The sequence below is a fragment of the Pseudopodoces humilis genome, chromosome 15, assembly GCF_049639895.1.
Source record: "Pseudopodoces humilis isolate 2021_Gansu_Grassland_sample_001 chromosome 15, ASM4963989v1, whole genome shotgun sequence".
Classification (NCBI taxonomy): Eukaryota; Metazoa; Chordata; class Aves; order Passeriformes; family Paridae; genus Pseudopodoces; species Pseudopodoces humilis.
The window spans coordinates 11,615,143-12,191,858 of NC_142214.1; the positions used below are offsets into that span (position 1 = coordinate 11,615,143).

A 576,716-nucleotide genomic window follows, 5' to 3' on the forward strand; every position below is an offset into this window, starting at 1 on the left:
CAGACAGGCTAGGGAAGTGTGGCTGCTGCAGTGCTCCTTTTTTCTAAATTAGAGAAATCTATTTTTAATAGTTGTATTTTCGTTTCTTTAGATTTCAGAGCTCTGTTTTCAGTTGTGAGCTTGGACTACTTAATAGTTCATTCGTGTTCTGTCACACTTCCATCTCAGTGCTGAAGCACCGGGCAGCAGCAGCAATCAGCTGCGAGGTCCAGGTGCTCGGCCTGGACTGTCGCAGCAACATCGCTTTTTCCCTCCTCGGAGAGGCAGTAATTCAATGAACTGACTGCAAGGGCACGGGGCGAGGAGCGGTGAGAAGCTTATGCGTGTGAATACAGGGCAAGCATTATTGGTGATGCTTTAGAAAAGTTTTACTGTAAATTGTTAAAGTTATTGCTCCTGTTTGCTCTGTTTGGTTTGTCATCTATGCTGTGGGAAAGGCAGAGCAGCTGCGTTTAGAAACGAGCGCTTCCTCCGTAGAGAGAAGCAGAGGGTGGGATAAGCGACATCTCCTTCCCGTCCTTCCCGGGACAGGGCAAGCAAGGCACTCGCAGTTCCTGCCACCCGAGCAGCCCCCGCTGCCGCAGTCTTTCCCCTTCTGCTGGAGCCTTCCCCTTCCTGCCCCGCCTTCCTCATCCTCACGGGCCAATGGGCGGTGCCCGGGGCTGCCACCGCCCCGCCCGCCCCCGCTTCGCGCCCAGCTCGTCGCCGACGTGATGACGCATGATCCCGGCGTCCTGGCGCACGCCGCGCATGCACCGTCCGTTCCCAAATGGCGGCGGCCGGAGGTAGCGAGGCGGCGGCAGCGGCGGGCGGGAGGCGCGGCCCGCTCGGCATCCCTGAGGCGGCGTTCGTGGTGAGCAGGCCTACCGAGTGGGGCCAGCGAGCGGGGCTGGGTAACCCCGAGGTGGTAGTCCTGGAGAGTAGGTCCGGGGAGTGGGGCTGGGCATTCCTGAGGCGGCGTTCATGGGGAGTGGGGGCTGTGCTCTGCCAGCAGGGCCCGGCCCCCTTAAGGCGGCACCTCGGTGGCGCTCAGGGGGCGTAGATGGTGGAGGCCCTTCGCAGCCTCAGTCCTGGGCATTTTCTCGGGTGAGTTACCCTCTTGCGATTCCGACCTGGATCTTTACCTTACAAGAAGCTCAGCTCCCCGCGTTAAGCAGTATCGTGTTATTGCACTGCCAGACTCAGGGCAGTGAGCAGCGTGTTGTGAGAGCCTTCCTGGCACACACTGCATGGGGCACAGCCTTGGCTTCTGCTTCTCCACGGATAACGTGCCGTGCTCCAAGCACCTTTCCATTCATCTTCCTCTCAATCAAGTTCTACAGTGCTAAGAAGATTCACCCTTCAGAAGCACCCTTGTGTTCTTGAAAACCAGCAAATGTGTGTCTTCTGGAAAACAGGCCGAACTTGTTTATCCAGCTTCAAAAACTGAAGTACTGATCTTTTGATTATTCTGTTGAGCGGTTGAAAAGCAGGAATCAGTGACTTATGCAGTGACATAATCTTACAGTCATCTGTTGTTCACTTTCAGCTGTGAGCTCACTCTTGGTACATGGTCTTGATTGCTGTTTTATTAACTATGATAAATAACTATTGATCAGAGTGGCTGTGGCTGTACCTGGTTGCCTTGGTGATCTTAGGAAATGTTGGAAGCCTGTCCCATCTGATACAACTACTTTTATAGAAATAAATTGGTTTGACTTGCATTGTGGTTTTTCTAGATGTAGTGCTTGTATTGCTGATGTGTCTTACTTGGGTATAGGGCCTGACTAGACAGGTAGAGTGCATTTGCTTTCAGTGATCCAGTTTCTCCTTTTCCTTTGAGTTTTTTAACAATAATTAGGATCTGGCAAGTCCTTACTGGGGTGGAAAATCATTGCTACTTCCAGCTAACTTCCTTCAATGCCTCATGGGAGACCAGCATAGATGAAAGGGAAGGCTCACAGCTGCCCTGTGAGACCTCACTGATCCTGACAGGAGAACTTGTGGTCTGTGCTGACTCTGCATTACAGGTGGCCACCCTGGCAGGAAGCAGGCTATAAACAGCCTCAGCAAACACTTTAAGACCATCTGTCACATCCCTCATTCCATGCTGGTGGCTGCCTTTTTAGCTGTTGTATTTGGTTCCATGTAGTTTCCTTTCAGTACCTCTGTCTGAAGTATCTTGCATGCTGTACCACATGGCTCTGAGAGTTCTGGGGCTGTGCCTTAGTCCCATGCTTCTCTTCAGTTCTTCATAACCTTATGGATCTTCATAACCTCTGAATCGAAACATCTTGGAAGCTTCCTAATTCTCAGTTTTGAGAGGTGCTCAGATCAAATTACAGGTGTGTCTGCAGAAGAGATTCTTGCTGGTGACCATAGACTACTTGGATGTAGATTTTAAGATAGACTTTCTTTTATTCAAAATAAGCCTGCACTGAAAAATTGTAATGGTATTCTGCTCTGCAGAGTAAAAATACTACTGTCTTGAGGGTAGGTTTTTCTAGAGCTTTTTTATTTCAGAAAATAGGTTTCTATTTCAAAAACATTTTAAGACTTGCTGACCTCTTGCTTGGCATTTCCCCCCCCCCCCACATGCTGCATGGGCATCCTTACTGTGAATCTTGTCTTCAGAGATGTTTTCTGTAAGTGTCTTGGTTCATTAGAGGCTCTTCACACAATTTATGGCTCATGTCTTCTCTGAGGAAGTTGTTCTGTGAACTCTTGCCCCTCTCCAGGTTTCAGGTGATGTTAAGCACTCAGAGCAAGTAATGTTAAGACACGGGGTTTTACTGGACTACAAACTCTCTAAACAGAACTTTCTGCTGTGGTGGTTTTGAGCTGTTGTTCAGATGTTTCCAAATAAAATGCCTTCTTCAGCAGGTGTGAGGATGCAGGTCTACAGATACATATCTCTTGTCATGTTCTCTGCACATGCCCCCAGGTGATTAAGCTCTCAGCAGAGTGAGTGCCTGCAGCTTTTTATTTGGGTCATCACTCAGAAAAGAACCACAGGGACACATGGGAATGCGCTATCCTGCTGCATTTCATGGCTTCTACAGAACATTATTGTGGCTTGGCTTGAAGTTTGAAAAATGGTGCTTTGCCAGTGAATTTTATTCCTAAAAAGATAGAGATGAGTTGTGGTGTGTCCTTGCAGAACCTGTAAGGGTTCTAAGAATTTGCAGTGGAGGTGCTGTGGAATACACCAAAAAGTGGGCATCTTAATGGCTTTGACAGCCAGCTGTGCCTCAGAACTGGTTCTGGTCAAGCTTAAAGAAGTGACTGTGCTTCAGCCTTGCAGATGGGAAGGTGGGACAGGAGCCTGACCAGCAGACTTGGAAGCCCCAGCTGGGAAACCTTGGGAGTAAGTCTTAGCTCACCTTGAACTGGGACATTATGTAGTGGAAGGAGATCACCAGTATACAGGGGGCCTGGATTTACTTCTGGATTCACTTCTCAGCATCTTTGTTTCAGGAGAATGTGGATTATGTCCTGTCCATGTGCACAGACAGATGGGAGCTGAGGCAGAGCTGGGTGCCAGGCAGGGTGTGGGGGGAGCTGCTGCCCACCTGCTTTTGCTTTCTGCCTCAGGTGGTTTAAGCGAGCAGAGCTTCCACAAGAGGGAGTTTCATTTTGCAGTATCCTCAGGCCTCACTTCTACAACACTTTCCCAAACCTAATCCTTGTTTTCTTTACTGAAGGCTTCTCTAGGAGCTTCATCCAGAGGCAGGAATGCTTCCCAGACTGTGAGGTAGCTCAAGGCATTTTTCAGGCAGTCTGAGGTGTGGTCTCTTGAGTTTGGATCTATTACCTGGACAGTGCTGCCTGCTGCAGGTTGTGGAGCTCATGTTCTGCTACAGTTTCCCTTAATGATAAGGAAGGCAGGGACTTGCTTACCAGATTCAATAACTTCCTAGTAAGTTTCTTTAGCCTAGAGAGTTAAGGCATCATAATGAGGGGGAGCAGATCCATGTCTGATATCACTTTAGTAACATATTGCAGTCTTTTTCTGGTGAGAAACTTCTGGAATTGAGACACCAAGTTCAAAAGGAGGAGCTGAAGAAGCCTGTGGTAGGGCTTCCATCAGGTTTACTGAGCTGTGTAGACAAGGGCAGAATTACCTCAGTGGGGGAGTGGGGTCATCTGAAATGGTGGAGAGGCCAGAAATGTGTGGTTTGTCCCTGGCCTGATGTACCTTTCAGAAGCTGGGGACATTGTCCCCCAGCAGATGAACTGCTTCCTGAGATTCTGAAGGAGGCACATGCCAAGGGTGATACCCTTGCTGGCTTAGGCCTTTCTTCTCTGGCAGTTTTTCCTGCCAGTCCTGTGGCTCTCAGTTGATGGTAGGACTGGCTGGAGTTGTTCTCTTCCATAGTGCCTGTCTGAGCAGATACCCTTTTTTTTCCCCCCTTTCCATCTTTCTCTGACACAACGTGCTTGATCAGGCTGACTAATTTCCTTCATCAGTTTTTTTCCAAAATAGTTCATAATCTGCTTAGCCACAGAGAAAGCATCCCTGCTTTAGAGGTAGGAAACCCAGGTTTAGCGATGCTCCGTGGATAACCCACCCCTGTAAGGTGTCACTTGATGTCAGCCAGGACTGGAAGCACCACTAACCATGTACCCATAAATATGGTTATGAAATAATCCTTGCACTTATCCCTTAGTTCCCTACTAAAAAAGCAGGGAGGGAGAAATGAAGAGATGTCTAAGAAAAGAAACAAAATGTTCTTGGGTTCAGAAAAAAAAAAAATTCTTTACATTTCAAAACCACTCTAGATGTAGCTGCAGTAAGATGATAGCATGTCTTATGTCTAGGATTTCCATAAAACTCTTCTAACACTAAGGGTTTTTTTTCTCCCCGTAAAGGAAGATGTAGATTCTTTTATGAAACAACCTGGAAATGAGACAGCAGATGTAGTTCTTAAGAAGCTGGATGAGCAGTATCAGAAGTATAAATTTCTGGAACTTAATCTTGCTCAAAAGAAAAGGAGGTAAGTTGTAATTTTTGCAGAATTGGGAAATGTTTAGCACAGTTCTGGTTTTTCTTTTGATAATAAGTCTAATGGCCAGGAAGGCCATGGGGATCCCAGTGCCTCTGCCAGGGCTGTTGAGGAGAGCGAGGCCCTCAGCTCTGGAGAGCTTTTGCTTGAACAGTGCAGGGTATTGTGGCTCTCATTGTCAGAATAGTCCAGAACCTCAGAAGAAACACACTTGTTTTGTTTTACCTGCAGTAGTTTTGACTTATATTTCTGCTGAGGTTTCCCTGTCCTCTGGGAGATTACAAATATGCAAAATGTACCATTTTAGTAAATGGGGGTCTGTTACTGTGTGTTGCTCTGATGTGAAAGCTGAGTGGATTGGTGTGCTTCCAAAGCCAGCAAGCCTTGGTGTTGTGAGGGGCAGGTGAAGCTGGAGCTGAGCTGCCTTTACATGCCATGTCTTTAAAACCTGCGTATGTAAGCTGGAAAAAGCTGTTAACAAGTTTTAAAATGGAGGGTGGACTGTATAATAAAACTGATCGCATTTTTTGGAAACTTTGTGTCTCTGTAAAATAATAAATATGACTGTTGTTAATTCACAGGCTAAAAAGTCAGATTCCTGAAATTAAACAGACATTAGAAATTTTAAAACACATGCAGAAGAAAAAGGTAAATTATTTTGAATATCTAATGAGTATGAGAAAAGCTAACTACCTTTCCACCCTAACAGAACACATTGCAAGAAATATTTTGGAGAGCACACTTAATATGCCTTTATAAATAACAGAATTGTTTTTAAAGGTATGTAGTACTTTTTGAAAGCTAGTTTAAAAAAAAGCTAATGTTTGTAATGCAAACCTCATTTTTAATAGTGTATAGATTGCAGCTAAGCTTTGACTTCATCTCCATTCTTTGTAGATATTTCTGTATTGTTTTTAAATATATCATTTAAAAGTGCGTTATTCTTGGAGATCCAATTTTAAAGTTGAATTAAAGTTGCAAAGAATTCCATGCAAGTTAATGCTGTATCAATGGCAGAAAGCAGAAAAGTGTGCTCTTTATTCTAAGTTTTATGTCTTTAACATGTTTCCAATGAAAATAGCAATTGTAAGTTTTATCATTTGTCTTAAGGATTCCACACATCCAATGGAAACCAGATTTTTATTGGCAGATAATCTCTACTGCAAAGCTTCAGTTCCTGCTACAGATAAAGTTTGTTTGTGGTTGGGGGTAAGTAAAATGGAACTCTCTCTGAAACTGTTTCAATAACTTACAAAAGGCTTGTGAAAGAGAGTTTTGGTTGCTGTCTCCCCTGGTTGTAGCAGGCATGATTCTGTTGATGGGTACATGGTGGTGCTGCGCCCTGGCGGCAGACCACATCTCACCAGGCTACTTCAGTGTGTTAGCGATTTCTTGTTCCTTTTTTTTTTTTTTTTTTGGTTCCTGAACAGTAAGACTTCAGAAAATTGTCTTTTTGCTGGATTGTTCTTTCCAAAAACCTTGTTTGTGTTTCTCTTACCATTTCTGTCACTTTTTGGTTCAGATTAACATCCATCCTTGCCTGGCATAAGAATGTGCCTAGCAAAACAACTTAGTTTGGCAAGTAGTTTCCCATCTTCTCTATGTTATTTGTATTCAGCATCTTGCTTTCCCTTTTCATGCACCTTGTTAGGGAAAGGTGGGATATCTGTTGCTCACAGGTATCTGCCAGCATTTAGAGTGGACTTTGCATTAAAGCCTGGTGGGATCAGCATTCACAGCCCAGATTCCCAAGTATTTAAGCAATATCAGGTTGGAATATTTTGTTTTTAGAGGCTTCATTTTATGTGGAGATTAACCTGCTGATGCTTACTTTGAAACTTTAGGAACATGGCTGTTCCTAAATCCCAGTGTTGGGTACCAAACAAAACATCTTGGTTAGGACAGAAACACTGTTGACACATGAACCATCCAAACTTATTGGACAGTTGCTGCCAACCTTTCCCACTTCAATCATAAAAATTCTGATACCTGTTGCTATTAGGAGACTGTCTTCGGAATTCATAAACACTGACTTTAATGGAGCATCCCAGGTTTGTTTTCTGACAGAACATCAGAGAAGGTTCATCTTATTGACGGTTCACACTGAAAAGCTATAATGAAATGCCATGCACAGTTAGTTTTATTTAGGTTAGTTCTTGGCCTTCTGCCTTTCTTCTGCTTGTTGCCTACAGTCTGTTTTGGGCTGTGAATGTCACTGTTACTGGAGACTCTGCCCTCCTCTTGCTTTAAAGAACAGCTTATCCAACTCTGGCAGCTCAGTGTAGCCTTCCATGGGATTCTGTCAGTCACAGGCTATGGCTCTATTCAGGGCATAGTTCTTGAATAGGACAAAGCTTCATTGATGCATTTTCACCTGATACTGCTTTTTTATCTTGTCCTGTGGTAGCTTGTTACTGAAACAACCATGTGTGGATTAAAAACCACCACCACAGCATCAGAGAGGACTTTTACACCTGTTGTATCTTTAATACCTGTAGTAGCTCTTGTTACTGACAGTGCCAGCTGTTTGTTAGTGTTTCACACAGAGCCTGAGGTTTATCTTGAATCCAACAAAAACTGTTTCTAGAATTGTGTGGCTCCTGAAAGGTGCTGGTAAGAAATGTGAGGTCTCTCACTTTCCAAATACAGTGAGGATGAGATACTAATACCTGAATCTGATCCACTGGGGAAGAAATCCCTCCTTGCTTAGCTGTAGGAAGAGAACTTCTTGAAGTCACTAGGGAGATTTATTACTCAGTTACTGAAGGGGTGGAGGCCTCAAGTGGATTCAGACATTGTCTGTCCTGCATCTTGTCTTTGCCTGTCAGGACAGTCTGTTGCTAACATGATTAGTTACAAACAACAGCCTAAAATATGCTTGGTGTGGCTTAGTCCTTACAATGCAAGAGTAAGAGCTTTTATCAATCTTCCTTTTCTAGGCCAATGTGATGCTTGAATATGATATTGATGAAGCTCAGGCTCTGTTAGAGAAGAATTTGTCAACAGCCACAAAAAATCTCGATCTTCTAGAGGAAGACCTGGATTTTCTCAGAGATCAGTTCACCACTACAGAAGTCAGTATCCTTTTCATTAATGTGAGGGAGGAGATGTATGGGAAAGCCAACATCTAGGTAACAATCAACTTTCTGATGTGTTTATATCTTAGACTAGCTGCCCTCAAAATTCTGTAGCACCTGTGAACTTTACTGTCCTAGCAATGAAATGGACTACTGTATTTGCAGGGCTGAGTTGGAAGTTGGTGTATGAGAGGTAACAAAACTTGTATTTGTGTCCTCATGAAATCTACAGCAGTGGTTGCAACCCAGACTGACTCCGGTGTGAGTTGAAGTGTGGATTGACACCCAAGTGACCACCTTAAAGCCGTGACCCTTTCTCTAGAGTATATGAATATTTTTCTTTGTTGCCCATCACACCCTTTGCAGCTGCCTCCAAGCAGCAGAAGAAGCAGAAGAAGCCCTGATGCAGCAAGCCTGGGAGTGGGTTGGGGTGTGCTCCATGTTTTTTAAATGTCTTTGTACTGTCATGAACCATCTCCTGTGTGGGGGGGGGTTCTTTTTTACACTTTCTAGTTAAAATCTATTTTAATGAGTGTAGCAGTTAACTGAAGCATTAGATTTATGATTTTTAATGAACAACTGCTTGTTCTTTCAAGTTGACACTTGAGCTTAGTGCTGCAGGAGTTTGGGATGCCTGAAAGAGGCAAATACAACTGATGTGGGCAGCTTGACTGAAATCAGCAGAGTTAGGCAAAATAAAAATTGTTTCTCTGCAATACCTTTTTGGTATTTTTAAGTAACCTATTTGGTTTTTTAATTATATAAATACTGAAGTTACCTACAGTTAGTGTTCCTGAGAGCTGAAGCTTTGCACCAAGTCAGCCCTTTCATGAAATGGTTCCTATACTGACTGTTCTAAGGGGCCAACTCTGTAACCTGCTTTCTCTCCTTTTTTAAAAATCCTTTTTTTTTTTCTCTTTTCTGATAGCATGAGCCATTTCCTTAATTCCACACCTTCAGATATGGCTAGAGTTTATAACTGGGACGTAAAGAGAAGAAACAAGCAAGACCCTTCCAAAAACAAAGCATAGGTTTTCCAATTTTAAATGTGGTTTCAATTTCCAAGTATTTTTTATTTAAGCACCCTCAAACTTCATTCAGGACTGAGTTACTTTCAGCATTTCAGTAACTGGTAAAATATATAAAAACTAATGGTGAGCACCATTTTATTTATCTGTAAACTCAAAATTTGGTTTCATGCATGCTTCATGAAATGAATTATTTGAAAAGGCACCACACAGTCCAGCAAAGGATGTAGTATTTTGATCAGTCCATCATAAATAAATTTCTGCCTGAAAGCCTGTCTGAAAAGCTGAAGGAGATGTATGAAATGGAGCCATGTTCACAGGCTAAGGCAATGCAGGGTTTTTCTTCATCTTTATACTGAAGCTGGTGAAGTTAACTTTGACTTGGGCTGGGAAGATGTCCAGCTGTAGTGTTCCAGGAAATAACAAAATTAGAGTGGAATCTTGGGGTTTGTTTTAGTCAGTTAATGGCAGCACCAGTGTAGGCATTCTTGGATGTCTGCTTTGGATAAACTTGTAGTAACTCTGGGTTACCTAACTCTCTGTTACTGAGCTCTCAACACTTTACATGCAGCAGTTTGTGATTTGTCCTCAGAGAGCACAGTGGGCAAGGAGTGAGCAGCACAGGGGATATCAAGCCTGCAGGTCTCACCCCTTCTTTTTTATACGTGTGCACATGTTGGTTGTTTCGGCAAATGTGTTGAACAAGGACCCAAGAGCCCACAGCTTGCGAGAGCCTCCCATTGCCACCCTCTTGGCCCAGATGTCCAATTCAAATGTCTGAACACAGCCTCCCAGGTGGTAAAATCTGTGTTAGATCAGGATGGTTGACTGGAACATGACCTCTGGTGGTACAGTTGGAGTGGTTTTTTGGTCCTTACAAAGCCTTGCGAGATTGTTGCCTCTTACCTTTGCAGTTTCTTTCTAAAATGAAATGCTCAGTGGTGATGTCAGTGGCTAATAATCACACTCTGTGACTGAGAGTACAGGTTTCACTGCAAAATAAATGCAAATGTTAACTGTTCAATCTTCATGTAAGAAACAATATACCTGTAAATTTTTTGTACTTTTATTTCATGATATTAAAATAGTAAAACTAAACAGTTGTGGCAAACAGCTGTTTTTGTGCATCTTTCTTTGTGTGAAAGTCATGAATGTGATGTGTGACCTTCTGTAATGTTTCCCTCCCTTAACTAGGCTTGTTAGGGGTGAAAAATTCAATTCCATGGAAGCAGCAGACATGAAAAGTGTGGCTGATGGATCCTGGCATAAATGAAAGGGGGAGTGAGTCAGCGTATCTGAATTGGTGACTGAAAGCAAGTGAGTTACCAGCACTGTGCCTGTCAGAAAGTGAGCTGCAGGGAAGGGCAGAGAGAAGGTAAACCCTTAGCACTGATCGCCAGTAACTGCCTGGGCTCATCCCTTCCCCACAGCAATACTGTTTGTTTCAGTGTCTGTGGCTGCAGCAGAGGAACATGGAGCTCTACCATATTCTCAAACAGGTATCTGCTACAGCAGCAGAATGTGGCACTGGTCAGGCAGTAGGCTGCTGCTTTCCATTTTCTTTTTCTAGCATCAGCAATGATGGAAAGACAGCTGCAAACAGAGCCTGATTTCTCTTACAGTTTTTTCTTCGATTTGGATTAATGCAATCCTAACAGGCTGTGCTCCCACCCCCCCACCCCAGGCTGGTCCTAAGGCGGCAATTGCCTGCCTTTGTTGTGCAAAATGAAACGACCAGTTAAGCATTTTTGCACCGCAGAAGCAGACCCAAACAAAATCGACACTATGCCACTGCCAGGAACCTGCTGCTGCATGTTAGAGGGGACAGGGTGACAGCCTTGGAGTTGAAATGGCTCCTGTGTTCAAAGGTGTCTGGTTCCTGGGGGATGGGAGATGGCTGTGGCCGTCATAACTCAGGATTTGCTGTTTATGTGTTTGATCTGAGGTAAATAAAAACCCCCAAAAGTGAGCTCAATGACTAATCCTTGCCAAGGTCTGCTCTGCCCTTTGCTGTTGTAGCTGCCATACCACCAGACCTGCAGAGGCCTCCTGGAGGGGCCAAGGCTGCAGTGGCTGCAACTGCTGGAAGCAGGGGGTGGTTTTGTCTCAGAGCAGTTTGTCTGTTTTTTCTCAGCAAGGCAGAGGACAGGTGCAAAGTGAGGCAGGCCCTACAGGGAAGAGTGTCCAGTGGCTGTGAGGCAGTGCCTGGGAATGGTGGATCCAGCCCTGGCTGGAATACAGAGCAGAGATAGAGAGCAGGGAAACACACTAAGAGAGAATGGGTAGGAGGAAAGGGGGAAAAAAAACCCACCAAAGTTTCTTTACAAGTTTTGAATTTCACATTATCACATAGTAACCATTTTGCTAAATACAAGCATATTTTCAGTCACATACAGGCAGCTAAATACAGCATTATTTTCACATTTCATTACAGTGCATAACAAAGCAAGGACAGTGTAAAGTATGCTTTTATTCTGGAGGTTCTGAGCAAGTTCAGTCTAACATGCAGATTGTTTTTAACATGTGGTAGAGACCACAGAAAGTTAGCTTTTGCTTTTTTTTTCTCTTTTTGTCCTAGAGTATAAGAGCTCCTGACCTTTAGCCTATGAAAGGTATCACCTGATTTCTCAAAGTCCCTCTAAGTCAAAGCATTAAAACCAGTTGTTAGAAAAGAATTCTTAGCATATCCAATAAGTATTTAATGTTAGAAAAATCATTCCAAATTTTGTACAGATGAATCTACATTTCCTGTATTTTAATAAGCTGTCTAGAAAATGCAAGGAATTAGAAAAAGATGTAGATAATGATTTCTCTATCATTTAATATAACAATTTATTAACTCTAAGTAGTTAAGACTGTGTACATTTTCTTCTGTAATGCTCCTCTTTAGAATTACAACACTTCTGTATTTAAATTGAAGATTCACTCTGAAGGCCTGAATGCACTTACTAGCTTAGGCTTTCTAGAATTTCTCCCTGGGAGCAGTAAAGGGGAATGTCCAAAACGCATTAAATAAAATATTGTCTGTCTCATGAAGTGATCTTTCCTCTCTGGCCAGGCTTTCACACGGGAATTACAGAATGTGACTATTGCTAAGATGTCTGATCCAACTCCTCATGGCCCCTCATGTCACACTCTGGCTCTGCCCTTGGGACTGCTGCTATCCTCAGACAGACACCCCCAGACACACCTAGTGTCCAGCTGGCCCCTGAAAAGCTGAAGTAGCTTGCTTGGTGGACTTTCCATTCAGGGAACAGAAACTGACCCTTTGGTACTGTCTGTCCCTGCCTTTGTGAAATGCAACTGACTGAGCTGGTCGGAGCAAATCCCACACTCTGCCCTGACATCTGCCCAGTTCCTGGGGTGTTCCCTGCATCCACCTTTGCTCAGCCAAAAACAGATTTTGTAAAGGGCACTCTTTTTTTTTTTTTTTTAAAAATGTATTTATTTATTTATTTACTTTCAGGGCACTCAACTCAACCCCAAGTGCCTGGCATTCACTGGCCTTTAGCATGAGGTGTTGGATACATTCAAGCCTATTTAAGCTCACCAAGAAGCACCAGGTCACTGCCACCCCCCTTGGTGGCATTTGCTCCCTATGCCCTCCCAGCAGGTACAGCGCTGCTGCTCCCCTGCTGACACCAAGAAGTGAAATTGTTCCTAGAACACCAAGAAACAAAAATGTTCAGGGTTTGGGTTGTTACGTTAGGTTTGCTGGAGGTTTGGGGTTTTTTTACAGTTTCAATATGGAAACCACAGGTTTTCTCTTAAAACAGACCTACCCATGTGCTGCTGCAAACTGCAAACAGGTTCAGAAGGAGAAACAGTCTGAACTCAATAGCATCAAGATCTGTATTTCTGTAGATGGGACAGATTAAAAAGCTGGAACAATTTTCTTTTTCTCTACTCACAGGCCTAAAATAAACACTAGATGCTTCCTGTGGCTTTTACCTAAACCCTCCCTTCTTCCCACTGCAGTTTGGTGTATAAAGCTTTCAAACACAAGTTAAAAAGTCACTATCATTTTGTTTGTTCACTTTCAATAGGCTGAACTTCCCTAATTTGCTACAGGAGCACAGTCACCCCACTGCACTTCAAAAGCTTGGGTTAAAATTTGGCAGAAGCAAAACTTTTAAGTGGTGAATGGCATTCCCAGAAAACATCCACCTACATACAGTTTTTGTGACATGGCTGTCACCCCATGATGGCAAATCTGAGATGGATCCTCTTTTGTCAAACTAAAACATGGAGGAAAACAAATTTTACTCTTGAGTGTGTCTTGAAGCTTTCCACCCGCTCAGACACTCCTGCTGTGTGTTCGTTCTACCTTCCCAGTGCCAGTTCTCTTCCACAGAGGCCAAGACAGAAAATGACACTTTAACAGCAGAAAGTACCGATGGAAGCTGTTGCTTTCTATGCTATTTAACTTCTTTAAGAGCAAATCTCAACTTTTAGGATGCCTGATGCACCTGAGTTAACCTTTTCAAGTTTTTATTTTGTTTGGTTTCTTTTTTCTCTTCCTCCTTTCCATTCTTCCTTGTGACCTGGCTGGTAAGGTCAGCACAGTGCTGTTACTGAAACAGAAATGGTGTGTCCCACTTGGCTGCAACACCCCAGTGTTAAGACATAACACCTGAGGACATGGTTTTCTCTTTATGCTCTTCATCACTTAATTCTACTGAAAAGCCCTGGACTTAGGGTACTTCCAAGATACTCACCCAGGCAGTAAATGAGTAAAAATTGCATTGAATAATCCCTATTACAGCAAGAGCTGCCACTCAGAGTCTTGGTTCAGCACAGCAAGAAAAACACTGTTAAGGGATGAATAATTTAAATTTTAATTACCAGTTAAATAACTACTGTTTTCCTCTTTAAATCCCACAAAATATTCTTTGCTATCGAACTACATTCAAGAACATATGAAAGAAAACTTGGAAGTGTGCATACCATGTCGGTAAACTTCTCTTGTGAAACTGACCTTATGAGGAAATGGTATCTATGCTGCCTTTAGACTTTCCTGGAAAGAAATAGCTGACACAAACCAAGATGTCCTCCTGTTTTCTCTGTCTGCCTGTTTTTCATACAACTGAGTATCCATTTTGTGTCTCCAAAAGCCAGCAGGGAACGATGGGTTTACTTAAAAGAGAACATGTACAGTAGCCTGGCATGTACCAGCCCATTCAGCTCTGTATACTCTTTTCTGTGTTGTGCAGCCCCTCATTTCTGCTTCTCATCTCCTTACAACATCCACATGCACCCTCACTCACTATCCTTCGGATTTGTAGCCCCCAGTTCTGAAAGGTTATTTGGAAAAGAATATTTCTTTCCAGGGTCTGTCCTGGTGTCCAAAACAATGTGGAAGGCTGTTCACAAGGGGAGTGTTGCTCTCCCTTCTGTCACACTGAGTTCACTTAGTAAAGTATGTTTGGTTAGTAGAGTTCATCATCACTCGCCTCTCTAGAGAAGCTCAGCACAAGCACCGTCTATCTGATTTCACCACTTCTTCTGAAGAGTGCACTACGTTTGGGACAAACCCACTCTTTACCCCTTCCCATCCCTCCTGGATTGAAATGTCCCCCCTTTTCACCAGCTCATATATATCACGAGTCAGATCAGTGAAGGCCTTCTCCACATTAATGGCATCCCGAGCCGAGGTCTCAATGTACTTCATACCATAGGCAGCAGCCAGTTTCTCCGCCTCGTGCCTGGTCACTTGCCGCTGTGTGTCAAGGTCACACTTGTGACCTACCAGAACAAAGACGATCTGGTATGGCTGGACGTGCACCTTTGTCTCCTCCAGCCACTCATGGACATTCTGGAAAGACCTGCGGTTTGTAATGTCAAAGAGGAGTAGTCCTCCAACCGAGTTCCTGTAGTAGGCTCTGGTGATGGACCTGCAAGCCAAGAAGCCACAACAGTATTAAATAACAGCTGTGTGAATATATATCCTTTAAGAAAGCAGTATTACCACGACACTGTCTACCTTGCAGAATATAGGGCAAGAGAAGGCCATTCAGGCAATGTCTTAGGACTTCTAGCTTGTGCTCTGTAGAGCTTGTAATTTAAAAGGAAACTTTATTTTGGCTGAAAGATTTCACACTTAAGTAACCGCCCCACTGATTTATTATGGCTCTCTTCAAAATTCCCACCACCACTTTTTTCTCTCATGGATTTCTGTATGCTCCTGGTTGTTGAGTCCCACCCCCCCACCATGTCAGTTCTCTGGACACCTGATCTAACCCACTGGTTTAGAAGCACTGTGGCAAATCAAAGGATTCAATTTAAACCAAACACCTGCTCTCTGAAAGCCACATAAAAACAGAAGGTCAGAGATCTGGAAGGCTGATCACAGGGTTGTAGCTCCCCTCCATATACCCAGGGCCCTGGGACAGGGACATCCACCCATCCCTACAGCTTCTTCCACTGCAGGATTGGATTACAGTGACATTACAGTGACAGGACACTGTCAGTGGCACTGACAGGAGCAGCACAACTGACCTCCCAAGAAACAGCAAAATTACACTAGTTTCCAAGAAGAATTGGCACTGGTCATGTTCCTGCCAAATAGTGACAACATTAGATAGTCCCCAAAAAGACCCCAGAACTGCAGGCTGTGTACATCTCCCAAAGCTCTTCCAAGCTAGGCCAGCCCAAGGCAGCCAAAAGCAACACAGGAAATAAGCAAACACAGGGACAATGCAGCAAAGCTGAGACCATGAGGATAAGCAGAACTACAGTTCAGTAACTACTACACAAGGGAAAACCAAGAAGCTGATGAACTGGTGTTCCTGCAAGTCATGGATTTGCTCTAAGTCCAGAAGCAATGGTCGATTTCAGTCCCTGGAAGAACTCACACTCAGGCCTGAACTTTCCTTGCTGGAGTAATATAAGCACTGCTGCATTTTTAGCTTAGGATGAGTCTTTTTTTTGCCTATGCAAGTCTGTTGTTAGGTGCCATTTGGTCCTGTAGTGTGTGTATTTGTCAAAATTGCCCCAAGAAAGGATGAACTAGAGTTTTCAAGAATTGTTTTATCAACAAACATACAGTGATGGGTGAAAATTCACAGAAAAAAACTGATGAAAGCCAGAAGCAGGGGAAAAAACATAGTTGGCTGTGTTTGGATAATTTCTCCTCTCCAACTGTTTGGCTTAGGGACAATAGTCACTGCACTGTTGGCACAGAGGGAATTAGATCTGCCTTTTGCTATCTGGCCAGCTGCAAATAGATATTGGCACTTTGAATTCACCCCCACATTGACACACCACATTTCTGTTTCTCCTTTGTGTTCCATGCCATCAGCCCTGGCTCCCCCCTGCCAGCAACAAAAATGCCTCAGGTACTTCTAAAAGACATGATGGGATCTAAGCTGAATGCTGCTTCAAGGTAAAATTAAGTGAAGGTCTCAGTGCCTCTTCTTAAAGCCTTTTCCACAACTGTTTCCTCACGGATCTGCAGGAGACAAAGCATATTGCCTTTATGCTGCACATCCCTCCCCAGTTCCCTTCTGAGATTTCTACCTTCCCTCCTCTTGCCACAATCACACACTGATGCAGAGCAGTACACAGACTTGCACCTACTTTTATGTTACTTATGTTAAACCAAGTTTTAACATACAGGCAACATCTCTGTCTGGGAACTCTGTCCCCTGCTCTGTACCCATGGTGGGGACTCCTGCACCCAGGGTCCATCCCTGTTTGTGTATTTCCCTCTCAGCCAAGGGAGAGCTGCTGGCTGGAAGGAAACAGCTTTTCTGTAGGTGGTGGTTCCAGGGAGCAAGGGCTGCACAGGCTTTTGCTAGCATTACACAACATCATGTTTCAGACAAGGAAATAGCATTACTTGAGCAATGAGAGATGGGCAAGACCTGCTGGATCTGGGAAGAATTGGACCCTGTTCTACAGCTCCAAAGCTGCCTCAACACTGCCCCAGGCAGCATGTTTTCGGGCCTGGTCTGGCAAAATAGAGTGGCACATGCTTAACTGTAATTTAAACCTTGACTGCACAGAAATTGCTACTAATTTACGGAGAGTGAAAGAGCTCACAACAGGGGTTCAGGAAGAGCAAATTTGTAACACAGCTGCTGCTCTGAGAATGCCAAGGTGTTTTCAAAATAACTACACTGGTTTTGTCCTCATGGGGAAGCTGTTAAACTATGTAAAGCAGACTGGAAATGCTCAAATCTGAAAAAGGGGAGCTCATTCTTACAGATTTCCCTCTTAAGAAATTCTCTGTGTTTGAAAAATGACAAAAAAAGTTTCAGGTTTCTGGAGAGCACCTGCTCCATTGTGCTTCTTGCCTATGACAAGTCCAAGGGGCTTTGGCTTATTCCAGTAACAGCTAATTCTTGTCTCTGGCCAAGAAACCTACTTTGTAGGAGGAGCCCAAGAGTTTTCTTCATCGGGCACAATTTGTCACAGGGCTAAGAGTGATTTGAAAGGGATAAACACAAATCAGATTTTACTTTTTTTTTTTCTTGCCCCCCCCCCCTCTATTTCAGAGTGCACAATAAAGGCCCCTGGGTTTGCTCCAGCTTTTTACATTGGGAATTCAAGTCTGCGCTTTGGGAAGGGCATTTCAAAGTTGCAAAATGGGATTTTTTTTAATGTCACTGACCATTCCTGCCCCTTGCACTGTTCCTGCCTTCGCAGGCTGCTGCCCACTGCAGCAGTGCAGCTGCCCTTGCACTGAAGGTCACCTGCTCATCATGCTGACAACCTGAGTGCCGGGCCAGGTCAGCCCCCAGCACCAAGGGCAAGCAGCCTCCAGGGCCCCAGACTTCCTAATGTGTAAAAGAAACTGAAGCCATCTGACAGCCTCTTGCTCTTCACAGCAATGGCAGGAACAGGGGATGGCACTCAGGTGTGTTTTCTGTAGACCTCAGCCAGAGATCCAAAGCTGAAAGCTGATGCAACTGCAAGCTAAAGCACCTCCTCACACAGCAGAATAAAGCACCAGCTCCTTGCCTGCAAGGCTTCAAGGTAGCACAGGAAAAAGCTGACAGTGGATAAGGACTAACTACTATACGTCCTGGGCCAGAAGCCAGTGTCACAGATGCGAGGGAAGGTGGTGAGGGGTGGGGGTAGGGGAGTTTTCATCTACTGAATGAAACCAAAACATTCCTCAGGCAAGTCATTACAGCATAGAAGTAGAAGCTCTGTGATGCTGCAGAGATGTGGAACACAGGAAGCAATCCCAGAGGGAGCAGGATGGAAGAGTGGATAACAGTTAGAAACGTGAAAAATACAAGCAAACAGGAGGCCAGGAGCTGCGGGTACACTCACATGCCTTCAAAATACATGCTGTCTGAGCAGCAGGTCTGAGCCCCTCTTTGGCTGGGACGAAGCCTGCTCCAACCAGGGCTGCTGTTTTTCCCATACAGTCCTGTGGGAAACTTGGCAGGGTCCCACATGCTGCTTTTATTTTATTTCGTCGAGACTTGGTTAACTGTTACTTAAGCTCCCAAATTGTCTCTGCCACGCAGCGCTCGGCGCGGCACTCTCCAGAAAGCACCTGTCACCCCTGTACAACCACAGATAAGGGTTTGTCCCGACCTTCCTCTGTCCTTACACCAAAACACATATTCCACTGTATTTCGCGAGCCTCAGCTTAAGTGTTCGGCTGTGAAACATCCTAGTCACTGCCTCCGCACCGGGGGGAAGCAAGAGGATGCACGGCCACCTCCAGGCTGGTAAAACGCGGACCCAGCGCCCCGTACCCCTCCCCAGCGGCAGCGGGGCCGCTCCTCGACATCCACACCTGCACATCCTGCACAACTGCATGCGGCCATTAGAGGTGGACACGGATCTCAGGCATGGGGATGCGGGTGGCACAAAAGGTGCCAATTTGATTCTTCTTTGTCTGATTTCCACAAGCCTCACTAGGCTGCGGGCCCCCCGCCCAAGCCGGGCCAGGCCCGCAGCCCCCGGCCCCGCCCCGCGGGTCTCACCGGAACCGCTCCTGCCCGGCCGTGTCCCAGATCTGCAGCTTGATCCTCTTGCCAGGCTCGATCTCCACCAGCCTGGAGAAGAAATCCACGCCCACGGTGGGGTCGGAGATCTGGGCGAACCGACCCTCGGTGAAGCGGCGGATAAGGCAGGACTTGCCCACGGTGGAGTCGCCGATGACGATCAGGCGGAACTGGTACAGCCAGATCGCCTCCATCCTGCTGTCGCCGGCCCCTCAGCGCCCGCCCGCCGCCGCGCCGCCCATGCCCGGCCCGCGGGCCCGGGGGCGGCCGCGGCCGCGCCGCTCAGGCAGGGCCCATGGCGGGCGGCGCTGGCCCTGCGCGCCTGCCGCTGCCCCGTCACCACCGGCGCATCCTGCCGAACTCCCGCCGCCTCAGCGCTGCGCCGAACGCAGAGCCGGGAGGGCGGCGGCGCTGCCGGCGCGGCCGCGGCGCCGCCGAACCAGCGCTGGAAACCGGTCGCGAGTCGCTCCCCCCCTGCCACAGAGCCCGCGCTCGCCCAGCCCCTCCCCGCCGGAGCCGAAGCCGAAACCGGGGTGCGGGGTGCGGAATGCAGGCGCGGCCGGCGCGGGTGCCGGTGATGCAATGGCGGCCGCGAGGTACCGCACTGCCGGGAGGAGCCGCCAGCCCCGGAACGCGGCGGTGCGGGAGCCGGGCGGGGCGGGACCGTGCGGGGCGGGACCGTGCGGGGCGACGGGAGCGGCCGGGGGGCCCAGGCCGAGGGGACCGGAGGCCGGAGGGATCGCCGGGACCGAAGGGGTCCCCAGCGGCCGAGGGGAGCTCTGCTGAGCCCATGGCTGTGTAGAGCTCACCTTCCTCAGCGCTTCACCAAGAGAAAAGGGGGGTCAAGCAGGGTGCGCAACATCATTCTGTGTTTTAAACCCGACACTCATTTTGGAGAGATTCAGGCTCCTCACTGCTGCACTGGGGGCTTCGTTCCCATTGAAATCTATCGGAGGAGCCAAGTGCTCCTGGCACTTCTGGAGAACTTCTGCACTGCCCCAGGGGCACCTGCACCGCACCAGCCTGTCTGGAAAGAGAAGGCGTCTTACGAAACCAAGCAAATACACATGCTTACACACATATATGTGTTTGTGTATATATACATATATACATACATATATATATGCATGTATATATAAAATGTATGTGTGTACGATATGTGTACGGTCTCAAAAATTAGTAATTACAGACATTAAATACCCAGCAACTTGAACACCACAAGTCTTAAATCCATTTTCCCTCACTTTGCTCAATTGGGTTCTGGCTCCACAAGGGTGTTCAGGAGCCCGAGTGGCCGTGAACCTCCAACAGTGCAAGCACGTACCCCTTGAACTGCCAGTCCTAGTTTTGCCCAGCCTATCCCAAAAAGGGAGTGTCACTGCCAGAGCAGCACACAGCCACTCTCCCCTGGCTCCGTGGGATATGGCAAATTTTGAGCACCTACTTTTAAAACTCTTGCCCGGGCAGAATTTTGATCTCTGGAAGGGAAAATGTATATTATTAAAACAGCAAGTAAAATGTCTGTATTCAGTCAGACACTGAAAGGAGGAATATTGACACTTTCAAAAACATTTATGAGTATGTTGGTGGGGTTTTTTTAAAAATAAAGATGGTTTCATTAAAAGCTCCTCCTTCATGACCACTATTGAAATAAATGTATTGAGAGTGGCTGTTATATTCATATATTCATAGGTCCTCAGAAAAAGGATATTTATACAGGCATGTGGTTTATGATGCAGGACTATGTAAGTTGGACTAGGACATTAGTCTTGAGGACATTTCAAGTCTTGAGAAATAAATGGCAAGGAACTTTTCCACTATTCTTTGAAATAAATTGATTAAAAAAAACAACCCCAAAAGATCCTACTTTGACGTACCTCAGGACAAGAAAGAAGATTGATGAAGCAATCTAGACAGCAACAGCAACAGTGCAACAGAAAAATATTAAACCTATAAATTCAAGTTAGTGGTACATTAACCAGTGACTCATTGCCAGCGAGGCTTTTTGGGGATCTGGTGCACTTTACTGAATGATTTCTGAGTACTCCAGGCCCATTAGTTGAAGCCCACAAACAATTGTGGTTTCTCTTCACTGTTTTTCTCTCCTCCCCATATGCTAGCACATACAGTTGCCCCATTCCCTTTCTACTACAGGTCTTACCTGCTCAAGCAGGCACAGGGCACTCAGTAACATTAGTTACTGTGAGTCACCCACCAGCAGCATCTCCAGGAGCAGCTCAAGGCCCACTGACAGTGGACATTTCCTGGCATGACCGAGGAGCAGCCAGGGCACCTTGACTTCAGGGCTGTGCAGAGCTGAGGAGACCAGCAAGGTGCCCAGCAGATCCTCTTGTAGCTAGAGGAATTCCTGAAGCATCAGGCACCTGTCTTCCCCAGCAAATCAACTTGAAGGACCCCGTGATGCAGATATTATGTTCATCTTCTCTGAACGCATGCATAAAGATGAACACCCGCTGCATGACTAGGCAGCCACAGTATTAATTAGCAACTAGTGAGAAGGTAGGAGCAAATGACATCCTGGGAGAGCCTTCGTTCTGGTACCATTTTAGAAAAAGGGAAATCTGGTGTCTGAGAGACAGTAGCCCAGATTTGATGCAAAATGAGGTTTGTTGGCTGAGGACAGGATGGCAGGTGCTGGTGAGACACCATGAGAGTATGTGCACTGATAGCAGCACTGGGAGCAGCCCCCGTGAGCTGATGGCAGCTCCCGTGAGCTGATGGCAGCTCCAGACTGGGGACAACTCTTCAGCACTCCTTCCCATGGCCCTGGGGGCGATTCCAGAGAAGCCTGTTTCCCCCTCAGAGCTGGTAGTCCTGGGGAGAGCAGCCTGAGCACAGGTGAGGGCAGGACTGATCCCAGAGCTCTCTCACCTACTGGCAGCACCTGTGGGAGTCCACAAGCAGGGTCCATTCCAGCAGGCAGCACCATGCTGGGAAGCCAAAGGGAGCTCTCGTGTAGGCAGTGCTGGCCTACACCCTGTGCTGTGTACAGTCAAACATGGGTGACAGCCCTGCCCAAGGGCTTTGTGCACATCTTGCACTAGGTGACAAACATCCACACATCAGCCACTTGAGCAATTAGTAAATTTCTTTTAAGGCATAAAAGCTGAGGAAATGAGGCAAAGGCTGGAGAATGACTCCATTGCTACCCTGTGCTCTCTGTAGCTTCTATCCCAGAGGGATTATATTCTCTCCCTTTTAGTGAGAGATGATGAAGCCCTAGCAGATACTTGGGCTTTTTGCAAGCCCTGTTCCTCAGGCTGGTGGGTGGTGATTGCGGTGCATGCTCCAAGTGGCAGGAACTCCCCCTTAGGCCTGGCTCCCCCCCCCAGCAGTCCTTATGTCAGGGGAGGGATGGTCTGGAGGCAGGCAACTCCTCTTCGGCAGGAATGCTGCTGTGAGAAATAAAACAGAGAAGGTACTGAGCCATGGTCAGGGATGTCTCAGAGCAGACACTCTCCTGGAGCTCAGCACTGCAATTCACAAAAGTACTTCACAGAATCATGGAATAGTTTGTGTTGGAAGGGACATTAAAGCTCATCCAGTTCCAAGCCCCTGCCATGTGCAGAGCCACTTTCCACTAGACCAGGTTGCTCAAAGGCCCATCCAACCTGGCCTTGGTTGGATTCCCTCTAAATAGATAATATTCCCTCTAAACAGTTCGGTGTTCCATTGTAGCTTAGCTTTTCTCTCAAACCAGTGCCCTTTACAACCCACAGCTGGAGGCTGAAGCCATCTCCAAGCCCAAAGCTGCACTACAAGGAGCAGAGTGCATCTGCACTGCACAAACCATGCAGTTTTAATGCCCTTTCAGTTTCCAAGGATACAAAAAACAATCAATCAGCCACAATCCCTTGCTGTGGATCTGGCTGCACAGGAGGTCTGTGTAGCAGCCTGTGTCTGTGCCCCAGCCTGGGCCAGTGCAGTGATCACAACACACTGGTGAACTGGAGCACCCACATCCACATGCTGTCATCCCTGGTCCTTGCAGGTATTATATTTTAGCCACATGCACAATGGAGATGCTCACTGTTGCAGAGATAAACTGCACCCAGGCAGAGCCCTGAGTCCCTCCACAACCAAACAGGCCAGACACCAGTCACTGAAAACAGTCATGGGCCACACACCAGGATGATGGGAGTTCTGAGAACAGGGCTGAGAACCACACAGAGCAAACAATTTATTAACTAGTTCTATAAAACATCACTGTTAAATGAGACCTATCCAGATGTGACATGGAGACAGATTACACTGTTGACAGGGATGTGATTGCACCCATGATCTATGGCTGACTCTTTTGCTGTAAAACCCAGGACAGAGGGAAGGCATTAGGGTGAGTTAGTGTTTATTATTTATATGGTGCCCACAGTTAGTCAGGGTGATGCAGAGAAGCATAAAGTAAGGGCACCACACAGTGCTGTGGAACTGACAGCCCAGTTGACAGCAGGCAGTGGGAGCATAATTTAGGACTTTGTGATGCAGTGACATCCTTACAGCCTCCAGCAGCAGTAGCAGGAGGAGAGAGCAGGCAGGGCTGAGTGCGAGGAGGCACATGGTGTAGCTTCTATCCCACCTTGGCTTTTGGCTGGGCTAAAGTGACTTTTGGAGAGGTGGAGTTCTCTGGCAGATTGGCAGCCTCTGTCCCCAGGAAATTTGTCTATTCTCTCTCACCAAATACTCTCTTGTCAGCAAAATGCCTCTAGTGCACAAGGGGATGAGCACTGTCCACCAAGGCAGTTCCAGGCATGCTGGCTGGGGCTCCAGGCGTGGCATCCTGCAGAGCCACCACTGGTTCCCCAATGTCACACTGGAATCAAAATAAGAGCAGTAAAGCAGACACAGGCTTGATAAAGAGCCCTGCCTGAGTGATGTTGGCTGTTCCATTAATGGGCCCCCATCATTATAGGAACCCATTACCTAAATGGCTCTCTTACACTAGGTGCCCAGGCTCCTTCTGTACCCAGCTGAAAAAGGTAGTAACATCTTGAGAGCTATTTATCCCACTCAGCTTGATGGGAAGAACTGTCCTCCACTACCACTTCTCCTTCCCTTAGCTGCAGAGAAACAAAGGGCCCTGCGCAGAGTAGCTGCCCAACTTCAGACAGCTTCAATTGCCCCATCCCCTGAGCAGGAGGCTCTGCCTCCTCACAGAGCTTAACAATGGCACAGAGATAGGGCTGCAAAGCCAGCCAGGATCCATGACAGTGTGAAAATGTGAGAGAGACTAATGCAGAGAAACTTCAGAAATAACCAGAGAACCCTCCTGAGTCAGAAGCAGTGCTCCAGGGCAGTGTTAGCATTTGCTTTGCAGCCAGAATGGACAGGGAAGATTAAACTCTCATACAGTGTGACCCACTTTGGTGGATGTGTACAGAGGATGAGGTTGTCCCCACATCCCTGCAAGTAGCAGAGCCACCCTCTGGTGCCACTCAGCACTCATGACACAGCCTCTAGCCCCAACAGCAGGCACACACAAACAAGTCAGCTGGGCTTTTTGAAGAGACATAAAACATTTGCAAAGCATTTCTCTGTGACAATAAATTAAACAGCAGCTCCTTACCATGCAGAGGGCTCACTCCAGATGCAGCTCCTGGTGTCTTATTTCAGATTACCATCACATTAAAATGGTCATGCACAGGCTGATCAAAAAGGGGGCCTCCCATCAAGAGATCATTATATCTGTCTGAGTCTGCCTGAATCCTAGCACAGATCCTCCACGGGGAATATTATGTCCTTGTAGCTGTTCTTCCCAGGAAGGGAACAGGATCTGCTAAGAGCAAATAGAAGCCATTACAATCAGGATAAATTAATAATGGTGAGTGCGAAAGAGAGAGGAGGGAAGGGAAAGAGGTTATTGTGATTTTTCTTGCTATAAAGTGGGTGTCTGAGCTACTTATATTGCCAGAAAACAGCTCCCTAGCTTCCCCTCTGAGTCCAGAGTTCAGACTGCTTGCTTACAAGAGCTACTTTGGATTGTTAACAACTACTATAATGGTATTATGGGTTGTTAGATGCATGAAATCTGACTTCTGTTCCTGCTGGTAGCGTCTCAAGTTTATCAGCTGCACAGGCTAGTCTGTAGAGAAAAGGCAAAACACACTTGCAGTCACTCTGCCCATCACCTTTCCATCACAAGCTGCCATGCCTGTTGAGGATTAGTTGTGGGGGTCTTTAAGGTGCTGCAGGGGGTAGGACTTGTGGCTCTGTGGTGTTATATAGTTTCAATTTTGTAATATACAGGATGCCAAGTAATTCACTAAACAGCAGAAATGCCTTCATGTACAGGATTCCTTCCTTTCTAAAGCAGGGCTCGTTTAGCTAGTTTGGGTCCACAACAGAGGCTGAACAGCCCAGAGACAAGTTCAACCATAATATGATTTTACAAGATTTTAAAAAGCAAATATCTGCCTACTGACACAAGCACATATTTCATGTCACTTGCAGGGCACCAACTGTACATCAGCCCCTTTCCAGCTGGAATACTTACTGGAGCCCTTGACTATGAATCTGAGACCAGCAAACCTGGCAAGCTCAGCCCCTGCTCCTGTTTGTGTTTTTCCACTTCTTCTAGGATGCTGCTGCCTGCTAACAGCTACACCCTTCATTCAGACTTTAGTACCTGAGACAAGCATTTAAGATGAGTGAATGGGAAATTAATGCAAACCAAAAAGGAGCTACATTTGGGGCTGCCAGACTCCTGCAGGGCTCCTGAAGGAGACCTATCTAGCTCTCCATCATTCCCATCTTTCTCTCAGATCTCACATAAACCATTTACAGTAATTTCTCCATGGGTCTTCTGGAGACTGATGTTCAGTTTTTGCATCTTCAACCAAGCAACCAAGCAACCAACCTGTTCAGAAGTGTGGGTGAAAATGGCAAACACCCGAAAAGTGTGGGAATGGTCACTCTGGAGTTGCCCACTGTTGCTCAAACCTCATTGCTCCAAATCAGCCATCTCCTGCTCAGGACAGGCCAGGAGCTGTCTCTCCAAAACACTCTGAGTCTCCTGTGTCCTGACAAACTTCACCCTGGAAGAGCTGCTCCTCCTGGCAGTACCAGGAACCTCCCAAAAATGCATCCTCTGGGAAGCAGCAGCGGCTCCTGGCTGACCTCATGGGAAGGGATTTCTGTTTCAACGGCTCTCCAGTGGTCAGTGGATCTTGTGCAGCAGTGATGCTGTTGGGAGCTCCAGGAACATGTACCTTACACATCTGTGCCCTGTGCCCATTTGCATGGGCCTTCACAATGAGCTTCCCAATTTCTGCTGACATCATCTGTGACAGCACTCAGAAGCATCCCCTCTAACACCTGAGGGGTGCAAAGTAAGCAGGTGGAAAAGAAAAAGGACTGAGTCATGAAAAATCTTTAAGTACAAACCAGAAAACTAAAACAAATAATCAAACCTGGTGCTGAATACACTCATGCTTAGTTATCAGGATCAGAAATGCATTTATTCAGCTTTTGATACACCAGTCTATTTGATACATTTTTGACTTAACAAGCCTGCAAAAATGCAGCATTTTTAATTTCAACACATCACGTTATTATGAGGGTTTATTTAGCCAGCATATTTTTTTTCTCCAAATCTCTACAGTACTTCAATTTTTTCCCTGTCTTGGTGAAGGATAAAGCTAGGCAATTATTTAGTAATGGATAATTAATTCAGCCACTTCTTTCCATCTCTGCTGAAACACTCATTCAAGATTCAATAATCCTTTCTTTCTATTCTTTAGTTAGCTTCTAAACTATTTTCAACAGTTTCTAATACCTTTAATATGAATAACTTTGAATGGCCATAGGCCACACATTAGATTTGCCTGATGAAGCAGAAATGCTTTCTAGAATTTTGCTTTTTCTCCTTTTTTTTTAACACTGAAAGATTTCCAAGAAAAAGTTATATAAATCAGACATAACCTGGAAGAAAGTACATTGACTCATAAATGCAGAAGCCTCATGGAAAGCAGCTGCCAGCTCTAGTGTAGGTGATGAGGTTTGTGTTTGATATTAAAAGGATGATGCCTGAGGGTTCCAGGCTGTCAGCCAGCTTTCCCTGGGCCCAGTAAGTCCCTGGGATGACTCCTGTGTCCAGCAAGAGCCCAGGGGTCACAGTCAGCTCCCACTGCAGCGCTGGCACCGGTACCTTTGTGTGCAGGGAATCGAGACACACAAACCACATTCACTGGCAGCACAAAGTCTCACCTTTTCATGTAGCTTTGCTTGACCCATTCTACAAAGAACTAGTAAATACAGTCAGAAAACTTTAAATTTGTTTTTTCTTTTTTTTTTTCACCAGTTACAACCCCACTCCTGTTGCCATCAGCACACACTCACAGGCCAGAGTCTGTTAGGTTCAGCATTCACAGATAACAAATGTCAGCATCATAAACTACATGCAAACAGGCCATTAACCTTATACCCGCAAAATACTCTGCTTCTGCACAGGACACTGGCAAGAAATGTATCTTAAAGCATTTTATGATAAAGTGCTTTCTGCGCAGTAAGTGAAACACAGAGCATAGCAAATTTTACTGCTGTGGGTGCGGAGGAGCCCGCCAAGTCCGCGATCCTGGCTCTCCCCTGGAGACAAGATACTTCTCTGTAAGAGAGAGAAAATGTCTCACTCCTAGGGATCTTTGAGTTAGTTATGTTAAACTGTTGTGCCCCATTGGTGTTCCCCCCTGCTGTCCCACCCCGATACAGGTATCTCGGGCTCCCCCAGCCCCTCTCCTCCCCTATATATATCCCGGGTTTTCCCCTGTTCGGGAGATTAGCTGTTGCTGGCACCCTTCGCCAAAGCTCTGCCTGAATAAAGGTTTGTGCTCGGCGGAACGCTAGACCAGCTTTCTCGTCCCTTCTTCCCCTGTTGCCTGCCCGCCGCTGCTGAGCCGAGCTGGAATCACTCGCCTGCCCGAAGTCGCACACACGCTCTTCAGCCCAGCCCTTCTCAGGGCAGCTTCTCTAGAGAAGTCGCGATGCTCCGGCCCCTCTGTCGCAGCGGCATACTGCCTCAGAATCAGCTGTGTGACAAAAATGTGTGGGGTTTGGCAGAGTAATCTTTTACTTTGATAAACTATTAAATGCCAAAGAAAGCTTCTTAAGTTAATCAGGGCTTAATTTAAATAAACAAGCCAGCAAAAGATTAATAAAAAATCCTCAATGGAATCTGAATACAAAAACAGTCTCACAATGTCTAATGCCAAGTTCATAAAAGTGACTCTGCTGGGATGACTGGCCCACTGACCCCCTTTTTCTCCCCTTACTGGCACCACCAATGAAATAGATGTTAATTTTTTTGAAACACCAACACAACCATTTCCAGTTCCATTGATGCAAACAGCACTTTTGGCAACATTGCCATGCACTAATGGTGCATGAGGAGGAGGAGGTGGGTTAATTCTGTTTTCATGATCGAGAGAAATCAGCTGAACCCACCAGGAAGAGACCTGGACCTGAGACAGAGCCCCTAGCATTACCAAACACTTTCCCAGCCACAGCAGAAAGTCTGCCTGCAGGAATATCCTTATCCCTGTGGACAGGGCAGCACCCAGGAGGAAAGCAGCAGTTCCATGGGTAACTTCACTGCAACAAGGCACCACCCACCTCTGCGACCAGGGCTCCTTGCAGTAGGTAAGTTATACATTTGTATAAATATTCACATGTTCAGCACCTAATGTAAAGATAATATTTTTTTAAACTCTCAAGTTAGGCCCATTAGTGTTATTTTATCCCACAAAGGTAATAAATGACCAAATCTTGGTAAATAAAACATGTCAGGCTGGACCCCCTACAAAGTATTTTCGGGCTGACATTACAGATGTATCAGCTCCTTCATTAGACAGTCATTGTTTAATTCCGTTGCTCTATGGACTCTCTCCTAGTGCTTTTATTACTGTGTTCAGTGCATTTCCAAGTACTTTTTCCAACTGCAAAACCACTTTAATTCTTTATTTTTTCTCATGAAAGCTGCTGATTATCTCCCAAATGTTTCCATTTAAAGAAAAAGTCTTGTTACTTGTTAAAGGAAAGTGTACATTTTTCCATTAATTTATTTACAACTATCTTTGCTATGCTGAAAATTCACAGTAGGCTTGAGTTAAATAAAATCAATCCACTGAAGAAGAATATCAAAATAATCAGAGAGCCAAAATATAAAGTCAGATAGTTATAAAAATTATTTCTTAATGACATTTCCCTTGCCCTTTCGCAAAAATGTTTCATTTTGACACAACAAAATTTAACACCTCTTTTGCTTGCTTTTTTGTTATTTAGAATGTGATGAAAATAGGCAGAAGATAACCAACTGATGACTAAAGAAAAATGTTATAAATGCAAAGGCAGATTTGGGTTAAATAAAAACAATTTATTATAAAACAATTTCTATAAAAAAATAAACAATGAGGGAAAACCACAATAAAACAAACAGCGCAGCGCTGGGTGGACAGGGGTCTATACCCAAAGGTATAGGTGTTCCCAAATCCACGAAGGAGGGTAAACTGTCCGGGGTTTTTATAGGGATTTTTAGCCTTGAGGCCAAATTCCAGGCAGGCACCATTCATCAACAGTCCTTGATTGTGGTATGATTTGATTCCCGGGCATTGGAGAATAGAGTCGATTGGACGTCCGGACCGAGTCTCCTCATATGTAAAGAAATTCTGAGTGGCTCTTGTGGTTCAGGCCATCCGGATGGGATGGCTGGATCCGGGTTGGAGCGATGAATATTTCGGTTGGATTTTTCCTTTTGTTTACTTGATGGCTTCCCCAACGGTAGCCCGCAAGGCGAGGTGTTCGGGTCCGGTGATGAATATCTCGTCGGTGCTTCTCCGGTTTTGGCTTGATGTTTCGTGTCCTGCCTATTCTTCCCCGTTGATGGTCACCGAGCCTGTCCTTGTCAGTTTGAGGAGTTTTTTTTTTTTTTTCTGTCAGCTTGATGGGCCGCGTCCTGTCTATTCTTTTGTTGATGGGCGCCGGCTAGGATCGTTATCCTTTGAGTGGGAATTCGTGGCTAGATCTGGGAAGGGCTTGTGTGTCATACTGTACTTTATATTTTATAGTATTGTTATATACATTTATTTAGATTTTTACGAATTTTTACAAGTTCATTTCTCACAGTCCCCGCCTAATAATTCATTACATTAAAAATTCGTGTTATTTCATCCAATTCTGCAGGGGAGGACTATAATTTTTTTACTCACATTCATCTTCTTCCCAGTCTGTTAACGAATTCTCACTATATGCTTGTGCCAGGTTATATTTATTTTCAAACTTCTTTAAGGCTTTAATCACATTTTCGTTTTTTTTTTTCCTCCTCTAATTTCATTAGTTTAGAGAGAGGAGTAGGTCTCCCTTGCGCTTTCTCAGGATCAATTGGAAGTGTGGCAATCTGCATTCCTTGCACAACAGAGTGAATTAGTCTGATGAAGCAAGGAATTAAGCAGGGAAGGAAAATGATTCCGGCAACTGAACAAGTGATGAAAAATACTAGCTTCTTCCACCAAGCCCCTTGCCCGAATATCTGGTCCCACCAGGAGGCTTGTAGGATTGAATTCCATTTTTGGACTGGCACATGAGCTACTTTTTAATTTCAGCAGCCAATCCTTTTATTGTTTCTCCGTAATCGTCTATTTCTATACAACACTCGGATTCGTTGTATCTGCCACACACTCCTCCCTTCTCGGCTAGCAAATAATCGAGAGCTAGTCTGTTTTGGTACACAAAAGCTCTCATTTGTGAATGTTGTTTGGCTAGGAGTTCTAGGGCTTCTGAAGTGTGGTTGGAAACTATCTCTACCACCGCTTGTAATCTGATAAGTCTGTTGAGGAGATAAATGGGGGTTCTGTAACCCCAGCTGCCATCATTTGCCTAAGTAGCGGCCCGTAATATTGAATGATCCCTTTTGGCAGGTCATTCTTCCTCGTTCCACTTCTGGTTGCCTCCCGCTATTGGTAGTTTCCGTTTTAATTCCTTCCTTTGTCTGTTTAATGTCTCAAAGAGAGGGGCTCAATGATTTACTCTCTGTTTTAGGTAGAGTAAAGAAAAAGGACCGAATTATTCCAAGTGTGCAGGATCCTTTCTATTTTCTGGGTAGCTCGCTGTATGCCTTTTCCACATATCTAATATATACTATTAGGAGCTTTTTAACTCTTGTTCAACTTTGCTGGATCATCTTAATATTCCTTCAATCTTATTAGCTCATGGAAGGGATTGGCCCCAGAGTTTTTGTACCAGTAAAGTTCAATTATTTCCATCCATTCACAGTTATTCCCCCGGGAGCGACTCCAATAGCCCGCGGGTGGTTCAGGTTGCCAGGTTTTTGTTTTGCTTTCCGAATTCACCGTGAGTGTGCTTACACACGGGGTATAGCTTACTAAATCAGTGAATTCTTTTCCTTCTGGTTTTTGTTTTGTTTTTGATATTTTAGAGCTTTCTCATTTTTAGAAGTTACTCTGGGGTTAGTCCCTCTCCCTTCCAAGGCCATCTTTCAGCTGATTTTAAACTGCCACAGATCTAACAGTTAGATAGACTTAATTCTGTGGCTATTTCTTGCATTAGATCTATGAAAAGATTCTGGTTGGGGTTTGGCAACCCCCAATTGCTGTATTGTTTCTCTAATTGCTCATAATGTTCACTAAGAGAGTTAAGCCTCTCCTGTTCTAGTTTCTTTTTCTGAGCTTCTGCTTCTTGCCTCTTTAACTCTAGGGTTAATTGTTTTATTTTGTTTTCAGGGTCTACCCCTTCTTCATCCCTGGAGAAGCAGAATACTTGGTTGAATTGCAAACATACCCGGTCATCACTACTTTTTAACAAATCAAGGATTATCGGTTCATTATTAAAAAAAGCCTTTTTTTCATGTTTTAAATTTTTACTTTCCCAATATACTTTCCCTCCTATGGTACACATTTTTAAATTCGTTTTATTGTAACATAAAGGGTTAACCGCATAATATGCCAAAAAGGTGGATTGTCTTTTCCCCCCCTATCTAGACCGTTTTGTTACATTGACTGCAGATTGGAATTGGGGGAATCATTTCCACTTCTCTCTTATACCTGAAATGGGAATTTTCAGTCTTTCTTTTCATAGGAGTTTAAGACTGCCCCGTTCTTAAGCCTTGCCCCTGAGTGGTAACACTGGGACCTTCCCCTTTAATTCACAAAGATTATACTGAGTGCTGTTAGACAAACAACGTTCCGGAGGACAGTAGTTAATTATTCGTCTGGTATCTGTGGCAGTCTGACACTGCTCACACTTCCCCAGGAGACGCTCCCCCGGAGGTACCTCGGGAATCATTCTCTCGGCTAAGCACACGGCTAGACTCAGGAACATCAGGATTCCCCACCGGTGTATCCCTCTGCCTTGCCCTTCGCCCGTATAAAAATATACGGCGGGGATTACCATCTTCTCGGCAGCAGGGATATTCTTCAGGGGCCCTTGTAGTTCTTATGGTGTATCTCCTTTTAAAGGTAGTCCACCGAGACGACTTAATCGTGTCTGTCCTGCACGGTACTTTTACTGTTTTTCGGCACTCAATTTCCAAAGCCTCTGCCTTGGAGTCTAGTTTCCCTCTTATCCCCTTTTTGAAAAAGTAGGAACCACTCAGGAGAGTCGAGTTTCGACAATCTCGCCCTGGTGGCAAGTATTAAGAAACGGCTAGTCAGCTCCTGTTCTTTAGTCAGACAATTGGTACACAGTCTCTTAGGTTTGTACTCTCCCCAACAGTGGGTTACTCAAATTTGTTTACAACAAGCACATTTAAAATGTATAATGGAAAAAACAATCACAGTTTGCGTTGATGTAACTTATCTGGTCTGCAGCTCTACGATTTTAGAAACAATCATGTACTAATTTTTCTGAATAGAAACTGAGCAGGATTTTTTGTGCAGTGGTTTTCAATTCTAAAACCGGGTGAGCTGATTAAGATGGCTTCATATTTTAGAAGCCTGGGATCAGTCAGCCACTTCTCTGCTTTTTGCTGCAATATGTTTTTCACATCGTGGGGAGTGGAAACTACCAAGGGAGGAAAAAGTTATTTTCCTTGCTTCTCTTATTAACAGAGCCACTGTTACAATTGCTTGTAAACACGTAGGCTAACCCCGACTGATTGGATCTAAGATCTTTGAAGCCTATAGGCTTTCTTTTGTCTGCCCATTCTTGAGTCAGGACTCCCTGTGTTGTTTGTTTACTCACATTCACAAACAACTGGAATTCTTTATTCGTATCTGGTAGAGTTAGTACCGGGGCAGTCATAAGAACAGTTTTTAATTTCTGGAAATTAGACTCATTCTGTTCAGTTCACTTCAGCCTGTCAGTGTTTAATCTTTCATACAAAAACTTCACTTTTTCACTGAAAACCCTCAATCCACTGCCTGCAATATCCCAAGAGCCTTAGAATTTGTCTAATTTGCCTTTTTGTTTTTGGTGCAGGCAATGCAAGGATGTCTGCTACCCTCTCCGGGTCTAATTTTTCCTTGAGATATCCAATGTCTGAGGTATTTTATTTTTTATTTCAGGCTCTGGTGAATTGCAGCTTGGGATTTTGATACTTTCAAACTTTTCTTTCTTAGAAAGTTTGACAAGGCAATCGTGCTTTTCTTCACACTCTCTTCAGTCGGTCCAGCTATTAGCAAGTCATCTACATACTGTGGAAGCTTTGTCCTGTCTTCAAGAGCAAAATTGGGTTAACATTTGTTCTAAAGCTTGTCCGAAAAGGTTCGGAGACTCCACAAACCCCTGGGGGAGGACCGTCCACCTTAGCTGTTGCTTACGGTTTGTATCTGGGTCCTCCCACTGAAATGCAAAATAATTCTCTACTCCTTTCATCCAGAGGGCAAGTCTAAAAGCATCTTTCAAATTAATCACACTATACCACATATCTTCTGGTGTGAGTCTATTTAGTAAAGTATAGGGGGTTGGCTACCACCGGGAATTTAGTCCGGGTCTTAGCGTTTACCGCTCGTAGGTCCTGGATGATTAATCGGACGCTACTATCCGTCTTTTTACAGCCAGGGATGGGGGTGTTGTGTTGAGACATGCAAGGCTCTAAAGTACCCTCGTTTAGGAGGTCATCAATTATTTGTTTTCAACTCCCTTCTCTCTTTGAATGCTATACTTCAGGGTTTATTTTCTTTTCATTTTTAGGAGTCAACTTTAAATATTTTCACCACTAATTTAGAATTTTTAATCAAGATATTAATTCTTAAAGCAACAATCATGTCCCTTCTCAGTAAATTGTAATCTGCTTCTTCTACTAATAGCAAATTCCTTAAGCAAATTTTATTTTCAGATTCTATTTCTACATCTTTTATTACAGGCACTTCAAAGGGGTCTCCCTTTGCACTGATTACAAAAACTTTTTCTCTGCTAGCCACACATCCGTATGGCAATTTCTGCAGGGTACTTTTCTCTGCCCCAGTATCTACAAGAAAACTTACTTCTTGTCGTTAGGGGCCCACTTTTAATTTTATCAAGGGCTTCTTGGATGTTCTGGTCTCTAAATTAAAGAGCCCCTGACACTCTTAATCTTCTTGAAAAATTTTCTCATCTTTTATTCTTTTGTTTACAATTCCGCCTGAACGTGTCTTACTTTTTTACAGTAGTAGCATTCCGGGCTCTCTCTCCGTGGGCCGGGGCTGCCCCAGTGAGAACCTCGACTTTTTCCGGGTAGTGTTTTAAACTTACCCTGCATCTGTTCTTGTTTCTGGACTTCTTTTACCGCTGTTACTAAAATTCTAGCTTGCGATTTCTGCTTCTCATATCTTCTCTTCTCATGTACACTTTTTGAGCTTCCCTTAGGAGCTCTTGAAGACTTTTATCTTGCCACCCCTCAATCTTTTCTAATTTCCTCCTAATATCTTCCTAAGATTTAGCAACAAATTGTGTTTTTAACAGAACCTCCCCCACAGGAGAGTTCGGGTCAGTCTCAGAGTAAAATCTGTAAAACTTCGCCGTAATCTCTCGATCTATTCAGTGGGTGGTTCCTTTTTTCCTTGACACTCTTTGAAAACTTTGCTAATGTTCTGGCCCTTAGGGACCGCTTCTCTTATACCTTGTACAATCATGCTTCTTAAATCCATTATGTTCCGTCTGCCTTCCTCTGTCTGTGCATTCCAGCTCGGGCTTGCGCTAGGCCATTTCTGGTTACCTGGCATCCCCTGTGGATTGCGTCTGTCCCAGTCTCTGATCCCGGCTTGTTTAATCATTTCTCTTTCCTCCGGATTAAACAGTGATCTCAGGATTGCCATAAGATCGTCAAAGGTATAAATGTTACTCCTTAAAAATTCATCTAACTTCTCAGCCACTCCGAGAGGGTCATCTAACAACCGCCCCATCTCTTTTTTAAATGCTCTTACATCTCCAGAGTTAAGGGGGACATTCACAAAACCGATCACCCCCCGGGGCGTCGGTACTTCTTTAAGAGGGAGCAACCGGTGCCCCTCTTCACTCTCTCCCCATTCATTATCTATCATTCTCGCTCTTAAACGGGTTCTACTTGCGGGAGGGGAATTGGTGATTGTGTGTTGCCTCCCTGTTATTAATGGTGGGAATTTTGCCGCCACCCGGTTGAAGGGAGGAGTCCCCTCCGTTGTATGGGAGGGTCCCGGTTGTGGCGGGTGGACCGGGAGGGATGGTTAGGGTGTTCCCCAGCCTTGCGCAGGAAAAAACCCCCAGCAGGATGGTGTGGTTACGGTGTTTGCAGGCGGGGGAAGGAGATGGGCTGCCGGCATTCGCTGCTGGCCCCGAGTCTCCCGTCTGAGACACACGTATCTCAGTGGGTTTGGTCTCGGGGGCCAAGGGTGCTGTGGGCATTTCTTGATCTACAGAGGAAGGTCCGCTGGTCCTCGATCGGGGGTGGTAAGTGATCGTGGGGTTCCCAGGACTCATTTTACGACCCACGTTTTTCTTTTTGCTGTATTGGAAATAGCCCTACTCTGGCTTTTACCCAGAGCTTGGCGTATTCCCTCTCCTCAGGATCTGAGGGGACTTTGTTCTCCACATAGGAGAACAACTTGTTACACGTCCATTTTTCAAATGTGCCTAACACTGGCCAAGTGAGGTGACTTCTCAACTCCTGTCCTCCCAAACCTCTATACAATAATGTATTAATTTCTCCTTTGATTTCCCCTTCCTCTGGGGACAATCTTCCCAGTGTTTTAGCATCCACCCCAAGGGACTTTCCAGTGGGATGTCTATGGTGATTCCTCCCCCTGATCGGAGGAATCTTCTCCTGTGCTTCTTCCTTGAAGCTTACTCTTTTTCTGCCCTATACTTCGCAAATATATTCTTACCTTTCTTCGACTTCTCCGTGAGTCGATATCAGTTTCTGCGTTGTGTACTTAGGAATCAAAATTTGCCGATACTCACCTTTCAGCGAGCTGAGCTGAGGTCTCTTGTAATCGGAACTTTTGATTCTTCCCTGGACCTCTCCCTGGGTCCGTTACTAAGAGGGTTTACCAGCCTCGAGCTCGACAAGACGTCCCTTTCCCCTCTTAGTACCTCGCGATCAGTTCCCGAGACACCCTTTGGTCTCAGGTTTTACCAGTGTGTGTCGAGGGAAAAAAAAAAAACTTTCACTCTGTATCGCTTCCTTCGCGGCCGGCCAATTCCCTCGCGGGGGAATGGAAACGCGACCTTGAAGTCCGCACTCGCCTCGTGGTCAGATCACGTCTCACACACTCGCCCGATCGCCCGCTCAACCAGCAGTACTTACAGCTATTTTCCTGCGTGGGTGTCCCTTGTGCGCACTAGACGTTTTACGAGCAAAGTAAAGCCGCGGCTCCCGAAGGCTCCGTGCCTTCGAGCTCTCCGATCCGGATTTATCCTTTTTATTGTGGTTTTTACCTCCGCCGTAATTTGGTTCGGATATCGGAACGAACTACGGGGGGTTCTCAACTCACCAGGCCGCCAAAATCAGCGGGGGTACCCGTCCTGGGCAGCGAGATTCCCCGCAGTTTCTCGATCCGAGTCACGGCACCAATCTGTTATAAATGCAAAGGCAGATTTGGGTTAAATAAAAACAATTTATTATAAAACAATTTCTATAAAAAAAATAAAACAATGAGGGAAAACCACAATAAAACAAACAGCGCAGCGCTGGGTGGACAGGGGTCTATACCCAAAGGTATAGGTGTTCCCAAATCCACGAAGGAGGGTTAAACTGTCCGGGGTTTTAATAGGGATTTTTAGCCTTGAGGCCAAATCCCAGGCAGGCACCATTCATCAACAGTCCTTGATTGTCGTATGAATTGATTTCCTGGCATTGGAGAATAGAGTCGAATGTACGTCCGGACCGAGTCTCCTCATATGTAAAGAAATTTCTGAGTGGCTCTTGTGGTTCAGGCCATCCGGATGGGATGGCTGGATCCGGGGTTGGAGCCGATGAATATTTCGGTTGGATTTTTCCTTTTGTTTACTTGATGGCTTCCCCCAACGGTAGCCCGCAAGGCGAGGTGTTCGGGTCCGGTGATGAATATCTCGTCGGTGCCTCTCCGTTTTGGCTTGATGTTTCGTGTCCTGCCTATTCTTCCCCGTTGATGGTCACCGAGCCTGTCCTTGTCAGTTTGAGGAGTTTTTTTTTTTTTTCTGTCAGCTTGATGGGCCGCGTCCTGTCTATTCTTTTGTTGATGGGCGCCGGCTAGGATCGTTATCCTTTGAGTGGGAATTCGTGGCTAGATCTGGGAAGGGCTTGTGTGTCATACTGTACTTTATATTTTATAGTATTGTTATATACATTTATTTAGATTTTTACGAATTTTTACAAGTTCATTTCTCACAAAAACATGCTATTTAATCACAATATGTACATCCAAAATAGAAATTACAAAGCTGCAATTCAAAATGTATTCACAACACCACTCCACTATGGTTAATGTGTCAGATGCAAAGTTTTTTTGCAAACTATTGGCAAAAGGGAAATTCCAGCTGCAGACACTCACTACCAAGCATCAGGTGAAAGGAAGACTAGAGGGCCATCAGGGGAAGCAGAGGCAGGAGATCCTCAAGAAACTAGCTCCGCACTCCCTTCACATTCACTCACTTCCTACTTACCTCTCCCACCAGCTCCTAGTATCTCCTGCATTCTAGTGTGGTTTTGACCTTTCATCCCTGACCCCTGATGCCAGGCTAACATGAGACTGTCTCCTATCTCATTAGTTCATGTTGAAATGTTTTGCAAACAAGGCATTGCAAAAGTGTGATTAGTCCCATTAGCAGTGTAACCATATTCTACATTTGGGCAAACATTTTAGTTTATATTGCATTCAAACTCTCCTTTCACAAACAAGCTTGCCCGAGGTCACTGAGGAAGCCTGTGGGAAAGTCAGGAAAACAGCCCCTGCTTGCAAAGTTCCACTATCTCTAAGAGCATCCCTGCAGTCTTTCAGATTAAAGCAGAAAGAAATTAATATATCAAATGCCTCATTGTCATCTGTTGCATCACGTGTTGCAACAGTATCATGTCCAGGGAGGTGTAGCCACCGATGGGTCTCCATTTAGTTAAACTCGGGAATCAATTTATTAGGGCATCACCAACATAGGAATTAACCCAGCATAATCCAGAGATGGAGAACCCTGAACAGAGGCAAGGTAGTGGGTTTTATGGGGTCAAGCCAGGGTGGGGTTTAGGGTCTGGGTCTAACAGGGACACAGCAAGGGAGAAGCCCCAGGGACACAAACCAATAGGGGTACAATAAGAGGGGTTAATGCAGCAGAATACAACAAATCACGACACGAGAAGGGCAGAACACCTTGGGCTGGCACCCCACGAGGGATTTTGTGGTGGAACAACTTTTCCTGGGCTTATTGGGCACATCCCCCAAGGCAGAGGGGTAGAATCCAGTCTTCTTGGGACTTAAAGCCACGCCTCTCACTTTAACATTGCCTAAAATAAAATCCCCGCCTCTTTGGGCGGGGGCACTCCACAGTCATCCTCCTCAGATTTCTTTATTTTCTGCTGCAATTAGTCCTCTCTTCCTTTAGATGCACCTTGGAACTCAATTTTCCTCACATTAAAGAGGATGACAAATGCAAAGCTCCCATTCTGAAACTATGCTGGTGACTTGGAGCAATTGTACACCAACTACAAAGTGTACCCCTTGCAAGGAGTATGAATAATACCATGCTACTGCTTCAGTATAACTACATCTCTGTACAGAAGAAAAATGGCACATGAAACATGAAAAAAAAGTATTCATATCTCCTTTTCCTTCTGCCAATGTTCCCAGAGCTTAATGGAATTCAAATATACTGAATACATAAATGATTAAACAAAAAGGCAAATTAAGTTTTTTCTTGGTCAAAATCATGTTTGAAAAATCAGCATCAGTTTGGCATCTTCCATGTTCTCCGTGAGTGGATTAGTACTTAACATCTCCAAGGTGATGCCCATTCATTGCCTCATTACCCTGACACAGCCCTGTGGATGGTCTCTTTCTCCCAACTGCAGGAAGTTTCTTAATTCTAATGAACACACTGGGCATTTCTATGGCACCAACAATGGGTTATTTCAGTTTTTTCCTCCCTGCCAGTGAGCGCAATGGCAGCAATCCTTCGATCCATTCATTGGCAGCCAACATCATCTCCTGCCAAAAGGCCACCTCCTCCTGTGTGGAGTCCATCCAGTCCACAGAGATGCCATAGCTCAAACCTGAAAAGAATGAGAAAACTTAGGGAGCTACACAAAGAGTTCCCACTCCATGCAAAAATACTCAATGGGATGTAACTGCTGCAGGCAATGTCTTAACATAAAAACTGCTGACTCCCCCTCAGCACCCTGCACCCTGAGCACCTCCTGTTATCCTGAAAAATGCCCATTCTACACCAGAGTTCAGAATGAAGTCACTGCAAAACCCATGAAATGCAAGAACCCTAAACATAACCTGCCAAGGAAAGCAATATTGGGCTCAAGCCCTTCCTGCATCTTTTTGAATGGTAAAGAAGGTCTTAAAGGTCTGGTTTTCCCCTTAAAAGATTTTCTTGTGGACAACATGGAGTATTCGTCAAAATTCTCTTGTTTAATTTCTATAGGAATCAAATATACCATAGCAGAGATTCAATTCAACCAAATTTTTTAGGTGCCAATTACTTGTCAATGAGAGAGAAGTCTAAAGTTAGATAACAGCTAATCTTGGGTTTGGTATGTCCCTTTGGAGAGTTCACAACCCACCTGGTGACATTAGAGGTGGGAAACAGAGAACATACAGGCAAATCCAATTGCTACAGTACACCCGCAAGGCAGACATTCCAGCTACCAGGAGCTTTGTCACCCAAGGAACACTTATCCTTGATTGCAACATTGTGAAACCTCTCAGAGAGCACTTCAAGGCTGGACAGTCACCAGGTGGTGCTGTCCCTTGTGAAATTCCAGTCCATCCCTGAGCACTCTTGCTTGGGAGGAGCACCAGTATAATGTTGGTTTGTCATGCAGCCCACTTTTCTATAACAGCAGGAAAACTCTCTGAGGCACCCAAGGAAATTCTTGAGTTTTGCCAGACCTCAGATCTGATGTTGGCAGAAAATGTGGGAACAGAGGGTTGTTACCATGGTACCAGGGCCCTCTCCATCCAAGACATAGTGCAGGTACCAGTTACTGAGACACCCCATCCTGGTTTCTTTCCAACAGGAAAATACTCTGTAACTTCCCACTTTACCTTGTGGCTCAGCACTATGGTAACAGTATTGAATTATAAAGGAAAATATTCACCCGTCCCAAGGCCTAGCCTGATTCCTCCAAGGAAATGGTTGGTAAGCTTTTCATGATCCCACACAGTGAGTTCAACACAGGCATCCTTCAGATCCTCTGTATGAAAGCCATCATACACAATGGTGTGATTGAAAACAGGGTTTGTGTCTCTCTTTATGACTCGGGTCTTTTGGTAGCTCTTCTTACTGGTGTCTGGAAGCACATAGCTTTGAGAGGAGAAAACACACAGCATGAAGCATTGAACATTGACCAAGAGCTTTATCACAGCAAGGATTTTCCTAGTTTGGCCACAGGTGAATAACAAGGGCAATTCACCTACAATTCACCCAGTGCAACACAAAGACTTTCCAGTATGGAGGCACAACTTGGTGAGCCTGAGAACAAAGCAGGAATCACAGACCTTTATGGGGGCACACAGCAGGAGCAGCACCGTGCTTATGCACTCACCACTTCACAAAGGAGTCAACTCCTGACGGACGCAACTGCAGCAGGTCCTTGACGTCTTTGACCCAAATGTGAACTTCACCAGAGGGAGGATTCTTGGGCCCTGCCATTTATGAGAAGAGAAAAGCTGTCATGCCAGTCAGGAGCCATAGCTCCCAGAATGACAGGTCTTTCCAGGGACCCATGGAACCCACATGGTTCCTGTGTGCTCATTGCCCCTCCCTGGGGATCTCAGCACTGCAGCCAGCTCCATCACTCCTGCAGCTGCAGAGGCTCCTGACACCACCTGCCAGTGCTGCATCATACAGGAAAAGAGAAGGAACTGCTAAGCCAAAATAACCTTGTGCCTGCCCCACAATAACATGGGTTCTGTGGTGCTCCTACCACATCACAGCACCCTACAATGCCCACATGCTCATAATAGCTGATGAGTTGGAGGTTGTTGAACCCTTCCTGTCTCCCCAACACTTTCCCATAAAATCCAGACATGGAAATCAGATGTAGGTTGCAGGCAGTGCTGTCAAACACTGCCTTTGAGCTGATCTCTAAGAGCTTGCTCTAATGAGATTCCTCTTTAAGCAGCTCCTAAGCGGATGAGGCATTGCAAGCTGTGTTTGCACTTGGGCAGTAGCCCTTAATGCATGAACCACACTTACCTAGGCTTCCAGGGGGGACATACTTAATGGATAAACTCATCACTCCTCGATGATCCACACCATTAACAACAGAAAGGCTCTGAAACAGAAAGATTTATGACTGACTAAATGGAGGATTTTGGAAACACAGCAAGGCAAACAGCTTTTGACTTCAGTGGAGGAGCAGAAATGGACAAACTCTGATTTTCCATGGCTGGAGCAGCCCATTCTTAGAGCAGATCGTTTCTCTGTGGGTTTGTTCTCAAACTCAGTCTCTCAAAGGCAAAAGCCTGAGGATTCAGAATACAAGGCTGCCCTTGGTTCTGAAAGACAAATGTCTTCTATTTGCTTAAAAGGTAGCTCGTATCAGACCTGTGAATCCAGAAGCATGCAGAAAGCTGTTCAGGCTTTACAAACAGTTGCACCCAAATATTTACTTCTCAAGGCACTTCACCTAGTACTCTGCTGTTTTTAAGAGATGGTCTTCATGTGAGTGGAGAGAATGACACAGTTGCTGTGATTAGTGTCAGGTTGCATTTATGAAAGTGTCCTTACAGATCAGTCACCAAAACAGACATGAGAAGGCAATTGTTCTGAACACTGAACTGTACTAAGGTGTCCAGGGGTTGGTCCCTGGTACAGTTGAGGTTGTCCTGCTCCACCATACCCAAAGACCTCAGATGAGTCAGGAAGGACTTCTTCCACCCTTAAGTCTTCAGGGCAGGGCTAGAAAGCAAGACTGCAGCTGAGCCACACTTACCCGGGGCTTCAGCAGGTACCAGTTGAGCTTCCTGTTGCTCCAGTCCCAGCTGGCCAAGTCTATTTCAATCTCTCCCAAAAAACTGTTACGTCCCAATGGATCATTGTGCCAAACAGAGAGATTTAATTTTTGTATCAGCAATACCATTTTCTCTATTTTGTACTAGAGGAAGAAAGAGAAGTCAGATTGTTCAAATTTTTCTTCTGTTTCTTTCACAAACAGAGATAAACTACTCAAAAGCTTGTATAAGCTCTGAGACACTCAAGCCCACCTCACACATGCACTATTCATGGACTGGTTTCTGTCTGAACATCTCTTTTCTGTGTCCTGTAGCAATACTCCTACCCTGGCAAAGCTTTTCTGCTGAGCACAGGGAAACCTGGAATTCCATTTATCACAGGGGAAAACCAATATTCTTTCAAGAATTATTAACACAGGCCTGTTAATAGCAACTTATTGTTATAAAATCCTCTATGCTTTGATAAGTATGATCACATAATGTAGACCCTTCTTACCAGTCCTGTGCCTTGTGGTTGCATGCCAGGGAAGGGGACGACACACAGCCCTTGCTCTGACTGCAAGCCCCTATTGAATCCAAAGACCTGTGTGATTTTTGCAGCGAAATCTTGGGTGCCACACGGATCAGTGCAAAGGAACCTTTAACATCCCAGGCCTCTCAAACCCCAGGGAAGAATAGTGCAGTGCTGGCAGGAGGCAAGCAAAGAATCTGGCCAAGTAGGCAGGATCTTTCCAGACCTGCCTGATAGAGGTGCCTACTACAACAGAGGTTTTCACAGTGTGTATTTGTTCTTACCCGTAAGACCTCATTGTAAATGGGGTTCACTGTCCTCTTCTTCACTGATGTTTTCCTCTTACCCATCCTAGCTTTGTCTGGGAGCAGGTAGGTTTTAACATACCTAGAAAACAAATCGGATATTGCCCCACATTGCCAAGATCTCTAGTAAGCTGGCAGGAAGGAAGGAAGAAACCATTAAATTTAAAGAAAATAAAAATCCTCCAGAACACAGAATTCAGCAATGTAGAAGTCACAAGGCATTAAAACATCACTCACGGGTCGGATCTGCCTTTTTTCTCATCCACTACAGCCAAGTCCTTGCACTGGGACACATGGACCTGGAACTCCCGGTTCTTCTCGTCATAGTCTAGAGCAAATTCCACGGTTCCTTGGGCATCCACACTCCCAAAATCGCCGCTGTAGACACTGAGTACACTGCCACTCACCTGCCAGGGGGAAGAGCAAGGCCAGCACCACTGAAACAGGCACAGTCTGACTTGATTCTGGACAAAGATGATAGTCTTTCTGACTTGATTTGTGACAAAGACAATAGTCTGAGAGATGCATTCCCAGAGAAAAAATCTGGTGCTTCTGTCCTTGTGCAGTGTGGTGTTCTTGGCACAGAGATGGTTCACAGCTGTGGCTGTTCTCAAGCAAGCCAGGGCTGGGGAATCCAAATAAGGGTCTCAAAAGGATGTGATATCCTAGACCAGAACTTAGAAGCACTGAATGCTCAAGAAATACAGAAATTTTTTTACTCCTAAATCCCAAAACCTTGGGAAATATACTCAGATATTCCTGGGGGGACCACACATCTCTTCCCTATGCTTACAGAACAAATAATTTATATCCTGACCCAATCTCATCATTAACAAAGAAAGATATTGAGAGAACTTGAACCATATTATAAGAACTTGTTACTTCAGGTAAATATAGTCACACAATTGTGAATCTATTCATAAAACAGACTAGAAATGTAGGAAGAACTATTCCTATCTTGTTGCTTACTCACAAGGAGCAGCATAAAATAAATACAACCCTGAAGAGCCACTGCCCCACCAGAGACAGCCTGTGCAAAGGCACTGGAACATGAGGTTTCTCCAGATAAAAATCTGGAGCTAGGCACCCAAGAGTTATTTGCTTTCCCAGAACAAACTGCATTTTTCCCAGACAACTTGGGCTTCTTTTTTCAAGTCTTTGTCTTTCACAGGTAAAAAGTCATGAAGCCCAAGCAAAGCTTAGCTACAGAAAGGTGAAGGAATTTTCTCTTGCACCAATCATTCAGGATTCTGGACAGGATATCATAAATGCTAATACTGTTTACAAAGCAAATCATTAACTCTCTTGGCACTTTTCTGTGGTACTGTCATGAACATCTACCAAAAAGCCTTCCTAGTAATTAACCCAATTCTTCTCTGTCATTCTCTACTTATTTTGGTTCTGAATTTTATTATAACCTCCAAAAAGCTGCTAAACATCTCCTGTCAGTCCTTGGAGCTGCATTTACCACCCCATCAGGATACTCACCCTAGCAGAGAATCCTGAATGAGATTTTCAAGAACACCTGCATGACCTGGACTAATTTGCAGGTCCCAGATGATTAGATTAGATTAGATTAGATTAGATTAGATTAGATTAGATTAGATTAGATTAGACTAGATTAGAGTAGATTAGAAGAACTCATGCGCCCCAAAGATTTTAACATATTTATCATTCATGACCTCTCCCTACCAGCTTTGCTTCACATATATTCTGTAAATCTCAAATATACTCCTTGGAGAAATCCATAACAGTAACACAGCAAATTCAAGCACTTTTAAGCAGCTCCCCCCCAAATACTCTCTCAGGAATCTTTAAAACACTCAACACATTCAGCTTTTTTCAGCTTTCCTCAGAAGCTGAAGCTCTAAAGCCTGCTTTTGCTGTCCAATTCCAAGTTCCCTCTTACCTGCTGACAAAGGATGAGCTTGCAGAGGGCACCCAATCTGCAGTCCTGAACCACAAACATGTCCCTTAATAGCTGTGTGCCTCATTTTCTCACCTAGAAACCCCATCCCCCACCTTCTGCACTGCCAGGATTCAGAGCATCTACACCTGGGAGTGGGGGCTGTCGCTTAAGGGGAATTTGACCAACAATGACTCAATGGGTCTCTATTTTGAGGTGGTATCTGGATTCACTCCTTTAACCTGAGCAAGTAATTAATCACCCCTGTTCCTTTAGTAATGTACCCTGCAGAAACCAACAGGATATTCTGAAGGTCACATCATCAACACCAGCCTAAATACAGCATCACTGCATCTGACTGAGGAGCCCTGTCCAGGAGCCACCAGTGTGCAGTACCTACCGAGGAGACAGAAGCCATGTCGGATGAGTGGCTGCCAATGCTGGGTGTCTTTTTGTGCCTGTTAAACTGGAAGCTGAGTTCTGAAGCCGTGTCTGATTCAGTCTGCTCAGAAAATAAGAAGCATCTTTAAGCTCTGCCGAATGAGCAGTTTGCAACACTAGAGACAAAAAGGAATTGCTCAGCAGTGTCCCATTAAGCAGAGATCAGGTTAGAAGAGCAGAGGAGAGTGCAAGGAGCCTCCCCAGGGCATCCCCTCCAACTAGCACTGAACGTCATCATTAACTGCCTCCAAACATAGCTGCATGCCCTGCCTGGGCTCTGGGAAAGGGCACAGAACAGCGTGGTTTGACACACAGGGCAACATTCTCCAGGATGGAATAGCTGCTCTGGGTTACTGGGGGCTTTCTTCTTAAGGCATTTCTCACTTATACATGACATAACCAAGGCATTCTCTAAAGCAAGTACTTTTGGTCTCCAGGAGAAACCTTCTCATGACACCAACTGCCATTCAGGGAATGCTCAGGCCATTTCTGGCATCAACCCACCTCAGACAACAGGAGAGGAGAGGATGTGCTCAGTTCTTTGACTCTTTCAGGTTCAAGAAATTGATGTGGTATCAAATAAGGTTTATTGTATGCTGTAGGTACAAAAAAAAAGGGCATCAAGATAGCTTGTCAGAATCAGGAAATTGTAAGCCACACTTTTGTTAAAGGGCACAAGAAAGGACGAAAAGCTTGAGGAAGGAACTGGAGTACTACCTACTTGCCCTGTCTGTGTCACCTGTCATTGAAGCTGATCCTCTCCAAGACAAAAACTGCTAATTAACATCCTAGAACTATTTTCAGTACGCTTTCATTCACTGTGTGAGAGTGCGGAACTCCCTCTAGTGGCTCATCTAATTCCCTTATCAGCACAAGGACGTGGATGTTGTCTGCTTTGTGTAGACTGAACTTACACTAAAACCACAGAAATCTGCCTCCTTGACAAAAAACCCAATCATGTTCACATTTTTATCTCATAGCACACTGCCCTGTAGAAAAGAGCACTAAAATATTTATATCCACAATTTCACCATTGTATACACCTCTCAAATACTCTGCTAGACACAGAGGTGGATAATAGCTAGATTATCTAAAAGAAAAAAGTTAGAAAGTTTCCTATCAATAGAAAGATGGTTACTGGACTGCTTAAATGTCTAACTAAAACTTATGTTTTGTATCTTTATCTTCTCCCAATAACTCTTTTGAAGATGACTTTCTCCATCTCAGAAGAATTTGTTTTGAAAAGATATATGTAAATGAACATGCATGTTCATATGCACACTTGTTTAGCTTTTTAGGCATGATGATGCATTCTTTGGTGCTTAAAATGCCCAAGAGACTCTTGATTTGCCATTCATTTGATATTTACTATTTTTATTTCCAACCTTGAATAAATAATTGTATCTAGCCCTCTCCACAGACTATTTGCTAAACCGGAAACATGAAACTAACTCTTGTTACAGGAGGGTTTCCAAGGGTGAGGTTTGGGGTTCTAGACAAGGGGAAGCTGAAATCTTGGTTGTCTTGGTGGAGACCACATCCCTGAAGAGCCATGTGGGGCCTGAAGCTTTGAGCCAACACACCCTGTGACATGTTGGGCCCCAAAATATGGGGCAGTGCCTGGCATGAGGTGCCAGCTGGGGTGGGCACAGCCACAGGGCTATGCAGTGTGACCTGCCAGCAAGCTGCCTCCCTCCCATAACCAGTGTTGGATTTAAATTGGCTCAAAGCCTCCAAGTGGCTTTACCATTTTCTTGGGCATCACCTTCCCATGCTTCTCATTTCAGACCTGGCAGCCTTGGCCTCACCACTTTCCTTTTAGGCAAGCTCTTGGCTGTCTTTTTGGGCTTGCCAGGTTTCACCCTCTGGGGATTATCACTGGCTTTCTTGGGCACAGAGATTGCTGCTGCTTTCCCCCAGGCATTTTCCATGGCTTCAGCTTTCTTGTGCTTCTTCAGGTAGGCTGCTGCTTCCTTTGTTGCCTTCTCCTCCGCTTCTCTGCGTTTCTCAGGGACAGACTATCACCATAAAATATGTCCCAGCTGGCAGCTGGGGTCATCAGTCCAGCCTTGGGCTCTGCTCTGGGTGAGGGGAGAGGCCTCATGAGCAAGAGTCTGTGGCACGACTCACACACTGACATCAGGTCTGGCACCTCGGATCAATCCACAGGCTGCCAGCCGATCCCACAGCCCTTGTGCAGGAACAGGAGAGATGAGCACAAGCTTCTTGCCAACCCTTTGAAGCCCTTGTGGTTTTGCTGAAGTAACAAACCATCAATCTAGCTGTAATTTCCTGGCTCTGAATTTAATTTTAGGCAGTATAAACTCTCTAATTTGATGATGAAACAATGTCATTTTCCTAGCCTGGTATATGCACAGAAGCATGGTGATGAAAAACTAGCATAATATATTAACTTCAGCAAATGCAAACCAAAAAGAAAAAAGACGTTACTCACTCTCTGTGGTTGTGTAAATGTTCACCATGCTCTTTGCAAGATTAATGCTATTTGCTCGGGCCAGTGCCTGAGCAGCAGGAGAATGATCCCAGTCTTTCTCTGGAATACACAAAAAGCCAGCATGGTAAATAAATATACAAATAGGCAGTGGACCAACAAGCTTGTGTGTGTATGTGCCTCCCTTGGTCAGTATCTAGAACACATTACAGTTACATTGCACAGGGCTGCTTCCCAATCATTCGGGTGCTCTGATGTCTCCCCTGAGAAAACCTCTTCACACTGTGTCAGGAAATGTAAATACCGGATTAACCCAGTCCCCAAGACAGACCAACTCTTGTGAAGGGCTTCCAGTGAAACAGAACCATCTGCTAATATCATCCTGAAATGAATGAATTAATAAAGGAAAAACCCCTGAGAAATACTAGTATAATCTACTGTATAAATGGTTGGACTTAATGATCTTTCACAACCCAAAATATTCCATAAAGAAAATATTTGCAATGACCTGAAGTGCAACTCTGGATTTTCATAGGAATGTTATACGAGGTAGGAAATAAACCAAGAAATTACACAATTAAAAAATAAAAAACAGATGAGTCTGTGGAAAATCCTCACAAACAGGTCTTACCTAGGTACATGAGGACAGAACATTTAGAAAAAGAAGGTAAGATGCTCTCTCTTCATAGGTCCTTGCTTGGAAGAGAGCAGAGCTGTGGGTAATCAGAGCCCAAATGTAAAGTGAGTTGCAAATAACAATAACATTTTCTCATAATAATAGTCACTACAAGAGCCCATCAAGCCCAGAGGAAGAGGCTGCTAAAATGGTGATGTGATTGGCACCATCCTGGTTGAAAACATGGCATCAGAACGCAGAAACATCAGACTCCTTGTCTGCTTTGCTTAAAGTTTAATATCGAAGGTCCCTTGTGCATTCCAAAAAGACACAAAACGTCATTTAGGCACTGACAGCCAGTGGCTCTATCAAGGTACTCTAAGATCCAGTGTATTTATTGAGCACTTTGCTTCACATTTCTACTATTTCTTTTAGACTTATCTTTACTACCACAAAGAATTCCTCCAGTCCCACATTTGAAGAAAATACAATCTTGCCAGTGAGTGAAATAAAGTGAGCTCCTGTGACGTGTTGTAGGTAGTGCAGGACTGTCCCAAGGTAAGGTGCTTGCAGGTAAGGCACAGGGGCTGGGAGTGGGGAGAAAAGCAAGGGAACATGGCACTGTCCCCTTCTATACTCGGACTAGGCTACACAAGATTTGTTTCTAGAGCTGTTTGTGGAACATATTCTACACAAGCTAACTCCATACAAATTGCAATATAGAAGAAATGGACAGATTAAGAAAATGTGCAAAATGCAGAAGGGTTAGGGAAGAAAACAGGCTTAGGGATGGCTCTCTATTTGGATTTCACAGGATACAGTCACAGCCCTCAGTACCTGAGTAAACAGCTGAGTCTGTTCCCTGAACAGCTTCTCTCTCTCCAGATGGTTCACCCAAATCAGATCTTTCCTCTTTCTCATCATCACTTCCACCATCTGTGAGCACAGGCTCAATCAGTATCTGCACCTTGCTCGCCAGAGACTTGACTGTGGGCTTGTGCACTTCTGCCACAACCAGCTCCTCTGCAGCCGTCCCTGGCACCAGTGTGCTCCCAGACACATCCTTGGTAGGTGACTCGAGTTGGGTGGAAAGTGCTCGCACAGGCAGTCTGGATTTCCTGGAGCAGTGCTGCACCCTCTTCTCTTCCTCTGGCATCAGCAGGTTCCCATTGCTTTCACTCAGAAAGCCATTTCTTTTAACCAGGCCGCCTTTGCTCTTGGCATAAGTGGATCTGGGAGTGATGGAAACTGAGCCCTTCCTTGCAGAAGTGGCATAGCTTGGCCCCTCCTCACTAGAAGACAACGTGATTGTCCTTTTGTAGGGGGTCCTTGTTTTGATGAAGGCGCCATATTTTTCATCAGCATCCTGGCCTTTCCCAGACTGCACAGAGAGGAAGTGGCACAGCTTGAACTCCCAACTGTCTGCCTCTGCCCAGACTGGCTCTGCTGCCATGCTCCCCACTGCCACTGAGTCTGCTCCCTTCTCCCAAAAGTTCTTCAAGTTCTTGAAGTGTTCACGGTCAAGGCCGATATCCTCCTCTCTGTTACTCATCAATGAGATCGTGTAGTTCATGCCTCGCTTACCAGCCCAGCTGCTTTCCCCTTCTGTGGGCAGAGGTCTGGGGAAGGTTCTGCTTGGTTTCTTTGTAACTGGTATTTTGCTGGGAGCATAAGTTTCTTTGGGTGGAGTTTTTTGCCCCTCTGTAGTGACAGTGGCCCCATCAACAGCTTCTCCTCCAGCTGCAGTACTGGGCTGAGGCACAGCATCCTCTGAAAGCTTGGCGAATAATGGAGATACTCCATGACCTACAACAACAACAAATGCTCAGAGCCTGTCCAATCACATACAATCCCCCCAGATTGGACTGCAATTTCTCAATGAGCAAATGGGGAAATTTTCAGAAATCATCAATATATTCCTAGTTATTTTCCATATTCAGACTCTAGAAAGCTCCCTTCCATCTGAAGAAAGTCCTGAAAACCCCAGTCCTTCTCCCTGCAACAGGGCACAGAAAAAAAACACTGAGCACAACTGTTGCTGCAAGTTGTGGATTTGTTTGCAGGTTCCCTTTCAATTTGACATCTTCCCTATTAGCTATTTGCTATGTTCCAAAACTACACTATACAGCCAGAAAGACAGGGTAAGTCCTCTTTTGTATTAAAGAGCTGAGAGCCAAGCACTCAGTTTAATATGTACTGAGAGCCCAGAGAAGTTTCAGTCATCAGATTGCTTTCTGCCTTGGTCCCTGCTGTCCTGGCTGTAATTCACAAAGTGTTGGCAGCCCATTCTTATATGCCAAGGTACTCTTTGTTATTTATTTATTTATACGCACACTGAAAAGCATCTTGTCTCTTGGTGTTTGATGTTGAGTAAAAAAAACACCAATAGCTCACTGAACAAAAAACTTACCTTTTCTAGACAAATGAAAGCTGTTTGTTGCAGCCACAAATGGACTTGTTCCAGTGTCACTCTCTGAGGAAAAAACATCATGGATGCTGGATCTCTGAACAGAAAAGAAAATAAATCTATCAGTGTATAAATACTGTAAGGACTGGAAAAAATGTATTTTATTTGAGCAGAGACACCAGGGCAGGCGGCCTGTGGAGCCTCTGTCAGTAGGTGACTGTGTGAAGCTCCAAGGAGTAACACAACAAAGTGCAGAGGCTGTGCTTGTACTACCTTGTATGATGCAGACAACTGGACAGGAAGTCCTGGCAAAATTTTCTGCTCTGTGGTGTCAAGAGTAGGTGTGCTGGATCTGTGGGAGAGGAGAAATGCCTGAACAAGGAGGTCTGTGGTAATGATGTGCCTGTTTGGGTACTCAGGCAGTCTTCAACATCACCTCAGCTCTGCTCAGATGCAGAACTTGCTCAGTAAAAACAATGTGTGTTAACTACTAGGTTTATTCAGACTTTCCCCTTCTGGGAAGTGTCAGAAGAGCCCAAGGGCCAGGCAGAAAGGAGAGACATTCCTATGCTATGGCCCAGGAAGAAACAGGACACACCTTGCTTAAAACTGAATGAGGAAAACAAAGCTAGATCTTCAGGATTTAACCAACCCCAACGAAAAAACCATTGGGTGTTGTGCCAGCAAAGCAGGAGCACCTAGGGCCTGTTGCCTCTGGATCCTTCATTAAACAACACCCACTAATCAGCTGCAAGAGGCTTCCAACTGTTGTGAAGGCCCATATTTTATATTTAACTGGAGCAACTGCCACCTGTGGAAAATGGTTCCTCATTCTGCTGACAAAAAAAAGGCAAATGAGATGGGAAAAAAATATATGAATATGTGAATATTTTAACTGCTTTTTCATAGTCCATGGATATTGAGCAAGGTCACTGACTTGCTCATTGGAGTGCTTAGAATAGACGTTTCTGCTCAGTCAGCACAACGTGAAATCCTACCAAGCCTTGATGGAGTGCTGAGCGCTGGACAGAGGTTGGCACCAACAGGAAATGAGCAGTTTCCTCAAACAGTTCATTTTGTTAGTGTTGCTCCATAGTAAAAATTAAACAAATAAAACCATAATTACCTTGAAAAACTAGCCAGCATATCCTGACATTAGAGACAGCTTCCATTTTACTCATCCCTTATCAAATCAAGCAGGAAAATACCTTTGTGGGATAAGCACATTAGCGCTTGATTATTAGGGGTGGATTGATATTCTGACAATTCCTGGAGGAAGGACTTAAAAAATATCCTATCAAACTTATTATTTATACAGTCTCAGAAACTCAGAGACCAGGGTTCAATTGGTAGCATTCAATTTTCATTATAAGTAAGAGCAGCAGCCTGAGCATTGCCACACACACAAGTGTTACCTTCCCTCTCCTGCATCAAGAACATCCTCAGGAAACACAGGACTTGGGGCAGCTTTGCTTTCCAGACCCATCTGGATGTGCTTGCTGGCCTCATCTGTAATACAACAGAGACAACTGAGAAATGACATTTCATTAAACTTGTAATGTTTGGTGCGTTTTGTTTGGGGTAAGAAAATGCTTTGCCCAATGAAAAAGAGTCCCACCAGCACAACCCCTAGGGGTTTAAGAGCAGAGGGGTTCTGCCTGCTCTCCCCAAGGATAGGGAGCCCCCAGGGCATTAAAGGCACTTCCAGACCCCACAGGTCCAAGGTACCCAATGCCTAACTCGTGCCAGGAGCTGTCGCATCACCAGAAACCTCCACAGGACACTGCCATTGAATGTCAATAAAGTTAATCAATTCCAGGATTTAAATTCAGCCATTTCCTGTTTTGACTCAAGTCATCTGATCTTGGCAAACAAATAAGGAGGCCAATTCAGTTAATGAGACAATGTTATTTTTACTGGCACAAGGCCCAGCTGTGTCCTCTAAGTTCCCAAAGACCCCCAATTAAAAACAAAAAACAGTAACTTTTACAGCAGACAGCAGGGTATAATGCTGCATTAGATATTTTGTTAGCAACTGGGTTTTCTTGCTACTGTAAAATCAAAAGGATTAAACTCTCAAGCAGTGAATAAAACCTAAGCTTAGTCTGGTCAACAAGATCTGCACGTATTTATTCATGCAGCTAGGTCTATTTAAAAGAGAAAATCTACCTGTTACAAGAACTGCCACACCATTTAAGGATATATTTAGTTAAACAATACAAGAGAAAAAGAAGTTCAGAGGATTCAGAAGTAATATAAAATAGTAAAACCTTGCTTGTTATCTGGTTGGAAAACCACATGAGGCCAAAGAGCAGGCCAGTCCTATGGTGAGAAGACTCAAGACTCAACACTGCCTGTATGGTGCCATCCAGCATTAGCACAGTCAGCCTGCAAGTCACAGAAATATCCCAAGATTCATTCCCCCTTGCCTGTGCATTCCTATGGAGAAAAATGCTGCATTCCCAGTCTTCCTGCCCACCCAGCACCTGGCCCTGAGGTGCAGGGACACAGCAGCCACTGCTCAGAGCTGTCTGCATTATGGCAGCATGTCTGGCACACATGGGAGGTGGCAGCTGGGAGGCCCCATGGTTTCCACAGCAGAGGGAAGTCAGGGAGTTGCTCCTGCTGAAAAACAAGAGTCTGGCTGTGTAGGAACAAGCAGTTTTAGAGCACATTTTTCTGAGAGAGAGACTGTTTTGCCCATGCCAACACTGATGTGCACAAAGCATCACTGAACATTGTTTTAGGAGAGAGAACCCAAGGCATGGTTGGTGGCATGTGCAGGCTATGGCACGTGTGGGCACAGGAAGACACACTGAGATTTATTTATACAGTGAGCCATATCCTCCTCTTCTGCCTCAGACCTGGGAGAGGGAGGCGCCAGCAGGTAGCTGTGCTGGAAGTAAAGGAACCAAACAGCTCCCAAGCTTACCCTTTGCCTGTCATGGTTGAAAAGACCTTGACAACCAAAGACTGCATTCATTTCTCATCCCACTTGCAAAGGCACTGTCGTACTTGCTCTTCATTGACACTTCACCCTAGAAGAGCTCTTCATTGCTGGCTGGCAGAGGCAAAAGCAAGTCTTCACATCAAAATCCCTGTCCTGAAAAATGGCTCAGCCAGTGACACAGCTGCACCTGGCTCCTATCACCACAAATAGTTTAGTGCATTATAATCAAGACAAGCAAGATATGACTTTGCTAACTTTAGGATGAGACAATATAAGAAGCAAATTCCAACAGAAATTAGGAGTGGCCTGACCAATTTAACTTGCCCATACATGTATTTTTATACATGTGTATAAAATTGACAGGCACTCCTGCTCTAACACTTTTACTCATTTCCTACCACTGTAAAACAAAGATTCTTAGTGGGATATTCATAACTAACTGTGCATCAGGTATCACTTGCCACAGCAAGTGGATAAAATGGTCTCTCCTCGTAGGTGATTTTTAGCCCTTGCATTTAAGAACAAGAAGAAGTTATCAAATTCATCTGTGCTGTTCTGCAGGCTGTAGTTTAAATACAGGGTATCTATCTGTTTTATAGATTTGTATTACTGTCAATGACTAGTGTTTTCTACTACAATCCATACCAACCATGAAAATCCTTAGGGATCCCCACAACCCTCCTTTCTGAAGGCTAAAACCCTCCTTCAGAAAAGATCACTGGGAATTTTCCTTTGCAAGTACAAATTTCCACCCCTCCTCAGCCCACTTACCTTGCAAAAGGAGTGCCAACAATTATCTCAGCGGGGCTTTCCCATGCAGGAATTTTCTCATTTCACTCCCTAACGCAGACTTAAGTCTAAAGACTTAAATAAGGTGTTATGAACACAGGTTTGACTAAATGAACATGCACCCCTTCATCACCTTGAAAGCAAGCAGAGGTGGGTGACTGATCTTTCCAGAGGAAGGAAAAAAGGCAAGCAAAGGAACTTAACTCATTTAAGGTGAATATATTAGCTGCAGAATCTTGATGCACAACCAGTGATGTAAAATGGCAGTGGAAAAAATAAGAGGAAGGAATAAAGTCACATGTTATATCTGTGTTTTATAAAAATAAGTCTGAGAACACATATAGAGGGAAAAGGGGAAAAAAAGTTGGAAAAGGAATAAAGGCTGAATCTAGACATAACTATTATAGCAATTTAATAACATTTGCTTCCTCCTTCTTAAAACAGCATCAGTCAAGTAATGCATATGCAATAAGTATCTTGCTGCATTAGTAATGAGATTATTTTATATGATGACCTGAGACATCATCTGATAGGTGCACATCAGCCCTAAAAGTTAAATCTAAAACCAACAGTACTTCAAGCAGTATTGCTTTTCTGAAGTGGGCAGAGAGCTAAGAGTACAAGGCAAAGGTCAGACAATCCTATTCATTGCAGGCTGGTAGCTGGGCTGCAGGTGACAGAGCATTTGCCTGACCTAGGCCCTGGCAGAGAGGCTGCTGAAGCTCTGCGCCTTCATGTCAAGAGAGTGCAAGCACAAATGCACATCCTTAAGAAGAAGAACATGCTCTGCAGAAAAGCCAGGCACCTTTGCCAAGATGGAAAATGTTTTATATGTTTTAGCATTCTGGAGATATTATAAAATAATAAATTTAATGACATCATGAATCCATAATACCAAGGATAAAAGCAACTTCATATGAAATATGATGGGCTAGTTCTGCATTAGAGGCTCCAATCAATCTATGCTAAGTTATGAGAGCTGTCAGGGGTAGGTAAAGAGCAAAAAAAATGAGGCTCTCAGTCAGCATTTAGCTTTCAGAATGTGTCTAAGTAACGTGGAGCAAGGAAGGGTACCCTAAATCCAGGCAATTCCTGCTACAGACACATCCTGGCTAAGGAGGCTCACCAAACAAAGGAGTGATCTATACTGCCGCTCCTCCCGGCAGGAATGGGAAGCTGGGCCCAGGAATGATGGCTGAATTGAACTGCTGGAGATAACATTTGAGTGCAATTTTACTGCAAAAGAAAAGACCCAAACCATGGGGCCCTTATGTTAGAGATAGTGGCAGGCTTTGCTCAGAGCTGCCTGTCAGGGCCAAGGCTTCCCCAGGGCAGCAGCAGCTGGTAACTTCCCCAGCCATGGCTGAGGATCTGTGACTGCCCACCCTGACAAATCATCCAGGAGGTTGTGTGACACTGGGCTGCAGGGGTGGCTGGCCTGTCCTCATGTTGAGGACTGGATGTGAATCATCCTCAGTTCTGCTTTGCACAGATGTTCAGCACAAAGTTCCAGCTTCAGGCTAGTTACATTTGGACTCTAAGTACAGTCCTGCTTGTTTAACACAGATGAGAATCCCCTTTTCACAACACAGGGACTGGTTCTCAACAGATTCCCAGTACAGAGAAACTCCATCCTGAACCAAGTTTTTTTCTGGTCCATCAATTTGTTTTCTTAAGATGTACACTAACATACTTACTTTCTAGTTTGCCCTTTTTCCTTCTAATTGATGCCCAAAGTAGATCAGGCCCCTCCAAGTCTTCCTGAAACCGTTTTGCCTTCACTTCTGAAAACCATTCACCTGTCACAAACTTCTTCTTCTTTTCATCCTTGATGGAGCCTTGTATCCGCCTGAAAGTCAGTGCAAGCATTACACACCAAAAAGATCTTCAAATTTTCAACTTCCCTTGAGCTACCTTTGTAATATGTCCATTAGCTCACCTGTCTGACACTACAAGGATCCAGAGATTATTCTCTGCAAGCACAAGAGCCAAACCAGCATTAAAACAGCAGCTGATTTATTTTTTATCTGAAATGGGAACAGCACCTCTTAAACACAGGCTTTCATCTCTTCCATATTTCACAAATCCAAATCATTCACCTGACAAGGTTTGTCCACCTGCTTGTCTGCCCTAAGGGTTAAGGAAGGGGTGGGGCTGTTTATCTGTCATGCACTTCTCCATTTTACTTGCCTATTAATCTTTTTATGAGCAGAAAAACCTTTTGGATCAAATTTGCTGCAAACCACGGAAATACATAATGGTATTTAGGGAAGCAACCAGTCCCTTCAGCATTCTCCCTGCACACTGCTCCTTTCCCTACTCCCCCTGCCATGCCTATTTTGGCATTCACATGGTTAGCTCTCCCTCCTAAGCACGGCTTCTCCTACTGTACCTTGCTTGGGCACACCCAGGTCTGGTTTTTGGCACCTAAACCAGTCAGGGCTCTGTTGCCAGCCCATACTCTAACCCTCCTCACCATGGCTTGCTGAATTAGCTGCCTTTCAGCTGGCACAACTCACCTCAGTTCAGGGTCCCTGTGAAACCTGAGAGGCCAGAGGAAGCTGCCACTTCAGCCCAGTTGTCAGCAGGAAAAGGGGAAAACCCCTCAGATAACCCTGGAACCTTGAGGGGTCACATTTGGCTGCCTAAAGGCCAGGAGGGAGAAGGGAAAACTGGATTCAAGCCCCTGCAGGCCATGCTGGGGATCCAACAGAAGTTCCCATCTAGACCAGGGCTGCACTGCCTCCATGAGGGTCTCGAGGTGCTGGGCCAGAGGAAATAGATATTTTAATCACCCTGACAGCAGATCAAGGAAATGCCATTGACTTCATTTTGCCCAGCAGGCAGGTTGTGTTGAAACCAAACATGTCTTACTGACCATGTCTTACAGCCAAACTGACAGCAAGGAGCTCTGGGCAGGATCTAATTCACCTCACTCCCAAATCAAAGCCTCCTGTGCAATAGCTGTCAAAGAGAAGTCAAACAAAACCAAAATAATCCCAACACTCTTTTTACCAAATCTCCACTTCAGAGGAGAAATTTACTCCATTTCAGAAACAAACAAACAAAACTCAAAATAAATAAAAAACAAACCTTTTTGAAATTGTTTCAATTCAGAGAGGTAAGAGCATGCAGACACATACACCCCAAGTCCAGGCTTCTGGCTTTCCCAGCTCCCACCTCCAAGCAGTGGCCAGGGCACACAGGTTCCCAGGAGCCTGCAGCAAAGCTTCCTGCTCCCCCTTCAAGCCTTGAGCATCCTTTCTATACAGGGCTCACTCTTTTTATTTGGCTCAGCAGCAAATTGAAGACTCACATCCTTAGTTGGAGTAAACTGGCACAGTGCCATCCACACTCACTGAGTTACTAATTTCTTGCCATGGAGAATATGGTGCCAGCTCCCTGAGCCTGGAGCATACCGTCATGTATGCCCAGTTGGTCTAATGGTTGGCATTTAAAAAGCAACAACAGCAACAAGCAATCCTGATCAACCAGACCTGAGCTCCAGGATGGCCAGTGGCAGAGGAGCTGAGCAAGAATCCCTGAGTCTGGAACAGCTACCCGCAAACCTCTGGCAGATCATGTAGCCTCTAATCGCCTCCCTGTTTATGATAGATGGTGCACATACACCCACCTCAAAAAGCAATGGGGCAATATAAAACAGGGAAGGGGATGTAAAATCTCATTTTGTAAAATCTCATTTTAAAACAGACTATGGCCTTTCTGTGCTACTGAGTGAGTAAAACAAGATAGCAGCTACTTCTGCTCAGACCTCTGCCACCAAGAAACCAGCGCCTTCCTCCACAGAACAGGAAAGGGATGATTGCCCTTGGCATCTCTGAGGGCTGATGATTAACTCAAAAGGAGAGTCCACTCCCGCAAGGAGAGGACACCAGCAACAGAAGGATGGCTGAGAAAGACAAGGTACAATGAAAAGATCTATAAAGATCTGAGCAAAAGGGACAGTACTGCTGCAACTTGCACCTCACCTTGTTCACACACACACACGCTCTCCTCTCTCAAAGAAGTGAAAAAATCTTCCCCAAGGGAAGCTCACATCCTGCTATCACAAGCTCTCTCACCTGATGCGATCTCCATCCTTCTTCTTCAGCTCTGCATCTCTCTGCAGAACCTTCATCAGCTTTTCATACTCCTCTTCGGTCAGGAAGCTCAAGTCCAACATCTTCCCTACAATCTTCTTCAGTTCTTCAGATGGCTTAAGCAAAGACAGAGCAGGCACTAATCCAGCTGAGGCTGCCTGAGTGCCATGGGCAGCCCCTCACAGCCACCCTGGTGCTGAGCAAGCTGCTGCTGGAGAGAAAGGATTCACCACAGCATGGCTTGGGTGAAACTTGCCCTAGCACCTGGACTTGCACTTCCAGGCTCTTGGCTGGCACATCTCTCTGCACTGTCCACCTTCCCCTGCCAGGAAAATTCTCTCAGCAAAATTAGGCTCCTTTGCTTTCCTTCTTCAGTTGCAGCAATCCAGATGCCAACGTCAATCACATCCACAGAGGGAAGCACTGGAAGGAATGAACTCTTGCTGCCCACCGGAGCTGCCTCAACAGGCACAAAAGCTCATCTCACCAATGGCAACCCCAGCACCTCTGGCATGCACTCTCCTCAACAGGGGAGTCTGCTTTGTGGAGTTCAAGCATTCCTGAAAAGAAATAGCACTGAGATGCCTTTTTATGATAAGCATGACATATGGTAACCAAATGTGTACATTGGGGGTTTTTATTTGTTCTCCAGCACAAGTTCCAAAACAAGTTGCCCTACTTTCCTCCCTGTCCTAGAGCTCCTCATGTGCTATTAATCTAACAAGACAATGTTTTATTTTAGCCCTTTCCTACTAACAGGTAAACAGTTGATTCAGCATGCTACAAGCAAAATACGCATATTATTATAATAATAACAATAATAATAATAGATTATTTATATTATTTAATATAAAATATTAAATATGCATATAAATTACCAAAATGCTTGCTTGCTTTTTACCTACATTCTTCTTATTCTCACTTCTTTGTGCCTTAAATGAGACTAAAGGATAAGCAGCCAATTGGAAAATGATGGAACAGCAACCTGCAAGCATTTCTGCTGCATGTTATGCTATGAAATACCAGAGGCTGCTCATTTTCTAATACTTGTGCCCTTTTCTTTATGCTGCACTGATATTTGCTATTCAAACACTACTGGTGCAGATCATTTTGTGTTTCAATAGACCGCAAAAATGGCCAGAGGCTGCAGGGCATGGAGGAAAGGGTAATCAAGCCTTGCCACTTCCTTTTCCTCTCTCCTGGCCAACTTGAGGGCAGTAAGGCACACCTTTGAGGGAGGAAAAGTTCTGCTCCTGTCCGTGTAGGTAGTTTCTACCTCATTCAATTTTTCTACCGTTGCCAAACCTTTCAAGTGACTGTGGGTTTTATAATACTTTGCTATTTCTTCCAAAGCCACAGCCTTGGGAGTCAGAACATTAAAAATTAATAAATCCCAGCTTTCATGGCAAACGTGAACTGAAGGTCATCAGGCCCATTCCCTAATCTCAAAGTTTGTATCACCCTTAGTCTCTAATCTGTGCCTTTGAGAATACCATCCTCAGCCCTTTCAGGCCACCTATTTCAGTGCTTTGCTGTCAGCAAGAAGCACCCCTGATCTCCCTGATAGGTGTCAGCCCATCCTAGCTAACACAAGAATTACCCCTTTGCAGCCATCCTCACTGGGCTTGACACTTAGCCTCCATGTTAATCAACCACAGCTCCTTCAGATTCCTCAAAATGGACATTTTCATCACTTTCATCACTTCTTTGACTGTCTACAATGGTGCATCTCTTTCATCAAGTGATACATCCAGAGCTGAGAAGCAGTGCTTCAGCTCAGCTTCACTCATTTGACATCATTTCACAGAATCACAAGGTTGGAAGAGATCTTCAAGATCATCGAGTCCAACCGATGCCGTAACACCTCAACTAAACCATGGCATCAAGTGTCATATCCAGCCATTTTTTAAACACATCCAGGGATCGTGACTCTACCACCTCCCCAGGCAGACCATTCCAGTATTTTATCACTCTTTCCGTGAAGAACTTTTTCCTAATGTCCAACCTAAATTCACCTTGGCGCAGCTTAAGGCTGTGTCCTCTCGTTCTGTCAGTTACTGTCTGGTGAAAGAGACCAATCCCCACCTGACTGCAACCTCCTTTCAGGAAGTTGTAGAGAGTGATAAGGTCTTTCACAGACTTACCTTATTTTACAGATGATACATTAACAAATGTTTGTTTTTCTTAATGGTATAACATGTCAAAAGAAAGAACATCTGACCATAATGTTTATAAATAAATATCACAGAACACTGCATGAAAAAGCTAATAAAAGGAATGGTATTGTCATAAAAACTAGTATTTTTTTTCTATAAAATTGTTGGAAGAAAGGAAACAACACTTCCTATTTATTTAAGGCAAGAATGGCTGTGCTTGTCACACTACAATGATAGCCTTTATCATCTGAGAAACTACCAATACCACTCTAAATAGTTTAAACAGAAACAATAATAAAAAGCCCCAGTGAATCTCTACTACTTAAACTTACATTTCATCAAACTTGGCATGGCTCTTTCATGCTTAGTTCCATCTACTCTTCTGTGGAGTTCAACCTGGCTGGAGGCACAAGCCAGCTAACTATTGCCTTGGAAGAGTCCCCTATCTATCTGAAGCCATGGGAATCTTTCATCCGAGTTAAAGTCTCTCCCAAGATATCCCTCTGTTATTATGTTAATTAAGTTACGTGTCAGTCACAGACTGAATAGTGTTGCTCCCTATATGGTTAAGCTACTATAATGTTCGTTCCCTAAGGTTATATATTGTTGTGCCTCCCTTTGTTTTTGTCTTTGGCTGGTCATCCCCCAAAGGAGTTCTCTCCCTGGTTACTGCTGGGCTTTGGGCATTGTCCCAATTTTCTTTCATTCTTTATTAAAGCATTATTTTCCTGGTGCCAACCATAATTCCTGCTCCTATTCATTTTTCTTGCCACCCTCTGCCCTGAAATCAGAGGACCCCAAAGTTTGTTGCAGCCACCCTCACTGCGACACTCTTTAGCTCTCACGCCAGACAAATGTCTTCTACAAAGACATTCACAGAATTTTCTGGGACAGATTTTATTTTTGTAAAGGTATCTAGGGACATATCACAATATTTGCTTCTCAAGAACTTTTATTTATTTCTAACAAACCCCATGACGTGGGCTGAAACTACTTCAGAAAATATTTTCAGTGAAGATTCATACTTATTCATCAGTATGGCAGACAATTAAAAATACAGGCTATTTCTTTGTAAAGAGTATTTTTCTTCCTTTCCCATGAAAATGTTTTATCTTACTGAAATACCTACATTAGAAAGAAAACGTTAATAGAAACCGAACAGCCAACTCCTTCTTTTGTTTTATGTAGTTAAAAAGAAAAGCATCTGATGCATCTGCTGTGGGAAAGTGAGCTGGTCCAGAAGACTACTTTACTGCAGGTGGAGGTTTTGCTGGAAGTGTCAGGAGCTGCAAAGCTGTTGACCTAGACCTGCAGGAATAAACAAGCCTGGGAAATTATCTCCATCTGCAGCATGGATTATATGCCCACTGAGCCTGGGCAGCCTCTGATGGGCACCCCATGTGTGTCTTGGGCAGTGCAAAGCCTCGAAAGGAGCCATGAATCTCTCAGGTGCAGAACATTAAGAGAGAGTGTGTTAATTCTTTACCTGGGTCTACAAGGGCAATAGATTGAGGACAAGAATGTCATTACAGGTACAGTAATTACAGGCGCAGTGCTCAGTGCCCAACCATTGCCCGCTCCCCCGATTGCTTAATCCCTGAGGCGGGCTCACACTCCTGCAGCAGCACCACACAGCTTGGATTTGCTCTGTTAGATTGCACATAATCCTCTCCCCTATCAAAGCCTTGTTAATAGACAGTTTGGACACCACAGGGGTGATGTAGTACAAACTCCTAAATCAGCAGATCCATAGGAAAGCCAGGACCACAATAGAAACAATCTCTGCATGTCCTGCCCAGCACTGGCCTTGCCATCTCTGCAAACAGCTGGGAAGGGAAACACAAAAGCATGTGGCTTTGTAGGGCAATGATGGAAGTCATTGCACAGTGCTGGGGCAGATTTTACCCCAGATTGAGACTTCTTCAGTGTAAGCACATTATTTAGCTCACTGATGTAAACTGTTTCTGGACAAACTGTGACAAGCACAAAGAAAGTTGCATTCTCCTTCCTTCTCACTAGTGGGAGAGCCCTCCTAGGCCAGGATTACTCTCTGGTGACAGAAGCAAAATGGAGAGTCATAAAAAAGTGAATTGTTTGTGTTTGGATAGGCAACTTCTGCTCAAGGCCTGTGGACAACCATGCAGAACAAATCTGGGCTGCCCTCAGTTTCTGTACCACCATGACACCCCAAAAAAGGGAGTCCAGGCATTTCACAGCAAAGCAGATGGGTAAAATGTATTGTCAAGGCTACAGGAATGACCATAAATCTGAACAGAGAAGCACGCTGGATATCCAAAGGACCTTCACTCCTCTAACTGCTTTTTTGGGGAAGAGAATATCACAAAGATCAACTCACATGCCCAGCCATGACGACAAATGCTGGGTGTGGAATGGGTGTGGAGACAAGCAGCAGCAGGACCCATCATGTGGCATAACTACCCGCATCTCCTGCTGTGATAGCTTTTGATTTCTTGTGGCCACCTCCTCAAGAAGAAGCCAATGCTTCAGTCTCCAGAAAAGATCTGTGGTGTATGACACTGCTGTGCAGCTTGTCAAACACAGAGCCCAGACATGTGTTATGAATATGGTGCAGTGATTGGTTCATGCAGATGAGGAGGAGTTATTAAGTATGGTGGGAAGAAGTTTTGTTAAGGTTTATAGTTCTTTTGACATGTACTCTTGTTCCAGTTTGGTTTTGAACCCTTTTCTGTTCTCTCTTCAATCTTCCCCTTCCCCTTTCGTAGTTACTGCCTGGCAGCTCTGGCTGACAGGGCTGTCCTAACATGCTGGGGGACGTACACTTGCCCCTCCCAGGAGGAAGTAGCGAGTAGGGGATACTTGTTGCTGGGAGGCTCGGCAGGGTAACACCTCACCACCGATCAACATGTGAGAGGGGCTCCATCAACGAAGGGCACGGAGGACTGACTGACAGACCTTGGGAGGAGCCAAATGTACCTACAAGGATGATGCCACGGATGACGCCTAGGACGAGCCAAGTATACATATATGGGCAAAGCCAAGGACTGTGGGAAGTGCCAGGAGGACATATAAGAACTGCTTATGAATACTAACGTAACTGATCCACCTTGAGGGTATAAAAGGCGGAGACGCCATTTTGTGAGTTGAGCCCCTGGTGAACAGAAAGTGTCACTGTGTTCCTGGTGCTGTCCCCCTTATTGCTTTGTAACTTTAATGGGTTCTAATTAAATTTTATTTACTCATTCCCGCCTGGAGTCTGAGTTGTTTATAACACATGGGTGAAGAAGTGAGGCCTGGCTTAGAATGTGTGCATTTCATCTCCCAACACATTGTCAGTGTCCAGTATAAAAATACAGGGAAAGCTATACACAGCTAGACTGAAGGTCCCTGTAATGCACCAGCTGATCTTCAACAAGGGTTGAAGTATATGGCCAGAACCATCCTGTGCTCCAGCTTCCTTCAAGGTACTGGGCAGGGATGCCTTGAAACAAGAGCATTGTCCCTGCATTTCACAGTTTTTCCAATTCCCTTCTGAACTCACATTAATTTTAAGCATTTGCAATGTCCTCAAGGCCCTACAGTCCCACAGCCTCACTGGGTTTTAAACACAGAAGTTGATTTGTTTTGACCTGCCACTTGCTTGTTTCATTTTATATCCTCAATTATTAGAAAACCCAGTAAGGATCATTACAAGCACATGCTCCATCTTGCACATTTTGCAAACCTGTCTCCCAGCCATAGCTTCTCTTCACAGGCAAACTAAGTTTGTTGTTTGCTCATTCCAGGTGTTACTCAGGGAGCTTTGCTCATTCCTCACACCTTTCTCAGCCCCAGATCTAGTTTACTACAAAACTGTTTAGCAGTGTCCAGGTGCAAAAAAGCTGTTTCCAACAGCTGCAGCCCTGAGGATATTCACATGTGGAACTGTTTTTGCAGTGCCAGGAAAGCTGCTGTAGGCTATGCCCAGCTGCAGCTCTTCAGCCAGGAGGGAGACAGGCAACGCCAGCTTTCACATAGGGCACAGTGAACAGCTCTGCCAAGCTTTCAGAGAGAGGAGAGCTCTGATCACCTCCAGAAAAGCTCAGAAGGTAACTAATAAAAGCAGTGGAGAAGTCTACTGTTCTGGAAGCTGTTTGGGTTTTTTAAAGTAACTCTCTTTCAAATAGTTTGATTAGGTAAAAATGAAAAGCTTGCTTGGCCTTGCAGGTGTGAAACATCCCCTTTTGGAAAGGCAGATGCTGAAGGGGCTGACACCTTCTTTGTGCTGCATTTTTATTGTATTTCCAGGAGCTGAGGAACTGAGCTACAGCTCAAAACAGAACTATTTTAATGCTCTGCATAACTAACTCAAGTGTGAACTACTCAGATACCCAGTTCAGCTCAAGTCTGTTGCTGACATCTGCTACAGATACAAATCATTTGTAGGCCATCTGCAGGGTACTCCAATCTTGGTTCTGATTTCTCAGCATGCACCTTTCCTTCAAAATGTTGCACATCTTCCTCAGCATTGGGATGTGCACAGATTAAAAATATACACCATGGGCCAAGCAGATTTCATTGACTAGACACTGAGTGGCATGTAAAGGGAGAGGAGAAATTTAGGAACTGCAACCTGACAAATTGGTATTCAAGACCCCATTCCATCACCTAGGTGAGCATAGGACTATCTAGACCCACCTCACCATTTAGACCTCAAGCTGGACATAGGTCCATGTAATAAAGCTATTAAAACCTCTTAACACATAACAAAACCTGGACTATTCACAGCCCAATGAAAATAGCAGCTAGATGAAAAGGCTGTTGTCCATACCTCTTTATCACACATCATGTCACAATGTAAGGAAATAACCTCCTTTTGCTTTACAATGTGTGGACACTTCCCAGTACCCTCATTAAGTCAAGACAGCCCTTGTAGGGCAATGCTACCAAGAGTAGCATTGTATTAAGAATGATGGAAGATGGATGTGGTCCTGGCACCCACAGTCATACTGCAGTTCCCGTTAGGTGCTGTAGCTAAGAGCACCAGAAAGATTTAGTGCCAAAACTGCCATATCCATAGAGTCCGTGATCAGCCGTGTGCCTCACTCTGTCTCATACTGGAAAGCCCAGTCCCACTCTTCCTCCCATCTGATTTCTTCTGCAATCAGTGAAATACGCAGAGGCATTGCCATCATTATTTTAAAGGCAAAACACTGACAGCCATTATAATGCTTATTGTCATAATACTATAATTTTTAATGGATGTCCTTTGCCGGCAGAGAAAAAATAAAAAGCAAACTGTAGGATGGTCTTTCTCTTTATGACGGACGGGCTGAAAACCAGCATAAAAACTCCTGTGTGTGGGGCCGGGCCTTCTCTCACTGCCTGGAGTCCAGTGCTGCAGCTGCAGAGGGAGCAGTGTGATCCCAGTTTGTGCCTTGTATTTGTGCCCAATGCTGGCTGCAGCTGCCACTGGCCACAGTCACCAAGACAAATGGCAGTCCCAGCCTGGGTGGCTACAAGTGATGGGGCAGCTGTAGCTGGAAGGGACCAGGTGTGAATCCCACTTAGACCTGTGGCAGCTCAACTGATCCAAGTGCTCCCTTTTACATACAGACAAGTCCTCAAGGTGCAAATATATAGATGCACAAGCTTACAAACACTGCTCTTAAAGAATGAAATTCTTTAAGAGAATTTAAAGGGAAGTAGAACAGTGCTCCTAAGGCAGCCAAGGGTTGTCCCACTGAGAAGGCATGTGGCTGAAGAGCAGACAACCCTACCCCAGTCTATTCTGCCTGTGGCCACACTCACGCCACTAACCCCAGAGCTCTTTCTCTCTGCTCACATCTCCCCTCTCACTGTAATGAAATGAATATATAAAATACCTGCCATTTGTTTAGTTGTCGTGAAGCTCCACATCATCATGAGAGCTCTTCCAAGGTACATTATTTTCTCATAATTTGCAATAAACTACTTGCAGCTCTGAACTGACTCTACTCATCTGCTAAGAACAGCTGTGAACTAGAAGAACAGAGAATATATTTAATTGATTTCTAAAAAGCTATTCCACTAAAAATGCTGTCACTGTACTGACTGTAATGGTATTTTGTTTGACTCGTTACAGAGAAATCAGAGAAAGAGACCTACAGTTCCTACCCAAAAACCTTCTAAGCAGCTAAGTCATATAGAAATGGCCTTCAGATGAGAGACAGCTGATAAGATAAAGAATAACTTCAAACAAAGCAGGCAATTGTAGTCTCCCAGAGCAGTCCACATCTAAACACATCTGTTACCATCACACAAGAAATGTCAAGGCCAAATTCTAGCAATGCCAGGTGCTAATGCCAGAATTGCTCAAGCTCAACTACTCACAGATTTTATACATGTTTTTCTCTATTCACTGAGGGCTATACATGTCAGAGTGCCATTCCCACATCAGACAGAATGATAAGCAGCTGGTGTTGTTGATAACCCCCACTGAGGGCAGCTTTAACAGGCCCTGAGGGGCAGGTGGCAGAGATCAGCTCTGACATAGAAATGTCTCTTCTCTCCAGTATGCATCCCAGAACAAAAAACTACTGCTCAGTTCATTCTAAGCACAGCCCTTGGTAATTTCTCTCAGATCAAGTAATTGTTTCACATCACACTTTCCAATAATGTCCAGCATGATGGAGAATCTCTGGTGTTTTATTAAAATCTCTTCCCTTCCCTTCCCCTTAATCAGCTTTAGTGAAGGATGTTCATGGATCAAGAATGGCCCCGAGATGGCACAGAGGAATCGCAGGAATTTACCAGAACAAGCACGTCTTTAGCCCAGCCCCTCAAGAGCAGCCAGTAGAAGATATTTTGGAACAACAATGCAATGCTATGCCAAAAAAATGAGCAAACTCCCCTATTCAGTTCATGTGGGGAATGCATAACTGAGGAAATGGGTGAATTCTGCCTGTCTGCATTCAAGCCTCAGAAATGCCTTGACTTCCAAAGAATGTCTCAGACATTACAGAAGGTTCAGTTAAGGATGCATAAGGCATGCATCTGTATTTCTAACCAATGCAATGTAACCACCACATGAACTCTACTCATCTCTTTCTGACAAGGAACTGCATGGATGGAATTTGCATTACATACAATTTACTTCCTTCTAGCCCTTTTTTTTTTAGATGAACCATCCTACAGTCACCACCTAGGATAAACAAAAGACTGTACTTCTCAGTCTTAATCTTTATTTCTTAGAACCAACTGCCAAAATAAAAACACCCATCAGAGGAGAAGTCTGACTCCTTAAGGTCAACAAGTCCTTTTATTGGTAATAAACTGATATGCAATGCTATAGTCTAAATATTTGAGAGTTCTGTTTATTTCATAGGTGGGAACTATTTGTAGAGCTTGCAGGATGTAGTTCATTGTAATTCTGCAGATTGCCAGAACACAAATAAACAAGCACAGCCACCTGGGACATGAAGAAATCCCCTAATATGCTAGTGAACAGGGATGGCTGGATCTCCAGAGAGGATGCCAATACTTCAGAGACTTTGCTTTGTCACCCTGCCAGACCCACTTTACCTCCATTCATCCCCAGCACAGGCATTCCACTAGCTTTGGTGGAGGCAAAAGGGAAGCACTCCCACACCTCCACTAAATGCACTTGGCTTTGGGGTTGGGACAGAGGCTTGTGCTGAAGTTTGCTCTAAATCTGCACTTATGTCCTCAAGGAGTTCTAAAAGAATTTGTATTCTCTATATATTAGTTTGTAGCAACCTTTCACCCCTACAGCTTAGCTGTGAGCCAGTTTAGGGCTTCTCATGGACATCGTGCTGCACTTCTGCTACACTGACATCAGAGAAACATCCTGGTGCCCAGGCTTCCCTCTCAGCCAAGGGAGAACAGACATGTTGTATCACCTTTAAAAACTCAGCTGTCTTACTAGCAGCAGGCTAGATGTCACATGTTATGATGGGTACTCCTAAAAGCATCTTCTCAGCTGTTACACTTGAAAAGGCAACAATAATTAAATATACGGTATCCAAAACCAAGCAGTTGACAGCTTAAAGCTAGAACACTTTCAAGTATTTAGATTAATCACATCCCTGTCCCCCTTGTCACTCACTCATCATCAGAACCCAGATATTTTCAATATGATAAATGGGAGGAAGATTAGTTTTGGCTGAGTTCAAACAAAGAAACTGCAGAAATGGAAGATGAAGAAAAAAGCAACCACCCATGAGAATTTCTGTCTTTTCTTTTTGACCCAGAAAAGTATTTGTTGACCTCAACTGTGCTTTCTTCCAAACATAATTTCTCCATGTTTGCCTGCAGTGGTGACCTGTCTTAAATTGCTTTGCTGACCCTGCTTGTTATGCCCCAATAATTGTGAGCTTGCAACACCTACCCTGTTCAGGTGTTGATCCTCCAGATCAGACCCCATTTTATTTAAGATTTTTTTTATTTAAAAAAACACAGTGGTAAAACCACCTCATTTTGTAACATGGTGCAGAAGTTAAAAATATGCATAGGCCTTTGTACTCCTATGCCTGCTGAGCTCAATGGCATGAGGTGTGGTGACAAATCCCAAGGGAAACCAATGCTGTTTGTTTCGGAAACTTTGCATTCTGAGGGATCCTTCTTTCTGCTCACTGATCATTTTTAAGCCTCAGCCATGCCTGGATGATTCTGAAATACCTTCATTCCAGTTCTGAGTTAACTGTAAAACAGCAGAGTGCACCTCATCATTTGAGATATCTGGCAGGTATCATTCCCTCCAACATCTGGGAAAAGGAGCTTTAGAAACACTTCTAGGAACTAATCGCTTGATTTGTAGTTTCTAGTTATTTATGCCAAAACAAAGAGGGTCTACATCCAGAGGCTGGGGTCACCCCCACATGATGGAAGGGAAGAAAAATGATGCCCAAGTACTTCTATGTCTGATCCGGGATCCATGCCTTTTCCTCTTCTAATTCCCAAGCATGTGCTGAGGCCTAGACTGGTCTGTGCTGGGCCTAGTTCTAGTAAAGAAATGCACTACACTGAAATTTCAACTAAAGCTGTTTTACTTTGTCACCCTGACATACAGGGAAAGGAAACTCCAGGGGGAGTAAACCCATTGCTGAATCTGCCACATCAACTGCTTTCACAGACCTTATTCCATGAGAAAAAAAAAATTCATACATGGGAATATTTTTTTAAAAACTGGCCACTTTCCTTCCAGAAATAATGCAATTTTCCAATTCAAACATAGACTCAGTCATTAATCCACCTACTGCAGCCATGGAGCAGGATGACCCGAGTGGGACAGGAGGCCCGGGCAACACTCATTACTTACAAGAAGGAAGAAGGCACCTGCTTCCACTGTCTGTCCCCTGCAATGCTTAGAGGTAGGTGAAAGATTGAAGTCTGTCCAGTGAAAGGTGATATCCAACACCTACAGCCATGAGGAGGCTAATACTACCAGAGATGGGTGGTCCCAATTCACAAGGAGATTAAAAGTAAATCAGATACTACACTAATCTCAACACAAAACCACAGCTCTCATACTAGGTTCTCTCTACTGGAGAAAGTTGCAGTAGGTTAATTAGCTACAAGCACAGCTATAAACAGATGTGCTTAAACTAGCACAAATCTGCATGTGGACATGGCCTGTCATTTAGTTTAGCTAACATAGAAGTTTATACAAATTTGAGTGAGAAGTCCAAACACAGATTGCACTGACTTAATTAAATCAATAAAATCAGTATCAGATGATCATCTGGTACTACTTCCTTGCACAGTCAAGGTGTTTCTTCCATCTGTGCAGCTCCATGAATACCCTGCAAATCTTGAAGGAGGTAGAGAAAACAGATTTTTTGATAACCACCTCTAGAGAGTTAAAAACCTACCCTGTGCCTCATGCTACTGCCCGGAACACCATCCTAAGCCTTAAAAAGCAGATCCTTTAGAAGCATGGTTCCCCTTAAAGAATTGAGTCAAACAATAAGACTCATTTCAAAAAATAACCTTATAAAACACCTGAGCTAAAGAACACAGCATTGAGTAAATGTACCATATCCCCTACCATGCACCAGCAACTGGGAAAGTGGAAAGGTACAATGGACTGTTAAAAACCACCTTAAAAACATTGGGTGGGGGATCTTTCAAAAATTAGGAGCAGCATCTAACAAAAGCCACCTGGTTAATTAACACTTGAGATTCCACCAACCGAGCAGGCCCTGCCCAACCTGAACCCTCTCATCTGAACTGTTGAACAATGTTGTTTTATTTCTAGGTGCTTTAGATGAAAAAGATTAGGAGCTTTTATATGAGCAGTGACGATTCTAATTCTGCCCAGGCACAACTGTATGATGATGTTGTTGAGTAAAATCCTGCAGAGGGCTGTCCCTGCCTGCCCAGGGACACTCCATGCTGGTGACTCTGCTTTGTGATGCCAGTCCTGTGAGTTGCAGGTCTGCAAGAAGGGAACAGCTTGGGCTGAAGCTCCTGAAGTGATGGAGGCTCAGCCAAGCAGCCACCCAGAGTAGTTCCCAACAGCATCCTCCATGGGTAAGTTTCTAATTCCATCTGTTTTGACCTTCCAAGATGAACTGCACCATTAGGTTTAACTTGCAAAAAAAGAGTAACTTGGTTTTGAATCAAGTGTCACTAACAAACCCTTATTTTTATCAGGCTCTGTCACCTGTTTACACCCCAGGACAGCTTTGTACTTCTTTCAACTTTGTTGCAAACATTTATAATTGCAATGTTTTTCTCCCCTCCTCACCATTCCCCTGCTACATCTCTGAATGCAGATAACAATATTGATTTAAATGCAATCAAAGTGAACCTGATGTACAATGAACACTTTGTCCCATGTTGTGCCATACTGTGGCAAGGGCTGCCCCTTTCCCAGGGATGGAGGCCATGATTTATGAGTTCAGGAGGAAAAAACAAGTTTGTTCTTCAATTACAGAATTGTGCAGGAGAGCAGAAACTTGGGTCACCCCATGGAGTTTCTCAGATATTCTCCCAAAGGTGGAACAGGGAGGGAGGTAAAGGACTTCTCTGAACCAACTAACTCCTGTCTGCTGACACCCACACAGAAGTTTCACAGGGACAGGTCAGTAGATCTCCACTGTCTAACCATGCTGTGTGGTTTGCCCCGGGGGCAGAGATGCAGGGGCCTAGAATGGTCTATAACATCACTGGACAGAATAAGCTCCACTGCAAACTATTTTATGTGAAAATTACTCACTCACAAAGCAATCTAAGACATAAAAACCAAATAGGTCATAGGCCATAGGTTACCATGGGTTATACAACAGCACTGATCGCATTGGAGAGGTGGCTGCAAAGCGAACAGAAACTAATAAATGTTGTTTTTATTGCCATGCCAAACATTTACAACAATGAAGCATGAATACTGAAGTAAATAAAACCAAGATGGAGAGGGGAGACTAGAAAAATATAGACAAAACAGCAGAAGTCACAGGAAGGTGACATATCATGTTTCACATTTTTACGAATAATTTAGAATACAAAGTGGGGAAGCAATAACAAAAAGTACACTATAAATCATCCAAAGTACTCCTTATTTTCTAGGACTTTCCTTTTTTAAAAGTTTTTTTTGTTTTTTTTTTGTCAGATTTTTCTCTACAGAGAAAGTTGTGGAAGTCCCATCCCTGAAAGTGTCCAAGGTGGAAGTGTCCAAGGCCAGGTTGGATGGGGCTTTGAGCAGCCTGGTCTAGAGTAAGGCATCCCTGCCCACGGCAGGGGGGGTTGGAATGAGATGATCTTCCAACCCAAACTATTCTATGATCTCTCCCCTGAAACCAACAGCTGTCTCACAAGCTTAATTTTAATAAACGGGACAAAACCACTCTAATTGCAAAAGGCTTTGATAACGCAGTTTATCAATGCAAGGTAAGATACACTTTGATTTGAACAGTCCAAAGTCCGGCCAGACCCACGTGAACGATGCCCCACATCAAGGCAGAGCCCCCGCAACCTCGTCTGCGGAACCAGCCCCGAGCAGGGCTGTGAAAGGCACAGCCACTTCTGTGCCGTCGGCCCCTGCACTGTCGCTGTGCTAGGCGCTGTCCTGACCCCGAGTGGTGCCGCGGAGCACACTGTAACCCGCGTCCCCAGCCGGCACTGTCGCCCCCGCCACGGGCGCCGAGGCTGCTCCCGCGTCTTGCCTGGGAGCAGCTCCGTGCAGCCGCCTGACTCCACACTCCCACCGCTGCCGGGCCACGCGTGCCCAGCGCACGGTGCCCCCGAGGCCAGACCCTGCCTGAGGGGAAATCCCGGACCGCTCCGGATACCCGCGGGCACCCGCGGCGCGGCTAGCCCGGGGCGGGGGCAGGAGGGGCGCGGCACCTCCGCCCGCTCCAATCGTCGCCTGGCCGACGAGCGAGGTCCGGCAGGCACCGGTGTGTCCCGTACGGGGGCTGAACCCGGCACACGGACACGGAGCACTCGTACCGAGCCCAGCTCCCGTCCCCTCCACACACCGGTGCTGTGCCCAGCACGGCAAACCCCGCAGCCCTTACCTGGCCTGAGCGGCGTGGGGTGGGAGCGGGTTGTCGCGGGGCGGGGCTATCATCTCGGGGCGGGGCTATCCATCCCGGGGCGGGGCTATCCACCCCGGGGCGGGGCTATCATCCCGGGGCGGGGCTATCCATCCCGGGGCGGGGCGATCATCCCGGGGCGGGACTATCCATCCCGGGGCGGGGCTCTCCATCCCGGGGCGGGGCCGTGCCCATCCCGCGCAGCAGCCACGCAGAAAACCAGGGTGGGAGCAGGGGCGCGGTCAGGCAGGACCCTGGGGTGTCAGGCGGGGCAGGTCACCGGGACCTGCGAGGGGCACGGTGAAGTTGGAGGCAGCCTGGGTTGGGGATTCTTTCGGTCTTGCCGAATACTGTTATTGCATATTAAGACAAAGAAATAAGTGCCACCCACGTCTCAGCCAGGGCAGGACCCACATTGGAAAGGCAAGATGTTAGGAGAGGTGTAAGGTGTTAGAAGAGCAGCCACCTCAGCCCCAGCGCTCTGTGTGAGGCACCCCCCGGGCTCGGAGCAGCCCCGCAGCCGGAGCAGGCAGAGCTGCCTCCTTCTGAAATAAAACCTGTCCTTTTCCCCTCGGTCTGTGCCGGGGGACAGGAGGGAGTGAAGAGGGATGCTGGGGAACGAGCGTTATTCCAGTGTTCAACTCAGGCAGGTAACCAAGAGTGAACCTGCTCAGCCCCTGTTCTAACCCAAACCAGCAACAATTTAAGCTCCAAGCTAGGATTTGAAGATATATTTCCAGCAATTCCAGTTTTTGGGATTTCTACTCCATGCTGTTTACCTCGGTAACTCAATCTAGACTTGTGACGCTGCCCTCCTCAGTGCCTCCGCAGCCCCGTAGCACCAGGGCACTGCTCCCAGGAAGACACAGTAATGGATACATTAGATAAATCTTAGATGGGGAGGAAAAATCAGGAGGCTCCAGGAGACCTAGGGAATGTGCCTGCCTCCCTAATTCCCCAGGGGTAGTTTACAACGTGCCAGTGCCACATTAGGAGAAAAGCAGTGCATCCCTGAAAGAATGCAGCGCCCAGGCATTGAGAGCAACACGCAGCTGTTGGCTGTCCCTACTGTCCCGACCAGCCGCAAACACGGCAGCTCCCCCAGTTTTCATCTTCTACAACAGAGAAGGCTGAAGCAAAACCAGTCACACTTTGACATCACTAAGAGTTTGAATTTCTGGCTGCAGTCAAGGCTTCTGCATCAAGTGGAGGCAGGAACAAGAGCTTAGTGTAGGGTTTTTTTCTGGACACTCCTGTTCAATCCTAGACAAAAACGTGACTTCAGAGTGAGTAAATACAGTCATATGGGGACTTTACAGCAGCGTGTAAAATCAGTGAAGAAATGTGTTTTATTATCACAGCCTGTGCCTTCCATGCTTTTCTCACATTTCAGTCTTAATATTTTCAGGAGAACAACTGGCAGAAATCAAGTAAAACACTAAAACAGTAGGCAGAGGTGGGGAAAAAATTTGATTTACTTGATGATTTCTATTTAGGCTTTCATGGTTCTTACCCTAAAATGAACTGCTGATTCAAATCTAAGATTTGGGCTATTAAGCTTAAAGCATCAGGAGGTGATCTGAGTCTGAGAGATGCTGATTGCTGCCTGCCCATTCATTATGACTTTTGTCTTTCAGAGCAACTGCTCTGTGTACTGAAGCCCTGCTTCCTGGAAAGTGGCTGGACGTCACCTGTGATTGGCAGTAGAGAGTAAATCTTTTGGTTTGGTGTTTTGGAGGTTTTGTTTTGGTTTTTTGTTTGTTTGTTTGTTTGTTTTTCTTTTTACTTCCATGTGCATCCTCTTTGCTTTATCCCTAATTTGCTTTATTAAACTGCCTATATATTGACCCATGGGTTTTTTCCATCTTCTTTTCCTCTATTCCATCTTGTCCTGGTGAGGAAGGTGGTGATAGAGCAGCTTGGTGAGCACCTGGCATCCAGCAAAGGTAAACCAGTGACCAAAAGGTTTGTTCTTTCATATTCCCAATACAGTGAAAAGTCCTTCAAAACCCACACAACTTTTCAGAGTACAATGTGGGACTCCCCTTTAGATGAGGTGCATCTCTAGCTCAGATGAACAATCCTTTTGATATCTCACCTATGTTGGGACCTCTGCAAGTACAGCCATAGCACTACCCATTATACTATCTTTCTATGCTGTCATTTTTCTTAACTCAAATCCCATTAAGCCTAGAATATTTTCAGTATTTTTAGCTGTGACTTTCAAAAGGCTGCCAAAAGATAGCTGAAATATAAATATCAGTGTGATTAATGCTCTCTTAGAGGAACTAAATGTGGAAGCATGACAAAATCACCAACTATCTCCTTGGGGGTTTTCATTCAAATTTTTGCAACCCCAGAATTTCTTTCCCAGCTACATGACTGCAGTGCTAAAGTTAGTAAAAGCATCAGTGAAAGAACATAGTGCTTTGGAGCATTTACTTCCCCATTTACTTCCCACTGTCTTATCACAAAAATATTCTACTGAAAACAAACTGCCTCCCAGTTTTGTTTACTGGGTGTTAAAATTTTGGTTTACAGCTTGCCAGAATAAATAAACAGATAAAATCCCCACTCCACTAGGACAAATGTTCCACCAGCAAACCATAAACATAACTGCAGACTCCAAAGGAGAAAAAAAATGTGTGATATTTTGATAAATGTGTGTATGAGCAGGGTCCTACTTCTACCTGCAGGAACTAGGCATCTAGGACTGGATAGGAGCAGAATAGCAACATATCTCTTTAGACACATCCTTTGCAGTCCTGCTGTATGTCTTACTTGGTTAGAGATGGTAAGCCATGTAATAGCCAAAATCCAGCAAGTAAAATTCAGTGCAGGTCAAGTGACACTGCATGGAGGTCATCCAGTTTAAACCAGCTAAGAACCTGGCTTTATTTTATTTGGCACTGTGGACCTCAGTTTTTACTGATGAAAAAATACTGTTTTAACCAAAAACTGAGGCTCTGTGTCCTTTCTGCTGTAAGGTATAAATCTGTATTGGTTGGCAGCAAAAACTATATTTTTGCTACCATCTTACTTAGCAGTTCAAGATGACTTTTTTCTTTTCATGTAATAAGAGTTTTAAAAGAGAAATTGGCTCATGTCTCAGGGAACTTTCAGAGATACTTACAAATCATGTAGCCCAAATCATGGGAAAGATGTTACTAATTGCTTACAGCAGCAAAGCTAACAGTTTTTGTAGGATCACATCCATCCCAGTGACGGAGTGGGATGTCAAAGTGCACACAGCCATCCATGGCTCAAGCAACACAAGGGGTTTGAATCTGCACCAGGTACAGGATGAGGTCCAGACTCCTCTCTACTGACGAGATGGTTACTAAAGGTGAGGTTTCCCCTGTGGAAGAGAGAGAAACACAGGCTACTCCTGTAGAAAAGCAAATGGAAGGGTTTCTACATGCATGAGATAAACCAGCATGGATTTTTTTGTACTGCTCTGGTGCAATACATTTATTTCTGGCCAGTCTGAAACCAGCACAGAAAAGGAAATACCATGCAGTTACTCATACCACCACTGTCACTCCAGGTTTGCTGTGCTGAACTGAGGCTTTAGACTAGATACATGCAAAAAGCATCCTGAGAAATCTGTTATTTGACTTCCAACCAATGTAGTAATCCAGCTTACAGCAGAAGACAACACACAGCAGAAAGCATCTTATCAAAGAGAGACAATTAGCAAACTTTACCATTTTCAGACCAAAACGTGCTATTGATGATTAAGTGATACTGCCTGATGTCCCTTCCACACACTGTTCCATCCCTGCCCTCTGAATGCCCTGCGGGCTCCCTTCTTGTCAGCAGGAAGCCCTGAGAAATACATGTTTGCTGTTAACTGGCTTTAAAATTGAACTATGTTGTAACAGGAAATAATACAGTCTCTCCTGTTGGGAGCACATCCTGGCATTCCTTTGAAGCAAGCAAAGAGTAAGTCTTCCCTTATATAGAGGTTTCCTTGAGATATTAGTGAGTTTGCTGCCCCTCTTGCAGTCCAAATCACATTTAAGAAATGGATGTCTCTTTGGCTCTGACAGGATGTCCTAAGTAAAGACTACACTGCTGCACAGTACCATGCAAGGAAAGGTAACACAGCTAGTGTAACAAAGCTAGTTCACAAGATACAAAAACAGGAGTAGATTTTTCTCTGCATAATGAGAACTTTGTAACTAGATTACTGAGCAAACTCCAGTGAATAAAAGTGAAGGATAAAATTACCTACAGTGGCACAACCTTCCCCACAGCTGCTGTTTTACCACCAGCACAGCCTGTTGCATTTCATTATGAGAAGGCTTGTACAAGCAAGGTACCAGCATCCTGGAGAGCCAGGCCGTTCCAACCAACCCTTCAACCTCTGGGGTAAGCAGAGGCTGGATTTGTTTAAGGATCTGTCATGCAAAATAGCAAATCTAACCAGAAATGCTGTTTAGCAATATGAAACCATGCTGTGCTCCAATACAAGAGTCAGCACACAAGTATTTCAGCTCCATAAGACTACTTGTCACAATCAGCACTGCACATGGTCAGCTCTGGAATTTCTTTTCTGAGCTAAAAGTCCACATTTTCCAAGTTATTTTTAAGTACTATAAGTAAACACCTGAAAACACTACTCAAATGGGTTTCAAAACTGCTTATATAGGCATAATTTCAATGAAGAAAATGCATTTGTTATCTAGTGCCTTAACAAGCAGTCAAAGCAGAAAGGACATTTCTTAAGAATAATTCTTTAAAAAGGAAAAGGGAACCTTAGTTTGAAGATGATTTCTCATTGTGAAATATCAGAATGTTTTTCCCTGACCCCATAGAACAGGTACCCCTTCCTTTCCTGCCTGGTTCCATCAATCCAAGCAAGGTTGAAACACTCACTGGAGTACATTGCCATCTCAAAAGGGTGCAAGGAGGTTTAAAGCCACTGATGTACATAAAGCTTTTGTATTGCAAAAACAGGCTATCAAAACAGGATGTTTACTTAACATGCATGGAATAAACCAGGACTCTGCCAGACTTTTTATATTATTAAAACATGAAAAAAAGGCACCTAACTGCATTATGCTGATACTTATTTAGAGGAAGTATTGCTTTTGCTATATTTGATTTGAGGGACTACTGAACAAGATGAGTGCAGCTTACAGGAATAAGATCACAAAAATAGCATTTTCTAAGGAAACAGGAAAGATTTGTTGATGTTCTTTGCAAGTATAAATTAAGCTGCTACATAAGGGGTAATACATAAAAGGTATTTTAAAACTGTCACATGGATTTGTGCTCAGTCACAACTAAAAAAGTCCTTTTTAATTGTCAAGAGCCAGCCCTTTTATTCAACTCCCATACAATTTGATTATCTATTTGTTCAGTTCATGTTCTAAAACATTTGCAAGATATGCAAGCACCCTATGAATGGCATTTGAACTGCAAGAGAGAATGTATTGTTCAAATAAATTTATTTCTAGAACTTAGCAACTGTCAACTATATTATTATTACTATTACTATTACTATTACTATTACTATTACTATTACTATTACAATGTTGAAGTAGAAATATCAGGAAAAGGCATTGCCCTGTTTGGCTTAAAAGTCCAAACTGCAAGAAGCTGTTAATAGTTTTTAATCCTTTATAATGATTACATATTCAAGGTCACTGTGTGCTTCAGTAGGGTTGTACTTTTTTAAAAATAAAAGTTATGTAAGTCATTGATTTTCTTTCTGATTTTTGTTCTTTTAGTTTATACTTTGAACTATTTTAAGATTTTTTTTCCCCCTTGCAATCCACAGGATAGAAACAGCCTTTCCTTAATGAAAGAGCAAATGAAACTGACCTTTCCTGTCGTTATTCACCATTACCGTGCCCAGAGGTAGAAATGTAGGGGAAACCATTAACTATTGCACGGGTCATGATAAATTTGACAGTCCTGGTGCACCTTAGGTCAGTGTCTCCGATCTGTGACATATTGTAATGATTAAACACAAAGGCTAAACAGCAACTTTCTACAGCACATATGCTCAGTGGTGCCATCCTCCTCACCAAGTCTCAGCCCTGCTCCCACAGCAGCATGCACGTGGATGGCTTCAGTGCTGCAGGAATCTCACTGACACAACAGGACTCAAATCCAAGCTGCAAGCAATCTGTTGTAAGGTCAGGGGCTTCCTGTCCCAGGAAGACACTCCAATTACATGTAATTACTGTTAGCAAGGTACAACCACTCTAATCTATCTGCTACGGGTCAGTTGTCATCTGGGGTGTGACCTGCCTCCCAAAATAACAGTCAGCCCAAACCAGCTTTAATAGACATTGACCGTGATGGATGCCAAACAGAACAGTCCCAGCTGGATACATGACACAGAATGAAAAGCTGATGCTAATTAAATACCAATCACATCGGTGGTGCTGATGGATAAGTCCCTGAACTGGGTTTTAAGCCGTTCTTTCTTTCTGGGGGCTGTCTGCTTATAGAATTGGAAGCTTTTCAGCATTTCACAGGCTCCAAGAACGTTATCACTTATTGAACATTATAGAAAAGGCCACCCAGTAGGAGTTTTACATCATCTCTGGCACAGAATCAGTACTCAGTGCTTGGGAAAGAAAAGAGCAAAGAAAGAGCCCAACTGCATTTCTGATAGTTTTACAAAGCCATTTCATTCTTTGGGAAAGCCTGTACAAGCCTGTGGCTTTTTGCTTTTTCCTTATGAGAGTGGGAATTACAGGGTAGTTTATACCAAGACTGATGCAGCAAGTGGAATGTTCTGCAGATGCAGGGGCATGAGGAGCCGGGCCGGACGAGGGGAGGCTGCTGCAGCACGGGGTGTTCCCCTGGCACGGGGCTTCATGAGAGGCACCGCCCGGGCTCTGCAGCACCTCCTGTCTGGCATGGGCACATCCAGCCATAACACGGGAGCAAGGACACAGCCACGCGCGGCAGCCGTACAGGACACAACCGGGCTGCAGGCACACGCGGAGCTGGGCTGCGGGACACGGTTGTGTGCAGTGTGCCACCACCGCCGGCCGTGGGCCAGGGCTTCACCACCCGAGACGGGTTTGCACAGCTGCAAAACCCTGGTGCCGCGGGGGAAGGCGTGACAGGGATGTAAATGTGCCAGGCTGGACTGCCCCACGGCTTTTGTTAGCTCGTTTGAATCAAACTGCTCTCTACAAATGGATTAGATTGCTGATTTTCAGAGGTTACACCCTACGCACTATTAAGATTAATATGTTTTAAAGATTACTTCATCTGAAGTCATCTGAGCTATTGCTTTCCCAGCTGCTCCCACGATGTACAAGGCCACCATGACAGTTTCATTTTGCATTACTTCCCTACACTTTGCAAATTCAGTGCCCACTTGATCACTGAAGGATAACAAGTGCTTCCAAAGAATTTGAACAGCAGCGTGTAACAAAGTGGGGCTACAGGATCTGAGTCCCAATCAGTTGATGAATAACTTTGGTTGCCTGTCACAAGCAAGTCAGAGGCAGGACAAAACAAGTGCTTAGGTTTATCTCAGCTGGTGTCCTACAATTTTGCATTCAGGATTGCTGATCCTCTGCTCCACAACTTCATCACATCATCATGTTGCCATACTCAGTATAATGAAAATAATTAAGACAAGCCTAATGAGATTATTAGCAAAGCAGGAAAGGAAGCATCTTATAATTTTTCCTGAGAATTAAAACCAAGTAAACAAGTAACCTTTTCCTGGGAAGATCCTGGGAATAAAAAGGAAAAGTCTCATGAAGCCAGGCACAAAGCAAGCAGCTGCTCTTGGTTCACCTTAACATACTGCAGTATTTCCAAAGCATTGCCCAGCTTCTGGGAACCCCGAGTTTCCCAAGGAAACTGCCCCATCATATACCACCTCAAGAAGCCAGTGCCAGAGCAGTCTGGGAAGCTGGCTGCCAGCAGGCAGAGCCAGGCTCCAGCTGCAGCCGTGGCATTTCTGCTGGGAGAACGACAGCTGGGGCAAAACCAGCTATACAACCATTAATTAATAATTAATGACACATACAAATATTATTCTCTCCAAGAAAAATAGTCACACAGTCCCACTAAATTCAGGCTCCTTCAGAGGACAGCTGAGTTGCAGAGCCTGGATTCAGAAACAGATTCTCAGCTCCATCCGGGGACCAGTTATGTGAATTAAAATAAAAGGACAGAGCAATGCCCAGAGCATTGGTTTTAACCCAGAGGCTGCTTTAGTCTCTCTCCTAAACTGGAGCATGCCAAAAGCAAAGAGATTTTTAGCAATACACGGAGTAGGGAGCAGCTGAGGTCAGCACTGAGTATAAGAATTTCCTTGAAACAGTGAGAATTAAAAACAGGCTATTTTTTAAAATAAAAAATGAGATCACCTTGTAGTCATTTGACACCATGAACTGTTGTGTTTGAAAGCATGAAACACACCCTTTTAACATCAAGGCACCTGAACCCTCCATTTCAGAGACAGCAGGAGCAGGAAGAAAGCCTAGAGTTAAACCCAACTGCATGAATTTTATGCCAGGTTTTAATATGGCAGAGTAATGCTAAAATTACATTATCGTATCTGTTAAGGCAAGCAGCCACCATAAAATTATGCAGTTATGTGCACTTTTAAGCTGAAAGTATTTTTCATTTTAGACAAGGACAACAAATGCTGCCAAACTGAAATAACAAAACCACTTAATAGTTTCAAAAATTGTACATCTATGAAACTGCAAACAATGACTAGAAAAAAGACCTTTCCCTCTGATAAGGTTGATAGACAATTTAATCCCCAGATCCTCAGAATGAATTTTCCTTATTTTCCTTTTTTGTTGTGTTTGTTTGGTTGTTGTTTTGCTTTTGGTTTTGTTTTTTTGTTTTTGTTTGATTAGCTTCAATTGTGAAACTACATGAAAGAGAGAAAGGTCAAAAGAAAAAAAGACATAAGCAGAGCTAATCATATGAAGGGAAAAGGTTATGCAGCCAATGCAAATCCAAGGGAACAGCAATGATGCAAAGGCAGAACCATTTTACTGTGATTTGCCATACAGGAGAGAGCTTGCTTTGGCTTTGACACTTGAGCTTTGACACAGAGCAGAAATGGATTCTCTGATGTTGGCACTTTATGTTAGAAAGGTGTTCTTTATCCTGCATCCATCAGGGCACTCGTGGTGCTCAGCTCACCTGCACACAAGGTGTTTAAATTTACCATGTGTATTAACACTACAACTGCTGCAGAACCATCCCCTGCTTCTGCAACAAAACTCCGTCCAGCACTTCCATCATCCCGGTCCAGCACAATCCAAGGCAGTCTAATCCCCAGGTATGTGGATGCTACACCAGCATCCCCAGGAGGTCTGGGGCAGCACTGTGAGCAGCTGTTTCTCTGCTTTTCATTTTTTCTCAGATCAGAAGGTTGGAAATATCAGAGGAGTGTTCCTGCAAACCCAAAAAGCCTGAGCCAGATCCACAGATTTGTCCAGATGCTTACATTCACATCAATTTCACATGGAACTTGGTGACCAAATACACACTGCTGTGGGTAGAGGAGTCACAGTTCTATTGAAAGGTGTTGAACACAAACAAATCCTTTCGACTGCAGCAGGCATCAGTTTCCTAAAGTGATACAAGATAAGAAAATTTTCTACATGGTCTGTGTCTGTCAAAGAGGCTGGGTCTCCTCCCCACCCTGCCCACATGTGTGGAGGCCAACGCAGTGCACAGGCAGGCAGATGCACCCCAGGACCATCCTCCATGGCAGGACGAGAGCAGTTGCTTCATCTTATTTCAGTGCTTGTGTTTCTTTTTCCCCCCGCCAGAAAGAGGAAGGCTTGTTGGATGAGGATTTTGCTCTAGGAAACTCTGGCTTTTGAATATCTAAAAGGAAAACAGACCTTCTTTCTGGAGTGAGAAAAGGGACAATATTAAAAAAAAAGACCATTCTAGACCCTTTTCAAGGAAATAGAATTATGCTTTTTGATAATAAACTGTGCTCATTCTGGGGATTGAATACAGGGGATTAGGTGTATTTCTGAACAAATTACTTTGAAGTGGCAAGCCTTGGTGCTCTCCTCAGAAGAGTTTATATTTTTGTTACCTTACTCTCTACAAGATTAAAAGTAACAGTAATTTCAGTAATTAACTTTTAGGCTGCAAACACTCCACAAAAGCTTATAAATATTTTTTAAACCACAGACAAGGCTGTGCAATAAGCAAGCAAACTGTACTGTACATTTGAAAATCAACCTAATGACGGATTTAGAGGCTTAAGCAACTCTTTCATTGAACTTGTTGGAATTTTTAATTACACACTTCTCTTCATCCTCAGCCATCAGCTGTGATACTGAACTAGAGAGCTTTATAAATCATTGGGTTAGACTGGATTTAGTATCGTCACACAATTACAGATTTAGCTTATTTCAGGAAGACAGAGCAGTTGGAACACTGCTGAGCTTTGTCAAGAAAAACATGGAATTCTATACAAAGTTTTAAAATTAGGTTTCAGGCCAACAGAAACAATTCCTAAATATCCTGGCAGTGCTTTGTCTGGATGATGCTGCCGCCTTGCTTGGGGTTTGCCTCTGGCCTTCATTTTTTAATGACTGACACTTCTATTTAGAGAGTGAATAATGGGAGCTGCTTGAAAGGGAACATATCTGAATACATTTCAGTGCATACAGACTTGAGTCACAAGATCTGTTAACACACAGCTCCTGGTAGTGGCCCCTTCCCTTTTATCTCAAGATAGGAGTCTTTTTTCCACCCATGGCAAAGTGACTGCTGTGCTGCTGCACTCTGGGCTGTTCACGCCTCTTAGCTGAGCAGTACAAGTAAGAGCTTCTTTGTTGTCCCACTGTAACTTAAAACATCAAACCAAAGCAGATTTTGTTTTCTATGTTCAGTTCTCCTGAACAGGCAGTGCTGCTCTCCAGGAGCAATGAGTTAGAAGCAAAGTCAGCAGCTGACAGGTACCATCTATTATCTTCACAGGAGAGTAACTCTGGAAGGCCTGCAAGATTAGTGCTGGGGAACCTCTGGTTTGAGTGACATGTGCCCCAGGTGGGTAATAGTCAAATATAAACACTCCTGCTGTTCAGAATTCTCTGTAAAACAGAATGATGGTTGTAACTTTTTGCTATGAGCTATACCCATTCTGTAACTGGTAATTGTCACCCTTCATCCCAAACTTAAAGGGGCACATGTTGATACAGAATTTGTATTCTTGGCCCCGGTTCTCTGGTCAAACTGAGCATTTCACCCTCCAGGAATGTAGTTTTGTCATTTTCTAAATTGGCAAAAAGTGAATGTGACAAAGCAAAAATACATACTAGCTGAGGGAGCTTTAAATGCCAGAGAAAGGACTTGCGTGTTGATAAATGAGAGGGAATTAGAGGACACTGATACTGTGGTAAAGATGCAGGATCATGCAGGTGCTGACTTACTCAGCAGGTTTTCTGCATCTTCTTGAAAATTGCTATCTCATGCAAAGGATCGGGGCTCTGTGACCTATCAGTATCCTGGGTATTATGGAGCTGCCACAGGCAACCACTGAAATGGAAAAAAACACTGAAATGTAGGTTGTCTAATGTTCAGATCATTTGCACTCATTCATATTAAACGACTAAAAATCAGCAACAGCTCCCATTTTAGGCTTTGGGGAAAGCCAGTGAGAACTTCTTTTGAGTGCTTAGGACCCTTCCACGCTTCCTCAGTGAAGGTTAATCTAAATGCTTTTCAGCTTTTGAAAGAAATCTGAATTTTAATTTCAGTCTTTCAATGTATATATCCCTTTTTGGACTCTGGGTCCCCTGTGATTCTTGGACAAGACATTTAACAGTTCCAAGACTTGCCCTTCCCATAGTTTAAAGACAGGCACTACCCACTCTGTGGGAATGTTGTGTGAAGTGCTAACTTCAGTTCAGTCAGAACTAAGAAGAAGACATCTCCAAAACTTCTGGAGATGGCTCATATAAAATATCACCAAACCCTGCCATCTGCCCAGAGATTGTTCAGGCACCTGTCATGCACAGAAATATCTGACAGAATAAAACAGTCCATAAACCTGATGCCAATAGCAACTGATGCGACCAGCATCAGACTTCTTTGCTGAAGAATCTGCCACCACATCACATGAAAGATGAGGGAGAGCCTGGTCCTACCTTTTCCCTCCAACCTCACATGGCCAGATGCTGAACCCCACCTTCCAAAAGGGCTTCCCATGCTGCAGCATGGCTCCTGCCATGAAAGAGATGGCTGCCCTTGCCTGCCACCGGAAAGATGGGATGATCAGGCATAAATTAATCCTATGTTTTCAACAAGCATAGAAAAAGTCCCTGATCATGTTACCTGTGTGTGTTAGTTAGTTAGTTAGTTAGTTAGTTAGTTAGTTAGTTAGTTAGTTAGTTAGTTAGTTACTTAGTTAGTTACTTAGTTAGTTAGTTAGTTAGTTAGTTCAGGTACAGGCACACATGTATAAGGCAATGACGCCCTCTGCTCTGTCTTCAGGCACTCACTCCCAATGGCTGTGTACCATAGCCAGCTACTCCCATTGCAGCTCAGGACTCTGAATCAAACAGATTCAGAGCTCAGGACTCTGAATCAAACCTCAGTCAAACAACACCGAGCACAAAAAGCAAATCTGGCTCCTGCAGGAAGCTGAGCAAACTGTATAAGATACATGTTTTGAATTGAAAATGTACTCATAATGTATTATCTACACATGCCCATTTTTAAAAGGAAATTACAGAATTAACAGGAAATAAAGATTATTCATATTAGGCCTGACCCCAACACTAGTAATCGGATTGACTGCTAAATAGCTCCACAAATACTTTTCTTGTACTCAGTGGAAATACTTTGGTAGGCAAATACTGCAGGGCCCTGGCAAAAGTGGGGGAATTTGGACTTCTCTGATTCAAAGGTTTATTATTAACAAAACTCTTGGTTGCTCAAACCCCACAAAATAGTTTCAAGTGAACAGTCACACCACTAGTCGGACAAAGGCACACATATGATAAAGGAGAATGAAACAGCTCACTGACGTGTTGATACACAACTGATAAGGAAAACAAAAAACCCAACTTCAAAAAATAAAACAGTTGAGTTTCAGTCAAAGCCAGAAGCAGCATCTGGTCTCTTTCCCAGCATCAAGAAGGTGTGTGCAACAATGTTGAAGATATTTCCAATTCTGGCCATCCTTGCAGGTAAGAATAACAAACTGATTGAAATAGTGATGGAACAAAGGAACCTGTTGAGGTAAAAAAGCAGGTGAACCTGACTAGAAAACTAGGAGAACATTCTAGATTAATTATTTCACGATGGAATAAAAATCATGGCTATACTGCCAGACCATTCTATGGAAATCCACAAACTTACCCCTACCTGGTAAGAGCTTTTTGCTCAAGAATAGAATTTTGGCTTTGACAGATTAATGCTTTGCTCTGATGTCAGTTAGAGGCAAAGAGCTCTTGTAGGGAGTGTTAAGGTCTTTCAAGTGTTTCAAGGTCAGATTTTACCATATTTGGCTTTTGTCTCCCCCGATAATAGTACTGGAAAATGATGCCTCAGTCCCTCAACCACCAAAAACTTGGGGGGGTGCTTAACTTAAAGCATGCAAATAATTTTTGGATTTCCCTGAAATTAAATTAGGACATAATACTTTGTGGAATCCAGGAATTTTATGGTATAGTGAAAACTATATATTATTATTTCAAGGGCATTTCATTGTGCAAAGTTTTACTTTTAATATATACAGAAGCAGTCATTTTAATGCTCTATGGACATGAACAGCCCTTGTATCCACTACAGAAAATGAAAGTTAGTTTCCACATCTTCTTTTCCAGATTATCTGGAATAGGAATTATCTGGTTTGGGTGCCATAGAAATATTTTAAGTAGCTGCTCCTGGAGTTTCAGTGTTCTAACTCTCACATACATATAAGCCAAACAGATTTTTACCTTAGATATGAAAAGTAACTCAGAATTGGTACCATATATACTTTCCAAAGCAATGTCCTCTAATTTGAAAGGATTTGAGTCTAGCAATGTGCCCATATTGGTGGTCACTACTGACAGGGGATTTCTGTTGTGGCTCAGTGTTGATGGGAGGAAGCCTGTTGGAGGACTGGGCTTCCTCCACAGCTCAGAAAAGATCAGCAAACCTGGATTTATTTCATGAGTGCTGAAAACTGCAAAAGACTTCAGTGAAAGTGGGAGATTCCTAATTAACTGCAATGACTTTCTCTGTGGGAAGGAAATAGTCACACTATAATGTTGATGAGTAAAGACATGGATCAGCCATTTTTAACAAGTAATAGTCCTGTTCACACTAGCTGTTTTCATTCAGTTATTTCTTATTTGTGTACTTTTTAATATTTAAACCAAAAGACCTGTATGTATGAAATGGGATTAGGGGTTAGAAGACATAAGTGCAAAGTGAAACTGCCATTAACATTCGTGGTGAGGGAACAGGCTCTGTGGGGCCAGTTCACTCTGCTGTCAGTCAAAAGATCCATGTTGCAATTAGTACTGGCTTTAAATAGCCTTATTACTTGAGTGAAGATTATTTCAATTAAATGTATTTCTTCAAAATAAAGTTTTATGGAAACTAGAAGGCTTTGTGGAGTAATTTCTGCTAAAATTAATTTATTCAAGAAAAGTTTATAAACAGTCAGACTCTCCTGACTCTAAAACCAGAGAATGATAAAGTAAATATCTGAAGCAGATGACTGGAAAATGGATGTTTTCAGTGTAATAATATTGTGTTGAAAGACAGTGCCTTTAATCCTGCAAAGAGCAGAAGATAAATACACGTAAACTGTGGCAAGAAACAATCATCCTCTGGCCAACACTAATTCTTAAAGCTGAGAACAGTGAACTGAGATACCTAAAATAATATGGCACAGCTTTGATATTCAATCTCAGTAAGGATTAAACTGCTGTGAACCCACAAGACAAGTAGGACTGGCAGCCAGTCCTGGGATCCCCTCTTTCCCCAAGGCAGGTTTGACACATTTAGGTCAGTCTTCAGCCATTCCCATGACACTATATTATATGTCTTCACATATAATATAAATCTTGTTGTACTTTAAATCCAGTAATTTTCATCCTAGCCACCATCAACACAGAAAGATTTTATTCCTTTCTTCCTTGCAGTGAGCTTTTACTGTTGAAGCCATCAAACAAGGAGAACAGTTCAGATAGGTTTGCATACTGTACGAAGTCATGAATTTGCAATATTTACATAGCTAAAAATTATAAAATAGATAATTTCTTTTTATAAACAATGTTTTCTCACACAAGGCTGTTATTTTCAGCAAAACACTCTTTAGTTTTACTGCAGATTCTGCTTAAATTCTCAAAAGCAGCACCCCAACATAAGACACACAGACCCAGAATTGAGAAAAATATTTTACATCTTTGTTTCAATCATTATTATATACAATAAACCCACATGAAAATTATTATAACATGAAATTATCACCTTGCCTGTTTTGCATAGAAAGCTCCAAAATGTTTTATGTTTTCCATCCCATTCAAAAGAAGTACATTCTCAGTTTCAATCTTTAGCTTTCAGACTGGACTCGGTGACCTACCAAAACCCTGAAATTCAGACTTATTTTTCTGACAGCTCTTTCTTTACTGTCATGTGTCATCATGGCTAGTAATTCACAGAGGAAAGAAACAGATAAATATTGTAAGGTGGTGCTTGATTCCTTTCATTACTATGATTGTCTAGTCAAGACTGATCAGAAAACTATGGGGAAGGGCTCACAAGTTGAGTTTTCTCCCTTTCTGCTTTAGCACAGCAACTCAAAGCAGTACAACCCACACAGTAAAAGCCCTTCCAAAAAGTTTAGTTTGATTTTTCCAATGTAATAGCATTGGGGGAAAAAAAACAGCTTCTGGAAGTAAACTCCTAGAAACCTAAACAAAAGTAAAGTAATTAGCAAAAGAAGAGCAGAGAAAAGCTGCTGGGCTCCAGCCTGAGGGATCCAACAGTTCCACCAAGTCCCAGTCAGAATATAAGGGTGTATGAAGTGAGAATACTGCTCCACAGTGAAGGAGATAGATATCTAAAGAAATAACTGCAAAAAAACCAAAAAAGGCAAGAAAGGTGTAAGAGAGGCGTAGACACAGCTGTCAATGAGAGTGCAAGCACAGGAGAGCATTGAGTGCAGAAGTTTAACCACAGACTCTTAGTGAGAAGATGAATATTGGCCAATGAGAACAAGTATGGGTTTAGGAACTCTGCTTTTTAAGAATATTATTTGTTGTAAGGGCATGAGTATTCTGGGGGATTTGTTTGCTTGCTAGCTTTTACCCAGTCCCAGCTTGTTATCTATGAAATTTCCACACAAAGCCAAGGGAAACTGTACTGAAAAGGAGAATAGCCAGATACATCCCACAAATTTCTTCAGTAACACAGCAAGTAAGGCATTCCTTCATGGCTCCCAGGGCCAGCCCCAGCTGATCTCTCCTCACCACACTTACTGCCCACAGGCCACACCAGCGGGGTCGTGGTGACCATCCCTGAGAAGACAGTGAACATCATGACAGGTGGAAATGCAACCCTCCTCTGCACATACACCAGTTCTGGACCGATGGGAAATTTCTTTATTCAGTGGAGTTTTTACAGTGCCAAAGAGAGCCAGCTGCATACCGTAAGACTACTTATTATTACTATGAAATTTGAGATACCCTTAAGTTATCATACAGTTGTACCTTCCATCTGGTTTATCAATTTCAGCAGAATTAGCCTGTAATTTGCAGAATATGCAGGTTGTAACGTATTTGGCATTGAACAGCAATAGTCAACATCTAAGAAATGGCAATTTAACCTAAGACAGGATTTAATTTAACCTCAAGACAGGACTGCTCACTCACAGGCAGCCACAGATAAAGCCTGCATCAGTGCTAAGTAAAAATTCTGGGCCCATCCCAAGTTCTGACTAGCTGAATACCAGACTGATGTAGGCACACCGTGCCTGATTGTAGTTGAATAGTAGTTACTCATTGTTTGCTTTCCTCAAGTTAAAACTATTTTATTAAATGAAGAATTATTCCTGAAAGGGTGGTAGTTACAGGTTTCCTAAGTTGTATATTGTACAATATATTATAATTTTGATCCAGTAGGTTACATTTTAAATTATAATCACTTGTTCAATTGGGAAGTACAGCACTGACATAGGATCAAGCTCACCTTCTCCAGGTTTGGTTAGAGTCTTTCTGTTCTACTCGCATCAAATTTTCCATATTGCAACACACTAAATGCCATACATTTTTCTGGTCACAATCAAAAGAAATAAGCAGATTGTAGTATATAGAGATAAGTATTTTAGAGGGAGAATCACACAGTTTCAAGAGATCCAGGAGGGGAAAACCATTTGTAAACTGTGGCAAATGATGAGAAAAATACCCCCTGAAAATTACAATCATAAAATACTGTGGGTGGTTCAGAATACGCTCAACAAGAACTAACTGATGTCAGGGAAACCTTACAGATCAATCCCTCCAGTGCTCCCTCCCAGCTTCTGCAGCTCTCACTGCAAGCAGTGGGAAAGTTGTGCCCATAAGGTCCATGAGAAACATTACTGGGAAAAATTGCAGCTGGATTCCCCCATCTGAAACTAATTTCACAGCAAATTCACTTTCACACATTTGTAAAGGCTGCATTTGTGATGAATGATTTTCATTACATAAAGCCAGTTCAATCTGGAAAGGGCATGGGTTAGTGCTAATCCCATCCTCCTTGAACACCAAGGCACAATCTCTTCTCACTGCAGCTCCAGTTCTCCTGGGCTGCCATGCTCAGTGAGGCTCAGTGATCCCTTTGCTCCCTGGAACCTGCTGGTGTCCCTGGAGGGTGCAGGACTGGGGTACTGCTTTTTTTAAGATGCTCCCAGCAACCCATTCAGTCCTGTATTACTTGACCCTGTATCCTTTTACCACCACCTGGCAATTTCTTACCATTTTGAACCTATTCACAATAAAATTAATGGTGTTAATGCAAACACTGTGAAGAAAGCGATTGCTTGCAGAAAATATGGTTTACAAAATCACACAACACAGCTGAACATAAAGTTGGATTTTCACCCTCCATCTGAATGAGGCTGGCATTTCCATTTCAGGCTGACAACTCTTCTGAGTTTCAGAAAGGACTGGGAACCTGAAAGCCCACATGTCTTTCTCCCACAAATTTAAACAAAAAGATAATCTCTCTACAAACCTGGCTTTGCCCTGGTGGCTTGGCACATAGCTGAATTAAGTTTCATATGTTGCTCCAAGTAGGAGACATATGCATGAAAATGGAGGAGGCTGCCAGCTTTGACTTTCTTTGTTTAGATAAAACAACACTAACATGCAATTCAAAAATATATTTATTATGCTGGTAAGAGGACAAACACAACTATATTGGAAAGACTGGCACCATATCTTACTGAACACCAGAACAATAGCTTGAATTTTAACTGGAATAAATTTATTTAATTTTATGAGATATTTAGATTCTTCTAACAGATCCGTAATAAAATACCAAACACTTCCTTATAAATAGCATATATTTGCCCTGAAAAATGTGTTGAAAATTCTGGTTCTACTCAAAATTTGTCGTTTTTTTTCAGCAACTAATTGGATAACATTTTCAAATTCCATTTTTGAATATTGAAAAATTCTGACAAATATTTTAAAGACAGGAGACTTAAAATTTTTGTAAAAAAGTTACAGAAAATACATCTCCTACCTTCTAAATTTTAAAATATTTCTGACATCTTACTATGATGATCATGTTATTCACATGGGCACTATCCTCAAAGTAATAAGATTAAGCAGAGGAGATATTCTCTGTGATAAATATGTGTGGAAAAAAATATTGATTTTAATAAATACTGTTTATTTAAACAATTGAGAACATGGCCCTTTCTCTCTAGTGGCAACAAATAACAGAGCAAGCTGTAAACATCATATACGTTTATAAATATTATATATAATTAAGGCAAATTTATACCATTAAGAAGCTTTTGGCTTTAAGCATTAATGAATAGGAGGGTTAAATTACTAGATTTTAATACATAACATATAAAAAGCAGAGGCCATAGGTACCTCTTTATTTTACACTGCCACTTACAGTACAGATTTTTCAGTGTTTTGAGATCCATAAGTTCAGGTACAGATCTGGCGGAGTGTTATCAGTAAGGCCAGGAACCTTACTAGTGCCAGTGTTAATTTAATGTCTGTAAGTACTCAGCACCAGATTTTACCTTGCATCAAGGGGAGGCTGTACTTTTCATTACTTTGCAGCCCTGCTACTGATGCAGATCTGCCTCCCAGCACAGCCTTTGTGAGGTTGGTTTTGTCTTTTGTTGCTTGTTCTGGTGTTTTCATGCCCTGTTCTGCTTTGCCCACCCTCTCTAGGGCTGCCACAGGTGCTCAACAGCTCTGACCTTGGCAGTTACACCATGGGCAAGGAGGAGATACCATAGCCAGGCTGCTCACAGGCAGCACAATAAAAAGGGAGGAAGCAAACAGAGCCAGCTCTGTTCACAGCACTGTTTTGAAGACACCATAGCTTTACATAGTAGGTGAATATAAACTTTGTATAAAATCATGGAAAATTAGATGCCATACATATTTTCAACTTTTTATTTTTGCCATTTAGCCCTTAGCAACATGTCCTTTAATGCTGAATTTAAGTTTTAAATAATAACTCCCAGCCAAGAATCTTGAGAACTTTCCAACACTGAGTGATGTCTATTTTACATCTAGACAAACTGAGGTTAACACTCTCAACTCAGCTCAGCCAGGGTACATCACAGCCTGGCCTGGTTCAAAAGGTAAAGTCTCAGCTCCTGCTAATACCTACATCTGTGCTTCATTTTATGCTCTGAGTCACTCAGGTGGCCCCAGTGTAAAGCACCTAAGTAAATGTTTGAAAGCTGAAGCCTCTGTTGACTCTTCATGGGCGAGGCTGCAGCCTTGCAAAGATAAATACAACTCCCAACTACTAAATACAACTAACCTAACCTGGGCCACACCTTGAGCCTCCAGTCCAGGCCACCCACAGCTAAAGTCAGTGAAATGATCAGGGACACTGCCTGGCTAAGCAAGATGTGCCCAGGGCAGAATTCTTGATTGAAATTTTAAATTCACCATATGAGTAAAGGTCATGGATACCTGTTACTTTTAGGCAAAACAGTATTATTGATAAACTTCTTATGAAAATCTTCTAAAAAAAACCCCGAACTTGTGGAACATTGGTCAGCAATAAGGGACAAGGAGGGAAAGGCCAAAGTAGGAAAGAATCAAGAAGAGTGACCTGAGCACAGATGCGTCAGCTCCTTCCACCCTGACAACCCAAATTCAGATTATCAGTAGTCCCAATACCAGCACAACTCTGCTGCCCAGCACAAAGCAAGACACAGTCATGGGCACTGGGCTACACCAGGTGAGAGCCAGAGGCCAGCCAGCCCTGTAATTCAGGGGGCTCTAGTAAAGCTTCTGAAAGAACAATTTCCCCTCCATGTACCCTGAACAGTTCAGGGGACAACTTCACACACTTTCAGCCTCAAGACACCTGAGATCCTGTGTTGCAGAGGCTGTAAGTGCTGCAGTGGACACCAGCTTGGGAGCAGAGCAGTCCATTCCAGCCCATGAGAAAGATGAGCCTGTGTGAAGTACCTCCTGAGGCAGTACAGGAAAACTTCCTGGAAAGGGCCTCTCTCATCTGTAAGCATTTTTTTTTTTTTTTTTTGCCTAGGGGTGATTTTTTACAACCAAATTTTATCTAGCACTTAGATGACTGAGCAGGAACTGTAAGTAACAGCTTCATGGAAAGCAGAGGCAACATCTCCAATGAGAGGAATGGAGGTACTGTTGCCATCTGACTCTGGATGTCAGCGGGTCTGTGGTAGACTGGCTGTGGTTATGACAAAGGGAAGTGCAGACAAGTAGAAAATAATCAGGTTATAACTGGGATGTTTGGAGCAAACATTAGATTTCAATCTTAGTTTGACTAATTTTAGGTAGAATTAAGGAATAAGTTTCTGTTACATCTTGTGGTTGACAAGGCCTGAGATACTTTCTGCATAAAAATTGAACATGAGGAACCCCACCCTTGTGATCAGCGTGGATGGTAGGTGGGGAACTGTGTGGAGAAGTGGCTCTTTGATCTTGGGGGAACATTTAAAGTCTCATTTAACTCTCAGATCAGCACATTTTTACTCAAATACAGCATTCCCCATGTCACGGTATTCTGAGTATGGATGAAAAGTCAGTCAGTCTTTGTCAAAAGATGGTGTATGTGACAGATGCACGGGGAAGATGTAGCTGGAGATACAAGGTAAGAAAACAATCCCCATAATCTTAAGGGGGGAAACAGAGCTAAATAGCTTCTACTAGATTTGTGCTGCTGTGAAACCTGTATTCATATTCTGTATTGAAATCTCAAAACTGGCACATGACTGAAATAAGTTTAATTGGATGCATCATTCAGAAGTTTTAACTCACCCTATTTTTTACTGCTTTTTTCTCTGTCAAAATTATTTTGGATGTAACTGTTGTGTTGGGGTTTTTTCCCCCCACCTATTCTAGGTGGCTGAACTGGCACCTTCAGGAATATTCTACCTAAAGGTTATTTGAAGGGCGTGTGTACCCACAAGGAACCTCTGGGCTGAATGTGAGCAAGAATGGATAGCCCAAACTTGGGGCTACATATTTACATAGGGAAAAAACCAAACATCCTGGGTCTCCTTTCTAGAATATAAAAACATTTTGAGATGTGATGAATACTGAGGACACTGAGATGAACCAGCTTCCTCACAGCTGTCAGCTCAGTGTTCCAGCCATAATCCATTCCAAACTCTGACTGCTGCAGGATTCCTATCTCACCATGAAGTACAGGGTACAGCCCAATGTAAACTGAGGTCTAATAATAACTGCTGAAGAGCAATTACACCAAATGGACTAAGAAAACACATTTTTTCTTGATGCACTGTAGGAATTATTCACTAATAGTTCAGCCACAGGAATGATACTGTGAGAACATGAAAGAACTGCTCTTTCAGTATATTTGCATCAGTTAAAGCTGCTGAATGAGTAATCCTCTAAAGGCTTCTGACTCCCTCCCTTTCTTCTACCAATGCACTATTGTGACAAGACACTTCCTGTCATTGTTAATATCCTCCATTCCCAGCAAGGGAAAAAACCCAGTAAGGGATATCCCTATAATATCCCTACTACCTTCTGGCAGATCAGAGTTTTGACAAAAATGTGTGAAAAGAAGCTGTGGATGAAATATGGGATTTGGGCCCAGACTCAGTCATGTGACACATGTCAAAGAAACCAATACGTGTGAACATTTGCTTTCTTAGCTAGCTGAGTTCATAATCTGAGCTTTGGGCCTTCATTAACACTGAGTGTGCAGCATTTGTTCTATAATTAGATGGTAAGATGTTTAAGGAAGCGATGAATATTTTTTCCCCTGGTTGTCATTTTATAAATTCTGTCTGTCCTCAGAATTCAAAAAGAGATCATGATCTCAAACCAGTAAAGTTGTTAATATCCTCAATTTTCTAGTAGCTTGAAAAAATGTCAAACAGAAAATGTCAAACCAGCCCAATGACAAGGCCCTCTGGATGCTGGAGCTTTCCAGCTCTCCAGGCAAAGACTGTGAGTCACATGCTGACTCCATCAGAAAAACATCATTCAGCAGGATGCTAGAGCTTTATATGTGCTGGTGGGGGAAACTGAAACTTCCCCCAAGTGAGGAAGTCAGGATTCTGTGGCGATAAAGCAGGACACTTTGTAATGCACTTCAAGTACATCTTGTCTTATAACTTTGATATCCATAAGTACTAGGCATGTACAGTATTGTGATGCAGTGACTCCAGAAGACGGGGATGAAGGGGTATTGACCTGAATGGCAGACATTTTCTGGAAACCTTTTTAATCTAGTGTGACAAATATATTTTAAGTGCACCATCCTGAGTGCAAAAAAAAACAACCCAAAACTAACCAACCAAACAAACAAAAATCAAAAAGAAATCTGCTGTACTTTCCTTCAAACAATAAGCTTTTCATGTCGTCAAGCAAATCATGAGCAGCTCTAGTGAAGCTGATGATTTATGAGAGCAGAAACAATATTGAGGGTGCATTAATGGTTGTTGTACCTCTTTACCAGCTATCTTGTTCAGGCAAGTCCATCCAAAGCCATCTGAAGGACATATATTTACACGAATTCCAGTATATATTTGTCCTGTCAAAAGAAGAGGAGAAGCAGAGGGAGGCATGTTTCTTCTAATTTCCTGCCTCTTCACACACCCCCTTCACACCCTAAGGAAGATCTTTCTACAGAAGTTGTGCAACAAAAACCTGTAGGTGGGTTCCTCACACTCTGCCAAACATCTGGCAGCCTTTGAAAGTTCTCAACTCAGCATCAGCTCTGCTGACTGCTTTCTCTGCAAGCAAATATTTTCCACACCATCACTCTAGAAGAAACTACCTGTGGACATGAAGGGTAACCGCAGCACTGCCTCAGCAGGCCTGGAAGGATGGCTGGCTGGAGACAGCAGCTCTAGGCACTGCCTGGCTCACAGGTTGAAAAACCAATTAAACCGCAACCCTTTCTAAGGTCAGGGAGATGTCTTCTAGGCAACTTTTCTGTTCAGTAGAAACTAGTGTCTCAGATTATTAAGTTATTAGGGACAACAGTTTTAGGAGTGATAATCTCCTCTCCTCTCTGTCAGTTGTTTGATTAGTCACTCAGGCAGCTGCTTCCATGAATTGTGAAAAGGCACCATTATATAACTTGCTGAACAAACTAGCTGATATGGAGGAGCAACCACCATTAATGCACCCTCAATATTGTTTCTGCTCTGGTAAATCATCAACTTTACTAGAACTGCTCATGATTTGCTTGAGGACATGAAAAACTTAATGTTTGAAGGAAAGTACAGCAGATTTCTTTTGTATTTTTTTGCATTTAGGATGGTGCACTTAAAATATATTGGTCATATATTGGCTAGTATGTTTTTGTAATTCCAGGTAGACATCTTTTTTGATGAGTGATTTGCTTAAACCAAGCATTAAACTAAGATTAAAAAGGTTTCCAGGAAAAGTCTACCATTGACTAAACATGCAGTTTTCCCATACACACATTTTAGGTAATATGGAAAGAAAAGTCAATGACATGTGTGTCTGTAGGAGGAAACATTAGCTGGCAGTTGCCCAAAACCAAGGAGTGTTCCATATCTTCAACAGAAAACAAGGTTTACTTTTGAATTGAAACAGAAACACTTTTGCAAAGATTTTCATTTCAGTTTTCTGAAAGCCACAAACTAGCCTCTCAAGGACAGCATAAAACCACTTTGAACTAGGGTTTAAAATACCCATTTTGAGTATATTTTTAAAAATTGACTATGAATTCACAGCCAATTAACTGAAACATATTCCTCTTAAATGAAATTCCTGTGTACACAATCCAATCATACCTCAGGGACAAGATATACACTCAGCAATTAATCAGAACATTATTCAGCCTTTTTGGTGTTTACCACCTTCCTTCAGGCAATGAACTCCAGCGCCAAGGAGCTAAGCATCCAACAGCAGAGAACAGAGAACAGGCAGGAGCCTGCAGAGGAACCAAACATATTGCCTGAGAATGTTTCACTGCCTTTATGTTCACAGCTGACAAAAACTGACCCAGTAAGACTCTGTTTGAATCTATGAAGAGAAGAAATAGTCTCTGCTGTGTTGACACCTGCCTCAGATTTAACAGCATATACAAAATATTTTCTCTGCATTCATTGACTCAGAAAGAGAGAACACAACGGATTAGTTTTTCAGTGCACTGTGTGAGGATTTAAGCATGTAATTCACCCTGACTCCAGGTCCAATATACCAAGGAGCACTTACTCCTCTACAGTTTTACTGGCATGCCCTGACTGCATTTATGACTTGCAGTGCCAGTCTCATTCCCAGGAAGATATGCTGTATCTAAATGAGCATTCAGTGGACCCCTTCTACTACTCTTTGCTCTCACATAATCCCAGATCACTCTGAGGTAGATTGAGTAGAATTTAGTCCCTTTTTCCAACAATCAAGCCTTTAATGGGGTATGATGGGCCTGCCACTCCTCTCATGCTGCAGCAAGACTCACATTACTTAATTTAAATCATTGTAGAGCTGAATTTCACATTAGTGTAAAGAGCTGATGGAACCCCTTTTACTGCCCTACTCCAACAGTGCAGTTGATGGAGAGGAGATGAAAATCCAGCCCATCACTGTTGAGAGCTATTCAGGGACATCAGCCTCAGAAGAGGCTGAAGTCACAAGTTACAGCTCTTGTAAGTTCAGACTCTTGCAAGAAACAGTGATAAATAGTACTCTGCTATTGCTCACACTCAGGTAAATGTAAATGAGACTAATGTGGCTAGTGTGTTTTTGTAATTCCAGGCAGACAACTTTTTTGATGAGTGATTTGCTTAAACCAAACACCCTATTTTGAACACTTTCCTTTCCCAGAGAGTACAGTGTGTCCATCCAGACTCTGGCTTGGCAATAGAGTTCCATACCTAGACATGTTATGCAAAGCATAAAATCAGTTTTAAAACTGATGGTATTCCAGGCATTGGGATGGAAACATGGAAACTGGGAGGAGTATCCAGCTTCAGCAGACTTTCTAACTAGGTCTGTCATTGAGCTAACCCTGTAACTCTTATGCTTCCCCACTGTACCACCAGTGTTCCACACCTTGGGAATGCTTTGGTGTTCAGAGCTCTGCATCAATTGTACCTGGTGTTTGTAATGCTGGGGCAGGGAAAGATAAAGTCTGGCTGAGCAATATGCAAAATTGCTCCTGAGATGGGGACAAGCTGCAGTCCTGGAGCTGCTGGTGCTGTGCAAGCTGGATTCTGACCTTCATTTCAAAGCCATATCTTTGCATAAACCAGCTGTGCTCTGACAGTTTTGGAGAGTACCTTGCCTTAAGCTAATAAAGGCTTTTAGATAACATTTCTTAAAGACTTCAGTCAACACCATATCAGGGAGGATAAACAGAATTAAAATTCTAAATTCAAAATGCAATCAGTTGATCTGCAAAGTAAAGCAAACTATACTTCTGCAGTATCCCTAAAAGGCAGGGAACTTTGAGCGAAAGGATATTTTTCTACTAGTCAAGTGAGAATGGCCTGTGAAGAGGAGTCTGTGAAACCTTTTCCTACAAGCATTTTCTCACTATTTCCATTAAAAAACATGCTGTTACTTCAACTTCAGAAAATACATTTACACTGATGATTCTGGAATATTACCAGTAGGAGCAATATCTATTGCCAGTAGGATTTATATCTATTTGGGTCACAGCCTGTAATTCTATATGGACACCTCTCACCAGTTTAGAGAAATGACTGAGTGTTCTGGAACTGTTCACTTTGCCTAGTGTGTGCATGTAGACTCTGGGGGAACATACTGCCTATCCCAAATACTGTCACTTTCATACAACACTATCATTAACACCTCAGAAAAATGAATCTTAGTTCTTCACATCTTTGTTCTTTCAGATCTTGGTTTCAGAGCAGAGTTAGATTGGACAGAGGTAGGTACTCCTTGATATTATATTTCCCCAGAGTAGAGGAGATACTGCAGTTCCTAAAAAAACACAGGGCCCAAGGCTCAGACTGCCATCCAAGGCTCCACAGTGAACAATTCTACCTTTCCTTTCCATCAGCAGACAGCAAGTTTGGGCTTATGAGGCCATTTCTACTCCACAATGTTGCTAAGATCAATTGACACTACTGAAGTCAGTGAAATCAGTCAATGTTAAATCAGCAATTTTCATTTGTGAGGAAATGTTGCATTCCTTAGAAACATTTATCCTTACTATGTATATAATTCGGCAAAACATTTTTTTACTATTTAGTAAAAGGGGAACTTCTTGATCCCAAATAGAAAACCCCCAAGCACTGAGGCCAGCTGGTATTCTTTACTTCCTCCCTGGTATAAATTCAAAAAACCAAGATAGTCCATGACGATGTCTCCAGTGCTGATGACACAAACAAAAACAGCATTACTGCTCTAATTGCATATGTGATGATTCTGCTCTGTTCTTGTATTGCATCCTTATGGCTTTCAAATTTATTGCCAACAGATCAGGTACCTTGTTTGCTTAGACCTTTGTCTTGTGAATTCATTTCAGTCCTCTGTTTGCCAGATTCTGTATTTGGAAAGCTCTGCAGCTACTCACTTTTTCCAACGAAAGGTCCATCCTTGTCATAATCTTCTACTGAGCCACTTATTAATGCTATCACAAATTATCAGTGCTGCAATTAATATGATTATTCACTGTGCATGACTTAGCTTTTTTTCACAGAATTGTCATGTGATGGTCAATAGTCTCACCTCTGTTTTTGCAATTGCATCAGTCTGCTTGGAGTATCCAACGAAGATTTAACTACTGACAATTACACAATTAAAAATACCATTCTGAAAAGGTTGTCTTTTAAGAAACTTTAGAAGTATATATTCAAATGCACCATGCTTTCATTTCTGCATTCTTGAGGGAGGAGGCAAGAAAGGGAGTGAGATTGCTTGGCTTTAATCAGAAATCAAATATATTCTGAGTACCAAACAAAGCAGAAGGATCTTTTGTTATTAAACTAACAATTGTTTCTTTGTCACAGATCTATTATTATTCAGGAGGCCAGTCTTACTCCTATGGAGCATTTAAGGACAGGATAACAGCTTCAACAAGTCCAGGGAATGCATCAATAACAATCTCCAACATGCAGCCCTCAGACACTGGCTCCTACACCTGTGAAGTTTTCAGCCCTCAGGGTGATGCTGGACAGAGTCAAAAATCAGTGATTGTCAGTGTGCTGGGTAAGTGCCTTCTGTCTCTATTGCTGTATTGTCTTTTTCTTTCTGTATTATGAAACACTGAATTCACAGCTCAAAATAAGTAGGGCCAGAGGGAATAACAGGCTGTGGTAAACAAGGCCCATGATGCAGAGGGAAGCTCCCTTAGTCACCGCTGCAGAGTGCTTCCAAGGGCCCTGGAGGCAGGCAGAGCCTGGGTGCCCTCTAGCTTACAGCTGCAGCTGACCTGTTGCACTCCACAGCTGCCTTTGCCTGAACTGCAGTCAAATTTCAGTTTTCTCTACCCAGCTTCACTCCATCTTTCATACCAGAAAACAAAGTGATACTAGTTTTGGTTAAAATAAAACACCATTTTAGCTGGGAGTGACAACTTTTCACTGAAACCATTACATACAACCTCAGCACAGTCCAAAACTTTGCTAATTTTACCTAATGGTGATCATTATGACTTGCATAAATCTAGGGAGAGGCAGCACCACAGACTAAGAGTTCTGGCTCACATCGATTCCCAAAACCCCTAGAAACTTAGTATGTGTTAGATAAAAGTAGTACGAAGTTTGTTCTGCATGAAAGAAAGCAATAGTTCAACCATGAACAGGCAGAACAGAAAGGATGAAAAGCAGTGGAATTAAATATTTTATTTCCTAATAAGATAGAAGATTGTACTAACCCTGACTAATAACTCCTTTTATCTTGAGAATTCATAGCTGATCAGAGTGACAAATCACAGACATACGGAAATGTGATTCCAACATCACTTGCCTATCTTCCAGGGATAAGAAAAGGATATATGTAAACTCATTTCCTGAAAAAAACAAAGTACTATTGATAATTCTCATCTAAAATTCCCAAAATAATTAGTAAATCTTGGAGCAGTTGAGTAAAAGAATGCAAGAAAAGTTGATGGTTTGAGCTGTGTTCATTGCTGGGAGTTTCCCTTGACAGCACTCTAAAGAACCACAAAAGCATATCCAGAGGTAGGAAATGAAAAACAATGGGTGAAAGTAAAGACAGAATTTCCCTTTTGTGCCAAGTGAGGACATTATGTAAAAACAGATACATTTTTTAACAGAACTACAGCTGATTTATTTCCTTCACAACTGTTAATATACTGAAAGCATCGGGCCTTGATCCTCTCCCTCTCTGCAGAAGCGGAAATGCTCCTGTCATGTCTCTAAAGAGACTGATGTTGCTATATGGCAGAATGGTGTATGGTGACTAGTGAGTGGCCCATTACAATGAAAATAATTGATAGTCATAGTCTCAACACCTCCTTAATAATAGTTAATATGCAAATGGAAGATAATAAAACTGTACCCTAGGCCATGTACATATATTTAATATTACTAAATTTTTTAATGGGAGAGGCTTTGGTCAGTTGATAAATGAGACTGTTCTTGGAAGGAAACCTGTAGATGGGCTTCAGGTCTTTGCTTAGAGCAGTATGGTACTAGAACTTGAGGTTAATGTTTGCAGCCCCGGGTATGCACTCCCGATTTGTCCTTTCTTATTTTACAGTAAAACCATCAAAACCTTTCTGCAAAGTAGAAGGAAGACCTGAAAAAGGCCATCTAATCTACCTCCTATGCAACTGTGAAGAGGGATTGCCTCGCCCCAACTACCGCTGGTACAAAGTCAATGAGAACACCCTCAAGCCTGTGACAGAACAACTTAGTATGTAACTACAGGACTAACACACCATGTTCAGGATCTGAAATTCCAGCATTTCAAATGGCTAATTAAAATTTATCCTCCTTTTCCAATAGTCAGTGTCACAGAATCATATTTTTACTTATTCAAATCAACTGACAGCTGTCAAAAACATAGGATGCTTTTTCTACTTAATAAAAAGAAATTGAAGTCCTGTCCATGTATTTAAATTGTTAAGATGAGAGAAATATTTATGCCTCTACATCTCTTCCCTTGAAATTTTGAGTGAATTTAAATTGAATCAATTTGTCATTCAAGTACTAGCACGTCCTTCCCTCTCAAAAATCTTCTGGGCCTGTTAAACTTTCATTCGTGAAGTTACACAGACAACCACAATATTAATGTGGGTAAAACGTCAGCCAGACTGGTTGGCAGAGTAGGGGCTTCTAATACACCCCCACAGAATCCACTGAAGCAATTTTCAAGGAAGGCATATGTTTTATATTTAAAGAATATAAAAAAACCACACAAATCAGTAGTTGGTGGACCCTTTTTCTAATATCTGAATAGCTCTGTTACCCACTACAGAGAAATGTTTTGCCTCTACAGAATACAAACAGTAACATGTACCTGCACTCCACTTGTCGCAGATCCAAACTCTGGCATCCTTTACATCGGCAACCTCACCACTTTTGAAACTGGCTACTATCGGTGCATAGCAAGCAACCTCCTGGGGAACAGCACCTGTGAGCTTGACTTAACGGCAAAATGTAAGTGCAATGCATGAAAGTAATCACATCTTTGATGGAGGACATACATAGCATACAGGAAAATTCTTTAACAACTTTGAAGCTTAGATTTTCTTAATTTTTATTTTTTAAATAAGAACAGAACAGGATTTGGAGAGCTCTGGATTTTTCATCCTGGCCTGCCCAGACTTTACAATGACCTAGAAAATGGATTTAATATCCCCACTCATATTTCCTGCAAGGAGCAGAAAATATGGAGCTGGACCTGGTTCTGACTGCAGAGCCTTTACTGAGAACAGACAGACAAGGAGTTTGAGCTGTTTCTTCCAGACAACAGTCCCACAGAGGTCTCCCCACCCCAGAAATAACAACCATCAGTAAAACGTGGTAGTATAAGGACTGGTGCACTGTAGGTGTGACCACTAGCTGAAAGACAGAAATAAAGGCAACCTGAATTTCAGTATGTGTTTGCGATGATTGAAAAGCAAAGGCTTTTAGCTATTATTCAGTATTACAGCCCAATGATTCCTTTAGCCAGGCATAAACAGAGAGTTTGTTGGGATAGAGAGCTACCCAATGACAAAGGAGGCAGCAAAGACCACCCAAGCACAGAGCTCTCACTTTCCTGGAGCATCTCTTACCACCCTCCTGGAAAGAATTCTTTGAGTTTAATCCCCTCTTTCTGCTAAAGGTTCCTGCACTAAATTTCCATGGGATTTTGCTATACTACTGTGTTTTAAAAAAGTTAAGTAATATTTTTTTTCTTTTTCTTTGCAGATTCAGATGGTGGTGTTGTTGCTGGAGCACTGATTGGAGCAATTCTGGCAGCTGCTATAATTTGCATTATCATCTGGGTCTTAACCAAGAAGGCAAAAAATAAGAAATCACTAAATAATGAGATGCAGTAAGAATTTCTGTTTGCTTCATTTTAAGACAATTATTTTGTAAAGCACTACTGACAATCCAGAACTAAAGGATATGCATAATGCAAGTTTTGAGAAAACTTCCAGAGTAAACATCTACTTTTAGGGGACTTTTTACCTGTTGCTCTCTTCCCTATTTTAACAGACAGCTACCACTTAGCAGTATCTAAAACAGTGAAGTAAGTATTTTTAAACAACACAAACTGAGGTGGCAAGTTATAAAAACAGCTCTTTAGATTTAAAGTTAATGGGATCTGTTAAAAGCAGTTGGAGGAGGTAAAAAAAGAAAAGAAAGAGCAGCTAAGGGTTATCTCAGGAAATTTACTGGGATTTAAACAAGAGGGTTAGTGCTATCTGAAATTACAGGACATACACTTGGGATACTTCCAGGCATCTCAAATTGCAGGAAACACAAGGTTTAGACAACAGAATGCAGCCCAGAATGTCCATTTTGATTCTTTCCTGGAGATGTTTTCTTCTCTGTGCTTTGGTTGCTCATTTTTCCCTTAAATTGCCAAATCTTCAGAATAGGGATAATCTCACGCACTATAAAGACTGTATTCAGCCCATCGATGTTAAATGCTAAATAGCTACATGCAGTTGAGGCCAGAAAAAACTGACTTCCCTGTAGCACAGGTTTAAGACTTCCTAATATGGAATTCTGTTAATCCAGAGCAGTGATCAGCCACTCATACACCTGATTTCTGCTTTTAACTGATGTAGCATTAACAGCTAATTAGTAATTAAATAACTACTTAATAATTATTATAGTAATTATAATAATAAATATATTAATTATATTAATAATAACTAATGCAGTACTATAAAAACTAATTAATATAGCAATTAAGTAATTAACTAAGTTTTGTACTTGGTTCCTAATAAATCTTACTGCATTGAATTAATCCACTAGCATCTGATATTTTTTACCATGTGAAAGTGCTTCAATTTTGGGAGTTGGTTTATTACCGTTTTGATAAGATAAATGGAATTTATACCTGTTACTAAAAATACTTTTCTAGATTTCCATATTTTCTAAAATACTAAATATATATTACTTTTCTGGATTTCAGTCTTTTCCTAATTCTTTTCTGACTGAATTCTGTTTTTCATGCACTTCACTGGGACACCAGATCTGCGTAGAAGTTCCCAGAAAGCTCACACCAGGCAGTGAGTTTTGTTATCACTCCACAGACACTGCCAGTGCTGTTTCCTTTTCCACTTTCCTGGCATAACATTTAAACACACTAAAATCAATTCTATTCTAATGGGATCACTTAAACCAGCAATGCAAATGTCTTTCTAGCTAACATGCTGTCACTCCTTCTATCTCAGTATCAGTGGTGTTGTTTTCACACAATCTTGGAACAGTCATAGTAACATTTGGGTTACTGTTCAGATAGCAAATACAAAGATTCAGTATTTTGAAAGACTCTAGTGTACCTAGGATTTCAACATGTGAGATCACAATCCCAATCCTGTCTTTCTGCAGAGAAATGGTTCAGAAACAATCCAATGCAGACTATGTTCAGGTATCCAATGAAGAAAACATTCCTGCAACCACAGTTCCATCAAGCAATGCAACAAATGAATACCCAAGTGTTGATGAAACAGCAGCTCCTGCAACTCCTGAAAACTATGAAAAGCAAGAAGCAGGAAAAGAAGAAACAGACTAGAGTTTATAATAGAATTTTCTTTATCACCTTTGGATCACTTTATACAAAAATTGCTGTAATTGAATTAACATAGAAGCATGACTAAAACTTATATTCAAGGCATTTGTTTTGTGAGCCACTGGGGTGGATCAAAGAGTCTGTTACACAGGCACTTTTTGAATAGCAGAAGATTTGGCCTTTAAAGCGAACCAAATTTATTTTATCATCTCATTATACTGTACAAAAATTTAAGTATAAAAAGAGTATCATCTACATTTATCCAACTTATTTTGCAAAACCAATTAGGAAATGGGCTGAAGCATTTGTCAAAGTGTGAGCTTTCCAGTCTACCTACTACCTACTTTCCAGTCTACATCACTATCAGTAACACTGTGTGTCCACACAGTTCAGAACCACAGCAGCCTTCTCCAGAAACAGTGTTAGCCAACCTGCTTCATGTGCACCAGAACAATAATCATGGCCAGTACATTGCAGTGTTTCAAGGAAGTCATTTTGCACCTCAGAAGTAAAAAGAAGTTACATTAACGTCATCAGGATGCTGAAACAGATGTTAAGACCTGCGTCAAGAAAATCTTGTGCATCTGAATTCCACTTGAGGTAAAAAAAACCAAAACCAAACAAACAAAAATCCTGGAAAATGTTATCCCTTTGCTGCCTGACATTGAAAACATTCTGTTAACAGTGACTTTCTTGGTCTAAAGTTCCCAAGAGCTCCAGCATTCCAGAGTTGTTTCAGCAATTCTGGTTTTCTGTTTAACTGAACTGGTATTTGGGAACCCAGTTCAGGCACAAATGAATGTTCTACATAATAGAAGCTGGAGACCTAAATTCTTTGCAAGACTTGTTCCAATAAGCATGCACAGCATCACATTCCTCATGACACACAAATATAGCTGCTTTCAAAACTTAGGAGTGATACTGCCTTCTATACAGCACATGAGTTTTGTCTGCTGCCTGAGATGATTTAAATCTCTTTCCACGCTAGTCCTACCCATTAAGTAACAAACTCAGGCTACTTTTCTTCTAGTCCCTTATCCCAGTGTAACAATCTATCTTTTAGATTAGAAAGCATCAAGAAAGAAGGTAAGTGGTGCAAACATTACTCAATTGCTGGTGCACCAGCAGCCAGCAATTGAGTAATGAGCACCCTCTTACAAGAAAAGGAATTGAACCATACACACCTGGGTCACTAGACAACCCTTCTCTCTGGGCTTTATTTCTAAGGTTACACAAACTCAGTTTTTCAAAAAGGCAAAGATAGTACATTCATAAAAGCTCAAGGACCATGGGGCTTAGGCAAATACAGACCCACAGCCCTGCTGACACAGGCAGACACTAGTTTCAGTCTCAGGCACTGCAGGAAAACATATCTGGCTCAGGGATCTGGAGGATTTGGTACTTAAGTCTTTTGTAGGATCTAATATTCATAAATCCTTTGGTGACTGTTCCTGGACTAAAACATTAGTTATATGCAACATTTATCTTTAAGATTTCTGGGCTAAAATTTTCAGGTTCAATTCCTACAGCTCTCAGCATGTTTATCAAGATTGTGAATTAAAAAAAAAAAAAAAAAAAAAAAAAAAGGGAAGAAAAAAGATAAATTAGAGATTTATTTTGGATCTTCAAGCATAACTGTATTTATTGCTCTTTCCGCAGTTTTCTGACTTTCAAATATTTTTCTTTGATAGGTGTGTCCTATCAAAATATTTAGCTTCATTCCAGAGTAAAAGAACATTAATGGTGTTCTTCTAATACTATCTTAGCTGAAAACTGTGCCAGACTGTGAGGGTCACACCCTTGCTAATACCAACACTGTCATGCTGTAGCAGTGAATCCTCTCTCCCCAAAATATCCAGGGTAAATCTCGAACTGGGATCTTTACAGAAGTATCCTTAATCAGGCAGGTCTTACTGACTTGTGACAACTGTGCCAGGCCAAGTTCCTAACTCACATCCTGCCATCCAAGTTAAGCAGCTTACTGAGAAAACCTGATACTGACAGCCAATTTATGTAAACTTGCAGGATGATGACATTAAACACACTCAGAAGCAAGGGAACAGTAAGTACTACCTGATGTTCTTTGGGTCCTATTTCTTACTGAAAGTGTTTCCTGATGATGTAATTCAAATCAATTATTGGTCCAAAGGCTTGGCTGACAGCAGCAATAATTTAAAATAATTTCTGACATTCCTAAGCATTCTTTTACTCTTGCCCTTCATAGGAAAACCTGAATATCTTCATGTCACCATTACAGCTGTATTAGTTCTTCTAAAGCCACTTCCTGCATGTACACATTGTCACACTGCTCTTACTGCTACACCTTTCCACATCTCTGCAACAGCACTGTTGTGATTGAAGAGTGGACTGTACTATGTGGTTATATTTCTTCTAATCTTTCCTTCATCTCACACACATTTATCTGCTTGTTTTCCTTACAACTTGCTACAGTAAGATAGGAGTTTATGCTGGTGAAGTTGTCAGATACTTCTATAGATAGCACAGTCTTCCTAGAACACCACAGGTTTTGTATTTGTTCAAAAAGTAGAAATTGCTCAAGTTATGTTAAAAAGAAAGGAACTATCGACCATATTCTTGACTAATGGTTCCTCTCATACTTCTAACTGCCAGTGAATAATGGTAGTAAAAATGCAAAATAAGAAGTAAAACAGGCTGCTGGGAGTAAGGAGGTAAGGAAAATAACATGTATTTGGAGTTTCTTAGCATAGTGCGGTGTTTTCTGTAAGCCTTCTGGCAGATGTTTTTTCTCATTACGAAGTCTATCTAAAGTTTATTAAAAAGGATTGGACACTGTTCCTAGCTTCCCACTGATACTCTTGGCAAAGCACAAGTCAAATTAGTTACTGATCCACAGTGTGTAGCTCTAAAACCCTGCAGAGCTATGCAGGATGCAGAAACATTTTTCAGAATTTGCTTTAGATGTTCCAACAGTCTTTGTGCATGGCCCACTTATCTTCCCATAGGGAACAGGGATTATTAATATGGACACCCAATATTATGCCAACATTCAAGCTACCATCTCCTAAGGAAGTAGATTTACAAAGCTACAGAGCAGCAGTTTTTTGCTATACAGAGATGAAGAATGAACACAGAACTCTTACCTTCAGCTTCTCTCCAATCAAATTTTCAGCAGTGCCTGTGCAATAATAAAAAACATTTACTCAGGTTCCTCCTTCAGTCAAGGTCTGCATGGCCCAAATTTATTGTAGAGACAAGTTATCTCTCCTGTTCCTAATGAGTCCCCTCAGTGAAATTTAACCTGCATTTTGTGTACTAAGATACATTTAAGGTCCTTGGTGAAGGTATTTGTTTGGTTGTAAGTTTCTATCTTGCTTATTAAAATAAATTGCATTACCTTAATCCCTACAAGCCAAACTGTAGAAACTGTCAGCTTTCATTTCACCCTTTCCTTGAGGCTGAAGGTCAAATATGTTGCATTTCCATACTGTGTAGCAGATGGCAGGGTTTCATCTCATTGTTCATGTCCCAGATATACAAGCTATTTAGAAAGTACTGGTTTTCTTACATTTAAGTTTAATAAAGTTCTATAATACCAAAGACTGTTGTTTAGGAAAGTTCTTTATTTCACAGAATTTCATCCTTTGTTCATACTTAGATTTGGGGAAATCTATCCACTGCTGTCAAAAATGATCTTATCAACATCAAGACAGGAGGTCACTTTTCAGACTCTGCCTTGTAATAACTTAGTATCAGGATTTGCTATGAGTAAATAAAGACTAAACCAGACTTTTGTTATAAAATAAGATGGTAAACTGCAAGTGTCAGTGCTGCATATGAGAGTCAAAGAGAACAGAAAAAGGAACATTCAAAAGGAGCAAGAAGAAAAAATATTGGAGTACATCCCAGAGGAGTATCTAGAGCCATTCATTATAAAACAGTGTATTTGCAGAGGTAACCCTGAAACTGTGCCTGCATTCTGCAAGCAGTCCCAGTACAACTTCATTAAATACATGTATTTAAAGACTCAGAGATAACAACCAGTAACAACAGAAAAGCTTTAAACACACAGATCTCAATGTACCAAGAGTAGTAAAAATGGATACAATTATCTAAGTAACTAAGCAAACTGCATTCTACAAAGAGAAATACAGTGTAGCTTAGAATCATCGGAAAAAAGACAATACCCACAAAACACAAATCACAAAGGCTAAGAAGGAAAAAAAGAGTCTAGAAGAAAATAATAATTTGCTTTAAATGGTTAAAACATTTTTGGTTCTGTTTTTTGAAAGAAATAATTCTAAACTGGCACCTGAAGTAGAAGGAATACCACATTTATACACATCACACAGTAAACAGAAAGAAAACTGCAAGATATTAAAAAATACTTTAAAATCAGTAAACTATTTAATTAACAGGAAGTACAAAGAGGTTTTCTGGCACTGCATTAGAAGGACAGCTTCAATAAAAACATTTCATTACCATGCTGATACCATAAATGACATCCTAGTTGAACTATCAAAATATGAAGTTTGCAGTCTGAAATAGAAGTGCAATAGGAGAGAGACTCAAGTGGGAAGCCCCCTCTAGCCTTCCACCATTCTTTTAAGGATGGCTCCCAGGCCACCCTTTGCCACTTTCAGTGGGGTCAGCTCTTCTTTATTCTCAATGTGAATACTTGCACCATGAGACACCAGCAGCTTTGCCTCCTCCACTCTCTCTTCATCGCAGGCTAAATGACTGCAGTGAGAACAAGAAACCCACAGCCACTGTTAAACTGTCCAAGCTTTTAATGAGCAATAATTACATTATGTCAAAATCACAGTGTGAATACTGGGGGGAGATACATCTGAGAACAACAAATCCACAAGCAGCCAACTACCTAGACAGATTCCAAAGCTTGCTGTCCAGTTCCTCTGCTATCATTATGCAACTCAAGAACACTCTTCCTGCTGATCTCCTTGCAATGTTAAGACAGTTCTTTGGGTTAGGATTTAGCTCTGCAGTCAGCAAAGCTAAAGAGGACATAATCCTTGGTGAGAATGGAAAATGGCAATCTCTGTTAAATTGAAGGTGAGAAGTAAATTATCCAATACTAAAAAAGAATGAGTTACTGCAAATGCTTTTTTCCATTTGGCACAGCATCTTAGGAAGAATGGTGTGCATTCCAGGATCATACTGGAGTTTATGTACAGCTAAAACATACTGCTTGATCTTATTCCCAGCAAAATCTGGATTCCACTGTGGTTTTGACACCAACTTCAAAGTAGCTGTGACCCGTACAGATTCAAATTGATCTCTAATGAGAGGTGAAAAAAAGTTTCTGAAATGAGTTCTTGCTTGGCATGGCAGAGTAGACCAAGCCTACAAGACCAGTTTCGTCTGACTGATGTCACTAGCTCACTTTCTACCCTGTAGCAGCAACCAACATATTCCAGATTAATACAAGAAGTGCTCTACACTCTTTAAGTAGATGCAGTAACACAAATTAAAATTTCGTATTTTGTAACACATTTTTAAATTTTGAAACACAAATTTAAAATTTTAAAATTAATTACTGTATGCATGTCCAGACCACTAGTATGACTAAGTATGACGTTCTGAAATACTTTTTAATTGCACAGGGATGTGAAACAAGAGAGTATTTCGAGGAAACGAAAAATTAAAAAAAAAAAAAAATACATTGAAGTGATGGAACTTCATTTCACAGAGATTATGCTATATTAAGCAAAATAAAAATTAAAAATTACTTACAGAGGAGTATTCCCTTCTGAGTCCCGTATATCCACAGTTGCATTGTGCTGCACAAGGATCTGTACCATTTTTAGGTTTCCTTTGGCTGCTGCTCTGTGTAATGGGGTGGATTCAAAATGATCTGTTGCATCCGGATCTGCTCCATTCTCCAAAAGCATGATTGCAATCTGAGTATGTTGAAAGAGAAAGGAGTGGGGGAGGAGGATGTGGACTTAATACACCTAAATCCTTCTTCCAAGAATACCACCAGCTCCAGTAGCTTAGGTAAACATACCTCCTGCTTATTTTTGGAGGCTGCATAATGCAGGGGTGTGCAGCCATTCTGATTGACAGCATTTACATGAGCACCCTTAGCAATAAGGGCTTTCACAATTTCATCACGGCCTGCTGAAGCAGCAATGTGCAAAGGAGTCCAACCAGCCTACAGAGGCAAGAAGAAGATCCACATTATTCAAACCATGAGTTTCAGGCACAAAAACATGATAATGCATAACCCAGAAAAACCTGAACTACTCACACTGCACATATTCTTACCAGTGTAAAGCTAAACATTATTGGTTTTTGCTAGATGCAAGGCTCATGTCTTCTTACATGCCTGCATTGAGTACCTGCAAAAAGCTGCCAGTTAAATGAGAAAAATCACTTCTGCCATGCAGTTATGCATGGTATCTTTACAGAACACTTTATCCCTGCAGAATTCACACTTGTGCCTTTTTAAGAAGAAACAGCAGTAGTAGAAAAGGGTGTTAAAAAGTTTCTGTATTTTTTTCTATATCCTACTTTCTAAAGTCATGAGGCATTTCCTTCTTTATGGATGACATTTAGATGCTTTGTAATGGATGCAAATATTTCAACACTTCCTCTAGAACAGGAGCAGGCTATCTCCTTTCCAACTGTGAAATCACTGAACCTGCATCTGCCTTATTAATGCCTTCCCCAAAAGAAGAGAAATCTTCAGGGTGCCTCATGATTCAGCACAACATATTTGAGAGATCACACTGAGATAAAGCTAATGTGAAAACCACAAGAACCACCCAAACACCTCTAGTTTTCCAACTTCCTTCATAAGAACAGCTCTCCTAAAGTTCCAGGACAATAAACAGGTCTCAAATCTCGTCCTCACGCCTATTTCCATAAGAAGTATGAAATCCTTCACCCTGCCTTTCTAGCGCACACACAAAGCCTGAACTTGCCCAAGTAACAGATACGGCGCTGGGCGCACCAGCCGGCAGGAGGAGGGGAAGAGGGAGGAAGGGAGCCCCGCAAGGGGCTCCGGGAGCTGCTCCCAGCCGCTGTCAGGGCCCCTCTGCGGATGAAACCATGACAGCAACGGGCCCGGAAGCATCTGCGCACCAGGACCGCCCCGCACAGTGGCCCACGGCTCCCTCAACCGCGCCGGGGCAGGGCCGCGGCACTCACATCATCCTTATCGTTCACAGGCACGCCGAGCCCGAGAAGGAGGTCTGAGACGTCCGTGTGTCCCGCCGAGCAGGCCCAGTGCAGCGCGGTGCGGTGATCCTGCGAGAGGAGAGGCCTGCGAGTGAGCGGGGCAAGGACGGGGAGCGGCTACGGGGAGCGGCTACGGGGAGCGGCTACGGGGAGCGGCTACGGGGAGCGGCTACGGGGAGCGGCTACGGGGAGCGGCTACGGGGAGCGGCTACGGGGAGCGGCTACGGGGAGCGGCTAGCAGAACCCGCCCCCAGGCCGCCCGGGGCCGCAGCCGGCTGACCTGGTCGGCCCGCGTGGCCTGGGCCCTGTCGCGGAGCAGCAGCGTCCGCAGCTCCTCGAGGCGCCCCGCAAACGCCAGGTTACACACGACCAGATCCGACACCGCACCCTCCATGTTGCCCCCGTGCCACCCCGCCCGCGGGGCGGGCCAAGCCCGCGAGCCACCAATCAGAAGGGCGCAGGGGCCCAGTCCACCCAATTGCGCCTGTTCGCTTGCTCCGCTCTCCCCTCGGGCCGCGGGGGCTGCTGGGTTTTGTAGTCCCACGGGGGCACGGTCGGTGAGCTCCCGGCGGGCGGCAGGACTGCAGCTCCCAAGGCGCCCCGCGGCGCTGCCGTGTTGTGCCTGCGTGTCGGGGCAAAGGGGAGGAGGATGGTGACATCGGGAGGATGGAGGCCGGTGAGGGGCTCGGGGCGCGGGCACGGTTGGCGGAGCGGCGCTGAGAGGCCAGGCAGGGGTTCCGGGGATCCAGTAGGGCCGCCGGCGGCGGGAGACGCCCGTGGGCTGAGAGGCGGGTGGGGGCGGCACGGTGCGATCCGCCGTGAGGGGTCGTCTTGCGCTTGGGGTCCCGCGGCCTCTCCTGGGGCCGTGGCTGGGGGGGCTTGGGTGGAGGCAGGGGCGCGAGGGGGTTCGGCTGCCGCGCGGGGCGGCCGGAGCCGGGGGGCCGGAACTGGGTCTGCCAGCCCCGCTCCGGGAGGCGCCGCTGCTCGGTAGGGAGCGCTCTAGGGGAGCGCCGGGAAGGATGCCCTGGGAAGGGAAAAGAAACCCTGGCGGTACCTTCTCAAGTGGTCCGAAGTGTGATACGGCAGCAGGGGCGAGAGAGGTGTCTGCGAAGGGGGCGCAGGTGCCTGCGGTTGGATTTCGGGGGTCGAGACTATCTCAAGTCTTTGGACTCAAAAATAGATAATTTGCTCTCGAAGTCCAGTGAGTGACGATTTTTCTGACGGAGAATGCAGAGCACGGTGCGATTTTTGCTGAGCTGAGCTGACAGCAAAGCTCAAAGTCGTGGTGTTTAATTACTTCCTGTGGGGACTAGGAATATTGGGACTCGGCAGCGTTGGCCCCAGTGCTCCGGCCAGAGGGTGGTGCAGCTCCCTTTTAATGGATGGAATGTATATTTCTTTAAATGGAGTCTTACTTTATATATATACCGGATATATGTGCACTTATTTGAAAAGTAGAATAAATCGTTTGCTTTCATTTTTAAAGTCTGATTTTTTAGCAGTATATTCCTTAAGATTATTATCTAAAATAAATGATTTTACATTAATTCTTACACTTGAAGTGTTGTTTCACTCTTTCAGAAAGCACCATTTTAATGATCTAGAAAATGGTTGGACTGTCTTCTTTTGGTAGTATTAATTATCATTTGTTATTTTTCACTAAATAGATGTGATATTGAATAATAACATCAGTACATCTTTTTTTTTCTGAAGTGTTAAAAATCTCCACTTTTTAAAATCTCCAGATTAAAAATCTCCAATTTTCCAGTTGGGAAAGTAAAGCCCAGTCTTGCTAACACTTTTCACATGCTTCCCATTAAGCATGAGGCCGTAATCACTCTGTTTTGTATTTTTTCTGCTTTTCAGATCAAGCTGTGGTGCCTAATTTTTTTTTCCTTTCCTTATTATCTTGAATCAAATCTCATCCTCGCTGAAGTCATCTTGAACTTCTGTCACTGGCTTCAGTGAGATATAATCAAGGCATTACTCCTGGTGTTCTCTCAGCACTCACTGAGGATCTAAATAAAAACCAAGGCATTGGCTATTTCAGTGTCAGAAGAGCTTTTAAGGGAGAAAATTAAAAGCAGCTGGCAGCACTGCTCAGAAGCCCCAAAGGCTGCAAAGATTTGCTACAACTGGTTTAGTTTGAGAGCTCCAAGTTTTGTATAAGAGAACAAGGGGATAAAATGGAGTTTGAATTTTGTGTATTCCTGTTCAGTTTTATCTAGGTATGAAAACCAGATCACTATTTTGTCAGATTGCTTAGAAGAATTTCCAGAAACTGATGAGCCAGTGTGGATTTTAGGAAGGCAACACCACCTAAACACAGGTATCTTTAGAATTAAAATAACTGTAACATCTGTAGAATATTCATAGGTTTACATGCAGCAACAGCTCCTAATTTCCTTATGCTCCCTAAATGTCTCATGAGGGACATTTATTCTTCATCCGTGAGACACCAGGTGTAAGCAGTGGCATTCCTCTTGTACAGAAATCAGAACCAAAGTCAATGTGCTTCCAACTGTAATTCATGCAATATGATCACACTTGTAGCAAAGGCTGTCAGATGTGAACCTGGTCACTTCACAACATCAGGGCCTCAGAAATAAATATATAAATAACTTTTGGAAAATATTTAGCATTACTAATGTCATTTTCCTGTGAGAGATGCTGTCTGCAGCCTGTTACTTGCAACTAAAATGATATTTCAAATAACAATAATAAGTTAGTCATGACCTAAAAGTCAGAATAATGTGTTTATATAAAAATAAGATTTCAGAAATGAGTTTTTCTCCCAGGAGAGAATACAGCAGCATCCTCCTGTGTTACATATCAAAGGCAGTGGCCACCAATGCAGGCACGGTGTTCAGGACAGCCAAGGGTGTTGCATGCAGCCTTGATCAGCTGGAGAATCCTTTGGAAAAGCCAACCAGTCTGAGCCACAGCTTAGGGAAAATGCAGCAAGATTCTTAAGCATTCTTCAGAGCCTTTGGAGAATTCTGAAAGTGCATGTGTTTAAACAAACAAGAAAAACTACAGAGGTTTAATCCAGTTAAACATTATTAACCTTTCCTTATAATTACTTTCTTTTGGGTTTGGAGGTAATGTATAATTCCATGTTGATCTGCATGTAGAACTTCTTAACCTGCTTTACCAGTTCTTTCCTGAAGACGTAGTTCTCCAGAGTTGTTTTATTCAGGCTGGATATCGTCATTCCAAACACCTTATAAAATTTCATTGGGTAATAATTATTTCATCCTTCATAAGTTAACTAATGAGCAGTCTGCAAGAGCTCTCTGTGTTTGAACTGCTAAAAATGTTTTAAGAGTCTTGTATATAAAAGCTAAAATGAGCCTTCCATGGACTCTATATATTGACTGTACAGGGATAATTTGAATTTTTCAGTTTTAAGTCTGTTTTAATAATTAATTTCCTCTTAAAATTGTTCCAGACAAATCTAAGTTATTGTTGGATATAAGTGGCCGTCTCTGGTTTACGTATAGAAGAAAGTTTTCACCTATTGGTGAGTATTCAGCATTCCAGCTGCCTGGTTATGGGTTAGCAGAATTAGTGATGATGTTTGGGACTAAGAAATTATTTTTCCAGTTCTAGAAAGTTTTGATCATAATTTAACTGTGTATGCAAACTAAAGATTAAAGCTATTAAAATCAGTGTTTGCTTGTTCCTGTATATAATCAGGTCTTCATATATTTATGGGGCAAGCAGTCAAGTGACACCAGCACTGTGGAGAGAAAGGAGCTGGCTCAGTGCCTTTAAACTGTACAACAGTTATTAGAGGTTTGAGAAGTTCTTTCAGAAGTTGGGCTCCCTGTAGAGCCTGTGCTGACTGTAAGCAACTTCGTTCGCAGGAGGCACTGGTCCGTCATCTGATGCAGGCTGGGGATGCATGTTGAGGTGTGGGCAGATGATGCTGGCCCAGGCGCTGATCTGCAGACATTTAGGAAGAGGTGAGTACTGTTGCTGAGGCAACTTCTGTTCTATTTGGAGGCTGTTTAATTTTTGTTGTTGTTGTTATAAATACAAAGGCAGATTTGGGTTAAATAAAAACAATTTATTATAAAACAATTTCTATAAAAAAATAAACAATGAGGAAAAACCACAATAAAACAAACAGCGCAGCGCTGGGTGGACAGGGGTCTATACCCAAAGGTATAGGTGTTCCCAAATCCACGAAGGAGGGTAAACTGTCCGGGGTTTTTATAGGGATTTTTAGCCTTGAGGCCAAATTCCAGGCAGGCACCATTCATCAACAGTCCTTGATTGTCGTATGAATTGATTTCCTGGCGTTGGAGAATAGAGTCGAATGGACGTCCGGACCGAGTCTCCTCATATGTAAAGAAATTCTGAGTGGCTCTTGTGGTTCAGGCCATCCGGATGGGATGGCTGGATCCGGGTTGGAGCCGATGGATATTTCGGCTGGATTTTTCCTTTTGTTTACTTGATGGCTTCCCCCAACGGTAGCCCGCAAGGCGAGGTGTTCAGGTCCGGTGATGAATATCTCGTCGGAGCCTCTCCGTTTTAGCTTGATGTTTCGTGTCCTGTCTATTCTTCCCTGTTGATGGTCACCGAGCCTGTCCTTGTCAGTTTGAGGAGTTTTTTTTTCTGTCAGCTTGATGGGCCGCGTCCTGTCTATTCTTTTTGTTGATGGGCGCCGGCTAAGATCGTTATCCTTTGAGTGGGAATTCGTAGCTAGATCTGGGAAGGGCTTGTGTGTCATACTGTACTTTATATTTTATATCATTATTGTTATATACATTTATTTAGATTTCTACGAATTTTTACAAGTTCATTTCTCACATTGTTTTCTATAAAAGCATAAAACTTAAATTTATTAATGAAACTTTCTGTGATGCTCTGATAAAGTTACTAGTCAACTGTTCTTGTCTGATGGGGCAAAATCATGTCAGCCTTAAGCAGTGAAACAAAAACAGAGGCAGAACAAATAGGGAATCCCACTGTTGTTATTTTATAAATCTTTTTGAAGAATACCCAAGTTGAAGCCAAGGGAAAACTTGACACCATGGGTCTGAGTTCTTCCCCTCTTTGTGTTACATAGCCACCAAAATGCAAGCCCAAGGTGATGGTGTGAGGAGTGATAGACACCACACAAAGTACTTCACAGACCACTCACCCATCATCAGCCTGAATCCAAACCACACAGCAGACCCCAGTAGTGCCTGCTCTTAATCCTGTACTAACAGGATTATATCCCAGGGTCTGTGTGTTACTCTTCTGTCAATTACCTTGCTGTGGTTGTGTCTGTGATCCTTATGGTCTTTTGTAACGGTTTCCATGGCAGCATGATTTGTGGATTTATCACTTGAATAGCTGAATCCACAGAGCAGTAGTGCAAAGATTTAACTGAAAAAGTAGGCAAGCAAATGTATTACCTGAGAAAAACTAGACCTTGAGCTTGCAGTGTGGATCTAAATAGCATCAGCCCTGTATATGTGCTTCTCTGTTAGTAAATGTGATGTAACTACCTTATGTTAGAAGCAGAAGCTCACATGGCAAAGCCATGATTTGGATTTTGCTGTGGGAGGGGGCCAGCATTGTGTTTGGACTTTGCTTTATGAGTCTTATTATCCTACAAATGCTTGCAAATCTAAAAAAGTCCGAACAGAACAGATAGTTTTAAATGGTCTTGGAAGCTTACACAGAGCAATAGCTATCAATTTGCAGCAATGATCACTCAGGATATACTTGAAGTTGGCATTGTTCTTTTAGTTTCTCAATTTTCACACGATAGCATGTGATGATAAAGCTTGATAATAAATGACAAGGTGTGACTTCTAGGATCTCTAAATAACATGTAAATATTAGAGATGGATTGTCTCTTAAGATCTCATTGTATGGCTTTCTGCCATCTAGAAATTTGATCAGTACAATGAAAACATTATTTTTTAATTTGTATAACTTTTTTCCTGAAAGATTGGCAATGGGAAAAACACAAAAAACAACCAGAAGAATATAATAGAATTTTACAGTGCTTTCTGGATAGAAAGGATTGCTGCTATTCCATCCACCAGATGGGTAAGAACACACATCAACTTCCTTTTTTCTACTCAAATTCCTATGGTGTTGAAACTTTCTCATTTGAAATAAGTTAATTCCAAATTTTTAGAAGGTGATTATGAGGACAATGTATATATTTATATATAAATGAAAATGTATGCAAGTGGGTGCAAAGTATAATAATTCAGAAATATTATTCACTAAGACTTAATAAATCTGTACTCTAGAATCTGGCTCTTGAGAAAGTGTACAAGTTTTGGGTAGCAGAGTTGATAGTATTAAAATAGACAGTAAACTGCTGTAATTTGCTAAATAAAGTAATTATGTGCTCTAGAATGTTTGTCAAGATATTAGTAGGCCATGCTATTTGACATAGACTGTGACCAGCCTCTCTGTGGTCTTTTCCTGTGTGTGTTTTCCCTTATAAAAACAGCACAGATGGGTGTTGGAGAGGGGAAGTCCATTGGAGAATGGTTTGGACCAAATACAGTTGCTCAAGTACTGAAGTAAGTCATGGCAGTGGCTCCCTCAATACTGTGCTCCCAGGGCTGCTGGGCTCAGAGATTGCGCAGTGCTGCCTGAGGCTGCTGGAGAAAACCTGGAAGCTCCTCCTAGTGTGGAAGCCACACTAGAGCTGACTTTGCTGAGGGATAGGCAAATGTGCCAAATTTCAGGTGGAGGCTGGACTGCAGGTCCTGGGTGCCATTTTCTGCAGCCCTGGGACAGACACATTCTGGAGAGAGAGAGGAGTTAAAGGATGTCCTGGCCTCCAGCTCCTTTCCCTTACAAATTCTTCGCGAGTCATATACCAGTTTTTCAGGCTCATTTTAGACAACCAACACTGCCTGTGCAGCCTAAGAGCTCCCTTCCCCAGAGTTCTGGATGTCACACAAAGTGAACATTATGCCACCATCCTAACTTTTGTGTGCCAAAATCTTGAGCTGCTCTGGCTTTTAACAGCCTGAAATAGTTCCACTGAGTTTAGTGGAACTTCTTAAGCACAAAGTAATATCAAAAGCTGGCATAGGAATTTTTTTATTCTCTACATGATATCAGGCACCATAGGCAGAATCACACAGCGGAATCTGTTAATTGCAATAAAAAGTAATAAACCATTATGTGGTTGAACTGTTACTATTCCTGCATTTGTCAAAAGGACAAAATAGTTTGCACATGGTATAGTGCGTGTTTTTCCTGGAACCACTCATTATTTTTTTCTAAATAGTGTTAAACACTAAAAGTTATCTTTTTACTACATGGAGACTTAAAAAAAAAAAAAAACCAACAGATTTTTTTCCAAATAAATGACTTTTTCATTCAATAACCATTTAACTGTTGTGTGTTAAAAGCTACCCTCATCGTCCTAGTAAGCTTTTATTAATTATTGCCTTTATGTCTTTTAGGAAGCTTGCTTTATTTGATGAATGGAATTCATTAGCAGTTTATGTATCTATGGACAATACAGTGGTCATTGAAGACATCAGTAAGTGAAACAGGAATTTTTGCAGGACTGTTGTCTCAGCAGATATTAAAGAGTAGCTAATGCTCGTGGCAGATTTGATTGTTTAGACAAGCTACTTCTGGGAGTGTTAGGGTAGTGGTAGATTTGATGTCATTAAAGGTCTTTTCTGGCCTAAATGATTTGATGATTCTGTGATTATTTCCTTGGTGACAGTTTTTGATTTGACTTCACTCTCCTGAATGTATCCAAGTGTGAGCAAAATCTTGGGACCATCCCTGTTCCCAGGGTAAGAAAAGGAATAAAGGAAATGGATACTCAGGTTTGGGGTTTCCAAAAGTAAAGCTTGCACAGAGCAGTGAGGCATTTTTAGTGACCAACTTAACATGTGGATGAGAAGGTGGAGTTTGGTCTGTGCTACCTTAACTCGCACTCCAGCAATGGAATGAAGTTGCAGTATGTAAAAGTACAGAGAATTGCTTGTAATAGAGTTTGCCAGAAATTTACTTTTGTCAGGCAAAAGGGAAATGAGGGGCAGATCCTTCAGAAACATGTGGCCTATTTTCAGTTGTAAGAAGGGTGAGTTTACAAATGGTATTTAGCCACAGACTGGTTCTACTTCAGTCCCTACTTCTGCTTATTTTATGTCCACATTACTGGAAGTGAAGAGTTCCCTGAAGAATTTCTAATGCCTCCTCTCTGCTATATTGTCTCCCAGGCAAAGCTTGACACCATTAAGAGAGTAGTAAATTTAACTTCAGTCTTAAACATTCGTCCCGTCATTTTTCTCATGTCTCACTAATGTGCCATCACATACTCTGGCTGCCAGAATTACTTCTACTAAGTAGTCAGGATTTCCATGCCCTGCTACTTTTGTCTTAGCACAGGAGCTCTATAAAGCTGTCTGGAAAAGTAATTTAATTCATAATTGAGAGGAAGATCTGCTCTGTATTCCTCTATGCATTCACTGATCTCTCTTTTCATTCCTCCAGAGAAGATGTGCCGGTCCCCTGCCCAGAGCAGCAGCGTTGCCCACAGCAGTGCACATATGCACAGAAGTGCTCTTGGCCAAAACAGGAACATAGCAGGATTGTGCCCAGGCTGGAAGCCCCTCTTGCTCATTATCCCTCTCCGGCTAGGGATTAATCACATCAATCCAGTGTATATTGATGCATTTAAAGTAAGGGATTCTTCAGAGACTTGTTTGTGTATGTGAAAAAATTCAGGTATCTGTTATATCAATAAACAAATCAATTTAATTTTTCTCTCTTTGGACTCCTAGGAATGCTTTAAGATGCCACAGTCTTTGGGAGCATTAGGAGGGAAACCCAATAATGCCTATTATTTTATAGGATTTTTAGGTAAGGAAGAAAGAAACTTACTCCAAATATCCATATGATTGAAAAACAAAGGATTTTCTTTGGAAGGGGCAGTAGTAAGTATTTTAAGCATGAGAATGGAGAAGAATAAACTTACCTCACACACTTCTGGAACAGTATGAGACTATCCTTATAGGAACAGAAAAGGAGCAGCAAAGCTTGACATAAAAATATGGAATGATATAAGCAAGAGCAAGACACTAGGAAAAGTTTATAGCATTCAACAAGTGCCAAATGTCACTGTTGCTTAAATACTGAAATTTTCTAATCATTAATACTTTGTAGTGAAGAGTATCTTGTTTTATTCTTTTGCTTCCTGGCTTTCTTAAATTATTTCATAATTTTAATTTTTTTTTCTCAAAGCAGCATGTCTTTCACCTTTTTCTATGTCTTCCTTTACTAATTAATGCAATAGTTAATCCTAGATTCATCCTTTCATATTTCACCCTTGTCTGATCTGTAACTTCTTGGATATTTTGTTCTTTTGCAGAACATGAGCTGTTTTAGTCAGACTTACTCAGTTTCTGGGTGAATGCCTAATAGGATTACAGATTGCATTTGTGGTCATCCTGTACCTTTGATCTGAGGAATATTAGGGATTACTACAGTTGAGATATTTAAAAACTCTACTGGACTTCATGTAGATAATGGAAAGTATGTGACAAAGGTAGAGAAAACATCCAAAAATCTACCCTAAAAGATAACAGTGGAAAATTATACTAAATGCCCTGTGGGATACTGTTGTGCTGGGCTTTCCAGTTCTCTTAAAGACTCCCTAGCTAGAGTTGAGATACAGACTATGCTGATAATCCAATCTATGTTTTACAAGTCTGGATGGAATAAGTGTTTATTACTGCTTTATACTTGTTATCACTATATAGATTTTACACCCCCAGGCAATGAGCTGATCTACTTGGATCCTCACACCACTCAGAGTTTTGTAGATTCAGAAGAAAATGGGACAGTTGATGATGAGAGCTTCCACTGCCAGCAAGCCCCACACAGAATGAAGATCATGAATTTGGACCCTTCAGTAGCTTTAGTAGGTGTTAGAAAATAATAAATGGGTGTACTTAATTCAAAGCAATACTTCTGTGTATTTTTAAGGGCAGCAACATGTTTCCTTGATTACAGTGATGATCACAGGGCACTTTTCTGCAATCTGAAATTCAACACATAGTTGTTTACGTATTAACTGCATAGGATCCATTAATTTTATTTCTAGCAGGGTATCAACTGTTTGTATCCTGAGGAGCCAATTAAGTTTCTTTCCTGAGCAACATCAACATTTTCCAAGTAGTTTGTAAGTCAAAGCAAGGAAATTAATCAGGTTTCCTTATTTTATTCCATCACTATCATCTGTGCTTTGGTTGCTCTCGAGAAGATACTTACCTGAGCTTGTTTTATTTAATCTACAAATCTTCAAGTGGAATTGTAGGAGTCATCCCATATAGGTCACAAGAATACTGTAGTAGTTGAAGAAATTCAGTCTGATCTCATGCCAGTGTCTTTGGTTGGGTTATGGGATATTGTCACTTGAGATATAACCCATACATAGATACCATCTTTGCATCTTTAAGCATCTTTGCTTATTGACATATTGTATTTAATATTACTATGTGTATTCTTTCCTTAGGGCTTCTTTTGCAAAGAAGAATGTGATTTTGATAACTGGTGTAGTCTTGTACAAAAGGTAATACTACTATCTTTCTTTTGCTTTGTATGAAATCATGGATACTGTTCTTTTTTCGGTTAATGGAAATTCTCTGCCTGCAAATTAAATGATCCCCAGTGAAGGTGGCACTAATCATCAGGGAGAGCTGACACTGCTGATCAAGCCTGTTCAGCATTTTGCAACCCTGAGCCCTGGGACTAGGAGAACAAGTACATACATCACCTTTCTGAGTTTGTCTTCTGTTAGCAGTATTGTGTTAGTGGCTCATACCTAAGTTGTTTACTGAGAAACACAGCAAGCAGTTGGAATATAAAGCAACAGGAATGTGAATATGAAGTACCACCAACCAAAAGCATTTATTTAGAAAAAGGCTACAGAAAGCAGTTTGCAAATAACTGAAGTAGAAGATATGATGTAGCTCATCTGATAGCGGTGAAATTTTGCTTCAATAATAACTTGTTCTTCTATCTTCCAAAATCTGTTGGATTTTTTTGAGTAGATAGATCTGTCTTTTGTTCCCATTGATTAATAGAAAACTTGAACACAGAGAGGTTCAAGCAAGTAATTTACTTTTAAAAGGCAGAAGTATGCTCTTGGTATCTGTTTACTCCATGTAAACAAAATTATAGATGGATGGATATCAAAGCTCATTATAATGCACTGATAACTTCTAGGAGAGTTTAAGTGATCCATCTTCCAGGTGTGTTTTCAAGTAGGACAATACTAGAGATGTGTGAAGCAGTGATTCATGTGGCAGGTGAATGGCACCTGAAATAATGGGAATTTACAGCCTTTGTTCTTTGATAGATATACAGTATTAAAAATGTTTTTAATTAAGCAGGCAGTTTTTTGATTTGTATTCTGTCCTCAGGAGATTCTAAACCAACAGAGCCTACAGATGTTTGAGCTGGTCCAGAAGCACCCACCACACTGGCCTCCTTTCATACCTCCTACCAAGCCAGAAGTGACAACCACAGGAGCAGGTGTGGTACCACTGAAAGTGTTGCTGGGCAGCAGAGTGGGCTCCTCAGCCAACAGGAGAACCATCACAGGTGGAATAACAGGGCTTTTCTGAGGATCAAGCAATCATTGCATGATTAAGAAGCTTACTCTTACAGAGTATCAGTTATCCAAACAAGCCATGTCAAATTTACAAGTGCTAGCACAGTATATTTTTAAATCTTAAAAAATCTTTCAAAGGCAGCATTTCAGAAGGGAGGTAGGTGGGAGGGGGGTGTTGAGGGGTTTTTTTAGTAAACAAAATCAGGCATGTCTTTACATTCTAAATGGTTTGATTTATTTTTCAGAACTGATTGAATCTACTGACAAGCTATTTGAATTGGAAGAAGAATTTGAAATCCTGAGTGTATGAAGGAAACTGTGGTGACCCTTCTGAGTATTGAACATATTGCTAATATTACTTCATTGGCTTAAATTACACAGCCGTTAGCCCAAAAGTGCCTGAAATCATGGATAACAGAGCACAAACACCTGGTATCATCCAAAACTCCAACAGGGACAGTACCTTCTGTCAAAGAGCTTCCCCAGATGGAAAGGCAGTGAAAGATTTTATTATAAGACCCTGAAAGGGAACCTCTTTTTAATGTGTGTCTTTCTTGAAGACAAATGGACCTCTGAGATTAAGGCACAAGTAAGTCTGTCATCGGGCTGTATATTTGGGGAAAGGGGTAACACAGAAATGGGTATTTCTTGCTCTCATATAATGCAGTAGTTTAGTTCTTAAAGCAAAACAGTCTTCAGTTAAGGAGAATGTTTACTTCTGTTCCTATTGGTGGGCTGCATCATAGAAAAAATACATTGTCTTATTTAAAAGATCAACTTGATCAGGAGAAAATTGTTTCCTTGTTAAATATTTTAACATGTATTTGAGCAACCACACTTTATGACAAAAATGTTTCTGTGAAAGGAACTATGACTAACGTATCCGTTTGCAATAGCCTTCCTTTCCTGTTTCTGGGAGACCTCAAGAGGAGCCGGATCCTCAAATAGTTGATACAGATCACAACCACTGTTGTAGTTATGATATATTTCACCTTGACCTTAAAGTTCAATCGTTTTAACTTAGGCTGACTTTTATTTTGGAGCTAAGGTGAGTCAATTGTACCTTATTTATTTTAAAAAAGATTTACATAAGTATCTCTGTCACTGCACTTTATCTGTGCATCTAATAAATTTCTTAAGCTTTTCATAGGTTGTATGCTGCTATATTTTGTTACTTTGTTTGTGTGAACAAAATATAATCCAGGTTATTTTAAAACTTAATATATAGGCATATGCAAATTACTTAATTTTGGATTTTGACTTGTTGCCTTTTGAAACCTGTTTTGGTAAAAGTGCCTTAATTCTCCAGGTTTATCCAGAAGAGCCAGTGCAGTTTTGTTTCTTAGGAAGAGTATCTCTGTAGCAGCTATAAGAAAATCAGCTCAGAATAAAGGCAAAAATCTTCTAATTCCTTCTACAGTTCCTTTTTCCTATCAGACAGTCCCTATTCTGATCATTTTGTCATGAGAGTGTAATGGACATGAAACTCACATCTTCAGTAATAAATGACCACATAGAGAAATCCTGAATGCTGTCTCCTCTCACTTGCACTTCTGGATCAGGGCAGTGTGATTTTCACGAAAATAGTCATGACCAGGGCACACTTCATCTTATTTGCCTTCAACGTTTATTAGCCATGGTTTGGAAACTATACACGTAGGAAAAATACCATTTTCTCCCCCTCTCCATAGATTAGCTGCACAGGTTTATGTTTTTTTAAACAAAGTATTTCTTCTTCATTAATACATGAAGATACCATGCTTATGACATCAGTTGCAGCCCTCTCCTCCCCACAGAAAAAAAATTAAAATGAGCCCTTGCTCTGAAATACTCAGTCTTGGGCAGTACCTGCTAAAAAAAATAATTAAAAGACCCTCAGTGGAGTACCATGTGCTTATTCCCCAAGCCACCCTTAGCCTCTTCAGAGAAGCCTAAGCCTTGCAGAGCTCTTGTAGGATTCTGGGTAGGGGTGAACAGATGGATGGAAATGGGGCTGACGGCAGAACAGCTGGTGATTGGAATTCTTGCTCCGTGCACCTGACAAGAAGTGGCTGGTGGAACTGGATGGAAGCTTGGACAGGGGCATCAGTGGAGCCACTTACTTCAAGAGAAGCAACTCTCTAAAGACAGTGGTGCTTAAAATGCATAAAGCTCTGATTCTGGGGAATAAATTAATTGGGTTTGCATGTGTCATGTTCAAAAATAAAGCCAAGTCCCTGCAGATAAAAGACCTGACCAACATGTCCCTGTAGCACCACAGGAACCCAGTGGCTGAAAATTTCATTGTACTTCGTCAGTTATCTGCATGATTTTTCAGAAGTCTCGAGCTTTGCTCTGTGCACACAAGTGTTTTAAAGTGGCATGTGCATAACCCAGGATGTAAATGCAACATGCTCTGTCTGTACCAGGACAGCTAGGAAGTAGACTGGATATTCTGCAGGAAAGGACTGCTGCTCAGGAGTGTGAAAATGCCTTAAAGATATTTGCAAAATAATCCAAAGCAGTTGCTGATCTTTCACAATTAGGAATAAGCGAGATGAAAGGCTACATTGTTCCTCACAACTTCCCTGTTCATCTCTAGTGTGGTTCAATTCCAGAACTTGGAGAGCTCTGATCACCATGTGTGAAGATAATAATGTGTTATGCAAGTAATACTTTCATATTTATTGATTATTATCTGCTTAAAATAATATCTCAGTTGTGCATTCATAATAATTTTCCAAATAATTTTATCATAAAGATTTTTAAGCCAAGGCAACAGTGTATTTGCAAGGCACTCATTTGAAATGTCCTGGAATGTCAATAGGCAAGAATTTCACACACTTGACTCCAGAGAGGTTAATGGTAACTTTAGGCCTACTGAATGAATTCATTAAAGGTATAAGCATACCTTTGTCCTGGGTTTCCCTTAAAATATACCAGGAAAATCCAGTTAGTGGCACTTCTTTTTAATTACACCCTGAAGGAAAATTAACAGTGCATACAGTAGAGATACAATTTTTTTAAACTAACAGCAATAAAGCCCAGAGGAAGCAGTATACAACACATGGTGACTGTAGGAGTAAAAAATGTACATCCCATAACTGCTTACTCCTGTATCTGCATAAGCTTGCATGCCATCTAGTAAAGGCTCTACTTTTCACACACACACAGCTTGAATAATTACAAAATAAGTGTGCCAAAGCTGCCTCAGAAAGGAAATTTAAGTTCATAGTAATAAAAATGTTGGCTAATAAAGTATGGCTGCATATCACCTGCGTATCATTAGCTGCAAAAAGATAAGCACAGACCTTGAAGCCAAGAGACCTGGCATATATTTCAATAGAAAGCAATGAAAAATGGTAGAGGTGTTCTGGATTTATCTTCACATGAAAAATTGCTTTTTCCCTTGGTGTAGCTCTTTAAGGTCAGCTGTGGATATCAGTCTGGATTAAAACTGATTACCTGTCACTGGAGAAAATGTTCCATCTGTGTAATAAGCAAAGCAAAACATTCATTTTTCAATTTTTCTAAGAAAATCCATTATCAACCATTAGTGCATAGTGTTTCCAGTCACCCAGCATATACTGATAAATTTTAACTAGTTCTGTGTTTCACAGGAGAATGAGTCTCCACTCCCTCACACTAGACCAAATACTGTTTGCAAAGACACTACTTAAGCACAGCTTTGGCAAAGTTTCTGGGTGAGGACTGGATGTGCCTCAGACAGAGGAGTGGTACAAGGTATGAGCTGTTATCCAGTCTGAGTAAGAACTCACTGAGACTTTCTGAGGTAGCCATAAGGGAGGGGAAAAAAACATTGAAGTAAAAACATAGCACCAGGTTTCATTAAAAAAATGGCTTCAGAACACTGGTCTTTCCCTCTTCTGTGCACAATCTCCTAGACTTGAAAGTTGATTTTTGTAGAGCTCTGACTGATTCACCCATCAAGCACACACAAAACAGGTTTGTGAATTTACCCTTATCCAGTCATTCATGTCTAATCTGGGGTAACAAAGACTGTTCCCATAACTGCATTTCTGTTACTACAAGTTCTTCATGCACACCTGGCAGCGGCTGACGCGAGTCCGAAGCTGCCCCGCTTTCAGAGTCTCTGAGGGAGGAGCACTGACAAACTGCTGCTCCTGCTCCACTGTTGTCAGCCAGAAGCTGTATTTGTTGGCGAAGTAATGGCATGTTCCCCGAGCACCATTGCACTCAATAAATGGAGTAGCTCGGAAATCCTCCAGGCAGGAACCGGGTGAGACAAGGGACTGGCCTCCACCTTCTGCCCCTGCCGCAGTGTGCTGAAATAAAGATAGCAAGTTGAGTGAGTTCAAAGGAAGAGGAGATAAAACAGAGGTTCTGGTCTCCTGGTTTCATTGCTAAAAGGAGTGAAAAAGGCAATCAAAATTAAACCCTGGCTATGTATATCTGTCTCTTGAGTCAGAGCTAGAAGGCAAAAAGCAAAGGAACATACTTAGGCTGAATATGCAGGCAGGCCTAGAATAATGGAAAACCAGCTTTCCACTTGAAAGTTGGGAAAATTTGGAAACAATAATGCTGACATCATGTTTTTCTAACAATCTTACACTAATTAGCTTCTAGGAGAGGGCAATAGAAACCTTTTTTCACTGAGAAAGAGGATTAAGTCAATACTGTAGCTTAATTACTGTTCCCACATTTAAAGGATTGAAGAACAACTGTGGCAATATTGTAATAAATGGAATTGATTTGTGCTAACTAAATTGTAACTATTTGGAAAGTTATTATTAGAAGCAATCAAGAGAATCGGTGTTACAAGGCAGATGTACCCCTTTACAGATTTTACATGTTAAAATTAAGGTACAGGATGTAGTTTTGAGATAAGCGATGTCCCAAGATGAAATAGACCTTGAGATGGACAAAGTTGGAACGATTTTAGGCATAGGGTCTAAAAATCATTAAATGTAAGACTAATTAGTAGACTTACATAACACAATGCTTAGTACGCACACACAAACCTGTAAGGTTATCCAGAGGACAAGGATGAGTATAAGCCTTCGTCCAAAGACATCCAAAAGAAGACTGAAGACCCCCTAACAACAAGTGAGGCTTGCGCCATGAAGAATAGTGACGTAAAGTCAAAAAAACTTGAAATAGGAGGAAACTTATGGGAAACATTAATGAATATGTATAAGCATACAGTATGTAAGTTTAGCTTGAAGTGCTTTGTTTTGTATGTGAGGCAGGGTGGGAAGCTCTCTCTACCCTGGTCCATTTTGTACGTGAGGTAGGGTGTGAAGCCCTCTCCGTACCCTGGTCAGTTTTGCTTATGCTTTAATCATACTGAATTACTGGTAAATTACGTATATAAATTGTATTTTTTTATTAAATTGTATTCTTTTACTAAACTGTATTATTTTATATGCTATACAATTTACTATATATATATATAATAATTTACTATATATATATAATATACAATTTTAAATGCTATACAATTTACTAAATTGTATTCATTTTTAATTAAACTGCTGTTAACTCAAAAAACCTAGTTGTCAAAATTCTAATTTCATTTATAACAATATGGAACTTAGGCAGCAGTGTTACCAGCAAAACTGATCAGGGCAGGTGCTAAACAGAGCACACACAGAGCTATAGCAACTCAGCTGATGAAGAAATGGACTGAGGCAAGAAGAGACAGGGTTCCAGGTTCCTGTAAGTAACTCACAGAACACAGTCTCAGTAACCTTATTAGAGAGGAGAAATCAAGATGTTTAAAGCTGCCTCTGCACTAGCAGTAGTGTCCTTACCATAAGGAAGGAATATCCTATCCACAGGCTGCGCCAGCCCTGGGGACACTGTGGGATGGTGATGTCCTGGCTGTGCACAGCCACAGCCTGCGAAGGTGCTTCACACACAGAGCACCGGCTGATGTACTGTGGGATCTGAACGCTGTATACAGGCATCATGGGGATGGGAGCAGTGGTGGAGAGCCAGTAGGACTTGTCGTTTCGGCTGGCATAATAGCACACTTCATTTATGTTGCAGTAAATAAAAGGCATGGTGCTGAAGCGAGGCAAACATGAGCCAGCAAAACCTGGAAAAATTGGAGAAGTGGTCATACCAAGTATCTGCCAAATACTCCAAGTCATACATACCAACATTTAGTGGTGAGGATGGCATGAGTGACACTGCTCCCAGTGCAGATCTGGCCAAGCCAACTGTCGCCACCTCCACTACAGCCCGCACCTAGTGGCTTTTTAAATGTAATTTTGGCCTGTGTTGTTCATTCTTGAAAGAATTCTGTCAACTCACCAAGATCCTGGTTATGTGACTTCTCCTGTCCCTCCACATACAGTAAGCTGTAGCCATCCCAGAGCTTATTCATTCCCATGGGACACGGGGGGATCTGAGCTGATTGACTGTGCTTCACTAGAGTGTATCCAATGCCCACACTCCTACCAGGCATTCCTGGCAAACCATGGGAACCTGGCTTCCCAGCAGCACCTAGGAGACAGAAGAATTGCTATTGCTAGTGCTCAGTGTGGACATCAGCTGGCTCTATACCCCACTTGGCATTACTTATGTCAGTCTTGTACAATGAAGAGTCCAAGGTAAATGGTTGCTACATGAATTAACTTAACAGCTCCAAAACTGTTAGGCAGCACGACCCACCCATTCTCTTCCTCTTTTAGTTTTCTCTCTTTGCCCAACAACTCCGGTGCCAGTGTGTTAGGTATATCTCACAGTATAGTAGTTCTGAGGATCTCAAAGCACCAACCAAAACCTAATTCGTTCATTTTTGCTATAGCACTCTTCTTGATGATATTTCTCTTCTTTCTCACTGTGCCTTTCCTCTACTCCAGAGGGACACTACTGTGTCCAAGCCTCATAGCTGTGGTTACTGTGAATGCTACATCACTCTTCTAGATCTTCAGGATGATTCCCACAACCACAAAACATGAAAACCAAAAAGTATTTAGAATTGCACCTACAAAAACACCAGCAGTGACATCAACAAGGACATGTGACAGAACTTTCCTCACTGAACATTAAATTTCTTTCATTGCAGGTCCAAAACACAACACCACAGCCATCCTCTGATTTTCCTCAGGTAACTGGGTAATGGGGAGGGTCTCTGCAGAAGCTGTAAGCAAACACAATTTTACCATTTGCTTCTTTTTGATCTGTACTCCCCAAATCATAAAATTACCTTCAAATCCCTGTGGTCCTGGGGCACCCGAAAGTCCTGGATCCCCAGCTATGCCAGGAATCCCAGGTAAGCCATCACGTCCTTTCAAGCCAGATCTTCCTGGCAAACCTTTTGGGCCTGAAATAAAATACAATTATTAGTATCATAATTTCTTCATACTATTGGCTTGACTCCTGCAATCACATTCCAGAAGGGAAATAAGATGTCAGCAGCCATGCCAAGGGCTCACTCTTCAGCAGCTGTGGTTATAAAACAGCCACCTCCTAAAGAGGCTCCACCTGATCTGTTTGTCTATAAAAGGATTAGAGGTGCAGCTGAATATCAGAAGTGGTTACAAATGACGCATTATATTTGTATTCATTTGATGGAATTCTTTCCTTAATTAAAAAACCCTGTAAACATTCCTAATACACTTGATAAAATAGTGTTTCTCTTCCAGAAGAACAGCATTTTGGTGATCTGAGTGTACTTTTTACCTGGTTTTCCAGCCAGGCCATGGAATCCAGGATCTCCATCAAAGCCAGGAACACCATCAATTCCTGGCAGACCAGGTAATCCTGCAGGGGCTGTGAGTTCTTCTGGCTGTGGGGTTATTCCTGGAGCCCCTGGTCTGCCAGGGAGACCTGCACATGGGGCGAAGGATGTGTAAGTACCCCACAAAAACCACACAGATTTGATGCTAATCCTGACACAAAGGAGAAAAATGTGACGTTAAGACCAACTTTGTGTATCAGCACTGAGTATCTTGTAAAAAGTATGTCAAGCTCCTTCTAACTGATTTCAATCTCTGTGGGAATTCCAAGCACAGAAAGTTCTCAAAATCTTGTGTGTGCAGACTCAAATATAAACATTAACAAGGGGTTAGGCCTGAAGAATTGAAAAAGCTTTCAGATTCAAAACCATAAGTAAGAATGTGGGCTTGTAGTTTAGACAGAAAAGACATTAAGCTAGGTTTTATGGTTTTAAAGTTAAGATACAGGAGTAGTTATAAAGGTAATAAGTTTAAGGTATAACAAGTAGTCTTGTGTGTCATTATATGACTGGTTAAGAATGTCCGCACTGCAGCAAAGAATTATAAAACAAAATAATTAATTATTGGTGTGAAAGTAGAACATTCTTTTGTGGTAGAAGTTTATTGGCTATTTAACCTTGTGACCTGTGGTCTTGTGACCACTGACCACGACCATCTAGTGAACATGGTGAAGATGCTCTCACGACTTCATGAGACTGTAGAAAAAGATTAATAAATCATGCTTTAGAATGTCCTTAAGTGGTCCTGTCTCTCTCACAAAATCCTGATAAGTCTCTAAGAAATCAAGAGTCTCCCAAATAAGCCCATTAAGAGAGCTCTGAAGTCATCCCCAGCCCAAACCAGGTGCAATAAATAACAACTTTTTAAATCCTCCAGCACCCACCTCGATGGCCCATTTCACCTTTCAGCCCAGCATAACCAGGATCCCCCGGAGGCCCATCTTTACCTGGCATCCCCATTAGGCCAGGCTCACCTCTTGCACCTGCAAAGACACACAGCTAAGACTGGGTCTCAGCACTAATTCTGATCCACAGCTGCAGCTCTCAACAGCACTGGGGCTCCAACACAGAGGGGACCACAACCCTCAAGGCAGACTGTGCCAAATTTCACATCCACAATGGCTGCAGAGCCTCAAGACAAGAAGTTCCACTGCTTCCTAACTGTACTTTATTGAAAGTACTCTTCCCCTTCCTTGAGTAACTCTTGGAGAGTACACATCTTTACTATTTGAAATTCATCTCTATGCACAGCACATAGAGGGATGGGATCTGCCAGCCTACAAAGACAGCAGACAGTTGTTCATGTGGCAGTGGTTCTCCATCCTGCCCTGGCTTTTGAGCTGTGTGGTATCTCTCAAACCTTGCTCTTGGAGTCCCTGTGTGCAGCTGCCCTTTGGCCTCCTTTGGTACAGACTAAAGAGAGATCAACATGCTCCCTGTCTTAGCCCAGAACAACATCTCCGAACTCCTACAATCCTCTTGTGGAGACCTAAATCCACCACACTCATGCCTCTGAGCATACAGGACAGGTAGGATGAAATAGCAACTCCAGTCCTTGCCTAAAGAGCACAACTGGGTTAACTGTGGTCAACAAGCACAGCAACATTGCAGGTGGATACCATCTACTCAGAGAAATAACAAAGACAAGATGAAAAAAATAATTAGAGATACATTGAAAAACAGCTGGAGCTGGCCCCACTTTACTGCTTTTGGAGTCAGAAGGTAAAATCTGCAGGAGCCAAAAGGAAAGCTTGAGACATCAAATTCAGCTATTACACCTGAGTGAGGAGGCCACACTAACCACCCAACAGCCATTCCTACTGTCAAGATGACATCTGTCAAAACACTACCAGATCCTTTCAAGGCGAGATTACCTTTGAATCCAGATGCTCCAGGGAGTCCAATTGGACCAGTGGGTCCCAAATCACCCTTAATGCCTCGCAAGCCAAGAACACCAGGGAAACCTGGAGTGCCTGTGTCACCTTGATCAGAAGCTGGGCCAGGGGGTCCCCGTGGTCCTGGAGGGCCTGGAAAACCTAGATACGATAGAGTTAATTGGCAAAATCTATTCCTGGGGCAAAGCAACTGCTGGGGCTATCCCCAGCATTTCTTTCTGTCTGGGGAAAGACTGGAGTCTCAGCCTGTCCAACAAGGCTGTGAGGTACTGAATGGGTACCAGTGCCATCATGACAAAGTTTCCAAACTGCACACACCTGAACTCCCATGAGTGCCTGGAACACCAGCATCTCCAGGTCTCCCATGTATATCAGACAGAAGAGAAATTCCAGGTGTTCCTGGCAGGCCGGGCAGTCCCATAGGACCAGGGGGACCTAGAATAAGAAACACAAAGTGAGGGACAACCAAAGGTCTTCACGGATTTTCACAGACACTGACAGAAGTAGTGGCTGGGGAGCATTTATATTGAAAAGAACTAAGACATCTCACTACAGGAGGGGAAACAATACATATTGTGCTGTTCAGGAGAGAGAAAGATACTTTCAGAAATGTGCAACTGTTTCTCAAAATATGGAGCAACATCACAGATTTCACATTTACCTGTCAAGTTTCTAACCACCTTTGAGGCTTCAGGAATTGTCTTTGGTAGTTCTGCTGACTATGCAACCCACTAACCTCAGCTGCAATACATCCTGCTATCAGAACATCAGTATCTACCCATGTCTCCTGATGAGCCTTTTGGTCCAGGGAATCCTGCAGCTCCTCTTCCCAAGCCTGGAGAGCCTTCTTCACCCTTTGTACCTGGGAGACCTGCAGGTCCTTTCAATCCAGTTTCACTCAGACCTAATTAAACATGGTTAACAAAGATAAGAGAGCCTATTCAAATTGCCTAATAGCAGTCTTATTATTAAACAAAATGAGTGGTGATTTAAAAACTAGCCATTTACTACTGTCTCTGCTGTTTTCTGTAAAGCACCTGGAATTGGTGATTTGGTGCCTCACATACTACTCTGGTTGTGCAGAGTGAATTTAAACAGTATGTGAGATGCTGAGAAAAGCATATGACTGTTCTGGTCCCCCCACAAGCACTTGCAAAAGAATAGAAACATAGCAGTCCTGTGACAGGATCTGCTGCCAGCCTATATGCGGTGTCTCTCACGAGGACACACCAGACTCAAGCCGTTGGTGTTTAAATAACCTTTTGGGGTTCGTGCTGCAACACAGGGAGGGAGTTGAGTTTGCACAGACTGCTGCAGAATGCACACAGGCACAAGTGGGGCAGGACAGAGGCTCCCAGGAAAAGCTGCAGGGAGATGTTCAGCATGCCACTCTGGGAAGAGTATACACTAAAAGCAGCTCTCAGGAAAATTGTGGAGGATTTATATGCTGCAAATCATTGCCTTCTGATAATGTTTTAATCAAAGAAAACATATTGTTTGAGTTGTAAATGTGAAGTCTGTCCATTTTCATGCATAAAACAGCTGCCACAAATTATAGGTGCTATTTTACAACATAACTATAACTAAACAAGTCTTTTTGGTAAGATCTTTCTTTACTTCTTTACTTAAGTAAAACCTTGTTTTCAACACAGAACTTCATTCCATTTCATATGATTCAAAATATGAAAAAGTTCAGCAAAAGCTCCCTAAAAGCAGAATCTGGAAACAAATCAAAGAAATTAGCTTCTGATTTTATTGATGCCTTTCTTGAGCTCCATATAATGGAGGGCTCTGGAATCAGTACAGAAACATTTCATTGCTAAGTCCGATGCAAAGCATTTGGTGCTGTCCTGATCGAATCAAATATCCATTAGAAAGAGTTTTATGATTTCATTCCATTAATTTTCCAGAAATGACACAGTCCTTCAGGAATTCAAGGAGAACCATCACCAGAAAAGCCTCTTCAACTCCATAGGCTACATCCTGTTCTTACTGGCATTGAAGAAGAATTAGTTCATGCACATTCAGTATCTTGAGGTTTTCCTTCAGGTCATAATTAAAACCAGAACTGGGTGAAATAGGGGAATTTTATGGGAAACTGTTCTCATGGTGGAGCAGTTACATATTTCCCTAGCTGTGATGCTTCTACTACACGTTTCCTTTACCTGGTGTTCCAGGGGACCCTTTTGTGCCTGGCAAGCCATTCAGACCATTTAAACCTGGAAATCCATGAAAGCCTGAGGAGACATTGGGAACATATAAGTGAGCAAATAGGCAAACAATCTAGTTAGGTGGAAATGCATAAACTGATTCATAGAGAATACAACACATGAGAAACCTGACAGTAGCACAGTATGTAAAGCTGTAAAGTCTTCCTTCACACAAGTGCCCTTCATGGAAACTCTTCCCACTGCTCTCTCCAGTGTTACCTTTCATGAACACCGATTAGTAATTCAAACCAAGTGAGAGCCTCTCCCTTTCCAACCATTCCTCTGCTTATTCCTAGCAGCTGGTGCCTGCACAACGTTGCCAAGAGGAAGCTCTTTCCCACACACAGCTGGCCCATCATACACTGCCTGCCAGAGACTTGGCCAAAACACTGCTTTTCTGACCCAGCTTCTCCTTCCACGTGCAGATTGCACATATACCTTTAGGTCCTGCTGTTCCAAGAGCTCCAGGGAATCCAACAGATCCTGGCTGTCCTGGGGGTCCTGGTGGGCCAGGGGCCCCTCTCAGCCCAGCATTTCCAGGGATTCCTAAAAGCAAGCAGAAAAATATTCCTGTATTACACATCATATCCAGGCTGAAATGGCTCACAGCTCCATCTTGCAGCTTCTGTTCCTGCACTTAACTCATAAGATGGGTGAATAAACAACTATTTAAGTAAAGCAAAATCAGATTTAAGTCTCTCCTCATGACACCATTAGCATCACATTTATCAAGCTATTTATTTGATGGGGTTTTTTAAAACATAGCAGTGACATTCTTCATCATCCACTAACACATGAACTCTTCACACACCAAATAATTGAATTGTTTTTAAAAAAAACATTTCAATGTTTCATTTCAAATGAAACATTTCAAAAGAACATTTCAACAACTTTCACTGTTCCCCAACCTTTGATCTTGATAACTATTTGGGAATCTACCTGCTAATTACCCCATAACCCAAAGACACTTGTAGCCATTCTTCTGGGTAGATTTGGCTCTAGAGAGGGAACAGAAAAAAATGTTGCAATGAAAGAGCTGTGAAGAAGCTGCTACTGCTTGTGTCTAACTGAGATTTTCCCTATTTCTTAATGGGATTCCTTTGGGTTTCAGTGTTGCAGGATTCACCATATTTGGCCAGTAGGACAAGGTGATTCCTTACACTACTCTCAAAGAAAATTCCCATTTTCTTGCCAAACTTCTTGTTTAAGCCTCAGCTGAGACAGGCCAAATAGGGCTGAGGATGCATCAAGGTGAAGTAGTCACAACATGAGCTGCAGAACTTAGGTGCTCAGTCCAGTACCTGCTGGTCCTTCTTGGCCAAGATCTCCTGGGCTGCCTTTGTGTCCATTCACCCCAGTGTTTCCTGGGTAGCCTGGTTCACCCTTGAGTCCTTCTCTCCCTTTCTCTCCTAAATGGATATAAACATACAAGTCAAACCGGAGGAAGGCATTGAAGAGGGTGAGAAACATGGTATGCTGAGGTTGTAGCACTTGTGTTTGCCCAGCCATTGCCTGGGCCCTGGGCTGGACTCCCAGGGTGCCAAATGCCAGTGCAAGTTCACAGATGCCTCCTCAAGAAGTGAAGTTGTTGGAGTCTGAGACACAGAGTGTGTGCCCTTGTTTCTGATGCTTAGCTCTGAGATCTAGAAGAACATTGAATTTCATATAATATGAAATTTATGAGCATGTTTTCGTGGAGATACATGAGAACAACTGTTAAAGCTAGATAAAAAAGCTAAAAGTGTGAGTGTGCAGATTAGAGAGTTTCTTAAGTCACTGGGTGAAAAGGTTAGAGTTTAAAACAGTTTAGAAAGCAGAAGACAGGATGGAGGATTTAGAAGGTTGTTTCTTTTCCTTATTCTTTCTTCTTCATGCTCTTCTTCTAGAGGTTTTTGGGTAATAGTGATTAGACAGAAAATGCCACAATGCAGTATACAGGTGATGGGTCATTGGGTCATTAAGAAAAATAATATATGTGTCTATTGTTAATTGGATAAGAATGAGTATAAAGATAAAAGAACTGCATAGTTCAGGGCCATTTTGTGCTTTCAAAGCCAAAGTGAGCCACAAGGCCATTTTGTACCATCAGAAAGAAATAAGCCAGATTGCAGTGAATTAAACTTGTGCTGAAAGTCTGGAGAGACCTGCTAAGTTTTGTGATAACATCCTAATAAACACGACAAACAAGATCCTAACAGGCTTTAGAGTTTTTGTCCTGACCTGGAGGACTGTAATAAGTGGGACTCCCTGTGAGGGAGTATCCCCAAGGAGCTCAGCTCAGAGAAGCTGAAAAATCCAGGAGTAAAAAAAAGTGCAGAAAAAGCACAACAGCAGGATCAGAAAAGAAAGAAGAAACAAAAAGAAATTAAAAAAAGTTACAGAAGTGAACCCAACATTAGAACTAGGGTGCTCCCAGATGTCTTCATTATTATCCAATTTGTGCCCCACCTGGATTGCAGACTCCTCAAATCTCACTTTCAGGATTATAAAAATACCCAAATTGGGCAATGCTAGCCTGTTTAGTCTCTAGAATTTTGTATTCTTGAAGTGAGCAATCAAGGCCTGTTGCAGTGTGTTTCTTGTTAATGGTATGTTCTGTTGTTACCTAAGTTGATGGTTTGGTCCAAATGAGACCCTTCCACCCCATGATGTCAATCTAGCCTGAGTCTCCTGTCAATCTGTCTTAGGCCCACCGCATGCTTGGAATTCCACTTTGGAAATCCCCTAAACTTCGACGCTTGATTAGTCCATGTGACCCAACTTTCCCCCTCTACCTCCCTCATTGGACAATGATTTTGTGAACCCTGCCTTTTACCCTCCCCAGGACATCTCTGATTAGCTGATGCTTTGTACCCTCCCTTTGAACCGCCTCCCTATTTCAGCTGTTGCATGCTCACAGTTTCTGTCTTTTGCCCCCAAGATTCCCCAGAGCAATAAATCCTCTGTTATCCCATGCAAAAGATCTCCCCCTCGTCCTTGTCTCCTCAGAGCACAGACTGACAGCCAAAAAGCCGTAGAGCAAGAGCTCTAGTCACACAACTAGGTCATCCTGTTCCAGGGGTGTGACCCACTCCTGTCGCAGGTTGAAGTGACAGAGGCAGATAAGCTCCGGTGAGATGCGATAAAGGTTTTTACCTGGAAACCCTGAGTCTCCTCTCTCTCCTTTTGGTCCAGCAATGCCAGGAACACCAACAGACTCTCCCTGTTCGCCTGGAAAAGAAAGGAAAAGCTATTCTGTCATTGATGGTGAACATCAGTTTCCAGGGCTTGTATAAGAAAATAAACCTTCCTGTATTTCAAATTCATGGTGCAAACAAAGACAAAATGTTCAAAGACATGGTGCAAATGATGCACCTGAGTCTGAAAATGCTTATAACCACCAGTGTATGCAGATCCACTCATGCAAATGCACAAGATAGACATTTACAGGTAATTACACAATATCCTGCACTTTTGACATGAGAAGATGAGAGAAAAGAGTCCTTCTTGCACTCTCCAACAGGCTTTACATAGTGCTGTGGCCAACCTTTCAGAGGACCATAAAGTATTTAGGCTTGGTATGGGTCTTGTCTGAATAAAGACTCTTACAAGGGGATATGTACTAGGAGCCAGTCACTGGAGAGCAATGACACTTCCAGAATACTACTTATTCCCTTGTGTCATTAATATTAGGACTATGTATAATGAACACCATGTATACTGTGAAAGATTTTTTTACCCTTCGGACCAGGAAGGCCAATAGGTCCTGGGAATCCAAGTGTTCCTGTCGTGCCATCTGAACCCTGAAAGAAACCAACCCAACCAAAATTAATCTTTGCTTTTTATTCTTACTGTTCCGAGCTTGGGTCAAGCGGAGCAACAGAACAAAAAGGTGTAGGAAGAAATACTATGTAAAATGTCATTTAATGATATGAACCAAACAAAAACAATCTGGAAGTTTTGTAAGGAAAAATCCTGCCAGCTTCTGCTGCTGTGCTACAGAAGTACCAATTAGGTACAGGATTTTCCAAAAGATTTTCACCCAGAGAAGATGACACTTAAGGAGGTATTTACCCTCTCTCCTGGCATTCCTGGAAATCCCATGATACCCTGTGCACCCTTCTGTCCTGGCAGGCCAGGTTGTCCACGTGGACCAGGGAAACCTGGGTCACCATGAAGACGTCTCTCTTTGCTTGGTGACCCAACTGGACCTGGGAGACCAGGCTGTCCAGGCTTCCCTGGGATTCCTTTATCACCTGGGTAATACAGAAGAGTGAAATTTCATTCAATAATACAGACATCCAGCTCATTTGGGTCAGTTGATCTGTTACCCTAAATTCCCTAAAGAGGAAGAAGGGATGGCATTATATCTACAAAACAGAGCTTCAAAGGAAAACTGTTTTCTCAAAATTCAGAACTGCCACATGCAAGTCTTGCTAGAATGGGAATGGCACAACAGAAAATAGTAACACTGTAGGCATTGCCAAAAGGACAGACCATGCTCCACTGATAACAAGCCCAGACACTGAACAACTGATACTGGCAGCTAACTGCAAAATACCTCTAGGTCCTGGGAATCCTCCAAGCCCAGCTAATCCAGGATCTCCTTTGTCTCCTTTGATTTGCAGTGCCTGTTCTGAAGTCCCAAGAACAGGAAGACCTGGTGGACCTATATCACCTCTGTCGCCTGAAGAAATAAAAAGTCAGGAAATCTTGCAAAATAATCTAGCAGAGAAAAACAGAATTTTGATGTCTCCTGATGCAAATTCATTAGTAATCTTTGGTAAACAGGCCAAAGTATTGAAAAATAGAAGACTGCAATATTTAGAAGAATTATACCAGTCACAGACATGTCAGAACTGCCTCCTAAGCCCCTCTGCTGCACAGCCAGCAAAAGCTGTTTCTCACCTTTTTGACCTTGAAGTCCCACAGCTCCTAGACTTCCTTTTCCTCCAGCTGTGCCAGGAGTTCCTTTAAACCCATTCACTCCAGGGACACCAGGCAGTCCTGGCATGCCAGGGAAACCAAGCAGGCCAGAAGACCCTTTCTCACCTGCATAGAAATGTTGAGAAATCAGGGAAAAAAGGGAATATCAGTCTCTCCTGGTACACTGCACACCCACCCTGGGGCAGGTAGAGGCTGCCTAGGTCTGGCCATTTACCCAAATCCAGGTACTTAAACAAGCACATGGCACAGGCACAGCACTGTCACTTCTGTCACAGGTTTCCACTCACAATACTTTGAACCAGCACTTCTCAGTTTATCTTTGAGAGCCTGGTCCTGCTTCCAGTGGAGATCAAACACAATCAGTTTCCAAGAGAACAACATTCTGTTCCACAGCTCTATTGCTTTCTGTTATCCTCCAAGTAACCAACTACTGTATTGGTGCTTAAGGATCACACACCTTGTAAATTTTTATTTCCCATTTGATTTGTGCTTGATTCTCTCCCTTCTCTCTATGAATTTCCTTCACTGTTAATTTCTTCAATTTTCTTGTATTTCTATTTTGATTTACACTATCCTTTGTCCACAAGAACCTAAGACCTTTAAGACAGATTTTCTTATGAACATTATTTGATAATTAAATCCATAATTTGTAACTCAGCAGCGAAACAAATGCATCCCAACACTAGCTGGGGATTCATTCCCTCCCAGCAAGTTGGACCTAAAATCAGTACCAGCAAGGTTATTTTCCTGGGGGCACAGCAATCTCAAGACTGAAACACCTACCTTTTGGCCCAGAGAAACCTGGACGTCCATCTTGACCAAAAGGCCCAGGTGGCCCTAAGAATCCTCTTTCCCCAGGAGATCCTGGAGCACCATCAAGACCTGGGAAGCCTTTCATACCAGCAGGGCCTTGTGGTCCTATATCCCCAGCCACGCCTTTGACTCCAGGAGCCCCTGAATCAATACAAGAAAGAACTCAATAGAGCTCAAAACTCAAAACTAGAACAATTGCGGCAGCTTCCCAAGCTCTTTAAACACAGCATTGTTTTTAATGACCAATAGACCTTATGGCACATGCAGACTACTAGAAGACATAAAGCTTAGAACTGCAAAAGCATTAGTCATCTAATAATAAAATACCTAAAAGGAGGGTTACTGCCTACATGACTACACAACTGGCAAGAGGGAAACCCCTTATGATGTATACATTTTTGACCACCAGACACTGACTTGTAATACAGTCTTACCCTCATCATCAAGGCAGCCAAGACAGAATGGGGGGCATCATGAATGCCAGCTTCTGCTCCCTACCCCATTGTCTGGGTGAACCAGAGATGAATCAGCTGGATAGGCTTACTTCTCAAGAGCCAATTGCTCACTACAGGAACAAGCTGATTATGCTGTCACAAGACCAATACCTTATGCGCTATTTTGCCTCTAAATGTTTCTAGCTGAAGCTTTGTAGTGTTTTACAATTTTAAACAAAGGCTCAAACCATTGAAAACAGAATGCTCAGATCCAAAAGAATGAAGAGAAGGAAAACTCAGGTGGCTTCTGAAAAATTACATTTGCAGCAGTAGCAGTCAATATTAGAGCTCTGTTACACTCAAGGCTTTGTTACAACCCAGCATTATTTAAAGCTGACATAAGAGCTGCATTATTTAAGATGGCAAAGAAAACACACTTAAAATATCTGCTTATTAATGATTTTCTTATAGGCTTGAGACTTTGTTAATGTCTGAGCATTCTCATTACAATGTTTCTTTGCCTTCTGCTTTGATTAGCAATGATAAGGTGTATCACTTATGGTCAATGCAATTCTTGTAGCATTAAAAGCTGGGTTGTTAGTCCATGAGCTTTTATGCTACACTGCATTTTCTCACCTTGACAGCCTATGTGAAGAACCCATAACCAAACAGTGTGACATCAGAAATGGAGAGTTGATGATAAATGGAATAGAAACACGATGAAGGAAAAAACAGACAAAATATGTAAACAGAAAGAACAAGGCTACAAAAGAAATTAATGATTCAGGGAGACAACAGCTGCAAAAAAAACCAACTTAGTTATTTGGAGCTTATCCTTACATCCTGATGGGAAGTTTCTAAAAACAGTTAAAGAAAAGTCAAATATGACATACAGACCATAAATGTAAAACAATAGAGAGGCAGAAGAAATGCTACTATTAAAATTTTATATACTCAAGGGGTGGGTTTTTTTTTCCTCTGAAGTGAAAGAAAAAAAAGTTCTCTTCTGTTCCAGCAAAGAGAAAGACAGAGAAGACAAGTGCTTATCCTGAGAAAGCAAACAATTTTTCAATCTTAATCAGATTTCAAGCAACCTCACACAACAGAAATTAATTGTCATGAAAATGGGAAATGAAGATTACTCAACAATATAGCCAACATGTAAGAGCAAAGATGTTAAAAACATCATAATATTTAAGATGCTTTCTTCTATCTTTCTGCTGTACTTTCTACAGTATTGAGGTAGTATTTCCCAGCAGGAATTTCACAGCAGTCAGACTCAACAGGCTCAAATTCTGCACTGCTACCCCTAACCAGAAGTAGGAGCTCGCTCTGAGCAAATGCCAAACTTCTCCCATGCTTCAACATCACAGAGCTCAGTTCAGCTACTTGTCTTCATTTGAAAACATTACATACCTGGTGCTCCTGCAAGGCCAGCTGACCCCAAGGGTCCTGGTTTTCCCTCAATGCCGAAAGGACTTCCAGGACCAGGAGGTCCCTGCAATCCAGGGACACCTGAATATCCTGGATGACCCTGTTCACCTTTAACACCCAGAAGGCCTGGTCTTCCGTCCAGCCCTGGAAACAGAGAGATGGGAGGTTACAGAACAAATAAAACAAAATTCACACTTTTAATTAAAAGGCGAGTTTTAATAAAAGCCTTTGAGTTGCATTAGATTCTAACAGAAAACCAGCAAATCACCATCTATGAGCAGGTCAGAGGAGTTGCATAATCTTAAAGTGACTGGAAAGAGAAAGTGTCTTTGAAAGAAAAACAATTTGATAATCCCAGATACAAGCAGCATCAGTGCTTACCTTTTGGTCCTGGAAATCCAATATCACCTGTAAGCCCTTTATCACCTGGGAGTCCAGGTCGGCCATGCTTTCCCAGGGTTCCACTCTCAGCTCCTAATATATCTCCAGGCGATCCTTTTATTCCTGCTAAGCCTGAAGCACCCATTTTCCCAGGCAAACCATCTGTTCCATCCAGTCCTGGAAGTCCTTGTGAGCCTTGCTCTCCTCGAGGTCCAGGGAAGCCTTAAAGAGAAGACCCGTAAAAGTCACTCAACAGAAGTACAGAATACTGCTTCCAATAGCATCTCAAATGAAATACACATTTTAAAAATTTCCATGGAAAAAAAAGTTGCTGGAAAAATTGCAAAACATTTCAGTACTGAATTAGAAACAATAATTGATGATAGAAAGTGATGAAACTATTGAAAGGTTTATGGTTTTTGGGGTTTTTTTTCAAGAAAATGATTCTGTAGAAGTGTGTAGGAGCTGCAGCTATATAAAGCATTCCAAGCTTGGTTTCACTAGATGGGAGGTTAAACAAAAGGACAAAACCCCTAACTCTTATCACCTTTGCTTCTTGCTCTTTCTTTACACAACCATCAGAAATTCCCATGGCTAGAATGAGTCCAAACACTGTGTACAGTGTGCCATTACCAGAGTACCATAGGTCTTAAAATAAGCATTACACTAAATTTGTGGTTAACCTAAACTGGAACAAATCACATGACAAAGGTCTCTGGAGAAACAAACTGTTGACTGTCCTCTTTTCTCCCAGTAGTGATACAGTGTTATAAGTAGGTGATAAACAACTTGAATATTTAATTTGTTTTCTCCCAAGCTGCAATCACTTGCATTTCCAAGGACCACAATGGAACACTCAATGGAGCATTATGAATGTATGAGGTAGAAGTGGCCAAGAAGGTCAGATAGCTTTTTTGATAAAGTATAGTAAACATTGATCAGACAATAAAAAGAACTCCAGCTACTTCCCTCTTACCAGGTTCCCCTTGCAAGCCTATTATTCCTGGAGACCCTTGCTGTCCCTTAGACCCATGTAACCCAGGTTGGCCTGGAATGCCAGAAAAGCCTTTGCTGCCTTTGGGACCTAAAAGTAAAAATATATTAATTAATAATGTCAGCGAATTAATAGCAAAAGACAAAACAGAGCACAAGAAAACAGGGTCAAATATTTTCTGCAAAGCTGGTCCTGGATACACAATTTAAGCTAAATAAAATCTCAAAGCTATGGCTGTTCATGAGCTACATAAACACAGAAGCAGAGTGTTTGTGTTCAAGGCTACATGAAGGCTAAAAAATGATGCAGTCAATATGATCCTCAGTGAGATTTAGGCCTAGTCACTTTGGGGAAAAAAAGGTTGGCATTGTTCTGCCAGTTAACCCTCTGGAATAACTATCACTTGGAGGAGAATTAACTAGGAGGTATTATCTTCTTTGATGAATAAGTGCTGTGTGGCAGTCAGCCAGTGCATTACATCATCTTGTCTCCTTACCTGGTGGTCCTGGAAAGCCGGGAGTCCCTGGGGGCCCATATGCTCCAGGAACTATGCAGGGCAAGGTGATACCTACAACAAAGAAACACTGAGGTTGCACACAGCCCCTTTCAGAGACAGAAGAGGAATACTGAGTACCCAGATGTTTTTCATGGGATACATCATAAGTGGCTTCAAGCGAACGTATGCACATCAAAGCACTGCTGACACCTCAAATATGTGATGTTAAATAAAAGGCATTCAGAGCCTGGTAATTTTCTGACCTCATCCTTACTACTGACTTGTTGCATGACCACTAAAAGTCTCTCTTGTGGACTTCTTGTAGCATGAGACTCAGGATTCCACCCAGCAATTTGTCCTCCCTGTGGCAGGGTCTCTGTGACTAAAACAGCTTTAGGTCCAGGCTCAGAGCTTTCGAAGTCAGTGGCAGATGACAAGTATGATAACTGTTAATACTTGAGCAAGTTTCTAAACTGTGTAAAACTAGTATGCTGTAGTGTGAAATTCTAAAATAAATGTGCACTTGCAAGGTGAAATATATCTGTAGAGAGAGAATACTGACAGGTGTTTAAAACAAACTTCCCCCCAGGAGGTTAGGGAAGAGATGTGCATGCATGGAAGTTGGAATAGCAAGGGTTTCTTTTTCTTTCAGCTTTATTCTCAAACTGTTTCTTCTACAGTTTCCCAGATAAAGAAATAATCACATGGCTTAAAAGTTTATTAACAGCAAACAAGACTCAGCAATTGCAGAGCTCTTTGACTGACTCCCACTTCTTAAAAAAATTCTCTGTTTCCACTAGTAATCCCTCTTCAGTGGAATGAAATTTACATGTCATTATCAGAGTTGCCAGCACATTGCATTTGTCTGAACACTCTCCAACACAAAAGAAACATTTTATTTCTGGTTTTCTACAATCCTATGTGAGCCTGATGCTCAGTGCATTGTAAAATAAGGCATTGACGTCCTTCTCTGAGACATACAGTAGAATAAAGAATAGCATTTTCAAAAACCAGGCATTTAGGGTACACCTGGCATAGAAGGGGAAACTTTAAATAGAGCTCCATTCACATCACATGATCCTAAGAACTGTCTTATGTGAGTTTTCCAAAAATGCTTCTGTACATGAGTATATTCTGTATTTTACATTATTAGTCAGCAGTAGAATGCTTGAACAATGGATATTTCATGTGAGAATAACTGAAATGTAAATAAGACTGTATCCTTGTAATTATGTAAATAGGGTATACTGTAAAAATTATATAAACAAAAATTTACCTTCCCCAGCTACTTAAGACTTTACCTTCTTACATTTTACACAGTATTATCTGAGTATCAAGGAAATTAAACAATTAGTAAACCATCATGTCAGGCATTAAAGTGAAATACGGGCAATTCCAACATTTTTCAGTAATCACATAACGCCAGGTAGAAACAGAGTTAGACTTCCAAAACCAGACAGTTTCACCCTGCTTTATGGCACAAATTCAAAAATTGCTTAGGGGTGCCTTTGACCTGGTTACTTCAGTAAGTCTTTCTTAGGTTACATTGTCAGATGTAACCAAAAGTATGTTTTCTATACCATCTGCTAAAAACAGGTGGGACAGTGTTCTTCATCTCTCCTGTGACTCATCCCTGATAACTCCGGGGAATATCTTCTGTTAATGGGTCATCAAGCCTCACTGCATGACTCATAAATTTACATCATCCCATTGTGAGATGCTCTGCCCAGGGCGGGGAACCAAGCATTCCTAACTGGATATAAACTGAGGTTTGAAACACCACAGTAGCCTTATCTACTGGATTCCTACAGAAGAGCTACATAACTACCACTGGACCTTCAGAGGAAGACCAGACCCTTCTACAGGATCACTGCTTCATAAGAACCACATCTGCCACCCCAAGAGGACTGCAGACATCATTTAATTGGACTGCAACCACCACCCTGACCAACAGGGTGTCAGGCTGCACCCTGACTCTGTCAGTTTAAACCAGTGTTACTGTGTTATTGCCTTTATCTTAATTTTCTTATTAAATTGTAGTTCTGACTTGAGATCTCCCACTGGTTTGCTTTCAAAGTAGTACAAAGTCACAGACTTTAGATGACAAGGCCTTTTCATGAAAAGACCTTTCAATCTGGACAGTATAAAGACTGATTATTTCTTCTACCCACACACATTTCTTTAATATTAGATGAAACTTACAACATCAAAGGATCTTTTAGTGTATGCAAATTATTTCCTAGTATGGGAGTGTGAGAAATGAACTTGTAAAAATTCGTAGAAATCTAAATAAATGTATATAACAATAATGATATAAAATATAAAGTACAGTATGGCCCACAAGCCCTTCCCAGATCTAGTCGCGAATTCCCACTCAAAGGATAATGATCCTAGCCGGCGCCCATCAACAGAAAAGAATAGACAGGACATGAATCATCAAGCTAACAAGGAGAGGCTCCGACGAGATACTCATCACCGGACCTGAACACCCCGCCTTGCAGGCTACCGTTGGGGGAAGCCATCAGGTAGACAAAAGGAAAAAGTCCAGCCGAGATATCCATCAGCTCCAACCCGGATCCAACCATCCCATCCAGATGGCCTGAACCACAATGAAATCAAGAAACACCCAGAACTTCTTTACATATAAGGAGACTCTGTCCGGACGTCCATTTGACTCTATTCTCCAACGCCAGGAAATCAATTCATACAACAATCAAGGACCGTTGGTGAATGGTGCCTGCCTAGAATTTGGCCTCAAAGCTAAAAATCCCTATAAAAACCCCGGACAGTCTACCCTCCTTCGTGGATTTGGGAACACCTATACCTTTGGGTATAGACCCCTGTCCACCCAGCGCTGCGCTGTTTATTTTATTGTGGTTTTTCCTCATTGTTTATTTTTTTTATAAAAATTGTTTTATAATAAATTGTTCTTTTATTTAACCCAAATTTGCCTTTGCATTTATAACAGATTGGTGCCGTGACTCGGATCGGAGAAACTGCGGGGAATCTCACTGCCCAGGACGGGTACCCCCGCTGATTTTGGCGGCCTGGTGAGTTGAGAACCCCCGTAGTTCATTCCGATATCCGAACCAAATTTAGGCGGAGGTAAAAACCACAATAAAAAGGAAAAGGATCCGGATCGGAGAGCTCGGGAAGGCACGGAGCCTTCGGGAAGCCGCGGCTTGCTTTGCTCGTAAAACGTCTGTTGTGCACAAAGACATCCACGCAGGAAAATAGCTGTAAGTACTGCTGGTTGAGTGGGCGATCGGGCGAGTGTGTGAGACGTGATCTGATCACGAAGCGAGTGCGGACTTCAAGGTCGCGTTTCCATCCTCCCGCGAGGGAATTGGCCGGCCGCGAAGGAAGCGATACAGAGTGAAAGTTTTTTTTTCTCTCGACACACACTCGTAAAACCTGAGGCCAAAGGGTGTCTCGGGAACTGATCGCAAGGTACTAAGAGGGGAAGGGACGTCTTGTCGAGCTCGAGAATTGGTAAACCCTCTTAGTAAACGGACCCAGGGAGAGGTCCAGGAAAGAATCAAAAGTACCGATTACAAGAGACCTCAGCTCAGCTTGCTGAAAGGTGAGTATCGGCAAATTTTGATTCCTAAGTACACAACGCAGAAACAGATATCGACTCCCGGAGAAGTCGAAGAAAGGTAAGAATATATTTGCGAAGTATGGGGCAGAAAAAGAGTAAGCTTCAAGGAAGAAGCACAGGAAAAGATTCCTCCGATCAGGGGGAGGAATCACCAGACATCCCACTGGAGAGTCCCTTGGGGTGGATGCTAAAACACTGGGAAGATTGTCCCCAGAGAAAGGGGAAATCAAAGGAGAAATTAATACATTATTGTATGGAGGTTTGGGGAGGACAGGAGTTGAGAAGTCACCTCACTTGGCCAGTGTTAGGCACATTTGAAAAATGGACGTGTAACAAGTTGTTCTCCTATGTGGAGAACAAGGTCCCCTCAGATCCTGAGGAGAGGGAATATGCTAAGCTCTGGGTAAATGTCAGAGTAGGGCTATTTCCAATAAAACAAAAAGAAAAACGGAGCTGAGTCCTGGGAACCCCTCGATCACTTACCACCCCCGTATCGAGGACCAGCGGGACCTTCCTCTGCAGATCAAGTGGTGCCCTCAGCACTCTTGGGCCCCCGAGACCAACCCACTGAGATACGTGTGTCTCAAGCGGGAGAGTTGGGGCCAGCAGCGATGCCGGCAGCCCTTCCCCTTTCCCCGCCTGTAAACACCGTAACCACAGCAACCTCCTCGGAGGTTTTTCCTGCACAAGGCTGGGGATCACCCTATCCGTCCCTGCCGGTCCAGCCGCCACAACCGGGACCCTCCCATACAACGGAGGGGATTCCTCCCTTCAGCCGGGTGGCGGCAGAATTCCCACAATTGATAACGGGGAGGCAACACACAATCACCAATTCCCCTCCCGCACGTAGAACCCGTTTAAGAGCGAGAATGATAGATAATGAATGGGGAGAGAGCGAAGAGGGGCACCGGTTGTTCCCTCTTAGGGAAGTACCGACGGCCCCGGGAGTGATCGGTTTTGTGAATGTACCCCTTAACTCTGGAAATGTAAGGGCTTTTAAAAAGAGATGGGGCGGTTGTTAGATGACCCTTTTGGGGTGGCTGAGAGGTTAGATGAATTTTTAGGGAGTAGTATTTATACCTTTGACGATCTTATGGCAATCCTGAGATCATTGTTTAATCAAGAAGAAAGAGAGATGATTAAACAAGCCGGTATCAGAGACTGGGACGGACGCAATCCACAGGGGACGCCAGGTAACCAGAAATAGCCTAGTGTAAACCCGAGCTGGAATGCACAGACGGAGGAAGGCAGACGGAACATGATGGATTTAAGGAGCATAATTGTACAAAGTATAAGAGAAGCGGTCCCTAGGGGCCAGAATGTTAGCAAAATTTTTAGAGAATGTCAAAGAAAAGAGGAACCACCCACTGAATAGATCGAGAGATTACGGCGAAGTTTACAGATTTACTCTGAGACTGACCCGAACTCTCCTGTGGGGGAGGTTCTGTTAAAAAAACACAATTCGTTGCTAAATCTTGGGAGGACATTAGGAGAAAATTAGAAAAGATCGAGGAGTGGTAAGATAAAAGCCTCCAGGAGCTCCTAAGGGAAGCTCAAAAAGTATACATGAGGAGAGAAGATGAGAAGCAGAAATTGCAGGCTAAGGTTTTAGTAACTGCGGTAAAAGAGATCCAGAAACAAGAACAGATGCAGGGTAAGTTTAAAACACTACCCGGAAAAAGTCGAGGTTCTCACTGGGCAGCCCCGGCCCCACGGAGAGAACCCCCGGAATGCTACTACTGTAAAAAGGTAGGACACGTTCAGCGGAATTGTAAACAAAGAATAAAAGATGAGAAAATTTTTCAAGAGGATTAGGAGTGTCAGGGGCTCTTTAATTTGGGGACCAGAACATCCAAGGAGCCCTTGATAAAATTAAAAGTGGGCCCCCAACGACAGGAAGTAAGTTTTCTTGTAGATACTGGGGCAGAGAGAAGTACCCTGCAGAAATTGCCATACGGATGTGTGGCTAGCAGAGAAAAAGTTTTTGTAATCGGTGCAAAGGGAGACCCCTTTGAAGTGCCTGTAATAAAAAATGTGGAAATAGAATCTGAAAATAAAATTTGCTTAGAGAATTTACTATTAGTAGAAGAAGCAGATTACAATTTGTTGGGGAGGGACATGATTGTCGCTTTAAGAATTAATATCATGATTAAAAATTCTGAATTGGTAGTGAAAATATTTAAGTTGACTCCTAAAAATGAGGAGAAAATAAACCCTGAAGTATAGCATTCAAAAGGAGAAGAGAGTTGAAACAAATAATTGATGACCTCCTAAAAGGGGGTACTTTAGAACCTTGCATGTCTCAACATAACACCCCCATCCTGGCTGTAAGGAAGACAGATGGCAGCTTCCGATTAGTCCAGGACCTACGAGCGGTAAACGCTAGGACCCGGACTAGATTCCCGGTGGTGGCCAATCCCTATACTTTACTAAATAGACTCACACCAGAAGATGTGTGGTATAGTGTGATTAATTTGAAAGATGCTTTTTAGACTTGCCCTCTAGATGAAAGGAGTAGAGATTATTTTGCATTTCAGTGGGAGGACCCAGATACAAACCGTAAGCAACAGCTAAGGTGGACGGTCCTCCCCCAGGAGTTTGTGGAGTCTCCGAACCTTTTCAGACAAGCTTTAGAACAAATGTTAACCCAATTTGCTCTTGAGGACAGGACAAAGCTTTCGCAGTATGTAGATGACTTGCTAATAGCTGGACCGACTGAAGAGAGTGTGAAGAAAAGCACGATTGCCTTGTTAAACTTTCTAAGAAAGAAAAGTTTAAAAGTATCAAAATCCAAGCTGCAATTCACAGAGCCTGAAATAAAAAATAAAATACCTCAGACATTGTATATCTCAAGGAAAAAATTAGACCCGGAGAAGGTAGCAGGCATCCTTGCATTGCCTGCACCAAAAACAAAAAGGCAAATTAGACAAATTCTAGGGCTCTTGGGATATTGCAGGCAGTGGATTGAGGGTTTCAGTGAAAAAGTGAAGTTTTTGTATGAAAGATTAAACACTGACAGGCTGAAGTAGACTGAACAGGATGAGTCTAATTTCCAGAAATTAAAAACTGTTCTTATGACTGCCCCGGTACTAACTCTACCAGATACGAATAAAGAATTCCAGTTGTTTGTGAATGTGAGTAAACAAACAACACAGGGAGTCCTGACTCAGGAATGGGCAGACAAAAGGAAGCCTATAGGCTTCAAAGATCTTAGATCCAATCAGTCGGGGTTGGCCTACGTGTTTACCAGCAATTGTAACAGTGGCTCTGTTAGTGGGAGAAGCAAGGAAAATAACTTTTCCTCCCCTGGTAGTTTACACTCCCCACGATGTGAAAAACATATTGCAGCAAAAAGCAGAGAAGTGGCTGACTGATTCCAGGCTTCTAAAATATGAAGCCATCTTAATCAGCTCACCCGGTTTAGAATTGAAAACCACTGCACAAAAATCCTGCTCAGTTTCTATTCAGAAAAATTAGTACATGATTGTTCTAAAATCGTAGAGCTGCAGACCAGATAAGTTACATCAACGCAAACTGTGATTGTTTTCCATTTATACATTTTAAATGTGCTTATTGTAAACAAATTTGAGTAACCCACTGTTGGGGAGAGTACAAACCTAAAGGATTGTGTACCAATTGTCTGACTAAAGAACAGGAGCTGACTAGCCGTTTCTTAATACTTGTCACCCGGGCGGGGTTTTTAGAACTTAACTCTCCTGAGTGGTACCTGCTTTTTCAAAAGGGGATTAGAGGTAAACTAGACTCCAAGGCAAAAACTTTAAAAATTGAGTGCCAAAAGACAGTCAAGGTACCGAGCAGGACAGACACAATTAAGTCGTCTCGGTGGGCTGCTTTCAAGAGAAGGTACGCCATAAAGACTACAAGGGCCCCTGAAGAATATCCTTGCTGCCGAGAAGATAGTAATCCCCGCCGTATATTTCTATACGGGCGAAGGGCAAGGCAGAGGGATACACCGGTGGGGAATCCTGACTGTCCTGAGTCTAGCCGTGTGCTTGGCCGAGGGAATGATTCCCGAAGTACCTCCGGGGGAGCGTCTCCTGGGGAAGTGTGAGCAGTGTCAGACTGCCACAGATACCAGACGAATAGTTAACTACTGTCCTCCGGAACGTTGTTTGTCTAACAGCACTCAGTATAATCTTTGTGAATTAAAGGGGAAGGTCTAGTGTTACCACTCAGGAGCAAGGTTTAAGGACGAGCAGTCTAAAACTCCTATAAGAAAAAAAACTACTAAAGCTACCCACTTCAAGTATAAGAGAGAAGTGGGAATGCTCCCTCCAATTCCAATCTGCAGCCAATGTAACAAAACTGTCTAGATAAGAAGAAAAAGACAATCCACCTTTTTAGCATATTATAAGGTTAACCATTTATGTTACAATAAAGCAAACTTAAAAATGTGTACCATGGGGGGAAAGTGTATTGAGAAAGTAAAAATTTAAAACATGAAGAAAAAGCCTCTTTTAATAATGAACCGATAATTCTTGATTTGTTAAAAAGTGGTGATGACCGAGTATGTTTGCAATTCAGCCAAGTGTTCTGCTTCTACAGGGATGAGGAAGGGGTGGACCCTGAAAACAAAATAAAACAACTAACCCTAGAATTAAAGAGGCGAGAAGTGGAAACTCGGAAAAAGAGGCTAGAACAAGAGAGGCTTAACTCTCTTAGTGAGCATTATGAGCAATTAGAGAAACAATACAGCAATTGGGGGTTGCCAACCCCAACCAGAACCTTTTCATAGATCTAATGCAAGAAATAGCCACAGAATTAGGTCTATCCAACTGTTGGATCTGTGGCGGTTTAAAATCAGCTGAAAGGTGGCCTTGGAAGGGAGAGGGACTAACCCCAGAGCAACTTCTAAAATGGGAAGGCTCTAAAATATCAAAAACAAAACAAAGACCAGAGGGATGGGTTATAGACCAAAGAATAATCAGTACTGTCTGCATTAGCAGAGAGGGAAAAGAATTCACTGATTTAGTAGGCTATACCCCGTGTGTAAGCACACTCACGGTGAATTCGGAAAGCAAAACAAAAACCTGGCAACCTGAACCACCCGCGGGCTATTGGAGTCGCTCCCGGGGGAATAACTGTGAATGGATGGAAATAATTGGACTTTGCTAGTACAAAAACTCTGGGGCCAATCCCTTCCATGAGCTAATAGGATTGAAGGAATATTGAGATGATCCGGCAAAGTTGAACAAGGGTTGGGAAGCTCCTGATGGTATATATTGGATATGTGGAAAAAAGCATACAGCGAGCTACCCAGAAAATGGAAAGGATCCTGCACACTTAGAATAATTCGGCCCTTTTTCTTTACTCTACCTAAAACAGAGAGTAAATCATTGGGAGCCCCTCTCTTTGAGACATTAAACAGACAAAGGAGGGAATTAAAACGGGAACTACCAATAGCGGGAGGCAACCAGAAGTGGAACGAGGAAGAATGACCTGCCGAAAGGATCATTCAATATTACGGGCCCGCTACTTGGGCAAATGATGGCAGCTGGGGTTACAGAACCCCCATTTATCTCCTCAACAGACTTATCAGGTTACAAGCGGTGGTAGAGATAGTTTCCAACCACACTTCAGAAGCCCTAGAACTCCTAGCCAAACAACATTCACAAATGAGAGCTTTTGTGCACCAAAACAGACTAGCTCTCGATTATTTGCTAGCCGAGGAGGGAGGAGTGTGTGGCAGATACAACGAATCCGAGTGTTGTATGGAAATAGACGATTACGGAGAAACAATAAAAGGATTGGCTGCTGAAATAAAAAAAAGTAGCACATGTGCCAGTCCAAAAATGGAATTCAATCCTACAAGCCTCCTGGTGGGACCAGATATTTGGGCAAGGGGCTTGGTGGAAGAAGCTAGTATTTTTCATCACTTGTTCAGTTGCCGGAATCATTTTCCTTCCCTGCTTAATTCCTTGCTTCATCAGACTAATTCACTCTGTTGTGCAAGGAATGCAGATTGCCACACTTCCAATCGATCCTGAGAAAGCACAAGGAAGACCTACTTCTCTCTCTAAACTAATGAAATTAGAGGAGGAAAAGGAAAACAAAAACGCGATGAAGGCCTTAAAGAATTTTGAAAATAGACATAACCTGGCACAAACATATAGTGAGAATTCGTTAACGGACTGGGAAGAAAATGAATGTGAGTAAAAAAATTATAGTCCTTCCCCTGCAGAATTGGATAAAATAACACGAATTTTTAATGTAATGGATTATTAGGCGGGGGACTGTGAGAAATGAACTTGTAAAAATTCGTAGAAATCTAAATAAATGTATATAACAATAATGATATAAAATATAAAGTACAGTATGGCCCACAAGCCCTTCCCAGATCTAGTCGCGAATTCCCACTCAAAGGATAACGATCCTAGCCGGCGCCCATCAACGAAAAAGAATAGACAGGACAAGGATCATCAAGCTGACAGGGACAGGCTCGGTGCCCATCAACAGAAAAGAATAGACAGGACATGAATCATCAAGCTAACAAGGAGAGGCTCCGACGAGATACTCATCACCGGACCTGAACACCCCGCCTTGCAGGCTACCGTTGGGGGAAGCCATCAGGTAGACAAAAGGAAAAAGTCCAGCCGAGATATCCATCAGCTCCAACCCGGATCCAACCATCCCATCCAGATGGCCTGAACCACAATGAAATCAAGAAACACCCAGAACTTCTTTACATATAAGGAGACTCTGTCCGGACGTCCATTTGACTCTATTCTCCAACGCCAGGAAATCAATTCATACAACAATCAAGGACCGTTGGTGAATGGTGCCTGCCTAGAATTTGGCCTCAAAGCTAAAAATCCCTATAAAAACCCCGGACAGTCTACCCTCCTTCGTGGATTTGGGAACACCTATACCTTTGGGTATAGACCCCTGTCCACCCAGCGCTGCGCTGTTTGTTTTATTGTGGTTTTTCCTCATTGTTTATTTTTTTTATAAAAATTGTTTTATAATAAATTGTTCTTTTATTTAACCCAAATTTGCCTTTGCATTTATAACAGGAGGAAAGATGCACTCACAAATTTTTTTACACATCTCTATAGTGCAAGCTGAACTGGCTAATGACTTACTCTTTTTCCCAAGTATTCTGACTATAAATACTCTCCTACACAAAGGACTGTTCATTGTTCCCAAAGCTTTGATGAAGCATTCATAATAAGCTGGCTTCTGATTTGTTCCACAATATAAATGGAGTTCACATCACGGAGAGAGCATTTTACTTTTACATATCTCAGGATGCAATTTTAATTTAATGGATTCTGTAAGATAAAGTTTCCTGGACAAATATGCAAGCCCTCACAACTAGGAATTAGTAAAGCTTTTAGCATTTAGCATGTGACTTGAATTGGAAAAAAGTTTATGCAGACTGCCCCGGGGGACATTAATGCTAGCATCTCCTTGCCCCATAACAACAAGGCAACATGACACTGGTGTGAGGTAATATTGCCATCCGGCACATCTGGCAACCTCCCAGTGCTACCCTGGCCTTGCTTTCATCTCCCTCTGGGTCTGAGATTCCTCTGCCAACTCTTCTCACTGTGGCAGTCTTACCACCAAGGGTTTTGAATTCAGAGCATCACTTTATCAGTCCAGAAATCTATGCCACTATATTATGCCTGCAAATACATTACTGGTTCTGCATGATTGACACAAGATAGAATTACAAACCTAGAAGCCCAAGTATACACAGCAGGCAAAATACGCTGAAAATCAGCAGTGACAAAGAAAAAATACTGTTTACCTTAAGCTATATTTAAATGCCTGACATGGAATCAGGACATTGGGATCAGCTTTCTGCAGTAATTTTGTAATGAAGACATTTTCCATAAATGTTTAGACATGAATTTCCATGTAACTCAATTTGAGAATGAACATAAAGCATTGTATATAAAGTATTATCAAACCCCTATTTACTTACCTTATCACTTTGGTCATTATGGTGTGCTTTAGGTGCACATGACACACCAACTGCACCGAATTATAGTAGCTCAGGAAGCAAACACAGCCCAGAGCTGGTTGTACAAGTCTTAACTGAACGTTCTACCTATCTTGACAACCTCTTATTCATCAACACCTGTTCATTCATACAATGTACTACCATTTCTTCTAAAAAAATCTGGAGCTCTCATTTCAATAATAGTTCTGAAAACTGAATCAGACACTTCAGATATCAGTGAATTACTATTTTTATTTGGACAATGAATTAGGTGTTTTCAAAAACCTCATTTTATCACTCTTCGTAACTACCTTTGGTGTAAAATGTCTCTCCAACAATAGTCAGGGAGTAGATCCATGTAATACTCTTAGTATTTCAGAACTTCTTGAATATTGCTTATTATCTCCTGAACACGACAACTTGAGAAAGCTGTGACTGCTATATGAGGCCTGGTGAGCCCACAATCAAGTTTCAAGTAATTTGAAGAGCAGTCTTTAGCCTAATGCAATCTTCTGGCCACAGGCACAGCAGTAAATTGAATATCATTTGACTTGCAGCTTTACCTTTTTTAAACTAAGAGCAGACCCAGCAATACCTACCTGGAGGGCCTGGAAGACCTGCTTGTCCTGGAAACCCATCCATTCCAGTGTCACCTGGTGGTCCACGAACTCCTCTAGGACCTGGGTATCCAACACCAGGAGAACCAGTTTCTCCTTGATGGCCCTTGGAGCCAGGTAATCCTGGCAAACCTTTTTCACCTGGGAAACCTAGTCCACCATCACCCTGTGCATAGCAAAGACAATTACAGCTGAAAATCAAAGGGATGCAGAAAGAATATCCACCACTATAATTTTAAAAAGTGTGTAAGAGTTTGGTTGGTTCTGTGCAAGGTTCAGGTGAGCCTGAATAGAAATAGAAACCACTACAAATTATCCATCTTTATTTTAAAATGCAGCAAAACTTGGTGACTATTACAAAGAATATTTTATGTTGCATTTGCCAAAATGCAACTGTTACAGATTCTGAAAGATATTTACTTTGCTTTAAATTAATAAGATTCTGGTGTGATTTTTTTTATTTCAAGATTTCATTCATAATTATGCCTATAATGTCTTTTGTCTTTTAAGATTCAACACGGAACAGTATTAGGGTCTACTGAAGTTTATTTTTTGATAGAGGTGTTAGGAATGCCAATTATTAATCCTGACCAAGACGAATTTGTGCTCAGGAACTGTGAGCTTTTTATGTATTTGAAGATTTACCACAGGGCTAATCACAACTAATTTGCCAGGCCTGGCTCTTTTCTCTACTCCTTATTCTAGTTCTGAAGCACTGCTGCAAATCTGAACTTACTGGAGGGCCCGGTGGGCCTGACAAGCCTGGAAGTCCATCCCTGCCTGGAGTTCCTGGGATGCCTGAAGGTCCTCTGGGTGCTGTTGCTCCACGGTCCCCACGAGTACCTTTGACTGTTGCATAGGATGGATCCCCTTTTTCTCCCTTAAGGCCTGGAAGTCCTTGTTGACCAGCTGAAGCCTACAGACCAATAGATAAAGAAAAGGAACATGCAGAGAAAAGTCTTTGTTTCTTAAAAATGTCATATGAGGACAGGACACAATAAGCAAATCAGAAAGAATCTCCAGAGGGTTTCCTATTCTATACATTAACTTGGGGGAGATGGGGGGAAGAGGTTTGTTTGTTTTCAGCTGTTTCTACTGTCACTACAGCTCCATGGTGGCAAGCCAAACCTTGGTAATAGTGACAGCAATCTTGAATGCCAACATCCCACGGCATCTGGGAACATTATATCACTCATAATATAATGAGACCCAATAATGAATCTTCTTCCCTATTGCTTGGTGTGCTTTGCTTACTGACACCAATGAAGATAGTCTGAAGACAAAAGACTAGTATTTTTATGGACTGTGATTTTCAAAAGTAAATATTTGCAATAAGTAATGCTCAGCACTTTGGAAAATCCTATTTGTTATCGACTCTGTTTGATAAAAAACAGAGTTCAACTCTCATTAATATATGTAGCATACAGTAGTTAGGAAGCAGACTCCATTTGTGGTACAGTTTTTATAGCAATGATGTGGAAAGTTCTCTCTGTCTGATTTCTTGGATCTTCTCTCCATGCATATGTACAACTGCATCCCCAGCCAGCCCTCACTTAGGAAGAGCCTTGGCTCTAATCCATGTATGTCTACTTCCAAGAAGTCCTGGGATGAATAGCTTACTGCTTTTCTCTTGACCGAATAATGTGCAGTTCTCAGAATTTAAGAACCATTTGATCTCCCATTTTTATAGATGATAGATGATATCTCTTTCAGCCTCTTTACACAGATCAGCTTCTAGGCTGCTTTTTAAAAAAATCCAAACAAATAGAAGCATTTATGAAAAAAGTGTTCTGCTTTCATTACATTCCAGACCAGCAATTGCACATCGCCACTCCTGTAAGTCACAACAACCAACAGAAACTCTTCCTGCCTTACCAGAGGGCCTTGCAGTCCTGGTGCTCCCACAGAGCCTGGGTCTCCACCATCACCTTTGGCACCAGGTACACCAGGGCTTCCTGATGGACCTGGTGGACCTGAGATGCCTTTTAGACCGGCTCTTGTAACTCCTCCATCACAAGCACAATCACCTGCCTCTCCTGGAAAATAGTCAACGCTCCAAACTGAGTTTCATTTGGATAAAGATCCTTTTCACTTGCAAAAGCTCCAAAAGCAGTATTTGATTAAATTAAGATAAAGCCATCCTCATATGATTTGATTTTATGCCTCCTCTGCTCAGGTGATGTATGTGCCAAGCAAGTGGAGCTCAGGTTTTCTCAGGTTAATGTCCATGCAGTGCCCATCACCAAATAACCATGTGCAGCATGAACCTCAGCACTTCTAGACCTCTTCCCAAAGGTTTAAACTTTCCTAAGCAGAGGGTTTAGGGGAATTTTAGGGAGGTCTTGTGCATTTTTTAAGAGATAGTTATCAGAGAAAACAAATCCATACTTCCCCCACAGTAGGTTACAACGACCTCTGAATTGTTACTGGCCACGGACCCAAACAATCACCGAGCACAGTGATTTGTGTCGTCATGGCTTTTGCTGCTGGTTCTGTCATACACTAAGACCCAAATTCTCACAATTTTTAGCACAGAGGAGAATAAAATTAAGTTTTTCTGTCATTTACAGCCTCTATTGTAAAAAGCAGTGAACAAGATTTTAAGTCCCATGGCTTTAAAGTATAACTTAGCTAATTTTCTGGGTATGATATGTTTATCAGCTTAATTGCCTGAGCAGAGTAAGAAGAAGAGAAGAAATAGGATTTTTCTGACAGTGCTGAGCACAACACTCTCTAAATTGCAAAGGCTGTTGTCTCCTTCAACCTCTCCTGTGATTTGTCATAAAGACACAACTCATCCCTTAGGATATTAATCACATGTAAATCTCTTTCAGCCTGATGACTGCTGAAAAACTCTCTCAAAACAAGAGTCAATTACCTTTGTAGCCCTTTGGACCCAAAGCTCCTGGCAGACCTCTTTGCCCAGGCTCCCCTGGGGACCCAATATTTCCAGTCAGGATTATCACTGGGAAAAATGAAGGGCCTATATGCAGAAAAAAGGCAAGGAAAAGCCATGAGAAGGCTGATCTCTAGCTCATTACTGACTTACCAAATCAGTGATGCAACTGGCACCAGACAAAACTACAACTGTGGTTGTAACACCAGGAGATGGATCTTGGTTGGTACCACTCACAGGCTGCAGTTCTCTGTCACATTTGCTTCTAGCTCCTCACACAGAAAAGCAGAAGTTTTCACAGTGTGGATGCAACAGAGTTTCATTCCTTTACTCTGCCCCTACACTTTTTCACAGATTTACCAGCTGACCAAAGAACTCATCAAACTGTGGGCAGGTAGTGTAAAGAAGGGCAAATTACTTTCATTCAGTGGTTTTAGCTCAGGAAAATTCTAAAGGGCAAAAGGATTAAGGGGTCTTTCCTTGTCCCTCACTTCAGGACTGCAGGATTGTTGTCTACATCTCTTCATATGCTGAACAGAATGAAACATAAGCTGATGGAAACAGCTGCAGAAAGCAATCAAACATAATCTAAAACTACACTGTCTGAAAACCCTTCCCCTCCATGACAACAGTAAGATGGAGTGCTGACTGGCACTGCCTGATGCTCCATGGAAACAAACTGCAGCTATCAGCTAAACATAGCTACAGGAGCTTTACAGACTCTACAGAAAAGTGAGCCAGATTTAACTAGCAAACAGTTATAAGAGTTATAAGAGAACACTTATTTCTTCTCCACAGAAAACCATTTTATCAGATCATGCTCACTGGCTCCATCATTGGAATGTCCCCTGTTTTGAAGGGTTGGTTCTCAAAAAAACACAGCTTATGGAAGAATGGTAAAACATAGTTTTGTAAACTCAACCCTGCTCCAGTAATACTCAATTTCTGAGGAAAACAAAACAATGCACAATTAATTTAATCAGGACATCCATGCAAATGAACAGGTAAAACCAAAATTCCAACTCCTTAGGTCTGGAAACTATCTCTTCAGGCATCCTGTGTGACTCCTGACACTCAAACTACCTGCTCCAAGACAGGTATTTACCCCAGATGTTCATAAGGTCACTTTACCTAGGTGAACAGGAGACTAGCCTAGACCTTCAAAGTTCTGTGTCATAAATTGTGTCAACACAACTTTGTGCCTCAGTCTCTCAGGCTACCACACTTAACAATAATTAGGTCTATTGTCTTACTTTATAGGAGTGTACCTACTGATACATATGTTTGTGAGCTACAATCACAATGAGGTGTCAGTCAAACATTTACAATTTACAGATGAATAATCCTTGCTAGCAAAAAACGAAATATATTAATGATTATCTATCCTATTTCACTCTGAAAACAATACAAAAGTAGATGTAAAAATTCTACATACGTGGTGAACCAGGCAATCCTGGTGCTCCAGGCAGACCTGGTAAACCACCTCTGCCTGGAGGGCCTGGTATTCCAATTGTTGCTCTTCCAGGTTCTCCCACTTCACCCTTCACTCCTGGAATACCTGGAGACCCTCCAGGGCCTATTCCATCTAGACAACAATGACACAATGAGCAGCTCTCCAGCAACAAACACACTGAAGTATTTTTAATGTTAAGATAATTACCATTGTACCCTGAACTGCAATCATGTTAGGACAGAACAACTCATATTTTTACCAAGGAAAAAGTACTAATTGGAGGGACCAACAGGCTCCCATTTACACACTCCTTTGGTCATTCAAAAAAATTTACAGCACTGCATTTAAGTCCCATTGATGAATCAGACAATTAACTATGTAAGACTGAAGGGGGTTTATTTTTTGATTTTCTTGGTAGTTCCTAGTCTCTGAATTATTGCAGGCCAGAATTTCCCAGATGACATTCAAGTGAAACAAAAATTTTGAGTGAGATCTTGAATGGGACAAATAGGTTGCATCCCCAGTGGGTTTATCAAGCCAATCTGTTAGCTATTTATTGCAAATATAAAAAGTAATTAAAATTTTTCAAAAACATTAATTATAATTTAAAAGGAAGGAAAAGTTCTTCCTATCAGCACATTCAAAATGGAAATCAAACCACAGCCGCCTGTGTACACTACCACACCAAATATTCACATGTGTAGACTTACCTGGGCTGTAATAATTGGGTCACTAATTTTGCTCCCATCCGAGTCAACACAATTGGCTTCCCTATGTGTCATCCCTCCCTTCTATTTCTCATATAGCAGCCTGCAAATCAGCCAGCTGAAGGAGCAGGCAGAGGCTTGCACCAATACCTTCACCATCTCCAGGCCACTACCCAGAAACTTCTCCACAAAACCTACAGCCAACAGCCTGCGAAGAGTGCTGGGAGCAGCTGCTTTACCTCTCTCCAGGCCTGGAAACCCTGGAGCCCCTGGAAGGCCTGGTAAACCAACGATCCCTTCATCTCCAGGAGGACCAGGTGTTCCCATGTTTCCAGGGTCACCGGGGGCACCTATTAGAGAAAGAGGAAAACAAGGAAGAAAATCTCATCAGAATTTCTGCTAAAATAGTGTTCAGTCAATTACATTTAGAGCACCCTTTACCATGCAGCACCAGAAAGCCATTTTTCCTTGGTACACTAAAGACAGATAGAAGTGTGTTTACAGGGCAGACACAGCATTTGTCCACGCTCACACACAGTCCATCTCCCAGGCAAGAAATTTCATTCTGCCTTGAAACACATCATTCTGCAATGTGGGGATGAATGGCTTTCTTTAAATTCTGAAGATATAAACAAAGAACTAAATATACATGTAGCCAAACAATAAAGAAATAAAGAAAAAATGACAAGGGATGGATTAGACCCAATATACAATGTGGGAAAGTGGTAAAAAACAGTAAGAAAGAAAGTTGGATGAGAAAAAGTACTTTACATGAGTTCCAAAACAGAATGGAAATGTGTACCTGAAATGACTACACCTTCCCTGTCAATAATGAGAGGAGGACCTGGGGGACCAATGTCACCTAATTCACCCTGTAAAGAAAACAGATTAGTACCACATTCAGATGGGTGATGGAGAGGAAGCTGCTTGTCAGGAAGCAGACTATTATGGTACCAATATCTGCAGCCATTCAACGATTAACCATCATTCTTTGTCTTGCTGAAGAATTCACTTTGTTCTGCTATTCATAATCATCTGCTGTCCTGACTTATATCATTCCTGTCTGATGAAACTGATGGCTGCTTCAGATAAGATGGCTGCTACTATCCAGCTATCCTCTGAAGGTCTTCAATCACCTCAACAGGAAGCACAGACATGTATACAAAATGTGTATTGGAGACCAGTTGTCAGCACACTGACCAATATCAGATAGATAATATCTGTTCACTTATTGGTAAAAGCTGCTATGAGCTATCTCATTTTTAAAAGCTTTCATCACTGCAGCTATCTGTTGCCTTGGAATACTGAATTTCAATAATAGAAGCTAATAGAAAAACGGATTCCTTCATAAAATCGTCCAGGCAGAACAAGAAAGTTGTGACAAACTGCAGTGTCATTTCTGACACTTTCAAAGAGTATCAGATCCTCTTTGAAACTGCAAGCATAAAATTTGACTGTCATCAAAATGGCCATCATATTTATCATATAATCACCATGCAGTGAGCCAAAGCAGTGCACGCTTTGTTGCTTCTTCCAGTAATGCCTCTCTGTACAGAAACATCTAATACTACTTCTTCCATGTACTGTGCACAAGTCCCTTCAGTACTTGCATTTTACAAGTCTGCAATCTTGGTGGCAGATCAGTGTTTTCACAGCAAACTACTAGCCAATCATCTTCCACTCAGTTTCCAGCTGTCTGACTACCCAAATTGTAAGATACACAGAAAATGTCTGCTATGCATCATCTATATCTAGTAAAACTGAAGACTGAGAACTGAACACATTCTCAGGCTTGTCCAAACTTGTAGATCTGTGATCCAAGACTTCAGATAGCCTTGGCAACTCAACTATATTAACATCAACTTACTTCCACCTAATCTTGCCCTAACGGTCCAATAAATATGGCATCGGTGTAAGGACAAAGGAGACCAGAAAGGCTACACCTACAATTCTAAGTCATGAAGTTCAATGATTAACATTGAAAAATTAAGAAAATACCCAAGCATTCATGGCTCAGCAACCACTCATTTTTATGCTTAACAATAAAGTGAATGAGGAACAAGGAACAGAAACATACTGAAAATGACAGTGATATAGGGGCAAACAGGTGGTTTGATTTGAGCAATGACAGTTATTTATTCATGCAAATACCTTAAAAAAACCAATGCTTTAGTGAGAAGTTACCTTCATGCCTTCAGCTCCATCCAGTCCTGGATAGCCTGGAACACCTGGATGGCCCTGCAAAATCCCATAAGGGAACGATGGTACACAGTGAGACAGTAAGTGGCATTATTTTTTAGCTGAGAGATCTGCATAGCCTGGACTCAAATCACAAACCAAATTATTTATCCTACCAAACATATGAAGAAGAATTAAAGAAAGAGAAAACCGATAGCATCAATTTCTCAGCACTCACAAAATACCAGAGCTCCTTCAGCCCTCCTTGTGCTGTGAAGATGGTGAGAACTTGTGAGCAGGCTGAAGGTGTGCGAATCAGAATACCTAGGAGTTCTCACAGAACTGTAGAAATGCTTGCAAAATGAAGAGTCTAAGCCATACTTTTCCTTGTCCTACACATTTTGCCCCCACTGTTTTCCCCTTCTAAAAAATTATTGGCACCAAAACATTTAAAGTAACACTGGGAGATGAAGGACCTAATGTTTTTTGTGGACTTTCTACTTAGCTTAACTATTTCAATAAAGCAGGTATATTTATCCATCAGAGAACTTGAAGCCACAATACAAGGAAGTCAGTAGATCTTAAGCAGTTAGAGGGCTTCTGTAACTCTTAAGTACAGTAAAAAAGAAAAGAAATTTCACCTTTCTCCCTGGAATTCCTTCAGATCCATCCAGTCCCAGAAGACCCTAGAACAGCAAAGTCATTAACATTTAGAGGCTCCATCTCAGCTTGATCAGGCTTCAAATATCTCAGCATCAAAGAACTAAAAGCTAAAACTTTCAAAAGGAGAAGCTACTGCTGCTTTTCTTATCTCTCAATTACTAACAATCACAATGTAAAGAATTTAACAAAAATAACTGATAAAAGCAGACTTATTTTATTTAACCATTGTTTTTCTAATTGGCAGTTCAAGTTAAGGAAATCTTCGTGTCTCAACTTACTAGGAACTTAGTGGTGTTACCCTGTAATCACAAAACCTATAAATCGTAGTGTGGTCAAGGCTTTCTTTCAGACAACTTATTCTGCAGACACAGAACAGAATGCCTTGGTCTTCCAGTTGCATAAGAGTGTATCACTGCAGGGAATGCAGATGCTGATGAAAGGCTCACTTCATGCGTTTGAGAACAGGCATTTAAAGACTTCATGAAGTTACCTACCCTGCCACCTGGTAAGCCAGGCACACCTTTTTCTCCTTTTTCTCCAACACCTCCAAAGCCCTGAGGAAAAATGTCAACATTAAATCTCTGTGATCTGTTTGGAATTGAACAGCACATTGCTAAGTAAAGAGAACACAAACCAATTTTTTATACAAACAGTACAATAGACAAAGGAAACTGACTCTTTCTGCTGGGACTATTTTGTCTCAGAAAGTTTCTATCAACCAGACATGGCAGTATGTGCAGTACAGTACTGCTTTATTCCACAAGACTTCTATCCATTTAAATATATATTTCAGTAGCAACTGCAAGTGACCATGCTATAGACAGCAAAGACCTGCCAATGCTACTCTGTGTTCTATTCTACATTGAGAAATTATTTCAAGTCTCAGTTCTTAACAGCAGCAGCTCAAGGGAATGCTCAGAGCACACTTTTCCCTCCCAAAGCCCAAGAAAGACACAAAACTAGCATTTTCACATTCAACATGTGAAAATGTTTGGTGGTCTTCCCAGTCAGCAAGAAGTATCAAATCCAGAGATAGGAGACCAGGATTTAACTTCAGCAAGAGTAACAGTAGCTAAGCAATTTCCAGGCTTCATTCTTAAAATATCTTGTGGTTGTGGTTAAATTTGCACATATGTTCAGTTTCACCAGCTTCAATGAGTCTCTTGTGATGCATAAAGCTAAGCATGGTCATAATGGAACATGTCTGGAATAGCTTAAAACAAACTGTGTTTCATGTACAGGTTTTTCTTGCACTTATTTCTACTAAGAACATCTGTATAAACTGACAATTTATCTTATTAGTCAGAAGTACCCAAAAAAATTTATTCCTTAAACTTACTGAAACAATCTCTGTTTACAAAAAGTTTTAAGAAAGGAAATAGCTCTCTGGAATTCACAGGTAAATTACTTTTCTTAATTCATATAGAGAAGATGCTACAGCATGCTGAGTTGATAAGCACTAATATTAAACAGCCCATTATAAGTGATTGTATATGGATAGAAAGACCTGTATGTGCTTTACAGCTTTAAAGTAAAATTAAAAAAAGTATGTTTAGATATAATAGAAGGGAAAAAACTAGGATTCTTAAAAATGTTTATGGGACAAGGAACATTGCCATCAAGTGGCCATGTCACGGGTAGAGCTCTGAGCAGGTCTCTGCAAACAGCAGGCTCCAGGTATTGAAATCTGAGCAACTTACTAAGTCTGTAGTAGGACAGCACTATATTCTTTATCTCTACAGGACAAAAAACTATCAGATTACAGTTACACTTTTCAAAAAGTCTTGTGAACACTTTTATCAGATTTTCAAAGTTCTCTCATGCCTAGAAACTCCTGTAGAGGCCTTAGTAATTCAGAGGTTGTTGAACCATCTAATGCCTCTTAGGCATATGTCAAAAACACTCCTCTGTCCTTACCGGGGTACCAGGCAATCCTTGGTCTCCAGGGAATCCTTGAGGACCTGGCTCACCCTAGCAAGGGCAAAGAGACAAACACAATAAGTCATTGAGCCTGTGAAAGCAAGACCTTCCTCTACCACCCTCCATGCTCCTGACACCTGAAGTATAGCTTTGTAATTTGTCAGTGAGTGCATTGGGTCTGTGTCACCATGTGTCGGATCAGGGGCTTTCAGAACAGTGCTGGTGCATCCTCTGGCCACTTCCCACAGCTTCAAATGCCACTGCCTGGGAACTGCTGCTCTACTGTCCACAACTGTTACAAGTCAAACTAGAGGCATTTCATATTGTTATCTAGGGAACTGCAACATGCACAGTGCTTCATCAAAGCAGCAAAATAACATGTCATGTGTCTAGAGAATCTTTAACTCAAGGACCACACAGCTCTTACATCTCAGTAATAACAATGCAAAGGTGAAAAAATCTGATTATTTCAGAGTAGTGTGCACTAAGGCAAAAGAGATGGACCTTCCATTTATTTTTCTAAATTGATTTTTTTGCTTCAGCTGACACAGTTTCACAGGTCCAACAAAAACAAACTACAGTTCACTTATTTTTAGGATTAATGACAAAAGCCTTTAAACAGCTTCCAGATGTCTTCTTCTGAGAAGTGTGTATTCTCTAGTGGTCCACAATGCTCTGAGCTATGAATATTGTTGTTCAATAACCATTTGATAGATTAAACTAGTACAGAAAATTATTTTGATTTGGAAATAAAATAGCTCTCACTATTCAGTAATTTTGTTCTTTCTTGAGTGAAAGAGCATGGAGAGGGAGAGGGTTTGTACACTAAATTTACAGACCTTTTCCCCTTGCTTCCCCTTTGGAAATCCCATGAATTCCAGTATTCCAGTAGATGGTGGGGGACCTGGAGGCCCAGGCATCCCCACATCGCCCTGTAGACAAAAGAGGAAGATATTAACATAGCAGACCATATTTGATTTTCTATGGAAATAGCCTACAAATCAGAAGAATAAAACACTTAACTTATATCTCAGGTATATAAATCTGTGTGCCTGAATGCTGGCATGGGACTTTGGTCATGGGAATCAAAAGATCAGATGGAAAATTAGGATGAACAAAATGCATCTGTTTCCAAAGCCTTGTGGATATAAAACATGGCACAAAAAAAAAACCAGGCTCAGCTATTGAACTCACAGGAAAACATTTCAGAAAAACTTTGCGGAGAAATACGAAAGAAAAGGAGAGAAGGAACAATTAGAATTGTGGAAGGCGGAGAACCATTTTTAACATCAGTAGAATCAAGTCCCAGATTGAGAACTTGAAGAAGCCCTATTTTGCCTGTGTAAATTCTGTGCAGACACAGACTGCAAGACACCCATTTAGGATAGTGAGACTATAAATTACACACCAGTTGACCCAAAGAATGTAATGAAAGGAAGAATGAAGTCATCGGAATAACTCAATACAAGAGGTCATGGTCCAAAGAAACTGAAAAGTGGAGATTCAAAAGGTCTAAGAACCTCAGGTCTTGATAACCATGAAAATACTGCACTGACTTGAGATTTCCCTTTCTTTCTCTTCACCCAGAAAAGGCTCCTATTCTTTTTAGTGTATGAACAAAAAAGGAAGCAGCAAGAATCTTTTGTATTTTAACTGCTGGTCAGTCCAAGAAAAGAAAAGAAAAAGGAACGGAAGAAAAATCCTAGAATCTAGCCACTTTCTAGAGGATCAAGCAAGCTACGATGGAACTCTGGAGTATTATTTCATGTTCTTTCTATAATAAAACACGTTTCACTTACCTTTTCTCCTTTCTCTCCTTGAAAGCCTAATCCCATGTTACCCTAGGAGAGAAAAATACCATGGATGAATGAATAATAAAACAACAGCAACAACACCACCTCTATCATCTAAGCCCACAGCACTGTTAACCCCCCAAAAATAAGGTGTAAAAAGAAAACAGGAAAGGTAAGTACTTACTTTTGGACCTGGTGGCCCAGGGGGACCCACTGGACCCTACATGTAAACAAGATCAAGATTTTATTCCTTTTGACTTAATTAGGATGCAAACAATTGGAGCAATGCTGGGATCTGCAGTGGTACCTGAACTTTCTTGCCTCCAAAGCAAAAGCAAGACACATGCTCTCAAGTCTTCGCATCTCTAATAGCACAGCTCTTTGGCAACGTTGTTAGTTAAGAGGAAACTACAACTTAAACCCAACAAAAATGTAGTTTGGTTTTACCTTTGCCCAGTAGAAATTCTCTTGTAGGATCTTGAAAAAGCAACTCTAACATAACTCATGACAACAAAAGCTCCAAACATCAGAGATCAGCCTATTTCCCCAAGCCCTGAGATGAGGAAGTGGTCAGAACAGTGTAACGAGGTGTTTGCAGAGAGCACTGCTGAAGCCCTCGGTCATGTTTGCTGCTCTGGATGCTATAGAGAGGAGCCTTTGCTCTTGTGATCAGATGTAACTACCCAAGACTGAGCATACATCCTATGCTAGAAGTCAGCTGTGTTCAGTCTTTTTAGACGCACAGACACTCTTGCTCATTGTCATGACACAAGCATGTCAAGGGAAGGAAGGGAAAAGGAAGGGAAAAGGAAAGCAAAACTGCCAATAGTTTGAACTGTTCTGTGAAGAAGTGCAACAGCTGAGGTGTCTTACCTGCAAACCTTGTAATCCTATAGGGCCTGCAGGACCTATTGGACCTGGAAAACCTTTCGGGCCCTATAGAAAGAACAGAGGACAAATAGAGAGTGTGTAGCATTTACCCCATCAAACTCCACCCAAAGTGAGTCTCAGAAAACATTAATTAATATCCCCTGGTTAAGTAAGCCAATTTAAATATTAAAGTAATTTCATAAGATTAGGTGTACTTTGAAAATCAAAGTTAGAGAGTTCAGTGGTAGATGGGAGTTTGATTTGAAAATGAATATTTAGGAAAAATCTGACTTCCTCTACCATAATCATCCACTCATACCCTTACAGATCTAGAATTGCTTACACTACTGGTATCACACACATAAATACGCTTCCCAGTAATTTGAAAAGGGTCCTTGAGAACCAATACCTGAAAATGTACCTACTTAATATTGTTTAAAATCATTATGTCCCATATTAAATAACTTACAGGTACTCCATCCAATCCAGGAAGACCATTTTCACCCTAAAAATCATAAATACATATATTTTAAAAAAAATTACACAACATTATTTCAACAAACTATAAGGAACATCAAGATTTGTATAAATAGAAGTATTTCCTGTTAGTTAATATTAGATCGAGAGTAAATGGAAAAATATCTTGAAATCTGTGGTTCCAAATTTGAATTGGGTAATGGAGACCTGCAGAGAAATTAGAACCATTTGTTTTATGCCTAACAAGAGAAAATAAAGTGGCATTAAAAATATTAATTACAAAACCACTGAAAATACTCTATGAAAACTCTTACAATTTGACTGCTATAAAATATGCAAAAGCATATCATCATAATATGAAATTATCTTTATTTCCCATAAACATAGATAAACTAATAAACACCTTTAACTTTTACAAACTTATGAGTGTATATAATGTGGATAGAATTTTAGAAGAGTTCCTAATTTTGACCAGCAAAGTCAGTGTGAGAGGCCTTGTATCACAGAGTGAATTTTTTAATATTTTCAATATTTAATGAAGCATGTATGTAAACTGAGAATGTGACTGATAAATTTCTAGTACCTTCCAGTACAAGAAAACAATGAGATGCAGCTGGATTCTCACAGTAGAAGCCGTGATATGCACTGAACAGTAACAGGATGAGCAATGTCCCAGTATCCCAGTATGGGAGGAACAAGATCTCTTCAGAGACCAAGCAATTCCAGGTTCTGAGAGTATTCTGTGCTGTCATTAATGAAGCTATTACAAGGCCTTTTCCACAGCTTTGCACTCAGACACCCAGGACTGACACCATAAGCAAATGAACTTGCAGTATCAGCCCTGCAACCTGTGGGACATCAAAGAGTTTCTTGTACTACATTTTCCCCTGTGTGATGACAGGTCTTACCTTCATTCCTTTGAGACTGCCTTGAGCAAGAACAGGTTCTCCTTTAAGGCCTTTCGGGCCAGGACGACCCTGATTTAAAAAAAAGTAAAAAATAAATTTATTGAAAAAAAATACTGCTTTAGTTTTGAAAGAATCTCTAATTAGCATAATGAACAAGGCAAACTCCTGGCTCCAGTTAACCATGAAAGTGCCACTGCTGCTTTGTTAGAAAAGCTGTGCTATTATGAGAACTAAAGATTTCCTGCAGCTTCAGAAAAACAAGGTTCTGCAAACATTTTCTCTGATATTTTCCTGTTTATATTAGATTTCCCTTTCATTTTAGGTCTTTGACAACCTTAGATTCTATTTGAACCTGTTTGACATGGTATTAACTCCCCTGTTCATATACACATCAATGCCATTTAGAGGGACTTTGGCAGGCTTAAGGGATGGGCCCACGTAAAACTTACTAAGTGCAAGACCCTGCAACTGAGTTGGAGCAATCCCAACCACAGACTCAGGCTGGGCAATGACTGGATTGAAAGCAGCCCTGGAGAAGGACTTGGGGGTATTTGTGGATAAAAAACTGTTGGTGTGAGTTTGCAGTCCAGACAGCCACCCATATCCTGGGCTGCATCCAAAGGATCAATGGCAGCAAGTGAGGGAAGGGATTTTATCCTCAGAGTGCATAAAAAAATGGAGCTCTGACAACTAATAAACTTAGGGTTATTTGGGTTCTTCCTAAGTACTTGGCAGTTACTTCTCCAACAATGTCACAAAAAGCCAATCCTGATTTAGTAACTACGGAACACTACATTTGAGTTGGGACATACAGACAGTCCAGGTAGGCCAGGAAACCCATCTGGTCCAGAAATGCCACGACTCCCAGTGGTACCATTGCAGCCATCAAGGCCAGGCAAGCCTCTAGGTCCAGACTGCCCAGGGTGACCCTGTGTAAAGGGAAGAGAAAGAATGACCAACAGGATCCATTATTTTGTTTGTAATACTGTTGTCCCCTGAAAACTGATATCTTCTTTCCAAATGGCAACACAAACCAAAAGCATTGCACAACTCCCAACCAAATTCAGTGTATGAGAGTGCAACAGAACAAGCTTCTTCAGCCAGCTTTACCCTCCCTAAAGGTTAGATCTTAGAACATTGGCTGCATTCATCTGATTACTTTTTTCTCCAAGGGATAGCTTTCTGAAGTACATAACTTGTGCATGAGTAGGTCCCAAAAGGCCAGTACTCATCCCACAGTAATGTGAACCATACGAAATGTAACTGTGTCAAACAGCATGCAAGAGTACACCTGACACCAGGAATGGAAACTGCTCATGTGAAGCAAAGGCAGAGGCAGACTCAAAAATATTAAGCATTTATAATTCTAATCTTCTTGGAGTGACTTCTCTTCTTCTCCATTGTGGATTCTTTCTTTTAATAGATCAAAAGATGTTAAAGCTCCAGTATCAGGCTGTTGATACTAAATGCAAAAATGGTGATAAATGCAAAAAGCAAGCAGGGAACAGAGCCTGTGTGAAACTAAGTCACACAGGCTTCTCACTCTGGCCTGAGAAAGCATGAGAAAGAATCCAAACAGTCCTTGGTAAAGGACAACAATCTGCAGGTGTTGTTTAGTCAAGGGGTGGTGTTCCACTTATGGTGAGGTGTTGCTTTAATGACCAATGAGAGTTTTACCTCTCAGACCTTCTGAAACATGTGTATAAAAGAAGATTAAGAATAATAAACTTGGCTCTCTTGGACAATGTAGCTAAGAGAGTCAGTGTCATACTTCTCACCATTCCTAATATAGTGCGACATCAGGCAATTCAAGTAGAACAGCTTTGATTTGTTATATTAAACATAAGACCTTAGGCAAAGCAACTGGGAGAAAGATGCAATTAAACTTTTAATTATTATTATATTATTTATTTATTTAATTATTATATTATTATTATTACATTTAATTATTCATTAAACAACATTTAATAAAAAAGTATTTGCAATGGCCAATTATTAATCAAGCAGAGCAAAATACAATTGCACCTAATTCTGATTTCACATGTCTTTTGCCCTGGTATAGCTCTACTAATTTGACTTGAGTTTACTCAGCATGGTACTAGCGCAAAGGAGATCAGAGCTTGGGACTTCAGGTAGTTTTTCTTCAGTGCCATATGAATATCCGAGGGCAGAAGGCAGAAAGGCAGAACTGTCAGTCACAAGCCCAAGTGTCAGGCAGCTCCTTATTCTATACTGCTTTTCCTATAAATGAATCCTGTGTCACTCAAAAACACTGTTTCAAAACAAGAAGAAAAATAAAACTTATGGAGATAGGATCAGTAACTTGACAGTTCTCTCCCCACTCTGTACATGGTGATCTTGACTCATCCCAGAAGTACTTTTGCTTGATCCCAAAGATTTGTCCTTAAGATACAGCACTAAGCAAGTTATGACTCACATTAGGAAAGCTTAAAAAAAAATAAAAAATAAAATGGTGAAAAAGCAGAACATTAACAATCCTTCATGCCTGACACTTAAAATAAAACACATTTGCAACACTACAAGTCTTCCCAGTCCAAGCCAATAGCATTTACTCTGAAGAAATTAAATGAGAACTCTGCAGTAATGTAAAGCCTTATATCTAAGGATCTTTAAATATTTTGAAAAGATGTGGAAATGCTATAATATTAATTTTATAGATGGGAAGCTTGGGACACACAGCAGCAGAGTGATTTTCTCAAGGATACAGACTAACTTAGGCCACAATTATGTAAGCTCAAGATGATCACTGGTCTCAGCTGCTGTCGGGACAGCTATTCCACATTGCTGCTTACTCACATGTCCCTCCTCCCTGTGCTGGCAGACTAGGAAACAAACACAGCAGAGAAATAATTGTTCTGTTTCTTTATGGGGTTAATTTTCAGTCAGATGAAGTCCTTGGTCCACTCATTTGGCAACTGCATTGAGATTTGTGCCAACAAAATCGGGAGAGACCTTATCTGCTTTCTGTCAACCAGCAAGGTACAAACTGAATCAATGTCAAGTGTGTCTCAACTACATGATTTAGGCAGCTCATCCAGACAAATATAAATTTGAGATTTAAAAAGGAATGGAATGAAATCATCCTAAAGCATTACCATCAGAGACCACTGCCTTAACAATATCAGTTGCTCTGCTTGTCAAAATAACCACATGTGGTGTGCAAGCAGGAACTTGCCAGGCACTGGTAAATCAACTGGAGAAGGCTGAAGCAGCAATTTATTGCCACTTACATTTTTCTCTTAGAAATTACCTAACTAATTTGATCCATGCAGGATGTCATACCAAAGAGCATCAAGTCTCTGATGGGACAGGCAGTGACTGCAGAGTCAGAGGCCAGACTTGTCAGTGTCTACCAGATCTTTCACTTTGTTTACAGCATCAACAAAACCAAGTAGCTATGTGGGACAAGTGCGCATGTATCTGGTTACAGTACAAGGTGACCAAGCTTTAGTGAAGCTGAAAGGGCCAACATCTGCCCCTCAGAGTGAGACAACAGGGAGCTAAGCCACTCCAGCTTTCATGCTGGCCAAGAGCCAGCCCATGGAGGCAGCTGCCAGGTGAGCCATGTCATGGGAAACGCTTTGATTGAGATCTCCTAACTCTCAGACCAAAACAGTCTGTAAGAGGCCCAAAGGACTTTGGTATCCTCTTAAAATGTGAGTAAGGCTCACAGAGAGAGGACATAAAATATGCTAATCACAGTGATTTCTTATGTATGCTAAATAAACCTGTGCCCTTATCACTTAATCCCATGGCATCAATGTCTGCAGTTTTGTGCCAAAGCATGACACAGACTGACACATAAGCATGCACATACACATTCTGTGTCTTACTTTAGGAAAACAATCCACAGGATTTCCTGCTTTAAATCCAATCTGCAAGATTTTACAATATTTTATTTTAAGACCCTTATCTGAGGAGATACTGAACGCCCACAACTGACTTCCTTGAGAGTTGCTAAGTCCTGCCTTAAAAAAACCTTTTTCCCAGGTGTTTAAAATACTGATTTAAATTGCCATTTTGACCTGAAAAAGTGGTGGTTAATAATCTCATTGCTCTCAGCTCCTCTAATTCCTGTTTTGGCAGATGTACCAATTGAACACAAGCACCTCAATTGACTAAGGCAGAAGACTTTCACAGACTCTACTTATACATTTCAGGGTGGTTAGTTTACAGATCTGAGTTAAAACACAGGCTGGAGAGATGCTTGTGCTCTCTGTACTCACAAAAGGAAGCATTTGTTGTGAGACAGATAAGGAAACTGGTTATCTGGGCCCTCCTTTATCAGACTTGCTTATACACTGACACTGTGATCCCAAGGGACCTCTTTTCAAAATCAAACAACAAAAAAGGCAATCCCAACAGGAGAGACTGATGAATAATTAAAAACAGAGAAACAAATCAATTAAGGATGAATACAAAACTAAATGAATAAACAGTTTCATGGATTGCTAAGGTAAGTGGCCTTTCTACAACCATCACCAAGTGCTTGCATTTACTCTAGGAAGGTCATAAAACTGCCCCTTCATATAGCTCTGGCTTTCATTGCACAGACAAGGTCTCACTTATAAAAATATTTCCTTCTAGAACTTCTTGGACAGTTCATGAAAAGCTATATATATCTCCCAGCTTCAGTTCCAGTCTTTGCCAGAGGTGTCCTTGAATCTTGTCCTATAGGAAAAAATAATCTTCCCAAGTAGGGCTAAGGATTTGAGGGCTTCTCCTATAGCATGACATGAAAGTCTGGCAATAAACACATGTAGATGCTGTATTTACTAAATTAAAGGGATTAGTCAGGCCAGCTGCAACAACATGATTTACTTGCCACTAGCACCCCACCAAGCAAACTCTGTGGAATACCACTTCTCTTAAGGTCAACAGTGGGATACCCCTCTGAATAACAGCCTTGCCCATGGCCACAACTAAACTACACCTGCCCATACTAACATGCCTGCATACTACAAAGAATCTCTTCATATTTGGATGTGCAGAGATAGCAATATATTTTTACTTCTCCCATCTTTTTCACACAAATGTGCTCTCTCCTTTGTTCTGCATTTCACACATCCATACAAAGTGCCTATATTTGTATACACTTCACAAAGAATCTAAGTTGCTCCCTTACCCTGAAAAGTAATGGCAAAACCAAAAATATTTACTCAAGCAATGCCAGTTGCTATTTTCACCCTATAATGGAAGCATTTATCTCAGTGGTTATAATGTAAACAGTACGAACAAGTTTTTCTTTCCACTTTTTCTGCCCTGCAGTTGTGGCACAGAGGACACACAGTGCTGAGCACTTTGCTATTCATGACCAGCAAAATTCACCTCTTTCCCATTCACCCATCTGCAAAATGTTGCAAAGCAGAGTAGATCTGCATATGCTGGAGGCTTCAAATCCTCTCATCTGCCTCCCCTACTCTCTCCTTGGAATGCCTGATGTTGCCAACTACCTGGCAATGGCTGTTGCTCTATCTCTACATCCCCTCATTGCTGGGAATCTCCTTTCTCCAGAGCCTCATCTGAAAAAATACCCTGAGAACAGCATGTTCTCACAGTGTGCTCAATTAAATTAAGTACTATAGGAACAGCTTGTTCTCTTCAGACCTAGACAGCTGGCTGATGGTAAAAGAAAAAAAAAAAAATAGCAGCAAGGGAGTAGAGCAGGAGAAAAAACAGACAAGGGTGAGCAGAGGGGAACCAAAGACAAGGGCCAGGAAGGAACTGGAATCAAACAAGTTCATTTACAAGGCAAACTGTGCGTTTTCAGCCAATCTATCACTACAATTCAGTTTCTGATAGCAAGTAAGAAAACACAGCTCAATTGTTGGAGGTCCTGGTCATCTGAGAAACCAGGGAAGATGAGAAAGAGTATAAGCATAGTCTGAAGGCACGATGACACACAGGATGGAAAAATGTCATCAAGAAAATAAAAATATTCTAATATCAGAAGGAGAAAGCAGGATAAACCAAATAGTGTAGAAAGAGCAAGGAAGTTTTTGGGGCAATTTTAAAGCTGATCCAGTTAAAGTTCCCCTGAGATACAGCAAGATACTTTTGCAAAAATCACTGGTGAAAACAAAGCAAAAGAAAGCTGACCAAAACACTCTAGGCACATAATTTTTTTAAACTGTCTCTAGAATGTAAAATTCTAAAGAATGAAAGAAACAAAAAGTTTCTCATGGTCAGTGAAAGTGTCTACCTGCCTGTCACCTGATCTAAACCTAGAAGAGAATCAAGAGTTATCTGGAGGGCCTCAGCTCTCATCGCTGTTTTCATTCATGTCATAACAGAAGATTGAGGGAGACCTGGAAACAGCTATCACATGCAAGAAGGCTACTGCAAAGTAAAAGTGGAACAATCTTCTCTCTGTGTCCCTGATCAGTAACATGAGAACTAAGACTAAAAAAAACTTTAAAAAAAAACTTTTTAACATGCAGAAAGAAAGACTGAAGTTAGTCATTAGAAAAGCTTTTCTAATAGAGAAATTAGTCTCCATCATCACAAGGTTTTAAGAATTTGTTAGGAAACACATGCTAAAAATGGCCTGAATCACAGCTGATCATGCCTGTTTGACTCCCTGAGGTCCCTTTAAATTCTGCAAGTCTATGATTTTACAATACAGTGTTTTTTAGGCAGTGCTGAGGGAACATGGTGCTGAAAAAAAAAGCTAATCGTGCAAACAATCCCCATGTAACTCAGGCTCACTTTCTGGTATGTCTCAACTTCCTATTATCCTATATGTATCAACTTCCTATTGTCTTACAAAACAGCATCGAATTACCAGGTAGATTAACAAACAGCCATTTTCCTCCAGATAGAAGCAAGCAATTGCAAGGTAGACTATGCATGTGCTAGGACAATCTAATCATGTTCAGGTGCTTTTAGTTGTGGTTACTATTCTGGTGATTTATATTTACATATGCAAACTTACTGGGATCCCATTGATGCCCTGAAATCCTGGAACTCCCATTGGACCCTGAAGAAAAAGAGTACACATTATATTTCTCTTCATCAGTCTGTATATTTCAGCTACCTGTGAGATATTTTTCACTCCAACACTTTCAGTCTTGGACTTCTGCTTTCAAAACCAAAAGGAGCAAACTATCTCATGCAGATTCTCTCTGACCACAGGGGTCAGTGAAGACAGGAACTGAGCATCTGAGCTTGACTGGATGCCAAATGAGTGTTTCAGGAATGTTTTAATCAGGCAATTTAAGGCAAAAATATAATCTCCTGCTGCATATCTGGGGAAAACAAGATGCCAGGAAAATAAACAATCTGCTATAAATTTAACCCATGTCTTTCCAAGAGTTTCAACAAAACTTACATATTTTTCTGTCTATACTTGGATAGGATACCCAGAGATATGGAGACAGCTGCATTAACTTCAGACTGCCAAAGCTGCAAGAAATTGCCACACCTTGTTGCTCTGCTCTGAATAGTAGCAAAACAGACTGTGTAAGCAGAATACCCAGCCTAAATTGTTCTTGCTTTGGAAAACTATAATATAATTCTCCCACAAGGGATGAAGAGAGAGAGAATCTTATGGCATGTTGGTATTGCATATGTATTGTTTCAGGGGATAGAAGCTGTTCTGGAGTAAATGGATTTTTTTCAGCGCAAAGGAAATATTTCCAATCTTGCACATTGCATTCATTGACATTGACCTTATGGGCTACTCCATTTATTATGACATAGTTTATTGTATTCTTTTTGTTAGAAATAACTTTGCACCTGTAAAACTGAACTGCAGATTTTGTTTAGTACCATTCTTTTTGTTTTTCTAGACACCAACTCAGGATCTTCTACACAAGAACTAGCCCCATGTCTCCCTGAACAGAGTGTGAATAATAGCCATTTACTGCTGGGCATATGAAGTGCAATATTGCAATAGCAATACTCATTTGGCTGTAGTTCACCTACCAGGATGGCTACACTGTTCAGGAGCTTGAGCATCTGTATTCTCATTCAAAAATAAATGCAGACAGCTCTCTAAAGATACGGTTGAAATTGTATTTTTATCCCTGGACATATAGCCCAAGATTATCTTTATTCACTCAAAAATATATACAAGGCCATAGAACTATTGCAAGGACAGAAAAGTCACTGTTGAGCCTACCTTGTCACCTTTCAGTCCAGCTGGTCCAGGAGGGCCCACTGCTCCTCTCTCACCTTTTGCTCCAGGCAAACCTTCTGGGCCAGTAAATCCCGGTGGTCCTATTGGCCCTTGAAGCCCAATCAGTCCTGGTCGACCCTAATAGACATTAAAAAACAAGTCAATGCATCGTGTCCACAAACTCCTTTGTAATTACTCTTTCCAACTCAATTTTTAATGCAATTTGATGCATCTCTGGGTAGTTAGGACATCCTAAAGTTTTACCTGTTCATTCTCAGAAAAAAGATTGCCCAAAATTGCATGATGGACTTGAGATGGGGCCACACCAGCACAGAGTAGAGAAGGACAACCACCTCCCTCAACTGACTGGTGATGATATGCTGAATCATTAAGGTTGGAAAATTCCTCCAAGATCAAGTCCAGCCTTCTACTGAAGACTATCATGCACACTAAACCATATTGACAAGTGCCACATCCATTCATTTTTTGAACAATTCCAGGTATGGTAACTCCACTATGTTCCAGTTCTTAACCACTCTTGCAGTGAAGATTTTTTTTCCTGATATCAAACCAGAGTCTCCCCCAGCACAACTTGAGGCCATTTCCCCTTGTGCAAACGCTGGTTGCCCAGAAGAGGCTGATCCCCACCTCACCACAACCTCCTTTCAGAAAGCGATAAGGTCCCTACGGAGCTACCTTCTCTCCAGGCTAAACAAGCCCAGCTCCATCAGCCGCTTCTCATCAGTCTTGTGCTCCAGACCCTTCAGATGCTTTGCTGTCCTTCCCTTGACACGCCCCAGCACCTCAGTGTCCGGGGTTACAGTAAGAAAACCCCTTTACCTGGAAGCTCTCAAGCGCCGGAAGAAGCAGCGCGCTCCGCGGACTCCCGCGGGTGCAGTGCCGGGCGCTGCCGGCAGAGGGCGCGACCCCCGAGGGGATCCGCTGCGGGCGCTCCCGGCTGTCCTTGGCCCGGGAGATGCCCCTCGAGTGCCCGACACCGCTCTGCGTTAACGTTAACATTAAGAACATGATAGAGACCAGTCTGAGGTCCCAAAGTACTAGCAGAAAATGCAGTTTATGGCTATATTTTCTACTGGCAAGACAATCCGTGGATTACACAAAGAATCAAGATATACAGTAAAATGGAATGGAGGAGGAAGTTAAAAAACTCCCATACCCTAATAATCCCACCACATAATTCCCTTTCCTTTTAATTCTCATGTTCATGGAAGTGTGTTTCCCTTCTACTTCCCTAACTCAGTAAAAGAGTGGAAGGAATGCAGCTCCCTGCTGCAAGTGTTTTAGTAATCTCAGCTGGAGACATACAAAGCCCTAACTCTGTGGCTTGGCAGGTAAAAGACTTTTACTGTTAATTTAAAAATGCATTGTTATATGTTCAAAATCAAGCAAAGTGAAACAAACTGTACCTGATGTTAAAAATTCTTTTTCCAGGATAATTTTTAGTACCTGTTTAGGCTAAAATATTTTTTCCCATGTTCCATGTGTCTTCACTGTTGGAACAGTTTTTACTGCAATATTCCCATACCATTCTTTCTGTTGTGATTGTTTCATCCTGGCCTTTTAACTGAGGTCAAGTGCATGTTTGATATTTCATACCTTTTCTGTCTAGACATTGCCCATAGTGTTCACTTCCAGAGGCACAGACTCACATCTGAAAAGACTTTTACGATTATTGTTGATTATTTTGAATATGTTGATTATTTTTAGCTTTCTTCACCCTGGGCTAATTATCAATGGAATCCTTTATATTGGAAACTATATAATCAGAACATTAATCCCCAAATCTCCAGTAGTCCTTGGCAACCATACACAAGAAACATGTTAAAAATCACATGCTTTGCTCTCACTTAAAAAAGTTAAAGCTGAGACTGAATTTCCCATAATCACAAGCAATTCAGAGACTTTCAGGCAATTATTCACTTACAAAGCATGGATTGTGGACTGTTTACCTCAAGGCAACACAGCAGTGCTAAGGCATAACCTAAAAATGGGCACTTTAGGCTTACAGTCTTACTTACCTCTCACAAAATAAATGGTATCCAAGAGCCCACCAAGTTTGTAGAGAAATCACACTGTGAATTCCTCATTTGTTTGAATTGCTAATACTTTTGTATACCATTAGCTTGATTGCCTGGTTAATGACAGTTTTTCACAGTGACTGGAACTGATGGGAATTAGCATTTTAGGAGGCTTTTGTTTTGATCTGCTGCAGGTGGCTCTGAGAAATATATCTAGACTTGAGAGTAAAGACCAGCAACTACATCTTCTGCTTGTGGTTGGATGAGCAGTTCTCTGACAGAAGAATTAAATATATTCTCTATGATTACAGGGCCCACAGCTACATAGCTCTCTCCTGCATTAGTGCCCAACAAGGAAGATTTTAACAGCACGTGAAAATTTTGTCCACTGCCTTGGGGTGTCACTAAAGCATAAGGACACAGTAAAGTGCTTCTAATCTCTCTGATAATGTGATTATGTCATGATAATCAGGCTCTCAAGAATTCCCACTGTTTCTTTTGAAGTTTGTGTGGACGGAAATCATGTTTTCTATGCTGAAACAAAGGACTTGCCTTCACTGCTAAAAAAGCAGTATTTTTTGTCACTAAGCAGCACTCCCATAAACTGTTCCAAGATTAGAGCATTGTAAAGAGCAGGCACAGTGGCATGCAGGAGCAATTTGAGAATAACAGCACAATGAAGACTCAGATTTTACCATAAGGTAGAGCTCAGTGCCAGGTGGAACTTCTGTCTGACCTCATTGTGCTTACCTAGTCTTTATTGTGCTTTAGCACCACAATTGCTCTTACTTATCCAAAGGATATAAAGAATAAAACATCTCTTAGCAGTGAGGACAAGCTGAAATATAAAATGTGGATTACATCAAACAAAAACTACAACAATAGAGCTCCCTATTTTTAATTTTTAATGTTCAACATACTTTACACAGTTGCCTGCAGAAAAGCCAATAGCAATTAATGTAAACAGTATAATTTTGGTTTCCCAGATGTACGACAATCATTCTTAAAAACAGGAAAATTATGGAATGCTAATAACACCAATCAATAACAAAGCAAATTACTGTGGCTTGTGAATGTTCTCTCAAATGCCCACTAGAATTTCATATATTTGAAACCTGACCTTCATTCCCAAACAAATTTGTGCACCAGGCTTTTACAATGCAGCAGCACTAAATGAGATTCCTGTATGTAATGATGCAGATAAAAATAACATTAGTTTTTTATATACATGGGCATTTTCACAGATAATTTTAGATTCTGACCAAGTCTGTATCACAAGTTCAACATGAATCATATGTATCTCTGTTATGCACATATCCATTGCAAACTGTTACAAATACACAGCTAGCTCAAACATTCAGCTTTCCATTCTCAATGTGTGGTAAGCAAGAGCAAAAAAATGCCTGGAACAGGAACCTCCCATTGTTTCTGAGTCACCACACTGCAGGAGGTAAAACCAAAAAGCCCCAAAGTGTAATTTGATGGCAGTGGCTTTCAAGATAGAAAAGGTTCTGCAACATGTACCTTCTTCCCTATACCCTTTTAAATTCATCTGCGTCCCAGGGTGTCAGGAGGAAAGGCTTGTATAATGGGTAATGATGGGGCCTCTGCTGCTGCACAATCCAACACATCACAGTCTCTCCATTGTCCCTACCCCTTTTTCCAGCTCTAATACCCCACATAAAGTTTTGCCCACTGAAGCAGAGCTGCTACACATAGTATTGCAAATTCCAAACATTCTTTTATTTCCCATTGCCTCTGTGAGCTTGGAGAATAAAGTGCAAATCTGTTTGATTAGTCACTGTGTAAAGGAACACACATGGAAGTGGTATGGAACCACTAGATATGCCCCTTATTTCTGGGGCAAAAAAACAAGTACATACTTACTTTGGGAACAATTCAACTAAGTCACTGTCAAATGCCAACTCTGTGATTCATCACCATAAAGAACACTGGAACCCACTAAGAGAAACCTAGCAGCTCTGGTGAAAATACTACTAGGAAGCAGAATTGCTTCCTGTTTCTGTTAGCAAATTTGTAGACTGTCATATTTCAAGCAGCAAAGCACTATTCGTTTTCTAAGCAAAATTAAGCTCCTGTGTATGAAAAGAGCAACTGAATTTAAATACGCTCATGCCTTCTGAAACTAACATATGGTTTCTTCTCTATGAGAATTCAGTGACCAATTTTTTTTAAAGGGTCTTATTCACATTCTCTATTCCTTCACCCATTATTTTCCCCATAAAACATGTTCTGTTGACACAAAAGATTGTTAGTGAAATATTTACATCATGAGCAAATGCTTTGTAGGTTGAAGCATCTTATGCTTGTTTGATTACATAAAAGTGAACCAAACAGACAACCATTAACTCATTATATTATGGCCCTAAAAATGTATGTTCTCATATACTGCATACTCTAATCCTGAAATTTTTAAGGAAGATCTATGTACCCGATTCCTGTTGGACAGGACAGCCTGTAAAAGGGACTGGTCCCTCAAAATGCTCTTACACACAAACAAATTGCATTTACCATTTAAACCAGGGACATTCTCTGTGATGAGAGACACCAGGTTACAAAAGTTGACCCAGGAATCTCACCAAACTCAGATGAGGGATCTCTCAGTGACTTACTGGTGCAAGGCAACTGTGTCCACTGTGAGCAGCACAGCCTTGGGCTAACCTTCAACTTTCTACCTGTATTTCCTTACCTTCTCCTCTTCAGTCACCCTGCCTTCACAGCAAGATTCCCACAGCAGTGGTTCTGTCTTGCTAGATACACAGCGAGTAGCACAACAGAGTCTTGCTCTCAACTGTGGCCCCACAGTTCTACTGTAATAATAATAATAATTACTGATGAAAACTACATCAATGTTTTTCCTAAATTACAGGTCAGGTATCCAGTGCCCTGCTCACATTCCAGAGTAAGTAATTATTCTCTCTACTGAAAAACACTTTGTACTTTTAAAGAAAATTATTCTTCAGTTCTTCTTCTAAAAACTTAGGGGAAGACCTAAGTTAAAAATGGCTCCTTTATTTGTGTCATATTATTCACTGTTCCTCTACACAGCTGTTTACCTACACAGCATGAGAAAAATACAAAAAACTGTATGTGCACACAGAAATAATGGACCAGAAAAAAATCCAGTGCAACAATCCTGTTTCCTTCAGCATCTTCCCAAAAATGCCATTGCTTGGGATTTTTTCTGTTTTGTTCTCTGTTTAAGGAAGAACATTAGGGTGATAATTTTTATTTCATTTAATTATAATAAAATTGACTATTTTTTCATGTACTATGTAAAATTCTTTAGTATCACAATGCCTTTCAGAAGTTTTCTTTTTATGCAAAGTAGCCTTTGGCATGCTCACACTGCCGACTGTCAAGGTTGCCCTGGTCATCTCAGGACCAATATTTTAGTGTAGTAATGAGCAGCTGCAGGCTGGGTCTCAACAATTTTAAATTTTAGTTCATGTAATAAACTCAATTTTCAAAAAATACTTCGATTATTTCCACTAGGCTTAACTAGACATGACTGCAAGTAGAAAATCTAGCTGATTGATAGTGTGTGCATGTATATGTATGTATGTGTACATATATATGGTTTTACACTCTATTTTTTAATTGCCTAAAAATTATTAAAATTTGATTCTACAAATCATTTCATGAATCCCATCAGAAAAAAAGTTGCAATGGCTGGTTTTACCACATTATAATTATAGAACTATATATGAACCCTAGACAATTTTAAATAATATCTTTATTTTTAAATTGGATATTTAAATCTATGAAAAGTTTGTTTCTTATAATTGATTTCCAGTTAAAAGCTTTCATGAAACATTCTGATCCAATCAATTCCACGTATTTGCTATTTCTATTTAAAACACACAAAGAGACCACATACTGACATCTTTTTCCCCACAACAATGCCAAGACTGACCCAATGTTAACTGAGAGTAATTATTCCATTTTATACTTCCCAGCTTTCTGAAGCAACTATGAAAAATGTACAAAAGTCAAAAAGCATGACTTTAACTTTGATTGCCTTTTTGCTTTGATGCTGTGGAATGTCCAAGTCAGATAAGAAATAAGCTCCTGTGGAAAGGTTCCGGGCCACAGAGAGCACAGATAACATGAAAGCCTGTCGAAGTCCCTTGTAGGCTGCAACATCTGTGTGACAGATACACCACTGAGGCGACAGCCTTCCTGTGCTGAGCTACAGAGAGGAGGGGAGCTATGGGTAACACCCCACAATGACGGGCACTACAGGAACAAAAATATTTGAGTTATGGGGATTTTTTAAAATAAAGAACAAGCAACAAGATTCACAAAGTAGAGCGATGACTTACATTGTATTTCAATTAAACAAATAACCAATGTATGAAAATGATATAGCTACATTATATATTTGAATTACATTTACTTGTCTTTTTCATGATCATCAGTCCAAATTATGCCTTTTTTTGAGCAGAATAAAGATGTGCAGAGACTAGATCCTGATGAATTGCACCACAGAGTATATCACCAGAGAAGAGGTGATCACCCCTGAATCCCTAGATTACCCACTGTTTAAGCCAACTGGCCATAAACCTCAGGTGATATGTGGTCATCTGAGATTAAATTTTTGCTATTTTCCACACCAAAAGGTTTTTTTTTTTGCTACCTTGACTGGTATCTTTAGGGCCTTTTTGTGTTTTCAATTGGCAGAGCAATAAAAGCTTCATACACAAATGAAGACAATTCATGTAGACAGCATATGAGACTGACAACAGACATTCCTCTGAAATCATGCACAGGTTTAAGCCTGAATTAGAGACAGCTGAGGAAATGAGACATGAAGGAGGAGGTAACATAGGCAGGAACTGCTGCTGCACCTCATGACACTGGCACAACACTCATCAACATTCAAAAAAATAGGGCTTATATTGAAATACTTGATTATGAAATCTTAACAAAAATGTTGAAGAAAGTGAGGTCTGACTTCAGTTTACTTATGAACTAAGCTTTTTTTTTTTTTTTTAAATAAAAATTTAATAAAAGAGCATAGTACAGCCAAAGGTTTGAATGGTTTATGAGATTTTATGGTCTTTTGCATCCTCAGTACATATTCTCTCCCTCAAGCCTTCAGTGCCTAGTTTCTAAAAAATGTTTTAGAAAGCCTTTACAGTTCCCAACCTGTTCGTATAGGACAGCAACTGTCATAACATTTTCCTGCCTTTAACTGAAGGAAGAGAATTTGAGTATTGTATACATCTCTTGACAGCAGAATAAGTCCTGACCTGAATTTTAATACAAAAGAATTAGTTATTTCAGAAGAAAACACAGGGTTTCCCTAGAACTTTTTTCCATTCTTCTGATAGGTGTACAGGAAAGTAGACAAGGTAGCATATGCAAAGTATTTTCCTCCCCAGGATGCACACAAGTCATCTCTGGTGAGAGCATGGCAGTGGAAATGACTGAATGCTAACTCCTTGGCAGTCAGTTCCCAAAACAGGAGATGGGTAAAATGAAAAGTGAGGGTCACAGCCCCTCTCTTCCCTGGCTCTCATTGCCCTAAGTACATATATGTGTATATGTATCATCTCTTCCACACATTTGGTAAAATCAAGCAAGTTATTGTTCACAAACAATTTAAAGGGATTTTACTTAACTCATTACTGAGGAAGATATGACACTAATCATAGATATTAGACAAGTCTCCTGAGAAAAACAGATGTTGAATTGTAGCAACTTCATGGACAGCCACATCAGGACTGCCGCCCACAAAACCACAGCTTCTGACTCTCCTTAAGATACCTCCTACAACACACAACATTTTGCTATGGGCTCATGAAGAAAGAACAAGCAGTGCTGTAATATTTTCCCTTCCAGTTATCCCTATCACCCCAGAGAACAAACAAACAAAAAAAAAGCTCAATGAGTTTCTAAAGAACTGTTTAAGTGAACAGTGACAATGACCTTGTTCCCTCCTGCTTTGGCTGGCATTTCCAAGTTGCCTTCCTCATGGACTCAAGTGACAGAAGCTTCATTGTTGCAAAAAAAATGTTGTCAGTAGAAAATTAGCTGTATTAAGTACTGTACTGAACAAATTAAATTCTGCCAGTGTCAGGCCTGTTAAGACTATTAAAAGGACATTGTATCTAGAAAGGCAGGGAGGGTTCAGCCACATGCTGAAGGTGAACAGACTCCAAACCTCCGCAGGATCCGCTGTGTCCAGATCTGTTAATTTGCTTTGGGCTTCTCTCCAGTTCTTTCCTTTACAACAAACCCATTTTTAAAAATCATCTAATTCCCCTCTGCAAGCAAAGGTTATGAAAAGTTCGTGTCTCCTCAGAGACCAAATAGGGATGTGGGCAGAGGGTATATCTAGAAGGAAGCGGCTGCCTGAACAAGCATTTTCCCAGTACAGCTATTTCTTAGCAGCAGACAGGATGGTTTGGGCTTCCCTGTTGAATTGAGGGGCAGAGCTTCTGACTATCATGCATCCCACATGGGTACTGCCCATAGGAATCTTGTCTGGGTGTGTATAAAGTGATAGTTTAACTCTGTAAGAGCAGGAGGTTGCACACCTATGGGGAGGGAGGGACATAAAGTATTTAATGAATCTTTTAGACAAACTTCCTGAACTGGAGCTCTTTTTTACAGCTTCAAAGCTACAGATAAGCTCTTCCCAGCTTCAGCTTCTGTCAGCAACTAAACTAAGTTTCCAGTCCATTTAAATCTTGGCATTATATTGGGGAACCCATTTCCACAAAATGCATCTAAGACAAGCAGTTTAAGAGAATTTTTACAGGAACAGCCACACTGAGGAAAATAGAGAGATGTACAAGAACAGTAACAAAAATTTCAGTTAAAGACTTCAAGAAAAGATTTATTGTTTCATGCACTTCTAGAAAGAAACCACCCATGAATCATCAGGAACCAGGAAGAAGTTAAAGGGTATCATTCTTTAGGACAATTATTTTGGGCTCACCAGCTGGGTTATCTGCCAGGCAGGCAAGGGATAGGCAAGATCCTGCCCTAGTTTTTTCTGGGTTACTTATAGGAATGTTCCCTCTCTAGAAAATTTTAAACCCAGATCTGGGGTATGCATTCTGGACTAGGCTTATCCATCCCCACATTGCTGCAATGTCAAATCAGACCCATTTTTAAATTATATTAAGGGACTCTAGGGGTTTGGTCATGCAATGAAATTTCACTCAATAAAGTATCTGTTTATTTAAAGGTGTAATCAGAGCAAAGAGTGATGATACAACGCATCTCAAAGGACAGTGACAATTTTTTTTCATGGTGATTACTCTAGAGCAAAACATTCTCTCATAGGATCATAACTGAGGATCATTTTAATGGAGATATCAAAATATCATATTAATTCATTAATTAGCAGCGGTAGCTCTACTGAAGCTGTTACTTCTTTTTTTTTTCACACTTCTTACAGAAGTTTCCTGTGTTGCTGTCAACCATCTCATGGTATTCCAGCTAGAACAGAACAACTTACCTTGGGTTAAATGCTGCAAAATTAACTGCTAAGAGAATAATCTTTATATTTAATATCATGTCTTTGAATCTTCATAAAAGGTGCTCAATCTTTGCTTTCTACTCTTGGCCTTTCTGCAGATATTCTAGTCAGTAATGTGGCTGCTCATATCAATGACACTTTTCTTATTGAATTTTGCAATAAATTAAAAATTGAGGTGAATTTTTTGAGGAGACTACTTAATATTAACTAAAATAACACAGATTTCTTTTCATATTTGGAATAAAATATAGCTGTGGTTTTTCAGTTCGTAATAATATCATAATTAAATTAAACTTTTCAATTAATATTGTGTTCTCTGTTTCTGCAGAATGTAAAGTGGATCATTAGTGTATGAAGAATAGAGATTTGAATCCCAAGATTTGGATCCCAAGCATAACACTGCTATTCTAAAAGCATACTTAAATATCTATATCCATTTATGCTTCTATGCTTCTAGGAGTTTCTCTCAATTTCTCTCAAATTCCTGAGAGAAAAAGTGTCTAAATGCTGAGATAACTGAGTCTAAAACCTGAACCTTTCCTCTAGCTTAGCTAGCCATCCAAGTCACAGCCTAACCTATTCTGAACAACAACCTTATGACTGCTTTTTTGGCTCACTTTTATCATACTGGATTGTCCTATTATTTTTCTAATCTAATTATTCTATGGTGTTTCACTGTTACATAGAAAATGTGTATCTATAAATTACCATAAGTTATGTTCCAGAAAAATAATCTTGTCTTTTCCTCTTTGTTCTAACTGATGCACTACTGTGTCCCTTCCCCTATCTGATATTCAGTGTTTGTGCTATTACAACCAAATTAGTGCTGAGTATAATGTAATTCTGAAATCAAGTCTGAGCCTGGCATGTGATATATGCATCATGACTGTCTCTAAGACTTATTATCATATCATGTATAACATTAATCATCTAGTGAAGAAAGTAGCCTCTTTCTTTGGAAAAGAAAAAATACAAAACAAACAACAACAACAACAACAACAACAAAAAATCCCCTTTACACATTTTAAAAAAGTATCCATTTTAGTCACCAGACAATGTTCCACATGCTAAACATTTCATTTACAAGGGAGAAACACAGCAAAACTTCTCATTATCCACTAAGGTCATTCAGCCCCAAAGGATGCTTCTAGTTAGAAAGGCAGGCAGGGAAAGTAGGCCATGCACAGATCTGGTCCGTACAGGGTCAGCAGCAAACAATAGATTCCCTGCAAGCATAAGGAATGCTTTTCCCCTATGTTCTGCCTGCTATAGACTTCCCAGCATGTTCCTGGCACTTCAGAAAGGTCTGAGCAGCTTTCCTTGCACAGGGTTCTGCTAAAACCAAAAGTATCTGTTGGAACAGATAATATTGGTCAAGATTTAAAACTCAGAGGGGAACCATCTCATACTTATTCAAGATAGCAGATTTAGAACAAAACCTCTTTCCCAGAGACCAGTTACACGGCAGAGCCAAGGGGAGCTTTGCAAATGTGTAAACAATTAACTTCAAAGAAAAAAAACGAGTCTGCGAATACTCATCTATATATTGCTTGGAAATATACAGGCCAAAGCACGAGTGGAGAGTAGCACAGGTCTAAAGATCTACTAACATAACATTTGGTGAGATTGCATTTATCTCTAGAGGCTTAAGCAGAGCGGTTCCAGGCAAAATTTTACTGCAGTTCCTGATAACATGAATCGCCAGTCATTCAGCAGCTGGTTTACTGGGCAGTGTCAGAGAATAAACTGTAATTAGTAAAAATAAATTCAAACCAGTCTCAGAGAGAAAAAAAAGAGGATTTTTCACTTGTACTATGTAAGTGTTGCATATTGATCGAGGTAAGGATGGAAATCTTTTTCACCTATTTGAACTCCCACTAGCTAAGGTATATAGAATGAATGATCAATCCCAATCTTGCTTGTCATCACATGAATTGTATGTTTAAGTCCTTGGACATTTACTACGTGGCTGTATTAACACTCCAAAAAGCTTCATGCATTTGTTGGTATAAACCACACTTCCAGTCTGCTTAATCTTTGACAGACAGGTCTCATTGTCCCCAAAATCCCTCACTACACAATACAACAAAGAATTAAATGACTCTGTAGGCCTGCTCTGCTACCCACACTGCTCTGCGCTTCCTGCCCATATATCCCTGGAATTCATGACCATGCAGATTACTAAATTACACACTAGGCCAGGGATTAAGCATGGTTCTTTGTATGAGAGCATCTGAGATCTGGAAGAAGATTTTACCTGTCACGGTCTGTGCTCACTGGGCCTTGATGAGAGACAGAACGAAGCAGCACTGCAGAAGATCACAAACACTGGTGAGTGATAATCAGCAATCTGTATATGATGACAGGACAACCTGACTGGGGCTGTCTTGCACACAGGTCTCAGCAGCTTTACACAGACAAAAACCAGTCTACTATTTCCAAATCAGCTCAGCAGCTTCTTCCTCCTTAAAATAAAAGGTGAAAAGGTGATCCCTGTTCTGATGGATGGCAAGCCAGAAAATGGCCTTCACTGTATCCCGAAGAACTGAAAAGAGTAAGGGTTAGGAATGTATCCTGCAGTTAAGCAAACATGCCAACAAGACAAAGGAAGAGGTAGGGTAGCTCATTAGTTGTTTTAATTTAGCTGTTAAAGCTGCAATTGTTTCTGATTGTTTTCAGAATGCTTTAAAGTTACATATCTAAAAGAATTAAAAATAAAACCAAGGAAAAAGGCCTGAAGTAACAGCAAAAATTTAAACACCTTAAGGATATTGTATGCCTTTTATCCATTGCTTTTCACTTGAAAAAATAGAAGCCTTTAGTAAGCCTTAATCTTGATGTCTAGATAAGATTGAGGAGAGTAAAGTAGTCTTTACCCCAGTGTAATTTACAGAGGCCTGGCAACATAGATGACAGCAGGCTGGTAACTCCAAGCTTTAGCTAAGTCTGTTCAGTAGTTACCAGGACAGTATAATGATAGAAATCAGGAGAAGTCTGTGTAGAGACACCACATTTTACAAAAACAAAATATTTCTCTTTTTATTTTTTAAAGAGACGGTAGTGTTAAATTAATTTTTTTTTGCTTTTCTCCTCTTTGTATACATATTCTTCTAATAGCAAATACTGACAGCACCCAGGTTTTATTAGTTATGTTGATGTAGCCATAGTGCTCTGAAAGATGATATACTATTTCTCATGTTTTTTGCACATACTTGGAGTACAGTGAATGACAGGCATTATCTAAGGTCTGAAAGATACAAAGTTGACAGCATAGCCACTTCTATGGATTTTAGACAGAAAACTCTGCTAAAAAATAACAAATGGGGACCAGTATATCACAATAAAATGATGTTTTAGTTCAACATCATCCTGTTACATCAAAGAGTAGTGCTGCTACATGGCAACATGATGACATGTCATTTTAGAGAAACCAAAACTGTCTCAGATCTGCAAATAGCCTCCTCACAATTCATAAAAAATTGCAACCCCCTCGAAACCCTGGGATGACAAGCACTGGAAGCGGATCTGTCTGCACAGACTCAGCAGGACTCTTTGGAAGTTGCTGCCAGTGCTCCTTTTGCAGCCAGAACAGCCACTGTTGAGCTACACAAACTACTCTAAGCCCTTTCCCTAGAGCCATCAGACAGGGAACAACCATTTGACTGCCATTTTAGAAAAATAAGCAAAGCATACTTTAAAAGAATAGAGAAAAAAAGAATCCTCAATTGATCACTGCTGCAAACCAGCTTTGTATTTTGTATTTCCCCTGTTCCTGCACTCACTCCAACTTCAGTTAAACCACAGCTAGCTGCAGCAATTTTTTTCCATAGGATATTTTTAAAAGCCTCATACCATGCTGCAAAGCATACAACCAGCTGTCGTCAGCCCACACATACATACCACCCTTCTCACACTAGGCTAAGTTCTTGATAATCCCCACAGGCATTTACAACAGCCTTTTAGCCAGCAAGAACAGCAAAACAGTTAACTGGTTCAATGAACACAGTTTCACTTCTACAGACTTTTAAATCACATAAAGAGTCTGGTATCTTCTCAGTGACATCCCTACAGACAAATGATGGCTGCAGTGAAGTACAGCCTTGATGTCAGAGACGGGCATCACTCCTTCACTGCCACTGCTCTTGCCAACACAGCCAATCTTTGCTTGGCTGAATCAGCATCAGCAGAAATATTGTCTTATATCTGCCACTGACTGGAAATGCCAGCTTTGCAAGTGTCTGCCAAACAAAGCCTGAGAGGAATCATGCCACTGAGGAAGGTTGAATAGTCAAGGCTTAAAAGCAGAATAAATGAAAAAGAATCTGAAAAATGAAAGGAGATAATGTTAGAAAGTACAAAGGAGGCAGAACTACACTGCCCACCATCAGTTTACAGGATAGGCTGAAGAGTATATATGAGGGAAGCCCACAAAAGTCAACAAACAGTCCTATATGTATGGTCCTTGCTTCCAGGGTGAAACTAAGCAACAAGGATGTGCATCTGAGATTGTTGCTGGTTGCTTATTATGTGATTCTGGTGGCCACCTCCTTAATCTTACTGCTGTTCCACGTGGTAAATCCAAGAAACAGACCCATGAATGCTGAACTGCAGTTCCACAAGTGGTCATGGGAAAGGCAGGCTGCAGAGCCTGGCTTTCATTTTCCCAGCTCTCACAGAGGACGTGTACAAGCACAAGACTTGCATCCTAAACACCAGGATTTTACTTGAGTCTCAAAAGCTGTATCATCATCTCTTTGCTTTCCAGAAACATTTTCCCACTGACACAAGTAACACTGCAGTGTCAAAGCACTTACTGGTCAATCAGAATAATAGCTATTTTATTCTGGGGAAGTGAAATTTAACTATCCAGAAACTGTTTTTGCTGAACAAATAAAAGAAAATAAAAATATTTTGTCCTTGTCTTTGCAATACTACATGCAGCAGCAAGAGGGGAAGAAATCTGGGACTGCTTCAATTTGTGATTACCAGTATCAAATCAACATTATTTATTTTGATATAAAGATTTTTTTCTATCTCTACATCTTTCTAGTGCTAAGAGCTCATACTGTATTTATCAAAGAAACAACTGACTATTAGTACCAACTATTTTATTTTGCTCTCCACTACGACAACATGTGAAGTGCACATCTTGTTTCAAATACCAGCAGCTTCAAAGGCTTTTTTTTCCTGTAAGTATCTCCGAATCTAGCAACCTTCCATGAAATCAAGACAGATCAGATGCCCCCTGTATTTAGCAGGCCAGCACTCAGAAAGACAACACTATCTTGAAGATATTTTGTACCCTTGACTGTAAGTCAATCTAAATTATGTGATGTATTCATTCAGTCATCCAATGAGGGTCAAATTAGTGACTTATCTTTCTCTAAATTAAATGAAAGAAACAGGACATTCCAAAGAGTCATGTGGCGCTTTTATAGCTCCTTAACTCTGTTAAGAGGCTGCCTGATTTGAGCACACACTCACCCAGTCAGGTATGGCCAGCTGGCTGCAGCTCCACTCCACTCCAAGCCCAGAGTCAGCTCCAGGGCAGAGGCCTCTTGAACTCCTATGCTTGTCTGAATCAGACTGTACCAAGATACTTTTAGGCTCTTCTTCATTGAGTGTCTTATCTGTCAGCTTTTCTTGGGTGTATATTGGGAATGTTTTACTTTAATTAAATTAAGTATCCATGAAATGAATCCTTTAATGTCCCTATTATGTCTCCAGTGAGCACTAAATCCAAAGGCTCCACAGTTGAATGCAGATGGATGAAAATCCAGATCCGCTCTTATGTCCAGCTGGTTTAGGATCATTCCATGGTTTTGACCCAGCTGTGTGCTTTCCTTAAAAAATCAGGATATTTAATGCTTAGAAGAAAAGTTATTTGGTGCAAGGCATTTTTATTGTTTATACAAAGTACAACTGATCCTGATGTGTAACTGAGGCCCCAGGCCCTGCTGTACTGTAAATATTGAAAACAATCATCAGACCAAAACAACTAGAGTCTTTGCACAAATGCTCTTTTTAAAATACAGTCCAGTTAGATAGTGTCTTACAATTCTACCAGAAATAGCATTTTAACTCCCATATTAACATAGCTGTTACAGGACAGATATACTTCTAATTTACTGGAATAATCGATTCTTCTACAGAGATGGTGTAAGAAATCTGTGTAGCACTTCTAGTAGCATGTAAGTTCAATGCAAGGAAAAAGTAATCAAATCATAAATAAATAAAAAGTAATTAAATGAAAAGTAATCTTCCACAATTAATTTTCCTGGTTAAGTTCCAGCACAAAAGTTATGTGAAAATATATCAATATTTTTTTCATTGATATATCAACAAAATAGTATCTCAAATAGTACCTCATGTGGAAAGAACCTTAAAAATTAAACTAAGCAGACAATTTGTAAATATATTTTTTGTTTAGTCTGGAATACAAATTTTACACAGCACATACAACTCTTAAATCCTATCCAAATGAACTCGGGGCAAAGTAGATTTAAAGAGTACATACCTAGAAATTTAGGTTTTATTTACTTCCAAAACCTGTGCAAAATATTTGGAAATTAGTTTAAACATAGGAAGCATTAGCTCAGAATCATCAGAAAGAAAGTGCATTATTAGTCATAGCCATATTTTATTACTACTTCATCTTGCAAGAATAAGGCTCCTTCACAGTAAGACAGTAAGATAGTGGTTAAAACATTAACTCCTGTGTGGTGGTTTTAGCTCTAGCTAAAATCACCAGAGTACTTATTCATTTCTTGCTGTGAGATACAGATTAGGAGAAAGGCAAAACAGGCTTAAAACTTAAAAGGAATAAAGAAAGTTTATTAATAGGACTACAAGAAATAAAAAAAAGAATAAAACCTTCAGAAACCTTCCCCCCTCCATCCAACTTTTTTCCTTTCCCAACTGACACCACAGAGACAAAACTTGGGATGTTAAAGAAGTACCAATTATATTACTTTTTCATCAGTTTCTGTAGGGAGAGGAGTTTTTTCTTGTCATTCTATGGAGAGTTCTCCACAAGAAACAGTTTTTTTTATGGCTTTTTATTTCCATGACTGCCAGCCACCCAGAAAAAAACCCTCTCCCATCATGCCTTCTTATATTTACACCACTCAGAGGTGTGTTCATTGGCCATGAACTCAAGGGGTATTATTTTAAGGATGAGTTATTCAAAGGCAAAGGGTCTCTTCATCGTCTCTGTGATCATCTCTGGGAACAGGTTTTTTTCCTTCTCTCCCTAGGGGCAAAGAGTCTTTATCAGCTCTCACTTCTCCTTCTGTCTGTTCAAGTGTCTCATGGGATTACAATTACTCTACCATCTGCTTAGCCTCATTAATGGATACCTTTGCTCAGATTTACAGTTTGAATAGTTCATTTCCCCCAATACTCTTTCATGAATTAAAGGAGTTTTTCAGAGTATTATTATCCATCTCTATGGCCCTACCAAGAGAATATTTCAGCTTATTAAAGCATCACTTCATTTTCCTTCCACCTGAGGCTTGACTCCTTCTTTTACTGACTTTGATGTTTCATGTTGTTTCTTTACATGTTGATTGCTCTTACTTTCCTCTTTCTGGAGAGGGGATTAAGTCTGCAGGTCTCATCTATGTAGTGAAAGGGTTAAATCTGGCACAAGCATGGTGTCGGATTTCAGGTGTCTCTCTCAGCCTGGAGTGGATAGGGACAGTCCTCAGCCTGGAGCCGTCTGTGCAGGCCATGGGTACATGATAGGGTATTGGTGAGATGTCAGCAGCCATGGCCCAGCCCAGCCTAGGGCTGGGGGGGCCCTGGTGAAAGGCTTCAGCCACCCCGCTGGAATGGGACCTGGAAGGCTTCCTGGGAGGGTCCACAGCAGAGCCTGGCCCGGCCTGGGGCCGCGGGAAGCCCCTCAGTCCCCATCCCCCACCTGGGAGCTACTGGAGTCTGGCCTAGCCTCCCCCCAGGCCACACAGGCCGCGCTGAACCAGAACTCCAATACCTTTCAAGGCCAGAAACAAAAGGGAACAAAAAATTCCTGGGCTTGGGTTTAAAAGGTGGTATTCACAAAGGTGATCTTACTTTTCAGTAGTCCAAAATGCTGTCAGTTCTGAGAACTGGCTATCTATTGGGGTGATCTCGAGCAGAGAAGAAACTCCCAGTAGCCTCTCTCAGAGGAATAACTCCTGTAGATGCTTTCCACTTTTTTTTCCTAAATGCCAAACTACCACATACTGTAAAGCTGAAATGAGATTAAATGCTATATATTTACAAAAATTAGCAAAATCTACCAGTTCTCACAAGCAGTACTTGCTATGGCTTTTGGAAACACTCCAAAGTGTGTAACTTGAACAGTTGTGTTTAGGAGGGAGTTTCTGATATGCAGTGACATTTAGGAGCAGGCAAAGGACACTAGATCCTAGAATCATGTAAATTTGTTCAGAGGCCATTTACATTCAATGCTGCTCAAGACCCCAGACCACTACACTTAAGAGTTAAAGGTCTTCTATGTTCACATCTCATGGTGAAATGAGCAGATACTTGCTGGAGGTGAGTGCTGATCACACAAGTTCTTGCTGATTTGTGAAATGACTGGACAGCACCAATGTTCCCAATGTTGAACAAGATGAGAGAACAATAAAAACCGCTGGAAATGGCTTAAAAGCAGTGCTCTCCAGCTTCTTTAATAAAATGCACAGCCTATGATGACTTATACATAAATAACCAGCTTTCAACTTTGTTTAGCTGTAGCTTTCATTCTACAAGTGAATCTTTTCACTAACACTTCTGTCATTTAAAGAACATTAAGGTTTTTACATGTTTCTTCCAGGGGATAAATCTGTTAAATACACAGGGAATCAGTGTTTCCACACCAAGAGCCTGGATTATCCTTTGCAAAATAAGTTTGGGCTACTCTTTTCTGCTTTCTGCCTAGACAAACTAAGTTCTCACTTAATCGCTACTTCTGCATATTGATTACATACATGTAGTTACACCTAAATATGAAAAGTAAGGGTAGATCTACAACTTCTCTTAAAGCCATCATACCTGAAATACTGTGATTCAGGACCTCATTCATTTACCCATTTTTGCACAAAGCTAAAGTAGTATCACCAAAGTCAGCCAAGTGATTTCTTAATCCTAGCAATTGTTTTTCACTAATGTAAAGAACAGACCTCCTGCAAAGCTAAACCAGGAGAAAATGGTATTTCTTTGATATTTCTGACACTGCTCGGGAAAGTGTAGAAATACAGCAGAATTGAGTGAAATCAGGATCTGGTATTCATAAATATTTTGTTATTCACAATTTAGAAACATGCTTCTAGAACTGGTATTTCTTGATTTAAAATTCTCCTGCATATACTCAGTAATTTAGTGAGCTCTTAATCTTTAATTTGGAAAGTTGAAGCAAACTTTCCTTAAGACCTCACTAAAACCCAGGTGTTCTGGATCTTCCCCATACAACTATAGTACGAGATGGAAAGTAAACAGTCTAATCTGTGTATAAATATTTAATAAGACACTTGAATCTGGACCAAAATGCAGCTAATTTACTGTTCCCTCTTAAGAATGCAAACAGATTAGTTGCATGACACAGTGTTAGTACAAACTGTCCTTGACTATAAACATTTGCTCATGTATTTCACCAAAAATGTAATGTATAGGAACAGAGGAAGGGTTTACTCTAAAGAGAGCATGTGGAAAAGGTCCAATTTCACAACCTCCTCTCACCTGATTATGCCTTTTCGTGAAGCATCTTGAGAAGTTCCCTGTGCATCATTCTCCTTTCTACCAGGAAGGAGGGACATGACCCCAGTTAAAAATCAATAGCAGACGCCAACAGAAGATGCTGTTCTGCATCATATATCCCACAAAAAAAGTCTCAGCCTGAAGTCACAACAAGTATTTGCTAAAGACAATTCAGATGGGACCAAGAGCAGCCAAAAATTTTGAGATATTAAAAATGTACTATTTCTCTTAGAAGGAACTTACAATTTCTGTATTACTCTCCTTCAGAAAAGGACCACCAAAAGGTAAGTGGTAATACATTTCCTCTCCCATCTCTTGTATCAATTCTATTCATCTTCACTAAAATCAGACCATTTTTGTGTAGCCTTGTGATGAGATAGGATCAAAAGACAGTTGTTCTGTCAGAGCTTTTTTGCCTACAAGTTTTCATATGCCAAAACCAGTAATATATTAAAACCACATTGGCCCCAGTGCTCCCTAATCAAAGACTGAAGAGAGGTAGCTTCTTCACAGTGGATATTTCTATGGCTGATCTGTTGAGGGAATGGAAAAGTAGCTACGAATCCCATGAAAGTATAAAAGCCTCATAACTCTTGTGTTCACAGTTTACTTCACATCTGTTTTCAGACCAACATTTCCACGCATAAAATAGTAAGAATTATATGAGAAATTATTTAAACTCTTTGTTGAAGTGAATCAACATTTAATAATTACATTTTAATAATTACATTAAATAATACGATCACTTGCCATTCAAAAAGCCAATTTTTCATTGTTTGTGCCCATCAACTTAGATTCTAATGTGGCCAGAAACAGAAATTATAGTTATCAGGAACTGAAGCTGCCTTTTTTACTAACAGAATTTTCATCCTCTAACAGGGTACCAGGCTCTTCTCTGGGTGAAACTCCACCCATGTGCTCTGCCATTCTGAGTAGCAAACTTATAACACAGATCAATATTGTATTTTGAGTGTAGACCTGACTCCAAGTTGAAGCCTGTGCTTTGCTGGCACCCAGGCAGGCAGATGCAGGTGTCTGTGTAGCTGGAAGTGTCGGATAAGTTTGGGTGTAGATTAAAGGAAAACTCCACACTCACACCCATGCAACTTGGAAAGGACAGCTCCACATTCTCAATTTGAACCACAGCACTCAACATCCATTGCAGTTCCACAGCATAACCAGTGCAGGAGATAAAGGCTGTTGGCCCCCTCTAAAAGACAGGAAATGCAAAGTGAAGGGAGCTGGGAGCTCCCTGCATTCTGGGTGACGTAAGCACAGATGTGCAAGTCACACACTCCTGCCTTGGGAAGCCTCTGACCCATGCTCCTGCAGAGATCCACAAAGCCCTGGGACAAACAGCTGAGACCAGAATCACATGGGGGGGAAACAGGCACAGGAACATGAAACTGCATTTCCAAGGTCATTTTGCTGGGTCATCTAAGATTCTTATGGCCACAGTCTGAAGCACTGAAAGGAATCCCAATTAACATAGCTGGCTATCAAAACAATAACCACAGCTGTACTATTAACAATGTGAAAACCAGTTATCACATTCTTTTCAGTCTCTTAACAATTATCAAATAGGGAAAATATCAAATTACTTTTAATTACAGAATTAAAAATTACAAATGATCAAATATTTGTTTGTGCTCCTGTAATTACTAGGCAAAAGCTAGTTGTACCGTATATGCTTTTCAGTATATAAGAAAATAGTGATTTAAAAAATCCTAAAATAGGGCTTTAGAATTAAACTTAGATATTTTTAATCTATTAGGTAAGCCCAAAGTAGAAGGAAGAAATGTGAACCAAATGCTGAGCTTGTTAGCAAAGCATAAGCTAAAAAAGGAATGCATATGCCAGACGGTTCTTATCAGAGGTCAGTATTCCTAAAGATTCTTTATTTTTGTTTGTCACAGTTATCTGTTTCTATGTGCAGTTAAAACAGAGGAAGTTTAATTAAATACAAAATTATTTGACAAGGATGGTTTTTTTTTAATGAAATACGCCCCCACTTCAATTTCCCTTATGCCAAGAAATGTATTTACTGAAAAAGTGTAAGATGGAAGAAAAGAATGATGTTTCTAAAAATTGAAACATCATTAAAATGCGTACGACAAATACCACAGTTGCTCACAAGTTGATAAGACATTTTATGAAATAACAATAAAAATCCCAAAGCCCTTTTGCAAGGGCAAGAAAACTATTATTAAACACTTTTCATGAGGCACTGCAAGTGACAGTCTGGAAACACAGCAGAATTGTGCTGTTTAAAGAGGAGGTCTGGAAAAGATCACATATCTAGAGTTTTCAAAGAAGATTATTGCACAAGATGGAAGGTTCATTCAATTTTCACATCCTTGAGGGACACACAACTTCGTTTTTTTTCTTCAGGGTAAACTATATTGTAATACTGTAAAACATGAAAAATCCCAGTGTTCCTCCCTTCCTCCTGCCCATTCCTGTTTGTCCCTGGGCTGAAGAGAAAATCTTCACCTCTTTAGAGTAATTGATCTCATCAAAAACTCAGCATTAGGAATTTGTGTGTGTTTCTAGCAGCTAGGTCACAGAGCTGAAACCTCCTCCCACAGAGGAGCATGCACTGGAACTCAGTGAAGCAGGATGAAGTTCTGAAATGTGACATTGACTCAGCGTGGTCCCAGTTGAGTATCATTTGCAAAATAAAGTCTTAATTTTGCAGAGGAGATCCAGTTTAAAGTAATGTACTTCCTCCAGCTATAACATCCTGCCAACACTATATGGAGCATTCACACAATATTTCTAAACAAATGTGAAGAAAAATACATCAGGAGGTACTTCCCTTGACATTGCTTCCCTTAACACAAATTTCATGTAAAATTCACATAAATGGTTGTTTGAGCAGTCATTCTTAGAAGCCTGAAAGCAACTTGCTTTAAAGGTTTGAAAATTAAAATCCTGGCTTTCTAACAGATGTTGGGAAACCCCTCAGTAACACCAGTGGAATCCAGCTTTCCTCTTCAGTCCAGACTGGAGAGCTGATAATAATGATACACTATACAACAAAAGTGTTACAGAGCCCAGGCCCTGCTTACAGTAGATACTGATGAAATAAACCGAAAGACATCTAAACGTGGAACATCTGCCATGTGATTCTGCAAGAAAAAATAATGCAGAATACAGCATCTACATTAACTCTGTGAAGAAAACCCTGTGTTACCCAGCATACAAAATACAGCCACTGCAAGCAGAACTTCTATTCACCCAAATGTTCTCAGGAGTTAATATGCATTCCAGCTGATAAAAGACAAGGGAATGGTTAAACTAGATTAGTTCAGGTTTTAGTCCTGATGTTAGAAAAACAAGTGAAGTTTAATTACTTCACTGCTCCAGAAAAAATCTGGAGATAACACTTATGTCTTTTATTGTTTCAAGAGAAAACATTAAATCTCAGGAAAATTTCCTTTAAGGTCCCAGAAACACTGATCCAAGACTGCAAGGAATCACTGGGTTTAGCAAAACTATTGCTAGTTTTGTAATGCTTTTGGATTTACAACTCAAGTACAGCTGGAGTTATACAGGGAATGACCACCTGCTGCCTTGATTTTGCATGCAGACTCTATTTTAAATTTGCTGTGAGACAAGCTGGGCTATATTTCCACTGCCTAGGATATTACAAAGGTTGACATCTTCAAAAAACATTCTGTCCTCTTAGGAAGATATGCCCTAATTAAAATGAGACAAGACAACCTCTTCTGCTGTCTTCTCTCTCACAAGTCTCTAAGGTTGTAGAGAAAATGTATTCCACAAGAACTGATTAACAATTTTTGGAGGTCTCTTATTAACGAGTACAGAAAGTAACTTTATAGAGTTTTATATCAAAATATTTTCTGTGAAGTCACTTTCCTGAAAATATAGTTGAGTAAACTACAGTTTTCTTAACTAAAACTTGAAGAAACATATAACTAATGTAATTCTCACAGAGTGAAAGCACTTTGGAGCATCAACTTTCTCCTACTGTATGTTTGTAACTGCCCTGCACTGCAGGACTTCCTCCATCTCAGCTGGATCCTCAGTCATTAGTCATCACAATAAAGGAAATTAGACATTCAGGTATTCAGAACACACAACACAGTGCGTATCAAGGGAAATGAAGCTATACAAAGAAGAAACAAAACTTGTCTAAGATTTTTCTAGAAAATACCTATCACTTATATTCCTCATATAAAACCATTCTGATTTACATTCCAGCTGTTCCTAAATAATTAATGATGCCAGAGTAAACAGTCCTAAATTTATTTGGGGAGCGACATTAACCAGTGTTTCCAGGGAGACTGCTGGTACGCCTGCATGGTGAATGCCAGGAAGAGCTGAGGTGAAGCATCCCTGCACAGCTCCAAACCAGTGAGAGCCAGTGTGCTGTGAAGGTCCCATGGAATATCAGCCCAGGAGCTCAGACTACAGCTTCTGCACTTTTGAGAGTGGTAACAGTGTTCATCAATTCAAACCGCCACCAGTGCAGTTCAGAGTTCAAGTCACAAATAATAAAATCACTATAGACACAAAACCTCCATCCCACTTTACTGAACAGGATTATTTATGTATCTTGCAACTATCGGGGGACAGGACGTCCAGACCCAAAACAATTATTTAGTTCTATGACCTACATTCACTAGCACAGAAGTAAAATCTGAAATTGCTGTATATGGTGATTTTGCCTTCCAGAGCATAGGCTCTGCACATGTACACTCCAGGAGCTTACAGTTCTTTTTGCACCAAAATCTATTCCCTAAGTGTAGCAGTTGCAGCAAACACCTATGGCAAGAATATCCTAGCTGATGCATCTCTCTTTTTCCGTCCCCTTAATTTAGAAATTTTTATTCTGTTTTTAGAACCTGATAGGAAATAGAACTACCCATACACACAAGTAGGCAAGATGGTGCCAGAGATGGAAGCAGAGGAAATTTGGTGTGCAGGGGGATTTGCCACTCTGTTAAATGTATCCTGACTTCAGTAGCAGGTAAACAGAACACAGCTCAGTTACAAAGCAGAGCAAGTTCTCCTCTGCTGTTCCAGCAGAATATCATGGATGTGAACAAAAATCTGAGAGATCTGTCTTAAGAAATAGCAGCTTTATAGAACTGTGAAAAACAAAAAATTTAGTGCAAAATTGCACCACCCTTAGTGCTAAACACTAGATACTAAAAAATTCTTCCTTTACCATACACTGAAAATTCAGCACATGCTGAGTTGTTTTATTAGACAGCTTTCTTTGATCATTTAAAAGAAGTATCATCAATCTTTAAAAAAAGACAACCAGATGTTTCTTTTTAATAGTCCTTCAGAACTTGTGCACTATTTGTACTGTATTTATTATGGATCAAACCCAGAAATTTTGAAATTATTTTAACTTTCTATTTATTAGCTTTGGCAACATTCTGCTGTTTGTTAAAGTAGACGCACAAAAAACCCTTCCGAAAATCACCCATTATGAACAAGAACACTTGCATCTATGCTGCTTTTCAGACTACTAAAATATTTCTATTTCCAAAACAAGTAGCTGGATGAGATATCTGATACAATTCACAGATATCTCATTCTTACTATGGTTGCATCTTTCCTCCAAATTTGTTTTCTATTTTGGCAACTACACAGGAAGTTCAAAGAGTAACCATAATATATCACCCATCAAATCAGGAAAGTTGCAAAAAAATTCTTGTTCTATCAATGGATTTATGACTGATTAAAGAGAAACAGCTAAAATGTCTCCATTCAACAGCTTAAAAGGAGGAGACTGGCAAACATCTGAATATTCCTCCTATTTTTGCAGAATAAGTAAAGTCAAGAGGAAAGTTATACAATTTACACTTATACCCAGATTCTCAGCCAGACCACTCTGTATCCTACATGTTATTAATTATTTTCTTATTCCCACTGTGTTCTGTTATTTGGATGTTGCCCTATTTATTAAAAAAAAAAAAAAAGTGCTATCATTCCCTTTTACTGCTGTCTTTCATTTTCTTCACCATTAAGTGTTCAGAAAGTCATGACACCAGCAAACACACATGTTCCTCATTCACAAGGAGACAGCATCTCCCCATTTACCTTGCCTACCACTGATGGACAATGTATATAGTCTGTTCTCCTGTCTCCTAAAATCTTCCATCTCCTATCAGGAAAACTATGATTCACACCAAAAATACTGCACATATTTCCCAGAAAATAGGTAGACTGAGGCACCTATGTATTCAGCTTTGCTTCCAACTAATTAGCACTCCAGCCTCTTCTACACAGTTTTGCCTGGTTAGCTGTCTTCATTGTGTGCTCTCTCTGGCTGCAGGCTCCATGACTGGCATACTTCTTGCCTATCTGTTTTGTAATTAAGTTTGCTTTGTAGTTATCCCTGCTATTGACAGTTTTCCTGGCTCATGAACCAGCTAACCTGACTGTCAGCCAAATCTCTTCAAACTGGGCCTTGCTCACAGATTGGTTCTGTGATTCTTCTGTTTCCGAGGCTGACTTACTCAAGGGATCATACTGGAAATCTCTGTCACACCTTCCACTTGCTGCCAGTAGAAACTCTTTAAAAAAGACTCTTGTTTCTGCAAAGGGCACAACATCTCATTTTAAGAAGCTTAAAAGATAATTGGTACCAGGAATATTCTGAGTCAATCACACTAAGAAGATGGGCAAGTTTTGGAGTGGGGTGAGAAGAAAGAGGCATGACAAAAATGACATATTTAAGAAAATTTATTCTGGACAACAAGGCTGCTGAGACATACTCTATGTGGTGAGTAATATACATAAGTAATATAGAATGTGCTGGAAGAAAATGCCAATTGGGTAATTTCAAGGCAGGATATAAGTTACCCCTTCTTATCCATCAAATGCTTGGAGACGAAAGCCTTGTGCCATTTCTTAGGTGTAAGAGGGCATCAAAAATCTCTCTTCAACGGAGACATCATTGCAGGACTAATTATAGAAAATTTTACCACTTTTTTAGGCAAAAGCTGAATCAGACAATTATGTTTCAAAGACTCACAATAACATTTGGTTTTTGTCCTGGGCAGGACACTAAAGAGTTTATCTTCCTGCAGAAATTCTTTTTTTCTTTCTGACATCAAGGTGGAGTGGTTGACAGAAAACAATTTTAAGAATATTTACAATTCTTCTCCTACAATGAATAAATGAATGCACAAGAGAAATTGAAAGGTTGATGCTAGTCCTATTCTAAGGAGTTATGTGGCAAGTAAAACATTACAGACTCATCAAAGTCTCCATTCTATGGCCAAGAAAGACAACAATTTTTATGAAGAAAGAATTTAGAGACATGTTTTTATTCTCCAGTACTTAGGAAGCTGAGAGGGTCTGTTTTGCCCATATGGAACAAATCCACAGCACAACTTATCAATTTTGGTCTTGGAGAAAGTGCCACAGATATAAAGTTAGAACAGAAGGTCAGTTGTGGCAAGGCTCCAAAGAGAGAGAGAGAAGGCTAATCTGTCTTCCCAACTGTCTACACACCTAAAATGAAATCAGTGGGAGTGATAGTGTTACCTTCAAGTGGAACAGCACTTGTGCAGGCTACCAGGGGTAGCCATGGCAACTTGTACAAACAAGAAATTATATAGTTCCTATTCCTAGGGCAACATGCCTGCACCCTCAGCTCATGCCAACAACAGAGCAGAGAATCAGGAAGTATCTTCAGGTGAGGAGGACTTAGCATAAGATGAGGGATCTGACTGTATGCCAGCTGAGCATGACTTTCAGGAGACAGCTTACATCCATATCAGTAATATCTCACCTCTGGGAAACTCAGTTTGAGAAAACTAGAAACTTTCAGGCTAGAAAGGAAAAACAAAAAGGACATTCACATGATATAGTGAAACTACACAACTTCTTAAACTAAGAAAACTCACAGCATAGTAGGATGAAGCAAGGAGATTTTTAAATGCTCCATTTGCTTCCAAAATAGTGTAAAAACATTAAAATCCTGGGTTAAAGCTCACATGAAGCACAATTACTTGAACAATGACACATACTTTATTGCTGGGATTTTCCAAGCCATCTGGAAGTGCTCTATGGAGCACAGCTTGAAGGCCTGTGTTCTGGTTGGTTTCAAAGGTCCCCACTGCAATTACAAAATCAGCTGGCCTTGCAGGCAGACTGAGAAATAGTGTCAGGTCACAGAGTCACCTCACCCACCCTGGTCACGCAGAAATGCCATGCATCCTGGTCAGTTTTGAAAGCTGTGGAAATCTTCTTAACAAGATACATTTCCTAGAATATATTTATCCTCACTTAGTACACACATCTGCTCAGACAAAACTGCAAACCAAACCACAGAAACAGGATTTGCTACCAGAGCCTCCTTTAACACAGTTACTGTTACTGAATTCTACTATAAGATGGAGGCCTGTCACCTCAAGAAGTATTCCCAAGGAGATGATGTAAGATTGCACACAGGGACAGGTTTTATCTTGATACCCATTGCATAAGGAACCCTTTCAAATGCAATGAGTTCAGTTTAATTTATTGTGTTTAAGTATTTGGTGTGGTTCTTATTAGAGAGCTAAGTTCAGTGTATTTAGTTTGGGTCAGGAGGACATGTACAATAATTATTTAATGCTACATTTGGCAAAGTTTGTTTTACTAACTAAAAAAAATACAAATCTTGGCAGTTGTTAAAAAAACCAGCTGGCATGTAAGTTGTTTGACTTTACTATTACCTCATTTTCTTCCAAAATATTGCCAGATATTCTTAATGACAGCAAACAGATTGTCAGCATTAATTAATCGCCTTATTCTTAATGACAGTAAACAGATGGTCAACATTTTTAAATATTATAGATAACCAATCCTCTTCCCAAACCAAACGATGGCATTTTATATGTTTAACCACAAGGGAATTTGAACAAGAATTAGACATTATTTGCATAAAGTCCATCTTTACAAAAATAACTAGATAACAATCCTAGCATTACTTGTACCTGTATCCATGGTTAGTGCATTTAGCACTGCTCACAGCTTGGAATTATTAGTTTGAAAGAAATGGCACTATCCCAGTGTTTTGATTTTAACTGGTCAACCTCCAGGCTATGACTATCGAAATGGCAGCACATGTCCCACAGTGCTTGTCAAGCCAGGGCATAGGAAGCCACATTGAAACACAGAGAAGTTTGAACCAACAGCATTAAAGAATTTTGTCACCAGCAAATACGTTTATGTAAAGCACTTCTGCAAAAAAAAAAAAAATCATTTTGTTGAGTCAACACTTCCAAAGAAATTGTGTTTAATCAGGAAATCCCTGACTGCTCCAACTAGAGTGATTAACCAGCCAAAGCACAAATCAGCAAACACTATTAAAAATACAATTTATAATTACTACAATCCCATAGCAAAGAAACGTCAACCAATCTTCAACTAATTATCACAAGAGACACTTTGTACACCCAGTATTAAGTTGAGGAGATTAATTCCAGACAAAAGTTAATCTAAGATATCTTGCCAATGTGACATTAGTTTATGCTAGATAACAATCAGATTAATCATCCAAAGTTCTGACCTCAGATTATGCTGTTCACTGCATTGATGTTGAGGATCTTTCTATCTTTTCTTGCTTGTTTGATCTGCAGTAATTGTATCAAAAACTCTTTGATTGCCCAGAGATCATTTTACACCATTGTCATAATTTTAACTTCAGAAAAACTGTGGGGAATTGCATGTATCTCTGGGTACACTAGCTTTTCATTCAGGTAGCAACCACATTTTTTAGCAAATCTCTCAATCTTAGTCAATTCCTCTTACGATGCTTTGCTTCACCCTGCAGTGTAGTCTTGGTGTAGACAAAAAGCGTTTTGTTTGAGTGGGACCAGGTAAAAGTGTGCCCATGTCCCCAGAATCAACTGCCTCATTTTACAGATACACCCCATTCCAACCACACCAGCTGCTAGAAACAGTCTCTGTGGAGATTTTGTTTGAGACAGGAAAGTGATTCTATAATGCCATTAACTGTTTTCTAATTGATCATATAATAATATTTAATGGGCTTTAAAGAACACATAATATATATATATTATTTGACATGATTACATATTATGAAAAAAAAAATAATATAATTAGTAACATCAAGTTTTCCTGACTTACAGCACTTGCAAGTTCTAAAAGCTGCCTGGGACAGCCTCTTCTGAGTAGTTTGTGAATCCCTGGAAACAATTTTTAGATTTTTTTTTCCCTAATTTCTTTTTTGGTGGGGGAGAATGAAAAATATTTGCTCCAGCACATGTTGAGCAAAGTTTAAAACAAACTCTAATATTGTTATAAATTCCAAGATAAGCAAACAGGCATCAGGATAAGGTATACATGCAACAGTGACTGGGTCTGCTACTTAATCTTCATCAGTGTTTGAAAGTTGATGACATTACATAAAAACAAAAAGGGCAACATTATTATAAACAAATGCAAAATGAGCTACAAAATGAAATGGTGCAGGTCACCAACTATTTAGCATTTTTTGATACTCTGAAAGTATGAAAAATGTCTCCTGTTCCCTGCTGTCTTATCTGCAGTGCATTTCTTAGGAAGACAGCCATCCAAACAGCATGAAACTTTCAGCAGCATTGTCCCTGCCCACAAACTGTGGACAAGCAGCAAGCAAGTGGAATGAAATACACTCATTAAATACATTAAATTCTTCTGACAGTCCCAAAAATCTTCTAGCTGTAGATCACTCACCTGAAATGAAACTGAACATATCCTTGCACTAGGATAGGGACTAGTATCAGGATTTACATTCACCTCCTCATTTAACTTATAATTTAATATGGTTGCTTTTTGTTCACCTTTCCTCTTGTGCTTCATAATTTAATATAAAGCACTTTTTCTACCCATCACTTGTTGTTCCTAAAGATGACTGTATTTAAGTCTCATATGCAGAAGTGGGTTCAGTGTAAGTTTGTGTTCAGACTGTCTCCTGCCCCAAAAAATGGTATGTATCAGGATTCATTTGGGTACTATCACAGCAGAATTCCCTTTAAAATTGCCTTAATTGGATAACTGGTATCTCAGCTGGCCAGAAAAATGGAAATAGGGACACAGAGATTTAGAAGATACACATTCACCTAGAGACTGCAGGTAGGCAGGGGCTTGTGTAACCTCTGGGATGCTCCCTGGCATTGTCTTTGCACAGCATTACATTAGCTTTCATATCAAAATCAGTACAAGTTCTAACAATGGAGCTTAGGGGAATGGAACAACCAGATCCAAAACTCCTAGGTTTAAAATCAGTTTCCTGGGCTTCACTTGCTATTACATTTACTGTTACAATATCATACGATATGTAGATATCTTCTTGTGCACTTAAGTAGTAAGAGCTGCATACTCAGTTAACCTTTTAACTTGACCTCTGAGAAAAACTCCAGACAAGGTACTAGATGGGACCTTTAGTGAAGATAACACCTCTCCATGAAGAACTGTACTTCTGCACAAAACACTGGATTGCTACTCACAAATCTTTACAAGATAAAAACTGATAAGGAGGGGAGAATGGCTGCAATGGCCAGGAGTTTGACCACTGAATTACATAGAGACAGGCTTTCCATTAACTCATCATTAGATAAAAGAGCCAATTCAGAATCACTGGCTAAGATGAAGAATACTTCCATAACAGATTTCTTCTTGTGCAGGCTTCACAGTAAATTGGATTATATCAAGATTCAATGCAAAGCCTAAAATGGGTACAAAGGTAGCATTATGACTTTTCAAATGTAATGCAAGCATTCAGACAACAGAATGGAAATTTTGCTCTTTTGCCTTACCACTCTGCTAGGAGACCTCCTGTCATGTTGCACTAAGACACTAAGTGGTTTTTCCCTGTTGCTTCCCATGCTGGGTCTATGGGGTGTTGGTTCCTTCCCCTTCAGTTTCACCACATTGACTGTAGCCTGCTTTCACCCTCCCCTTTTCCCTCAGTTTAAAAATCCCCGCAATTCCTCCCTCAGTCTTTTTTTTTCCCCTGGAGTGTTCCGCGAATAAACTGAGGGACAGTATCCCAGAAGAGAGAGCCTCCTTCATCTTTTATCTTTGTCCTTGCCGAATCCTCTCCCCGCCCCGGTGGAGTGGAGCTAGTCAGGCGATTTCCCGGGGCTGGGAGCAGAGGGATTACGGCAAACTCCCTAAGGGGCTGCCAGACAAGCACCACCTTTCCTTCAGAAAAGAATCTCAATTATTCTGCAAATTGCTGACTCATTGCATAGAGATTAGTCTTCTAACAGGGTCAGTCTTACAGATAGTGAGATTATACTGGTTGGTTGAGTTTTAGGGTGGGTTTTTTTGGTTGGTTGTGTTTTTTTGGTGTTTCTTTGTGGTTTTTGGTGTTTTTTTATTATATCCTGCATATACAGCAGCAGTCTATAGCAAAAATAAGAACACGGGCACCTGTGGATTACACATATATGGATCCCGTTTCTAGAAATATCTCTCACTTATGAAGTAGTTTTAGGCAGTTTTGACATTTTTATTGCCTAAATAAAATTTTTAAAGCTTATTCTGATAAGAAGTGCATTCAGGGAGGACATTTAAGGACATTGTCTATATTATTTTCATTAAACTCTCAGTTTATTGTCATTTTTCTTGTGTTTTTTAGCTATTTCATTCTTTTAAAAAGAAAGCTTAGCTTTATTCTGATCTGGTTAATTGTGGAAAATTGACAGCTGAAACATTTTTCTTAAACAAAATATGGATTCCGGGCATTGAGGAAGTTCTGTCTCAGTTTCTGAATGTAAAGGCTTTACAGCAGTGGAGAAACAGCTAGGCAGGAAGCCAAGGGATTAGCCTCAGGCCAAACAGTGTCCTGCAAGAAGCAAGCTGTGCTGTAGGATACATAATCATACCATCCACTTTCCCAGTTCAGCCAGTCACCTCCATATCCTCAGGCATGGCAGGCCTCCAGTAGCTGCCTGCAGATGTCCAAGAAGGTGTCAGGAGGGCTCAGCACACTTGATGGAAGTAGTGTTGTAAAAGGGAAAGATTACCACTTGTAGCAGATCGTTTACTCCGTGGACAGGTCTCAGAATGATGGAATATGTGTTTGAAAGACTCAAAATGCCCTACCAATATACAGGTCATACAAGAAATAAGCTAAAAGCCAAATGAGTTCTCAAGTCAGCAATGAAAACAGCCTAAAATCTTTGTGACATCTTGACAAAAGAGATGCCAAGAGCTGAAACTGCAAGGTCAACAGCGTTGTGGCCACTTCAAACAATCAAGTTGGACCCCAGGAAATGTAAAGAGACGTAAGAATGATGCTCACTGCTGTCTAAAGGTCAAAGCACTTACAGGATACTGTGTTTCAGAACCAAACTAGGTCTGTCTCTTAGTGTATCTAATCACAAAAGGTATTGGGCAAGTCTCTTTATTTCATATTCTAGCATATATTGAGAACTTCTTGCAAAGTTCTTCCGCTTATCTGTTTAGACATGTTTTCCATCTGCCACATGATGAATTGAAAGAAATTTTATATTTCCAGAGAAAACACATCACCAGTTATCAATTAAGCATTCACTCAACTCTGTCTGCAATTAGAAAAAACATAATTTTTAAAACCATCATTTTGAAATAGGAACATTTTCCTAAATGCAGTTCAAAAAGTAATGCCTTGCATATACACACACTGTGTCACTGAAATAGACAGGAAAAAAATCAGGATTGCTTATGTTTAAATAAGACTTAATTTCTTTTGGTTTTGCTCAGAGGATGAGTTTTCAATGTGATTTTGGGAAGTACAGCTGATTAATTAAACAAGAAAACTAGTACTACTTCCCTTCTCTTTAAGCCTTTCCAATTCCTCAAGTACCTACTGTGTGCTCTTTTCTCGTCTCATCTCCAAAAGCAAAATCTGTAAGATTCGTTTTCATACATGTTAAAATGCTCTAGAGCTAAAGATAAAACATTAAGAAGATGGTGTCTGGACACAAATTAACATTGCAATTGAAGGCAGAGTGAAGTCAGTTACTGCATTCCCCTAAGACAGGAGATAAGCAGCTGCACTAAGATAAATTATAGTCTGTTCATACAAGCAAAAGAAATTCAAGATTTTTACAGAAATCTTGCTTAAACATTTGGTTTCTTCAAATGAAGACTTCAGAGAGAGAGACTTTAGCTACTTTACACAAGCAACTTTCTCAAAAGGAATTGCTTAGATCCATTTTGAGTTATTATTCCTCCACAACCAAATACACAAATCGAAAACACTTCCACAAATAAACAGGAGCTATTACAGTAAGGCCTGGACAAAATATGTACTAGTAGCCCACACTACTTTGATTTTCCTAATTTTAATTGTAATCTACCTAAAAAACATCTGACTTCTTTTGAACTAGGGCTCAGACCACATAAAGAAATAGGACTCTATTAAAGACTCATTACAAAGCGAGCCGTTTGTAAATCTTTAGAACAGCTTTTGAAATCTTGGCTAGGGACATTTGAAATGAAGCTGGTCTTCATCATTTGTAGTTTCTTGAGGTCATTAGATTGAGAATTGGACACAGTAACGTGGTGTTTATTTATTTATTTCTAAAAAGATTGATAAGCAGCAAGGACAAGTTATATTAGTGTAAACAAACTTACACGTCCACCCTTCTCTGGAAAACATTTGCATCCAGCACTGCAATCGCGGCCCCCACATGGCCCACTGTAGGATTTCTTTCCACCCTAAAAAAAAAAAAAAAATTAAAATAATTGTATTTCATAAGTATTTGTTAGCTGAAGATCTTTAATTAAAACGCTTGGTTTCAACACTTTTCATTTACATTACCTTTGTTGCGTGAATTTGCTGGGAAGTAATTGGGCAAAATGTAATTTCGCACAATTGGGTCCTTTTCAGAATCACCAAATAAACAGAAAAAGTTGGATTAGAAATTCTTTGAGGACAAGTGAGTTTACATAAGTTGGTGCTCTTCTGCAAGATGCAGAGTGCTTCCTAGGGCTCTCAAACCCATAAAATTTGATGATTATTCGAGATACTCAGCACACTATTAGACTAGGATCATAATAGGTGACTCCAACTTGTGGCTCAGCCATCCTGCATAATCAAGTATCTTTACATCAATAGGAACTATCAAGACAAATTTAATTTTGGGACCCTTGCATGTTTCGAAGAACAAGAAGCTGCATCCCTAAACCATGAGAACAAAAGCTACTGGATGAGAGAAAATGGCATTTTTAACTAAGAACACATTTGCAAGTGTGTAGGAAATGACCATGGATTTGGATTTAAACTGAAAATATATTCCAAATTTGCTGCACTGGCATTAGTTGTTCAAAGAATAATTACAATATTTATGTCAATCTGAAGTTCCTATATTACGAGCTTAATTCCCAGCTAATAGAGTACATGAAAGTTAACTACACAGATTTAGTTTAGACTACTACTGACAATACTGTAACTCCTGGAAAAAAGGTCCCCTTTAGCAATGTAGTTTTATCACACACTATGAACAACCCTCTCTAAGGAAATTTTCACTGTTCAGCATGCTCAGGTATAGTGCCTAGGTTTTCAAATTCTTAAAGGAATAAACATTTAAGCTACTCATATCAAGGTGATCAAATTAAATGACAAAAAATGTTCAGACTAGAGCCAAGCATTTCCTTATTAAACGCATTAATGGGAAATATTTTTAAAGCCTTTAAAATTTCCTGACAGTGAGGAACATGAAAAAATTAAAGACAACAGATGCAAGCTCCTCAACTTTTGAGCTTCTTTGAATCAACTTTCTTAAAAGAAAGTACCTAATCTGACATCACTTGATCAGTGTTCTGCTGAAGGTAAATAAAAACCTCTATACATGCTGATGTTTACACTGTTTTGTTAAATTAAACAGCTTTGGGTTTAGAATGAACAGGTATTAACAAAAAGCCTTAAATACAATCTCCCACACTTCCCTATCCAGAAAGGAGTGCTATTTCTTGCTGTAAAATAGTAGTAACAACCTTCAAGCAATTCTAAGAGGCATCAAGTATAAAAAAAAATCCTATGAAACCACTTAGCAGACTTTTTGGCAGCTTCGTTCAGATGAGGCCCATTAGATACATTAGGGCATTTTGGACTACTCATTAAAATTCTATAGTAGGATCTAACACAAAACTTGAACTGAAGAAAGGCACCATGAAAGAGGCACCATAATGGGAAATGCACTACAGACAATTCTGTCAGCAGCAGAAAATAAAGACTGAAGAAGAGGTAAAAAAACCCCAAACAGCCAACAAAACACAAATGACTAACTAGCCTATAAACTACCCAAAAGCAAAGAGGAGACAAACTGTATCTAAAGGTTATAGAATACACTGTAAGAGCATCTCCGAACTTTCTGCTCAGTCAATGAATGATCACCATGAATTTGAGTCTGCCATGTGCAAGAACAGGGGCTCAGTACATAAAAACTGGTCTTAATGGGACACCCATCTGAGAGTCATTTCTCTGTGAACTTGTTTTTAGAGTGAAGTGCACTAAGATACATATTTTGCCATGCTTATATTCACATTTCACAGTGGAAATCTGGACCCATTGCTAAGCAATGTATATCTCTATTCCTGACACTTAACCTTATGTTTAAAACCTTCACACACAGTTTTATGCCTTCAGGTAGTCAGATTATGCTTTCCCAGTCAGTTATTCACCCTTAAATTCTTTAGAGATTTAAACTTCTAATCAACTTTTTCTCCAGCTTATTCCTTGTTCCAGCAGTCATTTGTACAAGGTCTTGGGGTCCATGGTTCTGTCTATTCAGGTGCCTTCTAGGAGTGAGCATTGGCAAAGAAGCTTCCTTTCACCATAGCTCTGTATCCCTCTAAGGTCACTGCCTTGCCATAGTCTCTGTCTCAAAGCACTAATCCCCTGCCTCTGGTGGCAGTCAGGTCTTGCCCAGTGGCAGAGGACCAGACAAAAATCCATGATTCCTTCTATCCTTCATGCTCTTGTTGCTCCCATCAGTGATGCAGTGTAGTAAATATATCAAAATCCCACCAAAATCAAAAGAAATATTTCTCTTTAATTTATTGGAAGCTGGACAAACTCTCACTGAGTTTTGTGAAAAACTGAAAGTATGTCCCTATTTTGTGTAAAATTGTGCTTTTTCACAGCATGAGGAGTCATTTTGCTCACTCGTGAATGAAGGCATTTGGAAAGGAAGCAAAGCAAAGCCAGTTGGCTCCAAAACAGGTGTATATATCCTGAGTATTTTATTTCAGGGAACTAGCTGACATCAGACACTCCATGACTATTTAAATCGCATAATCCTGCATAATATTGGTGAACACAACTCTAAAGGCTGCATATAAGATTCTAGACAACAGTTCTCTTCTGAAAAGGTTAATACATTTTCCCATTCAAATATGTGAAGGCAAGGTCATTCAAACATTTACCCTGATTGTAACCTGACCATGACATGAGCCTGTCATGCTTGTTCTGTGCATGTATTCAGGGAAAAGATTTTTTCCTACTGTTTTACATTTCAGATGTATATGCTCTTGAAAAGAAAAAAAAAGAATTAAAAAATTAAGGTTATTAGTTATAGTGTTAAGTTCCACCATTATAGGAGAAATTAATGAAACCATTTTCATTTCACTGCATGGAAGTAGACCAAGATCTTGAAAACAAAAAGCAAAATAGCAGAACTGTTACAGAAATACATACTCTGAAATTTAATATCAACTGAGTAACATACATCCTGATTCTAACTATGTTATTTCAGGCTTACATAAGAATTACCACCATGATTTCAACACAGAAAAAACCTATCATATTTGAGAAGTACTGATGCAAGTGAGAAACTATTGTTAAAAGACATTCAAAACCAAGAGTCACTGTAAGGACAATTTTCCTCTCATGCTTCTGGTGTATGTCCGTCCGTCCATCCGTCCATCCATCCATCCCTTTTTGCACAGTTGATTCATGAAGAAGCAGTGGGATTTCAAATCTTTCCATTGACTTCAGCTTGTTTTGGACTGAAGCCATAAAGAGTAGAGACCTGACAGCTGTGATGTCATAAGAGGTGCCCCAGAATGCTCATTCAAGCTTCTCTAGAGCAACATATAAGGCAACAGAATAAATGTACATGACCTGGAAGGATTTGCCTGCAAATCCAAAAACTGTAGGTAGGAGTAAACCATCTAACAAAGGATTTTGTGGGAGACTGCCAAAAAGCAGAGCTTAGATGCAAGAAGTGGGGCTCAATTTTGCATCAAAAATTCTGCTCTGTTTCAAAGGATCAACTGCAGAAGGCTTAAAATTCTCATCTGAAGACAATGACTTTAATCAGATAGGAAAATGAAGCTGAAAGCATGTTTTGGAAAAGGACTGCAGAAAGGTTAAAACCATCATTTTATCATGATGAAGATAAAGTAGCAGTGGTAGAAATGGGCAAATAAATTGGAAAATTTCAGTAAAGAATGGATTCTAAGGAATGGTAGCACACAAAATTGGAGTGTGTAAAGTATGCTGAAAAAAGAGCATACTCATGATAAAAGAGGAAAAAAAATGATGACAAAAAAAAAAGTTGATAAAACAGAAAGTGAAAGAATCTTTAACTTTCATAAAGAGATATGACTGGGATGAAGTTTTTTCCCCCAACACTTGCATCCAGTAACTTCCCAACTCAAGTTAAGGACTGCTCCATTACAGCAGTACAAAAATCACAACAAGAAACTTCATAATCAAAAGCGAGAAAGGAAGTATAATGAAAACTTCTGGAATCTTCAAATAAACAATTTTCATATAATTCAAAATCTTATCCCATTAGTCATCTTACCTGCTGATGACTAATAAGGAAATTATGTTCACAGTGCCAGACATTCAGACATCCTTGCAAAATTTCACTGCAAAAAAATTAGTGAAACCTGGTATCTCTGTTCACTTCATAAGCTTCTGTGATAACCTCACTCATTTGAGCATTCATGGCTTTTAATTAAGTTCATGAATGAAGACTTGAGTGGTGACACAGTGGCCCTATACATTCATCAAGGCAAATGCCAGAAAAGTAAACAAATTTTATTTGAATAGTGTTCTCAATACCCCACTTCTGCTCAGCAGCACTTCACATGGCCATCAGTAACTGAGAAGATAGTCAGAAACAGATCTCTGGCTAGAATATATAAATCAACAACAGGGGTGACTGTTAGGGACACATTGACTTGTCCTATACTAACTAGTCATAGGAAAAGACAATCTGGCACAAAAGCAAGTGTGTATAAGTTTCCATAAATATTTGTAGAATTTTTTTTGGAAGTTTTAAAGCAGAGGGCAGCATCCTTCCAGTTACAAAGGCAAGACACTTAAAAATTCTTAAAAATGGTAATCCATTTTAACAGATTGATATGACACAGTGGCCAGTCACAGTATGAGACAATATTCAGTGACTGTCACTTTTCCTTTATTCCTAAAGCGATTCATGTCAAAGCATCACCTTCCCATCCAGTCCAGTTCCAGCCCCTAGCACCAATAGTGTCTGGAAGGCAAGAAAGTAGGAAAAAACCCAAAGCAACTGATCTTGTGAAATAAAAATTTAGAGAAGCAGTCCTCAAGGTCTCAGCTTTCTAAACCTGCAAATTTCTCCTATGACCTGCTATGTTAAAATCTACTGTAAAATTGTGAAAAGTCTGGAAAAGCATTTTCCATTGACTCTAACAGAATTAGAGTGTAAAAAACACAACTTCAAAAGTAAGAGACTGTAGTTTAAATACTAACACATATACCACACAAAGTCAGGCTTTAAGCCACTCTCTCACCCTGAATAGCACCTTATTTTTCTTAGAGTCACATGGAAATGACTGGCCTCCAAACACTACAGGAGTAGGAATGCCACATACTGGTTATTCTACATTAACATATTTGAATCCAGCTCTGAGCAGCTCCGTCTTCAGGGCATCTGAGTCTGCTCCTCCATTGTGCAAACAGTTCTAACAAAATTACTAGAGAAAGAAAATCTTCACCTAAAGTTAAAGGGATGCTCACAGTATTTATCATCAAAGTACACATCAGAAGGTAAGGTGGCATGTATACACTGTGACTCATCCTACAATTTTGTACATAACATAGAGCATATACTTTAAAAATACAACAGCAATTTTTTATTTGCATTTTATTTTTGAATGCATCATTCCCCAAAAGCCATCTGTTAAAAACTTTCTTGAAATGAAGGCTCCAGAGCTGACTATTGACTATATGACTAAGTAAAGTCCATGGAAAATATTGGTAGAATCTGGCCACAGTTCCAGTGATACTTGTGGTAAAATGCTGATGGATTAAGAAGTGAAGGTAGGAGCTGTATCTGACCTCCCACACCAAAGCTATCCACTAAACTCTCTCTCTGTATCTTTTGGATTTGAGTCAGGTGAAAAAAAATCTCTGCTCTAACAGCTTTCTCCAGTGAAGACACACTAGGGGTGAATGAGGCCTTTACGTGTGGGAGTCAGCTGGGAGAAGGATGCTCAATCTTTTTGCTGGGAGACATTGACGAGCAGGATGAGCACAAGGAACTGCACAGCAAGGGACATGAGCAGAGCCTCTTAGCGAAGGGGCTTTTGAGCCATTTCTTCAAAAGACGATTTGGTATGCAGGCTGAGCTGACTCAGCATTAAACACTGTCTAAAACATAAATCAAAGCTGCAAACTGGGAGCTCAGTCAACCCTCACTGCACTTGAGTCTAGCCCTTTTCTATTCTGTTTGCATCCTTCAAGGTATTGTCAAAGAAGTACAACTTGTGTAACCACCAAGGTCATTGAAGCCATCACCAATCCTGATCAAAGGAATACCATTGGTTTCAATTATTTTCATAATGGTTTCTTCATTAAATTCTCTCCTAAGCAAAGTAAATCAACTTGTGGCAAAAAAAAATTTAACCAAGATGTCCCCAGGTCTGTTATGTTTGTGCACATATGGCACACATATCCACATTAGTATTAATTTCTTTATTAACTACTACTTTATTTCCCTAATGAAAACATGACCTTCCCAAAAACAAGGCTATACACTGTTACACTGTACACTACTAAACATATCTTTAGTGAAAAAAACACCAAAAGAATAAATTCTACCATTCCATGCTTAATTCTGATAATACCATTGAGATTAAAGAACACAGCTGAATGCCCTGCTAAACAGAAATGAACTTGAGCACATGCTGGCTTTGCTCAGAGAAGGCCTCAGAAGCACTCTCAGGATACCTCCCTGAGCACACAGCAATCCTGCAAAGAAATAAGGATATGAATTATCTCCTCCTGGATTTGCATCAGCCTCCACAAAGGCCAAAGCAGTACAGCAGACTTCCCTTCTCTGCTACAGATGACTCTGAATGTGACATAGAAAAAAAAAGCCAAATAGCACTATTCCTTCCTTAGGAATAATCACCTTGAGAAAGATGAAAACACCTCTGTAAGTGTAGAAGTAGTGTTATTCCAAAATACAAGAGAAAAGTGTGTGAAACTACCTATTTTATCTGCCACTTTCATTTAAAATAAATATGTCATGTAGCATTTAGCTGGAATGTGGCATACATTTCTTTTGATTAGCCCATAGGACAAAATAAAATGTTTGGAATATTCCAGATTCCTTCCTTGTCAGATTAGAAAAAGATTGCCCTCAGCACTGAATGCCCAGGTATGCACATTTCCACAGACATTGAAAAAAATCTAGACAGCAACTACAGCAAAGTGACAGAAATAATCCTGATTAGCCATAGCCATTTTTATACCTCTAATATTTCAGAATGCATACATAGGAAAGCTCCTGCATCCCCATCCCATGACATGGTACATGATAAAAATGTCTAGAACTACTTCAACCACCACGTTATTCTGACAAATAATTCTTACTCTACAAAGTCCATAATTTGGGGAGGGAACTCAAGCACTCCTCCTAACTGCAGTAGGGAACTCCAAATCTGTATTAAATAATCTCATACAGTGCCTTGTATTCAAATTGCTGGTCACATTACCAAGCCACTCATTAAGAATCTCTGATGTCCCATGTTTAATTAGCAGATGACTACAGTTTTGAAAGTGAAAATGAGTGACTAAGAACTGGGTTTAAAAAACCCAGTTACTTTAAAAAAATGCTTCTGTAACAAGAGATTATTGCTGCTGGAGCTTGTCATTAATAATGAATTTATACTCAGATGGGATGGGCATCTCTTTACACAAAAACAATTAGCTATACTTGTATCCCAAACTAATGTATTACAGACAGAAACAGTATTTGTCTGTTCAAATTATTAATATACTTACCCCAAATTAAATTTCCAAAATCGATGGCACATGTCAGCTGCAGACAGGGTGGAATCTGCCAAGAACCACTCTCACAAGCAGCAAAAGTTAGCAAAGTATTACAGAGCACAGGTATGAAGTTCAGCCATCTTTTCCAGTTCACTTACAATATCTACATCAAGGTCACTCCTTCCTTTTGGGGTGGGACAGATAAACAGCTCAGCAACTCATTTGCTCTCACCTAAGCTTTCATCCTATTCTTTAAATAGACAATCTTCATCACATGTTACTGAAAGGCCAAAAGGCCCAAACAGCTGAAAATCTGTATAATTATAGAGTATCTAAATAAAAACATCCAGTCATCTCCTGGAACTGTCAGAAAACTACCTGTTATAGTACCAACATGATTAACTCTTTAACCTCTATCTCTGTAGACATTCTATTCCCTTGCACTTTGTGATCCTGAAAATAAGATCTGGCTTGTGGGTGGATGCATCCTCACTAATTTCCCTGGAGGTTTTGTCATTGACTGAAGCAAGAACAGAGCAAAGCCACTGCAAACAGCACAGTGAGACGTTCCACTGTGTTTTAAGTCCTCTAGTAAAGATTTACTACATCAGTTCTGGAAAGTACCATGCACATAGCTGCTCTTGGTTAATTAAATCACAAAAGAAACCAGGGAGGCACTTTATGCTCCACCCGCAAAATAATTCAAAGAGTAAAATCACTCTCCTTTAGGGGATGATGTCTACTACTATGCTTGATTTGGTCCTTGTTGTTAACTAATGTTTGGACGCCATAGTAGTAAACATAATTAAGAAAAAAATGTGGGTTTTTTTAAAAGTAAACATCTTTGGAGCTGTTCCTCTAACCTTTATAATATTTCTAGCGTACTATTTCTATCTTCAGGGCATGAGACTTACCAAGTCACAACATGTCCCAGGAGCATACAATTGTCTACTTTTGGCTGTTAATAACTTTGCACTTTTGATGGGTCATTTTTCCTTTTTGAGAATTGTAGAATACCACCAGGATATCAATACCATTTACAAACATCTTGTGCTAGCACAAATGTCAGTGATGTTGTGAATTCATGTTGTAAATATTGGCTTTTCACAATTATTCTGATAAATATATATTATATGCTTTCACTATATTCTTTTCTCTCTTAGTAGGTTATAGGCTTAGATAGGAATTCTGAATAATAAAGATATGTTTCATCCGGACAAGGCAAGACAATGGGAGGATCAAGCTGTGGAAAACAGGCTGTTATCAGCAGCAGGAAAGGGAGAGCAAACTGTTATCAAAAAAAACCGGTACCACGACGTGGGCAGGGGGGAAAGATAAGCTCAGCTGCCCTCAGAAGAAGGATGAGGGGCCCAGACCCTTATCAACAACTGACCATCTGCAGAAAAAAGGAAACCAGACTCCAAAAGAATGCTGACCAGCAAGAACAATGATGACCAGCAAAAAAATTATGATGACCAGCAGAAACAGACTGTGCAGGAGCATGATCCAAGAAGGCGGAACCAGGGAGGGGACATGCTTGAATATGCATTAACCCCTCACAGCAAGGATGGGATAAAAGGGGTATCCCTGGGATACCAGGTGTGCTCTTGGCAGCGCGCCAAGGCACCCGGCCATTTTAACTCTTTGCTTTATTTTATGTCTCTTATTGTCTTTATTAAACTTTTTAAAATTTACAGGAGTGAACTTCGTTTTTCACAGAAATTGGGGGCTCGTCTCGGATGAAGCACCTCGCCCCGGGGAAACCAGGAGATTCCAGGCGGGGGAAGGCGCCTCCCTGCCAGCTTTGGTAATCCGCTTTGGCTCTTCTGGTGTCATCCGTGGTAGCAGGGCAACACCCGAAGGACAAGAGAGAGACAAGTAAAGCAAAGAAAAATAAAAAAAATCAAAGTAATAAAGCGCTCCTTCAAAACCCCATAATCTTTCAGGACCTGAACAGGAATTGGTAAGTACTGATCAGTGGGGTGGAAATGGGGGGGATGAACGTGTGTGAATGAGACGCAAGCTGGTTACCCCAGACCTGCGGAGCAAGAGCGGAGTCCATACTACTGAGGTTCCTATCTTTCGCGAGAAAATAGGCCGGGAATTGGACGAAGCAAATGAAAATGGAGTGAAAGAATCCCCCCGGGGTTACTGGGACTGGGGTCTCAGGGAGGGGTTGGACCCCTGGAAAGGAAGGAGTCGGGAGTTCTCCTAAGTTCAGTGTACTAGGAGACGGGACAAAAAGGGGATAAAAATTAATAAATCCCCGGGAATACTGCCAGGTTGAGGGTGCAAACCACGGGAAGTGTGGGATACAGTACCCAAGAAAATCTGGGGGGTTGGCCAACAACATTGAAGGTACCTTATTATTGTATTGTCTTGGTGTGAGTGAAAGTGAGTGTGGAAAGTCTATTAAAGAAATGAGAATGCATGTGTGAATGAGAGATCATGTATAACTGTATCTTGAGGGGGGGAAGGTGGACTGTAACAAGAACACTGAGAGAGGGATTTGGGGTTTGTTGGTTTTGTTGATGGTGCTGTGAAGGGTGATTAGTGCTTTAAAGAAGTGAACTCTTGTTTTTTTTAAGGGAGTTAACATAGGTATTTTAAAGAAGTGAACTCGTGTTTTTTTTAAGGGAGTTAACATAGGTATTTTAAAGAAGTGAACTGGTGTTTTAAAGGAGTGGAATTGGTATTCTAAAATAGTACAACTGGTGTTCTAAATAGTGGTACTTAAAAGGAGTAGGGTGAAACAGAGAACACTCGGAAAAATGGGACAGAGAACCAGTAAGCTGTCCTTAAGAGAAAAAAGAATTAATAAAATACCAGAGGATATACCTCAAGATAGTCCCCTCAGGGTCAAACTAGCAAATTGGGATACAGATCCCGATACAAAGGGGAAAGACAAAGTAAAAATGATCCAATTCTGCATGAAGGAGTGGGTAAAAAAGGAAATTAGACCTGATCATGTTTACTGGCCAAAATACGGGTCCTCGGAGGCTTGGATCTGCCAGGCTCTAAATATATTTGTGAATTCAAAAGAGCCATACAATCCAGAAGAAAGAGAATATGCCTCTTGCTGGTTAGGAAACACAGAACCTCTGGGAGCCAGAGTTTTTAAAGTATCTAAAACTCCAGAGGTTGAGCAAACAGAAAATAAAAAAAAATGGGACCCCCTTGATGTCTTACCTCCACCACTAGCACAGGGAGCCCTCCCGCTGCAGCCAGCCGCAGGGGTTCCCCAGCCTCCGGGAATTCCTCCGCCTCCAATGGCGCTGGGAATCCTCCCACCCCCGCTGATGCTGGGAATTCCACCCGTCCCGGGAACTCCTGCCCCCCTCTTCGAACCGGGGAGAGCGCTGGGTGTCCCGACTCTGGCTTCTGCTCCACCCGCCCTGGCGGCCCCGGCTTCACTGCCGGACACCAGCACTCCGGCTGCAGCAGCTCCGGCTTCAATGCCGGACCCCAGCAGCTCTGCACAGGCGGCCCTGGCTTCACTGCCAGGCCCCGCTCTCACTCCTTCTGCACTAGGGATCCCAGCTTCCCTGCCGGACTCTGCTTCTGCCTCTTTTCCTTTGGAGAGTTCAGCGCCTGCCGCCCAGATAACATCTCTTCTTAACGAAGGGGCACCATATCAGAACACAAGGGGAGCAATTAAAGCTCAAAAGCAGCCTGATAACCTCTGTGTTACCAACACTAATACAAAACAAGGGAAGGGGGGTGTAAAAACAGATAAACAGGGAGAGTGGAACCAAGAAATCAATTTATTCCCATTACAAGAAGTACCTATGGGAGGAGTCCAGGGGGGAATGGGATTTGTGAATGCTCCTTTAACTTCTACAGAAGTTAGGAATTTCAAAAAGGAGATTAAAGGGCTATTAGAAGACCCTATAGGTACGGCTGAACAATTAGATCAATTCCTAGGGCCCAATATTTTCACTTGGGAAGAAATGCAATCAATAATGAAAATAATATTTTCCCAAGAGGAAAGAGATATGATTAGAACTGCTGGGATAAAAATATGGGAAAGAGAAAACCAACAAGGCCCACCGGGAGAACAGAAATTGCCAACTGCACCTCCTAATTGGAACCAGAATGATGAAGTTGGGAGGGGAAGTATGAATGATTATCGTAATTTGATAATCAAAGGGATAAAGGAGGGAGCGCCCCGAGGGCAAAATGTTAGAAAAGCCTTTGAGGGACAACAGGGAAAAGAGGAAACCCCAACTGAATGGCTGGAAAGGCTCCGAAAAAATATGAAACAATACTCTGGAATAGACCCTGAGTCCCTAGCAGGACAAGCCCTGCTAAGGGTCAATTTTGTCACCCGGGCATGGCCAGATATTAGAAAAAAACTAGAAAAATTGGAAGACTGGCATGACAAACCCTTAAATGACTTATTAAGAGAAGCTCAAAGGGTTTATGTACGGAGAAATGAAGAAAAAGCTAAAGTGGAAGCAAAAATCATGATAGCCACTATGAGGGAAAACACTTTCCAGAAAAATCTGAATCAAAAACCCTCAGGAATTCCTCCTAAACACTCAGGGGCTAGAAGTGGGGAAAAGGGAAGAAATAAAAATCCAGCACAATCAAAATTCCCGGGACAACCCAGGAATACCTGTTTTTATTGCAAAAAGGAAGGGCATTTTAAACGAGAATGCCCTCACTTAAGGAGGGATCTAAAGATATTTCAAGAGACACCCCCAGAGGAAGAATAGGGGAGTCACTGGCTCTATTTTTTGGGGGACAAATACCATCTGGAGCCTTTGATAACTTTAAAAGTGGGCCCCCAAGAGGAGACATTAGAATTTATAGTTGATACTGGGGCAGAAAGGACTTGTGTTGTTAATATTCCAAAGGGATGTGATATAAGTAATGATACTGTAAAAGTAACAGGGGCAAAAGGGGAAGGGTTTAAAGTTCCTGTCATTAAAAATGTGGTCATAGAAGGAGAAACAAAAATAGGAATAGGAGATGTTTTACTAGTTCCTGGGGCTGGCAGCAACTTATTGGGAAGGGATTTACAGATACAATTAGGAATTGGGGTTATCCCAGTAGAAGGGAAAATGACAGCCAAAGTGTTAAAACTTGGCCAAGAAGATGAAGAGAAAATTAACAAAGAAGTTTGGGCTGGAAAAGGAAATAGGGGTGGATTGAATATTGACCCCATAAGGGTCACTATTGAAAGGGAAGAACGTCCCATACGTGTACGTCAGTATCCTATTTCTTTGGAGGGGAGAGAAGGCTTAAAGCCAGTAATAGAAGAATTGATAAAGGATGGGACATTGGAACCTTGTAAATCTCCTCATAACACCCCTATACTCCCAGTAAAGAAACCTGATGGAAATTACAGATTAGTGCAAGATTTAAGGGAGGTAAATAAAAGAACACGAGCTCGTTACCCTGTGGTTCCTAATCCTTATACTCTTTTAAGTAAAGTCCCACCTCAACATCAGTGGTTCAGTGTGGTGGATCTTAAAGATGCTTTCTGGGCCTGCCCACTGGCAGAAGAAAGCCGAAATATTTTTGCCTTTGAATGGGAAGATCCAAATACCGGGAGAAAGCAACAATTAAGATGGACAAAATTACCACAAGGATTCACAGAGTCCCCAAATCTATTCGGGCAAGCCTTAGAAGAGATACTACAAACTTTCCCCACTCCTGTAGGAATACAAATTATCCAATATGTGGATGATCTCCTAATATCAGGAGAAATAGAAGCTGAAGTTAGAGAAGCTACTATAAAACTTCTGAATTTTCTTGGGGAAAAGGGACTCAGAGTATCAAAAGGAAAGTTACAGTTTGTGGAATCAGAGGTAAAATATCTTGGTCACCTGATAAGCAAAGGTAGCAGGAAATTAAATCCTGAAAGAATTGCAGGGATCCTATCCCTTCCTCCTCCCTCTTCAAAGAAAGAGGTTAGGAAACTGCTAGGACTGTTAGGATATTGTAGATTGTGGATTGAAGGATACACACAAGCAGTAAAATTTTTGTATGAGAAATTGACAGGGGGAGACAATATAAGATGGACTAAAGATGATGATGATAAATTAGAACAATTGAAATTGAAACTAGCCTCAGTACCAGCCCTAAGCCTATCCTCCTTAGAAAAACCCTTTCATTTATACGTTAATGTGGAAAACGGAGTAGCTCACGGGGGTTTTAGTTCAAGAATGGGGGGGGGGGGTGAAGAAACCAATAGCCTTTTTATCCAAATTATTGGATCCAGTGAGCCATGGCTGGCCAGTATGTATTCAGGCAATAGCAGCTACTGCTATTTTGGTGGAGGAAAGCCGTAAGCTCACCTTTGGAAGTAAATTAATTGTATGCACACCCCATGCTGTCCGAAATGTGCTAAATCAAAAAGCTGAAAAATGGTTAACAGACTCCAGGATGTTAAAATATGAAGCAATCTTAATTGACAATAATGATTTGACAATAGAAACAAGCAGGAGTCTCAATCCGGCCCAATTTCTGTATGGGGAACCAAAAGATGATTTGGCACATAATTGTCTGGAAATCATACAATACCAAACTAAAGTTCGGGAAGATTTAGCAGAACAAGCCCTTTTGGAGGGAAAAAGAATATATGTTGATGGTTCATCCAGATGCTTGCAAGGAAAAAGAATGTCGGGATATGCTGTAGTTGATGGAGAAAATATGCAGACCATCGAAAAAGGAAGTCTACCTTCAAACTGGTCTGCTCAATCTTGTGAATTATATGCTCTAAAAAGAGCACTGGAGCATTTAGCACATAAAAAGGGGACCATCTATACTGACTCAAAGTATGCCTTTGGAGTAATTCATACCTTTGGGAAAATTTGGGAGGAAAGGGGGTTACTAAACTCAAAAGGGAAGGGACTAGTACATGAGGGACTTATTTTAGAAGTTTTAGAAGCGTTAAAACTGCCTGAGGAGATAGCTGTAGTACATATCAAAGGACACCAAAAGGGAATGACACCTGAAATAAGAGGGAATAACTTGGCGGATCAGGAGGCTAAAGAAGCGGCAGAAAATGGGGACAAACGAGTAATGTTAATTTTAACCCCAGACAGGGAAGAATTGGAAATCCCTAAATTTAGTGAGAAAGAAGAAAAAGAATTGCTTAAGATAGGGGGAGAACGGGATCAGTCTGGAAAGTGGAAACTCCCTGATGGGAGACAGTTACTTAATAAGCCACTCACCAGAAAAATATTAGAAGATATGCATCAGAAAACTCATTGGGGTACTCAGGCTTTGTGTGATCACTTTCTAAGGGATTTTGGATGCATTGGAATTTTTGGGGTAGCAAAACAAATAACTGAAAACTGCATAACTTGCCAAAAGGTAAATAGAAAAATAATGAGAAAAACACCATTAGGTGGCCGTGAATTAGCCTTACGGCCATTCCAAAGTATTCAAGTGGATTTCACTGAACTTCCCCAAGTCCAAAAATGGAAGTTCCTATTGGTAATAGTAGACCACTTAACTCACTGGGTGGAAGCTATTCCCGCTGCCAGGGCCACAGCTAATGTGGTGTGTAAAACTCTTTTGGAACAGATTATTCCCAGGTATGGAATGATTAATAAAATAGACTCAGATAGAGGAACACATTTTACATCTAAAGTCTTACAGCAAATAACCCAAACCTTGGGAATAAAATGGGAATTGCATACCCCCTGGCACCCACAAAGTTCAGGCCGGGTGGAAAGAATGAATCAAACTTTAAAGAAGACCTTAACAAAATTAATGATTGAAACCCAGATGTCCTGGGTAAAATGTTTACCTCTGGCTCTATTAAGGGTTCGAACACAACCCAGGTCAGACCTGGGAGTGTCACCCTATGAAATGATGTTTGGACTACCCTTCCTTACCACCCGACATGAAACTGCCACTTATGAAGTAGGGGAAATAAGTGTCAGAAAATGTGTCACCACAATTGCTAAAACACTTGAAAACCTAAGGCTAAAAGGAATGATCCCTCAAACCACCCCTTTGGAGTTCAAAATTCATAATATTCATCCAGGAGAATGGGTACTGGTAAAGACATGGAAGGAACAATCTTTAACTCCTCAATGGGAAGGTCCTTTTCAGGTACTGCTGACAACGGAGGCTGCAATCCGGACCAGGGAGCGAGGTTGGATCCACGCCAGTAGAATCAAGGGACCTGTGAAAAGACCTGAGGAGTGGATTATAACTTCTGAACCGGGTGATACCAAATTGACTCTAAAGCGGGGGCTGGGTGGTAATGAACTGGGACAATCCACAGGATCCAAGGGATGAGCAAAGAATCACGCCTAATTGGGAAGTGAGACCAAGCCTGTATCAGTGGTTTCAAGTCCTGCCTGGACAAGTTCTGAGACACCTTCGATATCCACCTTGGGGAGGAATACTCCCTCTCCAAACAGGAGGATCGGGGCTGTTTCGGTCAGGAAATCCTCATATTTTTGCTTTGGCCTGTGATCTGTATAAAGAAGGGGGAGAATCACAACTTCCATCAGTGCCACACCATATACCTTGTATAAATCATCCCAATACGGGACATGCTAGCTGGGTTAAATATAAGTGTTTAAGTTGTGGGAAAAATTGGTATTGCAGCTCACACAATCGGCGTTCTTGTTGTAGGGAGTGTCGAGCACATAATAGATCCTCTATCCAAACAGAATTGCAGGCAACTGAAATAATAACTCTGTTCTGTGGATGGGAATTACTGGTGCCTGTTGAGTGGGAAATACCTGAAGAACGGTGGGATACTACTGTTAAAAGGTGTCAGAAGAGATTTGCTTGGAAATTACAAAAGAGGAAGTGACAAGGAAATAGGGGGCAAGACCAGATTGGCCTCTATAACTCGCCACCAAGAAGAATATAAAACACCTGCTGTGAGCTGCAACCTCATAGGCAGGATGGATGGGGGTGTAAGCCATACTGGACCCCTATTATTCCTTCTTCTGTCACTTATCCGTTTCCCTTTTGGGACCCCAGCAAAGCCATGTTACAAATGCTATCGAAAACTTTACATGGAAAAACGCTGGGGTTTCTTTCTTATTACCCACACCAATATCAATAGTCACTGCTATAACCCATCCAAGTTAAGTACCTGTATACATAAAGGAGAAAAATATTGGATCACAGAAAACTTAGGAGTCAGTGGTACTAGATTGGGAAGCACTTGCCCAAAAGGGGAAAAATGGATTTGCTTCACGGGGGCGGTCAAGGGAAAGACCCAAGATTTGATAAAAGAGCAAGTGATAAGAAAAAAGATAAAACCAACACAGAAACCTAAACCTAACTTAACCTCACGTCAGGACCTGTATGCAAGGCTCAAACAGCAATTAAAAGGGGAAATAGATATCTCAAGACTAGGGAAAAACCTGTTTGTGGATTTAGGGGAGAGGATAAGTAAAGAACTTAACATAACGAACTGCTGGGTCTGTGGAGGAGCCTTGATGACGGAGGAATGGCCATGGAAAGGTAGTAGCATAGGCCCGGTGGAACTCCTTAAGTGGAACCGGACCAATATAAGAGGGGGGACTCGACCAGAAGGATGGATTCTAAGTTCAACAGTGATAGGGGAAGAATGTTTATGGCGAACTGGTAAGGAATTTATTAAAGAAATAGGGAAAACTCCCTGTAAAAGGTATAAGGTTAGCAATGGAACTTCTACATTGTGGATCCCAGAGGAACCAACTTTGTATTGGACTCAAGGAAAAGTAAAAGAAAAGAATTGTGTGTACGATAATCGAACCAGACTCTTCAGATGTAATGGTAAAGGGAAAAATCCTTACTCTGGAATCCCAGAAATATCTAAATTTTGGGAAAATATAAATCAACAGAAAAATTACTATTGGAAGGCACCAGATGGCTTATTTTGGATATGTGGGAAAAGGGCATACCCAAAGCTCCCTTCACAAGGGAAAGGGAGTTGTACTCTGGGAATCATTCAACCAGGATTCTTCCTTTTGCCAGGACCAGATGGAGATCAATTGGGAGTGTCGGTTTATGAGGACCTAAAAAGAAATAAAAGGGAATTGTTTGGAGGACCTCAAAAATGGGGAGATGAGGAATGGCCCCCTGAACGCATACTAGAAACATGGGCCAGCTACTTGGGCACAAGATGGAAGTTGGGGATATCGAACCCCAATTTACATGCTAAATCGCATTATAAGACTCCAAGCTGTAGTAGAAATCATAACCAATGAAACAGCTGGGGCTATGGAATTAATAGTCAGTCAGCAACGCCAAGCCAGAGCTGCAATATATCAGAATAGACTGGCTTTGGACTATCTATTGGCTGAAGAGGGGGGTGTTTGCGGGAAATTTAATACATCAGATTGTTGTTTGCAAATTGATGACAATGGAAATGCCGTTCTAGATATCGCCAAGAACATCAGAAAAATAGCCCATGTGCCAGTCCAAAAATGGGAGTAAATGATGACCACCAATTGGTGGAATAACCTGTTGGGGACAGAATGGTAGAAGAAGCTAGGTTTCTTCCTCCTATGCGCTACAGCTGGTTTAATATTCCTTCCTTGTCTAATCCCCTGTTTCATCCAACTAATCACCAAAGTGGTGCAGGGCATGCAAATAGCAGCAATGCCTACAGACCCAAAATTGGCTACATCTGGAACGGCACAAAAAATCATGATATTAAGAAAACAAAATAATGTGAAAGATCCGCTAGAAGAAGCTAAATTGATTTATGAGAAAAATGAACGAGTGCTAGAAGCTAGGAAACAAGAATTATTGCTCAAGCCAAATGATTTATAAAAAAAATAAAAGGAGGGGTTGTTGTGAATTCATGTTGTAAATATTGGCTTTTCACAATTATTCTGATAAATATATATTATATGTTTTCACTATATTCTTTTCTCTCTTAGTAAGTTATAGGCTTAGATAGGAATTCTGAATAATAAAGATATGTTTCATCCGGACAAGGCAAGACAATGGGAGGATCAAGCTGTGGAAAACAGGCTGTTATCAGCAGCAGGAAATGGAGAGCAAACTGTTATCAAAAAAAACCGGTACCACGACGTGGGCAGGGGGGAAAGATAAGCTCAGCTGCCCTCAGAAGAAGGATGAGGGGCCCAGACCCTTATCAACAACTGACCATCTGCAGAAAAAAGGAAACCAGACTCCAAAAGAATGCTGACCAGCAAGAACAATGATGACCAGCAAAAAAATTATGATGACCAGCAGAAACAGACTGTGCAGGATCATGATCCAAGAAGGTGGAACCAGGGAGGGGACATGCTTGAATATGCATTAACCCCTCACAGCAAGGATGGGATAAAAGGGGTATCCCTGGGATACCAGGTGTGCTCTTGGCAGCGCGCCAAGGCACCCGGCCATTTTAACTCTTTGCTTTATTTTATGTCTCTTATTGTCTTTATTAAACTTTTTAAAATTTACAGGAGTGAACTTCGTTTTTCACAGTGATAAATTAGTTCCTCTATGTTAAAATAAAAAATAATGAATTATACATATAGTACATTCTTAAAATTGTATGTACACCTGTGTGCACCTTCAACAGAGAAAACAAATTAAAAGTGATAAGAGTAAAATTCAGACATATTGCTTGGCCCTTCAACTCTGCAAAAGTTGCATAAAAGGCCCATCCAAGCAGCAAATGCAGTCTAAATGCTCTTTCAAGTCCAAAAGCTTCCCATTTAGTCCCTAACGGAGAATAAATCAATTGGCAATTAAGAGTTTTCCAACACTGTAAAAATATCAGAATTACAAAGGGTAAGCAAGAGGTGGAAAATCATGAAAGTAAATTGTTAAAAAACCAAGAGTATGCATTTCAGATACTACATCATCATGCAAGCAGGCTTGTATAACTAACCATGTGTGATAAATGTAACCTTGGATAAAAATTCGTGAAAGAATAAATAAGTATATAACTGGATTTGTAACAATGTAAAAATTATATAAAATATAGTGTGGCCGAAGAATTTCCCCAAACCCAGCAGTAACTACCTATTCAGGTGGTAACGACCCTAGGCGACGTTCATCAGCCTGAAAGAAAGAGCAGGACACGAACAATTAAGCTAAACAAAGAAAGGAGCCAGGCCGAGATGCCCATCGACTCCACACCGCACCGGGGCACCCCTTCCTGCAAACCCCGACTGAAGATGCAATCAGGCCAGACAATAAGTGGAAGCCCAGCCGAGATATCCGTCGACTCCGCACCGGACTTGGACACTTCACTCTGAGAGCCCAACCGAGGATACAATCAGGAAGCACTCAGAACCTTTCACATGCGAGAGGACTCTGCCCAGTCGTCTATTGATTCAGTTCCACGGTTCCAGGAAATTCATTCAACCAGCCATCTAAACTCTTTGTTGAACAGTAACTGCTCGGAGTTTTGGCCTCAGGACACAAAATCCCTATAAAAACCCCAGACAGTCTACCCTCCTTCGTGGATTTGGGTAAATCTGTACCTCTGGGTATAGACGTCTCTCTGTCCACCCAGCGCTGCACTGATTTATTGTGGTTTTTTTCTCTCGTTGTTTGTGATTAAAATTGTTTTATAATAAATCGCTTTTTGTATTAACCCTATTTTGCCATTGCATTTATAACACATGGATTAACTAAAGTAATTCCCTTTTCTAGCTATAGCTGTAGAAGTGACATGACTTTTGTGATAAATGTGGCATTGGATAAAAATTCGTGAAGGAGAATAAAGAAATATATGTTATATTTATAATAATGTAAAGATATAAAATGTAGTATGATCTAAAGATTCCTTCCCGAGTCAGGCGGTAACGATCCACAGCGACGCTTATCAGCCCGAGATAAAGAGCAGGACCCAGGCAATCAAGCCAGACAATGAGAGTAGCCCGGCTGAGATATCCATCTCCTTTGCACCCGACCTGGACACTCCACCCCGGGAGTCCAACCAAAAGATGCAATCAGAAGGCACCCAGAACCATTCGCATGTGAAAGGACTCTGCTCAGTTGACTACTGACTCAGCTCGAGGGATCCGGGAAATCTATTCAACCGCACATCTAAACTCTTTGTTGGACTGTGCCCACTCCGGGTTTTGCCTCAGGATACGAAAATCCTTATAAAAACCCCCGGACTGCAATCCCTCCTTCGTGGATTTGGGAAAATCTGTACCTCTGGGTGCAGACCCCTGTCCACCCGGCGCTGCGCTGATTTATTTTATTGTGTTTTTTTCTCTCGTTGCTTATGATTGAAATTGTTTTATAATAAATTGCTTTTTATATTAACCTTATTTTGCTATTACGTTTATAACAACTTTGATGAACCTTCATATTTTTATCATACTGATAAAAATAACTGTATGTTTCTAAACACAGTTTATTTTTTAACACATTTATCTTAACATTCTCTACAAACATAGTGGTAGTCCTGCAAAGTATTTTTCAAACAAACTATCTCCAGGAAGAGACAGGGAGGGCAAAAATTTTATCTACTAGAAATACTACATTTCAGACATTTTTTTTCATTCCATAAGGAACAAAGGTTAGGAAAAAAGAAAACCTGAAAAATTAGTCTTTTCAGCATAAAATAAAATGGATGTTTTTGACATTGGAGAAAGAGATCTGGGCACACCGTTCAAGTCCTCCCAAGGCCCAGGAGCCTGGGTTTCAGCAGCATGTCAACCCAAAAGCCTGCAGGTTCTGGATGCTGATGGGGGCGGGGGAGGGAAGGCAGGCAGAGACCAGGCAGGTTTTCTACAGAAAAAACTTATTTCACCGGATGTTGTATTTACTATTGCAGCTGTTGGTGGAGATTGATTTTCTGGGCTGCTCTTATTTCACTGAGGCTTTCAAGTAGCCTGTCCTTTCATGGTAAAACAACCGGTGGTAGAAATTCAGCCAGTCAAGCCCCTTCCTTGCAGGAGACAACTGCTTTGCTTAAGGATTTCCCTGGAGTCAGCCCAGCAAGCACACTGCATACTCACTACACAGGTGAGTCAAATATTAAATGGACAGCAACTCAAGAAACCAAAAAAGGCTGGAGAACATTGGAGAAGAACCTGGTTTATTGTGATAACTTCTCTTTCTAGTGACACTGATAAAGTAGAAGTGAGAAAATATAAACAGAGGTAAACAACTATAAAATGTCAAAGGAAATTTAAGTAGTTGCATTGTGTAGCCATGTATTTAATTTACTGCTAGGCCTATTTAATTTCAAGTAACACTTCTGAGCAGAGCGGATGTCTATTCATCAACAGTGGATCTGGCAAACTTCTGCCAAGACAAAATGTACAATCTCCACTACAGATAATCTTACCTGTTTGGAGTGGGAAAAGACAAAAAGCCTTTATAATATTTATCTAGACTAAACAGATCAGAGTAGGTATAGCTTGATGCAGTATTTTGAGAAGAATGTGTTTGCTGAGGAATAGGAACTGATTAAATATGAGACAAAATGTGCTGCAAACATTTCTCACAGGAAACCAAAAAAGGACAAAACAGAACTGGCAGAATAAATGTATAATTTTATTTACAAATATCCTATTTTTTTAAAGTGTGTTTCTAGGCAACTAAGGAGAGTATGAACTTTAGAATGATATATTAGAAAACACAGAACCAAACGTCTTGGTTAGCTACTACTGGATAAGGGAAGGAAAAACTGAGACAAAAGGAAACTATTAGCAACAGCTAAAAAACCTGAAAATATGCCTCGGAGACATCATCTTAACTCCTCAAACTGAAAATAATACAAACATTAAATTAATCTTTTAATTTCCTTTTTTTCCTCTATGTAAGTAAAACTTATTTTAGATTTTTTGTTTCACATATTTTTTTATATGTTGCAGGGACAGAAAACAAGGCTTTTGTTTCTAGACTGTTTTACAGATAAGAAAAAGCATACAGTCAGCACATGCAACATCAACCTTTGGATGTCCAGTTTGTCACAGAATCTGACATTTGAAGAAATATTTTTTTCAGTCTTTACTAAACCATGCACAGGAAAACCTGCCATCAGAAAGATTAAAACTATCTACAAAATTAGATTGTGGTGTCTGATGCAATTTAGAACAGAATGCCTACTTAATATAATCATCAGAACTCTTTTAAGCCAAAGGCACAGATTTATATCAAAAAGTGTGTGTGCCCTTGCAAGCAACTGTTTGAAATGGTGACTTGTTAAAAATTTTAACCCTCTAATCCCCTTTTACTACTGTCCAACATAAAGCCATACTGCCTGGACTTGTCATTTGGGAGATGACAAAAAGCAACTCAGGAAGTAAAACCAGCTAAAATTAAGTCTTAACCAATTAACATAATAAAATGGATAAGGCTAAACAGTTATTTAATTCTGGAACTCCAAGCAAGTATGTTTACAGAAGTTAGTTTGTAAAATAATAAAGTCATCCTGTAAGAGTACATTCATTCTGCTTAAGGCATTACATTGTTCTGTCTTCCCTGAAACCCACTAGAGATAATGGACAGATGTCACCTAAAAGAGAAACCAATACAGTAGATATAAAAATCAAAAATTTCACTGAAATTAACATCTTATGACCTCTTCATATAAATCCTCTCAAGCAGTCCCTCAGTGGATTGACTCCACTGTTGTGCAATTAGAATTGTTCAGACATGGAGGACTCAGAGGGGAAGGCTCTTCATGTAAGAACCAGCTGCCACCGTATTCAAAGTTTTACTAAAAAATATGAAACTAAAAGGAAGGGGGGCAAAAAAACCAAACCAAAACAAAAAAAAAGTAATTACTGCACAGAATGGACACTGTCACAATTGAAACCATGCCACCACATAACTCATTTGAAGCTTTCAAAATGTCCTAAATTGTGCTTTGAGTTCATTTGTTTCTCAGCTGTCAGGCACAGTGTGATATGGGATGACCTACACTACATACACAGCACCTACCCAGGAGGTTAAAAATTGCTCTACATACAATATAGAAGACACACTACTAGAAAATTCTTAGTAATTTAATATCTAAGTACCTTGAACATTATCACTCAGAAAAGTAAACCCAAGAATTCATAAAACAAAGATTACTGCTAAAATTTATGGTCTCATAGACCATAAATTGTTGAGCAACATGGTAGCTATGCACAGCTGTTCCTCCTGAGAAAAAAAACACCCACGCTATTTCAAACAATTTTTTTCAAAGACTTTGCCAACTTAAGCAGTTTCTTTTTAGTTTCTTGGCCACATGCATAATAATAACATGACAAAAATAAGTAAAAAGTCTAATGAAAGAACAAACTTCTCTACACTGGACATTAATTTCCCCTATGTGTTTTTGTACAGCCTGTCTTATTGTATTTTCACTTGCACGCTATTTAGTTCAAACTGTACTTGTACAGTTTGAACTAAAAAGACTACTCCATTTTTTTCCTTAATTGGTAAACTGGATTCTAATTTTTACACTGGCTCCTGGTGAAAAATATCATGGTTTGTGACAAGGAACAACAGATATTCTTAAAATAACAGACTCAGATATTTCCAACTGCTATCACTCACAAGGAAATGCCTGGCAGAGAAAGGAATTGTTCTTATTGGCACTAAGTCCATCAGGGCTTAGCCCACTAAGCCCTACAAAGTGCTGAGCACCCTGAGATTCAGTGAGATGACAGGACACTCAGCAAATCAAGGATTCTCTCAGAACCAACCTAAAATATGTTTAACACAGTACTGATGAAAAATCAGCATTCTACCAAGTGCCTAATGCACCTGCATCATCCATCCTGACCGGCCAAGCCTATCATTCCCAGCACAGTAGACAACACTGCCAAGACTTGAGCAGACTCATTTGCAATGATGCTACACTTCTTTGCCCAGCAGGATGGTTTAATGGGTTTGTGCTGGTACCTTGTCTTCAAACCCTGCCACCCCATCTCTGAACTCTATCTCTTCCCATTTGATTGGGAATGTGGAACAACGACTTGTGAGTGGAATCTCAGGGGTCTGAACCCAAGCAAAGAACGTGTGAACCCTGGCTCAAAGCTGGCCATACCAGCCCAGCCTGTCCTAAGCCAGAATGAACCTCCCAGCTCAAGTCAGTGTCCTGGGGTGACTTTATGATACTGGTATCCCCAGTCTTCTGGTTTATGTTATATAGTAAGTTCTGCACCTTTAAGACTGGCTTTGAGAGCGAGAGTGGGGGGAAGAAGAAGCGCTCAGTTTGCGTTAAAGAAAAACATCACTCCCACACATCCCGCTCCTGGACTGTGGTGTCTGCAGCACGGACAGACAGTGGGACTTCTCTCTGGCTTTTAGTTAGTTTAGCTAGCTGAGGCAGAGGAGTTCCCTGGACCTTTGTTTTTTCCCTTTTTTCTTGGATCTGTGCAAACCTACTCTGGACTGAACACCCAGCCAAAACCTGAGAGCTCACGCCTGTGACCCACCAGGGCCTGGGCCTCGGCACTTTCCAGCACCGGCAGGACTGATAAGAACCTGAGCGAGCCGAGCTACACCACATGAAAAGGACTTTTCTTCCTAGACTTGCCATCCCATCGAACAGCGAGAGGTTTTATTATTTAATATTATTCAATTTCTGTTAAATAAACAGCTTTTTCCACTTCTCTCCAAGGAATTTTTTTTTTCCTTTCCCAGACCAGTTAGTGGGGAGGGGCATTTCCCTGGGGAAACCCCCATTTGGAGTTTTCCTCCCTAATTTGCCCTAAACTAGGACAGTCAGGTACATATTTGCCATTACTTCTCTGATCTCCTCTGTACTGCTCAGGCCACATCAACAGTGCTACATCCAGTTCTGAGCTCACAGATCAAGTAAAACAAGGAACTATTAGAGAAGGTCCAATAGAGAGCTATGAAGAGGATGATGATGAACTGCAGCATGTCTAACAGAAGGAAAGGCTGGGGCCTGTTCAGGCCGGAGGCAAGACAACAAATGTGTTAAGGGTGGGTTTCAGGAGGATGGGACCAGATTCTGTTCAGTGGTGCCCAACACAGGACAAGGGACAGTGGGCACAAACTGAAACACAAAGTTCCACCCCCTGAACAGGTAGAAAAAGGTTGAGGAGTCTCCTCTGAAGATATCCAAAAACAATCTGGACATGATTCTGTGCAGTCAGCTCTTGGTGAACCTGCTGCAGCAGGGGTTGGGATTAGGGGAACTCTTGAGGACCCTTCCAACCCCAACCATTCTGTGATTCTGTGCAATCATCTTGTACCATCTCACAGTTCTGTTTGAACTACAGTATATCTTTTAGGCAATCATACAGTCTTCCTTTGAATATCTAAGTGTGAAACTTCCACAACAGGACTAGATTAAAAGTGGCTTAATTTTATGAAAAGGTTTATAATTCCTTGTACAAAAGGTCAGCAAAATTGGTCCATTTCATCAAACTCCTCAAATTCACTGAATCAGAATTTTTGGGAGAGAAATTCCATCAAAATTGTTAAATACAGTTGTATTATTAGACAGCAGGCTGATATGTATCGAGAAAAAAAATAGTAAATGTATGCATAGTTTTTATTGAACAAATTAGAATCATCTAGCTTTTAACTGTGTGTACCATGAATTACCATGAAAGTACCTTTTCCTTTTTCATCTAAGTAACTCCATACTAGGCACTGCTGCCAATTTTAAATTCTAAGTTTTAACAGACCTTTACTTGATTTACTTATATTTAAGCTTTCTGGCATGTAAATCCAACACCAACTTTCCTGTGTTACATATAATAGAAATTAAGAGTTAACAGCATTTCTGGTTAGCTGCCCTCCCTCATTCAACCAAGGCTAACCCCAGAACTTTATTTTTACACCTTTTGTTTCTTCATATGGTTAATCAAACAGGTTCTTCACTGGTCTCCACTACAACCAAGTCTACTCACGAATCACCTATGTTAATTTGCTGAAAAAACTGTGGAGATTACCAGAAAACATCATTCAGGAAGAAAGACATGCTGGTTCCACGGTAACATGAAAGTCAATGAGCCCACCTTGAAACCTGGGAACAATGGGCCCTTTCAGGACAGGGAGCAGAGGGGAGGGACTGTGTCTTATTAAGATGGGTCCTTTCAGATTGTTTGCCAGTGAGATTTTTCTTAAGGAGAAAAGGCACACTGAAAATTTGCCTTGCACAAGTTCATTTGATTTTGGAGGCTATTACCACAACTCTGTTGAATTCCCTTTGAGCAACACTGCCCCAAAAAGCAGCAGCGCAGATGACAATGAAGTTGCAACATGACACATTGAAGAATTCTGATCCTACAACCATCAGAAGAAAAAAAGGAATGGCCTACAGGGTAATATTTTATCCTAAAGAAGAAAATTTGGAGAGAATTTTGGGAAAAGATCAGCAAATTTAGCATGAAAAAAGAAAACCTATCCATTTGAACTGACAGAAAACTTACAGACCTGCACTGAATTTCCCAAAGCCACCTCTGCCCTAGCTTCAGAACAGTCTTAGTAATATATACATGCATTGCAATTTAGGAGAATATTTCAAGACTCTCATTGCATGGCTCTTTGAAGGGTTAAACTAGGAAGCAACAAAGAGTTTAGATCTGGACAAGGGACAACTTAAATTTTAGTGTTTCATGTTCCCCAGAATTTCTGAAAATGCAGGAGTGGAAAGAATTTATACTTTGAACAGTCCAGTAAGACTGAGTTATTTAGGTAATTTCTGATTAAATAATTTGCTTTTTACAAGATGATTTTACTCATCAGCTCTCAACAGATGGGACTTCCAGAGCTGCAAGATTACACAGCCATATACCTACAGATGGACCTGGCAATTACCTTGTGGGTTATAATTACAGACCACATCTACCTGCCCTATATGTTGAGCAGACCAGGTGTGTTCTGCCAATGAACACACTTTAGTTAAATTCCCCATCCTCCTTTCTTCTCTAGCTGCATTTTTACTTCAGCCATACATGAGAAATGACTGCTCACTTTAAAATTTTGCAGGTTTATTAAACCTCAACAAACACAACAAAGGACTGAATAAAGAAAAAGGGACAGTGGTGGGACTATGGCCAACTGCCAGAGGCTTATCTACAAAATGGCTGCTCTGCCTTTCATACCCCTGGGGTTGCATCAGCCAACCCTGGCCCTTCTCAAAGTCTGCCAGTCAACTCTTTTTTGCTGCCCATTGGACAGTGGAGACCTTCTTGCAACTTGATTGGAGGTCATATGTTGTCATGGCAAGCCTCCCCAGACACAAGTCTTTCCCATTCCCAACTGCCCCATGCCAGGGCACATGCCCTCCCTCTACATGTTGTAAGAGACGGTCCGAAGATTCTCCCATCTGTCTCACGACTGCCGCAAGGAAAGACCTGAACATCACAAGGGACTCAGTACAGGGGCTCTGGCCTGGTTGAGGCAGATGCTTGCCAAGTGATTGCAGGTGTGCTTGCTGTGCTGCCTTGGTACACTGCCCTCGTTCCTGCTGGCAAGTAGAGACTTGTACCCCACACATGCCCCCCTGAGCAACGGGCCTCATCACGATGGTCATAAATCTCCTCTGGTTTTGGCCTTGTGCCCCTCACTTTGTAAAAGACTATAAAATACACCCCAAAACCTACTTTCATTTGAGATCTCCCCAACAGACAGAAGACTCTGCGTTGTTGGATGGCTGAGTGGACTTCGACGTTGGTAGCTATAATCCCCTTACTCTCTTTTTTTCTTATGCTTTGCTTTCTCCTCCTTTCCCTCTGTCGCATATTAGTGCTGATGAGCACTCAAAGTGTGTTTTGCTGTTTAAGTCCCTGGTTTGCTGATAATCTTTTGTACTCTAAGATCGAATAAAAGAACTACATCACGAATCCCACCTTGCAGATCGTGACACATGTCCCTGAACACCGTGAGAACCAAGGCTCTGCAGTGGCAACAATACAGATGGGTGGGAAGGGGATGATGGGAAGAACCAAGAGTGTCCAAACAACCAACTATAATAACATAACCACACATCAACAAAACTTCTCTTAACGTACACACAATATTTATCCCGTATTTGTGAGAGCCAATCATCATATATACCCATCTATAACATATAGAAGGCTTGGGAGACAGTAAATGCAGAGGCATTTACTTACCTTCCTGGGCTTGCAGGACACAAACATCCAAGAAACCTACAAAAGCTCTGGAAAATATTATTCACTATAGTGGTAATAATTGAAATCCTCAAAACTACTAGCCACAAATTTCTGGTTCAAATTCTTGAAGATTACAAAACCATTTCTAACCAATTTTTGAAAAGCTATGTCTTGAAAACCATGTTTTTCACTCTTACTGTCATTGTTCTTTGCATAGAACAGCAGGTAAAAAATGAAAATCTAAAATCTAGTGAGAAAAATTTAAATAATGTTACAGTTACAGGCCTACAAACCAAACAAAAGCCATTTTGGTGAAGAAAATCAGTGTTTTTTGAGACAATGCTTTGTACTGCAGGCATTATTACAGCACTTTGTATATAGCATTATTAACACATGCAGAAACAGAGTACAGAGCAGAGCCATTCAGTAGAGAAGTCAGGCTATATCAGCAGGACAGACTACTAATACAAGCACGGGACAATTCTAGGTAAGTATCACAACTCTTGCCCTCTATTCAACTTACTTTTAGGAACCTGCGTATGTAAGAAAAATAGGTAATCTTCCTCAAAAGGATGACGTCTGAGCCCACAACACAATGAGACAGAGAAATTTTTGCTTAGAAATAACTAAGAAAGTTATTAAAATAGATTTCCACTATTTTCTTTTGTTGAAAAGCCTCACACAAGAAAAAATTCAGTTCTTCAGGCCTGAGCTCTGAGAACATCTACAATACAATGTAGTCACTGCATTATTCTTCTGATGTGGATATAAAGCAACAGTGAGAAAGAGCTGTACAGTCCTTCAGTCCCTGGAAGCATCCTGATAGCAACAAGCTCCACCAGACAGGTCATAATGACCTCACCCAGGAGCCATCTCATACACACACACATGCGCAGCATTATCTGGTTTCAATAACACTAAACAGAAAAAGCATGTTTGTTTGAGAGGCCCTCTTTATTTGTACAGCAATTTGAAGTTAAAGTTTCTGCAACTTACTAATTTGCTTTAATACAATTATTAATACCCTTTTGATGACTATTGAAATCATTGTGTATTTATCATGAGATGAAGTGACTGGAAAGTTGGTATAAGAATAACAATTAAAAAAAAAAAAAGCACCAAAATGTACCTTGAACTATTCTTTCCATCTTTTCCAGCCAAACTATATCAATATGAACTGCTATAATTTTTACTTCATCTATCTGAAATTTAAGTAACAAAGGTCAATGAAAAGATTTTGAAAGGATGCAGCAGTTTTTAGAAGATTAGATAGAACAGTGTTTAAACAGCTATGAAACTTTTCTTGAAGAAAATGGCACATACACTTAGGCTTGTCTCTGCCTGATGCAACTAGACACGGGTGCTACATAACTCCTTAAACACATAGGGACAAGGGGCAAAACACAAATCTTCTGCAACAACATTCAGAGTATTTTTACTGACACGATTCTTGCTGACTTAGTTCCTTCACTCTGCTCAGTCAATAAAAGTTTGAGTACTTTTCTGGTGCCTGAATAGGCCAATTAGAGTTTGATTTGGCAAGTTTTACTTGTACAATCATCCTTAGTTTCACCTTAATTCCTCTGGACTGCAGGTTGTTGCAAGTCTCATTTCCACTCTCACAGATTCTTCTTCCCGTCTTGTCACTTCCCATTCCCACCTCTTCAGAGCAAGCAAACCGTGAGTCTGTGGTGACAGAGGGTCAGAACAGCAGAGAGTACTTTTCTGTCAGAACAATAAACTGATCTGCCTCACCATCTGATCAATTGATCCAGGAAAAGGGATGCAGGAAACCACAATCAGGAGATAGAGTAGCCCACAGTTAGATCGGATTAAGTGCAATGTAAGACTGCACTTCATAGAGGATACAAGGTTTGAATTTAAGTATTCAATTTTATTTATGTCTCTCACTTTGATGGGCTCAAGTCCTCATGGAATGAGTCCTTTTCTTTGCTGGGTGCACTGGCATGAGGGGCAAAGAATCTGACCTCACTAAAGATTTGCAAGTGCTTGTGAATCCTGCCTTCAAAGAGGTCAATGGAAACTTCTGACAGACTCCAACAGGGGCGAGATTGAGCTTGTTACCAAAATGTCCTTCTCAAGCAAATTAAAATGCCATTTTATCTGGTGACTCAGTATTGGCTGTGTCTCAAGGGAGTATTTTGTACTGTGTGCCCAACCCTTAGTTGATATTTAGCCAAAGTACCTTGTTCATGCACCAGAAATTGTAGTTTATATATATAGACACACAAAACTATAGATATAAAACTACCAAAACATTTTCCATACAGCCCACATTTTAAAGTTTTGTATAGGAACCAGCCATGAACAAGTTTTAAATGTCATTTTGAGAGTACCAACTCTCAAAATGTTTACCAGCACCAAGAGAGGATCTATGGATTTTAAAGGCAGAACTCCACAAATATAGTCTATTATAAGAGAGAAGTGGTTTACATATTCAGCTCCATGCTTCCTTTTTACCTTTTATAAGTGACACAGAACAAAAATAATTTGCCATCTCTTGCACTTGTTACACTGCTGCTCCCTGACATTTGGAATTTCCTCAGAGTCATCTCCTGCCAAAGCACAGGAAAGATCCACTGCTACTCAGGTCTCAATATTGGGAGGTTTAGACCCTATTCACGGTTACTTTCTTTCCATACTGTGAGAGATTTCACGTTTCATTTCAATCCATACCAAAAGCTATATGGGGAAGGAAGCAGTGTTCATACCTAACACATGAGATGACTGGACAGACAAGTCAAGGAAGGAGCTCCAGGGCAGCAATTGCTGCATATATGCAGTCCTGTCTAGTGGTCTCACAAAATTGAACTGTGGTGTGGAGGCACTGGTGATGCTGTTACAAGACTGGAACAGGACTGCTTATGCTGCTCTTTCCTGCACAGAATTTTAATATAAGGACTACATATGGTAAAGGAGCATATTTCCCAGCAATACATTAGCTACTAGGCCATCAGTCATCATTATAGGACAGTAAATAATTATATTGAGATTGATAAACTTCCTTGCCTCAGCTGTTGGAAGCTAAGCCAAGACTAAACAACATCCGTACAGCACAAGTAAACGTTCACCATTTGAATAGCTTTCCTGTTATTGTCAAACCTATAAGCAAATAATCCTTCTCACTGACCATATGGCAGAAGGACAGCAGCCCAGAGAGGCAGCAGTATGAGAAAAATGTCAGTAGAGTTTTGTAGAGGCCTCTCACAAAGCAAGGAACAACCTTCTAATGAAAGTCCTTGTAATGAAAGTTCCAAAAATGTAATTTTAAGAACAAAGTGCTCTGGCCTATTGTCCTGCTTAACACCCTCTCTTCATAAGCAGATATTTAAAGGTCACATTATATCCTTTTATAAACTGAATCACAATAGTAATGTTCCTTCATTTCGCAACTATTTTTGCAAAGCCAATGTTTTAGCAATCTACTTGTGTAATAGGAATCTTAACCTGCTTGTGGATCTGGGATCTTTTAGATTCTGGTTGCAGTCTGTAAGACTTAAGCTTGCTGGATATAGGACAGTTAAACAAACTGGACATACACAAATTCATAAATTGTGCCCATAAGTACTGAGGGAGCCAGCTGACGTTGCATGGCTACTCTTGATTATCTCTGAAAAGTCACAGTGACCAGATGTTCCTGAGGTCTGGAAGAAAGAAAATCTCACTCCTATCTTCAAAAATGGCATGAAGGAAGATCTAGAGAACTATAAGCACTCAGACTCCTCTCAGTCCCTGAGAAGTCAATAGAACAAATTCTTCTAAAAACCTATTGCAAACACATGAAGGACAAGAACATAATCAGAAATAGTACAGATTTGTAAAGGGAAAATGATGCCTAATTATCCTGTTAGCCTTTTAGGATGAGATGTCAGGCTTGATGAATGAGAGGAGTTGTTGCTTATCCTGAACTTAGTGAGGTGCTCAACCTCACTTAGTGAGTGCCTCAAGATCATCATAGAGAAACTAATAAAGCACAGGTTAGACAAGTGGACAGTGAGATGCATTGAAAACTGGCTCAATTGCCAGGTTCACCTGACACTTTGAACATAAATTAAATGAAATTTTACTCATCATTTATATGGGAACATGTGAATGAAGTCACCATGATTGACAAAGCTCAGTGTCATAAAAGATGAAGCTCTTTATTTCAATGTTTACAACTGTAAGAGGACCTACCTTATCCAGGCCAGCTCCAGCTGGGATAAAGGTGCAGAGAATGTGTGACAGCTACCTCCTGTTCTTCTTTATGACCTAGTCTGAGACTTTAGTGCATTGTCATCTGAAGGCTAGCAAATAATTTGCTGAAGCATCACCAGAAATACATCTCTCCATGGTTTTGCAGTTATGCTGTACTGTTTTATCTTGTAGAAGGTAAGTTTTAGCACTGTCTAAATCCTTAGACTACATTAAAAGTTCTACCTACTGCACAAATATTTTAGGTAAGTAATTTACCTAGATGGATTATTTTCCTCTCCTCTGCAAATGCTGTTCCTAATGGTTGATTTTACAATGGTTACAGAAATGATATTGCAGAAATCAGAGGCTGTCAGTGTGAAATCAACATGCAAATGCAGCATAAGACTTAAGGACAACATCAGAATGAAGCACAGTTAAATGTTTAAAACTTGGTGTAAAACTGGCAAAATGTTTTTTCATACACAGCATCTGCTAGTACTTAGAGCTTAAAGTATGCTGGAAGTACTATATACTTTATCAGTGTTAGTCAACAGCTTTTCATCACCTTTATGACTATTCCCATTGACAGCTGCAGAGTGAAATACAGAGACACATTAGCAAAATTACAATCACACAGTGCTCCCACAACCAAAACCCTGATTCTTTTAATTCCAGCTTGGCATTTCCACTATGGCACAAGATTGTTTCTCTTACAGCAGACTATCTTCAAAGACTTCTTTTATGTCAGCAATGCAAAGCAAAATAGTGCTTTCAGAAAACAGGAACTGATGAGATGCAAACAATGATGAGAACACATCTGAGAACATATCAAAAGAGACCACACTACAGAAATTTACATTCATTCACAGAATAAGGTTATTCACTTTCCTCCCACCCACGTTTTGATTAGGCTAATCATGCCTTCATTTGAACATATATCTTTTCTGTCTTTAAACAAATATATAGTGTCATTGTTTGAGCAAAGTAAACAGAATTCTGTCAGGGATATCTGTTAGAATTGCACTTTCTCTCTTCAGTTTGGAATTTGAACAGCATGTTTAAAGAAGACAGCTCCTGGAGAGTTTTACAAATACTGACATTTTAAACAGTGAAGACTGTTTACCTGAAGACTCCAGGGCCTCTTAAACCATAAAATCTCCCCACTCAGCTCAATGGACTATAGGAACAACTGGATGTTCTGTGACTTCTACCCACTTTGAATGCAGCAGAAGAAATCAAGTAGTTGAAGATAGAAGCTTCAAGAATATAGGGAATACAGAACAGAGAATATAGCTACAAGAATATAGGGAAATGCTCAGGTATTCTTGACCATGATTGAAAGATTGCATACCAGGAGTTGAAATGTGCTGATTTTAGATCTTTTTAACGCAAAAAAAAACCAAACCCAAACCAACCAACCAACCCAAAAAAAAACCACCAAAAAAAACACCCTTGCAATTTTAAAAATACAGTTCCTTTGAAATGAAAACAGTATCTCTTGTAATCACACTCATAAATATTGCTAGCCTAGGTAATATAGACAGGATCCCACTTCCCTGATACCCTGATGAAGAATTCATGGTCCTTTGAACATTCTTTCTGAATATTCTTCTTTATACATGAAATAAAATATAGGGAGCAAAATTTGCCAATAACAACACCAAGTATCAATGTCTGTCATAAATCAATGTATTTACTCAACACATACACATTTAACTTTGATTTCACTAAAAGAGCTCTAGAATCTTACTGGCAAAACACTTGCATGCAATCTTGTCTGAATATTCTATGTTCCTCCCAATATTCAGATCATTCTTAGAAACTACTTTTTCCAAAATTCTAGAGTCAGGAAAGGCAAGGGTGACACAGTTCAGCTGGCCTCCTTTATTTCTGTCTCTGACAATGATATATATATTTTCATGAAGTCTTGGATCCAAGTTCACAACTGATGCCAAGCAGGGACTTTGAAATCAACACAACCAAGAACACATGTGGCTCATTTTCCTAATTCAGCCTCATGTTTGTTCTGAGTTGTTTGACACTCACATGTTCAGAACAGAATACAGAAAATTATTTAGTGTATTCTTGCATATCTTGGCATCGTACATTACAGTACTGACATAGGCCAGCATAGAGCAAGTAAGAATGGTCACCTTTTTTGTACATGACCACAGTTCTACTCATTACAGAACATGTCACCACGATGTAATGGGTCATTAAAATCTACACAAGGCCAAACAATATCAGTATTATTTATCCAAGCAACTCCCCAGAGTTGCTATAATAAGCCCTAAATTACTAAATATAGTAACTATGAGCAATTTATTTCTTAACACATCTAAATAACATAGCAAATGAATGAGTCTGACATAAGTACAGGTCAGCAAAACACCAAAACAGACTAAGAGCCATGTCACAGCTTGGACACTGTAAACTACCCCTCCCTCCTTCCATGCTCAGTAAAAACTGTTAGGATGGTACATATAGGAAGAAACAAGCGACAGAACACAAAGTATGTTCAATTTTTCACATATCTAATATCTAAAATGTTGAAATGTACTCATTTATATGCACTCATTTCTCATGTGGCTTAAACTAGAATTTTGACTATAGAAAGTACACTTCTTTAGTCATTCTGTATAATCTTGACCATCAACCTATGGCTTATATATGTTGAACTGCATTCATAAGATCTAATTGAATATAAAACTATCAGCTTCAATAATTTTGTATTCAGAGGTATTTTTCAAAATCTGTAGTTCCCATTTTTCACATCCCTGTTTAGAGGTCAGAATGAAAAGGAAAGAAATCATTAATACTAAAAAGGAAAAATAAATAAAATTGAAGTGTTCAAATTACCCTCTATTTTTAGTACTTTGATTCAAAAAATAATAGCAGAAGTACCCACCTAAATTTTAACAAGAAAAATTGTACAGGACTAAAAAGAGCTCAATACTGGCAATAAGATTTTGATAACATCCAAATGTCAAGGTTTTAACATATGCTGGACTGGCCTTAATGTGAATCCTGATTTTCTCATTGGGTTTTTTCCTTGTTCAGGAAGAACTCTTGCTGCTGGGAGGAGATGGACAAGACTTCTGACCCCTACTCCTGCACTTGCGTAAAAGGGAAAGCAAAGGTCACAGGTCACACAGAAGGAAAAAGGTTTTAAGCTTTCAGTGGAAGGGCAGATATAGGCTGGAATTTAGGTGGAGGGAGGGAAAAGAGATGGAAAAGAAAAAGAAAAAGAATAATTCAATCTGCTCACAGATCTTCTACAAATGCTGAGCTATATGAAAGTCATTTGCAAGGCTTTAAGGATTAAAGTTCTTGCTGAAATAATGTATTGGCACTTGTAGTAAAAATAAATAAAATAGCTTTTCCATTCCCATAAACTGCTATTGCACCTCTCTAGTCAGCCTAACTCCCAAGTTCATTCACCTTACTTTCAGCTGCCAAAACTGCTGTATATTTTTCACTGCATTCCCCAGGACAGACATTCTTTCGACCTTCAGATCTGCAGTCAAATTCATCTTTTATCATTTTTCCTCTAGGATAAGTGAATGCATCTCCCTAAGACATATGACTCTCTGCTGCTCCCCATTTTACCCTGTAAGTAGGACTGCAACAAACTTTGCTGCTCTAGTTTACAACTATTGCTGAACTTTGACAGTTCTTAAAAAAAGGAACAGAAGATGCCCAGTAGTGAGAGATGCAGGATCAGAAAACTTTTCCTAGAGTTTGTTGAAAGAGAAGGACAGGACTGAAAGGTCCCTCTTTCTACTTCTGGTGTGAGTTTACACGAACCATTCACTGCACTCAAGTTGTGCAGGAGCTGGAGTTCAATATCCTCTCATCCAGCAGGTGGTAGGATGACTCTTAACAGACTCCTTACTGTCCCACAATATCAGTAGGTTTTTTCTAGTCCCACTCTCCAGTAAAGAGGAGAGAGATAACAAACTGCTTTTGGAGACCCTCCAAGCTCCAAAGATGCACAGCACAGCATATGAAATTTAAGCTAGCCCTTCAAAATAGTAGTCAAAAAAATAGTTTCTTCTTATTCACTTGGAAAATATGTGCTAAGTTTCTGTATTTATAGGTAATTGTGGTGGCTTAAAATATGAACCAGCTGATTGGAGGCTCAGTGAAGGAACTATGGTTGCTGCTCACTCTCATTTTGAACACCAGCTTGTATCCAAAATTTCAAGGCCACCAAGGCTTAAATTTCTGGCCACACAACATACAAGAAAGAAAGTTCAGAAGATCAGTTTTCTTTATAAAAAACAGTAGTTGACCATAGCCAGCACAACATTAGCAAATTTAACACAAATTATTTCATGTGTCTGAAACATGCCTGGTTATGTATTTTACATGTATTCAGATAGCTAAAGAAATACAGAAAGCAAAAACAATGCTGTATGGTTCTCTTCCTGTCAAATGACTGTATTAAAGAAATAGTATATTATATTTGCATTTAGTAATAATTAAAGCATTGATATCCTTCACTGACTACAAGTCAGGAGAAGAATTTCACAAACTATTGTTCAATATTGTGACACAAGAGCATAACACCTTCACTTGGACTGAAGAAGGAACATTGTTGTTTATATATTTTCCTTACAAGGCCAACAAATACAGAGATTTGCAAAACATCCCAGAAGGAAGCCTTCTGAAGAAATTAAATACTTAATTTCTTGCACATGATCTAATATTTGATTGCTTTCTTAACGGTCAGAAAAGAAAAAGAGGGAAAACAAAGGGGAAAAGAAAAGGCTCACTAGTAATGAAATCTCTCCTTGAAATTATAAGCAGCAAGCTGTTTTTTAATTAATTCTGGCACAAAAACTACTTCTGAATTCATGACTGATCACAAATCCTTATTGTAAAGGCTGATCATTAGGTTATTCTTGAGGGAGAGATCCAATATTGTTAAAATATCTCAGAGAAATATATTTAGATGTATTTTGACTTTTTTATGACAATAGTGACCATAACTCTTGCCTTGACATAAAGGAATGTGTCTGTCTCACAGGACAGTTGCAACCTTTTGCACCTAACCCGATCTCAAAAATCCCAATCTCAGCACGACTGTGCTGTCATAAGAAGCCTAACCAGAAACATAAGTGATAGAACAGACAGGGCTGAGAATTAGCAGGAAGTATTTCTATCTCAGATCATCCTGAGCTTTCAGGAGCTCTAATGACTTAGACCTTCTTTCAGATGAGATAAAAACCAGAGGTCCTAGCATCTGGTGGCCATTAGGAAGCTAGAGATACTGGAGTTATTAGACATTGAATCCTGGTCAAATTTCAAGACAAATAGAAAATTCAGCCTTCCTAAAAAATCCCTTACTGTTTCAGAGAAAAACATGTATTTTTCTAGCCACCCAAAGGTGTACGTTTATTGGTATGCTGCAAAGCAAACCACTAATACTGCAGGAATACACTGCAGTCCACAATGACGAAGCACCTGTTTCATCGATTTTATTTGTTGTCTGATAACAGCTATATTAGGTCTTGTCACTACCATAACTACCGTGAACCCCCATTCTCCAGTGATGAAATATGGACGGGCTGCACACCCTGCAGTGGGACCTACAGAAATAGTTTACATGTATTAAATCCTTCAAAGGTGCTGGAGTATCAATGCAAGGAAAGAATAGGTACCCAGCTGTGCTGTGTCCCATCCTTCTGTAGATCTCTCATGTACACTCACATGCCAATTTACAACAGGGTGCACACTATGAAAAATGATCTTTGTGTCAGAGGTGAGCACTGACATTCCTTATGTCAGTCAGTCATCTGACCTTCATGCTCACAAAATTACCCCTCTTAGCATCCTCCTTTGGTCATAAAAGGACTCAGATTATTAGTAGTTATTTTCCAAGTCATGCCTCAGTTAAATGGGTAAATTAGCTTCAAAACTAGATTGGCTAAATAGCCTCTTCTCCTTTAACCTTATTCTAAAGATAAAAAGTGTCAGTGAGAGATACTGAATAACTAATATGATGTCACATTTACCCTGAAAACTCTTTCCACCTGCTGTCACTGTTCTTTGAGATTCCCAGGAGGTCAAAATTAAGCAATTGCTGTATAAAAACATACACCCACATGGATTTTCACTTGAATCAAGTATAATAGCTTTGGATACTCTAATGTTAGTCTGACCCAAGGATTACAACCCTGATTAATTTCTCTATGTGTAAGAGGAGTGTGCAATGTTCTCAGAGTGAAAAACGAGATGTCTTTTCTGGCTGGGGCAAACTCCCCATCAGTAAATTAAATAATTTGATGTTTTCTAGAAGACTAATGTTTCTGTTGGTGCAAGGAAGAGAATTATCCTTTTGGATTGCTAATCATTGACTCAAAAGATTTATGATCTGAGCTATCACATCAACAATCAGCTTAACAATAAAATCCTGTTGCAGAAAGGTTCCTTTTTTAAGGTCCCTATTTACATAGCAGCAGCATAAAGCACAGCTGTGCTCTGAGCTCACCATCCTGCCACAATACTGAGAAAGAACAGTTTTGGGAGCAATGACAATTGTTTCCAAGACTTTCCACAGCCAGATAATTACCAACACCTTCCTACTGCAGTATATGATTTTAAATTAAAATCAGTCTTGAAACTCCACTTTTGTACCCATGAACAACACTTAGTTCAGGTATTCTCTAGGTTTTTAGAGATGAAGAAGCTGCCATCCTTAACTAGAATAAATATCAGAGGAAGCTGTGTGTACACAGTTTCTTAAACAGCAGCAGCACAATTCTACAGTTGGTGTGATGAGACTGCCCCTTGCTGAGCAACCCAGGATTTCTTTAGGTTTCACATGTATCTGGCAGGTTGCAAACCTTTTGAAGTAGGGATTGTATTTCAACTCTGATTTTTCATGTATGAGAGCACACTAGGGTCAGATGTGGTGACCTGAGTTCACAAGTGAGAGCACTACAAACCTAGATAAACATGAGAGAAAGTTCACAGCTTCACAAAGCTGTGAGTTTCAGAGAAAAACGTATTCTGTGCGCATATGGAGATACTTAAATCTCACAGATTTTTAATAAAGCTGATATAAGTACTATCTGAAGAGTGTTTTTGAGAAGTAAATTCTGAGTACGATTGCATGCTCTGGACTTCTGGTAAGTGCTAGACTTCCTTCCTCTAACCACAAGAGAAACAGTTCACAGCTATCTATACTCCCACATTAATCACACAGACAAACCTGCTTTGACAGGCACAAGGCCTACACTTGCAGTGGGAGAAATAGTATCAGAGCTAAAAATTCAGCTGTGAACTAATCCAAACATTAGGATCCTAACCTCCTCCCCATGAAAGACAAACAACAACTTCACACTGCAGAGCTGTGGTTGTACATTGTACACCCTGACACCCCACAGACTCCTTTGTGGTATGAATAATAAGGGCAAAAGGTTATTTTCCAGCAAATTTTGTAAATTAAATTCTATAGAAAACCAAACAAAAGGTTACATGAGTGTTCCTCTGTCTAGAAGCAGTGAGCTCAAAAGAAAATACTTCATTTCAGATTTTGCCAAGGTGTCCTAACAATGGCAGCTTATATACCACAGGTACTCTGCAAAAATGGCTAAATTAATTAATATCAAGTTTCAGCCAAATGGCCTGAGAAAGGTTTCAAATTAATTTTTTCACTAAATTGATTTCAGCTAAGACCTTTGCTAAAAAAAGTAACTGAAAGAAAGAACATACTTTATTTGATTACTTCTAAAGTACACAGGCTTGCAGAGTGGTGCAAATGGGAAATAAAGAATGAATTAAGATGTTACCCAATTTATTTTGTTAGATAAGTTATCTTGTCATAAGACATAAGTTGGTATTTAACCCCCCTACAGAAATATTCCCTGCCTCACACTGAAGCAAACATCTTGTGCTTGTAAAAGTTTGCAACAGATCACACATTGAACTGCCAAAAGGGATGCAGCAGAGGCTTGCTGAGGACTCATCAGTACCAGCTGCCCTCCATCCTCCCTACACACATGCGCTCCCACACGCAGGCCAGGCACAGCCTCCTGCTAGGAAATGGAAACAGCAAACAAGATTCCTGGCACCTGGCAGCAGGCTAGTCTGCTGGCATTTCTCTCTCCATTTAACAGCTTTTCTCCTCCCACTCCAGCTCATCCAAAGACACAGCAATTAAAAACATTATTTAGAAAAGGTTCAATCAATTACTGTATTTTAAAAACTGAACTTTGTTCTGAACACTTAACTGTGTCCAGTGTGCATCAAACATAACCAAAACATAACCAAACATAACCAAAACAGCAGATCCTGCAAGTCAGAAAGTATGATTAATATTTTTCTTTCCTGCTGTCCAGCTCTGACCTTCCTAAGCAGATCTTCATCCAGCTTGTCATATATCCTAACTCAAACAGGTCCAGGTGCCAATTACTTCCTACAAAGATGCAGGAAACCACACAGCTGACAGGTCTGAGATAATCAAGTCTCAGGAAAACCATCTCCTGATTTCCTCTTGATTTCCTCAACAGTGCTTAAGTCAAACATCCAGATGTTACATACAGGCAAGCACCTGACCTAAAAGCTGTGGAGGAAACCCTGATACTTTAAAGATAATTTTGTTTTGTCCCAGCTTCCTCAAATAAGCTTTAGGGAGAGAAACCAATATTTTATTTTATGTAATAAAAAAATAGCATGTGCTACTGTTAAAACAATAGCTTTCTAAAGCTAGTAGAGTTAAGACACTAAATCCTTGGTGCTTTTAAACCCAACCCTCTTGCACTACTTCAAGGAAAAAATGTGATATCACCTGTATCCCTGTGCAAAACACTATACTATTTTATGTTTTATTTACATTATGCCTTTATAATTTGAACAAAATAAAGTAACACTAACTTTGTTCTGTTTCTTTACACAGATGCTATCTGTTTGGTACAGTCTAATTTATTGAGTAATACTAATTTCTAGCCAGACTCATGGCACCTGAGTGGAATATATGCAAAGAAAAGAACAAGATTTAGGTAAAGTCTTCAGTTTTGTGAAATTAAAATTGAAATTCAAACCTGTAATCAGATCAGTCTTTACAAAATACATATTTTGTATGTTATTATCATAATTCTCTATTCATACATATTAGAAGAGCTAGTGGATTAGTTAGGAAAATCAAGGCAGAAAAATACTTGCATCACCTTAGGAACTTGAGGAAAACACAAACAAGTACTCATTCAACTCCCCACTAAATTTGTTTTAGGATTACCAACAGTTATCTGCCTGGAGGCATACCTTTACCTCCAAGAGCAGCTCCCTCCAGCAAAATACCTTGAAAGAAAGTTAAAACACATGCAATTTTTGATAAGCAGGCATACAAACCACTGGGAACAGTATAATTATTATACAGATAGATAGATACAAACATGGTCTGGAGCATTTAAGAAAGATACACAAAGCCATTCATCAAGCTATATTGATAATAGAATCTAGGATTCTTTATGCCACAACTAAGTCCTCATGTTTTATCTATAAAAGACTAGCTTCCTCCCCTAATCATAAAATATTTGATAGAAGTCAATATCCTGCTACAGTTTCTTGATAGCATCACACAGGAATTAGTGAGCTTGGTCTTATCAAGAACAGAGGCTGCTACAGTGGTTATAAACTGAGCGAGCATAGTAAACTTCACAACTCTGTCAAGTAATTGAATGAATTGTGATAGTTTCATCTTACAGAGATAATCTGGCTCCAAAGAGAATTTGAATTCCTTTCTCATCATAGTTTTACGATGAACTTAATAGAAGCAGCTCAGAGCTTCTGTGCAACTTTTTCAAGGTATTTTGTGCTACTTTGATACAGTGTGAGGTAACATCTAAACAATCAGGTTTAAGATGCCAATAATATTCCATATATAAGGAAAATCAGGATTACTCATGCCAGATACTAAATAAAATTCCAAAAGAAAATGAGGCCCCCAGTGACACTATGTAACACGCAGACCAAAGTCTCAGTGTCCTGAATTGAACACAGTAGCCAGTGCATCTGACAGCAGTGTCTTTACCTTTCTCACAATTGCATCCACAGCTTTTAAGAGTCAAACAAAACACTTCTACTGCCTATCTAGAAAAGTATCCAGCCTTTGAAAATTAAAGAAAACTCTGGTTTTCACTTTTTAAAACAAAACCATACAGATAAGGAAGTGGTGTAAATCTGAGATCTCTGAGCTACTGGGTTGCAGAAAGGCCCCTCTAAACAAGTATGTTGTGGAGCTAGTCTGTACCTGTGTCTCACTGCACATTCCTCTGACAAAGGAATTTAGGCCTGAAACCTGGTACCCCTCTGCCCTGCTCTGAGTGAGTTCATAATACCGGAACAAAGAGGAGGGAAGTAACTTTCTCACAGAAATTTCTTTAATAGAAATTATAAGAACACATCTTGATGAAACAGATGCTGGAAGTATTTTGCCTGGTTATTCACAAAGAACACATTATTATATATAGAAAACATAGAACTAATTCAGGAAAATTTATCTCTGGTAAATTCAATGTTATCATACAATCCAAATAAAATCTGTAGCCAATATCACTGCACAAAGATGCCTGGGCTCACAGTCTTCTGTGCAGAGAAAACTGTGAAACAATCATTCCAAATGTGGACTTAGTAAAAAATAAAAACTTCAACTGAACAACCAAAAAAACCCTTAAAGTTGCCTTTTCATAGCCTTTATTTACTTCTATCCAAAATACTTGGTAAACACTTTGGTTTGTGATTCGTAAAGCATCCTTGAATAGAGTTGAAAATTTATAGTAGCACTGGAGATCCAATATAAATACTAAGTAATTCTACTCTACTACTGACAGACTGTAGTTAAAATTCACTAGCTGGATTTTAATCCTTGCCCCTTCTCTCTGAAAGATGTGCAGAACTTGGCTGGATAGCACAAACCTGAAAGATAAAAATCAACCAGATTCTTTGCAAACTTCACAATCTCATGCTTGCCCATAGAAGAAAATGCAACTGAAAGGAGAGTCTTCAAGTAGCCATAATTACTTTTTACAGTTTTGTGCCTTATTGGTTAGAGGAGCTTTCAAGATTGGAGAGCTTTCAAGATCTCCAAAGGCAGATGGTACAAGTCCCCTCATTTCGAGAGGAGCCTTAGGGCATACAAAGCACATGGTGCAACAGTTCAAAGAAGCAAAATTCGATACATGACTTAAGGCAAAGCTTTCTTCACACATCCAGGACAGTAATACCAGTACTCAACCTGGCCCAGTGCAAGGATCTAAAAATCTCTCAGGGGTGAAAGACAACACAGACAGGCAATCAGTGATTATGAACTTTAAAGCAAAAACTGCAACTTGTTTGTTTGTATTATATAAGGAAACAGTGTAAAATGAATGAAATAAATGAACCCTAGAGAAGGGTCAAAACAGATGAAATGTTGCTCTAACTTCAACAGGCACGTTCATTTCAGAATTCAACCTATCCTGCAGCTCTTCACAATGGGGGGTCTCCAAACACATTTTACCTTCAATAGAAAACATGCTCTACCACATTAAAAGACATTCTGACCCAGTCCCCTGTTCATACAATCTCAGAAGGGCAGTCTTTGCAAAACAGGTGATTTTACAAAGACATGGGATGGGAATCCCTCAGCTCCCTGAGACTCCTGCTGAAGGCTCCCAACACTCCACATGCCCCAGGGCCAATACATTCACATGGAAATTGCTCCACTATGAGACAGTCAAACCACAGTTTGGAGCTCACTCTATCTAGGCAGATTTTGGCTTAATCCTAACAAGATTATACATTTACAGAGATTAAGGTTGTTAAAAGTACCACAGAGCAAACCATATAACCACTACATTGAGGAGATCATTAACTATTCTGTTTATGGTCACCAACTCATTTAACTTTAAAACCTCTGTGGTATTCAAAGAAATTTTCTGTATCTATTTGTGGTAAAAGTAGGCTAAGGATCTGACATTTACTTTGTTAACAAGAACACATATGTTACAGGAGTGGTTTGAAAGCTTCTTCTTTTCATCACCATATTATCATATTTTCTCTACATTTTTCTTACATCTTACACCTTTCCAAGTCACAGCAAAAAGCCAAGCACCATATGTAGAAAGAGATTTCACAGGCTGTTTCCAGCTTAAGCCAAAATTACTTTATTAAACCAAAACGACTTTATTAAGCCAAAACACACTGCTCTTCCTTTGCAAAAATTATCACAAAATTTACAAGAAGAGATAGCTGTTTAAAAATTGTGTTTCTGATGGAAACAGATAGAAAACTTTTGCTAAATAGCAAGCAACGTGTTTGCGTCACCTACTTCCCTAGTAGAGCAAAAAGCATATGCATTCCAAAAATACCCCAGAAACAATGCACCTTACTTTTGCCACCCAGGGCTTACTAGAAATACCTCAGTCATCCCACGAGACCAAGACTCAGCACAGTTCTATCATTTCTGGTAATAAAGGCTCAGCATTTTCTATGCAAAATGCTGTATACACTGTGCAGTGTAATACAGGACCTGCCAACCTCACCTTCAAGCCAAATCTACACTTCATGTATTTTGCACTTCATGGAGAGGGCATTTACAAGAGATACATTGATTTTACAGATAATGTTCCAGCTTTTCAACCCCTCACACACACTTTGATAATAGTCTAAAACTTCACAAGGAAGGTTAATCCTGAAAGCCTACAGGCTCCTTTAATGGAAAAGTCTGAAGACTACTATAAATTCTTAATTTCCCAAGCTTGCTTTTTGCTCCAGAAGGCTGTGTTCTTCCAGCTGAGTCACACCCTGCTTTTTGGATACCTTTAACCATCAAAGTGCAATACAATGATTCACCTTCCTATTGTTTTGATGTGTTTCCATTACAGTAGTATCAATAATTCCAAGTTGCTTTTAAAATTTTTTAAAAAAATATATATTTTACAGAGCAAGTGGTATTTGCACAATACTTCACAGCAAAGGTTTCTATTTAACTTTGTTACAGTAATGATATGCATTTCTAAAGAAACTACTTGCCAGCTTACAAATTCTAAATAGACTTTAATTTAAAGTATTAATAGCTTCGTCACTTCTTTTACAATTTTATAGTTTACTGAAGAAACATTTTGATTTAAGAATTCTTTTAAGAATTAAACATTATTTCATGTTCACAGAGAGATACCTGACTGCTTGTGAAGGCATGACCTTAATAAAAAATAATAACTTCAATGATTCAAACAAACAGATAAAGAATGTGAGAAATTAATTTGAAAACACTCTAATACAATGTGAACAATTTTAAAAAGTAATTTTAAAAAGTTGGGAAAAGACAACTGACTTGTCACTATTTAGAGCTCTAAAGTGATGCTGCTAGCAAAAAAATAGTTGGTGACATTTAATTTGTGGAGATTTGAAAGAAGCATAGGAGCATTCATAAGTCCATTCCTTGTCTAACTGCACTTTCATTTTCCTCTCCTCTGATTTTTACGTGAAAACCAACCTCTCCAAACAGTGCTAGATATTAATTTAGGCAATTGGCTTTTGGCTTACTCTGTACAAACACTTTATCCTAATCTCTAGAAAGCTGCAGGTTTTGATCTGAAAATAAATACACTAGAGAAACAGTTAGTGTTGCTACCTTGTTTCCAACCTTTATCCTTCACTGCAAATCAAAAAATTACAAATAAGCAAAACTGAAGAAAATTAAATATTAGTTTCATACCTTACAGAAACTTTGATGTATTGTCTTTTCTAGCTAGTTCCCAATTGGTCCAGCTACAACACCTACATGATGAATAGATTTGACCTGTGTTATGCATCACACTGGGGTCTTGCCAAATGCTTGTGTCAAGCATGGAATTGTTTCTACACTAAAGGGGAAAGCAACAAGCAAATCTCTTAAAGAGATTTCTGCAACAGAGATTCCTGGGTAACACGCACTGACATGTCCTCACTGCTGCTGGGAGTGAGGCATCAGAGAAAGCACTGCAGGATTAACAGCAGTGATACCGGCAGCCTCCCTGGCTATTAAAGCACAAAGAAGAGACAGAAAGGCAGAGGAGCTTATAAGCACGTTAAAGCAAGGTCTGGAGGCTGTATAAAGTGCAGTAGATTCCAGCCAAATAGGAGAAAATAGAGCAGTGAATGAATAAGGCAAACTCAGAATACAGTAGCTATTGACATCTCAGTGGACTGAAGCAAATCAGACCAACTTGGCTCACAGAGTTGATTGTCAGTGTTAAGGGAACCAAGTGAGCAGAGACTGCAAAATGGATGGTGCTGGTTTAGTGGCCCCAAGAGGCTGACACAACCAAAGCTAATCAAAATTCTGCAGAAACAACAAGAAGGGAAGAACAGACCAGAGGTATGTCTACAGCTTTGGATCTATTTGGATATGAGAAGCATCAGAAGGCCAGCAAAGTTGCCTCTGACCAGCAAGAACTGTTAAAAATTGTGGCAAAGAAGCCAAACAAGAAGTAGATCTATGAAACAGTTCCTTTGACTTGGTATTTATGTTTCCTCTTTGTGTTTTTTCAGACCTGAGAGAAGAGGAAACCATTCTGAAAAGATGAATTTGATTATAACTAGTAGATTATTGTCAACAACTTTTTAAAGTGGAAAGTTAAACACAGCTCCTGGAAACTGCAGCAATACAACTTCCATATAAATTGCACCATCAGAGAAGGGGAAGTCATGCAGGCTGAACTGCAGGAAGTCTGTGCAAAAAGCACAGGAACAAATTATTTGCTTTTCCCATATATTTTCAGATTTTTTGCCTACATCTCTAAATTTCCTTTTTTGCAGGGTAAAGGTAACAAGAACTGAATGATTCCACTCTAAATGCTCTTTCTGTTCAGACATCTAAGTGGAAAGCAGTATGTAAAGCTCTGTCAGGGTTTATTGCTTTTCCAGGAGAGAGCCTTTTTGGGTTATATGGGTATCTAGGAAAAAAAAAACCAGACACAAAAAACCAAAACAAAGCCCCAACCACCTAAAGAAATTAAATTCATAATGTCAATGCCTGATCTCCCTTCCCACTGATCTTCCTCCAATAATATTCAACACGTCAGTCACTATCAAGACTGCATTTTGCAGGTACCCTCTAACAAGCAATTCAGCCTCCTAATCCCTTTTGAAACACAGACTGAGCTTGCTAGAACAATCCCTTCCACAACTAACTGAAAAGCTTTCATTTTATTTTTTTTCCACAATAATAGTCCTTCTTTTGAGATTTAATTTTCAGAGAGCTTGAAAACAATCAACAAATGAAAGCTCAAAAAAATTCTTATTTTTAGTTCTCAGTCATCATTATAACATTTAAGCTGAGATACAGGCATTACCAAACCCTACTCATGAAGGGATTCTCTATATCAAACATGGATAAAGGGGGAGAAGCCCCAGCATTAAATGCTCTGCCTCCTTTAGGGACACCGGCATAACAATAGCAGTTCTTAAGTCAAGGTAACACAGCGGCTGGTGCCAATGATTGTCCACAAGAGGAAATAAAATGCTTCTTCAGGTCAAACAGTGCCTCTCACACCCATACGAAAAGCAGCCACAGCCTTAAACAGATAATGATATCACAAAAGCTTTTCAGAATACAATCACATGCATAACTTTATTTCATAGCTGCTGTAACCTGACACAGTATCTGAGCACCAAATAAAATGCCAGTTGCTCAATTGTCTTCAGCACACAGAAAATATTCAGCAAATAAGCAATTATTTGTTCAAATGGGAAAGTATACTCAGATTTAAATGAAAACTTCCCCTAAAATGCAATGTCTTAGCAAGAGCTGCAATATTAGCACAGTCATCAATAATCAGTTTCTTTTTTTAGTAATTCTCCTTATTTTGCTACAGAACCAGAGTATAATTCTTATTATTTCACCATAGACCTATTGTTACTCAAACGTGACCTTTGCAGAAGGACCATCCTCAATGCAGGATGTGAATCTTCATCAAGTGTCTCCACAGCCATGCATTCCTATAGATTAGAAGCTGCCTTATCTGGTAAACAAATCCTGACATTTATAAGATTAGGTTGGTATTTTATATTATTTCTTGAATTCTGTAGACTCCTTCTTTACTGTAGATACTAGTTTTTTCCCAATAAAGCTTATGGCTACATAAATATACATTGTAAAAGTCAAGATACAGAAGGGTTTCATACTTATAAGCACTAATTAAAATGGCAATGGAAAGGTCAAAACTTTATAAATACCTCTTAATGGATAACATAATATTGGCAGAAACTGAATTGGAAAGAGTTACAGTAAGAGCTGCAACTCTGGTTTTAAATATCCACAATTAAACAGCTAATTTCTCCCCTATGTCAGGGACTCTGGAAAAAAGTTTATGTTTGGCCATTGAAAACAGGGAGTTGAGTTCAATTAAGCTGGTCCAGTACATATTAAAGGAAAAGACACTATGAAGCATTCGTATCACAGATATAAAATAGAAAACAAACATAAAACCTAGGATATATTAATGCATAGATAAATAAGATCACTTGGGCTAGCTTGACACAATCTAGCAGAGCTTCTCAAAATTGGTTACTCAGAATAGAGCAGACTTCCCAGAACTGGTTTTAGCACACAATTTTTGTTCACCTTACTTGGATACTGAAGTTGTTCTGCTGAACAAGATATCAAGTGCTAGGAAAAGTGGCTCTAGTTAATCTGCACATTTATTAGCTAAAAAAAAAAAAAAAAATCCCAAACAAAAAGACCACAAAATAACAAAAAACCCCACTCAGATTTGAAAGATTTGCAATAGTACATGAAGTCTACTTATAGAAAAAACCTTACCAAACTCCATCTGAAAGCTCAGTTGAGCTCAGTTGTTCCAACAGAATGTGTGTGACAATAAGTCCTCAAAGTGCTAAAAGTAGTTATTTAGGCATCAAAACTAGGATGTATTCCAGGTGTGCTCAACTAGCTCAACAACAACAGAAAATAAATAAATGAGGAGATACCATCTCACCTGTATGTTATGTATGCTCTCGAGGGGGCACAGAATGACAGCACAGGACTACAACGCAGCTCAGCTGAGAGCTTTGTGAAGGGGCATGAATCTCAAATTTCATTACAAAGAGGCTGTCTCTTGGTTTGGTGATCATTTTCAGCACATGCTCCACCTCACATTTATGACACCCCAGAAACATCAGCAAAACTCTGATTATGCTTTTAAAAGTCCCTCTCCTAAAAACTCTACATTGTAGTCTGCAAAAGCCTCAGGGGAAGACAGTGATTAGCCAAGGCAAATCCCTGCCTTCTTGCACTGTTCCGATATTTTCTGTTATCTGCCCTACCTTTGGACAAACTTTAGTGACATGTCTTAGTGCAGTGAACATCTCGAAGATAGCACTACATTGTTGTTTTGTGTTTGCACAGAATCTTGCACTGATGGTCCTGGTTCATTATTAATGAAATTATTATAAATTATAAATGAAAATTATTGCTTATAAAGAATTGAAACTATGAAAGAAGCATAGGTTCTGGAGGACTCCAGGCTGAAAGCTATTAGGGGTAAACTCTTAGGTCACTCTCAGCAATTGGTCTACAGGGTAACAATATCTCTGCCAAGTAACCCCATGTGTAACAGCAAGTTATTCATGTTTCCAACATTTACTTCAGGAAAACAGAGATCATGTTACAAGACTAATTTTGCACTGCCATTCAAAATAGATCATAATTTATACCCAAGAAAAATAATTATTAATGAGATCTTAATTCAGATACACATTAAAATCTTATTCTTACCGAAAGGGAGATGACTACACCTGATAACTGAGACCTCTGAATCAAAGCCAGCTTTCATACAAGATGTTGGCCTGATGTGCCAGCCACTGCATATATTAGTCATGTCCACAGCACCATTCCTAAAGAGTGCTCAAGAACTTGGAACAACACTTTTACAACAGGTAAGTTTTTGAAATGAGATTATTTAAAAGAAAAAAATATGAACAAAGTTATAAATTACACCATCTTCAGCAATAAGTTGACTGTCTCTGTGAATAGTCTTCTAGAAGTTGTTACTCCTTAACCTAAAGTTTTAACCTCATTTTATTGACATTATACTTCACTATGCTCCAGCACATCAAATTATACACCAAAGATGTATTGAGAAATGTTTCAGAGATCCTAGTTTTCCTAAAAAAAGCTCTATTTAGTGCAAGTTCAATCACCAGTACTTTTTCTTAACAGCTTTCTTCATGCTGGAAGGTGTTAGAATTAGTTTTTAAATCAGTGATACCAGAAAGTCAATTATTAACCTATTGCTGTATCTGAAGTTGACAAAAATATAGTTTTACTCTTTCCTGCTGGGTATGTTTGACAGCATTTTAACAGAAATCATTAAATCCATTACTTGCTTAGACATATAAAGCACAAAGTATTTTATGGACCTATTTCTGTTTCTTCATATTTTTAGACTGATTACTCAGCAACTAAGATTTTCGTTGTTTTCTAACACAGAAGAAAACTCTCAGGAGGACTTAGAAATATCAGGTAGATATTAATTTTAATTATTGTGATGTACTTAATCAACAAGAATCCCTTTATGGGCAGTGAAAGATGTTAAAGAACTAACAGAAATCTGACTGCTTAAGAGATGTTTTCCAACAGATATGGAGCAAAATTGAAGCAAACAATTGAAAATCTGCTGTTAGCTATATCCGCATCAATCAACAATAATTTCACTCCCATATCACATAAATTTAAATAAATGATTGCAAAATGTGGCACATTTGTTTCAAAATAATTTCAACATTTGCCTTTGAAGTACTTGCCTTATAAAAGTAATTTTTACCTAGATTACACTGCAGTAAGAACTCTTAGTAGAATAGTTCTTGCTTTTGTTGAATAAAACTCTCTAATCTTTTAATCTTTGAGAAGATTAGAGCTGGTAACTACCACCTGATCAGGATGATGAAATTCTACTAGTGCAATTGTTTATGATAAATGCAAAACATTATCAAGCCTTTCCTATTTATAAAAAGTATAAACCCCTCTGTTATTAAAGCGTTTTCAAAAGATTTTTATCTCAGTTGCACAGAAATGTTATAGATCCTTAAAATCTTAATCAAAAGAGTAGCAAAAGCAGTAAAAAAACATTGGCTAATGAGTCAAGAACCCATGTTTCAACTGGTTTTGTTAGAAATCTGTCTGAAGTTGAATCAAAACAAGCATACTTAAAACATATTATACTAACATTAATTCAATATTGTATTTACACTATAAAATCCACATCACAAACATTATTGCCCAATCTTAATTTACACTACAATATAACAAAGAAGTGCTTTTTGAACTGCTGACTGTACATCAGTTGGACACTTGATTTAGGCTACAGATTTATTCACTAGTTAAGTAGGCTAACAATTGCAGATTCAAGCTGCAGAAAATCTATTGCAACACCAAAAAAAAAGAAAATTATGAATATTTAAAAAATCTGTAGTCCCCTACTACTCTGTTTAAACATTAATTGGGAACAGCAAGAGAAAATCCATTTATGACTTTATGTCATAAAGTTGTCAGATAGATCATAAAGTCATTGTTTCTCTATACCAACTTAGAATTTAAAACATATTTACTAATCCATAGTCATGAACCTTGATATAACACTTAAAAGCTTCATCCTTTAATTTCTCACATCTCTTTTACTTAGTTATGCCATGTTTTGGATTGGATCCCTTGTGAACAAGAGCCTACCAAGAGAGTCCGCTATTTATAATAAAACAAACTGCAAGGTTTGAGGAGATGCTAAAAAAGAACTAAAGGTAGTCAGTTGCAAAGAGAGACAGTGATCACGCAATCAGACACGAAAAGCTGTTACATTGCACAAAGACGATCTTCCACGCAGTGTACTTTTCAGAAGCTAGTCAAAGTAGAGTAGAAGGCACAAAGGAATTCCGGAGCAGAGGTGTACAGCAATTAAAAAAAAAAAAAATTAAATCTGCGCATCTTTTAGAGGGGGGCGGGGATACGTCTTTTTCTGGCCGAAGGATGCCCAAACTCCGACAAGTTTGACCAGGCACGCTCACCTCCAGCGAGCACTGTTGAGGCCGGGACCTGCACACACTTACCGCACTCGCCAGCTCCGCGCCCAGCCAGAGGAGCAGCAGCACCAGCGCCCTGCGGAGGCAAAGGTACAGAGTCACAGCGGGGAGGGGAGCAGTGCGGGGAGGGGAGGGCTGCGCTTGGCACTCACCCTGTGCGCCCCATGGCCCAGGCAGCCCGCGGGGACCAGCGCAGCCGGGTACACGCCGCTGCGCCCGCCAGAGGAAGAGGAGGGCCTGCCGTCACTCGGGGCGGGCAGGGCACGGTGCGACCGCTTCGCGTGCTCCTTCCACCGGCACGACGAAGCACCGAGGGCGCCGAGCCCCGGGATAGTGGCCGGGCTGGAACAGCCGGCGCTGCCCCTTCAGGGTTGGTCACTGCTCGCTTTCCCCGGCACCGCAGCCCAGGCACTCACAGCATGCCCAGGCAGAAAGTCTGCAGTCCCCACAGCGGCATCGCACCTGAGTGAGACCGGATAAGACGAGACTGAACCGGGCGAGCTCCGCGCCCGCCGCCCACACCTCCATCGGGGCAACCCGGCACTGGCAACAACTCCCACCCACCCACCCACTCCGGCGACTTCCGCTGAAGAAAATAGTCCGGGGTCCAGTTGCCCGCCCGGTGGAGGTACGGGGCGGGGAGAGGCAGCGCCCGCTCTTCGAGCAGGCAAAACCGCGGCGCCCGAGGGAAGGTGGGGCGGGGCGGATTGTATCCTCCTTGCAAAGGGGAGGTAGCAGCGCTGTGTCCTACATCGCCCGCCCCCGGAGCGGAGGAATACTGTAGTCCCGGGAGGACTTGAGCCAGGAGAAGCGGGGGAGTGCGGCAGAGGGGTGGGCGCTGGTGTCGGGGTGGCTGGTGGGAGCCGCCTGCAGGGAGCCGCACTGCTCCTGCGGGCTATGTCCGCGCTGCAGGGCCGGCCCTGAGCTCCTAAGCTGGCAGGATGGAGCCGCGGCAGCGGAGCTGTAGCTTGGCCGCTGGCTGCCTAGTGCTGCTGCTGGGATGCTGGGGGCCGCAGGAGGAGGCGGCGGCGGCGGTGAGTGTGGGGCGCCCTTCTTACTCTCCTTAGGCGCCGCGGTCCCTGCTTGGCGCGTCCGTGGTGTGGAGCCTTGGCGGGAGCTTTGGAGCCCCTCTGGGACTGGCGTGGCTGTAGGTGGAGTCCCCTGACAGAAGCCCGGCGGCTCCTTGGGTGGGCGGGGGTCGGTGATGAGGCTGGGCCGCGGGAGGGTCTCTCCGGCTGCCCCCTGATGTTAGGACTCCTGGGCCGCTCTTCCTGGGTAGAGCCCCGCGCAGCTGCCCCGTCGGACTGGACCGGACCGTCCCCCGCGGGACCCGCGAGCCGTCCGCACGTCTGGGCTCGCCGGTGGCTCAGGGGAGGGAAGGAGTGTGAGGCGGGGGAAAGCCCGGGTGAGCTTAGTGTGGGCTCTGAGCCCGCTGTTCCTCCAGGACAAAGGAGAAAGATTCCCCCCCCCCCCCTTTTCCCCCCAAAAGAACTCCGTGAAGATGTGTCTGAGCTCTTGCCGCTGAGCCGTCGCCTGTAGTCGTAACACCTGGATGTGGCAGGGAGATGGAGCCATGTGGGTATGGTTTGTCGGATGACTGTGCCTCACACTGGGACTTGATTTTCTCGAGGGTTGCATTTCTGCTTTCTTAAAACTCAAGTGGAAGTGCTAGCGGAGGTGGTAAATGTGTGCAGTTTAGTAGAGAGCGCACGGTAGGCAGCGTGGAGGAGACTTTGGGTTTCTGTCTTTCGAAAAGAGATGCTATTCCGGCTTCGCTGGAGTGGCAGGGCCTTGGAACTGAGAGGTCGGAGAGGTGATCTCTAGCTTCCGGTTTCAGGCTATTTGACTAAGACCTCTAGCTGTTAACAAGTGGTGAAATGATCTAAAAAGGCTGCATTAATTTCAGATTTTACGATCCCTGTATTTTTTTAACTATTTTTTAAGTTTACTTGGAAAAAAAAAATCTGTATTTCTGTTGTTTAGGACTCCTTTCTAGTTGAAAAGTCATAAAATGTTATGGTAATAGGTGCAGAATATAATTCTGCTTCTCCCCCCCCCTTTCAGTTCTGTAATTGGTGCTGAAAATCTTATTTGTCTTGAACTCTCCTTTGAAGTGCATTTCTGTACAGTGAAACTTTGTAAACCTTTCATTTGCCCTCTGAAAAAGCAAAGACCAGCCATAATATACTCCTTCCTCTTCCACCCCTCCTTACTGTGCCCAGGTGGGAACCCAAGTGTAAGTGAAACTGGAGTGCCAGCAGTGCTTACTGATGCAGAGAGCTACTGCAACAGCACATTGTCTGTGACACTTGTTCTGGTGCTCTGTTCAGTAAGGCCTTACCCCAGCCTGCCTGCCATAACCCCTACCCCAAAAAAGGAGCCAGGCAGTCCCACCTAGAGGACTTCATTCTTTTAGCAGGTAGGGGTCAAAGATAGGGAGATTTGTGTGCATAAATGTGATCCTTCTCTTGCTCCAGGAAAGTGTCCAAGCAGAGTTCTGTGTGTGTCATTACTGTGAATCTGTGGGGTATGAGAAAGGGTCTGTGGTGACCCTGTAGGCAGTTCCCTGTCTTGGAAGAAATGAAGAAAGGACAAAACCAGTGGTAAAATTTCTGGTTCTTAACACCACCTTGTGCTTCAGCTTCTCTTTTAGGATTTGCAGTGAGGTAAGATTAACTGAAGACCTAAGGGCTAAGTGGGGGTGGGGAAAAGAGAGAGATGCCTCTGTTCCAATCTACATAAATCCCAGTGGTCTTTTGTAATGTTTTTTCTAATGGTTTCTCGATACTTGGTGTTCTGATGTTTTTGAATTTCCTGTGATAACACTAAATGTTGCTGATCCTTATTAATGGGGATCAACAATTTATTCTACCCATTATTCAACCCATGAAAGGGCTGACTAAATCTACCAATATGTTTGATACACACAGTCTGTTCTGTGAATTTTGTTTTGGGACTCTGTCAGAACCATCCCCCCAAAAGGGGAAAATTTGGTCAAATAACTTCAAGTCATTCTGGTGCCCTTATTCAAATAATACTTGAAATTGTTATTCAACATCATAAGTCAGATTTCCAATTAAAAAAAAAAATGTATCTTCTTTGCTCCAGATTATTGTAATAGTGTGTATTGCTATGTGATCACTTACCAAGTGACAGAATGTAGTTGAGACACTGGTGAGTGTGCCCATCACAGAGAAATCCCCATGACTTATTAGAAAAATCTAAACCAATGTTTCATACTCAAGTAGGGATGGATTTAATTGTTCAGATTTTATTGCTGGGTTTCACAGCCCGTAGTCTAAACTTGGTGAGTAGGTATATGGATAATGCTACACACTCTTGCGCAGACTCATAGTTGATGTAGAGTGAAGTGTGTTACTACTGATGAACAGTGTAAAAGTAACTCAGAGTTTGAAAATGGTTTTACTTTAGAATGGGAGAATGAATGAGATAAAAGATGGTTTCATAAATTAATGAAGTTAGGATATTTTAAAAAGTGCTTATTTGTATGCTTTCAGCAGAGGTTATGAGAGCTTATTCCAATGGACAATTTCAATCATTAAGTGCCTTGCTATTTTTAATATAAATCTACATACATGTATATAAGCCAATCTTTTATAAGCAGAATTTTTTCCTCTCCTGGCAGGTTTTCACTTACACTGTGTTATAGAACAGTGATTGCAAGCTGTGAATGGGAAACCTGTTTAATTAAAGAACATGGACGTACTAGATTCTTCAGTTGTGCTATGAAACTCACTAGAAGTTAGTGATTGACTGTTGGTTTATAATAGAAAAATTTCCTGTGTAGCTAAGGCCTAGGTTTTTAAAATGTAAATAGACTTTGTCAGCCCAAAAGTTAGTAAAAATTGAGTAGTGTTTGCAATATTTTTTTTTTTTGCCTTCCATTATAATTCCAGTTTGACTTAAAGTATAGGGTTGAAAACAGTTGTTCAAGTATAGAAAGGCAGGCTGGCAAGATGGATATAATTTGTATTTAAGGAAGTAATGTATTATTTATGAAAGTTCTCTAAGTTTAGTTGAGATTTCTTTTTTTTTCATTTCAGAGGGTACCATATGTATAAATACATGGTACCATGGATTCAGAAGGTATTTAATCCTGACATTCTGTAGATGTGTCTTGATTAGTCATGCACAAGAATTGGTTTTGTAACATCAAGGCTCAAAGCCTCCTGCTTGCAACTTGTCATTTGTCATGTGTTTTGGTTTTGACCTTTCATGGCTTTTAGTTGAAGATACATAGTAAAAGTTATATCTCAAGTTGTATTCTAGATGTACTAAAATACTAACAAATCCAAGGAATCCTGAATGAAGCAGAATATAAGAGCAATTTAGATCATAAGAGAATCTTTTACAAAATATTTATGTATTTTTTTTGGGTTTTTCCACATGATGGAAATAGTGATATTTCAGTGGAACTTCCTAGGCTTTTGTTTTCCTGGTCATGAATAAATAATCTATATACTGGAAGCAATCATTGCTTACCTTTCTTAAAGTAGAAAGGGAAATTTTCCTAGGACAAAGTTAATTAATGTATTTAACAGCAAATGTAAATTTATGTAGTGATTTTTTTTTTCTATTACAAATAAACAATGATGCTTACTGTAATGCAATTAGCTGTTGCTTGGTTTACTAGAACATGTGCAAAATTCTCTATATTGCAAAATTACTGAAATCTTTAAGGGCATCCCAGCAAATCTAATGTGCATATTTTCAGTCTGAGGCAAAGTACAAGGAAGAATGTGTTTTGCATATGCAGTGAAGATGCATTGTGCATTTTTACCTTTCATTCACTGACATAAAAAAGCTTCCTTTTCCAGTTTTATCAGTTGCACAAACTCTCCACTAGTCACCCCAAAAATAGATACCCAGGCAATACTCACGTATATTTTCTAGGAATGGTATTGCACAAGTGCACTGTATAGAAAGCAGCCTCTCCCAGTGGTGATAATACCAGACAAGATTGCTTTGAATTAAGACACTGCTTGCTTGTCTGCTTCATAAGGTTGTGTGGACTCAGTAACATTTACTGGAGTCCTTTGAAGTTCCTGCTCAATGCAGTGTTTGGCAATTTGGTGTTGACTGCAGACTTTTTAGTGCTATAACCATCTATTCTCAAGAGTACCTGAAATAAAACTTGTTCAAAAGATAGAGTGCTTATGCAGTTTTAAGGATCACTAAGCAGCATTCTCTACCCTCCTGTGAAATGTTTGCAATGCAATTAAACCTTATTTAATATTATTGGTACAGGGCAGTGTCTGAAAAAAAGGCAATGTGATGAGTATCCTGGGTATGTAATGGCTAAGTGTGTGAAGAAAAAGCTTCAGTGTAACATGAAACTGTCATCAGAATAAACATAGCTGAGATGAAGAAAAAAGGGTTCTGTTTATAAAAAGAAATCTATAGCTTATTTAAAAGAAATTGCTTTGCAATTGATTCTTTCTTGCAGAGCTTAAGTCTTTCTTGGACAACTTGTTGTGAGGAGCTGCAAGAAGCAAAGACTGTGGGATGTGATCTTAATTTTAAGAGATGAATGAAGGGCAATTAGGTAATTGCAAAACTGTATTACAAGTTTTACTCTGTAGCTTAAGCCTGTTAATCCTTTACTCTCTCTTCTTCCAGAAGGTATGATGCTGAAACTAATGTATTAGTAGACATACCTTTAGTCTGCTTCAAAAAGACTGAAATTGTGTGATTCCTAGTTATGAAGCCTCTCTTTTTCCATGTTTTGAGTAGGAGACTGGACTAAATAACCCCAAGGCTCCTTCCAGCCTGAATTATCCTAAAAGTCTAAAATTATGTGCAAGTACAGTTGTGCTCCTAGTTGTACCTTCTGTTAAGACAATTTTCATATCCAGTAATGAAAATTTAATCATAATTCATTAAGCTAAATTGCAGATTGGAAGGTATCAGATTAAATCTTTTTGGTTTTTTTCATTTAGTTTCAGCTAATCAGAAATCTTCTCTTAAGTTGTCAGCCCATAGCATTCAGAATTTTAATTTTGTATTCCACTTTTGTGGAGGTATCTTAAAAAGTGTGTGTTTGTATGTATATTATTATGTTATAGTGGAACAGAAAAGAAATTGTAGTGGCAATATAGACAATATTTAGGAGTTTTGGTTTGGGATTTTTTTTTTTAACTTGAGGCGTGTTAGGAGCTGGAAAGAAAGGCACTTTAAAGCTATGGATTTCAGCTCACTTGAAGTCTCTTCGTTATTGCAGCTCTGTTGTTGGATTTCTTTGTCCCTTCCCTTTGGAGGGCAAGGGAAATAGTTTAGTCTCTCATCTGTATTTTGTTTCTTCTACCTAATCTCTACAGAGAATTCAAATGTCAGACTTGAATTTCAATCTCTTCTCTCTCCTAGCACTGTAAAAGGCATCTGTGTGCAACACACTTTGCTGTTTTACTTTTGGTTCTAGTTTATTATCTACAGAATGATTCCTTTTATTGAGGTATAGCTAGATGTGCAGAACTGTCCTACTCTTGTCTAACATGACTCCAGTGCATACTAGTTAAGCTTTGCTGCTGTGGCTCTGCTGAAATCCTGCTTTCTCAAGATAAGCCAAGGCTTTTTCACTTTCCTGCCTGAACACAGCTTAGTAAGTGTTTTTGCCAGTGTCAGTATCTGTCTGGATTTTCTGCTGAAATGCATTAAACATGTTGGAACATGTTTAATAACATGTTTAAACATGTTTGTTCTAGGATTGGCTTTAGTTTTTAGCAAGGTGAATCTTAATTTTAAGCCACACCCTTAATGTGTGAAAGATGCTGTACTGCTTCCTAGAGAATTTAGATGCTTTTAGAAACCAGACTTGTACAACCTTTGGTTGCTGTTGATGTCTATGGATGTGGTAGACACCACTTCTCCAGGAGGAGCAGTGAACATGGAGGAAATGCTTGGTTTCTTTTTATGTGCTTCACTGGTATGAAACCAAGACTTTCATGTCTTGGCATCTCTTTTTCTACTGTGGTACTGAGGTATTTGGAGATTTAGTTCTGATAGATAAGATCACTTAATTGGTAGGAGAAGTCGTGGTTTGGCAGGTCCATTTGGTGCTGTTTACTGCACAGACTCACCTGAGAGCCATGGCAAATAACCAGAGCTACAATGGAATGGCTTCATTTCAGAGATTCAGAGCCATTCATGAGAAAGATAAAGCTTCAAAGAGACTCCAACTCAGCTTGTTTAAGGAACTACTACTATAAGTGGCAGCAGTTACAATATCTTAGTGCTTTTGTATAGAAAATGAAACAGAACTATGCAGATCTTCCTTTCTAGCTTATTTTTCAGTTTGATGCTCCTTTTATATGGTTACTGGGTTGGACAAAAATATAGAACTTTATTATCCAAAGTATAACATTTTGGCTTTATCTGCAACTGTAGTGCTAAAGTGAAGTAACCTACAACATTTGTACTGACAGAAATTGTACTGAGCCCTTGTAATAATGATGAATTTTGAACGCTGTTTCAAGTCATTAGCTAGATGTTTGGAATAATAAGTTACCAATGAGTGCTGTGGTTTTTTTGCTTGCCTGCAGTGCTGTAGGCTGGCAGTCTTTTTTCTGTTATCCACTCATTCATGCTTTTCTTATAGTAGGAGTTTTCTACTTTTCTGTATTAATCTAGAAAGACATGACTGATGAGTCTTAGTTTGTATGAAGTAGTAACTTATTTTGTATTATAGTATAAGCAGCATGATGCAGAACTTGTGACTTGGAATCCAGGACTCCTTAAAAATTGTTAGGGAAATGAGGAGTAATTATATATACAGAAATTGCCTGCATTTCTCCAGTACTCTGCAAATGTCAAAAGTCTATAGTATATTCAGAATAGTTAGTTTTATTTCTATCTATTCTGGTTCCTATCCACTCCAACTCCTGCATTCTGTGTGAAAATATAAGCATTTGTTATTAACTAAAGTTGCCACGTTTAGGCAACCATTAATTCCACAGTTATAGTTGATTTTTTGTGATTCACCATGTTAGCAATGAAGGCTTGTGTTCCCTCATTAGAAGAGTCTTTATTTCAGGAGTTGTAAGTATATTTGTATCTAGCATGGGTCTGTGTCAAATACAGCATTCATTCTTCAAAAGCAAACCTTTCTCTTCATGCACTTAAATCCTTCAGGAATGTGATAGAAGGGAAGAAAATGACCACCATGAACTGCATTCTTTCTACACCTTGAGTTAAAGTAGCAATTATGAAAACCCACAATTAAATCACTTTAAGTAAAGCAATTAAAACTAACATGACTTGCAGGCAAGGCTAGACAAGCCTCCATCTTCCAGAAATTGCGATGTTCTGACAAGAAATGCCACTGTGAAACAATGTTGGGGTGAAAGAACTTATGAACTCAGTTTTAAAATATCTTAAAAATAATTCATTTTATGAGGCAGTGGGTTTTTTTGTGTCAACTTACTTAGAACCAACTTGTCACACAGAAAGACAGCAGAAGCCATTGTTTCTGAAAGGTAATTTCTAGCTGTCATTCAGAAAATAGGAATTAATAATAGAAAATACTTATTCTGAATTAGTTAAAACACTTCTCTTGTGTATTCAACCTTAAAGGCAAAGCTATTCAGAAGGAAAAGGAAGCTCTGCGCACTGCACAGAGAAATGAGAATTTGTATTTGATTTTGCCATCTCTTTCCACTGTGTCGTCAGACATGAGGAAAGAACTTGAGATTTCTGCAAAACCGTTACTAATTTAATGACTTAAGAATTTAAAAATATTTAAATTAATGAGAAAATCTAGAGAGGATGAGAAGTTAGCCTGGAAAAAAGGAGACTCATGGGTGACCTTATCACTCTCTACAGCTACATAAAAGGTGATTGTAGACAAGTGGTGGTTGGTCTCCCAGGCAACAACTGACAGAATGAGAGGACACAGTCTTAAGCTGCACCAAGGGAAGTTTAGGTTAGATGTTAGAAAGAAATTCCTCACTGAAAGAGTGAGTGGGCAATGGGATCGTCTGCCCAGGGAGGTGGAGTCACTGTCCCTGGAGATCTTTAAAAAAAGACAACATGGCACTCAGTACCATGGTTTAGTTGATGAGGAGGTGTTAGGTTAGGTCGTAGGTTGGACTAGATAATCTTAAAGGTCTTTTCCAGCCTAGTTCGTTCTGTGATTCTTTAAGTTGCAAGGCTTGAGTGTGTTTTATTTTGGTAGTTTAACTTCCGATGTTCATTTGGTGCCTTTTTTAATAGGGAAGGTAGTGTCATGAAAGATCCTAGAAGTCTGTGCCCAGAGTCTGCCCAGACACACAGTGAAAACATCCATGGCAGAAGTTGATATTTGTTTTCATGGAAGAGTTTTTTTGTAATTTTGATTGAAGGACAAGTATATACATAATTTCATTTAGTTTCTGAACCAGAATGCTAATGAAAACTTCTTGGCAATAGAATGGACTACACTCCTGTATCAGCAGAAAGTTACTTTTCTGTTCTAGAATCTTTCAAACTCTTAAAGCAGTGGTAGTAACAAAGTGTTAAAACATCACTGGCTAATGCATGAATTTTTGTATCCTAAGTGAACCTAGAAAACTTATTTATGCTCGACTAAGAAAATGCATGTTAATGGGTCTAGTCATGCTCAGGACATTGGCATACTGTACCCAAAAATCACAATAATGAAACAGGACTCTTTAAAGAACCTTAGATTGCTGATATGGTACAGAAGTAATTGTGAAAGAAGAGCACAGTCTGTTGTAGAAATAGTAATGGAAATAGTAATACTTTTTCCCCCCTGTCTTTTTAAACAGTTGGACTAAGCAGATGTAACATAATAAGCAGATGAATCTGAGATGCATTGTTTTAAATTTTAGTGCAAGCTTTTCAGTAACTACCTTTGTCTTGATAGCAGAAAGAAGTAAGAAAAGGGCACATGGTGTGACTATTGGGGATGGTGCTAAGCAGGCCCAGGAGCTGGACTCTCGATTCTTGACAGTCCCTTCCAACTCGGCTTACTCTGTGACTCTGAGTATGCTGATAGTTTTGGTAGAAAATGACTTAAAACAATAAGAATGCCATTAAGTTTTTGGTGATGTTCAGGAGTGTAATCATCAGTTGCTAAAAGAATCAATACAGAATCTTAAAATGTAAAGATGAATTTTCTGAATGAAATAATTAGAAATTGATAATGAAGAGACAATACTGACCAGAACCCTCATCCCCAGTCCTCCTGTGCTGCTGGAGGGTAGGAATGAAGAAATTGAGAGTGAACTTAAGCCTGGGAAGAAGTAAGACACGAGCAAGGTGTTGGAAGGTCTTTTTTAAAAATTCTTTCTCATTGCCCTACACTGACATTTGATTGGCAATAAAATTTATTTCCCTAAGTCTGTTTTACTTGTGATGCTAATTGCGGAATGACCTCTCCATATCCTTGTCTTGGCCCAGGAACCTTTTGTTATATTTTCTCTTTCCTGTCCAGTTGAGGTGTAATAGTGGAACTTGGTGGGCACCTGGCACCCACCACAAAACTACTGTTGTATTGCATCCCAGGAGTTAGTAGGGGATGCTGTGAACAAGGTGTCCAGGGATGAGACGCCCATTTAAGGAATGTTCTCCCACAGTCCTTTGCTGCTGTATGTTAATGTACCCCATCCCTTCTCCCTGCCCTCATTCTAGAATGTTCCCCACTCCTGGTTTTCCTATTGGTCTCCATTCCTTGTCACTCTGCCCCTAGACCCTGGCTGGCTATTACCCTTTGGCTATGCCACTGCACCACTCCTGTGCCCTAAACCCATTGGCCCTCAGATGTGATGCTCTGCCCTTCCTGGTTAGTATATAACCCTGGACCCTCCTTTATTCTTGGTTCTTTTTCCCTGGTTCCATTCTGTGTGAGATCAATAAACTCAACAGGAATACCATACAAAGAACCCCTCTTGTACTTATTCCTTGTCCCTCAGACAACATTGTGGTGTGTGAGTGCTTGGTGCTCAGAGCTATCCCTTCCCAGTGGAGACAAAAAGCTCTCGGGAAGGCAGTGGTCTCAGCAGCTCCTGCTTCACCGCCACAGCTGGCACCCAAGCAGGGACCTCTTTTGTGAGTGGCCTGAGAGCATCTCCACTGAACATCATCTGTGGAATCAAGCCATCTCAGAGCCTCAGCTCCCAGAAGGAACACCTTTGGTTTTCACAAAGGGGTTCCTGAAGGGCTGGCTGGCAACCCTCAAACGCATGGTTCTTTGGAGGATCGGCCAGAGTGCACAAGTCCCCTGCGAGATCCCTTCTTTTGACTTGTCAGGTTTTGGTGAGAGTTGTGAAGGCATCAGGGGAGGGTGCCACTACAACTCACTTTTCAATTTCTTTTCTCATCTATCTTGCAGGTAGGGAAAACTAACAACCAAAACAGGACCTAATTTGTCCATTTTGGAATGGGAGGTTTACCTTCAAGTTAAGGGGACCCTTGTTAGTGGGGATGTTAAGTTTTCTAGGGGAGATTTAAAGGCTTTTGTTCGTTTTATGTTTAAACACTTCCTGGATGTCACCCAGGAAGTGGTATTTTCAGTTGAATTTTGGGATAAGGAAGAAAAATGTTTGTATATAGAACAAGTTAAGGGGGATTTTAAGATTGGAAGATTTTATCCTCTTTTAAATTCTATTTATAAGTTAATAAAGGAAAAGAGGAAATTTTGAACCCAGTTCTACCCAGATGTCACTCCCTCCCTATTCCTGCTCCCTCTCTCCCTAAGAATGGGGCTGGAGGTGGAACAGGAGAGCCAACTGCCTTCTGCCACCTCCCACCTCTCTCTGTCCTTCTCTCAGACTGACATTGGCCCTGACAGCCTGAGCTCTAACCTCAATCTCTGTTCATCTACACCCCTCCATCCCGGTTCAGCTCCCTTTCCATTAAGTTCAGTGGGCCAAGATGGTGCTGACCACATGAAAGGCTCTGCAATTTTAGTACCCCCACAACCTGCTGTAGCTAACATACAGAATGGTGACTTCTTCTCTCTTGGAGGTTTTTCACAAACGGGACAGGACTGCTGGGTGATGCGTCATGAGCTTTTATTTTGGGCACCAGTCTCAGCTACAGATAGAGAAGATGGCACAAGCTCACATCTGCCACGAGCAGCCCAAGATCTCTTTGTTACAGAACATCAGAACATTTTATAAGATTTTTAGCCTATAGCATATTGCTAAAGCTTACAGTTGTTCTTTCCAGTCGCTAGAAACACACATACACCTTCTTCAAATAATGCTTGCTTCTTTGCTTTCTATTAACAATACACAATAATCCATTATTAAGTTTAAAACTTTCTACTATCTTGGTGAGCATATTTTTCAGCAGTCTTAAGGTCTATTATGGCCAAACCTAAAAACTCAACTATTGTTTCATGTCTTTGCATATTGTATTATTATATCTTCTTTACTTTTCAAGCCTTGCAGCTGCAGCTAGCTCTAAGTTTTTTCTGAGGCCTATTTTCACAGCTTCTGAAAGTCTTCTTACCTTTACTGTTTTCCACACCCTCCGCCCTTTCTTGTTCCCTTTTCACCTGGTTCCCACCTTGCAATGTGCTCCACCCCTGTGTTGGGTCCCACCCCATCTGTTGTGTCAAAAGTGATGTCATCATCGGGACCCTCCTCTTCCTCTCCTACTGGGAAACTCCTCCCTGACTCTGCCTTCCCTGATTTAAGCTACACCTCTCTACTCCCTGCTACTTCCAGTCCCCACAGCACCAGAACTGTAAGTAGGCCTGACCAGAGGGTAGCCATCTTGGCTACCAAGGTCCCAGGTCATTGAGCCTTGCCAGTCAGCTGGGGAATCAGTGCTTACTCTGATCCTTCTTCCTCTTCGGACAAAGAGAAGGATAGCGAAAAATTTTACTTAGATGTATGTAGATAACAAAATTAAAAAGTGGTGATGTTCTAAGATAATTTATTGTAGGACCATAGTAAAACTTAGGCTAGAAGCATAATCCTTCTGTTCTGGAGTTTGGATTTGGTGACCTCTTGCTCTAAGTAGGAGCTGACTTGGAATTTCTGTTTGTTGTTCAAATAGTTGCAGTCTAAAAAGACATTGAAACACTCTCTTCTATTCCAACACTTGCTTGCTGTAGGAATAATGTTAAAACTTCCTGGGAAAGCTCCTAATCCAGTATTTGCAATTAACTTGCTGATACTGCAGGATACAGAGCATATATCACAAACTTAAAGCAGGTAATTTTCTTGGCATATGTTTGGCTCTAAATACCACTTGTGAAGTTGGTATACTCCCTAAAATGGGGTGCCTGAGGGAATCCTTTCCCTTAGAGAAAGTGACTTTGTTTTGGAATGAGTACAAATGCCAGGGGCTGTTTCTTATTCCTGCCAAGCTTCAGACTGAACTGCATCTCAAGTTTTAATAATATTTGAGGGCTATTTCTTACAAACAGATCTCACTTTAATTATTATGCATGGGTGTTGGAACCATGTATGCTCTCTCCTTGCCCACCCCTCTTTTTTAAACTAACAGTATTTTAGTGTGATATTGTAAGGAAGAAGACGGCTCACTGACATCCTTGGACCTGGTCAGAGAATCACTGCAGAGATACTTTAGGTTACATATTGTAAACTTTCTACTGGGGAATATCCAGAATGTGACTGGGAATCAAATCAATTGCTGATAAAAAAAATAATGTAAATTTGCAAGAATCAAAATAAGAAGAAACTCAGTGCTGCTACTGAGGAGTTCCTCCCTCCCTCTCCTTTTGCTTCGCTTTGAAACAAAAATATAGTGTCTTTCCTGTCCCTCTGCAACCACTTTCTCTAGCTCTGATCAGATTTCTTTTGCCTGTCCTGTAATTGATACAATGTTAATAATACGTTTTGAATTTTGTTGGTTTTTTAATGTTCTGTTTAAAGCTCTAATCTATGGCCAGCTACTTCTTTGCATGGGTTCAAATTTTTTAATGTAGCAAGTCTCTGAGAAGTGTGAGTTAATTCCTGAGGCTTGGTTTTTGTTTAATGATGACCAGTCCAATTTATAGCCTTAGATGTAATTTCTCTGGTGTAAGGGAGTGGAATCTTTTTCTTCTACTCAAAATTGAGTATCAAATTCCAAGGTCTGGATATGCTAGATAGAATGTTCTATTAGCAGTAGCCTGGGGCTATCTTACAGCATTTTAAAGGCAATAAAATACATTCAAGCCCCCTTTTGCTTTTTTTTCCCCTCATGAGATAGTCTGGGAAATTAATGTTGTGATTCTCCATTCACTATCAGGTCATTCTTTCATAGGGAGGTGCATTTTGCATGGAAGTACCTCACTTGGAGTGGCAGGTGCTCTAAGGAGCCCTGAGCTATTGCTGTAGCATATAACCAGTGCTTAAGTAAATAAACTTGAGAGGCTGACACTGAGGGTACTCCATGTCTGCTGAAGTTCAACATGTGAACAGGCATCTGAGACCTCTCCCTAAATATTCAACTTTTACCATCTTCAGGGAATTCTGAATCCATGTGGATAAAAGGGCCTCCATCTCATCAGATCCTGATGTTCCATTCTTTTACAGGTGCCTCTGACATACAGGGCAAGGAGAATTGTTTGGTCTCCATTGCTTCCTTGTTTAACTTGTCCCTTTTCAGTGCCACGTACTTTTTCAACTTTCTTTTCAACTGAGGCTGGAAAGTAGCTCCTTGTTAGCATTGAGCAATACAGAGAAAGTGCTGCCTGCAGTGCTCTTGTTAGGTGTTAAAGTGCATACACAGAGTGTGCTGCTGCCACAGGCATAAACAAATGATAAAACAGCTCAAACCAGAAGAACCTTGAAGCTATGATATTTGGTTCAAGAACTGAAGAATAGAGCTGATAATTGCCTCTACCACAAAAAAAATATAAAAAATCCCCCATACACCCACCAAGCCTTAAAGTGAGTTAGGTCTTGTTCTGGCAGTTCAGAGGGTGTGGACTTCTTCAGATAACATCTCAATGCAATATCACTCTGCACAGCCTCTATTCTTTTTAGCATGTATACATGCATAATCTTTGGTATTAATTTAGTGCTCTCAGTAGTTTCAAAACAGACCAGAATGGGGTTGGATTAATCTGAAATGCTATTCTATGTTCCCTCTCTTTTCTCCAAGGAAGACGTGGGTTTCTGTTCTTGTGTGGTCTGCTTCATGCTCTTGACACTTGAAAGTGCAGTTGCCAGTGACAAATGTCTGACCTCTATTAACAGAACTCTGGAATTGAAGCTCCTTTTATTGCATGTTACATGGATGAGGAAAAGGACATTTTCCAGGGCATTAGTCTGTGTCTTTATTCTATTTCTTTAACTGGGAAAGCTGTAAAAACAGTGCCAGAATTACTGGTGTTATGAGTGTTTGATATTTGGCTTGCAAGCACATCTGAGACTTGGAAGCCTGAGTGATCTAGGTTTGTGTTACATTTGGACATAGTTATAGAAAGTGGCAACATCTAACACCTGTCATGTGGGAAAGGTCCTAAATGACTAGTAAATCTTAACCTGTAATGAGTACCATGTGGCACTTCTTATTTGCAGCTGGAAAAAATCAGGAAGCCCCAAGAGGCTGGTGATTAGAGACTTGTATGTAAAATAAAACTGAGACTTCCTGGAAAGTCAAGTGGCTTACTGTATCCTGCCACTGACTGACTGCCAGATGCTCCATGTAGGTGTCTCAGGCATGGTGTGAGCTGCAGAGATGTGTAGCTGTGCAGGCAAAGATGGAGGCGTATTTAAAACTAACCATTCCTCTAATTTGCTGAGTACTCGTTTAGGGCTTCACTTGATAATTGTATAAAAGTTAGAATATGGCCTGCATTCAGAGTTCATAATATAGAACTGAAATGAGCAGTAGTGGGGTGTAGACTACCTACAGAGGTTGTTGCATTCTGCAGGCACAGGATCATGTCCAGAGAAGCTACAGTTACCAGGAACCAGCATGGGACACCAACGAGATGGGCTTCTGCCCAGGAAACCATTTATTCAGCATGGGAACAAACTCAGATCCAGAGACAGAGAGCTCCGAACAGAGGCAGGGTGATGGGTTTTGAGGGATAGAACCAGGGTGGAGTTCAGGGTCAGGCACCACTAGGAACACAGCAAAGGAGAAACCCCAGGGGCTCAAACCAAATCAGAACTCCTGGGCTGACACCCCATGAGGGGTCTGGGGTGGGGCAATTCTTCTTGGGCTCACAGGACACAGCCCCTGAGGCAGAGGTTTAGAACTTACATTTTCCAGGCTTAAAGCCATGCCTCTCATTTTAAAAATGCTTATCTGAAACTAAATCTTTGCCTCCCTGGGCGAGGGGCACCTCACAACTGCTCCCTTTTAAAATTAAATTTTGTTTAGGAGCTTAGAATATTTCTAAAACTTACACCATAGAAAATCCAACCCCCTCACAAAGCACCTCCCTTGCTTTGTGGGACACTAAAATCACTAGAACCCAACAACAAAACATATTAAGCAAACAAGCAAAAACAAAATTAGAAACTATTAAAAATGAGATTCACTTAATAAATTATAAAAAGTTTAATATAAACAAAAGACAATTAGGAGACAAAAGAAATAAAGCAAAGGGTTAAAATGGCTGGTGCCCTGGCGGGTTGCCAGGAACACACCTAGTATCTTGGGAACACTCTTTTTATCCCCTCCTGCTGTGAGGATTTTATGCATATTCAAAACATGTCCCCTCCCTAGTTCCACCTTCTTAGAATATGCTTTTGCATAATTTTTATTTTCTGCTGGTCATCATTATTCTTGCTGGTCATCATTATTTTTGCTGACCACCATTATTTTGAGTCTGGTTTCCTTTCTTCTGCAAATGGTAAGTATTGATAACAGTCCGGGCCCCTTATCCTTTCTTTGAGGGCTGCTGGGTTTCATATCTTCTGCTGATAACAGTTTGGGCTCTATTGTTCTCCCGATAACAGCTCGGGCCCCACTGTCTCTGCCCTCTGGGGTTTCCTTGCTTTGTACCTAGGAAATTCCTTTAAGCTTAAAACTTGTTAGCAAGAAAAAAGTACATACATAGCTAAAAAGTATTTAACATATAATATTCATCTTAATACCTGCGAAAGCCAATATCACAATATAGATTTATAACAAACCCCTCCTCTACTTTTTTTATATATCATTTGGCTTGAGCATTAATTCTTGTTTTCTAGCTTCTAGCACTCGTTCATTTTTTTCACAAATCAATTTAGCTTCTTCTAGCGGATCTTTCACATTATTTTGTTTTCTTAATATCATGATTTTTTTGTTTTTGCCGTTCCGGATGTAGCCAATTTCAGGTTTGTAGGCATTTGCTATGCCCTGAACTATATTGGTGATCAGCCAAATTAAACAGGGGATTAAACAAAGAAGAAATATTAAACCAGCTGTAGCGCATAGGAGGAAGAAACCTAGCTTCTTTCACCATTCTGTCCCCAACATGTTATTCCACAAATTAATGGTCATCATTGACTCCCATTTTTGGACTGGCACATGGGCCATTTTTCTGATATCCATGGCGATATCTAGAACGGCATTCTTATTGTCATTGAAAACAACAATCTTATGTATTAATTATCTCACAGAACACCCCTTCTTTTAGCAAATAAATAGTCTAAAGCCAGCTTACTCTAATATATTGCAGCTCTGGCTTTTCATCTCTGACTGGCTATTAGTTCCATAGCCCCAGCTGTTTCATTGGTTATGATTTCTACAACAGCTTGGAGTCTCATAATGCAAAAATTGGGGTTCGATATCCTCAACTTCCATCTTGTGCCCAAGAATGTTTCCAATATGTGTTCAGGGGCCATTTCTCATCTCCCCATTTTTGAGGTGCTCAAAACCATTCCCTTTTATTTCTTTTTAGGTCCTCAAAAACCAACACCCCCAATTGATTTCTGTCTCGTCCTGACAAAAGGAAAAATCCTGGTTGAATCATTCCCAGAGTACAACTCCCTTTCCATTGCGAAGGGAGCTTTGGGTATGCTCTTTTCTCACATTTCCCAAAATAAGACATCTGGTGCTTTCTAATAGTCATTTTTCTGTTGATTTATATTTCCCCAAAATTTGGCTATTTCTGGGATTCCAGAGTAAGGATTTTTCCCTGTACTATTACACTGGGAGAATCTGGTTCTATTACCATATACACAATTTTTTCTTTTACTTTCCTTTGGGTCTAATACAGAGTTGGTTTCTCTGGAACTTACTATGTACAAGTTTTATTACCAACTTTATACTTTTTACCAGGAGTATTTCTCACTTAATGAAGAAATTTTCTCCATTTAATTGCTGTTTGAGCTTTGCTTACAGGTCCTGACATGAGGTTAATACAGGTCTAGGTTGCTGTGTTGGCTTTATCTTTTCACTTACCATTTGCTCTCTTACCAAATCTTGGTTATTTCCCCTGGCAGCAACCGTGAAGCAAATCCATTCTTCTCCTTTTGGGCAGTTGTTATCCAGTCTGTTACTACTTGTTCCTAGATTTTCTGTGGTCTAATATTTTCCCTTTATGCATACAGGTACTTAATTTGGACGGGTTATATCAGTGATTATTGATACTGGTGTGGGTAATAAGAAAGAAACCCCGGTGTCATTCCATGTAAAGCTTTTGATAGCATTTGTAACATGGCTTTGCTGGTGTCCCAAAAGGGAAAAGGATAAGTGACAGAAGAAGGAATAATAGGGGTCCAGTATGACTTACACCCCCACCAATCCTGCCTATGAGGTTGCAACTCACAGCAGGTGTTTTATATTCTTCTCGGTGGCGAGTTGTAGTGGTCAGTCTGGTCTTGCCCCCTATTTCCTTGTCACTTCCTCTTTTGTAATTTCCAAGCAAATTTCTTTTGACACCTTTTAACAGCAGTTTCCCACCGTTCCTCAGGTATTTCCCACTCAACACGCACTAGTAATTTCCCATCTGTAAAAAACAGTTATCATTTAAGTTATTCTTAATAGATTTGGCACACAACACTTCCTGCAATGAGAGGCTTAACTTTGTGGACCACAATACCTATTTTTCTCTAATTTAAACACTTATATTTAATCCAGATAGCATGTCTCGTATTGGGATGATTTAGACAAGGTATATGATGTGGCACTGATGGAAGTTGTGGTTCTCCCCCCTCCTTTATACAAATCACAGGCAAAAGCAAAAATATGAGGATTTCCCGACCAAAACAGCCCCAGTCCTCCTGTTTGGAGTGGGAGTTTTCCTCCCCAAGGTGAATATCGAAGGTGTCCCAGAACTTGTCCAGGCAGGACTTGAAACTACTGATACAGGCTTGGTCTTACTTCTCAGTTAGGTGTGATTCTTAGCTCATCCCTTGGATTATTTGGATTGTCTCAGTTCATTACCGCCGGTCTCTATCCTAGAGTCCAGTTTGTATCACTCGGTTTGGGTGTTATAGTCCAGTCCTCAGGTCTTTTAATCTTTATTGGTGTGAATCCAACTTCACTCTTTTAGTAGTACCTGAAAACAATTTCTTAATAACACAGGGAGAGTGAAAACATCACACCAAAATTTTCCATCAGTATTCTTTAAAATTCTTGGGTTAAACGAAATTTAACAGTAGACATAGGAGCCAATCTCTTTCTGCGCGTTCAAATTAGTTAAACAAGAAAGGCTAGGTTAGTTTTAACTTCAAATAAATTACATTTATTACCTTTTTACTCTTTGGTTAATATTTACTTGTTTAGCTTCACAAACTTCTTTTATCAGTTTCTTAGAACAAACCCCTTTTAACAACAAGAGTGAAAGAAAGGGAAAAAAAAAATAAGAGAAAAAGAGATCCTATTTCAAGAAATTAAACACCTTGATGAGGTTTTCAGAACCTAGCAAGCAAGATTACTTTTGCTTTGGTCTCATCATATGCCGGTCTGTTTCTTGGCTTTTGTTCCGTTCTTTCTTTCCCATTCACAGCAGTTTTTCAGGCTATTTCTCTCTCCCCCTCCTGCTGCCGCAGCTCTGGGCCGAGCAGGCTGTTTCAGCGGCTCACTCTGCAGGGGCCCATAGGCTGTCACTTGCATGCCAACCCTGGGGCAAAGCCCGTGCTCCATCTCTGCCTGCTGCGCCATCCCTTCACACACAGGACTGGCATTTTCAAACACACTCAGCTCTCAATACAGCCGAGGGACAGAGCCCGGAGTCCACGGCGCTCTGGTCTGGGGCTCCTCTGCTGGGCCAGCTCACTCCTCAGCGGCAAACCTCACCCAGCACCGCTGCCAGGCCGGCGAGCACTCCCGGCACCCCGCACCCCTCGAGACCCCGGCACAGACACGGCGGGTCCCACTCCAGCAGCGCCCCACACGAACCGCGCTCTGCACCCTTCACATCGGGTGGGAGAGGACCGGGAGCCGCCACACCGGGCCCCGCTGTTCGCCACTTACAGGGACCGGGTCCTGCTACAGCCGCTTTACATAAAAGCAATAAAACAACACCTAGACCTAGCAACTCCAAACCCAGCGCTCCAGATGCTCCTAACATCCCCTATTTTGGGCACAATTCTCATCTCTAATTGCGCTTGAAAGTTTTCTCCCCACAAGCCAGTGCTCACTCTTTAGAGCCAACAAGACACTTCTCACTCTCTTTCTAAAAATCTCTACAACTCTAATGAAAGGCATCGCAAACCTCTCTCTCTCTCTGCCACTATCATCTCGCCACTCTTTACACCACATCCCTCCAGAATCTCCACTACACAAATTACTTTGCTTTAGAATCAACTACAAATTCCAACACCTCCTTTTGGGGACCCTCCCCAAAGCCATCAAAGGCACTAGACACAGAGACCAGTCAGCTAGCCAGCTACCTTTACCAACTAAAACAAACCTGCAGTTACCATTTCCACTGCCTTAAACAGATCTTCAGTCAAGCTAGAAATGAAGACACAGACATCATTCTTCTCTAAATTTTCTTCTACAAGTACAAAGGAATCCATCTTCACACAGCTGCTTAATGTGAATAATCTCTAGTGTAACTTTTCTTATGACAAGATATGATCAGGTCTTTTATTCTTACAGGAATTTAGATACATTGACAAGTTTCTGACAATACCTTTATGTTTCAACAGTACTTGCAGCTTATATACTATGAACCATCTATAGCAAGAACCAGTCTTACAATTGTTTTCAAACTCTTCTTTCACAAAATAAAACTCATCTCTAAATTAACACATGTACTTATTAAAATAGCCCAAGTTTAGAGTCTCCACAATTCTCTTCTCAATTCGAAAGACTAACAATTTTAATTCTAATCTTTTTAACTGGGTCCACTTCTGCTTCTGTAATAAGCACAGCTACAAAACAACACAAGCACTCCTAGAGACATGTGCACTCTCTTGGCAAATTCAAAAGAACAAGAAATCACGGCAGTTCTGAGCCTGATCTTCAGCTAAACACACCATCACAATAATTCTTTAGCAATCATCAGAGAGATGATCAGCATTTCATATTGTGAAAAGAGAGACAAAATAATTTTCAGCAGCAGTAAAAAGATTTACAACAATCCACAGGATTTTGCTTTTAGGCTGGCACCAGGTTCTGCTGTTAAGAACCATGGGCTGTGCCCATCAGCACGGGACACAAACAACATTAGGGTTAACAGCTCTAACACTTATTGACAACCTGATAAGGTTTCATCTCAAGAAGTGTAACTTGCCTCTAAAATTAAAATCAACCACAAAATTCTACGCTATTCACTAAAATAAAGAAATTGGAAGGCATACTAAGAAATGGGTTTGTTTCTCTACAAAATAAATATTGCAGTCACTCAAGAAAAAAAACAAACAGCTTACTTTTTTTTTCCACTTTCTCCCAGGATGCATTTCTTGGAATTCTTCTAAGCCCCCCTCCAAACTTCTCTGTTCTTCCTGAAATCTCAAATTTTAAGCACCGACACAGCTTACTGCTGCAGAAGCCCACAGCACAATCACATACGGAATTCTCTCAGAACCCGGTAAAACAAAGGCTTGCAACTTGCAGCTCCCTTGGTTTGGAGCTGATACCATACGCCAGTACTGCTCCATATCTCACTCACACATCTGGCTAAGAAAAAGCTCTCTGAGACAGTTTGACACCAGTCCTTACTCCCGGAATCACAGAACTTAATGTGCCTGAGGTCTCATAAGACCCCGGCATAGAAAACCTGGGTCCCAGAGGGACTCACCTGGCTCTCTCACCATTGGGCATGTTCCTGGCCTGTTTCACAGCTTCAGGAGGTTCCAGGAGTCACTGAGAGCTCCTCCGATCCCCCTGTGCCTGGAGCAGGGAACCCGAACCAGCATCTGTGGTTCAATCCAGCCTGCTTGCAACCGCCGGAACAACCTAAACACAGCTCTGTGGCTTGAGAGAGCTTCAAATGAGTTTAAACAATCCAGGGGCACCAAGATTTAGAAGGCCCCTGCTCTCACTTTACTCAAGAGGGATGAGCTGAACTCATCCCCTCAGGGCACCCTCCGTGCCCGGATCTTATCAGGGTTCGGCCCAACTCACCGCCGGCCGAAGTTCCAGGAGTTCCCTTGCACTCCTGAGGCTGACCCGCCACTCAGTCTCAATAGCTCGACCGGGAGTAGCTCTGGGAGCACCATCTCCCAGGAAAACTTTTCACCGCCACCACAGTGGGGCAAAAAAAACTTCTAAAAAAACTAAAAAAACCAAAAAACAGACAACTTCAAACGCTGAATCACATACCAGCTCACCAAAGCAACCCCTCCCCCGCAAGCAGCTCTTGTTGCCCGGGGGGGAGGAAAGGCACGGAGGGAACATCACCAGTAAAGATAACCTTGGCTCTGCTCTGAGACCAGAGCCGCCACCCCACTGAGAACAGATTTGATACAACACCCCCGCGTCTCCTGGGCTACAAGCCCCAGTTCTGGTTTGCCCCCTCCCCGGGGCTCCAAGACAGGAGCTCGCAGGGAGGAAGTGAATCACTCCATGTGTCCCCACCGTGATCCAGTCCCTGTGGAAACATCGACCCGTGTTCACTCTTACTCCAGCACAGCACAGGAAACCTTTCCTCTTTAACAACACAATTCCAAAAAAACCCACAAACTTTAACGCAACAATCACACCTATTTAGGCATTCTCACATCTGTTCCATTCAACTCCACCCAGTCACAGCAAGACAATAAGGTGCTCTTTACTTCCCAGTTACTTGTTAATATCCGCCCATGGGCACTATAATATGTCAAATATCCCAAGTTTATTGGATTATTCCTCAATTTGGCAGTTTTAAGTCCAAATTTCTTGGATTTAATCCTCAACTTGACAAAGTTTTAGAAAATCCACATTTTACTCTGTTTTCCCAGTGGATTGTACCAGGAAAACCTTGGGCTCCCTTTCCCGAGGGGATAACCCCTCCCCTGAGACCCAGTCCCAGTAATCCCGGGGGTACCTTGAAACCCCGCTTCCCGCTCCCACCAAAGATTACTTACAATCCGTCTTCTTCTTTGGATCTTCGTGCACAAGAATTATGGAGCAAAAATACTGCGGTTTTTAGGGAGCCTTTTCCCCCTTTCCTTTGCTTTATTCCTCTCCTTCTTGTCCTCAGGGTTTTGACCTGCAGCCGCTTGGCCCACGCTAGGAGAAACCGAGCAGGGTCTGCTGAACTCAGCAGGGGCGCGCCTGTTTCCCCGTTCTGGATCTCTGGTGGTCCTAGAGGTGAGGTGCTTATCCTGGACGAGCCCCCAAATTATTAAAAATGAGATTCACTTAATAAATTATAAAACGTTTAATATAAACAAAAGACAATTAGGAGACAAAAGAAATAAAGCAAAGGGTTAAAACGGCCGGGTGCCCTGGCGCCTTGCCAGGAACACACCTGGTATCTTGGGAACACTCTTTTTATCCCCTCCTGCTGTGAGGATTTTATGCATATTCAAAACATGTCCCCTCCCTAGTTCCACCTTCTTAGAATATGCTTTTGCATAATTTTTATTTTCTGCTGGTCAGCACTATTTTTGCTGGTCATCATTATTCTTGCTGGTCATCATTATTTTTGCTGACCACCATTATTTTGAGTCTGGTTTCCTTTCTTCTGCAAATGGTAAGTATTGATAACAGTCCGGGCCCCTTATCCTTTCTTTGAGGGCTGCTGGGCTTCATATCTTCTGCTGATAACAGTTTGGGCTCTATTGTTCTCCTGATAACAGCTTGGGCCCCACTGTCTCTGCCCTCTGGGGTTTCCTTGCTTTGTACCTAGGAAATTCCTTTAAGCTTAAAACTTGTTAGCAAGAAAAAAGTACATACATAGCTAAAAAGTATTTAACATATAATATTCATCTTAATACCTGTGAAAGCCAATATCACAATATAGATTTATAACAAAACAAACACTTAGATCTCAGACAACAGCTGGACAAATTAAGCAGTGCTGATAGTTAATAAAAACATAAGTATTTTTTAGTTCAATCTCTTCCAGTTCTTGGTTTTCTTTTAGGAAGGGTGCAGTTCTTTGATCTCCTCTTACAAGGCAAAGCTCTATGTGTTCAATCTTGGCTCATGTCTCAAAGATATGGGTATCTCCACTTTAGATGGTCCTGATGAAAGGCTGGCCTTTGGAACTTGGGTTACAGTTTTGATTTCCCCAGAGGGGGTGGTACCCACGATGGAAAAGGCACAGCCCCTGAGGGGGAACAACTGGAGAAAAGGGTGGAACCAGAGCAGGAGTTAGGGGGGGAAGGGAAGGTTTGGGGCCTGAAAAGAAGAAGCAAAGTGGGGAAAAAGGGATCCCAGACCATGTGGCCAGCACCATCTTGGGAAGGGGGGGTCTGGGACAGACTTTCCTGGACAGGGAATGTGGAAAGACAGGGGATGAAGTAGGACGTGGAATGGCGGGCAGATGGCAGCAGACCCGCATCATTCTGGAAGTTCTCTGTTGTCTGCCTTCAGGAAAACCGGGGTTGGGATGACAGAGACACACATGAGTGATGGGGAGTCAGCAGCAGCCCTGAGCCATCCTGGCATTTTCCACCCTTTGTTCTTCCCTTAAGAACAAAGGAGAGGGGAATATACGGGGAGGTATACACCAGAAAAAAAAGAGGAACCTGACAGAAGCCAAGAAACAGTCCACAGGAAGAGCCATTCCATCCATAATTGTCCATACTGTTAGTATTGTCCATAAAGGTCCTTCCCCAAGTGTAAAAAAAATATAACTGTCTATAATACATCTCGTTGGGTGATGTTAGATGTTTGTCCCAACACCTGGTCTTGGCAACCCCACCCCCCCACCCCCCCCCCCAAGCCTTTTTTTCTTTTTTCCCCCCCATGCCTCTGAGGCACTCTCAACCTGGCCCTCCTGCCAGCTACTCTTGAGTCCTCCTTTCTAAGGTGGGGGTCTCACTGGTGTCAAGCCATCAGCCAGGGACTTATGGGGTTTCCATGGAGCTGATCCTGCTGTTCTCCTGGTGCCTCGCTGGCTGCCCGCATTCTCCACCATTGTTGTGTTCCTCAGCTGCAGGATCATGTCCAGAGGAGCTACAGTTACCAGGAACCAGCATGGGACACCAACGAGATGGGCTTCTGCCCAGGAAACCATTTATTCAGCATGGGAACAAACTCAGATCCAGAGACAGAGAGCTCCGAACAGAGGCAGGGTGATGGGTTTTGAGGGATAGAACCAGGGTGGAGTTCAGGGTCAGGCACCACTAGGAACACAGCAAAGGAGAAACCCCAGGGGCTCAAACCAAATCAGAACTCCTGGGCTGACACCCCATGAGGGGTCTGGGGTGGGGCAATTCTTCTTGGGCTCACAGGACACAGCCCCTGAGGCAGAGGTTTAGAACTTACATTTTCCAGGCTTAAAGCCATGCCTCTCATTTTAAAAATGCTTTTCTGAAACTAAATCTTTGCCTCCCTGGGCAAGAGGCACCTCATGAGAGGTGATATGAAATTTATCTGTTCCCAAACTGCAAAGCCAACCACAGTTACTTTGTTTAGGATGTTTCCCTAGATATGCTGTATATGTAGAGATTGATGTAGCTGCAGTGCTTGCTGAAGAAGGAAGTGAATGTGGTGTTTGGCATCTGTCAATTCATTAATGTGGGGATGGAGTGGGTTGAGAAGGCCAACTGATAGTTTACATTCTGGTTTAGTGCTCTTAGTTTGCACTGTTTACCAAGAGGTCTACTTGCCAAATCTAAACATAGATGGCTTTGTAAGATGCTGCCTCTGGATGGCAGCATAAAGATAGTACTTCTAAGTTCCTGTTAAAGGAAATTTTTGCCAATTCATAAAGCCTGATGTAGAACTGTTTGGAAAATTGTGTTCATTAGGCCAGAAGTACCTGGCTTCTTAGGTCTCTTCAATTTTAGATTTGACACGCTTGTGAGAAGGGCAGTGGAGTTTGATCTGATTATTTTACTTTCTGTGTGTCTCACCCAGTAAAATAAACTTCATTGAAGTCTATTGTCTGTGTTGTAAGACTAATAGACTGCAGAAACCTAAGGGTTTTCAGAAGTGGTGAGAACTGTCCATGTCCTTTTTCTCACCTACACTTGAGTGCAAGGCTGGCAGTGCCTGTTGTAGGAGAGGGGCCACAACCATTTTTGAAGATGGAAGACTGTGTAGAAAGCAGTGAGCTACTGTGAATTGCAAGGGCTAACTGTTCCCTAAACTCAGCACTTAAAGTTTCTGCTTAATGTTTCTTTGTGTCCTGATGAGTTGTCAGCCTTACCCCTCTTAAAATCAAGTATTGAGAAAGGGAGTAAAATCTGGGATTTTGGAAGAGTTAGATGCCCAGCAGGGCTCTTCTGCTTTCTGTCTTCTTTTCTGGTTCAGGGGTCACATGCAGAGAAATTGTCAGGTTGTGTCCCATTCTTAACAGGTCAATAGTTGCAGTTTGGGGATTAATCAAAGTTGTTCAGACCTTGGGGTGTTCATTCAGTAAAGGATCTTTGACTCCAAAAGTTGCCTGTAGTTAAACTGGTCTGTAGGAAAATCTGTTGCTGCAAGTATTGCCATTATTTTAACTAGTAGCTTCTGTGAAAGATACTCTTTATGAAAAACTGTATGTAAAAGATCCTTAATTAGTTCAGTTTAAAGCAATAAATTCCATATCATTTTAGTAAAAGGCACAGGCAGAAAAGTTCAATTCTCTTTAGATAAGAGCTTCTGTCCATTTCTTGTGGCACAAAATATTTTTTAACACAGACAAACTTGTTTCAGTTTTTGCATATTCTGAAGGTAGCTATGCCAAGGTTTTCTTGTTTATAATTTTAGGGGTTTTTTTAAGTACACCTTTAATTCCAACCAATTTGTAGTAACTGTATTCTAAGAGAATTTATTAATTCTTAAACTTTCCATTTAATCAGACCATTCATTTGGGAAGTGATAACTAGACTTAGCAGACCTATTACAGTTGTTCCATGTTGTTGTTATTAGTAGCTATTCATGTATCTAAATAATAAGAACATAGTGCTACCCCTTCAGAGGAAAAAGAAGGGTTGTTTATCCATCAGATGTTTGAGAATGGTTTTTAACCTGCCTCTTGTGGTTCATTCACTGTGGCCAGAACTGTAACTACTACAACTAAAAGCTTCCTCTGCCAGTCTGAACAGGTCTTATATTGTACAGATTTCAAAGAAAGATAGCGCCTCAAGGTGCAACAGATGAAATTACATGTCAGAAGTTCCCTTAGTTAAAAAAAAAAAGTCAAGAACTTCTGCAAACATATTTTGACGCTTATATTTTAGAACATTATTCTTTCATATCTTTGGGTAGATTGAAAGAAACAATTCCTTAGAAGGGTATGTAATTGGCTTTTAATTCAGATTCTGCTTTAGCAATGTTACTGTTCACAGATACACCACTTTAGTAAGAAAAGGATGGCCGTTTGGATTAGAGACCTGTAATGGCTTTGCTTCCATAGCTGACTTCACACAGATATATGAGTAATAAATTGTTTCCTGCAAATTTGAACTCCTGCTTAAGCCTAAAGAGCATGGATGTGAAATCATAATTAGAATTCACAATAGCTGCTTTAACTCTGCTTGTCAAATCCCCACAAAACCTTTTGTTTGTTGGTTATACTTCTGTCCAGGTAAGTGAAGGGAAAATCAACTTGCTGAAGATAAATGGTGAAATCCTTGACTTGGATGAGTAGTAAATCCTTAGCTAGAAAACTGCACAGGTGTTTTGTTACAGATTTTGGCAAGCTAATGAATATGAGGATACTCTTCAGGATCACCACCAAAGTAAAGCTTAATCTTTGTCTGCTTGGAACTGAAGGGCTGAATTTATCTGCATTATAAATAGAGGTATGAATAATTGAGTTTGTGGCTTTTGCATGGTTACAGCAGGAAGATTACTTAAGCCATCCTCCTAGAGCAAAAGCATTTGTAACTGATGCTTTCCTCTATGTTGAGTTTGCTGATTTTAATCAGAGTAAATTTCTAACAACAGAGTCAGTCTTTATAATTGATAGGATTATCCAGTATTTATGCTCCTTTTTTTTCTGATGCTGAATTTATGCTGACAACTGGTAACCTGTAGTATTTGAATGCAGAGGGTGATGTTAATAGCATTAAGGGAACTTGTGTAGCAGCAGGATAACTATGAGAGGTGCAGGATTTGTTCACTGTGTAGCAGCTTTATTCTAGGAATATCTTTCACAGATGTCTAACAGGTAATTGCAGCCCCTACTATGAAAATTATCTTCTGTCAACCCTAAATCATGAACAAGAGCAGCTTGAAAATCTGCAATTTCCACAGTGAGATTTCATGAGCTACAAAACACTGTTAAACTGCTTCTCAGCAGTAAAGTTGTATGTGTTTAAGTTAATTTAGATACTATAAGAATTCTGAGACATATGTTTATTTTACCAAATATGTGGTCTAGAGTCAGATGGTGAATTGGGAAACCCTATTTCATTGCTTTCTGGACAAGAAGACTGCAAAACTATGGGTTTTAACCTGATTACCACTTCCATTGTTTCTACTCCTCTTGCCCTTCTCTTTTGGCAGTAAAATCCTGGCAGGGCTGATGCATGCTGTGCTAGAACTTGAAGGGTTTGAGGTACCTGCAGTTCTTTTGAAATTGCTTTGTAGTTTGGTGTGATTCTATCTGAATGCAAAACTCCATGTTTCATTCAGCTTTATTTTTAGTATTATGGTAACTTCATTACCTGATTAGCTTGCTAAGAAAAGTATCTGGTCACATGTTGCTCGTAAGTACAGAAAGGAGAGACCTGAGGTGCTTGATAATCTAAAATTTATAGAAGCAAGTGCTCTATTAGCTTTTAAAAACACTTGAAGGAAAGGAAAATATAAAGCTACTATGTGTCCCTTCTCAATTTAAGACTGTATCTTTGAATCACAGCAATTCATTGCCTGAGTGGCAGTGCTGTCAGACCTGCTGCAGGTAGTGGAAGGACTCATAACCACGTCAGCCTTGCAGAAATGCTTCTGTTACTTTTATTTGTTGAAAACCTGAGTTGCAAGTCTCAGGTTCAAGACCTGTTTTAGGGGAGACACACTGTGTGCTGTATAGAAACCCTCAGAGATTAATTCCCTTTGAATGGCTTTTTATGGATGGTTCTTCCTTTGACTATTCTAGTGAATGGAAGGCTTAGTAAAACCTAATGATCAAAAGGCTTCATTATATATAGCAGATAAATCCTAAGGTAGTCATTAGGAAAAAACATGGGAAAATACAAATACAGGACACAAACAGCAATTGTTACACAATGTGACATGAGTGTATATTAACATTCTTTTCCTAGTCTTTACTGCTTGCTCTCTGCTCCTTACTTGCATTGTTCTACAGTTCAGTTAAGCTCCTGTCATTAGTGTCTGTTGTAGTTTCCAATTTGTTTTAAAATTCTGGCCATCTTTACTTGGACAGAATTTATTTCAATGATTTCTGTGCATCTTTTTCCAACTAGAGGGAGCCATCCTTATCTGGTGAGGCAGTTGACAATGTTGTGGTGTGAAATAACTGTGGTTCCCTTCAGGACAACGTATTTTTATGAAGTTTGTGTGTGCAAGTTAAACCTCACTGAAGCTCCATCATGTAAGTCTCTGAGAGGGTCTTAATGTGTTACAGGTGACACCAGCATTTAAACTCAGTGGCTGTACACAATCAGGTTTTTGATTCTTGACTGCCTGCTGCTATTAGAATGGAGCTTTCAAGAAAAGCATGCAGTCTGTTAGTACAAACTGCATTGCTGCATTCAGTAACGACACTTTGCACCTCTAGAAATGAGAGGAGTTATCAAACAGAAAGTTCTGGATTTGTGATAAAATTATACATAAGGAGGATGTCAGAATAAAGAAATTGTTCAAGCTATTTTTCTGTTCTTTTTCTTATCCAGTTATCTGATACCTGAATTGAGAATTCATTTGTAAGTAACTTGGGTCATGTCAGAACTCTCATTGCATCACCTACCGTGCTTCTCTAAGAAGCTTCAGCTTCTCTTGATATAGGTAATTTATAAGTGGCAAGGTTTGGAAATTATTGCCTTCCCCCAATAATCCTGTTTATGGATAGAATATTAAATTAAAATTAAATTACTCTTAAACTCCTATATGTTTTAATAGTAATACATTATTGAAGTACTCTAGTGTAGGGGTTTAGGTGCTCCCTTAAACCCCTCCCTATGTGCACACAATTAGCATTATGTTTCCCTGCAGCTGTGTGTATGTAGTGGTAAATAACTTCTTTTTCACTTCATGGTTTTGCCAAGTCCCATGTTACTGTTCTCTCCAGCAACATCATCCTGCTAGTTTTAGCATTCATCTTCCTGCTAGTTTTACAAATATTTTATCCAATACTCTTGTGAGTGGCAGTTGGAAGGTGGGGTGGGAATGGAATATACTGAAGTTGCCTTGTGACTAAGGTCTTTGGGCCTGATGAGAAAGGAGTGGAATGTGCCCAATGCATAAGGCAGGCTTCTAACCACAACACTTTCTGAGGATGACTTAGGCTATTCATTTCACTGAGCTGACTTTAACAAACCTGGAGTAGGAGTGTGTAGTTTTTTTCTTCAAACTAAAAACAACAACCAAACAAAACTGCATTCTGTTGGAGGATGAGCAGTTTTCCTCAGTCCATGCAAGACACAAAGGACCAAGCGTGTTCTGGAAGAATTATCCTTTGACCAGTAAACCGATACCATCCCTCCTTTTATATACTAATGAAAAGAACTTGTTCTACACACATGAATTGAATGGGTAGAAGCTATCAGGAAAATCCAATGAAAGGATTAGCTAAACTTGAATAGATTAATTAGAGCATTTGGATGTGTCTTGCTATGGAAAAGTCACAGCATAGGAAATAAGCAATGATAGTACATTCATCTTTACAGGTACATGAGCAGGGAAGCAACAGGAGTAATAAGGAGCAAATCTAAGCAGTTGTCTTGAGTTCTTAAAACCTGCTTTGATTCCTTATTCATCTTGGTATAGTTGAAAACTAAAAGATTATGATAGATACGGAGATTCTGACCAGTTCCTTACAATTGAGCTACAACTTGCTATTATATAAAATATTTTTTATTGTCTTCTGTCACCTAAGACAATGTGTCCTACTGGCCAGAGCCAGGAACTAAACTGCTACTGAAGGCTTCTGGCTTCCAAGTAATAATACAAGGCAAGAATCTTGCCTGGTTTTCCATCATGTGCTGAGTATAACTTGGAGTTCCCCTGAGGTTTGGAGTCATTCTGTTTTCCATATCTGGAAACCTAGAAGGTCACGTAATTTTCAGAACTAGTGATGGTTAACTTCTTCCTAAGGGTAAAGTACTGATGGTAACCATCTAAATCTTGCTCCTAATGTAGAATTTTCTCTGTTTGGAATGTCACTGCATCCATTTTCTTTGTTTGATTGACATGTAGATGTTTGTAGAAGGTTCATGTGCAAGAGAAATTCCAAGTGTTCCTATGCATAGTATGGAGTCTAGGTTTTCTTGGCATTCATATGAGATACACAACTTAATCTGTGACATGAAAAATCTCTAGTCTGTGGCTGCTGAGTGACTTTCAAACTTGTACTAACTTGTTATGCAGTATGCAATCTCCTGTAGTACAATTTTTGTTCCTGCTTTGCCAAGTTAAAAAAAACCAACTGGCCTTGAGATTACTGGACAGTCTAAACAAGAAGGCGGCTTTCACTCAGAGTAGGTCATTAAGCTTTTTTTTTTCTCTGTGCCATCATGTTTTACTTTGGATTATTTAAGCTATACAGCAATAAGACCTCTAAGTGACATGAATTGATCTTGAGATAGTATAGATTCTCAGGGCTTTTTTGCTTCATTCTGTTTAATTAAGAATACCTTAATTTGGTGTGGATACAAGTTGATGCAAATAAGAAACGCAATCTGCCAAATACAGGAAGATAAGTGACTCTGCTCAGGGAGTACTTCTTGATAACCTTGAATAGATCTTTCCAGGATTTATGCCAAAAACTTACTACCATTTGATTACAGTGGGTATTTGAAGAGTTTTCTGATTACAGACCTTTAGCTTCCCTTTACTGCTGTCTGGGAAAGACCATGTTTCTTTCCTGCAAGTAATGCATCTGAACTGGATAGCCAAAACCATTTGTCAAAAAGTATTCAGTGAGTAATCCTGACTCTCCAAGACAGGCTAATTATGTAGGTTAAGAAGTTGCTCAAAGCATAAGAAATCCAGTCTGAATATATAAATTGGTTTGGAAGACAATCCCAGATTTAAAAAGAACTCCTACATTGATTAAACCAAAGCACTTTGGTGCAAACAAGGAAGAGAAGAACATTTTTCAGAAACTTTAATATTAAACTTTTAATGGATACAAGTTGCAACATAAGGAATTGTGGTGAGATATTTTGTGGAGGAACAGCTTCTTTGTGAAGGCAAACAGACATCAAATCTGGGGCCCAAAGGGGCTGTGGGATCTCCACCACTGTAGTTATTTAACGTCCAACTGAACAAGGACCTGTGCAAACTGCCTAAACTGCCTTGCTATGAGTGATTGCTCCCATACAAAATTATTTCATTAGTTTTATTAATTGGATCTATTTCATGTGGTCTTGATGCTGAATCACTCTTAAAGATGTGTAAGCACTTATAAAGTAGCTTTCTGCATTTTTTCTGTATAGATATAGTAGCGAAGGGCAGAGATTCCTGAGCTTAACTGTCTGAAGACTCATGTTTACAATGTCATGGATCTCTAACTTGTTTTGTGAAGGGGCCATGTAATCTCATACTGTCTTTTTCCCCTCCCAACTTCCCTTTCCCCCTGTTCCCCACAGCAGTTCCCTTGTACCTGAAAATTGAGAAAATTTCAATTAGAAATATTTTGTGGATACTGTAAGGAAGACTAAATTAGTCTCTTCTATTCCATAGCCTGAATTAATTCTCCTCTTTGTGCAGGATCTTGATCATGCTTTTCATGTGTATGTGCTATTGTAGCCTGTGTGTCCTACCACAGTTTTTGGTGGGTTTTGGTAAGTACTAATATAGTTTATTTTTTTCCCCCACCTCTTGGAGGCAGCAGAGGTTTTCCATGTTGCTCTCACTGTTCCATCCTTGTAATACAGAATCAGTGCTGCAGCACTGTGAGCCAGGTTTGTACTGTGAGAGAAGGGAATATTGCATGTAACTAAGGTTAATCCGTTTTAAATGAAGCTTTCTTTAAGAGATTAATCGTAAAACTTGATAATGAGGAACTCGCTTTTTTAAAACTCATTTTTAAAAGTGAAAGAGATCAGATACCAAATTCACAGGATAACTGGGGTTGATGGGGGGATCAGAAGGACATCTAGCCAAACATCCTGTTCCAAACAAGGACAGCCATGAGGTCAGGCCACGTTGCTCAGGCCTTCAACCAGTCTGATCTTTGAAAGCTGGGCTAGGAAGGTTCAATTTCATTCTAGGAAATGGCTCAATAAATCCCTGGTAACTAAGAATTTTGAGTTTTGATATACATAACATCAAGAAAGTGGTTACAAAAGCCACATGAAAGATCAGGAGAGACACCCTGGTCATGTCATATAACAGCTCTGCTGGACTTGGATCAAAGCTCTGCCTTTTGCTGCAAGATGATTTGATTTATCCTGGTGTTTTGTAGCTCCAAGTGACTTAAGCTACTTCTGTGTTTTCAGTCTGATGCTTGATAGTATGTTTAGGCTAAGAGCCAGGACATTCCTAATGCCAGGTAGGGGATGAGTCGTGTGTAAATGCTTCTGTGGTAATGAAGACTAGAATTCAGGTGTGGGTGTATTTCAGATCTGACATACTGACTAGTTTCTTGCTTGATTGAAACTTTGTACATAATGTTCTCTGTTGATTACTGAAGGGAAGGACCCCAAATGCACAGCTTTTCAAACTTTTAAAGTATAAGCTTTGTGTTTTTAATACAGTGCCACACCTGTTTTCAGAACAAGTTGAACCCTGAAGTGTTTCAGCTAGTGTATCTTGTAATAGGGCTCATAGTTTTTAACTATAAAGAGGCCTGAAACATGTATTATGTTTTATAAAGTGCTGGTGCTTTTGGCTATAGGTATGGCATTGTACTGCTTAAGCATAAATTTGGAAGTCTAAAATGAACTGTAAAATACTTACAAAGAAACATAAGTATTACTAAAAGTGATTACTAACTTTCAGTTAACTGTGTCTGCTTTGAACACTTGTATAATGGCTAGAGGACAAATTTGTTTACATTTTATATGAACTTTTTAACATTTTGTGGCAATACTAAATACTTCATATAATATTGACAATAATAAATACTTCATATAATAATAATTCATATAGTCTTATGCCAATTAAAAACAATTTTTTCCCCTTATGTCTTTAAAGGCTTGCCATGGATGTACATCTTTATCCAAATGTGATTGCAGTGGTGTGAAAGGTGAAAAGGTAAATATTGCTTTTCTTTTTTTAACTGTCAGACCAGCACACAAACCACTGAACCATATGCCAGCTTCAGATAACTGAAGCTTATGGATAGTTCTTTGCTTCTTGCTCATATATTTTTTTCTTTGATGCACCAAAGGGCAGAGCTGTATTAACAGTTTCAGATACCAGACTGACTGGTATTTTTTGATCATGACTGATTTTTCATATAATTATTTTCTCAAGAATGGGGAATTCATGCACTGATTTTTTTCTATCTATCTGACAATTTAAGAATCACAAAAAAACCAAAGAGACAAATTCTAGTAAAATAGAAAGAATTCCTATTTACAGCCAAGACCTGCCTATACTAACTACTGAGTTGACAGTAACACCCAGTTACCAAGCTAGGGTGAGGAATGTACCATAATGGCTGTTCCAGTAATGCTTCAGTGGATTTAAAACTGAGTGGGTTGTTTTCTCTTTAATTGCACTGCCAGTTCATAAGTAGTTGATGCTCACTGATGTGTTTTGAACTTGTACTACTTTTCACCTTTTGTATAGCTGTATGCAAAGATGATGGTTGCTGTCACTGTCTAGATGTGAGTTGGACCATGGAAGTGACAAAATTCAGATACAGCTTTCCCAATACAGTTAGCTGCCACCCAAGTAAGCAGCTAGTTAATGGCCAAACATGTATTCTTGGATCAAGCAGAGTAAAAGCCATTCCCACTGCATAAAGCATCTCTATGTGCCTCATTCTAGTGTAACAAGTTGTTTTGATCTGCCCAAATGGTATCCTAAGGCCGAGAGATGCATGTTGACATATTGGAGCTTTCCTGCTTCCTTGCAGCTTTGACTTCCAGTCTCACTGCCTGTTCTTAGTATATCTGTACAGTACTTAAAATTTGTCAATATTATTTCTTATTGTTTTTTTTTTTCTTTGAGGAAACAACAGGTGCCCAGCACTTCTTTTAGTTACAATGCACTATAGATAAACAGCTCAGTACTGTGAACCAAGCAAGTACTCAATTCTTTCTCCATTGTGGGGGAGCCTGGTTTTAAGTAAACTGTGTTTAAATAGTTCCCATGTAACTGTTTTCACAGGGAATGAATGGGATGCAATCACTACAAGGCGCAAAGGCTACCCAAAATACTTCCGCTCTTAGTCTTGTTAACAGTTTGCTTGAGGTACAATGGAGTAGTCTTAAAGATGTGAAGTGATAGCAGAATTTGAGAAGCATGTCTTATCAAATCACTTGCCCTGTCTTAGTAAGGTTCTAGGAGGGTCTCAGTGCTGTAGATTAATTTCTGACACATTTCAAGGGTGGTTTTTTACTTGCATAAACAAATGTAACCTTAAAAGAACAAAAGTAATTCAAAACACTGGCAATATAATGTGCTGGTGAAGAGTTTTACTATTGGCCCAGGTTAAACAAGGCAACTGTCCAGAATTCAGGGTAATGCTCAATGCCACATCTGCCGTTCAGATAGCTCCAGACAAATGGGGTCATTCCTTGGCATTTACTTGCTTTTAGTTTATTGGGTGTATTCTCAATTTAGTGAAGAACGGTATTCTCTTGATGGCAAGATTTCCAAGTTAGATTTGGTTAGCCAAACATGAACCTGGTTAATGTTCCTAGAGGATCTCAGATGCAGCTGCCCAAATCAGATGTATCCTAACTAGTGACAAGTTATTTCAGGTTCAGTTTGAAAGCAGTTAAACATCAGACTTCTATGCCCAGTACAGTTAATGCAGGTACAACCTTGGAGAGCCTTTCTGTAATTCTAAATTGGCTTCTTTTTTTTTTTTTTTTTTTACTTGTCACAGCTATTTTGTGAATTCACTGAGCAAGTAGCTGTTGTCTGGTTAATGTGGATATAATACAATCTGTCCTTAGAATGGATATGAAATTGAGGAACCGTGATTCATTTCCACTGCAGCCAAGATAAACACAGCATAATCCTGAGGCATGCCAGAGGGTTTTTAAATAGCCCTTCTGAAGCTTGCAGACCATCATGTACCTCCTGTAAAGGAAGGATGAAAAGCAAAGCCCATATTTCCTAGGTATGAGGTGTTGCTAGTGGAACTTGTTTGAGCATACATGTACATACCTCATTATGTTAGTTGCCCTATAATTACAAAGCCCTCAGTATTTGATGTGTTGCTGGATTCAGCAGTTCAGCTCTGGGAAACCCCAAGGTCTGTCACTGAAATCCTAATGCTTTATCTTGTAAGCAAACCAAAGCGAAGAATTTATATTTTGAATTGGTATTTGAATCTTCCTAGGTTCTTGTACTACTACAAGACATCAAGGGCTATTTTAAGATGATTTTCTTGATCCCTCACAGTGTATCACTTAGTTGTACTTTTGATCTAAATTTCCAAATCCAGTGCTGCTTCTTTCTGCAGTGACCTCTGAACCAGGAGTCACATTCTACAGCTCCTTGCCTTATTGGTGTGGGAAGAGCACGAGACAAAGAGCTATTTATGTAATCTCCCCTTTTTGATTCTCCCATTAGGAGTGTGACAATGTATTTGAAGATGTACTGGAAGTCAGACATATGGAACCTGGTTCTGTACTGGGAAGACAGGAAGAGCCTTGTCTAATGCACTCTGCTGAGCCCTGCCTTTCTGTTCCACTTGGCTTCACTTCTGGTCCTAAACCAGCATCTGCATCCAAGTTGCTGCTCCCTTGTGTTAAGTCACCTAAGAAGTGCTGCTTTGTTCATCTTAGCATCTTAGGAATGCATCTAATGCATTCCTTCTGAGACTCAAAAGTAGCCTTCTTCCTAAGCATCATAGCATTCTCTTTAGGTTATCCCAATTTTAACAGGTCAGGTAAAGGAATACAAATTGAACTGTAACAAATAGGAAGACTATTTTCTTGTCTGGCTTTGGGGAGCCATGGCTCTAATATAATTGTTCCGGTACTGCCAGTGATTATTCTTTAACTCTGCCTCTGCCATGTGCCCCTGTAGCATGAGTAGCACATTATCTCTAGAAGATTCAAAGCAGTGTAAGCTTTTTTTGAAGCTCATAGTACTACAGCTGACAAAAATCAGTGCACTTAAGTTTTCTTCCTCTTTGCAAACCCACCTTACTGAACTTAAATGTAAAATGGGTAACATTCAAATATGCCTAAAATGAAATTCATGAAGAAATTAATTCATGAAGAAAGAAGTCAGTAAAAATCTGTTGCAGTTGGGACCCAGTTTGCTGTTACTCGAAGTAAGCAGCTCAAAAGTAAAGTGGATTTGTCAAGAGTATTAAAGCTGAAATGTATTACTAAAACGTTACATACATGTGATTATAGGAATTGCTCTCACTCTTCAACCAGAGGAAGTGTATACTTTTCATTTAAGCGACTGGGTTTTAAATTAATATTGCTCCACACTTTTGAGATGAACCTACTTTAATGCTTAAAAGCTGGTTCCTGAGTAAAAGGTGGCTGAAGAAATGAACAGGGCAGATGCTACACACAGAGCAAGGACAAACCAGTAAGACTTGTAGATTTTTGGTCTAGTTTTACCTCATCTGAAAAGAAGATCCAAAGCTGCTGATAAGATCAGCTTGATAAAGACTGGGGAAGAAGAGGAGGAAGGACTGGTATGGAGTCTCAGCTACTACCACTGATGAAGGCTAAGAGCCTAGGGCTAAGGGCACTTAGCCCAAGACTACTGTGGATTTTGCATAAGTGCTGCTGCTGAAATGGCTTTCATACCTTCCCCTAGCCAGGGTTTCCTAGTCTCTTCTGGAGCTTAGAGGGCCCTGATCAGAGCAGTTGGTGAACTGAGCTCACTGAAAAGAAATTTCCTTGTAAATTTTACTTGTTTTCAGCCTAACCAATTCTTTCACACAGTTTATGTTGCAGCACAACACTGTGTCTGTCATAGAAACACATAGCTTAAGGTGGGACTCTGTTTTTCACAGAACCTAAGATGTAGTTTCCCCTCAAAATAGCTGCAAATTGTGCTTTTTGACAAATACTGGGGACGGTTGATCTCATTTGATTACCTCAAGGTGAGGCCACATACTGCGTAATATCATACTCTTGCCCTCATTAGATATATATTCCTGGAATTCTGACTATCAGGTGAAAGTTATCAGTGTTTGTCCTCAAGATCCCTATTTCTTTCTGTCTTTATGACGGTAAAATTTAGTACAGTTGTGACCCAACCTCAGCTTTTCTTTTTACTGTTGTATACAACAGTATTCCTAAGAAATAAAAAAAACTTCTCTTTTAATCACTTTGTCAAGAATAATTCCATGATTGGTGTATGTGCTTCATAACTGTTGAGCTAAACTGTACAAATATGTCCCCTATATACTGAAATGTTTACAATCCCAATAACTGACCACTGACGGTTAAACCTCTACTGTTTCATTTTGCAAAAGATGCCACAGATGACATCCTGAAGAAATTTGGTATGTTTTGAAGAATGCAAGTCCTATCAGAGAGGATTTCTGTGTTTGTTTTGATTAGATACTGTAGTTTTAAATGTGTTGAATTAATGCTCTTCGAGTTGAGGGAGAATTTGTTGGCTAGCATTATAATCTGAGGCAGCTGTTACTTTCACCATATTTTTTAGAAAGGTGGAGAACGATATGGGTGGCTGTGGCATCACTTCTTCCCTGCTGTGCATCTTAATATTACTATGGACATTTCTACATGAATTTAGCTTTAAGCAGCCTACCCAGAATTAAGTGGTTTGAACTCCTATTAAAGCTCACTATATTCATAGCAAGGACAGGAAGCAAGTATGTGCCTCTCTTGTCAAATGTTACAGCCATATTCTTGCATTTTTAGACATTAAAATGGGCTCTTTAATTACTGCTTTATGACTTTTTTATTTTGCTCCAGTTTTTAATTTTTTTTTTCCATGACTGTATCACATCAATGTAAGTAATTATTCTGGTTTCTCTCCCCATACTGTTTATTTATAAATATGGAATTTTGGAGAACAAATTCTAGAAATGTGAATTACTTGTGCATGTTTTAAAATGGCATCTATCCCTGCTTGTGTCCTATTATTAGAGTACATGTAACTCTGCCAAACTTTTCTGTATTCTAGTTTAATTGGCTATATCATGCTGCAGCAAAGCATAATTTTAGGGTGTTTCCCAACTATATTTTTTTTTCTTTCTATGCCCCAAGCAACAGTCATGTTCAATCTTGTGACCTGGCAGTTTTGCCATATTGATGTAGCTGATTGAGGGCAATTGAGATCAGAATCTGACTCCATGCCCATTCCCCAAGCAAATGATGGTTCTGTAGCTGATGCATCTTTATTTTGATATGGAAACAACCCTGTATTTTCAGGATTGGAAGAGGAAATCTGAGTTGACTTAAACCATTGCTCTTTATGTTTTAGTTTAGTAGCTTCCAGTCTGAAACAAGAAGTATCCAACCTTCCTCAGTTCTTTCTGTGTAAGCAGAACTGACTAGTGAGTTTTTTGCATTTATAAGAAAATTTTTTGCACACTAACCAGGGACTACAATCTCATTCCCCAACAATGTAATGTCTTTTTTGGCACTGACATTTTGTGGAAGACTTGTTAAATTTCTTTTCCGTTTCAGTATGTTCTTGCAGTGAGCAGGCAGTTTTTTCTGCCATATTTGTAGCATCCAAATCTTCATGAAAATCAGTATGGTGTGGGCAACAAGAAAAAGCTGGAGGCAGAAGCAACATCTGAAAATGGCTGTCACTTATGGAATCATCTATAGGCTGTTTAGGTAGAACACAGTTTAAAAAAAAAAACCTCAAAGATAACTGAATCAGCATAGTTTCTCCCCACAAAACTTGCCCATGTTTCTTTAAACATTTTTTTATCAAAAATAGGGATTATAGAGCAGCGATTGTAATTATTTTCACTTTGATGTAAGTTCCTGTAGGACATGTCGGATGTACTCCGTCAGCTGTCCCCACGCATAGTCCTTCAAATAATCTGTTTGCTTTTGGGGGTAATTTGCTGGCAAACTCCACAGAAATTGCCCTGGCAACAGTTTCCTCATGCAAGGCTCTCATTTTTGCTGCTCATTTTCAAAGTGGGCTTGGAAAATACTCCTTTCAGTTTCAATGCTACAATTCACTAGTATCTGTTGTTGCCTCTTCCATTCCTCTTAGCTGTTTAGCTTCATATTTCTCTTTCAAGGCCTTGGCTTTCCCATTCCATGACTGTTTAGAGCAGAGACCTTGGCGTAGTTGCATATTAGAGGACAGTTCTTCAGCCTTAGATGACACACAAGGCCAACCCTCTACTAAAAGTCTGTTCTAGCAATGATTTGCAGATGCTACTTGCTCTAACAAAAACATGAAGAGTGACCAGGTTGAGATTAGTAGGCAGTCTGTAGCCTGGATTGCCCCTCACACATCTGACATGCCTCTTATACACAGGTGTGTTTTTTCAGTGTGCAAACACAGTTCATGCCAGAGCTTGCTCCAAAATCTGGTTTTGCCTAATGTTTTCCTTATCTGGCACTCCCAAATTCCTCATTCTCTCTCTTTCAGGGACATACTAACCCTTTTGTATCCTGGCCTGAGATAGTAACACTACTCCACACTGTCTCTTCAGATGAGGTAGCAGACCAACTGTATAGCTCCATGCAGAAGTACTTGTAATGGGATTGCATGGGATAACACCCTATGAGAACCTGTGAAACCATAAACCTATGAAATCAGTTTGAGTGCTGTAATTAAAGGTAAATCTGTCCATGTTCAAGAATTTCTTTAGTTAAGCAGGTGAGATGTTTCGTCACAGGGTTAGTTTGTCAGTGTGATGACATCCTACAGAAAAGCAGAAAGATAATGTGTGTTCTAAATTTTTCTATCATATATTTTGTTTCTGTCATACTTCACCTCCACCACCACCTATTCTTTTTGTAGGGCGAAAGGGGATTTCCAGGCTTGGAAGGACAACCAGGTTTGCCTGGATTTCCAGGAGCAGAAGGACCACCAGGTCCAAGAGGCTCAAAGGTAAATCCCAATTCACTTGAATGGTATGAAGGTGCTGGGCAGTGTTAGCTTAATTGTAGTGCTGATCCTAAGCAATTCCAGAACTCCTGATTATCATTGGTTTAACAGTCAAAATCTTCAGATGTTGGGACATAACAATTTTTTTGGTTGACTAGTTTGAATAGTTAGCCAGTGGAAAAGGATTGCTCTGAGTTTCTAGTTCTTCACCTATACAGGTGCTTGCCAGCACTACCTTTCACTAGGTGCTGCACATTAGGGTCAAAGAACAGGTCTGGCAAGGTGCTGTGATGTAACTTCGTTAGTCCTTGTACTAAGGAGATCATGGCTTAGCTGAGTTTACTGATAAGAGCAGAATTTTGCTCTCGGCTGCCCTGGGGGCTCCCACCATGTAGGTAAACTGTTGTTTGCACCTGGTGGTATTCCTGGGATGGGATTCCTGGGCTGGGTTTGGATGGGGTGATGCAAATGAAGGCCTTGTTGAACCTATGTGCAGAGAGCTGAGGCATGCACCTGGCTTTCCCTGGAGGGATGCCATTTATTTCTATTTACTACTGAATTGCATTCTTACACTCATGGTGTAACTCAGCGGTAAAATGTCTCTGAATATATTTGACTTTAACATACATAAGGATATCCAGGATCTGCCATTTCTTCTATAAATGCTCAGAGTATAAACCAAACAGAAGCACATCAAAAAGAACCAAAGGAAAAAATAGGCGGGTGATAAGAAAAAAATTAAGAAGGTCTACACTAAAAAAGAAGATTATCTGGATATAACAAGTGAAACAGCACAGGGGTATTGGACTAGAAAACTTTTGTTACACTTTTATTCCATAAATGCAATTTTTTAAGATTTTGATGCAAAGTTCTGCATTGTGATTCTATGATGATCATAACTCTGGTCCAGTCTGATCCGTGTTGAATCGTGGCTCCTGTGCTCTGCCCACAAGGGGCCGCTGGAGGATGTTCTGTGGGAGGGCTGACCCTGTGATTGTCAGTGACCCAACAGCACCGTGGCCTTCAGGAAAACTTTCTTCTAAGTCATGGTTAATCAGCTGGAACAAATACTTTTCAGCTTAGATTCCAACACCAAAAAGTTTTTAAACCCTTTAACTCAGGAAATGACAACTACTATAACTTTCAGCCCACTTACTGTGAACATGTAGGAGCAAGTTTAGGCTTACTGTTCAATTTTACAGAAAGACAAACTGCAGCTTGAGTGTGGGGTCTTGTTTGTCTGTTCCTGTTTTTTAGGGTGATGATGGTCTTCCAGGGCCTATTGGACCCAAAGGAATCAGGGTAAGTATTGATGTGGTTTTAGGGTGATATGTTGGAATAATGGATAAAGGCTGACAGGCATTGGATGGGTCCTAACAGAAGTGGTGATTGACAATAAAAAATTGACTTAAATCTGAAGAGTAATCTACCCACCAAAAGAGATTGTACTACTTTTTATAATTAATACAAGATTACATGAGCAATGTTATCTTACATATTGTTTGTATTTCATAAACTCTTTAGGGGGAGCAGCCCCAATACTCATTTGATCTGTTTTACAGTACAGGACCTAAGCAAATGCCAGTACCTTTGTTTCAATGTATTCTGAAGTAGAGGTAGTATGTCTTCACGCCAGAGAGGTGGACTTGTCTGGAAGTCCTTTAGATTTTGTGCTTTTGCTTTTTCTGTCAGTCACCTCAGCTTGTAATAATTGATACATCTCTGACTTCATTGAGCTGCATCCATTTCTTGCACCATGAGTGTTTATTTTCTCTATATATCTATAATCTATTACTTCAGTAGTTCTGCATTGGCTTTTCTATGTTTTTGTAAATATTTCCTTGAAAGACTGGTAAGAATTTGAATGCCATGTCAGCATGGCTTTTATTTTTTTTTAACGATGATTCAGATGTTTGTCTGTCTTATATCTGCACAAATAAGTTACATTTAGTGAAATCTTGGTAAATGCTTTTGCATACCCATTCATACCACACTATTTCAAACACATGATTAATTTCCTTCTAGGGACCACCAGGGCTTCCCGGGTTTCCAGGAACACCAGGACTTCCTGTGAGTAGGAATGGGCTGTATAGATACAAATCTATTCCCTTTTGTCTTCCAAGCCCAGAAGAGCATCCTGCCATCTAACTCTTCTTTCCTCTTTTCCACTTTAAAGGGATTGCCAGGACAAGATGGGCCACCAGGACCCCAGGGTATCCCAGGATGCAATGGAACAAAGGTAGAATTCCTTAAAAAAATCTTAATGGAACAATAATATGGTAAAGAGCTCTTGTTCGCCTGGCTGTGCCAAATAGGTTTCGTCTGTCATGTGCAACAGTACTTTCTGTTACTGAGTTGTGAAGGTAATTCCAAGATAATTCAGACTTACACACCCAGTTGGGAGAAGGGGTTATGGTCTGGTACTTAAAGCACAAATTTTGCCAGAAATTGCCAGCACCAAGACACAGTCAAGGTATTTAAACTCTGTGTTCTAATCCTTACTTGTATAAGGTACAGCTGAGATGTGTGTCTGATAATTAGCTCAGATGATGTGTCTCCTCATTGTAGTAGACTCTTGTTACCAAGAAAAATCATTACTTAACAATGAGAGTTTTTAATTATTCATTTTTGATATTATATTGAAAATACTGATTCAGTGTCCTTGTTGGAGGGAATAATTTTATTCTGATGTGCTACTTAGCTTCATTGGGATTTTCCTAGAAGAGAATTTGATCTTCTATAACATTCCATGAGTTTTGCATCTTTGTAGTGTAGTACTTCACCTGGAATTATGCAGAAACACCTGATTGTGGAGATTTGTTTCCATCATTGAACAGTATCCATCATTCACTCCATGAATCAACTAAATGATTATTCTATCTTGTTCCAATACAATTTTCTATTCTGGAGTCATAAGCTAACAATTACGTTAGACTTTTGAATCAGAATTTGTTTATCTGGTTATCTGTTATGTTTTGGTTTGGTTTTGGCTAATAATTTTCTTCATCTCTAAGGGAGAACGTGGATTCCCAGGCAGTCCAGGTTTTCCTGGTTTACAAGGGCCTCCTGTAAGTAAAAGATTTCTCAATCTTGTAATCCACTGAAAGGCTTCTACAATGAAAAATAAGATAAATATCAGCCTCTTTTTTCAGTTTTTCTTTTAATAAATTGGATTTTTTTTTTTTAATATTTAATCAGAGTGTTTTAAAACAGTGAAAGTGAGTTTTTCTGCTGCATCCTGTGGTAAAGCTTAAAAACCCCTTTGAATTCTCACGTGCTGAGATGCTTTACCACCTGCAGAAAAATACAAATACATGCATACATGTCAGGGAAGAAAGATCTTGATAATGTCATCTCATATATCTAAAGAGCATTACTGGTGATTAATGGGTCAGAAAAAAGACCCAGGGTAGGGTGTTTTCAGTATAAAACACAAGGATAGTAAAGTGACTGACAGAACCAAAGTACGAACAGAGATGTAGTAGATGGGATGGATAATAGGAGGCAATATAGAAACAAATTGCTAAGAAAGTGAACTAAAATACTTCTAATGCTCTACATGCACTATGAAAGTTCTTCTCTAAGTTCTCCATTTGATTCTGAAGTTCATAAAAAATGTATTTTCCCTTGTTCTACATATTGTTATAAATTTCTCTCTTCAATGTTTGCCTCATGGTGTAAATCTGATTAGTGGTTTGCAAACAACATACTAGTAATTTATTTATATTGATCTTCCTTTTATTTTTTTGTTTCTTTTAAACAAAGGGACCCCCTGGTCTGCCAGGTATGAAGGTGAGTGTGCTGTACTCGCACTTCCAGGTATTTACCAGACATGGGTGTGCAGTGTGATCTGATGTGAGTAACCTGCTTGTTTCATGCAAGACTCTGTGCATCCAGTGGAACCTGGAGTGACATTCTTGGTTTCTCTAGACCACTCCAGTGCAGCTAACTGGAAACTCTGCAGTAGCTTCTTTGGGTCAGTAGCTTGAGAAGTAGCAGAGTGTTTCCTGAAGCTGTTTCCTTGGGACTGTGAAGAGTCAGTGTAGAAGCATCAAGTTAACAAACTACAAACATTCACATGCACCATTATACTCAAAACACTCCTAAAGACTAAACAATAGTGACCTAAAACACCCAGTGACAAGAATAGTACAACATCTTTTGTTCCTTTTGAAAATGTTTTCTTGTATTCTATATGTTACATAGGTGGCCTTTTCTCCTTAATCTAAAGAGTTGCATGATCTAATGTCGAATCTTTTATTTTTTTTAAGGGTTTTTTTGTACCTTTGACCAATTAGCATGGGCCAAAGCATCAGTTTTGATTTAAATCTGTTTAGGAGGAAACTTCACCCACAGAATTACACTGCTAAACTCCTGAGAGGACAGCATAACACTGGTACTGGAAAATTTGGACTAGTAAGCTGAATTGTCTTTCTTAGCTTATTTTGTTCCCATTATTAAAGAGATACTAAAGGACAATCTCATCAGAACATACACTTTCCAAACAAAGATATTCCCTGAAATCAATAAGAAACTACTTCAATACGGACCACAAAGCATGGTGTAACAGCACACTCAGCACTAATCTCATGAGCTAGGACATTGGAAAAAGCTGAATGAGCCTTTTTTCTATTGTGACCTATCCACTGTTTTCACATGGAGCTGGAATGTTTCTCTTGTGCAGAATTTGTGTTTCAATCCCCCTAATCTTTTGGAATTTAAATCAATGCTGATATCTTTGTACAAAATAAACCTTTTAATAATTGTTAGTTTAGCCATTTAGAATCTTCACCTCTCTTAAACAGAACTATTCTTGGAGAATCTAGTGCTAGATTCTTAGAGTATCTAGTATTAAAGTGTACTGCTAGGGTCTAGCATAGCTCAGAGTCTCTTAAAAGTCTTGGGAGCTACCATGTGTCTTTTGGAGTCAAGATGGTAGTAAGGAATTATAGAATGTGTTGTTAATTAAAGTCAGCTATATTTTTTCTAGGGTGAAGCAGGTGAAATAATTACATCCTTGCTGCCAGGACAGAAAGGTGACCCAGGATTTCCAGGTCTTCCAGGCATACCTGTAAGTTGCATAAAGTATTATTAGGCTGTGTTCTGACAAAAAGATAACATGAAAAGTAGTCTCATTATAGCAAATTCATAACTTGATGCTTGGGGTTTCATATATTTTCTTGGAGATGCAGGGCTCATATTTAAACTACCTCTGATTTATGGCTTGAGGGAAAGTGCGTGATTCCATATTGCTCTTAATAGGGTGACCAGCAGAAGGAAGAAAGGTCCTCTGGTCAGGAAGGTGGTATCCAGCAGACAGCAGTACTCAGTTACTGATTTGCTTCTCTGTTTTCCCTGCCTCTTACCCCTTCCTAGACATTCTTTGTATCAGTTCTGGAGTTCCCTTCCCTTCTTCACTCTGAGTCAGTCATATCTGGCTTTCTGGCTGTAGCTGCTGTTTTGGATGGTGGGAAGGAGATGGTAATGCCTCAGCTGTTCTCCTCATGTTGCACCTCCTGAGCAGTATTTCTGTTCTCCCAGCAGTGCTCTGTGAAAACAGCTAGTGACTCCAGGCCATGTGGTTCCCCACTGAGTCATTCATTGCTTGAGTGGAAAAACAAGGGGGGCCAAAAATGAGTCTATTGGTCTGAACTGGACAGAAGCCAGACTCACATTTCCTGGTGCAGAGAGGCAAGCCCCACACTATTCCGTGGCCAAACTGAGCCTGTTAGCATTTCTGGTCCTCTGATCTGTGCTTCCCTATTGTCTGTTTCTGGCTGGGAAGAATCACAAATACAGTGTTTTGTTGTTCAGTGAATGAAGAGGAAAAAAAAAAAGCAAAAGTAGTTCAAAACAAACAAAAAAGCATTCCTTTATCTTATCCAAAGAGATGCATTGGTGTTAAGAACAGAACTCTCCTAAGATTTAGGCACCGTTCCCCAAGGATAGATTAGTAGGTTAGTGGTCAGCTGCATTGATTTGACATGTATGGGATGCCAGCTGTTGGGTTATTTGAGCTTTAAGCTCTCACAGTTTATTTTTTTTTTCATAAAAAGATGCTTCTCATGGCGTCCTCCCCTTCCTCAACAGGGCCCACCAGGCTCCATGGGAATACCAGGTCCAATTGGCCCTCCAGGGCCCCCAGGTTTGACGGTAAGTTTCTTTAACCTGTTGCTCATAAAGAATTAAATGGGGCAGTTACTACTTCATTTTTGGTTCTCAGAGGCAGGTCAGTAAATTGCAGAGATCATGGTAGTCAGGACTTGGTATGAGGACAGCAGCAACCATGCATTCAGTTCGACCTGGAGCTGTTACTGTGCACGTTTAAATAAGATACTTCTGAAACAACCTGTTCCTAGACATCTTTTTGCTTTAAATTGTGCTGAATTGAAGGCTTCTTACTTGTGTGGAACATGAGACAAGATTTAGCTTATTTAGACTATGATGTCTAATGCCTGAATATTTAATTTAATTTTATGCTCTCACTTAAGGGAAAAACTAGTTTCTTACATATTTGTGAAATTGAATAGCATGAATTTTCAAAGGCAGGCAAGGTGACTTGTCAGTATGGAGATAATTCACAGGAATCAAAGCTGGAATGTTGTTGGTGGCTTTTGTTTTTTTTTCTACAGGGGTTTGTAAAGTGCTTTTAAGTGACTTGTTCTTTGGTTTCCTTTTTTAATAGGGATCTCCTGGTCCACCAGGGCTGCCAGGACCCAAGGTATTATCTTTTTCATATTGATGCTGCTGGTGGACTATTTTCTTTCTCTTTCTGTTTGTGACTTCTAAGGGCTGATGAGTTATGCTTTTTGCAGGGTAATATGGGTTTGAATTTCCAAGGACCCAAGGGTGAAAAAGTGAGTAGGTGATTATAACGATATTTTCTCTTATTGCTTTCAAAGTACTTATGCTTGCCATTTTTGCTTATATTGCCTGTAACAAACTGTATCTTCCTACACATTAGGGTGAACAAGGTCTTCAGGGACCTCCAGGGCCACCAGGACAAATTGGAGAACAGAAAAGACCAAATGACATTGAGTTTCAGAAAGGAGATCAGGTGAGTGGGACACTATACTCATCTGCGGTGTGTGTGATCAAGCTGCAGCCTCTGTTGGTTTGGCTCATATATGCTCACATCCTGCTTACTGCAGAGGTTCTATTTTTTTTCTCAGAGTAGTGAATATTCCAGATCTGAGTACTTTTCCTGTAATAGAAAGCATGCCAGTCACACTAGTTGTTACTTTCCTTAGTAAAATAAGTATTCTAAAGAAACTCTTAAAGGCAGTTCACAGTAACATTAAAAGCAGTTAAAATACTCCCATTTCTTGAAACACCCAGAATTGCAATTTTCAAAGTAGTCTGGGGATTCAGATTCCCACTAATTAACCAGCTGTGTCATCCATTGTGAAGAAGTCTTTCAAAATTTTTTAATTCAATTTCTTCTTTTTTTGTTATTGGTGATGCCCCAAGATCTTTATTCCTTGTGGTTTGAATAAAGTGCTTTCCCTGTTTCTGTTTCATCTTAAAAGTAAATATCAGTCATATTGTGACAAGTAAGCTCAAAATACTGGTTTGATTTCTATAGACCCCTCCCTACACATAAATGTCAGAAGGTCATTGGGAGTTAGCATTTTAAAAGTTATTACGTTTTTTTCTATTTCTTTTTCAGTGGGGAACATCCTGCAGTACCGTTTAATTCTGGGTGCCATAGACAGTCTTAGTGAAACTAGCAGGATCATGGGTGCCTGGATGTCACATTTTCCTTTTTGTGATACTCTCAAATACCACCCTGGTAATAGAAGAGTTGAGGTAGATACTTTGAGGGAAAACTGTTGAGTGATGATTTTTGTGCTCTGATTATTTTGCAAATGTCACTGTAGTAACTGAACTTTAAACTATTAATTTATTCCATCGGTATTTGGATCCGTTTCCTCTTTTCCATCTTCTTATCTTGGGAACTGTATCAGGGAAGAAAGCTTTGGGACACAGTAGTATTTTATTTTAGCAAGGTATAGGGCAATTCTGCCCTTCATCTTGATCAAAACTATTTGTTACTTTTCCTTTCAGAAGAGCAGTAAGCACCACAAAGGCGTTAGCTAGAACTATGTACTGGTGTACACTTGCAGTGCACAGTCATCCTAGAAAGGTTGCTGGTTTTGTCTGTAATTGGGTGATAGGACAAAAAATAAGGAACGACATTGTGTGTCTTTATAATTCTAAGAAAACACAAGGTGACATTTTGATCACACTGTTGTTGAAGCAAAAATTCATCTGATTTTACTGGGGTCAGAGTAATTTGATTCTATCATCAGGGACTCCTGAAGGACTAATTATACTGGCACTAATTTATGTCAATGTACAAAGTAAAAGCATTCGACCTACATTCCTTTTAAAGCACTAAGAATTATAAACATTCTGACAAACATTGCCTTTGACCAACATTTATAATGATTTCCAAGTTTGCAAGTTGTTTTTTATTTCAATAAAGTTTATGATTGGTAGTATACAATCAGTAAAAAATGTCAACATTGCAGTTACTTTTTTGTGAAATGCACATGGAGTTCCGGTGTGTGGCTTCACTTACGATCTTTTACTAAAATCAAGTGTGTAGATGGGCTTGTAGAAGTCTGGAATGACTTCAAGAAAACAATAGAAACTGCACAGAAACTTTTTGTGGATGCAGTAGCCTGTAACTTTTCTTTACATTAAAGGTGAAAAGATTTAATAACTTTTACAAAGGTGTAATAAGACAAAATAGAAATGAGAACTTGTTAACACAATGATCCTGTGACACTTTTCTGACAAACACAATTTGATCCTGATGGCCTCTCAACTTCAGCAGTTACCAGTAATCTAATGACTGTTGCTTCTATAATTTCAGCAGGATCTGGCATTTGTTTGTTATTCCTTCTTTACTATTGGATAGCACCTGCAGGCCACCAAATCAGCTGCTGCAGTGCATGCAGGATGCAGTTGTGGTTTTAGTGGAGTGAATCATCTAAATAAATAGGATGAGCAGTTAATAAAATTTATAGATTCACTTGAAATTCCACACAAAGACAGAATAAATGTGATCCTTTATAACTTGGAATATAAATGACAGCAAAAATATTATAGTTAAGAAAAAAAGTCAACTGAGCTGCTAGGGAGTGATGAAGGCATTAATCCTCTCTTTCTCTGCCTGTGCTTGACAGGGTATTCCAGGTGATCCAGGCCCACCAGGACTTCCTGGGCCACCAGGTCCTCCTGTGAGTAGAACTCTTAGTTCTATTTTTTTGCATCTGTATCAGAACTCTAATTTCGTTCTACTCTGCCTTGGCTCAGTTTAAGATGATGTTTGTGTGTTCAGGGTCTTCCTGGTGGTGTAAAAGGTGAAAAAGGTGAGCAAGGAGAACCAGGCAAAAGAGTAAGTAGTCTGTTTAACCAAACATTTACTTTTCCATTCAGTGTTATCTTTGACAATTAAGCAAATGTTGAATTCAGGTGGGGCCATCAGTTTATGGGTAAGAGACTATTTTTTTTTCTCCTTGTAACCTGGCAACTTGTAAATGATGCACAGGAGTCATGACAGTGCTTCTGGTTATGGCTCTCGGTGCTTTCTGATAGAATTATCTACATGTAGATCTTAGTTGGGTGGCAGGAGAAAATAAATCTAGTTAACAACTTCAAAGTTGTTGGACTGCTTGTCTGGAGCAGTTTTCTGTTTCCTTTTAGAAAGGGTCTTCATTCAGTTTGCTATGTACTGGGTTGCCAAGCAGCATGAGATTGGTGTGTATACTTATATTAAAAAGCTTGTCCATGTAAACTCATTCTTGGTGGATTTGCTTGTGAGTTGGCTCACAAAGCCAAGTCTCTGAACACTGTTAAGACCAAAAGTCTGTTTGTCACTTCCCACAAGACTGCCTCAATTTATGTGTTATCTGGGGAGGGCGGGAGTCAGGATAGCTTTATATAGCAAGAGTCACTTTTTTCCTAACCAGACTCAAATCAATCCTGGAATTTAAATATACTTGGATATCACAGCTCAGAAAAGATGAAGAAGATCATAAAAGTGCTGAGAAATAGGATAAAAATAACATGGGTTGGACCAGCAAAGAAAAGAGAGGCTGTAACCAGTTTAAACCATTCAGTATCTTCACTTCCACAGCTTCTGAATGCATTGTTTCAACAAAATGGGCACCTTTGAAAATCGAGACACAAGTTAATTGGACAATATATAAACACTGTTTAGAAACATGGTAGTAGTAGGTTTTCCAATTTCCACAGGAAGGAAATACAGTGGAAACAAATATTTGGTACTCCAGATAAAATCCTTCTTAGTTGCTGAGATTTATAGAAGGGCTTTGATTTGTCTCTTCTAAAGAACATGACAAGCAGATTTACCAAGCCAAAAGTCTTATTATATTTTGAGTGGGTTTTGATTTGTTGCTTTTCTCTGCATAAATTAATGGGAACCACATAAACTTGCAAAGATCTGAAAGGATAAAAGTCCTGAGGGGATATGTCAGATGCTTTTGTCAAAAGCTAGTTTACCAATATTTTCATTTGGTTTTATTACTCTGAATCTGGGCACACTGCATACTTGCAGTGCAGTTTTGCAATTAAGTTACTTTAAAGTTGCATTTTAGGGCTCTATATGATTCTGTGAGGCTCAAAGCCATTTCAGATATACTCATAAAAATGTCTATGTATTCAAACAGATCTGCACATTCACACAAAATCTTAAAACCTCAGTTTTGAGATTTAGAACTCATCACTAGTGAAAACAAACTTGACAAATCACATTATACTCTAACTCACTGAATCTATCAAGTCTTATTATCAACTTCTCAATGACTGAGAGCTGATCATGGCACTGAGGAAGGTTCACTAGGTGAAGCTCCATCACCTGCTCTAGTTCTGTTTCAGCAGGTGTCCCCACACATGGCTTCTGTAACTGACAATAAAGTGCCATTTGTCTGCCCAGTGAATGGTCTGGAATAAAGTGGAGCTTGCCCTGCTTTTATTGCGGCAATAACAAATCTGTTCAGCAAGAATATGTTTTTCAGAAATCACTTCTTTGAGTAGAACTACATCTTATATTTTCAGTGATACTAATGAGAAAATCATGTTGGTATAAAGGAGAGTTAAAATTCAAACACAAAGTTTTATTTAGTTTCACTGGTCACTTTACACTAATTTCTAATTAAATATAGTGTTCTACAGTTTAGGGAGTTTCTATCTGTTTTTGAAATAAAGAAGTTCTCTAATGCTAAAATAAATGGAGTAATAAACACAATGAATCAGCTGTAGTTAACCAGAGATAATTTTCATGTTGTATTCACCCAGCATTTCTGAGACTGTTGTGGTTTTGTGTTCTGGTTTTCAAAATGGAAACCACCATTTAGGTAACTTCATTGGTTATGACTGATGTCTTTGATGTGTTGTCTCAAGGACTGCATTCTGGATGGAGTTTGGTTTATTGAAAAATGGGAAACAAGTAGCATAATTTCTGTAAGAATTCTTCACCAATGAAGCATTTTATTTCAATGAATATTTGTCTTTGAAGGGAAAGCCTGGCAAAGATGGAGAACCTGGTCAGCCTGGTAGGGATGTGAGTAAAAATTATGCTTTTAATCTAAGCAGACTCCTTATAAGTTTTTATTTTGATATGGAGAAGATCTGAGTGTGATTATATTTTTTCCCTTGTCTTGAAGGGTTTACCTGGTGGGCCTGGAATAAATGGTGCTCCAGGAAGAGATGGAGAAAAGGTATGCCAGGATTTTTGTCAATATTGCTGTAATAGATTGTAAATTTGCCATCACTGAGTTCTGTTCTACCTGAGTTGTAATTGCATTGCCTATGCTATTACAGCGTTGAGGAATATTTGCAATAACTTGTTTATGTACTGCTGCACAGTATCAGAAATGCTCTTAATTTCATTGGTAGGGTGAAAAAGGTGACATGGGTCCCCCTGGTCCTCCTGGAATTGTAAGTTGCAGATCCTTTTTTTTTTTTTCTGCATTTGGTTGACAGTGTTTCATTGTAGTTCTCGGCTGAGTGAGAGTCCTATCTCTGGGTACAGCACCAAGAGCACCAGAAAATTTTTCATATATACACTAACAGAAACAATGGTTTCCTTCTTTCAAGATCAGTTCTGTGCTCGGGGATTTGCTAGGTCACAAACACAGGCTAGACTATAACCTCAGAACAGCAGGACTGTGTCAACCTCACTGAAGCCTGTTGTAACTATGTTGGCTTGGCAGGCAAACAGCTTTCTATTGGGGAGTGCTCTTTACTGGAATTTTCCCTTGTAATTCAGTGGAGTGGGGAAAGCATCCTGTTGTTGACATAAGGTTCAAAGTATGTTGAACTTTCCCTCCCTCACATCTCTTTATGATTCCTATGACTCTTTTCTTGGCAAGTAGTTTAACATGAGCATGAAACATTTACAGGTTATTCCAAGGCCAGGCATTGGTGCAACAGTGGGACCAAAAGGTAGCAAAGGATTGCCAGGACTTCCAGGAGCCAAAGGAGAGCGTGGATTCTCTGGTAGGCCAGGCCCACCTGGCTTCCCAGGATCTCCAGGTAGGAGTGCAAGCTTTAAATTAAGTTGTTTGCTCAAACATGTATTGTTTGTGGTATTTGGCTTCACAGTCTTTACGCACTCCTTTTAACAGAAGGCAGAATATTTAGAGCTGCCTTTGAGCTTGAAGGGTAGTCTTGAACTCCTGGGGATAATGTGAGGAATTTTGAACATTCATTGCCCTTGCTGTGGTGAACTGAGAATGCTAATCAGATACTAGCTTAATACTCTAGAGGTAATCTATCCCATATCACTTATCTATAATATATTATTATAATCTCTAATTATAATATTATCTATTATATTATATATATATTATACTAGCTATAATGTATTATTATATAATCTATCTATTATTATTATAATACATATATTATTATATTATTATTGTATTACACAGAGGAAGTTTTGTGTACCACAAGTCTAGTAGGAGATGATCTGAGTCTACCATGGGAGTGAGTAGTGACACCTGTATGTATATTATACATGCACAGAGAAGAACATCATGATTCTAATGTTACAGCTTATATATATTCTTTTTTTCTCATCAATACTTTCATTAGTTGTGGGTTTTAGGTTTTTTTTCCCCGTTATAAACTTAGTTGTTAAGTCTCAGGTCGATTTTTCAAACAAACATCTCTAAAAATGTGAAATGTATATCACTGTCATCTGTGCAAAAATGTGATGTAAACCATTAAGCTAGCAAGTAACTAAATCCTTCCTGTCTTAGGGATCACTACTGTTGGACCTCCCGGCCCACCTGGCTTACCTGGTGAGAGAGGACAGAAGGGAGATCCAGGTTTACCTGGTGTTTCTATTCCTGGGCAACCAGGAGTTGAGGGACCACAAGGACCTCCAGGACCACCAGGTCCCCCAGGGCCACCTGCACCATCTGTTGCTCCTGGTAAGTCATGATCACATAAACAGCAAGTAGAAGAGACTAAACAGCTTTGACATTTGTTTAGGTTTGTGTTTCTGTGGTTTTTTTGTTTGGGTTATTTTAATTCCACCTCCAAAGATGTCATTTATCAGCAGCTGAAGACCATGAGATTCTATTCCTATACATTCTCCAAGTTGCTCCCATTGCAAACCTAGACATCTGTAGGAGAACCTTAGGCTTAAGTACACAGATTTTTTTCCCTACTAAGAGTTGTGATAGTAGGAGAGTCAAAGGTGTAACTTTTCATGGAATTCCAGTTTCATTTCATAATATTCTAGTGTGTAGACCACATGAAATTAGCTTTGGAGTGGACAGTTTGGATGAAAGCACTTAGCTCATTTTCTTGGTATGAGAGTAGTGAATGGCAGATGGAATATAAGATCTGGAAAGCTGCAGTGGAGGGGGGCTAGCATGGTCCAGGGAGGAATTTAGTGTCTAGATGGCATTGGCATTTGAAGTGCCCTTGCTCTGATGATGATTCATAGGTATGTTTTTATGATATGAAGCTGAATATCAGAATGAGGTGTAGTAATGGAAGTGTGTAGGCTGTGGGAAGCAATGGAAGATGGTTAAGGTTGTAAAGAATCGATTATTGTTGTGTAATATCATTGTTTCCTTTTGAGATTTAATTACATGTGAGGGTTTTCACCAGTAGTCCTGTCTGAATTGCCAAAATATTTTGTCTGTGATTATGGTGGTGTATTAGAATATCCACACAAATACATTTTTGTACTGAATGCATGCATTTGCTGCTGCTGTCAGTCTAACACAAATAGATAAATAAACCTTTCCTGATTTTCCTTAGGTAAAGAGTTATGTGAGCAAGGGCCACCAGGTCCTCCAGGAATTCAAGGACAACAAGGTTTTACAGGGGAACGAGGCCAAAAAGGTGAAGTGTCATAGCTATATTTTCTATTTTTCTCCTTTTTTTGAAACTTGGTAAAAAAATGGAAAGCCTGCATTAAATAATGATTAATGGTGCCCCTTCCCAGTGAGGGCAGATGCTTTATGTCTCTGAGCTGTTTGCTTTGAGTGTAGGATACTCCTTCACCTAATATTAAAGCACAGGAGTCTGACTGACTGAGGGTACGACCAATGTCTAACATGGATCTTGAATAAAGTAGAATGGAACTTGAGGTTTATGAGAATCTCCCAGGCAGATCAAAACTGGGTATTTTGTAACAGCACTGGCCAAGTCTGTGTGAAAATGTTTTCTAGTTCATGAATAAATTTGATGTTTTTTATGGAAAGCAGCATTAAAATTATAAATACAAGACTCCTAATTTGAGTTGGTCACTCTGCAGTGAGTTTGTTTGCTAAGCAAAAGAAAGTCATATTTAATATATATCCTTGTTTCCAAAAAGACAACCTTGCAATGAGGATGCCGATATGGGTAAGTGAGAATCTTTTCCTAGCCCAACCGTGGACATCATAAATTACTTTAGGCATCTCACTTAATGTTTACTCACTTCAAAGAGAAATATTTTTTCTCATGGCAATTGTAAGGATTAACTCATTAACCTAAATTAAATGCTCAAATATTTCACTGATGAATGTCACATAAGTCTGTATGTGAAGGAAATTCCTAAGCTTCTTGAAACCAATATTTTTTTTCTAATTAAATACTTTTAGTCTATTTTCAAATCAATGAAATGTTCCCAGTATTTATTTTGCAGTCTTGGAATTTAATTAAGTTTGGGATTTTGATATATTTCATTTAAAGCTGTAGTTAGAAGTGTCAAGTACCTACTTTAAAAGAGGACACTTGCTGAGAAAAAAAAGTCCATGGTTTTATTTTCTGTTTTTGAAAGCACTGTTTTAATTATTTTGCACTTTCATAAATGCATTCTAATCATATCTGATACTGGTTTTCTGACTCCTAGCCACCAAAAAGCTTCAGTTTAACTTGCGGTGGTGGGGAGGAGAGAGGAGGCTTCTAATATTTAAGCAATAATTATTTGAACTAGTCACTTTGGGCCTGATATTATAGATCAGTACCAAGAAAACAGTTGCTGTTGTGCTGAATCCTTTTAATATTTTCTAAAACCTGATGCTCAAGTACACTTTTTCAATGCAAATCTTTAGGTGATCGAGGAGACACATGCTTCAACTGCATAGGAACTGGAGTAACTGGTCCTCCTGGGGAGAGAGGACCACCAGGACCTCCGGGTAGTCCAGGTAGAGCTAAAGTCTTCACTAGTGTGCTTAATATGCTGTTTAAAGTCACTTTTCTATCAGGGAGTCCATGTACAATGGTAACAATATATCTGTATATTGTGTACAAGTTCAAATAAGCATTTATCAGTTCCAGTGCAGAGTTGGTACATGTTGTATTTTGCACAGTTGGAAATAAACAAGATGGGCATGTGTAAAACAAACACTCGTTCTTTGAAAATGTAGTCTTTGAAAAATATCTCTCTGTTCAAAGACAGCCTTGCAAGCATTCTACATATTGAAGGTTTAGAGTCTGCTGTAGATTTAACTGAGAGAGAAAATCTAACTTATACTACTGCTATTCCTGGAATAATGGAGGAGCTGGAGCTTTTTTAAAAGCATGATGTTTTTTTACTCTACTGGTTCAGTTCAGAGTTGCAAATTTGTTTCTGCTCAAATAAAATGAAGCTCTCAAAAAAAAAACCCAGAGTAAACTTTGTCTGGTTTTAACACAACTTAGTTAGTACCAATGAAACAGCATGCTTGATATTGCAGCCTCTCCAGATTTGTTTTTCTTTTACTTTACTGTTTTTCTGTGCTACTCAGGTTCTCCTGGCTTTCCTGGACCAAAAGGTGAAAAGGGTCTTCCTGGATTAACTGGCCTTGTAGGGCCACCAGTAAGTGCTGGTGTTATGTTCTGGTGGGGAAAATAGTGTCTCATTTGTCTTGCATGATAGGTAGATCTATAAACAAAAGATTAAATTTTGTCTAATACATATTTTTTTGTCCATAAGTACCTTGAATGCATGATTCATATATTGTTCCATACTCAGAGAGGGAGTGAAAGAAAAACTCAAATATCTTTTTTCCCCTCTTCTTCTTCCTCTTCTTTTTTTTTTTTTTTCCTCCCTCAGGGCTTTCCAGGCATCCCAGGTGCTCCTGGTAGACCTGGTCCTAAAGGAGACCCAGGGGATGTCTTGACTTCTCCAAGAATGAAAGGTGACAAAGGAGACCCTGGCCTCCCAGGACCTCCAGGCCTCCCTGGCATAGATGGCACTCCTGGACGAGATGGACTGCCAGGTTTGCCTGGCCCTAAGGGGGAACCTGTGAGTTCCATTTTAGGCTGTCTTTGACTGGATGGATGTTTTGGGAAGTCCTGCATACACTTGACAGAGTGCCGATAAGAGAACTGGCACAAATGCACATTCTCTGTATGTGATAGATAAGGCAGGAATTCTCTTCAGTAAACGCCAGTATAGTGATGATACACTGAGGTACCTCCTAAATCTGACAGTGCTCTAGAAATAATCCAAGGCTCCCTTGGGCAGTGTCAGAGGGTCCCTTCTGCCATTGTCTACATTTCACCTATGTACTGGGAGGAGCTAAGTATCCAGGTTTAGGGCTGCTTTCTACCATGTTAGCAAGATGTAGGCAGCTAATGAGAGCTGAGAGGATGGAAACTTCCAGAGAGTTTCAAAGCAGAAGCCATGAAACACTTTACTCTTGATAGTAAGTACATGATCTTTCCCATCATGCTCTTTCTATTTTCAGGGTAGTATTGCATTCAAAGGAGAAATGGGTATTCCAGGTAAACCAGGGATACCAGGCCTTCCTGGAGAAAAAGGCCTTCCTGGACCTCCTGGTTTTGGTCCACAAGGCTCACCTGGTGAAAAGGGCATCCAAGGTGTATCCGGCCGTCCAGGGCCTCCTGGTGTTCCGGGTGAGTTGGTCTCTGTGTGCTGTTGAGCAAATGCTGCAACGTCAAATTTTTCCCCTTTTGCTCTAGGTAGTGCTCAGAACATAATGCTACCTCTAAACTTTTCCTATAGGCTTTGTGACCCCCACTTAATGAGGGTCCTCACAGAACCACAGGGAGAGCAGTATCTGTGCCATATCACTTAAGCCATGTGCCTCATCTTCCGCTCTGACCTCCAGGAGAGCTTCTCCCTATCCCAGTGACTGCAGTGGAAGTACATTTTAACTACAAGCATACATTGTATGCTTGGCCATACTGCAGATACAACAGGTTTGGGAAAAAAGGGGGTGCTTTGAAAAAGTTGGCTTTTGTTACTTTCTTGTCAATTACACAGATCCTATTCAACTTGTGCTGGTGTCAGTTATGGAAAATACTATTCACATGATGGTACTTAGGATGAAGCTATAAAAACGTAACAGTTCAGAAATATTGTCTGAACATTGAACAGGGCTTCTGAGCCTCTAAGTGCTTTGCGGGGCTTGGGACTGGAGAACCTATTGAATAAAGTATTGCCGGTGTCTGAGTTCTTTGTAAGCTTGGGATAGGACTGGCATCTTTTCCTGCGGAAACAAAAACAGAAAAGAAACTCCTACTGAGTGATTCATATTTCTGCTTTTTGGTTTTAGGTCCAAAAGGTGACCCTGGCCAGACTATTACAGAACCAGGAGTTCCTGGTCCCCCTGGTCCTCCAGGAAGAAATGGTGATCCAGGTCTTCCAGGTAAGGAAGCAGATAGATACCCAGGGAATTCCAAGAGCTTTTTATTCTGGTTCTGGATAACTGTTGATGGATAACTCTTTTTACAGGAGATCCTGGTCAGCCAGGTCAGCGTGGTTTACCCGGCATCCCAGGTGCAAAGGGAGAGCCAGGTATTCCTGGTATTGGACTTCCAGGTCCACCAGGCCCAAAGGGTATGCTTACTGTATTGTACTGACTGGAAGAGGGAACATAAGGGGTAGTGACTCTTCACCTTTTACTAGCAAGTTAACTTCTGTTTCTAGAATCTTTTAAAAAATGTTTGTCCTAAAACTCTACATCTTTATTACAGTGTCTTGGTTTGAAAAGACGGGTGTCTAAGGAAGTCAGGAACCTCCCTTGAAATGGAAAAATGTAAACCAAACCCCCACCCCAACCCCCCCAAATTATTATAATCTTGAAATCAAGAGGCTCTCAGGCAAAGATATTGGAATAGGAATAACAGTTATTTTCCAGGAAATTCAAATAAAAATGCAGTAGTACAAAAAGAAAACCACTGACAGAGTCAGATACAACCTCACATGCTGTTGGGCAGGGTGTTGGTAGCAGTCTGATTAAATGGTTTCAGAAATACCAGGAAAAAAAACTGCTGAGCTCTTATTACTCTGTTCACTGTCCTGCTCCTTCTCAGTAGCTTACATTCTTCAGTAAACCAATAACACAAAAGTGGGTACAACTTTGGGAAATGAGCTTGAATCAATAGATTATTTCCAAATGCTGCCTCAAGATGTTAATATTTCTGATGTGAACTGCTTGTGATTTTTGTAAAAGTTCATGGCATAGGGATTTCCCCTTCTGAGAGTCCCAGAGACCCTTTGTGGCAAAGACTGAATTCTCAGAAGTTCTCTCACCTGAATGGGTACCTCTTCAAGTATGCTTGGGCTAACACAGGACCTCTTTTCATGGGCTTTAGGCATGTCTGGAGAAGTTGTTCTAATGCTTTCTGATATCGTTTCTGCTGCCCTAATCTTCATGTTGTGTTTAGGTTTCCCAGGGACTCCAGGCCCACCTGGAGCTCCAGGAACTCCAGGTCACCCTGGTCTGGATGGACCTCCTGGACCACCTGGTCTCCCAGGACAGAAGGTCTGTGTTTTTGTTTACTATAAAACTTCCCTTAGAGGTGTTTCTGTGTCACTGGGAAGATGGTGAAGAGGATTTCACCTCTTATTCTCAGATTTTGATGGCGGGGAAGTAAAATATTTTACTTGATATTTTGAATGAGGGTAGTAAAATAGGAATTGAACTCTAAGATGGTGGCTATTTTTAATTATTACTTTTAACATTTTTACAGAGGCTGAACTTAGAAAATCTACTTTTAAATTTTTTTTGATCTGTTATAGGGAGATCGTGGATTTGGAGTTCCAGGACCACCTGGGCCCCCAGGACCCCCAGGCATAAAAGGAGTTCAAGGACCTAAAGGTGATCCTGGCTTCCCAGGAAACCCTGGTCTCCCTGGCCGAGCAGGCTTTGATGGAACCCCTGGGCCCAAAGGTATTGGGAACTCTCCCCTGTTTTGTTCCCTACTGAACTTTTAAAAATGTAGCTGTGCTGGGAAGCATATGGCAGTTAAATATAAGCAGTTCTGACTTTAGAGCCATTACTTCAAAATCAATTTTTCCTGTGTAAATGGAAGATTGTGTTCTCAAAAGGCAACTAAGGGAATAAATCCCAATCTGTGGGTTAGTACCTGAAGATCTGTTTTCTAAAGACAGATAATGTTTATATGGGGGTAAAACTTTATCAGTAGAATAATTTTAGATGCACTGTGCTTCCATATGCACAGAGTTAACAATTCATTTACCCTTGCTCTTGACCATAGTTTGAACTGACCTGCCAAGCATGCCTGGTTTGCTGGAGAGCATCCTTTGAATTTGATGTGGATGATGGTGCAATATGTGTGTGTGTAGCCTAGAAACATAAACTTCATGCAGTTCATGTTGAGTGGGGATAAATTTATGGCTTTGAGAAATAGCCTCTGGAGTGTGGTTTTTCCTCTGTTAGATCAATTTTTATTTGCATGCAAGGATGAGATTTCAAGTACAATGTGCAGGGACTCTGAAAGCAAATGTCTCTGAAATGGGTTCAGTATTTGATTAAATAAGAGTGTTCTTTTAGGTGACCCTGGACCAAGTGGACCACCAGGACTTCCAGGCCCACCAGGCATCCCTGGCATTGGTGGTCAAGGTCCTCCTGGATCTCCAGGACCTCCAGGTCCTGTTGGCCCCCCAGGTAAAACTTGCACAAATGGTTCCCATAGGTTATTTCTGGCATATGCAAGCAGATATACAAGATGCTGAAGGTTCAACTAGACAGATAGACAGTGATAAAATTAGGTGTATGTCTCTGAAGGGAGTTTAGTTGCCTTTTGTCTGAAATTACTGGTGAGTGATGAATATATGAACTTATTTCATCTCAGCACTGAAGAGTACATGTGCATGTATGTACATCATTCTATTCATAAAGTTTCTTCAGGGAAATTCCTTTTCCTTTAATTCAGTGAATGGGCTTGTTGTGCACAAACTCTTGATGCTGCAAATATGTGGCAGTCACCACAGTGAGAACACTTTCTGTGGTCTTCAGCATGCCTTGCACTGAAGCACTTCCAAACCCATCCAGTTTCTCCCATGACTGTAGAATGTTTGTGTTGCATGTCTATGTGCTACACTATTTGAATGTGTTTGTACATCAGCACTGGGCTTGGTATTGTTTGCAATGCATGCAGACAAAGTCATGGCCAGCTCTAAGACCATGGATCATGGATTGGTTGGTCATATTCAGATCTTTGTGAACTGTGAGCTGAGATTCAACAAGGTGCTGAACTTGAAGGTAGGCAAAAAGTTGAGTAAATAGACCCATGGAGCTTGAATTCTGCTCTCGTGCATAGTGTGGGTCATGTTTAAATCCATTCTTCCTGAGTGAGGCAGGAAATATGTGGTCAGGGCACCAGCAAGCCTTGATTGTGTTGAGTGTTGGGAGCTAGGGACAGAAGGGATTGGGACAAGGCACACAGTGGTCCCCTGGGGCCTGGCTTGCTGTGCTTACTGTAGGGTCCCAAGCTGCACTGGAGAATAAACTGAAAAAGAAGGGCAACACAGGCCTAGTTTTGGGGTGAGGGGGGGATGTATTACAGTGTGGGTTTGAATTTTTCATCCAGTGCAGGTTCTTTTGTCTTCCTGTAACATCTCCTCTGGTGCTAGTCAGAGTTTGATTTCATGCGATCACCAATTTATTCTGCAACATACTGATGTTGACAAATGCACAATGATTACTAGAGCTGATGGATTTGAAATGCCTCTATTTTCACTCTTCATGTCTGTACTGAATAATCATTGTGGCTATTAACAGCATGGGGTTCTGAAATCTGGTGCATGCTGAAAGGTCCCACTTGATAAATCCTTATTTCCTTTGGCACTGCTCTGTCTCAGTTTTGTGCAGTATGCCTTAAATTCCCTTCTTCCATCCCTTGTGTATTTTACTAGGCTGTTTTGATTCTGTTCCTTAATGCAGCATTAGGGTAAAGTTTCTGGGACTCTGGTTTTCAGGCAATTTGGAAAATTTTTGTAAGTCCCTGTCCAGAATTTACTTTCTCTGCACAACCTATTTATTACTATTTATTCAAATAGTTTGCAATAGCTCAACATTTTTTTTCTTTTTTGAATATGTAACAAATTACTTTAGAATTTACTTTGTTGTTTATATTGTTGTAATTATGGTGTGGCTACATTTTTGATACCAGAAATCTTCTATTTGAAAAAACATATTTACCATTTTAAGTGTGGAGTTTGTCCTATATATTATGTTCCTTTTTTTTTTTTTTTCTCCCTACTTGCTGATAGAAAGCCCTTGAACACAGAGCATGTGTATCCCCTGTCCATCATCTGGTACTGTTTTGGTTTTTATCTCTCCATAGCCACTCCAGGCACATGATACCACACTTTAAAGCAGTGATAAGCTGCTGCCAGGGGGAACATGCTTAGAATTTAATAAATGGAAGTCCACAGCTTACGCTATCAAGAAATTCAGTCTGCCTTTTCAGTGTGCAAAGAACAAACATCACTCCGAAACTTGTTCCTGCAGCTGAGAGTGGGGTCACCATTACAGAGTTGGAACACTGCTGCCTTGGGGTTATTTTATGAGGTTTTGGCATTGTACTGTCAATTATCTCAGACTGTGCCAGGGCATGCAACATGCAATATACCATCTGTGGGTGTAATAATGTACACTTACATAATAGAACTAAAAGAATGTGGGAAAATACTGAAAGTTTTTCTGTGTAATAAAGAAGGAACATCTTTTGAAAATACCTATTTGGGGCAATTTAACAGAATGTGAGGCCAATCAATGAGAAGCTGTTTGATAGGGTGTATTCTGGTGTTCAGAAGGGGTCCAAGCCAGTATCTAGAAATAAGAGTTTTGTAAGAAATGCATCAGAAAAAGCTTGTTCCCCACTTTTGTAGAGAATACTAGACAAGGAAGGAGGTGAAAAAAATTAAAAGTATCAATATTTGAAAATACCTGTGTTTGTGGTTTCTGTATACAGTGGTGGCTGCACTTTGAGAAAGATATCCAAGTTTCCTTGCAGTCTGGTTTCTCTTATCTGCATTGGCATTGAATTCTCTGTATTTTTATCTATTTTCAGTAACTTTAAATAGATTGTTTTGGGGGTTTTTTTGTCTTTAATCTATATGCACTTTATTTTGTTTCCTAACTTAATGACTATTACAACTGTTTACTGCTACCTGTCTCAGCTTCCCGATGAGCTCTAACTTGTCTTTTGAACCTCAGGTCCCCCAGGTACTGTGGTTTCTTTACCAAAGCCTTTTCTTAACTTGAGATTTACAAATTCTCCTTTTCGGTCAGCTAGCTTTCCAGAGTGAGCATCTTCACTGACCCTGTGCACTGGAGGGAAGTGAGCTGCCTGCTTGCTTCAGCAGTACCTCAAGCTCAGTGTCATTAGCATTGAACAATTTTAAGTATATTCTGACAATTGTTATTTTTCATTCAGGGAAAATACAATGCAGTGCAGAATTTTGCTGACCTTCAAAAATATTTAGCTTTTATTATCTTAAAACGTAGGAAGATGGAGTAATTAATGGAAATATATGAATCTGAATACCTAATTTTAAAATACAAACTAGTCTAATAATTTTGGCTTTTTATTTTAATAATCAGACTTAAAATGTTGTTGAAGAGAGATGTTTTCATTTTGAGATTTATTTGAATTGCATTTGCGCTGCATCTCTAGTAAAATTTTAGTCATGTTTCTCTTCAGGAGAATATGGCCTTCTAATGCTTGGAAGTCATTAAAAAATAAGTGGTTTTAGAAGAATTGCAGCGTTTTCATTAGTGCTAGGAGTGGATTGCAACTAAAACTATTCCTACAGTACTATACCCAGACACACAGATCTCAGCCTTGCCTGACTTTTTGCTAAAAGATTGTGTTTTAACAACATTGTCTAGGGTTGCAAGGCATTCCAGGGGAGAAAGGGGATCCAGGTCCTCCAGGCTTCGATATTCCTGGCCCTCCAGGTGACCAAGGAGCTCCGGGATATCCAGGACCCCCTGGAATACCAGGGCCTAAGGGTTCACCTGGGCCACCTGGCAGGGATGGAATACCTGGATTTCCAGGTAAGTTCATGTATTTTACCTGTGGAGAAAGACCAAACTGCAGTTACAGGTGTTAGCTCTTAATGCTTGGCCATGCCAGCTTAATACACTTAGGTGTTTATCCTACCTATTTAAAGTTGGATATATGTAATCATTACATCTCATACTTTTAAAAACAACAGAAACAAAATTTGTTGCATTAAAATCCTTGTTACCTTTTCACTCTTCCTTATAACTTGATTTAAATATTTCATACATTATTCTTTTTCATAACTTTCAGACATGGCTTTGATCATCATTGTTATGATATTTCTCTAATTTATTTTGTGATCTTTTTCCTAGTCATTGCTATAATTAAGAATAAAATTAGTTTAAAGAAAATAATGATAAATGCTACTTAGTTTTAAGTATTATTTTTCTTATACTGTTAGACTATTCAGTTAAGCTAGTCTGTTTTGCCCTTTGAAATAGAAATATTAAAAATTAATTTCAAGAATCTCTTGGATAGAGGGAGCAGTACAAAATATTCTAGAAGTAGTGTATACTTGTCTTTTTGCCTTTCACTAAATTCAAGTTTGTATGGATATAAACATGCTTTCTACCATAGCAGAGCAGTGCAAATTTTCTTCTCAGGACCAAATGGAAAAATTGCCACAATTTCAAGTGTCATTTTATCTGATTTTAATTTATACATTAAATGAGTTGTTGTAATTCCCTTGAAACAGACATGTGCTGGTTAATAAATACAATAGAGATCCAGGGAATCAAATTGAAGGTACCTGATAGGTTTTGAGTTTCTGTTTAGAATGACAATGTAGTTCAATGCTTTTAGGTGCCAAAGGTGAGATGGGCGTCATGGGAGCTCCTGGTCTTCCAGGGCCTCCAGGAACTCCTGGAAGAAATGGCCTGCCTGGCTTGAAAGGTAATGTTTGTTTTATTCACCCCTGAAAGGGATGCAGAATGTCTTTTCCCTTTCCTGTGTTGAAGGAGGTTTTGTAATACTAATATCTAGGTTTTAATTTCTGGGACCTGCATAAGTTATTGTCTTGTGACAGTGCTGATGTTCAGAATTGCTTTGCGTTTTTAAGCTATAACATTCAATCACTATTTAGTTGATGTCATGAATTGTTAACTACTTTAGAAACATTTCCTTCAAATCGATGGCATTGAAGTAGGGCAATATTTCTGAAGTGTGTTTTAAGTCTGCTTAAAACAGCAGGAAGAAGAAAATCAGTAGCTTAGGGATATGAAGTCATCAAGAATTAGCTATATAGGTATCACAGAGAGTCTCTTTTCTCTGCATTTTTCCAACCCCCTTGTTGGAGATGAATTTTGAAAGAGTTTGGTAGAAGAAAACCCAATTCACCTCTCCAGAACAAGGAGGCTCTGAATCCAAAGCTGTTGTAGCTGTTACTCCTTTGTCCCAGAGGCACAGCATGGTGGGGCTCTGGGAACTCTTGACGTGGGTCAGACAGGCACATCTGCTTCCTCTGCTGTCCAGAGCTGACAGACACCCTGCACACTCCATTCACTCAGCTTTGTTCCAGGGCTAAAGATGCTGTGGAGCACCTTCCAATAAATTGCCTGGTCACTTGGTGAATTCCAACATCATGAATAAATCATGGAATTCCTGTGTAAGAAAAAGCATGACAAATACATTAGCCTACCTTAAGGATTTATTTTTTTTTTTCATTTTGTTGGCTGTACCTACTGTAGGTAATAGTGGATTACCTGGTCCACCAGGGCCTCCTGGACCAATGGGGCAGAAAGGCATCAAAGGTGAAGCAGGTCTGCCAGGTCCACCCGGAACAATTGATCCCAAACAGCTGGGAGCAAAAGGAGAAAAAGGCGAGCCAGGTGTTCCAGGTAAAGAACTTTGCATGTGGATATGGGGAGGTGGTTTGTCCTCTACACATAGTAGTGAGCTGTGACTGAATCCATTACTGTTCATTCATTCTTACAGAAAAAAATTAACTTGGAATATAGATGTGGTTTAAGGGCCTTGTATTTAGGCTTTTTTTAAAGACATTTTGTGACCAAGTTCCTCTTAATGATTAGTTTTCAATGTCCTCACTCATTAGCTGTTACTATTATTTAGCGTGTGGCAATTTTGTAATAGCACTAAGGTGCATTCAGCAGGATTACAATTCAATCTTCTAGGAGTTATTCCTAAGCATGATGAGAAAGTTGTCATAGCTGCTGGGCTGGCTGCATTCCTGCTGTTTCAAAGGCCCTTGGGTCTTTGCCATATGGGATGAAATTGCTCAGGTCATCTGCTCATGCACCATCTCTGTATTCTCCCTTTGGGTGTCTCTCTGTACCACCTGTGAACTATATGTCATCTCTGTGTGTGTTTCTGCTTGGGAAGCTGGCAGCCTGGAGATATTTCTCAAGTCTGTGCTCTCTCACTCTTGCTGGCTTCCTCTCCAGCCCTCATTCCTAATCCCCCACCAAGAGTTCTGATGTCTCCTTTGAACTCTAATTTAGTGTTTAGAAGAGTAAAAACTATTCTACCCTCAAGAGAGCCAAAATGCTTTTCCCTAATGTCGTCCCAGCCATTATTGTGCTAATTTACCTATTGTATAAATTTCTTGCAAGCCTAGATAGGATCCTAAGACACTATTTTTCTTCTTCTGTGAAAGGAAGGTTTAACTATGTCAGCAGGACAACACAAAGTTCTTATGGGATAACAGCCACATAGAATTTGTAAAAGTCTGCTGAAACACCTGCATTAATTTTTATAATGTATTACTCCAAAAGTGATTTCGGTGTAGCAATATAATTTAACTAGAATATACATAATCTGGGTGAACGCAGAGGTTAGAATGCAGTCTGCTCATGCAGAACACGGCCCTTTGAATGAAGTATATTGCTGTTAGTCATTAAGTTATTTTTTTCTCTCCTTACTTATATTATTCCTGTTCTCTAGTAATTTTAAATTTTCCAGAGCAAATATTTTGTGTTCTCTGGTACTTTTCTTTGCTAAGGTAGGAGGAATTACATTTAGTGAAGAAAAATTTCTGCTTGGTTTTTTATTCACCGATAGCTACATCTGATCTTTTACGGTAAAAGAAAACATACAGTAGTAGTGATAGTAATAATAATAAAATGTGTCTTTTTCCCTTGAGGTATTCCTGGTTTATCAGGCCAGAAAGGTTATCAAGGTCTCCCAGGTGACCCAGGCCCACCAGGACTTCAGGGCCCACCAGGTGTGCCAGGATTGCCAGGTCAGTAAACAAGGCCTTAGCTGGACAGCTTTGATGCATAAAGATTTGCATGTGTTTTTATCACAAGGAGTTGGGATGTTAATCTACTTATATCTAAGCTAACCTTAGGGATTTGCACTGAAAACTGCAGCACAGTTTTGGAATATGTAAAGTCATTATCCAAACACATGCCCCTTCCTTCCTTCAACAGATCCAAGAGCAGTTTAAATTGTGTTTAACTGAGTTTAAAAATCAGTTTAAAATTATCCCAGTAAATATTAAGGTATCTTTTAGGATGACTGGAAAAGTACTTGCTGCTTGTGCAAGCAACATGACTGGAGAATTTGCCAATAGGACTTTCATTTCATATGTTCATTTTGTATATTGCTAAGCATTATATTTTGAAAATGGCCAAACTGATGTTTTGCAAAGGCTGTCTGGGTATCATATATTTGCTTTAAAGAATTGCAAAAAAGAAAACTAATTCTGTTTCACACCATTTCTCCCTACAGCTATAACAATTTATCTGCAATCTTCAGTCCTTGCTTGCTGTGTCTAATGTAGGGCTTGATCTAAATATTTTGTTGGGCTTGGGGAATATTGTTAACCACCGAAGACTCAGACTAGTTTGGGCATTGTAGGTTGCATTTAATTCTGTAATAGAAGCTGCTGAATACTTGTTGCACGTAAGAAAGAGATAATGTTTTCATTCTGCAGAGGAACACCTGAGAAACCATGTCACATCAGTACTGAATCCTTCCAATGGTGACTAAATTCGGGACTGAGATTTGATCTATTTCATTAGATTAATCTTCAAAACAAATAAGTAGTGGCCCTGTTCAAATCTTGGCTTGCAACAGACTGAAGGTGTTGAATATTTTAGCACAAGTAAGTTTGGAAAAGCAATATGAGGCCTAAAGGAACACCAAATCCATTGCTTGTAATCAAATAATAACCATGTTCATATGAGAGTGTATGGATATCAGAAACCTGTAATGATTGCCATTAATTAACTCAATCACACCTTTCCTAGGTACCAAGGGAGATACGGGGCTTCCTGGGCAGCCAGGACCAACAGGACCTCCAGGATTAAAAGGAGCTATGGGAGAGATGGGCCTTCCGGGTTAGTTTCTGTGCTTGAATTTTACTCCATTTGGGCCAATGTTTTCCTTTTATATACTCCAAAGATGACTCTGCTTGTGTCTAGTATGTAATAATAGCAATAAAGATGAGGATTGCATAAAGCCTTACATACATAATTGAGATTTTTAGGTAATTCTTTTAGTTTGGTTTTAAAAGTAAAAAAAAATATATGTATTCAAAGCCAACCAGTCAAATTGTTAGGCCTTTCTTGTTTGGTTGCTGTACTTTGAATGATTTCTGTAAATTAATGCAGAATTTTTATTTATGTTTTTTTAAATTTCATTTTATCTTCTGGACAGGTGCGCCTGGGCTTAAAGGCAGCCAAGGAGTAGCAGGACGTCCGGGGCAGCCTGGGCCTGTGGGATTTCCTGGACTGAAAGGGGAGAAAGGTGATCCTGGTCTTTCAAGCATTGGTATCCATGGTCCCCCTGGACCAAAGGTATCTTTACAAAATTTTTCAACTGAAAATTCCATGAGGAAATTAGATTTTGTTGATTTTTCCCCCCCCAACTATTACTTAATATATATATTATGTATAACTGTAAATATGTATATAAATATATTAGTAAAAGACAGGGTTGACTTTTCATGTGAGATAAAAATTTATGATTTTAAAAGTGAAAATACTTATATATAACCTAATCAGTTTAAAGGGGAAGATTGTTTACCAGACTTTTCAAGTTGAGTTTGCTTAGTGGCCTTATCTTCGCTGTGACACTTTCCTAGTTGCTAGGGATTTATACAATTAATTTCATTGTCCCCCTGTCTAATTATGTAGTTAATTCCTAAAAAATTAAGATGTGCATTTAAGAAGAAATTACTAATATAGATGGTTACTGCTGCTTTAAATTTTAAAATCTGTATAAAGTGTTTGAATTAATATTTACCTATATCATCCTTTCTGCCACCCACAAAAAAAGTGACAAAAAGATCTTCAGAATGTCTAACAGTCTTCACTGATGCCTTGCAATTGATGTGCACAATTAACTTAGCAAAAACATTGTATGATTAAAGTTGCACTGGTTTCTTTTCTATTCTACATTACCGTGGGGTAAAAATCTCTGATCCTGCTGGAAGAAAGGAAGATACATTTTTCTTTAATGTCAGTTCTGAGGAAAAACTATGATACTGTACACAATTATAGGGGAAAACTGTTGAAGTCTTTACTATTGATGTTTTTCCTTAATTTTGTATTGACATGATTCACATTAACTGGGTATGAGGGGGGTATATACAATATACTTGTGACCTTGATGTGATGCTAGGATGGGGAACATACAGTAAGGGCTTTTGTATCTTAAAAAGTCTGGGTTCTTATTTCTGCTTAATGTTTTCTAGGGAGATCGTGGCTTGCCTGGATACCCAGGTAGTCCAGGCTCTAAAGGTATAGCTGGAAATCCTGGTTTGCCTGGATTTTCAGGCAGTCCAGGTGCAAAAGGAGAACCAGGCCTTCCTGGATTCCCAGGTAATTCTCAACAGATTTTTTTCATTTCCCCTCTTGCTAATATTGGCACAAACAGCTAAACACAGTGGGTAACTGGGGGAGACTCCAGCTTCTGAGTTTCTGGCAATCTGCTGCTTCTAAGCTTTGTGCTGTTGGAATTGTCACTGCAAAAGTGTGGGAATGCATCTCTTATGAGTGCCTTCTGGAATCATTCATCTGCTCTGAGGGGATGGAGCAGCAGTGTTAGTTAATACTCTACATAGCACTCCCTATTACCTCCTGTAACACCAAATATTTGGGTCAAAAAAAAAAAGTATCCATATTTTTTCTTCAGGAATCAATAAAAAAGTGCCATCCCGGAAAACTTAGCACTTTTTTTCATAGCATTTATTGTCCAAAAAATGTGTTCTAAAGAGAAATCTCTGAAATATTTGATTAGGTTTTGGACTTTGTTCTTTAAAAAATATTAAAAGAGGTTGTTCACAGGTGTATGTCAGCTTTTTCATTCAAAATTTAAGGAAACAAAACTTTACCTCTGCTGCATTTACCGCACTAAAGGATGTTCTACAAATGTGCTTGAGCTGCTTTGATGTAGAAAATTATGGAATTTACAACTGTGGTTGTAACAACAAGAAGCTTAGAAGAAAACAAAACCTGACCATGAACCTGGCAATTTTTACCCTCTGCTTCATGTCATGCTTAAAAGACTGAACAGCCACAATGTGTACTGAGATACTACCTTGATCAGGCAGGCTTGGGTGCTGTTCAGAGCAGGCACTCTCTGCCTCCAGCTCATGGTGTAGGGGTCTCTCCCACTCAGCTCATGGTGTAGGGGTCAGAATCCAGCGTAAACTCTAGGACCATTTTTATTAAGTTCCTTTTTCAGGAAAGGAAAAGAGGATTGGGGAAGGACTATTCAATCCCAGTTCATAATGTTTTCAATTTGTTGTCAAGCAGAAACATAACTTTATAGCAGACTGCCAGAGTTGCTGTGTCTTTGGCCATGAACACTCAACAGTTAAGAGGAGGCTTGAGAGTAGCAGTACGGGCAGTTTTACCAGTATGTTTTGTTCCTGTACATTCTCTGTTTTATATTTTATCTCCTTGACCAGCTGTAAATCTGAAAAATGAGCATAAATACAGTATCTTTTACTCAGGGCATCTCAGATTGTAGCATTTCAAGATCTGCTGAAAAGTCAGTTTTGTTCATTATTTGACTGAAATGCCTGTGCTTTACAGGAACACCAGGAATTCCAGGACCAAAAGGTATTGAGGGCCCTCCAGGCACTCCTGGCCTGCCTGGACCACCTGGACCAGTAGGTGAGCATGGACAGTGTAGCAGAGATCAGCTGCTTCTGTGATAAACATAACACATGAAGGCACTTCCTTTCTTATCTTTTTAGCATCATGGAAATGAATCTTCATGTACATGGGTGCTCAGACACCATTGCATGCACTTAATTCACTGAAATTGAACAGTAAAGAAAGAAATTTTAGCTTTCTTTTGAGGATTTGTATTTGCTGTCCATTCATTAGCTGCTGAAAAAAAATTTAACTGTTTCAGTACTTACCAGCTTTATTTGTGCTAAGTATTACAGTGGTCTAACCTGTTTTTAGGAGCAAAATCCTAATTTATTCTAAAGAAAAGCATTGTATTTTTAGCAAACAGTGACTGCTTGAAAATTCACAGCCCTAAAAGCCTTTTCTAAATTGTCAGGGGAGAGAGAGAAAGGTTTAATTTTAAGATAACACCCCTGTAAATCTTTCATTGCGTTACCACACCTTTAGATTCAGATGGTGGTGAAGGGGATGCTGGTTTACTTTACTGTAATTCAGGCAAGCCTGTGCTAATGTGTTCTGTCCGTGTTATAGGTGATATTGGTCGTCCTGGTCCTCCTGGTCCTTCAGGAGAAAAGGGACAACCTGGTCGAGATGGTATCCCTGGACCAGCGGGTCAGAAGGGTGAACCAGGTTAGGTGTCCCTCCTGTTTCTTTCCTCCTCTCCACTCTGCATTGACATGTCCTGCTTGCTCTAATCCTTCATTCCTGTAACTGCCCTTACACCTTCAAAGCCACTCCTGTGGTTCCTGGCTGCTGGGTGGCTCACAAAGGGGGCTGCCAAGCTGCCAGGGAAGCACAGGACAAGAATTCAGTCAGCTCTCCTGGATTTTATTACCTGGCTTTAACACCAGCCCCTGTTCCTGTATTTTATGGTAGCTTTATTGCTTCAGCTAAGTTTACACAGTGGATAAACAGTGTAATCCCTGCTACCAAGATAGATCTTCAAACGAAAATGCAAACACAGTGACTCCCAAAATCTAAAAGAGCATGGATTGTGAAGGGATGGAAACACTTAGGAAAGTTATAGATGCATTCAGTAGCAAAACCTCAACTTTGGGGAAGATGGTGAGTGAATGAGAATCCATGTAACCTCAAGGAATTATTTAGATGAACTGCACTTTCATTGTTCTAAACATCATATTCCCATTCCTGGAGACCTGAAAGCTAAATATTAATTTTTGTCTCAATCTATCTTTTTTTCAGGTCTACCAGGTTTTGGGCATCCAGGACCCCCAGGACTCCCAGGATTGTCAGGTAAAGCTTTTCTGTTGCCCTTTGTTAAAATGGTTCAATGTAAAATACATTTACACATTAAAAACAAGAAGGGTGTTCTATTTTCTGTAACAAATGAATGCTATAACTACAAGTCATTTTTCTTTTCTTCACCAGACTGTTTTAAATTAACCACAGCAATAAAGACATTTTATTACCTCTATATTTTGTAAATTAGCAATTATGCAGCCAGAATAAATGCACACAGAGCAATAGTCTACTGCATTGTGTGAAACTTCGCTGGTTTGTGTCAGTAAATAAAGTATTCATACAATAGATGACAAACTAAGCTGCTTTGAAAGTACAGGTACTTGGTACATTGCTCCTCTCTGGTAGCATTAAAGCTCCTAAATTACTCAGGTTTATTTGAAACTTTTGCAAGTATGTCTGAATTTTCAACAATATCTCAAAAAAAGGATGAAGTCTTAATACTGACAGGTTTCTTCACAGAAAGCCTTATTTGTAGGCTTACAGTCTCCAAGGATGTTAATGAATTACAGCATCACTGATTTAGTAAGACTTTTTAATGTTTTAAGCTATAGTGCTTTCTCCTGACAGAATTATTAGCCCTCACTCTTTTCTGAATGTTAGACAATTTTACACTGTCTCACTCTGCAAATAAGGGGAGTTGTGGCCAGACCTGTACTTTCTGCAAGAGAGAGAAATGGCTTTGCAAGCTGGCTTTTGGGCTTTATAGAAATTCATAACAGTATTCACAAAAATGGCCTTTTACAGGGCAAAAAGGAGAACTGGGGTTACCTGGCCCACCAGGACCCCCTGGACTTCCAGGTCTGAAGGGAGAACCAGGTTTCCAGGGATTCCCTGGTCTGCAGGGTCCACCAGGTCCACCAGGAATACCAGGGCCACCTCTGGAAGGTCCTAAGGGTAGCCCTGGCCCACCAGGTGTTCCAGGAAGGCCAGGTAAGAGCACAATCCATATCTGTGAACATCTGCCAGTACTTTGATATTTTGCTGGTAGGTCATCAGCCTTTAAATTGGCTCAGTTTATTTGGATGAATAAGGTCAAGCCTCATGGCATAGGTGCATGGGCAACCAGAGACTTTTGTTGCCAAAAAAAGCCAGCATCTATAAATAAACTAGCCTCAGTTTTTCTAAATTTCTGATGCCTGGCAGCAAAAATCAAACATATTCCCATGCGGGAGGTTCTCCGCATGCTGCCCCAATAATCACTTACAAGCACAATACAACCTCTGAGCATCTGAGACCTTTGCAGTATTGTTGCATGATCAGCAAATGTCACCACACACAAAAAACCAAAAGTAACAAACCCCATCATTCTAAGAGTCATGAAAATCAAATTCCAACTAGCATCCTAGCATGATCAGATTGGGTACTGCTCCTCATCTCCAAGCCATGTAACAAAAGTCATTGCTCCATTGTGCCACGTGGCTCCTGTGGACTCCATGCTCCATTGTGCTGTGCATCTTTACATTATATGTTTACATTTTATTCCTGTGCCAACTAATTCTGGGAATGAGAAAATGCTACATTGGGTTAACATTGCTGAGCAATTACCTGCCCTGTGTTAGAAATTGTTTTCTATTTTGTGTTATAGAATGTTTGCATTTAGATACTGTTATTCAAAAAATATAATTCAAATTAACCTGACACAGCTCCAGTTCAAGCTTATTCCTGGATCTTTAATTCAGAAGTACTTTGTTATGTCTAAGATTCATCTCGCATAATAGGCTTGATATTCTTCCTAAAGGAGACTGCTTTCAAACCAAGCCATTGGTTGATGACAGGGATTTTTTCTTTTACATAGTAATGGTGAAGTAATATTTTTATTTATTGCTCTCAAATTATTCTTTTATTTAAAGACTTTTCTGAGGAAAGTTAGCTTTGAATTAGTACATTTGTAAAATAGCTGCAACACAGATATTGTTGATTTTTGGATATCAAGAGAGAGTTTAGCTTTGCAGCATACACTTGGAAAGATTTAAAGGTTTGCTTTTTCAACATGCTTGCTTCTGACTCAAGAGGAGGCAGTCACACTGAATAATGTTTTTTTGAATGGAATTTTATCAAAAATATTTTCCCTAGAGCTGGAATTGAATTGTATGTTATTATCAATGGTAATATGAGTTTTTTCTTTTGCAGAATAGGCTATGAACTCATATACCCTAACTATAACTTAACTGGGCATTTAAAAAATGAGTCATAAACATTTGGTTTTAATCCACAGTACCTTAGAACTGGGGTGCTCTTTGCCAGTATAATGAGGTTTTCTTTTAGTCCCAGTATAACTACTTCCATTGTGTTTCATCCTAAACCTGCTTTGCGTGTGACTGATGTGGAGCAACCACCTTATGGGTTAATAATCCCCAGCCAATCACAATGTCTTCCTGGTTTCCTATTTGGTTAGTGGAATGAGGAGTTTGTGCCTCCCCACTTTTTCCCGGAGGAACTGACTCCCTGCTGTGCCCCAGAGGCTCTAACCAGGCAGTAGAACATCCCTACAGCATATTTGTAGCCCAGTTTGCTTTTGATTTTCTGTTAATTCTTCTGCATATAGAGTAGTGCAGCAATTAAAATTTTGGCCCAGGACAGTGATTGGTTCATAACAATATAGGCTTTAATTTTTAAAAGTTTCTTATACAGAGGATATCTCCAAACTTTAAAGAAGTCTTTAAAAGTAAACCAGGCTAAACAACCTCTGAGGTATAATAAAAGTACCAACTGAGATTTTCTGCTCTGCTGTAGCATTGGGGTTTTATGGAGCTGCTCATCCTGTTCACACTTCCCTATTTAAATGAAGTGTTTACTGATTCTGATCAGCTGGGAAGGTGGAACAATGGTGAGACTCATTTTGTGCAGGTTTATGAGCAGGGGAAACAACCAGTGAGGTTCTGTTCAGCCATGTTCTCTCTCTCTTTCTTTCTCTTCCATTTTTGTTGCATGCAATGTATAAAGTGGAGCATTTGCTTTGCTCAGTTATGTGTGAACTAATGTGGATAAACCAAACTATTATTGCAGTTCTGGTACAATCAGCACTCCAGCCTTTTGTTTCCAAGGATAACAGAATCTATTGTTGGAATGCTGATTTTGTAACATTTCAACATAGGGCATAAAACTCATAAAGCAGCTGTATGGATGTCAAATTACCCCTTCTAGGGACAGAAACAAAACCAGAAGCTGTTTGCATATACTGTTTGTTGTTGACTTCTGGGTATATTCTAAGATTAGTAAAAGAGATGAAGTCAAACATGATGTAGCTCTCTGACTCCAGTTGAGTTACCCCTAAAATAAACATTGATAGATAGTGTTGGGATATATTTATTAATTCATCATAAAATTAAGCCAATTTCCAGGGCAGTGGAACACTGCTGTTACTTCACATGTCTGTCTTCCTTGCTATGAATGATAATAGTTTGGTATTTTGCATACTGTATGTAAAAGAATATTGAGCTAAATCTAAAAAGAAAGGTTTAGTTGAATATGTTAGTTTGTTGATATTTCTAACAATTTTGATGTTTTTCCCCCTTGTTCTAATGATGACCTTGGTGAATTCTGACCCCCTACTCCCAGGTCCCTCAGGTTAGCCCTGTAACTCCAAAATAATAACTTTGCATGAAAATGAATGTATTACTTTTGTAGAGTCTAAATGGAGATATACGGAGTCATGTTTCAGACACACCTTTTAATTTGTGGTGAGAAAAAAATGCTCAGAATTGGCTTTCAGCCATCTTTTCCATGTTGTTGTGGACTGACATTGGAAGGACACAGTTGCTCTGCCATGGTGGAAGACCATGTGGGTCTACATTTGCAAGGCTTTTATAAAATATCCCCAGCTGTGAAACTTGTTTTAGCATTCCTTTTCCTCAGTGCAGTTGGAAACAATATATTCTGATTTTCAGCTTTTTTTTAAAAAAGCACATTGCGCTGTCCTCCCATGCCTTGCTGCATAATTGTGTGTTGCAGCTTGGGCAAGTGACAGTAGTCATTTTTGTAGCACCTGCTACTGTTGATTTTGGACACTCTCAAGTGACTTAAATAAATTAGATGCTTTTTTTATACCAGCAGCATCTGTAGGAAAATTTATTTAGACTAACAGTGATGCTTTAGATTCCCAACTTAGAGCCTTTTAAGTTTTCAGTGCAGAGAAATCCTTATTTCCATTGTTTTGCTTCACCAGCCTGTTTAGAGGAAATGAGGAATGTTCTTCCTTTCACAAGTATTCAATGAAAGTAAGACTCACAGCTGTGACCTCCCTGGCACTAGGGCAGTAGGACAGAATTGTTGAGAACATAGTCATTTCCAAATGTTTATTGTAATTTTAGTGTATCAGCATAGAGCATAAACTGGCACTTGGGAAGTGACAATTTTGACAATTGCCACAGCGACATCTGTGTCTAGACTGAAAATGGCTTGGTATATCTATTTAATAATAATTATGCCTTTAGGTTTTGCTATGATGACTTTCAGGCGGTAAAGAACTGTTATGAAAATTTAATAAAGGAATACATTTTAGTTTTCAGCCTGCTGTCCTAAGCACCACGACGTAGCAAATGTGGTATCCCTGATGTTTGAATTGTATCTTTATGCAGCCATATCATAAAAAAAGGGGAATGTGGCTTTACTTCTAATTTGTGGTCACCCAAGCAGTAACCACACTTTTAAAGGGAATCATCATGGGCTGCTGAGAGGAACTGAGCAATTGCATCACATTTTGTTCCACCCTGTGACTGTGATCAGCCAGAATCCTACAGTGATGAACATGTGTAGGACTGATTTATAAATCATAGCAAAACTTACCTATCAGTGAAATATAGTTTGTAAGTACTTAACAGTAACAATGAAATGCCCATGCCATTATTTTTAACAACTGTATTACAGTTAGTATTTAAAATAATTTACCAAATATGTAAGAAATAGTGCTGATGTGTATTTATTGTAGTTTTTAGCTGCAAATTGCATGGTGATATGCTGATATATTTAAATTATTTCACTGACATGAAAGATGCAAAGTGGCACAGGAACTAAAATATGTATTAATTTAGTGGCATTGTAAGGACAACCAGCTCATTTGTTGAGAGAGGACATTTAAATAATTTTACTAAGGATGTTATCACATGCCGTTCTCCATATAAACTTGAGCAGGTAAATTTTGAAATATTTTTATCAAGACAAAATAATGCCGACAGTAAAGACAACAAATTCTAAATTTGCAAGTTCTGCTGTATTTTTGCTTACAGCATTTGCAGCCCTGTTGATCCATGTCAATCCTGCTTACAGTTTCAAAGAAGCTGTAAGCCTACTTTTCAGTCCTGCAATTGTATTCACAGATAGTTGAGGCTCATACCTGATTAGTGGTGATAAGTCCTTCTGTTAGTCACACTTCCCTCCTGCCCAAAGCAGAATTTTGCACAAGAGTAAGTTGTAATTCACAATTTACCTATTTGCCAAGCTCTGGGCCCTGTGAGGCTGAATATTGTCAGTGAAATGATTACATAGCCCAAACCCTACTGTAAGCAGGAATAACCAGTTATAGATCTTAGCTGTAAGGTTAAAGCAATAACACATTCTCTAGTGAAGCTTTAAGTTTGCTGTTAAATGAAGTGTTAAATTAGTTTCAGTAGTGCCTAGTCACCAGAATAACTTGTATATGAAAATATCTATGACTGTGTATTCATGTGTGGTTTTATGCATGCATGTGGATTATACTGTAAATACAAAACATGCTGGTGAAATGGGTTGTTGTGTAGTGTATATGCTGTCATCTGTACTATTTCTAACTAGTAATCTTGTTTTGTACTGTTTGATGTCTGACCCTTCTAACATCGATCATTGGGCTTTGGTGAACTCTGATCCTTCCAGGTCCTCCAGGTTAGACTCTTAACTCGGGCAATTTGTTTTACTGCATTGCACTTGATGTAAGAGAAACAGATGTTTTCCTGTGATTGTCTTTTTAAGGGCTGTGGTTACTCTGCAGACTGTATGTGTTTGATTAGCATGCCCCAGATGGTAATTTGGTATTATTTTGCATGTGTACAGTACTAGACCAATACTAAAGAGCAAAATGAACACAAAAAATCTTTGCATGATGGTGATGGCATGTTTTCTGTAGCTGAAACTGCTACAGGATATGTGTGGTACAAAATTGCTGTTAATTTAAAAAGGGAAGGAATTTATATTCAATTTTGCATGCAGAAATACAAATCATCAAATTTATCCATTGGGTATACACTATGAGGATGTCAAAGGAGTTGTTAAGTTATTCAAGGTTGCAGGAGAACTGAAAATCCAGCACACTGATAAATGTTGTTAGATTTGTACTACAGGAGACAATGTCATAGCACCGTCCTGCAAAAAAAATCCTTTTGTTAATCCAGTTATGAGCTCTTAACTTGTAAATTGTTATTAGCTGTCTCTGCACTTGCTTATGGTTTATTTTGCCACAAATTAATACTGGTTACCTTCCATTTATATAGTGGGACAAAAGTGAAGGTCTCATCTTTCAGTTCTCCAGATACTGAAGTTCCTTTTATACCCACTACTTTACCTTGGATTAACCTGGCTATAGCAAAGGCAAAATATTTAAGGACCAGCCCAGTTTCTCTATTAGATTTACATAGTGTAATTTCACTCAAGATTAAAAAAAATCAGTTGGAGGGAGAGTCATTCAACATAAGGAAGTTTCTGCAACTCAGGTTGTTATGTAGGCAAGGCAGAATGACAAGCTTCCTGCTACCCAGCAGTCAGGAGACAGTGTGTTCCTTAATAGGTATGTCAAATTCTAACAAGAGAGCAGCACTACAGTGTTTACACTGTACTGTAAGTGTTGAGACTAGCTTACAAAACGAATTCAGGCTATTAAGAAGCACTGAAGACATGGTGAATGTAATGCAGATCTGCAGAGGGGATATTTGTACCATCTAATTTTGGGGGTTTTGGCTCCTAGTAAATGCACTGGTCTGATCACCAGTAAGCTGCTAATGCAGGTGAGATGCACTGCCTTCTGGAAAGACCTGCTTCATCAGCTAGATAAGGGGCCTTGGTTCCTGATTTGGGTAGTACAAGTATTTCTTTTTATTTGTGTTCCTTTCAGTTTACCCTGAATTTAGCATTGAAATAGAGCTGGGAAGTTAAGCCAAAATGCCTTTTTTTTTCTTTTTTTTTTCTTTTTTTTTCCTTTTTTTTTTAAACACTGAAGGTACAAACTTGGGGAGAATGAATGATATATACTGATGTGTGCGTATTTTTTCTGCAATGTTAAGGTCCACCAGGCCCAGAAGGTCCACGAGGGCCACCAGGCAGTGGAGGACTTAAAGGAGAAAAAGGGAACCCAGGTCCACCTGGTCCAGCTGGCCTGATTGGTCCAAAGGGAGATCAAGGACCACCTGGACGCCAGGTAGGACAAGAAATGGAGTTTTCCCCTAGTTAATTTTTAAATCCAATAAAAATTGAAGATATTTGGGTGGAACATGCAGTTTAACATAATAAAATAAAAGACAAAATGTGGTAGCTAATACCCTGTCTTGTATTAAGGAAGAGGTTCTTTTCCTTAGCTATCCCCCAGTATCTAGGCAGGATGTCCCTCCTATATTCCCATGGGAGCTGGAGCTGTTGATGCAGCTGTGTGCCCACTCTGACAGCCCCCCATGGCCTCAGCCCTCCACAGCTCCCAGTGTGTTTGGTTGTCTTCGGCCATCTGTTCCATTCTGGTTCTCTGGAACTGCTGAGATGAGGGAATAATGTGAGGCTCTTCTCTTCAGGGGGATCCTGGTCGTCCAGGTCTGAATGGAATGAAGGGTGACCCCGGGGTTCCAGGCGTTCCAGGATTCCCAGGTATTTCACTGGGTATTCCCAGGTATTTAACTAGCATTTTGAGCAAAATCCTCCAGACACAGTAACAGCCTGTTTAGGCCATTCCTGCAGCAGACTTCGTAAAACAGCATGTTCTTTCATTGGGTAACTGTGTGAATTTGATGTTTCAGGTATGAAGGGTCCCACTGGACCTGCAGGACCTGCTGGCCTCACAGGCAGCCAGGGACTGCCGGGCCCACCAGGTAGGAGTCCTGGGTAGGGGCACTGTCACTTTTACTCCCTGTCGGTAGAATTTGTTACATAAATGTAGGACTTAGTTGGTCTCAGCCAGTAGTCAAAGTGAAGTGAACACGATCTTCCACACAATTCCAACCTGCACTTTTTAGCCCCTACAAGTAATTCTAATATGTTTAATACTCTGTATCCAGTCTATATGGATTAACTCCTGTGAGAGGGGTCTTTAGAGGGAGTCACCAAGAGCACTTTTTTATCCTATATTTACACTTACTCTTTTTTGCAATGATGGAGCTCTTGGCATCTGATTTTGAAATAAACTCTTTCTAATGCTGTCTTCCACCTTGGTTTATCTAATACTAATCTTCCTTCTCTCAGGTCCACCAGGTTTACCAGGTACCATTGGACGAAGCATTGTTGTCAAAGGTGATCCTGGTTCCCCAGGTCCTCCAGGACAGCCTGGGTCCAAAGGGCCACCTGGATTGCCAGGGCCACAGGGATTGCCAGGTATGATCCAAGGTGGCTGCAGAGGTCCAAAAGTGTATCTGTGTGCAGATGGCAGTGCCAGTGACATGGCACAGGCTGCAGAGATGAGTTACTGAGCTCAGCAAGGGGCAAGAGAGAAATGTGGGTTAATAGCTAATAGATAAACACAGGATTCCACCATATACATCTGGTTTAATGGGCTGTTTTTCTCTTATGTATCAGAAGGAAGCAACAGGTGAGTCACTGACAACTTGAAGATTCCTGTAGTGAGATTTCAAGAACTTTTATTTCAGTTACGTTTTTGTGTGTTCTAGGTCCAATTGGTCTTCCTGGTGACCCAGGGAGAGATGGGCTTCCTGGTTTTGATGGTCCAGCAGGACGAAAAGGAGAGAGAGGTCTTCCAGGCCAACCAGGTATGGTGTTTATGCTATGAAAACTTACTGGAAAAAGAGACTCCCATTTCTGAATGGAGGCTAATACTGGAAGTAAGATTTTTGCTTTATAGGAATAATGATAAAATCATAATTCTAGGATTTTCTTAATGCAAAAGTATTACAAGCACCTGAACATACTTTGATTTGGAATATTCTCAGCACCAACACATTGCTGGTTGTTGCTGAATAACATTGTCAAGTGCTGTACCCCAAGCTTAATGGCATCCTCTTTGCAGCACAGATGATGCAGAGGAGATAATGAAGATTTTAAGAAACTGAAGAGAGATTTGTAAAATAATGTTTATTTTGCATGGGAATTATGAATGGGGAAAAACAGACTTCATAAAAGAGTTTCACCAAAGTCAGAGATTGGACTACCATGTGTAGGGATTGCTTAGCATGACTGAACTAGGATTTGAGAAATCAGACTAGGCACTGGGACAATTTTCTAAATGTGATAGATATTAAGTGGCTTTCTACTGCAACTTGTGAGAAAAAGGATTAGAATTAAAACAGATAAAAAGAATACAAAAGTCCATAACACCTCTTTTTTCTTTTTCTCTGAGCAGCTCTATTAAATCTGTTAGTATTATTTTAGAGAAAAAAATGTAAATAATGACTGCAGAATAACATAGTCTAAATATTTGTAGTTCTATTTCCTAATATTGCTGTTCAAGAACAGCCTTTTCTGATACATTTCTCAGTCATTTGAGTGATTTTTGCTCACATTCAAGGCTGTTCTAGCTTATTTCCATTTTTAGTAACCTATTCTAAAACTGGCAGCAGCTTTTCTATTCATTTTGATGGGCTCTGGTTGAGGTGTTAACACAGCATGTCCTGGAGTGAGACTTGCTGCTATTTCTGGCTCTTCCATTTATTTTGTGATCTTGAGCAAGATATTTCAACATTGTCTTAAGCTGCACATGCAGATACGTTTTGGAAGTGGGAAGCTGACTGAAGTAATTCCAGTGGCTGCCATGTATTATGCAGTTATCATAGTGCCTGACAGTCCTGAGAGTATTTAGCAATACCCCTACAACACAGAGAAGTTCCAGTTTTACAGCCACCTATGACAATCTCCCTGATTCAGCCAAGCTTAAATGAAAACAAAATCCAGGAAGAGAGGGTTAACTGAGTTAACACAGTTAACAAATACCAGCTGCCCTAACACACAAGCACTCAATCACGAGACCAACAACTTTTCAGAGCTATGTTGGTCCCAAAAGATCAAGCAATGTTGTTAATTAATACTGTGTGTTGTGTTTCTCTCATGTGAACAGGTTCACGAGGAATACAAGGACCTCCTGGTCCTGATGGCTTACAAGGCCCACCTGGTCCTCCTGGCACACCTTCTCTTGCTCATGGATTCCTTATAACTCGGCACAGCCAGACCAGCGATACACCACTATGCCCACAGGGGACATCAAGAATTTATGATGGATTCTCTCTTCTATATGTGCAAGGAAATGAGAGAGCACACGGCCAGGATTTGGGTGAGATATTCTGTATGCTCTCTCTTTAAGAGGAAACATGTCATAGCTACTTCAAATGCTTGGGTTCTCTGATGATACAGCAGTCTTGGAGATTTCATAGATGAGGATGGGGATCGTTTACCAAGATCTGCTAGATCTTGAGATGTGCAGAGGATGCATGTTGTAATTCAGGATGAAAGAATGTAAACCAAAATGAAGAAGTGAAGTTTTTCCCCAAGGTGACAATCTGATAGCACTTGCTGTGCACTAACAGGAGGAAAAGGAAGGATCCACAAGTACTGTTCTCAAAGAATTGCTATAAAAAGCAATGAAGTGAAACTTTGCTGTCTTATGTGCCTTACTGCCTAGGTACTGCTGGGAGCTGTCTTAGACGTTTCAGCACCATGCCCTTCATGTTCTGCAACATCAACAATGTTTGTAACTTTGCATCAAGGAATGACTATTCCTACTGGCTGTCAACCCCGGAGTCGATGCCAATGAGCATGGAGCCACTGACTGGGCAAAGCATCCAGCCATTCATTAGCCGGTGAGGCAAAGCAGGCCATCACGTCTCTTTTAATATCTGGATAAATAGTACATCTTACCCATGTGTTTCAAATATACAGGTTGAGTATTAAGAGATTAATCTGTCATGTTTTGTTCTGGGAGTAACTAGACAAATAGTTTGTTTTAAAGTATTAATTGTCTCCTGAGGTTCATCTCCCTGCAGCAGTGATAAGAGGCTGTAAAAGCTCTTCTCAAACAATCAGTCTCTGTAGTCAGCAGTGCAACATCACCATGGACAGGACAGAATATGAGAGCCATTGGCTTTAGGATTAAGGCACTCACCTGGGGACTTCTGAGCTTCCAGTTTTTGTTTCAGGAACTGCTTCAGTATTTTACCCAATGTAGTAAAAATACAGACAGATTTGAGCTCCAAAATATTCTTTATTGCAGTTACAAAATATATGAGAAATAGAAGTCTAGATTAATAGGCAAGCTGCTCACAGGTGAGTTTTTTTCCCTTTTTCAGTGTAAGAATTCTTAATAAAACATACTCCTATTATATTTTAACATCACTTGTTTCTCCGGTACTTCCCCTGTGTCCAGATGTGTTGTGTGTGAAGCTCCTGCTATGGTGATAGCTGTCCACAGTCAGACCATTCAGATCCCTTCATGTCCTCCAGGCTGGGACTCCCTCTGGATTGGCTACTCTTTCATGATGGTAAGAACTTCCTCCTACTCCAGAAGCAGCTACTGCCCACCTGTGTCCTCAGCTGCTTTAGGACATTGATAAGAACTGCAAGGGTTGTCATTTTAAAGCTCTTACCTTCAATCACTAACCAAGGTAGCCAAGATTTACAGTACAAAGATCCCAGCATCACAATGTTTATGGAGGTGTCTGACACCACATTATCTCTGTTGAGAATGAAGAGTGACTTTTCAGTAGTTGACTGCTGCGCTATTCAATTTTTAACACCTAAGATCCTTGTTTGTCTTTCTTTCCTCCACTAGCACACGAGTGCTGGAGCAGAGGGCTCTGGACAGGCCTTGGCATCGCCTGGATCCTGTTTGGAAGAATTCCGCTCAGCACCGTTCATCGAATGCCATGGTCGGGGCACCTGTAATTATTATGCCAATTCATACAGTTTCTGGCTGGCAACTGTTGAGGTCTCAGAAATGTTCAGGTAAGAAAACCTGTTTCTTGTCTATTGCTCTATTCCAGAATGAATGCTTTTGAAACTGAATTTATTCCAAAGATCTGAAGAGATTTGTTTACAGGGGTATACAGAAATAATTTAGCTTGTTTTCCCCCTCACAACCAGTTTTTCAAGTGTTTCTCTGGTATGCTTTTAATATTATGTAAAAACTTGCTAGGGCACATTCTGTTTTGCAAAGAGCCAGATTCTTTTTTTGTCAATTCTTAGTCACGTTCTGTTTAGTACCTCCTCTGGCAGTAGTCCTACTGTGTTTACTATATTTGAAGCCCGAAAGAACAATTTTCATTTTTTTTCTTGGCAAACCTTTCAATAAACTCATATTTGGAAAGGTAGCTCACAGATATACAAGGGATAAGAGTGAAGGGCAAGACAAACTCTACTTAACCTTTTAACACAAAGGTTCATATGACTTGTTTTTAAAAATCTTGTATGAAGGTTTCCTACCCTCCATGGCCAGCATTTTCTTCCACACTTCACAGAAGGAAACAGGGTAACATTTTGGCTGCAAGAAAGCCAGTGGCCATTCTGTCCTCAGCATCTCTGCAGTCAACATTTCAGCTGGAGTCTCTCAGCTTCTCCAACTTTTTCCCTTTCAAGTTGAGTAGCAAATTATTTCTTCACTGAAGAATCATCTCCTTTCATAGAATAAATAGCTACTGCCCTATTTGTGTGCTGACAAAAAACTATTAATATTCCCAGTGCTAACTAATTGAAAAGTGTAGCTTTGTGGCACAGGGCTGGTGCTATGCTCTGAGCAGTGGTATCCCCTAAGTTGATTTTGTGTAACGTCTACAATCAGGGTACTTGATGTGATAATTCATCACTCTTCTGTTTTCTGGGTAGTTAATTATTAGTAATTAACCAGTGAAAAACTTCCTATTAGTAATTGCCATGCACCCTTGAGATTTCTGCCTCTACTGTTTTCTCCCTCTCATTAAAACAACCTCCTTCTTCATTCTATTTTTTTAAAGAAACTTCTAGGCATTTGACTTATTTGTGTACACACATACGACATTAATAATCTCCCATCTTGTTATCCTTTCAAAATAAAAATAAATTCTTTGGTAAAGCTACCACTTAAACACAGCTCTGATTGTAGCAGTACTTACTGTGTGTTGTTAAAGTATCCTTCAACTAAGTAACCCAAAGGCCAGAAACAGAACCCCAAAATAGTCTCAACAATTCACCTTCCCCTCGGGTTGTGTTTGTGCTCCAGCACCTGCCTGACTGAAATAGATACTTAGCATACCTTGGGGACACTAAGACACTGACACAACTGAGAATCTGTCACCTGGTGCTGGGAACATGGGAACAAACAGAATGATTTGTCTTAGAAAAACATTCAAATTCAGGATTCATTCCCTGCTCACATACTTAAGTTTTGTATGAAACAGTGAATTCAGTAGAAGTTGAAAGGAACTGTAAAAAAGAAAAACCTAATCCAACCTTTCCTTTGTGTCTGTCAACCAGCAAACCTCAGTCAGAGACACTGAAAGCTGGAGACTTGAGGACACGTATTAGTCGTTGTCAAGTTTGCATGAAGAAGACGTAACATCTTGGACAATGTTTATAAAACAATTGAAATTTCCTAAGATGCACTGTCTTCCAGCTGCAACAATGGTGCTACTGTGCAGAAAGAAAAGAAAAAACTAATCCAAACTGTTTTAACCATGCAAATTCAAGTGTACCTCACTCATGTGCCAAAAACTAAGGGTTGTTCAGTACATATTTGACAACAGGACTAAGATGAAAGAATTGACCTCTTGGAAACAGAAAAGAACACACAAGGTTCACAAAGGACCAGAAGATGAAATTTTTCATTTCTCTCCCTGTACCAAAATGGCACCTTTTTGATCAACCAAGAGAATAGAGAACACGACGCACTGAGTATGTTTAAAATTACAAGACTGCAGTTTTGAAAAACATTTTTTCATGGTGCTACTAACCCTACTGTATTTTTAATATGAAATTTTAAGCTTATTTCTCTTTGTAAGTAATGAAATGTGTATATTGTGTAAACACCTTTTTAATCTAAACTTTCAGTCATCTAGAAACAAACCAGACTGATATAAAAATCCCTATGTCTAAAATAAAAGGATAAGACAGTATTTTATTATGAAACTTGTGATACAGAGACAGTTTACCCCTCTTATGCCAACTTTTTAATTTAGTTTTTCATTTCCTTCCTCAGCTGCCAACCTGATATATTTGCGGAATGCACAATTATTCTGAAGTAATTTTCATCAGGGTTTTAAATGTTGTACACCATAGTACCAATGGTTTTATTTGTGCTTAGAAATCCCAATCCACCTGAAAAGGGATTTTTTATTTTATGAAAATATATGAAATTATTAGTCATATTCTATAAGAATACAAGTCACATTCACATTTTAGTAATTAGTTTGGTTTAACCAAACCTGTCCTTCGGGACTATCCAGTTATCAAACCATTTAGAATGATGCTTACATGAAACTTCAACTTTGAAGTGGTGTCATATGTTTTATCCAAAATAGTATACATAACTTCTGAATAAAATAAAGCATAAACTGGTGGAAACCTTCATATTTACAAATTAGTCTTTTAATCTTACGTGGATTTATGTACATCCACAATGTATTCACAGTACATAGCAACTCTTGAGCAGGTATAGTTCACGCAAGTCCTTGAAAGATGGTGCATTCAGTCTTCCTGATGTCAGTTTGTAAGAATCCTTCTATGTACATCTAAAGTGTGTCACTACTTGGGCAATAGCTGAAAAGTGATCACTTTTGTATGCATGACTGTTCAGCTTCTATGGTCAGAGCATTTCATTTACCCTTGTGTGTAAACAGCTCCCTGACAATGCAGGACTCTGTCAAGTGACAATACTTTAATAGTTTTGTTGTATGATGCCACCTCAACTATCAATATAATTTACTTGTGAATTAATGTACTGCTCTATACAGGTGATGTGTATTTGTTTATTGAATACTGTTAAGTAATTTATCTGCTAATGGCTGTTCATTCTTACCTTCCAGTTATCCCTGTAAACATGGAGTATCTGACATCTTATTGTTTTACACATTTGACAAAAGACAGGACTGGTGACTAAGCAGGTGCCAGTGATATACAGTGAGATTGGTGCTGATTTCTAAAGCTTTCAACTAAGTATGAAACTGTAGTTCTTTAGTTTAAAGTGCAAAATAATAATAGCTTTGTCTTTTTTCCATTAGCTGCAGTTATATATGTTGGTAGAGAGTGGGAATTCAGCAGTGTGCAGCTCAGTTTAGTTTGGTTTGCTGATGCATGTAATAATAAACTGAACCTGCTGCTACCTCCAAGTCAGGAACTTGTTACCAAAGCTGAAATAAAATATTAAGTCTCTTCATGTAAACACAAGTCCTTATCTTGCTGCTGGCTCCACAGAAGTCTAAAATTAACACAGCAACCAGTCCCTAGCCCTAAAACAGTAGAAGAATGGATGCTAAGGCCAAGGAGCTCTCAAATGAAAGGGCTCTCCCAGCCTTCTCGACCAACACCCCATCTTGTGTTTGCCAACACTAAGTGTTCAGATGTGGGGACATGGGATAGAGTGGACCATGTTTAATAAAGCAGTGCATAACTGGTGCTTCTTTGTAAGATCTGGGCTTCTCTTGCAGCATGTAAAACCAAGACAGGAGATCCTATTCCAGACAGAGAACACCCAGACCTCCTGGTCTTGTAGCAGCTTCAGGGCCCAAAGTTGTGAGATGACCACAGAAAAGTAAAGTATGTAAAGCAGCTGTGCTTCTGCTTGATCCAATCTCTTTTGTGTCCCTGCAGCTCTGGCACTGACCTGGACAAGAGTCCCAAACCTTAATCAGCTACAGGCACAGAATTCCAAAGGGGTGATATTTTACTAAGAGAAAATTAGTCTAGACATGAAGGAACATCTTTTAATTTGAGATCTGCAGCAGAGATTCAAGAGGTGTTGGGTAAATTTCCACCACACCTTCTGTGCCTTACAGCACTTTACCTGTGCTGGATCAGACATACTGATCTATAAAAGAAAACACAGTTATTATTCTCTCCTGCTTCTTGATGCTTGAGACTGTAAGCTCCTTGGGGCAGAGACATTGAGGGGGCTCAAATGTTGGTTGGGGCCTCTAGGTGCTATCCATCACTATATAAACATTAAACTACAGGTAAACGTTTGTGTTTGCAGCTTTATTATTAAAAAAGGAAAACACTGCTTTGACCTTTGGAGCCTTAAAGTCATTTTCAACAACACCTAGCCACAGTGCAGCTCTGGACAACACTTCAGCTCTGGTTAAGGCTCTTTTCCTGATGTCTGGTATGTTTTTGCAAAAGCTTTTATTCTCATAACTAATCACATAGATTTGGGCTATTTTAGTTAATCTCAGCAGGCACCCGACAGGTCTGAGCTGTTGGGGACATGCCGCAGCCGTCCAAGGGCACCGTGTGGCTTTGGCTGGAGCTGTGACAGCAGCACTGCCAGGTCGGGCCCTGCCTGGGGGAGAGAGGGCTGTAGGAAAGCTCAGCAGGAGCAGCATCCTCACCCTTCCTTGCCCATTACCTAGGCCCAGTTCTTGGAAGCTGCTGCAGGTGGGGCACTGTAAATTGCAACAAGAATGATGAGTGAAAAAGTGCAATTTTTCTAAAGGACAACTAGTTTTAATCCTAAAACCAGGATTTAGTAATCTTGTGCCTAGGCTGGATTTACACTGTTCTAGTGTTAAAAAACCAAAAAGGTTCTGCTTAAGGCAGACTTTTTTGTCCTTCTAGAAATCCTATTACAAAGAGGAAAAAACTTCTTTAAACATCATACTCATAAAATTTCTTCCAGAACTAGTACTTTTTTGACCACGAGACTTCCATATCCAGTCATGGACAAAGTCTGTAGCAATTTTTTTTCCATGTCTTCTACATTTAAAGCAGAAAAAGCTCTGGATGCTGATTTTTTTTTTTTTTTTCTTAAATTCCAAAGCTTAATTGTCTACAGGCACTGTGAATCCATGGCAAAGAAAACTTCTAGGCCTTTTTCTGTATGTTACCTTCTAGACTAAGTCAAAGAAAACTGGAGAGATGGGGAATTGCTAGCATGAAACAATGCTAAAAACTTCTCCAAATCTTTAGGGACACACAGGGTGACAAAACCACTTTCAGGAGAAGCAGCAGGAGGTCTGACAGAAAAACCCAGAAGTTTGTTTAAAAATAAAACCCAGACACAGAGCTACATGAACACGTATTTACTGCAAGTAGCTCTATGGAAAGCCAAGTCAGATAAATATAAACACTATACAGAGCTTCAAGCCAGTCTCCCAAAACCGCAAACGCGATGTGTTTTACAAAGAAAACAACAGAACAATATTTACAATGGAAGACAAAGCTAGATCAATCAGCCCAACTTGAAAACAGATCTGTGGAGCAGAAATAGCAAATATAATAAACAGTTTCAACCATATATGTTTTAGTTTGTACAGACAGTAACTGTCCAATATCAAATTAAATTTACAGGACAAACATTGTTCTATCATTGGTATTTTTGTACTATACAGCAGCATAAACGGGTAGCTGGAAGATAGTATATATAGTGATATGTTTTACATCATCTGAAAATGTTCTTCCAGCACAATACTGAATAAATTAGGTGCTGTAAACTATGAGATTCAAAAAGATTGCATATTTATTATGCCGTACCTATTAGTACTTGTACAACTATACTTGAGGTTACCCATTTACTTATTTATTCAGCATGTATTACATCAGTGCTGTATATTGTACAATGGCAGCCTCAGGGAATCTAGTATGAAATAAGTATGTAACAAATTTCTTCAAAACAACCTTTTCCTTTCACATTAAATGTTTAGAACTATCTTCATCCAAGTTTTGATATCTTAGAAAAGATGTAAAGCTTTATAAAAACCTGTCTATGTATTGCATTATTCATTTATGAGACCAACCAACAGCTATATGGCAAGACAGTATCATGGTCTATAAGAGTGGTCGTGTTTTTAATTCATATATGTTTAGCAGCAAGTAATTGTACCAATTGAAACATCTCTTCCAGAATCAAAAACAGGTCTGTGCTTTTAAACCCTGCAGCAACAGTTTTTCCTGTCATTAGACACTGTGTAAACTGATTGGTACCATGTTTCCTAAAAAAAACAAAAACAAAACAATCACCTCCTATTTTAGTGACACGTACATTTTATTACTACGCAGAAGTAGATCTGGGTACACATCACTGAACAATTCAAGCTGACAGTGTCTAATTTGTTACACAAACTATACCAGCAATTTAAAGGTTGTTGGAGGTGAGGCAGCCTGGCACATCCATTGTACAATATACTTGTGGAGGATTCCCAGCTGTGTGGTGCAGTACAGCATGAGGATTTGTGTACCACTTTGAAACCCTTTCAGTGCCTTTTATATAATCCATTGCATGTACCAATGACTAGTGTCATGCTCTTTTAAATTCATAGCAGTCTTAAAAAGCTAAACTCATTTCAACCAAAATAAAATTCAGTACAAGAGTAAAGCACTTAAATTGTAGAAAAATCGGGGCTTATTTTAAAAATGTCAAATAGTCATTGTTCATGTTTCTGTCAGTGGGATAAAGACAATTGATAAGCCAGCATTTTACTTTTTTCCCCATTATGCCAGAAAGGAAGAACAAAAATAATCCCAAATTAAAAGTGGGACTTTTGTCGAACACATGATCAACTAGGGTGGTTTCCCTTTAAAAAGCTACAGCTGACAAGTCTAATGCAGAAGTCACAAACATTGGATACAACTCTGCAGTTCTCCATTTGAATCCATGAACAAAAACAATTTTACACAATTCATATTTATAAACAAGAACAAAAACAAACTACAAGACAAGCAGCCCATTAACCCTACTCTGTACATTCCAAAATTCTGAGCAAAAAAATTTCCATTTAAGCTCTGACAGACACTTGCTTTAAAAGCCTCTAGCCTATGCTCAAGAAATACCTCTTGTACCATAAAAGTAAAGCCTTAAAAAAAAAAAAAAAAGAAAAAGAAAAAAAAAGGCAGAAGTCGCTTTTCCTCAGACCCATCCAGTCCCACAGGTTCACCCCTCAAGCTAATGTACACCTCTACCTCTCCTTCTACCCAGTAACCTGGAAAAATCCTGTACTGCCCAAGTATTTCTAAGCAATACATGTTTTAAGCTAATCACTTGTTAATGTACCAGAGAAGTAAAACCCATGTTAAACAGACAATGAAAAACCAGCTTTGACTTATCAGAATATAATTTTTTCTTTAAAATTAACGAGAGGAAGGAAGAAGAAAGTGATATACAGGGATGTCCTATTAGCATTCACACTGCCTCCCAAATAGATATGACATGAAAGACCAAATTCCATCACCAAAGCACAGCTATGAAAAAAGGTCAATTCAAATTAATTCAATTGTAGAGAGCTGATTTCTATGAAAAAAATAATTAAAAGAATGTGTGTCTATGTCCGTGCTGGTGGAAATGAAAATAGCTGGCTGGAGCTGAGCTTTGCTTCCAAAAGCACCACACAGTTTCTGGAGTTACCAGCAAAGTCTTCTCTTCCAACAATGGTTTCCATGGCAATGCAATCAGTCTAGAAAGGAGGGGGGGAAAAAAAAGTCAGCGACATTTCAGATGCAAGTTATATCAGAAAAAATTGTTTTCTAGGGAGGAGAACACATGGAGCTTATCCACTGCAGGAATGAAAGCTGCTGACTGCAGAATGCAGGTCCCTTGAAGAGGGAGGGGACACTCCCAGATGCCAACCTTTCAGAGATCCTGAGGGAAGGAAGAACAATGCAGTCTGAAGCAAACACTGAAGAGCCACTGCAGCCAGAGTGACATGTGTACACTGGACAGGAACTGGGGCAGCAGCCAGCCCATCCTGCCAGTCCATGCTGAGGATGGACCAAGGCTCACAGCAGCCCACTCCACTGTGCCCCACTCCCTGCTGAGGTTGCACAGTGCAGGGAATTCCCAGCAGTGATGCTTACCAGGTGTGATGAAGGCAGCAGCCAACATTCCCACTCATCAGGGCAGAGCTGCAACACCAACACTCCCTGCACTTCCAGCTCCAAGCAAGGAGCAGCAAGTCATGACAGCTGTGTGCCCTGTCCTCAGCTTTTCAGGAAAAAGCTTTATTTAGTTGGAAACACCTCAGAGTACAGTCATGCCTTTTTGAAGAAAGTCTCAACTGAATGGCAACACCCAAGTATAAAAGCACACAGCTACAGCCAGCTCCCTTCTTCAGGGGCTTCAAACTGACTGGAAAAGGCAGAAGTCCAAGTGCTTGCTAAAATGAGGGGCAAAAAACATACTCTTATATTTCAGGAAGATACAGATGGATGACAAGGCAGAAATGAAAACAGGAGGGAGTCTGCCCTCAGAGCACAGTATCAGCCCTGCAATTAACCATACACATGCCAAGGTGAGAACAACTCAAGAGTTTCCTGACATGGAAGAAAAAGTGATGAAGGGCATGCAAATGCTTTCTGCAGTTGCATGAACACAAATGAGGAACATAAAAAGTCACTTTCCAGCTCTCTACAAAACCTCTTCCACTCCCAGCTGATCCAACGTGAACACTAATTTTCAGTCTGGAGGGCTACTGCCAAACCACCCAGTGACTCACACTGTCTCTAAGCTGAGACAGACTGTCCTCTTCCACCATTTTTATGCTCTCAGCCAAGACTGAGGGCACTGTCCTCTGCCAGGCAGGTGTCTTTGCTCACCTTCTCCAAGGTTTGAGATACGTACCTACAGGATGTTTCCTTGCAGTACAGCAAAGAAGGAAACAGCCTGTTGCTCTCATTGAGAAACAATGAGTGCAAGAGGTTTAGTCTTCAAAAAATAACAGGTACAGAAATGTCAGCTACTTTTTCCCTCAAAGCCACACAATGCCAGCTCTCTCCCTGTTATGGGAGCTGCCTGAGCTGCAATATGTGAACACTTCATTACACAGCACAGCAATGGCAGCACAGACCCCTAGAACAGAGTAAGGGGTTTCAGGGCTTAATCCTGCCCATGCTCTTCTAGTGGGTCACAAGGAAATCAGTTACATCTCACTGCTGAAGATCTCACAGTTCTTCCTTACCTCTACTCCAGAGATAAGCTAAAGATGACCATGTAAAGAATAAGCATTATGAGTAATAATGCAAACCTGTATGTTTACTTACAAACCAATCATGAGGTACGCACACACAAACTCCACCCTGTGCTAAAGAACTTATGATTTCTGTCCAGCTAAAAGTACTGCCCCCGCAAGAGAATAAAGAAAAAAAAAAATAGAAAAAGGACCAGAGTTCAGCTGAGCAGCCCTGCCCCATCCCAGCACTCAGCAAAGGTTGCCCATGGCTCCAGAGACAGAGAGACAAAGGGAATGGCAGGGTTGGTAGCAGCATGGAAGAATAGAGGGGTCCCTTCTGCTTCAGGAGAAACACTCTTTTAACCCTACATAGCCCTCATCAAGGTCCAGGTTCCTGTGTTTCATTTTTCAAATATTTCAGTGATTTCAAAAATACTGTAACTTAGTTTTCCTCAACTGAAGGAAGAAACAGTCAAAATACACCCACAACTTGAGAATCTCTATTTGTGTTATGTCGCACTATATTAGAAACAGCGAGTATGACATGACTCTCTTAGCTGTGTTGTCCAAGACAGCGAAGTTTATTGCTCTTGATCTTCTTTTATAGACAGGTTCGAGAAAATCTGAGAGGTAAAACTCCCATTGGTCATTAAAGCAACACATCACCACCACTGGTTAAGTGGAACACCACCCCTTGACTGTTTTCCTAAACACCACCTGCAAAGATTGTTGTCCTTTACCAAGGACTGTTTGGATTCTTTCTTACATTTTCTCCCTTTTCTCTGGCCAGAGTGAGAAGCCTGTGTAACTTAGTTTCATACAGGCTCTGTTCCCTGCTTGCTTTTTGCATCCACGGTGTTATTTCAGATATCATAAGATCACTACAAAAAGCTATTGCTTGGTACACAGAGTGTGATGTGGCCAGCGAAAGCTTTGTTTTTACAAAAGCCAACTGAAGCTATTATTTCTGAAATAATTTTCCTCTTTAAAAAATATTGTTTTGTTGTAAGACCAAAGGACGAAAATAGGCACCACAGCTTGCAATGAATCACACCTTAGTGATGCATGCAAGTCAAACATTAAAACAGTTAAAGCTTCTATATTAAACTTACACTCAATAAAAATTAACTTTACCAGCATCCCCCCACTCTTTCCTTGCTGTGGACCTGTAAGCTCACATAAAAGGAACTTCAAAAACTGTCTCTGCTTTTGTCAGGACATTTTTCCTCAATGCCTCACACATAAGGCACACCTGAAAGCTGTTTGACAAGTTATTTTCATCTCTCCAAGGCATCCCAAAATATTTGGAAGAGCAGAGGCCCGCTTGCTTGAATCAGACAATCCCAAATGGCAGAACTCAGTATTTACACCTAAAATGTTTTGAAAATTTTCATAAACTAATGCCAAATTACATTTAAGATATTTGGAGAGGAAGGGGAAAGGCTTAAGAGCAAAAAAACCCCAAGCCTGCTTATGTCTTAAGTTTAATTCTCTGAAGCAGCCTGATGTACTCAGGCAGCAGCATGGCAACCAATTCTAAAGCAAGAGCATCAGATAATTCTGGGCAGAACCCCAAACAGCACAGATTAATTTATCAGAAACCAGAAGAAAGCCTGGGACCTCCCTGCAGCATCTCCCCTTCCCAAAACTGCACATCCTGAACAAGAGCTCATTAATTTCCTGCTCCCATGATTATAGACTACACTTCAACACATTTCTTCTTCATTTTTAAGGTAAAACAGAATTGTGTGAACTGTAAATAAACATAATCGAGTTTCATGTAAACATTATCTACAAGCTGATGTCAGTCTCATAAAGACTTGAGTCTTTCATACACAGAGCTATTGGTTGTCACCACTTCCCTAATCCCCTTACTAAAGGTGCTGCAATATTGCAGTTGGAGCAGTACAGCTGGCTGGTGCACTGAGCCACCAGCACCTTTTTGGTGTAAAAGTATCAAGCGTGTATGTGTATATATACATAGATATATATAGATATATGTATGTATATATATCAGTCTCAGACAGAAAAGGCTAACAGCAACTTGTGAAACTTGACCATATAAAAGAAAAATATTTCATCTGAAATCTATGAGGAGACCGAAGTCTTGCAAGATCCCTCCCACAAACTACTGCAGTCACCACCATTCCCGAGGGCCATTCTCAGAAGTCCATTCGTGCTGCAACCAAAGGCCCACAGGTCACCCAGCACCAACTTCCAGGCATCACAGAAATCCCATGTTACAGTCAGTGGAGTCTGCACCCAGGAGCCACTGGGGTCTGCAGCCCAGCCCAAGCCAGATGAGTGGTCACAGTCCCGAGCCCTAGCACAATTCTTAAACCACACAGCTGCCGGACCTTCCCCCGACTCCCTCCAGAGCTGTGCTGGATCACACAACCCATTCACTGAGTCTCACAGGTCACTGCTCCCACTGCCCACAGCGGGGGCAAGCGGGACCTCGGGGTCACGTGGGCACCAGGGAGGTTTATCATGAGGCTGCTCACCACAAGAGAAGCTGTTCATCAAAAGAGGTGTAAAATGGATTTAATGTGAGAACAAGGCCAGTGTATGTTGTGCTGCTAACACCTGGATTCCCATTTCTGTCGCCCCTACCAGAAGGATCCTTTAGAACGGACGTGGCCTTATTTTGAGAGGTTCTTCTCTCCCACACCTGAACTGCTTCCGTGTTTTCATTAACCAGTTGGTGAAGGAAACCTAATGAGGCCATGCAGTGCTTGAAGAAAACAGCAGTTCTTCTGTGAAGCTGAGTAATCTTATTTCAATCTCATAAGATTCCTCAGACATCAATTTCCTATGTTAATAGTACAGATAAGAGAACTGCTGATCAACAATAAAAACCAGATTAGCACTTCACACCAGATCCCATATGAATAGATTTAATTCAGCACTGACTAAACAGTAAAGGAAGGTGTCAGAGAAAGGGATGAAGAAACTCTTCTATAAGGTAAACAAATTATGGGATGTGAACTAGCAGAGACAAGAGGTACAATTGTCACATAGTAACCCAGCATTCCCCCGAAGCTCTCAAACGAAAATGCCACCAAATAAAACTTGGTGGCCAGATCAGACAACCTTTGCTTGCAGTATAAACACACAGCTGTTCCTGGACTGTCACAAGCTCTTCCAAGAAAATCTACTCAGTCTACCAAAAAAAATAAAAATTAAAAAAGTCTGGTAACTGATCATGACAACAAACAAGCAGCAAAAAAAACTTTGCAAAAAAAATTTCAAGGCAGCCCAGAAATATACTACTCAAAGTAATTTTCATTGCATTGCACCCTGCACTGGGCTTTTCTATCCAAACTTCAGCTCTATTAACAGATTTTGCACAAAAGCTTCAGCCTTTATTCAAAATTGAGCTCTACTGCTTCAGACTATTGGCAACAATACAGATTAAACTTCTTATCAATGTTTAATATGGAAAATGAGTCTAGAAAGCATCCAAACATTTTCAAGGTTCATCACACTAAATATATAAGCAAAGTTTGGAAAATTGAAGCAACGTTCTCTTGATTACACAATTCAATTTCAATTCATCAGTTTAAGATGGGATCAGATTATAAAACTACATGCAGTTGTCTGAATTTTGCTGAGGAACAATCAGAGGAAAATGATCACAAGGCAAAAGAGAAACTAAGGGGGAAATATTTAAAATAGGATGGCAGCATGCCACTGCACAAAAATGTTTTGTTTCAAATTAAGGAACACACTGAGAAAGCACTCTGCAAGTTTTCTATGCAAAAATCATATCCTTTTATAAAAATAAGGGGCAGAGATATAAATCAATTGTAATTCATTAGATGCAAACAGTGTGCTCCACTTGAAGATGTATGAGATGAGACTATACCAAATTTACACTTCATTTCCTGCATCTGAATTATCAAGGCCATACAGGTCAGGAGACTTTGAAACATACTGAGAGTCTCTGAGAGCACAGCAGATATACCCTAATTCTCTCAAAGAAATGCCTTCTAAATAATACCTGTTTTTACAGGAAAGGCTTTTGCTGACATAATTCTGCAATTTATTCCTAAAAGGATAAAAGCTTTGCTTACAGAAGATATTAATTTAAGATAATGAAATTATTAAAATCTCCATGTCAAAGACAAGCTTAATACTTTCTGAAGAACAATGCTGCAGTTCTCAATTTCCTGAACTTCAGGTTAGAGGGAAATCAGAATTAATCTGATTTACACAGATCAAAAGTAGCAGAGCAGCCCTAGACTTTTTGTGCACAAGGCCACACAATATTCCTGTTGTTCAGGAAAGCATTAAACCCAGCACAACTTCAGAACACAAAGTGGCATCCAAAAGTATTTTGTTCAGCAGCCAGGCCAGGGCAGGAGGACAGCAGTGAGTTCCATATGGAGCCCTCCCCATGGCAGGCAGGCCAGGGAGGGGTCATTTGCCCAAATACATTCTTCATAAATTGGTGAAAATTCTTCTTTTGCTCTGAATCTTACCAAATACACAGTTACTATCCCATGCCATTGTCCTATTTCTTGGAATTCTAATTTTAATGGCATAGCTTTAGACCTTGCTAGAGGCAAGTAGTGTTACTTAAGAAAAGCAGTCTTCTTCTTAATTTGCACCTGGCAGACACCAAGTCTACAAACACAAATCAAAACCTGACACACTTGCTACAGCCCTTACATGTGCAGTTATGGTGCCTGGGTGACCCAAATGAGGCCCTGACACAGAGACATCCTGATTTGGCAAGGTGTTTGACTACCTGTTGACCACCAAGCACATATTCCATGTACTTTCTTCAGCCAACAACAGACTAATGATGCTCAAAATCAGCTAATTAATATATGTTGAACTTATAATTTTACTGACTTTCCACAAGCAAAAAAAAAGCAAAATTTGGTTTAAAAATTTTTGCATGACCCACTTTTCACTGGATAAACTATTTCAAACACAGAAACTGGTAATAATATCCCAGTGAATTAGACTTCAAGCTGTATTTCTAAAATTTAGAAGGCAAAGTTACTCTTACAAATAAACTTTATGCACAACTGTTCATTCAAAACATGGTTTTGCTATTATTAGTGCTCAGCAATTTCACAAGCTAAAAACCTCTCCAAATGCTTTCAGATAATTTCTACTTACTTTGCAGAAATGCCTTATCTCTTTCAACAGTGGCTTTTTTCCCTGTTCAGATAAACAGCAGGGTTGTTTCTAGGAAGGCCTTATGCACACTCCCTTAACACCTATCTTTTGTTGATACTATTCCTAGAATTAGTAACTTGCCTGCAGTTTTGACAAAGATTGAATACCAACTCAAATTGCACTGGACAGCTTGACAAGAAGTTGCTGGAGGTTTTTTTGAGTTCATTTATTTGGAGGTTTTAAACTAAATTTCTATTACAATATAACACAACAACATTAAAAATTAACTCTTTTCCACTTCAAAACACATACTCAAATTTTCAGATTTTCATGTTGCAGAAGAATGAAAAAAGAGTTTCTGCTTTTGAAAAAAAGCATTCTCACAGCAAGTGTGTGTGTTACTGCATCTGACCTGAACCACAGAAAATATGGGTAAATTTTAGCAAAAAAACCTCAAAGTTGTTTGTGTGGCTTCTGAGAATACCACCTGCTGCAATTCCCTCTGCTCCCATGACAAAGGTCAGGAGTCCCCAGTGCCAATAAGGAGGAATATTCCCTCTCTGTGCTCTTGCTACAAAGTGGGCATTATGAACTGTTTGGAAATAAATAGGAAAGAAAACAGCCACAGCAAATATTTCTGCATGCACAGCCCTGCTTCTTCCATCTAGAAAGGACTTGGAATACTTGGGAAGCTTCAGCAGTGCAAAAAAACCCCTGCAAGGTGTGACACAGCTTCCCAGTGAGGAACGGACTGGTAACAAGAACCCTTCAGTCTGCAGAGAAGTATTGGGACATAACAGAAAATTTTAAAAGCCCAGATTATACCACAGGTCCACACTACATGTGGTACAACCTACTGGACAAGTGTATGGCAGAGGAGGGCACAGCATCTATACAATCCTAAGTCACCTGGAGAAAAAAGATATTTGTTATCTCTTCCACTACACAAGCCAGGGGCTGTCATCAAAGCTGGTATGGAGCAGGGTCCAAAATGGACAGAGGTCTGCATGCAAAATGCCCTGATGGATTGCAGGCTGCTGTGGATACAGGGAGTTTATACAGGATCAAAGAGAGACTGGAAAAGTACTTGGATTAAAGAGAAATAAAGAATTATAAAGCAGACAAACAACATCAGGCTCAAGGAATCCCCCAAGCTGAAAACGGGAAAAAAAAAAAAGAAAAAAAGAAAATCAGAGGTTTGGGTGTACATTTGTGGGAGGTACTATACACATTTGCCCTGCTCTTCCTCAGCTGGGTAGTGTCTGCTTGCAGGCAAAGGTCTTGGGGCTTTAGTCAGCCAAACTACTCTATACAACCAAAAGAAAGTGTAGTGTCACTCATGACTAATGGGAAACAGCTCCCTACCTTTCAAACCATCTTTCCCAAAACTTCATTTCTACATGAAGTTTCTTCTACCTGTTGTAATTCATCCCTTCCCTCTTACCACTTTAGACATCAACACCTGCAACAATTCAGCACTACCCTTTTCTTTCACCTCTAGCACCACAAATGACTGTCAAAGGCAGAAAGTTACTACACAGCCACATACCCACATAGTTACACACCTGTGCAGGTTCGTATGTGCCTACATAGAAAAATAAATGTGCTATCACACAAAGCAGTGGCATGCATCAATTTTTTACATTTCCTAATTATTATATTATTGACTCTCCATTAATATTAGGATACCCCAAACCCTGGCTTACACAGGGGAGGAAAAGGAAGGTTCACATTGGACTGCATGTGTGAAGCAACATCTTCTCAAACTTCAGGACATGCCCAAGAGCCAAGGATTGCACCTTCAGCTTCCAGGAGTAGCTTGGGAGCTGACAAGGGCAGAGTTAAACTGACTGAACACAGACAACATTTAATCAACAGTGTCCAACTCTTGTTTACTGTCTAGCTTGTGGAACATGTCAACGTTAGTATTTCAGTCACTCATACCCTCAACAGTGAATCAAGCCTCGATGTTGCCACCACTTCCAGATTTACCCGAAAACACTGCAGCATCTGTTCAACCTGATCTACAGACACAGAAATAAAGTAACTTTCTCTTGTGAAAGTGATTTTGCTGCACTCCAGCTTCCACAGGCATCATTCCTGCAACTGACAGCACTGCAGCAGTAACGAGTAGGTCCCATGCAGACCTCCACACCTAGAAATGGGCTCTAAATGCTCTGGTGCATTGGTTACAAATCCTAAAGGTGATTATCTTCCAAGCCCCACTGTGCCTCTTCCCTATTGCTAGAAGACTGGCTGAAACTCAGAGATACCACCTAAAAAAAAATCCCAAGAATGATCCAGTAGTAACACCAAGGCAGTTCTACCAGCTCAGCTGCTTCTGGAACAAGGTCTCACCAAGAAGAGAGGCCCCAGTCCACAGGACATTAACTGCCAAGGGATGCTGCACAGGGTGATCCTGTGTTTTGGTATGCATTCCTGCACACCTGCTCACATCACAAATCTACCAGCCACATGTCTGCAGGAAAATTAACATAAAGAAAAGGAAAATAAATAAAAATAGGAAAAAAAAAAATCACATTCCACATCTAAAAGGGAGAAGTAAACATTGGGACATGCTCCTAACTCAGAGATATACGTTGGCCCACATTCCACTTACCAAGATTAATATCCTGACCAGTGTTCTGACATTTACCTCATCCTTTTCAAGTCGTTTAAACCATTACGACCTCTGTATTTATAGCTCACTACCTTCCCTTGCTCCCTGCCATGTGTATACCCTTCCAAGTGCCTCCACCAGCTTCCTCTCCTACAACCACTCTCAGCAGCCCTTTACCTCTTCCAGGCTCTTATCCGGACTCTGCCAATGGCAGCAGCCTTGATCTCTATCTTACTCTCCACCCCAGCACATTAGGTTTCATCCATCTCTTTAGTTTTATCTTTAAATTGTAAGCTCCTTAGGAGAGGGACCAACACATTTGCATTTGTGGCACCATATGGGGACCTCCATCCTGTCTACCTGTTCAGGTTCCACAAGCAGAGATCATGTCTGGAGAGATCCTATCTAGAGCTACACGCTTTCATTAACAGACTGATGTAATAATGTCTGAATGACCTCAAGATCAAATGTTCATTTTTTCATCTCATTTCTGATTTCCTGTTCACCACAATATGCAATTTAAAAACGTCTTGTTCTGAAAACACTTAAATACAAATCCCACCCACCCCCAAAAATAATCACACAGTGAAATATAGACAAAATGGCCTCCCACAGCATTTCACATAACAAAAAGCAGATGTTGTTAAGAAACAAATGTACTAATGGAAAAGCAAAGCACTTACAAATTGTTCTGACAGATTAACTTAAGATTCAAAATAATTCCATACAGGAAATAGAAACACCAGTGCCTGTCAATAGCTTAAAGAGGGGTTTCATACAAATGACATATCCCACAGCTCACAAGAAAAGCTCCGCTTGGGCTAGTATGCAGTCAGTACATACTCATCAGTGATGCAACATCTGCTTCACTGTCACTGAGAATTTCCCAAACTCCTGCTAGCCTAAGAGATCTGGGTAAGAAGAAGCAGAAGTTCGCAAAATATAATTCAGGCTCAGGCTATCCATCAGGAAAAAAAGTTACATGGCAAATTCATCTGGACAGCAAGAACCATAAACAATAAAGAAAACTGGGTCAGCATGAGTAAAGCAACAGAATCACACTACTCCCTGTGGAAGGAGAGTACCCCTCACCAGTGCCTCAATAAATTCAGAAACCAATTTTAATGGTTTTTTTTTTGCAGCCCTTTTGATATTGTTTCCTACAACTTTCAGAAGAAAAAAAAGCATCTTGATATCCTCAGTCTTTCTGCAAAATTCTGTTCTACTAAAAAGGAAACCTTTCTCCAAGTAGGCAGCATATTTATCAGCCTTTCATACCCTAGCAAAAAAGAAGTACTATTCTTATCTATTTAATGCCGTAAATAATAATTCAGTTTGGTATTTACAGAAGTTCATAACGTACAAATGCAATGCAGTGAATACAACCCCTATTTATCCTTAGCAGTAATTTATTAAAGTTTTCCATTTTCTTCAGTCATATTAAGTTGTATTTCTACCTTGAAATTACAGCAAAATCTTAACTATAGTGATTTCAGTATAAGTCACTTCTTTCAAAAACACTCTCTTCTTGGAAGAATAAAAACTCACACTTAACTCACCAACCACTGGTACACAAAACACACGTATACACACGCACAGGCAGTCTAAATGGTTTGCATCCAACCATAGACCTAAATCAACAGAAAAATAATGTTCGGAAATAAGCAATCTCTGGCCCTTAATATACAGCTCATGACTTGAAGAGGGCAGAAAATTCTTGCCAAGTCTACCAACACTGTTGTTCCTAGGGTTATGCTACACCCGAAGCAAAATTCAAACACTTAGATATGTTCAAGATCATTCAGATAAGATACTCAGCAACACCTCTGAAATGCTTTTGGTGAGTCAGGCTCACTGCTCTCAAGTATGCCAGAAATCCCTTCCCGATCACAGCTCTGCCTCTCAAGTAAATCATAAACCATCCCTAAGCTTGAGTGACCTTCACAGAGTTCCAGGTCTTGATTAAAACTGGAACATACTTCTCCATTTTTCCCTTGCCACTGCCTAAACCTGCAAGACAACAATGCAATTTGATCATAGAACTGTTTTGAATATATAGAATCAAAATTGAAAAAAGTTAAACAGCAAATTTTCAGGGAGGACCATCAAACAGTTCTCCAGCCAAGTCATTACACACCATTTAAGGATGCGTCATAAGATAATAGGCCATTTTCAGGAGGTAACAAGAGTAACAGTATCCCCAGGCTCCAGAAAGCTTGACTCTCTCACACCTGCCTTCCAGTTTCATCACACCATTTTCCTTTGAGTTGAAGAACGCCACATTTGATCACAAGTGCCTAAAATAGAACTCTGGAGTATTTTTCTTTCTTCAGCTCAGAAAAACGAACTTGTTAGCGCAATCAACAGAATTCAGCATGGTTTTGGGAGCACCACAGATCAACAGAGCACACACAAACCAAAGTACAACACAGTACTATAAGCTCTTAAGTACCACCCAAAACCTCAAGGTATAAATCATCCTGCAAGCAATCAAAATAAGGAAAATGTATTAAAGATCCTTTCATAAGAAAAAGGCCATAAACAGACAAAACCAAACCCAAATTCTACCTCCTGCTAACATACCACTGGACATACAAAAACCCCAAAGAAATACCTAGTGACACCACAGTAATCACATGCTGGAATACAGCCTCTGGAAAGACTGAACAAGCACTGCCCTCCCTCTGCAACTCCAACCGGCTGCCCCAGCAACAGGGGAACAAGGAACTCAGACATCAAGGAAGGAGGGGAAAATGGGAAGTTGTAGAGGAAAGAGTAAAAGGGTAATAATGCATTTAAGATTTCAACAAAAGACTTTAAAATAAGAAAAAAAACAAAACCAACCACAAACAGCACTCTGAGCTGGATTACTCACAGACCTCCCTGCATCCTGCAAGCTACTAGACAGCTACAAGCAAATGGTTTTAGAGTTACAAAAAGATAAATGTCACCATCAGCTGCAACTGTGGATGTAAAATCTGGAAAACTGATTTCCAGAAGTATTTCAACACTGTAAGCATTCTCTTCCAATGGCAGGGGAACATTCTTGTCTCAGACTTCCTCACCAAAGTACACGTAAAACTGAACTGATCCTTGGTCAAATATGTCAGTTAACTCACTCCCATGCCAAATGGTAAAAATCTGTTGTGTCTTCAGCAACTCGCATACTACTCAAGAAGAAGTTAAGCATAGCTGTAAGCTAACCAATATAATTAAAGTGACAACAAGTAACTTTACAACAAGTTACTTATAATTAAGTTGTTATAATTAAAGTTACAACAAGATTAAAATGGTTTGTTTTGGTTTTTTAAAGAATTATTATCCCAACACTACTTCAAAGATGTAGGATACACAGCAGCATTTGGATGTGCTGCAGAAGAGTACTTCAAATTATTTTTAAATGGGCCCCTGTTTTAAGTGTTCTGCCAATACAGAAGGGACTTAGTTTGAAACAAAGTTTAAAACCACTGCTTAGAAACCCAAAACGACTGGTTATTTGCTTCATATACCGTAACTGTAATTTACAGTTTAATTTACTGAAACTATTGTTTTAGTAATAGCTAAAACATTCATCTTCTGAATTTCTTGAAGTGTATATTGTTCCTTATATTCCTCAAGATTTTGCATTTGAAATATGCAAGTTACCAGAAAGGATTTGGACAATTTGGAATAGAAGTTTTGCTTTACAACTGTTGGTGTTTTCATTCCTCTCAGCTTCCCAACATGTACACAGCACTCTCATCCAGTCTAGCACAGGAGAGATTAAAAAGGTGAGGAACAATTATATTATAATCCTGCACTTTAAAGAACATCTTAAATAATATCTTAGCACAGTGTTAGAGTATCAGGTAAGTTTCACAGAGTAGCAGATAAGATTGAAGAGTGTGTGCAAAATAGCTGAGTTGCTATTAAACTGAATATTACATTTACTCTAAGTTGTTTTTTGAGTCCAGGATATCTTTGCAGGTATAATATTTCTAATTAAGACTGAAGAAACTTGTATTATATGTATCATTATGCATTTTATTACTGCCCATTCTCATTATCCTCCTAGTTTTAACAAGGTCCAATAACAAGGTATACATTAGTTAAGCCCTGTTTGAAATAGCTTTAGTGTTCTCTACTCCAAGCACAAAATGTCATGACTCAGATTCATGTAATCAAAACTGCAAACCATTTGCTTCAATATTGTGTAACAATTTCATGATGGAATTGTTTTGCTAATGACCTCCTTAAATTGCAAGCATTGAAAATCAGGATCTTACACTGTTTTGTTCATTATCAACACAGAACCTGAGTTCAGCTTTGCCTAAACCCCCCAAAGAAAGTTTAATAACAAGTCAGGCCTAGTTACCATCCCAAGTTTGTACTATCCCCCCGCTCCACACATGGCATGAATGGAGAAGGTGGAAAAAAAACTTTTATTCACATCAGTGAACCTGAACCAGAAGTAGCTGGGGAATTACAATGAGGGAGCAGTGATGCATTGGGAACCACTCCACCACCCTCGGCGGACACAGTTTGGAGAACACAGCTGAGTCACAGAACACAATATGCCATTCAAGCAAATAAAAACAAAACATAAAAGCAAATCAAAATCCAAAGCCAGAAGTGTTTTCCTTCCAATAAAATGGTGGTTCAGAGAGAAGATACACAGTTCTTTACCTGACAGAATTTAATACAGATGGGATATCTCCTTTCTAGGAAGTAAAGGGTAAATACATCTGCTAAATATTTCCCTTAAGAATGGATTTAGCCACAGAGCACTTTTACAGGCAGAGAGACTGAACAAGTGACATGCAGTAAGAAAGACAGCACACAGTTCTGCTAAGTCTCCAAAAGAATTAAAAATATCAATTACCTAAAGTCCCACTACCTCTCTTCAGTAGGCAAGAGGTTCAAGAGTGAGGCTTCATTTCCACTACTTAATAGAATGCGAAAATGTTTTTCTGGATTACAGAAAACTTTAAAAATATTAGAATAAAAACTTTATTACCATAGAAATCAATAAGCTGCTTAAAGAATACACACTACTAAAATTGTGCTTGCTATAGCTCAGAGACATGATTTCATATGTGAAAGCCAACAGCTATCCTTATAATTAAGAATTTTAAGTCATTTGTGAGAAACAGATATACACCACCAATTTAGAGTACTTTATTAAAGTACGGCAAGCTGCTTTTAGCCTGGACTGTTCAAAAATCTGTTCACCCCTCCATGAGCCCCTACAAGTGACCAGTGTCCACATCCCACCTACCCTACTACATAAAAAACTGTTAGGCCTTGTATAATTTTGTGTTTATTAGGACTAGAAAGATGTTTGATTTCCAGGCAAAGCCCATGTTTTTTGCACAGAGCTGTTTTTGCCTCCTTCTAATGCATTTCATTTCCAGAAAACTTCAATTCCCAACGAAAGCCAGCAGTTGTTATGCGTCTCACTCCTCTGCAACTTTTAATAGAGAAGGGAAAAACCCCAACCACAGGGCTATAGATACTTTGCTGCAGCAATAGTAAGCAAATGCTTATCATGAATAAAATTTCTAAACACAGTATCTCTTGTAAAGTATTTTTCAGTGTAATATTTACAATACAGCCAAGAGGAAAACATCTTTGTTCTTTTTTCATCTTAATGTTGTAAAAAAATTTACTTTATAACACAGATTTTAGTTATAGAAGGTGAATAAGATAAAGTTTAAAATTCTGCTGCTTTTGGAGGTGCTCTTTAAAAAAAAAACAACAAAACAAACACAAATCAGCTGCAGCAATCAGTGTGCTTCTGACTCCACATTTAGCAGACTAATCTTTGAAGTGCTGAAAGACTAACTTTGGAAGAAAGCACTTCCTGGACTGGCAACTTTCAACATCTTCTAAATTTGATTCCAACCAACAAAACAAAGCAGAGGACAAAAAAAACCACTAAGGCAAACCACACATTTCTGAGCAGCCCCAAGCAGTGCTGCCAGACTCTGAATGGCATGCAAGCTGAGTCAGGCTTATACCTTCCACTAGTAAAGGCTATACAATTTTAAGCTCCAGCAATACCTTCTACCTTTAGAAATCCAGTTCTAAAGCAAAACTAAAAAAAAATAAATAAATAAATAAATAAATAAATCCTTCCAGTATTTAAGATTGTACTTAAAAGTATTAAAAATATAAAAGTCAGCAGCAGCCTGCCCCCTTACTGCTTTATCTGTGGACAGAGAAGACTAGTATCAATGTCCAAACATGATTAAATATTTCCTCTTAGTCCAAAAATTATTGACTATACATACATTTGCAAAGAGAGGAAAACATTTCCAACAGAAATGGTTTTCTGCCAGGAGAGTGAATTACTGTAAGGAGTTCAGTGGGTCACTGGCACCAAAATAATGATTACTCTTCCAGTTTCAGCACAGCACTCACACACACTTGCTGCTCAGCCAGGGGACATGCATGACACCACTAATTACTGGCTTTGCTCCCACCATGAGAGCTTATCATATGAACAGGAGTGTCCTTCCTCTTTCCCATACTCTTTCTACCCACCTGCAACATCTTTATTTTTATGGGTACTTCAAACTGCATTACCTAACTGCTTTGTCAAATCACTGACAACTTGAAAGGTAGCAGCCTCCCCTCCCAAATTTCAGACCTGGAATATACTGCTCAGAGCCTGCTCTTCCTCAACCATAGGAATTCCTCACCTGCTACACAAAAATAAGATCCCGGGGAATGGTGACATCTCAGTTGAGCCCTAGGTGATGAATGGGAAGGCCATGGGCTGCCTGAGCCCCCCTCCACACTGTTCAGCCAGGTCCCCAGGCTTCTCCAGAGAACACATGGATACTGTGGAGACTAGAGCACAAAAGGAGCCACCAAACCTTCAACAGAAAAAAACTGAGTTCTGTTTACATAAGATTCAGCTAAATAAATCTGGGCAGATTTGCACATAAAAAAACCCCTACAATATGTATTTCAACTACATTAAGAAGAGACAAGAAACATATTTCCAAATTTAGCCATTTTGAGCTTTCAAATTACAAACAGTTCAGGAAAAAAAAATGAAGTCATCTAGTTCTAAGAAGGGAAAAAGAGCAAAACAGAAGTGAAGACAAGAGCTACCATAACCTCAGGACAAGAATTCACAACATGAAATACCATTAATGCTTATGCTAGCAAAATTAATTAAAAAAAAACAAAAAGGCAGATGACAGTTTCGTAACACCTCTGACTGCCTATAAAAGGCACATAAATCCTTTAGGCCAAGGACCACATCCCCTTTCACTGCTGCTCAGTTTTTCATATGGTGCACTACAACAAAACTGCTTTTACTAGAATAACACAGGAGATTATAAAAAGCATTTACCCCACTCTGAAGACAGTGCTAAACAGACAATCTAACTCCTATGGTTAAGCAAGCATGAAAGGGAAGTGCTTTTAAAGTTACAAACCTTTTCTTGCAGCGTTACACTTCAGCCCATCTGATCTGCTGAAATCTATGCTTACATAAGCTCCACTGTCCAAACCAGAAGTACCATTTTGGAGATGGCAAGCTGACGCTGTAGTACTCGCCTCACAGCTTAGAGGGTCATCGCATAAATTCAGAGCAATGTAGTTTAAGCCATTCTGAAATCCAGTTGAGGTATCCCTGGACATTTTGCTTTCCTGACCATCAGAAATACTTTCATCCGGTTTTAACCAAACATTGTCGAATGAGGCAGAGCTGTGTCTTTTGCTACTGTCAGTAAAGAAAGAGGATGAGGTCGTCACAGTCCCAGCAGAAGAGAAGGTTTCAGAACTGTGTCTCCTCCTGCCTTGAGGGTCAGCTCGAATCACCTTCGGTCCTATAGGAGGGTCAGAGCTAGGAACAGAGAAGCTACTGCTACCAGCACATTGATCAACAATGCAGAGTCTTTTAACGATGGAAGAAGGACTATCCATCTTTACAGCACTGTCAGATTCAGTAAATGGCCTTGGTGGAGTTACTGCCATGTTGAACGTCATCTCAGTGTAGTCATCAGTCCTGTTACTTGCCGTGCTAACACAAGCAGCACCAAATGGAAGCCTGGGATAGTCAGCATTTGGTTGGTTTCTAGGAATACCGGAACTTGCATAAATGGAAATATCTGTTAGAGAGTTTGACAGTTCCTTCGCTGTTTTTGGTGACTGCACATCCAAGTCAACACTCATGTAATCAGAAAGCGGTGACTGTCTGTGGTCACTACTTGAACCTAGAGATGATGGAGATCCTTCTGCAGACAAGGAATATGGTGTGTTACTCGCCTTTTCGTTAAAATCAATATTTATGTATTCACCAGGACTGGCTGGCTCAGGTGGAACTGTACGATCATACATTCTGGGGATGGTATTACTCCCTCTCGTACCTAGGGGCAATCGTGTGGGCCTGGTAGCCCGGTTCTGCACAAGTCCTTCATCCGAACCTTTCAATGTTGGCAATTTAGAGATGCCATTAGCCAGAGTCTCACTGCTGACCTCCTTTACATTTTCTGGTGCATCATACAAGAGTTTTCCAGGTGAAGACATTGGAACATATTCACTGTGGTCACCATTTTGTCCTGATAATGCCTTAAAGCTTCGGGGTAAAGAAAAATACGAACTAAAACCTTTGGAAACAGAAGTGGTATGAATATAATTTGAATCACTGTGATGCTTTGGAACTGAACTACCAGGTGACATATCCATATACTCATTGTTTACGATCTTCTCATTACTTCCTTTAGAAGCAAATCCAGTTAAAGGACTCCGTACAGGTGAAGAGCTATCCTTTGGAAACATCATCATATAGCCTCGGGAGTCAACCTGAGATGGTGACCATGAATTGTTAATCTGTTTTGGAACAGACATGCTTTTAGGAGTCATTGGCAAGTAATCACTGGTGCTGGATAGAGAAGATGCAACTCCTGGCATCATTGGCATGTACCCATCATCCCTGGCTTTACTCCTGCTTTGGTTACACATGGAATCAAGGTTAGTGTCACTGTATTCCAGTTCATGGTTATCTTTCAATTTTGGTGTTTCAGAGTAAAGTAATTGCCCATGATTTCTGGCAGAGTCTTCATCCAACAAAACTGTAGTTTGTGTTGTCTTCTGCTGCACTGCTACAGAAGTTGGCTTTGTTAGAGAGTAAGTTCTTTTCCTGAAACATTTTTCAGCCTCCATATAATCATCTCTTGAGCCATCATCTCCCTGTTGCTTATTCATGGACATGTATTCACTCAGACAGTTCTCCTCTCTGATAGGTGGTGTGTTTCCCAAGGAATCTGGTGTATTACTCCTCACCCTAAAGTACCTGAAATCTCCAGGGCTGGAGCCATACTCATCAGAAGAGATGAATCCCCCATCACTTGGGGAACCACAAACAGATGAGCTAGAAGGCCTGGTTAGCATGTCTGAAGCAGAACCATGGCCACTGCTGGAAGAAACACTGATGGGACTTGTGGTGGAGGGAAAATGAGAAACAGGCAGCGAAGCAGACCTGGTGTGGTAAGATGAACTGAAAGCAGCTCTCACATACCTTCCACTCCCTTCTTGCCGGCCCAGATTCATCCTTGCAGTATTCAGGTGGATCAGACTCCCAGTCACTGACCTAAAAGGTCTAGTCATGGTTCCTTCTCCTTCACTGGATGTTCTGAAGCGATAGGAGCTGTTGCTTTTGGTGGTAGGAGGAGTCCCTCCAGCAATGCTCTCAGTTCTAGATCTTCTCTGCAAGCCTGTCTGGCTGGGGGGTAGGTTGCCCAAATTCCTCCTGGTGGTGATGAACGAGATGGGATTGGTACTGCTGCCACCACCAGAAGACTGGCTCTTGCTTCGGGGCCTGAACTCTGCAAAGGCCTTCAGCGCTTTCATGGTATCCAGAAAAGTCTCATGCATATTTTGGGCAACAACCGAATCATCCACTTGCATCCAGAGTTCTCCAGGTCCAATAGAGGCTGATCTGCCCACTTCAATAAAGAAGAAATTCTCTGAGTGTCCACAGCGGCGAATATTCATAAGCTGCAAGTGAACAGAAGGTACCTCCGAGTTCAGCTTGACAAGGTGGATGGCCTTGCTGGAGAGACACAACCTATACACTCCAGTGAGGTTTTTCGTTTGTCCCAAGCCTTTGGGCTTCACGTTGACCTGCCACACCTCCTTGAACACAGTACCAGGCCTCAGAGCAGCCCCATAGTGCTCATCATCCTCGTCCATCTGCTGATCGGCATGGTCCTCCTGCTCCAGGAAGCCCCTCTTGCTCTGATTCATGAGCTCGCTAATGGCCTGGTACCAAGCCTCCTGCTCGGCATCGTTCTCGGCCAGCATGGCGAAGTACTCGTCCTTGGTATACAGGGCAATGATATGCTTGTGCTTAGCGTCGGCGCGGCGGCTCACAGTAAAGCACTGGTACAGGGGAATGACCCGCTTAGGCGGGGGGCAGCACAGCGCGGCCGGCCCGCCGGCCCCCGCCGCCCGCAGGCTGCTCTTGAACTTCTTCTCGCTGTCATAGTACTCCAGCCGGGCAGGGGCCAGGTGGCTCTCGGCCCGCAGGACGAAGTAACGCTTGTGCCCGTGCTTCTGTTTCCGCAGGTACCCACACTTCCTCACGTCCTCGCCGGCACCGCGGCCCGCCGTGGGGGGCTGCCCGCTGCGGCCCGCCGAGGGAATGGCCCGGCCCGGCGCGGGGGCGGCCTCGGGCGCCGGACACAGCGAGGCGCTAGGCGAGCGTCGCAGCAGCAGCAGCAGGTGGTGTGGCTGAGGGGACAGACAGCGCCCACATTCGCCCGCCGCCGGCTCCCCCTCGCCCGCAGCCGCGCCGAGCACGCCAGGCTCCTGCTGGGGTGCGGCTCCGCCTCCCGTCTGCCGGGCGCCCGGCTCCTCCTCGCCGCCGCCGCCGCCCGAGCCATTCATCCCGCTCGCCATCTTAGGGGCCACGCAAGGGTCCGGTACCGCCAGGGACGGGGCACAGGGCAGGCAGAGGGAATCCACGCTCACCGGAGAAGCGCCCCACGCATGGGAAGCGGGCGGTGCCTCCTGCACCCCCAGCCCGTTTCCCCCGGTCGCTCCGGCCACTCGCATTCACGGGCGGCGGCGGCAGTACCGCGGCGAAAACATCACGTGACTCTGCGGAGGGCGGGTCGGCGGCGGGCGGGGCCTGCAGGGCGAAGGGGCAGCGGCGAGCCGACCGGGCCGCGCGCCAGAGTGGCAGTGGCAGAACCAATAGGAAACGGCAGTCCTTCGCCAGCGACCCACTCAGCGGGCGGAGTAGGAAGAAGGGCGGGCTTTGCGGCGCCCTGTCCGGGGAGGCGGGACTACAGCGTCTGGGCAATGCTGCGGAGGAATGGGAGGCGGCGGCCGCCCCAGGCTGGCCGCGATCTGGAGGGGTGTGTCCTATGCTGAGAAAAGAGGAGGTGCCGACCGTGATTGGCAGGAGTGTTGAGCGGTCGGTCCGACAGCCAATCCTCGCCTCACACACAGACGGAGGAGGCAAGGCCGGAGAGCTGTACATTCGGCGGCGAGAGTAAAGGGAAGGCGGAGCCTTGAGAAGATGGGCAGGCTGGTTGGCTAATCAGCGCAAAGCCCCGGCTGACGAATACTACCGTCTGACGTTGCGTTCGCCCGGTTCCTTCGGGGCGGGGCCAAGCAGGGCTTGCGGAGGCTGCGATTGTCGGACGGGGAGGGCGCGTGAGCGGGGGCGGAGCGCGCGACGCGGAGGAAGTAAACAACCTGCCAGCGCGCAAGCGGACGTTGGGGCCGGGTGCTAAGGCGGGCGGGGGCTGCGGCGGCAGCGTCGCGCGTGACCGCCCCCCCCCCGAGCGCTGTGTCTGACTCCGGGGCTGCGCCTCACTCGCCCTCGTAGACCCCTCCACATCTCTCAGCATCCAGAGCCCTCTCAGAGCCCTGAAAGCCCTCACAGATTTCTATCATACCACAGCACCCACAGAACCCTCACAGCCTTCTAAGCCCTCAAAACCTCCAGAAACCCCCTCACTGCCCCCTCATCCTCCACTTCCGGCGCTGGCAGAGGCAGCGCGGTGTTGGTGAAATGTAGTGGGTTGCTCATTTTCGGTACACTGCTGTGTCACTGCACCCTTGTCTCGGGTTCGGGATTGCGTGGTGCCAGTCGCAGTAGGGTTTGGTACAGTGACGATCTTCGTTTCCTCTTGCTACTGCTGTGCAATCCTTTGCATGTGTGATCCGAGCACGCCACTGACTTAATTCCTAGGGTTTTGGTCAAAATACAAAGAGTGAAGAGCAAATTAATTCTGTTTCACAGTTAATGGGCTTTTGTATGCTGTAAAGATCTCTGCTCCATCTAGATTAATTGTATTGATAAAATACAGCGCTGGATGTTATTACATGCCTCATCATTTCAGAGGCAATGTTGGAGGCCGGGGAACCACTTCCTTTCCTCTACCCACTTCCCTAGCACTTTCTATGTCTGGTAATTCCTCTTTTTGCCAGCTCGCCTATGTCTTCACAGAAGACACTGTCCAAGTTGGTGAGCAGAGCACGTGGTAGGTCCGTGACTGCCACGTGAACCCAAGCCGTGTTCCGGTGCTGTGGTGGTGCTTAAGCAGCAGGGTAGGGCAGGGTGTTGGCCGCGGATGCTGTTTCTGGTGCATTCTCACTCTTAATTAAAGTGTCCCTGCCAAAGGTACGTTTTATTTGAATTAGGAGTTTGTGTGTACCAGTCATGTCAAGTGTAAAAAAAAATCCTTTTCCTAATACAACAGCAAAGATCATTTCCCTAGCCAGTAATTTTGACCACACACTTCTTTACTTTCTGTCTTGATTTGCTTTCCAGGTCACTCTTCGATTACCTCACCTATGATTCATTGTGAGATGACAACTCTCAACAATTCCTAACACCAACTTCCACCACCCACTTGTTTTGTTTTGGGATAAATAGCTCCATGTTTTCTTCCATTCTGCCTCTCAAGTGTGGGAAAAGATATTTTTTGAAGTCTCCAGTAACTCAGTTTGGAATCTGACATGCTAAACCTTGTAGTTGCCATATTGATTGTTAATGTCTCTTTCTTTTTCTTTGCTTTTCCATAATTCTCTATTCACTACTCGCAATGTGTTTAAGCTGCACTCTTTTTAGTTTGTGTTTTTACATCATCTAACGTGTTATATTCCAGTACAAGATTAGAGCTCCTAAGTGTTATGGCAATACAGTAAATAAGTTGTAATTACAGAAATATAAGTATTCCCAAAATAAATTAACACTAGAAAACTGAGATTAAATATAGTTTTTAAAGCCATTCAGACATGTTGGCACAAAAATACACAACTAAACTCCCCACTAGTTAATGGTGACATGAATTAACTATACAATTATATTGTTGATAGTCCATGTTAGAATTAAAGTGGTTTATGAAGATGAATTCCTTTTATTTTTCATTATTTTCTGCCTGGTCTATCAATCAGGTGAGGCTGAGATTTCCATAATTGTTTGGGTTTCATTCTGTACTTTTACCTGGAAATTTGAAGTGGTTTTAAATGTATAGAGCAAGGTGAACTTTGTTCATTGCATGCTTATTTGGACAGGTTGCTGAAGGATATATTTGAGAAGAAGAAAGGAACACTTTTGAAACAAAGGGCTTGGTTTCTCTTTTTTGTTTATGTATTTTTTTAGACATCAACCTCTGGGCTTGCTTGACAGTAACTATGAATAATCTGTCCCTGTAAGAAGAAATTTATCACTGTTTTCTGGTCTCTTTTAAAAGTTGTTTGCTCTTATATTGCACTTACAGTGTTTTTGCTAGGGAGTTGATAAACCGACCAATGCATAAGTAACTAATGCAGAATTTTGGGGTGGTGGACACATGTGATCAGATCCACAGGGACCTGCAGAAATAGAATTAATAGAAATGGATTTTTCCACTGTGGTCTCTCTGGCATAAAAGGAGTGCTTAGCATTCCTGAAAACATAATTTGTTCATGTTTTCCTATGTGACTACCAAAAATTACTTACCAAAAATACAAGCTAATCTATAATTTGCATACTCTTACTCAACTGTCATGAGTAGGAAAAACTACTATTTGTTTTCTCTCTCTTTGAATATCTATTGTGTAGAGTCTTTTGTGCAGTTGTGGAATCAAAATTACTGGGTTCATGTAGGATTGATTTTTTATTTTTGTCGCTTATATAAAACATTTTAGTATACTTGTTAATATAAAATACCCTTCCATTACTTAGATAATTGTCTGGCTATGGGATTTGATCTAATTTTACTATCTTTTTTTGTCACAAATTATTATAACTTTCACAAACTTCTGTAGGTTTCTTTCTTACCATTTCTCTGGCTACTTGTCTGGCACATAGCCATAGTTTTCTCTCTAAAATCAGTGCCCCACTTTTTATATAGTATCAGCTTTATATTCTTCAGTTTTGCTTACAGAAACCAACATAGCCTGTATATGAAAAGTTTCCTTAGCTGTGGATGCATTGTCTTTCAGAGAAATCAAGATTCCCTCCACATGTCTCTTGATCTTCACCAGACTTGAAGAACCTGTCTTTCTTAGAGCTTAGTATGTTTGCTTTATGTTTCATGTGTTTGTTCTTTCTACCCTACCAAATGTCTGCATGAAGCAGGCATTGTCAAAGGCCAGAAATTTGAAACCATTTCTTTCATTATAGTTTCCACAAGTGGCTATTAAGTCTGCAAGTGGAGGGCCAAATTTATCATCTGTGGCTGAAGTACTAAGGAACAAGGAATGGTTTTCTGTTGGGATCTTTGAAATTCCACAAGAAGTGATATTATTCATTTAGTTAAAATATAAGAAGTAAATGGTTTTGGATGTGATGTTGCATGATTTATTGCTCATTTCTTCTAGTTACAACAGTCTATCTTATGTCCATCCTCAGTTATATTTACAGAAGTAATTACCCTATAAAAAACAAAAAGGACATCAGTTTTGTTGAATAGTAGAACACAATCCTGGCTCAATCGTACTTGTGACATTTTCATAAAAGAAAAGGAACTGGAGAAATCACCTCTGTAGAAATTTAGAATAAAAATATCCCAGAAGTATTTAGCAACCAAAGGATGTTAAGTGAAAAGTAAGATTCAGTCTTTAATTGTATTTGTTATATTTTCACTAATCATACATTTCTATACATTTATGCAAAATAAATTAATGTAATTGTTCATAATGTATATTTATGGCCCAAACTCTTCCTCATTTTAACTTTACATCTCCAAAGTAGCCTGCTGTCATTAACTTCTTAGCAGTTCTGCTCTCACAGAAAGTGATACGATGATTTTTACAAGAAGTAAAGTTAGCTCACAAAATCAAATAGAACTGTGGTTTGAAATTGCCAGTTAGCATGGGTTATTCTGCAGATGGCGAAACATCCCTGTCCATTGTATGTCAGTGGAATAAGAAAATTGAATTATTGTGCCATTTCTTAACCAAGATCCAGAGGACAGTAATACCCTCTGTTTAAAGTACAGATAGGGAGTTCTAAATTGCCGCTTCAGTTTGTGGCAAACTTACCCTACTTCCTTGGGCAAATCTCTCCCTCTACCTTGTTTCAATCCTGTGGTCATTTAATGGAAATAATAATCCCTCCCTTGCTCAAAATATTGTTTTTAGAGATAAAATCTGTTAATGACAAAAAATCTCACACATTTTGATATAAAAAATATGTCAATTATATCTATAATATTTATTATAATTTTATGTATTATTTATTTATATATAAATATTTCTAAATTATATATATAAATTATATTCTTGTAAAGCCAACCTGAGAGCTTCCTTCATCCTTATGATTGTGTAGAATCCACTGTGCACTAAAGAGTCCTCTACACATGCATTTTCTGGCAAAAGCTACATGGGGTCTTATTTCTCTCATCCAGGCCTTCCTTGCTGTGTTGAAATAATATGAACCATCACAGCAATTGTGATGATGCTCACTTATGAAAATGTACAGATTTGAATTTAAGATTTTCAGGCACAAAGATTAAAGGCAGACATATTAAAGAGTTCCCAGAGCTGTGGGTGCTCAGCACCTCTCTGATAATGAGGATTTGGTTGTTTACTTGTTCCATTATACTCCTTTCACTATCTATCTAATCCTATCACATCACTGTCTAGAGAAATACTCAGATGGTTTGTTTCTTTACTGTTTTATATAATTGGGGATGGTGTCACCACACAGTGAAAAGAGCCACAGAATGTTGTTTTTCAAAGGCTTACACTCATATTTACACAACATTTTCTCACTGGATCATGAATAAATAGTAAGATTATTCTTACTATTCTTACTAGTTTGTTTTCCTATTGATGGATAGTTGCTGCTTGGGATATATATATATTTAGGATTATCTGTGATATTATGCATCTCTGCTAGTGAAAGAAACATTATTATATCCTTTTTCTATACATAGTTTTAGTCATATGTCCAGGTAATTAAGATGGGGAAACTACTAAAGCAACCAGACTCTTACTAATTTCACAGATTGTCTTTGGAGAACAGTGGAGTGGAACAGAAAGTAAAAATACCTGTTTATATAAATGGAAATGAAAATGGTGTAATTAATATCAGTTTTTATCAAAACCATTTTTTTCCAAACTGAGTGCAAAAGTACCTTTCCTATTACCTTCTTTGCAGTACATCGTATCTACCAAAAGGAGTTTTATATCAATCAGCCAGCATAGCAACAGGGAACAAAGCAACACAGACCCCCTTATGCATCTGATGGAGATTGCTTTATTGTAGAAATTACACCCTTTTTATACCTTTAATCTCTACCTGACATAACTGAAACCAAACTGAGACCTAAAAGAATTTAACAGAAGAAGGGCACCCATTGGCTGACTCATCTGCAGTGCTGCTGTCCACACATTCTAATATCCAATCAGCTTCCCGCTAATACGCTGTCCACACATTCCTCAGCCAATCACAATCTCACTCCCAACTGTCACTGAGCTGACTGTCTCCTCACTCCTAACTGCCTTTCACCCCTCAACCGACTTTCAGCTGTGCAGCCTGCAGCTGTGCCTTTCCCATTGGGCCTTCTGGTAAGCATAAGCTGTAACCACTTTAACAATTATAACCTGATATCCTGCAAGCCAGTATGTCTTTAATTCTTTGATTTTGAAAAATTATTAGCAGAAATAAATGCCCGCTAGACAATTTATAAATGAGAACTTTCAGGTTTTTGCACAAGTTTGATGAATCATAGAATCCATCCTCACTGCTTGAGTAAGAAAATTCTGGGACAGTGTTCAGAGAAAGACTGATGTGACTTGGAGAAGTGAGTCTGCTGCTAGGTACTGTTTGCCCACTGTTTGATGGTTGGTTGGTGATGGAGTCAGAATTCCAGGCAATGCCTCTAAAGATGCCACAGGCAAAGATGAGGATGGCTGCTGTGACTGGAACTGAGCCAGTTCTGGAGGTGTGACTGCCAGAAACAGCACTGTGCTGGTCATTGCTACTGAAGACTGGGCTAATAGACTATGGCAAGGGGGTATACAGTACTTGTAGCAATCTATAGCAACACCAGGCAGTGGGATTAATTTCATCTTCCCCCACCAAAATAAGAAAGGCCTTTTTGATGCCCAAACATGGACATGAGGAATTTGAGATAAGGACAGAGGAAATGGTAATGGACAAAATATGGATGAACAATGCTAGAGGGGGAAGAGGTAAATGATTGTAGAGCATTTTGGTAGTTGTAACTGGAGTGAAGGAATGAGGGAAGTATTGTCTGTAACTTGTTGGTGTTGATGTTATTTTGATTTTGGTGCAGGGAATTCTTTTGGTTTATATAAGTGAAGTTTGTGATGAATGTGTATTTTAATGATAATTCTTAAACATACGGTACCCAGAAGTGAGGGATGGAATGTGTTGGGTTTGCTGGCAGAGGCAGCATGGTGTTGGTGACATGAAGTGGGTTTTTTATTTTGGTAGGTTTGGGTAGCTGTGGATAGAGGCTACAGGGGTGGCTTCTGTGAGGAGCTGCCAGAAGTTTCCCCCATGTCCAGTATAGCCAATGCAAGCCTACGCGGTGCTAGCACCTCAGGGATAATGTATTTAAGGAGGGGGGGAAAGCCTGATTATGGGTTTTCTCTGGTGGTTGTCCCTGTTTCCATCTCAGGGAGGGCAGAGTTTGGTTCCATTAGTCATCTGGAACTCCCTGATGATCCTTAATCTTTCTCCCTCCTCTTGCAGTGTTGCCACCAGTGTGATCAGATCAGTCTTCTTGGCCACCACTGGCTTCACTGCTCCCATGCTGCCACCCACTCCCTGGGACAGGCTCTGGCACCTGGGATAGCAATGGGCAGCAGCGTGTTCCCACGGCAGCTCTGTCCAGGGGCCACAACCGTTCTGCCGAGTGCCTAGGACATGGCTTTATACCGTCCTGTTGGGAGGGTGCCAGGTGGTGCCCAGGAGTGCCTCTGGACCTGCGGGGGGACACACAGATAGACAGACAGAGTTGCCCTGCTTGGCACTCCTGTAGCGAGCTGCCCGGAGTGCCCCTGGCTGTGGGAATGCTATGAGCTCCGGAGAACCTGCAATTTTTGCTTCCCAAAGGTGTGGTGAAAATACCTTTGTCGGTCTGTAAGGAATTATTTTAAATGTGTAGTATGACACCACAGACATCTCAGACAGCACACATACTAAATGTGCTGCTTTACTGTTTGATGTCATTATCAGACAGTGGTTGCCTTTTCATTAGTATATGTGAGTCTGGTTTAATTATTGCAAAAGGAATTAGTGCCTAGTGCTTTGGTGCCCCTCACAAAGTCAGTGCTTGCTTGACACACTTGAGAATGCAAGGTGAGCCGGATCTGTTCCAGGATGGGACAAAACATGGCTGTGGCCGTTCGGAGCAGCTCAATGAGAAGTTGTGACTCAGGCATCCTCTGAATCATATTGCCCCTGAGCTGTAGCATTGCACAAGTGGGGAGTGTGCCATCAGACCCTGCTAGATGGAGCACGTTCCTTCCTTCATGTCCAGCCAGCATCCTGTGCTGACACAGAAGGGAGGAGAATGACGATGCTTCTGACCCAAATTCCCCCCACTTCTCCACTTGCTCACGGAAGGAAATAATTTCTCTTCAAGGTTGGCTCATTAATTTAGGGTCCTTAGCACAGCCTTGAGGCAGGGTGGCATAGAATGCAGGAACGCCTTATTACTTCCATGCGGAACTCTGTAACCTTCAGATGCCCAGATGCAGTTTATCTGCTCATATGTATGTATGACATTCTACTCACTTGTCAGCTGTGAAACTAATGCTTGTTCCTTGGGCACTCACTTTTTATCCTATAGGAAGCAAAATCTGTTACAGTGAGAGAAGATAGTAACACATACAAAAACACACTTTTGTCAGTTAAATTTAAGAATTAAGACTAGCATAATCAAATAGTCAATCAGCTAATTAAGCTCTGCAATGACTGCTAGCAGATTCAGGCAGCAGATTTGGAGATGAACAGTGATTTACCTGTAAATAAAATTGAGATTAAAGTACTCGTTAATATTAGATCAGCTAGCAATGCAAAGGTCCATTGTTCTTGATGTCTGAAGAGGTTAATGGTTCTGGTAGCCAACTAGGAATCAAGCACTGAGAATTCCCAACTTGGTAGCAACAGCAGTTCTTTGTGAAGCCTGGCAGTGAATAGCATTTTTTTGATTTGTTGATTTTTGAAGAAGGAGAATCTATAGTAAATATGATAGTGTGTGTTGAAACAGGTTATTTCAGTGTTAAACATCTATACTTTTCCAGTGAAATTTTCAGAGGACTTTACCTGAACCTGAACTTTATTTGCACTGAAGTTACCTGTACCCTTTGAAGTTGTACCCAGGTACTCGATGTGTAACAATTTACAGCTGACTCAGAGCAGCTCTGCAAAAAAAACAAAGTGACTAATCTCTTTGTAGAACTGAGGCTTTGCAACTTTGCTCTGAGTCATCACAACAGTTCAAAGTGCATTGACTTAGTGCAGAAATAGATTTAAACAGAGTATTCAGTTTCAGAACAAATATTATTCTGGTCCTGTCAATGTGACCTCATTAGCCCTATTTTACAGCAAAGTGTCACTGACACAGAGGGTAATTTCAAATCTCTAGAAGACTATCAAAGTGGAGCTCGAGAAGTTAAGGGAAAATATGGATGAAAGAAGGAAGGCAAAAATATTTTCTTAGCAATTGAGAGTGTCACACAAAGAGAGTGGGAGCAGTCATTTGCCTAGTAGAAAGAATGGAAGGGAAAGAATAAAATGGGAATTGGTGGCATTAGAAGGTGTAGGGAAGAGGTAAAGGACATCTTTAGAAGTTTGCCTGTTCTGAACTTATTTTAGCCACCCTTAATTATTCCTTCACATTCTGAGATCAAATAAATAAATAGTAACATTAATCCTATGTTATTCAGCAATTCTCTTTGTGTTACAAATTTATGGTCCTCTTATCTTCATGCTGCTATCTTAAGGGTAAATATTAGTACAAGCCAGAATCTCTTCTGAAATGGATGAGTGGTTTGTGACTTTGTTTTCCAGAGCTGCTTTACCTCAGTGTAGCAGGAATTCAGGTCCACCAGTGGGACCAAATGCCCAATATCCATGCACAAGACACCTTCACTAGGGAGCAAGTATTTCAGAACAAAAAAGAGCATTCATACACAACTTAGAGACATAAATTATGGATATCTAAATTAATAGATTTAGTCATCAGATAATCAGTGGTAGCATTGAGTATATTATAGAGTTTAAGTTAATAATTTGGTTTCTTACACATACATTACTACATCTCTGTAATTAATATATATATCAGTATTGAAAAAGATTTTTATAGTAATAGTCTCATTTAGTGTCTTCTTTCATACAGGCTGCAGTTGTGGGAAAAGTATATAAATCTAACAAAACTTCAGAAATGAGCAATGTCTTGTTCTTTGAGTCACAAAATTAGCAAGAGGTAACATGTTCATTACTTGAATGTTAAGAAAGGATGTTAGTTTAAGTGTTCTTTTGCTTGAGGAAGGATCATGTATTATCTCAGAAACTGAGCAGATTTGGGCCTAGTCTGTACTTGAATGGAAGATGTGTAACAAAAATCCATCTTACCACAAGAAAGGATGTCCATGTTTGGGTGGGTCTGATGGTTATCGCTGAGTCACTCTGCCAGTTGTGCCTGCTCTAGTGTTAAGGAAGCATTTCAGTGCTGGAATTGGATCTCAGATCCATTCAGTGGTTAGGGTAAATTAGGATCCACAGTGTGTGGTATTGCATTTAGGAAAGCTTTTTGTCTTAAATTTTCAGCTGTATTCCCATAACAATAGGAAATGGGCAAAGTTTCACAGTGGGATACAGTATTAAAATAATGTAAATATAGGTCGGGTATTGTTAATGATTGATACCTTTCCTTTCATCTTCAGCATAAGTCAGTAGGAGAATATGGTCCCCATTACAGTTTCCCTGTATGCTGACTGCTTTTGTCCTGGTTTAGGGCAAATTTGGGAGAAAACTCCCAATGCCCCCCCCTTCCCCCCCCCTCCCCCCCCGCCCCCGGGAAGCAAACCCACGTGGCCCCTTTCTCCCACCCCCCAACCAGTTCGGGAAGAGATTTCTCTGAGAGAAATGGAAAAACCCTGTTTATTTAACAGGAAAAGCACTACCCAGCATAAGAATGAACGATATCAAATTACAAAACCTCTCGCTGCTCTGAAGAGATGACAAATTCAGAGGGTCCCCCTCCTGTGGGTGTTCGCTCTGTTATCAGTCCCTCTGGCACTGGAAAATGCCGCTGCCCAGGCTGGGCTCCCGGTAGTCCACGGGTGCAAGCTCCCGGTGCTCCCCCGAGTCCCCAGTGCAGAGCAGGTTTGATCCGTTCCAAGGAAAGGGAAAGAAAACAGTCCAGGAAGACCTCTCACTTTGGCTAGTTGGAAAGCCAAGGCGATCTGTCTCTTGTTGTCTGTCTGTGCTGTAGTCAAAACCCCGTCCCAGGATGCGGGGGGAGCAAGTACAGTGTCTGATAACAGACTCGGTGCTTCCTCTCCACTCACTTTTATTCTTAGATGAAGTTTTAAGGATACAAAACCTATTTCTGGGCTAGGTGGATGAATGGGGATACAATTTAACATCACAATCACCCCAGGACAACTTTGTTGCTCACAGACTTTTTACTTGTATAAAAATGTAGATGAGAATTGATAAAAACTTAAAAAAATAAGTAAATGTTCATTGTATCACATCTACAATACAAATATAATACACAATACAAAATGATGCTTTAAATGAGCTGAAAATAAGGAATTGTAGAAAACTGAGATGAGACGATAAAAGGACAGTAATGCACTTTCAAAAATTTGATGGCATTTGTACAGAATGAATCAAAATTTATTCAAAGGCTGTTAGTTCATACTAATACAAGACAGACCTTTACAAGGACAGTATAATTATTGCACTTTTGAAATTACATTCTTTCTGTATCAAAATTTCCTCTAAATCTGACAATTAGGATATGATGTAAAATTCACCTTTGTGGATATGCACTTTTAGAACCAGATTATGGTCACAAAATTATAATTGTTTTTATGAGATTGCATTTGGTTTTTTCTTGTTTTTCCACAGCTTCTTTGGAATCCATAAGATTTAATTTATGTTGATGGTTTGCTCTGTCATTGATGTTGCTATCAACCTGTCACACACACAAAAATGGAGAGAATAGTTTAACATTGACATTGCTGAGGATAAAAGGGGAAGTTAATTATTGAAACTTGGGAAAATAAAATTTGCATGGAAAATTTCAATATTAAATCATTTTGTCCATTCCTGTTTATTTTGCTGCTATTGATTAATTCAAAACCCTTTTATCTTTATTCAGAAATCTTGTGTTCGTACTCAGCTGAGAAACACATCTGCTGTTTCATTATGGTTCTCTGTTTTGAAAACACCTTTTCAGTCCTTGTCAGAGTAAATGCCCTATTGTTGGATCCATGAGACATCTGGCCATGCCAGTACATCTAGGTCCAAAAAGCACTCGCTTTGGAGGAATTTGGCTTTTAGTTACCCAAGACTCTGACCGCTGTGATCCAGAAAGCTGCTGTCTCTGGAAATTACCCTGTTTATGAACCAGTGTTGAACTTCTCTTTAGATTAGAAGCCAAAAGAAACTATAATGGATAATTACAAGGTCTGCAAAGTAGTTTGCCTTCTTGTGGGAATAAGATTTAAATGTCATTAGTAAAGTTAACATTACTATCTATCATGAATCTGAAGATTTAAAAAAACAGAACAGTGTTTCATAACATCTTTGGGGAATAGTCTGACAAATATATCTGCAATTAGGGATCATATCCTGATGGCTTTGGTGTTTTCTGGAAAGATCTTGTAATATGATGTTGACAATGAGTTGCTGGATTATATTCACACTTAAATCACTTAAACTATCTTTGCCTCTCATGTGGAAAAAGAAACAAGGTATTTTCAGAGGTGTTTTGATGTGCTTCCAAAATTGGGGAGTGAAGGAACTTGCTATAGAGTAGAAGAAATGTTACTTTGTTTGGTTTTTTTTTATAGACCATCTTATTCTATTTCATGGAAGAGCTGACAGAGATTAGTTTTCAAATGAATCAGATAATATTCTGCAACAATATCATGTCATGTTATTTTTTAAATCATCACATGTTGGAGTAATGAATAGGTACAGAAAACAGACAACTGCTCATTTTTGCATGGGAAACCTTGAAGCAGGGAAATTAAGAGTTAAACATAAAGAAATGCTTGACTAAAAGAAGGGGGTTGACAAAAACTATACCCTGCTCCATAACAGCAGGGAAAAAGCAAGACTGCAGGATAAGATAAAGAGCTAGAATACACAAACAGGATGCAAAGACAAAGGCACCACAAGATAAGGAGATTCCTTGGACCCCTAAGCTGGAAAGAACTTATCAAAGTCCAAAAGGTGATCAAAGGACTGAAAGAGGCATGCACAAAAAGACAAGGTGAAGAGTTCAGCTAAGGAGAAAATTGCTGACCTTATCCCAAAGACCCCCCAGACAACCACCAAAATGACCGAAAATGACCAATGCGCAGCTGCAAAGAGGCATGGAGCTAATTGTAATATGAAGTGAAGACAGGCGGGGTTAGGAAATGAATACATATTAGGCATATTGTGCAACCCTAGTTTGTAAAAAATAAAAAGAGAAAGCCAAATCTCAAAAAGTGTGCATGCTTTTCAGAGGAGATATCTCCCATGTACCTCAGTGATGAATAAATTCATACCTATTCATATAACTACTCTGCGAGTTATAGAGTTCTTTTTCTATCCACATATCAACCTAAAATATGTGTTTAATTGCAATTAATCCTCAAAGTTCTTGTAAAAAACTATCATATTTCTCAGGTAAACATGCATGGTATTTTTTTAATCCAATTATAAATATAAATATTTTTGCTACTCACAGAGTTATTGACGTTCTCTTCTTTTGTCTACACTCCTCCACTAGAGCTGCTGGGACTGATTTGCTGCATGGCACAAGCACTGCTATTTTGGAAGTGAGAGCAGCCTGAACTGGGAGGCTGGTGTGGAGTCATGTGCTTCTGCAGGCTAGTTTTCTATCTGCAAGCATTGGAAAGATAATTCTACCTCCCACTTCTAGACCAAAAATGGAGGGAAAGTTGTGCTTTCATTTCAAAGAAGTTACTTACAGTATGAGTAACTTCCTTGTGAGACTCATGCTTAGCTGCATACTAAATCTAGAGCAGCTTTGAGGAAAGTAAAATCATTTGACAGAGACAGGAAATACTTTGAAATTTATATTTATGTTACATTAAAAGTTTTGTATCTTGAAACTGGATGTTTCTGTCAGTTTGTCACCTGCCTTATCTCTGAACTTTGGTGCCTTCTTGGAAATATGATAATGTGTGCTTCTTGTAGGATCATATTTGTGAAATAATCTCTTGATTAATATTACAGGAAATTTTTATAAAAATTTGACAAGCTCCAACTGGTTAGGATCCCAAAGCACTGAAAGCTGGTGATGTCTAAAGCTGCTTTGCTGAAAGTCAGATATAAATTTATTCAAAACTGAAGAATAGGTGACAAAGACTAACTTTTTGATTCCAATACAGTAGGAAAACCTATTCTGGTTTAGGGCAAATTTGAGAAAAAATCTCCACATGGGGTCCCTCCAGAAAACAAATTCAAGCAGCCCCTCCCCCAACTGGTTCAGGAAAAAATTCCTCGTAGAAAAGTGGAAAAACTTTATTTAACAAGCAAAGTATTTGCAAGCATAAAAAAAAATATTAAACAATGAAATCTCTTGCTGCTTGAAGAGATGGCAAATCTAGAAAAGTCCTTGTTGTGGGATGTAGCTTGCCTCACTCAGGTTCTTGTCAGTCCCCCTGGCACTGGAAAGTGCTGAGGCCCAGGCCCCAGTGTGCCACGGGCATGAGCTCCCAGGGTTTTGCTGGGTTTTCAGTCCAGAGTAGGTTTGAACAGATCCAAGGAAAAGGGAAGAAAAGCAGTCTAGGGAACTTCTCTGCCTCAGCTAGCTAAAAACTAACTAAAAGCAAAGGAGAGGTCTGTCCCACTGTCTGTCCGTGCTGCAGACAACACAGTCCAGGAGCAGGATGCGGGGGAGTGAGTGCTCTTTCTCAACACAAACTGCACGTCTTCTTCCCCCGCTTCCGTCTCAGAGCCAGTCTTAAAGGTTTAAAATTTAATATGTAACATAAACGGAACAGGCTACTGGGGATACAAGTATCATAAAGTCACCCAGGACACCTACCCTGTTAAACTTCAGATAAGAACTGTATTTTTCACAAGCATCTTCTAAAACTTTTTACACCCATCTGTTATAAATGCAAAGGCAAATTTAGGTTAAATAAAAGAACAGTTTATTATAAAACAATTTTTATAATAAAAATAAACAACGAGGAAAAACCACCATAAAATAAACAGTGCAGCGCTGGGTGGACAGGGGTCTATACCCAAAGGTATAGGTGTTCCCAAATCCACACTCGAGGGTTCTCTGGCCTGGGTTTTTATAGGGATTTTGTGTCCTGAGGCCAAATTCCAGGCAGGCACCATTCACCAAGGGTCCTTGATTGTTGGATGAATTGATTTCCTGGCGTTGGAGAATAGAGTCAAATAGACGTCCGGACAGAGTCTCCTCATATGTAAAGAAGTTCTGAGTGTTCCTTGATTTCATTTTGGTTCAGGCCATCTGGATGGGGTGGTTGGATCCGGGTTGGAGCTGATGGATATCTCGGCTGGACTTTTCTCTTTGTCAGCCTGATTGCTTCCCCAACAGTGGCCTGCAAGGCGGGGTGTTCAGGTCCGGTGATGAGTATCTCGTCCAAGCTTGTTCCTTTGTCAGCCTGATGGCCCGTGTCCTGCTCATTCTTTTCCGTTGATGGGCGCCGGCTAGGATTGTTATCTCTCGAATGGGAATTAGCGACTAGATCTGGGGAAGGACTTGTTGGCCACACTGTATTTTATATTTTATATTATTATAGCTACAAATATATTTATTTAGATCTCTACAAATTTTTATTCATAAGTTCATTTAGCACACATAGATGCTTGCTTATTTTAAGTCTGAACTTGTTTGTCTAAAGTCTTATGCAAAAATTGGTGCACTCATCATTTCCATAGCTGTTGGTATGTTTTTGGGCTTGCTGTTAAATCTACAGAATGCTAAAATAATTGGTTATGGTCTGTCTGTACAAATTAGAATGTTTGTGCATATGTAAAAATTGATGCATGAAAATATTAAGATGAAATTATATTTAGATGTTAGCCCTAGATATTTAGAATTGTTAAAAGGAAAGATAGAGGTTTTGATAAGTGGCTTTCTTTTGTCTGTGATCCCATGCATTTAGGGTTTAATTTGAAGGTGGTAAAGGGTGTTAGAACCTGCCTGTGCAAGCAGAAGCAAATTAGAGTGCCAAAGATTTATACATTTCTCTAAATCTTAAAGCATCTAACAGAACTATTCTTCTGGCATGCCATAAAGGGGAAGAATTTGATACTTTGGTAGTATCTTTAATGAGACTCCCCTTTTGAGCATTACCTGACCAAAAGGTGCTAACACCCTTGACTACACGACTATCCTGGCTTGTTCTTTAAATATTTGTAGGGATTTCACAGGTGATAAGCTGACAGCCAGGAATGAGATTCTAGAAATGTATTGTTTGTAAACTTGTGTCTCACATGCAAGAACAAGGTTTTTTAGGAATAACAGCGGGCACTGAGTTCATGAGTCAATAGACTGGGCAGGAGTGCAGCACACTACAGGCATGGGACAGCAGCAGAGCACTCCAGACATCAACTGCTTGCTGTGGCTTTGTAAAATATTTCAGAATTTGCAAGGTAACTGAATCTAGAAGAACAATTTCTTAAAACTAAAAAAGTCTCTTTTTTATTTACTAAAAAGTGGACATTTACACAAAGGCAGCTCTGGTGCAACAATATTTTTATCTACCATTTCCAGTGGCTGTATAACAATAAAGTAATGAGAAACACACTAGCTAAATTTCCCTAGAACCCAGTCTGGTGTTAGTGATGCATATACTCCCAAACATAAATAATTATATAAAAGATTGGGAAAAGTCTTAATTGTGAAAATATGTTAACAATACATAAACTTGTAAACTTTCTGGAACAGTTTTTATCAAGGCAAAACTGCAGTTGAATGGTTTTCTAATCTTCTACAGACAATAAATATAAACTGCTAATAGATCTACTAAAATTAATATAAACTAAACTGTAGATAACTAAACTAAGATTAATATAAACAATATAAATCAACAGAGATCCTTGATTTTTCATTTCATTTTAGGTTCTATGTGAAGATGGACAACTCTAATTTTGAGAGGGTCATGTTAGGGAGCTCCTATCTCATATTCTGTGGATGTCTACAGAACCCAGCACTAAAACCTTATAAAGGGAACTTAATTCACAAAGCTGCTGTGCTCAGCTCAGACATGCTGGTAGGATCAATCCCTTCAAAATCTTTAAATGTATTTTATTGCTAATTACTTTTCCAACAGGTCAGCTATATCAAAGCACTATTTGTCTAACAGTGAACTAAAAAAGTAATTTATTGTCAGTTGATAGAAAAGAGTAGCATTTCAAATGCTGTATTTATCTTGCATTCAATCACTGAAATGAAAAATGTTATATTAATGTATATTAAACATGTTAAGTGTTATACTAATATGTTTATAATTGATAGAGTAGAAAATACTTGTATCTCATCTTGAGGAAAATTGGATTTTTGTAGAAACAGGTCCCTAATTACAATAATATACTTTATCTTTCTTCTATCCTATTGGCAAGTAATGATCATTTTAGTTTTCATACAATTTATTAACTTTCAAATTATCATTTGTTCTATTACTGAGAGTAAACTGTTGTCTTGGTTTGAAAAGACAGGTCTGCTAAGGAAGGCAAAAACCTCCCTTGAAATGGAAAGATGTAAACCAAACACCTCCCCTGCCCTGTAATTATTATAATCTTGAAATCAAGGGGCTCTCAGGAAAAGATGGGAATAGGAATAACAGTTCTTTACTAGGAAAATTAAAATAAAAATGCAGTAGTACACAAAAACCCCACTGACAGTCAGAATACAACCTGACATCCTGTCGGGCAGGGTGTTGGTAGCAGTCTAATTAAAAGATGACTGCAGTCCTCCTAGAGAGACAAATGTGGTTCTGTTGAAGCAATGATCCTGTAGAAGGGTGCAGTTTTCCTCTGAAGGTCCAGTGGTGTAGATGGGTCCTGTTCCCTCTGGGAATCCAGTGGAGAAAAGCTGCCTGTGGTGTTCTGAGTCTCCAATTATATCCAGGTAGGAATGCTTGGCTCCTCCCCTTGGGTGGAGCATCTCCTAATAGGATGATTAACAGAAGATATCCCCCTGGAGGGAGGACTGGTTTCGGAAGAGATAAAGAACGCTGCCACACCTGGTTTTAACAGTGGGCCTATTAACAAACTATATCCTCCTGGAGTTATAAGGGATGGGTCAGGGAAGTAAGAAAGAAAACTGCCCTACCTGGTTTTAACAGATGGTAATAGAATATATACTTTTGGTTACATCTTGCATTGTAACCTAAGACACTGATTACAGTTAAAATCTTTAGGCTAAAATCAGTTGTATTTTAATAACTACTTTTTGTGATTAACTGTAAATAGTGGCTTAGTGTAAAAAGTGTTACATATTTCTTGAAATACTTTTTCCTTTTTTCTTTGCTGAAGGTATATCTTTGGAACTAAACTGTATATTTTCAGTTTTGAAAACTAAAACATTTTATAGATTTATTCACTGTGTATTGATATAGGAAGGAAGAAAGAAATTATCATTGTATTTTCTTGCCTGTCTTTTCTTGAAAGGGAAATAAAATTATCTGTGAAATTATGACATTTCTAGAGCATAGAAATTCATAATTCTTGATTTTTTTAAAATTTTGTAGCAATTTAGCAGGAAGAGTAGGACTAAATAAAGTAAATCTTATGATATATGAGGCATAACATTTCTTGACTAATTAGTCACAAGTGTTTGTTCTTCATCAGCCATGATTCTTTATGATCTCCTATTTAAATGTTACCTGGGGTGGTATGGTTTCATTTCAGGATCAAATGGGGTAGAGTGCTTTCAGTCTGTGTGGGCAGACTTCCAGGAGAAAAAATATACATGCACCTGGTAGTACTGGATGAATTATTTTGCTTACAGTGATTCTGTTCCATCAGTATGTACAGAATGGTATGGCTGCTCACAAAGTAAGGTAGTTAAAAATTCCAGGAGGAGAATGTGTCTATGGCTAAAATATTTAAATATTGAATGTTTTAGTGAAGTTACTACACATCTGAATGAATAATACTTGTATGTGCAATGTGCTGGAGTACTCATAGAGCAAGCAGTGATTAATTTTCTTCTAATACATCATTTTTAAAGAGGAAGATTCACATCAAAACTTCCCTACAGGAATGCACTGTATTTTTGTTACTGAAACCAGACTGCAAGACCCAACTCTTGTGGCTGTGTCTGGGCGTCTGTCCAACCCCCAGCTCTGCCAGCAGCAAACCCAGATAGATGTCCCAGGAAAGGATGTCCCGCCGTCTGGGGGGTCCCAGGCAGTTTCCAGCTAGGGGTAACCCTTAGGAGTGTAGGCAGAGGCTTAAGTGATCAGCTCTTTAGAAGTAATTTCTGCTCTTGCAGTGATCAGCTCAGATCAGCCTAGCCAGCTCTGTTCAAGGGCTACCCCAGCCACGCATAGACAAGAGATGGGAGACCATGTGGTGTTCCACAGAAAGTCTTTAATGCAGGCTGCAGCAAACGGGGCCAGTGATGTTCTACCACTGATCTGGGCAAAAGCTGGGGTTTTTATAGGGAAGGGAAGAATTGGAAAAGGGGCCGATGGTCTGAGACCGGGGTAAGATGACCAATAGTTAACAGGGAGATAACATGGGGTCCCAAAGCAGGAAAGGGTCCACAGCTTAGTTACCATGACTAGGTCATTTTGTCTTATCTTAGGGGGCAGATCTGCAATGAGGAAGCCTAGGAGAGGACTAGGCTTCCTCTACACCCAACAGAAGATATTTTCAGTTTAATTTAAGACAAAGCTCTGTAGGAATTATTGGGTTTGCATGAATGCAAATTTGTTGAGTTGGAATGCAGTACACAAATGAAAGTCAACAAAAATTTAACTGCAGATCTGATTTAGATTCTTAGCTGTCAGAAATGCCATTTCTTTGATTTTTTTTGGTTTTTTTTTGTAAAGATACACTGGTAAATGAAAGATAAGAGATTATGAGTTAGTCTTGAAAGAAAGAAATAAACAAGACCATTTTACAAGTGCAGGTGGGCTTTAAGGAACAGAAGCACTAATGTCCTGGGGTGACTTTATGATACTGGTATCCCCAATCGTCTGGTTTATGTTATATATTAAGTTCTGCACCTTTAAGACTGGCTTTGGGAGCAAGAGAGGGGGAAGAAGAAGCGCGCAGTTTGTGTTAAGGAAAAACATCACTCCCACACATCCCGCTCCTGGACTGTGGTGTCTGCAGCACGGACAGACAGCGGGACAGAGCTTCTCTCTGGCTTTTAGTTAGTTTTAGCTAGCTGAGGCAGAGGAGTTCCCTGGACCTTTGTTTGGTTTTTTTTCCCAATTTTCTTGGATCTGTGCAAGCCTGCTCTGGACTGAACACCCAGCCAAACCCCAGGAGCTCACGCCTGTGGCCCACCGGGGCCTGGGCCTCGGCACTTTCCAGCGACGGAGGGACTGATAAGAACCTGAGCGAGCCAAGCTACACCACATGAAAAGGACTTTTCTTCCTAGACTTGCCATCCCATCGAACAGCAAGAGGTTTTATTATTTAATATTACTCAATTTCTGTTAAATAAACAGCTTTTTCCACTTCTCTCTAAGGAATTTTTTTTCTTTTCCCGGACCAGTTAGTGGGGAGGGGCATTTCCCTGGGGAAATCCCCATTTGGAGTTTTCCTTCCTAATTTGCCCTAAACTAAGACAACTAAGAATCTTCTGTTTGTCTGTTAATGTCCTACTACAGCTAACACAGCAATGAGATTGCTCAATGCCTCGCTGCTGCTTGCTGCAAGATGAAAATTCACTGTGCTTCAAGAGCTAGATGAGGCAACAGGTCTGTGATTCCTTTAATTTTTAATCCAGAAATATATTTCATGAGAAAAACATACCCTGTATTCACTTCTGTATCTAGATTTGAATACCACCACATCCATAATCTCTATTCCTAGTGTACTTTTTTCTAGAAGGCTTTTGGCCAGGTGTAACAATCCTTTCAATTAACTTTCCTATTTGAAAGTAATTTTTGCTTTGAGCTCTTACTGATGATTCCATTTTTTTCAGTAAAAAATCCTTCTTCTACATTTAATAAATTGTTGTTAACAAAAAAACCCCACAAAGATCTGCTATAAATAAATCAATCAAACTTTATCAATAATAGTTTTTATTAATAAATTTGCAAAAAATAAGTTTTGGGACAGCCACAATAAAGGCAACACCAAGCCCGGGATTGGCACTGGGTGAACCCTGAACCAGTCTCTGCCGCACTGATTCCCCCAAGTTCACAAACTGTCTATTGGAGTGCCGAGTTTTATACAGTTTTTTGGCCTGAGGCCATGCATTCTCAGTTTTTTTTTCTCCGTGATACGTTGTTACTTATTCAGAATTTAGATGTTGAACTGCCAGTGAGGTTTCTGGGAAGGAGATTAGGTCTGAGTGGATTTTCAGGAAGCAGTCCGTGAGATGTAGAATTTTTCTGAGATTTTCCCAGAAGGGGATGAAATCTGAGTGGTTTTTTTTTTCTTTCGGGAGACCGACATTAAGATGTTCAGTTAACCAAATCAGTATCACGGACTGATCACTGAATCATTAGTGGCTCATCTCCTCTGAGTGGATTTGTCTCTCTCCTGGCTCCTCCTTTGTCCTTCAGCAAACAGTCTTGAACTTTCTGGCATCTTTGTGGCAATCCTTCGGTTGCTCAAGTTTTATGCATTGTGCTCTAGTTAGCTTTGTGCACTATACACACAAATTACATAAAAAAATACACATATTACAGATCACTTCAAAAATATTATTTTAGAAGACTGTTTTGTTGACTATCTACTGTGTATTCTGTGTATACTCTGAAATTTTCCTTATGCAGTTCCCTACATATGGTGTGAAATTAACCTAAGAACTAAGTTTTAATGGGAAAAGAACTGAGAAGGCTGAGAGAGTACCATTAGAAGAAGCATTTTTTTTTTTTTTCCACAGAAGAAGCCACTGTGATATCTCGTCAAAAAAACCAAACATAATTTGTGAAGCAAGGTTTGCCTTTGGTTTTGTCAGGAAAATTAATCCACAAACACCAGAGGTTTATGTCCAAAAAGGAGACAGAGGTGTCCTTTTACATTATTTGAATAAAGGGAGAGGCCATGGGCATTCCCCTGGGGTCTCAAATTTTTGGAGGGTGCAGCCTCCCTTTTATCCTATTTTCCCGGCTGCAGGTCTCTTCTCTCTTTCCCCCTTGGCTGAGGTACTTGAGAGGTACAGACTTCCTGGAATGCCTAATACCTAAGATTCCCCCATAATGTATAACCCTTCTCTTAATTCTTAACCCTTGTGGAATTTTATGGTGTTTCCCCAGTGTCTCTTTCATCTTTCAGTGGAATCCATCCCATTGTTTCTGTTATCTCTCAGTGATAGTTTCATCTTATTAAAAACGAGATTCCCTTAATAAATTATAAAATAATTTAATATAAATAAAAAGACAATTAGGAGACAAAAGAAATAAAGCAAAGGGTTAAAACGGCCGGGTGCCCTGGTGCCTTGCCAGGAACACACCTGGTATCTCAGGAACACTCTTTTTATCCCCTCTTGCTGTGAGGATTTTATGCATATTCAAACTTTTTCAAGAAGTATTTAGCATGACCCCCTCCCTGGTTCCACCTATTTAGAACATTTTTATTTTCTGCTGGTCAGCACTATTTTTGCTGATCATCATTATTCTTGCTGATGAGCATTATTTTGGAGTTTGGTTTCCTTTCTTTTGCAAATGGTCACTTGTTGATAACAGTCCGGGCCCCTCATCCTTCTTCTGAGGGCAGCTGAGCTTATCTTTCCCCCCTTGCCAACGTCCTGGTACCGGCTTTTTGATAACAGTTTGCTCTCCATTTCCTGCTGCGGATAATAGCCTGTTTTCCACAGCTTGATCCTCCCATTGTCTTGCCTTGTCCGGATGAAACATATCTTTATTATTCAGAATTCCTATCTAAGCCTATAACTTACTAAGAGAGAAAAGAATATAGTGAAAGCATATAATATATATTTATCAGAATAATTGTGAAAAGCCAATATTTACAACATGAATTCACAACAATCTTATCAGCAGACCCACAGCTTGTTTGTAAAGACAAACCTGTCATTCCTCTCAGTTTCACAGACTTGATGGCCATGTTATAAATTTGTATTGTGATATTGGCTTTCGCAGATGAATATTATATATTAAATACTTTTTAGCTATGTATGTACTTTTTTTCTTGCTAACAAGTCTTAAGTTTAAAAGAATTTTCCTAGGTACAAGGCAAGGAAACCCCAGAGGGCAAGGACAGTGGGGCCCAGGCTGTTATCAGGAGAACAATAGAGGCCAAACTGTTATCAGCAGAAGATATGAAACCCAGCTGCCCTCAGGGGAAAGATGACGGCCCGGACTGTTATCTACCCTGACCATTTGCAAAAAGAAAGGAAACCAAGCTACAAAATAATGATGACCAGCAAAAATAATGATGACCAGCAAAAATATATGCTGACCAGCAGAAAATAAAATTGTGAAGAGCATGATTCAAGAAGCCGGAACCAGGGAGGGGACATGCTTGAATATGCATTAACCCCTCACAGCAGGAGGGGATAAAAAGGGTATTCCTGAGATACCAGGTGTGTTCCTGGCAAGGCGCCAGGGCACTCGGCCATTTTAACCCTTTGCTTTATTTCTTTTGTCTCCTAATTGTCTTTTTATTTGTATTAAATTCTTTTTATAATTTATTAAGTGAATCTCGTTTTTAATAATTTTGGGGGCTCTTTCTGGGATAAGCACCTCACCTCTAGGACCACCGGAGATCCAGAACGGGGAAACAGGCGCGCCCCTGCTGAGTTCAGCAGACCCCGCTCCGTTTCTCCTAGCGTGGGCCAAGCGGCTGCAGGTCAAAACCCCAAGGACAAGAAGGAGAGGAATAAAGCAAAGGAAAGAGGAAAAGGCTCCCTAAAAACCGCGGTATTTTTGCTCCGTAATTCTTGTGCACGAAGACCCAAAGAAGAAGACGGATTGTAAGTAATCTTTGGGGGAGCGGGAAGCGGGGGTTGCAAGATACCCCCGGGGTTACTGGGACTGGGTCTCAGGGGAGGGGTTAGCCCCTCGGGAAAGGGAGCCCAAGGTTTTCCTGGCACAATCCACTGGGAAAACAGAGTAAAATGTGGATTCTCTAAAACTTTGTCAAGTTGAGGATTAAATCCAAGAAATTTGGACTTAAAACTGCTAAATTGAGGAATAATCCAAGAAACTTGGGATATTTGACATATTACAGTGCCCATGGGCGGATATTAACAAGTAACTGGGAAGTAAAGAGCACCTTATTGTCTTGCTGTGACTGGGTGGAGTTGAATGAACAGATGTGAGAATTCGTAAATAGGTGTGATTGTTGCGTTAAAGTTTGTGGGTTTTTTTGGAATTGTGTTGCTAAAGAGGAAAGGTTTCCTGTGCTGTGCTGGAGTAAGAGTGAACACGGGTCGATGTTTCCACAGGGACTGGATCACGGTGGGGACACATGGAGTGATTCACTTCCTCCCTGCGAGCTCCTGTCTTGGAGCCCTGGGGCGGGGGCAAACCAGAACTGGGGCTTGTAGCCCAGGAGACGCGGGGGTGTTGTATCAAATCTGTTCTCAGCGGGATAGCAGCTCTGGTCTCAGAGCAGAGCCAAGGTTATCTTTAGTGGAGATCTTCCCTCCATGCCTTTCCTTCCCCCCTGGGCAACAAGAGCTGCTTGCGGGGGAGGGGTCGCTTTGGTGAGCTGGTATGTGATTCAGCGTTTGAAGTTGTTTGTTTTTTGGTTTTTTTTAGAAGTTTTTTTTTTGCCCCACTGTGGGGGCGGTGAAAGGTTTTCCTGGGAGATGGTGCTCCCAGAGCTACTCCCTGCCGAGCTATTGAGACTGAGTGGCGGGTCAGCTTCAGGAGTGCAAGGGAACTCCTGGAGCTCTGGCCGGCGGTGAGTCGGGCCGAACCCTGATAAGATCAGGGCACGGAGGGTGCCCTGAGGGGATGAATTCAGCTCATCCCTTTTAAGTAAAGTGAGGGCAGGGGCCTTCTATGTCTTGGTGCCCCTGGATTGTTTAAACTTATTTTGGAGCTCTCAAGCCGCAGAGCTGTGTTTAGGTGGCTGCCGGCAGGCTGGATTGAACCACAGATGCTGGTTCGGGTTCCCTGCTCCAGGCACAGGGGGATCGGAGGAGCTCTCAGTGACTCCTGGAACCTCCTGAAGCTGTGAAACAGGCCAGGAACATGCCCAATGGTGAGAAAGCCAGGTGAGTCCCTCTGGGACCCAGGTTTTCTATGCCGGGGTCTTATGAGACCTTGGGCACATTAAGTTCTGTGATTCTGGGAGTAAGGACTGGTGTCAAACTGTCTCAGAGAGCTTTTTCTTAGCCAGATGTGTGAGTGAGATATGGAGCAGTACTGGCGTATGGTATCAGCTCCAAACCAAGGGAGCTGCAAGTTGCAAGCCTTTGTTTTACCGGGTTCTGAGAGAATTCCGTATGTGATGGTGCTGTGGGCTTCTGCAGCAGTAAGCTGTGTCGGTGCTTAAAATTTGAGATTTCAGGAAGAACAGAGAAGTTTTGGAGAGAAGCTTAGAAGAATTCCAAGAAATGCATCCTGGGAGAAAGTGGAAAAAGAAGTAAGCTCTGTTTGTTTTTTCTTGAGTGACTGCAATATTTATTTTGTAGAGAAACAAACCCATTTCTTAGTATGCCTTCCAATTTCTTTACTTTAGTGAATATCATAGAATTTTGTGGTTGATTTTAATTTTAAAGGCAAGTTACAGTAATTTGTATAGTAGTCACTTCTTGAGGTGGAAACTTATCAGGTTGTCAATAAGTGTTAGAGCTGTTAACCCTAATGTTGTTTGTGTCCCGTGCTGATGGGCACAGCCCATGGTTCTTAACAGCAGAACCTGGTGCCAGCCTAAAAGCAAAATCCTGTGGATTGTTGTAAATCTTTTTACTGCTGCTGAAAATTATTTTGTCTCTCTTTTCACAATATGAAATGCTGATCATCTCTCTGATGATTGCTAAAGAATTATTGTGATGGTGTGTTTAGCTGAAGATCAGGCTCAAAACTGCCATGATTTCTTCTTCTTTTGAATTTGCCGAGAAAATGCATATGTCTCTAGGAATGCTTGTGTTGTTTTGCAGCTGTGCTTATTACAGAAGCAGAAGTGGACCCAGTTAAAAAGATTAGAATTAAAATTGTTAGTCTTTCGAATTGAGAAGAGAATTGTGGAGACTCTAAACTTGGGCTATTTTAATAAGTACATGTGTTAATTTAGAGATGAGTCTTATTTTGTGAAAGAAGAGTTTGAAAACAATTGTAAGACTGGTTCTTGCTATAGATGGTTCATAGTATATAAGCTGCAAGTACTGTTAAAACATAAAGGTATTGTCAGAAACTTGTCAATGTATCTAAATTCCTGTAAAAATAAAAGACCTGATCATATCTTGTCATGAAAAAAGTTACACTAGAGATTATTCACATTAAGCAGCTGTGTGAAGATGGATTCCTTTGTACTTGTAGAAGAAAATTTAGAGAAGAATGTGTCTTCATTTCTAGCTTGACTGAAGATCTGTTTAAGGCAGTGGAAATAGTAATTGCAGGTTTGTTTTAGTTGGTAAAAGTAGCTGGCTAGCTGACTGGTCTCTGTGTCTAGCGCCTTTGATGGCTTTGGGGAGGGTCCCCAAAAGGAGGTGTTGGAATTTGTAGTTGATTCTGAAGCAAAGTAATTCGTGTAGTGCAGATTCTGGAGGGATGTGGTGTAAAGAGTGGCGAGATGATAGTGGCAGAGAGAGAGAGAGAGAGGTTTGCGATGCCTTTCATTAGAGTTGTAGAGATTTTTAGAAAGAGAGCAAGAAGTGTCTTGTTGGCTCCAAAGAGTGAGCACTGGCTTGTGAGGAGAAAAACTTTCAAGCGCGATTAGAGATGAGAATTGTGCCCGAAATAGGAGATGTTAGGGGCGTCTGGAGCACTGGGTTAGGAGTTGCTAGGTTTAGGTGTTGTTTTATTGCTTTTATGTAAAGCGGCTGTAGCAGGACCCGGTCCCTGTAAGTGGCGAACAGCGGGGCCCGGTGTGGCGGCTCCCGGTCCTCTCACACCCGATGTGAAGGGTGCAGAGCGCGGTTCGTGAGGGGCGCTGCTGGAGTGGGACCCGCCGTGTCTGTGCCGGGGTCTCGAGGGGTGCGAGGTGCCGGCAGCGCTCGCCAGCCTGGCAGCGGTGCTGGGTGAGGTTTGCTGCTGAGGAGCAAGCTGGCCCAGCAGAGGAGCCCCAGACCAGAGCGCCGTGGACTCCGGGCTCTGCCCCTCGGCAGTGGTGGGAGCTGAGTGTGTTTGAAAATGCCAGTCCTGTGTGTGAAGGGACGGCACAGCAGGGAAAGAGGGGACACGAGCTTTGCGCCAGGGTCAGCACGCAAGTGACAGCCTATGGGCCCCTCCCTGCAGAGCGAGCCACTGAAACAGCCTGCTCGGCCCAGAGCTGCGGCAGCAGGAGGGGGAGAGAGAAATAGCCTGAAAAACTGCTGTGAATGGGAAAAAAAGAACAGAAGAAAGGCCGAAGAAACAGACCGGTGTATGATGAGACCAAAGTAAAAGTAGTCTTGCTCGTTAGGTTCTGAAAACCTCATCAAGGTGTTTAATTTCTTGAAATAGGATCTCTTTTTCTCTTATTTTTTTTCCCTTTCTTTCTTTTACTCTTGTTGTTAAAAGGAAGGGGTTTGTTCTAAGAAACCGATAAAAGAAGTTTGTGAAGCTAAACAAGTAAATATTAACCAAAGGGTAAAAAGGTAATGAATGTAATTTATTTGAAGTCAAAACTAACCTAGCCTTTCTTGTTTAACTAATTTGAACACGCAGAAAGAGATTGGCTCCTATGTTAACTGTTAAATTTCGATTAACCCAAGAATTTTAAAGAATACTGATGGAAAATTTTGATGTGATGTTTTCATTCTCCCTGTGTTATTAAGAAATTGTTTTCAGGTACTACTGATAATTAAGGCAGAGAAGCTGCAATCTGGACCAAAGAGTGAAGTTGGATTCACACCAATAAGATCAAAAGATCTGAGGACTGGACTGTAACACCCAAACCCAGTGATACCAAATGTACTCTTGAGCAGAGACCGGTGGTAATGAACTGAAACAATCCAAATAATCCAAGGAATGAGCTAAGAATCACGCCTAACTGAGAAGTAAGACCAAGCCTGTATCAGTAGTTTCAAGTCCTGCCTGGACAAGTTCTGGGACACCTTCGATATCCACCTTGGGGAGGAAAACTCCCACTCCAAACAGGAGGACTGGGGCTGTTTTGGTCGGGAAATCCTCATATATTTTTGCTTTTGCCTGTGATTTGTATAAAGGAGGGGGGAGAACCACAACTTCCATCAGTGCCACATCATATACCTTGTCTAAATCATCCCAATACGAGACATGCTATCTGGATTAAATATAAGTGTTTAAATTAGAGAAAAATAGGTATTGTAGTTCACAAAGTTAAGCCTGTCATTACAGGAAGTGTTGTGTGCCAAATCTATTAAGAATAACTTAAATGATAACTGTTTTTTACAGATGGGAAATTACTAGTGCGTGTTGAGTGGGAAATACCTGAGGAATGGTGGGAAACTGCTGTTGAAAGGTGTCAAAAGAAATTTGCTTGGAAATCACAAAAGAAGAAGTGACAAGGAAATAGGGGGCAAGACCAGACTGACCACTACAACTCGCCACCGAGAAGAATATAAAACACCTGCTGTGAGTTGCAACCTCATAGGCAGGACTGGTGGGGGTGTAAGTCATACTGGACCCCTATTATTCCTTCTTCTGTCACTTATCCTTTTCCCTTTTGGGACACCAGCAAATCCATGTTACAAATGCTATCAAAAGCTTTACATGGAATGACACCGGGGTTTCTTTCTTATTACCCACACCAGTATCGATGATCACTGCTATAACCCATCCAAATTAAGTACCTGTATGCATAAAGGGAAAATATTAGACCACAGAAAATCTAGGAACAAGTAGTAACAGACTGGATAACAACTGCCCAAAAGGAGAAAAAAAAGATGGATTTGCATCACAGTTGTTGCCAGGAGAAATAACCAAGATTTGGTAAGAGAGCAAATGGTAAGTGAAAAGATAAAGCCAACACAGCAACCTAGACCTGTATTAACCTCATGTCAGGACCTGTAAGCAAAGCTCAAACAGCAATTAAATGGAGAAAATTTCTTCATTAAGTGAGAAATACTCCTGGTAAAAAGTATAAAGTTGGTAATAAAACTTGTATATAGTAAGTTCCAGAGAAACCAACTCTGTATTAGACCCAAAGGAAAGTAAAAGAAAAAATTGTGTACATGGTAATAGAACCAGATTCTCCCAGTGTAATAGTACAGGGAAAAATCCTTACTCTGGAATCCCAGAAATAGCCAAATTTTGGGGAAATATAAATCAACAGAAAAATGACTATTAGAAAGCACCAGATGTCTTATTTTGGGATATGTGAGAAAAGGGCATACCCAAAGCTCCCTTCGCAATGGAAAGGGAGTTGTACTCTGACGAGACAGAAATCAGTTGGAGGTGTTGGTTTTTGAAGTCCTGAAAAGAAATAAAAGGGAATGGTTTTGAGCACCTCAAAAATGGGGAGATGAGAAATGGCCCCTGAATGCATATTGGAAACATTCTTGGGCACAAGATGGAAGTTGGGGATATCGAACCCCAATTTTTGCATTATGAAACTCCAAGCTGTTGTAGAAATCATAACCTGTGAAACAGCTGGGGCTATGGAACTAATAGCCAGTCAGAGATGAAAGCCACAGCGGCAATATATCAAAATAAGCTGGCTTTAGACTATTTATTGGCTAAAAGAAGGGGTGTTCTGTGAGATAATTAATACATAAGATTGTTGTTTTCAATGACAATAAAAATGCCATTCTAGATATCACCAAGGATATCAGAAAAATGGCCCATGTGCCGGTCCAAAAATGAAAATCAGTAATGACCACTAATTGGTGGGATAATGTATTTGGGATAGAGTAGTAGAAGAAGCTACGTTTCTTCCCCTTGTAGCAGTACTACAGCTGGTTTAATATTTCTTCTTTGTTTAATCCCGTTTAATTTGGCTGATCACCAATATAGTTCAAGGCATAGCAAATGCCTACAGCCCTGAAATTGGCTACATCTGGAACGGCAAAAACAAAAACAAAACAAAACAAAACAAAAAATCACGGTATTATGAAAACAAAATAATGTGAAAAATCCGTTGGAAGAAGCTAAATTGATTTGTGAATAAATGAACGAGTGCTAGAAGCTAGAAAATAAGAATTATTGCTCAAGCCAAATGATTTATAAAAAAAGAAGAGGAGGGGTTTGTTATAAATTTGTATTGTGATATTGGCTTTTGCAGATGAATATTATATATTAAATACTTTTTAGCTATGTATGTACTTTTTTTCTTGCTAACAAGTCTTAAGTTTAAAAGAATTTCCTAGGTACAAGGCAAGGAAACCCCAGAGGGCAAGGACAGTGGAGCCCAGGCTGTTATCAGGAGAACAATAGAGGCCAAACTGTTATCAGCGGAAGATATGAAACCCAGCTGTCCTTAGGGGAAGGATGACAGGCCTGGACTGTTATCTACCCTGACCATTTGCAAAAAGAAAGGAAACCAAGCTACAAAATAATGATGACCAGCAAAAATATATGCTGACCAGCAGAAAATAAAATTGTGAAGAGCATGATTCAAGAAGCCGGAACCAGGGAGGGGACATGCTTGAATATGCATTAACCCCTCACAGCAGGAGGGGATAAAAAGGGTATTCCTGAGATACCAGGTGTGTTCCTGGCAAGGCGCCAGGGCACCCGGCCGTTTTAACCCTTTGCTTTATTTCTTTTGTCTCCTAATTGTCTTTTTATTTATATTAAATTCTTTTTATAATTTATTAAGTGAATCTCGTTTTTAATAGCCAGAAGGTTCTCTCAGTACAGCAGCAGAGATAGAGCAAGGCTTTCTACTTCTGAGGACTGGAGTTGTAAGATGTAAGCCAACAGCTTTATTTCTATGGCAGGAATTGAGACATACGATGTCAAAATCTTTAGGTTATTCCATGACACAGAAGAGATTGAGACTGTGGGGCAGGAGCTGACAGGCAAGAACACTGACAATTTTTGGCACAAGCTAACAGTAAGTTTAATTAACATTAGGCTGCCATTCAGCTGATACATATCACAGCTTAGCTTTTCTTAAAAATGCAGTTGGTACTCCCACTCAAGAAGTCTAATACTATGGGATATAAAGCTTTGGTCTGCCTTCTTGCCTACAGAAATATTTCCTCTGAAGGACCTTAGACCAAATGAAAAAGGTGATGTGAGCAGCTCAGATGGTGGTTATGCCATAGCTGAGCTGTGAGTAAACAGAGGGTCTCAAGGATGCTGACATGGTGCAGTGCAGAGATGGCTCAGGTCCTGAATGCAGCACAACTACATTAACAGGGCCCTCTGCTCAGACTTACCACATGTCCTGGTTTGGAAGACAGATGTCTGCTAGGGAGAGCAGGAGCCTCCCTAGGAATAAAAATGTAGACCCCCCTCCCTCCAAATTACTACAGTTTTGAAATTAAGGGGTTCTCAGGTGAAGACCTGGGGATAGGAATAACAGTTCTTTACTAGTATGTATAACAAGGCAAACAAACGACAATAACTACAGCATTAGCAATAAAACAGAACCAGAGACCCTGTGACAGCCTTCTCAGCTGAGATGGGAAGGGATGGAGGAGAGGCTTTGCTTCACAAACCCCCTCGGGCAGTCAGTCCCAGTGCTCCTGCAGGGCTCTGAGGAACACTCAGGTGGAACAGCAGGGATGAGCTGAGATCCTGGGCTGGTGGCTGAGGTGTATCAGCAGCTCCACGGTGGTAGCTGGCACTGCTGCTCGTCCCGGCAGGACAGGGGGTGTGAGGCCCACCAACGAAGAAGAAGAAGAAGAAGAAGAAGAAGAAGAAGAAGAAGAAGAAGAAGAAGAAGAAGAAGAAGAAGCAGCTTTGTCTGGGTGATGGCAAATTCGCTTCTCCAAGCAACAACTGCTTCGAGCGTCTGTCCTGCTCTGAAGTTGAAGCAACCAGCCAGCCCCCAACTGTGCCTGCCCTCCCTTTTACCTGCTTCCCTCCCCCCTGGACTCAGCCAAACTTTGTCTTTCTCAAACACCCACTAAGTATCAGCAATCAGGTTTAAAGTAATTGCAACTAATGGGAAAAATTCCATAGATGAGAAGGAACAAAAGGAAGGACACCTAACCCCCAACACCATGTCAACAGCCTTGGCAAAAGCTGTACAAAAGCTATACAATTGCTTTGCCCAATATCTGGATGAACATACCCTATAACATCCAGTTATAGGGTAGCACAGGTATTTCTTCAATGTCCTACATTGTACTGTGGGAAAATATTGAGTTTCAGAAAATATTAATTAGGTATTAATATGTTGTTATTAGATAAAAACCCATAATAGTTCCATTGTAAACTGTAAACTAAGCATTCCTGAGTTATTGTTATAGTGGATGACTTGAGTCATACTTTAAAAAGTTAGGGTTTTATTTGGTAGAATAAATTGCTCAACTGAATTCCCTGACACCCCAGGTAGTGCTTTTGACACCTGAACTAACCGTGTAAGATAGCCTTAAGTGTCATGAACAAAATCTCTCAAGAAATCCACCTGTTAAAATACCGTGTTTAGTTATGTACAGTTAATGTTCTTATCCCATTTGTAAACCTTGTTTGTTGTACTCCTTGTTTACTCCGATGATTATTAGTAATGTTAATTACTTACCAGTTTTTGAAGTGTTTTAAGAGTTCTTATGAGACATTCCTCTATCCCTTTCCCTTACTTCCCTGCTACTACTTAACAAAGCTGCTCCTATGGGGGCTGAGCCACGCTGTAACAAAGCAACTAATTAAAGAGCTATGCCATCTAACAAAGCAACTCCCAGGGAGCTGTGCAACTGAATAATATGCAAACTAAGGTATGTGAGACACCAAAACAACGAGCTAACAGAGGAATAAAAAGACAAAGAAACATATTCTAGCAAGCCATGATGAAAGATCATCTTCCTGCATCACCTAAGCCTGCTTAGAAACCATCTTCCTGCATCACCATGACCTCAAGAGGACTGGAAAGGACTGACCCCCCTAGACAACGAACCACAATAACAGGCCTTCTGGTTACTCTCATGAGGACAGAAGCCCCAGCTCTGCAGCGTGTGCTGCAAAGCTGAATTGTGCCTCCTCCTTGGAGCTGCCAGTGTGGGAATGGCTGTGGTGCAAACAACCCCTTGGGCCCCCCCACCCCAAGAGCTGAATCCTAATAAAGGCATAAAACAGGAGTCTGTCTCCTGGCCAATTTCTTTCATAAGTATTTCTGTGGTGCATTTCAGCCTACAAGTCAGAGACACTGTCATTTTGATTAAATGACCACTCTGATTTTGTTAAACTACATGCTATACAATTGAGCAAAACAGAATTATAAACAAATACAAAATATTCTTATTAACTTATGCATGTTCATGTTAAGCTTTTTCTAATTCTCTTACCTTGAGTGATTTCCTGCACTCTGTCTTCAGTAGCTAGAATTGCTTTTTGTTAACAAGTGCCACATTTCGGTAGTTCTTTAATCAGCCACCTAACATTCAAGTGCAGTGTACTGAGTTATGCAAGATCCCAGCTGGTAAGTGATGTGCAACAGTGATGGCTAAATCAAAGTCTGGCTTAGAAATTCCTTTATGTGATAGTCAAGAGAAGTATGCATAATGTTTTCCTCTCTTAGCATAATAATTATGTTGAAAACTGTACCAGGCAAACTAATAGAAACTACCTAGAGTGGAGTAAGTTCCTGCAATTGTAAATATTATATATTCAGGAAATGTCAATTCATCTTTTGTCACAAATCTATTTGAATCTTTAAAGAAATTAGTGAGCAGGTGGATGACAGGAGAGCAGTTTATACAGTTTACTTTTATTTGTAAAAGCCAATTAAAAAATCACATCAAATGCTCCCATAGAAGTTAAACTGGCAAAGGTTAAGATGGAAGATCCTCACTTGGGTGAATAAGTGGTTAAACGACAGAGAAGAATCAAGGATCAGTTTTCACAGTGGGTTTTGTTATAGATACATATTATATTATTGGCTTTTCGCAAATATTAAAATGAATGTTATATGTATAAGGTTAAAAACCTTTGTTGTATTAATATAGTTCCTTCTATTTCTGTTATTCATGAAACTTAAAAATAGTATTATAATACATATATGTTAGGCTATAGCATGGTATTAAAGCAAAAACTACTTTTGTTTATATAACCCAGAGACTGAAAAAGATAGTCAGGAAACCCGCCCTGCATTCTTAGATTATTTTATCCAGATGAAGACAGCAGTGACCAGAACTCCAAGGGAGGAATTTAGTGCACCTCTCTTATCAGGGAGTGTGAAACTCAGTGGAGCCAAGAAGATCGATCTATTGGAAGGAGGGTGAGTTAAAATTAAACAAAGAAATATCTAAAACTTAAGAGGAATGTTTGAATCATGTATGAGAATTTATGAATATGTAATAGGGTTCTGTTTTTAAGGGACAATCCTTTGTTAGTAAGGTGCGCTCTCTTGGCTGAATGCTGAGGCACCCGGCCATATTTGTATATGTTACTTTATTTCTATCTCCTAATTGTCTTTATATTAAACTTTTAAAATTTTATATAAAGAATATGCGAACCTCATTTTTTAAAGTTTTGTAGCTGTTTTTTCAGTTATGTAGCTGTTGAGGGTTAGGTGCCCTTTTTTTTTGGTTTTTTTTGTTGTTGTTGTTCTGGCCTGCCTGTGGAATTTTTACCCATTAGTTGCTGGGACAACCTAACTGTGAGTACTTAGGGGGTGCTCGACAAAGGACAAAGAGTGGCCGGGCCCGGGGTGGGGGGGGGAAGGGGGCAGGAAAGAAGGGTGGGGACAGTTTTTGGTTGGCTGTCTTCGGCTTCAGGGAGAGACATTTCATTTTCTGGGTCGCGGAGCTGCTGCGGGAAAAAGAAGGGAATTCTGCCATCACCCAGACGGAGCTGCTGCTTCTTCTCTTTCTTCCCTCTTCGTTGGTGGCCTCGCACCCCCTGTCCTGCCAGGATGTGTGGCAGTGCCAGCCACCGCCGCGGAGCTGCTGATACACCTCATCCACCAGCCCAGGATCTCAGCTCATCCCTGCTGTTCCAGCCCTCAAAGGTCAAAATATCACAATGTCAAAGGTCACGGGGTCAAAGTTCACGGGGTCAAAGGTCAAATGTCACAGGGTAAAAGGTCAAAGGTCGAAGGTCATGGGGTCGAAGGTCACGGGGTCAAAGGTCAAATATCATGGGGTCAAAGGTCACGGGGTCAAAATTCAAAGGTCACCAGGTCAAAGGTCACAGGGATCAAAGGTCAAAATATCACAATGTCAAAGGTCACAAAGTCAAAGGTCAAAAGTTCATGGGGTCGAAGATCTAATGTCGAATGTCACGGGGTCAAAGAGTGTTCCTCAGAGCCCTGCAGGAGCACCGGGACTGACTGCCCGAGGGGGTTTGTGAAAACAAAGCCTCTCCTCCATCCCTTCCCGTCTCAGCTGAGAAAGTTGTCACGGGGTCCCTGGTTCTGTTTTCTTGTTATTGCTGTAGTTATTGTTGTTTGTTTGCCTGATTATACTAGTAAAGAACTGTTATTCCTATCCCCAGATCTCTGCCTAAAGGCCCCTTGATTTCAAAATTATAATAATTTGGAGGGAGGGAGTCTACATTCTTTCATCCCAAGGGAGGCTCCTGCTCTCCCTAGCAGACACCTGTCTTCTAGAACCAAGACAGTAGCTCAGTGCAGTGTAGCCCTCTGACGGTTTATTTTATATTTTTGTGTAGGCTTCACATATTTATGAAAGACACAGCCTTTCTGAAATTTCAGTTTCTTGGACTGGGGTGGGGGTTAGTCTAGAATTTGGAAAATTACTGCTCAACTTTCCACCCTTATATCCACAGAGAAAATCTGGCTCAAACTCTTGCAGTAATAATAATTAAAGTACAATAAACAAGAGAACTTCTGTTGTTTTCTTAATTTTCAATGTCTTATGTCTATGAAACATGTTAGGTCAAACCAATGTAGCAGGAGATGCAAACATACATCAATAGAACAGCATCTGAGATTCAAATTTGTGATTTCAAACTGTGATTTAAGAACATACATTTTCATAATATTTTATATATTAGTAATGGCCTGTCTGCACAAACCAGCCTTTGGAATAAGTCGTGATATTAAAGGCTAAAGTCCTTGAAACCTTCCTGCAGAAGAGAGAGTACAGCAAAACAATATCCTTGTGTATAGGAGAAAAAATGTAAACCTGTGTGTATTAGCCAATTGTAACTTGCTTAGCCCGCGGTCCCTGTAAAACCCTATATAAGTGTGCTAAAGATAGAAATAAACGGCGTTCATGTTTACTTCTGTGAAGAGGTGTGAATAGCTGGCGGTCTCACAATATCTGGTGCTCTGAACGGGACCCTGCAGGCAGGGGGGCTTCGATGGGTCCACGCACGGAGGGACAGAGCCTTGGACCGAGGTTGGTGGAGGGGATCTGAGCGCAGATAGACGCTGCCTTGGATTGGTACCGGATAGGCGACCCACGGAAAAAGGGGGGCAGGTTGCTGGGGAAGTCCGAAGGTGGAGGAGTAAGTGAGGGGTTGCGACCCTCCCACCGCTGTGGCCACACAAAAATTGGAAACAGAGTTCGCAGCAGCTAAAAAACTGCTTCTTAGCATTATCATTAAACAAGGTGAACCAGCCAGGGAAAAGGACCTGGAAAAGCTCATTATATGGCCTAAAAACCATGGGCATTTAGCAGTGCCCCCCCTGCTCTTTGCAGTTAAGAAATGGATGGATATAAGGGCTCTGATGTGGGAAACAGCAATCACAGGAAAGAGTAAAGACATAGTAGCACTCAGTTCGATATGGAAACTTGTGTTGGATACCTTAAAAAATATGAAGGCAGAGTCCAGGGTCGTAGCTGCTGCCTTAGAAGCCATGGTGCATCCCGAAACAGAAGTGCCACAGTCACCTCCTGCCACATCAATCAGCTGTCTGGGTGCCTTTCTCGGGGTTGGGCACGTTCGGCCAGCGAAGGGGTTCACAGGAAAGCAGTGTAGCACCATATCAGAACTTTTAAAATCTCAGGGGTGCTCTGGAGTGCCTGAGTCCACGTCAGCTGAGCCCAAGACGGAAGTTACTCCACTGAATGCGGATGTAGAAATGACTTGTCTCCGGAAGGAGATGCCGCCAGCCCCAGGCGGGCAGAGCCTCACACGTCATCAGAAATCAAATCCCCAAATTGCCAGCCACCATCTACTGTTAACTGGCGAAAGCTGCAGGACGTCCCTCTCCCCACCAGGCGTGTTGCTACAGTCAACAGACAGGAAACCACCAGCAGGAGAAGAATCAGTAAATTTTAATGGTGCATCTAAAAAAGATCTATTAGGGGGGCAACAACAAATAGAACAGCTCGTGCAGACAAACACTACGTGCAAAAGAAGTACAGCATTATCAAGAGAAAGCAGCTCTGCACCAGACACCGAAGCAGCAGGCAGAGTCTGTTCAGCTACGGTAGGATGTGATACGTCCTGAACTATTTGCTTCACTTTTGGAGACACTCTTAACACTACAATCTTACTTAAGTTCCACCTTTACTACCCTGGAAGAAAAGAAGCCAAATTTAGATTGGTTTCCACCTGAACCAGGGGGACATGGGGGAGCACTGAGATGTACACAGAGAACAAAGGCACCCCCAGGGCAGAGGCAGTGCAGAAAAAGTTCCAAGGCCATGCTGAACAATTACAGAAGCAGTTGAGCAGAAACAGGTGGCTCGGACAGCTTCAAAGAGAGTAAAAATAACCAAAAAATCGCAAACTATATGGTATCTAGTTTGAAATTCATCACTGTAATTAAAAGTTGATAAGCTGCAATACTCACCATTGTTACCACCAGGCCCTGTGAGACTTTTCGTGTAACATCTCCTGCTTTTGTAAAATTGTGCCCTTTTTCCTCTATCTGCAAACAACGAGAGAGAAATTAAGAGAAAGAACTGTATGTGTTAAAGTTAATTTTGTGAGGTTTTTTTTTTCTTTCTCTCTTTTTTTCCTCTCTGCAAGAGTATGTGGGGGATGTGAAGAAAAATAACAGCAGCAGAGAGCAGCAGCAGAGCGGGCAGTCCACCCCCTAGCTCCCTCTCTAAGAAAAAGCACTGGGATAGTACCCAGTTTGTTAAAAGGTCATGATTCATTGGTTTTTCAAAATGTTTTTATATACCCTTTTAGAGTTAATTTTGTGTTTTAAGTAATTATGAGTTTATGCAGTTGCAGTTTTCAGAGTTTTACTAGAGAAATTATTGTGATTCTTTGAAAGTTTAAAAAAGCCCCTTTTCAAAAAAAGGTGTTTAAGATGAATATTAACAGAAGTTACCTCGCAATAATTAGCTTTAAAACCTAAGGTTAAAATATGGTATGATTTACAGCTACTAAGAACACCTTCCAATTAATGTTATCTACAGAAGAGATTTGTGGTTTAAAAAATAATTAGTTAAGAGAACGTTACTGTACGAGATAAAGTTAAGTTAAAACAGATATTACCTATTTGCATGTTTTTTCCACAATTTTAATAAGGTAATTTCAATGTGAGTCCTTTTGTTATATAAAACACATATAACTGCATATATACCAATTTGGATTTTGGATTTCAAATAAGAATTGGACTTGATGTTTCTGAAAAGTGCTACAAAAGCTGAATGGCAACTTGCCAAATCCTGTGGTGTTGTGGTTTTTCTCTTAAAAAACTGTACTCTAAAATCCTAACCAATTTAAGCATATACTAGGCAAATTCCTATTATGAATAAGTATTCTTAGTAACATTTGCAGTTATTGTGAATTATTCTCAAAGCTAGATGACATAGAATTGTGATGTATTTGTTACATTTTTATAATCTTTATAGTGAATCCATGTTATTGTTGTACTGTGTTTAAAAGGTATATATCAAACTTTTAGTTGCCTTTTTGTAGTAACAGAATAAGATTAAGTTATGATTTTATTTAATATAGATTAAGTGTTAATAGAATTAAGAAAAGTCAGGTTTTATTATGTTTAGTCTTGAATGTTTTTAAGTTAAGTTTTCTAACTTAGTGTCTTAGTTTTAGGGCAAATTAGGAAGGAAAACTCCAAATGGGGATTTCCCCAGGGAAATGCCCCTCCCCACTAACTGGTCTGGGAAAAGAAAAAATTCCTTAGAGAGAAGTGGAAAAAGCTGTTTATTTAACAGAAATTGAGTAATATTAAATAATAAAACCTCTTGCTGTTCGATGGGATGGCAAATCTAGGAGGAAAAAAAAGTCCTTTTCATGTGGTGTAGCTCGGCTCGCTCAGGTTCTTATCAGTCCCTCCGTCGCTGGAAAGTGCCGAGGCCCAGGCCCCGGTGGGCCACAGGCGTGAGCTCCTGGGGTTTGGCTGGGTGTTCAGTCCAGAGCAGGCTTGCACAGATCCAAGAAAATTGGGAAAAAAACAAAGGTCCAGGGAACTCCTCTGCCTCAGCTAGCTAGAACTAACTAAAAGCCAGAGAGAAGCTCTATCCCGCTGTCTGTCCGTGCTGCAGACACCACAGTCCAGGAGCGGGATGTGTGGGAGTGATGTTTTTCCTTAACACAAACTGCGCGCTTCTTCTTCCCCCTCTCTTGCTCTCAAAGCCAGTCTTAAAGGTGCAGAACTTAATATATAACATAAACCAGACGATTGGGGATACCAGTATCATAAAGTCACCCCAGGACATTTAGATATTCTTTTAAGGTTAAGTTTGTTATTTTCTTTCGTTATAATTAATTTTTATTAGGTTTAAATATTGTTTAATTTAAATTGCTTTATGCTTTATTGGAGATACTTGTCCAAACTGCAAAGTATAGTTATTTTCCTAGAGAGATGAAGACAACTACAACTGAAACAGCTGTGATAGAACACTGATGAACACCTGCTTGTGGATAGAAGTGAATGCAGTCTGTGACACCCTTGACTTTATTGGAAGTTCTATTGGTTGTTGTAATCTCTGCAGTTTTTGTTTGTTATAGCTTTCTTATTTTTCAGTGTTTCTAGAATTTCAAGAAGATGTACCATTGCTGAGGGTCAGCTGCCATGGGAGAGGCTTCAGATTAAACCAATTGCTGAATGCTTTCATTGGTCTGGTACCTAAGGCTTCTGATCATTTGCTTTGTACAAATGCATTTTAGCAGTTTGCTGTGCTGTAAGCATCTCATAGCTGCTACTATTGAGAACTTTGTTTTAGAAATATGTTAAGAGGCATCTTTCCAGTTTAAAGCCTAGGCCCTGGCCAAGCCTTGACTTTACCTGGATGGAATGTTTGCCAACAGATCCAGATGTTTTCTGTACCAAATCAGTATTTGAGTCACTTTTTGACTCAGCAATTGACCCTATTAATATGACAGCTGGATCAATTTTGAAGTGGGCTTGGAGAATCATTTCCAGAGGTGATTATCCAATCCTTCACTGATTTTTTTGTTTCTGTTTGTTTGCAAACTATGGGATGCTGGTGCAGTGTTTTAGTAATTAATAGTAGTTTTATATTACATATGTTGTTAATAATGGTTATTATTTGATTGATTTTTAACTGCTATAGGTTTTTAATCATTGTGTATATAGTTTTGTGTTGATGTTGATGTGTATGACAGAAGTACATCTCATTTTTTTTTTTTTTTAAAAAAACGGGGGAAATTGATGCCCTAAAAGCATTTGATTAGTGTAATTCATTAACTTCAAGGAGAGAAGTGCCTGTGTTTTGTTGACAGGTTCAAAAAGGTCACCTGTTCATCTGACCAGACTGTGTGCCTCTGAACACATGAGATCCAGTGAACAGAGAAGTCATCACACAGCCTTGGTACTCCAGACATGGATCAGAAGTGAACCTGTCAGGACACAGTTGTGTCTGAACACTACACAGACTGTTTGCCAACAGAAATTTTATGTTGTTATTATGATGTTGTGTCTCTACCAATTTTTTTCAGTTATCTTTTGTTTTAAGATTTAGAAGGATGTGAAGAGCAACCTAAACATCAAAGCCCTCAGTCACTGATCAGCTGCCAGCTGACATCACGGGAGCAGTGAACGTTCCAAGACTGAATCGTGTTAAATCATAGTCTGTTTGTGAGGGAAATTCTGTAGAAGATTTAAAAGAGTGTAGAGACTCCATCTAATTGTATATAAAGCAGATTGTAGTTGTGTGTTTACCCTTTCAGCAAATTGCTTTCACACTTAGACTACATATATACCAGAGTACTTGTTAAAAGTAGTTAGCTAATAGTTTAAGATAAAGAGTTTAGCCTGTATAGCAATTGTTACATTAGTATAAAGTATAAGCATTCCCCCCCCCTTCAAGAGCTAGTGTAAGCATCTTTGAAAGTTCATTTAACGTTAAAGTTTTAGCTGTGAGTTTGCAAGTATGGTGTCATTTACATGGAACCAACTGATTATGGTAATTGTGATGTGTATAGTCCCAGTCAACTGTCTGCTAACTAACATCCAAAAGCAACAGAACATATGGGTCACTCTAGCACACTTGACAGGCCAAAAATCAATGTGCTTGAGCCTAGCCACACCTGGAGATCTTTTTCGCACCTGTCTCGTAGGAGTCTCTGAATGGGATCCTCAAGCATTTAAAGGTTTAGTTAGTAACGAGACTCGACTGAATCGATTGGCAATGTTGCAAGAGTGCAGTTGCACTGCTGGCTTCACATTAAGACAATTTGAAGCCTGTTGGCAAGCAAAAATTACCAAAGTTCTTAACATTACCATAGGGCCCCCAGAAGAATTGGACTTGTTAGGTTCCATCAATACCTCAGGTGGATGGATAATGTTTGAGCCCCTGACAAAAAGCCATTCCAACAAAGTAATGCAGCACTGGGCTGCAGTCAACCCTATAGCTGATCTCATTACTCACACTGAAAGTAAAGCCTTTATTCGTAGTGCAATCTCACAGGACAATTACCAAAGCGATTACCTAGTTCAATATTCCTAATCTGTGGAGATAGAGCATGGAATGGGACTCCTGCTAATCCACATAGAGGAAGGACCCTGTTATCTTGGGAAACTTACTTTGTTCCATCCAAGCTTACACCAATTGCTGAATGTAGCTGATAAAATAAAAACCATCAAACAGTCAAAGCAAAGCCTGAATTAATTACAATGTAATTATGTTAGAGACACAGAAAAGATTAGCAACTCAAAAGGGGCTCACTTGTTAGACTAAGAAAGAACTGAACTTAACATCCACAATGTTAAGTGAACTTTCAGCCGATGTGAGTAGTGTACATCATGCAGTATTACAAAATCAAGCTGCAATTGACTTTTTGCTCTTAGCACAAGGACATGGTTGTGAGGAGTTTGAAGGCATGTGCTGTCTGAATCTTACTGATCATTCAGTTTCCATCCATAAGCAACTACAACAGCTACAGGATGGGTTACATGCCCTGAAAGAAGATAGTGACCCCATTGGAAGTTGGTTCGCCAGCTGGGGTATCACTGGATGGTTGAGGTCTCTTGTGCTAGAAGGGGGATGGACTTTACTTATAGTGTTAATTGAGATAATAGTTTTAAGTTGTATGTTATGTTGTCTCCATAAAAGTATAGAATGAGTTGCATCCAAAGCCTGGTTTGTGCAAAAAGAGAAAGGGGGAATTGTTGGTAATATTTTATATATTAGTAATGGCCTGTCTGCACAAACCAGCCTTTGGAATAAGTCGTGATATTAAAGGCTAAAGTCCTTGAAACTCTCCTGCAGAAGAGAGAGTAAAGCAAAACAATATCCTTGTGTACAGGAGAAAAATTGTAAACCTGTGTGTATTAGCCAATGGTAACTTGCTTAGCCCGCGGTCCCTGTAAAACCCTATATAAGTGTGCTAAAGATAAAAATAAATGGCATTCACGTTTACTTCTGTGAAGAGGTGTGAATAGCTGGCGGTCTCCCAATACATACATAAATGTGAATATAATTTTTAGTTGTGAATTGGATCAGTGTACTAGACTAGTTTTTCACACAAATATGATGAAGAATTACAAGCACAGGAGGAGACTGTATCTTCTTTATTTGTACTGCTATGGTAAGAGTCTCAATGAATAGTATATAATATAATATCAAAATAATACACATTAATAATATCTTAACAATTAGTATCTTAATAGTAATCATTATCTTCATTTGAGATAATAGGAAACTCAGAAGATTTTTAGGACCAACATTCCACTAAAATACCTGATACAGTATTCTATTACTGTTTCTAAAATAAAAATTACACAGTGATTACCTATTGATTGATTTGGAATCCTACAATAGGCAAATTTTTTACTAAGTAAATTACTAAATTTACTGCAAGGATTCAAAAACAGAGTCTAGATTGATTTTAATATTCAGTTGCCCTAGAGTTTCAGAAAATGTATGAAAATAGAAGTGATAATCCATGGAGTTATGGAGATTGGCAAGCAACCAGCTCCAGTACTAACACAAGAGGGTAGAAATAAATACAAAGCAGGAAGTGGTGAGCCAGTTACTCTGTGCCATACAACTGTATGAGAGAAGCATGACATAAATGAAATTTTAAAAAATATAAAAACCTGTCTGGTGAACAGATGCATGTCTTGTGTATGTCTCTTGTGCTTTTTTAATGTCTTTTCACAGCTCATTTACTCATTAATATAAAACTAATGGGATATAGATAGCACATGACTGAAATATTAGCGTTAATATAATGTTGGTTTTTGCAGAATGGCCTACCAAGGATTTTCCTGTTTCCAAAGTGTTATAAATCTGTATTGTGATATTTGCTTTCACAAGTATTAGGATGAATATTATATGTTAAATGCTTTTTGGCTATGTATGTACTTTTTTTTCTTGCTAACAAGTTTTAAGCTTAAAGGAATCTCCTAGTACAAAGCAAGGAAACCCCAGAGGGCAAAGACAGTGGGGCCCAAGCTGTTATCAGCAGAAGAACAATAGAGGCCAAGCTGTTATCAGCAGCCAGGACCAGGCCAGTGGCAGCGGAGGAAAGATGTGCTGTGAAGCCCAGCTGTCACCAGGGCAGGACGAGGGGCCCACACTGTTATCAACACTGACCATTTGCAGAAGAAAGGAAACCAAACTCAAAATAATGCTGATCAGCAAGAATAATGATGACCAGCAAAAATAATGCTGAACAGCAGAAATAAAAACCATACAGAGCATGTTCTAAATAGGTGGAACCAGGGAGGGGACATGCTAAATACTTCTTGAAAAAGTTTGAATATGCATTAAACCCTCACAGCAGGAGGGGATAAAAAGGGTGCTCCTGAGATACCAGGAGTGTTCCTGGCAACGCTCCAGGGTACCCGGCCATTTTAACCCTTTGCTTTATTTCCTTTGTCTCCTAATTGTCTTTTGTTTGTTTGTTTGTTTATATTAAACTTTTTATAATTTATTAAGTGAATCTCGTTTTTCACAAAAGTCTGTTTAGGAAGTAAAACCATCCTGATTTAAATTGTTATTCTTTCCTGAATATTGTGGGTTTTACCTGCCTTTGTGTGAATTGAGCTAGTTCTCAAGATTTCTTTAAAGAATTTACTCTCCTTGGTATGAACACAGCATAGCTTTAGGAAATTAATCCAGATAGCTGTAAGCCAGCTAGAGTTGAATCAGTAGTCCGCCATGTATTTTGACATATCCTCTTCTGAAGTGTGATCTGAGTTGTAAAAAGTAACCCTGATGAATGGTGTTGCACAGCATATTAGCAATTTTCCTCTCCATTTCCTAGTTTTGTGCTCACATTTTCTAACAATCAAACCTAGGTAATTTTTGCAGGTTCTCAATTTATTTGGTATGCCATTCTTCTCATTCGTAAGTAATATTCAGCCATCAAGTTTCACTTGTGCAGCAGGACAATGCAGCTTTGATATTCAGCCATTCTCATCCTAAACTAGCTGTGTACTCGTTAAAAATGGTTCAGATTCATTACTTTGTGGCCATTCAGGTCAAGCTCCAGCCAGCTGTTCAGCGTGGTGGTGAATCTGTGTGTGGGAGAGGGGAACCTCAGGGGACAGAGGGAGTTACATAGGTTCCTTTAAAATCTGGCATTGTAAACAGAGCTTGGTTCTGCATACTGATTTCATCAGGCAGCTAATGTCAACACTTGACATTTTCAATCTCTTTCTTTTATGTCACATTAGTGGAAAGTGACCTGTTGTGTTTGTGGAAACTTTTGAATCCCACAGGAGAAGGATCACTCGGCACCATGGCAGTCTGCCAAGTACAAAACACAGTGCTGAGAAGTTGCATTATCAACTGAAGCTCGGTGTCAGCTTAGCAGGAGGTAAATTAGGCAGGTGATTAGCAAGTCATTATGACCAGCGAGGCCCCTAAGGTACACTGCACCTCTGCTGCCAGCTTTTCTTTCTACTTCTGTCTTCTCTCCACCTGTCCTCGGAGGTGGCCCGTGCAGAGCTCAAAATGGCAGCCTTTTCTATGCCTACACTGTTCTGCGCACTGGCTGTGCTCTATAAGGAATATTTTCTTAAATTGCTGAGTTGTTCAGTAGTCATATGTTTTATTCCAGTGAAAACAAATGCTAAAAGTGTAAAAGACACTAATTTAAATTTTAATTTTATTTCTGCTATTCTACATCTTTGGCTTGTTTTATTCCAGTGAAAACAAATGCTAAAAGTGTAAAAGACACTAATTTAAATTTTAATTTTATTTCTGCTATTCTACATCTTTGGCTTGTTTTATGAAGTCAGAAATCCTAATCTTATCTCAGAGTCTACTATGATAATAAATATAATCAATAGAGAACAGTAAAATAGTTTCACCAGTATAAAAGGGAAGTAGCTAAAATAAGTGTCTTGCAGATGGAAAAGACATAATGTGTACTAAAAATACAAATGTGTTTTAATTGTTCCAAGTATTCCTGATTAGCAAGAACAGACTGAGGGCAGATTAGGATTTACATTAGGAGGTTTGAACTTGAGTAGTAGTAGGAAAGGAGGTACTTCAACCCACTTTTTAAAAGTGCTTACTACAGACAGATGACATAAAACAAATTGTCAGGCAAATCAGAGTCATCTGACCTTTGTCCAAGCTCCTAACATCTAAAACTTCTCATGGGCTTGCTTTTAGCTGCAGTCCTCAAATCTGTGGCTGTACTTTGTGGAATAAAACATAATTGCATATGGAGGATGTAGACTTTCCTACCTGTGTGAGCAGTGAGACTCGCCCCAAGTCCCCCCCCGCTGCAGGATAACCACAATGGGTCTTCTCTGTACAAGTCTACACTATTGCAGCAGAGCTATACAGAGCTCTGCAGGCTTCACTGCCAAATGAAGCTTCTCCTGCCTTCCCTGTCCTGCTGGGTAAAGTTTGTGACTTACAAATCCCACTGAGGGGGCCCACACAATCATCTGCAGCCTTTGGTACTGCAAGATCAGGGCCTGAGTGAGCTGCAGACACAGTATGGGAAGGTGGCAGCTGCGGTAGAGGGTAGTGAAGACTTGAGTATGTGTTCATATGTTGTCTGTGGCTAAAATAAATTAGTAAATGCACTAGAATAAATTATGTAAGGCAAGCAGATGTCATAACAATTTAGAGTTGAACAAATTTATATTAAAAGTCAATGTAAAATGAAAGTACTATACATGTGGAGTAGACTTTCAGAGGAAATAGAATAAGTATTTGTGTAATACAGACATAAATGTGGTTTATACATATTTATGTATAACCTTCAAGGCCCAGACAGAAGAGAAGAAAACCCTAATCTGAAAAGAATTATGGAGATTGGTGTATCATTTTAAGAAAAGATTGCTGGTCTCAGAATTGTTAGAAACAATTTTTACAGATTTCACTTGAATGTCTGACTCATAATAAGCAAATCAAAATTCACATGCGTTTTTCACTGACTAAGTTAAGCATCTTTTTGTACTGCTTGTTCCCATTAATGGCAAATACTATAAACTATACATTTCAGTTTAAACATACCTTTGCATTATCCAATTTTTTCATGCTTTCCCAAATGAGGCAGTAAAAATGATCAAAGTAAGTTGGTAAGCTTAAAGTAATGTTAGTGCATGGTTCATGCTGCAATTGCAAACACACTCTGTATGTCATTACATGGCTATAGCATATTGTCTACTAAAGATAGTTTTTGGGGATCAGCATGAGTAAATATGAGGAATATTGTCAAAGATTAAAAAAAAACAAAATAAAAATTTTAAATATTATCATAATTATGGCTTGCTGATCTGAGTCCTAATATTTGGTTATATCTCTACATTACTTTATGAAGGTAGATTATTTGCAGAGTTGGAAATTCCACAAAATACTAAAGGAAGAAGATGATGATAGACATTTTTAAAAAGCAAAGCAGCAGAGCAACTGCAACTGTCAAAGGCTGTAGGATTAAAAAATTTGTTGTTAAAATTCAAGAACACCAAGTGCAATAATGAAACAATCATTTGGAACACTGAAAGAGTAAAAATGTTGCACTTTGTTATTTTGGACCTATTGTGAAATTTTTAACAGGCCACATAATCTGCAGAACCTGCAGCATTAAAGACTCTTTTGTAAGGTACATGGTAAACAGGTTGGACTTCAATTTTTCAGGGAAGCCATTGCTAGATGTTGCTGTTTAAAATCTCAAGAAAAAGTTCTGTATTCATCTGAGATTGCAACGGTCTATTCATTCTGTAGCTTAAAAATGCTGGACTAGTGTGCCCTGATGAAACTGAGCACTGAACACATCTTCTGCAAGTGCTTTGTTCCACACAAATCAGAAATCATATAGCAATGATTCTGGGATTTATACATGGAAGACAATGGGAAATGCAGTATTAATATTTTAATACTAATATTAATATTTTAATATTTTCCATTTTAAAATTTAAAGAATACATTGAGAAATGCAATGTGGACTAAATGAGAATATAAATTACAATATATATTTATTATATATATAATTTATATGTAGAATAATATATATAATAGATATAATAATATATAATAATATATAATAATATAATAACAATATAGTAATATATAATATTTTTATATAATTTATTATAATTATATATTATTTCTATTTTTTTGCAAAATAGTGATTAAAATTAAGCAATAAAATACAAAACTAAATATAATGATCATGAATCCATTGTGTTTGCAGAAAGTGTGAGCTGACTGACAAACTTTCAGTCAAGAATGGAGTGTACAGAAAAAGTCAAATTCTTTAGTTTAATATAGTTTCATTTGGCAGTGGCATGGATTCAGGTCATTAACTGCAATCTTTTTAAGTCATTGGAATGAGAATTTCTCTTCCATGAATACAAACCCATGAATACACTTTTAGGTGATAAGGGAATGTGTTGCAGTGTGTTTCTTGTTAATGGTATGTTCTGTTATTGCCCAAGTTCATGGTTTGGTCCAAATTATTGCCCTGCCCAGACCCTCCCACCCCACATCGTCAATCTACCCTGAGTCTCCTGTCAATCCTATCTTAGGCCCACCACGTGCTTGGAACTCCACTTTGGAAAGCCCCTAAATTTCAACATTTGATTAGTCCATGTGACCCAATTTCCCCCCCTACCTCCCTCATTGGACAATGATTTTGTGAACCCTGCCTTTTACCCTCCCCAGGATATCTCTGATTAGCTGATGCTTTGTACCCTCCCTTTGAACCGCCTCCCTATTTCAGCTGTTGCACGCTTGCATTTTGTCTGTCTTTTGCCCCTAAGATTCCCCAGAGCAATAAATCCTCTATTATCCCATGCAAAAGATCTCCCTCTTTTCCTTGGCTCCTCAGAGTGCAGGCTGAGCCAAAAAGCCATAGAGTGAGTGCTCTAGTCACACCTCGGGTCATCCTGCTCTGTGGAGGCTCCGGAGCCAAAAGCTATCATGATGTGGAAGGAGGCCTCCAGGGTGTAAGGTTTTCCCCCATTTTAATGTTAATAGGAAGGGCTTTTCCCATAGTGCTTTGCACCTCCATTTTGTTGTACCCCAGTTCATATACACAGTTAGCCCGTTGGCTGTCCCTCCCCTTTTTACCTTTTATGTCCCTTCCCTAGAAAGTTCTCCCTTACCTGTTCTCCGGTTGGCCCCAGTTTGGTGCAATCCTCCACCCCTGTAATCCCATTGGCTCTCCCTCTCCCTGACCCCACCTTGCACCACTTTACCCTGTTCCTATTGGACCCTGACCCTCAGATCCTCCCCCTCAGGCCCACATATATTCCTGGACCCTCCACTACTCCCTGTCTTTGTTCCTGGACCCCTCGGCTGTCTGGTTGGAATAAACCCTACTGTAACTCCACACAGAGAGCTTTCCTGCCTCTCTGTAGGCAATTGCTATCCATTCTGTGTCACACAGAATCACAGAATCACAGATTCACTAGGTTGGAAGAGATCTTCAAGATCATTGAGTCTAACCGATGCCTAATGCATCAACTAAACCATGGCGCTGAGTGCCATATCCAGTCTTTTTTAAACACATCCAGGGATGGTGACTCCACCACCTCCCCAGGCAGACCGTTCCAGTATTTTATTACTCTTTCTGTGAAGAACTTTTTCCTAACATCCAGCCTAAATTTCCCTTGGGGCAACTTGAGACTGTGTCCTCTCGTTCTGTCAGTTGCTGTCTGGTGAAAGAGACCGACCCCCACCTGACTGCAACCTCCTTTCAGGGAGTTGTAGAGAGTGATGAGGTCACCCCTGAGTCTCCTTTTCTCCAGGCTGAACAACCCCAGCTCCCTCAGCTGTTCTTCACAGGGCTTGTGTTCCAAGCCCCTCACCAGCCTCATCACCCTCCTCTGGACACACTGAAGCGTCTCAATGTCCTTCGTAAACTGAGGGGCCAGAACTGGACACAGAACTCAAGGTGTGGCCTCACCAGTGCTGAGTACAGAGGGAGAATGACCTCCCTGCTCCTGCTGGCCACACCATTCCTGATCCAGGCCAGGATGCCATTGGCCTTCTTGGCCACCAGGGCACACTGCTGGCTCATGTTCAGTCAGGTGTCAACCAGCACCCCCAGGTCCCTTTCTGCCTGGGCACTGTCTAGTCACTCTGTCCCCAGTCTGTAATGTTGCAGAGGGTTATTGTGATCAAAATGCAGGACTCAGCACTTGGACTTACTAAATTTCATCCCATTGGACTTTGCCCATTCATCTAAATGTTTCAGGTCTCTCTGCAGAGCCCTCCTACCTTCCAACAGATCGACACATGCTCCCAGCTTAGTGTCATCTGCAAATTTACTAATGAAGGACTCAATACCCTCTACCATGTCATCAATAAAAATATTGGAGAGAACAGGGCCCCAGCACAGACCCCTGAGAGACACCACTGGTGACTGGCTGCCAGCTGGATGCAGCACCGTTCACCACCACTCTCTGGCCATCTAGCTGGTTCCTAACCCAGCAAGGAGTGCTCCTGTCCAAGCCATGGGCTGCCTGCTTTTTCAGGAGTGTGCTGTGGAAGAGAGAGCCAAAGGCCTTGCTGAAGTCCAAATAGACAACATCCACAGCCTTTCCAGCATCCACCAGGTGGGTCACCTGGTCATAAAAGGAGATCAGATTGGTCAAACACAACCTACCTCTCCTAAACCCATGCTGGCTAGGTCTAATACCCTGGCCAGCCTGTACATACTGTGTGATGACACTCAGTATAAACTGCTCCATTACCTTACCAGGTACTGTGGTCAGGCTGACTGGCCTATAATTACTAGGATCTTCCTTCCTACCCTTTTTGTGAATGGGTGTCACATTGGCCAGATTCCAGTCATCTGGAACCTCCCCAGTGAGCCAGAACTGCTGGCAAATGATGGAAAGCGGCTTCACAAGCTCATCTGCCAGCTCCCTCCTCACCCTAGGATGGATCCCTGAAGTAATCTCCCTTTGCCCCCTGAAGTAATCCTGGCTAGCTCTGTCGATGGGGGGGTGGGGGGGGGGGGGGGGGGGGGCGGTGGTCAGGGAGGCTCTTCACGACCAAGAAGAAGACCAAAGGGCAGCTTCTCTCTCCGGGTAATGGAGGATGTTTATTCTGGCTGGCTTCCAGGGGGGAGAAGAGGCCGGGGATACATTTCCCAGACTCTTTCAAACCTCGGGAGAGGGGCGGGGAGACATATAACACCAACCAAGGGGATAATATTTCTGAGACAGGGAGGGGAGGGGAAAACGACGTCACAGATGCAGGGCGGATTTACACAGAAACAAAGTAACTCCCAGAAATATTCACTACTACAGATCCCATCTGGTCCCATAGGTTTGTGAACACCCAAGCAGCTCAACAGTTCTCTGCCTGCTATTATTTCTATGTCCCCTGTTTCTCGATTACCACTGTCCACCCAGCTGCAGCCAGGGAAACAGGGGAGATATATATTATAGCATGGACCAGAGGAACTAAACCAAGGCTGTTTCCCTTGCTGAGTTGGAAGTTCAGCTTTATTCTTGTGCTTGGGATCCCATGGAGAAAGAGAGCAGGAGGAAAAGAAGAAGAACATTGATAACGTGCGTCTTTTTGAAGGCACGGGGAAGAGGGTGAATTACATTCACACAGCCAATAAGGAGAACTGGGGAGAAAGAGATAAGGGAGAGAAATTTACATTCAGTATGTCGCGGGTACATTCTCTCGGGGTATGAAAAATTCATACCATTTTTCTAAATGCATTACAACAACTGCCTCCTCTTGGATAACAGGGGTACCCTGCCACCATCTACTAACCCAGGAGGACAGCTGTCCTGGAGGCAAGTTGCTTTCCCACTAAAGACTGAGGCAAAGAAGGCAGTAAGTACTTCTGCCTTCTCCTCATCTGCAGTTACTAAATTTCCTCCCTTATCCAATAAAGAACAAAGGTTGGTCTTACCCTTCTTCTTGCTGTTAATATATTTGTAAAAACATTTTTTATTGTCCTTTACAGAAGTCGCCATTGTAAGTTCAAACTGAGCTTTGGCCTCTGATGCTGTTGGACATGATCTATCAGTGTGGGTTCACAGCAAACACACCACCAGTTGCTAGGAAAAGGGGGCCTTTATTCTCCAAACTTTTCAGCTTTTATAGGGTCTTATTCTACAGGGTTAACTTGATTGGGTAAGGGACCATCACCTATTGTCCCATTGGTGGGACAAGAGAAACACACGCTATCTACAGGTATGCAGAACTGTTTTGAGAAAGCAAGATGATTTACAAATGTTGCCTTGAGTGCAAGATCCCCTAAGAAACTTTCCCTTGGGAACAGATCTGCCACTGACAGCCTGCAATTCCCTCAGGCTCAGAGAAAATCAGGTCCACAGGCCTCTCTAATTTTTTTCCTACATGCTCTAGCAGACCCCTTAAATACTTCCTAGGAGACCTGACTCTCCTTCCAAAGATCCTTTTTTTGTTCTTAAGTTCCCCCAGAACCTCCTTGCCCATCCAGGCTGGACGTTTGCCTTATCAACTCATCTTTAAGTACACAGGGACAGTCTGTTCCTGTGTCCTCAAGACTTCTGTTTTGAAGCACATCCACCTTTCCTGGACTCCTTTTTTTTAAGGGCTGTTTCCCAAGGAACTCTCTGAATAAGTCTCCTAAATAGGCCAAAGTCTGCCCTCTGGAAGTCCAATGTAAAAGTCTTATTTTTGTTCCTCCTGATTTCACTAAGTATCAAGAATTCTGTTAATTTCATGATCACTGTGCCCCAAGCGCCCTCCAACCACGACATCTCCCACCTGCCCATCTCTATTTGCAAACAGCAGATCTAACATAGCCCCTCCCCTGGTGGGCTCACTCACCAGCTGCAACAAAAAATTGTCCTCCATACACTCTAAAAATTTCCTGGACTGCCTCTTTTCTGCTGTATTAAGTTCCCAGCAGATGTCTGGCAGGTAGAAGTCACCTACAAGAACAAGGGCTGGTCATCATGAAATATTCTCCAGCTGCTTATAGAATAAGTTGTCGACCTCTTCTTCCTGGTTGTGTGGACAATAACAGACTCCCAGTAGGATGTCAGCCTTGTTGGCCTTCCCCTTAATTCTCACCCATCTCATAGATGAAAAGAAAACTGAAGTGTAATTACAGCTCTTACTTACAGAAAAAGATAAATTTTAAAAATTGATTAAATATATGAGATCCCTTCAGTACCATCTTTAATTTCCTGACACTGGTGCTGTGATCTATTGTTGCATGACTCCAGCTTCATTCATCTCTGGTGAGATCTTGACCTATGAGCTGTGCTATGCTGGCTTCATGCTGATACTAACTGCATCCAAATCTTTCCACTTTTCTCACATAACGCTTTATTTAATTTATTATGGACGCACTGATACATTGGATGTAGCAGTCTTATACATTTCATTTATACAATTTCACATACAAATTCATAGCTAGGTTTGTGTTATTAATTAGCTATTAAACTTAGTTGAGTTTCTGAATGATCAACCTTTCAAAATTCAGCCTCTAACTACTTAAAGTTGCTCTTAATTTGAAATATTGGCATGTAAATTTAAACACCTTCCTCATCACTTTTTTTTTCTAAAAATATATTGACATAAATCACTCTTCTAGTATGTCAGAAGAAGGACTAAAATTAACTTCTTTGACCTAAGCATTATTTGGGAAGGTTAACTAATATGCCACAGTGTCCTTTGAAAGATAGTTTTATAAGAGGTAAAAGCTCAAAGAAAGAGTTATGGATGAAACTCTGAGTGATTAAAAACTCACCTTCATGAAGAAAGGACTGTAATAAAGTAAGGGTATAAAGAACTTACTTCCATTGCAGTCTCATAGCCGCAAGGGGCCTCGAGCATACCACATGCTCTTTCACTTTTAGAGGCACTCTACGTAACACAAGTTAAAATCAGGGCATGCCTTTTCTTAAAACCTCTGCAAGGTATTTCCTTTTCATAGGTGTCAACTCTAAAATCATGCTTTCCTCTTACTTATGCTTTGATGGAGGTGGAAGAAATGAGTGGAGAAGTGAACTCTGATTGATTGAACTTTGAATAAAAAGTGTTAGTCATTTTGGAGCATTTTCTTTCCATCCTGTAGGTTCCTGGCTGACCCTTATACATGGAGTTGGGGGTGGGGAGCAACACCAGTCTAGACAGAAGAGGCCAACAACTAGTTGTCTACTCAGGTTTCAGATTATAAATGAAAAATGTTCCATTTCTCACAGATGTTTGGCAGCCACTCTTCTTTCACTCTTAACTGTAAGCAGGATTTCTTCTGCCTGAAGAATGCAGTGAACAGTAGACATACCGAGACACACAGAATAATGATTTCATCTGCTGCAGTTAAGATTTATGAAACAATAAGTTTTTAGAAGTGAGATCACGAGGACTATGGTCTTACCAAATGTATTAACTTATTCAGACCTGGCACATCTTCTTTTAAAGTTTGGGGATTCAAATGTTTCTTTCATGTAGTATGAAATTTGTCAGTAGATTTGTTCCAGGGATTAATTGTGCCTTTAAATGTAATGTCAGCCTGTATCTGTAAAAGCTCTTGAAGGATCAGGAAAAAACATGGGGTTAAAAACTCTACATATGCCCAATTTACAAATAAAGGAATGGGTTTTATTTTCTCTGTCATTTAGTTTTAAAAATTACAATCTGAAAGCTGAGGCATTAAATACAACATTCTTAATTTCTCTTAGGACACTCAAAGCTTCACCATTGCCAATTACCATGTCAAATTTCCAAAAATGCGATAACTTCAGTTTAAAAACATAGCTCTTTTTTTCCTCTTTGTTACAGAAGATGTCTTGGTTTTGGAAGACAGGAGTCTGCTAGGGAGGGCAGGAGCCTTCCTTGGAATGAAAATGTAGACTCCTCCCTTCAAATTACTATAAATTTGAAATCAAGGGGCTCTCAGGCAGAGATCTGGGGATAGGAATAACAGTTCTTTACTAGTATGTATAACAAGGCAAACAAACGACAATAACTACAGCATTAGCAATAAAACAGAACCAGAGACCCTGTGACAGCCTTCTCAGCTGAGATGGGAAGGGATGGAGGAGAGGCTTTGCTTCACAAACCCCCCGGGCAGTCAGTCCCAGTGCTCCTGCAGGGCTCTGAGGAACACTCAGGTGGAACAGCAGGGATGAGCTGAGATCCTGGGCTGGTGGCTGAGGTGTATCAGCAGCTCCGCGGCGGTGCCTGGCACTGCCACACGTCCCGGCAGGACAGGGGGTGTGAGGCCCACCAACGCAGGAGGAAGAAGGAGAAGAAGAAACAGCAGCTTTGTCTGGGTTATGGTGAATTCCCTTCTCCAAGCAGCAACAGCTCCCACCAAAGTGTCCTTCTCTGAAGCTGAAGAAACCAGCCAACTGCCCCCACACTCCTTTTCTTCCTGCCCCACTTCCCCCCTGGGCCCAGCCAAACTCTTTGTGTTTCTCAAGCATGCACTGAGTACCAGCAGTCAGGTTTTCCCTGCAACTAATGGGTAAAAATTCCACAGGTGAACCAGAACTAAAGGAAGGATACCTAAACCCCAACAGAAGACTTGAATTTAACAACTAGGTGTTCAAAGGCTTAGATCTGGTCTGAGCACAGGCAAAGGTTGTGCAGGTTGCCTCAATACTCTCCCAACTTATAAAATAAAAATAAATTCCTTTAATATAAATTGAACAGGAAAAAGGGAAGATAATACAGAGTGAGCATTTTTGACTGTCACAATGTCATAGAATTTGGACAATAGGGCTGTCAATAAAAGATGGTGCAAGAATGATGACAGCAAAAGCAGTCCAGTGGCAAGCTGGATAGGAAATAAAGAAAATATTGCAGATTAAGCCTTCTATGAAGAACTTTTAATATCTATGTAACTACAAACTGATATTCTTCTGTTTCTGAGCACGGTCAGTTCTAGGTGTTCATAGACAACTTTAGTTTATACTTCAAAATATAAAATGAGAACATTTGGAGAAGCATATTACTTCCTGTACAGTCATCCTAGATGTGAAAGAACCCAATGAGTCAAAACCTGTTGTGGCTCTTACCAGAAGTTCTGTTCTGAAGTGCATTGGGCAATACAAACAGAAATGTTATACTTTAAAAGGAAACAGAAATTGTCAGCTGAATAGCAAGAGGAACTTTGTGACAGAGTGACATATTTGATATGAAACAGTCTCCCATAGTAAGTGTTGGAAACAAAATCAGTTGGAACATTCAGGAGCTGAAGAAAAAATTCACTGTAAATACAAGGGCCCCATCATGCCTTGGCAGAGCAACAGCTGCTTTTTTCTTGGATTATCAGTGTCAGGAAAATTAATTCACAAACACCAGAGGTTTATGTTCAAAAAGGAGACAGAGGAATCCTTTTACTTTATTCGAATAAAGGGAGAGGTCATGGGGCATTCCCTTGGGGTCTCTCAAAATTTTGGAGGGCGCAGCCTCCTTTTTATCCTAATTCCCGGCCGCTTGTCCCTTCTCTCTTTCCCCATAGGCTGAGGTACTTGAGAGGTACAGACTTCCTGGAACGCCTGATACCTGGGATACCTTCTCCCCCCCACCAATGCATAATCCCTTCTTAATTCTTAACTCTCGTGGAATTCATGGTGCTCTATCAGTGCCTCTTTCATCTTTCAGTGGAATCCGTCCCATTGTTTCTGATGTCTCTCAATGATAGTTGCATCTTATCAGCAGACCCACAGCTTGTTTGTAAAGACAAATCTGACATTCCTCTCAATCCCTCCTCTTTTAATTTTTGTTAGTAATTGTCTTTACAAACTTTAGTTATCATTGACTTAATTTCTTGTTCTTGGGTCCTTTTTGGCTTTGCAATTATTTGCAGTGGCATCACTCTTTGCACTTTTGTAGCCATTTCTGGGTCAGTAGGCACTGGCTACTGCCTGCATTCCTTTGATCACATGTTGAATGTGTTCTATTAAACAAGGGATCATGCATGGTAAAAAGATTAGAGTTGCTACAACACATAAGAGGAAAAAAAGCATTTGTTTAACCCATAGGCCACCAGGTAACCATGAAAACATGTCCCATTCCCATCCTTTCCAAGTTTGGACCCGTACATGAGCTAACTTTCTTATTAATGCCCCTTTAGAGCCCAGGTCCCATTAGCAAAGGGACCTTTCCAATATTCATCATCAACTGGTGGGTCGAAATACAGCTTGCTTCCAGGGCCTAGTGGTCCTTCAACAATAGTTGCCTTGCCATAAGAATCACAATATTTGCATATCCAAGCTCCTACATGAGGTTTCCACTTGCAGTTACATCCCAGATCTGTTTTATTAGGTCTGGACCTGAACTTACTGAAAAGGGTTTGAGTTCCATTCCAGTGTAGCCATTTCTACTGATAGTCTCAGACAAAATGTGTCTTACTTGTGGAATTAACCCCAGGGGCAGCTTAAAAATAAGGGGTAAAAAAAACTTATCCTTCCCCACTGCTTTACAGCCTTAAGGAGGGCAGTTGGGGGTCCAACAATTTAAACTCAAAGATGAAGTCCAGTCACAAACTCTCTTTCCTACATATATGCTTCCTGTTCTATTTAGACAATATATGCCTCTTTCAGAAGAATGAAGCTGCCATGGATTTATATTTATTTTTGTCTCAAAGTCTTGTTTCATTATGGACTTCACTCAAAGTGCTAACTTAACATTTAGGCTCAACTGGGCTGGCCACCCATGGCCAGTTTTCATATCTCTCTGGCTCTCTGCAGACTCAACAATTGCTAAGGTCAAAGGTTTTGATACTTCTTTTGCTAAGGTTAAATTATTTTCCCACTTTTGGCCTCACTTACCTGACAATATAAAGGTAAAATTATTAAGAGAAGCATTCTAATAGTGTAATAATGTAATTTTTTAACCTAATTTTCACTTTCACATTGTTTTCCACACCACCTGTGGCAAGTGAAGGCACAGAAACAGCTTAGCATAAAGAAAGCAATGACAGCATGGAATGGCTCCCAGTGTCTGGAGATTTGAGAGTAGGGATGCCCATACAGACTATTTTAGTAGCCAGTCTGTGGGTAGGCACTCAAGGCTTCCCCTGATGTCGACGCACGGCTACTGCTCCAGTCCACTCCTGCAGAGTGTCAGTCGCGGCTTCCCATCCTTCTCCTCCAGCTGAGATGTCCAAACCTCTGGAGCTTTAGAGACCTTGACCCGAGTGTGATGGGTCCACCCGTGTCCAGCTGTCTTGACGGCTGTTTCTGTGGTCAGGAACACCTGGAAAGTTCTGCACCACTTAGCCACCAGTGGTGCTTTTTTCCCCTCCTTAACAAGGACCCAATCTCCGGCTTGGATGTTGTGAACAGCAAAGTCCAAAGGCGGGGTCTGTGTCAGCTGAGCTTCCTGTTGAAGGGATTTCACAAGAGACAGTATCTGAGCCACATATTGTTTTAAATATACATCACTTATCTCTACCCCTGCCCCAGGCTGAGAATTACAAGGATAAGGAATTCCAAACATCAATTCAAAAGGAGATAGTTGAATATCCCCCCTGGGTCTGGCCCTCATTCTTGCTAAAGCTAGTGGTAAGAGCTGCAGCTCTTATCTTATCTTATCTTGTCTTGTCTTGTCTTGTCTTGCTTCAGAAGATGTTTTTTTATTTCCCCATTCATCCTTTCAACTTGGCCTGAGCTTTGGGGATGCCAGGGAGTGTGGAGATTCCATTGTATCCCTAAAGCAGTCATTACTCCTTTAAGAATTTTTCCGGTAAAATGAGTTCCCCTGTCTGAATTTATTGCTTCCACCATCCCATATCTTGGAATTATTTGTTTCAAAAATACTTTAATAACTGACCCAGTAGTTGCTGAAATGGCTGGGAACACTTCTGGCCACCCTGTTAACTGATATACTATTACCAAAAGATATTTAAATCTTGCCACTTGAGGCATTTCAGTGAAATCTACCTGGCATCTCTGGAAGGGACGTACAGGCCAAGGCCTCCCTCCCCTGGCAAGTTTCTTTGTAACATTGTTATTTGTCTTAGCACAAATCAAACAACCTTCAATAGCTCGCTTTGCCAGAGTAAAAAGACTCACAGCAGCATACATTTTGAGGAAGGCTTCTGCTATCTCTCTCGGGAGCCCCAATGACTCCCTTTGTGGAGTTGTTTTAACAACAGTAAGTCCAGAGCTTTTGGTATCCACTGTTTACCATCCCTTGTAAACCAATTACCCCCTCTTTCCTCTGTCCCACTCTTTTTAACTATCTCAAGTTCTTCTGGTGGAAAAGACAGCTTCTCTGGCAAGGGGGCAGTTACTGGGAACAAGGGAAGTAACTTCTGGCAACAATGCAGCTTTCCAAGCTTCTTCATCAGCCAGTCTGTTTCCTATTGCCTCTTCCGAGCACCCTGCCTGGTGTCCCTTGATGGGTATTATTGCTACCTTTTTTGGTAAATTCACCACCTCCAATAGGCGGGAGATTAAATTCTCATGAGCCAACGTCTTTCCTCTGCAGGTTAATAAACCTATTTCTTCCCACAGTTTCCCAAATGCATGTATCACCCCATATGCATATTTAGAATCAGTGAAAACATTTACTGTCTTGTCTCGGTATAATTCACAGGCTCTCACAAGAGCATACAGCTCGGCCGTCTGAGCTGACCAGGTGGGTGGTAATCTTTCACCTTCTTTTAATTGCTTTCCATTCACGACAGAGTATCCTGTAAATCGTCTTCCTTCTATCACTCTTGAAGACCCATCAATAAACACATTTTGTCCTTCAGGCCATGGAATGTCTCGCAAATCGTTCCTTGCCCTAGTCTGCAGATCTATTACTTGAATACAGTCATGGAATTTGCCTTGGCTCTCTTCTTCAGAGCCATTCAAACAGGAGGCTGGGTTAAAACCTTCCACATTTTTAAATTCTAAATCCTCCTGTTCCAATAAACAAGACTCATATTGCAATAACCGAGAGCTGGTCATCCACTTAGAGGCTCTCTCAGTTAACAAAGCTTTAATCTGATGTGAAACTCCTGTAACCAATACCCTCCCCCCTGTCAGCTCCTGGGCCTCAGCCACCCCCGGAGCCGTGGCTCCACAGCTCTGCAGACAATGGGCAGCTTTTGGCCACCAGGTCCACCAGTCTAGAAAGCCAACAGACCTTGTGCTCCTCCATGCTTCTTCACCAAAATTCTTTTAGCATGACTTTGCTTACTATCCACACACTGCAACAACTCAACTCCTGAGGGTGGAGCAAACTCTCCAAACATTTTTCTTTTGCAAAGCTTGCCCAAACAAAACAGGTGACTCTGTATGAACATGATCTAGAGTTCAGCAGCAAGTAATGTCACTGCCTCAAGACAATCACACCACATTTCTTCATTTTTTTAGTAACTAACCACTCCCCATCTCAATTTTTGCATCAAGTCCATCCTAGGTGTCGGGAGGTGACTAACAAATTAACCTCCATTTAGGAAACTAATATTTATAACATTTTATAACCTTTAACATTTAAAACTTCTATTAAGGAAAGAAAACAAAATACTTTCCTTTAAAATTTTCTCATAACTTCCACAGAGGAAGTGCATGACAAATACCCAGGCCTTCCATAGGACACTATCTTCACAAGGTTGCAGCTACAGAATTTGCTTTAGGTCCACAACAAACCACAGACTGGTGGGAGTGTTCCCCACAAGGTATGACTTGCAGCATTGGCTTCATAACTGAAACTTGCCAATTCTGGCTTTTTACAACAAAACATACAAAAAGCAGAGGGGTGTGGTCTCCTCCAAACTGGAGCCATTCAGCTCTGCACAAAACCTCATGTAGACAAATGAATTAAATCCCCAAATTAATTTACTGCAATTTTTACAATTCTTTCAGAGAAAGATGTGTTCAAACTTCTGAGCCCACAGAAGAAACCACAACTTTCACAGCTCTTTTGAACGATCAAAAAAATTCTTTAGACAATTTTCTCCCTCAGGGATAAAAATTAAGGTGAATCGAGAGGTCTTTGTTTTTACTAAGACACACATTTCTCCTCGATCCAGATCCACTTTAAAACTTAACAACAGCTCCAGATTGGTGGATATAATGAGAACCTTTGACACTCTTAACAATCCATTTCTCTTATCTTCTGGACTTTCTCGACAGTCCAGCTGTTTGGTTGTTTTTGCAGACATTGCCGTTTTCAGAATCCTATGCCCTGAAGACAGCACACTGGTTTTTCTCAGCCACTGTCTGGGTCAGGTCTCCCCTGCTGGGGAGGAATACCCCTGCCACTTCCTTGTGGCCGATCTCGTCCCCTCTGTCCTGGGGGACCCCTTGGACCTTGCGGTTTTTCCCTCTTTGGCCTGAAAAAAAGCCATCACCTTCGTTTTTCCTCCTTGTGCTCACTCTATTTACCACACACCGAATACCAGAGCTAGTCTCTGTCCTGCCACATTGTCCAAACAGCTCCTCCCAGCTCCAGTGCTCCCGGCGGGCACGGCCGGCAGCACCACAGGCAGCCAGAGCGTTCTGCAGCCTCAAAGGGTCGGCAGCTGCTGCTGCCCCTGCCCGGGGCCGGTGGGGTCAGGCACTGCCCAGTGCTGAGTCCCAGCAGCCTCACAGGCCCCCAGCCAGTGCTCCTGGTTCTGCACCTCCACTCCTGGTCCCTGCTTCAACCATATCTCTCCACACTCCGCATTAGCCAATTCTGTTCCAGCACACCAACACAATCCATCCATCTCCCGCTGCCAAAGACTCTTTCTTGACTCCCCTTATTGCCCCCCCACCCCGGGCGTGGATTCTCAAGATCCCTTCTAGTTCTAGGGGGCGATATGATATGCTGCTCCCCTCCCCCTACTCCACTGTTATTCTCAGGTGGAGCTGTAGGAACAGCATTTTCCTGATCTCTTTGCTCTGGAAGGTGAGGATACAGGGACCTGCAGCTGGCCTTGGGTCAGCTAGTAACTCCAGAGGACCAAACAGAGGAAGGTGCTGAAAAACATTTTAATCTTCACCATTTTCTTCTTTCCCCCACTTTTTCCTCTTCTCCTTTTTTTTTTTTCTTAACACATAGATTTCTTGTGTTGTTTGTTTAAACCATATCAATCCACATTCCCTTTCAATCCATCCTTTCCAATTCTCCTCTAGATACCTTCACAGAACACAACACAAATGAATTCTGTTTTCTAAGGTGGCCATATAAGTCCATTTGGCAACTTATACTCTGGCCATATATAATAACAGTATTTTACTACCACCTCCATGATTACTTGTGTGAATGCATAATCTGTCCCAAGATCTCAGCATTCTCCCCAAGGGACTCTCCGAGGCTATTATGGGATCATCTTCCCTTTTGCCAGAACCCCTTCCCAGCACTTCTTCCCACCCTTGCAACCCTCCATGGGTGCCCTGTTTAGCCTGTGCTACCCTCCTTGGGTGCTGTTGTAAATGAAATACAGCCAAATTTATTGATAATAAATTTATTAAAAATTTGAGAAAAATTTGTCAAAAAAAAAAAGAAACAACCACAATCACAGTTAAGGTTAAAGCATCGAGCCTGGGAATCGACACTGGAACTTCGAATCTTTCATTAGCATCCTGACTCCCCCAAGTTCACTGCCAGTCTTCCGTAGGAGTGGGTTTTTATACGGTTTCTATAGCTTGAGGCTGCACAGTTCTTCCTCTCCGAGTCTGTTGCATATTCATATTTATTGTAAGTTTGTTAACTAGATTTCCAAGAAGGGAGGAAAGGGTTTGAGTGGCTTTACAGGAACTGAGTATTGAGATGCATGGTCCAGGAGAACCAGATCAGTCTGATATCAGGTGCGAATCACTGTGTCGTTAGTACGCTAATCTCGCCTGGGTGGGCCTTGATTTCCCTGGTGCCACTTTGTTCCTTTGCAGATTGTCCTTTTCCTCTGGCTCTGAGCTGTCACTGCTGCAACCCTTGCTTGCTCAATATATGTAACCAGTTTTTATTTACTTATATGCACATAGAAAGAAAACCGAATTATACATTGATATATCACAGGTGCCCTCCCAGACTTCCTCCCCAAAGATCCCATTTAACTCACCGGTGAGATTTTCAGTGGTCCTTCCCTGTGGACTTTTCACAGACCCTCCCTGGTCCATCACTTGTCTGTCTCCTGGACAGTCTCGGGAACCCAATCGATCGCCCAGTGCTGGCCGCCACCAAGGGGAGCTGATCACCGAAACTGGGTGAGGCGCGCCTTCAGCTCCGCTCACTGCCCGCCGCCCCGGACGGTGGAAATATCCTGGACCGAGCCCCCAAAAATTATCAGGAAAATTAATCCACAAACACCAGAGGTTTATGTCCAAAAAGGAGACAGAAGAGTCCTTTTACTTCATTCGAATAACGGGAGAGGTCATGGGGCATTCCCTTGGGGTCTCTCAAAATTTTGGAGGGCGCAGCCTCCTTTTTATCCTAATTCCCGGCCGCTTGTCCCTTCTCTCTTTCCCCATAGGCTGAGGTACTTGAGAGGTACAGACTTCCTGGAACGCCTGATACCGGCGGTGATACCTTCTTCCCCCCACCAATGCATAATCCCTTCTTAATTCTTAACTCTCATGGAATTCATGGTGCTCTATCAGTGCCTCTTTCATCTTTCAGTGGAATCTATCCTATTGTTTCCATTGTCTCTCAATGATAGTTGTATCTTATCAGTAGACCCACAGCTTGTTTGTAAAGGCAAACCCGTCATCCCTCTCATCAGGGACTGCAATTTATTACTTTGTACAGGCAATATCACAGTATGTAGAGATGAAATTTCTAGATACTACCACAATTCAAGTGACTTTAAAATAATACTGTCTTCACTTACCCTTGGGAATGAAAACTTATGTAGTTTTAAGTTATTCAAAGAAACTAAAGAACCTGCTTTTCAGAGTTAAGGAGTACTGTCTTGGTTTGAAAAGACAGGTATCTGCTAAGGAAGGCAGAAACCTCCCTTGAAATGGAAAAATGGAACCCTAGCCCTCCCCCCAAATTATTATAGTCTTGAAATCAAGGGGCTCTCAGGCAAAGATATGGGACCAGGAACAACAGTTCTTTACTAGGAAAACGAAAATAAAAATGCAGTATTACAAAAGAGAAATCCAACAAAAAAAAACAAACCACTGACAGAGTCAGAATACAACCTGACACCCTGTTAGTCAGGGTGTTGGTAGCAGTCCTATTAATGGTGGCTGCAGTCCTTCTGGAGCTACAGACCTGGTTCTGTTGAAGTAATGATCCTGTAGAAGGCTGTAGTTTGCCTCTGAAGGTCCGGTGGTGTAGATGGGTCTGGTCTCTCTCCTCTGGGAACTCACTGGAGAAAAGCTGCTGTGGTGTTCCAAGTCTCCAAAGATATACAGGTTTAGATGCTTGGCTCTTCCCCCTGGGTGGAGCATCTCACAGTGGGATGATGTAATTTTATCAGTCATGCAGTGAGACTCAATGGCCCATTAAGAGAAGATATCCCCCTGGAGGAAGGATGGGCTGTGGAAGAACACTGTCACACCTGGTTTTAGCAGCTGGCCCATTAACAAAAGATATCCCCCAGTTATGAGGGATGGGTCATGAAAGAGATAAACTGCCCCACCTGGTTTCAACAGACAGTAATAGAATACATACTTTTGGTTACATCTTGCATTGTAACACAAGACAAATACATAGGATGCGAGCAAGTCAATCAGGTGAACACCCAAGAGAATGTCTTAGCCTAACCTCTGTATCCATCATAGCTTGAAAATGTATGCATGTAAGAGAAAAGAGGAAAGACTGATTTTAAGAGAGAGGGTGATAGTGTTAATCTGGATTACTTTTTTAAATTTTAGAGGATATTCTGGAAGGACAGAAATACCTGAAGAGGATGTGGGTGAGTGGATGCAAAGGACTGACAGAAAATGGAAGAATACTAAAATACTAAAATAAAAAGTCCTTATAAAGCACTTAAAAATCAATTTTCCATACTTACATACTCTAATTACCTATCTGTCATTTGTCAAAGGAAAAAAACCCAAAAATCAGTCTGCTGACCTAAGATTCTGGGAACACCTCTCAATGTCCACTTTGGAATGACAAAGGCTTAAAGATTTATTTAAACAATGGACCGAGAATTATTGTGCTCAACATTTGTAAATGTTCATGCATAACTGTGAATTATTTAAGTAAGGAAAATCACAGCCTCCACAGATTTTCAAGCTGCATATAGACAGAAATCGTTAAATATGCAATTCCTGTTGTGTATGGTTGTTCCATTTTCCAACTTTGACAGTTAAGCTTCTGAGAGTGTGACTACCATACATTCCCAACCAACATGTGGCTGGAAAGGCATTATGTCCAATTCATTTGAAGTTGCTTTCACCTCTGGCAGGATTTCAAGAAATGAGGAACAGGGTCCTGATACACATGCTAAGTTGTGGAGAAGAACTAAATTATGAAGAAGTTCCTAGGAAAGCGAGACAAATCATATAATGGCATCTATGAGGCAATTTATCACTTTTGATGCTATCTAAGATAAAGCATATAATAAGTTAAATTAAAACATAGCAGAAGGAATGAGGATGTATTTTGAGGAAAGAAAATGCCAGGTTCAGAGATTCTGATGAACTTGCTTTTGAGTTGTTTCTTCAGTTTCGTAACTTTTACCAGGGGTCCAATCCCATTGCCATACAGTAGAGCAAAATGTTAAAATGCTGTCTAGCTTCATAAAGCAGAGGCAATATCAAAGGTTTGATTTAATATTGCTTAAATGAATATAGCAGATTGACTTTCCAAATGTCTATTTTTGAAAATATAAAAGATTTGCATTTATTCAGCTGTGATCTGCATTGTCTTTCTGCTACTGCATTCACACAGCTGTAACTTCTCTGAAGACTGTCCCTGGTGCCTAGCAGAATCTTCCAAAAAACACAAGTGTTCACAGGTGAGCAGATACTCTGTGGAGTTGGGGAGAGCAGAGTCTGCTCCTTATCTGTCTCAGAAGCGATGACTGCTGGGTTTGTTATTACTTTGAGAATTTATGTCAAAATAATATACTGTGAAGTGACAACTTTATAACCCAGAGGAGAAAAACAAAACCAAAAAAGTATCTCCTAATGCTGAAAAATCAGGACTCAGTTCCAAACATTCAGTGATGTTCATTTGTATATATTTACTGTATATTATACTTAAGTTGCCAAATGTAAAAAACTGATTTACCAAAATATGGATATGATCTAGTATCAATATCCAACTGAGACTGACAAAGACTCTTTAACTGTTTTAGGGTTAGAGTGTATGTTTATTAATAGTGCTGGGCCAATGTGTTGGGTCACCCCTTAATACACACAGCCCCAAATACAGGTAAATACAGGCTTTTTATTTACAGAAATATTGAATACAAATACATACTCATAACTGTTGCCACCCACTCTCTGCTTCCTATGCTAATTAGGAAAAAAAGCAATTAAGCATGCGTAGTTTGTTCCTTGAAATGGCTTGGTCGTCATTTTATGAGTAGGGGTCTCAAAAGGGAGAAAGGGATATGGCTCTTCCTCATTCTGACCTTTCTACATTTTCAGTGTAAAGTGACAAATGGACCCTTGGCTGGGCTCCTAGTTTCATGTCTTCAATGGGTTTCTGATTTGCAACTGTCTTATGTTCTTGAAGTCCCTTACCAGATTCTTTGTTTCTCATTATAAGCCCAGCTGAACAAGCATAAAGTTGACAAACTATCAGTTAACAGCCAATGATTAACCTCTAATTTTAGCAAGGCCTCTCTATATACCTTTAATTTTGGCAGGGCTCATCTATTTATTTTAATTAGCTTTAGCAATTAAATTAAGGCTTATTTTTAATTAAGGCTTTAGCTTCTCTAAAATCTTGAATTCTTCAAAGTTTACATCTCAAAACAAAGGCAAAGAACTTCCTAGGTAAAATTTTACTGTAAAATATAAAAAACAAGACGCATACAACTTCAGGTCTGGAAGTTTGATTGGTTCTTTAACAGATGTCTTTCCTAAGAGAAAATCACACACTACATCAGAGTACAGATATCAGATCAAATGACCAAAATAATCAGTATAGACAGAAATGGATAATTCTCCAATAACTTCTAAAATTTCCAAAGAATGGCTGTGATTCTCTAGGTTCTCTAGAAAATAATATATAATTTGGATATAATAAAACATTTTCCTGTAAAACATTTTTCTGGTTTTTTTCTGGAAAACCTGTGGGGTTTAATCTATACTACATTTTTTAGGACTTTTCTGCAAAGGTCCAAATTTTGCTGCTATCCAAAAGAGATGCAAATATTTTGTTCTATACCCATTTATTAATATTTCTTAATGGATCAGTTGGGGAAATCTTTCTGTCCCATTTGAAAGTTATAAATCTCCTTTTTTTGATTAAAAATATTAAAATATACTTCATATATGCTTCATACTGAACTTTAACCACTCTGAAAAGCTAAAGTAGATAGGTACACAGAGCTCTCTTAAGGCCATTGATTGATCAGGCAGGACTGGAATTATAAAAATCCTGGCTTTTGCTACTGCACACAGATCACAAGACCACACATATTTTTATCTCACTGAAAATTAAACAAAATTAATTTGAAAAATTTCTTGATGTGTTTCTTCTTTTACCTTGTTTGCATTGCTTTCTGCTGTGATAAAGATAAAAGATTCAGATTTTAGAGTTAAAACTGAACTTCTAATTAATCTGAAAGCTGACATATTTTGAAGAATAATACTTCTAATATATTCAGATTACTGCCAGATTAGTCAGCATTTTAGCATGGGATGACAGTGTTCTCTTCTGGCAATAAATTGCCCACATTATGACTTCACCTCTTAAATTTCCTCAACAAGTTTTCACCAGAAGTGCAGTTTTTTCCATGTTCAGCTTAACCATAACATAATTTAGCAATTGAATGGATGCCACTTTTTTTTTTTTGTTTGCTAAGTCTTTTATAGAATTCTAAAAATTTAAAAAAACCAAATCACTAATCCACTTCTATATAAGTGGTTATGTATATGCCCATAAGTACATATTTATATATATATTTAAAGTACTTACGTATATGTGTATTTTTTCTTTGAATGTAACATGGTCGATCGTTTAATATTGTATTTGTGTTATTATGCAGATGCTGCCTTTAAGAAAAGGCCTTGTTGTGGGTACGGAGGAGCCCGCCGGCCAGAGATCCTGGCTCTTCCCTGGAGAGGAGATACTTCTCTGTAAGAGAGACACAATGTGTCGCTCCCAGGGGTCTTTGAGTTAGATATGTTAAACTGTTGTGTTTCACTGGTGTTCTCCCCTGCTGTCCCACCCCGATACAGGTATCTCGGGCTTCCCCCCGCCCCTCTCCTTCCCCATAAATACCCCGGGTTTTCCCCTGTTCGGGAGATTTGCTGTTGCCGGTACCCTTCACTGAAGCTCTGCCTAAATAAAGGTTTGTGCTTGGTGGAACGCTGGACCAGCTTTCTCGTCCCTGCTTCCTGTGTTGCCTGCCTGCCACCATCACTGAGCTGAGCTGGAATCACTCGACTGCTCGAAGCTGCTCACGTGCTTCGGCCCAGCCTTTCTCAAGGCTGTCTCTAGAGAAGTCGCGGTGCTCCGGGCTTTCCGTCGCCGCGGCAACTGGCGACCCAAGCGTGGGGCCTTTGAAGAAGCCCCGAAGAAGTGTCCGCCCGCAGTTTTAGCTGCGAGGCGAGCCGCCGTTTGAGCCGCCGCCCCTCAAAGAAGCTTCCTTGCGTTCTAGCAAGAAGCGATCCAAGAGGCTGCGACCGGGACCTTTGTCTGACCATCTGGGGCAAGGAAAAACCCCTGAGGACCGGCCGCCAGGTGACCACCCACCCAGCAGCTTTTTTTTGCCCGCCGGCAACTGCCGAAGAGAAATTGTAAGTCTATCCCGTGAAAGGTTTTTTTCGGGCTTTTTTTTTCTTTGCTGTTTTACTGCTGGGTGGGGAGTGAAAAAGGATGGGGAATGAGTCCTCTGTACGGAGACTGACCCCACCTGAGAGGGACTTTTATATCCAAGTTGTACCTACCCTAAAAGCGGGAAATTTTAAGTTTTCTAAAGGGGATTTAAAAAGATTTATTCATTGGGTTTTTAAGCATTTTAAGATTAATTCGGACTCTGCTAAATCAGGAACTTTTTGGGATAATGTGGGAAGAAAGCTATATACAGTTCAAGCTAAAGGGGATTTTTCTGTTGCAAAGTTTTTTCCTGTGTTTCAAAATATTATTTTCTCATTGGAAAAAGAGGGAAAAAAAGAAGAGGGAGTTTTGGGTCCCCAGTTAAACCCCCCAACCCCGTCAACCTCTCCAAGTGTCCCCAAACCCTCTTCCCTATCTGAGAGTCAGTCGGCGGGTGGACATTGCCCCCGGGCACAGGGCTGCTGCCGTCTCCCTGACACCCCCCCTACCGTCTCTCTACCCGTACCAGGGCAGCAGTGGCCATGCTGCTCTGGGTCTTTCCTCTACCCTCTCCCCTATGCCCTCACACCCGGTTGTGTCCCCCCCAGTTCCTAGTGTTAGCACAGATGGCGTTGGCAGTGTGGCCAGCCCCGCCATTTTGTTCCACTCCCACCCCGGTTTTCCCGCCCTCGATGCCCAAAATGGCCACTTTCCCGCCTTCACCCCTTCTCTTCCTGCCGTGTCCTGTTCCCCCCCCCCCCCCACAGTGTCGTTGGGTGTAACCGTGTCGGGCCCTGCCCCATCCATCGGGAAACCCCTCCCCGTCGCGGACCCCGGTCCTGTCCCTTCGCGCCAGGGCCTCGCCCCCAGCGGCGCACCCACTCCAGGGTCCCAGTGCCCTGGAGGTCGGGACAGCTTCGGCCGGAGCGGGGCCATCCCGGCTTCCCCACCCAGCCACAAAAGGGCCAGCTCTAGGCACCCGAGCCAGCCCCGCGCTGCTAGCAAGTGCCCCCCATCTCCAATAGGAGATGAGAGCAGTGAATCTTCTTATTCAGATTCTGAGTATGAAGACCACTGGGCTGAGGTGCAGAGGGAAGCCACACGGGCGGGGAACTCAGCCCTGTCCCAGAAAATACTTGCCTTTCCTGTAATAATGAAGAGAGACAGGACAGGGGCACAGGTTGCTGCATGGGAATCCCTTCATTATAGGGAACTGCAGGAACTTCGCAAAGCTGCCAAGGAACATGGCAGGGGTTCACATTTTTTTAAACACTTGCTAGAAGCCTCCTTCTCTGCCCACGTCATGGTCCCACATGACATCAAAAATATGATGAACTGCCTTCTCTCCCCAGCAGAATACATGTTGTGGGAGAGGCAGTGGAAGAAACATTTAAAGCAATTGGCAGATGTTTATGCTAGAGATGCTAACAGACCTAATTTTACTTTAGAACAATTAGCAGGAGAAGGAGATTTCCAAAAGCCCCAAGATCAGGCCCGGGATCTGCCTGAAGCAGCTTTACAGGATATAGCTAATGCTGCTAAGATATCTCTTTTTACCACCCCTGATGATAAAGTGCCAACACAGTGCTTCACCAGCATCAAACAAGGGGCACCTGAGTCTTTTATTAAGTATATTGATAAGTTAAAAGTGGCCATTGAAAAGCAGATAGAGAGCCCTCAGGCGCAAAAGGAGTTATTAGTAAAAATAGCAATGGCCAATGCTAATCCGGAGTGCAAAGCAGTTTTGCGAGCCCTCCCTCTGGACCCAGAACCAACCATAGATCAGATGGTTGAAGCCTGCACCAAACACTCCTCTGCCTCAAGTGAGAATACAGTGGCACTTGCAGTGGCTAAAGGAGTGGCAGAGGGGATATCTGGAGCTTATGCTGCAGACCCCAATACAAATCGTTGTTTTAATTGTGGCAAGCCTGGACATTTTTTCAAAGACTGTCCAGAGAGACATTCTATACAACCACCAGCCCACCAACGGTTCCCCAGACAGAACTGGCATTCGGGAAACTTCAAGCAGAGCGCGGAACAGCCCCGCGCTTCGACATCAAATCAAATGCAGCACTGCTCCACCCCTCCTGCCAAACCCACCATCCTGCCTCCATGGGGACCCCAATACTAAGCCCAGCAGGTGGAGCGCTTCAGATGGGAACCCGGCGCCAACTGGTAACTAGACTCTCTTTACATATGAAAGGTGACTGTATTTACAAAGTCCCCACAGGGAAACATGGACCACCAGGCGGTCCCTCTAACATCTTAATACTTGGGGATCCTACCAACTGTCCAGGACAAATTCATACTGTTCCTGAGGTCCAGACTATATACCCTGGAGATGAAATTTCCATCTCTCTGACCTGCATAGACCCTCCTTATTATTTAAAGGAACAGACTCCTGTGGCACAGGCCTTTTTACTTCCTAGTGACTGCCCAGATCATGTTCTCCTCAACCCCAGTGCTATGTGGACTCAGGTTGTGGGCTCCTGCAAACCCATCGTGGACTGTAGCCTGTTTTGTTATGGGGAAAGGATTCAGCACCCAGGAATGATAGACACTGGAGCAGATGTTACCATCATCGCCAGCTCCGAGTGGCCAGACAATTGGGAATTACAACCTGTAGCAGGCATGATTTCAGGAATTGGAGGGATGACAGCTTCCATGAGGAGCAAACGGAATATTGTCATCAAAGGACCTGAGGGACAAATGGCAACCATCAGGCCATTTGTGGTGAGAGCACCAATCACCCTCTGGGGACGGGATCTCCTGTCCCAATGGGGGGCTTCTCTGCGGATTCCCAGCAGCGATTTTTAGTGGGGGTCACTGAGAAGCGCGCCACACCTACCATCCCCCAACTCACCTGGAAACAGCACCATCCAGTGTGGGTTGATCAGTGGCCCCTATCTGAGACCAAACTGCGCGCACTGGAAGCCCTTGTAGAAGAGCAGCTTGCCAAGGGCCACATCACTGAGTCCAACAGCCCTTGGAACTCCCCTGTCTTTGTCCTACTCAAACCAGGCAAAGACAGGTGGAGACTCCTTCATGACCTCCGGAAGATCAACGATGTCATTGAAGATATGGGACCCCTCCAGCCTGGCATGCCCTCCCTTTCAATGCTCCCTCGGGACTGGAAGCTAGCTGTCATTGACATAAAGGACTGTTTTTTCAACATACCACTCCATCCTCGGGACGCTCCCAGATTTGCATTCTCAGTTCCCTCTCCAAACAGACAAGCACCTTTGAAAAGATACCATTGGCTGGTCCTTCCTCAGGGGATGAAAAATTCTCTTACCATCTGCCAATGGTATGTGGCACATTCTGTCACCTGTGAGGACCCTGTTCCCAGATGCCGTCATCCTCCACTACATGGATGACATCCTGGTTTGTGCTGCTGACAATGACTATCTGCACCGGACTTTACAAAAAACTATCCAGATAATTGAGGACACTGGATTTGAGATCCATGAGGACAAGATCCAGCACACCTGCCCTTGGACCTACCTGGGACTCCAGATCCGCGAGCGGACCATCGTGCCCCAGCAGCTGACCATCAAAGACGACCCCAAGACCCTGCGGGACTTACATCAGCTCTGCGGGTCCATCAACTGGGTACGTCCTCTGCTTGGAGTAACAACAGAAGTCCTTGCACCCCTCTTCAACCTGCTCCGTGGCAGTGAGGCCCTTGATTCACCGCGCTCCCTCACGCCGGAGGCCTGGGAATCCATCACCAAGGTCCAGGAGGCCCTGTCTTCACGACAAGCCCACCGGTATGAGCCCAGCCTGCCCTTCCAGCTGGTTATCCTGGGTAAGGCCCTGCACTTACAGGCGCTCATTTTTCAATGGGACACTGCATTGAAGGATCCTCTCCTTATCATCGAGTGGATCTTTACACATAATCAACCCACTAAAACTATTACCACCCCGCAGGAAATCATGGCTGAACTCATTAAAAGAGCTAGAGTCCGTCTCCATACTCTTGCAGCCTGTGAGTTCACATGCATATTCCTCCCATTGGCAACTGGAAGTTTGGAGCCTTTGCTCCAAACCAATGAGAGCCTTCAGTTCGCTCTCGATAGCTATTCAGGCCAAATTTCTATACACCCACCTGGCCACAGACTTTTCAAAACCACATTTAATTTGGTCCCCAAATCATTACAGAGCAAAACACTGCTCCAGGCCCTGACGGTTTTCACAGATGGCTCGGGGAAATCCCACAAGTCAGTCATGACTTCGAAGGACCCCAGGACACAGAAATGGGAGTCTGATGTCCAAGCGGTCGATGGATCACCACAGATTGCTGAATTAGCAGCCGTTGTCAGAGCTTTTGAGAAATTCCAAGAACCTTTCAATCTGGTGACTGATTCAGCTTATGTGGCTGGAATAGCTATGAGAGCAGAACATGCATTTCTAAAAGAGGTCTCTAACCCAAATTTATACAAATTGCTTTCTGAATTAGTGTATCTTATCTCCCACAGAAAGCAACCTTACTATGTCATGCATGTGAGGGCACACACAGACCTCCCAGGTGCCATTGCTGAAGGAAACAGGAGGGCAGACGCCTTAGCTATGCCTGCTGAAGCAGCCAATGTCCCTGACATTTTCGCACAAGCAAAATCGTCCCACCAGTTCTTCCACGAAAACGTGCCTGCACTGATGAGAATGTTCAGACTACCCAGAGACCAGGCTAGAGCAATAGTTGCCACCTGTCCTAACTGCCAATCATTCCAAATACCAGTCGTTAACTCCAGGGTTAACCCCCGAGGACTGAACAGCTGCCAGATATGGCAAACTGATGTCACTCACGTCCCGTCCTTCGGGAGAGTCAAATACGTACATGTCTCCGTAGACACCTTCTCTGGTGCAGTGTTTGCCTCAGCCCATGCAGGAGAAAATGCCAAGCACACCATCTGATATTTTCTCCTTGCTTTTGCTACCCTGGGAGTCCCAGAACAAATTAAAACAGACAATGGACCTTCTTACACCTCTCACAAATTAAGAGACTTTTTCAATGAGTGGGGGGTGAAACACACCACGGGCATTCCTCATTCCCCCACAGGGCAATCAATAGTAGAGAGAACCCACCAAAACCTAAAAAGAGTCCTTGATCACCAGCGGGGAGGAACAGAAATCATTCCCCCCATTGAGAGGCTCTGTAAGGCTCTATATGTCATGAACTTTCTAAATTGCTCGCCTACAGAGCCTGACCCCCCTGTAATACGGCACTTCTCTAATTCAACTCATGCCAAACTCACAGAGAAGCCACTGGTGCTGATCAAGGATCCTGAATCACAACAGACATCAGGACCCTTCCCACTGATTATCTGGGAGAGAGGGTACGCGTGTGTATCCACACCATCAGGACCTAAGTGGATCACAAGGAAAAATGTGAAACCTTATTTAGGTCCTACAAATCCTGCACCAGATTCAGAACTTTCAAAGTCTCCTGAGACCCACACAGGTCCAGAAAAACAGCAGCCCACTGCAGCCTGGAAACGGAAACGTTGTTGGAGTCCACCAAACCGACCTGCCACCAGACCAACAACCAGACAGAGGCCAAACCGTCCTGCTACCAGGGCCGCAACAAGACGACTGCCAACGTCACGCCTGACACTGTGACAGTACACAAGTCTTCTTAACTCCCTCCCCCTTCCCCTTCTTGCCCTCGTTGCCTAGCCCAAATTGCTAGTTTGCACCAAAGTGCACCTCTGTGCTGCTGCTGGTGTTGGGTCATGTGTCCCCAATACACAGAATAACCTCGCTTATAATTGTTTGGGTTTTTTTTTGTTTTCTTGGGGTTTTTTTTTGTTTTTTTTTTTAAAACAGGGGGGAGACAGTAAAGGGAGAAAGAAAATAGCTCCCCCCCCCTCCAAAATTCAGAGCTAATCTTTTATATCCTTTTATATATAATCTTTTATATCCTTTATCCTATATAATATTTTATATCCTTTTATATCCATATAGAAAATGGATAGCAAAACCATCCTTGAGTTCCTGATGTTCCTGATTATCTGGATGCTCCTGAAAACATCAGCTGTGGATGCCTGGCTAGTAGCACAGCCCCAGGAAAACGTGTGGATCACCCTCGCAAAGACGCTCCAACAAAACCACATGTGCTTGTCCATGGGCAGCGCCACCAACCCTCTGTCATCCTGCCTGGTAGGGATTCCTTTAAAGCCCCATGAATATCCTTTCACAGGGCAAGAACCCAACCCAGTAGACACTTGGGACGAGTGGACAAAGATCTTGCCCCATGCACCAGAGGAACCCCAGGAATTAGAGCTTTTGGGATCCTCCAAAGCTACCTATTGCATAAATTTTAATTATCACCCAGTAGCCAATGCATGGCCTGCCTCGAAATACCAAAAGGCAATTAAATCAAGGAAAAATGTGACTCCCAACAGTAAAATTTACAGTCAGTCCAAATGGTGCAATTACACCAGCAGCACATGATCCACCTCCTCTCACTATCCCAGAGTGCTGCCCCAGGGAGTGTTCTTGATCTGTGGGGATAGAGTGTGGGCAGGAATCCCTTCCCGACTCCGGGGAGGTCCTTGCACGCTTGGACAGCTTACCATCCTCACTCCAAATTCAACTCTAATACATGATTGGCTGAAAAAGAATGAATTGGCCCGCCAAAAGAAAGATCTTGCCCAATTAGATGAAAATTGCAATAGCCAAATTAAAGATCAGTCCTACACAAAGAGGGTGGTGATGTCAGCATTTTTGCCATGGACGGCTGCTGCTAAAGCCCTTGGTGAGCCTTCTCACCTGGAGTGTTGGCTTGGTAAGCAGGCCAACCGGACCTCCTCTGTCCTGAGTGACCTCCTGACAGATGAAGAGACTGTTAGGCATGCCACGCTACAAAACCGAGCTGCCATAGACTTTCTACTCCTGGCCCATGGACACGGCTGCGAGGAATCAGATGGTTTGTGCTGATTTAACCTCTCCAGCCCCAGTGAAGGCATCCACGCCCGCATCCAAAGACTCCAACATGCAGTCCAAAAACTCCAGACTGAAAAAGAGCCCCAGATGGCTTGAAGACCTTTTTGTGAGCTGGGGACTCGAGAGATGGGTTGCCTCCATCCTCAAGAACATTTTTTGGGTTTTCTTGATTGTTATTATCTTCCTAAGTATGTTTTCATGTTTTAAGAAGCTATCAGCTAACTCTCTACGGGATGCCTTTTTAATAAGAAGGGGGAGTTGTGGGTACGGAGGAGCCCGCTGGGCCCGAGATCCTGGCTCTCCCCTGGAGACAAGATACTTCTCTGTAAGAGAGACACAATGTATCGCTCCCAGGGGTCTTTGAGTTAGATATGTTAAACTGTTGTGTTTCATTGGTGTTCCCCCCTGCTGTCCCACCCCGATACAGGTATCTCGGGCTTCCCCCTGCCCCTCTCCTTCCCCATAAATACCCCGGGTTTTCCCCCTGTTCGGGAGATTCGCTGTTGCTGGCACCCTTCACCGAAGCTCTGCCTAAATAAAGGTTTGTGCTTGGTGGAACGCTGGACCAGCTTTCTCGTCCCTGCTTCCTCTGTTGCCTGCCCGCCGCTGTCGCTGAGCTGAGATGAAATCACTCGACTGCTGCTGAGCTGAGCTGGAATCACTCGACTGCTCGAAGCTGCTCACGCACGCTTCGGCCCGGCCCTTCTCAGGGCCGTGTCTCTAGAGAAGTCGCGGTGCTCCGGGCTTTCTGTCACCGCAGCACCTTGTATGAAAATATAATTTTTGTGTAAAACAACATAAGCATAGGGAGCCTATTCCACCCTTTCCAAATTAGTTTTACGGGCAGGAAACATGTCCCATGTTTTCTGAGACAATCATAGAAATGTGCAGAGCTCTGGAGTATCTCAGTGTTTGTTGGAGCATGGCAGTTGAGTAAGCATGAACAACATCCTAATCGTTCCAGTGCAGCCTCTTAAGGAGCTCAGTGCTCTACACACTGTGCTTTGATCCAAGTGTTGCCAAGAAAGAATTCACGAGAAAGTGAAGCCAAGAAAGATGGGTGGTGGGCATGAAGTTAAGTGAAGTATCTGGGGAGAGGAAAACAGGAGCAGAGGATTGGAACTATAACTAGAAAAATATAAAAGAACTTAGAGCAGAAGTGGGGATGTAGTAAAAGGAATGTAGGGGATCTGGGAAGGGACCTTGGGATTCTTTCACCCTAGGGAAGACACACAGTAAAGCTGCATGAAGTAGCTGCCAAGATGGGCAGCAGCACCACTGATGACTTCACTGATGCTGCTGCAACAAAAGCTTGCACTCCAGGCTGATAAGCTATGAGGCAGTCATGAACTGTGTCTTGCCCATGTCAGGAGAGATCACTCCTCAATTAAATACTACCCTTTCTGAAGTGAGAATATGAAATTTTGATTGCATTCAATGCTACAAAATGTGTTTCTGAAATGAGAATGCTACACCCGATTGAGGATAATTATATTAGAGAACTGACAAATTAAATATGTCTCAAACTGACACAAAAAAAATCTATGAAAATTTTATATTAATCAGTGGGGGTATTTTTTATTTAATGCAGCAGTCCAGGACCAATTTTTTTTCTTTTAGGTGCAGTAGGATGTGATATTGTGTATCCTGTGAAAACAGCTGTCGCCTCTGCGCTTGTGTTCAAGAACCAGATAACTTTAATGATTCATGCCTCATAGCATTTATATACAGGAGCTGTGTCAAGCTTCCTGTAGCTGCTACACTTCCTCATGTGTTGGGCTGAGGTCCAATAGGGGATGTGAGAACATTTATCACTAATACTGAAGATTCTGTTAAGTCCAAAATTATTATTCCTGTTGAGGAGATGAAGTAGGAAGGGAAAGAGTTTTTCTATTTATTATGCCTCAAAAGTGCAGAATCACTTTTGGCTGTAGCCCTATAAATTCTCCTTCATAGGAGAGGTACAGTGAAGGATTAAATGAAGTCATGCTTTGTCATGTCTGTGTCATGACCTCAGAACTGGACCAGCCAGGCGTGGCAAAATTAAATAAATGAATAGGTACAGATTCAATGGAGTAGCCCAGAAAAAAAAAAAAAAAACAAACCAAACTTTAATAAAGGAGTAAACAAAAGAAAAGCCATACACAGTATTGGTTGAACTCCAAAGACCTGGTAACAAGATAAGCATAACCATATATATGGTACAATCTGAGGGCAGGGGACAATCATCAACAAGAATAAGAAACATTACCTTATATGTAACATGCTATGAACCAATCAAGAACAAGAACTAGAAGCATAACTATATGTGGAGTAACATTATCTACATAGCAATTCCCATTATTCCATTTTTCTCTTTCTTCTCTCTATAACCTGTCTCCCATCTCTGTGTTCCATTTCCCAAGGCCTCAAGTTGATGCTTCCCAGGCAATCTGTTGAGGCTAGCTCACTATCTATCCCTGCCACTTTCATTTCTATAATGCTTTCATCTCCCTCACACCTACTTCATTCTGATAAGAACAGAGCTCTATATCAAAAGTGTGTAATGGGGAAGAGGAGGGATGAGTGGAACCATAAGGGAGAGGCAGGAGGACAGTTTCAGACCCTTAGCACCTCCCTCCTAGAGAGAAGTCACAATAGGTCGCAGCAGTCTTCTGAGGAGACATTTGCTTCGTGCTGCTCATGCAGTGTCCTTATAGCAGTAAATTACTGGGGCAATGGCTAGGAATTCAAATAGCTCAGATGCAAACTGTCTCTTGACTTGATTTTCCAGTGATTACATTAATCTTCCATTTTATGAATGAAGGCAGTCGCTCTACCCAGGACAGGAAATCAAATATATTACTTTTCAAGACAGGATGGCACAAGTCCAAACACATCTAACAGGGGAAGAGGAAGCAATATTATCAGCCTGTCTGGCCCATTGATAAAACATGGAAGGAAATAATTCAGCTTTAAATGAGGAAAAGGAAGTCTTAAATAAAATTCAGAAGTTGCCTTGGGAGTTGTCATATCACATCAATGAAAAAGTCACATTCAATTAACCAAGCATTCTAATCTGTATGAAGGGCTTTACGACATCAAAGCATAACTATTTACAGTTCATGACAAGCTTCTCCACAGTGGATCAGTTGACATTTTTCTGGCCTGTCTACTTGGTCAGATACCCTTTCTCTAAGATCTTCTTTATGAAAAAAACCTGCTGCAGCCACCCTGTTTTTTTTGTTTCATTCATGTAATAAAATCTGATTTTTAGTCACCATTGCACACCGAGTATTTTGACATTTCGGTCTTATTTTTAATTAAAAAATCCAATTGTTACTATTCAGAGCAAATAGTAAATATAGTTACCTTGGGAGTTTGTACCTAAGGTGCTATCTCTACTGACAGTGTGTCATGCCATATAAAAATAGTAGTCTGAAGTAGTAGTATCTCATGAATCTCTGCAGTGTACCTTGTTTTACATAGCAGACATCACAGTGCCTGATGTTCTCTCTAGCAAACCAATCACACCGTGATTGCTGTGATAATGAAAAACAAATATAATCCAAACATAATTAGACAGATTTAGCACTGTTGGGATTGTGGAGTAGCTCAGGGAGGTTTGGGGAAAGAGAGTCTGACATTGTTTCTTTAGGTCTATACTCTGTGGTAATTTGAGATATAGTAAGTTAATTTCAGACTAAATCTTGAGATATAGAATAAAATATACATTCAGATAAAATCAAGACATTGTAGTATTTCAATTATATGGGTAGTTAGGATTTTGATAAATGGACATTTTTCTTTAACTTCAGAGATCCTGGTTAACACTAAATACCTGTATCTTCCTGCTATATTAATTTTAATTAGTGATGTTAATGCTCCACAAATGCAATATTGTAAGAGATGGTCTGAAGATTCTCTCATCTGTCTCATGACCATTGCAAGGACACTAAAGACCCTGAAGATCACAAGGGACTTGGTACAGAGGTTCTGGCCTAGCTGAGGTGGATGTTCGCCAAGTGATTGTTTGCAGGTGGTTGCTGTGCTGTCACAGTACATTGCCCTCATTCCTGCTGGTGAGCAGAGACTTGCGAGAAGCAGTTTGCTCTGTATCCTACACCTGCCCCCCTGAGCAATGGGTTTCATCACAATGGTCATCAATCTCTGTTTTTGGCCCTATGCCCCTCACTTTGTAAAAGACTATAAAAACACACCCCAAACTTACCTTCCCTTAAGATCTCCCCAACGGACAGAAGATTCTGCATCAACAGATGGCTGAGTGGACTTCAACATTGGTAGCTATAATCCCTTTACTCTCTCTTTTCCTATGCCTTGCTTTCTCTTCTTTTCCCTCTATCGCATATTAGTGCTGATGAGCACTCAATATAAGTGTGTTTTGCTGTTTGAGTTCCTGGTGTGCTGGTAACCTTTTGTACTCTAAGATCAAATAAAAGAACCACATCATGAATCCCACCTTGTGGATCGTGACAAATATACACCTTGTATTTTAATAAATGAAATTCTTACATTTGAGCTTTCGCAAAGAAACTTGAAAGTGTGAGCAAGGCCTTGTGGATGCAAATGCTTTTCTGACTGCTGAGACAAATGAGCACATTGAGTATGCAGATGGCTAGATTATATAAATGATGAGTCTGTGCATGCTTAAAACACACAGAAAGCAATAATCAAAAACTGTGCTCAATTTAGTATATCTTGAGGGTAAAATGTTTATTTACTGTCTCTCTGTGAAATCCAGAAACATATTCTTGCCAGACTCTCTCAAATCTATCTAACTCTATCTAACATTGCTTTGTTATTCCGGAAGATCTGGTACCTAAAATTTCATTTGAATGTATTTGATCTCATCCTTCTATTTTCAACCTTTCAACTGAAGTGACAACTAAAGTTAACATTATGGGCAGGAACTTTGAAGCATAATTTCTTTTTAGGAATTTAAATGTTTTTCTCTGAAGAAATGAGCAGATTGTCTACATATGCCTAGTAGTAAGTATATAAGATAAAGAACTGCATGAGATTCCTGCTCTCCTGGAATTAATATTGTGATGGGCATTTGAAAAATGCCCCAGACAGCAGAAAATGTGCTGCTTTCCTACTTATGATTTGTTCTAATGTTCTAATCAGGCTAAGATGGAATTCTGCATGTTCTACCTACTTTTTTGTTTACTTATTTTAAAGCTTGTTTTGTTATCATGGACACACTACGTGGCTGTTAAGGCTGATGTATCAAAGCACTGTTCACTGTGTCCTGGGGTGACCCCTAAACTAAGACACACTGTAACCTTTAAAGTACAATATGTTACTGTAGCAAAGCTGGTTTTCCAATAACAGCGAAAGTAATCAGTTGACATAGCCATGGCCTCTTGCAACTTGCAGGATTTATGGGGTCATGGATTCTCTTTGTGCAGGTCTTTCTGCAGTTAAGCTGTAGGTCAGCAATACAAGAGTTAAGTCAAATTTCAAAATGTTGCTCCTCTATCCTGCTCCTTTTATAACATAAAGAGGCAGAGGTGGAGCTGCATCGTTGAGCATATATCAAGACAAAACGAAAACCTTAGTTCTTATAGAATACAGAGGAGTTGTTTTCCATCTGTCAAAATGTGATAATCCCTGTTGCTGGTCGTTTTTCAGGCAAAAAAGATAGAAAACTAAGTATTCAATCATCCTATGCAATCTCCAGTGGAATCAAAATAAGCTCCATTGGTATGACAAATCCCAGACCTTAGTCCAGTCCAGTGATTTCTTCTGCTCTAACAAGCTGCTACAAAGTATTTTAACTTTTTTTAGTACATATTCAGACTGCCTCCCACTTGTGGTTGTCTGTAATTCAGGGCAGGACACTAAAATGGAAAAAGAACACATCTGGGCAGTCTCCAAACAAGGTCAAATAATCATAGATATGGTATAGAGGAGATCTTTGCATTGTTTATAGGTAATGTGTCATATGTGTCCCCTGATGATTCAGCTGTCTTGGCTTGGAAGACAGGTGTCTGGGTGGGGAGGGCAGGAGCCTCCCTTGGAATGAAAATGTAGACTCCTCTCTGTGGACAGGATTTCTGAGCCTGAGAGAAGTTTCGGCCTGTCAGGGGCTCATCTGTTCCCAGGGAAAGGTTCCTGGGAACAGCTTTCTCTCCAGGATTATGTTATTGCAAAGAGATAATATTTCTCAAAACAATACTGAACAGATGTCCTTTGGTGTGTTTTCTCTGGTCCCACCAATGGGACCAAAGGGGGTGTTTCTTCTACCAATCAGGGTAACCTGGTTGGAAAAACTGTATAAGGTTTTAGAAAACCTTGCAATAAAGGCTTTTCAGCCACAGGCTTTTTAGGCACATGGAAAACTGGTTGCCGTGGTGTTCTGACTTGGACTTGTGCCCAACACTTTGTGTCCTCTAGCGACATCTGGTGGCCCAATGTGGGTTCAGATCGACACCGCAACTGGCGAGAAGGTAATTGCCTTCCATCCCCTCCCCGCACCCACCCGCCCGGGAGTTTTTCAGTCAAGACTGTGGGATTTTTTTGCCTGCCGTTTTCCTTTTTGCTGGAGACTTTTCCCAGTGAGCTGACAGCATGATAATCACTGTTTTAGCTTGGGAGAAGGAGCTCGTATTTGAACTTTGATTTGACATCCTCCACAGCCATGATTTGCCCATTCCTGAAGCAGATCTTAATGCTTTGTATTTATGGGGGAAGGAACATGGATTTTTTCCAACTGCTGCGGATGCACTGCTGAAGGATCACTGTTGAAGCGTAGGTGATGCCTTGTGTCAGCTGGTGCTGTCTGGCGGTGGGGAAGAAGCGAAGCTGCTCCTCCCGTGGAAGAAATTCATGAATGTGATGGAAGCCACAAACTCCAGAGCGTCTTCTCGAGACGTCTCAGACGCAGGCTCTGATGGAAGAGCCTGGTCTGATCCGGAGCCTGTTCTGCTGGACCGGGAGACGGCGTCTGACTCGGACCAGGATGGCCTAGAGGGGATCTATTCCCCAGCCACATCCCTTAGTGGCTGGAGCCTGGGTGTGGGTGCTCTTTGTTCCGAGTCCCCCGGGGACATTAACCGGGGGGAGAGGGATGCGGGAGATTCTGACCATGGCGGCCCTACCCCTCCCGCTCAGCGGGGGCCGCCTCGCCCGGGGCTCAGGACACAGTGGGATGATGGGGACCAAAACATTCCCCTGGTATTTCCCGCCACGGAAGGGGCGAAACTGGCCACTGCTCCACCAGCAGCATCGGTGGGACAGTTCCGACCCCTTCCCCGTGCCGTGTGCAAACTGTGGGGTTTGTATATTGATCCTTTTCCCGCGGGCAGGTGCCGCGGGAATAGGGGCAGGCGGGGTCCCGTCCGCTTCCCAGGGCCCCGCTGGGAGCGGTCCCCCGGCGCACACGTCGGCTCCAGCCAGCGCCATCGGGGTACTGATAGACTTAACGTCCGAAGAGGACAGGGTCGGCCCAGATTTCGGCACAGGGTGTGGAATGCATTCCGCCACCGGCGCAGTCGCGGGCGGCGGCTCCGCGGCTGGAGTAGACGGCCACTGCCGCCGCCATGGCAGCCACGGGCTGATGGGAACGGCCCCGCACACAGTGGCGCGGGCAGAAGAGCGGCCGGCCCCGGCCCAGCAGCGAATGCCATGCTGACTCAGCCAGCACGGCTACAAACCGCCATGAGCCCTCCCCGCCTTGGGCGGGGCAGGTGGTGCTCGTGCCGCCACGGAGCACAGAAGCGGAGCAAGCCGTGCGTGGGCCTGCGCTGCCCCTTCGACCAGCATGGAGGTGGCGGGGACTGCCAAAGCTGACAACGCCCACGGAGGTGGTGCTACAGCTTTTGAGCACCACTCCTGCTCCTGTTTCCTGCTGGAACCGTCCTGGCCCTGGGATCGGCACCAAGTGGGGGCAGGGGTGCCTTTCAGGCGGCTCCGCCTTCCCCCTGCAGTGAGCAAAGCTCGCATGCCGGACAGGCTTCGGAGCCGGAAGGGAACGCCTCCCCTGATGCTGCTGGTGCCAAGGCAGGAGCAAACAAGTCTCCCTTGTTTACCACAGGGGCTTGAAGTGACTCTGGCTTGTTGAGGAGACTGTCTGCTCGGAGTGGAGGACACAGAGAAGGCCCTCACTCCAGCGCGCACTGGACCCTTCCGCCATGCCAAGTCACAGTGCGTCCCAGAGATCCCAGAAGGTTTTGGGACGATGTCAAATAAAAAGCCTTGGAAATGGGACACTAGGAACTCATGGAAAGATTCAGGGGAATTGGAGGCAGTTTCCTTGATTTTTCAGATTCTGCCAGGAACAGACAGTCTGGTACAGGAGAGGCAAGCTCCAGCCGGATGCCTGCTTCTGCTCCTGTGACGTCTAAGGGGCAGGATCACAGAGATGCTGGGACCTCGCAGGGAGGTCTTCAGGCTTTCCCTGTAATTAAAGGAAATGCTAGACTAACACACACCAGGTCCTAGCCACAAAAACTGCGATAGACATTAGGGACAATGTGGCACAGTATGGCCTGGGGTCTCAGGAGGTAATGCAGATGATTCATGTTCTTAATTTTGAGCCACTGGTACCATGTGACATTAGGCACCTTGCTCAGGTGTTGTTTCAGCCTGTTCAATTTGAAGTCTTTGAAGCCAATTGGAGTCAGTTGGCCACAAAAGTAGCCAGAAAAAATAGTAAATTGCCTCTACAGGACCCTAGGTATGGGGTTGGACCTGATCTGTTGACAGGGATTGGGAATTTTTCTAACCCTGATTTCCAGGTTACATTCCACCTGCAGATGTTAGATCAGTGCCAGAAGACTGGCTTTGCAACTCTGATGAAAACAATTGGGCTGTCAGCTCCAACGCAGATGTTTGCTTGCTTTTAGTCCAAAGGGCTAAGGAGCCATACATGCAGATTGTTGAGAAACTCTGCGTCTTTGGAGAAGCAGGTGTATGACCCTGAACTGAGGCAGCTACTGCTCACACAGTTGGCAAGAAGCAATGCCTATGATGACTGTAAGAGGATAATACAGGCCCTCCCAGGTGATCCATCTGTGGCACAGATGGCTCAGGCTTGTGCAAACATAGGCACCCCAGATTGCAAGATGACTGCCTTGGCTACTGCCTTACCAGCATCCGCAAAAGGGCCAAAAAGTAAGCAGCAGAAGCAGGAGACAGCACAAGCCACCAAAAAGCAGGGGAAACAGAAACAGAAAGGGAAAGCTCCCTCACTTCTGTGTGCTCGGTGTGGAAAGCCAAACCACATTGCAGAGGCTTGCACAGCAAAATTTGGTGCCAAGGGCCGGCCCTTGCCAGATTAGGGAAACACGAAGCTGAGTGTGTCGGGGAAACACTCTTGGACATAAGCAGTTCCCCAGGTCCTGAAGCTGATCCAGGCTTACTCAGCCAGCTCGTGGCCAGCACCTCTGGCTCAGCTGGACTTGCTGTCTGCACAGCAGCAACACTAGTCCTGAACTCTTGTGAAGTGCACAGAGTTCCTTTGAATGCCTGTGGACCCCTCCAGGAGGGTAAGAGTGCTTTCCTAATGGGAAGATCGAGTACTACCCTTCAGGGCATCATTGTGCATCTGGGACTTATTGATGCTGATTATTTGGGACAGATTTGTGCTATGGTTTCCACTCCCACCCTTCCTCTCACTATCCCTGAAAGAACACGCATTGCTCAACTTGTGCCTTTCAAGCCCTCAATTTCTAGGGCTGTGGACCAGTGTCGAGGAGACGGTTCCTTTGGATCAACTGGACCACCTCAGGTGCACTGGACAGCAACCCTGACTGACAAAAGGCCTGAGATGTGGTGTACCCTGTGCCTCCCTGGTGCCACCCTGCTGGAGATCCACCTGCAAGGCCTGATCGACATGGGTGCTGATGTCACCATCCTGGTCTTCTCTGTGTGGCCCCCACAGTGGCCTCTGGATCCTGTGGAGTCGTCTGTCACAGGGTTGGGTGGAACGGCCAAATGCTTCATTAGCCAGTGGCCGGTGCAGATCACAAACCCAGAAGGACAATTGGCTATGGTTTGGGTTTATGTTACCACGGCTATGGCTAACCTCTGGGAGTGGGATGTACTGGCAGTTTGGGGGGTTCAGATCGGGATGGATTTTTAATGGGGACCACTGCGACAAAGAGTGCACTGTGCCCCACGCCTCCCTTACAGGGGTGTGGGGACAAACCCATCCAGGACCCGAGCCAACAAACAAACCACAGGCCGTGACCAGAATGAAGGTCATTAAGTGGAGGAACCTCTGAGTGATGACATAAATGCAGAACATGCAAATGATCACTGAGATGGTCCCTCTACAAGCAAGGCTCATTTTTTTCTTTTTTTTATAAAAAGAAAAGGGTGAGATGTAGACAGGATTTCTGAGCCTGAGAGAAGTTTCGGCCTGTCAGGGGCTCATCTGTTCCCAGGGAAAGATTCCTGGGAACAGCTTTCTCTCCAGGATTATGTTATTGCAAAGAGACAATATTTCTCAAAACAATACTGAACAGATGTCCTTGGTGTGTTTTCTCTGGTCCCACCAATGGGATTGTTATAAATGCAATGGCAAAATAGGGTTAATACAAAAAGCGATTTATTATAAAACAATTTTAATCACAAACAACGAGAGAAAAAAACCACAATAAATCAGCACAGCGCTGGGTGGACAGGGAGACGTCTATACCCAGAGGTACAGATTTACCCAAATCCACGAAGGAGGGTAGACTGTCCGGGGGTTTTTATAGGGATTTTGTGTCCTGAGGCCAAAATTCCGAGCAGTTACTGTTCAACAAAGAGTTTAGATGGCTGGTTGAATGAATTTCCTGGAACCGTGGAACTGAATCAATAGACGACTGGGCAGAGTCCTCTCGCATGTGAAAGGTTCTGAGTGCTTCTTGCTTGTATCTTCGGTTGGGCTCTCAGGGTGAAGTGTCCAAGTCCGGTGCGGAGTCGACGGATATCTCGGCTGGGCTTCCACTTATTGTCTGGCCTGATTGCATCTTCAGTCGGGGCTTGCAGGAAGGGGTGCCCCGGTGCGGTGTGGAGTCGATGGGCATCTCGGCCTGGCTCCTTTCTTTGTTTAGCTTAATTGTTCGTGTCCTGCTCTTTCTTTCAGGCTGATGAACATCGCCTAGGGTCGTTACCGCCTGAATGGGTAGTTACTGCTGGGTTTGGGGAAATTCTTAGGCCACACTATATTTTATATAATTTTTACATGGTTACAAATCTAGTTATATACTTATTTATTCTTTCACGAATTTTTATCCAAGGTTACATTTATCACAGTCCCCCGCCTAATAATTTATCACATTAAAATTCGTGTTATTTCATTCATTTCTATTGAGGGAGAACTGTGTAGTTTTAACTATATTTGTCTTATTCCCAGTCTGTAAGTGAATTCTCACAGTATTCTTGAGAAGGTTTGTTTTTATTTTCAAATTTCTTTAAGGCTTCAACTGCCTTCTGGTTCTCTCTTTTCTCCTCTAACTTCATTAGTTTAGAGAAAAGAGTGAGTTTCCCTGGTGCTTTTTCTGGGTCAATTGGAAGAGTGGCAATTTGCATTCCTTGCACAACAGAATGAATTAATCTGATGAAGCAAGGAATCAAACACGGGAGAAAGATGATTCCGGCAATTGAACAAGATATAAAGAACACTAACTTTTTCCACCAAGCCCCCTGTCCAAATATCTGGTCCCACCAGGAGGCTTGCAGAATTGAGTTCCATTTTTGAACTGGCACATGTGCTACCTTTTTTATTTCGGCAGCTAGTCCTTTTATTGTCTCTCCATAATCATCTATTTCCATGCAACACTCGGATTCATTGTATTTACCGCATACTCCTCCTTCCTCGGCTAACAAATAATCGAGAGCTAATCTGTTTTGGTACACAAAAGCTCTCATTTGTGAATGTTGTTTTGCTAGGAGTTCTAGGGCCTCCGAGGTGTGGTTGGAAACCACTTCTACTACCGCTTGTAACCTGATAAGTCTGTTGAGAAGGTAAATGGGAGTCCTGTAACCCCAACTGCCATCGTTTGCCCAAGTGGCAGGCCCATAATACTTAATCCTTTCGGCAGGCCATTCTTCTTCTTTCCATTTCTGACTGCCTCCTGCCATGGGTAGTTCCCGTTTTAATTCCCTCTTTTGTCTAATGTTTCAAAGAGGGGAGCTCCCAGCAATTTACTTTCTGTTCTGGGTAGAGTAAAGAAAAAGGGTCTAATTATTCCGAGAGTGCAAGACCCCTTCCATTTCTTAGGTAGCTCACTATATGCTTTTTTGCCACATAACCAGTAAATGCCATCGGGAGCTTCCCAGCCTTTGTTTGTTCTTGCTGGATCATCCCAATATTCTTTCAGGCCTTCTAGTGCTTGGAAGGGATTGGCCCCGGAGCTTTTGTACCAACAGTTCAATTATTTCAACCCATTCGCAGTGATTACCCCGGGTGCGACTCCAATAGCCCACGGGTGGTTCAGGTTGCCAAGTTTTTGATTTACTGTCAGAATTCACCGTGAGTGTGCTTACACATGGGGTATAGCCTACTAAATCAGTGAATTCTTTTCCTTCTCTGCTAATGCAGACGGTACCAATTATCCTTTGGTCTATAACACATCCCTCTGGTCTTCGTTTTGTTTTTGACATTTTAGAGCCTTCCCATTTTAGAAGTTGCTCTGGGGTGAGTCCCTCTCCCTTCCAAGGCCACCTTTCAGCCGACTTTAAACCGCCACAGATCCAACAGTTAGATAGACCTAATTCTGTGGCTATTTCTTGCATTAGATCTATGAAAAGATTCTGGTTGGGGTTTGGCAACCCCCAATTGCTGTATTGTTTCTCTAATTGCTCATAGTGCTCACTAAGAGAGCTAAGCCTCTCTTGTTCTAGTCTCTTTTTCCGAATTTCTACTTCTCGCCTCTTTAATTCTAGGGTTAGTTGTTTTATTTTGTTTTCAGGGTCCATCCCTTCCTCATCTCTGGAGAAGCAGAACACTTGGTCGAATTGCAAACATACTCGGTCATCATCACTTTTTAACAAATCAAGAATTACCGGTTCATTACTAAAGGAGGCTTTCTCTTCATGTTTTAAATTTTTACCTTCCCAATACACTTTCCCCCCTATGGTACACATTTTTAAGTTTGCTTTATTGTAACACAAAGGATTGACTTTATAATATGCTAAAAAGGTGGATTGTCTTTTTCCTCCTATCCAGACAGTTTTGTTACATTGGCTGCAGATTGGAATTGGAGGGAGCATTCCCACTTCTCTCCTATACCTGAAGTGGGTAGCTTTGGTTTTTCTTCTCATAGGAGTTTTAGACTGCCCGTCCTTAAAACTTGCCCTTGAGTGATAACACCAGACCTCCCCCTTTAGTTCACAGAGATTATACCGAGTGCCGTTGGATAAACAAAACCCCTTTTGTTGTTCTGGAGGACAGTCAATTATTCGTCCGGCATCTGTGGCAGTCTGACACTGCTCACACTTCCCTAGGGGATGCTCCCCCAGAGGTACCTCGGGACTCATTCCCTTGGTCAAGCACATGGCTAGATTCAGGACTATCAGGATTCCCCACCTGTGTATCCCTCTGCCTTGCCCTTCGCCCATATAAAAATATACGGCGGGGATTACCATCTTCCCGGCAGCAAGGATATTCTTCAGGGGCCCTTGTAGTCTTAATGGCGTACCTTCTTTTGAAAGCAGCCCACCGAGACGACTTAATCGTGTCTGTCCTGCACGGTACCTTTACTGTCTTTCGGCACTCGATTTCCAAAGCTTCTGCCTTGGAGTCTAGCTCCCCCCTTATCCCTTTTTGAAAAAGTAGGAACCACTCAGGAGAGTCGAGTTCTAACAACCCCGCCCTGGTGGCAAGTATTAAGAGACGGCTAGTCAAATCCTGTTCCTTTTCTAGACACTTTGTACACAATCCCTTAGGTTTGTACCCTCCCCAACAGTGGGTTACCCAAATCTGGTTACAATAAGCGCACTTAAAATGTATAAACGGAAAACAATCACATTCAGGGTTGATACAACTTATCTGGTCGTCACTGGTCATTTGTGGTGATGCTGAAGCCTAATTTTCAGTTCTCCCGGAGGGGTGGTGACTTTCCACTCGGAGGTGTCGTATTCCTTTACTTTTTTTACTCGAGATGAGTGTGTCCAACCTCTTTCTGCGGTCCGGACAGCTGTGTCTGTGGTCAGGAGAACCAGGAAAGGTCCTTCCCAATGCGGGGTGAGGGGAAGCTCCTTCCAAGCTTTGACGAGGACTTTATCCCCAGGCTGTATCTGGTGTATTGCGAATCTCAGAGTGGCGCTTTGGGGGATCAGTCCTCGTTTTCGCAATTCCTGTAAATTTTTGTTGATAGCAATGAGATATGGTTGTATTTGCACATCCTCCACTTGAGGGTGTCCTACTGGCATTCCATGTTTGTATGGCATCCCATACAACATTTCAAAAGGGGACAGACCCGTTTCAGAATGGGGCATCGTTCTAATATTTAGCAAAGCAAGGGGGAGACACTTAATCCATGACATTTTCGTCTCTATCATGAGTTTAGACAATTGGGATTTAAGTGTTTGGTTCATTCTTTCCACCTGCCCGGAACTCTGAGGATGCCAGGGAGTGTGGTATTGCCACCTAATACCCAGAGCCTCTGAAATTTGTTTTATAATTTTTGAAGTGAAATGAGTTCCTTGATCCGAATCAATACAATCCACTATCCCATACCTAGGGATGATTTCTTCTAATAGAATTTTTGATACTGTTTGGGCTGTAGCCCTTGCCCTGGGAAAGGCTTCTACCCAGTGCGTCAGTTTGTCAACTATTACTAATAAGAATTTATATCTACTGATTTTTGGTAATTCGGTGAAGTCCACCTGGATCCTCTCAAATGGTCTGTATGAGAGAGGACGCCCTTCCCAAACAGTTTGTTTGGAGTTGGATCTATTCACTTTTTGGCAAACCACACACCCCTGTACCTCTTGCTTGGCAATTTCAAAAATCCCCTTGCACCCGAAAAATTTCAGGAACTGATCGGCCAGTGCCCGAGTTCCCCAATGGGCCTGTTTGTGTAGTCTTTGTAATACTCTCCTTGCCACTCCCTTCGGGATTAGTTCCCTCCCATCAGGTAACCACCATTTTCCCTGTTTCACGACTCCCCCTATTTTCTTGAATTCTTCAATCTCCCTCTCTGAAGGGAGCACGGGGATTTCAGGCGATTCCTCCGGAGTCACCTCAGGAATACTTACGGTGAGCAGAGCTGCTCGTTTTGCCTCTTTATCGGCTAGGTTGTTACTTCGGGTTTGAAACTGCAACCCTGTCTGGTGTCCTTTTACATGGACAACTGATATTTCTTTCGGTTCTCGGACAGCCTCTAGAATCTGTCGGATTATTTCCCCATGAATTAGGTCTTTTCCTTTAGTATTTATCAGTCCTCTTTCTTCCCAAATCTTCCCAAAAGTGTGTACCACACCGAAAGCATACCCTGAATCTGTGTATATGGTCCCTCTCCTTCCTTTCAACCTCCGGAGGGCTCTCAGGAGAGCATAGAGCTCACAAGCTTGTGCAGACCAGCTTGCTTTCAAAGGACCAGATTCTACAACCTCCCCGGATGCACCATTTATTATCGCATATCCTGATTTTCTTTTTCCCTCAATAATTTTCGAAGATCCATCTACAAACCACTTCTCTCCCCCTTCTAACTCCTGATCTTCTAAGTCCGGCCTTATTCTGGTCTGCAGCTCCACGATCTCAGAACAATCATGTACTAATTTCTCTAGAGGTTCACCGAATAGAAACTGAGCAGGATTTTGTGCAGAAGTGGTTTTCAATTCTAAACTGGGTGAGCTGATTAAGATGGCTTCATATTTTAGAAGCCTGGAATCAGTCAGCCACTTCTCTGCTTTTTGCTGCAATATGTTTCTCACATCGTGGGGAGTGTAAACTACCAGGGGAGCCCCAAAAGTTATTTTCTTCGCTTCTCCTACTAACAGAGCCACTGCTACAATTGCTTGTAAACACGTAGGCCAACCCCGACTAACAGGATCTAAGATTTTTGAAAGAAACCCTATAGGCTTCCTTTTGCCTGCCCATTCCTGAGTCAGGACTCCCTGTGCTGTTTGTCCACTCACATCCACAAACAACTGGAATTCTTTATTCGTATCTGGTAGAGTTAGTATGGGGGCAGTCATAAGAACAGTTTTCAATTTCTGGAAATTAGACTCATCCTGTTCAGTCCACTTCAGCCTGTCAGTGTTTAATCTTTCATACAAAAACTTCACTTTTTCACTGAAACCCTCAATCCACTGCCTGCAATATCCCAAGAGCCCTAGAATTTGTCTAATTTGCCTTTTTGTTTTTGGTGCAGGCAATGCAAGGATGCCTGCTACCCTCTCTGGGTCCAATTTTTTTTTCCCTTGAGATATCCAATGTCCGAGGTATTTTATTTCGGGCTCTGTGAATTGCAGCTTGGATTTTGAGACTTTCAAACCCTTCTTTCCTAGAAAGTTCAACAAGGAAATAGTGCTTTTCCTCACGCTCTCTTCAGTCGGTCCAGCTATTAGCAAGTCATCTACATACTGCAAAAGCTTTGTCCTGTCCTCAAGAACAAATTGGGTTAACATTTGTTCTAAAGCTTGCCTGAAAAGGTTCGGAGACTCCACGAACCCCTGGGGGAGGACCGTCCACCTTAGCTGTTGCTTACGGTTTGTATCTGGGTCCTCCCACTGAAATGCAAAATAATCTCTACTCCTTTCATCCAGAGGGCAAGTCCAAAAAGCATCTTTCAAATCAATCACACTATACCACACATCTTCTGGTGAGAGTCTATTTAGTAAAGTGTAGGGGTTGGCCACCACTGGGAACCTAGTCCGGGTCCTAGCGTTTACCGCTTGTAGGTCCTGGACCAATTGGAAGCTGCCATCCGTCTTCTTTACAGCCAGGATGGGGGTGTTATGTTGAGACATGCAATGTTCTAAAGTACCTCCTTTTAGGAGGTCATCAATTATTTGTTTCAACCCCCTTCTCCCCTCCATCGGGATGGGATATTGTTTAACCCTCATAGGGTCCTCAGAGTTCTCGATTTCTATTTTGATAGGTTTGATATCTAGCTTTCCTACCTCTCCCTTTGAATGCCATACTTCAGGGTTTATTTTCTCCTCATCTTTAGGAGTCAACTTAAATATTTTCACCACCAATTCAGAATTTTTAATCATGATATTAATTCTTAAAGCGACAATCATGTCCCTTCCTAATAAATTGTAATCTGCTTCTTCCACTAATAGTAAATTCCCTAAGCAAATTTTATTTTCAGATTCTATTTCCACATCTTTTATTACAGGCACTTCAAAGGGGTCTCCCTTTGCACCGATTACAAAAACTTTTTCTCTGCTAGCCACACATCCGTATGGCAATTTCTGCAGGGTACTTCTCTCTGCCCCAGTATCCACAAGAAAACTTACCTCCTGTCGTTGGGGTCCCACTTTAATTTTATCAAGGGCTCCTTGGATGTTCCGGTCCCCAAATTAAAGAGCCCCTGACACCCCTAATCTTCCTGAAAAATTTTCTCGTCTTTTATTCTTTGTTTACAATTCCGCTGAACGTGTCCTACCTTTTTACAGTAGTAGCATTCAGGGGGTTCTCTCCGTGGGGCCGGAGCTGCCCGGTGAGAACCTCGACCTTTTCCGGGCAGTGTTTTAAACTTACCCTGCATCTGTTCTTGTTTCTGGACCTCTTTCACTGCAGTTACTAAAACCTTAGCTTGCAATTTCTGCTTCTCATCTTCTCTCCTCATGTATACTTTTTGAGCTTCCCTTAGGAGCTCCTGGAGGCTTTTATCTTGCCACCCCTCGATCTTTTCTAATTTTCTCCTAATGTCCTCCCAAGATTTAGCAACGAATTGTGTTTTTAACAGAACCTCCCCCACAGGAGAGTTCGGGTCAGTCCCAGAGTAAATCTGTAAACTTCGCCGTAATCTCTCGATCCATTCAGTGGGTGGTTCCTCTTTCCCTTGACACTCTCCAAAAACTTTGCTAATATTCTGGCCCCTAGGGACCGCTTCTCTTATACCTTGTACAATTATGCTCCTTAAATCCATCATGTTCCGTCTGCCTTCCTCCGTCTGTGCATTCCAGCTCGGGCTTACGCTAGGCCATTTCTGGTTACCTGGCGTCCCCTGTGGATTGCGTCTGTCCCAGTCTCTGATACCGGCTTGTTTAATCATTTCTCTTTCCTCCTGATTAAACAATGATCTTAGGATTGCCATAAGATCTTCAAAGGTGTAAATACTACTCCCTAAAAATTCATCTAACCTCTCAGCCACACCAAAAGGATCATCCAACAACTGCCCCATCTCTTTCTTAAATGCCCTTACATCTCCAGAGTTAAGGGTTACATTCACAAAACCGATCACTCCCGGGGCCGTCGGTACTTCCCTAAGAGGGAACAACCGGTGCCCCTCTTCACTCTCTCCCCATTCATTATCCATCATTCTCGCTCTCAAATGGGTTCTACTTGCGGGAGGGGAGTTGGTGATTGTGGGTTGCCTTCCCGTTATCAATTGTGGGAACTCCGCCGCCACCCGGTTGATGGGAGGGATCCCCTCCGTTATATGGGAGGGTCCCGGTTGTGGTGGCTGGACCGGCAAGGACGGATAGGGTGATCCCCAGCCTTGTGCAGGAGAAACCTCCGAAGAGGCTACTGTGGCTACGGTGTTTGCAGGCGGGGAAAGGGGAAGGGCTGCCGGCATTGCTGCCGGCACCAAGTCTCCCGCTTGAGACACATGTATCTCAGTGGGTTGGTCTCGGGGGCCCAAGGGTGCTGAAGGCACCACTTGATCTGCAGAGGAAGGTCCCGCCGGTCCATGATATGGGGGTGGTAAGTGATCGAGGGGTTCCCAGGACTCAGCTCTCGACTCACGTTTTTCTTTTTGTTTCATTGGGAATAGCCCTACTCTGACGTTTACCCAGAGCTTAGCATATTCCCTCTCCTCAGGATCTGAGGGGACCTTGTTCTCCACATAGGAGAATAACTTATTACACGTCCATTTTTCAAATGTGCCTAACACTGGCCAAGTGAGGTGACTTCTCAACTCCTGTCCTCCCCAAACCTCCATACAATAATGTATTAATTTCTCCTTTGATTTCCCCTTCCTCTGGGGACAATCTTCCCAGTGTTTTAGCATCCACCCCAAGGGACTTTCCAGTGGGATGTCTGGTGATTCCTCCCCCTGATCGGAGGAATTTTTCCCTGTGCTTCTTCTTTGAAGCTTACTCTTTTTCTGCCCCATACTTCGCAAATATATTTTCTTACCTGTCTTCGACTTCTCCGTGAGTCGGTATCAGTTTCTGCGTTGTGTACTTACTCTAGGAATCAAAATTTTGCCGATACTCACCCTTCAGCGAGCTGAGCTGAGGTTTCTTGTAATCAGTACTTTTGATCCTCTTCCGGACCTATACCTGGGTCCGTTAACTAAAAGGGTTTACCAGTTCCCGAGCTCGACAGGACGTATCCTTCCCCTTTTAGTTCCTTGCGATCAGTCCCCTGAGACACCCTTTGGCCTCAGGTTTTTACAAGTGTGTGTCAAGAAAAAAAAACTTTCACTCTGGATCGCTTCCTTCGCGGCCAGCCAATTCCCTCGCGGGAGGATGGAAACGTGGCCTTGAAGTCCACACGCCCCGTGATCAGATCACATCTCACACACTCGCCTGATCGCCCACTCAACCAGCAGTACTTACAGCTATTTTCCTGCGTGGGTGTCTTTGTGCACAACAGACGTTTTACGAGCAAAACAAGCCGCGGCTTCCCGAAGGCGCCGTGCCTTCCCGAGCTCTCCGATCCGGATCCTTTTCCTTTTTATTGTGGTTTTTATCTCAGCCTAAATTTGGTTCGGACGTCGGAACGAGCTACGGGGGTTCTCAACTCACCAGGCCGCCAAAATCAGCGGGGGTACCCGTCCTGGGCAGTGAGATTCCCCGCAGTTTCTCCGATCCGAGTTCATGGCACCAATCTGTTATAAATGCAATGGCAAAATAGGGTTAATACAAAAAGCGATTTATTATAAAACAATTTTAATCACAAACAACGAGAGAAAAAAACCACAATAAATCAGCGCAGCGCTGGGTGGACAGGGAGACGTCTATACCCAGAGGTACAGATTTACCCAAATCCACGAAGGAGGGTAGACTGTCCGGGGTTTTTATAGGGATTTTGTGTCCTGAGGCCAAAACTCTGAGCAGTTACTGTTCAACAAAGAGTTTAGATGGCTGGTTGAATGAATTTCCTGGAACCGTGGAACTGAATCAATAGACGACTGGGCAGAGTCCTCTCGCATGTGAAAGGTTCTGAGTGCTTCTTGCTTGTATCTTCGGTTGGGCTCTCAGGGTGAAGTGTCCAAGTCCGGTGCGGAGTCTGGGCTTCCACTTATTGTCTGGCCTGATTGCATCTTCAGTCGGGGCTTGCAGGAAGGGGTGCCCCGGTGCGGTGTGGAGTCGATGGGCATCTCGGCCTGGCTCCTTTCTTTGTTTAGCTTAATTGTTCGTGTCCTGCTCTTTCTTTCAGGCTGATGAACATCGCCTAGGGTCGTTACCACCTGAATGGGTAGCTACTGCTGGGTTTGGGGAAATTCTTAGGCCACACTATATTTTATATAATTTTTACATTGTTACAAATCTAGTTATATACTTATTTATTCTTTCACGAATTTTTATCCAAGGTTACATTTATCACAGGATCAAAGGGGGTGTTTCTTCTACCAATCAGGGTAACCTGGTTGGAAAAACTGTATAAGGTTTTAGAAAACCTCGCAATAAAGGCTTTTCAGCCACAGGCTTTTTAGACACATGGAAAACTGGTTGCCGTGGTGTTCTGACTTGGACTTGTGCCCAACACTTTGTGTCCTCTAGGGGCACCCTTCCCTCCAAATTACTCTAAATTTGAAATCAAGGGGCTCTCAGGCAGAGATCTGGGGATAGGAATAACAGTTCTTTACTAGTATGTATAACAAGGCAAACAAACGACAATAACTACAGCATTAGCAACAAAACAGAACCAGGGACCCTGTGACAGCCTTCTTGGCTGAGACGGGAAGGGATGGAGGAGAGGCTTTGCTTCACAAACCCCCTCGGGCAGTCAGTCCCGGTGCTCCTGCAGGGCTCTGAGGAACACTCAGGTGGAACAGCAGGGATGAGCTGAGATTCCGGGCTGTGGCTAAGGTGTATCAGCAGCTCCGCGGCGGTGGCTGGCACTGCCACACGTCCCAGCAGGACAGGGGGTGTGAGGCCCACCAACGCAGGAGGAAAAAGGAGAAGAAACAGCCGCTCTCTGTGTGATGGCAAATTCCCTTCTCCCAGCCGCAGTAGCTGCCAGTGAGTGTTCTCTGAAGCTGAAGCAATCAGCCAGCCTCCGGCTGCCCCTGCCTTCCTCTTCGTCCTGCCCTACTTCCCCCCTGGGCCCAGCCAAACTCTTTGTGCTTCTGAAGCACGAACTAAGTACCAGCAGCCCGATTTCCCCACCACTGATGGGTAAAAACTCCATAGGTGAGACAGAACAAAAGGAAGGACACTTAACCCCCAACATCAGCTTAAACAGTGAACAAAGTGTGTCATTAAAAGACTTCTCAAAATACTTAAAAAAAACCAAACCACAATACAAATTGCACACTGAATTTCTGATCATATGATTTACCCTTGATGGAAAAAAAATATTCCTCAAAAATGCTGATCCTAAAGCGGCCCCTCATTTGGGTTTGTTTCACTCATATGTGCACAGCCTGTTACAGCTGTGCACAGCTTTTTCAGGCTCCACACAAAAATGTGATTTGGTATAGTACAAGTTTTAGTCTTAATTTAGGTCAAATTGCAATTGAAGACTCAATTTAACAAGACTTAGCTGTTGTATAAAAGCACTTTTCTTATGGAAAAAAAAATAACATTCTTTTCTAGGTGAAGGAGGAGGGATACTTAGTTTTCAGTATCACAATAAGAAAACCTTTTATTTTTAATCTTTATAAAGAGACTCAAATAATAAGGTATTGAATACTCAAAATAAACTTCATCTAAAACCTACCATGGTATAATCATTACAGCTAACAGAAGACTTCTTTCTGAGCCATTCTTAGGAGCAACCCAGGTAAGCTATGGAAGAGACAACAGTCTTTCATTCTCTTTCAAAGATTGCAATTTTGAAAAAAATACATTTATTTAACATTTCACTTGGGCTTCTATAGTCTCACTAGTGCTCTAGTCGTGGATAGAACCCAGGATTGGCCCACTGTCTGCTTCTTTGTGAGAGGAATGATGAGCTTGTCTTTACAAACAAGCTGTGGGTCAGTTGATAAGATGCAGCTATCAGTGAGAGACGATGGAAACAATGGGATGGATTCCAGTAGAAGATCAAAGAGGCACTGAAAGAACACTATGAATTCCATAAAAGTTAAGAAGGGATTATGCATTGGGGGTGGGGGGGGGGGAAGGTATCGCCGCCGGTATCAGGCGTTCCGGGAAGCCTGTACCTCTCAAGTACCTCAGCCTATGTGGAAAGAGAGAAGGGACAAGCGGCCGGGAATTAGGATAAAAAGGAGGTTGCGCCCTCCAAAAATTTGAGAGACCCCAGGGGAATGCCCCATGGCCTCTCCCTTTATTTGAATAAAGTAAAAGGACTCCTCTGTCTCCTTTTTGGACATAAACCTCTGGCGTTTGTGGATTAATTTTCCTGACAATTTCTGGGGGCTTGTCCGGGATATTTCCACCGTCCGGGGCGGCGGGCAGCGAGTGGAGCTGAAGGCGCGCCTCACCCAGTTTCGGTGATCAGCTCCCCTTGGTGGCGGCCAGCACTGGGCGATCGATTGGGTTCCCGAGACTGTCCAGGAGACAGACGAGTGGCGGACCAGGGGGGTCCGTGAAGAGTCCACAGGAAAAGACCACTGAAAATCTCACCGGTGAGTAAAATGGGATCTTCGGGGAGGAAGCTTGGGAGGGCACCCAGGGAGGGTAGCACAGACAAGCGTGGGAGGGCACCCAGGGAGGGTAGCACAGGCTAAACAGGGCACCCATGGAGAGTTGCAAGGGTACAGCCGGGAAGCGGTCTCGGCAAAAGGGATGATGATCCCATAATAGCCCCGGAGAGTCCCTTGGGGAGAATGCTAAGATCTTGGGACAGATTATGCATTCACACAGAGGTAACTATAGAGATGATGGTAAAATATTGTTATTATGTATGGCCAGAGTATAAGTTGCCAAATGGACTTATATGGCCACCTTAGAAAACAGAATTCATTTGTGTTGACTTCTGTGAAGGTATCTAGAGGAGAATTGGAAAAAATGGATTAAAAGGGAATGTGGATTGATATGGTTTAAACAAACAACAAGAGAAATCTATGTGTTAAGAAAAAAAGGAGAAGAGGAAAAAGGGGGGGGGGGGGAGGGGGAAGAAGAAAACAGTGAAGATTAAATGTTTTTCAGCACCTTCCCCCGTCTTGTCCTCCGGTGTTACCAGCTGACCTAAGGCCAGCTGCAAGTCCCTGTATCCTCACCTTCCAGAATGTTATAAATGCAAAGGCAGATTTGGGTTAAATAAAAACAATTTATTATAAAACAATTTCTATAAAAAAATAAACAATGAGGGAAAACCACAATAAAACAAACAGCGCAGCGCTGGGTGGACAGGGGTCTATACTCAAAGGTATAGGTGTTCCCATATCCACCCCGGAGGGTAAACTGTCCGGGGTTTTTATAGGGATTTTTAGCCTTGAGGCCAAATTCCAGGCAGGCACCATTCATCAACAGTCCTTGATTGTCGTATGAATTGATTTCCTGGCATTGGAGAATAGAGTCGAATGGACGTCCGGACCGAGTCTCCTCATATGTAAAGAAATTCTGAGTGGCTCTTGTGGTTCAGGCCATCCGGATGGGATGGCTGGATCCGGGTTGGAGCCGATGGATATTTCGGCTGGATTTTTCCTTTTGTTTACTTGATGGCTTCCCCCAACGGTAGCCTGCAAGGCGAGGTGTTCGGGTCCGGTGATGAATATCTCGTCGGTGCCTCTCCATTTTGGCTTGATGTTTCGTGTCCTGCCTATTCTTCCCCGTTGATGGTCACCGAGCCTGTCCTTGTCAGTTTGAGGAGTTTTTTTTCCTGTCAGCTTGATGGGCCGCGTCCTGTCTATTCTTTTGTTGATGGGCGCCGGCTAGGATCGTTATCCTTTGAGTGGGAATTCGTGGCTAGATCTGGGAAGGGCTTGTGTGTCATACTGTACTTTATATTTTATATCATTATTGTTATATACATTTATTTAGATTTTTACGAATTTTTACAAGTTCGTTTCTCACAGTCCCCCGCCTAATAATTCATTACATTAAAAATTCGTGTTATTTCATCTAATTCTGCAGGGGAGGACTATAATTTTTTTTACTCACATTCATCTTCTTCCCAGTCTGTTAACGAATTCTCACTATATGCTTGTGCCAGGTTATATTTATTTTCAAAAATTCTTTAAGGCTTTAATCACATTTTCGTTTTCTTTTTCTTCCTCTAATTTCATTAGTTTAGAGAGAGGAGTAGGTCTCCCTTGTGCTTTCTCAGGATCAATTGGAAGTGTGGCAATCTGCATTCCTTGCACAACAGAGTGAATTAGTCTGATGAAGCAAGGAATTAAGCAGGGAAGGAAAATGATTCCGGCAACTGAACAAGTGATGAAAAATACTAGCTTCTTCCACCAAGCCCCTTGCCCGAATATCTGGTCTCACCAGGAGGCTTGTAAGATTGAATTCCATTTTTGGACTGGCACATGAGCTACCTTTTTAATTTCAGCAGCCAATCTTTTTATTGTTTCTCTGTAATCGTCTATTTCCATACAACACTCGGATTCGTTGTATTTGCCACACACTCCTCCCTCCTCGGCTAGCAAATAATCGAGAGCTAGTCTGTTTTGGTACACAAAAGCTCTCATTTGTGAATGTTGTTTGGCTAGGAGTTCTAGGGCTTCTGAAGTGTGGTTGGAAACTATCTCTACCACCGCTTGCAACTTGATAAGTCTGTTGAGGAGATAAATGGGGGTTCTGTAACCCCAGCTGCCATCATTTGCCTAAGTAGCGGCCCGTAATATTGAATGATCCTTTTGGCAGGTCATTCTTCCTCGTTCCACTTCTGGTTGCCTCCCGCTATTGGTAGTTTCCGTTTTAATTCCCTCCTTTGTTTGTTTAATGTCTCAAAGAGAGGGGCTCAATGATTTACTCTCTGTTTTAGGTAGAGTAAAGAAAAAGGACCGAATTATTCCAAGTGTGCAGGATCCTTTCCATTTTCTGGGTAGCTCGCTGTATGCCTTTTTCCACATATCCAATATATACCATCAGGAGCTTCCCAACCCTTGTTCAACTTTGCCGGATCATCTCAATATTCTTTCAATCCTATTAGCTCATGGAAGGGATTGGCCCCAGAGTTTTTGTACCAGTAAAGTTCAATTATTTCCATCTATTCACAGTTATTCCCCCGGGAGCGACTCCAATAGCCCGCGGGTGGTTCAGGTTGCCAGGTTTTTGTTTTGCTTTCCGAATTCACAGTGAGTGTGCTTACACACGGGGTATAGCCTACTAAATCAGTGAATTCTTTTCTCTCTGGTCTTTGTTTTGTTTTTGATATTTTAGAGCCTTCTCATTTTTAGAAGTTACTCTGGGGTTAGTCCCTCTCCCTTCCAAGGCCATCTTTCAGTTGATTTTAACCCGCCACAGATCCAACAGTTAGATAGACCTAATTCTGTGGCTATTTCTTGCATTAGATCTATGAAAAGATTCTGGTTGGGGTTTGGCAACCCCCAATTGCTGTATTGTTTCTCTAATTGCTCATAATGTTCACTAAGAGAGTTAAGCCTCTCCTGTTCTAGTTTCTTTTTCTGAGCTTCTGCTTCTTGCCTCTTTAACTCTAGGGTTAATTGTTTTATTTTGTTTTCAGGGTCCACCCCTTCCTCATCCCTGGAGAAGCAGAATACTTGGTTGAATTGCAAACATACCCGGTCATCACTACTTTTTAACAAATCAAGGATTATCGGTTCATTATTAAAAAAAGCCTTTTTTTCATGTTTTAAATTTTTACTTTCCCAATATACTTTCCCTCCCATGGTACACATTTTTAAATTCGCTTTATTGTAACATAAAGGGTTAACCGCATAATATGCCAAAAAGGTGGATTGTCTTTTCCCCCCCTATCTAGACCGTTTTGTTACATTGACTGCAGATTGGAATTGGGGGAATCATTTCCACTTCTCTCTTATACCTGAAATGGGAATTTTCAGTCTTTCTTTTCATAGGAGTTTTAGACTGCCCGTTCTTAAGCTTTGCCCCTGAGTGGTAACACTGGACCTTCCCCTTTAATTCACAAAGATTATACTGAGTGCTGTTAGACAAACAACGTTCCGGAGGACAGTAGTTAACTATTCGTCTGGTATCTGTGGCAGTTTGACACTGCTCACACTTCCCCAGGAGACGCTCCCCCGGAGGTACCTCGGGAATCATTCTCTCGGCTAAGCACACGGCTAGACTCAGGAACATCAGGATTCCCCACCGGTGTATCCCTCTGCCTTGCCCTTCGCCCGTATAAAAATATACGGCGGGGATTACCATCTTCCCGGCAGCAGGGATATTCTTCAGGGGCCCTTGTAGTTCTTATGGCGTATCTCCTTTTAAAGGTAGCCCACCGAGACGACTTAATCGTGTCTGTCCTGCACGGTACTTTTACTGTCTTTCGGCACTCAATTTCCAAAGCCTCTGCCTTGGAGTCTAGTTTCCCTCTTATCCCCTTTTGAAAAAGTAGGAACCACTCAGGAGAGTCGAGTTCCAACAATCCCGCCCTGGTGGCAAGTATTAAGAAACGGCTAGTCAGCTCCTGTTCTTTAGTCAGACAATTGGTACACAGTCTCTTAGGTTTGTACTCTCCCCAACAGTGGGTTACTCAAATTTGTTTACAACAAGCACATTTAAAATGTATAAATGGAAAACAATCACAGTTTGCGTTGATGTAACTTATCTGGTCTGCAGCTCTACGATTTTAGAACAATCATGTACTAATTTTTCTGAATAGAAACTGAGCAGGATTTTTTGTGCAGTGGTTTTCAATTCTAAACCGGGTGAGCTGATTAAGATGGCTTCATATTTTAGAAGCCTGGAATCAGTCAGCCACTTCTCTGCTTTTTGCTGCAATATGTTTTTCACATCGTGGGGAGTGTAAACTACCAGGGGAGGAAAAGTTATTTTCCTTGCTTCTCTTATTAACAGAGCCACTGTTACAATTGCTTGTAAACACGTAGGCTAACCCCGACTGATTGGATCTAAGATCTTTGAAGCCTATAGGCTTCCCTTTGTCTGCCCATTCCTGAGTCAGGACTCCCTGTGTTGTTTGTTTACTCACATTCACAAACAACTGGAATTCTTTATTCGTATCTGGTAGAGTTAGTACCGGGGCAGTCATAAGAACAGTTTTTAATTTCTGGAAATTAGACTCATCCTGTTCAGTTCACTTCAGCCTGTCAGTGTTTAATCTTTCATACAAAAACTTCACTTTTTCACTGAAACCCTCAATCCACTGCCTGCAATATCCCAAGAGCCTTAGAATTTGTCTAATTTGCCTTTTTGTTTTTGGTGCAGGCAATGCAAGGATGCCTGCTACCCTCTCCGGGTCTAATTTTTCCTTGAGATATCCAATGTCTGAGGTATTTTATTTTTTATTTCAGGCTCTGTGAATTGCAGCTTGGATTTTGATACTTTCAAACTTTTCTTTCTTAGAAAGTTTAACAAGGCAATCGTGCTTTTCTTCACACTCTCTTCAGTCGGTCCAGCTATTAGCAAGTCATCTACATACTGTGAAAGCTTTGTCCTGTCTTCAAGAGCAAATTGGGTTAACATTTGTTCTAAAGCTTGTCCGAAAAGGTTCGGAGACTCCACAAACCCCTGGGGGAGGACCGTCCACTTTAGCTGTTGCTTACGGTTTGTATCTGTGTCCTCCCACTGAAATGCAAAATAATCTCTACTCCTTTCATCCAGAGGGCAAGTCTAAAAAGCATCTTTCAAATTAATCACACTATACCACATATCTTCTGGTGTGAGTCTATTTAGTAAAGTATAGGGGTTGGCCACCACCGGGAACCTAGTCCGGGTCTTAGCGTTTACCGCTCGTAGGTCCTGGACCCATCGGAAGCTGCCATCCGTCTTTTTACAGCTAGGATGGGGGTGTTGTGTTGAGACATGCAAGGCTCTAAAGTACCCTCGTTTAGGAGGTCATCAATTATTTGTTTCAACTCCCTTCTCTCTTTGAATGCTATACTTCAGGGTTTATTTTCTTTTCATTTTTAGGAGTCAACTTAAATATTTTCACCACTAATTCAGAATTTTTAATCAAGATATTAATTCTTAAAGCAACAATCATGTCCCTTCCCAGTAAATTGTAATCTGCTTCTTCTACTAATAGCAAATTCCTTAAGCAAATTTTATTTTCAGATTCTATTTCCACATCTTTTATTACAGGCACTTCAAAGGGGTCTCCCTTTGCACTGATTACAAAAACTTTTTCTCTGCTAGCCACACATCCGTATGGCAATTTCTGCAGGGTACTTTTCTCTGCCCCAGTATCTACAAGAAAACTTACTTCTTGTCGTTAGGGGCCCACTTTTAATTTTATCAAGGGCTTCTTGGATGTTCTGGTCTCTAAATTAAAGAGCCCCTGACACTCTTAATCTTCTTGAAAAATTTTCTCATCTTTTATTCTTTGTTTACAATTCCGCTGAACGTGTCCTACCTTTTTACAGTAGTAGCATTCCGGGGGCTCTCTCCGTGGGGCCGGGGCTGCCCAGTGAGAACCTCGACTTTTTCCGGGTAGTGTTTTTAAACTTACCCTGCATCTGTTCTTGTTTCTGGATTTCTTTTACTGCAGTTACTAAAACCTTAGCCTGCAATTTCTGCTTCTCATCTTCTCTCCTCATGTATACTTTTTTGAGCTTCTCTTAGGAGCTCCTGGAGGCTTTTATCTTGCCACTCCTCGATCTTTTCTAATTTTCTCCTAATGTCCTCCCAAGATTTAGCAACGAATTGTGTTTTTTAACAGAACCTCCCCCACAGGAGAGTTCGGGTCAGTCTCAGAGTAAATCTGTAAACTTCGCCGTAATCTCTCGATCTATTCAGTGGGTGGTTCCTTTTTTTTTTTTCCTTGACACTCTCTAAAAACTTTGCTAATATTCTGGCCTCTAGGGACCGCTTCTCTTATACCTTGTACAATCATGCTCCTTAAATCCATCATGTTCTATCTGCTTTCCTCTGTTTGTGCATTCTAGCTCGGGCTTGCGCTAGGCCATTTCTGGTTACCTGGCATCCCCTGTGGATTGCGTCTGTCCCAGTCTCTGATCCCGGCTTGTTTAATCATTTCCTTTTCCTCCGGATTGAACAGTGATCTCAGGATTGCCATAAGATCGTCAAAGGTATAAATGCTACTCCTTAAAAATTCATCTAACCTCTCAGCCACTCCGAGAGGGTCATCTAACAACCGCCCCATCTCTTTTTTAAATGTTCTTACATTTCCAGAGTTAAGGGGGACATTCACAAAACTGATCACTCCAGGGGCCGTCGGTACTTCCCTAAGAGGGAACAACCGGTGCCCCTCTTCACTCTCTCCCCATTCATTATCTATCATTCTCGCTCTTAAACGGGGTCTACTTGCGGGAGGGGAATTGGTGATTGTGGGTTGCCTCCCTGTTATTAATGGTGGGAATTCTGCCGTCACCCGGTTGAAGGGAGGAGTCCCCTCCGTTGTATGGGAGGGTCCCGGTTGTGGCGGCTGGATCGGCAGGGGCGGATAGGGTGTTCCCCAGCCTTGCGCAGAAAAAAAAACCTCCGAGGAGGTTGCTGTGGTTACGGTGTTTACAGGCGGGGAAAGGGGAAGGGCTGCCGGCATCGCTGCTGGCCCCGAGTCTCCCGTCTGAGACACACGTATCTCAGTGGGTTGGTCTCGGGGGCCCAAGGGTGCTGTGGGCATTTCTTGATCTACAGAGGAAGGTCCCGCTGGTCCTCGATACGGGGGTGGTAAGTGATCGAGGGGTTCCCAGGACTCAGTTTTCGACTCACGTTTTTCTTTTTGCTTTATTGGAAATAGCCCTACTCTGACATTTACCCAGAGCTTGGCGTATTCCCTCTCCTCAGGATCTGAGGGGACTTTGTTCTCCACATAGGAGAACAACTTGTTACACGTCCATTTTTCAAATGTGCCTAACACTGGCCAAGTGAGGTGACTTCTCAACTCCTGTCCTCCCCAAACCTCTATACAATAATGTATTAATTTCTCCTTTGATTTCCCCTTCCTCTGGGGACAATCTTCCCAGTGTTTTAGCATCCACCCCAAGGGACTTTCCAGTGGGATGTCTGGTGATTCCTCCCCCTGATCGGAGGAATCTTTTCCTGTGCTTCTTCCTTGAAGCTTACTCTTTTTCTGCCCTATACTTCGCAAATATATTCTTACCTTTCTTCGACTTCTCCGTGAGTCGATATCAGTTTCTGCGTTGTGTACTTAGGAATCAAAATTTGCTGATACTCACCTTTCAGCGAGCTGAGCTGAGGTCTCTTGTAATCGGAACTTTTGATTCTTCCCTGGACCTCTCCCTGGGTCCGTTACTAAGAGGGTTTACCAGCCTCGAGCTCGACAAGACGTCCCTTCCCCTCTTAGTACCTTGCGATCAGTTCCCGAGACACCCTTTGGTCTCAGGTTTTACCAGTGTGTGTCGAGGGAAAAAAAAAAAACTTTCACTCTGTATCGCTTCCTTCGCGGCCGGCCAATTCCCTCGCGGGAGGATGGAAACGCGACCTTGAAGTCCGCACTCGCTTCGTGATCAGATCACGTCTCACACACTCGCCCGATCGCCCGCTCAACCAGCAGTACTTACAGCTATTTTCCTGCGTGGGTGTCCCTTGTGCGCACTAGACGTTTTACGAGCAAAGTAAGCCGCGGCTCCCGAAGGCTCCGTGCCTTCCGAGCTCTCCGATCCGGATTTATCCTTTTTATTGTGGTTTTTACCTCCGCCTAAATTTGGTTCGGATATCGGAACGAACTACGGGGGTTCTTCACTCACCAGGCCGCTAAATTCAGCGGGGGTACCCGTCCTGGGCAGCGAGATTCCCCGCAGTTTCTCCGATCCGAGTCACGGCACCAATCTGTTATAAATGCAAAGGCAGATTTGGGTTAAATAAAAACAATTTATTATAAAACAATTTCTATAAAAAAATAAACAATGAGGGAAAACCACAATAAAACAAACAGCGCAGCGCTGGGTGGACAGGGGTCTATACTCAAAGGTATAGGTGTTCCCATATCCACCCCGGAGGGTAAACTGTCCGGGGTTTTTATAGGGATTTTTAGCCTTGAGGCCAAATTCCAGGCAGGCACCATTCATCAACAGTCCTTGATTGTCGTATGAATTGATTTCCTGGCATTGGAGAATAGAGTCGAATGGACGTCCGGACCGAGTCTCCTCATATGTAAAGAAATTCTGAGTGGCTCTTGTGGTTCAGGCCATCCGGATGGGATGGCTGGATCCGGGTTGGAGCCGATGGATATTTCGGCTGGATTTTTCCTTTTGTTTACTTGATGGCTTCCCCCAACGGTAGCCTGCAAGGCGAGGTGTTCGGGTCCGGTGATGAATATCTCGTCGGTGCCTCTCCATTTTGGCTTGATGTTTCGTGTCCTGCCTATTCTTCCCCGTTGATGGTCACCGAGCCTGTCCTTGTCAGTTTGAGGAGTTTTTTTTCCTGTCAGCTTGATGGGCCGCGTCCTGTCTATTCTTTTGTTGATGGGCGCCGGCTAGGATCGTTATCCTTTGAGTGGGAATTCGTGGCTAGATCTGGGAAGGGCTTGTGTGTCATACTGTACTTTATATTTTATATCATTATTGTTATATACATTTATTTAGATTTTTACGAATTTTTACAAGTTCGTTTCTCACAAGAACTAGAAGGGATCAGGGAAATGCTATTCCTACAGCTTCACCTGAAAATAACAGTGGTGTAGAGGGAAGGGAGCAGCATATCATATCAACGCCTGGAACTAGAAGGGATCTCAAGAATCCACGCCCTTGGTGGGGGGGCAATAAGGGGAGTCAAGAAAGAGTCTTTGGCAGCAGGAGATGGATGGATTGTGTTGGTGTGCTGGAACAGAACTGGCTAATGCGGAGTGTGGAGAGATATGGTTGAAGCAGGGACCAGGAGTGGAGGTGCGGGACCAGGAGCACAGGCTGGGGGCCTGTGAGGCTGCTGGGACTCAGCACTGGGCAGTGCCTGACCCCACCGGCCCCGGGCAGGGGCAGCAGCAGCTGCCGACCCTTTGAGGCTGCAGAACGCTCTGGCTGCCTGTGGTGCTGCCAGCCGTGCCCGCCGGGAGCACTGGAACGGGGAGGAGCTGTTTGGACAATGTGGCAGGACAGAGACTAGCTCTGGTATTCGGTGTGTGGTAAATAGAGTGAGCACAAAGAAGAAAGGCAAAGGTGATAGCCTTTTTCAGGCCAAAGAGGGAAAAACCGCAAGGTCCAAGGGGTCCCCCAGGACAGAGGGGACGAGATCGGGCACAAGGAAGTGGCAGAAGCTTTCTCTCCCCAGCAGGGGAGACCCAAGCCAAACAGCAGTTGGGAAAGGATCAGTGTGCTGTCTTCAGGGCATAGGACACTGAAAATGGCAATGTCTGCAAAAAAGCCAAAAACAACTGGACTGCCGAGAAAGTCCAGAAGATAAAAGAAATGGATTGTTAAGAGTGTCAAAAGCTCTCATTATATCCACCAACCTAGAGCCGTTGTCAGCTTTTAAAGTGGATCTGGATCAAGGAAAAGTGTGTGTCTTAGTAAAAACAAAAACCTCTCGATTCACCTTAATTTTTATCCCCGACGGGGAAAATTGTCTAAAGAATTTTTTAATCGTTCAAAAGAGTTGTGAGAATTGTAGTTTCTTCTGTGGGCTCAGAAGTTTGAACACATCTTTCTCTGAAAGAATTGTAAAAATTGTAGCAAATTCATTTGGAGATTTAATTAATTTGTCTACATGAAGTTTTGTGCAGAATAGCTCCAGTTTGGAGGGGACCATACCCCTCTGCTTTTTGTATGTTTTGTTGTAAAAAGCCAGAATTGGCAAGTTTCAGTTATGAAGCCAATGCTGCAAGTCATACCTTGTGAAGAACATCCCCACCAGTCTGTGGTTTGTTGTAGCCTTAAAGCAAATTCTGTAACTACAACCTTGTGAAGATAGTGTCCTATGGAAGGCCTGGGTATTTGTCATGCACTTCCTCTGCGGAAGTTATGAGAAAACTTTAAAGGAAAGTATTTTGTTTCTTTCCTTAATAGAAGTTTTAAATGTTAAAAGTTATAAAATGTTATAAATATTAGAGTTTCCTTAATGGAAGTTAATTTGTTAGTCACCTCCCTATGCCTAAAATGGACTTGATGCAAAAATTGAGATAGAGGGTGGTTAGTTACTAAAAAATGAAGAAATGAGTCTTGTTTATTAGAACAAGAAAATTTAGAATTTAAAAGCAGAGAAAGTTTTAACCCAGCCTCCTGTTTGAATGGCCCTGAAGAAGGGAGCCAAGGCAAATTCCATGACTGCATTCAAGTAATAGATCTGCAGACTAGAGCAAAGAATGATTTGCAAGACATTCCATGGCCTGAGGGGGAAAACGTGTTTATTGATGGGTCTTCAAGAGTGATAGAAAGAAGACGCAGAGCTGTATGCTCTTGTGAGTGCCTGTGAATTATACCGAGGCAAGACAGTAAATGTTTTTACTGATTCTAAATATGTATATGAAGTGAACATTTGAGAAACTGTGAGAAAAAAGTTTATTAACCTGCAAAAGAAAGACGTTAGCTCATGAGAATTTAATCTCCCGCCTGTTAGAGGTGGTGAATTTACCAAAAGAAGTAGCAATAATGCACATTAGAAGGCACCAGGCAGGGTGCTCAAAAGAGGCAAGGAGAAACAGACTGGTTGATGAAGAAGCATAAAGCTGCATTGTTGCCGGAAGTTTCTAGAATATTTCCCTTGCTCCCAGTAGCTGTCCTCTTGCCAGAAAAGTTGTCTTTTCCACTAGAGGACCTTGAGATAGTTGTGGAGAGTGAGGCAGAGGGAAAGGGAGGTGGTTAGTTTGCAAGGGATGGTGAGCGGATGCCGAGAGTTCTGACATCGCAGTTGCTAAAGCAGCTTCATGGGGGAGGTGCCGGGGCTCCCGAGGGATAGCAGAAGCCTTCCTCAAAATGTATGCTGCTGTGAGTATTTTTGCTCTGGCAAAACGAGCTGTTGATGGTTGTTTGATTTGTGCTAAGACAAATAACAAAGTTACAAAGAAACTTGCCAGGGGGGGAAGACCTTGGGCTGTAGGTCCCTTCCAGAGATACCAAGTGGATTTTACTGAGATGCCCCAAGTGAAGAGATTTAAATATCTTTTAGTAATAGTATGTCAGTTATGAGTAGCCAGAAGTGTTCCCAGGTGTTTCTGCAACTACAGAGTCAGTTATTAAAGTCTTTTTTTGAACAAGATCATGTCGAGTTGAAAAGATGAATGGAGAAATAAAGAAGCATCTTCTGAAGCTAGTGATAGAAACTGATATGCCATGGGTGCAGCTCTTGACACTAGCTTTAGCAAGAGTAAGGGCCAGACCGAAGAGAGATATTCAACTGTCTCCCTTTGAACTGATGTTTAGAATTCCTTATCCTTGTAATTCTCGGCCTGGGGCAGGAGTAGAGTTAAGTGATGTATATTTAGAACAATTTGTGGCCTGGATACTGTCTCTTGTGAAATTTATTCGACAGGAAACTCAGCTGGCACAGACCCTGCCTTCGGGCAAGTGAAAACCAAGAGACTGAGTCCTACTTAAAGAGTAGAAAGAAGCACCACTAGTAGCTAAGTGGTGTGGACCTTTCCAGGTGTTGCTGACCACAGAAACAGCCGTCAAGACAGCTGAACACGGGTGGACACATCACACTCGAGTCAAGGTCTCTAAAGCTCCAGAGATTTAGACATCTCAACTGGAAGAGAAAGATGGGAAGCCACGACTGACACTCCGCAGGAGTGGACTGGAGCAGTAGCCGTGCGTCGACATCAGGGGAAGCCTTGAGTGCCTACCCACAGACTGCCTGTTGAAATAGTCTGTTTAGGCATCCCTACTCTCAGATCTCTAGTCACTGGGAGCCAATCCATGCTGTCATTGCTTTCTTTATGCTAAGCTGTTTCTGTGCTTTCACTTGCCACAAGTAGTGTAAAAGACAATGTGAAAGTGAAAATTAAGTTAAAGAATTAGATTATTACACTATTAGAATGTTTCTCTTAATAATTTTACCTTTATATTTTCAGTTAAGTTGAGTCTAAAGTGAGAAAATAATTTAACCTTAAGAGAAGAAGTCGCGAAAACCTTTATCCTTAGAAATTGTTAAGTCTGCAGAAGGCCACGGAGATCTGAAAACTGGCCATAAGTGGCCAGCCTGGTCAAACCTAAATAGTAAGTTAGCACCCTGAGTGAAGTCCATAATAGAGCAAAATTTTAAGACACAGAAGGAAGTCCATGGCAGCTTCATTCTTCTGAAAAAGGCATATATTGCCTAAATAGAACAAGAAGCAAATATGTAGAAAAGAGCATTTGTGACTAGACTTTAAGTTTAAATTGTTAGACCCCAACTGCCCTCCTTATGACTGTTCCAGTTGTAACAACTCTAATCTTTTTACCATGCATTGTCCCTTGCTTAACTTATTCAACATGTGATCAAAAGAATGCAGGTAGTAGCCAGTGCCTACTGACCCAGAGATGGCTACAAAAAAAGTCGAGAGTAATGCCACTGCAAATAATTGCAAAGCCAAAAAGCACCCAAGAACAAGAAATTAGGTCGATGATAACTAAAGTTTGTAAAGACAATTACTAACAAAAATTAAAAGAGGAGGGATTGAGAGGAATGATGAGCTTGTCTTTACAAACAAGTTGTGGGTCAGTTGATAAGATGCAGCTATCAGTGAGAGACGATGGAAACAATGGGATGGATTCCAGTAGAAGATCAAAGAGGCACTGAAAGAACACTATGAATTCCATAAAAGTTAAGAAGGGATTATGCATTGGGGGTGGGGGGGGGGGAAGGTATCGTCGCCGGTATCAGGCGTTCCGGGAAGCCTGTACCTCTCAAGTACCTCAGCCTATGTGGAAAGAGAGAAGGGACAAGCGGCCGGGAATTAGGATAAAAAGGAGGTTGCGCCCTCCAAAAATTTGAGAGACCCCAGGGGAATGCCCCATGGCCTCTCCCTTTATTTGAATAAAGTAAAAGGACTCCTCTGTCTCCTTTTTGGACATAAACCTCTGGCGTTTGTGGATTAATTTTCCTGACATTTGCACTTCTTGTCCAATTGGGAGATGAGAAGAAGGAATACAGCAGAGAGTTCTTGCTCCCCTGGGAGTGTGATTCACCCACTCCAGGTCTCATTGACCCAAAGGTTACTCTGAAGCATAAACTTTGAAGAATTTAAGATATTAGAAAAGCTAAGGCCTTAATTAAAATTAATTTTTGTTAAATCAAATAAAAAACTAATCCTTGTAGAGAGGCACTACTAGAATCAGGAGCTAATCATTAGCCAATAACTATCAACCTTATGTTTGTTCATCTGGGTTTATAATGAGAAAGGGGAAATCTTGTAAGGAACTTCAAGAACACAAGACAATGCAAACCAGAAACCAACTGGAAACATGAAACTAGGACCATGGCCAGGGGGTCATTTGTCACTTTGTATTGAAAAGGTAGAAAGGTCAGAATGAAGAAGAGCCATATCCCTTCCTCCCTCCCATGACCCTTACTCATAAAACGACCACTGACCCATTTTGAAGGACAAACTACATATGCTTAATTTCTTTTTTTTTTTTAATTAGCATAAGAAGTGGAGAGTGGGTGGTAACTGGGTTATGAATATGTATTTGTATTCAATACTTCTGTAAATAAAAAGCCTGTATTCACCTGTACTCAGGGCCGTGTGAATTAAGAGGTGACCCTGCACATTGGTGCAGCACTGCCAATAAACATACACTTTTTAATCCTAATCGGTTAAAGAGTCTTTGTCCATTATAGTTGGATACTGATACTAGATCATATCCATATTTTGGTAAATCAACTCCACAGTAATTTGTGCTTTCTGCAATACGATTTTTACCAGAATGCTGGCTCTTGATAGTCAAATATAATAAATAATAGCTGGTTATATAGGTAAATAAAACTGGTTATATAGGTAATTTAATCTTTCACATAAATCCTGTAAAAGAATCTCAAAAACATATTAATAATCATGATAATTTCCAATTTGGCTTCAAATTACCATTAACTTTTGTTTTATATAAAGCATGGTTGACTTGTTTGTTTTATTAGAGCAGAACCTATGTAAATTGTGTATACTGCTAACTGAAATAAAAGAAATAGGGAAAACACAAACATCTACTGTGTCTTCTGGACTTGTATGTAATAAGTTTTATAATAGGTGTTTCCCAATTTATTACTTCCTTGCAATCATTACTGGAATAGTTCTGCAAAGCATTGCTGTAACATGTATTATAAAATATTTACAGCTTTGAGATCTTAAGATGGGGGGTCATGTTCTGGCTGATTATATATCTGTTTTACAGGAGAATGTAGCTCTCTCTTCTGAGAAAGTGAAAGCTTTGTTTCCCATCCAAGAAGATATCTAGAAACCAGAAAACCTTTGGAATAACATTTGAGATTAAGAGCATATAAAAATGGAAGAAGAATGAGAAAAGTTGGTGGGGGAGAGAAAAGGGTAGTTTTGTTCCTCTGGCATGGAATGACATGTCTGGACTGTGTCTAGGATACAGGTTTAAAATTTATACTGTTTATCTCAGTGTGATATCAGAGAAGTGGATTTCTGTCTGTGTGACTACAGGAAAGTCACCTCTCTTGTCCTTCCATTCCCACCATAACCTCTTATTTGTCTTCATTTAGGATTTCAGTTTTGTGGGACTGGAAACTGTTAATTTGTGCAGCCCTTAAAGCATAAATTTCAGATGCAGCCTCTGCATTTTGCTGGAATACCAACACTGATGTTTCTCTTATGAGTCAAAAGAAGTAATTTGATCTCTTTACTGTTATTTTCTCAACTTGAAAATGGAACAGTAACTAACAAATGGGTTATGGCTAACTGATTAGTGCTAATGTTTAGTTTCTCAGAGAGCTTTTAAGGAGACCAAAATATTGAGGAAATTACAAATGTATTCCAGTTGGTTTTCTTTCATTAATTCACATATGCTATATGATTGACTTAAGAAATGCACTTCTGGTCAATCAGAGAATAGTCCATGATTTCCTGTGTCAAATCAGAGGATCCTCCTCTACCATTCAGAAGTAACAGTGTGTAAACAGCAGTTACCTGAGAAGACTAGTGAGCCTACTAAGAATGAAACCCAAATTAGTATGTGACTTTTCTTAAAGTATACTGGGCAAGCACACCAGAAGCATGTTCAAATTTCAGTCAAGAAAATGAAACTGTTTTGTATAAAAAGCTGACTCATTTTAGCAATAAAAGGCATTGAGAGCTGGGCTGGCAGTCCAGTGATAATATTATCACAAATCCACAATGAATGATCCAGTCTTTCATCTCTCAGGAAACCAAGAATTAGGGAACCTTGCTGTATACTGTGGAAGAAACAGAATTTTAGTGCAGGAAAATACATGGAGAAACCAGTTGTGGAAGAAAAGCCCATTTTTCCCAGGAATCCAATTAATAAAAAGTGAGATAATAAATAAAAAGAAAACCTGCAAGCTTTTAACATGGATGAAGCATTAAAATATTTTTTTCCAAAACATTTTTCCTAGGGAATGGTAGTGAGTTCTAACTGTAGATAGAAAGGTTCCTCAGAGATGCTGGTAAATGGTAAGTGGCTTAGCAGACAGTGGGGGTGTATAAGTAAGAAAAGAGCTAGACTTTAAAAAAATTTAGTAATTTTGATTTCCATATTTTTTACAGGATTTAAGGTCTTACTGGAAATGTATTATTTTGTTACCTAAAATACTTAGCAATTCATAGGACTCGTTGATTTCAGGTATTTGTAATTAGAACTGAACGAATGCTTCATAAAGGCTTTTCACTCAGAAGAATTCCGTATTTGTTTCCCATTTGCATTGCTATAGGAAACTGTCCTGCTATCTTTATATTTGCATGTGCATGCATCTATGTGCATACAGTGAATTTAGAAATACAATAACCCTGGAGGGATGCTGAATATGTTGGGACTGAAGAAGAGAGAAAGGCAAACTGCCTGATAACTGAAGAAACATTTTATTTTACTCGCTGCAGGCAGGCTGGAAAGGGAGTGCATTGTAAGCAAGACATTTCATTTGTGGCTGAATCCATAGATGAGGTATTGTAGGAAGTATTGTAAAAATCATGCTTACGTGGGAGATGGAGCATGTGGTATTGATTAGATTTAGTACCAACAGGGCAGTTTTATTACACAGAAACACTACGGTTTGAAAGCTGCAAACGTGTTTCAGTATTGGAAGGTTGTTCCATTAGCCTTACTGGGAATTCATGGGGCTCTACACCTTCTCAGAAAGGGCTCAGCCCTTTTGAAGCTCTTTTTGAGAGCCCTAAGCTCTTGACTCAAAAGGTCAAACCTTTTAGCTTTGACTGATGCTATAGCTAGAAAGATTCAAAGCTAGAGACAATGTTTTCTTTCAACAGTTGAAAGTGCTGGAAAACAAAGAAGAAAGCATGCCTTACATTCCATTGAAGTCAGTGGTTTCTATCTCTTTTTGCACTTTAGATCACTTCCAGTCCCCTTTGGCAGGAGAGGAAGAGTCTGTGTTAGAGTCTGTGTTGTCTGCCATCACCTATGGGCTCATCCATGGGCACTGAGCTCAGCCCTCTCAGACCAGGAATACTGCTCCCGTCTGCTGTGCCCACTCACTGGCTGCCTTCCTCACTACAAACCAGTAAATCAGCAATAATAAAAAAAATTAAAAATTATAGGCTTTTTTTCATATTTGGTCTTTGTTGAGATGAAAAATGAGGGATGGGACCACCGTGCTATTTAAGATGATTTATTGCTCAAGTAAGCCAGGTAAGATATCAGTCTCAAAGGTGAGAGATTTGGAGGGAAGCAGTAAGTCAGCCATAGCTCTAGGTAGTCATGGGTTTCTTCTTCACACAGCAATATATAACACTTTGGTCCAATAGACAGTTAACACAAAACTTGTTTCTATTTAATAACCCATCACCTTTGCCTAATTCTGCTGCACTGTGTCTGTCTTTCAGCCAATAAACTGATAGGTCACATACAGACACACACACCCCCCCTATTATAGCTTCTAGAACCTTAGCCTACTCTATAAGTCACATTATTACAGCTTAAACCTCTCACTATTTTACCTAATATAATTTCTTACTTACTCAAGGTATATTCTTACTTACAATTATAAGAACGTAAGTTTATAATTTTTCTACTTAATGTTTGTGTACCTTTATCATTACATTAACCCCTAGTCTTTCTAAGGCTGCAGATTGAACCCTTCAGCATCTGTGTAAGTTTCTATTTTTCCATTTCCCACTTGTGGGAATGCCACTAATTTGGTTTACACTCTTTTTATCTAGTTCATACCAAGACATTTAGTCAGTGGAATGTTTAGTTGGATTTACTCAGATGCATTAGATCTATAAAAGCATGAGACAGAAAATTTTTGAGCACATTTGTCTAAAAATGTCAGTAATTAAGACTGTACAGTGTTGTTATTCTTAAGAGTATCTCCTGAGCCGTAATATAATAACCAATCTGAAGAATGTTGAACACCATTCTTTGGAATTGTTTTGCTGCTAAAAACAGATTTACACAGCATATCAAAGTTACTTAGAATCAGTGTAACCAAATTAAGAAGGTTAAGAAAATACATTAGTATATGTTTGACTTAATAGTTTCAACATTTCAGCCTTTATTTTTCTGTTTTCTGCTTTTTACTTCCTCTCTCTTTTCTAGACTATAAATCAATGGAAGTCTGTATTTCCAGGTCTAGACTTTGTTTCAATAATTATTCCTCCAAACTAGGGAGAATAGGAACAATAAAAAACACAGAACTCAGTATCAGTTCATTAACCTCACACTAAAACTAAAGCACAGCCATGTACCAGCTACTAGCAACTCTCCACAGTAAATAAAGTACTTTCATACAGAGCAGTGCAGAAGATACAAATGACTTTTTACAGCTGTACCAGCTACCACTACTTTCCACTACACACATAATTATTTATCCAGTGTCAGTAATTCCTGATTGAATTCATGTGAAAGGAAGAATCCCTAATTCATTTCACTTTTTGATATAATTCCTCTTTCAGAGTTCCCTTTATTTTTCAACTATTGCTCACAAGACCATTCTGCAAGATGGATAATACCAAATCAGGGTTTCATATATAACAGAATCACAGAATCTTCTGAGTTGGAACCTTTCTGTGTGGGACCCATGAGAATCATCAAATCCAATGCCTAAGTGCAGGGATTGAGCCCACAACCATAAAAATGTAGTTGTTTTCAAGTTGTTTCATTTTACATATGGATTTAATTTGTTCACCTAATAACAGCTGGGGTAAAATGAACACATATGATTTAGCAATCATGCTAAATGGGAAGGGGAGGGGAGGGGAGAACTTTCAAAATAGTCACATTAAAATATTTGCTATTAAGTGTACACTTGTAATGTCTAATGAAGGGCACATCCTAACAGTGCAGGATGAGTTTAAGACAATTTAAGCTTGAGTTTAAATATGTAAACATAATGGATCTGTCTTGTATAATGCAGACTTCTCTATGGTCCACAGAAGCCAGTAGGAATGGAAAGTTCTCAGCATTTGACAGATCAAACTCTTGGAAAGTCCAAAAGAAATAATGCATACTGGCAACCAAAAACCCAAAAAACCAAACCAAACCAAACCAAGACAAAACAAAACAAACAAACCCCAAAAAAGAAACAAAAAAACCCCACCAAAGAAAACCCAACACAACCAAAAAAACCCCCAAAAAACCAAAAACAAACCAACAAAAAAACCCACAAAAAATAAAAGAAACAAAAAGAACGTTTTGATAGCAAAAAATAATGAGACCCAGTACTGTGATAAAAGTGGTATGCTTTTGCCTCCTGAGCACAGCTGGACACAGCTGGAAAGTGGGGGGAGGCTTGGTCAAGACTGACTATAGAGAAAGAGGAGCAAATATGTGAAACTCCTGTAAGATAAGGTATCTTCAGTAAGAAAAGCTGAGCATAGACTATACATAGCACAATGCATTAGAATAAGGTGAATAAAGGACATAATGAATGTTAAGTTTTGGTACAGTTGGGCCAGTGCTGGGGCCATAAAACAGACAGAGATTATAGGATACTTTAGACCTGAGAGGCTCCTCTGGGAATCAGTGGCAACCTTGTTAATAGTGTGACATCACATAATGAACTCCAAACCAGCCTTGATTGAGGCACCCATCACTTTGTAATGCTGCTGGGGTCTGCCAGGTGTGACCCTTGCTGGGATCTTCTACAAGCAGCACTAGCTGTCAGGAACTGCTAAATGGTAATTGGTGTTTTTAGCAGAACTTCTGTACATTATGCTGACAAATGTGCCTTCACTTACCACACTGAAAATAACAAACCATGTGACTGTCAATATCATCATTTTGTACTAGACATGCTTCTGACCACACCTCTGTTTTCCCTGGTGACATCAATTTGCTGGATGTTGCTCTCAGGAAGTACATTGATGCTTTGCCAGCACAGTAACAGAGTGCTCAGGACACTGTTACTATTCTGATTTGTATTGCACTACTTTTTTATGTAAATTCAGGAACTTCTAATGGATTTTCTTAGAGAATGTGCAGCCTAATTTGGGCCTATTTTTCATGAGCCTTCATTGCTAGTAGACAATAGCATATGGTAGATTTATCTGAGATTTTGTTATATTTCCTTATACTAACATTTTGTGGAAGCAAAAAATAAATACACACACACACACACACACACAAGAAATGTTTGTCTGTAACACAGGTCAATATAAGCCTACAAAATTTATACTGATTTTACTGATGGTATTGTCATTAACAGTGTTCTGTGCCTGTTATCTGGTCAGATTAATTATTTTTCTGTTATTTCAAGACATTCCAGTACACTAAGCTTTAAGTTGTCATTGATATGTATGCAGTTTATAAAATAATGTTACCATTACCTCCCCATTTCACTTTTCAATGGGATATACTCCCTCTGAGTGTTCTGGCCCACAGAATGACAATATTCTATACCTGTCTCAGTGATTTTCCCTCAGTAAAAATCGATGTCTAGTTTTCAGAGTAATTGAACTACTGTGCTGAAACCATTGTTGCTGATTTCTTCACATGTCTGCTGAGGATTAGTGTGAAAGGTTATTTGGAGTTAATAAACAGAACTAATTGACCATGTAGGGCCTGCTCAGACCTTTACTGTTAGGTCTGTATGTTGCAGCCAGTTTATTTTATTGTTAAATGTAATGGTTTGTTCCTGTTATCCCCCTATGGTTTTGTAATGGTTTTACCCACTTGTCAGTTTTGTAAACCCCTCCCCTTTTTCCTGCACCTTCCTTGTCCATCACTTTTAGCCTGCCCCTAGTCCCTGTCGGTCAATGTAAACCCAGCCCTCTGTTCCAGCACGTTCCCTGGCATTCATCCCTTACTCGAAGCCCCATTGGTGTTACAGCTGCCATCCCTCCCATGTATTCCTCCCATTGGTCCCAGATGTTGTAAACCCCTCCTTTGACTCCTCCCAAGCTATGTTTTCATTGGTTCCTGAGTTTGTACCCTCCTTCCTTTAAATTGTGTTGCACAGAAGTGCTCGGGGCTCAGAGTCGTCTGGGTTCCTGTGTGCCTTTCCAGCCCTTGTCCTGTCACCGCTCCTTTCCCTCAATAAATCCTGTTCCTGGAAAGCTGCTTGGACTCTGGGTCTCCTCCATCTCTTTGCTGAAGCCCACGACGCCGAGATCCGCAGAGCCTTGCATAGCAGAAAGGCTCTGAAGGTTTGGTCTGGGGAAAACAGCTCCCAGACTGTTCCCCACTCCTGGCGCTGCCAGCGGCCAGTGAGCAGAGCTAGCCCAGGTGTGACGGGCCGCGGCGGGCAGCGTCATCTGTACCCTAAGACATTATGCAGGAAGACAAAATTATTGTTCCAGTTAATAAATTACCATTTATCTATAAACTTCCATTCTTAAATAAGTAGATATTACATACACCTACTCTAAGCCTAAAATCCATAATAATTTCATTTATTTTAAATTGTACTACTGATCCACCCACACTGGTATCCTAAGTGTACAACTGACTATTGCTTTAAAAGTCACAGATTATCTGGTAGCTAATTTAGTCCATGTCACACTTCTAAAAGTTTATTACCATTTCATACAAGTGTCTTATTGCTGTAAAGAATCCCAACAAGCTGCTTAAGAAAATGTTTAAAGTTGAGAAAATCAACAGAACATTTCTCTTTCTAGAATCTTATCCTCTAAACCTTCCTTAATGTAAACCAATTTTTCAAAGACATGTTTTCATTGTAGTTCAAAGCTTCAGTGGGATGTAAATGAAGATACAATTTTTCATGCCTGTTTTAATATTTCTGACCTGAATATGTACAGTCTTGAAAGTCAGACAGACTTGTAAAGCAAGAGACACTCAAGTTTTTAACGGGAGGCAGATGGTACCTATAGGCATGTGGATCGATATATCCCCTCGGACACACTCTGACAGCACAGAAATGGAATTGAGGAAGCTCTGTGCATTATACTTCACAGACCCTTTCCAATCTCCTGACCTTATTGTCTGAATTTTAATTGTGTTAGAATTTCTAGTTCAGAGTTTGTTTATAGTACTGGCTTCTTTTTCTTGATAGTTGTTCAAGGTTGTGAAGATATGCCTAAAAATAAAAATTAGAGCAGGTCCCTTGTGCACATTTCTGTGTCCTTTCTCAAATAAGGTCAGCCAGAGATCAACTGACATTGATACCTGGAGTCTTGGTTAGATATAGAACATTGCTGAATACACCAGGGGACCAATGAGTGCTGCTCTGGGTGCACAATAGCTCTGTGATTCCTCCTGGCGAAGGACTGGCCTTGTAACCTGAGTGAAGCTGCTGGGAAGAGATGTGCTCTTTTCAGAACTCTGTGAGAGCAGAAATCAGTTTGTACTCAATGTGCACAGACACCTTCACAGATTAATGACAAAATTTTCTTGGTTCTCGGCAGCCTTCATTGTTTGGGGCATCTAGTGCAAATAATAACAAACTTCCCTGGCTCTATTAATTATCAGGTTATTGCATACTCCAAAGCCCACTTTACATTATCATTATTTGTTCTTTTTGGCAGTTGAATGTACTAAGATGTGTTCCATCACTGTCATTGTACCTTCTTGTCTTCCTGCTTGAAACCGAAAAAGAACTTGTAAATGTTCATTCTGCTTCTATACTTAAGTGCCACATAACCTTATTCGAAATATCTGGGAATATAAAAATAATTCACTTTTCCAATATTTTCCTACACTTTTGCTTTAGTGATATTTGTGAGACACTCAAAGGTACTATCTGTATTTGAAGAGATTTTCAAACTTCAGTAATACTAATATTCTTTTGTTTTCATGGCTAGGATATTAGACCTAATATACTAAAAAGCCATAGGCCTGAGTGGCCTTTTAGGTACCTACAGAGAAAATTTGATGTTCCAGAATATTCCCTCATAATGTCCTTGAAAATATCTAACATTTTCTGCAATCTGCTGAATTACAAAAAGGAAAAATATTCTACAGTGTTTTCAGATCTTAAATACATAAATATTCTTCTTCCTTCTCCTTTTGCTCTTTCTATCTCAAGAACAGTTTGAATAACAGGCAGGAATCTTTACTAATGACACAAACATTACTTCTTTCTCCTCCCAGAGGAATCTGATTGTTCACAGGTTCTCAACATAATTTCATCAAATATCTACCAGATTGAAACAGGCACCCCACTTGGACTCCATAAGGCTGCAGGTTCTTTTGCTCTCCCATTTATAGACTGCTGTGCTTGGAATGAAATTATTTCTGTTACTGTTAATTACTGTTATTAATTTGTCAGAGGGATACAGTTGATGTTGGGAAGCCTGAGGACTTGGCTCAGCTGGTGGCTGCCAGTGGTAAAAGGAGTTAGCAAGGATAAGTCTAAAGTTTAGTTACAGTAAAGCTTTTAAACTCTTACCAGTGTCCCAAGACCTGAAAGGTTTTACAAGCTTTGAAAATATGAAAGCTTTCAGGTCCCCATCTAAGGTGAATAAAGGTGCTCCAAGTTTTGGTAGTTCTGGGACAAAAAACTTGGATGCCTGCTATCCAGGGTATTGTTCAGTGTTCTGGCATGATTAGTACATTGAACATGTATGCTCAGAGACCCGAGAGCCACATTTATATCCATGGCTGTGTCTACAGGGGAACAAACACATCTTCCTGTTTTTAATTCCATACTCCTGCAAAGTAAATAGATTGCGCCAAGTGCTGTCCTTTAGACTTTGCTCTGACAAGTGGTGAGTGACCAGAGGTGACCCTGGTGCTCGCACCGGTCACAGCCCATTGACGGCTCGCTGGGCGAAGACCGCTCCGCCCATGACATCACAGCAATCGTTCCTGAGTGCGCACGCGCCGTGACGTTAGTACCGCGCACCTTCCGCCGGTGCTGCGCGCCCGCGCCGCGCCACCTGTGCGTAAGGAGGAGAAGGGCCCTCGGAACGGTGCTGGGGCTGCGGGATCGCGTGTTGTGAGGGCGTGCTGTGAGGAGCGACTCAGGGACCAGCTCGTCCCAAGCCCCGCGTGGGCAGGGATACCTCCCACTACACTAAATTACTCCAAGCCCCGTCCAGCCCGGCCTTGAACACTCAGGGATGAGGCAGCCACAGCTTCTCTGGGCAACCTGTGCCAGGGCCTCAGCACCACCAGTTCCAAACTTCGAATCTAAACCTACCCTCTTTTAGTTTAAAACCTTCACCCCTTGTCCTGTCAAGTTTTACCCTTACCCTTTAGGCCCTGCTAAAAAGCCTGTTGCCATCTTCATTATAAGTACTCTTTAAGGCCTCTTTACTGGAAGGCAGCAGAGCATTTTATTTCACCAGACTGAACAATCCCAGCTCTCCCAGCCTCCTATCACAGAAAATGTGTCTGTCTTTCAGTCACTCTGTCTTATATTCAGTGAATTTGAAGATCAGCATCAGTAAGTTCAGCAGAAAACTTACTCTTTACTTGAATGATGGAGACATCACTCTGTCTCTGCTTATCTGCTGTTTATCTTTGACTGTGTTCACTTTCACCAGTTTCCCCTTTAAAAATCCTTGAGCTTAGTGATGTTTAACTAAATCCCATTTTTGGAGGAAAAACATTTTGGGTGACTTATGATATAACAAGTCCACACTGTTCATTCAAAAAAGATCATTTAAAAAGTTGACTGTATGGTATTCATGGTATTCATTATTCTTCAGTTAGGTCAAAAAAAGAAAGCAAATCTGTTATGAGGCATCAGCAAGCCCAGTATGCACACAACTGACAGGAAAGCAGGTTGTTCTCAAGGACCTGCTTGTGTAGAGTTCCATAAAACACATATTTCTAATAGAGCATACTGCCAGTGAAAGGGTTTTTGAAGAGTTTTCCTGTCTCTTGATTAGTTGTATGTTGTGAGCATTTTAAGTTAACATGCTGAGTATTATCATTCATGCCAGTTTTTCCTGTGCCAGAAACTGTACTGGTAAAGAAGAAATTAGATGGATAATTGTTCGGCAAATTCTGTCTCCGCTAACTAGATTCCCTATCTATTATGCACTTTATCTACTCTGTTATTGCTCACTGGAATATACTTTCAGACGATTTTTTCCAGGATGCAACTTGATCTACTGTTTTCATTGCCTTCACTCCTGGTGCTTATCTCCTACAGTTCATGAAACATCTGTTTGGATGCATAATAAATGGAATTGATTTGTGCTAACTAAATTGTAGCTATTTGGAAAGCTATTATTAGAAACAATCAAGAGAATCAGTGTTGCAAGGCAGATGTACCCCTTTACAGATTTTACATGTTAAAATTAAGGTACAGGATGTAGTTTTGAGATAAGCGATGTCCCAAGATGAAATAGACCTTGAGATGGACAAAGTAGGAACGATTTTAGGCATAGGGTCTAAAAATCATTAAATGTAAGACTAATTAGTAGACTTACATAACACAATGCTTAGTACGCACACACAAACCTGTAAGGTTATCCAGAGGACAAGGATGAGTATAAGCCTTCGTCCAAAGACATCCAAAAGAAGACTGAAGACCCCCTAACAACAAGTGAGGCTTGCGCCATGAAGAATAGTGACGTAAAGTCAAAAAAGTCTGAAATAGGAGGAAACTTATGAGAACCATTAATGAATATGTATAAGCATACAGTATATAAGTTTAGCTTGAAGTGCTTTGTTTTGTACGTGAGGTAGGGTGTGAAGCCCTCTCCGTACCCTGGTCGGTTTTGCTTATGCTTTAATCATACTGAATTACTGGCAAATTACATATTTGTAATTTGTATTTTTTTATTAAACTGTATTCTTTTACTAGATGATACTCTTTTATACCAAATTACTATGCAATTTACTAAATTATATCCATTTTTAATTAAACTGCTGTTAACTCAAGGGACCTAGTTGTCAAAATTCTAATTTAATTTATAACAATTAGTTTGATCTGAAACATATGACTCTGTTACAAACTGTTGATTTGTGCATCACCTTTTAGCCAAGTAGGTTAATTGAATGGTTCTTGGGTAATTATTTCAGATGCAATCTCTGAATTTGCCTTCAAAAGAGCTGATGGAATAGTTTGAAATTTAGCCAAGGTGTTTCCTAAAACTGGAGTTTGAGTACTGGGGCTGTGGAACTGATGTAGTGGCTAAAGGTAGATTTTGAAGAAACTTTGTTTATTCCCTATTTAGCTAAAGCAAATAAACCAACGGCCAGATCTGGCTTCTACTAGAGTTAGTGGAATTTTGCCATTTTTTTAACAGTTGGCTATTGGGTTACTGATATTTTAGGGAATATTTGGTACCATTGTAATAACACAGAGAACAGAGACAGTCCAAAAGAAAAGTATGCTGCTTTCCCTGCTGCAGAGCTGCTGTCCTAGATCAGCTAAGCACAGAACCACAGGTCAGATGTTCAGACAAGGCTAAATAGTTTGAAGTGTTCAGGAATAAAAGTAAAACATTTGCAAGCATATACTCAATAATCACACAGGATTCTTCTACTCTTCCATTTGTAAAGGAAAGCAAATGACAAACCTTTTTACTTCCAGCTGGAAGTAAATTGCTCTTCACTGGAAAATAATTCCTTAAAAGGTCACCAGTATGTTTGGCCTGGAGAAATATTACTTAGCATTTAATTGATGTTAAGCGCTCCCACAAACCAGTTTATTGTTGCAGGCTACCTCCCAAGGCTCAGCATTGAGGCTTGAGCTAAATGCAAACTGAGCTCAGAATATGCAACAAGCTGACCTGAGCTGACAATTTCAGAGAGCAGATAAACTACAGTTCCTGCCCTGCACACCTTTCTTATCTGAGGGAACTCTGCACAGAAGTTCTGTTAAATCTATAATATGCAGTAGTAAGTGCTCCATCTGTAGATGATCCATAATTATTTATTAAAAAAAAGAAAATTAATGAAAATTTACTTTAAATCTGCCTATTCTCAAAGGATGTATCTTTTAGAAAAGGGAAAGATACTAGAGAAAAAAGCCCCCACAAATATATTTACCTAGCCATATGTGTTACTTACACATGGTCAGATTTTCTCAAGAAGTCAAATAATGCATCATTACCTAAAGAAATGAAGAGGATTTAAAAATTTCTTTAACAAGCAAATGTGGTGACACTTTGAACTGACCTGTTCTGATAATTTATCTCCACTTGGGACTGCTTTGAATGGAGTAAAGTGGAACAGTTATTTGTACTTGATCTCAGCATATCACACTGGATACAATTACCATTTCAATATCCTTTTTTTTCTTTAAAAAACAAGGGAGGTATTTATCGGCATGAGAGTCATTGCATTCCTCCAGTTCTGGTGTGGCAGAAATTTGAGGTGGAGTGATCCATTGAGAGTCCCCGTGGGACTGTAGTAAGCACTGGTTCTGCCAAGTCCACCTTTTATGCTGGGAACTGGCTGAAATAGGCTTTCTTAAGTTCACTATAGTTTAGTAAATTCCAAATCCAGCTTTAGCATTAATTTTTTATCCAGTCTATAAGTCAAACATCTGAGACCTACTCCTGGTTATCATTAAAATCAACAGATCAAATCTTTGAGTTCTCATTCAGCTCTTGCTCAGGCAAACCCCTCAAACACTGAATCATGATCCAGTTCCACAAGAATCCCATTAATCAGAGTCTGTCTGGATTTGGCTAACATCAGTTGCTTCCGTTGTTTTAGGAGACAGTTTATCAAACTTCTGTACATCTGGGAACATTATTGCACTCTCTGGTGGTTTTATCAACAATTGAGGGTCCTGCTTGTCACAAGAAACCCTCACTATTCACAAAGATGTTTGGTCTTGGAGAACAGCCTGGCCTCTAGACACCCTTTGCAGATGCTGCTTTAGCAGCTTGAAAGCTGAAGTATTGTGTGAATTGTTGTCCTCAAGGGAAATCTTCAGGTAAACATTACAAGACCTGCTGAAGCTTTGGCAGTCAGTTGGAATTTGGGAGCAGGGATGCTGCATGTCCAGGAGCACCATGCAGCCCGTGAAGGCTGAGTAGCCTCACAAGAATAGTCAACATACCAGCTTAATTCAATAACTGACATAGGCCATGGACCAGTGCTTTGGTCTCTATTCAGTAGAGTGGCAACAGAAATTTGAAAGTTTTGCCTTCTGCTGCACCCTGGACTTGCCCTTCACTGTTGGGTACAATCCTGCAGTGAAATTTTGAGGCTTCAGGGTTCAAGAGTGTTATGATTCCAATGAAGTAGTACATTGAATCAATACAATGAATCAATAAATTAAGAAGTATTGTCATTTGTTGGGGTCTTTTAATAGACAATGTTCAGTGGAAATCTGTCAGTGTTAATTGCATAATCTTAGAGGAAAATAAATTATAATCCATTGAAAGTTACAAACCCATTAATCCAAGTCCAACAAGACAATTTGCAAAACTAAGGACTATTAATTTTATCAAGGATAATCAGGACCCGTAGGCCTAATTTTAGTCTGTCATTACAGAAATGTCAGAGTTTGCTGTGACACAGAGCAAGGTTCATTTGAAAAGTGGCCTGAGTAAAATGCAGCCTGTCTTCATTTTTGCATAGCTCTTAATACAAATGTGCATGATTGTTACATGAGGGTTCTGTAGGAAAATGTGAACTCTTCACCTTACTGGAGATTGAATTCCATTTTCATTCAGTGGTCATTTCTTGCCCAGTATCGAATAATTCACAATAAAAATCTGCAGTTTTCCAGTAATTCTTAAATTATTCAGTGCTTTGTTATAAAATTTAATTTATTTTAATCAATGGCTGAAAACAGAAGAAAATATGGCCTAACCCAGATGGCTTAATGCATTTCTGAAATCTTGATACACCTTTATTTCAGTAAAGATATTTTTAGGTTTTCTGAGTAAATTTGACTGAAGTTCGAAAGCAGTCACTTCCAAGAATTACTCCATACAAATGGGGAAATACATAATACTATTCGCTATTTAATTGTGATTACAATTTTAATTCATTTTCCCTAGTATCAGGTCTTTGGGGAGACTTCCAGCACCAGTGATTTCAAACGTTGATAATATTGATTCTGGAAGGAAAGTCCCGCAGCCGGACCTGGTTTGTACGCGGAAAGCTCTCCGGGGCATCCCGGCGGAACTCTTTCGGCGAGGGACGCGCGGCCGGAAGCGGCGGACCAGTGGATTTCCGGCGCCCTCCCGCCTCGCCGCCCCATGGCCGCGTCCGTGGTGAGTCCGGGCCGGGCCGGAAACTGTCAGGAACCGCGGCCTGGGGCGGGGGGAGCAGGGGGTGTCCGCCTCGGGAGGGTGCTGCGTATGAGAGGGCGGGTGTGGGAGCGAGGGGGGGCCTCCGGGAGTGTCCTGGCTCCGTGAGAGACGGGAGGGGCAGGGCGGCAGCCTCAGCGCGGGGTGTGTGCAAGGGTCACTCCCACCCTCCCGAGGGTCCCCAGGGCAGGGTGGGTGCCCGTGTGTTGCGGTCTCAGCTTGTTCGTACAGGAGCCTTAGGACAGAGAGGAGCTTAGTGAGGGCCGCCGGCAGAAGCCGTGTGGGTTGGAAAACTGCTTGGAGTTGTCGCCAGAGTCTTCGGAAGTTGATTTTGGGGTTGGTTGGTTGGTTGGTTTTTTCAATTATGGTTTTCCTGTTAAAAGCTTGGAAGGAGGGTTTCTAAGTGAGGTGGTTGGACATTGGAACCCGAAAGACCGTCTCCATCCTCGGAGATGTCCAAACGTGGCAGGAGACAGGACAGAGGACACAGAGCCGTCAGATGCAACCTGGAAGGTGGATGAACCTTTGAAGTCAGCTCTGGTTTAAAAAGGGATTAGGACGAGATGACCTCCAGAAGTTTTTTCCAGCCTGAATGGTTCACAGAGTATAAAACTATTTGGTGGTTATGACTGTAAAAACTTGCCAACATCAACAGAGCTTATTTCCTATTAGACTTCTATTGCAGGTACCCAAACAACTCATTCCAGTCTCCTGCTATTTCTCCAGTGCCCTTGCTCATGCCCATTCCGTCTCTTGGGAGCTGATTCTGAATGTTTAGTGCTGGTTGGGAAGTGTTGGTGTGTGGTATGAGCTGGCTGAGTGCTCACAGGCCTCTGCTCTCACTGGCACAACAGGCAGACCTGCAATCACTGTTTCCAGGGGCAGGTCTTACACTCCTGTCTCCAGAGTTTCTCTGGGTACTTTCTGGCCATTGAGTTTGGGAATTTTTGGGGAAGGTAGGAAGATGAAGAACAGTTCGTGTCCTTGCAGGGAGAGAGAAGAGATAGTGCACAGAAACATGTTTGGCTTTGTTGAATAAACAGGGATTATATGATGGGCCTAGCTACTTTTCAGATTGGAGCTTTCTCTGATTATGAATATTTCATGTGTTAGTGCTGGAGGAATTCCTGGTGTATATTCTGGAATTCTGGAGTATATTCAGTAACAGCAGCCAAGGAAATACAAGCAGTGAAATTGCTCAGCACTGATAGAGTTGCAGATACTGAGAGTATAATGTTGAAATACAGCAATGATAAATAATAGCATTTTAAACAATTGATGATAAGAGAACTAAATGCAGGTTTATGGATGTATGGACAGGAAATTCAGACTCTGCTTTCCAGGATGTCCCAGTTCAGGGTCTGTAAGAGATCATGGGCCAAACAGATGAACAAACAAGTCAGTAACCCAGTGAGATCACAGTGCAGTGCTGGGACAGCAAAGGCTGGGAATTTACCTGGGAATGAGTAAAAGTAGAGACATGTTAGGAAAATAATGAGGTGTGAGGAGAAGTGTTTGGTTTTGACCTGTGAATATAGCTCTAATTGATATTAGAAGAAATATGTTCAGATGTTTGCGTTCTCTCTCATACTATATTTTATATTTCTATATGTAAAGGTATGTTAAAAAATGAGACTAGGGTGCTAGTGTGATGGGGTTCTTTCTAATTCTCAGAAGTACATTGATAAATCTTGTTCCTTAACTTTATTTCAGAACAGCCATCACAGCAACAACTGTTTTCTTTGAATAATTTCATGGCCACACTACCTGCAGCCAGCTGTAGCCCATTTTCCAATGTAAAAATTTGCAATTTGAATACAGTAAATATATCAGCATTCAAAACTAATGGTGAAACTGTCACCTGCCTAACATCTGGTACTTCTGCAAGTAGAAAAGGAGCTTAGAATAAATTTCAACATTATTTGATGTCATCTTTTGGTTAGGATGGTAAAGACCAGTCAAAGTGACTTGCAGGAGAGATTGAGTCAATGATTGGGTAACTAAATAACTAATTGCATAACTAAAAAAATTTTATATGATTTCTTTCCTTCAGGATTTCAAAACCTATGTGGACCAAGCTTGTAGAGCTGCAGATGAATTTGTCAACATTTACTATGAGACAATGGACAAAAGAAGAAGGGTATGTAGCAGTTTTGACAATAGTTAAAACTGTCTTGGCACTTTTTATTTGTGTTTCTAATTGTCATTGCACAGAAAGCACCTGAACATTGGTTACCATGTGCTGTATTGGCCATGGTAGATCAGGGCAGCTGTTCCTTAGGCTGCCTTGCTGCTTGTGCTCCTGCGCAGCGTTGCTATAAAAGGGGCTGTTCAGAAAATGCCTTAGACTTCTCGTGACCCTCATTTAATTTGTGTGCAGCTATGTCTTACAGGTACAGGGTTTGGTCTGTACAGGGAAGCAGAACTTGCTTTATTTTCCCTTGAGGTCAGGATTTAGCTTCTTTTTCCCAAACTTCTTTCATTAGCAGTTACCATTTTTGGTTCTGGAGTTCTTCCAAGTACCTGGAGTTGAAGCAGTACAGTTGTGTCTGGCTCTGCAAGTCTTCCTGGACCACACTGATGTGGTACCATGTAACAAATATTTTCACTAAAAGAGAGTCTTGAGACAGGACTTTGGAATTTTAAATGTACTGTAGTTTCAGTTTAATAGCTTGAAGTTTATGTGAGAGTACCAGCAGTCCCACCTGACTCACAGTCACTTTGCACATGAGTAGGTTGGACAGGGGATGTGTCAACACCTTAAAGGAAAGTTGGGCAGTTACTCAGGTGTGACAGCTTATGAAACATTTGGGAAGTTCTGGTATGCTGCTGTCCTTTTCAAGTTTCATGTTTCTGGTCTTGTTCACTTTTATTTTTAAACCTGAAATTATAATTTCCTGACCTAAACTGTGTTGTGTGCACACTCTCCCCCTCAGAAGGAAAAAAAAAAAAGAAAGTCAGTGATAAACTTATTGTGGAAAGGTAGCGCTGTCCTTTTGTTAGCAACCACTTAAGTACTGTCATTACCTTTGTTAAACGGATATTATCAACATTTGGGACATGAGTCACTGTGCTACTCATAAAGGAAAATGTGTTAGTTTTAATTCTTGGTCGGGAGCAGTGGTTGTTAAAAGGAGCTACAGTTTCAGGAAGGCATTTTATCTGTCAAAGTAACAGAAGAAATCAGTAATTCATAGTGTTTTGTATGTTGTCCATTGTATGTTTACATATTTTTCCTAAATGTGTATTTTCATAATCATTCAGGCTTTAACCAGACTGTATTTGGACAAAGCAACATTAGTTTGGAATGGTAATGCTGTGTCTGGACAAGAAGAACTAAATAAGTTTTTTGAAATGTTGCCATCAAGTGAATTCCAGGTTAATGTGTTGGACTGCCAGCCTGTTCACGGTAAGGTTGTATTATAATTTACTTAGTTATTTTTCATTTTTTTATAACTATCGAAAGTGAGCAATTATAGTAGTGCTTAATAATTCCTTAGGAATAAGCTTAGAGAAAATACCAAGGGTTGAAATGTCAAGCTGTGCTTAAATAAAGCACAAATCAAGAGATGCAGCAACTATACACTTTTTTCATATCTGGAAAATATTTTAAGGACTTTTTTTGTTTAGATCATATTCAGACATGATCTAGTTTCATGTATGTAAAAAGTCTGGCGTACCAGGTTATGTTGTGCTTGGGAGACCCCTATGGTGGCCTCTTGTACTGACCTGCAGAATAATGTGGAACAAATCATTATTAACCTGTATGTACTTTGATTTCTTTACATCTAGAATAGGTGTTAAGTTCTTTAAATTTCTGATTAACAACTCCTAAAGAAAGGCTTACATAATTGAGAAGTTAATAAATTGCTTCTAATGGACATTTTGGGAATATAAATAAGGGAAAAGCCTGTGATCAAACACACTTGCTTTGCTGTAAAAAAGATATAATTTTTAATAACTTGGGGGGAAGTATATGCAAGTTGCTAAATATCTATGTGTGTATATCTCAAGTAATGAGAGCTTATTTTAAGCAAAAACTGAGGTGTTTGTCAGTGCTCTAAAATGAAGAGCAGGAGATGAAAATGGCAAAGCCGTGTTGGTGAACCCACTGCTGTCTGTGTAGAAACGCTGCACCAGAGCTGCACATCCTGCCTGTACCCAGCTGTTAGCCTGGCGCAGTGTAACCAGAGTTGAACCAAGCTTCTGTGTACATTTCCTGCCTCTTTACCTGCTAGTCTTTGTTTGAGTTGTTTTCTTCATCATTTCATACCTCCTTGTGAAGAGCAAGCTACTCAAGGCCAGACAACAGTCCTCGTGGTGACAAGTGGGACTGTCAAATTTGATGGGGATAAGCAGCGCTACTTCAATCAGAACTTCCTGCTGACGGCACAGGCCACCCCCACCAACACCGTGTGGAAGATCGCCGGGGACTGCTTCCGCTTCCAGGACTGGGCCAGTTAGCAGGGCCCTGGTACGGGGAGTGACCTCTCATTTGGCACCAACAAATTTGGCACCACTGTGCAGGCAGCTGTTCCCATGCAGGGAATGCACGTGCTCTTTGTGTTGCATCTGATGTTATGGACGGTCTACAGATGTTTCGGGATTGATTCCAGTGACCACAGCTTTAGTAATAAAATGTGAGAGGTTGCTCGTGTTAGTTGAATTTAGTAAAGTGCTGAAGGCAGTGAGCTGTATTCGAATCATTCCTAAAATGCCTTACATGCAGCTATGCTGCCACTGCTGAGTGCTCAAACTGTTCTGTTTGAACACAAAATCCTATTTTGAATACAGAATAATACAATTCTGACCAAACATAATTTTTTTCAACTTGAAAAGATCTGTTTTTACAGTAGCATCTTCTCTCTTTTGAAGAAGATGCTTGTGGCATGAAGATGTAGTTTTGAAAGCTCCCTACTCCTGGTTGTAAGAGGGTGGGAAAGATTGCTATGGTTTCTACTGTTAGTGAAAGGAGCAAATACAGCTCCTAAGTTTGCAATCTCTCAGTCCATTGGAAAGGTAATGTTTACCTTCTCTGATGCCAAAGGACTATATATCTTTGAGTTTCCTTTTGGTCTGAGCTTCCCAGACTTTGGTTGTTAATTCCATGGATTCATATGTAGGGCATGCTGAATGATTCGGAGCTCCTGTGCCAATAACTCTTCACATGCATGTGAAGGACTTCAAACTGATTATTTTTCTTTTGAAGTCTTACCATGGCCTAGAAATAGGTCATGTACATGATTTCTGTTGGCTTTAATTCTGCATTCTGTTGCTATGAGGTTTGGATTATTTTCCCCATATTAAGTCTGCAGATTTTCTTTCTGTCTTTTCAGGAAATGTAGTTAAAAAGTGACACTGAAAGTGTGCATTACTGTGAAGCCTTCAATTTTTCTCATCAGTACTGTTATTCAGAACAGGTGCTTGCATTATTTTCAATTGAGGACAGCAGCTCTGCACCACTAACATTATCTTCCTCTCATGCAGATTTTTTACTGTATTTTTCATGTTCTTTTTAAACATTGCCTTTAATTACTGATTCTGGGGCTTTTGTGTGTCTTGCTTTAAAGTGTAGTTCAAAGCTTCCAGCTGCTTTGAAACACTTTTCAAGACTGTAAGTTAAGAGAGTCCATCTTAACTTTGGAACTTAAGAGCAAATTTGAGTATTAGCAGCTTTGTTTCAAACTGGTGCATTTCTGTTTTGCTGAGAAAAACAAAACAAAAAAATAAACACAAAATGTAGCTGTATAGCTGTAGCTGTATCCCTGAGCATACACTTTTCAGTTACTTGCTTGTAACTGACTATACAAGAAGGGAGCTTGTAACTCTTATCATAACCCATGTTTCAATGACAACAGCAGTCTGAAAGCAGTTACAACTGCAGCTCACTTGTTCAGTGACTTAAATGGAGAAAACTGTGAAAATGAGCAATATCTCACTTGTGACAACTTAAAGCATCTGTATTTTGTGACGTAATCCCACAGAACAGATAAGGGTTTTCAGGCCCTCTAGTCTTCACACCAGTAAGTTAGAATTAGTAACCTGTCTCTGTTCAGAGGCTGTTTATGGTCAGAACTATTGTGTACCTATTTTTCAGGCTGAAGAATTTTAATTCCTGCAGAATAGTGCAAGAACAGAATTTTTGAAAACTGTAAATATTGTAAATACATTGTTATTTCTGTATGTAGTGAAGAAAAGGTCATTCTATTTAATTACTGTTTGTTCTTAAGAGATTATGTGATGTTCATATATTTGTATTTCTTCTACAAGATTGAAAAGAAAACATAACCTAAGCATGCCTGTGACTGGTACAGCATTGTTGAGCTGTGACACTGGCGTGGTGTATTCTACTGGCTGTTTAACTTGCTGTTGATTGTGTAAGTGGTGTTACAGATCTGCTTTGCATACACAAAACAGGTTTTGCCTTTTAAAATGCAGCAATGGGTGCAGCTGTGGCATTGGCTTATTGGACTTTGAAGGCGGTCACCAGAACACACACTTATATCAGTACCTGATAAGCTTGTGCTGTGAATAAATAGTTATTGGATATTTTTATCCAAGTTTGAATTTATATAATAATTTTTAAGCTTTTACTACGCAGACTCAAAAAGAAGATTCAAAATATATGAGGCAATGTTTCAGTCAGTCAGATGTTATTCTCAATTATTTTAATGCTATTTAAAATGCAAGCTGCTTTTAAATCTGACTTATGCAATTAATATTAAAAAAACTGACCAAACAAAAAACCCCACCACTACCTGGAACATGATTGAGGAAGATAACTAACTGGCCTAGCTGGACAAATCCAGTCAAAACTCTTACTTAGTAAGATCTGCAGATGGAGTAGGACTTGGTATGCAAAACCTGGGGGTTTTGTAGGGAAACTTACTGGAACGCAATTGCTTCAGGCTAGGGTGAGGTGCCAGTTACTCCTGCCTATTTCCATCATCTTCAATGAGAATCACTTGGGGTGATCCAGTACGACCATAATTAGCTCTTGCTCTTTATAACTGAAAATGCTGGTTTGCAAAATATTTTTATTTATTATACTGAGTGACAATGTAGCTATTAGACTCAAGTGGTGGTTTTACAATGGAGTAACTAATGGCACAAACAAAAAATATTTGTTACTAGCTCTGTGCTGCTTGTTAATATTCTGTGCTGAAATTAGCAGAAAACACAAAAATGTTTTCATTTCATTCTGTACAAACCCATCCAGCTGGTTTAGTGTGACCATTGCCGACTCTACTGCAATATCCAAAATTTACAGTGGGCATCTATAAAATGAGTGTTTGTTCTCCAAACACTGAACTGGAGTTAATGCTTCCACTTTTTTTTTTGTTCAAGACCAAATTATCCCTGTACAACCAGTCAGTGAAACAAAGCCAGCTGAAGAGCTAAGCACTTCCACGTATGAAATTGTAGCAAGTGAAGACGTGAGAGATCTTCTCTTGTGTATGTTCCCTGTATTGTCTATAGCTGTCACTGCTTTTCTGTTGCTTTGTTCTTTTGGCATACTACAGTTAAATTGATTTAAAATGCCTATGTTGGAGAAAAGGGATTTGTTCTGATGGTATGAATAGTTTGTTCTGATATGCCTGTGCTTCCTTAACCTGTCTGGAGAAAAGCACATTATAAAGAAATGCTGTTTTACCAGTAAAATAACTTTCCACACTTGAATATATTTTGTAAGTTTTTGAAATTGTTTAAGACCTCTTGTAAGATTAATTTAAAAAAACTAAAACAAACAAAACAAGAAAAAACCACCAAAACCCCCCAAAACCTACTGGGTACTCTACCTTTTTTTTTTTTTTTTGTATTATTACTATTATGATAAATTTTCATAGCTTGTTCTTATGATATTAAAAGTGCAAGAAATAATTTGTGGCTTCCTTATCTTTACTACTTGTGTTATAGGTCTGAGTTCTGATTGTTTTCTAGTGGTGCTGAGGCACTGCGGAACATACTGGCAACTCTGTCAGGGTAAAATGTGTCTGGAATAACCCTATAGCAAATGCTTTGCCAAGAGCACTCTCAGGCAGTAAATGTTGAGCTACCCAAAGTAACTATTTAACATATCTCTCTAAAATTTACTAAAGTTTAGACTGTTCTCCAACACATACCTGAATGAAGTCAAACAAAATTTGAGCCAGATCCTTGGGTTGTAAATATTTTCACTGAGAACACTTTGTGCTTCTATTGTTTCTCTAAGAAGTGAAACACTGGAATGAGAAATGCTTTTTGTGATAATTCAAATAATTTATTCACTGTTTGCTATTTAGAACATTGAATTATTGATGCGCACTTGCTCAGTGTAGACAGCAGCTTTTAAATGCTAACACTGTGCAGATGAAGATGCTCATGCAAGGTCAACAGATGCATGGAAACACTCTAGTAATGTATTCTGGAAACTGCCATATATATTGCAAAGTTCTTGCTGTGTTTGAGGGTATAGATTTCAGTGAAGCTTTGCAGGCATGTGCTCTTTTGGTAATGATGGTGAGCAAGGCTTTGCACAGCTGATGCAGTTTAAAGATTTATGAGTGCTGGGAAAAATAAATCAGCCCAAACATTTTTGCAGATATGTTGAAAGTGGATCCAGAAACTGCTCTTTCAAAGTTGCCACTTGGGCTGAAGAAAAGAATAAAGTCTTCCTAGAAAAGCGAACTTTTCTTTTTGGTTCCTAACTGCAGAAAGGTAGGACACCAATAGCTGGACTTACTCCTTCAGAAGACTGGGTTTAATACTGTAAATAAATCTATCTTGTTACACTTCATGATTGAATGAACTACAGACACTTAAGTGGCCATTTTGCCCTGCATCAGTAATACATGTGCCTTAGAATATACTGTTGATGGTAAAATTGTGTTGGATTGCAGTGGCTGATTTTTGTCTTCTTGCAGCCTATTTCAGTTCCCAAACCCCACTGGGTTTGCATCTTTATGTTTTTTAAAGATTTCCAACCACTACACATTGTATTGAACTTACTAAAAAAAAAGAAAATAATGTTGCTGCTGGGCTTAATACTTGCATATCAAGGTCTCTATGCCACAATAAGAATTCCTCTTGAGTATTTGAAATACTTTGGTGTGTCTTAATGCACAGTAGTATTATCTTCTTTAAACAGCTGGTTGAACTGTAACTATAAGAACAGATGGACTGATGTAAATCAGAAATTACTACGGTTCAGAGACCTTGTGATCAGGTGTTGAAAGGCACAGATAGAACAGCAGATATATATTTAGTTACATGGCAGGGTGTCTTGTGCTTTCCTTATTTGTAAACTGTAATGCAGGGCAAACTGACATGAGCAGCCCTTGTTCTTATTTAGGCTCTAATTACACTGTGTTGCATGTACTTTGCAATTTGAGCAAGATAAATGGATTATGAAGATAGTGGAAAATTTGAAGAAATCAATGGTACTTGGAGGGACTGCCACTACCTTCCTTCAGATTTGTCTGGGATAAAGCAGTTAGTAGCCAGCTGATACTAAATAAAATGTCTTAAGCACATGCATTTTAGTGTCCAGTAAATTGAAACTTTAATGTGTTCAGATCTTTCATACTCAGAAAACTGTAACAGTCCTTCTCCTATTCATGTCTAATGCAGCTGAGTTCAGTGGTCCTGAATACTTCCTAGGTTATTAGGATGTAACACCTCTCAGGGTCTTGCTCATGGGCAGTGGTCAGGTAGAAAAATATAAGTTAATCACTGAGATAGAATAAATGAAAAGTTTGGGATATGCATGATTCCCTCACACGGGGAAAATTTGGTCATAGTTAATTGTGATAGTACTGAAAGAAATCATCACAAAATCTGCTAATGGGACTGATAAAGTTTTTAGTTCTCCCAGTGTGAAAGTTCATTAGACAGCTTCTGCAGCTGTAAGTATATACATATATATTGCTTGTGACTCTTCCAGAGGTCCAGATTGAAGTTAGCACTTTCATTTTCCAGAGATACTGTCAGAATCCTGGCAGATAGAAATAGCTGACTAGAACTTTTACTGTTGTCTAACTGCTTGATAGAGGATTTTAAGAATAGTGTCAGTAAGTTGGTTTCTCTGACATCCTTTTCCCACATGTTACTCTACATTTTATTTGCTAAGTTAGATTTCACATGTCTACTGATACAATGCTGGCAGTAGTACTATGGCATGTAATCCCATTTAAATTGTTTCTGGAACTTGAATTTTTTCTCTGCCCCATTTCATTGAATAATATTTCTAACAATTGAAATGACTTTCAATTATTAGAAAGTCTGGGTATTCACAAGATGCAATTTGATATTTGAGGACATTTTGTAATTTGGTCTGTGAATATTGCAATGTTTTTCTGCAGTGGCAGCATTGATTTGGTAACTGTCAGTCCTCTCCAGGATTTTTTTTAATTCATCACTTCAGATGTTCAGTTTATAATTTTTTTGTCCCACAAAGTCAGAGACAGCAAAATGCAGTTGTTGCCAAACACAAGACAACTGTTTTTCTGTTGGAAAAAAACATTCCAGAGTGCTAGGAAATTCAAGTGTGTAACAAAAATCTCCCCTCCTTTGAAGTTAATGTCAAAGCTTCTTTTCCCCACAGTGTGGTGTGGATAAAATCCAAACGGTAATTTGAATTGTGTAGTGCAGAATTCCTAGTGGCAGCATTTGTTCCTTGGAATTGTTCATTAATTTTTTTATCTGAAAAAGCATCACTCCAAACCCAAACCAAGAAGGTACAGACTATTGACATGGCTAAAAAAGAACATCTGAAACAACTTCTGTCAGCCCTGCTTTGTCTTTAGAAAGCATATGCTGTATGTTTAATCACAAGGTTTAAGTTGTTCAGAGGTACTCTTGGAATCACACATCTCTGCATGTAAGGGTATTTTTGATGGCTTGAAAAGTTTCTGTGCATCATCAAAGCCACAGTACTGGTGCTTTTTTCTAAGGTCTTTTTTGTTGCAAGAAATGCATCCGTGTAAGCCAAACCCATTTTACTGTAATAGAACAAGACCTGACCCTTGCACCAATGACATAGCTGTCAATCCTCCAAAGTGACAGAAAGGAGCAGCCTACAGCAATAATGGACCTGCTTTTAATTCCATGAAATGCTGCTCCCACCAACAGCATTGAGGTCAGATAACAAGGTGTAATACAAACAGATTTTAAAGAAAAAGGTATTAAACTAAGATCTAAGATGAGTGATGGGAGAGGTCTCTGTGCATAAGTAATCAAGGGACCTCAAAGTTCATTTAGTTCCATCCTCCTGTCATGGGCCAGGTTGCCTAGGACCCCATCCTTGAACACTTCCAGGGATGGGGCTTTCAAAACGTCTCAAGGAAACCTGTTCTAGTGCCTCACCACGTTCACATTAAAGAATTTCTTCCCAAGAGGTAAACTAAATTTCTTTCAATTCAAAACTTCCCCTTTGACCTACCACCTGCCCGTGTAAAAACTCTCCCTCCTTTTTATAAGCCCCCTCTAAGTACTGAAAGGCCACAGTATGTAATACAGGTATTTATTGTAGAAGAGCAGTACAAACAGATCCAAAGATTTGAAGAACTCTCACCGCATGACAAGCTTTGGGTGCCGTACAAGCCACTGTACAAGAACAGAACAATTTCTCATCCACCGCAGTCACTTGCTGTCCGCAGTCCCCCAGGTGGGAGGGCAGCAGAAGCGCTATCTCAAGACGGACCTTTCATGTTGCCGAGCTCCGGCCGCCGGTCCCAGCGCTCTCAAGGGCGTTGCTCCTTGGGGGGTCCGCCCTTCTCCGCCCCCTGTGCTGGGTCGCCGGAGCCCCAGTCCCGCTCGATGTACAGATGGTAAGGGTCGTGCTTAGACTCCAGCTTCTGCCAGCGGGTGTAGGCCAGGATGTGCGCCAGGATGTAAAGCGAGCCATCTGCCGCGGAGCTGGAGCCCGGTGGGGCTGCGCTGGTGTTGCTGGCATGGTGCAGCTCGCACAGCACCACCCCGAGCAGCGTCGTCAGGCGCCGCTCCTCGCTGCGGTTCATATGGTGGCACGAGCACTGCAGGGCGGAGTCACCCAGGCGCAGTCCTTACAGCGCAGAGGCCGGCTGCCAGGGCCAGACAGAGCTGAGAGGAACCTCCATGGTGCTTAGAGCGGTGCGAAATGACATCGCTTATCTGGCTCCCTGAATTAGATATGCGAGATATTTCATCCTTGGGAAAATGCAGGTCTGCCAAAATAAAGGCAGTGTTATAAACAACTCAGACCTCAAGCAGGAATGAGTTAAAAAAGTTTCATTGAGAACCAAATAAAAATACACAAAGCAAATGGGGAATGCTGGGAGTGTAGCTGGACACCAGGTGCTCGTTCACAAAATGGTGGCCTTTTATACACCTGGGAATTGCATCGGCCACATGGATATTTATGAGCAGTCATACATATTTTAATATTTTCCTTATATGTACCCCTCCCGAAGTCTGCTAGTTGACCCTCCTCTGTCGTCCATTAGTGGAGACCTTCTCACAACTTGATTGGACATCAGGTGTTACCATGCTGTTTCCCCAGAGATAAGCTTCCCCTATCCCTGGCTGTCTCATGCAAGGGGCACATATACACGCCCTCCTTCCCCCGTATGTGTCTGACAACACTGAGGACAAGAGTTGTGTGATGGCAACAAAATGGATGGGAGAAGAGAGGATGGAATGGAGAACAAAAAAGAGTCCAAAACCAAACTACAACCACAGAGTAACATATCAAAAGAACTTTAAACCTTAATAAGTCTCTTTAACACACAAAATCATTTGCAAGAGCCTCACCACCCATCCATAACAGCAGGAAGAAGCTGGTTCTAGTCACAGAATCACAGCATGGTTTGGGTTGGAAGTGACTTTAAAGCTCATCTCCTTCCAACCCCTTGCAATGGGCAGGGACACCTTCCACCAGACACGATTGCTCCAAGCCCCATCCAACCTGGCCTTCAACACTTCAGGGATGGGGCAGCCAGCCTGTGCCAGGGCCTTACCACCCTCACAGTAATGAATTTCTTCCTAATATATATCCTAATATATATTATATTCTTCCTAATCCAAATATCTCCTGCAGGAGAACATCATCCAGCACCCAGATGACAAAATGAGAGCAGTCAATAGCAAAGGCCCTGTGCAGGCTCCCAGAGCAGCTTTGCTGTTGAGTGGCATAAAGCAGAGAAAAGTGAGGAAGTTTGGAACATTGGTGGGGTGTCGGGACTTGAACAGCAACAGCTGTGGTGGTCCAGTACCCAGGGCCAGAATTAATTTGGGTTACTAAAACAATTGGTAATTGGCTATAGAGGGTCTTTTCCTTAAACAGAAAGGCCTGGAAAGAACTGAATGTTACCAGCTAAGTTCTGGGTAGTTGCCAGTCTGGCTGGGCTGGAGAGGGTCATGAGGCAACAGATAGGTGTTTTCTTCATATTTTTTTCCCTTGCAAAGGTCTGTGCCCATAGCAAAGGGTTTTTTGAAATCCTATGAATGCTTGCTCTGGGGGTCTCAAATTTTTCCCAGCTCCCAGGTTGTTTATCTGGTAACTCTAATTTCAAGAGTCATTATTCATACAGGTGAGTGTGGCAGTTGCATGTGCTAGAGATTCACAATCTTGCCAGCACTTAGAGTAGTTTTTTATCTTGTGCAGTTTTTTGCTCCTTTCCAGGAGGTGGCTGGGGCTGATAATTGTGGTCTATTCCATCTTCCTCTCATTGATTTTAGGGGAAAAGATGTATTTTAACGGAAGACCAGGATGAGTACCCATCTGAAAAGGCAAAATGCTGTAGTATTGACTTGAGCTTTTCTATGTAAACAGCATTAGGCAACTGTGCAATACTGAGTTGAGTATTGAAAGAATAGTGGTAGATTTTCCATAGTGCTTCTCTTTTAGTCTTTAAGTTGTTCCAGAAGGAACACTAGTAAATGGGATGTTTCTGTAGCAACACAATGCTTCTTTTCCTGTCCCCGGTTTTTTTTTCCCTAAACACTTCAATTAATCATGTCTTGTTTCTGTATCAGCGAAATACAACAGAGAGACCCTCTGGTTTTAGGACAGTTACTCTGTGCCCCACAGCCGCAGCAGTATAAATTACACAGTGGAATTTACGCTCTCTAGGACATGAATGAGAGGTTGCTGTCTAGCCAGGAAGACATGGGGGTTTGGGCATAATAGGTGGTGGTTTTCACTTACTAGTCCTACAATTCATGTCCTTAAATTTTTGGCTCAGATAAATTGCAGACATCTTACATTTTCATTGCCTACAGGTGACCTACTGAAAGCGTACTGGTGGTTGGACATGGAAATAAAATAGAAAGTACAGCAGATCATAGTTTTTACCAGTTAGAAGGGCTGAATATAAATTTAGAATCTCAAGAGAGCCAAACGCAAGAGTCTGATGGATATCACACAGGGTTAGGTTTTTATTGCAGTTTGTTCTCTGCGATCTGGGGACCAGTCCAGCTGGGTGGTGTGGCTATAAAATGAGACAGGTCCAGTGGAATGCCCAAGATAGATTAAAATGTTTCCAGAGAGACCGCATGGGCCAGCCTTCCATGGACCGAGGACCAACTTCCAAAGACCCAGGGGTGTGGTGGGTTTAAAAATACATGGGGTTACTTGAGGGCAGGTATCCAATCGCTTCCCAGGACAGGGGTCTTTGACCTTGTAAATCTAAGGTGGGATGACCTTCTCCATCATCCTGCCCCCCAAGGCTTCAGGTTTATTCTCTTTGTGTTAGGAACTTTGTTCAGGGTATGATCTTTCCCATCTAATTAGGTTCCCACATATGCCACTACTTTTCAAATTAAAGGACAAAAAACACTTAAAAGACAACTGAAGAACAGGGTAACAACATAAACACAACACAAAAATCAGTAAACTAAAGAGTCAAACTAGATTAGTTCAATTTTCTGAATAGTCCATTAAACTAGTCCGTCATCTTCTCTGGATACTTCCATGTATGGAACACCATGTGGTCTGAGAGATTCATTTAGTACAAGCCTTCAAAGTCCTTGCAGCTGTGCCCATGTGCTAATAGTAGAAAGTCTGTTGCCACTCTGTTTTGCAATGTGGCATGCCTGACAGTGTCTACATGTGAGAGTATGCCACTTAATGCAAGGGAGGTAGCATTGGTTTGCTCACTTAGGAAGCACCCGAGTTGGTTTATCTGACCTAAAGCTTTTGCTGCAGCCACCCAAGGTAGTAAAATGGAGGCAGCTATTCTCTTGTTTCTACTCCAAAATGTGATGTCATCATTACAGTTCAAAATAATGAGTAGATCTTTTTGCTCTATTTCTTTGGCTATGAATCATTTTTATGTTGGGTGCCAGCAAAGTAAGCCTCCCTAAGCTACACAGACCTCCTTTAATGTGTGATGGTATGCCAGGTTATGCTCTGTCCCCCTACAATGAGAAATGTCCCAGATGGTAATTGTAGTGGGGAATCACTGGACCAGGCCTCAGCAAGGAGTATGGCAAGGATCAGGATGAATACAGCAAGCAGGAGTCCTGTAGGAGTCATGTCCTGGTGGAATAATCTGTGGATAGGACTTAGAAATCAAAAATAATACTTGGAGAGCTAAAAATTTGGTTGTATTAATCAGCAGTGGATAGGAGGTAAGAGGAGGCTATCTGCAAGCCTCAAGGTGTCTTTTCTGCAGGTTTTTCTTGGGGTTTCTCTTATTGATCTTCTTGGGTGTTCCTGTAGAGGCTGCAGGTATTTTTGTTGGAACCTAGTGAGGTCTTTTATCTGTGAACACACAAGCATATCCCTTTCCCCAGGTATTAGTGGAAAAGGCCCTAGAATTTTACTGCTAAAAGAACATGTAAACTTCTATTATTTGGATATCAGATTCCCACTCATGTGTTACAGGGTTTTGCCACGTTAAAATAGATTTATAGGACTTGCTTGAGCCATCTGTACAGACAGTGAGTGCATCTACTGGCATCACTTCTTAGTGGTTTTGGAATTATGTTAAGGGCAGAATGCAATAATTTATGCTTAAGATAATGTATTGAAGTTTGCCCAGGAAAATTTTCAAGAGCAATTTGCAGGCATTCTGATTGTTATAATAGCCAATCCAAATATGCAGTAGTTGTGGGCAGAAACACAGTAATCTTTCCCCTGTGAGGGAAAATAAGCGTGATCTGACTCTGATAATAAGCTGAGCCATCATCTCTGGCTTTGTTGTTACGGTTTTCCCTGGCTGGTTGGGCAGGAAAACTCATTCCAGCATTAACAGAGAGTCAGATGTCTCAGGGTCCCATTGAAAAGTAAAGGCATGGAGTTGAGGTCCCTTCTCCAAAATACCTAAAGTATTCATAAAAACTGTTAACATACAACTTAACAAGCATGGTAACAATGTTAACATTATGACAATAACTAACAGTATTAATAAACTAGGAAACTTGCAAGCTGTTATCTAAATGTACAATTTCTCTGCTAAATTAAATTAAAATCTCTATGTTTGCTTTCTTTACAGGGTTTTTTCATGTTTCAATAACCTTTTAAGCCTTTTTTAGAGCTTTATTTATACCCTTGGCTGGTTTGCTTAGATTTTTTAATTTGTCATATAAGCTGGTAATGGCCAACAGCTCCCTTAATTGAATAATATATTCACACAATTTTTAAGTTCCTGAGAACAAAACTCAACTTTAGATGTTGAAAATCTCTTAACTGAACCTGTAAGATTTGTTAAAGAGGAAAATAAGACCTTAATATTTCCTTTTCTTTTGAGGGTAAAAACAACTCAGAAAAATGCTGTGAATTTTATACAGGGAAGTTATCAAATTAAATCAAGATCTTCAAATATTACAGTGCTATACTGAAATCTAATGCACATTCGAAAAGAACATGTTTTAGCACTTCGAATTGTAACAGAAACCAGTGCTAGTGGTAGTCATCGAGGTATGAGATTTTTACCAAAGGCTCTGGGCTCTCGCAAGACGGACAAGCGAGTGGTCAGGGCGGGCTACGGTGGCTGAAACACGGCCCCGCTCCGCCCTGTTTAAACGGGACCTGGCCGCGCCGGGAACCCTCCCACCCTGCTGCTGTAGGAGGGAGAAATAAGGTTTCCGGTAGCTGTCGAAGAACCACCCAGTGCCAGGAGCCACGGCAGCAGCGCCGGCTAGGACCGCCCCGCCCCCCCACCGAGGGGCGGCGGCGGCGGCGGCGGCAGGCCCCGCTACTACAAAGCTGTGCCGCAGAAAGGCAGGATCCGGCCAGCCCCCCTCACTAGCCGGGGTCCACGGGTACCGGCACGGCCACGTGGGCGCCGCCATTTCGGGTTCCGGGAGGGCGGTGGACGTAGATCCAGTCCCCCCAGGAGAAGTGCAGCCCGAGGCTGAAGGGGCGGGCAGAGGCGGAGCGGTCCCTGCACAACCCGCCCCAAAGGGGAGGAGCGGGGCGGGCAGGGGCGGCACGGGGTCGGGAAAGGCGGGGTCGGAGGTGGGCAAACGTGAGAGGGTGGCTGGAGCGTGCCTCGGGGAAGGAGCGCAATCGTTAGCTGGCTTTGTTTCAAGTGAACCGGGAAGGGCATGGGTCATCAGAGGAACTGGGGGATAGGAGAGGTGGAGGGAGAGGGGTAGGACCGAGGATCTAAGATAGCTTGGTCACCGCCATCTTTAGATCCACGTGTAGAAAGCAAAAGGGAGTACGAAGTAGCGAAGTAACACGGCGAGCCGATGTTTCCTTCGGGCGCCGAGACCTTTTCACTCGAGGCTCCGTATTCACTCGAGGGCAGTCTGAAGGGCGAGAAGGACGAGAACACGAAACGACTGGAGTTGCGAATTGCACGAGCTCCAGCGTACATGACGTTTTTTCGCTCTCGCGTTCTTATCCCACGGCTGGGAGGGTTAGAAGCAGACCCAGATTGGTAGGAGGTTTCGCTCGGCGGGGTGCCCCCGGGTCTCTCGGGAGGGATGGTTTTAGACTGGGATCCGTGCTGCCTTTCCTTGGTTTTAGGGTCTCTAGGATCACGGAGAAAACAGGCAACATGCGAGGGGTGTGAGGGTCCCCCCATGTCGCTAGGTCACATAATCCGAGTCTCACTGTATCCCAGAAAACCGCGGAAAATATTTCAGTCTGAGAGATCTCCTGAGGTGCCGCTTGGGTTTAAAACGGCTGGAAAGTTTCGCAAGACCCATTTTAGCAGAGCTTTGAGCTCGCGTTTGTTAACCTCCTTCCCATGGACTGCTAAAAGTTCTTTAACTCGTCCATAAGCGTCTCATTCTCATCAGGAAAGTCTTATTTCCATCCTGCGAAGCAGCAAAATGGATGGGCTGGGGTTTACCCCGCCGTTCGGATAGGGGCGGAAAGCCCTCTTTTTTTCTGCTCACCAGCATTCCCTGCAGGAGTCCTCCGAGCCAGCTGGGGACGTCCTCTGATGGCTGCTCGCATGTGTTTCAGGCCTGATACTTTATTGCAGAGCAGAGTCCTAACGGTTTGCCAACACCCAGAACAGCCGAATTCCCCAAGAGATCTTATCAATATGAGAAGTCCCTGTTCGGGCGCCACTTATCCCAGTTCGTTCTCTGCGATCCGGAAACCGGTCCTGCCGGGCAGCGTGGCAAATATTCCGAGACGAGTACGATGGAATGCCCAAGATAAATTGTTTCCAGAGAAACCGCATGGTCCGAGGGCCAACTTCCTAAGACCCAGGGGTGTGGTGGGTTTAACAATACATGGGGTTACTGGTATCCAGTCGCTTCCCAGGACAGGGGTCTTTGACCTTGTGAGTCTAAGGTGGGATGACCTTATCCATCACTCTGCCGCTCAAGGCTTCAGGTTTATTCCCTCTGTGTTAGGAACTTTGTTCAGGGTATGATCTTTCCCATCTAATTAGGTTCCCACACGTTTTAGTTTGCTTTTGTATGGTACGTTTTTTGTTGGCATAAACTTTTCTTGGCATCTTTCTTCTGAAAGTAAGGAAAGTGTTTGCCAGTAAATGCTCAGAATGAGCTGCACGTAGGTTAAAACTGATCCAGACTGACTCGTTAAAAAATCAGCCTGGGTGGAGGTGTAGTGTTTGTTTGCAGAGCTCCTGAAGAAGTCACTGCCACCACCTGTGCACTTTCCCTCTTCACAACAATACAGTTCTTGTGCTACTGCAAGCGTTCAGAGCTGAGATCCAGGTTTTAAAAATAATAAGGAAAAAAAAGCCCCAGGGCGAGACTTGTCCCATTACATAAGAAGCAGACATGTTCTGGGATGAAGGTAAAGGCTTTGTGAAATAATTTCCATAAACTGTGTAGGGGGGTGAGACAGGGGTGTTTTGAAGATGGGGCAGAGGGGCCCCATGGTTTAATGACCCTGATTAAGTGCCACAGAAATGAACTCATTGGGATAGATTGTGTTTGCTTTGACTCAAAAGGCAGAAAGTAAAGTAGGGCAGGAAAATATAGAGAACAGTGATCCCTTCTTCATGTTCAATCCCTGGGGGAGCACCGTAAGTAATAGGCCGATTTATATCTGGTAGGAAATGTTTAAGCTTGTTGTTTAAAACAATTAAAAATCCTAGAAACAACTCCCAGGGCTGGAACAACATGTGGACTGAAGACATTATTTCAATTGACCTGTTAGAAGTAGTCCAGAATTGTTTTCAATTGAAGTGTCTTTTCTGTGTTTCAAAAAAATAAAACTTACATGATACCTTCTTCCTTTAGCATTTAAATTGACAGGAGGTCATGTTTTGGAGTGATGAGCATTCCTGCTCAGGGGCTGGATGCTCATAATGTAAGAGATAGCATAGAGATGGCTGGCAAACCTCTGTACTTTGAGACATGTGTGGTAAATGCAGAAATAAGCAGATGTAACAAACGTAGGGACCTCCGGAATCTCTGGTAGTGTTCATCTGGTAGTGTTCACTAACCAGGTGATTGGTGTTTCAAAATGGGAGAACAAGGGGAACACGCAACAGTTTGTGGTGTATTTTTGGTTTCATTTTTTGTTTGTTCTGGTGCTTTAGTTATCTTTTGCTTTAAAAGTGCAGGTGAAGTCTGTGAGGATCAGACACTGTGGCCAGAGCTCTGTTCATCTAAATTAATTAGCACTAATTAATTAGCACTTTAGTCTAATGTCAAGGCTACATGCTTCCAACCAAAGACAATTTTGGATAAATTACCTGTGATAATCAGCTTCATTAGAATATTTTATCAATTTAGAATGGATTTCATTGTCTACCAAATGTGTCTCTCCCAATAAAGGTGTAGCAAGATTCAACCTATTACAGCACCCAGTAGCAAAGCAATAGTGCAAACATTACCCTATTTCTGTCAGAACTCATTCAAATTATGTGAAAAATGACAGGCTAAGTACAAATGTATATTTAATAAAGTCAGCCATGGTCCTCTATGGCTGATGTACTCCTATCATAAAGCAATCACTCATATACTTTGCAGCAGTACTGAGTTTTAACTGAAAATGTGTTTTATTAATCCAGTTAAATTCACACCGAATTTTACTCTGTGTATTGTCTGCAATTCCTTGTAACCAGTGACTGCAAGTTTTGCTGATTGCATTTTGTAGATGACCTTTGTACCATCTTATGCAAAAAACCAGCAGATTTATTATTTTTAAGCTTTGAGTGTGTAAATTTTAGCCTTCAAAAAGGAAATTGCTTTATTGTCATGTAAACAGAGCTTAGCCATTGGGTAGGCTCAGTATGAACAAAAAGAAACCCCACCACAAAAATAACCAAAACCAAACAAAGTCAAGGTACAAACAAACAAAAACTCCAACACACCAAAACCAAATACATAATGAGAATTTCTTTTTTTGCATGTAATTGCAGAACAACACTTATTTATTGTTAGAATACAACAGTTACTTGAAGCTAGTGTTCTGAGATGTGGTAGATATGGGGGTTTTTTGTTTGGTTTTGTTTTTTTTTTTTGGTTTTGCTACCGAAAATGAGTGACCACATTCTGAACTGGTGTTCTGTTTCTTTTATAGCCTGTTAGTGTGCTGGGAATTGCAGTTTGTGCTGGGGGAGCTGGCAGGCTCTGCAGGGTCTGCAGGTTTATGCTCTGAGTGTTGTCAAGGGCACTGTGATTGCATGGGGTGGTTAAACACCACCTCACCTGCTCCAGAGTAACTCCTTCCTCTCCCGGTTTAGACTCTTTCCCCCCCCCCCCCTTTCAAGCCACTTAATGACATCTGCTTGTTACAGGCAGCATTCCTGTTGTGTCACGTGCAGGACCAGTCTCTCCCAGCCCCACACACAGGTCTGTACCAAGGCTATTCCCCAAAGTCTTTGTTGAACTGTCATTGACCCTACAGCTCTGAAGACTTTCAGTGGCAAAGATCTTGGGATCTTGGACAACTTGTTCAGTATTTATTAAGGAATTGGTTTAAAATCCCATGTTTCTTTTAAAATACCAAATCACCCATTTTGCTTCATGCTAACTTACACCCTGTTCTTCCTCTTTCCCTGAGGCCAGCTCTTTATGCCTTTGTCAAGGTAACTGTGCATGGAGTTGCAGGTTAATGATCTCATGGCATGTGCCATTCCTCCTCAGGCCACCTAAACCACTTTAATCTTCCTTCAGAGCTGAAGCTTTCTAGTCCCCTGTTGTGGTAGTTACACTCTGGCTTTCTCTAGACAGACTATGGCTTTTGAGGTGGGGGGCTTACATATAATCTTAGACTAGATATGCTGAAACTGGATTTTGTTTCTCTTTGAATTTGTTTCCTCAGTCTTACAAGGATGATTTAAAATTCTTAAACCTGCTTTCTGAAGAACTTTCAGCATTCCAGAACCATCAGCAGTTCATGAACCTCTCCCTCACATGTCAGTCCCATGGTGTATGTCCTTTCAGCCCAGCACAAGATAAACAGCATCTATAACATCTGTAAATATCGCATAATGATTTTGAAGTGATTTACTATCTCTTCATCTGCATCCTAGTTCCTTCTTTTTAATGGCAAGAATTAAACACTCTTGCTCATTGTGTTTCTCCTCCATAAGCTCAGTCAAAAAAAGAATTTAGAATTCATTAAAATGAAGGATAAAGTTCTTGCCCAACTGCAAGGTATTTGCAAACAACTCCTGTATTTGAAGGCAGTCTGGTGTAATCTTTCCCCTTCTCCAAAGGTGCTTGAAAAGCTGGTGATGTAGCAAATTGTCCTTTCAGTACATCCACCTCTAGTTCATTCCTTACAAGAAAAACCAGGCACACTGGAGGTTTGGTTTTTATTAACTGAAGTATCAACTCATTGCTGCTGCTTTTGAGCAGTCTTCATAAGGTAGGCTCAATTTCAAACAGAATGTGAGGCACAGAACAGGATTGAGAGAGCTTGTGCAATATAAAGATCTTCCAAAACACAAACTTGTTGAACCATTTAAGCTGCATTCCACTTTTGAAATGTTAACATTGTATGTGTGTACATATATTTTGAAAATAGTAATCCTCAGTCAATCAAGACACAGAAGATAAAATACATTTCATATAAATACATTCATGGATTAAAAAAAATAGTCTTATAACCTGCTGACAGACTTGAGTGTAAGTATCTTTCTTACATCTATTTCACTTTTGTGATGCTAATAGGCAGACTAAAGGCTATTTAATAGAGACCAGTTTTAAAACATGGAAAAACTGGTAACATGGCTCCAGGACCAAGTAATTTTAAAAGTTGCTACTGATACAGGAAGTATTTCCTGTTGTCAAAAAAACAACTGTATCTTAAAAAAAAAAAAATTAGAAAAGCTATTTCCTTGTTTCTTTAAGTGACTCTTGTAGTTCCATGCATGACTGGATACTGTTGCCTTTATATGACAGATTTTCTTTCTCTCTTTCCCCTCAGGGTTCTTGGAAGGTGAGCTGGCATTGTTCTGGACTAGCCAGAGAAAATTATACATGGTGAAGTTGGTTCTCAGGAGAAGGGATGGTTTACTTGAAGAGTGTAGAGCCATCATTTATTTTTACTAAAGTCTATTTTGGAAAATACAAATGCATATACATGCAGAAAAGGAAAAACTTGTCCTGAAATTGCTAGCTCATGTAGAAGAGAAAAAGAAGCAATGTACACAATCTTTTACTTTCTGTACAGTGATAATACCAAATAATGTTTTTTAATCATTATATACATGACACAAATATTATTAATTGAAATCTATAAATACTTTCAAATGAATTTGCAATATAGAGCAATTGAGGGCTACAGCTGTACAAAATGTAAGCAACATATATAAAACAATTAAGAAAGTGCAAAGTAGAACAGTATCAAGAGGCTCTACTTTTTACAGCACTTATGGTTCAAGTGTGAAGAGCTGACAGGGTTGCAGGAGCTCAGCTACAATTCAAAAGAAGACACAGTACAGGATTCGGCACACAAAATGATGAACTATTATTAAATTATATCTTCCTCCTTCTTCACAGTTATGACTTCCAGTTAATAAGAGAACATTTTTATAATGAACTTCTGTGAAGAGTGATTTGTCCTTATTTACAAGTTTCCAGGAAACAAAGATTCCCTGGCGACAGACTACTTTTCTGTAAGTAAAACAAGACTAGACATGGAAACTCTTGTTGGTTTCTGGTTGCCTTGTCATGCTTACCATAGTTGAAAGGTGAACAGAAATACCTTCCATAAAGGAATGCAGATACTTAAAACCTGATCCTCAAAGTTATGTCCAAGTAACCTGTACCAATACTCATGTGTATGTGAAGGTCTAGAGAATCAGTGCCTTAAAAACATCAGCTACCTCTCAAAAAAACCCACCAAAACTCTTTGAGTTTCAAGTCTGTTTAGAGATCACTGCCCATCAGTTTCACAGCTGTTTGCCAAATTCAAGTTCTGCATTCAGGCACTGATTTCTCACCAGCAACCCAGAGCAGTGCAAGTCTTTGTTCTCTTTTATACTCTGTGTCCAGTGGAAAGCTCTTCTTGAATTAAAATGCAATGACAATTAAAAACCTATTTGGTGAGCTGGAAGTTGAAATAATTCAATCCTCTTGAGTGAAATTTCTTATAACTTGTTTTTAGAAAGCTTTTCAGTTCACCTTTATTTCAGTAAGTGTACTTTCTATTCTTTTGTAGGCACTGTAAATATTCAAGATACTGATATGGAGAAGAATTCATTCTCAAGCACTACATTATTAGTGATCTCTAGCAAGTTCTTGGCTACTGCTGTTGTCTTGGCTTTGTTTTTAAATGGAGAAAGGTAGACATTAGATACTCCCTTTCCCTCATTGCTAGAGGGAAGTATCTTATTAAAAGTGTTTTATTATGACAGAAGAATCATCGCAATTACATTATTTTTTTCTCTGTGAAATACAGGCCAGACTTCAGCACAAGTCAAAGAGAAGTTGTAAGCAGTCTGAATATGCTAGAGAAACAATAAAATTACCTGGTCACACTGCTTCACATAATGATGTTTGTCTCAAAACTGGAGATGATCCCATGAAACTCTATGAAGACCATCAGTGTCTAATCTGCTAATAATTAAGAATTTGGAGTCTAAGATATTCTCTGTTTCACTTGATAGAGATTATAGAAACAGTCATCCATCTGGTGTATTTTTTGAATGTGTGTTATCTACAGTATACACAAGACATCCAAAACTGAGGCATGAGAAGGAACCAGCTGCGACAGCTGCCTGGTCAGCAGAGCTGTTTATTTGCCTCCATACATTCTTTCAATGTCATTGAGGTAATGGTTTTTCAGTTCTTTCCTTTTCAGCTTGAAAGCATCTGTTACCAACCCAGTCTCAGGGGTCCATGGTTCAGGGCTTAACCGGACCTTGATGGGTATTTCAAATCTTTCTAATTTCACTGCAAGAACAAGAACAAAGAAAAGCATGACTTTGATTACAAATCCAAATGAAATACTAATTCATGCTCCCTAAAAATCTGGTCCGCAGATTAAGTGATTAAGTGGTGTCCTACTTAATGAAATAACCTTACAGAAGGGCCACAGGAAAATTTCATCCTGTCCCATCACTGAGTACTGGTTAGTACGCAAGTACTCTAATAACACTCTGTTTTTAGAGCTTATATTGGATGTGACAATGAAAAATCTAAAGCTTAAAACAAATGATTGAGTAGCCTGAAGCTCTGAGACTACTGCCACAAGAGCATACACTGAAATCTACAGTATTATCTTTGTTACAGGAATGGAGTAACTAGATTAACTCAGACTAGCTGGACATGCTTCATATTTAAATTATAATGAAGTACTTGTACACTTTCCCTAGTTGAATATTTCTTTCCTATATTTTTCATTCCTAAAAGTCTGTTTAGAGTTCAAAACAAAGGGACTTCTTTCTAGTTTTATTACATTAGCCACTTATTTTCCCTTCAGCTGTAAGCAGTGGCTTGGCACACGTACAGCCTCATCGCAACCAAGGCTGCTTCTCTCTCTTGCACAGGTAATAGCCCAAGAGGGAGAAGCAAGGGAGGAGAAATGGAACTGCTTGAGGGGGAAGGGCAGAAGCAGAAAGAACAGCACAGGGAGCTGCTGCATGTGCCCAGTACCGCCTGGAGTTTGCTACCAGCTCCTGGGTAGGCTGGGAATGGGATCCAGAAACATGGACTTGTAGTTAAATTCCAACACAGCCTCTGGGGGGCAGCAGAAGTGGAACCCAGAAGCTCCTCTGCCTTTCTAACTTCAGCTGCTATCAAGACGTGCTGCTGCCTCTCACTTAGGTGTGTGCCTGCTCATGATGAAGGTGCATCATGCTCTGCTAAGAACGAGAACCACCTCTTTAAAATAGTTTTGAAAAAAGTTTCACATAAATTAGTTGTATCTCAATAGTAGATTACTATCTAGAAGGCAGAAAGAATGTATAAGCAAAGGGTTTAAGTACACAAAGCTATATGGATAGTAATCTGCCCAATTCACCATAAAAACCTCCAGGGATTCAAGTGTTTAAACCCAAGCCTTAAACATATGGATTGATTTATTTTTTTCAAGGTAAGACTTAATAGTGCCTTTCATTCCTGTTTTCTTATTTTCAAAAGGCAGATTCTCCTCTGTGCTCAAGACAAAGTGCTTAGCATGTACTTAAGTGCAGCTTTTACTGCTTCCTTGTATGAGGTGCCAAGTGCTTTAAAGACTTTCTTCCCCACTGAGTTTATTCATTTTTTTGTCCTGTAAAGGACTGATGACACTTCTGATCATTCAGTACCACAGCAAGGAGTAGCAGGCTTTTAAGCCTCTACAGCCACAAGGATCATGGCTGTTAAAAGCTATAGGGAACAAAGCTGTATGGGGGAAAAATACTTTGAAATCTCTTGTTGAACCAGTTTCCTTACCAACAAATGCCTTGCAACTTTTCTTCCAATTAACAGGTCTTTTGGACCTTATTTTAATCATATTAGACAAGCAACTTGTCTCCCGAATTTGGCTGAAAAAACCTTCAGATATTTCATAAAAACTACAAGTAGTATAGTAATCTATTCAACCAGTACTATGTAAATACCAGGGATAATATGCAACAATTTCATATGATCTTTGCCTCAATAAATAAGTTTTGGCAGATACAGAGAAATTGGAAGAAGGAGGAGCAGTCAGTGAGAATAATGACAGTTTTTGCTGGATAAGCCCCCATGGCCAGCAGGATATGCTGTGGTACTTACTCTTGTTTGCCACTTCTTTAATCTCTCGCAGTATTTCTGCTTCCATTGTAGGATTGTTACAAATGTCCACCCAGCTTCCACTGATGCCTTTCTGCTCAGCCAGTGCTGTCAGCTTCTTCTGGTTAGGGACCACAAAACTGATCACATAGGACTGGTCACTACACAGAGTGGCAAGAGAAGGAAAAAAGGTCCAGTGAAGACTTTAATTTCAGGGTGTAAATTACCTGCTGTTGGACCCACAAATACCCAGGGCTTTCTGAACTGAAGTTATTCCACCATACAGAATCCTTCTTGTGCATTAAGTCTTCACATGGGATGGCTTATCAAGAATATATTTTAAGGTAGCTTACAACATCAGATGTGATCAGAATAAGGATTTGCTGTCATTTCACTCATGCACATCTCAGTTTAGCTCCTCAGCTAGACCTGGGGTTTAACCACTTCTCTGCAGCTCCCCCTCATGTAGGGAGAGAGGGGGAGATATCTGGACTATTTCCAAAACCCACTGGAAAGCTTTGGATCAGGTGCAAAGTGTCCAGATTAACTTTTTACTGGTATTCTGACAGCTAAAACACATGCTAAATATAATGATACATAATGATATATACTTGCTTAGGGAAGGGATGGGGTGGAACAGCAGCATATCTGGATAGGAAAAATGCCAACAGAAAAATAGGTAATTTCTTCAGCTTTTAGGGAATCTAGGAACCTGTGCTTCTTCAGACATGCTGTTTGTAACTGGTACTCTGATGGAGGGGGTTATTAGAAGGAAACTTAGAAAACTATAGTTGGATCAGAGAAGTGAATCAGGGACTGTACTTCATGTTTACTCTAAACAGAATTTCTAAATTAATACTGCTCTTACCTTTTGGCATAAGCACAGATATTGTCAATCAATGGGCAGTTCTTCAGTGCTGCCTCTACTTTGCCCAGAGATACATATTCTCCTGCTTGTAGCTTTACCAAGTCCTTCTTACGATCTACGAGTCAGGGGAAGGGAAAAAAAACAACCTTGTTTAATTTAAATGTAAGCATTTCCACAGATTCATTTCCATACTTACCGTGTTATGTCTTTTGTGCTATGATCTTAATCAGATCTTAATAGACAAATTTTAAAGGAGCTAATAGCTGCAAAACTTACTAAGATTTCTGTAAAAAAGTGTTATAGCACTACACTTTTTGTCACATAGCTTGTAGGAAAGGACTCTTACTTTAAAAGCTTTGTAATTAATACAAAAGTTCTTCTTAAAAGTCCCAGTGCTAAATTTAGATAATGATAATATCACAGGAAATGGCATCACTTCCAAAATTTTACTGCAGCTATAGGAACTTTTGGAAATGTGTTTTACACTAATTCTGTAAGTAGGTAACCTTAAGTAGATTAGCCCAGGCAAAGCCAACAGTATTAATAACATGTTTATAATTATGGTTAGTCCATATCTTGTAATATATTAAGGTATCAAAAACTGAAGCTCACCTATGATCTGGAGACACCCATCTGGATGAAATTCCCCAATATCTCCTGTACAGAACCATCTCTGGCCATTCTCATCAACAGAAAACTCTTCTGTTGTCTTCTCTTCATTTTTAAAATATCCCATGGAGACGTTGGGTCCACCAATTATAATTTCTCCTCTAGGATTAGGCTTGTCTTTATTGGTATAGCCCCCTGAAAACAACACAGTCCCAAGCAATTATCTTTAATTTATATACCCTTCTGCTAAGAAAATACCTTGAAACCTCAGCTTGAAGTTAAAGCATGCTAACTGATGACTTTGATAAAAGATAAGCAATTACTTCATATGCCTCACATAGGTAAGCAGACAGGCAAAGATACCAGCAAGGCTAAATTACTCTGAAATCAAAACTATTACTACTCTCACCTTCTTGCCAGTCTCTCAGTTTTATTTCACAACAAATAAGAGGAGCTCCAACTCTGCCAGTGCTGTAATCAGCAACTTAGGGAGAGAACAAGAAAGAAAAGCAAGATTTTTTTGTTATTTGAAATATGAATATGGTGCATCTTATCTCAAGTTACTTCAGTGCAGAACTACAGCTGTAGTATTGTAGATGTATTTTGACTTGTTTTAAAAGAATTAAAAATCACCAAATGCCCATACGTGTCTATTTCTTAACTTACGTATTTCCATAAATGTTTTAACTACCTTCTGTAATGGTTCCAGCTCCACACGTTTCTGTCAGTCCATAGCCTTGACCAACAGGACAGCAGAAACAGATGTTCATGAATCTTTGTGTTTGAGGTGAAAGTGGTGCTCCTCCAGAAAGCATCATACGGACATTCCCTCCTAGCAAGGCCTTTACTTTTTTAAACAGTAGTCTTGAAAGAAGACAACAAGCATTAAAAATTATTCACTTAGCTCACTCTTACAAGAAGACACAAACCTTCCTTACTTCCTATCTGGAATGCCTTAAAAATTAACTTTTTCCCAGATTTTAGTAGACAGCAGGGCTAATCCAAACCCATTACCTCTTGTGTAACACTTTAAGGAGGCAGAGTTCCCGTAGCTTAACAAACATTCCAGTTTTATCACTTAAAAATGCAATGCAATGAAAATGAACCAGGCAGCTGTTTGGAAGATTAGTCATTACTTTGAAATACCTGTTTCCAGTAAGAACTTGGACTACTTCAGTTACTCATTAGGTGTTATTTGCATGTTGGATGAGAACGGTCTGATAGCTCAGAGGATTATTCTTTTAGACTGTCCTAACAGATCCCAAGGCAGAAGGCACCCTTGGCCCATGAATGCTACTTACACGTTACAGAGAGGTGCATCATATCCTCTCTTGATCTGTTCCAATTTGTAGTCATAGCCTATCTTGAACAGAGTTCTCTGAATATAGTTCATCTCTTGTACTTTATTCATGACATTTTTATAAATTCTGTCCATTATTTCCTACAAAGTGTTAATAAAAGGAAAATTACCACGTGGCACAGACCAGCATGTGTGAATTCAATCTCATGTCATAAGTAATCTCCTCCCTCATTATTCTTCCTTTAAAATGGATAATAACAGTGAAAATCTTTGCATCATGTGGTTAGGCAGTGCTTAAGTGCAATGTTTTTAACATGTAGTAATGAGCCAATTCATAGACCATTGCAGCTTGGAACTATTCACACCTGAACCTGTACTTAAACTGTGACAAACTGATTTAGAAAATTTTAAATTCAAGTTTAACTCAATCTCTTTGTTAAAGGTTGGTATATTCCCCTCAAGATGTGTTGTGCTTGGGAATGCTGATAACTGTACTTTATTCACAGCAATTGCTAAGTGCAAGGGAATGAACTAGGAGAATTCATTTCACCATTTCCTTTTCCAAGAGAGTTCTTAAACTTTCAAAGCAACATGGTTGCAGTAATTCTAATTATCTGACAAAACCCCACCATAATTCTGTCACAGACCAGAGATTAATTTCCATTAAAATAATAAGCTTATGGTCACCCAAAGACACAGAACTTAAAACACTTCTCAGACTGGTGAATATTTAATAGAAGTTTAATGATTGTGCTTCAAAACAAACTTAAAGGAGCCAATGTTTTGAAGTATTTATGTGCTTTCTCTCCATGAAATAAATTTAAATGGATATTTTCCAAAAGGTTGGAGTTCTCAGATGTATTAGTTGTCACTATGTTAATTATTAAGAAGACAACCAAGCCTCTATATGTGCTTATGATTTTATAAAATAAAAGAATGCAAGTGACTAAATAGATTTTAAAACTCCTGGCTATTCTAAAATGTTGCAGAACAAGCAGATCCAACCAAATTAGACTAAATCTTCCTACTCTCTCCCTACCACCACGTGGCACCATCTAGTGCTACCAGTTTTATGATGTGACAGGATCCTAAAAGCAGGATGATGCTGTGATGGCATCACATGTGAGGAGAGCCTTGGTACCAGGATGACAAACATTTGTGGAGTTTTTGGATAGCACCACAGCCGTGTGGAGTTCAGGAGCCTGATCACTCCCAGAGCAGTGTAAGCTGCATAAGCAATGGGAGTTAGTCTCATGATCACTCTTTCCTCTGAGAGAATGCTAGGCCTGGCCTGCTAACCTTGAGATCAGCAAGAGAGACTCAACCTCAGTGTTACCTTTACTTGCTAAGTCTGTGACTGAGACAAATGTCCATATCCTTAAAGTGTTCTTACCAGAACCACTCTGTTTGTCCCTGTGCAAAAAGGAGTTCCAGACTGTGACTGTGTCCTATTGTTGTGTCAGTAGACCAGTAAAACACCATTTGTAACTACTGAAACATTTACAGGTTTGGATCAAAAAGGATCTGGCTTTACTACAGGCAGACTCTTGTGCTCATCTGCAGCATCAGTACTCAGTTCAATCCACCAAAAGGTGGAATGTCTGTGTTTGCTCTTTTCCTAAGACAGTTACTTACATGTGAAGAGATAAACATGTTAGTAAATACATTCTTCTAGCATAAAAAAGACAGAAAACACTTTTTTGCTGGACATATCTGCTTCTGCATACTTACGGGCACAGCTGCCATCAGTGTAGGCTTAAGTACAGTACAGTCTCCTTTGCTTCCCTTCTTAATTTTACTTGACTGTAATAAGAAAAACAATGTCAATTTATGAAGCTGAAAACCAAACAGTGCTTCAAAATTAAAGGACTAGCAAAAGGAGAAGATACATTAACATGTAATTTGTTCAAATATCTTCCCCTGTTCCTGTGTCATTTTCCCCCCATTGTTATGGAAAGGGTAATGACTAATATCTATTTCAACCAAAATACTCAATCTTTTACAAGTTCACTTTGTTTATCTTCCTCTTACTTCCTCCCTCTGCTTGTTTTTGTTGGAGTCTGAGATACAGAGTGTGTGCCCTTGTTTCTGATACTTAGTTCTAAGATCCAGAAAAACAATGAATTTCATATAATATGAAATTCATGAGCATGTTTTCATGGTGATACATGAAAACAACTGTTAAAGTTAGAAAAAGCTAAAAGTGTGCGTAGATTAGAAAATTTTCTTAAGTCACTGGGTGAAAAAGTTAGTTTAGAGAACAGGAGACAAGATGGAGGATTTAGGGTGTTGTCTCTTCTCCCTTCTTCTTTCTTCTTCATGTTCTTCTCCTAGAGGTTTTTGGGTAATAGTAAGTGATTGGACAGAAAATGCCGCAGTGTAGCACAGAGGTGATGGGTCATTGGGTCATTAAGAAAAATAATATACATGTCTATTGTTAATTGAGTAAAAATAGGTATAAAGATAAAATAACTGTGTAGTTTGGGGCCATTTTGTGCATCAGACACGAAGTGAGCCACAAGGCCTTGTTGTACCATCAGAAGAAAGAAATATAGCAGATTACAAAGAATTAACCTTGTGCAGCTAGTCTGGAGAGACCTGCCAAGTTTTGTGATGACCTTCTAATAAACACGAGAAACAAGATTCTAACGAGCTCGGGAGTTTTCATCAAAACTAGAGAACTGAGATAAGCAGGGCTCCCCATGAGGGAGGATCGCAAAAAGAATTCAGTCCAAAGGAGGCTGAGAAAGCCAGGAAGAGAAAGAAAAATAAAGAAGAAATGCAGCAGAATCAGAGAAACAGAAAAAGGATTTTTTAGAGAAAAGTTACAGCTTTCTCCTCCCTCTGGGAGCTTGTTTTGCTTGATGCAAATCTCTCTACAAGCAAAACATACAGAGGTATCTATTCTGGCTGAATTTATTCTTATTTATCTGAATTGTTAAAGGGAAAAAGGCAAAGGTCTAAATAGATCTGCACCGAAGATTAAGATCACTTTAAACACTTCATCTGATCTATTAAGAGCTGTTCTTACCCTGTTATCCAGTGGATAATGCTATAGGCATTCATTAGGATTGCTTTAGATTTGCTAAGTAACGTAAAAGCAAAGGTTTTAATAAAATTTGTATGGTACAACCCATCACTGTTCTTCACCAGGAAGGTTAATTTGCATAATTTTCTGAAAAAATTTACATTTCTAAAGTGCGCCATCTACATCAGCATTTCTTTACTGAAGGAGGAAGCTAAGCAAGGAGAGAACAGGCTGCAAAAGCTAAAGTTTGTTCCCCACCTTGCTCTGCTAGCCCTCACCTGATCTGAGAGAGTGAGAGGAGAGGAGTAACCAATCCTGCAGCCGTAAGTGATGCAGGAAACTTCTGCTGTCAGTTCTAACACGTGGGCCAGAGGCAAATAACCAATGTAAGTGTCCTTGGGTCTGGGAAAGAAAAAATAATTAATCATGAGTCACAAGTGGCCTGAAAATACCATTTTAACATTTTATTGTGTGCTTAATTATTACTTTTTGATTGACCTGGATCACAGGTGAGCTTATTCTCCTGCACAGAAGACAGGTGTTATTTCAGCCACAGTATATAAACAAGTTGGGGAAATCTGCCCTTACTGAAATCGATATAAATGACAGGATTTGCCTTGTTTTCTAGGAAACTCTGATTCCTTAGTCCTTTACTGCTATTTCCTCTCCTCGTGGGAGGTTTCATTCCAGTTATAAAATTAAGGATGAAATAACTATACTTTAAAAAAATGTCCAATGATTTACAAAGCCCTGTCAAGCATCTTCTTCATGGCTACATTACTAGAAAGAGAGCTGATTACTGAAGTAACAGGCTGGTTTCAGAACGTAATTGCTCAGAGATTTCTCAGCAAGAACCTTAGAGCTTAACAGCATCTTTCAGCACCTAGCCAGAACTGGGTTTATATCCTCTCACAACAGCAGTCTGGCAACAGGGCTTATTTCAGCTAATGAACCCTTTGTGAATCCAGAGACAAATACACACACTTCCATAAAAAACTTCCTCAAAACATTAATCTGAGTGAATTTTCACTTGGTTTTACTGTTGTCAATACATAATTTATTATTTTTCTGCTCCGTCAGTGAACTGTTACTTGAGCAGATTCTGCAGCAAGAGTGGTGTCTCCAGGTGGGTGAAGTGCTAGGCTCTGACATGCTTCCCAAATTGATTCCAGGTTCCTGAAAATGTCTAAAAACATTTCCCAAGTTGCACTAGAGAAGGACTCTCTTATATAGTGGTATCCTCTGATACTCAAAAGTGCAAAAATCCATCACAGACTTAGAGCTAAGGGTAATAATAATAATAGGAAAAGCAACAGAATGTGAGAGAACAGCTATAATAGCTATTTTTCAAAAAAGGGTAGTTCACACACACAAGACATATTTCTTATAAATTAAAGAGCAGTGGCCTTACAATAACCTGAAGAAACTTGATAACAAAATGCCAGCTGCAGACTCTATAAATGTGACACTTTTGGAGGTTGTTTTAGCTGTCTGTACAACAAAGATAACAGTGTTTCTTACCCCAGTCCAGGTATTCTCTCACACTGTCCTGTCATTCCAGCTATTAAGTTTTTATGCATCATCATCACTCCTTTAGGTCTCCCAGTAGAGCCACTGGTATACATTACTAAAGCCAAGTCTGTAGGAACAGGTCTGCTGGGCAGAATGTTTGCTATGAAAGGAGGAAAACTGTTATTTATTCTTATCTACTTTCTAGATATTATTTCTGTAATTAATCAATGTGAAAATGTTTGTAATCAGTGTGAAACAGGTGCTTCACTGAAGGCCAGTGTGGCAGTGTGCCTCAGGGAGACAAAGAGTTAACATTGTCCCACCCTAAACCCCTTGTGAAGGGCGGCCCAGGTGCTCTGATTGGGTTTGAGTCCCTGGGGGGTTCTCCCTTGGTGTGCTTCTACTGGTCCCTGACCCTGAACTCCACCCTCAAAGGTGGAAACCCTTAAGAGTTCTGTCCCTCAAAACCCCCTGCTGTGCCTCTGTTCGGAGCTCTCTGTTCTGGACCTGAGTTTGTTCCCATGCTGAATAAATGGTTTCATGAACCGGGAGCCCATCTCGGTTGGAGTTTCATGCTGGTCCCCAGAACCCTGCTACTTCTCTGGACGAGATCCTGGAGTTGCGGACTGCAACAGCCAGAACAGCAAGTTTTTGTACAGTCAGTGCCGGAGAGAGTAGGTATCTAGTTTTAAGAGGAAGAGAGGGAAGGCCAATTTTGAAAGGAACAATGAGTATCTGAGCATCTACACAATCTGGGTGACACATTTGTCATTTTGGTTTATAGCTGACTGAGTTTCATGGAAGGAGTCTTTTGAAGATCAAATAAAACTATCAAAGTCAGCAAAGGGGAGAAATACAGTACTGATGATAAGCAGCAAGCTGAGTAAAAAAAAAACAAAACTAAAAAACCAACGCCCAAAAAGCTTCAAGTCAGCTTTTCTATCCATCAGTCTTTCAAAGCCAAGGTTGTAGAGGTAAGACCCCTTTTAACTCCCTCCACATTTTTTTTTAATTATTATTTTAAAATAAACCTTCCTCAGGTAAGCTGCCAGTTTAGCAGTAAACTTAGAACACTTGACTTCTGATTTTTATTTTAGTCCTCTTAATTCTTAGGATGATAATCATCAGCTTTCATGGCTTTCACAGTGTCTGCAAGGAAGCAGCTTTTTTTAGAAACTAAGCCCAAGGAAAAAACTCCATTAGGGTCATTGCTGGTCAGGCTGATCAGAGATAACCAGCTGTGATGAATGTGTGTTTCCCAAAGCTCCTTTGCCAGTTTATATCCTCCTTTATTCCAGGGAGAAATGTGGTTAATTACAGACTGCTGATGTAACGAGAACAGATCATTAGGGCTGGGTTTTCCTTCCTTAAAGCAGATGCTTACAGTCACTGCTGGCTGCCTAATGGAGCAAATATAACTGGTATTCCTCTAGCCTTAAGTGCTTTTCAGCTACAGCTTGGTTAAGATAATGGTCATTTCCAAGCAAAAGAAACAAAAAAGCTTTAAATACTTTCTCCTCTTTTCTTAGAAAAAATAGTGACAATAAGATAAATAAAAGGTAAGAGTAGCAGAAAATGAAACATTAAACCAGTTTCTATTTAATTTCCTAAAACAAAGATGAAGTATTAAATTATTCTGGTTATAGTTTAGAAGTTAAAAACAAAGTTTTATCCTGATATACAGGAACAAAAGATATAAAACAAAGATTTTGTTTATTTAAACAGAGCTGGAGGATGAACTAGCAACCTGCCACTGCCTTTGTTGGTGACAAAGGCCACCCTTTGCTGGGGAGGGGGAGTTTCTGCTACACATCCCTCTTAAATCAGGTCTGATTTCACTGCTAACACTGCTTGATTAGTCAGTCCTCTGGGAAGTGATTCACTTACAGTTTTCTGGTTTGGCTCCCAGCTCTTTTACTGCCTGCATACTATGAATCTCCATGTTTTCAGGGTATTCTGATTTATTGACTGTCTTCTTGTCCACATAAATGATATGTTTCAGACAGGAGATTTGTGGCAGTGCTGTCTACAGAAGAGAAATGAAATTTTTAGTAGTGTAGTGACTGAACTGTAACATTGCTTATAGCAGGTGAAGATGATACCAAATTACCTTAAGTTTGCTCTCAAGGAGTTCCACACTTGTGACCAGATATGATGCTCCACACTCGTTGAGACCATAGGTCACTGCCTCTTCACCCAGGGTGGCATAGAGAGTGACAACTGTCACAGGAATGGGAGAGGACACGGAAGAAGGGTTAAAATAATACTAAATGCAAAACGCTCTTGCACTAGCTTACTGGAAAGCGTTCAATTGGAAATTTTCTAATTTGGAAATAAAACAGCTTTTAATTTTTCCACATCAGAAATGTTATGGCACAAGAGACCTCTGGAACAAGGAGGACAGCTGGACAGGAAGCATGTCTTTACTAAGAGCATGGTCAAATACTGGAACAGGGTTCCTAGAGAAATGGTTGATGGCCCTAGACTGACACTGTTTAGAAGGCCTTTGAACAATGCTTTAGGCTGTAACTTTTAGTCAGCCCTGAAGTGGTCAGGCAGTTAGAAGGAACCTATAATGGTCATCTACATCCTCCTGAAATAATTCTGCTTTTTCTTGCAAAAAAGAAATTATCAGAACAAACAGATGCATCAGAACCCAAAAATAATGTACAAAGCAATCCCAGAGTAAGCAACTAAGAGCAGGTGTTCTGCCCCTGAGCTCTCTGCAACGAGAACTCAGGGGGAGAGGTGACACTCAGACATTACAGGCCACCAGCTTAAAGCTGGGCATGGCTACAGGCAGCTCTTTGCACAGTGTCAGCTACTTTCCTTGCTCCCATGGAATTAGTGATGGCAGCAAGACAGAGAATCAGACTAAGGAATCAGACTGTTTTTCATGCTGCCAGATTATTTTTAACCCAGACGGGGTACAGGAATGTCATTAAGTGCCTCCCAGGCACAATGGAGTTCACCTCTCCCCTTTATCTCTCTACTGAAAAAAACCTTCTTTAGTATAATTTGATATCTCAAAAGTGTAATCTCCAAAGACCATTAAAGGAATTTAACAGTGCTGTGAGATAGGGTTCATGCAGAAGAAGAAAAAGAGTAATACTATACAGCTATTTCTTATTGCCTTTCAAAGTATAGGGATCCAGACCAAATTAACCATAGTCTCTTCCTTCAGTAGCAAGGTCATCTCTTCTACTACTGCCTCTGAATTGCCTCTCTGCACACTCCGCTATATGAGCTGCTTGTCACACAGGCAGCTACTACTGCTGCTGGGAGAAAAAGAGACAGCCCAGTGTAAGCAAAAAAATGGGCTGTGGATCACAGTGTGTTGTATACAAAATGGGAACTAGAGCACTCAGTAATCACTGCAGCTCACCAAGGAGTATGCATGCATTAACTCCCACTAAAGTTTTCAGACAGCTTGATTTAAAAAAAAGAAAAAAAAAAAGAAAAAAAAAAAAAGGAAAACCCATAGATAATTGTACTGAATTTGAGGAGCTTACAAATGTCACCAAAATAGACTACCAACAGACTATCATATGATATTGTTTACCATTCTTCTCTTCTGATAATCATTTCATATTTTAGATGTATAATTTAGGATACAGTCAGAAAATACTAAAAAAACATCCCACATTTTGTGGAGAGAAATGCAACTACTGGTATCTTCAGAACATTTGAAACAACCTGAATATTAAGTGTACTATTCTGTCATTTTAGCATCTAGAACATTACTACAATAAAATAAAAAATAATACAGTTTCATAAGTATGAGCAAGTTCATTTTAGCCATCTCCACAATGCATAGAATAGACTGAAAACCTTTAAGAATCAAACCATCAGCAGAGAAAGTTTATTAAATTCTTGCATCTCCAATGATAAATCTGTCAGAGTTGAAATACCAAACAGTCAGATCTGTGCTGAGAAATGGTTCTAAAATACATTAGAAGTAACCAAGTTGAGCACTCACGAGGGAAGTTGTACTTGAAGCAGGTGAGAGCTACAATCATCCACTCAGCGCGGGTCTCACAAAATATGACAACGGTGCTTTTTGGGGTTAGTCCCAGGGCAGTCAGTCCATTCCCCAAGAAAGTAATTTTCTCGTTTACCTCTTCATAGGATAACCATCTGTAAGTTCCTAAAATTAACTTAAGAGGAAAAACCAATGAATTTTCATGACAAAAAACTTCTGGTATAGCTCTACCGGCTGATGTCAGTTGGTGCACAACACCATAAGTACACAGTCTGCCATTCATTAAGAAATTGCTTTCATTTTACTTGAAGTAGAATAAATAGTGCATCCTGTATATTCTGATATTCCTCAAGTACTGTAAAATGAATGGTTTATTAGACGATGACTGAGGAAGAGATCTGAAAGGACATAAATTGTTGAGGAGAGATACAAAGCATCTCAAAACCAAGTCAGAATTAAGTAAAAAATTATAAGTTTTACCTTTTTGAATACTTTTCCATTTGGCTGCATTTCATTTTCTTCACTCAGAATTTCCCTGGTTCCAAGACAGTCCTTCTTCCCAAACTTTGCTAAAGCATGGTCAAAGAGCTTGTCCAGTGTGTCTGCTCCAGGGATGTTTATGTTTGCTAGTGAATCCAAGTGAGTGACAGAGCGGTAGGGGCTCCCCGGCTTGTCTGAGATGGGTTTAGCTTTTAACCGCTTTGCCATAGCCTTTTTCTTCTCGGCATTGGTAAGAAAATACCAGGGAATAAATACCAGCATACTGTACAACCAGATTAACAAGTACACAGGCAGCAAGAGAATGGTACACATTTCTAGCCTAAATTTAATTCTGGGTATTTAAAAAAGAAACTCGTATGGAGTTCTGAAGCAGGCAAGAGTAAGGCAGCAGCGCAGAGTGGTGTAGGGAGAAGCAACAGTAGGTGAAGCTTAGGTAGTGCTGATTCAGAGCAGCTGCAAAATTTAAGTAACCTTTGAGAGCCAACAGTAGACACCTACAAGCAAAAACCAGTGCCAAGCAGACAGCAGGAAAAAGAAAGAAAAATAATTAAATTAGTAAGATTACAGTCAGTTAATTAGTTTTTGTCCTTCTAAGACCTCACTTCAAAAGCATCACTGCACAATAGAGTAGTGAACTGCTCTGGGGATGAAAGAGGATGAATCTTTTCCACAGTTTTTTCTTGCATCCACAAATATTTACTTTTCACAGACTTTTCCCCATTATTTCTGTTTGAATAGTTCAGGGCTGTTGTGATGAAGTCTGTCCTTCACAACATAATACTGTGTTTAAGCTACTTGAGTAATGACACAATTGTGTAATTATGGGAAAGGTCAACACTTGTTTTCCCACTAAATATTTGTGCTACCAAGAAAAGGTACAGCAGATTGTTTTACGGCTTTTCAGAATATTCTATCAATTTCTATTCAGATTAAAATGAATCTTGATATATTCAAAAATAGTATATATAGACTTCAAAGTCTACATGCTTTAATCTAAAAACTAAATAATATTCCAAAATTGCTTTATTAACTTTGCTCTAGCGACTGCATTTTTAATCTTCTATTTTTCAACTCTGAATATCAGACTCTTCGAAAGGGATTATGCAGTTTTGCTTTTCCAGTTTCAAAAACTACTTCAATACATGCATTTCAAATTCCAAGTATGGAAAACAGAATAAAATTTGACCAATTTTAACTCAATATAAAATAAAGTACAAATTGGCAAGATTTTGTCAGCATGTCAGAAATCTTTCCCCATTAAGGAAAACTGGGCCTAAGTAAGGCTAAATAAGGATGGTGAGTCAGAGAAAAACAAAACCATCACAGCAAAACCCAGTCATGGCCAGCCCACTGGCCTGGGACCAGTCTGCACTGGTATGTGAGAGATGGGTGGTTATCTTCACCTAGCTGCTGTGCAAACACAGTCTGCTAACTCATCACCCATGCTGCCACAGTGGGGAAAATAGAAGGCATAGGTGCAGTAGCCAAGGGCAGAACCTCAGACAGGCAGGGCAGCCAGTGACACTGACATCCACCATCAGAGGCCAGGCTGTCATGGACACCATCTGATAAACAGAATGGATGAGAATAGGGAAATTCTACGGGCTCCATCAAGAATTAAAATAACATAGGCACATCTCAAAATACACCTTTATTAATGTATTTGCCACCCTCAGGTGCTGAGGGAGGCTACAATTAGCATTTCAGGTTAAACAAGACAACTGTTTGTTTAGCAGTTTAGCAGACAGATGTCAGTTAACAGGCTGGGATGTTATTTAATGAGAATTTCAACATTAGCAGTTGTGTTGTAGTCAATATTAACAGCTTTAATGTAATGTAAGACCTCAGTGAGAGATCTGCAGATATTTAAAACAACATGATGACCACATTAATTTTGTAATTACAATTACAGAATAAAATTACTATTGACTGATAGCATAATAAACTAAGCTAAACTAACCTAAGCTCAGACTTGTATGGATAAAAGTATTCTGTATGGATGAAAGTATTCTGCCTATTTATTTTTATAAAAAATGAATGTTATATTATTTTCAAAGCATACATGTTTATTCTGCTCTGGTGAACCTTACCATCAATAGCAGAAAAGAGATCAGTTTAGTTCCCAAAACTCCAGTTCTCTAAAATGAAGTATTATTGGTTTATAACACAAATCTTGTATGATATTTTCATTCCAGTTAATTCAGCTCCAAAAACAGGAGTTGAGCTTGTATTTCAAAGACAAGCCAGCCACGGCTCTAAGACATAGTAAGGAAATGGTCAGGACACACCCATGGTTACACATAATGCTACAAGTTAAAATAAAGTCCAAGGGAACTCCAGCTGCTCCTCACCTTCCAACAATGAACAAATGACCAGGTACACTGACTTGGATAAAAAGCAGAGTTGTGAGAGTACTACAAACTATTTAATGCAATGAGACAGTACCACAGCTTTTCTTTGGGCTGCGTAGGAGCTTGTTCAGAAGTGGTCTTACTCTGAAACACTACTGGCTAATAATCAAGAACTGGCTAACTTAGGAAGGGAGGGGAGGAAGGTTGCATTTCTTTCATTTTGGATTTTCAATTTAATTTGAAATACTTTAAAAAGTGTTTATAAAAAGAGAAAACTTAGCTAATTTGTACATATTTGTAGTAATTTAAAAAAGAGAATCACATTTCTATCCTGACAAAAGTAAGTTGTAATTCTTCAAAGACATCAGTTGGGAAAACTTAGTGAGTCCCAAAAAGACAACCGTTGCTTTTTCCTTTGAACGTGCTCATGCAAAACCTCTCTCTCTCTCTCACACACACACATACACACACGTGTACTTACAAGGGATCTCACAGTGATGACTGAGGTTTTTTCACTGTTGATTAGATCTATAGTGAAACAGAAAAAAAGGGCATATTAGAATTTAGGATGTTTTTTACCTTGCAGAAAGGAGGAATCTTTAGAACTTCCACCTTACTGCTCCTAAGAAGCACAGGCTATGAATTTAGACAGAGGTGCAACACAGCTCATACAAGGGAGAACAATTACAGTACTGGAAAATATTAAGCTTCCAAACTACATTGGACAGACAAGAGATGAAGGTGCCAAAAAGGAGCTTAAATTTTATGCGACACTACTTCCTCCCTTTCATATTTAAACATGTTCTGAATAAAATTATGAACAGAAGCTTAAATGCAATTTAATTACCGATGAAACCCAGAAAGACAAAGAAGAGAGTTTGATATTCCATATGGTCCATTCTTCTGACTCAAGGCAGAACAGGAAGACCTTTGTCACTCTTGATAGATAAGTGTCAGTAGAAACATGAACTCAGGACTACCCATGGCACATATTGCCCAAGAGAACATGAAGTGGATTTGGGGTATTGATGTAAGAGAAGAGTTTCCACACCAATGTTCTGCATTTTTATAGAGACAGTGAGGCCTCATTGGTTCCATGACCAGCGCAATAAAAGACAGCTGTGTATAACTGTAGAGATAAGGCTCCAAAAAGTCTATTGCAGAAAGCTTTAACTGATGTTTAACCCTGTTATATTTTAAAAGTCCTTCCTGTAAGTCTAAGATTTTGATCCCTTTTATAGACTGAAACTGAATTAAAAATCCTTTGCAAAATTCTCCTACAAAGATTTTCCCTTGAAATATAAAGAAGAGGTGCTCGAATGTCTTTAGAGTAACTGGCATTTGCATGTGGCTGTATAAGATTTTGATCCATTGCAGGATCATCCCAAACTCATGCTAAATAAATATTTATTTTCTCTTAAATATACTGTATGTAACAGACTGCAAACCTAACAATTATGACAACATGCAAAGGTACCTCCACACCAGAATTCAGTTAAAAACCAAATTTAGCTATTCAAATTACAGCTTATACCTTCAATCTCCCACTTAATTAGACATTAACAGAAAGGATGAGATGCAATGCTCACATCAATATACCATCAAGGACACTTCAAGGTAAGACAACTACATATTACTAAAGTATAAGTTATGTTCTTCATAAACTCCCTCATTCCTTACAAATAAATTTAGCACTCATGACAAATTTCACAATAACAAGATAAAACTGTTATTTAACACTGGAATACTTAGAATATGTAATGTTTTTTATTGGTTTACAAAGCTTATTATTTCTTTTGACTGTTGAACAGAATGATCCTCTTTAGATGCTTATCTAGCTATTCTGGAAACAGCAGAGCCTCCAATTCTTGATGCAGGAAATGCATGTGCACAGAAAGAGTAGTGTGCGTTAGGTGTGACAACAAGAAAAAACCAAAAAAACAAAACAAAACAGACGTTGTTTCTCTCCTAGATAGCTGTTTTTCAGCATTTCCAAAGGATTTTCCTCAGGTAAAGCAGCTTGTATCAATTTTGAAGTTGTCTTTGCAATGACATGTTGCAGCGTTCATGCTGGAAACCTCCTCATGAGGTAATGTTTCACTTATGGCTTTTATATGCTAGGTGTTAACAAAAATGCTATAGTCCAAGTTTAATCCTGACTGACACTGTACTTTATGGGCTGCTAGAGACAGAAGAGATGTTCTCTAAGTATAATCTGACTTTTATATCTTTAATTAGAAGTTCAGACAGATAATATGAAACACTGTACTCCTGTCCTGTAGGCAGGGTCACAGAACAGAATCTGAAATCAAAGCACACATTCTGTAACAGGAGATACATTACTCTCTTCCTAATTTAACTCAAATCTAAGAAACAACTAGCAATTATGTTTTTTAATATAGAAAAAAAACCCCTTTTAAATAGTAACAAAAGCTTATGGGACTAAGGGCAAAAGTAAGAGCAGAAGTGTGTATGGGGAACAGAGAAGCTTTATGCCTCTGGAAGTGACTTCTCAGAGGAGGAAATGCCCTAATCTTCTCTGCATTTGTCTCTCCAAACTGAACAGAATCAACTTACTCAGCATTTACACACACTATGAAAATTTTTAAGTGTAATTCAAATTCTAACGAAGTACCTGTAGCTAGAAATTTTATCCTATGCGGTTTAACTTCAATAAAGCAGCAAATTATTATTTCAGTAGGAAAGGCTTTAATTAGCCCAAGCCCAAAACACTCTAAAGGCTTAGTAGTGAAAGTATAACAACACTGTTTATAATCCTTCCTCTGGTGTTTAAAAGCTTGCCATGAATCCAGTTTACTATGGAATAACATGATTACAACAAAACACAACATCATTTTCTGTCTGCTTCAAACATTGTGTTAGGAAAGTCACTAGTAAGAAAGATGACATAAGAGAGGAAAAGCGTTGTGTTTTAGTTTGTGAAGAAAACTGGACTCTGCAAAGCAGATTGTTTTTAGTTTAAAAGCAACACCGGAGGAAGTCTGGTTCCTCTGCATCAGAGCTCTTGGAGCTCTTGCCAACTTCAAATGGAGAAACAATTCTGATTTTAGCATGAGTGCTTAGGGCTGACTCAAGTCAGGAAGTTCTGAAATCTTCCAAAACAATCCAGTATGAGTAAGTAACAACCATTTCTGGAATTTCTCCATCATCCAGGCAGATCTAAACATTTTGGAAACCACAGTAAGCATTCAGGATTTGCAACTGGAAAAGTAGTTTTATACAGTTAAAAAAAAAAAAAAAAAAAAAAATTGACCCGAGTAAATATGTGGGTATTCAGTTAGTCAGTTTTTGAAGGGAACTTAGTTGGTATTTAGTCATCCTGAATTTGTTCCAGTACATGACAGAACCAGGCTGGGATTTCAAAAAGATATGACACAAAAACTAAGAAATACCATATAGCAAGGAAGATGCAGCACAATAAACAAATGAGTGCATACTGTCAGGCTCTCAAGTTTTGATTTTCCAGATTTATACCTAACACACACAAGTATGAGAAAACATTTCCACAGCTGAGAAAACTGTGATCAAATAGCAGTAAGAGTTAGAAGAATCTGGCAGCTAATTAAAACTTAGTTGGGGTTCGAAAGGTTGAAGGAAAAGAAACTGAAGGGAATTATTCTGTTTTTACACCATGTCAATGTTTTTATAAAAACAAACTCCAGAAATATTAATGCAGGTTACTCATGGTAGGAAAAAGTTCATGAGGTCTCATTTTTCTTTCTTTCTCACAGGCGTATTTTCTTCTTGTACATTTTGGTATATCACAAAGGGCAGTGAAAATCCAGAGAAAGCCTAGCCAAACCTAGCCAATTTTCAGAAGTAATTTTCTGTGCTCTGGCAAAGCCTGAGAGCTCTCACTATGCATACAGTGCAAATACTGGTACCTATGCCCCAACAAACAGGGAGAAGGGAAATCAGATGTATTGGATCCTGATACAAGTTTAAATATATACATTCTACTTGAAATAGCAAAATCACAGGTAGTATTAGGAAACTATGTTTCTCTTACTGCTGCTTAAAAAATACTGCTGCTTAAGACAGTATTTTACTCAGCTAATAGAAAAAGGGAAGATTTATTTTGGTTTTCAAAAAAAATATTATTGTTGTCCTTTATGTTCATTGCTTCTGCTTACTACCTCAGAACATATATGCACTTGAAAGTCAGTAAGAAAAAAAAAATCAATTTGCAAGTGTCAAACATCTATTTCTGCTTTACTGTAGTGGAAGACAGCCCAGCCACACTGACCCAGTATTTCTCAATTATCTAAGAGCTGGGTGTGAAACTCTCTCCTAATTTGTAACATGAGTGCAAGCAACTATTTGGTGAAAGGGTAAGAGCTGTTTCAATGCCCCAAAGGCAGAAAATGTTAAAGGCCAAGGCAAGATTCCACAACTGAAAAATGTCCATTGAGACTACACTGAATTGGGAAAGTACTTCCTCTGATCCACCTGTTCCTTTGTCTCAAATTCTATACAGTACCTGTCCTGTGAGTACCTAAGACTGAGAGTCTTAGTGAGAGTCACTGCAGCCCTGTCTCTCCCACAGGCCGTACCCAGCCTGCACTGTGCTCTGGTCACAGCCTGGACTGCACAGCCTGTCAAGTCACAGAACTGCAGAATCATAGAATGCTAAGGGGTTGAAATGGACCTCAAAGCTCATTTTGTTCCATCTCCCTGCCCTGAGCAGGGACACCTTCTGCCTGAACACATTGCTCAGGGCCCTATCCAGCCTCACCTTGAATAACTCTAGGAATGGGGCATCCACAGCCTCCCTGTTCCAGTGCCTCATCACCCTCACTATAAAGCATTTCTTCCTATTACCTAACCTTAATTTTCCCTCTTTCAGTTTGCACTCTTTCCCCCTTATCCTGTCACTATAGTTCCTCACAAAGAGGCCCTGTCTGGCTCCTCTGAAGGCACCTTCAGGTACTGGAAGGGGCTGTGAGGTCCCCACAAAGTCTTCTCCCAGGTGAACAGCCCAAATTCTCTTGGCCTGTCTCCATAAGGGTACTCCAGTCCTCTTAGCAACTCCATGGCCTCCTCTAGACTTGCTCCAACATCTCCATATCCTTCTTATGTTGGACACCCCAGAACTGTGTGTGAAAGTCCAGGCTGGGACCCACAACAGCAGGGCAGAAAATCACCAAGGTCAATCTGAGTTACACACTGCACTGTGAATGCACTCATTATGACTGATGACAAACACAGCTGTTTCAGTATCTTTTTTTGTGGTAAGGGAAGTGAGAGGCATCTTTCTGCTTCACTGGCATTTTAGTTAATGAGTAGGCTAAAAACTAGTAGCTTGGACACAGGGTATTCCAGAAGAAGATGGAAAAGGAGAAAATGTGCAACTGAAATATACTGTTATTACTAACATCTACCAAATATACTTGGACAAAAGGGAAAAAAAATAAAAAGAAAATACATATTCTATACTAATAAGGAAGTATTTCAGTCTGATACCCCAACATACACCCTTATCTCATCAGGCATTATGGTAAATGTTACTGTTTTGTTCCAACAGCAGAGATAAACGTACTGTTTTCCCCCAACTTTTTTAAACAAGGACACGAAGAGACAAACAGTATGAACAAGGACAAATTTCAGAGGACATGTGGCCATAGAAGACTTCAGCAAAACTCTGTAAACAGCCAAATAAGAACTGATAATCTTCCGTCCCATGCACAGTAAATACACAATGGACAGACTGGATAGTTCTGTGTTTAGCTACACAACCATTTTGCAGTGGAAAGGCTGTGACTTGCATGGCTCTGATGATCCAGCTAGTGATATTTAAGTTATCATCATCTTTTACTTTATGATTCTTTCTCAGTAGCAAACTGCTCACAAAAAGAGAGGCCTCCCCTAAGATTGCTGAATTACAGAGTGTAGAAGATCAAATCAATTTGAGACTTACAAATGTAAAGCCCTATTTGCCACATCTTCCCCTGCATTTTCAGAGCACAATAAAAGTAAATAACTGATGTACAGTTGGTACCTATATAACTTAGGTCAGAGTTACAAGGTCCTTATATAGCTTGAGTTTTAAGATAGCAATATAACCTGATATATCTGTATAACCTGATATCAATATAACCTAAATCATGACTTTTTATATGTCTATATACCCTGATATCAATATAACCCGAATCATAGCTTTTTTTATCTATGTAATCTGAATCATAACATTTATACCTATATAACCTGATATAAATAACTTTCAATACAATGTAATGGCTAGTATATGGTTAACTAGTTGCTTAATGCTGAATAGACAAAAAAGAAGAAAAAAACTCACCAAGTGGATCACTTTAGAGATAGATAAGTATAGTATTAATGAGAAACTGGCAAATGTAAAGACAATTAGCCACAAAATAAAGAATTTAGACCGGTTAGGAACAGACAGACCAAAGAACACCATAACTGTGTATGTTCTGAAGATAAAGTTGAAAAGTTCAAAGAAGACCTCGGAAGCCTTCATTAATGACGTCAACAACCCCCAAACTGGGGAGGCATGAGCACAGTGCAAAAGAACTATTTCTAAGGCATGAGATCATACTATGTAAATTAGTCCCGGCAAGTCTGTGAAGATGTTGTAGTGACATACTAACACTAAGCAACACATACTGTATAAATATACCACAGCACTTGACAAAGGTGGGTGAGTTAGGAGGAGAAATCCCCCTCATCACCAGCGCTGCAATAAACAAATACCTGCATTATAGACACCAGTCTATGGGGATTTACTTCCAGCCTGTCTTTCGGGCATCACATTGTTTTACAGTCTTCAAAGCCAGATGTAATTTTCTTGTTTCTGGCATATTACGGGATACTGCAGATAAAAGTTACATTCATAATTTCCAACTAATTTTTTGCTTCTAATTGCTAGGGCCACGTGACGTTCTTTTTTATCTATTTTCAGATAAAGTCAGTACTAGAAACGTAAGCATTGCCAAATGCTTTGTTTAAGAATTCTTAAACTCATTGTTTAAGAATTAGGGTGCTCATCTCCCCCTCTTACACTTCCAATGATCATTTCAACAAGAGCCTTTGACCATGTAATGAAATTAGGATGTCACGTGCTTTTTGTTTTGCAAATAAAGATGGAGAAAATAATCTCTCTGGGTAAGTCTTTTTCAGAATTTGATTCACATTTCTTATTTGCATTTTGAAGGATTTCTTTCCTTGCAGACATTCTGATATACAGATGACCGGATGTGCACTTAAAAAAATACAAATTTAAGAAAGCTGCTCCCACCCATGGTCATTTGAGATAGGAGACCCTGAGATTTCAAGCCTGAGTTATCTCTCTTTTTTATTTTCATTGTGTAGTAAAAATGCTTTGAGAGTCAATAAACAGCAGGAGCTTTGGGAGCAAGCACAGTGTAATCTTTTGAACAGATTCACAGTATCTTCCAGTGAAAGAGTGATGATGTTTTTTAAGTTTAAGGAACTAAATTTTATTGTAGCCTTAATGCAAAACTTTAGCACAGTCTATTGCTTGGTTCATGTTGAACCTACCCCATTACTTTCTAGCTAAGCATACCTAGATTCATTTGTAAGTATTCATCATCTCTGGATCCATATGTAGAATTCCCAAGTTTTAACTTATCTAAGACATTACTACATATTGCAACTGCTGAACTGACTCAAACTTTTTGTGAGTGAACTTGCTTTCTGCTACTTTCATGTGTTTTATGGTAGACCGAGATACCTTTAGGATACATTCCTGTTAATAACATTATTTGTCATTTTCTGCCAAGGAAGGCAATTTTACTGCCTTATTGTATCATAACAGTTCTTTGATTATTATCTGCACTTCAAAGAGGAAGTGAGGTGACCAAACAAAATCCATTATATTTTCCCCTACAAGGGAAAGTGTACATTCAAGTTTTTAGATTAAACAGCTCAAAACAATATTTTGTTCAAAAGTACTCTGAATATAATCATTCATACTAAACAGAACACAGCAGAAATGAACACAATTCTTCAAAATACCTTAAAAAAAATACACAGGAAAAAAATACCTCAGAAAGTTTTAAACACCAAAGTTTTGAACTTTACCACCCCCCCCCAATAATTGTGCAGGCATATTTACTGCACTTCTTATTTACAGACACAAAAGTGTTTAAGGTGTACAGTTGCAAACGTAGCAGCATTTGATGTTCTTAGTCCAAAATATCCAAGTACCTTTTGCAAAGCAGCAGAGGGGTAGAGGATCACATGCTCCAGGCCTGAGCTGGAACTGGCTCGGCTCAGTAAACACATTACTATGGTCGTATCTGTGTACACGTCCTACCCCTCAGCAAAACATACTATCACAGGACAGCTGGGTGCTAGCACAGCCACAGAGCTTACTGAAAGAAATTTGTTCAGATCCTAACAGTCTGAAAGACAAAGAAGTATGCGTGACTATTTGCAGCAAAGCACAAGCTTTGATAGCATGACTTTTATGTATTTAGCTAACTGGATAGTTTTGAATATGAATAAAGCAGCATTCATAGTAGCAACTGCAGAAGAAAAACTGTACAGCGCTAGACTAAACAAACTATAAAGTGGTCTCAGACAAATTCTGAAGGAAGTTTCAAGAGGAAACTGACACTGTTGACCATTCTTCAAATTATTTTTAGGAACTTTTGGTTCTGAAAAAGGGACTGAAAAATCCTTAGCATGACACAGAGTATAACAACAATTCATGTTTAGTAATAAAAACCAATTAGTAATTTAGCTTATTAACAAATGCAATGACACTCAAAAAACTAACATTGTAAGAAAATGTTTATAATTCAACTCAAAAACACACAGTCCCCACTTCAAGTTTATCAGATTGATCCTTACAGTGATGGGAGGACAAAGATCCCTCTTGGAAGTTTTGAGTAAGGGTTATTTGAGTGTCCACTCTAGTTACTGTCAATCTTGCTGCTCACTAGCAGACACAAAAAACAAATCACTTTACCTTGAACATAACTGCAATTCAAATGTTTCTAGAAAGCAGGTTGATAAACTGACAAAAAATCTAGAAAAGAAAAACATTTAATAGTGAAACTTCTATGCCCTCTTAAGTTAGAAACATATCTGAATAGACCACAAACTTTTCCTGGCTTGGTAATAAGCCCTTTGTCAGCTGTTGGTTGTCAATGCCATTTGTACAACTGTAAAACACTACCTGCTCCTTGAAAACATGGAACAGGGTGTAGGTCAGGGGATACCTGACTATTACATCATTACATTATTGTTTTCAATTTTCACCTCAGTTTTATGTTCTGAGCACCTTCAGGAGTTTGAATGATGTAACATGCTGCCAAAAGTGTGCCAGACAAAAAGTTTTCACGTGGACTCATGATTAAATCTGACATCAGATTGTTTTTAACGGCCTCAACAGTAAAGCTTCAGCAACTCAATATTCAAAGCTTACCTTTCTGAAAGATAAATCTGCTTAATGCTATGCAAGTTACAAATGCAAATCTCATTTCTGCTGACTAGGAAAACTAAAAGCTAAGTGTGGTGAAACCCCCCCCCACAGTAGGGTTGCCAAAGCTCTCCATGCCTTAAAATATCAAACAATACTGACAAATTCCCAAAATCCTGTCATTTTAAATCACTTTTTATCATTACAGCCCTCTAATGACGTCCAGTTGCCCAAAGGTATGGTACAAGACCTCATCACTAACAAATGGGAAGGCCGTTGGGATCTTGTCACTTCGAGGCGTGGGTATGCCTGTATTTCTACAGATGCCGGTATTCGATGGGTACCTGCTTGGTGTGTACGACCTGCTCTGCACTCTGGTCTGGGACTGCAACCAACAATGCTTCCCTGACAGACCCATAGCAGATGTCATAGAATAATCAGAATAACCAGAATTACCTTTTGCACCTGCTGTATGGAAATATGGGACCCTTGAAATAACAATTTACCTATAACTTCACTTAACCTCAAGAGTCAGATATTTTAGAGACATGACTAAGCAGAAGGATGTACATCTTTTAATTGAAACAAGACAGCAAAATGTTATCTCTGATTTTTGAGTTGTTTGTAACAAAAGATAAATGAAACTTCCTTGATTTGAATAACTCAGCCATAGATGTAAATAGTGTGCAGCATACCTGTGAAATTGTGCTGTTATTAATCTAATTTTTGATAGCTCATGGACATGATTGTAAAAACTTTGATGGTATGTGAGATGGACCAACAGCTGGTAGGGTTAGGCTTGTTGAGTTGGGTGGAACTGGGCTTATAATTTGTGTGTAATTGTTTCACACACTGTGCCATGTTTGTCGTCCTGTCTGCAAGAGCCCTGCAGAAGATGACAGACACTACCTTTGTATTCAAAAAACAAAAAGGGGGAACTGTGACTGCTAACAGCTGGCCTGGAAGCCTCATAGGCATAAGTAACCCTGACCATAACTCAACCAGCATATACCATTAAAGGAAAAGAAGTAAACATCTTTATGAAGAATGCACTGAGGAGCTGAGAGATTTAAATTCAAACAACCAACGCCAACTAATCCCTGACAAGCATGTACACAGGCAGCTATTGGTCAGTGAGCTGGGTGGTGACAAAATTTTTGCCAATTGAGATCGAATGTGAGGTTTTTTGAAAACCCTATAAAAGAAAGCTGTAAACAATATAATTCATTATTGCCATAGGAACCTTGGAATCTCAAGTCACATCCATCTCAACTGCTACAGCTAAGAGGTAATACGTAACAAATTTCTCAAACTATTTGTTCTGAGGAACACCAATGAATCAACTTAGAGAAACACACAAAAGAAAACATACCCACCATTGCCTTTCAGGAAATAATACATCCTTCCTTTACCTTTTCATCCAATGTCTGGATACAGACCACGACCCAGGAAGGTGGGAAACCAGCTGGTGTGGTAATATGATCAGGACAGAGTCTTACACAGAACAGTCAGAAATGAGTATATGTGATCATCACTCATCATACCACCTTTGAGTATGCAAATAACCTGAACTCATTTGAGGCTGGAAATGAGGGTTTTTCCTTCAATTATGTCAGACAGAAACTGCCAGGCATTTATCATCTCTTCTCCTAGTCAAGTTTATGGAGCTGTAAAACACTTTGCATAGGTACTGTTATTGAAAGACATGCAAGAAAAACAGGCCTGAAAGACCAGCCAGATGGAGAACTGACAATCTCAGAATGGCAAAACGTAGCACATTCATACAAGGAGGATGCTCTGCATAGTTTTCTAAGGCATAACCTTGCTCTGAGCCCTTTTCCAGCCCCCACATTCTCACCCTGCTTTTTACTTAAGCACAGCAAGCTTAGTTTCACTTTCTAACTGTTCCTCTAGCCTGCAGCAATACATTTCGTAAGGAAAACACATTTGACTAAGTTGTTCAAACAGAGGAGCTCATAAAAATGCAGAAGTATTTGCATGCTTATGAAATAAAAAGATAATCCATTTTCATAATGAAAATTAAACACATCTATCAAACAAAGGCACAAAACCAAGGCTATCATGTTCAGTATTAAATTACCCTGTGTAAATACACAGTATGAATCAGCAGTACATACAATTGCCTTCATGGAAAGTAATGTGCAAAATGACAAACTAATGGGCTACTATGAGCAGACAGACAAACCACTCCACCCTTCCTACATCTACATCCAGTGCAAAAAGGACATGGACACCACAAACCAAGATCTCTTCCTTCTTTCAAATTTTTCTATCTATTTTTGTATCACTTTGCTCTTAGTTGGCATTACCACTAACTGCTTACTCTTCTACATAACATTCAAAGCTATATAAAATACTGTTGTAAAATTACACTTTACCTATACAGTATTCCAATTATTTTAGTATGTGCATTTTCATTGTGTAAGAAAACCAAAACAAAAAACGCCATGCTAGGAACAGAAAAGAGGTTAGAGAGGTTAATACTCAAAGCAGTTTTTAGGATACAACACAGTATCAGCAAATTGCTTTGCTGAATTGTCATAAACATGACCTCAGTGTAAGGGAGACTCCAAATGAGAAGTGAACAGTGCAACAAGGAGGTTGGTTCCCTGAGTCTTCAAGTTTAGGCTCATGGCAGGTAACTGAATGCAGTTCTGGACTGAGGTGGTCCCACCTGGGCTGCACTGGCTGTTCCTGTGGGCTGCAGAATTTGCAGGCACCTGGTCACACAATCTGTAGCTGCATGGGCTGTCTGACACGGCTCACAATTCAGTCCCACAAAGTGCCACTGCCAGAGAGGAAGTGGTCACCTTGGTTTAGTTCTGCTGAAACACAGTTCTGTGCTTTGCAAGAACTTGAAATAAGCCTGAAAACAGAGCTACTGTAGCTCTGAATGAAGTAGCCTCTGCCTATTTGTTGCTGCTCTCCCCTCCTTTTGCCAGCAGCCAGAGTAAGAGAGATTGCTGCCTGCAGCCTTTGCAAGCTTAGCGCATCCATGGAATTGTACTAGGGAAAAAAAAAGGCAACCAGAAACTGTACTATGATATATAACCTACTTTTATCTTTACTGAAAGCCAAAAAAAAACCCCAACCCAAGCCCAACCCCGCCATATCTAGCCACTTTTAAAAATTTTATTGCAGAATAATTTTATATGCTCCAAAGTACTTTAACTGGCATAATTTTTACTTGTGGAAGGTCAGGAGTTAGTAATTTTCCTAATCCAAAGTGATTGTATGGTACCTGGTTGCCAAGTTGTCAGCTTAAGCTATGAGATGAATGCCCTCAGTCATAAATTTTTGGGATTTTGCTGTGAGCCATTCAGTGTGCTGCGATATGCTGTGTCTAGCTCCTCAGACTGAACCAGCATATTTGAAATAGTGACATTTCATAGGCAACTCCACTCTAGCTACCAAGACAAATGGAAGAAGGACTCACTGTGTATTCTACTTATCATGTGCTTTAGATAAAAAGAACTTAATATGATCTTTTCCAGACTGACTGTATGTATGATTGCTGAGGAGGAAACAACAAAGTACCTGATGGATGACTTAGACTTAGAAAGGTGAAGTCTTTCAGTAAATCCAACTAGCTATATCAATTTGCCTTTCTTTTTTTCCAGACAGATACTTGCACCAGCAAGTATCAAATACTTAACAGCAAGGACAACACAGGCTCCTTGTGTTCTTACCAGCTTCCTTCAGCCCTACCCACTCGGCAGGACACTGGTGTCATGTCACATTTAAATATGCAAAGACTCATTCTGCTGTATGTGCTACCTGCCAAAAATATGTGCAGTAAAATGGTGAACTACACAGGGTGAAGTTAGAGCAAGCACTTTGTAATACTGTCATGAATAAAATCTCTCAAGAAATCCACCCCGGTTAAAATACTGTGTTTAGTTATGTACAGTTAATGTTCTTATCCCATTTGTAAACCTTGTTTGTTGTACTCCTTGTTTACTCCGATGGTTATTAGTAATGTTAATTACTTACCAGTTTCTGAAGTGTTTTAAAGGTTCTTATGAGACATTCCTGTACCCTTTCCCTTACTTCCCTGCTACTATGTAACAAAGCTGCTCCCATGGGGGCTAAATCAAACTAACAAAAGGAACCCATTAGAGAGGTATGCCACAGAAGGAGGCAACTCCCATGGATGCTGTGACACACTATAACAAAGAAACTCCCAGGAAGCTGTGCAACCAAGTAATATGCAAACTAAGGCATGCAAGACACCAAAACAACGAGCTAACAGAGGAATAAAAGGACAAGGAAACATATTCTAGTAAGCCATGATGAAAGATCATCTCCCTGCATCACCTAAGCCTGCTTAGAAACCATCTTCCTGCATCACCATGACCTCAAGAGGACTGGAAAGGACTGACCCCCCTAGACAACGAACCACAATAACAGGCCTCCTGGTTACTCTCATGAGGACAGAAGCCCCAGCTCTGCAGTGTGTGCTGCAAAGCTGAATTGTGCCTCCTCCTTGGAGCTGCCAGTGTGGGAATGGCTGTGGTGCAAGCAACCCCTTGGGCCCCCCCACCCCAAGAGCAGAATCCTAATAAAGGCATCAAACCGGAGTCTTGTCTCCTGGCCCATTTCTTTCAATACTGTGGTAGTTTGGCATTTAGGAAAAAAGTGGGAAGCACCTTCCCATGGAAGTGGCTCCTTCGAGAGAAGCTGCTGGGAGTTTCTTCTCTGCTCGAGATCACCCCAATAGATAGCCAGTTCTCAGAACTGACAGCATTTTGGACTACTGAAAAGTAAGATCACCTTTGTGAATACCACCTTTTAAACCCAAGCCCTGGAATTTTTTGGTCCCTTTTGTTTCTGGCCTTGAAAGGTATTGGAGTTCTGGTTCGGCGCGGCCTGTGTGGCCTGGGGGGAGGCTAGGCCAGACTCCAGTAGCTCCCAGGTGGGGGATGGGGACTGAGGGGCTTCCCGCGGCCCCAGGCCGGGCCAGGCTCTGCTGTGGACCCTCCCAGGAAGCCTTCCAGGTCCCATTCCAGCGGGGTGGCTGAAGCCTTTCACCAGGGCCCCCCCAGCCCTAGGCTGGGCTGGGCCATGGCTGCTGACATCTCACCTCCCCCACCATGGCCCGCAAAGAGGGCTCCAGGCCAAAAAACAGCTGAAAACCATCCGCTGCCTTCCAGCAGCCTGCAGAGCTGAAGTCAGACATCATGAATACCTGGCCACGGCTTGGGCCAAATTTAACCCTTTCACTACACAGATGAGACCTGCAGACTTAATTCTCTCTACATGAGAGAGGCAAGTGGGAGCAATCAACATGTAAAGAGACAATATGAAACATCAAGGTCAGTAAGAGAAAGAGTCAAGCTCCAGATGGAAGGAGAATGAGGAGATGCTTTAATAAGCTGAAATATTCTTTTAGTAAAGCCATGGAGATGGACAATAATGTTCTGAAGAACTCCTTTATTTCATGAAAGAGTATTGGGGGGAATCAATTATTCAAACTGTAAATCTGAGCAAAGGTATCCATTGATGAAGCTGAGCAGATGCTGGAATAGCTGTAATCCCATGAGATGCTTGAGCAGAGAGAGAGAAGTGAGAGTTGATGAATACCCTTTGCCCCAAGCGAGAAAAGGAGAAAACCTCTGTTTCCAGAGATTATCATAGAAACAGATGAAGAGAACCTTTGCCTTCTAATAACTCATCTTTAAATTAATACCCCTGGAGTTCATGGCCCATGAACACACCTCTGAGTGGTGTGAAAATGGGAAGAGAGCATGACAGCAGAGGTTTTCTTTCCAGGCAGCTGACAGGGATGGAAATGAAAAGCTACGAGAAAACTGTTTTCTTGTGGAGAACTCTCCATGGAATGACAGAAGACTCCTCTCCCTACAGAGACTGATGAAAAGGACTATTGTATAGTTGGTACTGCTTTAAGAACCCAGGTTTTGTCTCTATGTTACCAGTTGGGAAAGGAAAAAGGTTGGGGGGGGGGGGGGAGAAAAGGTTTCTGGAAGTTTTATTCTGGTTTCTTACTCTTGTACTTCTGTTAATAAACTTTCTTTATTACTTTTAAGTTTTAAGCCTGTTTTACCCTTCTCCTAATCCATATCTCACAGCAAGAGATGAGTAAGTATTCTGGTGACTTTTAGCTACTGCTAAAAACCACCACAAGAACCTGCCCAACTTGACAGTAGTGAGTGCTCTTTGTATTTCACTGCATGTGAAAAACTGACAGTAATCATTATTAACAATCTACTGTTTATCTAAATACATAATTCTTAGTGTACTTCTTGGTTCAAGTTGTACAGTGGCTCCTAGTGCACAGAAACAGTCATAATAAATAATTAACTGTTTGGTAAATTATAACATTTCCAATCAAGACCTGTAGCCAGATAAGCATTCACTACATGAACACAAAAATGTATTTATTTTGAGAAAGTTCTTATTTTATCAAACACTGTGGTATAGGAAGCTTGCTATTGAGCTGAGTAAGCTCGATGTAGAATGGGCAACTTGGCTGCTCACTCTCTAAACAGCACACCTTAAGCTCTGTCTTTAAAAAAACAGCAGGAGATTCACTTTTTTCAGGCTAATCAGTAGATTTTAATCTGAACCACAAAGGATAGCTCTTATGTTATAGCAGAGCACCTCCTATAAAAAACTCAAGCACAGCAATCAACTGGTATGCCCAGTGGGTGCTGTAGAGAAACAGAGGGATGATGGAATGAAGGAAACCAGGCTCCTCCAGTGCCTACAGCTGGCTCGTGGTGAGAGCTGCCTGCACTGGGCATAGAGTCCAATGATTTGTAGACAGGGGCCTTTAGGTGCCCCAGCAGGACATGGACAAGTTGGAAAACAATCACAGGAAAAGCTATCAGATAGAAACACTGCTGTGCTGATATGTCTGTAAAAATATCTGTGCAACTGAGGGATAGTAAAAATTCACTTGTACTAGGAGACTCTTAAAAGCAAACCTAATGCAAGTATTAAGGCTGTTCTTACTGTGACAAAGATTTCCTGGCAGCTTTGAAAGAACTGCCTTAGGTGCTCTGAAGAAATCAGTTATTTCTTTATATTTCTTTTCCAAGAACCTGAACTAGGAAATACAAAATATAAATGCTTTTTGTGGTATTACACATTCAATATTATAATTACACTTTAAATATTATAATTTATTCAGCTCCTCTCTATGCCAATTTTTTTTCCTGTGAGCAGGACTTCTGCAATTAAGGCCCTTAAAAAAGTTTAATGGTCACTTACCAAGGGCAATTACACAGCTATTTTAGGGACTACTGTGACAATGAGCTGAGTGGGTGGATACAAGTGATGTATAAATTACAGCAGTGAGAAGGTGAGCAGAGACAGGGCTGAAAATACAATTATTTGGGTATGGGAGGAAACACTTCATGCAATAAGCAGCAACATGTGATGCTTGACTTTTTTGGAGTTGCAACGTTTAAAGATCAAAAATTTCAGCACAGAAATTAAAGTGTTCAAGCTCTCAGTCCCCAGTAACCCCAACCCCAGTGATAGCAAACCACATGTAGGTGTGTAGTGGGCACTGCTGACAGCACTAGAGCCCTATCTTGCACCCACAGCTCACAGACTGCCATGCAGCAGCCAGTAGGAACCTTAGTAAAGGCACTACTGCAACTCCAGCTACTTCTCTAAAGTTACACAGCAAACACCCAAACAAGCAGCCGTATAAACTGGATACTGAACCACTGAAACTGAGCCACTGCATGTACAGAGGAAAACCTCAGTGGAGGTGTAGTGCAGGATGCACCTTTTGTAGCTTATAATGTGCCAAAAACAATTTTAAAAAATGCCATCTGTGGGAATTCCAGACACAGAAAGCTCTCAAAATCTTGCAAATGCAAGCTTAGTTACAGACATGGACACAGGATTTGACTTGAGGCCTTGGAGAAAGCTTCCAGACTTAGAATCATAAGTAAGAATCTGAGTTTAAGAAGAAAGACATTAGGTTAAGTTGTAATAGTTGATATTTCATAGGCTACTCCACTCTAGCTACCAAGACAAATGGAAGAAGTTTTAAGGTTTTAAAGTTAAGATATAGAAGTAATTATAAAGGTAATAAGAAGTTTAAGGTATAACAAGTAGTTTTGTGTGTCACTATATGATTGGTTAAGAAAGTTCGCACTGCGGAAGAGACGTATAAACAGAATAATTAGTTATTGGCGTGAAAGTAAAAACATTCTTTTGTGGCATTAGTTTATTGGCTAGATAACCCTTAAAAGACCTTGTGACCTGTAGTCTTGTGACCACTGACCACGAACATCTGGTGAATAAGGTGAAGATATACTTACTCCTTCATCAGACTGTAGAAAAAAAATAATAAATCATGCTTTAAAACGTCTTTAAGTGGTCCCATCTCTCTCACAAAATCCTGACAGCCATCCTTTCATGTTACTTCAATCTACTTCTCAGTCTCCTAGAATATGTCACACTTATTAAGCACAATTTAAATTTAAATTTACGCAGTTGAGCAAAGTGCATTGCCAAGTGGAACAAACATCAGAAGACACTGTACTAATACTACCTTTCTTTTAAAATGGGTTGCACTGTCTTGTAATATAGCTTAAAAAAAACTCAAACAAAAACCAGGTCTGCTGTACAGATCTAAGAGTATTTTTGCCAAACATAACCATTAGTTTATGTCAAAACTTTCACATGTTGGCCAAGCTTATACCACAACAAAGAAAGGGGGTAGGGTAAATGTGTCATCAACAGATACTTTAAAAATAAAGCATCCATTTATTATTATAAGTTTAAATATTTTTTTTAATCATCTTCAACCAAGCATTTCTGAAACGGTCTTGGTATTGCTCACTTACAATCTTATTTTCTGTAGTAAGGCGAGTTAGAACAGGACTCCACTTCAATGTTATTAAAATGATAATTTAAACATCTCTTAATTAGTACAAGCTGTAAGAGAACAAGTACTGGGATGTAATGTGTTATTTTAAGTCTGTCCTTGCAATGTTAACTTGTTTCTAATTTCACAGTCTTTCAAGCATACCTAGATTATTTTTTAAATTGATACATATATTAATATTCTAACTGCCATTATACACCTCTGCTATAAAACATCAGGGTATGGAAATAAGAGCATTTTCCCTGTACTCTAACAAAAGTGATGAGCAAAAATCATGCAATGAGCTGCAGCATCATTACAGCCTCAAGTAAAACAGATATGCATACAGATCTTCTGCTTGAAGTTTTGACATTTAACAGCTGCCATTGCCAGACCAATGAGTTTATAATAAGAACTTTAAAAGAAATATAAATCTGTTAACCTAAAAGGAAAGTCACAAGTATGCTTTTAAAAAAAGATGCTCTACTGATGAAGCAGTAATGTGCTACAGGGAATCAACAGTCACATCAATATATATTGAAGGAAATCCTAGTACATTAGTTTTTGTCCTCGCTGAACAACAGCAGTATTCAAGTATACCAGATATAAGAGTCTCGGACTTAAAGTGATAACTAAGGATCCACCTTGGATCACTTTAAATCCGAGAGTCTTAATTCTGTGCTACTTGGTGAATCACTTTACCTCTGCCTTGGTGTCCTGGGGTGGCTTTATGATGCTTGTGTCCCCAGTTGCCTGGTTTATGTTACATATAAAGTTCTGCACATTTAAGACTGGCTCTGAGACCAAAGTGGGGGAAGAAGACACACGCAGTTTGTGTTGAGAAAGAGCACTCACTCCCCCGCATCCTGCTCCTGGACTGTGTTGTCTGCAGCACTGACAGACTGTGGGACAGAGCTCTCCTTTGCTTTTAGTTAGTTTTTAGCTAGCTGAGGCAGAGAAGTTCCCCAGACTGCTTTTTTCCCTCTTCCTTGGATCTGTTCAAACCTGCTCTGGACTGAAAACCCAGACAAACCCCAGGTGCTCATGCCTGTGGCACACCAGGGCCTGGGCCTTTGCACTTTCCAGTGCTGGAGGGACTGATAAGAACCTGAGCGAGCCGAGCTACATCCCATGAAAAGGACTTTTTTTTCTGAAATTGCCATCTCATTGAATAGTGAGAGGTTTTATTGTTTAATATTATTAAAATTCTGTTAAATTAACAATTTTTTCCCACTTTTCTCCAAGGAAATCTTTTCCTGAAGCAGATGGGGGAGGGGCAATTTGAATTTGTTTTCTGGACAGACCCCATTTGGAGGTTCTCTCCCAAATTTGTTCTAAACCAGGACACTTGGAGATAAAGATATCTCATCTTGAAGCCTGGTGAACACACGGACATACAATAGCCATTGATTTAGAATTAACTGTACTATAAAACCCATGCAAAAATTTTTTTAAAGAAAATAATTTCTCGTTATCTAGGATTCCTTAAAACCACTTTACTGAGGTCAAAAGTACCCTTTGATTTCAGGGGCAAGTCTAAGTGCTTAGTTCTATCTAAAGCAAAAAGAAAAGGAAAACAATTCTTCACATCCTTCACATTACACGGCTATTAATCCAAATGTAAAGAAAATAAACTACACACTGACTTTTTGAAGCAGCAGCATTTGCTCTGACCTCACATCCATCCTAACCAACTCATGCACTCAAACTTTAAAAATAAGCCACTGTACAAACTGACAATCTGGCAACATGCTGGCTGAAGGAAAACACTTCCCACACTGCTTCCAGTCCCATGCCCACAGTCATCTTTCCTTGCTTGCTCTGTTCCTCCATTTCCCAACATTGCCTGTGCTGTTTATTTCCTTACTAAAAAATTGTTCAACATGCCTTTGAATTTTCTGCTATATTTAGGATCATCTTAAATAAGTCTCCAGACAAGTGTACCATCAGGCCTTGCACTCACATTCCTTGTAACAAAGCTCTGCAGGCTCAAGGCCTTATCCAAACCTGGCTTTGGACGTTGCCAGGGTTGGGGCACCCACAGCCCTCCTGGGCAACCTATGCCAGTATCTCACAGTTCTCACAGTAAAAAAGATGCCAGCCCCAGGTCAGTCCTGACTCAGAAGCTACTCTAGGCTGTGGGAGCACAGGCCAGCAGCAGCACAGTAAACAGGAGACAGGCTGCCTGTTTAGGGAAACAACAGCATGAAGAATTTCCACCCCCACTGCTCATTCCTAACCTCTGTCTCACACACTTGGTCAGGTAAATAATGTTATGAATACCTAGCACCCAATCGAAGCTGTATCTTGATTATAAGTGCACTTCATATGCAGTGCTAGGTAGGAACTGATAACCCTGGTAAGAAGTGGGGCAGGGAAAGCAGAGCTGCTGTAGCTTATTTATGTTCGGCCCAACCATTTTTGTTGATCCCAATGCAGATCACACTAGGTACTTTCTGCAGAGAAGGAAACTGAAACCACAGGCAATGCTGGCCACTGTCCAAACCTTTTTCCAAACAATGTCTTTTAGCTCATGTCTATATAAAACAAGCAAAACCAGCTCACAGCTCCAGCGTGTCCAGGATGAAGGCTAGGTCCTCCCCACACACCACCCACACCACAAAGCAGTCTGAGAGAGGGCCTTGATGCTGCTAGGCTGCCCATCCACGGGCACCACAGGTCATAGAAGAAACCTGTCACACCCCTTCAGTGTGCCTTACTTTCAGCATAACACAGGTTAGTTACCCTTAGTGAGTGGCTACAGAAGGAATAACCAGTGCTGAACTCTTCATTTGTACGTGTCTACCTACAGAGCTCAACGTTTTGAAGAAAGAGACAGCTCAAGGTGCATCAGCAGATTACAGGCAATCATAATTTCCCTCCCCCTCCCCCAACCAAAAAAACAATGAAACAACAGCAAAGTTGCAAACAGCAAAAATAATCCCTATCCACTGTAAACACAGCTCTACCAACAGAGGAGAAAAACTTTCTTAAGCCTTCCCTTCCATACAGCTAGTCTATTCCAAATGGAAATGCGAAGGGCAGCAATCCCAGTTACAGGGAGGAGAGGAGGAGACTATGGAACAAAGATGAACACCGAAGCAGTCACTCTGCAGCTACTCCAGAAGGTAGTAAAATTAAACAGTGGGGACAACTTTTGAGATAGGCCTTCCACAAAAAAGGTTGAAGATGTTGTACCATCTAAATAACAAACTAATCTAGGAATAAACAGAACAAAACTGTAAATTCTGTTTCTCAGGAAATTGCTTTCCTCCTTCTATTCAACTTCATTCTCTTCTGAGAAAACAAATGACCACAGTGACCACACGCTTGAGTATACAATGAAATTCCTGTTATGATTAACTCCAGCTCTTTTTTAATTTAAGCAACGCCTTACTCAGAAGGGTTTTCTTATAAAAGAGCACTCATTAATTTGTCATATTAACTACCTAACTCTATTTATCATTAACTTCAATATATTTTGCATGTTTACTTGTCTCAGGCTACTGTTTGGTATCTGAGTACTAACTTAATTTAAAACAGTGTAATACGCTGTGCCTATTTTATTAGTTTTATATCATAACATCACCTGGCATATATCTGCATGCAAAGCCTTGCCTTAGTAGTTAGTTCAGAAGTGGTTTCTCTAGTTTTATAAAAGGACTGAAGCATCACCCTTGCATTAGGAGAAGGTGTGATCTGCTGAACTCTGCTAACTTCTTATGCTGAAAGTTTATAGCTGCTGCTGTTGGATTATTCAATGAGCAGTGAATGGGCAGCACCGTCACTGGCAGTGCATGTTCCAGAGGGCATTAAAGGTAACACATGAGCTAAGTGTGCATGAGATGCAAACACCTAAATAATGAACACCTCCTGAAACTGTCCACCATAGGAGGGTCCCGGGGGAAATTGTCTGTTTCAAGTTTATACAATTCTGTCATTTAAGACAACGATGGAAGAACTGATAAATACAAAAAAATGAGAGCTATGTTAAAAATGCATTAAATAGTTTCCAAAATAACTTTTATGTGGAAATATTTAAGACTTCTGTAGAATTGTATTAAAATACAAACTTTGTATCCATGCACAAAGAGCAGAAGAAATAAAACATTAAACCAAACATCCTGTCAAGAGACTGCGGAACTTTGCTACCTTTCTTTTAATTGGGTGTAAGGACTGGAGACATTAAAATCTTAAACATATCTTAGGGAAAAAGAAAATCCATGTCTTTAATCACTGCAGTTAGTCTGAGATGACAAATTCCAAAGATTCAAAAAGCAGAAATTAAAGAAAAAACACTGTATGTTTCCAAGGTCCACCTGTAGCTTTCTTTGTTCATTTTTGCACTTGAAATTGGCAAGGCTACAATTGCAAATTTGTCTATAATAGTAAATGACAACATACATAATATTCTTATTTTTATGCCACAATCCAAGACGCAAAGAGTACCCAAGCAAGGACCAACATTATCCTTACCCTGACAATCATCTTTTACCACCATAAGGGACTTTAACTGTCCATTTAACTTCTATAAAACATTCCTTGACACCAAAGCTCTCTGTAACCTCTGTATTTACTGAACATCTTCACTGAAATATTTTGTCCTATCACTCCTTTTTTTCCTAACATAAATGTCTCACATTTATTTTTTTTCCCAAATGTTATATGCTATAAAGGTATATACTACAATTATTTCATTAAGGGACTGGGCAAACAGCAGCACTGCATCAGGAGAGGTCTGTGCAGCCAGGGCAAGGGAGTCAGGCAGTGCACATGCACTTCTCTAACAAGCTTCAGAAATCCACAAAGGGAATGTTCTAGAACACCAAAAAGCAAAATTTATCACAGAGGAACAGGACAACAAAAATATTCAGCCAGTTTCTTTCCTTTAACAGGTGTTTTTGTGACGTGGAGCAGAGAAGCATGCGCTGAGCAGTGAATCACCTCTCCTGATCAGCATCAGCCCATCTCCTCAGCTCAGCCTCCTCCCCTGCATCCAGGCAGGGGGCTTCAAGGGCCGGGGGGCTCCGGGGGAGGCCAGGGCGCCGCCGAAGAACCGGGAAAGGCCCCGGGCTGACCCAGGGAGCGTCCGGGGATGAGGTCCCACCCGGCGCGTTGCGGGAAAGTGGCGGGCGGCGGGTCCGGGAGTGACCGCGCTCAGCCCCGCGGGCTACGGGCGAGACAGGGAACAGCTAGAGGCGACGGCGCTGCCTTTGAGCTACGGGGAAATCCCAGAGCGGAGCCCCGGCCCAGGGCGGGGCCCGGTGCTTCTCGCCGCTCGCCCGACCCCTCCCCCCCGCCACCGTCGGCACTTCCAGGCCTTTCCGCGCCGCCACCTATTCCGGGCAGCGGCCGAGGGAGCTCCAGCCCGCCCTTACCGGAACGCCAAGCTCCGGCGCATCCTCTCGGCGCGCCCCCCCCGAGCCACGGCTGTGGGGACGCACCTGATCCCGCGTAACCCTCGCCCTTCCCCAGCTGACCCGGCCGCCTCCGCCCCGGCGGGAGCCCCCGCGGGCCCCCGCGTCAGGGGCAGCGCCAGCCCCGCATCCCCTGTTCGTGCGCGGGGCGACCCTCCCCAGATGTTGACGACGGGCAGCAAGGGCGGGACTAGCACTGCCCCATCCTATCTCACCCCACTCCATTCCAGCTTTCTCATCCTGTCCCTTCACCAGCCGTTCCCCCGCGCTGAGCCTGCACTCACCGTGCCCAGCCCCGGCGCTGCCGGTGGAGATCACAGCGCTACCGGCGGCCGTACCGGCTGCTAAAATGGCTGAGGGTGCGGGGGTGGAGCGAGCCTCGCGCCGCCGCCACCAGTGCTGCTCCATCCTCCCTCCCTCCCTCCGCCACCATGACGCGCCTAGGAGGTAGCGGGAGTGGCCGCGGACCCGAGCCTAGGGCCCCGATTAGGGCCACCGACGCACGCACTGGTGACTCCGGGGTTCGCAGGCTCGTGAGGGCACCCCCTCACGGGACCCCAGGCTTCGGGCAGAGCTCGGTTAGCGAGGCCTTTTTGCGAGGGTTTTTACAGTTCCACTGAGGCTTATGAACAGGCCGCGGAGCAGGCCGACCTACGGGCACACGGCAAAAGGCAGTCCAGTAACCCCAGCCCCGACCCCCGGGCACAGCCTCCCGGGCAGGCTCCAGCTGGAAGCCACAAGACCGCCAGTCCGGATCTTTCAGGCTGGAACAGACAGCTCAGAGGTTTGTAACCCAGTTTTGCCTCCTCCCTGTCTGGAGACCACCAGGTCCCGTCGGAGTCCCCTTTGGTCTATATTCAGAACACAAGAAACAGGTTTCAGCAGCAGTGCTGACTAGAGCGACTGGGATTACTCACAGTGCAGTTAAAAAAGCCAGAGGCTACGAATACGCATATAATTCAGGCAAGAGTTTGCCAGATGGTTTTAAAGTTTTTGGAGTCTGAGGCTTCTTCAGAAGAGAACTGGCACGAAACAACTTACTTCTGATGCTGCTTCTTAATAGTCTGTAAGGGAAGAGGAAACATTCCATGCTTCATCTGTGCAGAACAGAATTCCAGCAGGATCCTCCCCTGCTCCATATGGAGTGGGAAAGAGTGAAAAAACAAAATTGGCATATATTACATAGCCATTGCTATATTAGGTAACAAGTTTGCTTCCATAAAAGTCAACACCTTGCAGGAGGCTAAAATGTTCTGGCAACAACTGCACATGCAATGTGGATGTTATAGTTAATAATTCTCAGAGAAGCAAAAAAGCACATCACTTCCTTGGATAGAGGCTGAGCCAAATCACTGTGGGATTTACTCTCTTTGGACTATATGACACTTGGGGCGGTCTGTTATACTGTGACTTTGTTGTATTTTGTTTCAAACCCTATTGTTTTTCTTGAGAGGAATGACGGATATGTCTTTACAAACAAGCTGTGGGTCTGCTAGTAGACAAAACTAGCACTGAGAGATAAAAGAAACAATGGAAGGATTCCACTGATTGATGAATGGAAAAAAGATATTTGCCTTTACAGACAAACTGTAGGTTTGCTGATAAATGAAACTGGATATTGAAAGATGAAAGAAACAATCAGGAAAGATCATAAATTCCATAAGAATTAAAAATTAAGAGGTAGGATTATGCATTAGAGGGGAGTCTTAGGTATCAGGCATTCCAGGAAGTCTGTACCTGTCAGGTACCTCAGCCAATGGAGAAAGAGAGAAGGGACATGCAGCTGGGAAATTACGATAAAAAGGAGACTGTGTCCTCCAAAAACCGAGAGACCCCAGAGGAATGCCCCATGGCCTCTCCCTTTATTTGAATAAAGTAAAAGGATTCCTCTGTTTCCTTTTTGGACATAAACTTCTGGTGTTTGTGGATTAATTTTCCTGACATTCTTAATGTCACATCATCACTAGTAAAAGAACCTGGATTGCACAAGATGCCCAGATACAAACACGTATCTGTTTCGTGCAGATTACTTTTCTGATTTAACCTCTCTAAATAGATAGAAAAGGTTCGGCAAACTGACTTGCCGAACAATTTTTTTTCTAACTACAACACTGACACAGCCTCTTTTTAAAATCTTTGCCATAAACAGTAAATAGGCAAGAAAATCTACTTTTCATTTATTCCAGCTATTTTGTACTTCTTATCATCTTAGATTTTGAATTGAGTGTAGATTTACCTTGATGTATCCTGCTGGTGGGTAAGGAAGCATGTCCTGTGCCTAAGCCAGCTAAAGCACTGGAATGGCCACAGTGGATGAGAGCAATGCCTGAGGTAGAGCACAATGCTGTTCTCAACACTGGCCATCTCCTGGGAAGATGAGGACTTGTGCAACTTCGAGACCTTTAGCTAGAAGTAGCCTGTTTCTGCTCTTGGTAGACAATGGAAAAGAAATCCAATTGCTTTCTTAGTTCTATAAGCTTCCAGCATCTACAGCTTGATATCTTTCCACAGTCTATGTTCATGCTAGTTGGAAATCACTTCTGTATGTTCCATGCCTTCTGTCTGGTATTTCCATATGATGTCCCATCATGTTTGCATTAGTTAACCGTTCTCTCTTACCTCTCTCCATGCCACTCCTTGTTTCACAAGTTTGTAATACAGATTCCTTGCACTACTACCTTACTCATCTCTCTTCTAGGTTGACAAGTCTCACATTTTCCAGGTTCATAGTATCTCCAAGAAGTCAGAGTTTCCATCTCTTTATTGCAGACTTCATGTCCTTGCTGCCACCTGGATTTCAGGTATTTCAGATTGTGCTTCTGCTGAGTGTAGCTCCTCCCTCTCTTCTCCCTTTATGCCCTCCCTGCTGGAGATCTCACCGAGCCGTGGGACCAACTTCGTCAACCTCTTCTTGGCCCTGAACATGCTGGCCTGTGTGCCACAGCAAGAAGCTCTGTGGAGAACCCCAGTGCCTGCAGGGTTTGTCCACTCATGTCCCCAGACCAGCCATCACTGACTGACATCCAAGCTTCAGTGGTGTTGTTGGGGATGCTCAACAAAATACTTTGTTTACTTTAGAAGGATGATCATCTAATAATTGGAGACAAATTTTGGTTAATTACAGTTAAGGAAAAAATATAACATGTCAGGTTATCATTAGAATAATGAGTCCTAAAATTATACTTACTACAAACAGGGTGAAAAGTCAAATACACCTTGTTCTGTGGAGGCTTTAGAAATAGCACCATGGGAAACCTTTCCTGCAGCT

General features: G+C 41.1%; 11 protein-coding genes and 1 long non-coding RNA gene across 31 annotated transcripts; 5 read left to right on the forward strand and 7 right to left on the reverse strand.

Moving 5' to 3' along the window:
* Positions 1 to 751: 751 nt before the first annotated feature.
* VBP1 (VHL binding protein 1) lies at positions 752 to 10,201 on the forward strand. Its single transcript, XM_005530016.3, has 6 exons — positions 752 to 853; positions 4,852 to 4,976; positions 5,567 to 5,633; positions 6,096 to 6,194; positions 7,925 to 8,063; positions 9,023 to 10,201. Exons 1-6 carry the CDS (start codon positions 770 to 772, stop codon positions 9,091 to 9,093), a joined length of 585 nt encoding a protein of 194 aa, XP_005530073.1. The 5' UTR covers positions 752 to 769; the 3' UTR covers positions 9,094 to 10,201.
* A 1,205-nt stretch (positions 10,202 to 11,406) lies between these two features.
* Positions 11,407 to 19,317, reverse strand: RAB39B (RAB39B, member RAS oncogene family). The gene is made up of 2 exons (XM_005530017.3): positions 19,038 to 19,317; positions 11,407 to 14,984 (listed from the first exon to the last, which is right to left on the reverse strand). The coding sequence occupies exons 1-2, from the start codon at positions 19,250 to 19,252 to the stop codon at positions 14,558 to 14,560; spliced, it is 642 nt and encodes a 213-aa protein (XP_005530074.1). The 5' UTR covers positions 19,253 to 19,317; the 3' UTR covers positions 11,407 to 14,557.
* An 18,208-nt stretch (positions 19,318 to 37,525) lies between these two features.
* LOC102105758 (synaptotagmin-like protein 2) lies at positions 37,526 to 110,066 on the reverse strand. 11 transcript variants are annotated; one of them, XM_088062871.1, is made up of 21 exons: positions 73,738 to 73,791; positions 59,088 to 59,665; positions 57,525 to 57,650; positions 56,945 to 57,032; positions 56,703 to 56,854; positions 54,199 to 54,327; positions 53,753 to 53,891; positions 52,682 to 52,775; positions 51,540 to 51,618; positions 51,270 to 51,363; positions 49,697 to 50,665; positions 48,247 to 48,345; positions 46,296 to 46,387; positions 45,751 to 45,852; positions 43,682 to 43,851; positions 43,424 to 43,526; positions 42,610 to 42,771; positions 41,871 to 41,949; positions 41,218 to 41,317; positions 40,771 to 40,976; positions 37,526 to 39,714 (listed from the first exon to the last, which is right to left on the reverse strand). In XM_088062871.1, exons 6-21 carry the CDS (start codon positions 54,247 to 54,249, stop codon positions 39,569 to 39,571), a joined length of 2,685 nt encoding a protein of 894 aa, XP_087918997.1. In that variant the 5' UTR covers positions 54,250 to 54,327; positions 56,703 to 56,854; positions 56,945 to 57,032; positions 57,525 to 57,650; positions 59,088 to 59,665; positions 73,738 to 73,791; the 3' UTR covers positions 37,526 to 39,568. The 11 variants fall into 11 exon arrangements, with proteins under 11 accessions (XP_087918997.1, XP_087919001.1, XP_087918998.1 ...); XM_088062875.1 differs by lacking the exon at positions 53,753 to 53,891 and adding an exon at positions 53,537 to 53,654 and having other exon boundaries at positions 54,199 to 56,854; XM_088062872.1 differs by having other exon boundaries at positions 53,753 to 53,888; positions 54,199 to 56,854.
* VSIG1 (V-set and immunoglobulin domain containing 1) lies at positions 86,722 to 110,159 on the forward strand. 2 transcript variants are annotated; one of them, XM_088062880.1, is made up of 8 exons: positions 86,722 to 86,924; positions 90,222 to 90,382; positions 94,948 to 95,055; positions 101,390 to 101,588; positions 103,104 to 103,259; positions 103,886 to 104,005; positions 104,762 to 104,888; positions 106,400 to 110,159. In XM_088062880.1, exons 1-8 carry the CDS (start codon positions 86,888 to 86,890, stop codon positions 106,581 to 106,583), a joined length of 1,092 nt encoding a protein of 363 aa, XP_087919006.1. In that variant the 5' UTR covers positions 86,722 to 86,887; the 3' UTR covers positions 106,584 to 110,159. The 2 variants fall into 2 exon arrangements, with proteins under 2 accessions (XP_087919006.1, XP_014114254.1); XM_014258779.2 differs by lacking the exon at positions 94,948 to 95,055.
* Positions 110,160 to 110,162: 3 nt separating this feature from the next.
* On the reverse strand, positions 110,163 to 114,198 carry PSMD10 (proteasome 26S subunit, non-ATPase 10). Its single transcript, XM_005530018.3, has 5 exons — positions 114,043 to 114,198; positions 113,733 to 113,831; positions 112,588 to 112,734; positions 112,314 to 112,480; positions 110,163 to 111,299 (listed from the first exon to the last, which is right to left on the reverse strand). Exons 1-5 carry the CDS (start codon positions 114,154 to 114,156, stop codon positions 111,146 to 111,148), a joined length of 681 nt encoding a protein of 226 aa, XP_005530075.1. The 5' UTR covers positions 114,157 to 114,198; the 3' UTR covers positions 110,163 to 111,145.
* Positions 114,199 to 114,332: 134 nt separating this feature from the next.
* Positions 114,333 to 126,520, forward strand: ATG4A (autophagy related 4A cysteine peptidase). Of its 3 annotated transcripts, none has more exons than XM_005530019.3 (13): positions 114,333 to 114,438; positions 115,981 to 116,091; positions 117,214 to 117,285; positions 117,632 to 117,730; positions 119,715 to 119,816; positions 120,232 to 120,304; positions 121,202 to 121,281; positions 122,250 to 122,437; positions 122,540 to 122,618; positions 123,533 to 123,678; positions 124,273 to 124,329; positions 125,183 to 125,294; positions 125,619 to 126,520. In XM_005530019.3, exons 1-13 carry the CDS (start codon positions 114,429 to 114,431, stop codon positions 125,681 to 125,683), a joined length of 1,194 nt encoding a protein of 397 aa, XP_005530076.2. In that variant the 5' UTR covers positions 114,333 to 114,428; the 3' UTR covers positions 125,684 to 126,520. The 3 variants fall into 3 exon arrangements, with proteins under 3 accessions (XP_005530076.2, XP_014114250.2, XP_087919005.1); XM_088062879.1 differs by lacking the exon at positions 114,333 to 114,438 and adding an exon at positions 114,981 to 115,001; XM_014258775.2 differs by lacking the exon at positions 115,981 to 116,091 and having other exon boundaries at positions 114,380 to 114,438.
* A 463-nt stretch (positions 126,521 to 126,983) lies between these two features.
* COL4A6 (collagen type IV alpha 6 chain) lies at positions 126,984 to 268,307 on the reverse strand. 3 transcript variants are annotated; one of them, XM_088062867.1, is made up of 46 exons: positions 268,188 to 268,307; positions 267,772 to 268,081; positions 267,647 to 267,695; positions 214,754 to 214,837; positions 180,860 to 180,994; positions 179,672 to 179,716; positions 173,529 to 173,645; positions 172,717 to 172,785; positions 171,801 to 171,836; positions 171,335 to 171,397; positions 170,646 to 170,681; positions 170,468 to 170,509; positions 169,508 to 169,600; positions 168,666 to 168,719; positions 167,243 to 167,302; positions 166,727 to 166,771; positions 166,092 to 166,145; positions 164,710 to 164,779; positions 164,147 to 164,257; positions 163,183 to 163,332; positions 161,730 to 161,834; positions 160,727 to 160,887; positions 159,588 to 159,767; positions 158,834 to 159,017; positions 146,665 to 146,736; positions 146,151 to 146,258; positions 145,175 to 145,396; positions 144,776 to 144,937; positions 142,896 to 143,066; positions 142,074 to 142,217; positions 141,727 to 141,852; positions 141,240 to 141,421; positions 140,905 to 140,968; positions 140,322 to 140,396; positions 138,488 to 138,595; positions 137,625 to 137,732; positions 137,142 to 137,213; positions 135,755 to 135,880; positions 135,295 to 135,411; positions 134,956 to 135,117; positions 133,966 to 134,064; positions 133,027 to 133,173; positions 132,551 to 132,667; positions 131,653 to 131,844; positions 131,148 to 131,434; positions 126,984 to 129,659 (listed from the first exon to the last, which is right to left on the reverse strand). In XM_088062867.1, exons 2-46 carry the CDS (start codon positions 267,783 to 267,785, stop codon positions 129,399 to 129,401), a joined length of 5,079 nt encoding a protein of 1,692 aa, XP_087918993.1. In that variant the 5' UTR covers positions 267,786 to 268,081; positions 268,188 to 268,307; the 3' UTR covers positions 126,984 to 129,398. The 3 variants fall into 3 exon arrangements, with proteins under 3 accessions (XP_087918993.1, XP_087918991.1, XP_087918994.1); XM_088062865.1 differs by lacking the exon at positions 268,188 to 268,307 and having other exon boundaries at positions 267,772 to 268,156; XM_088062868.1 differs by lacking the exons at positions 135,755 to 135,880; positions 268,188 to 268,307 and having other exon boundaries at positions 267,772 to 268,156.
* A 153-nt stretch (positions 268,308 to 268,460) lies between these two features.
* COL4A5 (collagen type IV alpha 5 chain) lies at positions 268,461 to 356,660 on the forward strand. Its single transcript, XM_014258760.2, has 51 exons — positions 268,461 to 268,653; positions 302,339 to 302,398; positions 309,263 to 309,352; positions 310,607 to 310,651; positions 311,375 to 311,419; positions 311,526 to 311,588; positions 312,364 to 312,417; positions 313,115 to 313,141; positions 314,340 to 314,420; positions 315,440 to 315,502; positions 316,035 to 316,070; positions 316,165 to 316,206; positions 316,314 to 316,406; positions 318,544 to 318,597; positions 318,699 to 318,755; positions 320,898 to 320,942; positions 321,046 to 321,099; positions 321,278 to 321,319; positions 321,784 to 321,916; positions 322,645 to 322,818; positions 323,660 to 323,743; positions 324,940 to 325,032; positions 325,615 to 325,685; positions 325,923 to 326,114; positions 326,560 to 326,728; positions 327,391 to 327,483; positions 327,570 to 327,674; positions 328,505 to 328,602; positions 328,860 to 329,010; positions 329,635 to 329,748; positions 332,980 to 333,147; positions 333,959 to 334,048; positions 334,843 to 334,992; positions 336,255 to 336,353; positions 337,366 to 337,455; positions 337,775 to 337,914; positions 338,814 to 338,940; positions 340,159 to 340,239; positions 340,792 to 340,890; positions 341,464 to 341,514; positions 342,268 to 342,453; positions 348,771 to 348,904; positions 349,269 to 349,341; positions 349,491 to 349,562; positions 349,933 to 350,061; positions 350,355 to 350,453; positions 351,755 to 351,967; positions 352,316 to 352,493; positions 353,057 to 353,171; positions 353,462 to 353,634; positions 355,138 to 356,660. The coding sequence occupies exons 1-51, from the start codon at positions 268,561 to 268,563 to the stop codon at positions 355,217 to 355,219; spliced, it is 5,070 nt and encodes a 1,689-aa protein (XP_014114235.2). The 5' UTR covers positions 268,461 to 268,560; the 3' UTR covers positions 355,220 to 356,660.
* Positions 356,661 to 358,880: 2,220 nt separating this feature from the next.
* IRS4 (insulin receptor substrate 4) lies at positions 358,881 to 381,621 on the reverse strand. Its single transcript, XM_005530020.3, is given in 4 exon segments — positions 358,881 to 361,262; positions 377,937 to 380,683; positions 380,685 to 380,733; positions 380,736 to 381,621. Coding segments are annotated over 4 exon segments (3,624 nt in total). The 5' UTR covers positions 381,559 to 381,621; the 3' UTR covers positions 358,881 to 361,257.
* A 127,310-nt stretch (positions 381,622 to 508,931) lies between these two features.
* On the forward strand, positions 508,932 to 518,504 carry NXT2 (nuclear transport factor 2 like export factor 2). 5 transcript variants are annotated; one of them, XM_014258802.2, is made up of 6 exons: positions 508,953 to 508,995; positions 509,415 to 509,544; positions 511,085 to 511,171; positions 512,296 to 512,440; positions 516,379 to 516,486; positions 516,949 to 517,604. In XM_014258802.2, the coding sequence occupies exons 3-6, from the start codon at positions 511,154 to 511,156 to the stop codon at positions 517,032 to 517,034; spliced, it is 357 nt and encodes a 118-aa protein (XP_014114277.1). In that variant the 5' UTR covers positions 508,953 to 508,995; positions 509,415 to 509,544; positions 511,085 to 511,153; the 3' UTR covers positions 517,035 to 517,604. The 5 variants fall into 5 exon arrangements, with proteins under 5 accessions (XP_087918833.1, XP_014114275.1, XP_005530078.1 ...); XM_088062707.1 differs by lacking the exons at positions 509,415 to 509,544; positions 516,949 to 517,604 and adding an exon at positions 517,613 to 518,504 and having other exon boundaries at positions 508,932 to 508,995; XM_014258800.2 differs by lacking the exon at positions 509,415 to 509,544 and having other exon boundaries at positions 508,932 to 508,995.
* Positions 518,505 to 520,227: 1,723 nt separating this feature from the next.
* Positions 520,228 to 522,257, reverse strand: LOC148183074 (uncharacterized). Its single transcript, XR_015773876.1, has 2 exons — positions 521,800 to 522,257; positions 520,228 to 521,213 (listed from the first exon to the last, which is right to left on the reverse strand). It is a non-coding gene; the product is annotated as an uncharacterized LOC148183074 (long non-coding RNA).
* An 8,923-nt stretch (positions 522,258 to 531,180) lies between these two features.
* Positions 531,181 to 573,825, reverse strand: ACSL4 (acyl-CoA synthetase long chain family member 4). The gene is made up of 16 exons (XM_014258791.2): positions 573,733 to 573,825; positions 550,214 to 550,260; positions 547,361 to 547,597; positions 546,878 to 547,055; positions 545,009 to 545,118; positions 544,786 to 544,924; positions 542,908 to 543,058; positions 541,665 to 541,788; positions 540,090 to 540,161; positions 538,360 to 538,499; positions 537,750 to 537,922; positions 537,468 to 537,542; positions 537,062 to 537,253; positions 536,450 to 536,564; positions 535,585 to 535,742; positions 531,181 to 533,778 (listed from the first exon to the last, which is right to left on the reverse strand). The coding sequence occupies exons 3-16, from the start codon at positions 547,586 to 547,588 to the stop codon at positions 533,621 to 533,623; spliced, it is 2,013 nt and encodes a 670-aa protein (XP_014114266.1). The 5' UTR covers positions 547,589 to 547,597; positions 550,214 to 550,260; positions 573,733 to 573,825; the 3' UTR covers positions 531,181 to 533,620.
* Between the last annotated feature and the right edge of the window lie 2,891 nt (positions 573,826 to 576,716).

Coding starts and splice junctions, on each gene's coding strand:
- ACSL4 (XM_014258791.2), bottom strand. CDS start 547,588: ATGGCAAAGCGGTTAAAAGCTAAACCCATCTCAGACAAGCCGGGGAGC. Junction 537,543..537,749: donor AGCTGGAACCATTACAGAAG/GTAGTTAAAACA, acceptor TCTCTCCCTAAG/TTGCTGATTACAGCACTGGC. Junction 536,565..537,061: donor TGGGTGTCTCCAGATCATAG/GTGAGCTTCAGT, acceptor CCTGACTCGTAG/ATCGTAAGAAGGACTTGGTA.
- RAB39B (XM_005530017.3), bottom strand. CDS start 19,252: ATGGAGGCGATCTGGCTGTACCAGTTCCGCCTGATCGTCATCGGCGAC. Junction 14,985..19,037: donor GCCGGGCAGGAGCGGTTCCG/GTGAGACCCGCG, acceptor CTTGGCTTGCAG/GTCCATCACCAGAGCCTACT.
- NXT2 (XM_014258800.2), top strand. Junction 511,172..512,295: donor CAATGGACAAAAGAAGAAGG/GTATGTAGCAGT, acceptor ATAATCATTCAG/GCTTTAACCAGACTGTATTT. Junction 512,441..516,378: donor GGACTGCCAGCCTGTTCACG/GTAAGGTTGTAT, acceptor TTTTTGTTCAAG/ACCAAATTATCCCTGTACAA.
- ATG4A (XM_005530019.3), top strand. Junction 119,817..120,231: donor CTATTCCATCCACCAGATGG/GTAAGAACACAC, acceptor TTATAAAAACAG/CACAGATGGGTGTTGGAGAG. Junction 125,295..125,618: donor AGTGACAACCACAGGAGCAG/GTGTGGTACCAC, acceptor TTTATTTTTCAG/AACTGATTGAATCTACTGAC.
- COL4A5 (XM_014258760.2), top strand. CDS start 268,561: ATGGAGCCGCGGCAGCGGAGCTGTAGCTTGGCCGCTGGCTGCCTAGTG. Junction 327,484..327,569: donor TGGTGATCCAGGTCTTCCAG/GTAAGGAAGCAG, acceptor CTCTTTTTACAG/GAGATCCTGGTCAGCCAGGT. Junction 350,062..350,354: donor AGGGCCACAGGGATTGCCAG/GTATGATCCAAG, acceptor TGTGTGTTCTAG/GTCCAATTGGTCTTCCTGGT.
- VSIG1 (XM_088062880.1), top strand. CDS start 86,888: ATGTTGAAGATATTTCCAATTCTGGCCATCCTTGCAG. Junction 90,383..94,947: donor AAGAGAGCCAGCTGCATACC/GTAAGACTACTT, acceptor ACTCAAATACAG/CATTCCCCATGTCACGGTAT. Junction 101,589..103,103: donor AGTGATTGTCAGTGTGCTGG/GTAAGTGCCTTC, acceptor CTTATTTTACAG/TAAAACCATCAAAACCTTTC.
- VBP1 (XM_005530016.3), top strand. CDS start 770: ATGGCGGCGGCCGGAGGTAGCGAGGCGGCGGCAGCGGCGGGCGGGAGG. Junction 4,977..5,566: donor CTTGCTCAAAAGAAAAGGAG/GTAAGTTGTAAT, acceptor GTTAATTCACAG/GCTAAAAAGTCAGATTCCTG. Junction 5,634..6,095: donor AACACATGCAGAAGAAAAAG/GTAAATTATTTT, acceptor ATTTGTCTTAAG/GATTCCACACATCCAATGGA.
- COL4A6 (XM_088062867.1), bottom strand. Junction 179,717..180,859: donor CTGGACTGAAAGGTGACAAG/GTAGGCTCAACA, acceptor CTTTTTCTTCAG/GGTCCAATGGGAGTTCCAGG. Junction 135,118..135,294: donor AGGCACTCATGGGAGTTCAG/GTGTGTGCAGTT, acceptor TATCGTATCTAG/GTTTTCCAGGCCCTCCAGGA.
- LOC102105758 (XM_005530034.3), bottom strand. CDS start 59,188: ATGTTGGACTTGAGCTTCCTGACCGAAGAGGAGTATGAAAAGCTGATG. Junction 43,527..43,681: donor AAAAAAGGCAGATCCGACCC/GTGAGTGATGTT, acceptor TTTGTTTTCTAG/GTATGTTAAAACCTACCTGC. Junction 39,715..40,770: donor CAGGCTAGGCCTTGGGACGG/GTGAATATTTTC, acceptor CATTCTTTTCAG/GTTTGAGCTATGGCATCTCT.
- PSMD10 (XM_005530018.3), bottom strand. CDS start 114,156: ATGGAGGGTGCGGTGTCGGATCTGGTCGTGTGTAACCTGGCGTTTGCG. Junction 112,735..113,732: donor CTGTGAACGATAAGGATGAT/GTGAGTGCCGCG, acceptor TTGCCTCTGTAG/GCTGGTTGGACTCCTTTGCA. Junction 111,300..112,313: donor TCAGAAGGGAATACTCCTCT/GTAAGTAATTTT, acceptor TTCTCACTGCAG/TCATTTAGCCTGCGATGAAG.